Raw genomic sequence first — 561465 nt, forward strand, 5'->3', positions numbered from 1 at the left:
TATATTCCTAGAGATTATGAAGGTTTTATCACAAATATTGGCTGGGTCATCATCAAGAGTCTTAATGAAGTACTTTTCCACTTCTAGGTTATCTAACTAAGGCTCGATGTAAAAACAATTAGATGTTGATGAAGCTTATCGAGAGTTAACCTTGAGACATATTATATTATCGTTGCCAATGTTGCCAATGATTAGATAAGATGGCTTCTACTGAAAATGAATTTTCCTCATCATCAATCTGCCTGAAAAGTTATCCTAACGCAAGCTTTGTGTATTCAGTTGTCGTGTAATTCATGCGATACTTCAGTAATTCACTATTCTTAGAAAGTGTTGAATCACTTAAACAACATAAAGATTTGGTATCAGATTCTATGCGCTGCTTATGTTTCATGTCAGATGCAGCGACAACTTGTTTGAGTACTAATTGTGCGTTTTTTGTATGACGGCTTTGCATTGTTACGTCGTCTATCCATATACAACACGATAGGCGGGATTTCGTGTTTTAGAATTTAAGTGATTACCGGCCAAGTTGACATGATTTTCCATCAATCGTGAAGTTATAAGCGTTGTGCTGCTGCCACTCGCTCACTGGTGATTGTCAAGCAATCTTCCATGTAAAGCGAACTAATATAAAACGATCGACCCGACATCTCTCTCTCTCTCTCTCTCGTTCGCTGTAGCCAGATTCTCAGAACTGGTGATGATGTAAATAAAGAATTCACCGAAAATGAATGAGCCTGAATTAGATTATCGGATTCTTTTTTTCAAGCCGGATTTGTAACGGGGCCTTCGCCAACATGCGTGGGTGCTGTTCTTGTGAATGTAAATGTCTAATAGATTGAAGGCTTGTTTTCCACCTGCCTTACCCTCTTGTCTATACCGCTGACATCCATCTTCTTTTTTCGTGGTACTTGCATTCTTTTTGATTCGTGATCGATCTGTGTGGTCATCTACTCCCCCCCTCAACTTTTCTCAATTGCACATGCATATGTATGCATTTCAGTGGAAGTAGAACAGCTGAGTGCTAAAAAAATCATTCGATCTTATAGTGATTATTGATATTCAACAGGTAGGCTTTTCCATTTGGTAAGCAATGCTTCTGTTTTAGATGAAATTAGATGGCAGGATGTAGTAAGTTTTTCTCGGTATGAAACGAGTTGTAAAACAAATGTTTATGAATATTTGTTTACGTAGCGAACCTACTCGTGAGATTGAATTGCTTAATGCAGCATCACGGCATAAGATTTTAGATCCCTTCGCATAGTTTCTGGCTTGTAACCGGTGTCAAGTTCAATGAATCTCATTCAGCCTAGGCATTTTATTTGGTCTGACGCACACCTTCGAGAATTCATTGCCGACATACATGCTTTTTCCATAAAATCTATATTCCCTACTGAGGATGTTGGGCTGTTTTTTTTTTTAAGTTGGATTATTGGTCCGCCGATGAAAAATTTTATCTTTATTTTTTTCCCAGTTTTTTTATGCATAGATATGAAAATAGAAGAAAACGTTTGTTATTTTTCCCACTGTCACGTCATCTTTTGACATCTCGTACACAAAAAATCACGGTGCATTTTCTTGCTCCAAGCTATCTTTTAGTCCGAAGTGACAGGTACATAGAATATAAAAGATTTTTTACGGAGTAACCGTGAATTTTTAAGCAGAAATTCTCAGAGTGCTACATCAATGAATTATTGATTAAAACCATAGTCGTTTTAGATGCTGTGTTAATTTCTGCGCAAAATTTAGTAAATATCTTCAGTGTTCTATTGCACATATTTTTCTTCATTATGTTGCTCCATTTTTATATCGATCAGATCAATAGCAAATAAACATGTTTCTAGGAAAAGCGAACGAACTCATTATCAATCAACCTGTCTATATGTTCATGCGTAGTCGTTAAGATTTAACCAACAAATTTTTGAGCTGTGACCGTTCAATCAATACGCGATACATGAAACCGCGATGTGTATCTTGACCTGAGATATTAAATGCCAAGGTCGTTTAAAAAAGATTATTCAAACATAACTATGACCGATTAAGTGCGGAGGGTATTTACTACACGTGGGTTCAAACAATCTGTGTTCTGATGATAGAAATTAACGTAAACACTCTAAAAACATGATGAATAAATCAATCAGGTTGAAAATATGAAAATGATATAATAGTGATCATCGTATCAAGCATTTTTGAGATATTCCAATTAAGGGTGTTATTGGTGTCACTGTATCTTTGTAGTATGAAAACTTGTGATAATAGTTTTCTGTCATTCTCATTTATTCAAATGAAAAACAATGGTACTTTTTTAAGTAGACTTTAAAAAGAACCAGTTGAACTATGTTTTTATATCGTGTCGCTCAATGCGTCACCGTTATTTTTACTGTGTAATCTGTTTCTCGGTAAAGTACACAGTCCTCCTATCTGTCTCTCTCTCTCGCTTTTCAGCTGCCATTGAACCCATTACGTATTTGACCTTGACACGTTTTATAAAACAGAAAACCGTATTTCGTCCACTTGTATTTGCACATTGTGCGACGTCATGTCGGACTATTGATTAAATGTCGTGTACTTCATTTCTCGCACAGGCGTGAGATTTTTTACAATGCTTCACATGTACATCATTGCGGAAAGTTTTCCATATAATTTTACATAGCAAACTCCACAATGCTCGAAGTAAATGATATATTACAAACAGAAGTACTGTGGAGGCAGTGTTTTGATAATAACGGACTATTTCTTATTATCGCAACACGGGAAAATCTGTTCGATAACTTTTTTACGATAGGTAGGAATACGAGTTTGCGCTGTGCATTAATTAATAGACGAGGGAGGCATCAGGCAACATGAGGAATGAAAATTTGATAGCTCGCCGTAACCATCTGTCAATGAGTAAACGATACCTGTTCACAGAATAATTTATTATTGCATTATATCACAGGTTTGCAAATAGTTTATAGCAAGCTCTGCACTATAAGCAAAAAGTCTTGATGAAAACTCTTTCAGTCAATGAATATAGTTCGCCTAATTTACAAGGCAATATTAAGTCATTAAATTAGGTTGTATGTACTCATTGTTGTATAAATGTGTGCTAATTGATTTTTTGTTGATATGCAAAAACACATTGGTTGTGTCAACATTATCAGTTAATGACAATTTTTAAATTAGATGTTTTTTTAATCAGATTAATCAAATTATTGACTTCACTGACAAATTACTGACTTCCTTTAAGTCGTCTTTCGAAATCAAAACTAAAGCTATTTCTATTCATGGATGGATTATGATATCAGAGATTCGATGATCTTCCTAAGATCTGCAAGTATAGTTTGTTCAGCTACTGATTTCAATATAGCCCCCGTACGTACATATTTGAAGTTGATGTCTGTGACCAGCCATTGTCATCTGATAAGCTGTGCTCTGAGTACAATAAGCTCATCTGCAATGGCATTGGCTTCTATATAGCTCCTATTCCCATAAAGCCCGTGCCTGTGCTTTACCGAAATTGTTCATCCGTGACGGTGACCCTGAAATTAAACCACTTAGGTAGAGATAAGTAAACTGTGCCTAGTTAGTAGGAGTATACCAGTGCTCCATTAGATAACATATGAGAAACATGAGAATGTGAAATATCAAATGGTGCCAAGAAGATGATCCTATATAAGATAACCTTTGTTTATAAATACAGACAACAGTTGAATAAGTTTTAGAAGAAAGACCCTATTTCTTGTTGGAGAACCCTTGTGAATCATGAATAACAAGTCAAGTGTCTTTATGTCTAGATTTATGGTTCAAATGTGCGTTGATTTTCATATACTGGTATATATATATATATATATCTCATATATATTTTCAGAATTTTTAAAAATCACCGATGAAAAGGATCACTATGGATGAGCGCAATGACCACCACATTCCAGTACTGCAGTTTTCGCCAACTCCACTTATACGGAATTTAGGTCGTGTACCGTCGGAGGGACCGCTGAAAAAATTCTATTTGAATCGAGAGAGGTTGAACCGCACGGGCACGGCAACAACCCAGACTGAGTGGAGTTTGCCGTGTGATGTCGAAATCCCCTACGACATCATCAACAAGTTCAGCGTGTTTCCGAAAGAGCACGCCAGTTTAGACGAAAGTCGACAATACCTCGAAATTTTGTGCCGAGTCGAAGACAAAGTGAGAAACTTCGAACGTCAACTCGCTCGGCATAGTTTACTGTTTAATGACAGCGCATTACCGTTGCATTACAAACACCTACGTGATACACCTTTGACCAACGATAGTTCGAAAGGTGTACTTGAAGACGAACCGGACGAAACTGAAGACGACGATATGGACAGCGCTATGGATCTGACTCTGTCCAGTATGCCCAGCGTGTGTAATGACGATATTTTAGGTACATACAATGAGCCTCATTATCCGCGCAGTTATCACCAATATTCTAGAAACGGACACGATAGGAGCGCGTCGGCTAGTGCATATGACAGCCACAAACTGGGCCCGGCCCGACCAAACTTCTCTAATCTAAACGGACACATGTCCCGTTCGCCGGTAGTCATTGATCTAACGCATTCTCCCGAAAATCGATGTCCGTTGCCTTCGGCAAAAACTCACAACGGCGAGGCAGGACGATTCAGCGAACGCTTCCTGAAGTCAGATTACACGAACCACAGCATGGGGCCTCCGCAGATACCTGACGGTTTAATAACGATGTCAGCGATACAGCAACATCGACAATCAAATCTTTTTAGGAATTCGGAACGAGTGAACCAGATATTTTCCCCGAATCATGCATTCCAACACCAGATGGACATGGTTCAAAATATGTTTAGTAATAAAACGAGGGGGGACATGAACGGGTTGCGTTACGACGAATGCACATTAGATAACAGTAAAGCTACCGTATCATCAGAACGTCACACGTCTTACAAACCGTCGTCGTCGTTTACCAAATCGCACGCATCACAATTGAGAAGCGACCTTCACGACGCGGTGGCGCCTTCGTCGCCGATACCCGAACGACAATCGCTTAAAACTTCATCATCGTTTCTCAATAATTACGACGAGACGAACAATGATAATATCGAAAACGGATTTAACAACGTAATCAACGTCTCATCGGCGTCGGCTTCGACGTCGTTCAACAAAACCGATAGATCGAGAGTGATCGTCACATCTTCAGAATTCGATAATAACGAAAAAACGCCCCGTGATAACGTGCAGCAAAAACGAAGTTCATCATCTGGCAACGATCCCACAGTGTGTAAAGCCCCCAGACGTACATCTTATCAACGCACTATCGAGAAAGTATCGTGTCAAGTATGCGGAGATATTGCTTCTGGATTTCACTGCGGCGCTTATGTTTGTGAGGCGTGCAAGGTGAGTTGCGATATTTCCCTCTATAAATAGATTCATCGCTTTTTTTTGGACGAGCTCCAATTCCATTCGAATGAATAGCTGTCATTATTGCCAGGGGAAATGGGAGACAATTTTTTCAGTTAGAAATTGTTGATTTTATTACTTCATCAGCCTGTTCTACTTATAACCTTTTTAAGGCCCATGGGCTGAAATGGTTTTTATATCATTTACCTTTAACATCGATTAAAAAAATGCCGTATTTTGTAACACTTGAAAATGTTTTTATTCGTTGGAAAGATTTAGTCTAATTGAGTCAGTTGAGTTTTGCTTAGACTTCAGCCGCGATCACATGAGCACTTATGGCCTGCGCCAAATTAGGCCCGGAACAACTGTTCACACGCTGCCATATGGGCCTGTACCTGTTTGGCCCGGACAAAATTTGGCCAGACCAAAGACGTCCGGACCAGGCCCGAGTCAAATTTAGCATGGGCCAAATTATTGCGTGTGAATTGCAACTGGTTCCGGAAGTGACTCACTTCACATTGTTTAAGCAGTGTAAGCAAGGGCCAAATTTGACTCTGGTCTGATCCGAGCCAAATTTTCTCTGTGCGATTACAGCTTTAGTCTGGGCAGTGGCTGTTCATCTATGGAAAATCATAATAATGATTATTAAGTTAATGCATTATGAAAAGAAGTAAGAGGTTTAGTTGCCATAACAACACATCTAATTAATTCCGATGACTAGTTGTTGATGAAATTAGTTACCGGATATCGGTACATATATCTTCGTGATGATTTTTTAAAGTCACTTTTCAAGTTCTACTTCACTATCTCCCTCCCCTCTCCATCTCTCCATCTCCCTCCCTTCCTCCCTCCCTCCCCCTCCTCTTCCCCTCTCCCTCTTTCCCTCCTTCCCTCCCTCTCCCTCTCTCCCTCTCTCCCTCTCTCCTCTCTCCCTCTCTCCCTCTCTCCCTCTCTCCCTCTCTCCCTCTCTCCCTCTCTCCCTCACTCCCTCACTCCCTCCCTCTCCCTCCCTCCCTCTCTCTCTCTCTCTGTAACATGCCGGTTCGGAGAATTCATTAAACTGCTATGCTTCATGCGCAAACAATCGGTGTTGACATTGAATTTTTAAGTTAGAGCCGTCATAGATGGAAAATATCTACTTCGCGAGATATGGCCGTTTTTGGATGTTGATGAATTATGTTGCTGCGATCGGCTGTCTGTGAATTATTCCCAAAAGGAATGTGAAAAACAAATTGAATACGTGTCTAACACTCGTTGCACAGGATCGTATCGAGGACAAAGAATTGGCATTCCAGATCTCTAATACTTTTAGGCCCGTTACCAAATCGCAAAAACGGCTGGTTTTTTCATATGGATAGACTGATATTTTATCATTATGTTCCGTTGCATATGTATCGAACAAACTTCAATAACTATTATTCATACTGCGTAACAGTACGTCAGTAACACTTAGGTATCATATTATCACTTCATCGCATATGTATAGTATGTAAACTCACGTCACGTCAGGCAGGTACCGGTAGTAGAAATTTTCATTATAATTTGTCCTGCGTAACTTTAATGGATTGAAGTAATGACGTGGCTCCTGATGAATAATGTATAATGACCAGTCTTTATCCGGTTAAAACGCCGTAAAAACCGTTACAATAATGTTTATACGTTGATATGTTATTTAAGGGGTTCTGTGTGAGTCGTTATCAATATTGGCATTTCAAAGAAACAATTTCAATTATATTTCATGATTTTCATTATTTCTATTTCATATTTGATGAATTTTTATAATTATTTTTGAGAGGATATGCGCTACATCATCAATTTATCAGGGCTTGACAATTCAAATCCAAAATAACTTTATTAATCCCTAATATTATATCATTTTATTCTTCATTATTTATTTTCGACAATACATGTATTAAGCTGGTAAGCCTCTTGAGTAAATCTGTGGCAAATGAATGTCAACTAGCTGTGACGGGTGTAAAGTCAGGCAACGAGCCCAAGTAATTCTGTAGTTAGAATCTAGGTCTGACCATCCGCAAGGGGATACATAAATACGCCCATTGCTTCCCTTCCTCGTCTAAGTTTTTTAGATATGGATGTTCAAACCTCTCGGTAATGGTTGAATTCAATTGTCTTAATGTGAGGTGTGTAATCAGGAAGATGGCGCCACGTGTACACAGTCTGGTTGAATTTTTCTCTTTTTTTCACAGAAATTCTTCATTCGTAGCTGCAAGAACGACAACGTGAAATATGTATGCTCTAAAAATCAACAATGCTCGATTACCAAAGAATCGCGCACGCAATGTCAATTTTGCCGCTACCAGAAATGTCACAACATTGGCATGTTTAAACCCGGTAAGCGCCATGTGAACTTGACCTAGTTTTTTACGGGTAAATAGCCGGATACTACGGAGGAGCAAATGTTTACTGATGTTGAAAGAAGCTGTCTTAGTCTTGAAATCATATCTGCCTGTGTGTAAATAGAAATGTTTTATCTGCTATGACGTCAGTTAGTGAGAAGTTTTAATCATTTAATGAGTTATGTATCAAATGGAGATGATTTTAGGATTAAGTCTCAGAAATTCAAGATGAATAGAATTCATTCATCTGAAACATAAGGCTCCATATACAAATCAATTATACTGGTATGTCGGCATATATAATGAGTTATGTCAAGGACACACTAGGCAATTTTGGCCCCAGCAAATAGTAATAGTATGATGATGATTACTGAATAGCTGATTTTGCTTCTAGTCATCTACTTTACCCACTTGATTTTTAATGTGATCGTGGACGTGTGCACTAAACATATAATCTAGTTTATACGTCCATGATGTGATAATTGGTGCATAGTGTTTAGCATGTGACCTGACATCAACAAACAGACGCATTCATTGATGTTCCATTCCTCGCAATTTCCCATTGAGAATTACACAGAGCAGAAAGTCGCAAAGTTAGGGATGATTGATCGAGTAGAATCGCAGAATTCCGTAAGACTTCTGGGAAAAAGTGGTCTTAAATCATAAGACTGATGTTCAGTTGTAATATCGGATAACCCCGTAGAACCAAGATGACTGATCTTAAATCTAAGCGTTATCTGTGCAACTGCCCTCAAGGTCGGATATGCATGATAGCAAAAATACAAAGTGGATAGCAGAATTCTGGAGGATTTTTTACTGGGGATTTTTAGAGGAGTTCTTGGGTGGGATTTATTTCCATAAATTTCTGTAATCGAAATTGCCTTAAGTATTCCCTGGCAATCATTAATATTCAGTAAATGAGTATTATTATTTACTAGGGTGATACCAAACCACGGGCTGATTTCCTTTGGCCCAGAACATCAAACTGTTCAATTTATTGGCAATGGAATTTAGTCGGGCCATTTAATTGGAATTTAGTTGGGCCATTTAAAATCTATGTGTCCATACCCATGGAGACCATTATGGGCTTTGATGAGCCATGGAAACCGTTAACTATCAGTGAACGAAATACGTATGGAGCTATGCGGAACTCAAACTCCTGGCCCATCAGGCATAAGTCTTGCGCTCTGGGCCATTGTGACAGCACAATGAAACTGCTCTGTTAAATTGATAAATGTCTGTACACTCTCGTTAATACCGGTTGCATTAGTTTATACACTGATTGACTACCATACAAAATTTCAAGGCCCAATTCTTCTCCATGGTGACACTATTTGGTACATAGTTTCGTATTAATATATAGATTTCTTTTGTAAGCTTTTCATAGACTAGAGTTATAAGGTCCATGAACAGAAAGTGTATCTATTACCTGTATTTAAAACATTGAATTCACTGTATGCAATATAATATAATAAATATACTGGGCCATCTACCAATACATGCATTACATAATTCAATATAATATCAAAGTGTTGGGCTACCGTGTGTTAGTTTCATCTGAATCAGGCCATTCGGGTCTTCATCTGCGGTGTCATGTATTTTTCCAATCGAAACTATGTAATAAAACCGCACTTCTCGTTTCTCGAGGGCTGAAATTGGAAAAGTTGTAACCAATAACGTATTAAAAAATCATTATTGTGTCTGTAATGGAAATAGATGTTAAGAGCACAGACGCGACAAAAAACCCCTCAATGACCTGTTTCAACTTCCACAAATTTCAAATTCAATTCTCAATTCCAACTCCAGTCAAATCCTCATTTTTACGGTAAACTTCAGAAATATTAGAAACAGTAGAATCCGACTTCATCGTGTTTTGTGTAGATTTGTCCTTAACTTATTTCCATATATTTCTCAGTTAATTGGATCATAAGATGCATATATCTTGGCAGTCCTATTCCCTCAACAAGTTAAGCCTGATCACATGGACATGCTGTGGATACAAATATATGTACTTAAATCTGTTGCGCAGTACCTCGAGTACCATATGCAATATATATATGAAAGCCGTTGTTGACACCTAATAGTACATAGCGATAAATATCATTTCAAAAGCTCTACTCGTACTACTGTATCAAGGTGATTGTGATGTGGTTACGAATAGATTTTTTAAAATTGCCTAGTTTCTGCATCATTGAGACTGGAAATGATTGTTAATGAATTGTGAAATCGCCAAATTTGTACCAAAATCAGTAAGATTCAATGCCAAGTTTAGCAGTATTTCCGACGAAATTGCAGGATGTGTCCTCCACTCTTTATGTGTTCATTGATACAGAATATTCATCTAGTATAATAATGAATGTGATATGCATGTTATGAAATGTTTTTCAGGAACAAATATATTCGCCGGTGACACTGACATATCTCATATACCGTGCAAGGTTTGCGGAGCTCCTTCGTCTGGCTTTCATTTTGGTGCGATTACGTGTGAAGGATGCAAGGTATGCCGAAAATAAATTGTCGAAAATATGTACAGTTTGAATTGTCAATTCGAAAATTCCATATTTTGAACCTATTCTTTTTCATTTTTGTCTCCTGTTGAAAATAGATATTGAAATAGTCGTGATTAACTAATATGGCAATAATATCAAAAATTGGACGACATAAACACCGCCAACACACCCACACAACACACATGTACATATCTAATCATGCAGTAATTGCTCAGAATTGTTGTTTCATTTATTGCACCCATAAAACACATAATTGATCAATAGGACTGGAACTATGAAAAATGATGAATTTTCATGGATGGCTCCAGATGTTGTGTCAAATCAGCTTTACAACACCGTCTTCTAATCTCTGGCAGATCTAGTTCGTAATTCTATTAACCCAAGACTAGGTAGTAAATAAACCAAGTTAATTGGTGAGTTCGGTCGTGTGGTTGGCATAAGCTAGTTGACGCTAGTTAGATTCTGAATTTAGTGTTCCGACAACAAAAATCCTTGTGATCTATTCAAGGCTTTAGATATGTCACCGCCAAACTGAGATACACAGAATGTAATAGATGCGGTATAAATGCATATTCAGCTGCTAAGTGAGTTTCAAATTGCCATTTCAGCAATCACCAACAGGTTATCAGTCATCCATTCTATTGTCACAAAATACGTCACATAGTGAGCTCAGATTGAGTACTCACCCAGACACTGGCTTGGGTCAAATCTCCTCCATGTGTCCATGGATATATAAACTAATTTATAAGTGGTAGAATAGCCACAATTAAACATGGAGAGAAGACGATATAATAAAGACCCGAAACGTTCAAAACGTCGTGTCTTCTAATATATTTTTTGATTCAATAAATTATCTGTTTTTAATCTGTAATGGTGGGTTTTTATTATAACTCATAAGTCTTTTAAACTAGACTATATTGAGTCCTTCAGACACATGAACATGACCATAATTAGAGGCTGTTTCTAATTGTCATCTCCTTCCATGCTTCTTCGACGTCACAAACATTTACCCATATTGTCTGTTTATTTTTAGGGTGACTGGGGGCCAACTACTGGTTGCAAAACATGTTGATGCCTAATCATTGTGTATATGTCCCTGAATCCAAATTTGGACAATTCACCAAGTTAGCTGGTGTCATTGAGTAGAACTAGTTTATACCGGATCTATAACGCCAGTTGATTTCAAGCGTTGTCATATAATTCACATATTCAAACATGTCACAGCACCGTCTCACCCATATATGTATAATATGCTAGAAGCGTATATACCAACTACGTGAAAATTCAGTGAAAGATAAAAAGTTCTTTAGTAAAAGAGAATATATTTCGAGCAACGTTTCAGCTATGAATAGCCATCTATCTTTCATCGAATTATTATGAGATTTCTCTTGTATATTCATCTTACACGGATCAACTCGACGTAAACTTTGAATCTCCATCCAACATCTAAGATTTAGATTTAATCGAATCAATTTTCCATTTTAACCAAACATGGTGCCATGCAAATTAGCATTCCTGAAAATGAGGAAGGACTTTCATTTACAGCTCATAATTTACTGATTCTAAAATGGCCCAGGATTGCTAGTCATTTTGTATTGAATGAAATACTTAAGCACGTGTTTTGCCAAAAAGTTTATTAGTAATTTTGTTTGTTTGAACCAATGGTTGAACTGAAGATGAACCGCACACACCCTGATATGATCCTCCCTGAAATTAGATTTTCAGTCTTTACAGACTCTTCTATGGAAAATCATAGTTTCACGCATTTCACAGTGATATCATCACATATAACGCTGCATGTGGCAGGTCAATTACAGTTGAGATTATTAATTAGCTGAACACACTCCTCCTAGTACGGAAGGGAGTATCACAAGTTTGTGATAATTGCCATACTGAAACTGCCAGCGTGGGTAGGAACTCTCATAAGTGAGGATAATATTATCAGCTAAAATGATCTAGATTTTGTATCCAAATCAAGGTGACATATTAACCGGACTACTGGTTAAGCCCAATGCACACAGCACATGGAGACACGGAAACAGTAGACTGAAACATGTTTCCCAGTGTGCTTGTGTTTAGGAGAAATGAGAAACATGGTTTCTGGAACAATGTTTCCGATATCAAACATGCTTGATTCCATGTTTCCCTGTTTCCTTGCGCTGTGTACATTGGGCTGTAAAAAGCAGATATCCCCATGGTACCTGTCTATGAATTGGCTTGAAAGTATAGTTGTTCCAATACCTGCCAATAATCAATATTTCTATCAATTAATATTTTGTACTTCACTACCTTGATTTTCTATAATTTTTCCTACTTGATTCTGAAAATGATGAAATAATAATTCAGTATGTCCCAACTGTTGACCATCGAATTCAATTGCATCTCACATCTATTTAAAGGGCTTTTTCCGACGTACTATCAAAGAACGAGACTCGTTTCGATATAGCTGTGCTAAAGGGGCCAACTGTCAAATTACTTTGGCAACTAGAAATATCTGCAAGTTCTGCCGTTACCAGAAGTGCCTCGATGCTGGGATGACTCCCGATGGTGAGTTATTGTTCGTAAAATAGACTGACCCGTGAAATTGCAGATGCGAAACACTATAACACTGAACGTGCATTTAGCATTTCATATGTAGAATTGGAAAATCAATGCATAGCCTATAGATAGCCTATAGATAATGTCAACTGAATCTTTTCTTCATATGTGGCAAAATCATTCATTCATTGAATTTGAGAAAATTATGGATACATTTTAATGAAGTTGAAGAAATACAGTGTCATGTTGGTTGACTATTCTTGGCCGCCTCTATGTTCATAAACTCATTCCCAAATGGCGATTATTGGATATTATTGGATACCTAGAGATATCCGCAAATGAGGTGTTACTGAATGTTGGTAATAATGGCTGAGGTAGAAATGTCAAAACGAGATATTAAGAGAATTACGTGAACATGTGAATTTATATTTATAAGATTTAGAGTATAGAATATTACATCAGTTAATCTTACACAGACAACCTGCTTTCTATCGTTAATTAGAAATATCTAGTAGTAATAGTTCTCGGCATTTCCTTTCTACCGCAATATCCTCAGACAATGACCTAATACAATATGATCGGCTTATCAAACAATAGCAGTTTTCAGTTGAAATATAACTTTTTGGTTGAAGCACTTCAAGTGGAGTGTAGTGTTGCCGCATAGTTATGAATTAAGCTGAATTATCTTATGGTAACCACCTAATGATGATTTATTTCAAAAATAGATTTTGATTACAAAATCATGTGTAGTTATTGATGTAACGAGTTGTTGTTCCAAATTTTCAGGTAGTCGCATCGGTAGACAGCCGAACTCGGTGAAACATGCTACGATGCTCGAACTGCAAAAACTCTACAAAAACAAAGATTCGCTGCAATATATGACTGACTCTAATCAGCACAACATCCCATCATCTACAGGGACATTAATCACTGAAACCAATGTGCAACAGGTTACAAATGGTCATCAGGAAAGTAACGATCGGGTTTCAACAACTGGGTCATCGACGGCAGCTGGAACTGATTATTTCATTCCCCTCATTCCCAAAAAGGAACTGGACAATGATATCGACCATTTGGATATAAGAAATGCTTTGAAATCAGCATATCGTCATTTAGAACTCGTTCGATATAAGGTTGGTTCATTCATAAAGAAAGAATACCTCAGTATTTCAGATTTGATACTTATTCACCTAGTAATTTTTTGTTCACGCTGAATAAGATGATTTTTTAAAAGGTTTTTGCAGGGTCTGTTTTTTTTTTATATTTCACAGATGTCATCTGTATGAACTTTCAGCTTTTGATATAATCGATATTGTTCACAAAAAGAAATGAGCGTTCTAATTTGCAGTATTGATTAAGCTACATTTGCCTGTACAGCTGTAATATATTGATTGAATTTTCTGAACTTTTCTGTAGTTCTTATGCATGCATACATTGGTATTTCTGTTAACAAGTACGCTCCTTTCTCTTTATTTCATATAGGAAAGTGATCACGGCCCACTGTTAAGAACCGATCAAGATTACGTATGGGAGCGAATGATGAAACAGTTCACCCATGATGCTCACTGTGTTCTGAAGTTTGCGAAAAAAATTCCTGGTACTTCGTGTTTTCATCTGCTAGAAAAATTCAGAATATGTCCCCCCGATTCTGATCCTCCTAAATCATATGTTATGAAGAGTTGCGTTTAAGTTCATCAACGGAAAGTTTATGCAATATGTGGGGAGGGAAATCATTTAAACCTGTCTGACTAATTAGGCCTGATCAATGTTGAGTCTGAAATATTGGTGTGATTTTGCATAATTTTCCTATTTTTTCAAGGTTTCCGAAAGTTTGAAGTATGCGATCAGATTACACTGCTGCAGTCATCGTTATATCAGATTGTGTTGTTCATTTTGTCGAATGATTTCCAACCGGAGAATCAAGAATATAACTATTTCAACTTCTCGCCTGATGAACGAGATGCCATATTCCTGAACTTTCCACCATTTCGTTTGCTGCAATCTCACTTTTTCCATATGGGAGAAATGCTGATAAACATGGAACTGGACAGTACGGAATTCGCTTTCATGAGTGCCCTACAGTTAGTAGCATCAGGTAGGATTTCCTGTTATATCTGTTAAGGTGCAGGTCAGCTTTAGGCAACAGACAATATTCTGGATGTATTCTTAAATTATGCAAATTAGGTTGAGCTGTATTCCGAATTCATGAATAAATGTTTTTGAATGAATATTGAGATGTGAATATGATGCAGTGGGGCTACATATCAAACAATTGATACTGGCATATTGGTATATATTTAAATGCTGGTATACACAAATTTAATCCATGGATTAGTGTCCATAAGGAATCAAATTATCTGAAAATCATAGTTTAACTGCAATTCAGATTTTAATCTGGTATTTTAAGCTGGTACTTGTATGTAAGTATTGAATAAGTTATTTCAAATAACCATTTCGATTTGACCATTTGGTAATTTGATTCAATTAACTCCACCTTACTCAGTAGCATTGGAACTGTAAATATTTCACAAAAAGGCTTTAAAAGAAGACCGCATACCGTAGATCTTACTGAAAGAAAAGGTTCCAAATAGTTTTTTGGGAAATTGACTAACTTGAGTAGTGTAACAAGTTGACCTGTGTCAGGGGAGAGTCCAGTGTATTTAAATTGTGTGAAATTCCATTATTCATGATTCATAGTGATGTATATCAACTTTGTTTCCTAATTACTATGTGAATGTTAAATCATCACATAAGTTGCACATGTGTTCATCACTATTTAAGCTGTTCCTCCTATTTCTAAGCATCATGATTAACCAACCTAATTTGCATTTAGACTATGTTGGCCAAATATTTTGGCCTTTTTTTCATAAACATTCCATACCCAAGTTAAAATGGTCTTTTCACTGTTAATTTTGGTTTGCTGTTACGAAGGCCTGTGGCTTTTCAAATTTTAACATTGAGGGATTTAATGAAATCGTGTTATAACATCATAAGCCATTCTTTACTACACAGTTCAGTTTCAAATCCCTTCTTTAAAACACTCTCCCGATATCAATTTTGAAATTGAAACTTCTTTATTTCGCAGATGAATCAGACATGCTGAAATCATCAAACGAGATTGATTCACTGCAGGAACAGATTATGTTAAGCTTCCAGATTTACCTCAAAGGTTGGTATTTTTAACTTAAAACGCTTCACAATAGAGTACTCACATTTGTAGGTTACAAATGAATTTGGTTGTGTGATTTTTCATTGCTGTGAATACCACAAATATTATGAGGTTGATTTTTCAAGGATGGTAGAGTGATTCAGAGTAGATCAAGTACTGGGCTACCATTTTATGATAGAAGTCAGATCTTCGTACAAATCATGACATTTCCTGGAATGACTTTATTAGTGTTGAAATTATGATTTATTTCATTCAATCATCGCAAAGAACAGGACAGCCAACTAAAACGAATTTCTAGCCTGAGATTGAGTAATACTGGCGGGATTTGTTTGATGTGTAAAAAGATATTTTAGATAAAATGTCACTTATATTAGGGGTAAGACTCTTTGATAACTGATTTATTTCAAAATTTTTGTTTCATATTGAATGTAATGTTCTGGAAAGCAGTTCAGTGTTAATGACAGCTCTTTGCAGAGGTTGCCAACCCCCGATAGAATTTCGGCAAAAATACTTTAGAATGTCACTTTTCAAAAGCTTTTATTCAGCGGCACAATGTTTCCGTCGAAATAGAACTTAACATTATTCTTACGCATATTTGAGTGTCATTTAAACTAGTTTCATTTCAAGATTTGAGTTGACAGAACTTGAATAAAGACGATGTGTAATACTAATGACTATGCAGATTGCAAACAGATTGAAACTATTGAGTTGCATAACACTGTAGTATCAGCGAGGTGGATCATTCTCTCGCCTCAATGATAGCAAACATAATGTACAGCCAAGTAGGAGGACTAATGATTATGATTCCCGGTTGATGGCAGCACCTGCATATAATTGATAGATGTTTGCACTTCAACAGAAAATTCCTGCTAAAAAGATACGTTTACCAGCAGTCAGGACCATTTAAGAGTTTATAGTTATCATCTGATTGATTGTAAATATTTCTTTTCAGAAAAAGAAGGCGCAGATTCGAACCGATTTGGTTATTTGTTACTCCGTTTGGCAGAGCTACGTCAGGCTAGTATACAGCATCAGCTATCCGTTTTCGAACTGCGTAAACGTTATCCTGATTTGCATTTCCCACAGCTGTTCACGGAAATGTTCTTGAACAATAATGACGAGGACGACCAACCATCCCCTTGAACTTACGTATTGATGGCTACATATATTCGAGTGTAATTTAATTCAATCGAATACAACGAACTAATGCTTGAACGGCATAAGCTTTCAAGATTTTTAAAGCTCTTTCCACATTTTCAAATGTATTGACCAACCATCCACTTGAACTTAAGTATTGATGACTTCATATATTCGAGTGAAATGTAATGCTATCAATTGCAAGGAACAAATGTGGAATGGTGTAAGCATTCAAGATTTTCAATGCTACCTCCACATTTTCAAATAGCTGTAATTTTTCATTCAATGTGTAGGATCATAGAAATAGACAGGCATTTTTTCCGGATCATTTGGTTCTAAATTTTGAAAAATTTCTCGAAACATCAATGAATAAGAAGAATCAATTGTTTGAATTTAGGTGAAAAGTATGTGATGCTATGCATTAGTTTGAGTCTTATAGGAGCAGAGTTAGATTCGGATTCTTCCATAATCGGATCCTCCATAAATAAAATATCATGTTCGCCCCATCTGTAGATTATTGTTATGTCCATGAGGTCAATGGAAAAACCGAGTGATAAGTTTATTTCGTGCGTCCAGTGTTCTATATATGTAAATAATACCAGAAACAAATATTTTGAATTTTATTCATGTTGTTTTGTATATGATTACCATTTGCATTATTGCGCGAGGAGATAAACATTTGTTGTTCGTCTCAGTAAACTTCTTTCTTTTTCACCAAAATGTGCCATGTACAATCTGTTATTACCACTGTTCTGTGAGTACATCGAAGATCTAACTTCATATTTTGTTTCCTATCGTAATTTTGATGTATGAGATATATATTAGCATAAAGTCATCATCTGTAGATTGCGATGGTTTTTGCAGCATTTCTGATGTTGGCTTCTTATTGCTGTTTGACAGTAGGGTTTTTTAGAATGAAGTCCTTGTAAAAGGTTGAGGCAGGTCAAGTAACAATATCATTTTTGCTCCAATAATCAATACACCAGGTTAGAAGTAGGGAACTCTCCCCCTCTTGACACGTAATGTAATAGCAAAAAATATTAATTTTTACAATCTTGATACACCTCATGATTATGCGTAATGAGAGTTGCATAGTGTCACTGTCTCTGAGAGGATCTCTCTCTTAACACACTTCAAACGGTAACATGTGTGATCTCTATTTCAACACACGCGCATGCAATGGTTTCAACACTTCTGAAAGGTGCGAGTTTGACACATTGCTTTGTGCAGATTGAATAAATATGGTTTCAATCTAAATTTTCCTCCCGTGTCTTTTCTAAAAAATGAAATTAGAGATAGAAATTATGAAAAAAATGTTACAATCAAATTGAATCGACCATTAATTGAATTTGTCCATTAATTGGTGGAAAAATATCATGAAGCCATTTTTTTTTTACATCTGCAGGACATTTATTCAATGTTTCATCTTAGAATGAAATGTTCCTTTGTCTATGTTATCGGGTCAAATGTGTTCTCTCATTTGGTTTGTAGATTTTAAATGATGTAGTAATGTGACAGCCACACCTGTATTTGTATATACGTATTCAATAGCACATTTTCTCATTGTTGTGAAACAACATTTTGTACATAAATAACAGTTATAATTTATTACAGTGCCTTGTTTAAACATATAGCAATAGTTGCCTTACTGCTTCGGCATATTACTATATGTATAGGTACATGATTTGTACATCTGCTTGATGAGCCGTACAATGTTTCTTTCATTGATCTATATTTTGATAAAATTATATATAACTGATTGCGTATACTGAATGCTATTTTAGACTATCACGACCAGCCTGTAAAGCGCTGCTTGCGTTATTTAAGCGCGAGTATTCATCCGACTAAACGACAATCAAAAGAATTTAGGAAATTGTATAGAATTAACTGTTGAGCTGTATGATATTATGATTGTAAACTTTTAAATGTCTATTTTTCGACCAGTTGTCATGAGTGATGTTGTGCTTACTATCCCCCAAAAGGTTCTGATTCAAGGCAGCTATGAGGGATTTTTCCATTTCCATAAAAAAGATAGGACTTACTAAATAGCAAAATATAGTCGAATAGGAAACTGGTCGCATGATGCATATGCAGAAATTTGGTATCAAAATCTATGCGATTATGATTTCATTCAAAACAATGTATGGTTACTGGGGTATTCAGTAATGTCCTGCTTTGTTGATAGTTCTTCTAATAGATTAAACTATGAAGCTTTGCTTCAATACAGCTTTCTGCATCATTCTAATGCATCTACGTTCGTTATCGTATTAAAACACGAAAGATTTATTCGTTATATTGTTATCATATAGATTCAAATTCGATATTTGTTTGAGTCTTGTTTTTATGGAAGCATATCAATGTGCTTAATATCAATATTGATATAATATATTAATAATGTATTTATATGTAATTTAAAAAAGGTACGTACAATTTTACTACATACATTTATAGGATATGAAGTGCCAAAGTGATACCGGTGTTGATAGACAGCTGTTCAAAAAATTAGCTCTAGTTAGTTAAGTTTTGGAAAATAATGGCGGATAGATAGGTATACTGTCTGATGTATTTAACTCCTTGGTATCTGAACTACAAATAAGGAAATGGTTTGGGTAGAGAAAATTGCTCTCAAAGCTAAATTGTTTTTGAACCACATCATATGTGAATCTGTATATGTCGGAGTATTCACACATTCACGCAAAGAGTTTAAACATTTTTCGTAGGAACAATTTTTTAGGGTAACTTCAGCATTGTCTTAACCTGGGTCGATATGTGGTGGTGTAGATAAAGTGATGCAGATGCTGGTACACTTGTTTAGAAAAAGGATATCTGGAAAAGAAAAAGGATAATGTAGTCGCCAATATAGGTCTACCGATATAGGCAGAATTTCGAATCTAAGAAAGTTGAAAATGGCTTGAGTGTGTCCATTGTGGTTGAAGCTTTTGTACATTTTGAGAAATCGAACATTGTTGGTGTTATTGCTAATATTTTGAGCCACTCGGGATAAAAAATGTACAAATATGAAGACAATCAATAACAAAGTTTTATAAGAGAAATAAAATCCACAATCATTAAATGGATATTTATTTGATCCTACTTTTTTAGTCTACTGTAAACTCGTATAAATTGAATTACAATTTCCCTGAAGATGAGACCTGTAGTCTAGACTCAAAATGTGATCTAATATATCAATTTGATAATTGAGGGTTTTATTCCCATTACACCTTTCCTCTAGATGATTGGAATTTAAAACTTCAACAATAAAGTGTTTGATGTTCATGTTTAAAAATCTGCTTCAGAAAACGAAATGTTAATGATCAATTTTTTATTAACATATACATGTACAGCTGAAAATTAAATAATTAATGTTTAACTTTGTATAATGTGACTGCGATCTCTTTATATAGAGAGATGATAATTGTTCGATGTGAAACAGGTAACAGGGAAGTCAATTATTTATGGTAAAAAGACAATTTTACAGCATATTATATTATCATTTAGAGTAAAATGCCTGTATATATAGCAGATCTCTAAGTAAACATGGTATTTGTTAATGGTGATGTGTGCTTTGTTAATTGTCTATGTTTTACTGTTGAGATTACAGTTAGTTTATTGTCGAGTATCAATGTACAAAAAAAACTACGGTAACATTTTTTCGTAATGCAGATTCCTCTCGCAGTGGTGTAGTTTTTAAACATATTTTTGTCAAACAGCTCTTGTCACCAAAGGAAGATTTGAAAACTCGGTAGTTTTTGTAGCATCTTGAAATGAGGCTTACAGATGTCAGATACAAAATTCAGTTGCTCGAATGTTTCCATCATGTGCGCCACGTGTATTGTGCTTACATTTTTCCCATTATGAACAAGCAGCTTTTCTATCATGAAGATTTTTTTCTTGTAAAAGCTTTTTCAAAGTTGAATTGAAATATCAATTTCTTTTTGAGACTGACCGCTATAAGAATATTTTACGTTATGAATGATGATGTACAGTATGATTTTTATACCGATTTACTCTGTTCACTTACTGCATTGTAAAGTTTGTGATAAGCATACCGGTATATTTGGGATTGGTGAAATTTTAATAAAAAGAAATGTTTGTCATTTTGTGATAATGCTTTAGGATAAGAATTTGTGGGTTAACTTTTTAGAAAAATCTACGGATATTTGATCAAATTGAAGGGTATTTATGAATGGCAAAATATGTGCAGACCATCTGTGACCATTTGTATCTTGTATATACATGGCCACCATATATGGTGATTTTAAGTTGAAGTCTAAATATGTACTGACAATCTAATTCTGAATATGTACTGGAATAGTTCCTTAAATTGTTGACATATTCATCGATTTCAATAATTTTTCGGTCTGGGGTAATTATCATTTTAAAATAGGACTATGTATACAAGTTTTTATTGATGATGACTGTTTCAAACTTACGAGTGAATAACAGCAGCATAGAGGAAAAGCTGTAGGACAAAACAAAGTCATTGTACACAGCAGAAAAGCAAGTCCATTGCTAGATTATCGTATATGATTATATCGTACAGGACCAATGACATACAAATTGAAATTTCATCATCAATCTACCATTTACATTACATGTGTCAAGTTCGTACTTTGAATATTCTATGCCTACTCGATGTGCTTATTATTTTGTATGTCTTTTGGTAATGGGGAAGAATTTTAGGAGAAAATTGTTACTTTATTTGTGGTATACTCTTGTTTTTGAAAGTTGTTGATATTTTCCATGTTCTGATCGAAGTTACCTTAACTAACTATTGGTCAGAGTAAAATTATTCTATTGGTGTTTTTCCTGGAGCAGTTTATGAAAAAATCTGTATCATTTTTCAATTTCCGTGAATACAAAACAAACGATTTGAAATGAATCGTTTAAGGCTTTAGTTGCCTTTGAAACAACTTTCAATCAATAATGTACAACTTCTAGACATAGGAAACTAATTTTCACTGAAATTTATGTCCATTCTTATTTGGACTATTCATAAGGTTTCTGTTCACTCATCTGTAAGTTAACAATAGAAATACCTCTACAACCCAATTATCAATTATTTATTTTTTATTTTGGTTGGAATATGGATTCTTCATTCCATTGCATGTTCTCCAATTCGTCTTATCTATGTTCAAAGAAATTGTTTTACTCGCCCGCATTGTGTTAAAGCCTGATCATTTTCTATATGGATAAAAGTAGTCTTTCAGCAACTTAATTTTTTTTCAGACTAATGAATTTGATATATCTAACATACAGTCCATTTTGTTATACACTTGATAGTTTAATCGTAGGCTTGGAGGCACTTTATCAAATCTTACGAATTACTTACGTAGTGTCATATTTTGGGCATTTTAATTCAATGGACGCTTGGTATTTTTGTGGTAATGTGGACAAGCTGAAGCAAATGTACAATTTTTTAACTTTCTACGGCATTGTTTGAATTATGCTTTCATAATCTTAATAAATGGTCATTTAACAGTTGCAAAAAAAACATGTATTCGATTTTTGTAGTTCAAGCCTATAAACAAATTGTTCGTGGCTAAGCATGCTGCAAGTGAAAACATAAAATAATGATTTAGTGCTGTTAAAATATGGGAAAAGAGTTGCATTTCTACCAACCAAAAAGGTGTAAAATATTTTTTTTCTGTGACTAAGCCAATAAATTATAATTGAATTGTTATATGCGTAACAATTGAGTTACTTGAGTGTCTGGCGCACGGTTTCTCGGTTTTCATTCAAGTATCTGTAACAAGCCCATGTTTGGAATGGATACGCAGGCGTGGTTTTGCCAGTATATAATTGGCTTTTCACTCGCATACTGACACCGACCCGTTTTCCATCAAAACATCTGTAGTTTTAAGCGAAAATAAACTTTAATTACTGAAAAAAAAATTCAAACGATGCATTTTCGCGAACTACAAAATCATTTTGCATTACGACACCAAAAGTACAATGTATTTCTTATGATAATTGAATTGCTAGAGATCTTCCATCTCAATCGATGACGCATCTTTCATCAAAACATCTATCACGTCGATATCGGCGACTTTTTGCCCATTCCGACCCTTAAACGGTGAAAAAAAAAAACATTATACACTCACTACTTTCTAACAACTTACGTAAATTAATTATCGAAATCAACGACCATTCATGTATTCAATTGTCGAAAGTTAAACCCGATCATAGTTCATACTGATATGGATGTAAGAAAAATGATTATTTCGATTGTCTAGTTAACGGGAGCGGGTTAAAGGCGCAGTGATCGGTGAGAATAGGGTGGAAATCCCATCGTTCAGATCTATGATTATCCTCAAAACTATAATTGACCCATAACTGTAGACGCTTTTTGTTTTGTCTTAACAAGAAACTAGGATTACGAGAAACTGGGCCTTGCTACTGTGTAATTGAAGCAGGGTGACATATCGCGAAGCTACTTACGCCGTTAGTTCTTGTGCAGATCGGTGAACTCTTTCGGTTTATCATTTCCTGTATATAGCTTATTGGCAACGTGACACCTTCGCCATCCAACGCAAATCCATAAGGCAGAATGCTTTTATATGATCCTATAAACATCAGCGAAACCCCCATAGAATGTGTAATCCATTGACTCATTGGCTCTCTTCCCGGCAACAGAAACACGTTCAGAAGACCCCAGACCCCTCGCCATACGTTCAAAGATCCGTGTATCCCAATTATCCAGTACACGGATTCAAAAATCGACAGCCATATCGTTTTCGATGCCAATTTTCTGGAGATAATCGCAGCCAGCTTTTGCCAGAAAACATAGATAAAACAAATGAGGTATCCGATTATTAATGATACCCAACTACTTTTAGTTTTGTCATCCGGATACAAGATGGCATCGAGAAACACCCATGAACCTCGCCAAACAAACACAACAAGTCCATGAATCACGACGGTCGTGAAAAGAATATCCAAGAACCAGTTGTAAGGTGTCTTCGGCTGTAAATAATGATAAGTCGTCATGTAGTGAAATTAGTGTCGTACTGATTGCAATGTTTGGTCGTTCATACTGTAAACATTGCGGAGATGCTATTTCTTTTGAAAGTGAAATTTAGGAAGGACTCATGGAACAAGCCTGATATAATAATCTCAAGAAATCCTATCAACCCACCGTTCTTCGAAATCTTGTAGAAATGACGAAAAAGTTATCGTGTCGATCTATTACGCTGAGCAATGGCGGGGCGTACGCGTTCTTTGCACCTCGAAATAGCGCCAACATTGCGAATCCTATAATTGTGGAGGTCATGCCGCTGAGCGCCCCAGTTCCAGTGTAGTGATCCCACAACGTCCAAACACCTCGCCAATGATTCACGATTGCTCCACTAAGCACGTAGAGATATACTCGGGAACAAATGATAAACAATATTACATTTTGCCCATGTAAACATTTTTCTAATTTAAACTGCAGAAGATTGAAAATCATGACGAGACAAACTCCAATCCCGTATGATATAAAGCAGTTTAACGGGGCTTCACGAGGTAAATAATGATCCATCAATTCCCATGTGCCTCTCCAGTAACTAACGACTAACGGTGCGATTATGAAAAACGTTATTATCACATCTAAAGAATAAAATGTTACACCAGCTACCTCAGCTTTTCTTTTGTCTATGGCGGTGCTCGGATGTGATATGCTGGTGGACATGGTGATCACCTCCAACCTGAAAAATATTTAGGATATGCATACTCCAAACGTGAGCTGAACTTGTTTCTTTCTTTGGCATACATAGTTATATTTCACCAGAAAAACACTATAGGTAATCTCACCTAAACGACATATACACCAACCTCCTAAATTCCCATAGTTACGTATAGGCCTAAACAAAGTCTCATCTAAACCATGGGCTCTAAAATGAAGTCCACGCTAAGAACCAGTTTTAATATACCGCAGGATCCATACAAAAAGCAGATGTTTTATACGTGTGGGAATAGCTTACTTGTAAAATGAAGTGTAATTTCTTTACATTGGATTTTGATCGCAATGGAGTACATACTGTATAAAACATGGTGACCGAGTTATCGATAGATTGTAAAATGTATTGTATTCATAAGACTTCGTTTTGAATAGGTCTCGATGAAAATATGAGAATACGTGAGGAGCGATAGACACTGACGATGCCAAACCGATGGACTCGGGAGAACCGCAAGGAAATGTCCTTCGTATTATTTATTGTGTTTATTACTAACAATTTCCGAGTAGATTATCCATGATTGACACACCAGCTCCTTTCCATGATTTAACCGCACACATTTTTTGTTCTCTTATTTTATGTTTGAGCTACTTCTTAGTTGTTTCAGAAGTTGAAAAAACTGCATTTATTTGAGATTTTTCAAAATTTTTGGACACACGTTTGGCAACCTTTTTACACAAACTTTGCAAACAACAGAAATTCTGTCAATCATTCTAAGTAAGTGTGACTACGTAAAATGTCCAACTAATCTATTTAACCTTCTATGATTTATCTACAATATTTAAATTCTGTAAAGTCCAATGTTGTCTACTGCATCACACCTTGATAAATCTGGTGCCTATACATATATATTTAGGATATATTCAGACAAAATGGTATGTTTCGACGCCCGCGATGTTTTTAATCCTGGAAATTATTCTCATCGCTCTGATCTAACAAGAATAGTAACTAGATGGCGACTTCGTTGCAGATGATACTTACTTCTCTCGTTTCTTTTTCCAATGGCTCTGCCCCTAAATATTAATATATTTCCTGTTTATTTGCATATCGATCACCCGTCCGAGCTAGTTTTAAATGATTCATCGAATACAGTGTTAGGGTTTTACCTCTACGGGTATTTTTCCTATTCGGTGTTGTGTCCTAGCTTGCTGTGCCTCTCGTGTGGCCCTTTGTGGAGGCCTTTCTTTTCTAGTACACATATCACTTGTTTCTAGTAAATCTACTTGAAATGATTCAATTTTTAGATAAATGTTTATTTGAGTGACACGTACATAAAAGAGAAAAATAATAAAGCCATGTAATATTTTAGCTCTTGTTTTTATCAATCTATCTACCGCAGTATTTAGTGGTATACAAAACAGGTGAATAGATCGTCAATGTTTGTCGTAAATTTACGATAAATGATTCTATTTATTAGATACATGTTTGTCGAGTTCCTGGAGCGCTAAATTGAAGAACCAGCGAACTGGCTTCTTGTTGTATTCTTAGACGTATGAACAGGTTCTTGGAATAATTTCAACTAGATGTCATATTGTATTGATGAGTTATTGATTGACGTAATGGGGGTAATGGTGTATGAGTGACGGTATTGTTATTTTTTCTTATTGTATCAAATATTGATACACCTATCATTTTCGCAGTGTTCCTTGAATATACGACTATTGTTGAATTCTTTCAACGAGCCAATCTTCTTCCCTTTTCATTGTTCTAATTGTTTTTTGACTTGAAAGAAGGTTTTACCAAAGTGCACAAACCGGAAAATTATAGATCGTATCTCGATCAGTATTGAACGCGCACAAACTAATCATTTTTGAGGGACGTATACGAAAATCTCAAGCACTAAAGCCATTCATTTTTTAACATTATAGGTATATGTTAGTCAAAATTTCCATTTCTAAATATTATCCACTAATCATATCGTTTGCAGCATAAATTGGCCAGACGATTTGATTTTTTAATAGGTATATGCGTATTATGACAATTTATTGTTCTAATGATTAATTCTTCATGCAGAAAAATACAGGCATTTCCACTTCCAGAAAATCAACGTTGACGATTATAGAGCATCTATAGTACTGCTAAATAGGCAGAAGGAAGGAAGTAGTCAAGATATCCTTCCGTTATATTGCACGAATTAAACTCTTAAGTGTGTTCAAAAAGGTTGGAACGCTTTCTTGGAAAAAAAGAATAGTGTGGCTTCATTCTCGAAACTAACAGCGACGTTTATGACATTCTCATACTAACATCGTGACTTAAATAGCATTATTTTATGTGAATTAAACAAATCCACTCAAACATTGGAGATTTATTATGGCGAATGATAATAGAATTTACATATGTATATCCCAATTATAGCCTACGTCATTATATACATGCGTAGGCCTATATACGTGTGTCCCCTATAAAGAATGTGTTTTAAAAGGTGAACGGAAAAAAGGAATACAGAAAAATTGACCAAGGAAAAAATGACCACGGAAAAAATGGCCAGAGGAATTCAATCAAAAATGAACTACCATTTTATGAATTTCAACAAGATTAAATGCATAGATCTTTTGACATGTCACTTCTTGAGATTATTAGAATACGTCATTTTAATGTGGGAATTCGTGCGACCAGCTAAACGAATAAAGAGCATTGGTCACTGCCATGTAGAATTAACATGAATTATATTTACAAAAAGAAAACATGTACTGACTATGATGCTGGTAATCATGGAATGAATGATTTCCTCCGCAGTGTTACAGAAAACATTTACTTTTGAATCAGTGGTCCAACAGAAAAATCCAGCTCGATCTGCATTGTATTGCAATTACTTGACTCAATACAATATATACCTCTTGAAAAATTTAAAAAATGTCATTAGATATAAAGATCAATTCGATATCAACATTGCCACTAGATAAATTCATCTCCAATTCTCATAAATTTTCCTTGCCCATTTTTTTTTCGTGGCCGTTTTTCCTACAATCGATTAAAGGTGTTCACATGCATGCGAGATGTACAATTAAATCATATTCCTCATTTGAAAAAGACAAGATTTCTCAATTCTCAATCAAACAGTCATTACATATCAGTATTGCATTCATTAAGAACGAATACGATAATTTCCTCCTGTTTTCATCATCATTTTGATTGTGTTTGAAGCTCGGTTTTTATGGTAGGAATTATTAAAGAAATATAAATATGATTACAAAAATCTAAGACATACAACAATATAACTAATATTAACTAATAAAAAACGGTAATCTTACAACATAAAATGAAACATAACAGCGCCAGAGACGAAACATATTACATGTATTGTATAAAGTGTTTGTTCTTTATAAGACTTTCACACTTTCTCAAAAGTGGATTGCACGCTATCCATCTCGACTAAAGACCCGTTTTTCTTGAGAGATTCGATGTCCGTGGTTTTCTGTTCATTTTCGCCCTTAAAATGGAAAAGGAATATAATAAATACATCTAGATAAATATACGGTATCTAATACAGCACATTTAAAAATCGAAATACGTCTTGGGACTTTCAGAGAAGAATCAGCCAAAGAATAAAGAAATTGGAAGTTCCCCTTCGGCGCACAAGTCATTCTTATGAATACCACTTATGGATTATGTAAGTGCAGAAAGTTTATAATTCGCGTGCATCGATGATGGAATTACAAGTTACCAAATGAAGGTGTGTTTGATTGGCTGACCATGGTCTTTCAAAGCTTTTTAATTACTACAAATGGCGAGAGAACATTACAAAGTACAGTTCACTATATATAGAATTACAGAATTTCGTTGGTATCATTGATAAGTTTTCATGTCTTAGCATAGACTCCAGGAAAACAATATGCAGAATATACTAAAATATTACTTTCTTATAATCATGCTTTTAACGAAAAAATCTATTAAGCTATTACTTACAGTACTTGATGATCTTGTACAAATTGGAGAATTCTGTCTGTTAACTATCTCCTGTATATAGCGTATTGGCAGTGTGACGCCTTCACCATCCATCACAAATCCAACGGCTAAAATGCTTTTGTATGTGCATATGAACATTAATGACACCCCCATAGAATGCGTAATCCATTGACTAATTGGCTCTCTTCCCGGCAACAGAAATACGTCCAAGAGGCCCCAGACCCCTCGCCAAAGGTTAAGAGGCCCATAGAACCCTACTATCCAGTATGCAGATTCGAAAATCGACACCCATATTGTTTTTGCTGCCAGCTTCCTTGAGATAATCGTAGCCAACTTTTGCCAGAACAGATAAACAAAAGAAATCAGATATCCGATTATCAGAGATACCCAACAGCTTTTAGCTTTGTCATCCGGATACAAGATGGCATCGAGAAACACCCATGAACCTCGCCAGACAAACACAACAAGCCCATGAATTACGACGGTTGTGAAAAGAATATCCAAGAACCAGTAATAAGGTGTCTTCGGCTGAAAAAAAGGATATATGTTTTTACAGATAAAGGTAGCAAGTTTCATATGTAAATCTTGAGTGTTTATACTTTCTAATTGGTATTATATCGAGCTGTCAAAGCCATATAAATTGCGCATTCTCCAAGATTTCTATGCAGCTATATAAAAATCATTTAGCATATATATTTCTGAAAGGAAACATATACGTTTCAATTTTCGATGACATTTAATTACGGCACATACCCGATTAAGCTTTTCATACATATGAATTAATTCAGTTCCCATAGAAATTAGATTAGATCAAGCACGTGTGCATAATTACTCAGAACGGTGTCGTGTTGATATGTGTTTTAGGGGTCTCGTGATGTTAGCGTGTTTGAACATTTATCCGATGTACTGCCCTAGGTAAACATACCGTTGTTCGAAACCTTGTGGAAATTAAAAAGAATTCATCATGTCGGTCTATTACGCTGAGCAATGGCGGGGCGTACGCGTTCTTTGCACCTCGAAATATCGCCAACATTGCGAATCCTATAATTGTGGAGGTCATGCCGCTGAGCGCCCCAGTTCCAGTGTAGTGATCCCACAGCGTCCAAACACCTCGCCAATGATTCACGATTCCTCCACTAAGCACGTAGAGATATACTCGGGAACAAATGATAAACAATATTACATTTTGCCCATGTAAACATTTTTCTAATTTAAACTGCAGAAGATTGAAAATCATGACGAGACAAACTCCAATTCCGTATGATATGAAGCAGTTTAACGGGGCTTCACGAGGTAAATAATGATCCATCAATTCCCATGTGCCTCTCCAGTAACTAACGACTAACGGTGCGATTATGAAAAACGTTATTATCACATCTAAAACGTAGAATATGACGCTAGCGACCGAACTTTTTTCTTTTTCGGCTTCCGTTTTTGCTTCCATTTCGTCACGGGTGGACATGGTTACCACGCTTCGCCTAAAATATATTTAGGAAAAACAATTATCTTGGAATTCTTCCAATTGGAATATCTTTGGTGATGCTAAGTATTTATTAGCTTTATAACAAATGAAAACAAATCACCGCGATTCCAAGATGTTTTCAACCCGGCACCGGTTTATATACAATGTAAGCATACAAACTCAACTCAAATAGACTACAATAGATACCAAAGAAATAACGGAATATCCACAACCAAAAAACTACATTCTCGTCTGAGATTTCGCACAGCATTAAAAGTCCATAATATCGTCAGACGTCTGATCAAATGGCTATTTGCAGGAGGTTTCTAAACGTATATAATACGCAGAAATACGTACTTCCCACTGCGTTGAATAGACCAAAACTAAATTGCGCGTCACGCACAAAATGTCGTCGAGACGTCAAAAAGGCATTTAGAAAATTTCAATGATCTACAGTGCTTTGAGAAGTTCCTTCCTTTCAAAGGAAATGATTTCAATCAAATAGATCATGTTGAATATCAATTTTGAATTTGATATATATAGCCTACATTTTTGAAACATTGGCATATATGGTGACATTTCAGTTTTGGATAAACAGTTGGGTCATCAAGAGAAATTAAGCGGAACATCTTTCAACTTTTTATTTACAATTGTATCCATGTCCTTCTATGTATTTCGCTTAAAATCTAAATTATTCATAAATTACCAAAAATACGGAAGCGTCTTCAAAGCCGTTATTCCGTGTATTCAAACAAATTAGAAATGCTCGAAAAATATTTCATAGATGATAATTTGATTGAAATACTTATGATAAAACGGATTTGAGTGTTCTTATCATGTTAATATAACGACTGCTTGCAGGCTTGGAAAGAACTGGTAATCGCATCTATATATATATATATATATATATATGTATTAGTGGGGAGTACGTATTTGGCTACATTTTCTAATTAAACTATTTACGATATGTTGAGTATTTGGGTTAGATACTGTCTTGGTTCATGCATGGACTGTACACTGTCCTTTGAATAACCCAACCTGCCACCAATACCGTATTTTTAAAGTAGGATTCATCGATTCACAATTTTTTAGTTCCAAATTTATATTATTACAACTTCGAGTACAGCCCCACAAGCGGATCTACCAACATCTCAGTATGATGTTGGGAATACTTGCCCAGATGTACAAGGAGTATTCAGCGGCGTTCTCTCCATTTTCTCCTATAAGTAACTGAATTTTTAAAAACTTATTCAAATCTTTTGGCCACCATTGTTTGATTGTATATTGAGTCAACGTTTTTAGTTCTTATTTTGTTATTCGGAATTACTAACTTCCCAAACGCTATGCATTTAATGCGTATAGCATCAACATCACCCATCGTTGATTAAAGGTCAAATACAAACATCGGTGCAAACTAATGTCATTATTCATATAATATGTGAATGCAAGTTTCGGACACAGAGCTTGTCTTACACGTATCGAGATTATACATCGGGCATTAGCGTTTTGTTCACGCGCATCGAATAAGGCTCGTTTTACTTTCATGATCACACATTTCAAAATCACATTTAGCCACAGTGGCTTCAGGCAGGACACGCGGATCTATTGCAATTATATAAAGGCGTAACCTTTGAGTTGTTGATGTTACAACTAAAATTCCTAACGCCAGAGCGTAATCATCTGAACATTACGAGTTCATTACACCCAACCTTAATTAAGGCCCACCGCATACGAGCGCAAATTGTACTGCGATAAGTTCGTACGCGATAGAATGATACCACAATTCACTCCATGGCCCAGTGTGGCCACGATCAGGTCGTTATGGGTAAAAGTGGTAAATCATTTGGGCGTTTAGTCGAGCGGTAAGGGCTTTCGGTTTTTGAAGTTAGGTCAGATTATTTTAGGTTTTCCGCCATCTACAAACCAACTTTTGATTCATATAATTTACTTTTATTTTTCTTAGTTATTCAAAATGTTTCCTCTCGACATAAATTAATTAATCCTCATTGTCTTCTACCCGTTTCTCCGAAGTTCCGGTATGCATTTAGCGTGGAATCAGTCCAACGCACACGAGCCGAAAAATGCGCAAAGAAAAGAGCTGTGGTAATATCTGTAGTATTTTCAAGGGGCTTTCCGTCCTCTTGTCAAATTCATTTGGATATAAATGATTTCTTCTCTCTCCGTACGCGTGTTTCGTGGCAACACGTGGCTGAGCGCATTACCTATAATTTTGAATTTGTATGAGGTTATATTCGGAGTTTGACCAGTGAGCTTGCAACAGCTCGGAGGTTGCGCGTTGCGAACTTTTAGCGTTCTCAACAAAAAAGAATGAATTGTGATATTCCAATTTGTATTTACATGAATATCCAAAGTAGAGCGCTGTAATTTTGCTTTTATCAAATAGGATTCTGATGGGCGTAGATGACCTACGTAACAATTTGGCGCGACGACCTGTATTAAAGCAGTCAAATCGTGCAGCATTTCCCCAAAAGTTTTATTCTATTTTTGTTACTCACCTTGAAGCGGGAAACTTTTCGAGTGCGTATGTCCGGGAAATCTTTACAAATTATCATACATCATGATTTATCCATCCATCCATCCATATTCAAAGCGCGTTGTAAATTACCCTGTAACATGTATACACAGAAGCGGAAAGACAAGGGAAATGAACAAGCGATCGTAATGGCTCGTGACCTTTTCTAATTGAATGTCACAACGCAGTAGTCAAATTATTAACTAGGATACAACAATTACATCCCTACTTTCTTGCGAAGTTCATTTCCCCACAAATAGTTTCGTGACATACTGTGCTGAATTAACGGATGAAGATTCTTTGATAGAACCACTTAATTAGGTCACACGTCACTGTCATAGTGTGTCCATATTCATGATCAAAACCCTGATGATCTATACATAGGTTAATATAATATTTATCCATGAAGTCTTGTTCGGATACAAAAAATTATAGATCAGCATTCCATCTATCCTTATATAGATTCCATATACGTATATACTATATATACAGTTTAGATCTGCGAGTTTAGATCACAAAATATACTCGTTGGGATAATGCAATACAAGCTGTTTATATCAGCTGTTGCAACAAAACGCTGTTGGAACTCACAGAAACAATATATTCGTGTTTATATGATGTTAATAAGGGAGGCATTTCCCGTGATTTCCTATATTTTGAAAGGTTACAACAGAACAATGCGCCACTCTTTCGATTATCTGTAATTATACGTAAGTATAGTTAAAAGTTATTTCACTCCCAATACCTAATCCTTGTACTTATGTGCAAGGATAAGCTATATGGAATAGAATAATGCAAAACCAAACGTAAATTAAGATTCAACTAAAAACCGAGCTCACGGGCAGCTATTCTTCACAGACGTTGCGTATTAGATTTGTTCCAGATGCAAATACATAATGGGACACATTTGTTGTATCGGGTATTCTCACGTCTGGGAAAGGTTCATCTGGTTGTAATTTTTTCACTGCTATAATGAACTATCTTGGGGATTAGGCAATTTTGCACGCATTTTGAGCCGATAATTGAAACCCAAAAAGGGGATGATTGTGTTTGTAATAGAGTGCATTAATTGACAGTCGTGTTGAATTGCAGTCCAATAGGTAATGAGGCCAAACCTATCCACACCTACATTATTTCCTAGTAATTACGCTATTTTGTATTGTTCTGTTTTGCTGTATACCTGATGACAATGTATAGTGTGCGAAATACCCGAGAGCATGAGTCTGAGACCGACACTCTGTCACTCAACCAGTGCCGGCGGATTGAGGGACCGGGGCACGGCGTGCTGCCCTAAAAGTTGTCTGGAAAACATTCTGGACCCTTTTTAGCGCATTGTGTCTTGAAATATATTAGTCTTTTTAAACAGACTAGTGTTTTTCTCTATTGTAGTTGTTTAAAAAATCAGGTTCTATAACTACATTTAAGATTTCAGAAATTGCTGATCAGTCCCCCTTTGTTTCAGTGCCGTGAGAGTGGAGAGGCCCCAATCCCCCACCGTCCCTGGATCGCCGGTCGTCTCTTCAGTGCCGCCTTAAGTCCTGGATCCATCCCTGCATCCGAACGTGTGTCGGCAGTCCCCGGCCTGATGAATTGACTAAGGGGCTCCGGATACCTATGATACACGGACGCCGCGTCAGGCTGGTGCGCCCGACAGAAAAGCAGACCGAGACGGTTCGCCAAAAGTGTAAATCAAGCGCCGGCCATTACCGACTCCTGCAGAGTTGAACTAAAAAATAGTGCCAGGTCATCGTTCTAGGGACAGCGCACCGGTGCGTGGGGTTGATCCGGATTTAGGATATGGAGCATTCCTATCATTTGTTATTGTGCTGGCAAGCGAGTGTATCTTTTCGGGCTGGCATGTGAGTGTGGCGCCTCGTACCGTATTGGTTCAGTTGGGTTTTCCCTACATAAAGCATTCATTCATGGTCGACATGCTATGGCATGACATGACATGCAATGTGAATTGTCAATTAAATGCATCGCCTTCGTAGCTCTACTAAAGTAAAGCCAAAGGCCGGGATCAATTTGTTTCAAGACTTGAGACACTTAAAACCGATAGTATAGCTTACATGATACACTGTGGACTTGGACTGGCAACAACAACAGTAAGTTTGGTGGGAGCAATCTGAAACTTATTGAGCTTTTGTTGTCATGTTGTTTGCGCGAAAAGTCGCCGATCGATATGATTGGTGAAATGAGCTGTAATTATGTTTCTTGTTATTTAGGGCGAGCGATGGATCGATCGATTTTGTGATTTTTTCTGCGATGTTGGTGCCCTGCCTCTAAAACTGTTGTGATTGTTGAGATATCCCACTGCAGTAGTATTCAGCTGGTAGTATTGCGGAAGTACTGCGATATAGCTTTCCTCATCTTACACTGGCTAGATTGACTGGTTACAATTCTTCGAGTCACCTCGCTCCATAATAAATGATGGATAGGCTAAAAAATCCTGTACCTGTACCGGTAGCGCTTGAAAAGTCTGATATTCTGTTACACTTGTTTTCGTTTTTGGATCCTATTAGTCTCGGAAACTGTGCTCAAGTTAACAAATTGTGGTATAATATTATCATCAAAGATTATGATAAATCAATCTGGTCTGGACATTGTATCAATAAATGTGGTTTAACGGAGTGTGAGTTGAAAGATGCCAAACGAAGTTGTATGGTAAGCTTGATCCTCACTAAGTAACAATAGTATGACTTGCCTCTTCACATCGAAATGCGTACAATTATTATTCTAATTTTTACAGGATATTGTGAAAGACAACTATAAACGACGAAAGAAAAAAGAAAAACTGATTGATGATGGGATTTTATATGGTGAAGACATATCAGGACTAACTGCTGTAGATTGGGGTGAGATTGTTGAGGCTTACCAGCAACAATAAATGTTCTTTTGATCTATGATCATTTAACCCTGAGGTTTTCAAACAAGTATATTGATGATTTACAACAACTCCATATCTAGTCTGATATTTTATTGTTAATGTTCATTTTTTAATGAAAATCTACATTTTAAATTACTAAATTATTTGTGTATCCATCATTAGTGAATTAATTATCTTATTTATTTAATTTATTTTTTTCATTGTTTTTGTTTAAGTAGGCCTATAGGGTACCTATTAGAGCATAGATAATATATCACTAGTCAATAAAGCTTAAGTGAGTCATTGTAAGTCACCCTATTTTACAATTCAGTACTAGGGGCCTATACTTCTTCACCTTAGAGCAATCATCGGATATTGTTCGTTCATTTTACCAAATCTTTAGTGTATTTGAGTATAAAGTACATTTGATTACCGGTATTAGGTTTATGGTATGTTTTAACGTGGTGTGGTATCATTATTTGTATTTTATTGTATCTGAACGTTTGGTAATAAAATATGATTCGAAACAAATAAGTTGCCGTTGTTTTAATTTAATTCTACACTGTGTCCTGCACAGTAGAGAAGCGAGACTCAGAAAAGGTTCGATCCTCCACAATTTAGAAAAAAAATTACGAAAAACGAAATCAACCGTAAAGAATGGAGTCCATCTGTCATTTCTACATTCTTTGATCAAAAACCAGTAAGCGACCAACCCTGGCAAGCGAGCGAGAATCACGCAACAGAAAGAAAGGGTTAACCGAAAAATAAAATGGCTGCCTCCTACGGTGATATCATTCCCGTCATTTCGCGAGCCGTAGACGAAGATGATGATGACGACAGCTCCGAAATCATAAAGTAAGTACGTTAAATGTTTAGATTAACATTTCTACGCAAACAATCATTTGAATTTATTTGCTGTGTCCCCCACGCAAGCAAATCATTGACGTGAAAAATTTTCATTCGCTTTTAGTTCGCTTAAACTACGCCAGGCGGCAGCAGCTCATAGATTAATTCTTGAACTTTCGATATATCTTATATGCCGTTTCTTATTTTTAATTTACAGGATTCCTGAACCAGAGATTTGTTGGCAGACTACATTAATACCAGAAAAGACCACAGATTTTGTAATAGCAATTGGACCTGCCGCTTCAGGTATTTTAACTTAAAACTATTGGTATAAGACAAGTTTAAGATAAAAGTAAAACTAAAAAGTGTCTTACATTGTTGGGACTATGTACCAATATTCAACCACATAAAGTATACCGGTATGTGAAATTGTTTTCAGTTTTTGTTGGAACAAATTTTATGTCAAACGATAATACAAGTGAAATTGGCAAAATATCGCTTGAATCTCAAAAAGACTGTTTCATCCATCAACTTCGTGAACATCCGAATGTACTGTTATGCATGTGCAATCAGCGGTTACAACATGAACAAGCATTTACTTGGACTGAACAGGTGAGACTATTAATATGGATTTATAGAAATTCATTCCATTTCTTAACAAAAATGTCTTGCTTACAAATCATGAGTTATCCTGATCTTGTCCTTAAAATTGTGAAGGAGATTATTTGAATTAACTATTACTTCTATCGGTTGAATAGCTGATGCAACAATTCAAGGAAGTAGATGTAAATGTGACCGTTCTGAACGGCGCTATGGCTGCCGAATATAAATGCAATAAAGCGATCAATGATGTTAAATTACCACTGGTTCGAGCCTTGAAAACTAGTCACTGCAAAAACGATGCCCTCTGTCAATATCTGGATCAACCGAACACTGTCAGTGGTGTGGCTGCGCAAAGTAAGTGTTAGATTACCGATGAAATGATTATTTGGAAAACCGTATGAATTGAAATGATATTTTATATATTTTTTCAGTTATCAGCTATTGTCAAATTTATGGATTAAGATGCACTCTTTATCAGGCATTTACCGACACAATCCATCTTGATTCGATTCAAGTCAATGCTTTCAATTTCATTCTGAAGGGAAACCCTTTTAAACAACTCCAGCAGGTAAAAACATTTAACTTAATACATATTGAATGAACAATTTCAGACCTCATGCATAGCGTTATTTCAATATTACTTATTTTGCAGTTTGGAGGTGATAATAACCGATTGAAAGGTCTTTTAGAAAAAGAAAGTTCCGAAAACCTACTGTATTTATGATTTTATAGATAGATCTCATCAGTTTTTATGTGTCACATACATTTAATGAAAATACATTATTTTGTAAAGTATAAAATTGGTCTTATTATTTCCGTCATTTTGCCATCGATCGCTATTAAATATTCCAATTACGGTCTCCAAAAGCAGTTCAGGGAACGTTAAAAACTCTACACTGACACAACTGATGTAACTACTGAGGCTAATATCACTTCAGATTTGTTTTGAACATCAAAAAATTTATTGCCTTCATATATTTCATAAAAAGTTAATTAAAAATAATGCATTGAACAAAAGGACAATAAACACGTAATGATAACTTAATCTACGGTGGTTTCTACATCCAAAACATAGGTTCCTTTCCTCTTAACAGTAGCTACTAAAACTATGCGTGGTAGTAAATTCCAGGTTTAGGACACCTTCGTTAAAACTAATTCCAATATAGAAGACAGAAGAAATACGTCACTACCACAATGGTTCTTGCAACCACACTGATAATAAATAATGATGAACAATTTGATCTTTTTTGATTACACCAAACCTCTAGGACTACCATAATGCAGACAATACATTAAGCAATTTAAGTATTTAGAAGATTTACGCATATTTACGGAGATCCTGAGCCAAAATCCAAGAACTCGGTCGAGATATTAAGTATTTTAGTAATACCAAAACAGTACAGCATACACTTATTGAAGAAATTTTGAAATGTACCACATGACGTAATTGATAGATTGGAAATTTTCGCTTTCTATCAATATCAGATCAGTCTTCTTTTTCCAACGCTTTCAACCTTTCAAGGAGAGGTGGGTGGGAATAGTTCCAGGCAGAGAACAGTTTGTCGCAAACTGGGAATCCTAGATTATCCTTGTTGAGTTTGATTAATGCAGAACGTAATTCGGCTGCATGTCTCAGCGTCTTTGCGAATGCGTCTGCTTGGAATTCAAATCGTCTGCTTAATACGGTCATACAGAATGACAGCAGCTGAAAATGATAGAAAATTATTCATAAAATCTAGAGTCAAGTACTGATAAGTAATTAATACATCTTGGGCATTAGGTAAAGCTTACCTCGTTGTAGGGTGAGAAAATGAACTGGAAAATGATCAGTAATCCTATAAGAATGGGCTGATTATTCGAAAAACCAAATGCAGTGTACAAGATCTGCTTGTTCAGCAGAAAACCAAACACCGCAAAGCACAGGAATGTGTTAATCTACAAAGATAAAGGCTCTCATTATTTTTAATGAAAATCGAAGAAACAACTACCGGGTTGGTATCAATCATCGACCTGGAGGATTCATCATCATTCATACCTGTCCGATAATGAGATTTTTCAGATTATGATTAAGTTTCCAATGTCCTAGTTCATGACTGAGTACAGCCAATATTTCACTGTTACTACATCCCATTTTTCTTTCTTTTTTTCCTTCATTGTCTTCCGATTTTGGTTTTTCATCCTGAAATATTCAACATAGCTATGAACATCGATACCAACAGCATACATGTCAAATACTGTAAATACTGTTTATTATTTGAGACGATTCTAATGTTGAATAAGAGAAACTTGGAATTTCCTTTACAAGTAATGTATAAACCTGTTTTCACATGAACAGCAATAACGAAGAAGGTTTAGTTCAAATTGTCCTGAAAATTCAAAGTAAGTTTCTCAGGGAAAAAGGCGTATAAGTTTACCGGTTTGTCAGCATCCTCAGTGGGTTCACCCGAAATCTCTCCATCTTTATTCATTGGAGTATAATCTTCTAACAGTGTGTCAAACAGTACAATTCTCTTGTTCTTATAAAATCCATAGAAGTATGCATTGCTGTGGCTAGAACGTTTCGACCCTATGAATTAGAAGAAAATGTTATCTCAAACTTGAAGCTACCGGAGAGTTTGATCACTTTCAAATACGGTTGCTCCATTTACCTTCTACGACATAGAGTTTCTTTAATGGGAAATTTATACTGGCAGCTAATTCTTCAATCTTAGTTCGCAGTGGACCTTCGGGTAGTGGAGTGAATTTGTCAAACAGCGGAGCAATAAAATCAGCATAAACTGTGATCAGAACCTGAAACCGAATTAAAAATAGAATGCAGGTGTAGAAATACTTTTGAAGTCTATCATTCAACACTACTGTTTTATAGCACTTACTAGCGTTATAATGAATGTAAACAACCAGGCATAAACGAAGAAATAGTCTCCACCAAGTCGTACAATAGTTATCAGTGTTGCTAATATCGGTAGAGCAATAACTAATGTGACCAGCAGTTTCTTCACTGTGTCTTTCAAGAAAAATCCAACAGTCTGAAATCGGAAACAAGTTATTTCCAAAGATCTACGAGGATATTAATAGGATAGGATTCTAGTAGAGCTTGTATTTGAGAACTTTTCTACCTGTTTATTGAAACCATGTCTTTCCTCAATAACGAACGTACTGTACAATCCCCACGGCAAACCAATAATCGTACTGTAGATCATGGTCAAAACCATGAATGCCATCGATTGTAAAACCTGATCAAACGAAAGACGAATAGGTGAAATCTAAATACGATATTCGAATAAAATACCATCAGAAATATTCCTAGTTTACCTCATATTCGCTACCATAACCAAAGTAAGCGGTTATATCACCAGCCACTCTCCATATGAATGGCAATCCACCAAATAGCAGAAGTAACTACAATTGAAATGATAACTTTAGGTCAGTGGATGAAAACCTGTCGGTGCCATCTAACAGTTTAGTTTCAGTAGATAACTTCACAAACATCGGCATGAACGTAGCTGATTATAAAAGCTCAATAACAATTTGTTCGCTGGTTTCGCTAGAGAGGGATGCCGGTATGAATGCAATGATTTGGATGTTCGCGGAGCCGCCCTTACCCATCAAGTACACATTCACAAAACATACCCTTGGTTTCATGCTATCATTTTGAAGATAAGATAAGACGATGATTCAGTTAATTCAAAGAAATAGAATGAAATTACCGTTGTTTCTACTTGTGAAAACAGTCCGGACCACAAACCAAATACACTTTTGTCCAGTTGATAGACGCGTGCTTTTTCAAACGTTTCAGCGTCCAAAACATGTTCAATCGCGGCAGGCACTTTATTTACAGTGCGATAAAGTTGACGCTGTAAAATATGATATAAATCACAAGCTTATGAAGTAACATATTATTGACAGATTGCGTATCTAAATCGTCCTTCCAGCCGGTGCTGCCACCACCCAGACCAGGTACATCTAAACGACACTCGACAGACTTGTGATAAACACCTACCTGACGACTGGACAAATATGACTCCCATAAGTACACAATCCACGAGAAAATCAAAACACCCCATAAAATGTGTTCAGGAGTAAATGCTTCAGTGGTATTTCGATGAAAATATGGGATTTCCATGATCTGATGATCGCACCGGTAGTTTTTCAGCGCGAGGAGTGTAGGTTACGTGGATACCCAAATCTGTACGCGGAGTCATGGACCGGGCGAATGGAAGCCTCCGGATTGGTGGAAGCCTCCGGATCCGCGACCTTCATAATTGTTTACATGTTTCCAAGTATGGCGATCCATGACTTATACTCTCCCGTCTAATAATCCAGACAAAAATAAAAATGCCACCGAAGAAACCCGTTGCAAAGGCTCCTGCTGGTTCGAGGACTGCACCAAAAGTGACTGCACCGGTGAAAACAACTACTCGCGCTACAGGGGTGGCTACAGGGAAGGGAAAACAAGCAACTCCAGCTGGGAAAAAGGTTATTGCTGGAGGAGGTGAGATAGTGTTCATGTGACTGCTTTTTGCCGCAGGAAATTGTTAATACATAGAGGTTAAACCTGTGTCATTTAAAGCAAAGAAACCTGCTGCAAATGGAAGCAATCCAAAAAAATCTGCAACCCCAGCTGAGCCGAAGAAAAAGGTGTGGACCAAAGAAGATGATGCGGCGAGTAAAATTCAGACCAAATACAGACAGTTCAGAAGTAAAAAGATCCTCGAAAAGAAAAGACAAGAGAAAGCTGATTATGAAGAACTTATGGATAAACTCGAAAAAGAAGTAGGATTTAGGCTACAAACTTCGTAGGCTAACAGTGCCTCCTCCTAGGTTTTGTAAACAATCATAATCCTGATTATTTTCTTCTGTTCATATTACTACTAGGCTTATGTGAAAATGGTTAAGCAGCAACAGGAAGAGGCTGAACGCTTATACCAGAAAGAGGAAGAAGAACGAAAAAGAAAACGTGAAGAGCTGAAGAGAAAGAAAAGATTCCTTGAGGCTGCATTTGATGGAGATTCGGGAGAAATTATTGCCATTTTAAAAGAGGTAGGTTAGATATGGATGCAAGGTATTCTTTTCTCGTAACGCAAGATATAGTTTCATTTTTCAGAACATAGCTTCATTTTTACAAAAATTTAATGAAAAGACCTGATGTTGGATATGTAATTAGTGATCAGTGGTTTGAGCTCCCAACAAATGCCATACATGATCGATCATTGTGCTACATGTATATAGAATCTCTAGGTTGCAGATTTGGATGTGAAAATGGGCTTAGAAGATGACATCATTGGCCGTGTAACTAAAGTGAAACATCAGCTATCTATGATAAATTGTGAAGATGCCAATGAAAATACACCCATATCTGAGGCAGCTAGTAAGTCTACCTTTCTCATTTTAAGAATTGAAGACAATGGCTCACTACAAAAATTTGAGCCGTTATCACATTCTGTCTCACACTAGCTTAATCCATCCACCAATCATTCATGGCCAAATGAATTATCAAATTTATCTATTATTAGGTGGTGGGCATGCAGATACTATAAAACTTCTGATAGAAAAAGGTGCTGACATTAATAAGCAAGGACAGTTCCAGAGGACTCCTTTGTATAGAGCAGCATTTGCTGGTCATTTAGATGCCTGTCAGGTATATATAATGATAATCCAGTTGTTGTATAATATTAGTTTATGATTCTATACATAGTTATTTATGTTTTCAAATTTTAGTTGCTGTTGCAACACGGAGCTGACCCAAGAATTTATGCAAGTGATGGACAAACTCCTGAACAGGTTCGAATTGCTTTATTAAGTACCTACGATGAATCTATATTTTCTTCATTGATTTATTCGAAAGGAGCCATTAAAATGTAATTCGTTGACCTCATGCAAATTTATGAATAGATAGTTCCATCTGCTTTGCGTTACGCAGGTGGCATCTCAAGCAACTGTTCAAGAAGTCCTGCAAAGCTGGGATATTTCACAAACTGAATCATTACTCGATAGGATTGAAAAACAGAAAGAAAAACGACTTGAAGAAGACCGAAAGAAAAAGGAAGCGGAAACTAATAAGTGAGCGCAAAAAAAAATTCTCAACTCGGATTTTATTTTTTGTTATATTACTAAAAGTGTGTAGAAATGATTGCATGGATTTGTCTCATGTCAGGTTAGAAAATCAACTTGCAGAAGTGCAGAAAGAGTATAGCGTCAAGCAACTACAGGTAATACAGATTATCTGGATATTTTTCATGTACAACCGAATTTCATATACAATACAAAGATATGATATTGTTTTCATAAATAGCTGAATGAGTTGTACGCTGAGCTAGAAAAAAGAATCCATAGCCACGACATGGCTGTAGCTTCAGGATATGAAAAAACCAATGTTACTTTACAGGTAATTTATTGCGATTTGATCTTGGATACTACAAATTCTGATGTTATAGTTAGTTTCATACCTTACATCATAGGCAGTGCATGATATCGAATTTGAACTGGAAGTAGCTAAGTTAGACTTTGAAAAGGCTCGTGACAAGCTCGCTCAGGCTAAGCTTCAACTCAGAGACCAAGAGAGAGAAAATCAAGGTATGATTTATGCATTTATTTACCTGGAGTCCATCTATTGACAGTTGGATAGGTTAGAAGATCCTTTGAAATTTTGCGACCATAATGAATTGACCTCCAAATACTGCAGCTTGACACGAAATATGATATTATTTTGTAGGTTTAACTGGACAAGAGCTGCCTGGTATACCAGTAGCGATCAAAGAGTTAGATGAGGTTTTACTGCGCGATGTTGGAAACCGCATTAAGGAATCCGGAAAGTAAGAAAATAAAAAGATGAAAATAGATGTTTTATTTTATTCTAAAGCATTTTGTTCACATGTTGATCGTGTTTCTATTTAAGATGGCCATTGATCATTGATCCTTCTGGACAAGCCTCAATATTTCTGCGATATAGAGACACAAATTACCTGAATGCACTGCGACCTCATGATATGGAACCAGACAGAATAAGACTTGCCCTGTTGGGCAGTATAAGGTACCAGTCATGACAAACTGAAAGTTAACATTTGATTATGAGTTACTGGATGCTACAGTGTCTTTAATTCTAATGCAGTTCTAGGCTATGAAAACTTTGAGGATTTCTTGTTATTCACGTCGTTTTCAGATTTGGTAAGATCTTCATCATAGACATGATGGAAATCGATATGTACGAAGCGTGTGAGAGAAGATTTGACGAGATTCAAAAAGGACTACTGGATTCTGTTATGGACAAATCTATATTGCAGAATGAAAGGTACTTATTGTGCAATTATAACTGAAATTTGAAAATGGGCTTTAATCTCAAAAAACTATACTCATTCTTATGACCGTTGATGTAGAAATGGTCATTGAAGCAATCATTGGTATTATGAAAATGAACAATATTTATTATGTTTTAGGTATTTGTCGTTTGTGAAAGAATCTGATGGACCCGAATATCAGAAAACTAAGTTCAACGATCTCAGAGTATCAAATTTCCGTTTCTATATTCTATCAAAAAATCCTTATCCTTCGGAACAATTAATGGATCGCTTGTATGGACCGATACGCGTTCAGATACCGATGTAGTGTGATATGTGAATGAATGATAACTTGGTAGAAGGATTTTGATGATAATACGAAAACTTTTGTTGAAAGAACCTGCAGTTCATTTGCAGTTGTGTTTCAAGTGAATAGATTAAAGTGATCTGTCTTTTCATTTTCTACGATTGAAAAATACGTGTCAGTGAATGAAAATCGTTGGAGTCAGAAAACTGCAAACAGTTATCGAGAATGTAGTGTGAAATATAACGAATTTTACTTTTTCGATGATGAGTGTAACCACAGTAAAACTAGATATGAGACCAAAGCTCTCTGAGCATCTTAATGCTTTACATTTTGGAGAAATCGTTTACAATAGCATCGGGGTTACGGTATATGGATTTGAAAATGTGTCTTATTATTGTCATTGATGAAATATTGTTCCTTTTTCACATAGTGATAAGTATTATAGATAAGTAACGAAAGATTTTTCACTATGCCGTCCATAAACGTTGTATTTATTGAGGTTGGTTTATTAATCTATTATTTTTTTTTTTAGATAACAACTATTTTAAGAAAAGCTATTGTCTGTTATAAGGGTTTTTATGAAATTGCCATAATTGAATCGAATTCTTATCAAAAATAAAATATTATTTGCCCTAAAAAATCAGTTTTGTATACTCGTTTTGTACATTTAAATCTCCCAACACACTTTTCGTTCTCTCTAGTCATAACGGCGTTAACATGTAGATTTCAGTTCGGTTAGTGTTCACATGATAGAATTCGAGGCGCGATAACTATTGCCGCGATGAAGCTCTTAAGTCTGCCCCAAAACCCGTAGAGAAGTGATGGTGGAATGGACCCGCAAAAACGGGATGTCTGAAGCTCCTACCCTAAGAAGACTTTATTTTTCTTATATAAATATAATCGGTAATGCGTCTATTTATGTCTATATATAACACGGTTTTGACCCCTGATTTACCACCTGAAAATTCACCTATTGCGTATGCCTATATAGTTCTGGACTTGGGCCACTGTCTTTGAATACATTGGTGGCGTTTCTTACGTTCGTGCAATATTTGTTTATGTGTTTCCAAGTAGATTGCATGGTTGTGATTAATGGATTGAAGGACACATTTTCTTCAATAATAACTATTTACAGGACAGGAGACACGAGACCGGCATAAATTTCGTTCTAAGGTAAATTGAACACTTGAAATGCGATCTAAAACGATATCGGTAGCGTGTCACTGATTGCATAGTCATTACTATCAACTGGCGATAAAACTAGCCGCTCTCAATTTATATTAATGGTTCATTGCATGAATTTTTAGTTGAAGCCTTCAATCGTATTGCAATGCCTCCGAAGAAACCTGCTGCTAAAGCAACAATTTCAAAACCTGCCACCACAAAAGCTGGCGCAACAAAAGGACCCACCAAGCCAAAGCAGAGCGTCCCTGTTAACAAGGATGCGAAGAAGGTTGATGCAAAATCAAAAGAAGGTGAGATGAGGATGATTTAAAGATCGTTTATGATTTATAATTAGCCGAATACATAATAATTACACTACATGATTGCACAGGTCCCCCCGCAAAGGAAACCACTGAAGTTACCGCTGCTGGAATTACTGTAAAATTCAGACAATTAGATTCCGTTCTGTTGAGGGATGTCGGAAACGTGATTAAGGATTCTGGAAAGTGAGTTCGATGATCAGATCACTGACGCTCACTTCGTATTTTTTTAGGAAATCCTAGTTAATCTAAATCAGAAAACATGGATTTTATTTTTGTTTTTAGGTGGCCCTTAGTGATCGATCCATCTGGAACCACAGCAACATTCCTTCGACATCGATACGCAAATGTTCTGAATGCGTTAGAGCCCTCTGAAATGACAGCCGACAAAATTCGACTAGCTCTCCTCGGAAGTATAAGGTAATATATGGTAATTAATGTTCATTCATTGCTTTTTGCTAACATAGAAAGAATTAATTTTGTATCTTTAATACTAAGATTTGAGCAATGTATTAAAACTTCATTTTGAAACTGAGGCTAATTGAAGAGGAAAGGTGTTTTCTCCTAGTTTTCCTATATTGCCGATCGGCTGTGTTGTTAATCCACGGTTTCATGGGGCGATCTCGGATTGAAATTCGATTCGAGCTCCGACTATAGCCAGCCCATATACACGTCCACCCAAAGCCAAATACAACCGACTCTCCGGTCTAACCTGCTAACTCAATTTAGTCCTCCCCCAAATCCCAATCCTACATCTATCTCCCTGATCGAGTGGTCATCAGACATGCAAGAACAGGTGTATAAACTGTGAACTCATCCCATACTGTGATGTCACTTGTCCAAACATTCATCAAAGATCAATCAATGACAGACAGTGACTGACAGAGAGATGTCAATTATGGATTATGTATTGATACATTATAATAAAGTTATAAACTAACTTGTCTCTCTGTGCCCCATGAATTTCTGGACGTTACTGGTAAAATCTGAGGCCTGAGTTTCAGAAGAGTAGCCGTAATCAGTGAGAAATCAATCCCTGTACACCGTATAATGAATTTGAGGTATATGCCCAATCGATCTATATCTGATGCACCTCTGTTTTTTATCTATCGAAATCATCGTAATTAAATCGATAGTTTTTTTTTCAGGTTTGGTAAAATATTTGTCATAGACATGATGGGTGTCGACATGTACGACGCATGCGCAAGACGATTTGATGAAATCCAAGAGGGACTTCTTGGTGCACTTATTGATAAATCTTTATTGAAAAATGAAAGGTGCGATAGTGCACATAAAAATCGTCTTTAAATATGATATTCTCATTCGAATGTAGAAAAACAATATGTCCTTGTCCTGCATGTCCGCATGACATTTCCCAAAATTCAGTATTATAAATTATTTGATCGTCGATATAAACTTTCTGCTGCCTGAATCAACAGTATATGTGGGTTATCTATCATTTATCGGTAATGATTGTTTCTATTTTTCAGCTATATATCGTTTATCAAAGATTCGGACGGGCCGGAGTATAACCCCGTACAATTCGTCGACCCATACTTAACGGATTTTAGTTTCGTTTTACTGACGCGAAACCCGAATCCGCCGAAACATTTATGCGATCGAATGTACGGACCAATACGAATTGAAATGCAATAGAATTTATAGCCTGTTAAAAAGAAGTTTTTCAACGTACGTTATCTTATTTATAACAAACAGTTCGGTAACTTTGTTTGATATTGTGTTTCATAAACATTTTAGAATAATAAAACTATATGCTATCAAAGTCCACCATATGACTGTATCTGTTTTATTTCTTTTTCGCGAACGTTGAAGATTTGTAAAATAAATCTTTCTGGATCAATAAGCCGCAAATATTCTAATTTTCGTGAGATAATTTAGACCGTTGTGGGCGTCAATTCGGGAACATTAATTGGTGAACAATGATTCCAAAGTCGATATTCACTGCTTCTTCAGTGCTTATAATGGTGAAAAACTCAATGATTTTACTGTTTGTTCGAATGATCGATGTGTCCAATATTCTCCTATCAGATATCACTTTCTGAAATCTCACATTCATCATCTTTTCAACAGTTTCACCGGCGTCGTATATCAGGACATTCAATTCATTTCTAACAAATATCGGCGAGTTCTCCATGTGCTCTGGTGCCAATATTTTCATGGCCGCCTGATTTCAATAGATGTTTACCGATGACACATCTACACTTGTTGCTGATGAGTATGAGTTCCCGAGGCAAGGAGCAGGATTTTCGATGCTTCGCAAACAACTCCCAGCAGCAGAATTGCCAATATTCTATAAGCAGACAACTGAAAATGAATGATATGGAATATAGCAAAATATAAAGCCCCGTCACCCGGGAATATTTCCTCGTGATACGTGGAGTGAAATATGCGAATTTCGCCACCAAGAACCATCTATAGGAAAAAACGATGGCTTCGTTGAAATGCTTAAGTTAAACCTCACAAAATGTTTACAATTATTCGGAAGAAAATAATGATATGTTCTCCGACGATTGTGTCTTTGTTGTCTCCTTGTTGTATTTTTGTTGTATTAATTTTTTATGCTACAGGGATGGGTTCCGTTTTATAAAAAATAGCTTATGTTGAGTCAGATTTAAATCGCCATACATCAACAGTCTACATGTGGATTAAAGGATTTCTCAGAGAATCAACTAGTCATCAATAATCTGCTGCCTACGCAAAAACCTCGTAATTGGACCAAAAGTTATTCTGAACTACGAAAAATTAGTCTGACAATCTGCTGGCTGCCTACCTATTTATCGCGTTATAACAGCTGTTGTGATTGAGATTACCGTTTACACTTCGTCTGATAGGTATTCCTGAAAGGAGGCTAAAATTCTCTAAAAATTAAGGGTATGTCTTTTACTTTGTTATTTAACCTTTGGAGAACAGACCAAGTATCTTTTCACCTTTTTATGCTCATTGACTGTCATTTTTTTCGAAACATAATTCATCCCATGTCATATGAAATTCGTATAATTCTTTTACCAAGATTTTTGTTGGTGGCTTCTGCTTTCGAAGTTAGATTTCAATATGAGGTGGGGAGGCGCTTCTTAGTTCTTGCGGTTTCCTTCAGAATATTTTGAACGACCGTCCTGACTACGTGTTGAATAATGCTCTTTCAACAGGGATGAAGACCGGAATTGTATTTATCTGCCTATTTATCGGAGTCATTGCAAGGAAGCATGGACTTAGTTTAAAAGGACTTACGAGAGGTCCATCTGCTAGAAGTAGACTAAATCCGAAGCCAACAAATACGAAACAGCCACCTAAGCAAGAACGGAAATCGAAAAAAGATATTTTGCCCAAACCCAATTCCAAGATTCCGGTTTCTGCACAGCCGCAATTACCAATGTATCAGCACAAACAGAAGCCAAATCTCCAAAACATTGATCATACGATACCTAGAAGACAGCATTTCCAACCCCGTCAGACAATATTTCTCCGTAATCCCCTTGGACTATCCCGACGCCCATACCACCATCGAGTGCATCGACGTCCGGTCATCAAACATCCGCGAATTCATCCCGAAATGTTTACACAAAGGCAGCAACAACTCAAGCGTTTCATTCCCCGCACGAAACCGAAACTACCTTCAACTGGAAAAGACGATATCAAAGGGCCAACTGGGTGTAAAAAGATCAGATCCGCCAACCCGGACGTATGAGGTAACCCTTCTATCAGTTAAATCACATCGATGTACATATATATCGATATTTGTTAATACACTCTAAACGTCTTACATTTTTTGTTGTATATAGGTAATGACTCAACCAGGACAATACCGAAAAAATTTGTAGACATAGATTGAACCAAGATAATCTTTTGATTTCAAAGGACTACGGAGTGACCTGGATTTGAAAATTTCAAAGAAATTGATGGAGTAAAACTTCTTGTATTAGAATTGAATAAAGTCCCTTTTAAGATTTCGCCAGTACGTTGTGCCGCATGCAAGAATCGTTATTGTCTCATATTATTACAGATGTGGGTGCATTCTATCCTATATTTTTGTTCTTCTACACCTCAAGTACTGAATCATACATATCGCAAACAGTATTTCACAGTCAGGTGTGCTTTTCGTTCCGCACGTTTAAAATGAGTGGGATGATAATCTAATTAATAAAAAGGCACTGATAGTAGTTGACATTCAGAGTGGAAGATTACGCACGACGCCATTAATATTTCCTCTCCCAATACATTTCCACACGCGACGGTGATCGATACAGAGAAAATACGTAACGGTTATTCATATGTTTTATTGCCAATTTGAAAAGAAGAATGTACGACACGTCATCATAAAGCAGTACACAGAAATACATCATGAAATGACCAGAAGGTACCTTCATCAATTTAGCCACAAATTGATAACAGCACAAGGTGTAGAAGAGTTCTTTTGTTTTTTTTTGTTGCTCGTTTTGTTCGTCGGCTACTTTTCAGCTATTGTAGTTCAACAGTGTCTGCGTGAGAATGCCGCATATTCTCTTGTTATGATATATCCGACTGGAATTTGAATGAAATAACCACCTGTAGTCATCTCAACATTGACAACCACTTCATCTTCCTTGACAGCCTCTTTATTACGTTGGAGACAGATAAATTGGATGACGCCTTGTGGGCGCTATTCAAAAAACTTCCTTCGCCGCGCTCTCTCTCTTCGAGCATTGAAATGGATATGTTCTTTTTACTCGAGACGGTATATATGTGCTATAAATATTCGAGTTCTTGAAATTCATGAAACATTATCACTTGATTATCATAAAGTTCTCCAAAGGTACGTATGATGAAATAGATATCGTAATATAATAAACTTTGCAATGACACTAACTTTGGAGACGTATATAAAAGAAATAGGAAATAGGTTGACATATTTTGGTATAAGTTTATCAAATGTACAAAGTTTCACCTTGTTCATTTTTTTCCAGATGAGGATGATTTATTTCCTTTCGTTAATTTCACTCTGCGCAGCGCATGGAATAAGCCTTAAGGGCTTAAGCAGGGGACCCAGGCATAATAGCAGACCCTTCAGGAAAACAGAACTAAATGGTGTCAAGAGAAAACCTGAAAATGGTGATCGAAAAATCGTTACAAGTAGACCTAAAAGAAAAGTTGGTTTCGACGGCATGGATCATACAAAGCGACCGATTAAACTATCTAAACCTCCTTATCAGTTAGCGAAAGGAAGCGTGGATAGTAATGGAGTTAGGGTAGATAAATTCAAAGATAAAGGTGCTAATTTCAAATTGATGAAGCAACAGACAGGAGAAACCAGCCATACTTTGAAGAAAAATAAAAAGTCGAATGCTATTCCTTCGATGTCGTCGCCCTCTGCACAAAAACAGGCTCAAGCTCGAAAATTTGATAAGAAAACCAAAAATAAAAAAGATATAAGTAATCGGATGAGTCGGTCTAAGCAGAAAGCAAATGGTGTGGCACTGAATCAATCAAAGACTTCGAAACAATTACAAACATCAATCCGCAATCCAGCAGTAGTCAATACAGCTGTAAATAACCAATTGACAGGAAATGGTATTTACTCGTTTGAAAACTTGAATTCTGTTGGTAGTCAATACGGCCCGGTTGGATACACTGTGGGAAAAGCACCAATATCTGCTAATTATGGCCTGACTCCTACGTATAACCCGAGCGATCATAACAGTGGGACTAATATGGGCCAGAAGAATCGTAACGTCAATGCAGGCAATGGCGCCCTGTACAAGAGCAATATTGGTAAAAATGAAGAAACGCCTGATCATAATGGATACCAGATATCATCAGGTAGAAAATACCCTGGCTACGGCAACAAAATGTATGACTATTACAGAAAATCCAACCATCAAAATGACTACCGAGGTAACGCCCCTGTACATACTGAAAACTTTAAGAGTGACCCGGGGCAAAGAAACGGCTTCGTCCCAAGGCGGCAAAATCATCATTTCTTACAACTTCGAATGGGAGGAATCTCTCGTAATAGATTTGGTCCTCCGAATAATGGCTACAGGCATACCACGCAGATCTCTCGGGAAAGCTCAAACTACAAAAACTATCCAACCGTACGACCGGTGTCAAACCATAATCGCGAAGCCAGTGCTACAAGTGGTCCACAGCCGTTTAGCAACAGAGGTGATGGCAATCAGAGGTTAGGCCCTGATCATACGAATCAACGTTACCAACGTACATCTAATGCAAACATCGGTCAACGACCATTTCAATACAGAGGGTATGGAGATCACGGATTCGGGAGCAAGATTCCTAATCAAGTTCACATCAATAATGGAAACCCAACAGATCGTTATGGGAACCACTTACATAAAATTCAAACGGGCCATGCGCCTCACTATCACATTGATCCACAGTTTCGATATAGAGGGTATGGTGGCCATCGAGGATTCAGTGGTGCGGCGATTTCTCACCCACCTTACATCGATGATAAATATCGTTCTGTGAATTATCAAGCCCAAAAAGGCCAATATGATTACGGCTCTGTGAATAACCGTTTCGACGAGGAGCCACATGTACATCAAAATGCCCAAAATCTAGGACTTGACATACCTATTTTTGAAGCATTTTTCTACGGTAATGATCGTGAATCTGGTACAAACTGTAGCCTAGATTCTCCTCAACCAACGATTAGGGCTGATTTGAGTGGTATCGATGGCAAAAGTGATGGAAAACCTAACTATAACGCTCGTAACGCACCGACAAATGAAAAGGTTGCAGATTTCGATAGTTATGGTTCGCATATCGAGCCATTCGGACGTAACAGTGGTCAGGGGAATGGTGTAAACAACGTTTATGGTCACGGATTACAGATTCCGAACGACAGCGTTAATGGGAACGACTGGATGAGGAGTGATTATTTGAATCGCTACAGAACGTATCGTCAGTGCCTCCGTGATGCTATTAGATATAGAATAAAGAATTAATGACAATAGGAACCGAATGATTTAAGACGCCGTGTGCTAATGAACAAATGCGAAATCCTCAACCCAAATGCTTTCTGAGCTCGGTTGTAATTTGACGATGACAGACGTCTGTGATTCATTCCTTTTTGATCTCTTTTATTTTACGTGATGGGGTTTGATTGGGAAACAAAGACTGAAAATCAGACTCACGACAGATGTTTCATATTTGCAACTGTTTTCCTTTGATTACCGGGATATATATATATATATATATATATATATACATACTTTATAAGATGTTCAAAGCCAGAGCTAGACAACCAGATAGAACTAGAATTCTATTTGCGTCTACCTTATATGGTAAGATTTTTTTTGGGTTGTTTTTGTTACATTTACATTCTGATATCAAAGTGCACTGAAAACATTGGTGCATTAGATGGAACCAATGATCAAATAAGAAAAAAAAACTAATTCTAATCATGAATCAATTTTAATTATCCCTGTTAACATATAAAAATAATTACATAATTTGATATCGAAAATGAATGAGAACAAGCTAAATATTCGAGATAAGCACACACAGTCAACGCACATCGCATCGCATCGCACGCAAAATGTACACCGTTCCAGATACACCAACGCGAATACAAGATTCAGAGGCAAACGTATCTCAACTCAAACCATTGCCTTACATAACTCACATAACTCAGACAAACATACATACATACCGACATACATGCATACATACATCAGGGCCGTAACAAGCATTTCAATTTTGGGGGCAGAGAAACCCGAAGAAGGGCAGTTCTATTGGAAATAACAATAATATTTGCAAAAAGACACTTTTCCAAAATTTCTTGGGGGGGGGGGCAAGGGGGGCTAGGTACGGTCCTGTACCTTCACATACATACACACATACATACAAACATACATACATACGCACATATATACATACATACGTAACAGTGACTGTAATACAAGATCCACTTTCTTGTAAGAATGCAAGGATAGGGAAATCCCGAATAAAATAGTCTATGAAAACTCAAAACGTCTAAGAACAGATGCACCATCCAAAAATAATTGGTTTTATTTTGTATATAAAAATTGACTTATATATCCGGCGTTTGCGTATGTATTTTGTTGGTGGAATCTGCATCACCTGCATCTGATGACGCATTTGTTTGCTGAAATTGGTGCCTATAACGAAAATGTTTTTGTTCAAGATGTTTAGCGCAATCTGTTTGGCAAATGGTAAACTACGAAACCCAGTTTTAATGCGACATTAACTTCATAATGATGTATCGTTAATGGGGAGAGAAAAATGTGTAAGAATGTCAATATTAGGACATTGCACAAAAAGTATCTATGCGCGTTAAATATTTGTCAAATCTTCAATCCAAGATTTCCTTTAGAAATATTTTCACATTTCAAGGGTTATAGGCTAAACTAGTAAAGCTTTTAACCCGTGACAGATTTTTAAATCCGACGTAGGGGTTTGAACTATATTCATCTCGACCGATAACTCATAATAATGCCATTACGGTATTTTATGAGAAAACTAAATACTATACATATATCTACAACGCCTTACAGTAACAGCAGTATTTCTGATACATGTACTATCCTCTGATAAAATACAGTAATATATGTATATATATGTATATATACGTTATTGAATTATTATTCGCATCGTACGGTTTGCTTTGCTTTATTGAGCATTTCTTCTTTTATCCGTTTTACCGAGTCGGGTTTTAGATAATAGCATGATGATGTACAGCAGCTGGTTGCGAGCACACGAGGTAACCTCCATCGACGGGCAAAGATACGTGTTTGCAACTATATCCCTTCCCGGTCGTGGAAACTAATGTTTACCTACACAGAAGCGCCCCTAGTCCACCTTATTTGTTCGAAATGTGTGGAAAGGATCCGTCGATAAAATGAACACGCGCAAGGGATGCTAATGGTATTACTGAAAGCTCAATTGCAGCCATTAGTGGGTGTGTGTTTCGAATATCGGAACATAATTACACCCGTGAAATTAGACCAATCGCCTCAGTTCACGTTCGGTGTATATCCGCACCTTTTTCTGTCACCTATTTGAACTATCCTTCCATTTGATAACAAATTCCGTTTACTACGTGTCGTCTTGTCCCAATTTTTTATTCAATATGGCCAACGGTCCAACACCACCCTGGAATCCTCCGCCATTTTGTTGAAACGCCCCCCTTTGGGCCGTTTCGTACAATTGTTTTTGCATCATAGCCAGGGAAATTTTGTTAGCCTGTAAGAAATCCCTCATTGAAATCATCTCTCCGGATCCTCTACGCTCTATATCGCTATCGTACGAATCAGCATCGCCATTTGCGTCTGACGCTTTCGTTGACCTGCTAAGGTGACCAGGTGTAATTGCATTGCGCCGCGGTCGCGGTTTCGGTTTGTAACAACATCGGCAGTCCAGTTTTTTAATCAGCCAGTTAAGAAACTGTTTAATCACAATTGAGGTAACGTTGAAAAGACTATATATACAACAGCATCCGAGTACTATAAAAATAAAATTGCCGAATCGGTACAAATGCACGTTGTCGTAATGCGCCCCCTGGCTGACGACGTAATCTCCAAAACCGATCGTGGCGAAAGTTACAAAGCAGAAATAGATCGCTTCGAAATAAGACCAGTTTTCGACCGGGTAATACATAGCAGAGGCGCAACATGCTATCACAACTGCTCCCAGGAAGAGAATAATCATAACCCAATATACAGACGGTTTCCAGGAATCCAGGCTATCATCGTCTGATACCTGCGAGCCTCGTCTGCCTTTTGGGTCTCTGGACATGAGCCCCTTGCGTCTGAGTTCTCTTTCGTGGATGGATCGTAGAATGTACGCGAGGAAGGTGATTATTCGCTCCAAGAACAAGTTAAAAAACAGAATGGCACCGGCACAACCGAGAAATCCGTAAAATATGAGCACGATCTTTCCTGGAATCGTTCGGGGTGTCGTCATTCCAAAACCTGAAATGAGAAGAAAAGATTCAATTGGTTTTGAATAAATAAACAAACAAATAGAAATGAATTTTAATGCGACGTCATGCTTCTTCCAATAAAACTACGCTCAATCACAAACTAGAATTCAACTATAGTTTTCTTCATTTATTGATTGAAATATTCTCCATCTTTTTTCTCTAGATCTCTGATATCTTGATCTAAACCGGTACTTAATAATTGATTCAATTTTCAAGTTAAGTTATTGATACAACTTTTCCGAGCAATAAAATTAATATCAATATCAAAGCTGGAAAATGTGTAGATAATAATAACCATAACAGCTGGTAAAGACAAACTGCACTGTAAGTTTTCAATATCTAGCTGTTAATTGAATTTCAAATGATCTGTATCAATTTTGTATCCGTAAGGTATACGAAGTCTTAACTTCGTTGAAAAAGTCACATTCGAGTATAAAATGATATTCGTCACCGATAGTATTCAGGTTAATTTGATAGGTTAAATTCGAATGGTGTAGAATTCGTGTGAAACGATATACGATGGAGTAGGCGTTTGATCGTTTTCAGTTGCATCGTCACTTCGGATTTCCTTTGCTCGTATTAGGCGCTACGCGTGCAACTGCTACTTCATGGTTCCGAAAGAAAATAAATAAAAGGCAGCATTAGTTCTCAAACAACAAATTGATCGATCGTCAATCAACTGACGTCGGGGGGGAAATTCGAGCTTTTTAGTTGAACTGATGCTCTGCTGATAAGCGTGCGTGTTATTGTGTGTCCGCGTGCTAATCGAATAAAGAACGGATATATCGATGATGGGTTGAAATCCAGCGAGGAATGTGAACGAAGCCTTTTTAAAAGGAAGCACTATTTTTTCTAATCCCTAGTTCTACTGCTATGATCGCTGAGGTTATACGTAGGAGCCAGGCCATAATAAGTAGAAATTCGTGCTTTTCCCACAGTGTATCCAACCGAGCCGTATTGACTACCAACAGAATTCGAGTTTTCAAACGAGTAAACACCATTTCCTGTCAATTGGTTATTTTCAGCTGTATTGACTACTGCTGAATTGCGGATTGGTGTTTGTAATTGTAATTGTGTTGAAGTCTTTGATTGATTCATTGCCACACCATATGCTTTCTAATCCCTTTTTCTAATTTCTAATTTCCTAAATTCTAAAGAACCACACACATTGTTTCACCTTATGTTTGATGATGATAAAGAAATGCCATTTCGATTCGTCAGCAGGTAAAAACGTATATCAACGTCTAACATTAAGACCAATATTTCGCGTATTGAACTTGCATAAACCGAAAGACACTTATAGCTTCGATTGATCATGGATTGATCATGTTCGTTCGTATTCACAGTCACTGATCAGATGAGACAGAGAAAAACTATGAATCCAATTTTCTAGGAAAAGATGACTGTTTATGCGCTTCGAATCTTTCCTGGATGAGGCTTGTACAATCAGATTGTCCACTTGGTTACCCGTTGTATACAAATAATAGACGGCCAAATAATCCGTTTATAACAAAAACGTCGGTATTTCTGAGAGGGTTATCATTGATTGAAAATAAAGTCATGTGATATCAAAGTTATGTTAAACCAATTACTCCCATGACCCATGCATCTGAAACTAGTTCAAGTTATAGTTCCTATCTAAAACCTGTAGTTGCTATCTTGTATTATTACGTATGTATTATTTCATCCTTCAACAGACAGGAGGGAATACCGAATTGCAAATTTTGCTGGTACCAAAAGATCTCTGTTACATGGTTTTTCTATTGTCGTCGAGTCGGCGATTACAATGGTCGCAGCTTAGGTTTATTCGCCATAAAATCGGCCTTATTGCTAAGACTGGCTTTGATCAAAGTGATGAGCGTATAGTAAATGTAACAAGCTAACGGCCTAGCGCGGCCAATCAATGTGGCGGGTGTAAAACGCACAAATTGTACTAGGATCTTGAATGCGGTATCTCTACGCCATCAATGTGAATAATGAACATAAAAATGGATCAAACCACAGATCAAATAGAACGATACATCGTTCAGGAAATACAGCCTGATATCGCGAGAGATTCCGATATAAATGTGCAAATAGACTGGTTGTCGGCACCGAGCTCCTAGAAAGGTGAAATTGAGGTCCAGCCAGCCACTCGAAGCCCATCAGTTATCGAAACAATTAGCAGTAATGAGTATATACTTATTCAAGGTTGTTCTTGTGGATTGATGGATAAGAAAATCAACTAAGGCTCTCTTTAACCTATTCATAAAAAACACATTTCCCGTCTTAATTCACTGTTCTGGACGATGCTATTCGGAGGTGAAAGAATTAAGTAAATCAAGACGGATAACTACACAACGTACATGTTCTACTTGGCCTAAGTTCATCACACATCAATGAGCTAAATATACACATGTATTCGGTCAGATTCCGGTTTCGAGTGTGCTGTTCTCATGGTTAAGTAAGTTGGATATCTTGAATATTAAGAGTATTCAGAAGAAAATATAGATTGTAAAGAATAGTATGAAACAAATGAATATCATTCGGTGATTATCCCAGACCAGAGACGTGAAGGTCAAGTTTAGAGTCAATAAGTTTAAAATAAATTTGCTCCCGCATGAATTTTGATGATTAAAAAAACTCTTTTCGAGTGCATTATCTCCAATTGTAGATTCAGCTGTTGTAATAGGTTTGCTTTCCGTGAGTAAATTAATTTGAAAGTTTCTCCGGATCCCGAGGCACGCAGCTCAACTGCGATGCGTCGACGTCGTTCTGATTTCTTCCAAAACGTCGCCTACAAACGTCAGCGAAACGATGAATTCTTCTTACACGATTCAAGCGTCGTTTAAATGTAACGGTGAATTAAACGCCCGCCGAAAGATTTATAAGTAATTTCGACAAAAACCGGACTGACTGAAGAAACCGACTGCACCACGGATTATAACGTCGCGGAGTCGAGCTCACGCTTCAGATGTTTTGTCACTGACTTTCGAGCCGCTGGAAATAAAATGAAATGATATTTCCTAGCCTTATTAATAACGCGACTAAGCGAAATTGAGACGAGAACCGGAAATTTTTTCCTCGATTCCGGTGAGAAGATCTTTCAGTAGTCAGGTATTCAGGTCCGAACAATCCGTTCATTAGATTACGATTCGCTCAATGGATGATCGTGAAATCGGAATTAGTAGTTGTATTGTGAGCTCAGTGAATAACAGCCGTTGCCGGCTGAATTTTACCCGATTATCCGGGCTTTAAGAAGCTTACGACGAACGCCGGGGTTCATGATGTGTTTTATCCTTAAACCTTTCGATTTTCTTAGGATCTTGAAGAAAAGTATTACGTAATTTGTAGTTTTTTATGGAAATATCTTTCTTTATTGCCCAAACTGTTGGGGCCCATGCTGAATTGAGAATTTGAACTATTTACAAAAAAGATAATTAGGCCTATTTATGGATCCTAAATCCCAATCACTTCAGGACGCTACACACGGAATGAAACAGTGTACATCCGGGTGCTCTGACAATATCTCTCACTTTTCGCTACAGTTCTATCACGAAATGTCCCGTGCTCGACTAATGATTGGGGTTTCTACTAGAAAAACATACGGTCTCCACACAATACATTGAAAGAAAACAAGTGCGGTCCTTTATATTGCGAAACTCAACAAAGTACTACGTGCCATGTTCACCATGAGGGAACGATTTTCAACGGGCAACAGATCGTTGTTCACACGATATATCGCCGAGAGCTTCTAACCTTCACCCGACCAAATCAGTGCATCGACTCGTTATTGAGTGCTGTAATGTATGGGTATTTGCAGGCTGTCAATTATAACTATTCTAGATTTTGGATCCTATTTTGTATTCAGTGAGGTATATTTATGAGTAGAAAAATTTGACGTATACGACCTATACGTCAAATTTTAATAGAAAAACGAATAAGTATATCAATCATTGTCCCGAAGAATAATTTCAAAAGTTTTCATTCAAATAAAAATGGTCATAGTTTGATAGACGAATATTGATTTTACGAATTATTTGCGTCATATTAAGTCGTCTTCAGATGAACAAACTGTTCGGTCAATTACAACGATGAATCAGGACAAAATACGACGAAGTGGATTTTGGCAAGACGACATTTGAGCTACATAAACGCCTACTTGAAACGTGTATTTTTACGATTCATTACACGTACGTCTAGTTATGAAGCAGCGCCTGCGGGTATTCGCTGATCGACAGGAAAGTCGTCTTTTTAAATTGTAAAACACCGAGACGTTGGCGTGTATACATCCTAAAACACGTCTCAGCCGCCTACTGTGGTTACAACTTGCACTATTGACAGGGAACGTGTCTGCTTCATTTTCAATTCCTCGAAGATTGCACGCGATCCATTCGAATAGATCAGCAACCGGATTACGCCCACACATCGGACGTGTTCAATTCAGTTTTTAAAGTTTTTATTTTGAAAGTAAGTCTGATCTGAAATTGGTTCTTAAGATAGTGCTTTCATCAGTGTTTATCTTGGACTTAAATAGCTCTTAACTATATATTTGATTGCACTGGAATTATATCAATAGTTACACTTATCGATAACTGTTGATAGAAAATTTGGAATCATGTAACGGGAATTCTTCAATGATATATAGATATACCGATTGACCAAAATAGTATCCTGGGCCAGGTTTTATAGACTGGTATTAACTTTAACCCAAGGGGCTAAGTCAATTGAAAATGAATTGAGTTAACCCCCGGGTTAAACTCTATACTAGTCTATAAAACTGGTCCCTGATACATTGGTACCGTACATCGAATACGACAGACGATACATCGCTCGAGACCCGTATCTTAGATCTGTGTCAAGTACTGGTCAGAAATGATTTATCGATGATCGCACGCTGTCTGTAACTAATTATCGATAATTATCTGAACACGGTCGACCAGCTACGACGATGGTCACATTCGATGGCATGCCAATTACGAAAATCGTATATCTAGGAGAGTTACGTAAAATCCAGTCGACATGAACCATTAGCGATATGTGTATGAGATCAATGCATTGTGTGAAATTTTCAAACCAATGCTGAACCCAGCATCATCGGCCAGTTGTCACTGTATATATCAAAACGTGCAGATTGGAGCAAATACGACTGACAAATGTTAATTCTGCGACGTATCTATAATTGGGCTGTCACTTCCGCCTGACTTCGTAATCACCCACTGAATTTGGTTGGTTTGTGGTCGCACACATACGCGAAACCATTCTTTCTGTTCGGCTGTGAATGAATTTTGGTATCATTTTGATGATAAACTCTTTTCCACCTTTTGCTAAAACATTGATTAGACCGTTTTCGCCAACACGCGAAAAGAATAGGGCTTTACCTGCGGATTAGATCGAAAATACACCGATTTGATCTGAATTTAGAAATGGACGCATCGATAATATGGGATCGGAAATCGATGACTACGCGTTTGGCTCAATTGTAATGCGTGGTTTATAATCAAATCCTGACACTACGAAGATCCAGCTGCTGCAACCATCGTGGATCGATTTGCGATTAGAATCTAAAGAGATAGGAGCCTACGAATCATTTACTATATTCAAAGAATATTTCTAAGCGACGGTTTTGGTGTGTATATTGGACATAATGTTTAGCAGTAGCTTTGTACCATAACCATCGCAACGCTTCCGGATGGAATCAATATGTCCGACCTGAAATGACCGACCAAAATAGTTCCTCCCAACGCTCACCGAGGCCGAAACGTTTTTCATGGCATGAACATCTTTCCGCAGCCTTGTGCGTTAGGCCAGACCAAATCAAACCGAGTGATGATAAACACATCGACTTTACGACAACCTGTGACAAATAGCGAGTACCCCATGTAGCGAAAAGTCTAGGCTTTGATTAAGTTAAGATTGACGGGAACTTAGAACAGAAATCAAGCCATCCAACTTTTTCACGTCAGTTCAGACACAAGAAACCGTCCGTGGTAAATTGCTTGTCGACGATTTTGTCAAGAAGCCACGAAATCCAATCTTCTTAGTTTCATTTCATTGTCGCCTTCTCAAAACCTGGTAATACTAGTACCGAGGTTCTGGTGGAATCGATGAAAAATTGGAGTCTGCAATCCGATCTCGCGGTTTGTAATGTCATTTTTAGAAAAAAAAGCAAGCTGTTAGATCTTAATTTTGTTTTAGTTACCGATCACAGTGAGTACATAAGGCCCATACACTTCCAGCAGTGCGGATAAGCACTCATTTTTGGTAGATCAACATTTACGTACAGATCATCGCAGGTGAAATGTCTCGCGCCATCAGCTTTCAGACTATCGTCTTATACGCGGATGGATATAATTGCGTTTATATGCCAATTTAACAGGACTCGCCGTGCGAGGAGAGAACGTGTAATAGCTGATGGCGGATACAAGCACACAGGTTGCGATTTCCCTTGTATTTATATATAGATAAAGTTACCCAAGGGCATGATGTCAACAAAGTTTGTTTTTCGTTTTTTATAACTTTATACATTGCTTTGCTATTATAGTGTAGATGGGGCAAGTTAATCTATTGACAATTGAATCATCTCGTAGCAAATGAAGATTGAGTTGCGAATTCGTGGATAAAAACGCAAAATAAACTTACGTATTGTACGGTGATGGATGCTCGAGGCACATTGGCAATGATTTGTCCAAAAATAGAGAAATTGAGGAGATTGTCGAAGGATATCAATAGTTCCTTAAGGCTGGATTAGTGTCTCTGTGGAAGCGCCAGTCAGGGCCGAATTCGGTTTTCGTATCTAGTCGACTAGTGGTCGGAACTAATAACCGAATGCGCATGATTTCCGAACTATTTCCGGAATATAGTTTTCACTTAGTTCGACTATAGTTGACTAACTCGGATAACCGAAGTTGGCCCTGGTTGATGCTGCCTTCGCCGTGGACCTTGAACTTGAACTGTGGACCTATGGACAATTGAATAGTCTTTCCTCAAGTAGTCTCTTTGATCTGATCGTGGACTCGCACGCAATGTCATCGCGTCCACTGTATGTTATGCCACATGTTCTTTCTATGACACCTCGATATATTTTTCCACCAGTAGCTCGAGGGGTCGATCTCTTTGCTTGAAACTGCCATCGGTATAGATTATGTGATAAGCGTCTCATATGTCATGTTTCTTAAAATGGCTTTTCGGTATTATTCACACTGTACGGGTGCCATTTTATTCTATAATCCCTGGATTAACATCTTTCTGTATTAGTTATAGATGGTTTTTGAGATTCCGAAAAATGAATGACGTTTAAGGGTGACTGCCGTTAGTATTTACTTCCTATAACTTAACATGCACGTGACGTATCTTCGTCTCTTTCGATGCGTACATAATTTAGTTATCTAGTATTTCGTGACTTGGGGACAGATCAGTCACTCGTTCACTGTCTCTTTCTGGTCGCGCGGGATTCGGTTACAATTACAGCAAATCGTGAAAATTGTGATCCCCTCAATGATTGTCACTTTCTATTAGTCATCTGTAAGATGGTGCAGAAACGATGACAGTTTCAAGTACGCAGCTATCGCAAGTCGGAAACCCGTCATCGAGCCAATCTTAACACCTCTATGAGCGCCGAGTCCAGTTACTGGTTTTTAAAATGTCTCATTATTTCACGGCTTAGTCTGAGTAAAACCTTGACAAGAGAGCGCATACGGCCAGAATTACTGAAGGCAGTCTTCGCCGAATGCTTCGAAGAAATCTGACGATATCCTCATGGCTCCCGGTGTCAGATTGTTTTAGAATGCCACGTCATTACTCAATTCTAGTGAGATTTACGACGCCGAAACGTAAATAATATCTCCGTATTTTATTATTTCCGTTTTATCCCCCTTACAAAAGGTGTATTTGTGAGTTCTTCGAAAATTTGAAATTCTGTTCATTTTATCGCAGTAGTTCGAATTATAGCCAACTGAAAACACAGCACGTCGTTCGCGTAAATAGCGCGTCGAATCAGAAGTCACTTCGAACATCGAATTTCGTTTTTTTTCTCTCGTGGCCCATTGAACAAATCAGTGCCATTTCATCAGACAGTGCGTCTAGATGCGATTAAACAGAAAATTCAATTCCGAACGCCGACGAACAAAATGAAATCAGTTCCGTTCGCTTAACGCTCATTAAATTGTGCTCGTGTCCGTTCTTCGCCGGTGATGCACTTATCCCATGACAAGGCATCGACGACGGACGGGCAATGTCTGGTAGATGATAAGAAAATACGATAATTAATACTAATAAAACATGAATGCAGGCACGGCCGTTAAATTAGAGCAATTACAGGCAATCGCACGAGCAGTTTCGCAATTCGTGAATTTTCGGTGTTGCAAGGTAATTGCGGGATTTCACAGGGTAGGCGCGCTTGACTAGACATCATACCGGGTATTAAAGTGCTTATCGGAGTGCCATCGATTGCCTTATAACTGTCGGAGAACACGTGAGAACCCTGCGGCATAAAATTCAAGACTGTGTAATTCACCTGAGGTAGAAGAGTGTATAAATACATCGTGAAAAATCGACTTCATTAGTAAACGTCTGTAGAATTTCATAAAAAACAAACAAAAAACGACGTTACACGTTTACGCTTCAAACACTTAAGCATATTCTAAAACGACTATCCAATGACACGGAAATGCATCTAAAATTATTTTTTTCATGTTTTTTGTTATGCGTAAAGGTTCGTTAGCCATTGACGCCATGAAGTCATAGGTTACATCAGAAAAATCAAGTTATTTGACGTCTGTATCTTAAGATGTATTATTGGCACTGGCTACAAGAGGCAGTTTGTACCGCAATGGAGAAAATACTTTTTTAAGAGAACTGGGAACTGGTCATTGACATTATCTATATACCAGGATTTCTAACCCGTTCAAATTTGCCAGCAAATGTTGTTTTCGGTTGGTCGGTTACACATTTATCTCATCGATAAATTTTAGTCTCACGATTGCCCTCACGAGGCCTTTTAGTTTCAATCATTTTCGGGATTAAAATTCAGCACGCCATACATGGACTTAATAAAATGGGAATGAATGAATAATGAAGATTTTATGGTTTTGCTAACCATCAACAAATCATGAGTCAACGCGCTACGCTCGAGTTCAATAGATTAATAAAACATACCACACGTATACTTAATATGACCTATTATGATTATTTTCATGAGGAAATCCGTTGCTGGTGATAGTGTGATATCTCATGCTTTAGAGGGTTACGATAGATTTGATATTCTGACGAAATATTACATTTTTGATGATTTCTTTGTTCCACAGACACGCGGAGGTAAAATGACGTATCAAATATAAGACCCGTCTGGAGACAGTTACATCCGCTCGGATGGAGACGACGCCGTAACTGCGGAAATTCCATCCGACACGATAAATTCATTGGCGTCATAAGTGCGTGTTTTATTCCCCAATTCATTCGCTTTTCGTTATTCATAATTAATGATTCAACCACAAACCTGAATTATTCACTTCCAACAAAAATTAGTCGCCGAATACTTCCAAAACTATTAAATGCAAAACGTCGAAGCAAAACCATATATACATATTTGAAAGAAAAGGAATCGATGAATATTTCGGTCAAGAAAAATATAGCATATAAAAAGATTGATGCCCATCTATTATCAGTTATGAGAAGATCCCTTCAAACTTGCCGTCATTAAGTGATATGACGATCAACCATGGAATTTTTGCACCGTTTGAATTGGTGAACTTCAGAAATTCGGCTAAAAATGTTTCATCTTATTTTTGCGAACCGACACAAATTCACTATCTATTGGATGCCCAATGATTATAAATCGGTCAGTGTTGATACGTATGTATAATCGGTTATCAAATTTCATTGAGATTTATATATTACATCAAAGGTCACCATGGGAACCACTATGCGATACAGAGGTCAACGAAATAGCAATTATTGACAGGCAATAAATTCGGCTTATTTTCCAATCCTGCTGTGCCCGACAGAATTGTAGTCTTGAATTGCGTGGAGAAATGCAAGTTAGAGGAAGTGCCGGAGCAAATTACGAGAATCTGCCGCCTGTTGCTTCCGGCGCCATTAAGTCGACTTCTCCCGAAAAATAGGTGATAGTCACACTGTGCAGATATATACATATTCTTCGAACACTTCTCAAGAGAAGGCGGTGACGTGCTATTGTGTATACATTATTTATATATGACACGAAACGAAATAAAAAATGAATCGGGGCAAATCATTTCCGGATAATCATCAGATTCAGATCACGACTTCAAGCAACAATTCGATACGCCAGGCGACAAAGGCGATTTCGTTTCTTCATAAGATTTATCATATCTCACGATACGTGCAGTTGCATACCGTAACTTATAATATACCTTAGTCTCACCGATATAATCTATACATATAACTATAACCGATCCGCAGATTTGAGGTATCTATGCATCATGCTGTGTTTATCATTAAAATACACTTTAACGTGCAGGTGCCGATTCAAAGTACTGCGTTCAAGTAGTTTTTTTAAGCGAATGTAATATGAATCATCGTGTTCAGTGAAGAGCTCACAAAACAGATGTGGATAGTGCAATTTTACAACTATCAAACGCTTTTCTATGATCCTGTAAGATATTCCGCTATTGTAAACAGAAAAAAAAACGATTTTTGGATTTGCAAAAGTTCCAGTTAAACCATGGACTCCAAAACGAGTAGTAGAGTGCGTCGTCAAACGCACTGTGTATTCTGTATATCTAGACTTGTGACATAAAACCTGAATTTCAATCTAATGTGATTTTACAAAAGCGGAATTATGATTAGTTGCTACTGACAACCCTATATCACGCTCAATGATTTCCACAGTTCAATTTCATCATATAGCTTTGTGAAAGTGTGGATTGCATATCAACACGGGAGGATATTATTGTTTCGGGATAGACTGTTATTGTCCAACGCTTTTAATAGTCAATGGTGCGGGTCTTTTTCCCAATCTATTTCCGAAGGGACAGCCTGCGCAATTGATTAATTATTTATCAAGGTGACAACGGGCTGAAAGTGGATATCGTGTCACACGAGATAGAACTTAAATACACCTAAATCCATCATCGTTTACCCATTGCAGCGCGTTTCATGTGCAACTGAACAACGCCAGACAATGTTCGACGACGTATTCCGTTTCAGACGAGAGAGAAAGCTATCTACTAGAAAGATCATCGCCTATCACTTCCGATGCAAACATAATATGAGTGCCCTGAAGCTACGAAAAGAATCTACACAATTGGTTGTATTTTCGTATCACCGCGATATCAGTCTGCGGGGGAAATATCCACGTTATAAGCAACCAATGTTGATATTGATAATCGCAGCTAAGCGCAACTATACACATAGAAAAGACCAACAGCTGTTTCTCGGACTGTTAAAACCGACATGTTCTCCCATAATCGGTTCCAAAGGCTATTTAATCAGCAAATTGATCGCATAATTTATCACACTGACGTCCGTACTATTTTTTAAATAGTACGATCCGCATTTAATGCTTTAGAGATGAACACAAGGAATGCATTAAATCAATAGTGTGTAGACTTTAAGAGCGAGTTCGAGAAGGATTTTTTTAGAAGAACCTGATAACATTCGACCAATCCAGTCGCGATCAACAGAATGCAAAAGCTACACAATATAACATCGTGGATCACACTTCAATCGCAAATGAGGACAGCTATAAAAGTTAATTACTGCGATTAAAGCGAATTGTTGAAGTTATTGAACATGAGAAGTCTGTCGCAAGCAATTAATTACGTCTATGAAACCTGACCATAGATGGTTTTAAAATGAAAGACAACTTCTGATTAAGATTTAGAATTCCAGCGAGACAAAGTTGCTATGCAAGGCACGTTTGCGTTCTACTTACCGATTGTTGAAACCACCGTTCCAACAAAATAGAAAGATCCGGAAAAATCCCATCGTTCTCTTTTATCATCGATTATTCCTGCTATACTCGCGTCGGCGTGATGTTTTAGTAAATTTTGCAATTCCGTCTCGTTAACTCGCGGGTTGTTATCCAAAAAGCGTCGTAGGGCTTCGTGATATCTACTCCTTTCGTTCAGTTCGTTTTCGCGTTCTAAAAACATGAACACAGACGCCCCGGATAGCATGTATATGACCATGACCAGCGCCAGCAAAATAAAGCGGGCGTTGTCCTCCTTCAAGTGAAGTGCGGAACAACATCCATCTCTTGGAGACATACTATAGCGCGTCCCTAGAGAAAATTATTTTCGGCACAAATGTTTTTTTACCCAACCGAAAATACAATTTTGCCAACTTGCATCATCATTATAATCACGTTTGTATAATTCCAAATATTCTTCTAAAATCCAAAGATGTCCAGATGGATTTGTGAATCTATAAGACCATATCCATAAATCTAACCGATGTTTATTCCACTATATCTCTAACCTGCGCGTTGTTGTTAAACTGATTCCTTATTTCTCAGATTACGCATCGCGCGATTTCTCCAGCTTGCGCGCGGCACCAACCGCATTCTCAGAAATTTCCGTATTACGAACGGAGTTCATCATTTTACCGATCTATTATGTTCTTCTGATGAACGTTTTATTACGGCTAACCAGAACATCTGGACGCGAGAAGTGAGCTGTTGTGTGGCGAATCAATCGGCTGACGTTTCTCTCTCGTTCACTCGGCGATAGATTCTGCCGCTGTCGTCCGCGGGTGCCACCTTGGTAATCAGGCAACCACCATATGTGGTCGTTTGTTATACTAGATGACGACAGGTAGACGCGATGAAATCTACTAAATCCTTGTATACGACTGAATGGAATCTGTCTTTGGTGAAAACCTGTTACAACTAAGTGATCTGTAACCTACGGGCCCTCAGTGGCACTTAATGGATGGTAAAACCATTGGGCAAGCATCTAACCAGTGAGTTTCGCACCACTAACGAATACATACAATAAAACCATCTTACTACAGACAATCCAGTTGAAGTTCCCCTAATGCAACAGACAGATATTGCGAAATCAATCAATTCTGCGAAATCTGAAAGTAAATATTCCAACTAACGTACGTAAATTCTAGTAATTGGCCGAGAGTTTTGAATTATTTCTGTTAATTCTCTATATTCCAAATATCAACAGGAGCTTGGAACAAAGGCTCGTTCTTTGTTAATTTGCAAATATAGACTGTACAAACAGAGTTGGAATGATGCAGCCCTTCACGTTTCATTGCTCACCAAAGCGTTTTATTGTATTTACTGCCCATCGAAGTTTGCACTTACTTAAGGTCGTCATGGAAACATAGTGCCTAACTAACACCCAATCACTACAATTAGTCAGTACAACGTATTGTTTATTTCAGTACTAAAGGGGGCTATAGTCCCCAATCAAGCCTCTATTGTAGGAATTGTCGTTAATGCCCCCCTCCCCCAGCACTAAACAGTCTATCTTCCCAGTTCATTGGCACGTCCCAAACAAGCAAAGATCCCGACTGATATTTTCAATTTCAAACTGTTTTTCGATTGTCCTTAAGTGTCGTCAACATAATACCGTATAACGTACAAACACATTTCAAAAAATTTACGAAAAATCAGTGTGCAGTTTGAGTTGGTCGAAAGTAAAGTATCAACCAACAAAAAATAAAGTGTTGTTTGTTGTTGTTAATTAGTTCAGAATGAGTGCATTATTCCAGGCGAACGTCGTTAATTAAAGAAAACCATCTTGGTAATCAACTTGCCTCGAAAAACTGAAGAACGAATATCCCCGAGGACGTCGTGCTATAGGCAATTCAAATGATACACTGCAATCGGGCAATCCCAAAAGGGGCAATTACACGACAAAATACAAAATGCATGAATCTTGTTTAAGATAATGCTCTCTAAAACTCGTTGCGGTTTCTTTCATGTATTGTGCTGTCCCTGTAGAGATTTTTAATAACGAAGTAAAAGCTACTCGCAAATTCGGCTTTATAGACAAGGCCTCCATGTGATTTTAAAGTCAGCTGGATGATAACGTACCCCCGTTTATACAGTGAACTATAAAAGTACACAATTTCATATTAAACTTTAGCAAAGAAATGTAAACGCTTCCATGAATACTGAGAAATATTTAGCAAGCGTCCATATTATCGGTTTCATATCAACGGAAGCTGTAATGTTATATCGACGATAATTAGTTCTATATACGGGATATTTGATATTTACCTGATGCAAATATAATATCTATAAATCAGAGTAGGTGTCAAACACTATTTGACAGCATATCACCCAACTGATGATAGGCCGGATACAACGGACAACCGAATATTCGATGGGAGCCTTCCTGCCACGGCTAAAAGATTAAGAGTCTTTCGTTACTGAAAGGTTGTCACCAAACGAACGTAAAGGTCAGCCGCACGAAAATATAATCCTCGCTCGGGGATTTAATGCTAAGTGAAATCCTGTCATTAGCAATAAATTTTGAAGTTTTGAAGTTTGAAGCCCGACCCTGATGAATTAGCATAGCGTGCGTTCGGTCTTTCTCCGCCATGGATGAGGACGAATAGTTTATGCTGATCAGGTATTAGCAATAACTACTGCCATACGGGAATATCATAAGTTATACCACTCGAGGTTGGACTACTATACGGAGTTCGGTTTAATTTCATGAGATTTGGATTTACATTCGTTTGCCGAGCAATTAAGTGACTTGATCATCATTCCGGCGACTATATACGCCTTGAAGGCGACGTGTTATAGCAGTAACTAACATCAGATGAATGAATCACGACGCTACATTTTATGTCCGGTTTATAGCCCGACTCTGGGCAACCGTAAATGGTAACTGATTAACTACTGTTCGACCCTCCGAGCGAATCAGTTCTTAGTAAACCCTTTTATTATGCAGTTTGCTTCTTAGAAAAGCTGCCCAGAAACAGAATGCTAACGAACAAAAACAACGCCTCTTCTTTGAATCCGATTAGAAAACATTGTTCAGATAATTTCATACCCGCCATGTATAGATTAAAAATGAAAGTACGATCGATATAGTAATTCAATTAAAAAGACTCACTCTAGAGATATCTTCATTACATTGCCAATTTCAATCGTATATCATTTCCATGACGTACGACGCTACCAGACAATTGATTACTGACTTATCTCGAATTTTCTATTTCTAGTTTTTTTTTTAGCTATTGTTTTGCGAACGGTTTACGTGTTATTTCATACAATCTTAAGCATGAACTTATCCGATTTGAAAATAATCAAAATCATTCAAAATGAAAGGTCATATTCATAACAGAATTTACATTGTCGTGCCTGTGAAAATTGCTGCATTTTCAGCTACCGTATTCATGGCATTGAGTGTTTATTTTTAAAATTCAAATAATCTATTTCAATAATAAACCACCTCTATCGTCAAAATGTTGGGGTACACGCGTACATTAAGCTAATTTTACCTGCGCGAGTAAATATTCAAGTTTCGTGACTCGACATTCTGGTAAGAATTCCAGAAGTTTCATCTATTATTCAATATAGAACGATCATTTCAGTCAATTTTCTTAAACAGCGCCATTACAATTTGTAGTCGCTGAAATGCCGAACGTTAATGATAGCACGATCGCGTGATTCAGTCGGTTTCATTTCAATCAACCACACACGATCGGATCAATATCACGAAAAAAGACTTGGGTTAAGTTCATAGCTTTTAGCTTTTTCTTATGCTGAGCACTTTCTTCGTCGACCTGATTTAGCCCTGATTTCTCTCTTCGTTTTAGATTGACAAAAATATGTTCAATTCAATGGTTAGTTCATGATTAGTTCCATTATTAACTACGAAGGAAATGTGCCATAAATTTCTATAAGAAATCCGCATTTCAGTTTTATCGATCATGTTTCTGGGGAAAAATTTGATCAATCTTCAACTTTCTTAGAGAATATGATATTTGAATAAATGGTATAGTTTTTGCTCGTAATATCAGCATTTCATATCCACCTTAAAAGTCATAATGTCCCCAACCAGAAGTCTAATTCTTTGTATGAGAAATTCTGGCAAATAACACGTTTTAAAATGTTTCCATGCATGCGTTGACATTTACTAGGAATCTTTGTCAATCTTCAAGTCATACCAGTTCAAACAATACAAAATACATAATTCACTTTGAATACGTTAGAACCGTGTTCATGTATTCAGACATGAATCTGGAAATAGTGGAGACACAGGATCGAGGGCTGTAGTCAAATATCGCTTGAATGATGGATATGCAAGTTCAGATTCTGCGTTCACGTGTACAGCCGACCCCCGGATGTCGGTAAAACTGTTTGTCAAGCGCTGCAACACGAAAAAAATTACTGAAATAGTGTAATTAATCCGGTCTTAAGCACGTTTTGATCGATCGGCGCGATAACCGTAACTGCTATAAATGCATCAATTTCATAATTTTTCAAGATGTCACCGAATGAACGCGCAACATCCGCTCAGTCGTAGACAGTGCGAAGATTAATGATACATTATATCTACGGCAACGAGTGTCAACGCTCTCTCAGTTTCGAGCAGGGCGATGATGGAATTCTGTTTGAGTACTGGTAGAATATATACCACAGAGACCTGTATGTGTGTGAGTGAGTGAGTGCGAGAATGACTATTCCAATAGGTGTGGGAACCTTAGGAATAGTCATTATATATTCCTTGATCTCGTAAGTTGCTCAGTCCACCTGGGTTTTCATCACCATATCCCATGGGTCTCACTTGACATCACAGGCAGACTGTGGCTAGGGCATCATCGAGCTTGTTATAGTTTCCAGGTTTGAAACAAATGGATAACGTACAACGCAGTCTCTCAATGTCGAGTAGATGACGTGACGACGATGGATGTCGTAGCGAAAATATACATGTACAGGAATATGGAATGCTTTTACCTCATTTTGCACGTCATGGAATTAACTTCACTGACAGATGCAACGCATTTCGGAATCGTTGTCTTGCCATGCGAAAATCCATCAATGTCAGTATCCTTTCACCGCACTGCATTTCCGTCGTTCATGATATTTTTATACTGCACACGAGTCTGATAAAATCTACCTCGAGCGGAAACGTGGCTTGTCTCTTGACGACACAAGATACGATGTTTTGTAGCTCATACAAAGGATGAATAAAGATAAATTGAGAAATATATAAGAATTCTAGTAGAGTAAATTCTACTTAGAACGCAAATCAACAGTATCTTAACATATTGTAACATTTTATATTTTTGGGTATATCGCTACTTTAGGCCTGACAGCGTATAAAAGTCAGGAAAGTAAACAGTTGTTCAGCTTACTGAATCAAACAAACAAAATTCCCCACACATCCTTTACAAATCTTCCGGTGCATTTAAATTTGCCATTTACGTTTAATTTTCACGGATTATTTCGTTCGAACATCGACCCCGGAGATAATTATTTGCTACATCGAAATATAGCAGATAAGAGGAGAAGAGGGAGAACACCGGCCGTTGTAATTAGTGTTGAACGGAATACTCATTACTCTTCAACTGGCGTGACTTACATGATGTACGGTCAATCCACCACAAACATGGCTGCGCGGTGAAGATAAGACGATAATCATTTCTGGATCGTCTGCGGCGAACAATCGAAACAGCGGCCATCGAAATTTAATAAAACTAAAACGCATCGAACACCTCGGTAATGATGCACAATCTAGGATGTTAATAGCGTTTTTATGTGGCAATAAAAAGATTAGCGAAGAAAAAGATTGAGTGCACATTACTTCCATTAGTGGCTATGGAAATATATTGAGCATCCGTTGAGAAAGAATATAAGGAACTTAAGTAAATAAACAAAGGACATTTTCCCTTCCTACCTGCCCACCTCCTTCTCAAACTTCCAATCTGTCTCCTTCCCTTCCAACCTCCCTCTGGCGAACACATCACGGATTAGAGTTGGACGAAAAAATATGAAAACCACCTGCCGCGTATTTTATTAACACCACGATCGTCACAAATCATAATGTTTGATTGCGCCGATACGCTGGATTCAATACCAGGAACTCTCTGTAGAGCTATTTCTTCAAAGCTCTCTTCTAAAGTAAACGACATTATCTATAAATGTATTACATTGAATGGTCTTTGAATAAATTACTTGTTGATTTTGAATCCAATTCCAGGTTATATCATCTATGAATTATGTATGATTTCGCATATTACATTACTGCCATGCAATTATTTTCAGGGCTTTCATTGGAAATAAGAATCATTAGCGTAGTTACATCTAAATGGCATCTAAAATATCTTATATTAGTCGTATGTTCCGCAGGTGGTTGGAAGGCTTTAATCATAGACTTTAGAAAACCGCTAGCACTGCGCAGCGTAGGCTGTTAGGGCTTATCCATTAAGCCCAATCACCAGTAATAATCTACGTCTTCTGATTTATACAGAATCGTGGTGATATAAAGAATAATGTTTGGGGTATTGTACTAGCCGTCGTAGTAAACTGATCCCACGAAAAATCGAATTAATCATCTGAAACCACGGGGGAGAGGTGGCAAGATGTGCCGGGGTTCGATCAATCTTATCAGATTCCACTCGACGTAAACCATTAAAATTCATTGCCGAGATATATCGGTCCTAATACACTTTGTGATGAATGTCAGACACTATAACGATCTTGCGAATAGAGTACATGTAAATGACGATGGAAACAGAAACGAAACTTCGCGCCACAGATCTTTTCTATTGCGATTCAGATTTGCGATCATCAACGAACAATCACGATAGGGCATTTGATTTGAAGCAGCCTTATACGCCGGTATTGATTCGATTCGCTCCGTGTTAGCTTATCGAAGCGATGGGTAAACATTATATTATCACCATATCAACAATAAGAAAAAATAGATTTGCTTTCATATTTTTGCAACGCCCGAATGGAAACCATTACCACGCGAACGAAAACCTAGTTTGTCTAGGTTTGCAAAGACGCCTGAAGAATAACGTACAAAAAATATTGCGCATTGAGTTACTAAAGAATCGCTCCAGGCTAGAAATAATAGGGCCACTTGGTACGCTTCTTTTCGTAGTTTATCAATCGTGGGGTTTTTTTCTCGTGGATAAACCTGTATTATGGTTACGTTCCAAGAAAGAACCATTCCAAAATGTAGGTTTTACGTACTAGGCAAATACAGACACGTTTCCACCAGATCAAGTATGGATATTTTGGACAGAAGTAGTGAGATTTTTTAGTAGTACCCTTTAGAATAGTATTTTGATGAAATGGATTCCATACTTTATACCTAGCGCCGTTTGCGACTCCCTTACTATCCTAGTTCATCAAGTTAACGTGATAGGATTATAGCAAATGCTACCACAACATTGGTTTAGTTCGTTGCTCGTAATTTACCTCAGAGATTTATCAGAATTATCAATCTGAATTAATGTTATCAGAAAAACGCGGCTTCAATCAGAGCAGTAATTTATTATATATTCGGTCGACACATGTTCCCCGTTATTCTGCTAATCTAGCCGACATTGCCCTAGCGGTTTGGTCTATGGCTGCAGAACACACTGCCAACACTCGGCGGATCTTTATATGCACGGAACTGCGAATATTAGCCATAAAACTAAGTTTTCAAGATCCATAAAAGAATTATACATCCCGGAGTGCGTTTGCGAAAGCTATAAAAAGTAAATATAAATTAATGCACATTTGTTGTATCAGAAATAATTGCCTAAAAGGCAGTTGCGTATAGTTAAATTCCGCGCGTCGCCAGCGATATGAAGAATGGTTCATTAGTGAAAATGAAATTTCTTCACTTTTAGGAGCATTCGTCCTATGACGTTCCATGTTATAATGGTAGTTTTTTAGCGTAAGACGCCGAGCTGATCTCTTTCCTAGACACAGTTAACGAACCGATGGAAATTCACCCACACCCACCCACTGGCACTCGCTAAGGATAGAAAACGAATGTTTTCGTAATGCAACTTGATTCTTGTAGTATGTTCCTAGTCGTGTTAACATAAACACAAAAACTGCACTACTCCATTCATCGCAAAAGCAATCTCACAAACCCCAACTATCTCAAGTACGTTTGCTTCATTCATCTCTTCCTTAACTTGTTCTTCGATTACACACGTCCAGTGTCATATTTACACGTAAGAAACCCCAAACATTAAATGATGATAAGTGAATATTAGAAAATATCGGTTTCGATTTTCAACAGATTTGAAGAGTAATAGGAACTAATTTTGACTAAACTGGTATACTTTTGGTGTGGTTATTTAGGTAAACACATAAATGGTTCAAGTACAAATGTAGATTGAATAGGAACGCTTATACACATATACTGTCTCATCAATTCAAACAAATATTGTACATATTTTACATAATATTTTACTAATTTGAATTAATGTTCATCCAGCCATTTTGTCAATAACTTGCCCTTGCGGTGTCACGACGAATTTAAGCATACATTATTGAAGCCACTCTGACTTCACACGCACCCATTGGGAGAGCTAATGTGTTGAATTAATGACATGCCTTTATTAGCGATGACCACCATTTTCCCTTGATGTTCCTGTACGCTCGTGTAGTCTGTTGACTAATACTTATCAACGTGTTGAAGAGTTGTCCAGGGACTCATTCGACAAGACACTAACGAAACATTTTACTGCCCTCGAATATCGAGTGTTACCACTTAATCCACGGTATTCCAACATTCATCAATCATTTTATTCATATATTTGACCAATTTGAAACTAACACAGTTGGACAAGATATGGTAATGATTGCTAAACTATCTGATTTGAAATGTGCATGAATACGTAGGAAATGATTATTTTGAATTTTGTAACGTATATTTAATAGGGATTTAGATGCGTGAGGAAAGACTAGGCTACCCCCATTGAAACAGTTGCAACGTTGATTCAAATACAGAATTCTAGTTCAATTTTTCGGCACTTTCCGATGCTAGATTCTTATTCAAGTTTGTATACGCATAGTTTCCCAGTCAAATCAGTTATCTTATTCTGCGTAACGATGTTTTCATTGTATGGCTATCTCTGTGCTACAAACCTACACAAGCATCTGCGTATCTTTCTTCAATACGAAGATCCAAAAAATGCGACTTAAAGATCAACGGGATTGCAACCGATCGTTATCTCATGCACCGCCACTTCATACGAGGTATCACAGTAATTCTAGCGCATGAAATCGTGTATATGTGGAACGAATGTTAAATAATGTAATATTCTACACAATGCCTATATTAGCGTATATTCTATACAATAACCTAGATTAGCTCTCAAAGCTCAAATTTACCCTGATTAGGTTTAATATGTTTACATCTAAGTTAATTTCTTTGCAAATGACCCGGCTACATTGATACATGAGCACTTAAAGAGAGCTCCGATATAGCTCAGCAGACGTATTATAATGTTTTCAGCATAGAAAAGAAAAGCACAATTTCGCACTCATCTCAAGTCAATCTTATGATTATCATTGTGCATTTTACAGCTAAAATCCATTTCAAAAATGAAAGTCAAACATGATTCCATTCTCGCACTATTTGCATATATAAATCTTCCATCTATATGTAACTCAATCTGTGCTTTCCGTAAGTTTATTTGACTATTATTCGCTTGAGATTCGTACTTCGAAATTCCGATGTATTTTCATAAGAGGGTACGTCAATGTTATGGTTGAAGATATATAAAGCGATATGGTCTGCTGGGATGTTTGCCTGGCTTCTTATCGACGGTGGAATTGCGATGGACGAATATTGATAGAATCGTCGAAGCTACAGGAGGGTACCACGCTGCGCTACTCCACGCAATTGAACTTACGCTCGTGGTTCAGATGGGTACAGTGTTATCAAGGAATAATTGAAATAAGAAATAACCTCATACGAAATGGATAATTAACGAATTTATCACCAACACAGTTACTAGTAACTTTGTATTCCGATCAGAGTGAAACCTGACGTTTCTACGGATAATCTGCTTTAATCAAAGTACATTTTATTTCTAACAATCCTTCGACTGATAATTCCAATTACGTCTTACATTTCTAACTATGTCGTTTGTCAATAATACCTAAGTTTACCTACTCAGATTCAGATCCCCCAATGATCGTCTTGTTGCCCTTTATGGTTCGAGAATCGTCCAAAGGCAATGTGGTGCCCGAGTGACGTGAAATTTCAATTCCGAATGATACATAACCAACCTAATTAAAAAAAAGCAACCCGGAGTATAATTGCGAATACAAATATTAGTCGTGTAGTACACAATGACGTTTAGTTAATGCAAATGTCATTATTCCTTGTTGATTTCCCCCCAACAGATCAACAGATATTCTTTTGCATTATTCTCTCTACTGTCAAGTGGTTTTCCGATGAAACTTCGGCGAATAGAAGAGGGCTTAGTATTTTTGTGAAACTGGCAATATCTAAAAGACTATGAATTGTAGAAAGGTGACTCATTGCTGGTAATTCAACATCCACATTCACAAACATGACGAGTGGAATCTGCTGAAAATGCAGACCTCATTGTCTCTAAATGAACAAATCCCTCGAAGGGATCGGTAATGAATAGATAACGAGGATATTATTACCATTTTTAGATTCGGATCAATTGAATTAAGTTGAAGCCGCTAGAAACTTCTCCCATTCGGTTGATTTAAACGGACTTTTAACCGATAGCATTGTTTTACTAAATTTTTTTTCGGGGAGTCGCGGTATCTCATTAATCAGAAATTCTTTTTTCCATCACAAAATGTGTATGAATATCACCGTGTATATGGACAGAATCCCAGTAATCGCGTCAAACACGGTGTATGGGATCACGATTCAGTCAGACTTGAGTTGCGTGAGCAAGAAAAATTACTTTCGAAAATAAGTCACTATTTAGATTGATGGTGATTTTGGCTGCCAGAAATACACGAAGCGACAGTCATAATTAATGCTACGGCAGTCAGCTATCACTGACACTTTGATACACAGGGTGAAACTGTCACCGAATATGTGACTCGAAGGTCAATACCAAAGAAATTATCATGCGGTGCGCATCTGCTATCCTCCCAGGACCCTGTCAGCATTCATACATTTCATCGTCTATTCGAGAACTTTTTGAACACGTTTTTCGCTAGTCGAATGTTCCGGGAAAAATTGTTGATTATCCGTTAAGAAAAAACTGTTATCCTACTTCGAACAAGAATTATATCGTTTGGCATTGTCGCGCAATTCATTCTATTGCGGCAATTAAAATGATTAATTAAAAGGCTATAAATTTTGTGCGCCAGTGCCAGTGGAGCTGCGAGCACTGCTTGTTCGCCAGCACTATAGAATGAATAGCAACTGATACCATTTGGCCAAAACACTATCAATTATTGCAGTAAATGGGTAATAATGAACAAACTCTAGGGATAAATGATGACAAATATGTTTGAAATAAGACAACCGCAAGCTGCTTGTGTGGATTGATCATAATATGAGCAATATAGGATTTTGCAGTATAGGAAGACTGCAAGCCATATATTTCATTTCAGACATATTTTTCAGCGGGGATTTCGTGAGTGTTCATAAAAGCCCTCTTATATATTTATATCTTCAGTGATCCTTTAAATAAGTTGCGATTCTGTAAATATCTTGGCCTTTAATAGATTATCGAAGACGCATCAAGAATCGAAAAATATGTGTTACCACTGAAAATTCGGTCACGGATTTGTCGATGCACGGGTTGTAAGCGATTAAAAGTACTTTTAGTAAAATATATGCGCAGAAACGGGCGACCATGACTACGTAATCTATTCTATCCAGATTCTTGGTCGTGTTTAAAAACTAGTTATTTGGATATTATTGATATTGTCAACGGTAATGAACCTGAGATAAACACGGTCCCTTATTCCAGTAGAGTTGTCGCAGCCAATCTAATCCACGCTACCGATACCTAACGCAGGACTCAATTTTGCTAGTGACTTTCTGTGCTTATTAGTAAGTTGATGGATGTGTGGCAGTAGAAAGCGATATATTTCCGGCAATAACGCCGAGTAAGTGGTACTGGCTGAATGAACTAGACCTACTTCTCATTTCCAGCTGCCATTTCGAGCCAGGCTATATGGTCAATCATCAACGAATGAAAGATGCCATCAGATGTCGCAGATCGTTCATTCTATCTGAAAGATGTGAACGGACCGCGCGCACACAATACGTCGCTAGCGAAATATCTATATTTCCAGCACTTCAAAGTACAATATCGAATGAGCCATTATCTATAAAACAATCGTTACAGCCATACTTCAAAGTCCGTACGCGTTTTGATATTGTGACACCTTAGCATCAGTATTTCAATATATTTATGAATATTTGATCCTAGTAGTGTCGATATGAACCGCGAATGATGAATAATTCAACATGGAACGTTTTCCCACTTCATCTTCTCCAACTCTTCTTTTTCTTTTTCATTTATCCATAATATTCATTATCAATTGACCTCTAAATGGTCGCTTCGAAAGTATAGAAGAGTACATGTTAATAGGCGTTTCAAGTACGAAGGGTCTTATCGCCAAATACAATATATTTTCTAATAATGGATTAATAAAACACGTAAGACATAGACTCCAATACATTTATTGTATAAGTTTTTCATATAAAAATGTAATTTTAGAATTTTCCCAGCTTCCTTGGCATTCTTGAAATGCGTATCGATTTGAAATTTCGTCATTATTGTAGGCATATTTACATAGCAATTTACGTTTCATGAATCTTACGCGCTTCACGAATCTTCTCAAGCGTATGTTTGATTATCAAGTATTCATAATACCTAAGCAAATTTCCGATGAGATCTACACAAAACAGCCAATAGAAAGTACCTCCCAATGTCGTGCAGTCATCTGTTTCACTCAATACGTGGCTCACTAATAATTAATTCGATGATTTTGGCGAATCGCTTCTTCTTCGAATGACAAAAGGTCATACCGGAGTAACCAGAGTGAACACGCGTAGGCCACATTAATTAATCAATGCTTTACATCTTAAATCTGATGAACATACTGCGGGTGTGCGGCTAAACAGACCTCTGGTCACATCATCACAAAAGATTCAAATTGATATCCCCTGATGCGTGTATATAACAGTTTCAACAAAACGTAAATAATGTATATTGAATTGTAGTAATATGAAGACCTGCTTTACTATTGTAAAGTGAGAAAGTGTTTTGAAAATTCTCTAATCATTCGTTGGCTTGATATAACCATCTATTCGAAATTTGTTTTAGAGTCCATGATACAATGTACGACTTATAAATCATCTAAGCCGTTCCATAGATATAAGTTAATCAAACGCCCGCAGAGGTTGAAGTCATTTATATTGATTTTTTAAAATGAGTAATGTAAATCATATCGAAAACCGAGTGTTCAAGAATATTATATTATATATATATTTAGAATATATAGTTAGAATATCAAGAATTTTTTCAAATACCAATCGTGTCAATCGTTGTGGTAGTCAACGCGTGGGATATGCACCAGAGAAGACCTTAAGAACAAGCTACAAAGAAGCATTCGGACTTATACACGTGGAAAATCGGAAAGAAACTTAAACAACGGACAATGTGATCTTAGTTCTTTGTAAATTCTATGTATGAAATCAGGCAGTTAACAAAAACCAAACCCCTCAGTCGCTAGAAGGTTCAGAAACCGGAACTGAAATTTACATTTATTTTCTTCGAATCAAACCAGAAATTCTGGACCTTTTATATTTCTTACTCCACATTCAAAATTTAAGTCCCCTGTATGTTTCCCGGCAGGTGAGTCGGGTTTGTAAGGGGACACATTAGATAAATAAGAGATTGACAATATGAGAGTAAGTACTATGAGATCACGTTAATGAATTATAAGCTATTAAGTCAGCCAATTATACATTTGCTATTTACTAAATTGAAACTAGTTCCTTGAAGTTTCATCACTTTTTCAAGTGTCAATTCATTTAATATACCGTTCACGAAAGTTTCCGAAAGTGAGCAGATTAATGTAAAATCTGTCTGCTGTCGGTGACCAAAAATCGATTCTATTGGAAGAAAGAAAAACGACGATTAATCTTTTCATTGTTCATTAACTGCGCATATATATCTGAATAACCTGTGCGGCACCAACAGATGGGTACGTATGTTGACAATCGAAAACGAAAGCTGTGAGCGAAGCAGCCATTTATTTACGTGTCAAGATTTGATAAATACGTTATACAATATGTTAGTGAACAACGAAATAGGCGTTTTTTTATAAAACAACCAAATTCATTTTTGAATAGATATTGCACTAGTTGTTTTATAGCATTGTTGCAAGTTTTTTTTGCCAACAAAAGAAAATAATTTGATTGACCACGTGCCAAATTGCGTTCGTGTTGATCAGAAATTTGTCCGTGGAATGAAATGAATTGTCAAACATTTAATGAGGATTTGATTAGAACTTGGAATGAAAATTCATGCTTCGAAAATATGAAAAGTAATTTTAGCACTTCGTCGCGAAATGTATATTGTTGAAATAAACTAGGCATGTAATTTATCAAAGTACGCTTACCTATTGTCGAAACAACGGTTCCCACAAAATAGAAAGAGCCCGAAAAGTCCCAGCGCATTCGTTTATGCTCCAAAAATCCAGCAGTAGTCGCTTCTGAATGTAATTCCAACAGTTCAAATAACTCCGTTTGATTTATATCCTGGTAACGCTTAATGAAGCTATTCAGAGACTGCAGGTAATTTTTCCGTTCTAGGATCTCATTGTCCCGTTCCAAGAACACAAATAACGTCGCCCCAAACAGCATGTAGATGATAAGCACAACCGCCAGAAGAAAAAAACGGGCATTGTCTTCCCTCAAGTTCAAACGAGCGCAACAGCCGACGTGGTTCATTCTTATCGGACGAAGTTCTTGTTAAAATCCGACAAATGCGACGTCATAACGAGTGAAGAAAATTAACCTGACGCATTCAGTCACTCGATGGAATTCAAACTTGCATAGATTTTCTAGTGAGGCGAACTAGGCAAGTAATACATACCACTCGACACCAGTCCAGTCAGAGAGAGAGAGAGAGAGAGAGAGAAAGTCATCATAATTGTTGACGATGTGTCTGATGAAGTTACGATCCTCGAGCACCGTCCGATCAGTGACAACGGTGAATTAAAACAGCCATGTCCGTGAGAGTTGACGACAACGTGCGAGCATTGTTTCTATAGAAACTACACATTAATATCTAGCGAGAAAACCATTGGACTGTTTGGGAAAATCGAGAGCCAATTTTGACATGTTTTTGCTCCATATCATATTCGACTAGATGGTGGCCCGCATGTGAACCTGGTGTTAGTGCGATTAATATGTGAATAATATTAATAATAATATTATCGATAATGTCGATCGGTAGGCAGATGCAAGTCGTATATCTATAAAATGAAGTGGCAGATGTTTTTTCCTGGGAATACGATACAATATGATCTACGTAGCCATCATTTGATTATAGTCGTGAGCGGTATTTGAAAAAAAAAATTGCCTACAATGATTAAGAGGTGAACGGATGCCACTTACGTATTGTTAATATGTTTTTTTTCCAGTGAAAATCCTGCACATAAAACATCTACACCAAATTATACTGAATATATACATTTTTTGATTGACGCTTCGATTGCGAGCTTCGTCATATTCTTATCCAACTTGTTTGAATATATCTTTCATCGAAAGACCATTATTGTTATGATTATCTTCCGATGGATTGTAGATCATAATCAACGCATTTATCATCTTGGCCTCCAGAGTTCTCTCGCAAACAGCGCGTTTCCGGTTTAGTTAATTAATGGCAGCGCATTTTTCAAGTAAGCGATTGGAAGCTATGATCGGCTCCTAGCAAACACCATAGACGTCGCTGACAAGAAATGTAAATAAAGTTCTGATTTTTACGGTACACTCTCAATATCTCGTCATCAATTATTTACATCAGTCACACCGATTTCTCATAACTACTGTTGTATGGAGGGTAACGTTAGAATTTATAAATCAGTAGAATCATGACGGTTTACATTTGAAGCAACGATATTTGTATAGAGCTGATTAATTTCTTCAGTAAGATATGCCAATATATTTTCTATGGTCGCATTATTCACAATCTCAAAGTACCACAGTTCTATGTTATTTATTGTTCATTTCCATATGTTGATTAATATTGAGTGAAATCATAACGTAGATATTTCGAACTGGATCTTTGACTGTATCTCGTAACAATGATATGTCGAAGCTTTCTTATGCTACTGTTCTTTCACCAAATTTCGAGCGTAGAAAAACTGATTATCACATACGTATGAAAGTAGATTACAAAAACAGATTTAGATTATATCAATAGTTAGTACTAAGAGTGTCCAAAACGTTACGTGAATTTCATGCCCCTTTTTCGAATCCTGCATTAATAAAAATATCTTACGAACTACTTTCAAAGTTAGTCGTAGATATCGTAGAGCACGGCGGTGCAGATTACAAAAACAGTTGCTCCAAAAGCGATCACAAAATTTCAGTTATCAACTAGTCACCAATTTTTTCACCATCAAGTAACACTCGAAATGTAGGTTAAGTTACAATGGAAGAAACGATCGATTTTTCAATCAATGATTTGCTGCATAGTACCACATACAGCCTCAACAAAATGATCGTGCTTTTTCGCAAAATCTGTATGGCACATCATCAATAAATTACCAAGGTTCGCATTGATAGATCTCAGCCCAATTATGCGATAGTTAGAAAAAAGTGTGGTCGCTTTCCCTAGGCTGGAATATGCTAGAATCCTGGCATTCCGTCAACCATCACGCGATTACGTACGTGACGTCTAGTGAACGGTACGCTCTAGACCTTATTAGGAAACAAATCATCATTGACGTCTTGGTTTATCTCGGTCGTCGATAAGACCGCACGGCGCTTCAAAAATAATTCTGACTACTTTCGGTTCTTCAAACGCTTTTTATCAATGGAAAAGGTTGTGATCTACATTTCGTATTGTGTCCGAGTTGTTATAAGTACATACTGTGAGGACACAGTTCGGGAATTCTGATTACAATCAGTCAAGGCACGGAAAATGGATTTTTTATCGATATGTATATGAATGAAATTTCCACTTTTGGGAATATGGAACCGAGCATTATATAGCTGTAAGCCAGATTTGCCTTCTCCCACCAGATACAAATTCATCCGTAATGTTTGGCTTCGCAATTCGCCGCCCGCACCAATTTCATCGTTTAGCCAGAGTCGATATCAAGCAAATAATGAAGGGAAAAAATATATATGATTTACCACCAAGAAGCCACATTAAATTCATCGCTAGCGCGCTGTCTTATTTCTAGGGTTTCACGTGGGACGCGGTATAATCTATTTCGTTCCCGCATATTTGGCGCCATGATAGATGAAAATAACCTTAAACACGAACGTCGTCAACGTAGCTGTAAATGCGTAGTACGGATTTTTTTTTAATAGATAATTCTGATCAAGTCTTGTCGGTTTTTCAATGCGGTATGTATGATATAGTTATTTTTCCACTAACTTGTAAAATAGATTCAACACAGTTCAACCGTTGTTTGCGAATCCACCGTTTGGGCCTCATAATCACAATCACTTAATAACCAAAAATATACTTGATTTCATTAAGTTATTATCTCTTTTAGATCATTATCACGTTGATCATGAAGAAAGTAAAGGTAATACAGATTTTTCTACATAAAAAAAAAAATAAAACGTTTATGGCAGATAAAAGCTGCATATTGAGCTGGAATATATGATTTATGTTTGACTAGTACGGCTTTCTATCACAATGGCTGACATGTTATCAAGTGATGCAAGCTGCTCCTGCGTAACAGCAAGCTTTATTAGTTTTGCGCACTATTTTCATTTAATAACAGAAGATTTTTTATAATCTTATCACCATGAGGTATATGTGGCGCTTGTAAATAGAACGGCCTTGTCAGCTGTTACGCCAGGTCATAGTTAATTCTACATAAATGTATATAAAATAATTTCGCATTATGAAATGAATACGAGGTTTATGAACTTAGATTCGCTCATCTATAAAAGTGCAAGCAATCTACATATGTGTACTCATAGTACCATTAAATGAAACATAGACTTGAGGACCTTTATCCGCACACCATCTGGAATATAACACTCTAAAAGCACACATGCTAATCTAAATCTCAATACGAAAAAGTGGCTCTCAAATAATCAATGATACGTGAATTACGTTGATATCTTTACACTTAACGCAATTCAAAAAATCCCATCAATGGGTCTTAATAAATATTATCCACGATGAATGATTTTTTCATCCATGGAATGAGTCAGTTGGATATGATTGCTATCAGGTTTGGTGTGAAGTGGTTATCAGATGACTAGCCGTCTCTATCTATCCTTCAAGTCGACGGCAATCTCAGCTCCCCTTGATGATGGGTGCATCCGGGAAACGTTGCGGCTTCTTTTAAAATTCTAAGCCCGAGGCCAGTTATAGGGACGAATCACTAATGTATTTATATTCATGTTATTATCGCAGAAATTGACTTATGTTGAAAATAAAAGCTTTCAAATGTTTGATATTTGGGTGAATTTCAAAAATGAATGAATGAAGTGAATGAAAAAAATTAGATTTCTATTGATTCTTTTGTCTATCTCAGTACAACCAACGACAACCCGTTTGAAATGCGTAAATACGGTGAAGTCGTCTTCACAATCGAAAATCAAGTGGCGATCTGATCGAAATTGATCGATCTATCTTACATCGTTTGATTGTCGGCTTTGTCGTTATCGAGAGCTGCTTTGAAATCGTATATATCACCCCTTTGCCTTTATCATGAGCATCGAATTTCTGTCGCCATATATCGAACGTGGATGTACACGGCGCAAATTTATTGGAATATTTTCTGCTATCTGGTTAACAACTACGCGACATCTGCTGTAGTTTTGCCAAATTAAGCATCTATTCAACCTGCTCCTAATGGCACAGCAGCGCGGCAGCGTTACATAGCTATAAATTATACCATACTTTATAGCGATACTGTCGGCAGTACAGAACCCTTGAGCTGGATGATCTGATTTTTCAATGTAACATTATCCGAGATCTTTTTTCAGAATCTCCGTAAGTCAATTCCTAAAGAAGAGAAACTAATGTTTATAATAATCTGAAAAAACCGCTTCAAAGCATCATTTCTGATTTTGATAATGGATCTCAGATAATCATAATCCCGGGTATAAATCATAATACAAATCTTTTAATTTTTCTACTTTTCTACGTTTTTCTATTGTGTATATTGGATTCGTTGTGACATTAAGAAATATATGGTCTTTGTATGTGTCTTGTGGAAAAGAAACTAGTTTAGTTTTGATAGTAATTTCCGTTAGTTTTCCCATTTCGAACCCAATGTGACATACCAATGCCTATTTAGTGATAGCTTAAAGTTTTTTTATCCTTCCTTCGCTAGTAAGATCAAAACCTGAATTTCCAACCAGGTGACATTTTAACGTCGCCACTATTCATATCTCATCGCATTTCAGAACACAAAACAAGTCGATTCAATAAGAAATCCGTTTGTTTCAGTAATAATACCGTCGTCATCATGCTAACATCTGAAAATAGTCGTATGCGATTGAAAACTCGTTATGATTGATTACTAGCGTCATTCCGTTAAAAACAACACCCGTGGTAGGAGAAAACAGGTATGTCCCCGGAAATATATCCATCATGTCCTGGATGATAGGTTTTATATCCCCCAGCGGTTTGGGTCGCTTAAGATAATGCTGGCTGTATCTCATCAAACGGTTTATTTATATCTTTAACAATTGCTGTATTGGATCTTCGAGAATGGGAGAATGCTCTTGAAAGTACAATTATCAGCAAAATAGGTTATTCGTCGTTAAGTGCTTCGATTATTTGTTGGTCTCATTTCGAGATTCACGGTTACAGTACTAGAATATTGGGTGTGGCTCCCCGATTTATCAGAAGTAATTGTTAGAGATCCTTACGTTAAGCAGAATATTGCCTTAGTTAAGAAAATCAGCCGGTACCGATGGACAAGTGAGAAGCAGACAACAAACGGAATACTATTATCATCCGGGTGATTGAAAACGACCTCATATCAGGACTGTTTACCATATCACGGTGTCAAAAGCATTCAGCAGTAACGCTGCCTCGAGTAATTCCTTTTTCATCATTCAGCAATAAACCACACGTACATAAAGGAAGCGCTGTATTAATTATGGGCCAACGACAGGGATATAGACTATAATTATATCCTAATATGATATAGCATTAAATGTGTGCATCGTTGGATGGCAAATAAATGAGAACATTCTTTGAAGTTGGCGAGCTAGTCGGCGTAACTGCTTAACATGTTTCGGGTGCTTATTAGTATATAGCCGTACTCGCGATGCGTGTGACCCTCCGCCAGTATACTTAACCTTTAATCAGTCGGCGCAAATGCTTCAATCTCCACACGGCCATAAACAAATCAGAAACAAATTACCGATGGACGTGACGTGCAAAAAATGCTTCGTACCATTAGAAAAAAAGAATATTGTATCAAGAATTTCGGCGAGGGAGGTGAATAAAGATAGGAGTAGAATCTTCAAGACCATCTTATTTATCTATTAATCAGAAACATATAAGCAATACGTAACAAAATTATGATCATTATTTTCCACACTGAAGCAGATTCATCAACTGTCATACTCGGTAGAGGTGAAAACTGGTCACGTTACAATTCACGCTGTATATGGCTTATTGGAAGCCTAATTGAATTTTACGCGATTCCATTACGAATTTCGTCTCCAATATATATAACAGTGGGGATAATCTTACTTGAGAATTGTACTGCCACGAGCATGGCCATTTGTCAAGCAGAAACCGATTATAGAATTCGAATTCATGGCCGTGGAACTAATTACGAGACCAGTCCATATATATTGTATTTCATCATTAGCGCATAGTGGTGCATTTCTCCTTATACATTAAGTCAATCGTGCGTATGCAAATCAAATCTCATTATATTGAATCTAAATTATTGGTTAAAAGGGTTGATAATAAGTTCAAAAAGGGTAATTTTAAGCCAAAATTTAAATAAATTCTCATATTTTCACAATGTTTTTTAAGAAAGCGCCGATATGCAGAAATCAGAACGTGTTTACTCGAATAGTCGACAATAAGTCCAATGCTTATTACCGGAGATAACGTAATATTCAAAATCGTTAAAATTCTCTTTGATACACAATACGGCTGATGTCATGACAGATTTTTACCTCTAAGTCATGAGGTATGAAACATACATATCGAGATTGATGTTGAGTCGAACTCAAGGGGTGTTGTATTTCCTTTCTTTTTGTATCGTGCCACGTTGACGACCGTGACGTCGACTATTGAATAGTTACGCCTACAAATCTGACAATTTTCAATGAATTCCTGATTAATTTTGGCTGCTGTAATTAACACTGTGTGAAAGAGGATGGACAATGCTGTACTTACACAACAACTGAGTGAACGGCATTGCTGAAAGTATTAATTTAAGATTGATCTATAAAACCTACCTATGGTTGAAACCACTGTGCCAACGAAGTAGAAAGATCCAGCGAAGTCCCATCGCCTACGCTTATCGACAAGAAGACCAGTCACACTCGCTTCGGCGTGTAAATTCAAAAACTCCTGAAACTCCGTCTTGTTTAGATGCGGGTTGTTCTCGTGGAATTTCTCCAGTGCTTCATAATATTTATTCCTTTCGACAATTTCGTTTTGCCTCTCTAGAAACATGAAGACGGTGGCACCGCTGACCATGTAAATACACATAACAATTGCTAAAAGTATGAATCTTGCGTTATCCTCAGTAAGGTGGAGATAAGCGCAGCACCCCTTTCTACGACGGGGAACTGTTTGCCGAAATCTTCTTTTAGCCATTATCTATTCGGCATACCACCTAGAATCGAATGGGAAAACACGGTATGAAACACCGATATGAAATACTATTGTGTTAATGCAACCCACTACTACAACTGGTAATAACATATTTTGTCGTCTTGCTCGTGATGAATCTCTCCATCAAGTATCGTTGCACCGGTAAGATGACGGTGCACTGAAAGTGATAGACGACAACGGGCACGCGAGTTATTACAACGCTCTCACCATCGTTTAGTAACCTTTGCAAAAATATCGGAATCTTTAATCCCAACGACATTAGTCCGCTATCAAGGAAAACATATTAAAGATTTTCGACCTGCAACTGCTTAGAGCGAATCATTATAACCTCGGAAAAACGTTGTTGATCCGTGATTGGCGATGAAAATCAGTGTAGAGCTCAACCAGTTATAATACGCATAAAAAGGCTGTGAGCTTATAAGCTTCACATTGATAAATATGTACGTTGATTTGACTTATAGCCTCGGGATGTGGTGTAAAACCACGCCTAATTTTCTGTATAGATGCTGTGTTGCTATAGCAACGAAAATAACAAACCAAAAAGTTACCTATCAAAATTAATCCTTGGACAAATCTTTAGACACTGTTAACAAATGCTTTTATAGGTATAATGAAAATTGATTTTAAAATGAAAAATGAAATTGATATATCTAAAATCTTTTGATTAATACACTCAAATATTTTTAATTGGTATATCTAAGATATTTGAAAATCTAAAGATTAGATTGCTGAATATGAATTGCCTCGATTGATTAATGATTTATATTATCAGTAATAATATGTTGTAAACAAACAGAAATATTTACACTACTCGTTCAAACGATTTTCAATTCGATGATCGAAAGCCTGTGAACTTCCTAAGAAAAACTTCCTAAGAAAATCCGATGATTCTGAATTGAGATAGTACCGAATATCTGGATTCTTCAAAAGTAAATATAATTTCTAAATTTAAAAGAAAAATTTTACGAGAACTAGGCCTGCTGGTAGCCTACGTCTGAATTGGAAGAGCCCATGAATTTGATTCTTCAAACAGACATTTTTCAAATTCGACGGCCTTATCGATTTTATAAACATATACTTATCACAAACAAAAGGTTACCGGTGCTACATAAACTAAGACTAACGAGAGAAAAGGGATGCAATACGGAAGCAGAGCTAAGGAATTTTGAGATTTAAGAGAAATATAAGCAGCAAGTTTTTTCTCTTATTATCGTCGTCATCACTGCATCATCAGATTTGTTACTTTGCACCTAGCCCATCCTCACAGGGTGGGTGTTAAACTATTTCTGTCACAGAATGGTACCGAATGAAAAAATGTGTAAAATTCCGAATCGATTAGCACTTAATTTTTCCTAGAACAAGTGGATGGCCTTTTCTTCCCTAGGAAAAAGATCGTACTCCTTATCGCCCTGGCAAGCAAAAACCGAAGTATATTCGTCCACTAGGTGGTGTTCTTGTCGATTAATGAAACGTTATAGACTCTAAAGAAAAAAACCTCGTAAGGAAGAGCCATTACGAAGCACTCAAACATTTTAATCGTAAAAGGTACCTTTGACGGATTTTGGAAAAATATTTATTTCAGTTTATTGTCAATCAACAGCTCAATATCTAAAATCAATTTATTAGGCCTACATTAATTTAAAATTGGTTGACAAATCGTTCTCCAATCTTCCCAACCAATCCAAGGGTCATCCTTATTACCGAGATGATGTATTTTACCGAGATGAACCGAGATCAACCGAGATGAAATTAAATATAACATATCTATTTATTCCTTATCGATTTTAACACTTGAAATCACGTTATATCAGTAATAAATACCTCCTAGAGTCATATTTTACATATTTTTTTATTTAAAAAAATTTTGACTCAAAAAACGTAAACTCGGTTAGCAATAAAATTTCATTGAATTTGATTGATCGACGATCTCATCTCGGTAAAGTTAAAAGTTATTTTTCCAAAAATATCCGACAAAATATGTAAACTATGAACCCAGCAGGCATTTATTACTGATATAATATGATTTCAATGGTTAAAATCGATATGGAAGGAATAAATAAATATGTTATATTTAATTTCATCTCGGTTGATCTCGGTTCATCTCGGTAAAATACATCATCTCGGTAATAAGGATGACCGCCAATCCAATCCCGGCAGAGCCCTGTCTTAACAACAATCTCACAAATAATTGAACTTACCTTTTGCCCTGGTTGCAAATATTTGTACATTAGCCATGATATTTTTTCATCTAAAAGTAGCTGATTTTGAAATACAAGTTTTGGGTTGTTCACCACAAGCTTAAGTGAAAGAGAGGTCTGATCCAGGCTACACAGTTTTTCACTTATTGTATCATCCAATTTCAGATGGCCGACGCAACCAATGGAAGACGCCTGTCGACTCTGTGGCGTCTTTACATATACGCCCTTCACGGATACCTGTGTGAAGTCATGTTCACAGCTACATGGGAATTCGTTGTGAACATAAACTGGAAACTTCCCGGAAATACAAGTGTCTGGTCATTTCCGATGTATGGTCTCAGTGTTCTATTCATTGAACAGTTATACATGCAGCTGAAACCACGAGGAGTACCGCTCTTATTAAGGGCTCTTATTTACCTCGTGTGGACTTATTCTTATGAGTTTACAACCGGATATATTCTACGACATTTCGACGCTTGTCCCTGGGACTACACCCCGTTTGATGGAGATTTCATGGGACTAGTTACCCTGGAATACGCACCTCTATGGTACATCGGTTCTATACTGAGCGAAAAGTTCCTTATTCACTATACCCTTAAATTAAGATGGGGTTCATCTCAGGATGTCGTAGATGAGCAACAGGAAATGCAAGAAAATCAGGCAAATGGTGATATAAAACAGAAAAGCAGCTAAGAAATAACATATCCACCTCTAGAGGTACTAATACCATAGGTTCATTAGAAATTTTGTCATTCAGGGGTCATTTTGAGAAATTACAAGTAGGCTAAATATTGGCTCGAAAGTGATCCAGCTAATAATATATAAGAAAATGTACTTTTGTATCATACTCTGCTAGCCTGTCTATACTCATATCTAATACCCGGGTTACGCGTCTAAACTACGTTTGAAACACGGGTTTTCAACAAAACCTAGGTTTTAGAAACCTTTCTTGAAAATGAAGAGTTTAAACCTGCATCAGGCTCTGCATTTTTGCTAGTATAGACGATAAACTTGTGTTCAATGCAGCGTTCGAGAGTCGACCTAGAACTTGAACTATGGATCTGGACCCAAGTTTTTTGGTATTTGAGAGAAGTTTTTCCAGTGAGATTGCAATGGGTATATTTGTTTATGAAATAAATCAGTGGTCCACTCTTTCAGTAGCTTAATTCCGGTAAATTCAAAACCTAATCAAAATTTCAACTCGCCTAAAAGAAACTTGATCTGTGTCTTATATAACATTTTCTTAGTGATTTTACTACAAGAAAAGTAGCCTCTGTAGCCTTTTATTCTAGTCTTAATCCTATATTGTCATTCAGCTTTATCATTTAACTTTATGCATCTAATTGTTAGTTTGGTATTTATGATAGTAGTCTCTAAAACTTTGACAATCCATTGTAACCGCATGTAATGATACATGTATTATAGGCCTATATGTTGTTGAATCTTTTTGCATCTAAATGTTTTTAACCTGAACTGATTAGCCTTAATCTTTTAATGTAAATGCTATAGCATTTTTATGATGGGTATTAATCACGTGTTTCATCTGTGAAGATATCTGCATTTAATATGGAATTTTGGATACATTTTCACTCCATGATGACCAAGAAATCCGTTTGTATCATCTATCAGCCTTTAATTAATACCTCATCGAGTCAGAATTTCTTGTAATTGCATTTATTCAGTTGTTAATACCTTGCCCCTGACAGCCTTTTCTGTTTATTCATTTCATTTGTTTAGTTTTGTGTACCCGCTATTGAGTTAGAGTGATTGGCTGTCATTTTGGTCACCGTTAGTAAGAAAAACAACTTTCCCGTCCCTGTAGCACCAATATATATTTTCTGTATTCCCAGGGTTGTTCATGGTTAGTTGATGTATATTGATCATTCCACGACAGATGTCACCAAGCTGTGTTCTTTCTTGGGGTTCTTTGCAAATAGCCTTGACACATTCAGATATTTAATTACCGGGTAACTTTTAACGAATATGATTAATTTTTCTATCAATATTATTATGAATTTATTTCTATTTCAAAGACTAATGTAAATCTAGACTTTGAATTTAATGATTACCGGTCTGATCGGCTTATATTATGAAATAGGTTTTCAGTGTACCAAGGATTTAGCTGAAGAACCGGTTTTCAATATATATACGTAGTTTATGTATTTAATACGAAGTTTTCCGATTAGGGGAACCTCATTACAACGGATGTCAAGGGCTGAAATATTTCCTCAACCAACATTTCATCACACCCATGAATGAATTTGGTTTGATAAGTCATTTTACTTTTATAAAGTCGTCCCGAAGTCATAATGAGATTCCACTGTATTCATGGTTAATTGTTCCATTTTTTTATTTTATTCATTTTTCTTGTTTTGTCGTTGTATTTTTTGTGATATAATATTTCATTACCGGTGAAATAAGCCCCACACTGTGTCAAAGGTTAAAACGTCATGAGTCTGAATCAGTGTATAGATACAAATGGAATTGTTTTGAAGGTTTTTTATTGAACGTTGGCACCCCTAAATTAATAGGTCCAATCATGGATGTAAAAACTAGTTTATACGTCCATGGTCCAATGTATATGACCACAAATTGATGGAGTTGTACTTGTAAGCGAATAAATCAGATTGCGCTGCTCCTTTCCAAAAGTGGGAGGTGAAAAAACTGTTGAAAAAAGCTTTTCGGTTAGCTCATATATTTATTAGATGAACACTTGGGGCAGCTAGGACACAGCCATCTCAGAAACATTCTTTGTTCATAAACATTGTAGTATGTAAATTTGTAAGTAGTGATTGATAATATATTCAAATGATATTGAGATGATAATAATCATACAAACAAGGTAACGGTTTTTATTGACTTGTAAATTGTTGAATAAAAACGTTGTTTGAATTCAAATATATCTTAAGTTCGTCGATATCTATTCCTTGTGAGTTCGGAGCTTTGTAGCGTTGTCTTGAAGAAACCTGGAGAATGACAGCTTGTCTATCTTGACACCAGTACGACTTTTCGCCTCCAGATAAAGTTCCAGTGCTTCCCGACGCGGCAAGCCGATGCTCCTATACATGTCCGGTGTCGGTATTCCTAACAGTTTTCTGATTGCCTTAGTTATTACCTAAAACATTGAGTTTTCTATTCAGGATCAAGGAATATCTACTCCGACTTGGGATGCAATTTATGGTCACTAGTAGTCTACTACTCGCTTTGGCGGAGATGAGAGGATGATTAAATGTAGGGATGAAGAAAAATATACATATACAACTATTTTGATCTGAAAATTATACATTTGATATATTCAATATATACCACCAACCTGTTGAGACTTGAATTACGGGGCAGTCGGGCACTTTTTTGTTGGATTGGAAATTATTTAAAAAGTTGCTATCGTAATACATGCTATATCCTCTTGTATATAATAAATTTCACGATTTTCATGGCCAGATTTGTTCAGAATCGATCTCAAAGCTTGGACAAATTAAACAATTTCTAGGTGAGGGCTCGCTTAATCTGCAATCTCGTAACCTTGCTAGTTATGGCAAAACCTCAATGGCCGCACCATTGAAAATTTCCTCCCAATAATTTCGAAGAAGAATTTCTGGCCTGGTAATCAATTAATCATAACATTATTCTCGGTGAAAGTAAAGTGAGATTAATCTTTTTGGATTGCGAAACGGGTGAGACTAGGTTAAAAAAACGTCGAGCTTCGGAATGTATTGTCGATTATTACCTTCATATGTTCGTAATCGGTAATTCCAATCTTGGGAAGACTGCACATGTCCAGAAATATCAGTTTCTTGCCGTTGATGAAATTATCGATAAAACACAGCTATAATTATTACCAAAACTAAATTTGTTTAACTCGGCTTTAAGCACATTAAAACTAATTGGTCAAACAGAATCCAAAATATATATTAGGTATACAGTGGAACCTCAACGAACTTCACGGGAACAAAAAATATCTTCGTTATAACCGATAGTTCGTTGTATCCAGTATGATTAAATTAATTGAATTTTCTTACTTTGCGTTTATCGGTAATATGAAAATACGAAGCTACCTTGTACTGGGGGAAGCCTAGATCTGAGATCCAACACGCGACCTGCTGTTCGGGCCAAGTGACGCAGTGAGGCACCAATGCTTGGACTTTTCTCTCGAGATTTTTTCGAGTGGATGCAAGTTGGGCCATCTTTCGGGATCCCTGCATTTACCAAGGAAACGTCATTGACGGAATGTTGCCGTTAACTACTGTAACCACGATATCCTGTGAGACTGACGAATGTATGACGAGTGCATATGCGTGAAAGGTATCAAATGTACAGTTTATTTGCTTGATTTCCATCACAATCAGAACTCGGCGCTATCCGAAACCCGACTCAAAAATTAGGAGGATGAAGCAAACGAAATTCTGAAAGGCCTAACTAAAACGAGAGCAGGTCACCTGATTTTTATCGTCACTATCCGGCAGATCTATTGAAGTATGTCGGTGGCCTGATTTCTATTTTGCCGGCCACACTGTTGCATTCGATAGAACACCTTCCTGCAAGTATTCTATCTTGTTTCTATCAGGCATTAGTGATAGCCTAAAGAGCAACGATTTACCCCAAAAATCACCCCACAACAATGAATATTTAAGACAATTTTTCGAGACTAGAATTATATTACATGTAAATACATTAAGTTAATTTAACGGAGAATACTTGGAGTGGGAATTTGGAGTTGGCTATTGACTATGCGTTGAACTTAACAGCTTCGTGTGAAAACAAGACAAATTGTCCAAAGGTTTTTGCATGAATGCACGTACATGAACTTACCACACATATCTTAGACTCACAAATATCACAAAAAATCGAGTTTTCAGTACTCATTATTCAATTTCTTCAAGATTTCCGCTTCCCTGCTAGGGGTTGAGCAAAGATCCGTCATATTAGAATATCAACGAATACCGTACTACTGCGGTTCTTGGTATTTCCATTAGTTAGTTTGTTCTGATGGCTATATTAACATTACCTTGATTTAAATTCGGACACAATAAGACACAACACACTTTTAAGATAGATTTTGTTAATGTTTGAAGCTATTTAGATCATCCATCCAAGTTTTCATTTTCTACGCACACCATCACGGGATAATTCGTTTCAAGCCAAGTCAACAGATCTTTCGGATTGAAAGAGAATGGTCCGACTCCACCTTGATATTTGATGATTCCGCCGACGATGGCGTAAATCCGTTCATTCACCGCACCAAACGATCGCATGCAATTATTGTCAAGATCGTCGACGACGACAAAAAACGGTAGACCCATTTCAATGATAAACGTCGCCGCGGCGAATCTATCACTTAATGTACGGTGCATGTTTACTTCCCGGCCGGTGCTCCGAAAACCCGGCCAGCGATCAGTAGGATGAGATTCGTCGATATAAACTAAAACGAAATCAACGACGCCAGAAAAATCAAAAGCCATTCTGCTGAGATCTTCCAAAGCATCCATAAACGGTGGTCAGGTGCAGTTCCCGAAGATGACCACCAAAGGTCTGCCGTTTCTCGCGTAATCCATCAGTTTCGCTTGTTTTTGGTCTACAACAGCAAAAACCGTAGGGTTAGGCGCTTCCTGGTTTATGCGCGCTAATTTCAATGTATCGTAGTAATGGGTTTTCAGTACAAGTTTAAAACTTTCCAGCGAAAACAGCGACTCGGCCGCCTCAGTAGTGAAATTTTCGTATTGTCGTTTAGCCACGTTGGTCATTTTCGAAACGGCAACCCTGCGAATCGGTGGAAATATTCCGATAGGAAACAACATCAAATGAATGTAGCAAATGACGATAAAGATGATGAAAAATCGTAGCCATGTGAATGTACGTCTTACGCCCGACGACAAGTCCGATACAAATTTATTCCAGCCTCCCATGTTTCTTGTGAGAAAACGGTTTTTGAGATGTCTCCAATGTTGGATCCCAATATGTATTTGGTGCGCGCCAAAAACCGCCGCTTCCAATCATTACATCAGCTTAAAAATTACAGCGTGTTATTGGTTTCGATCAAGATGACGTCATCATTTTCTAACTGGCCAAGTGCGAACAAATATCGATATCATGTCACTGAATCATTCATCAGGATACAGTTTCATCAGATGCTGTGTGTATAACTGCGAAGATACCGGGGATAAAAACTTAAGACAGAAACCTGTATGCCTCAGCGAAATCTATCTCTTCCAATGAGTAATAAATTATTCCCATTTCCATAGAACAGCATTTCCAAAAGGTTTAAATTGTCCGAAGCTTCAGATTAGCCACGCTGTACTTTTCCTACTTTTCCTTGCAATCCCGATGCGGATATAAGAACTCGAAGATCCGAAAATAATTTCTTCTTTTTCAACAGGTCCTCTTCAATCATATATCGGTGATATTCGGTTTCCGAAAACCTCATTGCGTCGGAATGAGATCGTTTCTAGAGCACTCATTTGTCATCGAGAAATAAGCTTGAATGAGATCATTTAGCCAGAGGCAATTGAACCCGTAACCGAATCTGGGCTAAATGATTCCCCGTTAGCAAACAAATGTGAAGTGTGATAAGCTTTTTGGTAATTGCTAGGCATCGGCGGTCAATTTGAGGAATCGATCGCAGAAAGGGCGGTCGACTTTTTGGAAAATGAATGATGCATTTAATACAATACATTCAATAGTTCGAAATGATACTCAAGTGATAAGATTGCCAGAAATTAACCAAATATTGAAATTTTGTGCAATCTTCGTCATTCAAAGAACTAAAAGATCCGTGGTATCTACGGTGCTATCAAGATCTTTTGTTTTCTAAAACCAGTATTGATGGCGAAGATAAGGCTCGAGTGGAACTAAGCCACATGGCTTGTTGCAAGTCTACTAAAGTTCTACTGTTTTAAATTCGACTGCCCGCGGTGCGCAATTCTGTCAGGTAACTGTACGGTGCTGCCACCATGTCACCTTGCTGCCCGGAGCTGTCCAGACCGCGTCGATGGATGCCCGTATGGTGCTGCCGCCATGCCTTAACGACCAACGTTAGATCCAACAGCAAGATCCACTACTACTAGCAACGTTAGTTTGTTTTCCAGTTAAGTCATTGTTTCGAGCGTTTATTATTCTTCAAACACTACAATGACGACTTACAGAGTAAGTATATCTAATCTACTTTATTTACAACAGCAGAAATTCACCTTGAACAATTCAAAATTAACCCAAAATTGGTAAAAAAGAATAATAATCGTACAAAAATTCCTCTTGTGCTAACTACCAAAAAATAAAACGTACGTCCAGACCAGTCACCAGGACCAGTCTGAGCTTCTGGAATCTGTGTGCGGAGTGCGGCTTTTGAGCGACTGCAATTTAGGTGTCCCCCAGGCAGTGTTATATACCTCTAACCTAACCTTAACCATAACACTGTTCTTTTTTGACACTCTGATATTATTGTCATTTATATTATAATTTTATAGCGCCACTGAAAAGGTTCCCTAAACTGCAGTTAGACCAGCCAAGGCCTCCGTCGCACGACCCTCCACGCACTCTGCAGTTTGATATGACTGATTGATACCTATGAATCTTTTTTGAATTTAGGCTGCTGATTCCAAACGGGAAGAGTACAGAAAATACTTAGAAAAGGCTGGAGTACTAGATGCTTTAACTAAAGGTAGACTATCCTATCCGTGAATGCATGATTGGTTTTTGATTACAGATGAACTCAATGACAAAGTGGTGCACCACCTTTTCCTTGTTAAGCTTTATAATTTCTAAACATACTTTTCAGTACTTGTCACGTTATATGAAGAACCCGAAAAACCAAACAATGCCTTAGAGTATCCTTTTATCGAAAACAGAACCAACATAGTTGTTAGTCTAACACTTGACATAGAATTTTATGAAAATCAATGATGGACTCTTCATTTGATTCCTTAACAAGCGTTAAAGCTTTCTTCGTCAGCATATCGGAGCTAGTGGGCCAGAAACTGCTGATGTCGAAGCACTTCGGTTAGAGGTCACGGAACTTAGACAAAAAGTTGAACAGTTAACCGAAGAAAACAATGAGCTCAAAGCTAAGGTAAGTTTAAAATATCTTAGTCAACAGTACCTTGAAAACTTTTTCATTAACATGCAATGTTTATGTATATATTTTTTCTAATTATTTGCCTTTTTCAGCTTCAACAAGAGCCAGCAGCTGAATAGATGCATTCCACTAATTTACTTTTACTCGGAACTTCTGATTTAGATCTTCTACAATAACATTTTACCAGTATTTTCACTGTGTGTACATATCATCAATTAGTTTACTAGGAATGTTCAGATTACGACTACATTTGGTCTCTATTGGTGTCGTTTCAAAAATTTGGAAAAAAGTTCCAACGGCACCCGGTACAGGAGTTGTTTATGTCAGAAGTTTACTGGAGCATATTTTGGTTACACAGCGTTTGAAATTTGCCTTCATTTATGAAATTATCAGCCTAAAATATTTAATTTAAATGTACAAGACAATGCTGAAAGCTGGAATGTTTTAACTTTGCCGTTCGCTTGGAATTTATCCTAGCAGCTGAAGCAATTAATTCAAATGAAATCGTCGACATGCCTAGCATAATCATCTGACACTAGATATCTATTATAAACCATATTCATTTCTGTTGTGCTGATTTTTTAAGATGTTTAGAAATTTACATTTGTCATATTCAATGATTAAAATGCTCTATCTATATTTCTGTTATTTTTTCGCCACATATGCTCAGAATTATCTAAATTCTATGAAAAACGATGTCTGAACGAGGCTTCATTTAATTATCATTTCATTTTCAATTAGAAAGACCTAGCCTTAAATGTTATTTCTCCACGTATTTATTTGAGGTTTTCGTATATTCTCGTGAAAAATGTGAACAAGGAGGGGTCACAAGTTTGTGCTTTATTCATTAGCTATATTTTTTTATTCGTATGATTCAGTTGTATGGCACCAATTCATCATATTTTAGTCAAAATTTTGGTTTGAAACAAATGTCATACAGATATGTGGCACCAGTTCATTTAATTATTCGTATATTTTGGAGTCAAGTTGGTCAGTAAGTGCAATTTTTTAGATGCAGTTGTGATCGGTACTGGTGATTGTTACATGATGCAAGCAGCATTACAGTAATATATATAAATCAGCTTATATTTATTTTGTAAAAAAAAAACGTAATTTATAAGTGAAACAGTCGATTTATCTGCTGTAAATTCTGATAATTATTATCTAATAAATGTTGCGTATTTTATACTTGAAACAAAACCTTGAATAGCTTGTTTTTTTGTAGTAAGACGAGATAAACTCCAAAATTTGACGGAGAACAATTAACAATATATTAAGACATCTCTACTGGACCCATTAGTTTCAAATGACTAGTTAGAAGATTGCGCCAAATTACATGTGTATGTAATGTATGTCCCCACATAGATTACAAGACCCTCTTTGTGCCATTTGTTTGAATAGATTAGATCGAGATAGCTGCAGTCATACGGACTGGTCAAATTGTAATGGTTTGTGCATAATTAGAATTTTTTAAATCACTCACTCGTTGCTAAAATACTATCAAACGATGCTGTTAAAACAAGTGATGAGAATCACTTCCAGAACAAACCATTTGACCCATGTTAATATTTGCTTCGAGCCTGGTCTGAATTTTCTGGCCGGGTAAAATTTTGTGTAAATGGTCGGCCCTAGTAAAAAATTCCTGTGTGCAGCTGATTATGGAATCTCTGGAACCAATATTACGTACGAGTAATCCATTTCTAATTGTATTTAGTTAGAATAATTTTATTTCATACATGTATGAAAAACATAGATTAAGTTTAACAATGATACATGAAAATATCTTTAACAGCAAAAACGAATAATGTTCATTATCCAAGGACTACTTTCAACACATAGTCAAAATGTAGTAGTATAAACCTGATATTTCCCGGTATGTATAGACAAATATATCGAAACTTCATCAAGGCTAGGCTTTTTATAAACATACATTTTCCATTTATTTTGATTGACTAGTTCTCATATAGCCCATTGATCAGCTGGAATTGTTTCCAGGTTTCTTACGGGTGAATTCAAATTTCCCTGATTTTCCGCGACCCTTTAGCTAAGAGTCCTTGATTGAACTGGATACAAGATATCCTCACTGGGGGCCATTTCCTTATACCACTCATCACCAGTAGGAACATGAGACTAAAAATCAAGTCCCTAACCTTTACCCAATTTTCAAGAGAAGAGTCAGAATTCCCCGATTTTCCCTGCAGACAATAGGGAAAATAAATCCGGAATTCCCTGATTTTCCCTGATCTGCTAAGAACTCTGATTGTAGATAGGCTGTTGAAAACCCTACAAAACCATTGGTATATATTGAATGAATATGACTTATGCAGAAGTTTTTCCATAAATGTATTTATTATGGCTTAATTTACATAGATCCACAGCTATTACATTAACCACTAACTAGATACAGTTATGCCAACCACATGGTTTTTGGTAGCATCTTACCAACGGTTGTGGCATAACTGATCAATTTTTCATTTCAGGTTATGTTCCGGACATTTTGGTACAAATATCACAAATTTCCATTATTTAACAGACAAAACAATAATTCGAATACTGGGACTTGTACACTACTCAAGGATTATTTCTTTTACCTCAATACCCCTTGTTGCATAGACACTGGACTTACAATGCAATCTACATATTTCAATATGTACACTACAGTTTTTATAATTAAAATAGTTTAAAATGATGACGTGAAAAAAATAAATAGTGGTTTTGATAGTTTTATAACATTCAGAATATAAATATACTTTACTCAAATGAATGTAAATAGAGATTTGAAATGCCTTTGACGATAAGCATAGGTATATAAGGCACAACACTATTTGACCGGTTAAATTCTATTCAATTTCAAATTTTAGAAATGGTGCCTTTCTGTAGGTTGGGACTTGTAAAACTTTCACCATTAGTGGATGAGAGGTGGCTTTTGTGTAAAAATATCAGTAAAATGTGATGATCATTAGTAATACGAATAAGTAATAAGTAATAAGAATACTCCCCATTTACAATATCAACGTTCAATAACAACTTTATCACAGCCACATCTAACAATATAAAGTGACTAAGTACTCTTGCCTTCCGTATCTATCAAATCAGTTAACTCCATTTTACTGTAGAAATGTAATTCTTGAAATCCTCAGTAATTTACTCAATCATTTCAATCACAATCACAATGTACTAATCACTGACCGGTGTCTCATCAGCTAGTAGCGGCTTTAAAAACGTAAACTGTGCTCACAACAACTTGTAGAGATCAATGATAATAAACCGAGAATCAACACTTAATAATCATAAGGTTTTCAAAGAAAAAATGAGCGAAAACTTGAATTCAACATGAGCCACAAATAATCACATCATTGGTATCTAGCTTCTTGACATCATATCATGAATACTTGATTCAGATTGTACTATAGAGTTTACTGAGTACTGTCATTTAAGAGACAGTCGTAAAACATCTAAACTATTGCTAGAATTAAATAGTTCGTTACATTATATGAGTATTACCCATTCAATTAGATATACATGTATATATACTTGTTCAATTTCAGTTTGCCTCATATATGTTTTATTCGATTTTACATGCCGTAACCGTTTAATTGTCCCTGAAAACAAAAAGTACTCTGACGCACCAACTCAAGGGTTACCGAAGGAAATATTTTTATCCCTGCTGTTGATAATTACTTCCATCAGCAGGAAGCATTTTGCCTTTTAGTAAATCTAGTTGGTTAAAACGGAATTACATTAGACCAGGATTAAGCTGTAGTTCATCTTGATCTCCAGTCTGATCATCATCTTCATAATTCAAATCACTGGCCTCCATTAACTTTCTCATCATGCCCATGATCGTTTCGTTTTGCTCAGTGAGGTTCTTCAGTCGAAGGCGCATTTTTCCAATGTCTTTCTGAATGACTTCTTGTTGTTCTTCGATTCTTTCAATGTCATCCTAAATAATAAATAGGTTAATTTTCATATTACTACAATGACTATTTTCATATCATGATACATGATGAAAGACATTGGAACATAAATGTTCGATGAGAAGCCACCATAGAGAAAATGTTTGTATTGATTATCTAGTTCTGACACTCCAGATTCCAACTCACCAGTTCTGGATTAAGAGCCTGAGCTATAGTGGATGCTGATAATGTGCTTTCCCAATTCATAAATTTTCTCACAGCCCCCATTCTTTTGTTCGGTCGAATCGTTTCGCACTTGCGTATAAACTTCCGTCTCAGAAATTGTGGCAAGATGCCTTCAACTTCAAGAGCCAATTCAACCTAGAGAATATTAACACATGAAGTTCATCAATACAGAGATACTGAACTAAAATATTTTTCTAATGTGAAGAAAATAAGAAGCTGTACCTGCATTGCTAATCTCTTAAGGACAGCCTGTTCTTGTACAGCTTTGATGTCATCTACAGCCAAACCAACCTACAACATTTAGAATATACTATTAACGCAACCATAAACTCATTAATATTTCAACATTAAGCCAGCTCTTTAAACCACTTAAAATCAACTTGTCAATCATAAATATTACAATATTGAGAAGTAAGATTTTTTGTATACAAATAATTGTATCTGAATTATATAAAACAGTTACAACACTGAATGAGCGCTTCATCTGCTGAGATACAGAAAAGAACATCTGATATCACACATAAAATATCTGAATACATGTGTATGTTGCACGTGACGAGTGATCAGCATTCATTACAGCACGCTTATATTCATTTTGATTCACTAATAATTTCGATTTTGATCCTTCTTTCGAAACTCAATCCAATCAAATTGAAGCATTCTGATTTCTCTTGATTACATACACATAAATAAATTGGAGTCATCCCTATATCATCATATACACAATATTGATATTAAAGTCATATTTTTCCTTCACCTCCAATTTGTGTATCTTTTGATTTTAAACCCCTTCATCCTAATGTATACGTAATGTATGGATGAACCTAATCATGAATTCTAGGAGCATTTATCGATAAAGCTTTAATCAGACGAAAACATCTCGAGGTAAAATCAGAGGATGCTGTTAGGAATTGAATCTATTCGGAAAATCATTAAGACGCATGATCCAAAAAAATAACACCCTGGGTCTGACATTACACAGGCAGGAAATTGGCCAAATGGACCTATCTAAATGCAATATTCGGGGGATTAGTGAGGAATCAAAGATCTATTATGGGAAGAATGTAGAAAAGAAACAAGTTCTCCTACTCGAATGCAAACATAAATTAAACTAGGTATTCTACATTTTTAGTTAAAACAAAAACAACAACGAACATTTTAATGTAGATACATTAATACATATATGAGTAAAGAGTGATTAATTCGAGTGAAACAACAATTGGCAAAGAGTGAAGGACGAAGGACTCTATAGGACAGTAGTGCGCCGAGATTGTTATAAATTACCAGCAAGTTCATCGTGATGATTGACATCATGATGACAAATGTATAGAATAGGATATAGGACATGGTCTCATAGAACACCATTGAGACATAGGTAGCTTCGGATCTCGGGTACATAGTCGTAAACAAATCGTCGTACTCAAATTCACCGATCATCATTACGGTCGTCTTAATGAGCGAAAAGTCGAATCGTCGAAACGACACCTGAAACATATACCGATCGCAACGCGTTAGTTTCAACAGTTTCAACATTATCTAACCACTACTTACCAGTAAATTCATTATAATGATCGACATGACGATGAGGAAGCCAACGAATAATATATACATGGTAATCGGGTAAAAATGGTTTCCCGCGTATGAACCATCGAGCGTATGAAACACGCCTTCATATTCCATTTCACCGATCATCATCACCATCGTCTTCACTAATGTTTTACCGAATGAATTAAACGTCACCTGCAATATTCGCCCGTCAAACAACACTGCATATACATGTATATAATACAACACATGACTGCACAGACCGATGGAGTAACAATTATCAATGCCGGTATTATACCTTATTATCATTTACATTATTCCTTACTTATTAAAGCTCATTATTATTACTATTTATCATTAAATTCTTTTTCAAGGGGCCTGAACGTCCTAGTGATCATACAGCCTTTATGGCTCTATTCAGGCCCCCAATCATCAAACTTGTGCATTAATACAAGCCCTTTATAATGTCACTGTTGGGAACAATGAAAAACATGGCAATAAAATGAAGCCATCATGATCAAGAATGGTATTTTCATTGAATATGACTTAGATTGAGCAAATCTGTTCTCTGTAAATGTTGGTGTCAAATGAGCAGTGGCATTAACAAAGATAGCGTTATAAAGCCATGGACATTGACTGGTATCGTTTTATAGTCAATTACTGTGTATGAATGATTGAATTACATAATCTTTGAATTAGGCATGAATCAAAACCAGCCGAGACCTTAACAATACATTGATAGGCTATCGTGTCAGTGTACAGTCACTTGTTACAATTCACAATTTGTCCGTTTTTTACGATGGGACAGATATTATACAAACCTGATTTTGTAACAGCATGTAAAACGCGAATGCGAACGCCAATATGAACAGAACGAACACGACGAAGAAACGAAGAAATGTACGGAAAACATCCGTAAACATCACCACGTAGATACCAAAACGCGGAACTTTACGAATGAATAACACAAGATCGATCCACGCTAAAAATATACTCGCTGCTCCAACTTGCCACTGCCATGCCTAATGAGAGAAAACTACATATCAGAACAATGTTTTCCCGAAGGTGACTTTTAGAATATAGTTGAAATGCTAAATAAACTACTAGCTCTGGAGACTTTTATATTTTTCATTATAATTGTGGGATATTCTACATACTATCTTCACAACAAGGATGTAATGTTTCATCAATGGTTATACATATCAGAACATCGGCATGGTCGTTCAAATGACCAGTAAATGGAGGAATTTCTTACCTCTCTGATGCCGATTTCACTTTGACAATCAGTAAAGTCCATCACTAGTAAAATTGCAGTGACATACATCACCCATTCAATGAAATTCTCCATTGTGAGGTAATGCAGTTTTGACTGATATATTTGGAACAGCTGAAAAATAATTGAAGACGCTCATGTACAAACTGCTATGTTATTCTTCAAAATCATAACCCTAAATTTTACATACAAAGAATTAGCAATCAAAGTTCGTATACGTTTTTGAGAAGAGCAAAATCTGAATAAATGTCAATCGTATTGAAATATTTACCTCTCGCAGTAGATTGAAAGCCGTCAATGAAATTATGACCCATTTCGATATTTTTAAGATCAACTTCCCAGTTTCATCCAACAATTCAGTGTAACCATTTGCCCTAACATCCTCACAACCAGTACAATTCCTATAGTAAGAGATAAAAGATACTTAACTTGTAGCCATCGGATTGAAAGGATTTAGAACAATGCGAAATTATTCAAAGATTTTACGTACATTGTAGATTTGCAGTAGGCAAATGGAGGAAATGCGACCATTGTATACGTGGTAAGAAACGTCAAAAATATGACATAAAAACTGAGATTCCCGTAGTAAACATAACGACCAAAGCTATTCCACTTGTGACGCAATAGTGAAGTAACCAACGGATGCATCAGTAAATCTTCACGATTGGACTGCACCTGAATAAAAATGCACCTGATATTAAGTAACATGTATATTTCTAACGAGTACCGGGCATCTTTTCCTGATCATTTACCATTATCATCAATGGATGATTTTTCTTAATAAGAGTTGAGTCCGCTGAATATGGTTTAACGTCTTCTTTCAGACGAAATTCTTCATCATAGATATCGCCTGAATAAAAAAATCAATATCACTTACTTACTAATTAACATTTACAAATACAAATTTACAAATCACAAAACCAGGATCCTTTATGCAAACCTGGGTCAGTTCCTGATTCGCTTTGTGGAATTTCCTTCCAGTATGAATACATGTCATCCAGAAATTCATAGTTGAATGTGATTTTGTACTTCGGATGTTCAGCATTCATTGAATTAGATGACGTACACTTCATGAAAACTTTCTCAGCCACATCTGAAATCAGGTCGATCAAGTGTTACACCGATCCACTTGAGAACTGGGTTTTTCTCAAACAAGACTATGAAAAACAAGTGTATGAATTATAAATACCTGGCATCTTCTTGATGAGTTTCCTCATGGGAGTATTCCTCCTACCAGAGGAGGGATCTGAAGTTTCATTTCGTAATGCTTCCTCCCAGCGGTCACTTTCACAAATAACAGTAGCTACATCCCTGAAATAAAAAATGTCACCAGTAAAGAATATGACTTTGATGTCGATTTTCATGTGTGAGTGCTCCCCACGGGAATGTGGTAAAACCTATTACCTGAAGTTATTGTCAATAGCTAAGTCGAGACAATTGTTACCATCACTATCACGCTGCTCCACTGAAGCGTTCCATGCGAGCAACAATTTAACCATATCAGCATGACCTCTAGATGATGCCAAATGAAGGGGTGTGGTCTATAATAACAAAACACAGAATCATTTTCATTATGATTTAACACTGAGTATTTAGTGATTTTAGCCAAGTAATGCGTTGTACATGCGGTTACACCCAAAATATACTTTAGCTACAACTTAAGTGAAACAGAAATCACGGAATCTTGAAGTAATCAAACCATGCATGAATCAAAAACGTATAATAAACAGTTCTTGTCAGAGAAAAGGATTGAACTATGGTATCTAATAGAAAATTATCAACACAGTTTATATTCTAAGGGAAACTTTGAAGATGAACACACGTTTTTCTCACTTTCATAGAGTAATTCATGTTAGATTACATTACTATATCAATATACAGCTGGTCATAGTCAAAATTAGAGACACACTACAAGTGTGTTTTTACTCAAATACATGTACTTCTGAAATATATGCTACTCAAATGTGGTAATTAATGCTAATTAACTTTCAAATTGCATACATAGAGAATGGGTTAAAATTATACAGCTCAAAGAACACGATCAAATAAATAATTCTACAGAGATAAATCAACATTTCCATTCGAGATCATTCTTCGATCAGATAGGGCACCAATCAGTGGTTCAATTTGAAATTGGAAGCAAATGATTTCTAAAGCACGATGGAAATGTTATAACATAAGAAACTCACCATACACGAGGGACAACAATAGATTTTACAAATAGATCTTTTATACATTCTACCGATACCTTAGACTTATCCATAGGGTCGACAGGACTGTCATTATCAAGTAAACGACGAGCTGTCTTAACCCAACCTTTTGCGGCTGCGCAATCGAGTGGTGTCCACAGATTACAATTCCTGTCAGCAAGATTATAGCAAAGTTAAATAGCGCTAACTACGTAATAAGATATCAAAGCACAGATACTGTCACCAAAAGAGAAGATTGTGAATAAGAATCCTCCCAACTCGGCACTCATGATGTTGGGTGTCTAATTTTCAGCTCCCTTTGAAAGTGTTTACCGGTAGTTTTAACTACATGTTAGCCTTTTCGACACCAAACACCTCTAACACCATTTACAGTATGAATATAATAACGGTATCACAGTCACCACAACTACCTGGTACGTATATATTGACAGGCAAATAGTTTAGATTTGATGCTTCTCGGATATATGATTATAGATAGAATCCTTTGAAAGTGATACTATACAGAAATCCATACATAATTTAGGCAAATGATTGCCATCTTGGTGAAAAGAATATAATATATGCCCAAATACGAAACAAAAGTTAAGACTACCTTCGATTTATCAAGAGGGTCAACGGGACAGTCGTGGTTCAATAATGCTTTAGCAACGTTCATTGAACCATTGGCAGCTGCACAATCCAATGGAGTCCATAAAGAACAATTCCTAAGCAAAAGTTGTATCACTGAATATCATTGTTATTCTACCAGATTTTAACAAAATCGATTCCTATATAAATGATGTGTACCTGACCTATAGAAACATTTAAGGGCCTGATTTTACGAATTCACTCAGTGGAATATATATTCATATTAAACATCTTATAAGATGAACTTTTATATGACTAAAGTTGCAGTGACTTTTCTTCATGGGGGTGACAAAGAATACCACGAAATATCCCATATCTGTGCTAAGTGTGTAATAATCTTTTGTGCAAATAAATGTTCAAATCAATCAAAGTGTATATGTTCTAAATATGTTAGTGGCATTTAATTGTTACTTTGCTTCGATTAGTTCAATCAACAAGCCGCGCTACCAACAGCAGTCAACATTAAATCATAAACCAATCGATCAGATTGATAGTTCAATAAATCAATCAGTTATTGGTGGATATTGTGTTAATTGGTTAAATGTAAATGTATAATGGTGTAGTACGCGTTGTATACCTTGGATTTGTCTAGAGGATCAACAGGACAGTCGTTGTCCAGTAAAACCTGCGCGCATTTCAGTGACCCATTAGCCGCTGAACAATCAAGCGGGGTCCACAAACTGCAGTTCCTGGTAGCAACGAAAGTGATTTTTGTGTATAATTACATTGTTCAATAAACATACCCATGCTATCAAGATGTATTTTCGTACATGATACTAAGTTCAATTCGTCATTTATTCTCCTCAAGTGGTCGAGGTAGCAAAGTGATCGAATCATTAGCCGCGGTGATTCAATACATATTCCATATGAGCTGGAAATAATTCAGGCCATGCTGATCACGGCGATACTCTACATACCTGGCTTCAATATCAGCTCCCATTTCTATCAGTTCAGCCGCGACTTTAGCATGACCCGCTAGAGCAGCAAGATGAAGAGCGGTATTCGAATCTTCATCTTCATCATTGACAATCATTTTATTTCTTCTCACCAACTCCCTTACAACTCTAAAACATCAAGCAACTCATTAAATATTTCAACTCCTAAAGACTACAAAAATACGATGATATTGATATTTTTTTGGATAAATTCAATAGTAACTCATTATGTAAACTTACTTTGTTCGGCCATATTTAGCACCGAGATGAAGTGGAGTTTGCTCTTCCTCATTTTTAGCATCCAGCTGAGCTCCATGATCGAGCAGGCTCTAAATACGTGGATATGTTTAAATCAGTTGTATTTACAAGTGTTTTGGACATAATAGTGCGCTTTGAATTGAGTGGAAAATGCCAAAATCTACCTTAACTATGGCTAGATAACCTTTCATGGCTGCGATATGTAGAGGAGAATTATCATATCGATCGCTAGAGTCAATCAAACCATACTGAGTTGCTTTTGGATGATTTGCTAGAACCTAAAATATAACAAAAGAGTCTAAATTACTCTTTTCTGTGGCATAGAAATCTTATACAAGTATGTACACATAAAACCAGCATAGTCTAGAATTCTAACTGAAATTACCTCTAGAGCCTCAATGTTGTCTTCCTCAGCGGCCCAGTAAAGAGCAGTTTTATCGTTTTTGTCCATAGCTCTAATATCTGCACCACGTTTCAGTAGGGCTTGTTCCGTTTCAGCATGACCATAACAAGCAGCGATTAGAAGTGGAGTGAAATTGTCTCGATCTCTTCGTTCAATCTTAGCACCCCTACGAAAAAACCAAAACTTTTCTACTAATGTTTCTGAGTTATTTTACTAACTGGCGTACACGATGTGTACTTGGTTCAACATAAACTTACTTGTCCAATAAGTACTCAACAACCTTTGCGTGGTTATACTTGGCTGCCTGATGTATTGGTGCGGCCTGTTGTTGATTGAGGGCATCAATTCTAGGATTATGATCGCAAAGAAGTTTCACAATTTCCAAATCTCCTGACTGCGCTGCTAAGTGTAAAGCAGTGCTGTAGTTTTTCCTATGTCCATTTACATCAGCGCCTAGAAATTATGATACAGTCACAATTTAAGATTAAATCGACATAGAGATATTAAAGATTTTCAATTACCGGGTAAGTTTTACCTTTCTCAATCAAAAGTCTAGCAACTTCATAGTTTCCATTTTCAACAGCTAAATGTAAAGGTGAACTTTGATCGATATCTTGGTCTGTCACCATCTAATGATAAAAGAGATGAGTTAAAATATTCAAATATCAATAGGTATGATGGCAAAATATATCAACAATTTATTGGATTGTCTTAAAATCCTTCTTGAATATATTTCTGAGAATATCAATAACGATCTTTAAGTCTCTTACTTGTGATATTGTCACCCAACCATCAAGCTTTTCACCAGCATCAAACAACAATTTACACATTTCGACATTTCCTTCCATAGCGGCGAGATGAAGAGGGGTTGATAGCTCTTCATCAACGCAGCGTAATTTAGTACCTGCTTCTATAAGCATACGACAAATTTCTAGATGATTGTGGGTAGCCACGAGATGCAATGCTGTCATATTCGTCTTGTCTACAGCCTATAAATATGATTCAACAATTTCAAAAGTGCATTTCATCAAATAAGGACATGATTTCAACTGTAAAATTTTCATTTCAAATTGTGTCACGGTAGGGTAAGTTTTTGGCTCTATATTCATTCATAATTGATTCACCCATTCCGAGTCTACTGGGATTATGGATACGTTTAGAAAATTGAATAATTGTTCATTTTTTGACTCGTGATATCTAAAACAGACAATGCTTTACCTCTATCTGAATTTCAGGACAAAGCAGCAAATCGCGGGCAGCCACTTCATTTCCCCTCATGGCGCTGTAATGAAGGGGTGTCAAACCATAGATATCCCGACAATTCGGATCAGATCCATGTGATATGAGGTATTCAATGACGCTAGGCTGCTCGTCGACATCCTTTTCAGCAGTTCCCTCTTCATTTTCATTCGGAGTGACATCTCCGTTAGGCTAGATAAATTGGAAAGAATTCATAAAACCGAAACTGCAAGAATGGGTTAAATTGAAGTGACTACATGCATTCGGGTGATGTTTACAACATTAATCAATAGTACCGGCCATTACTGAGGAAAATTGGGGAAAATTTGATCTAGAAATTGATTGACACCTTGAAGATTATCTAATCAACTGGTTATTAGAAATTGACAACGGTATAACTCTATATTCACTCTCATAAAGGTACTATTTATGCAGTATACAGTGACGTGTTTTTGTGACCATTCAATATCAGTGACAATGATATATTACGATCAATATTTGGAAAACAGCATCGCGATGCAAAAACCGTATCACGAAATAACTTCATCAATGTTCAGCTAAAACAGCACTAGTGTTTGCTCACTGAGCAGCTGAATATAGGGTAGATTGTATCCCATAAGTGATAAGATCAGTTCTATGTATTGCCAACTTTCAAGCAGGGTTCTTTTTACAGGGGTTAGTCTGACTGGTTTCTATTTTTTACCAATTTAATCTCCGGCACTCTGAGGAAAGAATGTTATATCAACAAGTGGCTGATTCATTGAGATTTCTCATCCATGTGATATGAAATAATATCCTGGGTGGATATAGATGATAATTATTGATATAACTAGATTGCAATGACTGGGTGTGGTTGAATTGTGCATGTTGACTGTTTTAAGTTGATCTATACAAATATGAAGTACCTAGTACTCAAACATTTCACAGCTGAAGGTATTATATCTCAGTATACAAGCTCCCACGTGAATCTGATACAATTGTGAATACACATAGAATGGTACATCAGCAGCAAAGCCAGAGAGGGCTATCGGTTTGAACTAGCAAATCAAGCTTGGTACATGTATTTCAAAGAACAGCAAAAGAAAAGTGACAAAGAACAGAAATATTGATTCCTATAAATAAGTTTAGGATACAGCCGGAGGATTCCCACTAGACGCATGAGTTAGATTTCTTGCGAAACCTTTTATGTGCAGATTATATGAACAGACATAATACATTATGAATATAGCCATGTATATTCTGTTTCCACGGCAAGTTTAAAGTGGAAACTCACAAGTTTAATATAGGCCCTAGAATTCTTCTAACATCTCTAGTGAGAATCTGCATTAAAATTTGAAGTTTAACAATTCAAATTGTGAAGCAACATTTAGAGCAATTCACACACATTTCAAACTCAAAGAATTCCACTGAAATTTCTGATGCCTCTCAGTAAAAGTGTTTCTATAGTTACTGTAAATATCCAATTTCAAGTCATTGATTAGAATCACCTATGCACATATGACAGGAATGAAACTATAATTCTATTTCAGCTCGAAGCGATGAAGACATCGAAATTACGAAACACGAATGACCATGTTTAAAACTGAATTTTTTTGAAACAGAAACCTTGACAGATGCTAAGTGGAAAAGCAAAATCAATGTGTGCTATACATGAGGGTCAAAATATTATCCATACTTGTGCAATTCCACTGTCCGTACTATCAGCAATCTGAAAACATAATTCATTTGTTCCATGCAAAATACGGTTCATAAAAAATTCTCAAACATTACAGCCAATGAAATATACACTATCATGTCCTCATTATCAATTTATTATCCCGAATATACCAGAAGGGGTGAAATTATTGGCTGAACTACAAACTCATCTTAGAAATTGTGTGTCTCATTGATTTCTTCTGGATCTGTCCGAAGGATTATATTGCTGGATTAAAGATTACACGATAGGGGCAAACGCACCTTCACCAAATTACTGCAGATGATTTTTCAAATTTTATATTAGAAATAAGACAAACATCCAAGAATGTAAGTATATAAGCTATATACGCGAGGGCAATCATAATCATTGATGTCATTTCATTTCTATCTGACCAGTTTACATTCTTTGACGCACAGATATATAGATGAGTGCTATGACTCATTACAGTACGTTCACAAATAAATAAGAGGTTTTGAACTGACGAGTACTATGACTTATTAGAGTACGTTTACGGTGTATTAGAAACTAATTCGAGAAGTTTCGTAGGTGTATTGATTAATATCTGGTAAACGTTTGAAATATTATGAAATTAACTCAAAACCATTTCACTTACGTTCATACAATAGCATGTAATTGATTGTGAGAGATGAAATTATATCAATAAACACAATTTCAGTATTATAATAAACAAATCAGCAAAGAACTTAAAGGAATTAATAGTTAATGTAATCAAGTAAAAAAAACAATACCAGTAGATTGGTTTGGTTTCAAGAAAAGGTTTAAGCATTACAAAGCAAGGCAATCTTTCCTCACTGGAAATAAATCTGAAAACTCCCACTGCAATTGATTTATTGTTAAGATGTTGTGTAATTTTCAGGGGCAAGGAGAGCAACCAAAATTCTTATGAAACCGAACCCAACATGGCAGTAAGAAAACAAGACATACACACACATACATATATCATACATACTGGAGCATATAAGGTACTACTTGTAGACCTGTGGTGTAACTTCTGCAATAGATTTGACAATAACACAAATACGTAAAATATGTATGTGATGACCATACATTTCCATAAGGTGAAAAACTAGACCCTTGGCAATACAGTTATTCACTATGCAATTAGTATACAAACGTCAGGTTTTAGTGTTTTAGTTTCTATGCAGAAAATGGTTGAATTGCTCACGAAAATAGTAAGTAATACTCTTATCCAAACAAATTTACGAATTACGAATCATCATTTTTGCGACTATTTCAGAGTTTGAATTTCAACAAAGAGCAACTAAAACATGATCTTTTTTATCAGCTTCAGTGAAAATCCATATGACAAATTGACAAAATCAGCAGCAATTACAGTACACGAACATAGAATACAAGAATGTGAGGTCGTAACTAATCTTACCTTCGAGTCGGGGATGTTTTCATCGACGGACCTAGATCGGTTGATTTTTTGTTTTTTATATCGAGCTCCGTAATGAAGAGGAGTCGCGTCATCTTCACCGCGATCGTTTACATCTAAATGAATTAAAAACGTAGTTCACGATTACAGAATATTTGTAAGAAAATACCGAATATTCTGCCAGGTTTTTAAGGATGATTCACTTACTCGCTCCTCTTTCAACCAGAAGTTTAACAATGAGATAATGATCGTAACGAGCCGCGTAATGAAGGGCGCTTAGTTTATTTTCATCATGCCAATTAATCCTTTTCTTGAGCTGACCCTTCGACATTTGATCGAGAAGTCGGCGTAATGAGTCAACATTGCCATCTCTAGCGCACTGAAATGAATTTTTTTATATCGGTTTAGAATAGGCCTAATTTGAAATCGGAAATTCAGCTCCAAGCAAGCTCATGAAAGTGTAATAAGGTTAATTGAGTAAATAAGTGGGTAAGTATACTAATATATGAGTTATTCACTCAATTAACCTGTTCTTCTCCGTTTATACCCCTGTTTTCAGTCAATATCTCACACCTGATGATGATCTCTAGGGTGAGATCGAAACGTCTTGTATTTTATATATTTTAGATTTTCTGAATTCGATTTTAAAATCATCTTAATTTGTGGGTTTTTATCTTATTATCCATTCACCACGTTAGAGAGTGGTTATTGTTCTAAGTATAATTGATATTTTACCTGATGTAGGGTTAATCCAGCAATGGATTCAGTGCTTTCAACTCTCTTTAATCCAGGAGATGATACTAAAGTAGTTAATTCTGTTGCACCGGGTAGGGCACCCGCGATATGACGCTGTTCATTATCATCGTCCGCGGGGTCAACAAACCCAACCGATCCAGCTACACGTGACATGTCGTATTGTCGAGTTTTACCTCCAAGGAATTTTGAAAATCGGAAGTTCAGCTCCACCGTATTTCTGGAATCTAAGATATCATCAGCCATTTAACATGTAAGATTCCAAGTTGGAGACAAAACTCCATGAGCTGAGCTCAAACTGCTGTATAAATTATTTAAAGTGACTAAATACTAAATGAATGCTATACATAATACCGTAGAGAGTATTCTCTATACACAAGCTGCCCGGTACTCGAAATTTAAGGCATAGCAATTCTATTCATTGAAGACTTAAGCATTCATGCACTAGTAAACTTGTCTTGGCCTTGCCCCAATTCTTAATCTCATTCATTGAGTTGTGAAACAATATAAAATCTTCTCTGATACAGTAGTAAAACAAAATACCATTTTGAAATGTTTACCAGCAGATGATTTTTTTACCCAAAAAGATACCTACCATTTCAGCAACATCTCTGAGCTAATAGTAAGCAGCAGAGAATCACTGACTCGGCCGACTTGGCAGTCAATGTATTTATGTTATTTTTGACAGGTCTACGATCGATACTGCTGTCGCCGCCTTTCGGTTACTGAATTAACTACACTAAACTGACTACACCCTTCCCTTCCTCTAGCGCCTCTCAAGAAACAAATTTCACATAATCCTCCATTAATCTGTGAATAAAATGTTACCTGTGATAGTATTCCGAGGTATGTATTTATTTCACCATTGTCAAAGAAGTGTAATTCGTCGTCTATTTTGTTTTTTCGATCCTAACAACCGTCATTGGTACAGAGTAAATCACGTACGGTGTAATCGGAATAAGAAGAGATCTCGTCAATTTGATATCAAGAGGAAAACGCGTAATCGGATTAAGTACTTCCATCTCCAACGCCGGGTATTGACAATCAAAGATCCAAATTCAAATAAGTTACAACACTTCAATTCAGAATTGAATAGTTATTGTATGTATTTTTTATTAATTACAAAAGCAACAACAGCCCATGACAAATCATATCCAACGAGCAATCTGAACAGCCTGATGGTTTAACTAATACATCCGATGTGCAATTCTTTAAAATCCGTCATTACGTCTTAACATCAAAACTATATCCATAAAGCATGAAACAAATATCTAAATTGCTTTAACTTCAGAACACCATTAATGTAAACCTTTAAAAAGCTATGGCTTTATATGTATACAACTTTGAAATGGACTATCTCTATAGACTGCAAGCCTGATATCATATAGCAGACGAACACAGAGCGACACTAACTATGACATTATTATCCCTGAGATAATAATCGATTATTTTCTACAACAATTAAAACTACAACTATTATTCATCTCGAGATATGTTTTATATTTACTTCTAAGATACTCTCGTAGGCGGAATATGAAAGGACTGCAATGTATCAGAACAAAAACGTATACATTACTATCATCTTCACTAGCCTTTAAATACTTTGTCATCAATATTTTATTCAGGTAAAGAACAAAATGGCATAACTTAACATCAAAAAGCATAATGATAATTACTATCAAAGAATACAACTTGGTTTGAACTTGTACCGGTAAAAAAAATATTGAAGAAAATCATCTATGAAATCATCATAATGAATTATAAAATGTCTATGGAATTCCATAGATGAAATCCTTGCAGCATAGCCTCAATACTATCTGTATGACCTAGGAGCAATTATCTAATAGATAATTGCTCGTAGGTATAACATACACTCCACACACAGATCACAGCATTATGAGTTCAACTCATTGTTCCCAACTGCAGTACTCGTATACCTATATACTATATCACTATATTTACCTTATTACCTATTTACAATTTAAAACAATTGGTCTTATCTAAAATTAAGAATACTATCATTTTACAGATCACTAAACAACTAACTATATTCTTGGTTTTTCTTCATAACTAATTTGAATAGCGCCACATAAAAACGGAAGACAATATTTATATATGGTACCTTACTTAGGATAAAATTAGACATACTAGGTAGTTATGGAGGGTAAAATATATATGTCATTGTTGTTGAATGTATTAGAACCACAATATATCAAATTATCAAAATTTAAGTACAATCAAGTTTTCTATTGGTTACGGAAAAATACAGGAACAAAATTATGCAGAACACCTGAAAAATTTCAAAGAAAAATTATTGAATTAAATTTCAATACGTTAGGTAATGGTACATGCAACTAATGAATCATACAATGACCATTACTTTGCTGCAGAAAACTATCAGGTGATAACCAGATCACCTATAAACACACAAATAGATTTAAAATGCCATTGAAAGCAAAAAAGAAACAAAAAGAATTGCACCTGGTTAGATAATAATTATGAGTAAAATGCATAGTATTTAAATTATTCATTGAAGTTTGAGTATACAATTGTGTAGTGTATTGAGTTGCCTTTAAGAGGAAGATTTATCACTGCTTTCTTCATCGGACTCGTCTTCATCATGATGATGTGTCAATTTCTTCGGTGTAGCGGCGCGCAAGTTTGGGACTTCGCTCGGAGTACGCTGGAATTTAAGTCTACGCGCTGAAGACGGCGCAACCGGTGGAAGAGGGCTAGCAACAGATCGACTGCGATGTAACATTGGACTCTGTGGAGGTGGCAGATTTCCGCTCTGGTGTTTAACGGTGGCCTCGTGAGGCATCTGAAATTAGAAGTTTCTAGCTAAATTCGAATTTAAACGTGGTTCGCCGTATAAGTTGTCAATCATTACAAGTCATCACTATTTTCGAGTCCTAATTTGTATTTCCAAAGTGTAATTCATCATTTGGATAAGTCACCAACATTACGATGATATCAGCTATGATAACTGTACAGTCAATCACCGATATACCACCCTCCCCTTTACCGCCGCCCTCGCCTACCGCCAGGTTTTATCAATGTACATCTCTATACAAATACATAGTGAAACACCCCCCATATACCGCCATACTCTCTATATCACAAAAATCGTTCTGCACCAATGTGGCCGGTATATCGGGGGTTGACTGTATAACAATTTCCGCTGGCGCCACACGCATTACCATTGAATACGATGGAAATCTTTGAAGAAATACATACCAACATCGGTGGAGCTCTGAACATGTATGAGAACGGGTAGTGGAGAAGATTGAGGAATGTTGCAGCATATATATCAGCATAACGAGTAACCTGGCTGGCGAAAAATGACTGACGGGAACCACTACGAAATAGACTTCCAAGCATACCATAGGACATATCCATTTCATGAGATACTTCCTGAATTAAATAAACATAGTATTTGAATATGTTAGCTGCCAGCCAAAATATAAGTACTTGCAAATCGCACACACATGCTGGTTGGGAATATTACTGTATTATAGATATCAAAGCTGTGTTCAGTTTTCTGAAAAAAAAATTCTGTAAACATACCCTTATCGAAGCTTGTATAGTGCGAATATCTGGTTTTTCCTTGGTACTGCTGTCCAGATCTCTGCAAAACAAACGTGACCAATAAATAAATGAACTCATAAAATTTTAGTAGAATAAGGTTGAATTGCCAATGATTTACCGATAGATATCACTCAGTGCTGCATCGTGATTCTCTAATCGTTTAAACATATCTCGTTTTTCAGTCCATACAAAGAGTTCTTGAGTCAATTCAGGGATGACTAAGAACGTTCGCCAGCCTCGCTTTTTCTTTGATTTCAATATATCTCCAAATATGTGATCACCAACGTAGAGGACACTCTTTCCCGAAGTGACACCAACCATTTCAGAGAAGACATCCACTGAACCTACAACAGGATTTTGAAATTCAAGTTTCCAACACCATACCTTTCAATCTCACCCCATATTGTCTTGAGGAATCAAAACATTATACAAAAGATCCACACTACTGCAGATTCTACATGAAAATCTTTTAAAATAAAGTTTCAGATAGAATGCTCCATCCATCAGAGATTTATTTGAAAAATGAGGATGGGTAGTAGCATTCTCCCCGATACATCAGATTACAGATTGTCATCATTAAATCTTCAATACTGTGGATCTACCCTACAGAGACTGAGACTGTTCTTAATTGATCTAGATCAAAATACCATTGTGTTGATAAATTCTTATTTACTGTATAAGAATACCTACCACCAGAATACACGTGTCCTTGCTGCATTGGTCCACAGTGAGTACCAATCTTCAAACTACCAGTTGACTGTTAACGATATAGAATAGAACGCAGTTCATTATCATTTGGAAAAAAATATCACACCAACGTAGAATCAAGAAACTATTATATACCCGGTCAACTTGTCGAAGAATTGTTCCCTCAGCAAAAAATAACGGTTTTTTTGCATCGACAACAATGTAATCAAAGAATGAAGTCCAATCTCGACCCTGAAATAAAAACTTCTGAATGAATGTTTTCTTTTTTCAATTGAAGGAAATGCAAATCACAGTATTCCTTTCAAAAATACAGTACCTTTGTTGATGGTAAATCCAGAAGATAAGTCATTATTTTCTGAAAGAAACAATTCAGTCATGTGAAATTTAGTTATAATCACATACACTTAAACCTTTTTAAATTCACTATAGGCCTGACAATCAATATAGCTAACTTACATTAGTGTAACTGTAATCACTGTTTGTTAACAAGAACGTTTTTGCTCCATCGCCCCTCATTCTACGAATTACAAACATACCATGGTTACTACAGCATTTTGTTCAATTACAGAAAAATCATAATTTGATTCCCTTACCTGTCTAACAGAACTGGAAGCTGTGCATGTTTTTCAACGTATAGTTCACAATTGTCTACAGTGTTCCCTTTCAAAGTATCCTAAATAATAATCCATCAGTAATTCAACATGTTATGCTCTAACTCTGAAATTTAATATTATCAAATAAACACAGATTTTCAGTTATCATTCAGTCTTACTTACAGGACCGAACTGATAATGAACATGGTCGACTGCATTCCGTACGTCTTGGAAGATTGATTTATATGACATGAATAATTCACCTGACTTGACACCATTCAAAGATCTGTAATATGTAATATCAAATACATTGTATTGATGAGGAATGGGCTGAAGGAAGAGTTTCAATGGACTGAGTGCAATAATCATCAGTACTGAAAAGCAATTTGAGGAGTTCTCCAAACATCAAGTTCTTTTCTTCCCTTTAAATAGTGATCTAAAAAAATCGCTGAATTATAGTTTTTAAGGATAAAACATTGCTCGAAACAAGCTCTGTGTTAAAGTTTCCAGACAATACTACTTACACTTCATAATCTGATGAATTGGTCAAATAATCCACCAGACATGCTAAAAGGTACGTTTCTGCAATTAATCACAACAAATTGAATTCATAACTTTTTCATGACTTGAGGCAATAGATGTATTATTTAAGAAAAAATATATCAAACTTAACCCTCCCACCTCCCTATTTTTAACCCATTTCAATTTATGGTGAAGTGAGCGATGAATTGAATTATACATAGTAATTCAATTCAATAGAAGTGACTTCACAATAAATTCATAATAAATGACAATAGGACCTAGTCATGACAAAATGGCTTGTTATATTTGAAGTGACCTATTTCAAAGTTGACTATTGACCTATTGACCCCAGTTTATATATACAACACATTAGGCTTACCCGGTAGATTGAATAACGTGTTTAACACAAATATACGGCTCTCATCTAGACTTATGAATTGATTTGGATAAAGTTCCTGTACTTCCGAACTACAAATAAGAACCACCGATATGAATTAATTTTCTAAATAAAAACTTTTACCAGGCATGGACTTGATGTAATAAATTTACTGAATATATCACCCAATATAAAGCTGTGATTTACATAACAATAAAATGCAATTTGAATGAGATTACAACGGATTATATAATTTATACGTCAACATATGTAATGTACTTACTATTTCAAAAATTTAAAGCCATGAACACAGGTGAGGATATTTCCATACATATCAACTTTCAGCAAGTTTCCATAAAGATTATCAAACCATAGACCTCTAGAAAATGATTACGGTAGTTAATAAATCAGTTAAAACAATAAGCAAAATGCATAATTCTATACTATCGATTTAGACATTCATGAGATATCATCAAAATTTTTGAGACCAAAATCAGTGCAGAACAGAGGAAATGGCAAATTACCTAACTGGAAAACTTGCATCATAGTCAAATTCTCGCATAGCATCCGGATATCCGATAGAAACTAAGCGTTCCACGATCAAATCAAATGCCAGAGATTCATATTGAGGTGTTTTGTAAACTGAAAAAAAGAAAACAAAATGATTTTCCTGTTTTTGTTGGGTAGCCTATCGAGTGGTTTCTACATACGTACCTGCTAATGTGTAATCCATATCAAAACCAAAGAACTTGATTTTATCCAAGTGAAGACTTCGATTAACAAACACCCTACAAACGTAAAATTGAAAAAATCATGAAAATGTGGCCTCCAATGTTACAAAAAGTGAAAAAGAAATGAGATATATCTGTACCTGTGGTGGGCATCTCTGTGATATTTCTTATTATCCGTAGTATCATTCATATTGATTGAGATTATAATGATTTCTTATCCAAATCTGCAAAAGAAAATATTGATTTTTAATATGCAAACTCCAGGGAGCCTAATGAATATCTAAGCAATTAGGCTCAAAATTATCTTTTTATTTGAGCCAGTGCATTCAATTCTTAATTCGAAATGCCCAAATAGTTGCTATCAGTATTAGGCCTATGTAGCCTGCTGATACTAGATCCTGGCCCCTGCTCTCCAAATCAAATTCCATTTAAAAGTCTTAGCAAGACTAAAGTGTCCAAATCAGACTAACCAGGCGATCACCCAGTGGCAGCAGTAGCCCTGACTTGTACTGACACTGACACCGTACACATGTCATATATATACAAAACATACACAATAAATTAATTTAAATTTGACTTGACTAATGATTGGTTATGTAATGTACACGAAATAACCCGTTTGAAAAGGGACAGACTCTGAATTTAAAGTTAACAGGAGGTAAGATGTGATATAGATGGTATGCCTGAATAGTATGCATAACGTGTATTTCGGCTCAGAAACCTTTAGATTTGTATTTTTGAAACAGGTTAAACTGCAGCTATGCAGCATGTCCCGTGAGAGGACCTGGGGCCTGTGACGGGACAAGGATGTCCCGTCACAGGTCCCGATGGAAAATGAAAACTTTGCATTTCGTAGACGAAATGTCGAAAGAAACTGCACTCCATTGGTTACTATATACACTCAAAATAATGTTAAGAACATGTTAATAATCGAAATTTGTTCGTAATTTTATTATTTCAGATCAATGATATCATCAAATCGAAACATTAAATGTAATAATGAAGATCGGATCAAGAGAAGACAGAACCACAGCTATCGAAATTTCAATTTTTAGTGTATAGACTGACTCATACTATCGAAAATAAAGTGAATGTATCTTGACAATTTTGGTGCCAATGGTGTTAGTAACCGTTTGTTAAGCGTTACACTGCAAACAAAAGTAAAAGTGGAGGGGGCAACTTAATGGCCCTAGATCACTCTCGAGAGAGAATTCAAAGTGAGGGACCCGATTCAACACACTGTCCCGTGAGAAGACCCGATTCAACTTACTGTCCCGTGAGAGGACCCGATTTCAAATACTGTCCCGTGAGAGGACCCGATTCAACACACTGTCCCGTGAGAGGGCCCGATTTTAAATACTGTCCCGTGGGAGGACTCGATTCAACACACTGTCCCGTGAGAGGACCTGATTCAACACACTGTCCCGTGAGAGGACCCGATTTCAAATAATGTCCCGCGAGAGGGCCCGATTCAACACACTGTCCCGTGAGAGGACCCGATTTTAAATACTGTCCCGTGAGAGGACCCGGTTCAACACACTGTTCCGTGAGAGGGCCCGATTTTAAATACTGTCCCGTGAGAGGATCCGATTTTGAATACTGTCCCGTGATAGGGCCCGGTTTCAAATAATGTCCCGTGAGAGGGCCCGATTCAACTCACTGTCCCGTGAGAGGGCCCGATTTTAAATACTGTCCCGTGAGAGGACCCGATTTTGAATACTGTCCCGTGAGAGGGCCCAGTTTCAAATAATGTCCCGTGAGAGGGCCCGATTCAACACACTGTCCCGTGAGAGGACCCGATTTTAAATACTGTCCCGCGAAGGAACCCGATTTTAAATACTGTCCCGCGAGAGGGCCCGATTCAACACACTGTCCCGTGAGAGGACCCGGTTTCAAATAATGTCCCGCGAGAGGGCCCGTATCAACACACTGTCCCGTGAGAGGACCCGATTTTAAATACTGTCCCGTGAGAAGACCCGAATCAACTTGCTGTCCCGTGAGAGGGCCCGGTTTCAAATAATGTCCCGTGAGAGGGCCCGGTTTCAAATAATGTCCCGTGAGAGGGCCCGATTCAACACACTGTCCCGTGAGAGGACCCGATTTCTAATACTGTCCCGTGAGAGGACCCGAATCAACTTGCTGTCCCATGAGAGGACCCGGTTTCAAATAATGTCCCGTGAGAGGACCCGATTCAACACACTGTCCCGTGAGAGGACCCGATTCAACACACTGTCCCGTGAGCCAAAAGTTGTTGAATGAGTATCTTTATGACAAATAGTGAATATTGTTGGAATATTTCTCTATTTTGATTTATAGGTGTCCGGCGAACGACAGGACCAAGACGATGACGTGGGCGATGATATTTCAAACGTGAGTCAAAAGTTGTTGAATAAATATCTTTATGACAAATAGTGAATACTGGTGGAATATTTCTCTATTTTGATTTATAGGTATCCGGCGAACGACAGGACCAAGACGACGACGTGGACGATGATATTTCAAACGTGAGTCAAAAGTTGTTGAACGAAAAGTTGTTGAATAAATATCTTTATGACAAATAGTGAATATTGTTGGAATATTTCTCTATTTTGATTTATAGGTGTCCGGCGAACGACAGGACCAAGACGATGACGTGGGCGATGATATTTCAAACGTGAGCCAAAAGTTGTTGCATGAAAACTTCAATGTACAATATGAAAAAATGATCAAATATTGAAAAAAAATATATTTTACTGTATGAAATTACAGGTGTCCGCAGAAGACGGCTGGCTTAGATTGTATGACGACGTCTTTGATATACAAAATCTCACCGAGGCAGAACAGATTAAAATCAGTATGAAGTTATCACTCAAAGAGTCACATCTCCGTCAGAGTGCAGAGAAAAGGCTTCAATCTCTAGTTTCCGAATCCAATCTGAATATTGTGTCGGTCGCGGATGACGGAAGCTGCTTTTTTTGCAGCTGTTGTCGAACAATTGAGGCGAGAAAACGTTGACATAACAGCACATGAGCTACGATTAATGGCTGTTTCATACCTTTCTGAAAATAGATATTGCGCTGTAAGTAAATTAAAAACCCATTGATATATCAAGACAGACTACAATAAATATTATATACACATATTATGGTTTGCTTCGCTGGATGGGGCTGATAAGGCCGACTTTCTGGAGTCTCATCTGACATGGCCATTATATCTTAATAAAATGAGACAAAGAACCACCTGGGCCGATGCTTTAGTTGTCCGTGCCACAGCTGACTGTTAAGGGAGACCAATGGTACTATATACCAGTTCAGAGCAGTCAAACATCAATATGATAGATCCTGTCGAATGTAAAAATGCTGAACCCATCTTACTAGGGCATATTCAAGATATTCACTACGTTGCCCTAGTAAAAAGGAGCTATATCCCATGACGACGCGTGTCAGTCGAGAGTGTCAGAGGGTACCCTTGCGGCCTAACCCACGGAAGACGGTAAGTTGATAGTATATGCCACCCCTTCTGACTATTTGGCAAAAATAATACAGCCATCAGAAGCCTTGTTCATGTCAGCTAAGGGTTAATTAATTGAATTTCATAGCGTCAAAGTGACAGTTACCTCTGAGAACCGCAGAAAAAAAGAAGACGGGTTGTCGATAAAGGAATCTACTGCGTTTGCAAGAAACCAGATGATGGAAGGTAAAGCTTAATTATATCATATAAGATCAGGCTGTTGTTTTAAGATTCAGTCGTCATTGTCGAAAAAATCTTTTACCTTCACTTTCACTTTCACTTACCTTCACTTTCAAAATTTTCTGCATTTGCATTTTGGGAAGTATTTGCAATGCGATGAATGTAGTGGGTGGTTCCATCCGAAATGTATTGGTCTGAACGAAGATACTGTGGAGAAAATTGACTATAGATGCGAAACGTGTTTTTAGGTAAGCGATGAACTAAAAAAATATTTTGATCAAATAAGCTATGCCTATATCCTTGCTATGCTATCCTTTTATACAATGTGATTGCATTCTTTTTATATAGGTACCTAAACGATTCATTAAGAGTCAGGTATGGAATCCGATACATAATGCATACGAAACTCTTGCCATTTTCCACTAGAAAGCAATGAATCAAATGTTTTTCTTTTCGCAGCTTGGCGCGGTTGAATATCACGTTTCTCGTATAATTAATGCCGAGATAAAAGACAAGAGGTAAATATTGTACCTTAGTAGAAATCTCGCCAGTTTGTTGAATTTTTCAAACTTTTGTTGATAATATACAATCTTTGGTTTCAGAAGGCCGGAATTCAGGAGACATTTGGACTTGATTAACAAAGACCATGAAAGAGCCGAAAAAGAACTGAAAGGATATGGCTATGGGCTTTTAACTGATGAGGTAAGCATTGATAACAGAAAATATGAAATGCGTACAAATAAATGAGCTTTCTTTCGATCATCGTAATATTCAATATTTTAAAGGGCCATGCATATCTCTATAGTGTAATGAAATCATACGTCAGCCCTACCTTTGCGGACAAATCGTAAGTATATACATGAATCAGACGTGAAGTTTTTTTACTATATTTCGAAATGATAATCAATTCATTTCAATTACAGGAAACCATATTCAACTCGCTACATGACCCTCCGACAACATCATTCTAAAATGCTGAATTCAGTTTTTAAAGAAGGAAAGACGTAAGTTCATTCTCATCTTCTATTGCTAATTTCTTAAAAGAATTTCATCCATGTTATATTCATTGTATTAAAATATTTTTCAGGTCAGCAGTAACGTATGTTAATGACGTTTTGCTTAAAGAGGCCATTTGTTTATTGGTGTCAACCTACCGAAATATCACATACAACGAGGCTGATATTCTTGGAAGAAGAACAGAGGCCAAAAAACTAAAAGATGTACAACGACTAATGTCCAAATACTTCTTGCCAGATTATTGAAGAGTGAAGCAGTTTTCGATTCTTAAATGGGAGCTGTTGTAGATTGGTTATCCCGTAATGATTGTATTCTATGGAATAAGTTTTCTTGTTGCGATGAATTTTTGGATTGCTAGAGATGGTCTTTGCTGAATTTTGGTAATGGTTTTAATAGGAACCAGATTGTGACATGGATGTTTGAATTGTTGAAATGCTGTCCAGTCTTCTAATAGATGTGTGTAGTATATAGCCTATAGAAGTTCTTTGCAATGATGTTTCAGAAGTTATGAATGATGGTTGAAAGATTCCAGCCGGGGCCGAGATGGTATTGTAAATTGTTGTTAATTAGTGGATCGTTTTATCTGCCTGGTTTGTTGTCGATGTCTTATGCTGTGTACTACTTCGTGTTAAATATTATTTTTGTATTGTGTCTTAACAGACAAGGGCGTTTTCTGTCATCCAATATGAAATGATAATTTTTGGTTCAAATTATAATACATCTATCCGGAATTGGGAAATATTGCTGAAGAGTAAAAGGGGAAATATGAAAGAATTGATGATAACCTTTTTTACCGTGTAAAGTAATAATTAATAATTAAATGATAAGTAATAATTTAGTTTGGCGACAAAGATTTAGTAATCTAAAATGCTAAATTGATTTCGAATTCCAACGTATGTTGTTTATGTTCAAATATGAATAATATAGTCTTCGAATGTAATATGGTTTACAGATTTTGATAAATAAATAACTGAACATAATTTCACATATATACGATTTGTTTTATGTTTTAAGGGGACATAGCCAATTTGGCTTTTAGTACGTACATCCAGCCATCATTGTACGCATATTGTTGAAATAATAATTTCTTGTTGTAATTTTTATATATGGCAAAAATGCATTATCATTATGAGCATGGGACTCAACATTGACAAAGTGGACAATTTTAGTCCTCTCACGGGACAGTGTGTTGAACCGAGTCCTCTCACGTGACATTCTTTGAAACCAGGTCCTCTCACGGAACAGTAAGTTGATTCGGGTCCTCTCACGGGACAGTGTGTTGAATCGGGTCCTCTCACGGGACAGTATGTTGAATCGGGTCCTCTCACGGGACATTATTTAAAAGCGGGCCCTCTCACGGGACAGTGTGTTGAATCGGGTCCTCTCACGGGACAGAGTGTTGAATCGGGCCCTCTCACGTGACATTATTTGAAACCAGGTCCTCTCACGGGACAGTGTGTTGAACCGAGTCCTCTCACGTGACATTCTTTGAAACCAGGTCCTCTCACGGGACAGTAAGTTGATTCGGGTCCTCTCACGTGACAGTGTGTTGAATCGGGTCCTCTCACGGGACAGTATGTTGAATCGGGTCCTCTCACGGGACAGTATTTAAAATAGGGTCCACTTACGGGACAGTGTGTTGAATCGGGTCCTCTCACGGGACAGTGTGTTGAACCGGGTCCTCTCACGGGACAGTATTTAAAATCGGGTTCCTTCGCGGGACAGTATTTAAAATAGGGTCCTCTCACGGGACAGTGTGTTGATTCGGGTCCTCTCACGGGACAGTGTGTTGAATCGGGTCCTCTCACGGGACAGTATTTAAAATAGGGTCCTCTAACGGGACAGTATTTAAAATCGGGTCCTCTCACGGGACAGTGTGTTGAACCGGGTCCTCTCACGTGACATTATTTGAAACCAGGTCCTCTCACGGAACAGTAAGTTGATCCGGGTCCTCTCACGGGACATTATTTGAAACCAGGTCCTCTCACGGGACAGTGTGTTGAATCGGGTCCTCTCACGGGACAGTATTTAAAATCGGGTTCCTTCACGGGACAGTATTTAAAATAGGGTCGTCTAACGGGACAGTATTCAAAATCGGGTCCTCTCACGGAACAGTGTGTTTAATCGGGTCCTCTCACGTGACATTATTTGAAACCAGGTCCTCTCACGGAACAGTAAGTTGATCCGGGTCCTCTCACGGGACATTATTTGAAACCAGGTCCTCTCACGGGACAGTGTGTTGAATCGGGTCCTCTCACGGGACAGTATTTAAAATCGGGTTCCTTCGCGGGACAGTATTTAAAATAGGGTCGTCTAACGGGACAGTATTCAAAATCGGGTCCTCTCACGGAACAGTGTGTTTAATCGGGTCCTCTCACGGGACAGTATTTAAAATCGGCTCCTCTCACGGGACATTGTGTTGAATCGGGACCTCTCACGGGACGGTAACTTGAATCGCGGGTTCCGTTGTAAAATCCTGCGTGAAAAACGTGCATTCATATCCCCTATTGTCCCCCTGGCCCTGCAGTAAATTAGAATTTTTCGGTAGGCCCTCATGTATTTATAAATGAAATCAAAATGGAAAATGTAATAATTACAATCGATAGTTGAATTTATTTATTCATAATCGTTATAGGCAGAATACATAAGAATATATAAGGGACTCGAAACCGCTAGCATTGGAATCGACGTTTCATGTAAGAATTCTACATTTGTCCCGTGAGAGGACCCATGTCCCGTCACAGGCCCGGGTCCTCTCACGGGACGCTGCAGTTAAACTCATATGGAATTTTTGTATTAACTTCACAACTTACTTCCGGGTTTCTAGAAAATACAGATACGCTGGCCAAAATGATCAAAAATGTGAGAGTTATTTCAGAATTAAGTCTCTTGTGACCACCCTATATTTAATGTCAGGACTAAAACACATTAGAAAATTGTTAAAGTTACTGATGATTTAGAGGGATTTACTACTAGGACTACATTTCCTTGTTTTTTCATTTTCTAGTAACCGACATGGTTGGTACAAAGTACGGTTCCGGACTGACTGCGGCCCGGCCTGTTGGTGACGAGACACTGACCGGGCGGGCCGGGTTTTATACAGAAGCTCACTTACACCATTCAGTCGGATTTATCTCATGATGTCCAACCACCACCACCATTAATTAGACAACTGATGGAGTTTTGAAGAAAATCATATGTAATGCCCACATGAATGATGCTAAGCTCTAACCTCACAAACGTACAGCAAGCGACAATTAAATCGGAAGAATTTTATTCATATTTTCCCCTTTGTGAATCAAATATATCTTTTATTCATATATATGTATTATATACATCGCTAAATTACTGGTGACAATGATTTAAGTACAAGTGCACAATAAAATGCACTTGATTAGTACTGCTTTCAGTAAAATCTACCAAAAACCACTTAAATTCATCAAGAAGGAAAATTAATTCTATGAAGGTTATGCCCCTACAATTACATGTATCTTCAAGCTCAGTTTCAGTTATAAGAATACAATACGTTTGTAAAGTATTTTAGGTCATGGAGTTATTTCATCTTCCTGAGGATCCTTACCCCTAATCCTAGCCCTATCCACGGACATATAAACTCTAGTTCTTATGTCCATGCTCTATCATAGAACAGCCTCATAGAACCACGGCCTATATGCACACTTTGGTAGTGACATTAACAGAGGAACATTAAGTGTTCATGTAAGTGATCTCTGGCCAATATTAATCTATTGTTGAAAAGCATTTTAGAGACTTCCATCTTTGTCATAAATATAGCTAATATTTAGCTAATACAAACTGATATCGAAGGTTTACCCTGTAAAGACCCATATCGCACTCAATACATAAGTATCATTTTGACAATATACCATTACTGGTAATCAAAAGTTGGATCAAATTCTTTTTTACACACCCTCAAAAACATTTACAACATTTTCACTGAAACTCAAACGATTGTCAGAGCCCCAAAATGTTTTATTACATAAATTACATATTATTTCTTAAGGGGCTATTTGATACCATCCGAATAATAATTCGAAATCAGTAGCCTCATTCATAGAGCAGTGGCGTTGGAAGTGCAGCGACTGCGGGGGCGAAAGCCGCGGCAATAATTTACTGAATGGCGTTTTTTTTCCTTTGAATATCACGTTTTTGAAGAAATTAAGTAAATTCGTCGTGGCAATATTTAGAACCTGTTCAAAATCTGCATTAAGCCGCAGCAATCAAAAATTGCTTCCAACGCGCCTATAGAGTACAATCTACTAGAAAAAAACAACCTAGTTTCTATATAGAGTATGGCGAGACTAGGATAGGAGAATCGTCAAAAGTAAATTAGTTTGAATATTGGTATATGTGGATTGATAGAAGATTTGTATTAATATCATCAATGAATGAAAGTGGTATAGCATTCTATAAAAGAAATATGGGATTTCAATTGTTTTTATGCATCAAGTTAGGTTCAGTCAAATGATTCTTAGCGATAAAAATGGTGTAGACATATCAAAATACCAGGACGGATGTTGAAATGGACTGATATATCTCATAGATTGATTGAAGAAGTACTACATTATGACAATCAGAAAACAACATGAATCATTTGAGTTAATCATATTTTGCTAAGGAAAGTAGTGTAGTAACCACCTCTGTTCGTTTTTTGTAAAATTCACATTACCAAAGTATTTTAGAGTAGATTGTTGGACTATTACCACTAACCATAGACAATAATACCGGGTATATATTTGGGTTCATATCTTACATGTATTGTAAATTCTAATAGTTGTAGAGGATTGTGGGAAGGCTGCACGTAGATAACTATATCTTCTGCATTGTTCAAGTAATTACCTATTTTGAGTATTCTAGCTACAAATAACATACAATCTAACTGTCCCTGCTCCACAAAATATATCATCACATGCCACACAATACTGAATAGATATTCCTATGTGGGCTAAACAATCAAACCCATATAATTTGAATCAAATCATTTGGGCACCAATCCAAATTTTAGTGTGACAGATGAAAATAAATTTTCCACAAGTTAAAACACACCGAGAATCCACAAGACATTTCGTGGGTCTCAACCAATCAATTCAATGTGGGCTCAACTGTACAAACGATCCTGAATCACAACAATGCATATGCGACTAAAATAATCTGTAGCATTAGAATAAGCAAAACAAAATTATTATGACATTTTTACAGTGATGAAAGAATTTTAAGCAAATTTATCCATCAATGTTGGGGACAGCCAAATACCATATTATCAATCACAGGCTCTTAGAATAGATTTGTTCATAGCTGATGACCTCTGATGAAATACAGCACACTGTTTGGGTTTAATCATCCATGCTGAAGTCATTGGCGATAATTTTCGAGAAAAGAACATGAGGAATACAATAAAAGGCACAGCAACTAGAGATATGTTCTCGAGCAGTTGATATATTGAAATATTCATAACCACATTTCAAAAGCTACCTACTTCTAAAGATGGAGCTTGGAATCGAATGAGGCTTATACATGACATTCATCTGCCAACGCAAAAATTAATTAATCATAATAATAAAGATAGCTTTAAATGTAAATATTTCCTGACTATGCAAACTTTATACAACATAAGATATAAAACATTGAAAATACATGAGACAAGACTTGAAATCATTTACAATGACTAGCATGCAATAAAACATAAACAAAGAACATAGTTCTAGGATGCATCCTTCATGTTCAATGTAGTTAAACAAAAACAAATATCAACTTATAAAGCAAGGGTTTAAGAAATATTTTCCATTCAGGCTGCATGGAAGGCATTAGCTAATTTTCAATAAACCCATGTTTTATACCACCAGTAACTGTAGCGTAGATATTACGCTTCTTTTAGAGCATTTTAGAATGGATAGACTGCTGTAACTGTTAAAACGCTTTCTTCCCAAATGAAAAAAGATAAATGAATACTTCTGAAATCTAAATCTGACCAACACAACTGACTGTTCATTATGCTTTCGACAAACCTATCTTGACATAAACATCATAATCACAGCTAAAATTATTTTCAAATGAAAAGCACCAGTGACCTCTTCACATGGCACAGTGAGCAATGACTAGCCAAAATAAAAGTATAATGTGACTTCTAATGCCCACCACAAGCTCAAGACAACGAAAAAATCTATGCAATTATAGGCAGATTTCCGAAATTGTCATTGATTTCATGATTCAACACCAACAGCGGTTCTAGATCTAAATTCCACCACAGTATATACAATATCATGAGTAGCTTTCGTAAGCCTATTGCACCTGGTGATCAGAACAGCAGCATGTATATACACACATACAGACACTGTTAACCGATCTTCTAAACTGTTTTTATATAAGCGCTAATGATAACGACAGTTCACCATAACGAGATACACTTTCCGTATCTCAAGAAATACAGATCTTCTTCCATTCATTACACTTGAATCGCAGTATCCAGGAACAACTCTTGTATTCTATTTCACGAATATTTCCTCGTAGTAATCAAGTAGAAGCTTCGTAAACGCGTTGATATGACCCATAGCCGTCAATGACGCTTGACTTCGTGGCCAGATTAGATTCGGCCCGAAGACGATCGCCAGGTTTTGAGACGTCATCTTGTTCTTCTCAGAATTTTCTTTAACCTACAAAAAAAAATTTATAGCAGGGCATAGTGATAAGTTAATGATTATCTATCAATCAATTGAGATATCTCTTACCATTGTTAGAAATGAAATGACGTATTTGAGCACTTCATAGTTATCATCTGGTAGTTCATCAACAATCAACCTTCGAGTTTCTGTGACACGTTTTTTAGGTTCAGAAAATGCTGTAAAACACAGGCCAAATATGCCATATAAATGTTACCACAAATACTTTCCTATACGAATTATATTTCTTCCAGTATCAGCACCAGGAGTTTAGTGATTGATTTTCTGATTTTGCAGTAAAATAGAATATATTCAGGCATCAGGCAGTATTATTAATAATGGTAAACTCACATGGAATTCGTATAACAGCATCGTACAGATCAAACGTCAGGATTGGCTCCGGTAATTCACGAAGGAATGTTTTGAGGATGACAGCAGGTACATGGATGTCATGTTCGCGGAAGTTCACCGGCTCACCTGAAATATCACATTGCAATCAACATGAAATTCAACTCTCTCATATCATAGCGATGATTAGCTGAATATGTACATATACCAACTTACCTGTGTTAAACTTTAACTGCACTGTTTTCACGGTACTTGCATTTGCAGATCTACGAAATATGCCTTCAGTATCAAGACCTAAACATGAATGTGACATAAAATGTTAATTCAAAATGACCAAAACTTCATCTTAAACACGAGCATTCACATATTCATACATAAATGAATAAGAGAATATTTTCGCTGATCTTTTGAAATACGTACCATGATCTTTCAGATGTTTTATAGTCATCTGAACAATAGGAGGTATTGGATCATCATTATTGTTGGCCCGAATTCTGAAATGTGAAAAAAAAAACAGCTAAGATACAATACTACATACAATGGAATGAAATTGGATGAGAGCATAAATCGGCGAAAAGAACTTACACATTTAGCGGCAGTCCAAATTGTTTGTACGCATCATCATAGAACTGACTCGTAGGCTGGGCAGGGGTCACTTTGTTTTTAGTGAGCACATGAACATCATGACTGAAATAGTGATTCAAATAATCTTAACATATATTACTATGATATAACAAATAGCTTTTTTAATTGACTATTTATCTGAATACAATAAATCTACCTTCATACAAACATATTATTTTCTTATACTATGAAATAAACAACAGCAATTGATGGGTTCGTAATGAGTATATATGTATAAATGGTTAACAAAAGCGAGATCAACAGAATTTTTGCAGTTAGTCGTAAAAGGAATGTTTAAACTTAGTATTTGACTAAATAGGAGCAGTTTGGGGTACGAGGGCTTGTCACAGAAATGTACACTGAAAAATATTGGTCAAAAGGATGAATTGACATGGTTAAGCATATTTGAAGTTTGTATTTCTATGACAAGCCCCTGTGACTGGGTGCTGAACACAGCAAGTACTTGACGAATGAACAGTCTAAGGAAAAGCTACAAAATTTAACTGTAGGCAGTCTGAGAGAGGATTTCTACAATCCCTGAAAGATGTAGTAAACATCTTGTTTTTCAAGAAAAAACGTTAAAAAATATGATGAATTTCTAAATCTTCCAATACAATATTTAATATTCATTCCAATTGTTCAATTCTAAAAACCATACATTTTGCTGCTAATAAACACTCAACTAATCGGCATGTATTATTTACTACCTGTGTGTATAGCTCTATGCTTACCATTGACAGCAGAAACATATCAATTTACATGCACCACACATGGGTACACAATCACCGTTATTTCATGAACAAAAATATTTGCGCCAAAGACTTTTTCAATCATTTTCACAAGTGGTTAAACTGTTTCCGTACTTCCAATGTTCTAAGAACAGTTCATTATGGATGTCTGTTATTATTTACATGTACTAGTATTGATGATCGTAGATAGTGAAATAAACAGGTATAACGGGTTTATATGCGAACACTTGGTTGCTGTTAGCAACCGATGACATGCCACTATGCCGCCTATACAGAAATCTTATCTCGGTGTCATAGATTTTAATTGTCAATAACCTAACCTAAGTTAAGTTTCAGTGATCAGATATTTACACAAGCCTATCCAATAGAAAAACAACTAAGATGTTTGATTGCTATCAACAATACAAATAATACTGCAGAGGCCTGAACACTGAGTAAAAAGTAGGTTAGTTTTCGATAAGAGATATAAAAGTAAAGGGTTGTGCCCTAATCAAAGGAAAGAAATTTTCAGTCATGTTCATATTCAAATACAATAAAACAAAATAGTCAGTTTAATTGAGTTAGCTATAATACATATAAACAGTTTGTAGGCCTAATTAATTCTTAAAGGAAGCACTCATTTGAAATAAACCACCCTTTATTAACTGGAACATGCTAAATAGTTTCACCAATTACCCACTCGACATTACAAATCAGATATTTGGATTTGGATAAATGAACTAATAACCAACTCGTTGCCATGTTATGTACAAAACCACAAATGGAAAGAGTCATTTAAAACTGAGCCATGACCACTTCCTTTAGTTTAGAACACCCATGAGAATCAATGAATAATTGAAGACTTGGAGAGATAATTATTCCAATATGGTTAGCGCCTCATGTATTTCAACACGTTTTGTCTTCTATTTTTCATGATGTTTCAACATGCAATAAGATATCATACAATTTTTTCATACAGTGCTTTATACTTATACGCAATGTTAAAAAGGCAGTGTCCATAAAAACGAAATCCACGTAGAAGTTCATGATACTTATTTTGAAAATTCAAGCAATTGCACAATGGAGACCAAACATCTTAGTTTAGAGTTAAGAGATTTGAAGCAAGTACTGTATTTTGAGAAGTGACTGGGTTAAAAAAGCTAGGTAGGACTTTCAACAAGAAAGCTTTAAGTAAAATACTGATTCATTTTTATGGACTATTATATATAAGAACACAAAATAAAGAAATTCTTTAAATTGTTTTTAAAATTGAAAAATAAAGTGGTTAAAATGGCTAATCAACAAGCGCAGGTTATATATGAATGGTCTAAAAACAGTCAACGGTTTTATCAACTGTAATTACTTATTGATTGATCCCCTTGGTCTGTATCTCTGTATGAGAAGCTGATCGTAACTGTAAATTACCAAAACCCAAAAATTCGAATTGCAAATACATTTGTTCATATGAGAAAAAAAAACAAAATCATTAATCGATGCTGGCAAGATCTTATAGAAATAACTACAACCATTTCAAACTATTATCGAAATATCGAAGCTTTCAAGCTTATGAAGAAACCTGTAGTATTTCATTGAGTGGAAAATACTTTGCTACTTAGTTGCTAGATAGTTCAAGGGTAGGATATAATTATTACTGGAAACAGGTTCTTTCAAGACCACCCACATAAGTAGGAAATTATTAGTACAAAAATTTCTTTTTCAAATCCAAAATGAGTCATAGTGGTAGAATGGCGAATTATAGAAGCAATATTTGGGTCACTTCGAGAAAACATACCATATTAAGCAATATCCGCGCGCTAATCCCGTACCTATAAACTTGTCCGGTTTAAAGTGTACATGATACTGAAAGCCATTAGTATCAGTCATCGGGAATCATGAATTCGTGATACTGGTTTACAATAAAACTTATCTACTGACAGTAGTATATTAGACCCATATATCGCCCCTTATCCTATCTACCTCGTAGCATAGCAATTTCACAAAGTCCAACATTATTACGTAATTTTGTTGAATAATCGGCACATCTTGACGTAGATGTTCAATCACAAGTCACTCAGGTCAACATTTGTTTCAAGGATTAACAGGACCGAGCGAATTACACAGAAGCATGCATACTTGTATCATGTCAGGCTGCATTTTAAGAAGGTATGTCCACATAATTCAGAATTTTATATATACATATATATCAACAGAGATATATTGTGCTTATCAGCTTTTTGACAAGAATGCATACTTATATAGATCAATACAACAGGCAATGTATCTTAGCGGGCAAAGAATTCTCAAACAAGCTGTATCGAATATGATTGGTAGTATAAGTGATGAATATGCTTACTCTTTCACTCTCTGAGGGATTGGTAACTGTTCAAAATGCATGTGCTCTTGTAACTCGAATAGATAGTTTACGTACATTATCTTCCGGCCAAATTTGACACTGAAAAATTGCAAACAAAATTTACTAATGCGGTTTTATGGAAACCGAAAAATAAGAGTTCTATTCACAGTAGCTTCTCTTACCTGATTAGAGGCTTAAACAGACCCCATAGAAATTTTATAAAATTTGTGGGATGGACTAGATATAACGCCTTCAAATTTTTCTTGTACCTGAATAATCGAAGTGAAACCAGTTTCAGACATCGACATCCTGACAAAACTCAATTTTCAACAGAAATAATACAGTAACATTTGAGGTGTTCGTCTTTTGGAAACTCTATTCAAAGATTACTTAGTTTAGTGCACATAATACCTCGACACATCCAGAACATAAACAGACTTGATCATTCAGGAATAGCGGTACTCACTTGCGATCAAATTCCCTATATGCCTCCCGTAACCAGCCAAAAGACGGCTTATTTTTACTGTTGAGACCAAAATGAAAATAGACCAGTGTGTAGTCATTTTCCACGTACTGGTCCAGAGTATGTTTAAGATATCTATAAGAAAAAATCCATAAATTCAAAAGCTAATCAGAAACAATAATCAAATGATGGCAATATGTTCAGATTAACACTTACTTGAGAAGTCTTTTGTGATCCAGGTCTTTACTGGGCGGCAAACGACACGCGGAAAATACTATAACCTTCCGACCATAATGATCATCACCTGTTCAAAGCCACAGTTCGCAAATATAAGACAAAGCTCAAAGGAATGTCCTATGCAGTTTGGGGATGTATTTGTTACCTGCTACTTGCACTATTCCTAAACGAGCAATATCAGCGAATCCACCATCAATGTCATTTGCAACCTCCTGTAAAACCGCATTTCAGAAATGAATAATCTCCATAATTGATCTAGAGACAAGACTTTCATGAAATCACGAAACTCACCTGTGAGGGAGAACCTAATTCTTCCTCGAAATCTTCATCGATCAACCCATCTGGAGTTATCGCTCCACTTCGAAAAGGTCCTTTATCACCACCCTCTTGACGCAATTCTGAAAGAATCAAATGAAATCTATGTACAAGATCGGCAGGAAAACCCAATTTCAAGCGCTTTTTGGTGGTCAAATACATTGATTAGTGGAAGACCAAAACTAAACCATAGAAATTAACTACTTAGCAGTAAAGAATAATAAAATCCAATAGGATATGATTTTGAGAGTAGTAACCCTACGTAAACTAGCATTATTCCAAAGTTTTATTCTAGCATAATATGATCCAAATTATATGGGTAAAAAGACAATTAGCCTCATCGCAACACTTTTACCATGTGCATTGGTAAATATGGTCAGATTTCAAATTTACAACTAGCGTTGTGCAGTTATTAGAAGTTAAACAGTTTAGAAGTATGCAACCACAAAGGCGAGAAAGAATACTGTTATTTCAGTGAAATCGAAACAGGATGCTCCCATGACGAAAGTGAATGTTAACAAAATATCACTTTGAAGCAGTATAAGAGCAGAATATCAAATTATGAGGACTTCCATTCTAATGTAAATTATATTTGGTGTTAAAGTGTGATGGTAGTATATTTTCCTCCATGCTAATGCTGCATGCACTTCTTCATGCATTACACGTTATTACTATAATAATCTATCTATGATGTACAGCATTAGAATTAAAGAAAAGGAAAGTTGTTGTATATGTGAAGAAAGAATGTTAACAGCTCAGCACTTGATAGACCATGGACTTTCATTTTAGAGTCCATGGATAGACCAAGCGCATTCATTCTAGTAACTTTCAGAAGAGCATGTCTTGTTATGAATAATAATATGCACATATGGTTAATCGTTAATGTGTGTTTTGATTGATGTGATTATAAATACACTTCTGACACCTATAAAGTAAAGCATTGCAAGATACGAAACAAAATACCAAATTGTCCAGAACGACGATGAAACCCAACCAAAACTGGAACAGAAAGCCAAATTTACATCATGCACCGATAAACCTTATATTTAGTAAAAGTGAAGATAGATTTACAGGAAAATAAAGAGGAGCAATTGAAACTGATGGAAGAGTAGATGAATATAAAGTGATAAAACAAAAATGCCAGTAGACACCTCCTTATTTTATGCTGACCAACTTAGAATTTTCTTCAAATGATTGACATTACCATTATTGTTAAGATAATAAGAAACTACATAGCACAGAGTCTACTATAGTGACATGTCCATGTAGGAGAACAAAATGCATCACACAAATAATAATTTTTATATACGTTCATGTCTACCTACAGGTATGATGTGTTTTTACGATGGGAATAACTAAAAGGTTATCTATGTTTGTCTGGTTTTGCTATAGTGCGGGAATGAACTAAAGAAAGATGGGTGCTGAACACGTTCAAGGCAAACCTGGTGCTAAGTGAAACAAATAGAGGTCATCCACTTATTAAATACATAGGCCCCCCTACAATTTCCTCAACTTTCCACTCCCTCCGAAAGAATAGAGGCCTATACAGGCTTATCTAATAAATGGATGATCCCATAGAGATACAACACGCTGACAAAAAGCTCTGTTGGGATTCAGCCAAATATTTCTAATGATTGCCAAGTGTAAATCAAGTGGTTATAGACAAAATACACTGCTCAAAAGCACAGTATCAGACACCAAACAGTAAAATCATTTCTATTAAACTAAGATATGTAACGTTAAGATAAACGTCAAATTCATTATACAGTGTTGAATAGAATTTGAATGATGTTCTACATTTTAGTTTCAATAGAAATAAATTTTTCAAACGAATTTACGAGAAGAGCCGTTATGTACCAAATGATCCTGAAGATGCAAAAATAAGAAAAATCATAACATACATTTGTATTCTTATGGTCTAGAAACTAAAAGGATTAACCTATAATCTACTTACAACAAAAATCTAATGAAATTGAAAATTCTTAACTCAATACGGAACAGTAGGGTAATGAAATAGTAAAAGTATTTCAAATCTGATTTAGCGAACATTGATAAGAATCATTTTCAAAGGGTCATCTCACAGTTTGTTTTCTTTTAAGAAATCATGTAGATAATGCAGCTTGAAGCAACTACAGCACAAAAGAGGACATACAACAATTCCTTTAAACCCAAAAGAACTGATGGAAAGAGAGCAAATTGTGAAGCATTAAGGGGAGTTAACTACTAAATCTGCAGTTTTAACCATCGGGGTGAGGGTGAAATGTTGAAATTTTTATTGTATTTAGAGGTCCCACTAAATGCAAAATGATACCAAAGGCCAGTTAGTAGAAAAATATATCAATACACCCATGCTTAATCCCATATTCTTCTAAGATGGCCTCCAAAAAAATGCAGTTACAATTTCCTTTTAGGATGTTTTCAGGGACCAATATCTGACAACATGCGACATTAAATGTTTAACGGATGAAGATTATTTTCCAAACTGCTGACACCACAAAAAGAAAGCGCTTGCGCGTCTTTGTTAAAAAGTGCTAAGTACCTTCTTCATCTGCTTCCAGTTCTGCAACAAATATATACAAACTCATATTGAATGAAATAAACAACTCAAACATAGGAAACTACTGAATAGATAGATAGATAGAGATAGAATGATACGATTAGTTCTCATTTCATGCACTACACTAGCCTTTTAATAATGAATGATAGTATTGTGCAAGCGTATCATAAAAACACTATTCTTAAAGAACATTAATCAATGAATGCATTGAAAGCTGAACATGATTTCATGATTAGTCAAGAGACACCTATCAACTAGTAAATCATATTTTCTCATAATTGAGATTCCATCAATCATTTAACAAAAACTAAAACATCATTGAGCAACTAACAAAATAGCGTTTGAAGTGAAACAACTAGCTTACTACATACCCCTTTCAGCAGCCAACTCAAGACCAGTTTCATCAAATTCTAATTCAGGTTCTTCCATACCAGCTAACTCGGGCTCGAAATCACTGTCACCGTCAGACGAATCTAAAAATAATTTGATAGGTGTTCAATTGTTTGCAGTAGGCCTAAACCATTATTTTAGACTACATAGTCCATTCTTAGAATAATGTGTAAGTGTCCCGGTATGTCATTCAAGTCATTCGACAAAATTACAAAACAGTTTTCATCATAGAAAGTGAATATTAAGTAAGAAATTTTGTCAAAGGTGATTTGAATTTCAAGATATGGAATTATTAGTACATGTATATGACTAGTACCCGGTACTTATTATTCTCCCATGCCTATTATGTAGATCATGTGAATGGTAATATTAGGAAATACTTCCTGATTATAAATCAGCACCAGAATGCATTTACAACACATAGCGATTCGAAACATACAGGTAGGGATGATCAAGAGATGAAAATATTAGTAGGCTATAATCAAACCAATTGTAGAAATTTGATTTATAGATAGAAAATGCTTCGATAAATTGTGATATTTGAAAAATTCATTATTGCATACCTTTAGGTACTTCAGGAATGTAACGTTCTTCTAAAAAAGAAAGGTAACAATGTGCGGTCGATAGAGTACAAAATTTCAACCAAATAAATCACACCCGATAAAGGGAGGCATCTATTGTAATTCTACTTGGACTCGAGAGAAGTTTTACATTCTGAGCTTACCGAGCCTTTCATCTGTACCATCATCAATAAGCGGATGTTCTTCATTTCCAGCCATTTTTATTCAAAATCTTAGTGACTTTGATACAATGTTCTACTCATTCTACAAGCAATGAAAAGTGTCAGTGACAATAATAATCTTTCAGGACAAATCAGGAGTTTGCCAAATACGGGGTAGGCCTAGTCAAGCAAAACTCAATAGATTTAGGCAATATACTTGCAGGGGTAGAGCCAGGGTTTCGTGACTTGTTGACAGATAGGGTGTTTGACTCACAACCAAGGAAGGGTTTCGAACCCATTCAGTCAGGACATGTCAGTGTTCCAAATGTTGGAGCGACTGCAGTTTTTTGGTTTCCCTATGGTTATCTACCTAACCTTACCATATGACATGTCGGTATAACCCTAATCTACAACAACAGTCGCTACAAGCAGACCCTCTATCACTAGGCCTACTAAACACTAGCACCACACATCATCATGATGAGTGATATGACACGACCAACATATCATGGAGGAAAGATGATCAAATTAGCATTTAGATCCCCAAAGTTAGAGAGGTGGTTTAGTGATCCCCTCGGAACTCCAGTTAATCCACCATTTCGTTTATTCCTTCGTCCAATATTTCATTGATCAATACTCGGAGTCGTTTTGCATTCCTTCCTTATTTTTCTTATCTATAAATAATCTATGTTACATGGTTACGTAGCCTATTTCCTTACCTCTGACTCGTCAAAAAATGATTCCTATTTAACTCACACCACTGACGATAAATAGCTTAAGCCGAAACAACAATAACAGATTAAACGCAATAACTCAGTGAGAAATAGAATGAGAATTTTGCAGAGATTTTGCTGAAAATTAGTCAAAAAACAATTCCCACTTCCGGTATTGCTAAGCACCGATGTAGAGCGTTTCATGGCTGGCAATCACCCGGCAGCAGCTTTTTTCAGGACTGGGGTTGCATAATCTGTTAACAGGTGAAGATGGTACTATCAAGATAGTATTGAATATAAATTGGTAAATTGTAATATGGGAAATATTATGACAACAATAGTGTACAAACTTGGGGAGCAGTGAATGAAGTGCTAAGGGCCCAGGGTGCCTCTTTTCGCCCACAGCAGAGAGGCCCTGTGGATATAACATTTGTATGTTCACTTTTTTAATGTATCTCATTTCAGTGTCGTTGCATGGTGGAGATTGACGAAGATGATCACTATGAATTATATCGAGGATTTACTCGGTTACATCGTAACGGCTGTCGGTCGGGTTGTTAGTGCGATATTGAATCTAATTTTCTACCTCATCTATGAAAGACAAAGGTCTCGTGTTCCACCGATTACGAATGATATCCTCCTCCAGTCTGCGACATCGTTGGCTAAGAAAATTCGGACGAGAGAGGTGAGGCATGGATGGGTGACAGAAGATATCCTTTATGAAACTAAATAATCGTGTGCCGTACCCTACCATTCTTAATACTTGTATTTCTTTCCTGGTTTGTTTCAGTTGACAAGTGAACAAGTTGTACAAGCATTTATCGATAGAGTTGAAAAAGTCAATCCTATAATCAATGCATGCATTGCTGAATGTTATAACACTGCCCTTGAAGAAGCAAAAGCAGTTGATGAAATCCTAGACTCAGGGAATTTAGATGAAAGCTACAGCGAAGAGAAAAAACCATTTCTTGGTGTTCCTATATCTGTTAAAACTGCATTTGCACTCAATGGTAAGAATCCTATTTGAAATAGATTTGTGTCTGCACAATTCTGAAAAATAACTAGTAATACCAGTTCATGTATAATGATTTTGAAATTTTGTTAGGGATGCCATTTTCATCCGGATTGGTGTCAAGAAAGAATGTATTTGCTGACTTCGATGCACCTATTGTACAAAATGCTAAAAATTGCGGAGCAATTCCAATTGTGGTGACAAATTGTAGTGAATTGTGCATGTGGTGGGAATCGGCTAATAACATATATGGAACGACAAAAAACCCCTATAATACAGCTCGCATTGTTGGTGGAAGTTCAGGTTTGTATTGTCCAAGCAGGGAGGTGGACATTGACCGCAGTAACCCCCAAGTGAAAAATATATTTGTATTTTTAGGAGGGGAAGGTGCGATTCTTGCTGCCGGTGGTGCCGTTCTTGGAATTGGATCTGATATTGGGGGAAGTATTCGAATGCCATCATTCTTCAATGGTATCTTTGGGCATAAACCATCGAAGGGTAATTATTTTTGCAACAAAAGTATCTTGTAATACAGAAATACAGTGGAAATTTATCAAAAGAATTTAAAGGATTGAATCCTTCAGATTTACAGATTTGTCAATCTCAAGATGGGAAGTCTAATGCACTAACTTTCACTTTAACCAATATTTTGCTTTTAGGAATCATCAACAATGAAGGTCAGTTCCCGATGTGTGATGGCAAGGATGTTGACTACCTTACTTCTGGGCCCATGTGTAGATATGCTGATGATCTGGAGTCATGGTTCAATATTCTTGCTGGTTCAGACATATCAAACTTGAAATCATCTGGAATGGTAATTCATACTTTAAACCATCTAGTCGACATTGAATAGTACACAAAGTTCGTGCAATTAAATGTTTCCACATTTTCTCTATTGAATTAAGGTTGATGTAAAAAAGTTGAAGTTTTATTATATGGAGGATGATGGAGGGTGTCCAGTTGTAAAGTCGTTGCATCCAGAATTGAGAGCCGCCCATCGAAAGGTAAGCTTATGTTGCATGTACCTGTATTTTCATTCATCTTCATGTCCTATTTTACCCACCATTCATTCATTTTCAGGTTGTTGAACATATACAGTCCAGTCTAGGAATAGAAGTTGAAACCATCAATATCAAGGAAATGGTTCACTCTCTACAAATTTGGTCTACACTTATGTCTGCCCGTCTCACTGGAGGTTCTTCATTTGCTTCGCTGATGGGCAATGGAGTTGAAGTGAACGTATGGCTTGAACTGCTAAAATGGACGATTGGCTGTTCTAAACATACTTTTCCTGCTATAGGGTTAGGAATAATGGAACGATTTTCGGGAAATGACCAAGAATTTAATGAGAAAATGATAGAAATGTGTGACGAATTAAAAGAGAAATTTCAGAAGCTCCTCAGTGATGATGGAATCCTTTTGTATCCAACACACCCAACACCAGCTCCTTATCACAATCAACCAATTACAATGATGTTCAACTTTGCTTATACTGCTATCTTCAATGTGCTCGGATTACCGGCGACATCTTGTCCTTTAGGTTTAGGAAGTGATGGTGTTCCACTTGGCATTCAAGTGATAGCGTCTCATGCAAATGATTATAATTGTTTTGCAGTAGCTAGAGAGATAGAGAAAGCATTTGGCGGGTGGGTTAAACATATTTGATGGTTATCATGATTCAGTTCATATCAAAATGTTTATGTAGCCTATCTTAGTGCACCATACATTTTAACCTAGTCACGCATGTAACTTCTTCCTATAAGACAAAACATATCGTTAATGGAAGTAGATTTAAATCATTTCACATATCAATAAAAATCAAGTGTAGTCCAGAATTTATGATTGTGATAGAACACAACATATCATTCATACAACTTCTGGATACCGGTGAATTAGGGAAGTCTTATGATATGAGGTATTCTACTATTTAACCACAATCGATCAGATTTAACTTCCTTAATTCTGATTATCGTATCTTTTTAATATACATGCACCCGGTATTAGTATTCAAGATATTTTTTGTTCTTTTACTCCTAATTAGTCTTCGGTAACATTCCAGATTTTGATAACCTAACGGTATGTGTATGTATATGTAGTACTAATGTCCTGCATTTGGCATTTTTTTTCAGTTAAGATATCATTTATACTAATGATTTTAATATCCAAGTGGTTCAATTTGGTATTATTGGTATGCATTGTAGTATCACAAACTTTTGGATTTGAATACCAAGACGTACTAGTAATGATGAACATGTAACATGTAGATGAACTTGAATAAAAACAAACATTTAAATATCTTCAAACTTTTTTCATAGTTGACAACAACAAGGCTCCACAAAGGCGGACGACAAATTTCATTTTACAAAAAATTTATAATTTATTTTCAATATCATTCTTTACAAAAAATAAATTTCAAAATTTTTTAATATCACAATTTACCTGGTCTAGAGAAGATGAGCTCGTTTTTTATGTTTAATGCATGGCATTTCATTTGTACCTGAACTACTAACTATGTACAGGAAAAGAATGTGCACATGAAAATTACACATTTTGTGTACCGGTAGTTATTTCATTTAATGCCAAATATTGAGACATTCATCTTTGAACCAGAAACAATTTTCTATTAGATGTACACTTAAACCTCCTCAATACGATTCTAAGACGAAACCCATTTACTGCGATGATTCCTGCATGTCCTCCCAGCTAACCTATTTATATCCATCAATACAACCCTAGGATAATACGAAACCCATTTAAAACAACAATTTCACTTCTGGCCACAAGATTCGTATTAATGAGGTTCTACTGTATGCACGCACCTAAAAGAATTTCTATCGTCCAATCATAGAGGTCGCTACTATGATCATATTTTTTAGTAATCGCTGATCTGGTGGTGATAGGTGGATGTGTTCACTAGAAAATCTGTATCTCCATTACATTACACCTGTTGTTTAAGAACAATGTGATCTCAACGCCCCTTACAGTTCTATCCTATCTCCGTGTATACAATACAACTAGGCTGCCACCAAAAAATTAACCCAATCAGTTGCGTGCCAGTTCGTGGTTAATTGTTACAAGAACTGTAACCACCACAATTTCCAATCGAGACTTCGATTTAAACCAAAATTCTGTAAATTTATCCTTTGTTTTGTACTCCAATTTCAAAAGTGACACTAAATAAATAAGAGATGATGTGAATGCATGTAAATCAAGTAAAGGAATTCTACAGTCGAATGACTCATCATGTATTTTTACATAAATACCCGGTATATCAAAGATGCTTCATAAAAGCATAACAATAGCACCAATAAGGTATAAAACCTGAACAATAGTCACCATTTACGTACACATTCTCAATGACACAAACTATGTTATCAATATTGACCATTTGAAATATAATGCATGTACGTAAATGAATTATCATGATCATTTTATAATTCAAATCAACTTTTTATATCTTTAGTACAATAGTACAATACATAACTGAAATAATGTTTTACAGTGATTTTACCTCGAGAGAAAATTTGTCTTGAAAATTAACATATGCCTTCATAAGGCATCACAAATACATGATTAGGTGAACATTACTTTGTCATTCGAAATTATATAACCATGAAATTCCATCAAAATGAATGAATGCAAAAGACAATTATCATATACATTAAAGAGAGGTACAAATAGAAATAAATAATTCAATGAAAAGCTGCCAAATTATTCAATCATTGCTCTCGCTCTCGCCGTCAGTTTCCTCACGCGCCCGCGGCTACTAACACTTTCACAAAATCTACCATCGTCTGATAAATCGCTATCCACATTGTACGAGCGTTTTTGTGTCTGCCTACGACTCATTCGCCTCGCGATCGTTTCATCGTTGTCGTCCTCATCGTCGTCTTGGTAACGTACATTAGTCCGAGCTCGTAACGTTCTACGTTGTAGCGCAGCTGCACTCGCGCGAGGCTTCATCCGAGGACTACGTTTCGCAATCGTATGATTTTCACTGTCGCTTTCATTATCCGATTCCGAACTATCGTGTTTCGAATTTCGATTCGATGTTTTAGCACTTCTACTTTGACTAATAGTTTGAGATTTACGAGGGCTCGTAGACCCAGCTCTTTTTGTCTGCTGCGCAGCAGTACCAAAAGAACGACTAGGTTTTTGGCGTTTGCCGCTATTATGACCATCATCCTCAGTATCCGATGATTCTCGATAACTTTTCACTTTCTGTTGCGCTTTTCGTTGCACTTTAGTTGGACTTTGTTGGTGTTCGTATTCCTCGGTATCCGATGAATCAGTGTTACTGACATGAGAATTTTTAGAATCCAAGTGTGAACTCTTTGAAGATGAGCTACTCTCACCACTACTGCTACTACTGCTGCTGCCACTACCATCACTATTCGAAGAATTACTACTACTCGCACTTGTTTTATCACTGTTCGCACTTTTCGATGTAGTTGGAACTGAAGATTTTTGTTTCTGTGAAGACTTTTTTTGAACTGTTTGTGATCTGGCTTGAGATTTCTTTGTATAACCATTTGTTAAGGGCAATTTTCCTGCAACATAATTTCATGAATGCTATGAAAGAATGAACATTCAATTGAATTGATCAATATGAAAAGCAGAAATCAGTTACAAACCTTTCACAGACACAGCTACATTTGGACGTTTTACTTGTGGTTTTATATCATCCTCATCATCACCTTCGCTACTGTCAACAATTCTACGTCGTTTAACTTAAAAAATAATCAGAATACATGATTATTTGTAGTGCATGTATATACATGTATTCAAGACTAATCCATACATGAAGAGTATATTGCATTTCAATTCATTTCAATTACCTGGGACTGGTCTTGGTCGACTTGTTGATGGTTCACTGTCTAATGCCTGGGATCTATGTCGTGTGACTATTGATGTATGCGATGGTGGAGACATCACGCCAACTCTGCTCCTGTGAAACACACAATAATTTGTGAGCATTTTATTCACGAGCAAAATCCATTTTTATGATATTTTCAAGCACAATACCTGAATCTCTGGTTCCTTTCAATTCGTTTTGCTGATTTCCAGCCTTCCAAGATTTCCCGAATTTGATCTTCAAACATTGCTGATAGTCGTAATGTCATGGAATATATCTGAAAAACAAGGGTTCTAAGTATTTCAATTTGTTCAATTCAATTTGTTCAATCTACCAGAACAAGCTCATAGAAATCGCTGTCATCAATATCAAAGGCAGATCGAGGCCTATTTAGGCCTATCATATTCACAATTTATGACAAACAATATACCCGTGATTTCTTGTTCGTATTAAATGCCTTTGAATTGTTGAAAATAAGTCTGACATCTTTTGTGAAGTCAGTCGGATCTTCATAACTATCATCACGCAATTTTTTCCTGACAGTAAGGAGATCCATAGGGTGTTTTATCACTTTTCTGTAGTTCTGTAAAAGAAGAAATAATTCATTTTGGCAAACTGATGGAGATGGTTAGTAAGTGACATTTATTGTAAATTCAAAAGTAAAGAAATGTACAAACTTAAGAAGGAGTATGAATCACGAGGAGTAATATAGTAATCTTACTGGATATTGCATTGTATCCACAGGCTGTCTGAATGGCATGGAGTCATCCATTTGCATCATTCTTGCCAATAGCTCTTTGCACCTTTTCTTCCAAGTGTCGTGATCATATAATGAATTATCAACACGATTCCGGGATGTCCCAGAGACCTACAAAACAAAAATCATTATAAATCAAATGATATACATTCTATCGACCAATCTATTTGATAGGAGGGACTTAGTTTGTAGGTTGCTTCCATGATTTTGAATTCAAACTTACATTTCTAGATCGGTCATTATCGTTTGCTTCAGAGTCAGTCGTGTCATCTACATCGCTATCCAACCCCATTCCTTTTATAAGTTTGCCATACAGAGGCATAGGGTCTTCGCAAGTTGTATTCCTAATATGAAATGATTTAAGATTTTCAGACTTACAGGTACATGAACGCCATCAAAAATGAACTTGCTTTGAATACTGGCAAGGGGTATTGTGTGATTAACATACTTTATCGCTTGTAGACAGAGTTCAGTAATAATACGAGCTTGTTTCACAATTGCGCTATTTGGTTCGTTGAATTCTTCGGCATTTGTTTCGATGCAGCGTACATCAAACTGTATTGAAGTCACCCTTCTAATAAACAGAAACAAACACATGATGATAAAAGCGATGAACACAGATAAGCTGTGACCTATAAATGACGGGTATATTATGTTTTACCGATAGAAATGATTTTCACATCTTTCTTTGATTGTATTCAGATCGATTGGATATGCAACTTCCATCGCATAACGAGGATAAGCACTCAAATCAACAGGTATGAGGAACTCTTCAGCAATAGATAGTCCCATTATAATCTCAATACACTGTGAAATACGAGCACATTCCGCATCACGGCCACAGGCTGGCCATTCTGAGTATTTTGGAGTGTACATCAATGATTTCAGTTCCGCAGTTGTGACCGGTACACTTCCATCTACTATCTCAGGCAAATCTACAACAGCAGAGCCATATACAACGAACCGGTGATTATTCCATCATTATATTCCATGATTATCTATTTATCATTAGACACTTACGAGACTCATCAATGGGTTCAAGATCCCATGGACTTAATTTTTCAACTTCATGATTGTCCCACCTACAAAAGATAATGCTATGCCAAATGCTTGCCGAACAGTTTTTCATATTATGCACCTGGTCGCCCAATCTACTTACAAAACATTAAAACACTGGAACATACTATCTGGGAATTCAGCATGGAATGGTTCCTGAGATCTAATTGTACCTATCCACCAGGCATCATCTATCATCGAACGAAATCGATCACCTGAAATTCAAAACAATTCTCTAAAAACTGTGACAAAACAGGTTTAATTTCAATCTACTTTCCAAAAAAATTAACATTGTTGCCTAAATATATTACCTGGCTTCCATTGGTAAGACATGGCGGTGTCGTATGTCTGTCGTAGCACCAGAAAATCAAGTACATCAGGCATATCATGATACCTGGAAAATGTACATCCTCACAATAAATCAACATTCAGTCCGTATATTCTGTTGTAGAAACTATACTTACTTGATAGCGAATTTTGGTCCAGCCATTGTTCCATTTTCAGGATCCATAAATGCTAATTTAAGACAACATAGTCTGGGTGGACGAATCTCATATTTGATACCAACAATGCGCACCAATTCTTGTTCCTGAAAAATAAATAATACAATATTTCCCTATAAAAGCTCTAAGAATCAAAAGCCACATAAAGATTTGTGAAAATCAGTACCCTTAGTCTCATTTTATGCCATGGTTGATTTTTCGTCGGGTCTATCTCAAAAACATTGAACTTTGCCACAGCTTGCACATATAGCTCATGACCTTGACGGAAGTATATCACTTCATCACCCATTTGCGGAAAGTATGGAGCTTTACGAGGAATATTTGCAGTTAACCACTCAGGTGGACGGTATTCAGGAAGTAACTCGGTCACACGGTTTAACTGACGAGGTGAATGTTTGATTTTCTTTGGCTGAAATGAAAGAGAACATTATGAGTTAACACTTTCAGATATACACAGCTAACGCATAACACTCATCAAATCTTTTTTTATCAGTTAGCTATATCTTCTTAATACTTTGGCTATGATAATAGATTATTGAGCATGCCTTGATAAGTGTCATAAACTATTTTTGACCTACCTTCACACGCATTTTCTTGGGCTTTTCCCGCTTTTTCTTTGGAGGCGGTTTTCGTTTGGCAGGACTAGCTGAATTAGGTGGTGTTGGTTCCTGCCATTCATCAGAAGAATGTTCAGAGCCCTGTTCAGCGGGAGATGAATCTTCCTTTTCATTTTCATCATCAGGTGGTTCCGCTTCATCATCATCCTCATCAGTTGAATACTGTTTTCGACGCCTGACCTTTCTATTTGACCGTCGTTTTGGTGGCTGTAAATTCAAACCAGCATCAGCGGTCCAATCTGAATAATCACTCGAAGCTCTGCAATTAGATCAAAATATTTAGTAACAGAATTTTTCACTAAACACTTTTATTGAATTAAAGCCTGTTAAAGCCCTTTTTAGAGTAAGGAGGCTTCATAAATTGAGTATAATAATAATAATAATAATAATAATAATAATAATAATAATAATAATAATAACAATAATAATATCATTCTCGTACTTCAGTTGGTACTGGTACTTACAAATCATTATCATCATGATCACTCCACGCATTCTCACTAATATCTGCTGCACTGTTTTCATCTTCCTAGAAACAATTTTTGATTCTCATAATGAAAGTAATGCAATTAGGCTTACCTAACCTTTATAAGTAGCAGCACAAACTAACAATCGCTCACCTCAACCTCAGTATCATACAAAGCACGCGCTGTCAAACGATTAACAACAGTTGATTCGCTAGTGTTGTTTGCCCGAGTTCGATAATTGTGATTATTCTTTTTCTTTGACTGCGTACGTCGAGTGCAGACGTGACTTCCGCTGTCACTAGAATCGACCTATCAATATTCCAGACAGCATTATTTTTTCGCAAAAATCACAATTAATCACAAACACTCGTTTATCATCAATATACCTTGACTGGAGTAATTGGTTTTTTCTTCCGTTCATGGATGAAATATCGAATTTCTTCCTCAGCCCATGCAGTCCTTATCTTAGCACAGGTCCTGCAAATGAAGTTTTAGTTTTAGCAAAAATTTCGGTTTCACAACAAATGCAATTATCATCAGATCATTTTCAATACCTCGCCAGAGCTTTTTCAAGTCTTGGAACAACATAGTTTGGTTTTTTTACATCTTTTGGTGAAACAGCTGGCTGATCAGCCTCGCCTGATTGGTTTTCTCCTGCTGTTTCTGAATAGAACATATCAATATGAGACATGTCAGTTCATTTCGTATACAAATAACGTATGTATTGTAACATACCAGCCTGAGCTTGACCATCTTGTTCACGCTGCAGTTCTCTGATTCTGTGATCCAGTTCAGATTCACCGGGACGTTCTTCCCCATCCAACTCCGCCAGCGAATGGTCCAAAACTTCCTGATCACCTGTATGAAGAATGCATACAAATTCTATTTCTCCGAAAATCAGAGCTCGTTAAAATATCTAGCCCCTCTTTCACTTCTTTACACTCACCACTAGGCAATAAGGCAACAGCAGGAACTAGATGTTGTTCAGTACAGTGTTCACGACCCGGCACAAGGCGTTGTAAATTTGGAGGGTACGGATTCCCATCAATGTTGACGAGAAAGGGTGGCGGCATCAAGTGAGGAGGCTGCTGAGTTTGTTCATCGAGCACATAATGATTTGCATCCCTGATCAGCGGCCGATAATCTGTATGGAAGAACATCTGAGACGGAATCTGGAAAGTACGAATGACTTCATTTTACTGCTGTTCATTAACTGCTGAATTCTGAATCTAAGAATATAATAGGAAATATTCATGACTCACATGTTGATATTTATCACTAGAACCGGTACCAAAAATGAGAAGATGACCATGTGAATCAGTGGCTGCGAACATTTGACCATCAGGAGAAAATTTACAGTCAAATACAGCTCCATGGCCCTGACCTTGTAACTGAAGACAAAACGATATGAAAATCGATCATAAAACAAAACTCAATCGAAACAAATTCGTTGAAAGCATTACTGCAAACATACATTATTCTGAAAGATCTTCACAACACAACCCTGGATTATATCCCATAAAATGATTCGTCCATCATGTCCAGCACTGAGTATGATTCTATAGTCTTTCGGGTGGTAATCAACCACAAATATTTCATCATCGTGACCCTAAAACATGAACAAAAGAAATTCAATACAGTCTGATCTTGACCCTCGTTAATATTGAAACTAATTCAGTTAATTACCTGTAGAACATGAGCAAGTCTCCCATTATTGGAATTCCAGACTTTCAGTGAATGGTCACTGACAGCTGTAACAACAAATGCATCATCTTGACTCCAAGAAACCATGGTAACTTTTAGTTTCCCTTTACTTTCATCTGATTCTAACCCATTTGACCTAAAATGTGATGATAACTTTATTTAGACCAGAACTTGGCAATTTTCAATCAATGCTACAAATACAGTTTTTCTTTTCCAAACAGCTCAAAGTGAAAGAACTTACTTAGGGGTTAAACGATCATTCATATTTAGCGTCACTCCTTTCCACTCTTGACGTGTATATCTCCAAATTCGTGCAGTTCCATCTCTACTACCACTCACAAAATGATGCCATGTATTGCCATACTGTATACTATCAACTTGATCCTGAATTCAAAAGTATGTAATCATTTCTATTTGCAGTCTCATATTCGAAATGTGACAGATAATAGACGTACGTACTGTGTGCGCCTCAAGTTCACATATTTTCTCAGGATATGGACCATTAAAACAATATACCCGTATCGTATGATCTGAACTTCCAGTTGCTACAAATGTCCCTCCTTCGAATGAACAGCAAATTCATTTAATCAACATGAACGACATGTACGTGATATAAAATTTTGAATAAACCAAACCTAGTTAAACATACCGAGACTAAATGATGAACACAGCATTTGAGCACCAGCTCTGGAACGTTCTATGAATTTCACTGGTTTTGGGCTGAAAAAATGTTATCAAAATGAAATCTGTATCATTAAAGAACAGACCGGTAACCAAAATATACTAGATCAGCAGTGAACTTTGAAGTAAATGAACTACTTTTTGAAGGGTTCAATAATAAAAGTTGTTCTTACTCAAATGATCTTGTTTCATTGTTCAGCTGCCAGAAACAAACACAACCGTCACCACCAGTTGACATAAGCCATCTGTTGTTGCCCCTCATCATCGGGCAAAACTGAAGGGTCGAAAAAAATCATTCACTGATCACATGAATTAGATACAATATGAACTGAGAAATTCATCAAAATTATACCTGTACTGAGGTAACCATTCCAGTGTGACCAGCCAACACTGCTACAGGTGTTTTAGTCTGCAGACTAAATACTCTTATGAGTTTGTCACAGCTACCCGAAGCAATTAGAGTATTTTCATAGTTGACGGCCATGTCAGTTATTTCGGCATTGTGACCACGTAGCGTTGCCAACAATCGACCGGACATCGCATCCCAAATCTTCACTAGATGTTCATCAGCACCCTGAGCAAAATCAATCAAATACGTTTACGTAACACTCATTTCTTCGAATATTATGAATTTATCTGTAAATAAACCTGTGTACATACAGTGATGATGAACTTTCCTGATCTATCAAAAGCAACACAATAAACAGCCGACAAGTGCCCCAGTATTCTACAGTGCATGGACAGCTTTGAATATAATTTTGTTGCAAATACTTGATCTCGTCTTGAACTGCCAGTTCTTCTGCGTGCTTCTAGAACAGCACCTGTATTTGAATTTTTTGGTGAAAATTTCAAAACAATTCAATTTGTAAATGGAATTGAAGATAACCGAAAACAAATCTACAAGACTTACATAGATTTGGAGGATATGTTAAATTGTGTGGATGGAGATGTGGTTTACCATGATATCTTGCAGAGAAGACAGTCCCCTTCCACGTAGTAGACTGCATATCTGTCAATGGAACTCAAACATTTGAATACAAGATCTTTGCTTAATCAGAAAAAAAGACTAATCTACTTAAAACATAAATCAACAACGCAACAAAACTAATTCATCTAACTGAAATAATAGCAGTTATTTAATTTTTTTTAAAATGTAAACCAAATTACAACTGTATACCTTTCAACAGAGACATTGTACTGTATTCCTAAATACTAAATAAATTCATAAAAGAATTTCAATTTTGAATCATGATAATCTAATCACTACTAAACAGGGTTGAACATTTTGTTACCTTTTTTGGTGCGCAAAAGGGACTGCCCCCCTGCACCAAGTAACGTCTTTGCACCACATACACTGCCTGGGACATCTTTTTGTAGAATAGTAGGAAATCTTCGACAAATGCTAAGTAAATGCTCAGGAGCTATGTGTTTGTGAAGTTGAAGCTGAAAGATTACAGGTATACAAGTTCACATTAGAATTAGAACGTACACTGGTAAGTGAGGTACAGCAAAAGGGTGACCAGCAGGTGCTGCCATCTGTGCAACTAAATATCTGCCAGACAGAGATTAACATTTCAATTGTGTTCTAAAAATAACCAGCCAATCAGAATGAAGGCTGCCTGGATAAACCTTGGTAAATGTTGGTGCTTGCTGATTGGGTACTGCAAAATAAATGACATCATCTCTTCGCGCTCTCCTTGATAAATAAAATTATCCCAAACACACAAAAATAAACAATTTGGTCACATTGGAGTACAAACGGCTGACCATACACATAGAACTACTCAGATGTTAAAAATGTATGAAAGAAATCACTTTCACACAAAAACTACAAAAAATCATTTTTTATCAAAAAGTTTGAACTTTTCTTACCAAATTTTCCAAATTTTGGTCATGTTCATTACCCAACCAATCCTTCCTTCTTGGTAACAACTGAAAATGAAAAAAAAAGATTTCTTGAAAAATAACATTCATAGCCCATGCACGCTTATCCCAAGGATTTAAGTCAGCTGGTCATTTCCAGGAAATTCCTGGAAACATAGTAATCACAAGCAGAACACATTCAGTGAAAACCATGTGCTCAAATCAGTCGTTTTCAGAAACGATGTCTACCTTGTTTTCTTGCAACTCTTCATGCAAAACCTACAACACACAGAAGAATTTTAGTCAATCATATACTTTGGAGATGGTAAAACAATGATAGAATTTGCAATTAGTACCTGTAAGGTTCTCACACACGGCCCGGTAGTGAGAAATTTCGCTATCAAAAAGTACAATTCTGTAAACAGAAAAAGAATGGCAAAATTTCGACTACTCGTTTTTCGCATCAAACTGTATAAATATGGTAGAAAGTTAGAAATTTTACAAACCTGATTCCAAACTAGGAACCTCTTCTCTATCTGATTCTACATCTATATCCATTTTGAAGCTTTTAGTTAACGAGGAAATCGAATCAAATTGTCGTTATTACTTCGATATATTCTACGCCATTTTAGCGACTTACGGGTGCCGTTTCACGGGAGAAAATATATTCATACGCTAAAATAGTGCGCCACTTTGTCCAGTTCTCAGTGTTTTTCGATGTAATAGATCATGTAAGTATCAAAACATTAAATTTGGTACCATACTGAAACAGATCAAGTATCAAATCTTGTTTGAAATTCGGTATATCTTTTAATTGGTTTGCTAATTGACTGTCAATCAACATGCGAATGGATATGCCTGTCCTATTAATTGGTAAATGTCAAGGTTGTTTTGTCGACGTATCAGTATTTTCGTTTTATTTTGTAAATTAGGACATCTTAACATTTTTCACGTTCATTCTTAAGGTAACTTTTACTGAAATAAGGGATTTATGAAGCTATAATTATCACCTGGTGTCATAATAATCGTCGAATTTAATCTAAAATCCACAAAATATGAATAAACTCAAATTCAATTCAATTTATTCTTTCCAATTTTATAGGCTGAAACTGATGAAACATGTCTTGGGTTAGAGAAAGTGATGGTGGAGGATGGGTACATCAACTCTGTAGGGGTATACTGAAAACTGGTGCTGTACCAAAACACATTGCTTTTATAATGGATGGTAATAGACGTTTTGCAAACAAAAGAAGTTTGGACCGCGCTGCAGGACATCTAATGGGATTCGAGAAATTAGCTGAGGTAAACAGAAGAATTTTCATCATAAAAGTTGATTTCTTGTCTAGTAATCTTTAGTTTATAGATATTTTTCTGTGACGGACGCATATTTTCAGACACTCCAGTGGTGTAGAGATTTAGGTATCTATGAAGTTACGGTGTATGCGTTCAGCATCGAAAATTTTAAACGGAGTAAAGATGAAGTCGATAGTTTATTAGAGTTGGCAAGACAAAAATTTCAAAAATTACTCGAAGAAAAGTAAGTTAAACTTAAAAAATGCAGATGAATAGTTAAACTGACCTCTATGATGGTATGTTTCTCATGATCGCAGTTTTCTTTCAAATTCACCCATCATTTGATAGGGACCAGTTAAAAAAGCATGGTGTATGTGTGCGGGTGCTTGGTAATGTCACTTTGTTACCAAATGATATACAGGAACTTATAGCTGATGCTGTATGTAGCACTAAAGACAATGATAGGTAAAAGTTCTGAAGTGAAAAATAATGTAAATATATTTTATTCGCCTCTGTTTTCTTCATAGTCCTTGTAAAATTCTTTTCTAGGGCATTCCTTAATGTATGTTTCTCATATACATCAAGGGAAGAAATATGTGCTGCAATAAGAGATATGGCGGAAGGTGTTCAACTTGGTTTATTAGACGAAAGGTAAATGTCCAAATAGTATAATTCCTTCGAGGCCTCTGTGAGTCTTTACGCCTTTCGTGACAAGTCTGATTTTCTTCCTTATAGCGATATAGACGACGAACTATTAGAAGAATGTCTGTACACAAATCATTCTCCTAATCCTGATCTTCTCGTCCGAACATCCGGGGAATGTAGACTAAGTGACTTTCTTCTGTGGCAGGTCTGTGTACCAATTATGAGCTTGAATGATTATTCTCAATTGAGGGACATCGTATGAGCTTGTCACCGATGCTAAGGTTATTATTGTAATCAAATATGATCATCTTTTCAGACTTCTTTTTCTGCGTTATTGTTCGATGATGTACTTTGGCCAGAATTCAGCATTTGGCATTTATATGCTGCAGTTTTACATTACCAGAGGAATCACAAGGCTGTTGTGGTAAGATTTTGAGACTGATAAAACTGCTATGATGATAATTAATATGAAGTGATATAACTTTTCAGATGATTCGTTCCTATTTTCAGCAAGCCAAAGGTTTACAGAGTAAAGATAGAATAAATCAACGTCGGATAATTGACGAAAAACTGATTCTCGCGAAAGAACATGATTTACGTTTTAGAGAAACGAAGGATTTACAGCATCATGTTGAACAATTTCGACAAGAACGTGCACGTAGAATTAAAACATTCCTTACGTATTTAGAAAACGAACGGACTAAATATTTCGAAACACTCGTCGCAAAAAGGCAATCGAACTGGGAACCGCAAACAGTGTCTACAATTTGATTAATACTAATGATTGCAAACACTTGTATCTAGTCAAATTGTCTTTAGAAAATAAAATTTTATTGTAATAGATTCATATATTATTAAAGACATGTTCTTATGATTCTTTTGATGGAAAGGAACTTTCTCAAATTTCTTACGCCACAGTACAGGGGTCCTAGAAATCAGACTCCTCTACTAACCCCTCTGACTCTTAAGATGAAAACCATTATCCCAGATAATCTGGGATACTACCTGTAATGTGAGGATGAATATATTTCCAGTTCATTCTATTGTGAAATACATTTGCGCATTTGACGCATCGATCTATTTGTGCACCTGGCAACTTGTGTGTACAGTGTTCTATGTAACAAGTTAGAAAAGCTCAATATAGTAAATTTAATCCATAATTCAGAGAATGCAATGATCCACGGAACAGAGGGTTTGAAATGAAGACAAAAGAACACCATATCTAAATTAGGGATCATATAAAACTTTATTTATTCAAACATATAGCATATTCATAAAACACTAACACATGCAAAAATCGAAAATTACATTGGGTCAGCTCAATAACTGATCAAATTGTATTCTACAATATAAATAATGCAAACCAATCGTACAAATCTTGTTTAGTATGATAAGCTTTATCTTGGTTGATCAGTATTTTTTCAATCTACATAATTTCAAGAATGCATGCACATATGATCATTTTGTCAGCTAGCTGCCATAGACACAAAGGTCTGCAAGACCATCAGACTTAACAAACAGGCACGCTTTAAATGAATACTAGAAACACAATGAAACTCTCACTATCTGGTGAAATACTGATCATAGGCTTTCATCAAATTTGCATGCCTCAAATAAATGATATGAAACAATGAATGACGCGCTTATTATTGTGCAAAATACTGGTAGTAAAGCATACCGAATGCACTGGTAACAAACCATGCGGTAGATATCCACCAACATAAATACGAAAACAATCCTCGATACCAAATAGGGGTGAATACGCTCTTCAACTGATTCAAAGCCACTCCGATATGAGCAACTGTTTCAGGAAGGCTAGCATTGCTCAAAGTTACCGGTTGTTTCGTCGAGTTAGTGACTAACGTTGTTGAATTGTCCGGAATAAACAAAAATTTTCCAGACCAGGATAAACCACCAAGGGTTTTCCAGCAGAAAGCCGCAAACAATAGCAGTACAACTGGAGCGAGGTACTGCAACGCGACAGCGCATAAGTAAAAGAAAACTCTGGCAATCATTCGCTGTAGGTCAATATTCGAGATTCTGCCGGCTTCTTTATGCATCTGCTCAATTTTATCGTGCGCCAGGTTCAAATGCGACTGCAAGTAAACGACCATCAGAAACAATCGAAGCAAACAGAAAGCTACGATAAAGATGATTCTCATAGTGAAAAATCCTGCTTCCGTTAGTAACGGTTTCGATGAACTACGCGATTGAGATGTCAACACATCTTTCACAGCTGGTTTAATCCACATCACTGATATCAACAACGGGAACAAAAAACTCAAATGCAGCAATAACTGCACTAGAGGTCGCTCTTTCGCATATTTCAATGAATCCGAGTGCATTTTTGCATAACGTAATCCTGGAAATGTCAAGAAGGCTCCGACTATAGCGCTCAGGAAAGCTAATCCTAGCTTAAAAGACGTTATCGACGCTGGCCCGTGCGAACTGATTCCTTGATCTTTTAGAAAAGCCTCGGCGGTTTTCGAAAAGTTTCCATGCCCCGGCACTAGACCGAATTCGAGCGTGTCTTCGCTGGTGATCAGAATTCCCATCGCGACGATCAGAAAGAAGAAACCGAATGTAACGCACAGGATTCGCTCGCCGGATTCTTCGAGTCGGAAATACATCGCCGTCAGCGAGAACATCACTTTCAAACTGAACAGCATCACGAGTAAACTCCACAACATGCTCAGATTGAATTCGTGAAATTGCGGAAACAAATGCACGTACACCTCGGTGATGACGTAAACGAAGAATGCACTTAAAGAGAAATCAATCAACCATTGGTACTCGGCGTAGTAATGTAATGGCAGAAGATCAATCGGTCGAACTGCCGCTGTTTCTAGTTGAATGTTCAAACTGCGCGGCACAGTAAAAGTATCCCCTTTCTGTATACCATGTTTATCTTTGCGACCTGTAAAAAATTACATATAGTTTAGTCTACTGGTATTTCATCTGAAATATTCTAATGGAAAAGGCCGATATTAAGAGTTAGATATGACACAGCAGATACCTTTTCCTTTGTTGGCAAGAGGAATTCCAGCAGTTATCCTCAATTCTTCATCAGTTGGATGAAGATATCTCACTAAATGATTACACAAGAGCCAACGTGCGAATGAAAAGTGTTGAGAAAGTTTCGATAGAAAACTTGCAGTGACCATCGTCACAACAAGCTGTACACCAAGGATTGCCATGATTCTGCGCCTAGTTGGGCTCTTCTACTCTACCACTGTGTAATGAAGATCTGACACCTGGAAACAAAGGTTGAAATAAATGAAAACGAAGAACAGTTTAATTGTCAAAAAGTTTCTATCCTCATTAGATCCTAAATTAATTAGTTATTAGGGACCATGAGCCTATGTATTGTAAGCCATGATACGACCTAATTGCCATACAGTCCATAGGTTTTTGATTATGCAGCAAGAAATCTGCTTGAAATAAAATTGACCTTGTGTATTCAGTTTTTAAATGTTATCAGATCAGACTAGGCTACGCTAACAAAATGGGGCTAGGCCTCTACACTACAGCTCGGACCAGGGTAACTTGCTCACATTAATAACTTTTTTTGGTTTTTAGGCGTACATAATGTTATATCATAATATAAGTCAATCATAAGCTTATAGCACGATCTGCATACACAAGGTAGGACCTCAAAGATGCTCTATACTTCAGCTAGAAAGGTAGGCATAGATACTACATGCAATAAAAAGACATTGATGCCGTTGGATGGATTGGATGAGACGCCGGCACTCGGCAGAACCAACTCATTCACTCGCAATTTGGAGGCTCTCTCCGCTCCCTCCTCCATCGATCGAGATTACAAAATTCTAAGAAGGAATTTCCAGATTAACAAATTTGCAACATTTGATGAATGAATACTTACAGCAGCAGAAATTAAGAGCAACTTTGGTCGAGCTAGGACGCTTTTTGATCCTACAATGGTGAACAGGCGTCCTGTTCGAAATCAAAATCCGATTCCGTGTTTTAATTTATACCGGGACTCATCCTATGACCTTCACCTTTCTTACTACGCCCGAACCCGGAAGTGAACGAAAAGAGAGAAATGTCAAAATTCGAGGATATTTAGCTGTAGTTTTCTACCCCATATCTCCTGTCTAGTGATGTCGAAGTGCAAACGTAGTACGTATATTTGTAAGTTACGTAATGTTCTTCGGTAGGAATAGCGCTGATGAGGATCATTTATTCGTTGAAACCATATCTTAGACGTCGATTTGTTATCGATGACAAATAAAATAATGTCGTGCTAAGTATCGAAATGGGCAAGTTCACTACATATCATGTATATTGTGATTTGATTTCCCTGTGAACCATAATGAAATAAATCAAACTGAATATATGAATATACAATCATGATAATATTTTATTGTGTTTTGTTTTATAGTTTAAGCTTCGCGTTGTATTCAAATATTGGTTGACATTTTGTATTGTAATCAACAACGTTAGCAATGAATTTACAGGGTAAGCTTACAGTTTCCTGTCCCATTTAAACAGACCTGTGATGCATTCATTGTTAATGCTTGATTCATAAATTTTGAAACAGATACAAAATCATGAAATGATATTTATATTTTAAGGTGTGGAATCTTGGAGAATCTCAATAGAAGATCGCGCTAAACACGATGCACAATTTTTCAAATTGAAACCTATCGACGGTTTTATAACTGGTAGGTTTTACTGAATTATTTTTATTTATGTTCATGAAAAAAAAACATTATTATCAATATTGTGTTCTGTTGTAGGTGAACAAGCCAAGGGATTCTTCCTGCAGTCGGGGCTTCCTGCTCCAGTGCTAGGTCATATATGGTAAGTATATTGTAAATCATGGATTTTTATTAACTCATTTTATTAACTCAACCAAATATTTTCGTTCAACATCTTAGTCACAAAAACGAACTGTCAAAAAATCTATTCTATTCAACAGGGGCCTGGCTGATATGAATGCCGATGGAAGAATGGATAACAAGGAGTTTTCCATAGCGATGTTTTTAATTCAGAAAAAACTCCAGGGGTTTGATTTGCCAAAAGCTCTGCCAGCAGGGGTTGTAGCGGACCCCTCTCCATCACATGTTCCAGCCATGGGATTTTCCTCAATGTCACAACCAGCATCTATGATGCAAGGACCACCAGGTAAAAGTCAATACTGAATACATATATTGAAGCTCAATGATATAATGGCTTGCACTCAAGCGTACATGCATACTATATATTATTATTATATACATTAGATTTATGATACTCACTGCCACATTCATATGCCTGATGATGTATTACACTCACAGAATCCTTTGCTTTCTTTCCTTGCAATCAACTTGCATTGGTGATTTGCCTATATAGCCAGTTATAATACAGCTGGTGGTTATCCCAGCGTTTCTCCACCTCCATATTCAGCAGCTGTAGCATTATCAACTGCTCCTTCAGCTTCTAACAGTAAGTTCAATAAGCATGTTTTAATAATCAATACTCAGGACATATTATAGTGGAAAAGTTTCAACTTTGCGTTATTTTTTTTTTTCAGCTTCTGGCATAAATGTAGCTTCGCCTAAAGATGTCACTCGGTGAGAAAAAATCAAAATTAATACATATTGTCCACCGTTAATGGCTCTTACTATTCCGCAATACTTCATCTTCTAAATGGTATGTTCTTTCAGAGGAAGGTCAGGGTCAGTGAGTGCAGAATGGGGTATTCCACACAGACTCAAATACAACCAAATATTCAATAGTCATGATAGACTAAGAAGAGGATACCTACTTGGTGAGTAGTTTTCCATTTATGGTCTTAGGAATGAATTTTTTGCAGATATAAACCTCCGTATTTGTATATTTCTTTGTAGGTTTGGAAGCAAAAAACATTCTAATGCAGACTGGCCTGCCTCATCAATTACTTGCACAAATATGGTATGTGAAGATGGCTCAATTTTTTATTTGTGTCATCATAACTACCTTCAAAATTACTGATTTACATGTGTTGTATTTTGTGCAGGAACCTGTCCGATATAGACAATGATGGCAAATTGACTCAAGATGAGTTCTGTGTAGCAATGCATTTAGTCGACTGTGTTAGAATTGGTCAACCTTTACCTCAAACACTGCCACCAGATCTGATGCCACCTTCATACAGAAGAGACCGCAAAGCTAGTATAACCTCACAAGGCAGTCTCGCCCAACCTGTTCAATCCCAAGGTAAACAGAGGTTTTCTCAATTGAATATTTTCAACCGAAATTGCATACATGATATGAGAGAATGCATTACATTTTTGAAATCTGTAGGGATTGTACAAAGTGATGTGATAATGCCTGGAGGTTTCAGCCAAAGTCCTGTTATGGAAATTGAAGCAATATCACCAGGTAAGAAAATGTAAGAAAGAAAATGGATTCCAACATTTATGAGCATTCTCAATCTATTTTACCTGTGTCAAATTCTGGTTTTCAGTTACATTTGAGGATAAAAGAAAGGAGAATTTCGAAAAAGGGCAAGCTGAATTAGAGAAGAGGAGGGCATTATTAAGAGAACAACAGAAGAAAGAGGAAGATGCAAGAATTGCGGCTGAAAAAGCAGAACAAGAAAAGAGGGAAAGGATCAGGTGTGTAATATACTAAAAGCTGGATATTTGGTTAAGAAATTGGCAGTTGCATTTATAAAACATCGGTTTCATTCTCGGCAGACAAGAACAAGAACGGAAAAAGCAACAGGAACTCGACAAACTACAAGAACGACAAAGACAGGCAGAAAAAGAGAAGGAAGAACAGAGAAGGAAGGCTTTAGAACAGAGAGAGGTAAATAAATCGTTATCCGAAATATTGGTGTCGTTTATATAAAGATATAGAACTAACAGACTCCTGTTTATTTCAGGCTGCCCGAAGAGAAATGGAACGACAGCGTATGTTGGAATGGGAGCGTCAAAGAATGGAGCAGTTGAAAGCTGAGCGAAATCGAGAACAGGAACAAGTTTTAACGCTGAAAAATATGACCAGTAATATGGCTCATGAATTAGAAACTCTCGTAAGGATGACTTTCTGTCTATTTGGTTGATTTCATCAATTACACATTTGCTTTAATTAAATCTTTAAGATACAATAATTGCTTTAAACCAGTATGAGGGATTGAAAAAATGTTTGGAATTCTCTAATTTTAGGATAAGAAGAAACAGGATTTGACTGATATGATTGGTCAAGCGAGAAATGGTGTGACGGATATCACGACAGCCATCGAACGCATGAGACAATCACGAGACGTTAAATTAACCAGCATCGAACAGTTGCAAGGTGAAATGCAGAAATATAATCAAATCCTGCTTGAACATCAAAAAGAAATGGAAGAATTGAATACGAAAGCTCAAACCAGCACCCAAAGTAACCCTATCAGTAAGTGAAACAAAGTTTTGAAAATTTAATCTGGAATCCCTTGATATTGATGTGCTAAATCTTATCTGTTTCTCAATAGCCGATACGTATAAGACAGTGTTACACAGTCACGGAAATAAACAGCTATCTATACAGAGATTGAATGTTCAACTCGAACAATTACAGAAAGAAACAGCTACAAAACTGGCTGAAATTGATAACAACAACTCTGAAATCAATGTGAGTTGATTTTATTAAGTTTGTTTAGTTGAGCATTCTTGTATTGTAGTGTTTTGATATGATTTTATTAAGTCAGCATATTATATATTGGCAAATTTCTGGCGACGGAATTTTATTAGACAAATGCAACATATTGTTTTCTCCAGACGATGAAAAATGATATCAATCAAATTGAAAATGATATAAAGAAGCTGCAGATTGAATTGAGAAATAAGAAACTCGCTGTCAAACAACAGAAAGAAGAAGAAGAAAAGCAAAAGATTAGGTATGTAGTTACGCATAAGCATGATTACTGATTTGAATTCTTCAATAGTGTCTCCCAGTCAGGAGTAACTCGTGTTCTATATGTCTAATGCAGAGAGGAGGAAGAGAAAAAACAGCAAGAACAACCAGCTTGGTTAGATGCGTTTAATACAACCGATATGTTTGGCTCATCGACAACTTCCACGGTGTTTAGTTCCACAAATGCAACTGCTCCCGCTTCTACAAACGCTGATCCATTCAACGATAAACAGGATTCACAAGATGGTTGGGCATTTTTCAGCAGTCAGAACGAAACAGTCGAAAATAAACCGGCTTCTAATGATATATGGGATTCGGCATTCGGCGACGCATCAACGGCTAATACTGCAGGTAAAACAATGTGTCACAGAGTCTAGTCCCTGAGTTGATTGTATAATTTATCAGAGTCCCTGAGACTACTTGAATGATTCCTTAAAAACTCCTTCTGAACCGAAAATGCTTTTAGAGGTGTTTGAACTCCTATAATCCTGATCTGTAGGGACCCTGTTATCCTCATCTGGCTGTCATATTTTAGCTGATGATACAGCATTTTCATTCGGCAATACTGACGCTTTTGGAAATGGTAATGATCCGTTTGGTAAAACTGATGTATTCGCCACTAACGATGCATTCAATGCAAACACCGCTGCATTAACGACAGCAATAACAACGACTTCCGAATCAAAATCAACTCAACGCGTCATGTACCGAACTCTGTTCCCTTTTGAAAGTCGACACAACGATGAATTAACGTTGAATCCCGGTGATATAGTTATGGTAAGTAGATTAAACCCATTTCATAAATACTACAGGTACAGGTAATACTATTCTCCTATTATAGCATCTCGTGCAAGGGTTCGCATCAATGAAATCCCTTTAGCCTCGACTCCTTTGAATATAAAGATTGTTTCATTTTAGGTATCCGAGGACCAAAATGGTGCCGAACCTGGTTGGATGGGTGGAGAGTTGAATGGTAAAACTGGCTGGTTTCCTGCTGCGTATGTGGAGCGTGTTACAGATGATTTACCAGTATCAATAACATTCAGTTCAGCTGCTGAATCTAATAATACTACTACCACTGATAATTCAAGTTTTAGTTTAGGGTAAGCTATCCTATAAATTATCTGAAATTCAGGCAACTGTGCACTGGTGTAATAACCGAAGGTGTAGTAAAGTTTTTTGATTTATTTACTGGGCTAGCTGTACATAGATCAATGGTGATGTTCTATAAAACAATTAATTGATTGTCTCTTTCTTATATTAAGGGATGTTACGACTGCAGAATCAACTACTGATGAACTTAAATTGGAGACATCGGGCTCATTAACCATTAGTCAGTCGGAGTCTTCATCATTTACCACAGTTATACCAGCTGCCATCAATACTGCTCCATCTCCTACTCCTGGACTGGTTAGTCTTAAAACATCTCAACCATAGGATGTTTATCCGTATTGTATAATGTATGATAAAAATGTTATGAATTGCAGGGTCAGACAGCTCCTGATGGTCTCCAGGCTCAGGCGTTATACCCATGGCGTGCGAAGAAAGATAATCATTTAACATTCAACAAAGGCGATATTATTCTAGTCAGAGAACAACAAGACATGTGGTGGTCTGGTGAATTAAATGGAAAGGTACAGTCATTGTTTATTTCTATATTAGCGTTTTTTTGGAATGTCTTCGATGTAAACCATTATAAGATGGTTTCATTCTATCTTTACAGATTGGATGGTTCCCAAAATCGTATGTAAAACTTGTGAGCTCTACACCAAAACAATCTAAGTTAGTATCGGGATCATTTTTCAGAATTTCAGTTGTTTAGTTTTTGATTTCTGTCCTGGATTCATGGTAATTGTTTGTTGATTTCAGCTCAAGGTCCGATACTCCTGTGAACAGCGACAGGCCTGCCTCAATAAATTCAAATCCATCACCGATATCCCCTGAACAGTCAATTCAGCAATCTGGTGGTAAGACAAACTTATAGTCAGTAACTAAGCTCAATTTCATATCCAAAAGTACCTGTATGTAGATATTCTCACTATATCTGATATTTAGAATACTACGTGGCTATGTACAACTATACTTCAACTGAGTCTGGTGATTTGGTATTCAACCAAGGTGACGTTATACAAGTGACAAAGATGGACGGTGATTGGTGGACCGGAATCCTCAATGAAAAAGCAGGAATATTCCCAGCGAATTATGTTAAAAAAATGGAAGTTCAGGTAAATGGATCATATTTCAGATTATCAGCTTTGGCTTTTAAAATATGTAGTTCAGCTCTCTGTTGTTCAAGCATCAGTCATTACCTTCAAAAGAGCGATTTTAAGTCGGACTATGGGTTTAAGTGGATTGTTATGTCTCCTTTAAACGCTTTGCATAGATAAGGCAATGTCCGAAAACAAAAATTAATGCTCCTTAGTACGTCTTGTTATTGAATGAAATAGGAACATTTAAAGAAGTGTCTACAATATGATGAATATGATGGTGATGATACTTTGTTTCCATTAGAGGTATAAAAATCCAATCGGTTTCGAAACTAAAATTCTGATAACATTTTCTTCGAACACCAAATCGTTGCGCTTGTAACGATGGATGATTTCTGTTCCAAGGCAATATATTAAACTCCCCTAATTCTGTGTTAAGACTCAAAATGATCCTTCATAATCGATTTAACAGTACCACAGGTAGGCCCTATACATCTGTATATTCTTAGTCCAATATTGTGTGATGTAATGTATACCATATTTGGAATTTCAAGTCATTTTCCATAAGCAATTTCTATCATCCAGTGCATGAAAACCAACCTTAGGCATTTTGTCTATGTGCACATTATATACCTATACAAAATGCTTCCTCTCATTCGACGACTCGAAATTTTTTCTTTTAACTCTGTAATTTATGGCTTCATTTGTGCCCCATAAAATCTAAACTGAAATTTGCTTTCCAACCATGTTGACCCAGAACATAATTTGTTCAAGGAAATCCATCCTTATAAAACCTGGACTCAGTTTCATGTTTAAACTGATTCATGGCTTATAGAGAAACCAAATCATTTTATGGAAGTGGTCACTTGATCTTAACTATTCAACTAACGCATGTTTGTCTTCTGCATGATGTTTTCTTGGCCTCATCTTCGCTAACCAAACCGTGACTTGTACGTACCATATTTGCTTGCTAACAAAATACGCACTCGCTGTCAGAATAAACCCACAGAAACTTCAATAGCAGCAGCAGCATTACCACTTCCGGAAGGACCGCCGCCAACGGATAACCAACTTGATCAAGTATGATGATAACTTATATATTATCTTATTCATCTAGCAACTATGTCTTAACTAGTAGTTAATTTTCAAATACACTTTAAAGTTCATCTACATGTTAAGTCTACTGTAGATAAACAGTGAACGTTTTACAAGATTTTCTTTCTCATATCATAAACGACTATGAATGTACAGTACATACTACAAGTTTCATTTTGCACCATTAACTTAAGTAACAAAATAGGAAATGGTTTCAATCCTTATTTGCACATATTCAGTTCTTAAAATACCACTGTGTAGTCGTAGTTACCGTGCATGATAGCTTGTTGCTTTCTTTGCCCTATTGCACTGTTTATCAACTACAAAAATGTACCACCTTATTCTACAATCTTTAGTCAGATCTGAGATAATAGTAAGATTTGATGATACAACATATTTTCGGCACAGGATATGATGCTAATGTTGATGAATATGTGTTAGGTGAATGTTGATCTAGGTAGCCAACATGGAACTAATATATGTTTCTCCTCATTCTTCAGCCTGGTGTAAAATTATCTAAAAAACCTGGTATGTATTGCATCCACTTCATATTCTACTTAATTGCCATCAAATCTATTTGAATTTTATGAATAGATTTACTTTATACCGAGTAGCGTATTTTCCATTGACCCTTTGATTATTTCAGAAATAGCATCTGTGATAGCGGCCTATAATGCTACCGGACCCGAGCAGTTATCTTTATCTCCCGGTCAGCTTATTTCTGTTCGTAAAAAAAGTCCCAGTGGTTGGTGGGAAGGAGAATTACAGGTACATTATAATTTCATGCACTTATCGCAACCTTACCATGAATCATATTGTTTCAAATGCCATGAAAATGATCGTCTACCTTTAGGCCAAAGGCCAGAAAAGACGGATAGGATGGTTTCCGGCGAATTATGTGAAATTACTCGGTTCTTCCAGTGCCAGATCTACCCCAGATAATTCCTCACAAAGAAGCACTCCTAACCCTATGGTAATTGATTATCCTATATTTTTTAATGATTGTACTCGGCACACAGTGTTCTTCAACCAATAAATTACAAGAAAGATAATTAATACAAGAAAGATTATCAATAAAGATTATTATTATATATTATTATAAGCTTCTTAGCTAGGTGTACGCTACTGAAACTCTACTTACCGTACTTTTAGAACGATCAGAGAAGTTCAACACCACAAACTCAGCCCCCAGATCTACCAGCCGCCAGTTCAAGTAGTAAGTGTAAATTTCACCTACCATTATGTTTGGCAAGTTTTGGCTTAAGAGGCAAAGACATCAGGATATTATTTATATCAATAGAATTGCTTGAATATAACTCAATACAAATCTTCCAAAAATGTTCTATTGCCCCCTTAGGCCTCACTCAAAATTAAAATGTTATCCTTTTTTGTATGTTTGCAGAAGAACAGGTGGTAGCTCTATACTCATATTCTGCCCAACATGATGATGAGCTTTCATTCCAAAAAGGCTCTGTTCTCAGTGTACTCGACAAAGAGGATCCTGACTGGTGGAAAGGTGAAGTGAATGGTACAACGGGAATGTTTCCATCGAACTATGTGAAACCACTCAGCGAAGCTACAATGTCTCCACCTAGTACATGTGAGTAGTTCCTAAATAAATCCCTCAATATGAAATACACAAACAATATGTTTGCTAACAACAGCCAGTAAGTAGTTCTTGATAGGTACAAGGTTGAAAAACCATGAAAGCCATATTATGTACATTTGCGCTGATAATTCACCATTGATATTTATCTTTTTCTTTCATTTCATCTATTATTAGGATTCATTCATTCGCGTGGAGACCTTCAGCTGACCCTTTATTAGGACTGCCTACTCTTCATCTTATGGGATACTTTGAATTTGATAGAAAAGCTACAAAAATTACGTTTAGCCATATTTGCTCAGATGATGCAAAATATCCATGAAATGTTGTCAACATTGAGCTTGTCATTACTTCACTCTTCATCTGAACTTCACCACTTCACTATTATCACAAATGTTATTACCGCAAATTCTGCCAGTACGGTTTCAACCTCTGCATATTAGATTTGTGACTTACAACACTTTTCTCAGTATCACATATACTCATCTTGTTGATTTGGATTGTGTATATACGTAACTTCTCGCATAATTCATGTTACTGTTATTATTAGGCAATATCTACTCATGTATTAAAATGGCTGTCTGCATATAATTAAACTACCTCTTGGCAGTGAATATAGTTAAGTATTTCAGCCTGCGTTAGAACAGTGTAGACACGGAGTAAGAAATGCTTTTTCTGTCTTCGAGGAAGCATTGTTTTTATAACACAGCTGATTTCATTTCAACTCATTTGTAATTATCTTTGTGCAACGCATGATTTTTTTTCACATAATTTTAGATACCGCACAATTTCCGTTACTTTCTGAGCAAATATGGTTTTTAAGAAGATTTTCAAATTTATCAGAATCGATCAGTATTTGGGCTTTTTCTCTTTATTTCTGTGATTCAGTACATACATTGAATTCATTTTTTTAAACTAACAAACTGCATGTTTTTCGACATTATTTATACTAATTTGATATAGTATTCAATTTACCTGCTTGGTAATCGCATTTAACAGTAATCATGAATTGAACATTGCTTCATTCAAACTGTTAAAAAGCCCAAATCGATCCATTAAAAGATTGTATTGCAGGAATGTGATTGAGAGGGATCGATGTACGCATGTCTACAGTAGTGGGTCAGAGATGAAGGCTCCGCAGGTCACTCAATATTTGTCTTCTCTGCTTCAATCATATCTCAATCAATATAATTAAATAAGCTGCTGTTATCTTGCGCCTTTCTAACCTACTCGACCCACCACGATATGGCATTCATTCAATGTTCCCCTCACACATGTTCCTCGTGTTGCTTCTAAACCTATAGTTCCATCAGTTTGATAACATATAGCGTAAGCTTGGTTATAATAGGATCACAAAATAGTGAATATGTATGCGTGAATCATGACTATACATTGATATAGGGACGTTCTTAGTAGTATAAAAAACTTACAACTCAAAAGAAATTTCCTATGCATATGATGAAATAGATTCTATAATATTATGCAGTGCGTCTAATGTGTTATATTGTGTTATAGAAGATGTCTGTACATGTTATTGAGTGCATAGTACATGGTGTATATTACGATATATAGTCTGTTGTATTGTTTTATGAGTGTTTTACAATATGTTACCGCTGCACTTGAATCCAATCAGTATGTTTCAGTAGACAGTGGTATCGCACTGTAATGTCCCCAGTAAAGGAAAGGTATATTTCACTCAAAGCCCCTCGCATCATCCAAGAATATAGAAAGTTGCATGTAAGTATCTATAATATGAGACGTTCGAACCATCTTATATTGGAAAATCTTCTCAACCCCATATTATCACTGTTGTGGGTATGAAAACTCAACTTGCGCTAAGTGACGATACATGAACGGTAAAAGTTTCGAAGATATTTGGATTTCCGTTGAGATTAGAAATCACAAATGTGTATTGATTCCTCAATTCATACTGTCGCCCATTTACTGATGATGATGCTCATAGCTAACTTTTTCTGTATTCAGAGTACAGCTTCAACGTATTTGCATTTCAAAGGAATATACATACATGTATTAGCAATAGTGATTCATTATTCAGTTAAATGCATTCCTCATTTGTAACTTTGAACACTGGCATTTGTACATGTACTCGATGTTATATATGATTGTGGTAGTAAAATAAATGAAAAATAAAAGTATTATAAAAGAAATACGAATTAGTTACCCAGATATTTTGTGCCCATGAAGAAGTGAGGGAGATTGGTAGTCACCACCACAAGTAATGGAAATCTAATAACTAGCTAGACAAATTAAATGATTAATGTAAGACTGGCTGGTAAAAGTTGTTGTGAAATGGTTTTGCTGTCTTGATCATTAGATGAACGACTTATTGAAGAGGAATGCAGCAGTGATGATAGCAGTTCGACGGGCACAGATATTGAGCTGGGTATATTCACTACCGGTACATAGAACATGTAGAAATTCATTTCCAAGGTTTTGGCTCTACAAAATCTATGATTAGTTTATTCATTTGATGACCAACCAAAGAAGTGAATAAAACAGATCAATGTAGAAAAGATACTATCAGGTCTTTAAACCTTCCGTAACTACAATTGCATGCATTAGTCTCTGTTACTCTGAAAAAATGTATGCCTGATGACTGAATTTCTATAATGGAGGTATTTTCACTAGACAGATAGGCACACTTAGAATGACTACTACCGGTAATTAGGTAACATCTATCTTATTACTTGGTAAATGGAACACCAGTGTCTCTTAGGAAGAAAGTAGCAAAAGCACCTTTTCAAGATCTGGATCCACATTTTAAAGATGGTCACATGGCAGCATGTAAATTACCTGTATGATTGAAAACCCATAGTATGTAGTGAAAGTATCTTAATGAATTACAGGGGCTACGGATCCAACTGTTTTCGCGATGACCTCTCCAGAAGAGCGTAAAAGGCAAAACTACATCCATGAATTGATAAATACTGAGGAAACATACATGTCTGACATGTCAATAGTAATGGAAGTAAGCAACGACAAATATTCAGAAATTTGGGTGTATTTTTTCGTCAGTGCTCCTTAAGGCCTGGATCTACATTCTTTTTATTTCTGACAGATATTTCATCAACCAATGTTGGAGAGTAAGGTATTATCTCAAGAGGAACTGCAACAGATCTTTGTAAATTGGGAAGAACTTATTGTCTGCAATACAAAACTGTTGAAGTAAGTTGATTATTTTTAAACAAATAGATCATACCATGTACTTAAAAACAATACTGATGTACATAGAAATGACATAAATGATGTATTTCTTGCAGAGCATTGCGTGTTAGGAAAAAGATGAGCGGTGAAGGTCAAATTATCCCTATTATTGGTGATATACTGGTTGAGAATGTGAGTTTCAAGTAATAATCAATCTGATAAACTGCAATTTCTGATTTAGCCCAGAAAAGTTGAAAAAGAGGATGCTTTATGCCAACAAGCCAAAATTTTCTTCTGTCATATAACATCATCCTAAATAATCTGATAATTTTTCACTATTTTTCAGCTTCCCCACTTGACTGCATACATTAGATTCTGTAGTTGTCAGCTAAAAGCTGGCAAACTTATACAGCATAAAACAGATGAAGGATCTGAATTTAAAGAATTAGCAAAGGTAAAGTACAGTTTCTACGAAAGTGTAGAGAAAGTTCAAATGAGAGAATGCATCAACATACATACTGGTATGTACATTTATCTACAGAGATGTGCTCAGGATTCAAGAACCAAAGGCATGCCACTGAGCAGTTTCCTTCTGAAACCAATGCAACGAATAACAAAATATCCTTTAATGATCTCAAAGGTAATAAAATCTGACACGATCTATATATATATCATATTTCTAGTATTGCCTTTACTCTGTACTACTGAAGTTCTATAATTTCCTTTTTTTCTAGATTTTAGAGTATACTCCAGATAATCACCCTGATCATCAGAATCTTGTCGATGCCCTTGCCAGAGCGGAAGAACTTTGTAATCAAGTCAATGAAGGAGTGCGCGAGCAAGAACATTCTGATAAATTGGAATGGATACAGACACATGTTATATGTGAAGGCCTTTCCGAGGTTAGTGACAATTTGAAATTCTAATAATTGTGTATTGAAATTTCATATATCTTAAAGCACTCTTTGGTTTTCAGAAACTAACATTTAACTCTGTCACAAATTGTCTTGGACCAAGGAAGTTTCTTCATATTGGCACTTTGTTTAAAGTGAGTAATGCTAATTATGTTGCATGAAAAAGCTTGATGAAGTATACATGTATTTCGATCATTGATTTTTCTTATTGCAGACAAAGAGTGGAAAAGAATTGGTAGCATTTCTGTTCAATGATTTCTTGTTATTGACATTTCCATCAAAACCATTGCATAGTATGAATTACCGGTTCAATTTCGATCCTGAATGTCGTGTTATCTTCAAAATGTATAAAAATGTAAGTCACCAATTTTACCCCAAATACAAACCTGTATGAAGCTGTCCACTATTCGGAACATGTATGATTGTTTTTGCAGCCAATTTTCTTGAATGAAATTATGGTAAAAATGTTGAGTGTAGATCAAGAATCCGACAATAATAAGTGCAATGATCAGTTTCAAGTTTCACATATTGATCGAGTTTACAATATGAAAGCCATCTCCAGTAGTGATTGGTAAGTATCATTATTGCAGCATTCACAAAAGTTCAATTCCATGAACATTACAGAAAAGGAAACTACATGACCCAATGTGTGTGTGTATGTATGTACCGGTATGTATATATGTATGCACGTATGTATTTTATCACATTGCAGTAACAATTGGGTGAAAAGAATTGAGGAAGCTTCGAAAGATTATCTGAATACAGAAAGAAAACGAAGAGAAAGGGCTCATTCTTGTAAGTATTTTAATTTATCATTCTACTAGAAACTAAATGTCTCGAATACAAATCCATGCAGAATATTCCTTAGTGTAAACACATTTTCATTATACATGCATTTATAATTTCTATAGTTTGATAAATGGAGGTAGTTTATATCATACATTATATATATATATATAAGTTATGTGCACATGTACATTATGTGTACATGACCCAAAATCAGTGTATCGTCTATGTAAGTAAACCTGCCCTTCATAATCTAGAAATATCTAATTAAACATGATCGATAACCTAGCAGATATCCTCATATAATTTTTTTTTCTTTGTTCCTGTTTTGTTGCTAGAGTTTGTTAAAGTCTTCAATTTTTCTGCATGTGTGTATCTACATAACTACTTGCTGCATGTTGAGCTTCATGTCAGAACCTTGTCCAGTTTTGCTTTAAAGAGTTCTGATAAAAGAAATGTATGGCGAGAAATAACAATGTGAACTTAAAATATTGTATATAATATACAGTAAGGAGTTGTGCAGGGGATGGTCGTCTGATGATAGTCATTGTTGAAGGGAACAACCTTATTATTGGTTGTAAGGGTAAGGAGATACATTATGTACAGATGGTTGTAGTTATCTCAAAAATAACTTGTCAGGTGCTTAATGGTGCATGTTTTTTTCAATGCTACACCATGAATGTCCTGTTTCTCATGGAATATATTTTGAAAATCTCACTTATTGTTTGCAAATATCTCTTATTTCATCTGGTGGTTCTTAATTGATATTCATTATATCAATGATTTATAAGTCTATAATAAGTTTATAATGAATTTTTGATGATATTGGTATGGGATATCTTAAAACTTTTTTTTCAAAATATAATCCATTCCTAGCCTACCTTTTACTATTCTGCCTTTGGCACCAGGTGATAACTGAAGGAAAGGCCAAGATTTTTCTATATTTTGTGTAACTTTGTGTTTAGTGTCTGCAGTGAAAGGTGTTGGGCGACTTCTAGTCATTGTTCTTGAAGGGCAAAATCTAATAGCTAGCGATGTATATGGTAAGGCTATGTTTATTATACAGGCGGTGTTTATTATTGGTATTTTCACTGATCACAAATCACTCTACAGAAGTTTCTAATCATCACAATCATTTAGTTGTCTAAACATCCTATATTAACAAGTATAAATTTACATTTACGCATATAACAAACTTCTTTGCTAGTTTCATACCAAAATGTTCTTTTGTTATTCCTACTTGATGCACATTTTATCACCTAACTCATAGACGATCCCATACTTGATTGATTTCAATATATTAATATGAAAAGGATGGATAGATAATGGTGTAAATCCAACAGGAACTTGCCCACTGATATTGGCAAATACACCAATTGTGGCCCACTAATCAACCTCACATGTCATTCCATTAGACCGCACATGTTTCTAATTGTCACACATCAAATCTACACCAAACCACTGTTGAAGTAGATCTAAAAAATCATCACTGCATGTTTTTATCATCAACCATTGATCACTAATCACATCCTTCTCTCTGTCTTCTATGATGCATAGTACGCAGCATACCAGCGGTGGGCCGACTTCTTGTGGTGGTTTTGGAGGGAGTAGATCTTGTCCCTAGCCTGTCTGATGTATCTGGTATGGTCGGTTTCCAATACTCAGCATGCTGTCATATGTATTAAGTACAGAAGATATACATATACGTTGATACGTTTAATTTTGATTACAGAATACATAAACATTATTGTATCTTGTAAAATAGCCCCCCCCCCCTTGTCTACTGTTTATGTATTTTATGCGCTATTACAAGTATTTCCAAAATCAAAATTTACAAAATTCAGGTACATGTGAATGTACCAGTCAGACCCTTCTTGTAATTACATGGTACTTGAAATAACCTACCTGCTTATAAAAACACTGTCCTATTTCTTATTCACTTCATTTCAATCCTACTCTACTAAATAATAAGCATGATTATCTACTCTCCAATTCCTTCTTATCTATTATGGTACTGTAAATATGAAATGATGCTAAGCTAATTTTGCTGAATCTACTGTATCCACACATATTTACAAATGAATATGATGTTGTAGGAAAAAGTGATCCATATTGCGAGGTGAGCATGGGCTCTCAAGAACACAAAACAAAGGTGCTTATTGGTACTTTGAATCCGAAATGGAATTCGTCGATGCAGTTTACAATAAAGGATGTGCAGCAGGATGTATTATGTATAACTGTGTATGATAGAGATTTGTTTACACCAAATGGTATGAAAATATGAATTAAAAATAATTTTGAAAATATGAATTAAAGGATACCATACATTGTCCTTACTCAACTCTCAATTATTGATGAAATAACAAAGTGCACTTCTACCAATAATGCGTGTATTTTTCAGATTTCTTGGGTAGAACTGAAATTCGTGTTCACGACATTCTTTCTGAAACGAGGGCAAAAAGAGGTCCAATCACGAAGCGCATGCAGCTATTAGAAGTGGAATCAGGAGAAGTTATAGTCAAATTAGACCTACAGTTGTATGGCAATAAATAGACCTGTATTGCCCACACTTCCAGCTGGAGCTCAAATGGTTCCTTTATTCACTTTTAGAAAAATGTTTCAAACAAAATGTGTCATAGTTTAAGTGTATGTAGAAACTACAAACATGGAAAATTCTCGCCATAATGTAAATACAATGTAATTATCATGTAAAAATGAATGTTATGTATGGGTAATACTCCCTGCACTTGTTAAATGGAACATATGACTGGTTTTGCCTTCATGAGGAAATCTATTCGCTTATTCTTATTCAAGGAATCTCTTGATTCAATCTATCAGGGCTCTATACTGAGGTTAACTTCAACCAGTATGCCTTCTTGATGAATGCATGTGTGCCATGTCAAGATCAAAACCATTTCGTTATTTTTGTTTCTAGAATGTATAATTCTTATGTAATCCCATTAACTCGAGGGAGAAACTGTAGTCAATAAGAACACGGACACATATGATGCACATCATTGGTAATTTCTTTGTTTATTTCGAGATGATTGTTTTTCACATATGTACACTGTACAGCGAAGATTCCTGTCTCATCAGGCTGTTGAATATAGGTATTAACAAAAATGCATATTTATATAATCCTCTTTATGTATTTTTGGTATTAAGTTTAATATTGAACATTCCAGATACAGTTTACAAATACAGTAACCGTTTTCTAATTATACATACTAGATATAGATCAACATAAATGAAAAAAATGCCTAGAATATTAACAATTAACAAGGTCACAACTTAATGAACAGATAGATTTATTTCACTGAATCTCAAAAATCATATTTCTGTGAAATCATTGCGTACGTAAGAATCATTATATCAATACTGTATGAATAAAGATTAGCCTGAAAGCATTTAATTTGTTTCGTTAGTTGACAAAATGATTTTGATTAATTCCCAAGTGTTTTCAAATTCAATGCAGTGTTGGGCAACGATGAAATCGTACAACTAAATCGTACCCTAACCCGGGATTCATTTTAGCGGAACCTACGTAAATACCTCGAAATCATCACAATAAACAGATTTTAGATAGACTGTTTCGACTCGTCCTGGATCAAGTGGTTCTTCCCATCGATTCCGTTGAGCTACGATCTTTAGCCCCACTGCGGTACGTAAGGTTCTTGGTGAACTACTGGAGCTGTGGCAAGCATGGAAATCTCCAGCCTGTAATCGCCTTTTCGCAGATATTTACCATAGTGGTAACGACTTTATGGTCATTTGAAATTCTTTTGACAGATTACTTCCAATGTTTATCAGGGGCGTATCCAGGGCCATCTCGCCGGGTTCCGAATTACCGTATATAAGGGCACTCGCTATTATTGTGGATGGCACTTTGCCAAATCACAGCAAAAAAGGGATCTAAACATCAAACGTGGTTTTCAGGAGCACACTACACCAAATCATGCCAAACGAGGGCATTTACGAGTCAAATCCATGAATTTAGGGGCATATCCAAGGGGCACAGACAAAGCTCGACGCGTAGGCCAGAACCCTCGGACCCCGATCCACCATGTTTATATTTATTGGAATTAAAATCAATTTCGCATTGGGTGGAAGTCTGGACGGACGCAATATTGCAAAATAGCAATAAAGTATTATGTGTGATAAAGGGACAGCAGCGGGCACAGGAGATTGATACCTGATAAGTTCTCATGAATCGTTTGATAATTCTATTCTTTTCATCTTTCAACATTTAAATCGTGTGATACAATTTATTTATCATTTCATCATACAATATATATTATGGATACTTTAACTTTGTTACAATCTTCCGAACGGTGTGCGGGAATAGTTGCATCAAAAACAGTCCAACCATGGATGCCTAACTATAAACTTACATCCATGGTCCAACCATAGACTCTAAAACAGAAACGTCTATGGCCCACAACCATGGACTCTAATCTATGGCTCCCTGCACTAAAACCAGAGATAAACCTGGCCAATTACTCTGGAAAGATTTAATGAATCAATCTGATTTACATTTTTACTCTTAAAATTTGACCCGGCCGGCCACCTATCTATACCAAGGTATTACTTTAAAATCATGATCAAGCTATAACCATTACAGATTCGGCAGTTATTAACTGATTAGGCTACAAATCTATTTGTGATTTACAAAATGACAGTTGGCCGATCAGGCCGGAAAAACAAGGTATCATTTTGAGCCTTATAATGACTTATATTATCCAAAAAATAAAATTACCATACTAGCTTTTAACATCACAAATGCTACATCATACACACCGAGTTCGATTTAGAGGGTTACAGTCATATAATAAACACAGAATTAAATAAACCTTTTAAACGGAGCGGTGACTTAGACCCGGACGCCGCCAAACACTCCGATACCGGCAAACACTGAAAGTGAGGAATTCAGTCATCAATTACAGGAATTTCTCCTGGAACGCCTTTGGGGGAGCATGCACCCTTATTTTCGCTAGCCTAGGGATTTTACGATACCAATAAATTTAGAGGGGATCCGGACGGTCCGGCGTTGAAGCCCCCATCCGGGATTATAAAAAGGCTTACCAGCGATTAGGCCAAGTTATAACTATAACAAATTTAGGCTCCGGCGGTGAGCTGATCGCAATAGTTAGTTCGCATATTCGCCATCGATATTGCAATGCAATCAATAGTGGCAGCACGTAACAGTCACAATCTGGCATAGGTTGCTATTCTTTCTGTGGCACGCGAGCAATTGAAATGACGTCCAATAAACGATTTCTGAGCTATGTGAATAATCCATAAGACCCCTTGTTGTTAAACACGGAAGTGTTTGATTATTTTTTTTCGATTTTTGGACATTGTTTGTTTTTTACTTCCAAATTCAAATTACCAGAGTAAGTTTGATCCGATTTACTCACTGTCCGATAATTCATTCCGTTAACTTACTTAGATCTCAATTTGCTGCTAAAAATCATCAACACTAACAGTCAGGAATACTTTCCAAAAACGGCTTATTCTGCCAATTTCGGCGTTTTCCGCCAGGCAGAATCAGCCGTTTATACTTTTTTAACCTACTAGTTACTACAAGAGTAAGACTGCATTTTGTGGAGATTTCTATTCTCTTCTAATAATTGAGATGTCTTATTTATTATTGATCAGATGAATTATTTATTGCAGAAGTGTGAAAGAAAAAGATGCCCCCAAAAAGATTCAAGCATCATTTGCTCAGCGACCAGAAGAATCCTGTAGTAACGTTGATCGATTACAAAACAAAAGAATCAAAATATTATTTACACGTGGCCGATCCACCGAGTGCCGCCCTATACAACAATCCAAATTTAAGCGATATCACGCTGAAAGTCGGAGAACAAGAATTTTTTGCGCATAAAATCATTATTGCTGCGGCGAGTGACGTTTTCGCTCGAATGGTGCATTCTGATTGGTGCAAACAGTCGGTTATGGAACTACAAGAAAATGAAGATTGCTCGCGTGTTTTCGATAAATTTCTTAAGTACTTCTACAGCGGTAAAATCCTCATCAACAAAGACTACGTATTCCCGTTGTTTCTGTTAGCGGACAAGTATAACGTTAAGGGTTTAGTCGACGAATGCGTTTTGCATATCGAGAAGGGTTTGGCCGTTCGTTCTTGTATGAATAAAGATAAAGACATGTCGTTAGTCGGCGAAACGTCAAATGCTTCGTCCACAAAAAAGCGTGTTCTCAGTTTCGGCTTGTTAAGTTCCGGTGACAGCGAAAGCGACTCGTCCGATTGCGACGATTCAGAAAGTATCGAAAAACTGCTGAAAATTCAACAGCAGCAGTCGTTCAAATGTTTGATCCCGTGCGAAATCTTCCCGATTGCGATGGTCATGAAAATGTTACAGTTCACGCACAACGAGAAAATCTACGACGCCGCCTTGTACAACCTGGAAGCTCGTTTGGCGAAACAAGTCAATGACGGAGATACTAAAATGTGGAATTTGTTGGATGCACAGCTGCTCAAAACACTTCTCGATGACAATCATTTTTACTGTTCTGAATATAACATATATAAAGCCGTAAAATCATGGCTGGTGTTTGACGTATCGCGACAAGAATCGAACACGCTTAAAGAAGTTTATACGCGCGTTCGATTTCCATTAATGAATGCGGAGGAACTTTACGAAGTCGAAGCAGACAAGATTTTGAACGAATGCCCGGATGCGATTAAGCTTGTTCACGAGGCTATTCGGTATAAATTGTTCAAAGATTGTCCGCGTGCTGCTGCCAGTGAAAACTGGTCCGGATGTCAGTTTACCAAGAGAAAACTGAAGAGTTGAACCCCTAACCGTACCTACCTTAGATGGAATAGAGATTTAATTTATTGTAATTTAGTCTCCAATATCTATTAAGTGTTCAGATGAAAAAAAGTTAAGATACTTTTACAACTTTTTCGGTTTCTTATATTTATTGGAAGCATTTCTTCTATTTATGGGCATTTATTGATGGGTTTAGCTCTAGACTGATTTAATCTTTTGCAGAACTGAATACTAACCCTTTCGACAGGTTCCTTTGGAAATCATTTTCTCCAGGTTTCATAGTTCTTGTACCATAACATATCAATACAAGTACCAGTAGCTGAGAATTTTTATGTCTATTGTAGATCTCGGCTCTCTGAATATTTAAGCTTGCAACAGTCTAAACCAAACCAAAAGGCCTTTCCATGAAACCAGGTCTAGGGATGTACAGTTATTATCAGTGAGACGCTTTTTCACCTTTCCTTTTAGTTACTCGAGAATAGTTGAATAAATCAGATCTGTTCAATGGCTTTTTGTTTGACTGGAATTTCTTTTCTCATGATGACGATGAAGCTAAGATTTTTCCTGACCACGAAGAGTGATTGAGAAGACATATGAGAAGACGCATATGAATTATATATAACTTTTATTTATTACATTTTTCGAAATAGAAACTAGACCAGTCAATTTCGGTTAACCGATCGCGAAACATTCCAGAATTAGTTATACAAAGCAGGTACCCGTTTGATAGCTAAAATGCTGTTTGACCCTGAATAGAGAGTTATTCCACACATTCTACAATTACCTCAAATGAAAACGAACACAACCCAACACGCCTTGATTCTGAAAATCATTCATCTTAATACTGAAACTAGTAATAGGACTAAGCATTTACCAGAGAGCCTCCGAGGAGATAAACTGTTGATTTAAACAAATATCAAGATGATTATTGATAATATCCTCTGCGATTGATTTCTGGCAAATGGGACAAGATATATTTGAAGCAGCAGTAAGATCAATAACATCAGAAGCAGTATTTTCCAGTTTCATAGATGAGGTAGATGGACTGTCAGATTTGGAACATTTATCAGAATCACTTTTATTATCAGATTTAAATTTTTTTGTGGAAGGTTTTTCATCATCATCATTGTCAACAGAACGTTTTTCAACGATGTTTGTTCCAAATATTTGCTGAGAGGAACCAATTTTTTCAGACTTTTTAACGTTAATCGCAGGTTTACTTATCAAATCGGGAAGACTACATTTTGACTCTAAATTCTTGAGGAACAAAGATTTACGTTCATCCATGGATATATTACCCTGCGTCGCACCAAGCTTTTTCCCGCCCCCAGAAAAAACTTGTACAGGCGTTTGTGTAACAACATTGTCGGAGTTATTTCCATTTGAACTATTTTCATAAGAAACGCCACCGCTGCTACCAACTTTAAATCCGTGCACATCTGCACCACGTTGAGAGTTTGTTGAACTTGCAAAATCTTTAGCCTTTACTTGAACCTTTCCTCCATAAGATACCCCTCCATTGGCTGTAGATTTAAATCCATGGACATTGGCTTTCGGTGTTCCACTTGAGCTTTCAGCTGGTAATCTCTTTGAATTGGGTTTCTGATTTGTACTCCACGCATCGTCCAAACTAATTTGAGTAGAGTTATTTGGTTTTTTGGGATTGTCATGTGTCACACTACGCGATAAACCCTTGTCGCCTCGTTTTGTAACTTTCTCAATTCCAGAAATATTGTTCACATTTTGAGATTCCATTTCACTGATATCTTTCCTTGAGTTATTGGAATTGATTTTTCCAGTTGATGAAGTACTACTACTGGTAGTCGATCCTAATTTATTTCCTTTTTCCAATTGATTTCGAATGTCCAAATTTTTACCTGAAATGGGTAGACATATTTTTAAACAATTTTGCCCATTAATGAATCATATTAAAACAAAATTCCATATCCATTTAAAAGATAACCTGTTTGTGAGCTTTCAGCTTTCTTTTTACTGGTATCACCTTTCTTTTTCTTCTTTCCATAGTCTTCTGGTTCTTTAACTTTTGCATATGTACCACCACAGGTTTGTTGATGGCTCGCCCACCAAGGGTCCCGAGGAGAGGGGGCACGATTCATAGCGCGTTTCACAAATCCAAAATAAGGTGGCTTCTTTTGACAAGGACCATTGCATTTCCACCAGTGCTTACGATATTCATTCACTTCATCGTGAAAACTATGATAGATCTGTTAAAAAAATAGTTCCATATCAACATTAGTTTAGCCTTAAAAGAATCAGAAATGCTACTATTTCACATTAGAATTTACTTACTGAAATGCTTGTTCCTGTTTCGGTATTAAGGCGGTTCATATGCTTTTGAAATTCTGGGCCATGCCCATCATGATCCTGAAACCGTGTATTTGGGTTAGAAATGAAATCATTTTCAAATGGTAAGAAATTCTTATTTTCAATAATTCTGGTAGGCCTATACGTACTTTATTATTATCCGTGATGAAGAGATAAGCATGGATCATCTCATGCTGTGGAAGAAGAATCCAATAAATAATTCATATATCTTACATTATGTGTTACCGCTTTAACAAAAGGATTCTATCGATGAGCTTACTAGTAAAGTTTCGACTAAATCTTTTCGTGGACGTAGCTTAAGTAATGGTTGACTGAGTCTGACAGAACACATTCCACCTCGACCTTCATAAACGCAGAGACCAGCACATCTAAAACAGAAAATTGACCCCCATTATTGGAAAGCATTACTCTCAAAACAGATATCATAATCTTGAAAAGCTAGATAAGGTAGAGGCTGTAATCTAATATAGTATCTATATATATATATATATATATAGTAAGTATTTTATTAGTATCTATCTAGCCATTATTTCCAAACAACATTGTGCGGCAGCACTGAAAAAGAAAGGTTAACATTCAGGATTGAATACATACAAAGTCATTCTTGGACTCCAACGCACTTCAATAGATGAAAGCATCCCCCAGAAAAATGCCTCATTGAACTCCAAAAATAAAGTCCTTATGTCAGGACTTGGATCCAACATTTCCCAAGCGGGGTCGACTATTGATTTGGGATTTAACTTTTTTGAAGAGGGTGGCGATTGAATTGCCAAACACGCAGCTCTACTACTGTCATCCGCTTCAACTTCATTATCATACTCTTCTTGAAGCAGCTTAGCAAGAGCCAAATCATCAGAATAATCCATTATCGAAGTGACAATGTTAATTGACAGTAGTCATTACGCAATGACAGAGCGCTGAGATTTAAATTAGGGAACGCTCCGATTAATATCCATGTTACATGAAATATTAACGGGTAGTAATAACAACGGTTTATAGAGAATAACAAAAGACAACCTTCTAAACATTTCAGGCTTACGCGAATACAATTTAGACAAATCAATAACATAGTATACAAATTTGAGTGTTCAATATATCGGATGGCTATATTGCATTAAACATTTTCGGAGCCTTCCATTTTATGATAAAACAAATATTACCGCCGTTAGGCAATAATCTAAACCAGGAAGTAAATCGCGTAATTCGTAATTCGTTGTTTTTTTTTTTGTTTAGTCGAGGTTTTGAAGGATATATTAAAAGTATGCCGTTGAAAATAGTTTGATTTTCGATATGATTTACGTAGTTTGTCGACGCCTCTGAATAAGATGTCCAATAGACAAATGTAGATCATATTTTGGTAAGTTTGATGTTATATGTTTTTACTTCCGGGTTTTTATAAACAAATTAAATTCAAAAACTTTATTGTTTAAGATTTTTGCTATGTTTAAAGAGGCTTTTTCACGTCGCCTATAATATGAAGTGTCTTTGTTTTATGGATAAAGTTTAATTTATCCTGTGGTAATAGATTGTTGACTAATAATGCCAGTCCTTGAATCTACTGATGGCTGCAGCGGCATTTGCTGCACAAGGTAATAAAACTATTGCTGCCAGTTTGTCTCAGTGACAGTGGGCTTATACATTGTTATAATTGTCTATGACTAAATGCTTTGATCATGATCTGTTAATCAGTCATATCTTACATTGACGTATAAAACAGTAGAGGTGATCATAGTTCAATTTATAGATTTAGCTAGATATATAAGAAATAAACAATGTTTGAGAATTTACAGCCCATTCATTGTAGGCCTAGTAGTAACACAAGAACACTGCACTGGCACGCAAATTATAATTCTATTGCCTGCAGTAGAAAGTGGTTGAATAATAAAGTTAATTTCTCATAAGTTATCATAAAAAACAATAATAACAATCATATGATTGTACTTTAGTTGGTTGTAGTTCACTCCTTGTCACACTGACTGATGCACAAAATTGTTGATGGTAGTTTGCTATGGCAAATTTGATATTTAGAAATGTTGTGTGTTTTAGAATAATTGCCGTGGGTTGCTGTGGCCACCCACAATCTATGATAGTATTGCCGTAGGTCAGATTTTCCCAAATTCTAGTCCTGAATGCTGTAGAAGTAGAAATAAAAGGGTAGTCTTGTATCTAGCTGTCCCGGAAGCTGTACATCGTCTGGTATTCACACAAGGATTGCCATAATGCAGTAGGCCAAACGTTTGGGTTAAGGTCACCGAAGTGTAAACCTTCATACAAGTCTAAATAGATAGATGTGTAATATGAGATCAGTAGCTGAACTGTTTCAATAGTTTGTATGAGCCATATCAGTTTTGTAGCCTTTAAACAATTAAAAATAAAATTACAAAATAATGAAACTAATCCTCAGTTTCGGCGCTTGCTCTCGAAAAGACTTTTCGATAGTAAGTTAAGCAGGCATTGTCTCGTCTTTGGTATGCAAGAAAGAATTGGCTAAATTTCATCGATGACACGACTTGTCAAAGATGATGTGCTTGACATTGACTGAACTGAAAAATGAAGTGTTTGTTTTTATCAAACAAATATTTGCACTATACGGAATGCATGCTTACTTTTTTATTTCTGAAATTAGAAATAAAAGTTCATGTCTTGTTCATATGGAGTGTTTTGAATAAAAGTGGAAATATGAGGATTGGCATTTATGTCAGTGATATCAAGAGCTCATGTGAAAACCGACAATGTTCTGAATTTATCGAATCAATGTTTTGCTAACTATTAGAAGCATTTTGAAAATTTGAGTTCATGATTTTGAAAAAGTGGGTTTTCAACAATAAAAGATATGGATGGGAAAACCAAGTGGATCCAGGGTTGGCACCTAAGGCACCTACCATCCCCCTCAAATTTTTCAAGTGCCCTTTTGAAAAAAAAAATCTTGTGAAAAGAATACCGTCCTGCTAGAGCACCTGCCTAGAGTGAAAATATGTGAGATAACAAAGGTTCTTTATCATAATGATCATCTTGAGCATTTCCACATATATTTTACCATTGTAGGCATCTGATCGTCTGAAGAGGTTAATGAAACCCTCTCTTCAGACAGCCTATACTCAGCTTCAGAGTGTCTAAAGTTGCATCTCAGCAGCGAAAAATGCATTATGGAAGCCTCCCTTTGGATTCCTGGCTAATGGAAGGAACCCCTTGGCCTTGTTTTGGGGTTTCCATCGTTTTAAATACATGCACCCTGTATAATTAGTGCTACCTGGTGTATTTAGGTCTGGATCTGCCCCTGGGAGAAGGTTGACTATAAACTGATATCTGTTAAGTTCACCTTTGTTATGCTCGAAATGACCAGTCCTCGAGTGCCAGTAATCTGGAATTTCAATTTATCACCCTTCAGACCTGTTATCATAATAGTGAATTTTGATAAGACTTGAATTTGATAATGCATAAATAAGAGCCTTGTATAGAGGTCAACTACAGTAACGCTAAAAACCCCTCTGAACTTTAGGTATGTGTCCAGGGAAGTCTGAAGGTATTTATGAACAACAGTTCGACAAAACAATTACATGCTGTGCATTCCTGATTCGACGAGTTTGATCAACGTTCCCTGTTGTATCAGTAATTAGGCGCGTTGTGTACATTTTGGTAAGGCTTTTAAGTCAGGGTTTTAAAGGCTAAGCACCCAAAATATTGCGGGTGGTTCTTTTGTCTCTCATCGAAACGAATCTTGTTTCTCGGTTGTTTTTCTGAGCCATTGGTCTGAGTATAATCACTTTAATCATTAACCTACCTACAATTGTCAAGTGTCAGTATGACTTGCACTATAAATAACCGAGCTCCGCATAGTTGACATTCCATCCATTGTGGAAGCCACTGTTCATATTATTTGACAATTGCGAAGTAGGGAGTTAAGGCTAACCTGGAATAATAGCTTAGCGAATGAGGATATACCAGTAAGAAAACGATTGATTAGGGCCTATCTACTTTTTATGTGAGTTTTTAAGTTAATTATGGGATTTTGTAATTGTTTTCAGTAAGTTAGTTAAACAGTAGGTTAGCGGCGCTGTTTATCCATGGTCGAAAGACTGAAGGAGCCAATGAATAGCCTGAGTAAATGAAAATGTTTACATTTTTTTTCAGGATTATGATCCAGCATGTTTATTATTTATGGGGTTAGAGGACCATCATGCTCAAGTCTGTTAGGCGATCATCTCTATCATTATCAACGAGTCCTATCAATCCGAGGAAGGTGACAGTAGTTTTGCTGGATGGTGAACAACTTGAACTAGTCATTGATGTAAGTCGTTATTTCAGTTTGTCTGAATCCTAGATATATTCAACGATATTATTTACTCAAAGAATACTTTGATGAGTTATCAACCCAGATATGATAATTATATTAGTATTTGACTACCGATAATTAATGCTTTCCTCACTTGGATTTGATATAGGCCTATTTTCATTTCTTTTTCATACATCGTAATATTGTTTATGATTCCTGCTTATTGCGATGAAAAAGTTAGTATTTCTATATTTCCTTATCTGAATTTCATCGGCCAAACTGTTCTAGATTTAATGATACACGATTTTTCAAACCGTTTTGTCTAACGAGAGAAATCCCACAATAGCGAAGCCAAGATTGAAAAATTCTATATCAGAATGATTATATTTGAGGAGCGACGTTTCGGCTAACAACTGTTAGCCATCATCAGGCCTACCGATCCTTTTGTCTATTTTTTATGATCTCTTAAATTTCCGTCTAGACTATCATTACTATCAATGTGTCTCGTCTTTATTGAATTTCAAATCATCTAGTTTTAAGAAGGTTAATGGGGTCAGATGGTAGAGAAATATGCTTTTAAAGTGAGCTGTTTTTTTCAATAATTTCTAGCCTACTTATTTTCTGTCTAGTGTCGGTGATCTATGGCGTGTATAAGTATTACTTATACGATGTTCACGGACGCTCCTTCTAATTCTTTAAGAATTCCATTCTAATATTTGTTTGTATTATATGTGCCTACAGAAATATTGCACGGTATGACTTTGTACGTATAAGTATTTCTATAATTCCTCGTTGGGGTAAACGCTTGAAAAAAATCTGGCGCGCGCGCTGATCAGTGGCCTTTTCAACAACGCGTTGGTATTTTAAGCCTTTTGATCGCGAACGAAGGCGAAAAATTACGCTTCACAATCTATGACCTAGGACCATTGAATCCCTCAGGAATGCTGTTGGTAAACTTTATTGGGGGCAATGTCGTTAAAGGATTGGTCTCTGCATGGCCTAAAACAGAACATTTCTCTCTATATGATATCTCCTACGAATATTGAAAATTCTTTGCTCCAGTTTAGAATCCCATTACAAAGATTTCGGTATAATGTCAAAATTAATCTAAGAAACAATATGTGCCACGAGCATAGTAATCAAACAAATCATAAATTGAAGTCATCATTAAGGCTCGAAAATCCTTTTACATTAAGGAAAGTAGTTCAGTTGCGCTTTGAATTGGACACTATTATAGTTTAACTTTAGTATGGTTCACACAAATCCCATAAAAAAAATTCAAGTAGGCTTTGATTGTTCAAAACATTTTCCGAGTTCGCTCTGTACTTAATGCATTTCATCTTCAATTCATAGCTTCCGGATTTTTGATGAGTATGCGTCGATATAAAATTTGCCGTGTACGAGGTATTCGATACAGGTATTTAATGCGGCAGTGAATGATGGACGTATCGATTAACATCGATAAACCTCTTATTTTCTCATTTCCGCGGGTGCCGTAGAGAAAATTAAATCATAAATTCATTATCGTTGATCAATTTATAGAACACTGCCAGCTATATCTATTAGCCATCGTTTTTTGGCGTAATGCAAATCCGAAACGATTTCTGTCAGCTCAGTATGCGTCGATGTTTAGTGAAAGGGTGCAGTCTTTATTAGATTTAGGTCAAAATCACCGAAAATTAATTAGAAAATCTTGATTTACATCCTATGTGAAGTGAAGATTATTCTTAGTGCGATAATCAACACTAGATCTTCGCTAAAATTCTTAATGATTTAGCGGATATAGTAAATTGAGATGGCTATTATATAGAATTTTGATCACTGGTACCGGGTATTTAGTTTTCAAAGTTTTGCTGATATTGAGTTTAGTTCATATTTTAGTGGATGATCAGTTCAAGGTGAATTGGAATTTGAATCAGACAATATCTGGCGGAACCTTTCTTAAATCAATTTTAACCATTTTATGGGACTTTATTCTACTGTATACATTTTGTGCATGACAAAAGGTTTAGAAATTTGTATTTGTCGGTATACAAAAAGGAAATGTCTTCAATACAAGCTCTGATATATCTTTCTCATGGTTTTTTGCAGGTGAAATCCCGGGTAAATCATGTATATTGTCAGGTCTGTCAGCATCTGTCTCTTAGAGAAAATGAATACTTCGGCTTAGCTTCATACAAAGGTAAGTTACAAAGAATCTAATGTTTTATAGAAACTAAAAGCAGTGATGAGGCATGTCTGCTTGAAAGGTGTGGATTGTGTGATTCACATATACCCGGCAATGTGTGAATAATAGATTCGGTAAAGAATGTTCCAAATACTTAATATCAAACATAAATATGCGATGGGTGGTGCTAACGACAGTTTTACGTCTATATTTGGTCGTGTTTCCTCAGCTCAGTATCATCGATTGAGTATTTGATTTCCCCAGAAGAGCCCTCTTTGCAAGAGTGTAGAATAATCAAGTTTTGTTTTGTGACTGAACCATATGTCGCAAAATAAGAACAATAGCCCGTTGAAGTGAACTGAGCTAAATGTTGGCGTGTAATACTTTCTTGCTGCATTATAGCTGCCATCGTTCAAATAAAAAACCTTCCAAATGGCCGTAGCTTATGACAAAAAAATTGCTGTTAAGATGAATCAATGATTATAAGAAGATAATAAACAATGATAATGAATGTATTGATTAGTGTCTGACTTGCCGTCAGTATTGACTGGATGATGAGATTTTTTTTTCATCAGGGCGCTAACAATTATTGATTGTATTTGCAGATGAAGAATACCAGTTTTTAGACTTGGACCATAAACTCCAGAAGTACGCGTCGAAATCTTGGCGATCCAAACGAAGCAATGTAGGTTAAAAGAAAACGACGATTGAATGTACGAATACAAGATGTATTTTCATCATTCCGTCGTAATTGTGATTTATGCCTTTTGATTTGATTATAGTTAATGACGCTAAAAATGATAATCATGTGCAAATCATTGCCTCTATTACTGACATACTGCGACCAGGTTACTGTCTGTGAAATAAACCCGTTTCATTGATAGGCCTTATTGTACGCGCGTGCACACACAGGCCGCATTGCAAGCTTAATAACGCAAATTGAATAATATATTGCAGCTGTTGTTTAGTAATAGCGTACTTCACTCAGAATGGAATGTGTTAATTCTGTGAATATAAATACCATGATATATATATATTCATACACACAGAGTAAATTCAGGACTGCATGACCAAGCCATGCTTTATGTTTTATTTGTCCTCCCTATTGATTATTTACCTCCAGGATTTTTCCCTTGTTGATAATAATGACAATATACAATATAATTATACCCCTACTGTTATATATTCAAATAAAAAAACCCCCAAAATATCACATTTTTTCGCATTTTGCTAGGGTTGTGACGCTTCAGGGAAGCCTCTTCTGGTGTTGTACTTCAGAGTGCAGTATTATGTCAATTATAAATTACTCAGGTAAACATGTGTTTCAGTTTCAAGCGCGCAATTTGTTCATGTGAAATGATATAGAATATTTATCGAATATTTCTCAAATATTGATTTTTCACAGAGAAAGGACATCCAGGAAACTGTATTACCTCCAGCTAAGAGAGAATGTGCTCCGTTTCTGTCAGTTATGTGGCGAAGAAAGACACTTTCAGTTGGCAGCTTATGCCATGCAGGCTGACCTCGGCAACTTTTATGGCAAGAAACACTCAGGGACTTACTTTGAGCCGTCGGAATATTTTCCAGCTTGGGTAAGTTGATTTGTGGTCTACTGAATTTTGATGACTCGCATCGAGACTCTTTTGCTTCAAAGAGGAGTATGTTTACGATAAATATGGTACTGAGGATGAATTGGATAAAGATGTTTGATGATCTATTTCAGATAATAGCTAATCGAGGAATACCTTACATCATGAAGAACATGCCGAAATTCCATAAAGATCTTCGTGGCATGTCGAAAATGGAGGCTCAAATACAGTTTATCAAAGAAGCGTCGAGTCAGCCTGCTGCCCACAACATCCACCTGTATCCGATACGGTTAAAAAAGTCAGACAAAAAACCGAACTTGTGGATGGGCATTTGCCCAACAGGTTTAGAAATCTATGAACCGCGAGAGGATGGGTTTAAGTCTTTGATGGGAATGTTTGAATGGACGTCTGTTCAGCGATTGCAGTTTGATGTAAGTTTTATGTGTGAATCTTTCCATGCGAGCCATTAAAAATCAAAACTGTTTATACACTTGTATTTCTTTTCTAAGTGTTTTGTGCCATTAAAAAGATATGACATTTCTCCACTGAAGGGTTGACTTCCTGAATTATTAAGTAATATAATATATGTTGTTTAACAGTTTAGTGGTATGTTTTCCTGGAAATACTCGTATTGGAATGCGCTTGTACATTCATTGAAAAAATAGCTATTCATTGATGAAAGTTTACTAAGGGTGTGCATTTCCTCGATATCTAGTTTATCGTTATTTTTTTTCAGCGCAAGAAGTTTCAGATTCGAATGGTTAATGGTGGTCGCCGATTTGCTTATTACACAACTACTCAGGATCAAGCGGCACATCTATTTTGGCTTTGTCAGAAGACGCATCAACTGCAGATGTCTGTTAAGAAATCATTGGCTGAGCTTCGTAGACTTGAACTGGAAGGTAAAAATTCCAAACCAATCAATCATGTGATATTTCTTTCAGTTGTAAAAATAAAGTGATGAATGTATAATATTCCATTGAATATTTCTAAAAATTTCTAACAGAAAAGAAGCGTTATCGAGAGTCATACATCTACAGTAGTACAGATGACCTTGCCTGGGAACAACAGCATAATGGTGACCTTACATACAGACCACGACACAAAGCTTACTCTGATCCTACTAACAGAATTTCAGTCGCGAGTAAAACTAGTTCCGGCTCAACAAGTGGAATTGTTAGTGATCGGCTGCATGCTAGCATAGCTGGAAGTGAAGGTTTGTGGAGACGTATTGGACAATTCAACACCATATAAGAAAAATGAATTATGATATGATACCAAACATAGCCGTACTTAGCATTTGAATTTTGGTGGCAGAGAATCCCAAAAAAAGCAGTTTTGTTGGATGTAACAATAATAGTAGCAAAAAAGGAACTTTTCCTAAATATCTGGGGGGCGACTGCCTCCTGCCCCTGCTAGTTACAGCCCAGTGATAAAGTTTCATTTAATTAACAAATCTTGGTTTTCATATTAAAAATGATATATACATATCTTTTTCAGAAAACTCTCCGTTCATGGATCACAATTCTCCGATTCAAAGTGGCAGAGTGAAAAATCCACAATTTGTGGCTCAAAATAAGACATGCGTTTCGATGCCGGCAAATCTAAACGAAACAACGAAATCTTTAACGACTGTCGAAATACATAAATCACACGATAAACTGGAAACCGCAGGATTCGATAATCCTGGTTTCGAAAATTTAATCGGTGATTCTGAAGAAAGTTTACTCTCCGACAAACCTCATCGCGGAGTAAGGCCAGCTTCAATTGCTGGTTTTGAATCGAGCGATCCAGTGAGTAAAACTGGATTGAATGTCGGATTATACAATCTTAATTTAAATCCGCCAGTTATTGGGCAGCAGGATTATCAACCAAACACTTTACAAACTGTAAATACTGTTTCTACAGAGAAACCGATTGCGTCTGGACAAAATAACCAGGTCACTATACCGATGTCGCAATCGGAAGGAATCAGTTGCGATATCACTTATGAACCACAAACTTATGCTCCATATACTTTAGTGAGTTCAGTGCCACGAACGGTTCAAGTCGCGCATAGCACAATGGTTAATCCATTGAACACAAATTCTAAAATAAACGAACAGCCTCGCGCGCCGGTTCCGGTCCAGTATAAACCGACTATATCTGGACAAGTTCAAATGGTAGCCACGTCAAGACCTATTAGTTCAAGACCTGAATATCTGTCCCATTACGTTAACGATGAAGTGCACAGTGACCGAGAGGTTATCGATCTTCCATATATCTCTGCCATGAAGACTTTGCCGGTTTATCCTGATGGCAGCGGCAGTTCATTTCCAATTTATGAAAATGTTATAATCGATAGAGATGTATACAGTCAGGCAAACTCTGTTCAGCTTTATACTGATGGTTTGCCTGCATATTCGAACCCAAATCATTCGCTCTATGAGAATTCAGCAGCAGAAAATCAGGCAGTTCGCGTAAATTCTCATCTGCCCATGTATTCTGAGGCAACTGCCGCTAATCCTCCTATTTATTCGGATATGCATAATCTTGTACATATACCATATTCTGATGCAAATGTTACGACCAATCATCGAACTCCGTCATCATCATCCAGCGTGTCATATCAAACACCGTCTTCAAAACATCATACAAGCGGTGGTAGTTTCGACTCGCTACGATCGCAGCCAAATCTGCAGCAGGATATATGTATGAATCTGGATAGAATCGGAACGAGTGAATTTGCCGAAATGAACTTCATTACCTCGAAATCGCAAATGAGTCGCAGCACGGAACAGTTATTAGCGCAACCGGCGATTAAAGCTAATAGCAATAAGAAAACTAAACTTGTCGCGAAAGCTCATTCATTTGGCGAGGAAACGCGATTACATCCTGATCTAGAAGGCTTTCGAGGAATCCACAATTCGATGTCTCTTCCATTGATAACCGCTTTGTGTAACGATCGCACATTGTTAAATATTCACACGGAAAGTCCATTGCACAGCCACGAAGAAGAGATGTCGGAAAACAGCACGCTGAAATCTGAACGTAAAACCAGCGCCGGTAAACGCAGGGAGAAATTCGCAGAAACAGCACGACAGCGGACTCCGTCGGGGTATTCCGTCGATACCGAATACTCCATGGAAACTATGGTCTCGATAAAATCCGTCCAAGAGAATAATTCATTGAGCGATCCATCGAGTGACGTTCCACTCGATGACATTTCGCTGTTAGACGAAGAAGACGCTACGATGATCGATGGCATGGATAACATTTCCGAAGCTTCATCCATGCAGAGTTTGAAAATACTTAATTCTCAAAGTTTAATTAGGGTTGATGCGAATCATAATCCCAGCCGCAGTCCCTCTGATAGCAACTCGAGCAGTAGCAATCATACATCGTTTAAACAAGTACCAACAAAATTGAATAGTGGTGGTCACAATAATTTGATTGTTTATGAGCTGAATGATAACATGCCAGAAACATTCAGCGTTGCTTGAACCATGGACTCCTAAATGGAGACTTGCCCCAAAAGCACATGCCTTGATTTCTAAACCTTTAAGAAACCTCTTTGCAATTATTTCTAGTATTGAAGTATATTCTTGAAACTACCAAATGGTGGAAAATTCACTGCTAAAATATCGTGATTTCATAGTTACATAGATCATAGTTAAATTCTCGAATTTCCGGAAAATTGAGATATTTACTGAGTATGAATAATGAGCATGTGCAAATTTTGATCCATCGTTTTTTTGTTGATACGCAATCAAAATGCAAAGTGATGATTCCAATGGTGCTTTCATGTCTAATTGCTGCTGCTGAGATGTTCTATAGGCTTGCATAACGTTCGTTTGGTATGTCTACATACCGTAATTTCTTGGATTTGTTTACCTAGTCTTTGATAACATATTTTATACATATTGGTACTTCAAACTTTCTTAAATTGATGATTCCAATTATCTTAACGTTAAAACCCCTGCCATAAGTAAGTCAAATTATCACTTCCTGTATGAAGTTATTAGCTGTGTTTGATCAATACGGGTAAATATCTATACATTTAAGGATATTCATTCCTAAATACTCAAAAAGCCAATTATACAATTGCCTCTCAATTTTGATTTTGAGTTTGTAAAGATGAACTATTTATAAGATTTTAGCAACATTTCCAAGATGACTTACGTAAAATACTGCATTTTTACATAACGCTCATCTGTTGTCAGATTTCTAAGCATTTTAAAAGGTTGATTTTTCAATCGACAGCAATTTGAGTGTAGATCTGCCATTATGGGTTTGCTAGTCAGTGGATGATGTTGCAAATGATGCATTTACTTGTATTCATTTTGAGTCTCGATATTGTGTTCTTTTTATATCTGCTTATAAAAAATCGAATTCCATGCCAGAAATTCATACTAAAGCTACTTGAAATTGAGTAAAGCAGATTATGTAAATGTTGTCATATTCACTTTTCTACAGATAGCTTTCCCTGATGGCATGGTCTGCACCAAGTTTTAATTAAGAATCCCTTTTATCTGATGTTTAAGATATTTTACACTCCGTTTTCAAACTGTTATCAGTTCAGGGACTGTGGTGGAGATGAACATTCATTCATGTATTCTGGTGGTAGAATTGAGGGTAGGATTGTATTGTCCGAGATAGATTGTGTAATGGAATAATTAGTAGGCTGTGTAGTATACTGCATACTGTAAACACTTCCTGAAATAATTTGTTCACGGCCCAGTCTCTACAAAATGTTCAGTTGCTCTGGACTCAAAGTAGCTGTAACATTTCCATGAAACTAAGTCCAGTATTTACCTATCTTGCCGAACACTGATCTCTGCTTGTGAAATAATTCTATAAACCCAATAGACCATCCAAAACACTAGAAATTATCCTTAACAGAGAGAAATGGAACATATTCTTCCAGGGAGTAAGTATACATGTTTTCTTACACTTTAGATAGAAATAGTTACCAATTTAGTATTCATTTAAATACACTTGATATTATGAATATATACATTTATATATTGAAAGTTATAAAATATACAAATTGACATTGACATATATAGCATAAATGTACATCTTATCATTACCAGCTGATGGTTTAATAATGAATGTTTTATATTATTACATAATTTATTATCAAAGACATTATGTTAGTACATATGAGTTTGAGGCAGCTGTCTGATACATTAACCATCAAACCAACATTTTATCCAACATACTTGATCAAATACCCGGTATTGCCCTGTTATATATCCAAGGTCTAAGGTTCAATAATTTTTGACATCTGCCTTAATAATGTGTGTACGTGTATCTACTTGTTCTCAGCACATTAAGTACGTGTGAACTATAATCTCAAGCTGGGTTTATTTCAATGTGGGTTGGAATTTATGTAAATGAAATTTGTATTCTAGAGACATAGGTAGCTCATTTCATCTACCAGTAAATCAACATTAAATATACTTCAATACTTCTTAACTCGATTAAAAGTATATTGTCTAACATTTAGTTCCTTTTTGTCAATCTAAAACTCCTATTGTTTTTTTTTAAGGCACAGACTTCATTTACATGTGCAATGAAAACATGCTTGCATATCTGGTCTCAAGCTGATCAGGTTTGTTTTTAGCAATGACATGTCATAGCTTTTGGGTTTAATATGAGGTAATTGCATCTCACCTTTCGTTACAAGAATGTGCAACTTATGATTAACTTGTTTGTAGATGTAGCTTATGAATCCTTCACGTTTATACGTGTGTCATGTGTTTATATGTTTGTACATCTCCAGTGTAGCATCTTTAGACTCCATGGTATGTATCTTTCACTTTCAGAGTTGATTTCTAAAGAATGTGTACACAATGATCTACAGATTCGTATTTTCGTAGTGAGCAGTACTAATACACTATTGCTCCATTTTACAATTCTCAACTTTTATTATGATTTTTCGATATTTGGAGATGACTCATCTCATTGGCTTAATCTTTATAGGAGTTTTAGATTGACATTTACTATTTGAGGGGGAACCTCCCGGTCAGTTGTCTTTTATATACCAGCTGTGAAACTTCATGTTTTATATTGAATGTAGATTATTTCAACTACTTAAAAATGATATTACTAAACTGCATTCCATGTTTATATTAATTTGTACTAATATACCTTCCGTCCATAATCTGCTCGCATCTAAATCTGAATTAAAAAGGAACGCAATTAAGAATGTTTTAATATCTGGACAATTGATTCAGTGTGGAGTACAGGAGCTCTTATTCATTGAAAAAGTGAATGTAGCCAGCTACAATATATTATGTATACAAGACTTTGTATGATACAATATTTTGTACAGTTTGTACTCATATCTTGTAAATAAATGCAATACCAACTTCGATTCTCGAGTCTAGTTCACTTTCTATGAATTCCCATTCTGATTTCCTCTACAGGTAAGTAAGCCAAAAACATGGATACGTGGACACAACCTAGAGCTACTCCCTCAAACATTTAATTTATCACTCTTCCAAGGTTTCAGGCGTGTTCTGAACCGACCTAATATTTCCAATCGAACCTCTGATGATCACTGACAAGCAAAGAGTTCACTCGGACCATTTTTCCACGGAATAAAAACAATTGACATGACAAAGTCTACTATTCTGTATTTCAGAGACGTCTTAATTACAAATAAATGTAGAAACACTGACTATTGCTTCAACAGAGAAAAAAAAACAAGTATTATACACTACATAATGAAGTATTTTCAACATCAATGATCAGATAAATGGTAAAAAAATAGAAAGTCTGCAAGTTCAAAAGTTATTGACCAACCTGCAAAGTACATAAGATGCTACCAAAGATGGCACTTATCTTTTTCTAACGACAATTAATTTTTCTAATAATTTCCTAGTGATAAGCAAAAATACATGTAGCAAAGTCATCTAGACCTAATGAAAACCATGGGTGTTTAAGCTGCATACTGACTTAGGTAACCTAATTTGTCCATACTTTTCTATACATATCGCTGTGTAACATTGTATATGAGCAGATAAAAAATGAATAACTATCACAAAAATATAAAATTTTGTATGTTTCCATCAATTGTTTGAACTAACACGCTATACAGATACTAATTTACAACACTTCAATAGTCATCAGTTTAGTTTCACTAGTCCAGAATCCACTAATGGCTGATACACAAGAGGTAGTTCACATCCAGGCTGTGGAATATCTGAATACAATTGCACTTTTGGTGTCGAGCTATTATCCTAAAATTGGAAGATAAATTCATATACACTCTCATTTACAAACTGGAAAATTACTATCAATCATAACAGTTTCTAGTACATGACAATAGGCTTCTTACTGTGATACAAGCAATTAGATTCCCTGAAGCAAGAGTTGCATCCATCAATTTCAATGTTTCTTCAGGCCACCCAACACCTGTTGGTGGAGTGATGCCATCTATTATGAAATGCAGACCTTGAGCCGGAAGCTCTAGATACTCCGAATAAATTTCACGCAAACTGAAAATTTGAAAGAACGTATTAACTTACAACACTGATCTCACCAAACCTGCGGAGATGCTATTCTAGAAATACTTTTCAGTCTTACTTTGAGAAATCCACGGTTTCGGCATTTCCATAGTCAACATATCTTACATCACATGTTCGCTTCGCTGCATTCATACTCATGATTTCAGCCCTATACCAACAATTATCATATGAAAACTGTCCCAAACATGCCATCCCTAAAAAAATCATTGAAATAAATATAATAAACATATATGCTTAACTTCATAACAGATCATTCATAACCATCAATTAGTTTAATCGATTAGGTCAATATCTATGGGCTCACCTAATTCTGGTTCGTCAACTGGGGGTGCATCGGGGGCAATTTCATTAATTTCATGACTAAGCTGAAGAAGTGCATCCAATTGAGCGTTTATCTGTATTTGTCTTTCATCATCGGTATTCTCAAAACGACTGAACTGGCAGCATACCTATGTGAACAGTTACAGTAGATTGTAATGTATTCATCAAATATCAAGCATCGGACAAATAATGATGAAAGAAGATAATTGTGATTTTGTACTGTTAACTCACCAGGTTGACATCGATGGTACTAGTTACTGAGACACAGAAATATTCATGGAGGTTTGGCATAGATACAGTTTTATAAGTAGATGAGACCTGTAAAACAAAATCATTGAAAATTGTAAAAAACATTTCATCTATCATTTCATTCTGAATCAATGAATTACCAGTCGCCTCAGTTTCACTGTAACCATAAACATATCTGTATTGACAGATGCTAGTGAAACTTAAGCCAAACAAAGGAGGATTCAAGCTTCATTGATATGAATCTTATCACTTACAGCACCATTGAGATTTTGAGAAGAGATATCAGTAATAGTAGGTATAGTGGGCAAATTTTCCTCCTCAATAATAACTTCTGGTTCAGGATATTCCGTCAATGATACAACCATATTTTCCTTCAGCAGTAACTCCGCTAAATTAAGACCCTTTCGCGTTTCGAGCATTACTTCGATGGGTTTTCCGGCTTCTGGTTGCTCCTATTCATGAAATTATTAATGCATAGATACAAAACCTACATAAATACTGGTACTGAAAAAACCCAACTCAGAATATACTTACGACAATCACAATGTCACACGGTTGCCCAACAATGACATTATGCATGTGATCCAATACTGGTACTGGCCAAGTCCCGGTGCTTGATTTCTACAAAAAGCGATTGGCGCTTTACATTATGACTAGAACACAACATTCTGAAGAAGAGGCACTTCTGAGATACTTACTGGAGCTATTTGGTGAAGCTTCATTTCTAGACACTGTTGTGGTATATCTAAATGAACAGCTTCACACCTCAACTGATCACGACTTACAAATTCTGAATTTCCAAAGTCAATATAAAGAACCTGAAATAAGGACAAAGCGACTTGTGATCTGAAGCTTCGAGACAATAATTACTAATAATAATCCCATCAAATTACCTGAATTCCCCTTTCTGGATTAAGCGCAAGTATTTTTGCTCTATACCAGCTATTATCAACATGGTATCTCGCCGTACATCCATTTCCGACTTCCCATAATACATCTTCCTCTGGCTCGGAGTTATAGAAAGTCCTTTGCAAATCACCCATCAGTGAATTGATGATGTCGCCTGCAAATAAGGCCGAACATAAAAATTCAATTTCCTATCAGCCCTAAATTTCCAAGACAACTTGATTCGTCATTTTTCACTTACTGTCATTCATATCTTGTACCATAATAATACCGGAGTAATCGACGTAAGTAGGCATGCCTTTCATCTGCGGTGATTTCGGCATCTTTGGAGGGAGATATTTAACAATAGGAAGACGGCGCATTAGGCGCTCTTTTTTTGGTACTTTAGAGATATCGTTTATTTCTACGTCTTCACTTGAATTTTGACCAGATTCACCGTTATTAAGACTAGATCTTTGACTGAAAATGGATAGAATTCACATCATAATTTGATGTTCACAACTAAGAGATATGGATTAGCAATATTTACCCTTTGATTGGTAAAGCGACACCGTGGCTTATTAGAATGTCTATCCCTGAAACAATATTACACTTCTCTGCGTTCAATGCATCTGCTTCAACTACTTCATGAATCCTTATATCAACTGGAAGGATTCCATCAACCATATCACCCTTAAAATGATAACAAATCAGTAATTTCAGATTCGAATAAGATGCACGTGGTGATATCAATGACCAATAAATGCATAACCATACATACAAAATTCATATAGTCGGCAGAACTTAGTTATTACCTTTTTAATGATTTGACACTGCTTGCCAAGCACGGTATCTTTGAGTATGTCACACGCTGTCCGAGACCATCTACTTATATCACCAGCTGGTTGGATGCCATACAGACGACATTGTAAGGCAAAGCAAGGGTATGGTTGTATGAATTTTTCATCTAGTAGCCTCATTGCGGTCTGTGGCAAGATGTCCGAGTATCCATAATCCATTAAATGAACCTTTCATAATCAAAACAAGAATTATAAAACAACAAATCCTGCGACGTAAAATGGGTGTTCTCCAATTTGTTCCATGCCAGAGTATGATTGAGATGGCAAATTTCAAATAATATGCCTTTTCCATAAAAGCTTTACCTTGGATGTATCGTCTTCATAGACTTCCTTGACTTTAGCTCTGTACCACTTATTATCGCGAGAATAACAAACTGCACACACGTCATCAACTTCCCACTTCATATTCAATGTAGGCGAATTTTCGTACATTTCTTTCAGCTGCTTCATCAAACTAATTGGAGAGGACATTGATATAGAAATATCAAACGTAACATAGCCTTATACTGGTAATGATTAAGACTGAGTTGAAACATATTATTCTATTGTTACCTTTCTAACGAAGAATCAGATGCATTTTGCATGAAAATTTCATCTGGAGACACAACGTGCGTTACATGTAATGAGTAGGCATTAGATGTAGTTTCATCAGATGACGTCTCAGATTCTGATTCCTCACATTTAACTGGGGAGGATTTCTAAAAATCAATTTTCAGCTTATAAGCAACTCCTTTACATATGACAGCATATACTGATATTCATACATGTACAGTATTTCATATCAAAATGTACCTTAGTTACTTGTTTGCCTTCCTTAGGATAAGATCCAGGTGGACCAACAGTTTCTGTTGTTCCTTGTTTATGCGCTTCAGCCAGCTCACTCAGGTCAGCCCAAGAAACTTTAACTACAGCTAAGTCAGCAATTTCTGCAGTCTTTTCTTCTGACTTGTTAGTTTTTCCCGGCGAAGGAGGTAGAGTACTTTGCGTTACTGATCTGTTGAATCATACATACATCTCAGAAATTACACGCACAAGGATTTTAGATTAGGTATGGTATGTTAAATGGGGTGCTGGCAACACTAGTGTGGCAAGTATAATTCTACCAGCTTCCACCGGGTTTGCTAGTTTACTGTACAGATTGATGTCGACGCTGGATTTCTTGATCGACTCAATTAAAATCTAATGATAATTTCTTTAATTCTATGATGTACAAATATCATGTCATGTGTGAACTCTTAAGACTAATTGAAGTTTATCTAGATCCTAGTACCTAATCTTCTGATTGGAAGACCAGACATTTGATAGCTTACCCCAGACCAGTGCTGAGTGCATAACCAAGTCGAACTAACTGAGCATTGATACTGATTCGGTTCCCATCTTGTACTTCAAATGCTAATACTGAGAGCTGACTTTTGTTCAACTCTGCAAACATAGAATTCACTCATCACCAATAATTGGAGCAAGTTCAAGGTAGTATCAATAGTATCAATATAATAATTGAATGAATATCATGCAAGTACCTTTCACTTCAAAGACTAATTCCTTAGAAAACATCAGTTCTTTCATCTTTTCAATACACTAAAATATGGAAGATTATCACGATTATCAATACAAACGCAAGGCTGTTAAAGATGAATAAATCTATGAACAATACCTCATCTGACCATTGTTTTCCTGATAATGGTTGAATATCGGCTAATCGACAAGGTAATGCCTACAAAACACTTATTCTTAATAATCCTCAAAGGAAACATTTTCAACAGATTTCTACATAAAACACTATGAAATATGAAAAGGTTTTCATGAATCAATTTACCTGTGCTTCGAGGATCATGAACTTTGGTAACACTTTCTTGACATCCCAGACAGTGATGAGCTTATTGCAACCAATATCAATTAATTCAACATCAATCATACGCTTACCGAGCATCCGCATGACATGAGCTCTGTACCACCTTCCATCATCAGGATTCCTCACAATGCATGCCATATCTACGTAAAATCAATGAATAATATCATTTAATATTGAGAGAGGGATGAGACTTGCATCAAAACCTATAAAACTCATGGTGCTACCTTTTCGTGGACAGAATATCGACCATAATTCTCCTTTATCAGATTTGTACGTGTTTTGCAGGCTTATATTAATATCTTTGAAGTACGATGCATAGTCTCCGCGCTAAAAAATAGATCAATATACTAACAACAAATCTTCAATCAAACATTGAAATTGTTTGTGGTGTAAGAAGCCTACTCTCTGAATGAAGAACGTAGATGGACTAAAGCAGTAACTGATTTTTCCAAGAACTTCGCTGTTAGGTTTTGGAAGAGTCGGAGCAAAAAATCTTTTCTCTGCCAAAGCTGGTACGCCTGAAAAATAATCACACGAACAAAGAAGAAATCCATTACGACATTGTACCACTCAGTTTGATGCTGTTCAATATCCATAGATTTTTAATGCTTTAAAATAGATGTTATAATTTCGGTTTTTCCCCCAATGAAGTAGATCTCAGATGTAGGTACTTACTGGATATGGAATGCTCTGATGTGAAACATGCTAATTCCATGAATACCAGCGCATCACGTACTGACACTGGACGGTCATCAGGTATATCATCATTAGGTGGTTTACTCAGATCGATATAAAGGAGGTTGTTTTCATATGAATGCACCTATCATTGTATGAAGCACGAAGAAAACAATAACTGAAGATTCTCTAGAAAAGATGAGTTTTGATTTCATAACATATGATAAACTTACAGTTAGAATCATGGTTGAATTACTACCAGTCATCTTGTCAAATGTGTCTATAGCTTCTTGGGACCACTTCGTACTCTATACATACATAACATAATACACGTATAAGCAGTAGAAAAATCAATTCTCTTTTAGGAAGTAAACTTCATGTGCTTCATATTCACATTGGGTACAATACATCACCTTTTCTGCAGGTACGATATCCACAAGTGAACATAATATTCCATATTCAGGATCGCGCATATACTTCTTCGGCATTGCAATTATTCTGGAATAAACGTCCAAAATATAGCAAAAAAAATCTATAAACATTTTTGAACACTCCCTCAACTAATAATAATTCACCTTTCAAGAGGAACAAATTCCTTATTCCCGAAATCAAAATAAACAACTTCTACAGATCCAGCCGGAATTGTGTCTGAAAGTTCTTGTAGAGTACTAATCACACGTGCCCTGTACCACTGATCATCTTGTGTAAAGGAAGCCAGCACTAAATCACCTAAATTAATAATTACAAACTTTATTAGATGCCCTCAAATGAACACAATATGCAACTGATATTTATGAGAAATTAAATACACATCAGTTCATACCTATGTTGACGTCTTTGACTCTCTCCCTTTTCTTGGCACCTGCAGCATACTTGTTTATATCGCGTGATAATTTAGACAGTCTCCTTGCATCGCGGAGTAGTTGGATGACAAAATGGCATGGATTTTTTATATGTGTCACAACAACTTGTTCACAAGACGCTGGAAGAATAGCAGCAGTAAGTTATCAATGTTACACAAAATTCCGGTAATGAACATTTACTAATTTTTAGATTTTCTACAAAAAATCATCAAACTCGAATAACTTACATTTTTCCAGGTGAGATTTTTTGGGTATGGCAATTGGCTCTTCAAGAGACCTGAGATTTTCATGCATTGTATTACCATCAACAGAGTTGGTACGAGAAAGTGTATGGGAACTGGCATTGGATACCAAGTCTATTATATCCTCTGTGTAAAACAATAAGAATAAATAATAACTGATGAGAGGATGAATTGAAGAAAGACAGAAGCAGAGAGTCTATTTCAACTTATATGGTATTGGTAGAAATGTGTGACCCGCTGGTTCTATTTAATCTAAAATACAAACATTTAACCAGTATACTGTTCCTATTTGATGCAAACCTTCAATGACAACATCTGATGAATGGGTTGAATAAGATGGCACGGACACGCTGGGTGAAGCACCACTGTCTGCATCTACCGAGTCTAATTCAAACATATCTACATCCACACTGTTCACATCTGGCATATCTAGCAACTGAGCCAGTTTGAAACTATACAAAAAATAAACACAAGAGCAGTTGTAAACATCATAAATGATAACTAATGAATCCATTTTCACTAAAAAAAAAAACCTATAGAACTGCAGAATTAACATACCTTGGTAGGTCAGCGCTAAGTACAACTTGACCATATTCTTTTATCAACTTCTCAAAGTCATCATCATATTTACACCTGACAAAAATCAATTATTCTTAATTGCAAACTTAAAGACTGTATTGAGATTGGACATCACTGAACATGTAATCACTCTACTCACCCGAAATTAATCTCCTTACAGTCTGATGCAACAAGTACACAAGGCAAAGCAGTAGTAGCTTCTAATCTATCAAGAATACCTTGACCATTCAAAATCTCTGCATTAGAATTGCGTAGTATTTGCCCCTCTGTAAATAAAAGCATGAAGATTAAAACAAAGCAACATTTTCAAAAGGGAACTCCACCATGTGATCATCGTTGCATGTGATGAAATCAATGTCAATTACCGGGTAAGTGAATTGGTTTAAAGGAAAGTCAAATGTATTTCCCTCTTTCATTGTCCAAGACAATTAAGGTGGCTGTATTTTCTGTATGAGACATGTCACCATTTTGTTAAGGGCAGTCAATGCAATCTGTTTGTACATGTGGTGCTTCTTATCGTTGGTTTACCTTTCAATAGATATTCTATCTTAGATATATTTTCTTCAATTTCAGTTTTTAACTGACTCACAGGCTCGGTTACTAATTGTACTGTGTTCTGTATGTCTTCAATCAAAGCTTGTTCTCTGAAATGGCATAAAAGCACATGATACTGTCCCTGAAGAGAAAACATGCGTATGTTTTGTAAGAATGGAAATATTCAAGGTCATTCTTAACTAACCTTGCTTGCAGAAGAGAATGGCATCGATGAAAATGGTACCGCACATCAGAAATTCTCTTTTGAATATCAGTTTTTAAATCAGGAAAATGTCCGCTTAAATGCTAAAATATTAAACCAAAACCACCACCAATGATGAGGCAAGAAATATTATTAAATCCCATATTTTTGGATGGTTTAAGTCAAATACCTTCCGAGATTTTTGAAGAGTAGACTTAATGATAGCAGCTTTCTTCATAGCTGGAACCAATTCACCAATAACAGCCTGGTTCTGTAAATGAAAAACATTCACTACAAATGTACAATTCACTACGAATATGGTGACACTTATCAATTTATAGACAGAAAACATTTATATTCATTCACCTTTTCTTCAAGAGGGGTAATTGCATGGCCTTTGTGATCTCCGACGATAACACAACGGGAACATATGGCTACATGATCATCCTCGCAGTAATATTCAAACGGACGGTTGTTATGAGGCTCACATGCCATAGGACCATCACTGGCATGACTAAAAAAATTTGGAATACATGCAACTGAAATCACTCGAACTAATCAAAGGATTAAATTCTCTCAATGAAATTGATCAATGCAAAAAATGTTTGATTTGATAATTCTAAGGAATATTCTTTTAAAATATCATTACAAGAAAGTGTTGAAACATTAAACACAGAAGATAACAAAATTCACCACTACTGACGGACATTCGAATAGATCATAATATATATACCGGTAAATAATCGATTAGCTTGAGTTGTAAAAATAATCAACTTTCACCAAAAAAGCGAGCTAGATAAATGATGAATCATCAAGCCTACAGCTACAGTTCGATTTCAATTCTAGTCAAAATGTTATCAGGGAATACATTTTGCATTTTGAGAGGTGTAAGCAAAAGCAAAACGTGCAGTTCACAACATCCTAAATACTTTTATTACAAACATATTCATAGACAATCTTGTACTACATACCTGCTAAAAAATCGATATGCCATTCTAGTGAAAGTGAAGGAAACAAAAAATAATTTACGTGATGAATCACGTGGATAATGAGGCCAAATTTCAATTACTGGGTAGTAACAAAATGAAACTTGTGAAAACTTTTCATTGTATGATATAATATTAATAATAATAATCATGCCCACTTGATGCAATGCTAGAAAATCAGAAAAGCGCAATTCAATACCCTCTGTTGAATACTTTCTTAACCAACCTGATTTATTCATGGACAGGCGAAAAGTGAACGTCGCAATAAGCCTGCTGAGGATACTCCTAAGTGGATTACAAAAACTTACTCATTTTTATTCAAAAGGATTGGTTGATGCTTCCTCAAAATCTTTGCTTCATGGACCTAAAAATTCATAATCACACAAATGACAAGTGCAATCAACCATTCACAAGAACAGTGAATGACAGCGAGATATTGGTTGGCTTTTTATATCATGAAATTATTACCTTGTCAAAACATTTCCGACACATATTGCATTCACACTTGAGACAGGACACAGTGGCTTCATTGACAGCACATTCACTGCATGGATCTTCTATAAAATAAGAATGTTATTTCAAGCAGGGGTCGAATCTTCAGACAACTAGTAGTAACGTCGGTACTAGTACAATGACTTAGAGAAAAGTCTTACCTCGAAAATGATCGAGTCCAGATGCTCCACCTGGAGAAACTGATGGTTGTTTTCGCTTAGTGACTATTGGTTGAAATTTCAGCAACTCCCTGAATGGATACAGAGACACATTCATAATCATTGTCATTAACTCATCATTAATCTCAGAATTAATCAGTAGTTCACTTACAAAGGTATGGTTCTTTGTTTCGATACAGTAAGCCCCAACAGATAGATATCATACGGTAGATTCTTGATGTCACCATCTTGAACTGGAGTCAAAGTCTGTAACCAAAAGACTGATTCATTAACTAAACTCATTACATAACTAAAAACAAGTGATACACATTATATATGTTCTGTAAACCGGCAGAATCTGCACAATTGTGCCCCTAATCGCTTAGCCTACCTGACAAGCTGGACATGATATCGAAGTTTTCTTGAGTTTGATCAGTTTTCGCAAGCAAGCTTCACAATATGTATGGCCACATTTTAACATAAGTGGCACCTTTTGAGTATCTCTATGATAACCATCTACAAAGTTCAATAGCAGTAAAATATTTTCATTAATTCAAAAAATTTGAATTTTTGCTGTAGTGGAGAGCGTATTTTCGAGAAACCAAACACCACAAATTGAAAAGGACAGTGTGACTGAGAAATAAAAGCAAGAATTGGTATTGACTTCACTGAGAACCTTCATAGAGTCAGTGGATCATCGTTATCACCAGCTCTTATAGTATACAGGACCTTCAACAGGACCTTTTGATGCGGCGTACGTGGTCAAATGAATTGTGATTTTGTTGAAGAGTTCCTTGTCCCAGCCCACACCCTTTATGGCATCAAAGTTACATCATAAATTAATAGATGGCTTTATAAAGTCGATGTTAACTCTCTCAGGGCTCTCTAAGCACTCAGCGGTATTTACGCAGGCTATGCCCATATGGGCCATAATCTGCCAAAAATTTGGAAATTTTGTGCACCGTAAATCGTGATTTTCAGCGAAAAAAAGAATAGTTTTCACCTTTAGCGCTAAAGATCTGATTACACGTAGCACAGTACATGGCTTTATGCATTTTCTACAGCTTGACAACTCTTAATGAATAGCTGATAAATGTTTTTTACACAATGTAAGAGAGCAAGAAACGGGCGCTGGGCCTAAATGGTAATCAACACTAGCACTAGTGGCAGTTAGATGGCAGCACTACACGGGTGGGTCGCGTGCCAAAGCTACTTCGAAATCTCGAATAGATGGCATTACAACTAGACATGTTCGCATGCCAGAGTAAGTTGTTATTGCAGATAGATGGGGCAACAGTATGGGACAGCTGTTCACATGCCACAGACAGATAGTTTCTTACCCTTTCGGGTTCGCACCCGTAGTTCATTCATATTCCAAAATGTGATTACAATTAATTTTCAGTCCTTTCAATTAAAATACTGGTATTTTTCTGTCTATTCAGAGAACGGAATCTATGGTCTATTCTAGTTGTTCTCATGCGATCAGCGCGAACTTGGCTTCTCGGCATCGTCGGGCCCGGGGTCTAGACGGCCGGGCCCCGGTCGATGACCGCAAGGAATCTTATCAATATAAAATTGTACAAAATAAAGCTCGACGATTTTCATTTTATCCGTGCATCCCCGTCACCATATTCAAACCAAACAACCTGTTACTCTCTTTACGCATGCATATAATTTGAATCCTAATTTGTACGAACACGGCTGAGGCTTTAAATACCTGTGGCCCGGCGCTATATATATAACTATGGTTAATGAAAATATTGCGCAGGAGAATTTCTCGCTGCGACTTGAATTAGCAAAAAAGGGACAGATTCTGTGAAAAAAAGGTTTGAATTCTAAATCATGGGTGAGGCGGCGAGCAAATTGAGACGATTGAACAATCATAATATAATCACCGGCCATACACGTTTTGAAAATTTGGACACGATCAGTCGAACCAGTATCAATACACATGGAACTGATGATTCCGAAATATGCCCACTATATAAGGTAAGAAACCCATTGCTTTAAAATCTAAAGCTGGCATCATCGAAGATAGAATTTAGCAGTGCTATGATCTATCAAATTTGTTTTATATTCGGTACTCTCATGATTGATATGTCAAAATAATAGAATCAAATGGAAGGAGAAACATTCTTCTTATAAAAACGCTCTATATTGAAAAAAGAAATATTCTTTCGAAGACAACCTGTTAAATTATGCCAAATCGTCATGAAATTTGCTCAGTGTTCAATACAATCTAGCAATAAAGGTGTTAATGAAACATGATCAGCTACTCAACTTAACAATCGGAACTTAATTTTGCTCTTTATGTGCGGGTTTTTTTCATTTGGTCAATATATCATTTGAATGATTGGAATTAGCGCGAATCTAAGATCAGCTGACATTTAGTGCTACCTGTGGTAGTCACCAGTACTAAGCTAATCGAAGACCTGACAAGCGGGCTCGAACGCGTCATTATTTGAGCTAACACTCAGAGGCATAACGTCATGGATTTGCAAAACGGCGATTCGGTCAGTTTTGAAAGGCGTTAATTGATAATAATTCACATTTTCTTTAGTGCACATTTTTTGTCATAATGGTGTCAATTATATATTTCAGAGCGATGCAAGCAATCCTGGATATCTTAAAGATGTAAAGGCGAAAAAAGATGCTACTTGTGTGGTATTCACGGTGTCCGACGAGGTTGGCGCATTAGCTAAAGCTCTAAAAGTATTCGAGGTAAGATATTTATGCCTCTCTAATTACGATTTTTACGATCTTCCTGCGTAGAATTAGGTGTATAACTCCTTTTTTCATTCAAGGATTTTGATGCATCGTCATTTTAATTAATTTCATACCTATTTCAATATTGAAAAATTCCCTAGTAAATACTATATATGTAACTTTTATGTGTATCATATTGTATCGCAAATAGTTTTCATGCGATCATGATGATATTACTTCATTCTTCACCTAAAGGATCACTATGTCACCCTTGAACATATCGAATCTCGACCTTCGAAAACTTCATCTGGTGATTACGACTTTTTCGTCTCGGTCGACAGCAGTCTTCCTGGTTTCAAAAGCGCAATTGACGACTTACAGAAACGGGCTCAATTTATGCAAGTTCTCCACAGAAATCCTGATGCCGACGAAGGTAGGAAAAAAACGGCCATTGTATGTTCCAATAGTACTGATATATGTAACAGTCGTGCGTGTTTTCATGTATTCCACATGACTTTCAACGCGACCTGACCACAGGTCAAGATTTCTTGTCAGTCATCCAGGCCATTTAAGTAAGGTCATCAATAAAGTGACGAAACTGCTTTGCATTTTGTTGTTTTAGGATACTTTATACGGGAAGGTAAAATGAATAGAGCACAGCTTTCTAAATAGATTTTTATGAATTATGAATTATTAGATGGATTCATTTATTTAACGTTATTCTTTCACGGAAGCATGATGTTGTGGTGGACGTTGATTTCTAATATCATTTTTGCTATCATTTTTTATGTTTCGTATTGATATTTTTATACTTAACATGGTATCAGTGTATCTAGACACCTTTATTTTGCGCAGATAACATTGCTTTCTATGGTTATAAGTGTAACATTGAACATTTGCTATAACTATCTCTAGTACCATGGTTTCCTCAAAAGAAGAAGGATTTGGACCGATTTGCAAACCAGATTCTGAGCTATGGATCAGAACTTGAAGCAGACCATCCAGTAAGTATTACACCTATATATTCATCACAATGTCCTGAAATGGACTGAAGATCTGACGAGAACTCATCTTCAAATTATCTCTGCACGTGTCTGAATCTTATGAATAATAATTTATTGATATTTTAGGGCTTCAAAGATCCAGTCTATCGCGCGAGAAGGAAGGAATTCGCCGATATTGCGTTCAACTACAAATAGTAAGACAGTTCACCACGAGTTTCATATTGAGCAAAATTCATAAGAGAAATCATAAAGTTTGCTAATATTTGCTTTATTCCAGTGGCCAGCAAATACCCGAGGTAACCTATACCGAAGAAGAGGTGAAAACGTGGTAAGAACTTAGAAGGGTGAACAAAATAACACAAATGATAAATGGGTGATTGATGATTAAAAAAGATTGAAGACTCATTTCTTCCGTAATGATAATATGTTGGTAAAGATTTGTTTACAGATCTGGAAAAACGCTACAATTTCTGTTTTCTTTTTGTTAGGGGTACAATATTTCGAGAATTGACAAAGTTGTATCCGACTCACGCATGTCGAGAATTCAACCACGTATTTCCTCTGCTGATTGAAAACTGCGGGTACAAAGAAGACAATATTCCACAGCTGCAGGACGTATCTGACTTTCTGCAAGGTGACAAACCATTCACATGAATTATAAAACGGCTCAAGGAATATATCAAAAAAGATGGCATTCTTCATTTTTTAATTTTGTTTTTCAGATTGCACTGGTTTCACGTTGAGACCCGTGGCTGGATTATTGTCATCAAGAGACTTTCTTGCCGGCTTAGCCCATAGAGTGTTCCATTCAACCCAGTATATTCGTCACAGTTCAGCCCCCATGTACACGCCCGAACCGTAAGCTCTGTATAATCTTATTCAAGGGCCCCTCGTAGATTTTTGTATTTATTTATGAAACATTTCAAAAACAGACGTATGATTTATCTTTATTTTCGTCAATCCCGTGTCTGTCTGCATGACGCCCTTGAACAGAAACTGACCGCGTCTATACGGAAATAAACTAACCGGTATACCATAAAACAATACATGCAGAATATGGTCGAGTAGACCAATAATATATTTATACCATAAACGACAACCACCTGTGTCTTAAATTATGTTATCCGTGTTATAAATCTTATACATCTGTTCTGATACACACGTTCGAACATAATGCTTTATGCCAGGTATATTCAAATCAGGAATACGAAATGAAATAGTTGATAAACAATTGAGGAAGTCTTCGTTATATGAAAAAAGATGTGAAAAATAAGCCTTAAATCTGTGGAATCGCAGTTATACCGTAACGATGAGAATCTTAATATCAGACCTGTTAAAATTTATTTCCTTTTTCATGTGTTGGAACGTAAGTCAAAACTTAGCCAGAAGTATATCATTCAATGCTGTCTGGACCTTAATTCTTCGAACAGTATAATACTTTTTGATCCATCATGTTTAAGTCAAGTATTTTCATATCCAGAGATGTTTGTCATGAACTGTTGGGACATGTCCCTCTTTTCGCCGATCCAGCATTCGCTCAGTTCAGTCAAGAGATAGGACTGGCAAGTCTGGCTGCCTCAGACGATTTCATTGAAAAATTAGCAACGGTTAGTTTTAGCACGGTTAGTTTCAGTTCATATACATGTCTTATTTTAGAATCCTCCTTTATTGTTTTGTTGTTTTTTTGTCAGTGCTATTGGTTTACTGTTGAATTTGGTTTGTGTCGGCAAAACGGAGAACTGAAGGCATACGGCGCCGGATTGCTTTCATCGTTTGGAGAATTACAGGTAAAACTCTAAAAATGCCCTAAAATAAGAAAAATTCAAATGTTCATGTGTGAGCCTATAATTGCAGTATTGTCTCTCTGACAAACCAGAGGTGAGGCCGTTCGAACCGCCGCAAACCGGCCTGCAGAAATATCCTATCACCAGCTTCCAACCGATTTATTACGTGGCTGAAAGCTTCGAGGACGCGAAAGAAAAATTGTCGTAAGGAATCACAACTATTCATTCATATTTTCGTTTTCATCAGGAATATCAATTTTTGTATATATACTTATTGAGAATCATCTGTTTTGTTCGAATTACAGGAATTTTGCAGCTCGGTTCCCCAGGCCATTTGCTGTACGATATAACCCTTACACACAGTCGGTTGAAATTCTCGATTCGAAGCAACGAATTTCATCTTTGGTCAGGGATATTCGAAGTAAGTTTTACTTTATGAATCAAATAAAACTTAATTAAATGAATATCCAAGCGAGGGATTTACTGCACCAGTTTTTGAAATGAACGTTGAGAAACTGATGTGACATATATCAGTACAAGAATGAATAAAACCAGCAGAATTAAAGATTCCTATTTTTGCTTTTCGCATAGTTATGGCCGGTAAAATAGTAATTTCTTTTTTGGCATGCTGATTATATCGTGCACTAAACCGTCTTTTCACAATAAGCATGTGTATTTTGTAACACATCTATGGGATTCCTATGTAGCACTGCCATCGGCATTTTCATATCATTTATGGTTATCTAATGTGGTTATAGATTGATATTCAATATGACGTAGACAATTTCATATGGGTTTTGATATTTCAGGTGAAATATGCATTTTGGAGGACGCTCTGCTGAAATTCAAAATGTAACGTACTAATCGCTAAACCAGAGTTCGTTCATCGATATTTTAATATTTGACTGAAGTTTACAAATATAATTTTTACTATTAGTAAGAATATTCCAATCAATTTAATTATATCTGATGTTTGACTAAACGTGTATTATAATTTTCACGACTTTTCGCTTGTAAATTGGTCACATTTATTATGTATGTATAAAGAGTAAATCATTAATCAATAAGATATCTCACATCAACTATAGATTTGCGCATTGAGAATTCTTTAAGCTCGCTTATTTCTAAATTAGTGATAGTTTGTCTGTGATGATTCATATTTAGCAAACCGTGTCTAAATTTGTCTATATACGTATACTACGGTGAATGGGTTTATCATAAAGTGGTATTTTGTTTTAGATATGTTGAAAATAAACGCCAATATCTTAAAACGTTTTAGTTCTCTCAATTCGGAGATTAAGGTTGGTATCGATCAATTGAAAAAAACGGAAGATAAGATAACAAACTGATATGATAAAATTTTCAAGTGAAGATTTTGTTATCATTACGCTGAAGAACAAAACAAACACGGCCATTTTTAAGAGGGCACATGTCTGTCATCGACATAATGAATCGACACTGAAAATCGACACACAAACAATCCGGGTCAAAATGAATTCATTCAAGTAAATTCAAAAGGAAGGAAATTTATACAAGATCTTTTAAATGAGAAACCATCCAATATTATTTGAGTATAAGATAGGCCTTTCACTCACTATCTTCATCAACTAAAATCCAGTAATACAAGAGCCATACAAGGCATTCTGATTTTAGTCTCAAACGGATCAATTTCAATACCGCTTCGGTGCAGTGACATGTTAGATTCTTTCCAGAGCATTCTTTTCTGAAATCCTCAACGCAAATATCATCACAAATCATGCCAAAAGATTCTCTCCAAACTCAAATATATATCCGATCAGCTTTAAATACATCCTATAATCCTCACAGCCCGTAAAAGGAGACAAAACAAATATAAGATTTTTTATCGTTTTTAATATATATCATATACATACATACATACAAGTACATCGTGAGAAAGCATTACAAGGTTATTTACAAATACAGGTTTAGGGAGCTCGAAATTCATCAAGGACGATTTAGCAACATACCACAAAAACATTACTAAAAGGTGCCAGATAGCCATTATACAAACCACAGATATAATATAGTTAGCATGTTTACATATAAAACTAATAAAAGAACCATTTTCTAAATTTGCCATAAGACAAATATTAAAGAAGCTGGTCCCAATCAAATTAAAGTTATTCAGCATTTGTTAGTTGTACAATAAAAATACCGAGCACACACTGTTAAAACGGAATAGATACTTTACCCTTCGCTGAACAAAGAGAAAACATAATCATACTACATGTACAAAATTTTTTCCGAATTCACGCTGCGGTTACATGTGCCGATTTCATATTGTTTTATCCAACAATAATTGTAATACCCGGTATCTGCTTGTCCGTTTTATAGCTTGGTCACAGTCATGAAACAATAACCTATGTTCGTTTATCAATCTATCAACAAACACTACAACTGAATGATAAATCTGTCTTCCTATCATTTGATAGTGAGAATGTCAAGAATTATTTACACTGATTGGTAGTTGTACCTAAATGCCTGAATTAGAGTAAATTTCACCTACCTCAGACCCTCTCAGACATAGTCCCTTTTGGGCTAGAAAAAAATGTTGATCGGGTATACATTCAACATTTCGGTAATTTTTAGTCTTGTTTTCACAAAAGAAAAGATTTGCATTCTTTTAGATTGTCTGAAAATATGGTCCAAATTTGTCAAAATGAGTTAGGCAAAGCTTACTGCTTTTATTTTTCAATTTAATGAATAAAACGATGAACACACAATAGCAGTAACCTACATGACTTGTAGTGGAATTCAGTTTGTTCTAAGAACCAATTTAACACAAAACCTACTAAATTATATTGATACAAAAATATGTACAAAGAAAATAAATTACTTCACTAGAAATGGTTGAAAGCAGCAATCATTTCGATGTTTTATGGAAGCGTCTGGTTTCGGAAGGCTATTCTGACTCAAAGAGATACGATTACATTTTATTTAAATTATATTTCAATCACAATTACAAACCATTCAGAATTTCTATTTCTGAACAGATTTCAGACACAAATGTGTAAATTGATTGATTCACTGCACTATGAAATACACTATTAAAAATTGAAACAACGATTTGCAGTCCCTCATGAATCATTCGAAGTTGTGAACAGAAGATTAATGACCAAAGTTATTTGATCTAAATTAAGAATTTTATCTGGCCTTTAATAAGTGGAGTATTTTCCTATCACGCATTTCATAAAGTACACTTGATTTCAACTTACAAAATCATATAACTTATGAGGAATAAAAGGTAGACAGAATCTACTATACATAGTTAACTATATGGTTAATACATATAAATCGAATATGAAATAACTGACAATTAACACTTCATCGGCTTAAAATGAACTTCAGGTCTCATGGCAAACTGCACGTAGCATAATGATTAAAATCTTTACAGAAATTAAAATTTGTCGTAAAATATGCATAAAAACTGAAGATAAAGCAATATGAATTTAATACACACAGCATTTTTTTTTTTACTTACTATGGGAAATCATGTAAGTGTATCCAAATGTTAATAAAACAACAATATAACTTATCATCTTATCATCAACTTATCATCATAAAGAGACGAAACAATAATTACTACATGCAACCTGAATTTAATACGCGTTATCACACGCAGACACTAGGCAATAAAACTTGACATTGAAACTTGCCTTTTTAAATAATCTGTTTCTAGCTCAAACTTAAATTTGTCATCTCATCGATGCATTATCAATTATTCTTTTGAAATCTAAAAACGGTGACTATCATTAGATGTGAATGAAATTTGGGTTTGTTAATTGTTTGGCCTTATGATAGAAACTTATACTCAACTCTCCATGAACGGAGCTACCGGTATATCATCATTGTTACAATTTTGGCAGTTATTGCAGATCGCTGTCCTGAAGAATATCTAAAAACGCAGACATTTCAGGTCATTTGTTCTTCCAAGGTCCGCAAACCATGTATGAACAAGAATGACCATTATGCATGACTCAATGTGTTATAACTGATGTACAGGTATATTCTGAATTGTTAGAAATGAGTCTTATTTACACAAGTCTTTGTTCAACGTCCGCCACCATAAATATCAAGCTTTATGAATTGTATCAATCACGTGCCTAATAGATAAAATCGAAATTTGATATGCGTTTCAAAATAAGAACTGCTCTAAGTACCGGCTCGGTAGAAATCAACACAAATCTCAATATAGTAAATCTCTACAGAAATTACAGTTGTACATGGAACCTGATACAACAAATAAAACCAGAACATTTACAACCAAAATTCACGATCTAATCATTATCACTGAAATGTCATATATCTATATGTCGTATAAGTTAACCAAATACTAAATACATCATCCCAGCAGAATAGAGCAAAGGAGCTAACCACCTTGATTAGCGTTAGATTCTATCGTATGGTTTAACTGTGTAGGCACTGATTTGCAGACAATATTTTGAGTTCACACATGTAGCCGCCTGTACAGACATTTCATGCAATATCAGTAATTGAATCGCATTCGAAATACACGACATATACAAATAGCATCATCTGATATTCTATTTGAGCGAAGAGTTTGAAAGAAGAATCATTAGATCATAAAATCAGCACATGAAATGTTTTCTCGGAGCATAGTTGGTCACTCATCAACGGGTAACTGAACGCCGGGGTATGGTTCGGATGGCGATGGCTGCGGCGGAACTATCGGCACGATGTTCGCCACATCGATGGCATCAGGTACAACAGCAGCGACTGGTGCTGCCTGTAGAGCCGGTATCTGATCGATTTCCCCGTCTGCAGCTGCAGCAGCAAGATTCGTAATCGATTTACTTTTAACGCATTGAAAATCCACATGCCGGCTTTTATTCTCCTCTTTTTCCCACGACATACGGATAAATGGCCGCTGAACATAGTTGTAAATCACTGTAAATCAGAAGAACTCAAACTAAGCATAAAATAATTTACAGTTATTTTCACTTGCTGTCGAAATAGTAACCCGTTTTATCACATGGCTACGGATAAATCTTACCTTCTGGTCGCGCTCCAGGGCGACGTTTTATTTTCTCTTTGTACGTCGGATAGCCTTCTATACCCAAGCGTATTTTTTTCAAGCCTCGTTCCTTTAACACCTGTTTCGCAACATCTCGGTTTTCGATATATTTGAAGAACCTGTATAGATGCGTATTATGGATAACTGAAAAGAAAATTGATTGCGTATTTGTATTGCCCTACATGACATTATTTTATACCTGAAATTAATGGTTACAATCATGCAGATGCAGAAAATATTCAAAAGCCTAACTTCTTAGAAACGACGAATTAATTTATTTCCTAACAACATGAAAGATGACTTACAGACCAGACTGCCATTAGGAACACATTTTAGGAGATATGTTTTATTTTTCAGAATTGAACCAAAGAATTTTTTGTTTTAGAAAAATGGAATAGAGATGTGACATACTTTGAGTATATTCTTCACCCATCTGTGGTGGATAATCTTCATCCCAGTCAACAATATCTTCTTCCGTTAGAACAACAATGTGACATTCACGATCTCCTTTCTAGAAGATATAACATTCATTCATAAAAAAAACAGTAGCGCCATCTATTAACTGCAAAGGATACCGTACATACTCTAATTTCAATGTTAATATTTCTACAGAACTGGCTTACCTGTGCGCAGTGAACCATCAGAGGTAAAATATAGTGGTCAAGAAAGTCCTGGAATTGGAGACGCGCTCCATCATTCGATAATTCATGGAGTAAGGCACCTAACAAAATTGATCAATTTGATTATGACATTATCAATAAACAAATGAACAATATGGTTAACACGTCTTTATTAGTGACAATTTTCAGCTCGATTTTGTAATCATTCAACTTCACTTTAAAGTGAATAGATTTGAATGAATGCTCTCTGCCAAAATACTTACGCAGATTCTGACATTTCACTGTTGTAGCATCAAATGGTATGAGTAGATAATCACACGCCTCCCTCAGTTCTGGTACTGATATACTAGGAGGACATCGCACGCATCCACATTTGTAGTAATCCTGTAATCAAAGGGGAACAAATCTGTATCAAATATAGATGGATCGAGCGTGTATTTCCAGAAAACTATTTCTTTAAATCTTAATCCACGGATAATACATTGGATTTGTACCTACTGAGGGTAGGTCCAAAAAAGATTATCTATTATTCATGGCAGTAGCCAAAAATAGATTTATCTAAGTTATGAATTATCCAAACTGAATGATTAATTAAGTAAGTAGGATAGAATTAAATTCAAAGCTCTTACAAAACATAACTTACCAATATAGCTCTAAAAACAGTAGCAGATATTCCTTCAGCTACATCGAATTCCCCGCGATCATTGGGCCGAGTAAAATTGTTATCTAATGATGAAGTAAACATTCTGAAAGTGATAAATCAAACATCAGCAAAATTTGGAAACAAAAACGACTCAAAATAATTACAGAAATATAGATAGAACTGGTAGACTAACATACCTGCCAAGCATTGTATTCGGATGTGAACGGAATATATCGGGATCGACCACAAAGCGAGTATCATCAACAACTAACGTCAATCGTTCCGAATGTCTCGATCTGTTCACATTATGAGACTCAATACGCGATGAACCGTTTCCATTATTGTCACTATTTCCCGATGTAGCACCTTTTTGATTACGAGCCGGACTACCACTGGATAAACATGACCGTAGTCGATTGCGGGCAGCCGCATTACTGTTCGCTGGTTGTATGGATGAGGCGGCAGCGCCGATCTCTCCGTCCGAAGCATTCAAATCTAGTTTGTCCATTTCGTCTACAGCACAGTCATCTTCCCCTTCTGTACTAGTATGACTTCCTCTGTGTACTAGACACGGTTTTGAACGAGGTGGTTTAATAGAACTAAAATGAAAAATCAGGATTAAAATAAATAAACACATTGTTATGAAATGTCTATAACAATATTTCCGACCTGTGGCAATTATGTCCATGTTATCACCTATTGAGATCTCACCTATGTCTTTTAATGCAAGTTCGTCTTCTTTCGTCAATTTCTGAGAATTCGGTGTCACTACTGCTATCATATTCTCTAGTCGGCTTACGATGTGCCATACCACACAAAGTGTTAGGCACGTAGCCAGATGTATGTAGCTGGCCCGTGAGTCTTCGTATTAAATGTCGATAAAATCATCAATAATTTCTCAGTCACCATATCTACAAACCAAATATGAAATAAAGATCATATAATTATGGAGGAATTGTGTAAGATGTTGATTTATTTTGGCAATACAAAATTGAATCGTGAAACTGAATGACTATTTTGACTGAATTGAATTTGTTGCTAATTTTCATCAGTGACGGTGTGTGTTATTCGGTTGTCTTCGAGTTTGTTTCTCGTTATCTGTGTAACTGAATGACACCGGCAAATATTTCACTTCAGAATATAGAAGACTATCGCAGAACCCATGAACAATTACCATATTGCCATCGACCAGTCCTCTTGATGCAATTTATTCCAAGAACTTCATTTGATAAACACCAACCCGGAAGTAATTTTGCATCAGGTGGCAGCACTTTCTGGTAAGAGATGTGGCGGCGGGCGGCCGGACACCGGGTCGAAACTCCAGTCTTGTCTAATTAATAGCAAAAATCCTCTAGTCATCTAACATGGTATTCATTTATGAACACAATAGCACAATTTTCAGTCCATCCATTAAATTGCTAATTTATATCATGTGGCCTGACAACAGAAATCTGTGCATACATTGTCATGCTACAATGATAGGCATTCTCACAAAATAAGAAAGAAGTTTCAGCCAATACTGTCATAATTTGATTCTTAATGTATTACATATAGTTTGGTTCGTTATAATGATTCATTCATTTCCATTCTGAAATCTACATAGTGCACTTCTTCGACAATTATATTTTAACAAATTACAAGGCAAGTGCGTTCTCAAGATTTCGAACAACACCAGAAATCAGGGATAATGTCACAACATGGAATGATGCAATAAGAGCCTACTATCTATATTCACCTAACCGAGACACAGTAGTACAAATAACACAATAAATATCATTATTTTCATATACAGTATCCAATTTCTCAGTACCGGTACAAGTTTACTGTTCTCTGAAAGTATTAAACATTATTTATCAATAAGTAACCACTTAAAACGTTCATCATAATTCTAATCACCATTTCCAATATCCTCATCAAAAATTCCAATTATAGTCATACAGAATCGATTTCATTAAAAACCATCAAGCACCATAAGAAGAGACTTAGTTCCTCTTTACAACAAATCCTCAACTTAAACACAACAAGTTATACCCATCATTGGGTTCAATTTCGTGCAGAAAGCTAAACAGTCTAGTCTACTCTGAAGAAATAATTCACTGGGCAACATTTACTGTGTTAGTGTCATTACTCTTGAATTCATTACCGTATGTATGTTAAAGAGTTGAGATAAATATTCTAGTGTAGGCGAAAACACTACAATAGTAAAATACACTGCTATAAATACTTATTATCAAAAATACATATGTATTTTTGTTATTATGTATGTTGAGCTCCGAAAAGTAAAACACGCAATGTGGATAAGTCTGTGAAAAAAATTTCAGTCCAACGCGTAGCCTAATGTATTTGGGATATTTATGATTATAGGCTACTCACTGAATTAATTTTAGTTGATGAATATCTTGCCTTTTTATTCTTGAGTAAGTGCATGGAGATGCACCCTTTTCCGGAAACACCTCACAGTTACCCAAACACAAGTTGTAAACACTCGGGAAATATCGGAATATAAGAGGCCCCCAGAATATCTGTGAGAGGTCAAAATTTACAAAGTTTTCTGGGAGAGGACCCCAAGACCCCCAACATTGCTTTGCGCCTGTGGCACTTGGCAAAGCATACTGAAAGTTCCTAAACGCAAGTTTCAGTTTTACTTTTCAGATTTTTGAACACACCCATTTTTACTGCTGGCTGCGCTACTAAACCAGACAGCTGGCTGTTGTTAATGTTTCAAATCAGTTTCTAGATCAATCATTGATGATTTGTTGTTGACAGTTGAATGATATACCGGTACTGATAATTGCGTTCCAATCTTGGCGAATACTTGGTCCTCCTATTTGCGAGTTTGAGCAAGGGCGAATGGCAAAATTATTGTCTGAAAATTGATAATGAGAATGTGCAATCGAATACTTAGTTGAGCATATATCAATGAATAAAATATTGAACATATAACCGGTACTGTACTTACCTTTGATGTCACTGTATCTTGAATAGTTACCGGTATTGAGTCCAGATTTTTGCTAGCAATCGTTGTTTTGAATTCAGAAAAGAAATTGAAATACTATTGTATATGTCTGGCACCGATTTCCTAGGACATCACGCATAACCACATCTGCAGTAATCCTGCAATGATAAAAGCAAATTGGTATCAAATATGGGCAAATCGAGGGTTGATTCCAAGAAAAGATTATGTACACAGCAGTACCGGCAACAGATAATCTAATCAAATATTCATTTTGGAAAAGTTATACATCTGAAATAAAGAATAAATTTCCATTTGAATTGTCAGATATGCATGATTATTCAATTTTATATAATCTTTGTTGTATATCCCCCAGAAATACGGCATGTTTTACAATCCTTTCACAATCCCAAATAATTTCAACTCATTGAATGTCTACGATGAAACCATTGATTATTCAATGTAGTTTCATATCATAATTTATGCCTAACCACGGAGCATGAAGACTCAGGTCTTAGAAAACTGACTCCATTAAATGGTGATGATAGCTATAGGAGAGATAATATGATTAGTTTGCCGTGAGGATACTGATATTTCATTGGTGAGATTACATACGCTCCACCTATACCAGTAGTTTCTCATGATTAATGATGAATTCTTCTGATTTCGGACGACCATTCAACAGTTACGTTCTGCTTATGTCAGTAGAGAACAAATCTGGTAGCTACCGTTTATTTTCTTTGGTTATATTACCAATCACCTTCTTACTGGGAACTTTTGGAAATATAGCAACTTTCATTATTATGACTAATCATAGATTCTGCAGATTATCCTACGCTAACTAATTGTTTTATCTCTATGTGATCTTCTCGCTTGCACCTACTTTACTCTGATGCCTGTGCTACAATTTATTCTCCTGCACATTAAGAGTAGTGGCCCGATTTTTCTGATGAACTCATTAATGAGTTGTTATTTTTACGAGTTTTCAATGGCATTCGTGGCTTACAGCAGTTCATGGTTGATTATAGGTATATCTCTAGAACGGGCTGCGGTGGTGGTCTTTCCATTTTCAGCTCGTTTGATATGCACGCCTAAATTCGCACGATGCGCCATTGTTTTCATCACTATAATTACTGCTTCCTTCTTACCATTTCACACATCAACTGACATGCATTTTCCAGACCAGTCTTATGGATGCTTCTACAGATATCGGTACCCGACTTATGAATTGTTCATTGCATTAATTTCATACAATTACTATATACCTCTAACGTTGATCCTTTTGTGCAATTCTGTGATAATCATTCAACTATTCAGGGGTTCTAAGATTGATTCATCTGACATAAAATCAACGAAGACGAAACGCACGACAATAATGCTTGTAACAGTTTCACTCTCATTTGCTGTATTGACAATTCCTCCCACACTTTGCCCGCTGTTACCAATTTCCTGGGAACTAAGTAATTTTCTTTTTGACATATTTATTAACTTTTTGATGTGCAACTATGCCATTAATTTTTATATATATCTTTTACTGGGAAAGGAAATTCGTCAATATTTCTTAGATCGAATCTGTATCTTAAGAAACCGATGAAATTTGCATTACAATGTTTTGACTTCTTCAAGGTTTTGATGGTTTCTAAAGTCAAACTTACGGGTAAATAATTTTTTCTTGGATTCAGATTTTTGTTAAGAACACAGATTTAATTAGGTTAACGCAGAACAGAATTATACGTATTTCAAGTGACATTTGTGAACAGTAGCAAGACAACACAAAATTCATCATCTAACAATAGCTTACCAGGATTGCTCTGAAAAATCTAACAGATATTACTTCAGCTACTTCAAATTCCCTGTTACATTGTGCCGAGTAAAATTGTTGTCTTGAAGTTAAACGTTCTGAATGTGATAAATCAATTATCCGCAAAATTTGGAAACAAAAATTATTGATCTTTGATGGTAGGGATGAGAGGAAACAAAATGATTATGGAAATGTTGACAGAACTCGATCCTGAGACTAACATACCTGCCAAGCATTATATTCGGATGTGAACGGACTATATCAGGATCGACCACAAACCGAGTATCATCAACAACTAACGTCAATCGTTCCGAATGTCTCGATCTGTTCACATTATGAGACTCAATACGCGATGAACCGTTTCCATTATTGTCACTATTTCCCGATGAAGCATTACTGTTTGCTGGTTGTATGGATGATGTGGCAGCGCCGAGTTCTCCGTCCAAAGCATTTAAATCTACCGGTAGTTGGTCCATTTTGTCTCCATTTCAGTCATCTTCCCCTTCTGTACTAGAATGACTTCTGGTTTTCTCCAGTTATTCTCTTGTCATCTTATATGGTATTCATTTATAAACACAAAAACACTAACAACAGTTAACTAAATTGCTGTTACTGATTTATATTTGGCCTCACAAGAGAAATTTGTTCATATACATTTTACCACTATGATAAGTAGTATAACAAATATAGCTTCATAAACCATCATCTCGAAAGAAAGAAGTTTCAGCCAATACTGACATACTTTGATTTTTAATGTAAACGTAGTGCTTCGCAATACCATTCTGAAATCTACACCGTTGGAATGACAAAATTTCTAAAAAGACATTAAACTTTGGACTAACATTTCAACAATGAAGTGCAATACTCTCCTTTGAACAGCATCAGACATCTGTGAAAAGTCATAACATGGAATGGTGAAATCAGATTCCATTACATGGATGGCACTTTCACTGAGACAGAGTAGCACAAATAACAACGAATATCATTCTAGGCTCCAAGGTTAATTAATTGCATTAAACATTTAAATCCATGGAAAGGCAGTTACAACGTTCATCATAATTCTAAATCACCATTTCATTATCCTCATGAAAAATTCCAATTATATTCATATAGAATTGATTTCATTAAACCATCAAGCACCATTAGAAGAGACTTAGTTCCTCTTTACAACAAATCTTCAACTCAAATATAACAAGAAAATCAACAAGAAATACCCCATCACTGGGTTAATTTCACACAGAAAGCTAAACAGTTAAGTCTAGTCTACTCTGAAGAAATAATTCACTGCGCAACATTTACTGTCTTAGTGTCATTTACTCTTGAATTCATGACGTATTTTTGTTGGTAGTTAAGAACAGTTAAATATTCTAGTGAAGGTGTTAACGACCAAGTATTTATACATACACTATAAATACTTATGATGTCTGTTGGGTTGAACACCCTTGCTATTGTTCATTACACCTCTACTATTGGCAACTAGACCGCTGTTTCTGAACATCGATGGCTGTTGGCGATATTTCGATTCAGTTTCTAGATCAATCTTCGACGATTCGTTGTTGGCAGTTGAATAACTAAATGATTTACTCGTTACACGGTTTCCCTCTTGGCGACCACTGGGTCCTCCTATTTGTGAGTTTGAGCGAGAGCGACTGGCAAAATTATTGTCTGAAAATTGATAATGAGAGTGCGCAATCAAATACTTAGTTGAGCATATCGATTCAAAATAAAATATTGAACATCTTGCTTGTACTGTACTTACCTCTGAAGTTACTGTATCTTGAATAATTATTGCGTGCAGGTTTTTGCTGGCCATCCTGATTTAAAGAATTCTGAGCATAAATTGACACATTACTCTTAATGTCCCACACACTTCCGAAGTCCAAAGCATCTGAAAATGGAAATTCTATCATTTAAATCCAGTACAGAGACTTGGGTGAAACATCAGTCTTTCAGAAATCTTTATGAGAAAGCTTCACTACAACATACCATTACTAGGTCCAGAAGACTTAGTGCAGTCTTTCTTAGGATGATGGTAAGAATCTTCATTCCCAGAATCTTGTCTTGATTTTGAACCAGAGTACAGGAATCGCTTCTTATTTCCTGAATGAAGATACATGATTGAATCGAATGATCACACATGTGATTTGAATTGATTTAGTGTTGCACAGAATACATTATTTGTTAACGTGTGTTTGTCAATGTGTCAAGTGTTTGGACGTAAGATCGTGAAAGCATGAATCAGCCGAAAGTAATATAACCCTCTATACTCTCTAGATATTAATTTCTGCAGTTGAAAAAGCTGCCATTACGGTTACGGTTTTTTAAGTGATCTTTGGCCTGGCCTGATGGAAACACGCGTGGAATCGATTGCAGCTTACCTGTCGACATTTCTGAATTCGATTCAGAAGTCAACAAAATATATCTATAGGTATTCAGATACTACTGATTGATTTGTGTGCAAAATTCATTTTTTTTCAAGAGGAATGTTGATCCTATGTCCAATGTTGATCCTCGGAAACACGATAGAATGTATAAACCGGTCGGAGAACCGGACCCGGCACCGGCTCAATTCGGGCATAGCAATGGATTCGGCACCGGACGCCGCACACTTCTGCTATACGTCCACCGGTCCGCGAGCCGTTAAGTGGCTAGTTGGTCGTGGTCCCTTTGGATAAAGTATTGTTTTATTAACTCGCCGAGAGTCTGACTACTTTTAACCCCGACCGTTATCATCGGACACCAAGGCAAGCGGTAACGCGCCGGAACGGCGTTCCAAACTCGCGCGGGAGTCTCCGATCGCTGGACCACTCCAGAATCCCCTGCCCGATTCTTCTACCCAATGATCGGCGGGCGGGATAGGTATTTTCTCGAACAATAATGAATATTTTCATTGTGAAATTCACCGACTACTAGTAGCTAGTAGGCCTATTTTGTAAATCCTATTTCGAATTTCATTGGCTAAATGAAAGATACGGTAGTGCCTTTTGACGAGGAAAATCAAAATATCTGGTGGCGCGGGAACCGCCCACACGGCCCCCATCGACTGTAAAACTCCTCTTTTAAGAACCGATACGAATGAAATACATTTCAGGCACAAACAGAAACATCACTGATACCAGCAGGAAGCCGTCGTCTATCGCAATATACCGTACATGGAAATGAAAATCAAAATGCCCACGACGTTTCGAACTCTCTAATCAGAAATCATCGTTAGGTGTGGGTTTTAATCTTATAAGATACAAAGCAATTTCTGAATCATCTTCTCACTTCTCGTCAAAAACATCGTCATCGATTTGTACAAATCATTTTAAGAAGTGTAGCCGAGGGACATTTTGTATGTAATTAAAATTCAAGTCCGGAAGGACTTATAGTGTAAAATTGATTTATTTTTTGATCATACACAAAACGATGCACATATATATATTATACGCACTAATCACAGACGTTTATCAATTGAACATCACGCAACAACTAAACTTGAGCTTCAAGGATATCTCGTTGATCATCAGGCGGGGTTAACGTAATCGTTGGCACAGTTCTTGCATGAATAGTATTGCCAGCTGCTTCCGTTTGCGGGGTCGATGATGAATGACTTATCGATGGGTCACACCGAGGTTCTGGCAACGACGGATTTTCGGTGTCGTCGGTTTCAGTATTTGGTGGATTAGATCCAGCACTTGTGTAATGGCGAACAGTTCTATTTCGACCACGTGTTTCTGGTGGATTGTTCGCGTTCACGTCTATTTGATCGACGCAAACCTCGTCGCTGATCGTATCCTCTAAACGTGAGAGTGAATTATCTTCTGTCGCAGATGCTGTTTTCGGGGAGACTTTATCCTCTCGAAAGTTAGAAGTATTAGCATTTTCTTCGTTTGATATTTGAAACGCGAGATTGTCTAAACCTTCACAACTATCGCCTAATTCACTTGTCCTATTACCACCGAGAGTTACACCATCGGGGCCTCTATAAAGCGACATCGTAGAGATGGTAGACACTGATCGATCGTATATCGGATTGGAATACTTTTCGATTTTTCTTCCGATAACAAGGCGGACTGGATACCGCTTTCGGTACCAGAAATAGACGAAAGCAAGTATCAAAACAACTACGAGAACTGTACCAAATATCACGCCGATAATCATAGGGACGTTTGGACGGGCGGGGTTATGGACGTTCTTCAGTGAACTAACTCGGTCTTTCATTTTTGTTGATGATGTCTAAAATGAAAAAATAAGGCAATAAAAATGTTACTTAAGGAATCGAAGGATGTGAATATATCTAAGATGGTTCTCTGATTAATACTTGCCACTATTTCTCCTGGGATATTTGTTATTTGTACTGTAGAGGTGGTCGAAGATTTTGGTGTTGTTGTTTGTGGAGGATGTACGAAATCATAGTCGATAAGAAACCCTTTATACCGGCCCGACTGTTTCACGTTCAAGTTCACTTCAATCTTGACGACCGATGACGTAGATATTACATTGCTAGCTGCATTAACAATGCGCCCAGGCAACCTCTCCTTACCACCAAAAACGTCGTAAATCTTTATGTAGTTTTCATTTCCCAACGGGGGCGGTATATTGACGTACCTAAATAATAAATTCGAACGAATTGAAATTCTTAATTGCGCATCTTGAGAATGTTATGCCTTGACAGTTACAGGTCAAGTTAAACAATAATCAACATTTTCCAAATTCAAATAAAAAGCACTTCTGTAAAACATTTAAAGAACCCTGGATTATACCTGAACGATAGTGCCACAAACAACCCTGGCGTTGCATGGATTAGCCATGTACACGAATGAGTTCCAGGTGTCACATTATTTGGATATCCGGGACTTGCTATCATACCAGCAGTATTTCTCTCAATTCCTCCAGGTAAACATCGGATTTCACAAACTGAAAACAATAATTGTAAACCATCAAATAGAATACAGAAAAATAAAGATAAATCGATATCAGAACTTTTAGAAGTGAGAAACGGTCGAAAACTCACTAGGAGGTGGGGGAATCCATTCCAGCGCATTCAATTTATTTTTGGTACAACTGATTTTCTGACTTCCAATTAAATCAAAAGGTTGGTGACAATTCAACTTCACTCCCGTTCCTTCCTTGACTAGCTGATTGTCTATTTGAAGGAATCCACCTTGAGTGTCTATCAGAGGACAGAATTTCGGAGGACGATATTTCAACGTCGTACTATAGAATAACTTGAATATTATCCCTTCGGCGTTAAATCCCGGTTTGAGTCTTATTTGGAACGAATTTCCGTCCATGTCAAAAGTGATATTGAGACAAGCTTTCCCGATGATACATTCGCCGTGGAGCTGTTTTTCGTAGGGACCGCTTAGGATTTCTAACGAGGTACCCGGAGGTTGATGCAATTCCAGGACATTTACAGTTACGCTGTAGACCCCTTCTTCTAGCCTCACGCTCCAGAAACAAGGATCTGTATCGTGGTAAACTGCTGGATAGTCAGGCGAAACAACATTGCCACTGGGGTGGTGGTAGGTACCTCCACATTGGCCGATGCACCGCGGAAGTGGAGGATGCCATCTATTCGTCAATCCATCGGTTGTACAAATTGAACTGCTGGGACCAGACAACCGAAAAAATGAGTCGCAGCGAATTTGAGCAAAACTCCCAATCGAATTATTGCCTAACACAACCGTGCCCCATTCGACGTGAGGCTTTTTACAAAATTCCGAAGTCACCGCATTGTATGTCAGGACAAATGTACCCTGTTTCTCCCCGCCCATCTTTTGCACTGATACACGTACCGAATTAGATGTAGAATATACTTTACCGAAACTAGAAATCTCTGTTAATGACACGAGCAAGGTTTCGACATTTTTCTTAACATCGAACACGGTTATAGTCGTAAAATTATCTATTACGACTTCTTCGAACCGTATTTCCAGTATTTGGCCGGGGTTAGCGCGGATTGCATACGAACATTTCGTCCCTTTCGGCATCTGTTGCGGATAAGCAGGTGATAGTATGACTCCCGTTTGATTGGTCAATATAACGTCTTCGTATCTATTTTGCTTGAAACTCCACCGTTTACAATGGCTCACGCACGAGGGTAACTGCGAATCACTGATTGACCACTTATTTTCTCCGAGACACGTAGAAAATGTATTCGCGCTATTTTTCCGCGCCAGAACATAACCTTGGCGACAGCGATATTGCACGAAATCACCTGAAATGTAATAGGATTTCGCCACGCCGATGTACATATTCATGGCCTCAGGTGGATTGAGACAAACTTTCGAGCTGTTGCTATAAATGGTATAAGACAATTTGAAATGCCCTCCGCTGCTTTCCGCGCTTGATATGAATTTCGCAATTAGTACGTTGCTTTCACTTATTATGCCCGTGAATGGACTGTCCCCAGAGAATACGGCGAAAGGCGATATGTCGGTCGTATTTCGATAGAGTTGGAAAGTGTCACCGGTGGAAACGTCAAAAACATCGGCTGTTAGGTTAATATTTAGATAAGTTTCGTTCATTTGAATAATCCAGGTACACGCGTGGTTACTGGAATAATTGTTCGGGAAATCCTGCGACAAAATTACATCCTTGTGACGAGAAAGGTTTATCGAACTATTTGCACTATCGCACGGGGTAGAACAACTGGGGGTGTGATAATTCCACACAGGCTGATCAGATTGATCATTTGCCGTCAGACATTCTATTTCACGAGCGCCAATCAGTACATAGCCATCATCACAGTCAAATTGTATCTTAGCACCAATTCGAAAATCATCTCCATTTCGGTGTCCCCAAGTCGGTTGACCAGGATCCGAGCAATCGTGAATTTTAATAAATTTATAATCTAATTTAAAACCTTTGCCAGGTGATGGGGTGCTGTGGTCAGATTCAAACAACAGCCACACACTATTTGAACGAACAAGAATTTTCTGTTTTTTTACGATTCCGCCGAACGACCATTTTGCCTGGTCGCGTTCACCGCTGATGTAGCGGTCATAAATTCGTAGAACATCGCCGTTAGATTTCGAAGTCTTTTCGTCGGTGTCAAACTTTCTGAAATAGATCTGAATAAACCAGCCGTTTGCTGGTGCTTGGATGTGCCATTCGCAAGAGACCAGCGGTTTGTAGCCGTTTGGAAATCCCGGTGAAGTTATTTGACCAGAAGCGTTGTACAGATTGCGGCCACATTGGCCGGTATCTCTGGGTAGATCGTTGGGTTTAAATCCAGTTGAGCAACGCGATAGAAACGAACACGATAGCGCAACTGCGACGAAGAAATCCAGAAACGCCCATTTCCGCACCGAGTCACCCCACAAACGAATCATAATGACACATTTTCATTCGGAATTGATATCGTAATTGCCAATTGGAATCGATTGCCAGTTGGTATAATAGCTCCTGAAATTGAAAAATTACTACAGATGAATCAATGCTACCACCGGTTTTCCTGAAAAGCTTATGAAAATGGTCTGCGCTTTGTAAACAACCACAAAAATCTCTCCAGCCTTCGACGGTTTTCAGTGCTAGTCGAGCGAACAATGAAAATATAAACGCATAACTTTGAATTGTTTTTGTGACGATAGACAATAAGAACACTTACTACTGGGTTGACCTTTGCTAATCAAACATGCATCCAGTATTCGGAAAACATACATAATTCATCCAGATAGTGGCATAATGCCAGGAATACGGGCGAAATGAGTTTATTTTGAAGTCATATGAAACAAAATTATCTATTCATTTTCATCCATTTATTCAAATTTTATACAGCGTTTCGAATAAATAGCACGTTTATTTCTAACTCGACGACAAATGTTTGTGATGCAGTTTTAATTTAATCTAATATATTAACCAGTCTACAGCGGATTTCTGGCGCCGCACTTTCTGGAAGACAGTCGACTTATCACATTATTAGACACTGCAACTAAAAATGTATTCATATACGTATATTTTCATGTATCTTACCGATATTCTATTTGCATCTTTCGATCCGTATCTTCGATTTTCCTTCTAGTTTGCAATACGTTGTATTAGTTGACTTGTTATTGTATATGATGTGTATAAGCTCACTCCACCCTCTCCATCTCCATGCGTTTCACGTCATCTATAATTGTGCTGTTGCGCTATTGTTCACACGATTTCCAGGAATATCGATCATGTGACTGGCCCCGCTTAGCACGGCTTATCATTCGCAGCATCCGATCCACGAGAGAGAGAGTCGATCGATACTATATATGTAATTGTGACGGGAGGAAATAGGAGATGGAGCCTCCATCAGCGTGTAATCAACTGATCGATTTTCTCTTGACAACGAAGATATGTTTGATTCAGTTTATCTGCGTTGCCAAGATAAGAATCTGCCTCTTCGTCATATTGATGATTGGGTGACATCATCCATTGTGTCATAGATAACTAACGTTGGCGGGACTCTCAAATTGTCATCGAAATATTAGGGATTAAAAGTCCACGATGAAAAAATAGAAATAGACTAGAATACGGGGATATTTCGTATAAAACAAATTTTATTTGATTTACTTGAGCATTATGCGTCATTTAGAAAGTCACGGTCAGGATCCTCTGTAATCGTTTCATAACGTACCTACAGAACTAATCCCCTCACAGGGACCGGTATAATACACATACTGAGGTAAAACATTCTTTGCCAAATGAACAGTAACTCGAGACACGTAAATGAAACGAATACAGAATGACCCAATATAATTCTACTCTTTAACAAATAATAATGAAGTGACAAAGAAACCGATCAAAAAGAAAACTACTCAATGAGTTCATTTCGATAGTTTCTGACTCAAATCAATCAATAAATAATAATAATAAGATTCAGAGATTCTTTCCCTTTTCCAACAGAGCGGATTTATTAAGGCCTATTAAAACACCTCAGCTAAATAATATTTTACTGAAGATATTTTAATATTCATATTTTTGTTTCATTTATCATGTTTCAAAATTAATCTCTAATAAGAAATAAATTTCATAAATCGTGTTTCTTTACTTAAGATGCACAAGAAAATTCGAAAATATACCGATCACCCCCCTTTACAGAGATAAATCTAATTTTGACATGAAAACGTACCATTCTGTCTAGTGAATTTAGTTCAGACAAGATCGGAGTTCATTATGAATGTTATATTTTGAGATCTATTCTTTACAGCAACTATTTGTCGACAAGCAGCTAATTAACATAAAACAATCAAATACTACAATTGCACACACAATTTCACAAACATTCTGAGTTTGAACAACAATATCGAAGAAAATACAAAAGTCTATCTACAGTGGAACCCCAATCTGACAAATCCACCCAAATAATTAAAAATATTTATCAATTTTCATGGCTCATTGCATGTATGCATTATAAATTTTGTGTCTTAAAGCGCGATTTGAAGTTTGGAATAATGAAATTCGGCTGTACTAGACTATATTTCTCCTCAATTTGCATTTGAACTGCCAGATCATAGCGGTAAATATTTTAATTCCTAGATTCAAACCACCCAAAATTATGAACGAACTTATTACATACTTTGCTATATGACAGCAATAAGGGTGTTGCCAATGACATTTTCAAAGTGAAAAAAAATCGACAGACACATTTCGCAATTACACGCACACGAAAAATAAGCACGTACTATTCTATAATACTATATTTTTGCATGCAATATAGTAAAATGAATTTCCACAAACCTTCATAGCAAAATACAATACAAGGCTAGTACTAACACATGTATATCAATATAATAAATAGACAGTTGTCTAATCTATAAAAAAAAGATTATAAGCCACATATTACTAAGCATTAAGCACCTTAATGAATTATTATCGTTAAAAATAAGAAGAAAATAACAAATACACCCTGTTCACCGCTGGCTTTAACCATTCCATCCTGTTTACAAGAGATGCTTCATGCATAGGCACAGACAAGACGTTATTAGAGCAAGCTTAGATAATAGAATACCCGGTAGATGTCTATAGCAGACATACCGGTAATGCAGAACAAGGTATGACCACCAATAACACAATCACCAAGTCTAGTGTACTCAGAATTTCTGGTTGTTCATATTTGTTGTCGAAACATTCTCATTACCACAAGTACTAATTTCATTTTTAATGAGACAGTTGTTTTAGATATACCCTGTTGTTTATAAGTGAGCCTACTTAAAGAGACCAAATTTAATACATTTACTTGTTGAGTTTTGTTAACTAGTGCAAATATGAACTAAGATTACTGTATTAGTTATTTTTGTTAGTTTGAAAAGCTAATATCTTCACTACTACGAAAGAGATGACAATTTTTAAGCAGGTTCTTACTACTGAAAGGAAATCCTTAAGCTTCATAGACACAATGTTATATCTTCAATGGTATTCTTTCCATCTAAACTTTTAGAATCATTTTATATCAGAATGTATAAGCAATTAATGTCAGCGATGATAGTAAGGTTTACATTTTTAAATAAACGTTAACAATCAAATCTTTCAGAAGATATGTTCACGAAGGAGCCAGTGATAGCTCTGTATCAGGTGTGATTTTAAGCATACAAAATGTAGTATAAAATTACACACAAGGATTACTTAAGGAAGCAGTTGATATCGCGATCTGAATATCATTAGATATAGAGCTGCCACAGAAGACTAGGTCCAAGTTACTGACTTTACCCTCAGGGATCTTTTTCAGTTCAGTCTCCTCAGTTTCTCATTATCAATATCATGGTAGCTGGCTAGTCCATAGTCTAGAAACAGGCCCCAACCCATTCCTCAACCCATTCCTCAACCCATTCCTATTTCACAGTAGAATTTGTTTGTCAATATTCTTATATTTACGAAGCAATACTTACACGTACCTTTAAAAAAATGATGTAGGGTATTGCAATATATCTACATGAGAAATGCATAGCAGATATTAAGTGTTTGTCAGGAGATATGGTAATAATATATAAACATTTATACATTTGGTCCACTATTATTTAGCACCATTGCGTGTTTTCTCAGCATTCGATTGCGAGCTGCTCGACTTATGTCCGTTTCTATTCTGATTCATTTGTTTTTGAGCAGCCGCAATTTTTCCGCGAACAATGTTTAAATGATTTTCGATGTATTTCTCATGTGGAGCTAAACGCAATGCGTGCGTCAGGCATTTTTCCGCTTTGCTCAGTTGCCCCTGTTCGAAGAAAACGACGCACAAGTTGTGATTTGCTTGAACGTTGCCCGGATCATTTTGCAATATTTGCTTAAAATTCTGAAAAAGAATCAATTCAATATGAATCCACCTATTCTACAGGCATAGTCAATCTTAATTTCAAAAGTACAAAGGCACTGAACTATCAACCTTATAAGCTACACAAATTCATTCATATAATTCTCTGCAAAACTAATCTATGGAAATCGTTACGGATTGAAAACAAAACTTTTTTCAGATGCTAACCTCCTCAGCAGCCTTTATATCTTTTAAAATATTAATGTTGATATCTCCCATTAGAATCAAACCCTTGGTGTGATCGGGATAATACTGTAAGATAAGATTGATGACGAGATTTAGTTCGGAACCTGCATAATATGATGGTGTAAATAGCCGATGCTTGAGCTAGCATATACCTTTAATAACTGTTTTAGATACGGTACCGCATCCATTGGTCGTTTGACATCATTATTCAGTAAAAGGGCAAGGTTGAATAGCGCACTCCTGAAATCTGGTTTTAACTGAAATGAAAAAAAATTTCATTCATATTTGACCAAAATTGAATGAATATGCATCTTTAGTCAAACCACTTGCACGTTAATTCTTTCAAGGAAATAATACTGATACCTGTACTGCCTTCTTGAAATAGAACTCAGCATCATTCAATTTCTTATCATCTGTAGCTAGCATTCCCAAATTGAAGTATAGTTTAGCATCATTAGGATCTTTCTCCACTAACTTATTCAGCCTATGAAAAGTTAGAAACATTTAAACAAGTTAGAAGAACGACGACTACAACTAACGGCCATAAATATTAAAACAAAATTCATAATTGTTTGATTGTCTGTGAAATACCTCTTATATGCAGCTGGTCTCATTCTTGGATCTCCAGTTTCTTGAATCAAAACGGCAGAATTAAATAATGTTTGCTGCAAAATAGAGGGAGAAAAATAATTTTTCCAAAATGCAAGCCTAAACATGTAATTGCATGAATCATAGAATCAATAACAAACCTTATGTTCAGGATCAAATCGCAAGGCTTCTTCAAAGCATTTAATCGCCTCTTGTGTCCTGCCTTGCTCAAGAAAAACAACGCCCAACTTCAAAAAAACAATAAGTCAACAATGGTAACATCAAATTATGACAACATATCTCAGCGTCAGTAAATCAATTTATGGGAACTTACATTATAGTGAACATCAGAATTGTCTGGTTCATATCGTAATGCTGTTTCATATTGCTGTTGTGCTTCAAGAGTTCGATTCAATTTCAGTAGCACGTCTCCTCTGTTGATATAAGCCTGTATCCAATCTGCTCTCATGCTGATCGCTTGTTTATATAGCTAAAATAAGGCAAACCCATGAAACCGTACAGGACAATTCAGCAATAAGGAATACTTACTAAAACCTCAGAGATTTACTTACTGTATTTGCTTCTTCTAATCTTGAAGCATTCTTGGAGATCAGATTTGCTAAATTCACAAAAACATTCAAGTGATTTGGAGCAATCCTTGTAGTGTAAGACTGACCTGAAAGAACAAATCAATATTTCAAATAATCAGCCTCTCAAGAAACATTACCCATGAGAAAGCTGGATTACCAAATGAGCCAACTATGTTTTTTCCAAGTCATATCATGATATTTTACCTGGTTTTACTGGGGGCATCAATCCCAAAGCAGTTCTATAAGATTTCTCAGCGTCTGCATGCTGTTGGAGATTATTGAAGGTTCGTCCTATATTTATATGAGCCCCAATATCATCTGGCTGGACACTGTATGAATAGAAAATACAATGTCAAAACCTTTCCTGATGAAAAAATTAAAGATCTATCAAAGCTATTTTTTGTGAATTTAATACCTTGCTGCCTTTTGGAAATAATTGAGAGCTTCGCTGAATTGATCCTTGTTTTCTAAAGCATGACCGACATTGTTGTATAATTTGGCATTATTCTTGTTCGTCTTCAAGGCAGCTTTAAACAAACTATATTCTGACTCCCTACAATAGCAGTGAAATGCAAAATTTGTCATCTGAAGTAGGTGCTGCCATCTAACAATGTCCACGAACTCTATACTAATATTCTTACCAGTCATTATTTCGGACGATCGTTTTCATTGTGTGAGTTAGAATAAGAATTACCATCAATGCCCATAGGATTTTCTTCAACTTTTCACTGATATAAAAATGTTCAGATTTATAGATATAAATGTACAAAATGATCAAAACATCTTAAACGTTAAGAATTACTAAGAATGTTACTCTTTTCTCAGGGATATTCTACGCATCTGATGAAAACTGTGACTGAATCTGTGATTTTTTAACATAACCATGCAAAAAGAAATCTCAAAGTTATTTCGAGTTGGCATACTTACTTCTTTTTCACTATTATTTCAAATCCGAGGGCTACTAACATTGTGAATCCCATACTGGGCGTATAAAGTATTCTTTCAGCTACGACGAAACCAACCGGGAAGAACAGATTGGAAGCTGGTATAAACGGCAGAGTCATAAATGATAAACACTGAAACATAAAACACGAGACGACTGCACAATCAAATCTCACACAGTAATAACAAACAAGGAAAGTCTGTGAATACAAAGTGTTCACTTTCAGCGTGTGCTTCAATCCAAGCAACCGTGATTTTGGCTAATAATAAATGAGCAATGCTTCATGCAAATAATAAGACATTCATTTTCATAATAGAAACTGCTGAAACCACAAGTACTACACCAATCGTTCTAAATTACATGGCAACTTCCATATTTGGCATTTACGAATAGCAAACTAACCATAATGATATTTTTTGGACGTGTTCCATGCTGCTGCGTTAGGGCAAAATGAATAAATTTGCCGAGGACAACGTAAAAGGCAATTGTGGCAGTATTGCGGAGATCTAGTATTGACCGAATGACAGGAATAGTTCCCATTGTCCAATCACAGCAGAGTTGCGATGGATCCAATAACAACCAGACATTCACGGGTAGTAAATAGTTGAACGTTAACTGACGGGCAGGAAACGGCGACACCGATGCCGGATTATCAAATCTACAAGACAAATATCAGAGTCATTGATTTATTGGTTAAATCTATGAAAATGCTACAAATGAATTGGCAATAGATTTATGTATAAGATATGTTAAAATTTTACTTTATGAAGTGATTTATACGTTAGAATTGTTGATGAAGTTAATGAGCGGTAAATGGTATATGAACTTTAGATAACTCTACCTCAATCTCAAATATCTTAATTCAAGGTGTTTTTTTCAAAGGAATTTCATAACAGCATGTTTTAACATCATTAAACTCAACAGGAATAGCGCATTGGTGCTTGCAACGTTTGATCATAACTGCCGTAAAGGACTAAATCCAAAGATCAAAGTACTTGAAGTGTGAAAGATGATGTTACTAACGGAAATCCTGTTGACGAGAACTCTAGCGTGGCTAGTAACTTACCTTGTAAAAACAGGAAGCTGAGCTCCCATGACTTTGATCCTTGCAAATAGTAGAAATATTGTGCTTCCAACGAGAAATCCAGCTCGTATGACAGCTTCCCTGAGCCATGGAGGAAAATGCGGTTTACAATGCATGAATGAGTTCAGTACACGCAATATCTGTGGAAATGTCATCTGGAAAACACGCAGAAAACAAGACTTTCAATAAGGTTTCATGTTTGAGAAAGTGAAAGATACAAAACAATCATTCAGCCATAATCTTAAAAGAGAAAATTTTAGCTGCATAATATTCATATCCCAATAAAAGTAGACTTCTCCTAAATCGGTACTGTTTATCTCGGTAAACAATTAATTCAGCGGTTTTGTAAGCAATTTCTATCCTTAACACTTCTAAATTCAATTTCTAATTCGGTAAATGGTATAGTTTACTGAACAACTGCAAACTCACTAAATAACTACAAACATTTCTAATTGCCTATTTCTCATAATTGCATGGGTTTTTTGCCATTTTGCCCAAATTAAAGCACATTTAAAAGCATTTTCAGTTAGAAAGAGTTTTTCTAAGGAATCAAGGAATCGTAGGGACCCTGTAATGATGGAACTTACCTTTTGCGTAATGAATACTTCATAAACACAGCATACACCTATCACAGTTATACCTTGCTCTTTACAAAGCATCGCTATCGTTACTAATATCACAGTTAAACACAAATATTTCCACCCTGAAACAATTAAAAATAAAACTTCACATATATTTCTAATTCTTAAATATACGCCCTTTTTTAGTTACGCAACTATCATTCTCAAGTAGCTATCATACGGTACTGACAACACACGCGATATATGTAAAAAGTTTTCAAGAACGCTTGTTAACTACTTCATTCGCTCGCAATTTCTATTTGATCTAGACAAAGACATGTCTACACCACACGAAATTTCGTTTTGATACAGGAATTCACACATGACTTACTCGTATACGTTTTGCCAGATTTCGTTCGGCCTCTTGTTTTTTGGGCATAACACATAAATGCGGCCAGGAAGAATACGGAGGACAATGCCTCAGCTCGGCCGACGACCCCGGTAACCTGAAAATCACCAAAAATATCTCGCTTTCAACAACATATTTGGGGAAATACGAGGTTGATTGGTTCTCAATCAGTTGCGTGGAAAAATTACAGTCAGATTTACACCATTTGTCCGCAATTCGATAGGGCAAAGAAAATTGCGTTGTGTCAACGTCAGCAGAGAACGATCAAAAGCAAATTGCAAAATGATACATAATACGCAGTTACAGCAACTCTATACTAATGAGTTTTTGTTGTGACTGTCGTGATAAATAGTATTGATTGCTACGAAAAAAATGACCTCCCCGTTCAGAGGCATCAATATTCTACAGCTGTTACAACCGCAGCGTGGGTTTGATTCCCAAACACAGTGTGTGAAGAACACAGTTCACAAATACATTATCAAAGCCTGGCTTCAATACCATGGGTGAGATTTTGGGGTGTGTGCGCGCTAATTCAATTGTAAGAAAAACCCTAGGCTTATATTAAACTAGTCTATAGCCGCAATCACGCGAGTGTTTTTTGCTCAGGCTAAATTTGACCCCATCAAAAATGTCGGACCAGCCCCGAGCATGGGACCAATCATTAGGGAGTGCTGTTTCCGGAAGATACTCGTCTTGCTTTGTCATGGCATTGTTTATTATTGAGGGAGTGGTTTCTGAGTGAACTATGCTCTCTCTAATTAGGCATGGGCTTATTTTACACGGGTCTGATCCGGGCCGAATCATCTTTGTTTAGTCGTGGCTTATAGGACTACTGGCCCCTATACGAGTAACAAGTATACTCGTATTTTCTTGAGGGGTATTTTTCGACCTCAGAAAAAGTCATTGGGAGGTAGTAACCAGATTAAACTTACTGCTTCTGTATGAATAGGATGGACAGCAAACAGAATACTTGCTAAAAAACTTGTGCTTTGGCTGAAAAACATCCGACACATTCTGCAAAATAGAAATTTTTAAAACAAATTTCATTCAAGACTACAAGATGATGCAATTGAAGCTCTTAGCTTTGCCTGTTAAAAAAAATTGTTGAAATTCATGAAAAGTCTTCTGAACTTTTAATTGAATGTAACTGTCGAGGGAAATAAATGAGCGTGACAAAGTACATGAAATGAAAAGACTTCATGGATATTAGACGATATTCACTCATTAAAAAACAGATACTAATGCAGCTCTTAAAAGCGCTTTTAGTCGATTTCCCTCAAGAGAATTTAGGAATATATTCATTAATCCATCGGTTTTAAGAACGCTTAGTCGGCAAATCAAACGAGAGCCCGTGCAGCCAAAATAATGAGCACAAATACAGACGCAGCGCATAAATCTGTAATTTTCCATTTAAGTACGACGAATGTCAAATTGCACGCCATTTGCGAGCAATTACAAGTTCTGAAATTAATGGGAGTGCATACAGCAGAGCTATGTCACAACTACATGAGCTGGCGACAATATGACTTCTTAATGAAGCCGGAAACAACTGGTAGATGGGCATCGAGCACGAGCAAACAGTATTTTATTTGCCGTGTACACCCTGTATACAATGCGCAAAAATTCGCTTCATAAATAAGGTATGTTTTCCACTACTAAAGGTAACTGGAAAACAGGGCATTTTTTGCGAAGGATTCAGACGCTTTATTTTTACATTTCATACTTTCTCAGCCAGACAAACAATGCGTATATATACATCTCTATCTCTTCCATGATGATAAAACAAAATAATCCAAAGCAACTGCAAAATACACATATCTCCTTTCAAAAAGGAAGGAACAGTTGCTCGAAAGAATCAACAATCTAGGTTGTTGTTGTTATGAAAATACACGTTTCTCTGCTTGAGAAACACTTAAGCGAAAATACTAATTTAGAAGGGACTCAAACATGATGCACAAACACCGACCTTATAAAGCATGGGAACTAATTTTCTCCATCCCCCATATTCATAAAAAGCAATTACAGCCAAACAACAGTGCATTGACCTGCGTGACAAGCCAAAATGCATAATATACTAACAATATGGCAATTGGGCCACAAAATTAGAACCTTGGAATACACATTTCACTCAATAATCTGCCATAAACAACGCAAATCAAAAGGGCAGAAGTCCATGACTAACGGTTCCGTCTCTAATGACAGGAGTGTCGTTTTCCTTCAGGAGCGTCCTTCAAGGCCAAGTCACCCTTTCTTCGCTCTATCTATTGTATATCCATAGAAATCTAGGTATTTAGGTGTAATAAACTGATATCTAGTAATCTGCTAGTAGCATCAAGTCTTTCTCAAAGATAGAAGGATCGAACACAACTCCAGTGCAAATAACATATTCAACATGAATGATTTATATTCAAACAACTGAAATTTCAGTCCCCATTGTCGCAGTATTTTGTCAGCCATAACACATGTTGTTTGTTGTGGGTCAATACGCACCCAAACTGATAATATTTGGAAGGAATGCGCATCAATCATTGATACAGATATCAAACTTGATTCAATCATATCAGATAATAAACCGTCTCATATATTGTATCACATCAAAATATGCAGTCAAAGATCGTGTATTATTGGAATGGGCAAAAAATTCAATGGCCTAATATAAAGAAAATCTTGAGGTCAAAATTAGCCACACACATACTATATTTTCAAGTTTCTGGAATTTCACGAACCATCATTGTTGAACAAAGTCGAGTTCACGAATGCCGAATGATTTCCCGGTATAAAAAGTCGGATTAGTAGCGCAGTGATCTACAGTTAGTGATCTGATGATCGATCATCTTATCGTCGCGGGAGTCATCTTATAACACGACACTTCTTAATCATCATCATCATCATCTAAGGATCATCGTGTCTTGCTCCTTGAGTCGCTTCGCATGAGAACTGTTGATGAAACATCGAGCAACTCGTCCTAGTGCGTATACATCATATGCAAATCCTTCGACACGAAAAAGAGAGTGGGAGAAAAAAACCCGAAAAATTATGCGTTATAGAAATTGATGAGGTATTCCTGCATATTGAATCCATTTAGACGTTTTTGCCGTGAAAGTTGTGGCACAGGTTTCAGAGTCGATTCATCAATTATACAACGGTAGCACGGGCATGAAATTGACCAACCGCTGCCGCGATTGCGAAAAGAACATCCATTCAATCAGTATTCGATGCAATTTGTAGCCGTATCATGTACTAGAAAGCCCCGGAGCCGACCCCGTTCGCTCGAAGGGTTCCTGGCGTTCTGCTCAGGCAGAAAACTGATAGACGCCATGTTTCCGATAAAAGATAATGCCAAACCAGAAAAATAACCGTAGACCCTCTATATAAATGAGGATGGAAGTAGATGCGGTAAACAACAGATAAGTGAGCATAGGCATAGGCATCACTTTAGATCAGCAGCAATAAGAGAAATCCTGAGATCGCCACTGGCAAGGGTAAATCAAATGATAAAAAAGACTCATTCTTTTTGTACTGTACATAAATTCAATATTGTCTTATCTACAATGACCAGAAACATACGCAATTCAGATAATGCTGCGGGGAACTGTAAATTTTCTGATAGCGAAGAAGAGTTTCGAGATTCTCGAAGAGCGAGAAACGGAAATTCAATTTCGTTTGATCCGCCGCTGACACCGTACGTTCAACGCAGTGAACCGTAAACATATAATGAATCACTAATCATTTTATCGAAGTGCTTATCGATATAAACCTCGTCCGCTACGTATCAGCGTAAAACAGACACGCATTTCACACCCATAAATGTGAAGAGACTAAGCGTTAAAAACGACTTTCGGTAATTGAAAATCGATGGGTGTTTAATTCATTCAAGCGGAAGAATAAAAGATAGTGAAAGCCTGAAATAATGATGCGCGAGGCGAGGCTTTACATCATAGCCATGATCGATACATTATTTTGAAGAAACTAAACGAATTGTGCCTTTTGAATTTCATTTTATTGATAAATTATTTGGCAGTAAATAAACATAAAGGCAGCGCGATGAAAATGCCTTAAAATGAAGGTCAAGTCCCGTTGAAATTCTCATAAAATGGTCTAATATTAATAATACTGTTTACATTGCTTTCACGACAAATTTTTCTATATTAACAATAAAATATTAGTAGTGGGTTCTTGAGAAACTACCAGTCACCACTTATCTGCACCTGGCTGCATGAGGTATGGACAACTGTTTGCTCATCGAATGCAATTGAGAGTGCTCAAAAAGAGAACGCTAACGCTATTTTCGAAGGCAGATCACGAATTTATTGTGTGCACGGCATTTTTGTCCACGAAAACGCGCGGGATCAAATAATTTTCAGTTATTCCGATGACTATTCACCTGTCACACCACTGTATTAAAAACATTCATATAAACAAATATTTGTTCGCTAGTGACCAAACATCGAAACGTGTGATTCTATAGTTTCTGACAATAAATAGGCCATTTAAATATCCAACAAACGCCGACCGCTATGCTGCTATGAATTACCCAATAGCATTGACATTCAAACTGCACCCAAAATTTAAAAAATTCATCCCAAATTAAATTCATCGCAATTATCAAATGTGACCATGCAGATTCATCAAATTCCTGGTATTGAGTCATCATTCATTTGCATATAGAATTCATCCAGAATTTTGTAGATTGTGTTTGTGGATTCGAAGCTGCAGCCTGTGAAAGTAGGCCAAATCTGGTGAATTTGAAAATGATTCTTAAATTTTCTAAGTCTTCAGCGCCCGCTGATTACTAATATACCTGATCTATGAAGCACGCCGCACGGTGTATTCGATTAAAAACAAATAGAAGACAGGGATCTACTGACAGTATGCCAATACCAGTGGCATTTTAAATCAAGAATTTTCTAATTAAGAGCCCTTCTTGCGCGGGGGAGGAAATAGATTTCTCTGAACGAATAAAGCGAAAATTTATCATCTTCGAGACACGCGAATAAAGGGATGAGGGTTAAATGCATTAGATGCGATGCATTCAGTATCGTGATTAATTTAGTGAAGTTTATTGTGACAGATACTGCTATAATTGAGTCTATGAATAATTGATGTATGGGCTCTGGAGTTGAAAAAAGCATCAGCCTCTCTACTTCTCTCTCCCCTTCCCTCCGCTGGAAACTAAATCATGTTTGAATAAACTCATTCACTCTATTACCCTATTTCCGTATTCGTATCTTTAATTTCGATATTGCAAATGAACATCGCTGCGTAACACACAAAATATCAAAGAAATTAATAGGAAGTTATTAGACGTTGTCTTAATCCCTTCTTATTCAGCCAGAGGAGACTAAAATATCAAACATCATGCGAGGTAAATCCGCAAACATTCCGAATGAAGATTTTTTGCATAGATGGCTGATATCATTTTTTTCCCATTTCAGTGATGAAAACATCATTTACACAGGAGTAACGCAAGGAAAGAATCTTCCTTTTTTTACAGAGCAACAAGCTTCTCTACAAAAAACATTCGAGTTGTCCATCAACTGCAGTATAGTTGATCGGGTCCGCATATGCTGGTTTCCCATGCTTATACTACTATCCGGTAAAGAATAAGAACACAGGGTAAGTAATAATGCATGAGGAAACAAACAAGACCCATTTCCTTTTCTACGCTTTTTACTTTTTTTAGAATAAAGAAGCATAGAATGGTAGATAGTTTTCCAATGATAGAAACATAAGAAATGAAGTTTGAAAGATGATAATACAAACAACTAACTTGAAAGTTTGACGACGCCTTGAGAAATAACGCAGATATTGCTTAAAATTGTCGACAATAAATAATATGATATCAATCATATAATATCAAGGATCAATAAAGTTATTTTGGATTTGAATATATCGATAATTGAATTGAATTGACAACCAGTCTAGCCCTGATATATTGATGAAGTCGTGCACATGCTCTCAAAATAATTAAGCTCATTAAAATCTATCAAAAATAAGAGTAGTTACAAAAAAAGTAAAAATTCACAATTGTAATTGTTATTTTAAACCGCCAATATTGATGATGTAGTGCACACTGACTCAAACAGAACCCCTTAAATAACGCAATGGCCTACTAGGTATCAATGTATATAGAATTATCGTAACGGTTTGAAAGATGGTTACTGTTTTTTCGAGCAAGAAGAAATCTTAATCAATATTTCCGGCCTCATCCGTGGACCCGATGGCGTTTCGATGAAAATGATATTTCCTTGAGAAGATCATCTGCCTAATTGAAATATTCACAGTCGTAGAGGGAAATCAAGTCTACCTCAACGCCTCCGATCGAATTGAATGCTCTTCGCTCACAGGGGATGCGACGAGAAAGTCAAGTGTCACGCATAAATGTTAGTCAAATGATGATATATATCAGTCAGGGGAAAGATAAATCAATCATCCTCTGATCGGTGAAATTAATGAAGCGAAATAATACTGATAAATCACATTACAGCACACAAACTAGAATCTTTTTCACACTCAAAATAAACATGCATATTTTTGACACATGCATCATATCCTACGTAAAAACCATTTAGTTTCGAATATTCAACCGCTGACAAGCCTGTACATTTGAAATCATAAATTTCGAAACAGATATTTCTTCATCTCAATGCTATAGGTTTGTAAACATTTCTCCAGTCTCCAGGACATTATTCTCACCAAGGAAAAAAACACATCTGGAAAAAACTCTCAGATAATAAACTTCTGATATATATTGGCAAAGAAAAAAACTATATGAACCATGAAGAAGAGTAAACAGTTAGAAGCTGTGGGATTATATTATGTTGTTTAGTCTACTGATTAACCATGTAAATACCCTGCTTCTGCGCGAGATACGCTTCACTTCGTCCTAAATTGAAAAACCGACTTCATCAACAACGTTCTCGTAAATATTCTCATAAAAATTCCTAAAGATGTAATATGAATTGAATCTACAGGCATCTGTGAATCAAAAAATGGGTGAAAATAAAATCATAACCTGTAGCTAGACAGGGAAATGAAAGCGAACGACCAGAAAAAAGATCCTGAATATCCCTGAGTAAATGAGCACAAATCTATATTTTATGGAGAACATAACCCTAAAAGAATCTATTCTAATCGTAATTACCACATTTTCTTATCAATCAATTGAAGCGAATCATCAACACTGAATCAACTGTAGTGGAGGTCTCTAGTACGTTATCTTCTGTTACATACTACGTGGCCTGTTATACAAACCGGTAAATCTTTCATCGAGAAATTACCAGTTATACCACTGTTACATGTGTTTTCGCAAGGCTTAATAGTTTCCAACGAAAAGTCGGGGAAATGGAGAAATACGTGTTAAAAGTTTGTTCGGTCTAACGTGAACAGAGATAATGAACATGTCAATGTTACATTATCCTGACTTTTCTTCGAAGAAATCTACAAAGGATTTGATGAGGTTTCAATTACTGGTATTTTAGATTAATCGTTTGAAGTCACGTTTCGACTTCCCACGGTAATTCTATCCGCGATGAAGAATTTGATGAGGTTTCGATTATTCTGGTTGGTTTTGTAAGGTCATTTATACCTGGTAGAAAATGCCAATACGCCCTCGAAAGAAGAAATCTGAGCGAAAATCTTAGCATTCAGATAAGATAAGATTTCTGCTTTAGGATTTTTCAGTTGTACCTAAGTTAATTACTGTGGCGAACTAGCAGGTGAAACACAGAATAAAACATGGAGAAATTATAAATAAAAATCGGATATTGACAACAATGGCGCAAAGAAAATCAAACAACTTTGCCTTGACGATGAATAGGACGTCCAACTGTGGATTTCCAGCTGACAAGAAACTTCCATCCCGAAGCTAGTCTCAACCCCCGGAGTGGTTCTTCCACGTATGCTTGTGTGGACAAAAGCCGTACATTCATGATCAATAACTAAAATCAATTATTTCTGCATTCAAGTTCTCAGTGTGAATTAGCTGGACACTATCTATTATCATGCGTGCAATGAGCGTTCACGGCATGGGCAGCTTTAAGCCGAAGTGTTTTTAGTTTTGGACAAGTCTGAGTGTACATAGCTATTGTCGAGCTTCATGTGGGGGTATACACAGTTTACATACATTAGGTACACATTAGAGTGTGAAGCCATGAGACATACACACAGAAAATCAAAAGCTTTCATAATTTCCAATTCCAAACATGTATACATTCATAGTACATATATTTCAGAACCATAAATTAGAAAGTAAAAAGAGAATTTAGAACTTAACAATGTGATCATTGCTCCAAAATGAAATACAAAATCTTATTTTCTTAGCAACAAATTTGGGAAAATCCATTTGCACAAAAACCAGAGATGAAAGTGTCATTAAGGAATCAACCATATGGAGATTTCTACGGTACACACGACGAGTATAGTAAAGTGTGTTCAGTGGGAAACAACTGATGGAAAATGACATTTCCACGAGCATTGAAAAGGCGGAAGCCTCGCCGAAGGGCTCCACCACGTCATGACATCTTCTGTCACAATACTACAAGTCAGCCACTCAAATCATGGGGATTTGTGTTCATGATTTCACCATGTGTTGTGATATAGAGCTGGTCAAGATGCATCCTCAACGCTTTTTGAAAGCAAACCGGCGCACACCTCTTCATCAAAGATGTCATTTATATTGCATTAAAATATTGACGCGAAAAGATGTGAAGAGCTATTGAAAATCTGTGTTAAAAGAGAAACTACTGACTCAATATCGAAGTTGTGTGATCAGTTGCATGCGCGCTAAAAACAGCGAATACGTATTAACACCCAGTACAACAGAGAAGCATGAAAAAAGTGGTAAAATTAAATCAGTTTCTCTTCCTGCTGCTATTTTTCCTATCTTCTTATTCTGAAAACAACGCAGTCGACCTTAATTGCATTGGATTTCTCAATTGGAATATTGGTGATATATGAGCATTCCAAGACCATTATCTGAAGATAAGAGCGTTCGGCAAAGTTCGGTAAATGGTCTTCTTAAAAAATATGCACATACCTTAAATACATGATGCAAACGATACCATGGAGTACAAGGTTGACCAGATGATATGACATGGGTTCTAATTCACTAATAGCATAGTTCAAGCGGAATGTTAATACACACAAAGGCCGATATGACTTATGGCTTCTTTCCTGAAATGAGAAAAACACTTCGCTAGTCACTGACATAGGGATGAATATGACCTTGGAGTTATAATTTGACAAATTATGACTCCAAGATATGACAGACGAGAAATCATTTGAAGAATCGCTAACTAGCTTCAACCGGCATCAACTGCACTGAGGATGTCATGAGCTTCAAACGGCATCAGACTGCACTGAGGATGTCATGAGCTATCTTCATTTGCCTTAATCATCGTGATTATCTACACCGAACACAAGTCCATTCATCGAAAATTTAACAAAGTTATAAAAAGAACCGTTTTTACTTTAAGAGCGTTGAAACGGAAAATATATTTCATGACATTTATGTGTATTTTATGGGCTCGAATACTTGATAGATAGGTCATACATTTTTATTGAACAGTTTTATTTTTATTGCTAGTTTGCCTACAATAATACAACACTTTCATTTGCAATTCTAATCATTCGCAAATAATATATTGTCATAAAACGAGCGCATATTTTATGATGGTCCTATTGTTATTTTCACATTTCCAATGCTTACGGTACGTCACCTATTGAATTCAATACATTTAGTTACACCGGCTTGACCCTACACTGGACTTTCGGAGTACAATTCACCAGGTAGCAATGGCTACCAGCTTGAAATACTTTGTCAAATCATGAGGAGCCCGTGGTCAAAGGGAATTTCTACTCCTTGTGGTGAGAAATTGCCATTGAAATTGCAGAGGTTGTTAAGAACGAATGGCAGTTCTACCTGGGTAAAGGACACACACACACTTGCTTAAGAAACAACAAGACCACGGAACCATAGTTAAGAAGCTTAGATTTCAAATGAATAACAACGCAATGCTGCGTAGAACACAACAGCGGACTTTCTATACAGTCACAAATTCAATCTATATCACAATTTGCTGATTGAATTTTCGATTCGCGGATTCGCTAATCGATTTTAGTCGAGTAACAATGCACGACTTCCATCGAAATTATGCAAAATTTGATGTATAATCATCGCATCTACGTCGACAGAACACTTACATTATGAAAGCAATCAATTGAGTGACAGGCTTTTTGTGGATGAGTTACAAAAACCGACCAGCTAAAGCACCACTTCAAAGGGGGTATATATATCGGCAAGAATGCTTCATGTTTCCACGAATGTCAAAACAACGTGAATAGATTCAAACACGCTATAAATGTGTAATGTCGGCGACGAATACAAAACTGGATCGCAAACAAGAATACAGTCTTTAACACATGTTTTCAAACCTTCGAAACTTGAAATGTGTTGAGCAATTAAATAGTTCTGAATTTTTGTTCGGGATATCTTTTATAAGCCAGGGAACTTTCGTGATCTTTTTCGATTTAATCGGTCTTATAATCTATCACTGCCTTAATAGTATAGTTAAAAGAGATTGTGTGCACAAGACTTACCTTATGCATCGGCGTTCCCCAAAAATCGTTCCAGAACAGATTGAGAAGTGGCGTATATGGACGCAGGTCTTTGTTTTCTTTAATTGCTGATACATCATCGAATACGAATCCACATTGTAATGAATTATAATAGCAAACGCATACAACAAGGAAAACTGTCAATGAATAAATATTCATCAAATCCATCATTTGAGAAGCCTGAAAAACACCAATAACAACACTATCAAATTTACAGAATATTAACTTAAAAGTCGATTGTATCATATCTTCAGTTGGGTCATATGGACAAGTCAAACTGGGATAGGTTAAAATTGTAAAATTCAAACCTTGTATCTGTGCTTTTTTAGAATACCAGGTAGCTTTCGAAACAAGACAAAGCCTTGAAAGTAATAGGCCTACAGCCTAGGCCTACAGCCTAGGCCTATTTCTGAACTCCTGATAGAGAAGCGACTTTGAAACCCTCAGAATAACATGTGTTCAATGACTAATCATTAAGAAATATCAAGTAATGACATTGATAAGAAAAATATAGTGGTCATGTATTACAAGCTAAATGTATATGAAAAAGTACACATCTGAAACCTAACTTCAAACTAGGCAAACACATTTCATCTATCAATTATTCAGTTTAGGCCTATGGAAATGACAATTATCACCATAACACTAAAACCAATGAATTATACTAAGAAGAACCTACAATAAGGGCACCTATATTCCTACAAATACAGACCTGATATGAATTGCCTTTAATCTATTAAATACACATTTTGAAATTTTTTTTCTTCAGTAATTCATTAACAGAATACTAGTTACTAGTTTGTTAGTTTAAAAACAAAAAGCAAACACAAATTAGTTGGACTGACATAATCAAATCTAAATGCTATATCCTTTTTAAACACAGTAGCAATTTAGCGATATAGAACTAATGATACATAAAATTGACCTAATATAAAAATATATACATTACCAACCTCCTCATTAAGACCTTTTTTCGGTGCAATAACCAAATTGTTATTAATGATAGAACGCTGTTTTCGATTATAAGTGTGATCCCGTTTCATTTTCACGTGTTGGTAATAATTAAATGTATCCTAATTGAATATTGCTATTTATCCTTAATAGAAGTCGTAAATAAATCCGTCATTTACGAAACGCGCATATAGGTGTAGACAGCTAGATCGGTGTTGACTGTTCTCAACTGGCAAGTCTGGTCAACTCTGCTGAATAACAACAATATCGTGAGCCAGGTTTTCTCAAGCACACGCTGGGCTACCTTATTACTGGCGCTTCCTGCTGAGTTATAAATATGAACGACCATGCGTACAAGTGCGCTACTGTTCGCATAATAAAATATATACCGGGATGTCGATGAAAGCTGCAAAAAACATTCTTTATAGGATCCTGCAAATTAACGCATACACACACACACAATCACACAAACATTATTATGTATATGCTTAGTTGTTGTTCGCATATGTAATTAGTGGCAAAGGATTGATCGAACTTCGAACAACAGTTTTCCACTAATGAATGCTAATCCATGTCTATTGAAGGCATGCCTGGCACTGGTTCTACTAAACACTGTCGCATACACACGTCATTATAACGACGCACGACAACTTTCAATGGATTACAGTAGGGAAAAATTTAATAGTCGCTTCACTGAAGGCTTAAAAATAGTCACAAAACACAGAAATAATCAACCATAATGCTGTAATCAGTGAGCCAACTGCCTTCATTAATCATATAATTCCTATTTCTAGCTAAATTTAGCCTGAATTTGCTCGTTACCTTTTTAGCTATCCCTCACGTGAGACTGAAAATTGTTTAATTTTTGACAAAATAAAAATCTACATTTTTCATTAGATCCAGGCACTATGTATGGCAAAGGGCCCCAGTGCAGGTTATTGAGTCTTATCAGTAATCAATGGATTAATACAATCAGAAGGCATATATAATACGACCATATAATACACTTTACTTTAAAATAGATAACTGTATATAATATTTCAAATTCATATCATATTTCAAATACCCATGCCATTCTAATTACATTACCAGCAATATTTCTTCACAACCCTTATCCTTTTACCTCATAATTCATATATCCAAAAATATCTACCTTAATGTTTGTCAATATTTTTGAGAAAATGATTGAAGAAATATAAAAAAAATAAGATAAAAGTATCAAAAATTCATAAGGAAATGAGAAATTGTGTAGAACTACTATTTTACCCTTTATTTAAAGGATAGCAAAATGAGAATGACAATCTCAAAGAATCTAATTTAATTAACGCCTAATGAAGTTAAATACATCGGACGTAATCCAAGCAGACTAATTTCTTGCAAAAAGCGTCATCAAAAAGTGATTTGTTTATCGTTCAGAAGTTAGAAACAGCTTTAATATGAATAGAAGTTTTAGAAAATGTGAGCTTATAACATACGTGAAATATTCCTTCGTAATTGACAATATTTTTAGGCTTTTTTATTCCTTTTTTCGAATTAAATGGTTAGATGGCACATATCCAGTCGTCGCAGTAGACGCCATCGCTAGGATATTCGGACGGTGTTGCCATCTATAGTTTAATGGTTGCAATGTCCAGTCCATGAGTCCGAATCTGATTCCGGGAGTTAATGCCACTCACTGTAATACCGCTATGATATTGATATCGATTTACTGAAATAGCGAATTCTGGAAATAATATACTATATACAATAAAACAACTGATATTTCAAATAAAATATATTCTTTTCATAGGATTGCTATATGTTTAAACACGCAAGAGTGTATAATATTGATAGACTATTTTCTAAAGTAATTGACAAAATTCTAGAATCGCCGTTTCCAGACCAATGTGTATGTTTTTCGAAAGTTTTCCATCGTTTCAACTTTATTTACTTCCGGGTTGATGATTATGAGTCAACTGTGAACTGTCAAAAACAAAAATAGAATAGTTAACAGAAATTTTGACATAAAAACGATCATGTTTACGAAAAAACCCACTGCTAAAGGTAGGAAATAAAATGATTTGTACTCCTCTTGTAGTGATGGATGGCATCTTCCGTCCCTCCTTACAAAGATAGAAAATTAAGATGACATCTATCTTCTTTTCAATCAATTTTATTGACTCAAATGAGTGGGATTTTAACTTATTCTCTACATTGTTAAGCTAATCACGTATTGCAGAACAAATGCGACAGCAAGATAGACAGATGAAGAGAAATGTTCGAGATGTAGAAAAGGAGAGAGCAAACTTGGAAAGAGAAGAAAAGAAACTCGTGAGTTTACAGAGATAGATTTAGCCGAGTGAGGCCTCATCATTTCTGGGTTTCCAATCCATCTCTAAAAAAGAAATTTTATCTAGTTTAGTCTTTTAAAATTCTTTAGGAAATGGACATAAAGAAAGCTGCTAAACAAGGAAATAAACAGGTAATTGTGATAAATTACAAGTTGCCTTCTATTCCATAAGTATGAAACCATACTATGGATGTCATAAACTGATTTTGTAGTTGTCATTGATTAGTTCAAAATGCTCTTATACAGGTGGCTACCATATTGGCAAAACAACTCATCAATATTAGAAAACAGAAAACAAAAACTTACTCTATGGGATCTAAAATGCAGTCTATTAATACTCAGGCAAAGGTAAGACATTTGATATCTACTCGTACGTTTTGGAATGACTGCTTTTGTTTGAATATAATTTATTTCTTTTTTGCTTTTTCAGATGATGCACTCTAATGTCAAAATGGCTGAAACTATGGCAAACACCACAAAGGTAAGTTCTTGCAATTGATGCGGAAAAAGCACATTGTTGAACTCTGGTATGCATTTTGGTTCTTATTCATGAATTATCTATTAAAGGCTATGCAGTCAACGAATAAAGTTATGGATCCTCAGAAAACATTAAAAACTATGAAAGATTTCGAAAAGGAGAGTATGAAAATGGATATGTCAGAAGAAATGAGTAAGTTTCATTGACTGAAGCTATGTTTGACATGAGATATGCTGGTTTTATGCCTATTCATTTTTCACTTTTTTCTAGTGAATGATGTAATGGATGATATATTTGATGAATCCGGAGACGAAGAAGAACAAGATGCCATTGTCAACCAGGTTCTTGATGAAATAGGCATTGAGATCTCTGGAAAGGTAAACTTACTTTCCTGTTGCCATTAACTGTAATATTTAAACTCGCCTTGGTTCCCCTATCGATATCGTTCCTGTTTCAGAGATGATAATGATGACTTGAGATGATTTGAGTAAAAATTATTTTCTCTACAGGTTATTGGTGCACCAAAGGCGAGATCTGGTGAATTGGGTGAGGCGTCCGGTGTTACAGATGAAGATATAGAAAGACAGTTGGCCCAGTTAAAAGCGCTATAGTATAAGCACGTTGTCATTCTATTTTAACGTTATGATATTAAGAAATTCATCGATAAGAATGAATCTGTGATGTTTGTATATAATTGTGTAAATATATTTATATTGAGTAATCGAAGAGAGTTTGTTGGATTTGATTTTAAATGATTTGAAGTTTTGCTGATAAGGATCTTATTCTGAACTTTGCTTAAAATTAGATTTCAATCTCTAGTCATGAGAATTATTTGGAAGCAGTAATGATGTGGATCTGGTGTGCCTGTTAGGCTACCGGACCACTGGCAAGTGAGACACTGCTAGGTGGCAGTAGGTGACGGTGGATTACGTTTACACTCCACAATTTCCAGAATATTCGTGGTAGCTGTCAAAACGACTATTCAAAAGCATATCTTAAGCAATCTGAGACGAGATACCTAAAATCCAACCATGGAATCACAATGTTACAATAAAGGTTGTGGTAAAAAGTTCGATCCTAAAGTAAACGATGCGAATGGTAAGCTGAAATTAACAGAAGAGTGGAAAAATATCGCACTAATTAGCGAAATAAACGATCGAATAATCATATAATAACGGGTCATAGTGTTAGTCAGTAACCTGTCTGTGGTTTAGTTTCACGATCAGATATTTTCAGAAACCACATAGGCCATCCGATTATAAAAGCTTACCACCAACGAATAGGTAACCAGGTAACTAACTAACTTCATGACAAATAATAGAATTGATGTACTGGTACTATTTTGGTTTCAGAATGCGTTCATCACCCGGGAGAACCATATTTTCACGATGGTTATAAAGAATGGACGTGCTGTAAAAAGAAAAGCAGGGACTTTACTGAATTTCTGAATTCACCTGTGAGTTAGTTTCCAGCATCACTGATATGTTATCCATGACATTTCAAACATAAAAGTTATTTAATTCTGGCCCAAAATCCTAAAATTGAGACCTTACATGGATGGGTTATTTCACCACCTAAATAGATAAGTTGTTATGGCAGTTGAAATAATCGCAGAGTAATGTTTGTAATTTCAGGGTTGCACGACTGGATGCCATAGCAATGAAAAACCTCCCGAACCAGAAAAGCCAGTTGAAGAAGATGTGTTGCTGAAACAAGAAGTATGTTGATTTCACCCAGATGAGTAGTGAAGTGAAAACGTGATTGAAAAAACGTTTTTTGCATATTTTGTAGGTTATAACTGTCGAAGCTCCAAAACCACCTGTACGACTAGAAAGACCATCAAATGATGATGTCATGATTCCTCTGAAACAAAATATCACATCTTCCTTAACGACTGCTTTGGAAAAATTTGCTAATTTATCGGTAGACAATTCAATGAACAATATAGGTGAATACAATGTGTAACTGTAGTATATTTCTATTCCACTTCATCACAAAATTTGTATGACAGTCTTCGAGTTCCCTTTATTCCAGATGATCCAAATACAGTGACTGCTGGAACACCATGTGCTAATAAAGGCTGTGGGAAGGTATTCTTCATTGATATGGACATTTTTGAACATTGATTTCATCTCATGATTAACTAACATTACTTAGATTCTTTAATGTTAATCTATTCAAGGCATTTGTTGATGAAAGTAGTAATGATGAACAATGTCACCACCATCCTGGATATCCTGTATTTCACGAAGGGTCAGTATTGCCTACTTATTCTGAAGAAAATATTTAAGGTTCCACATTTTACCATTCATATTCAATTTCTTCTCTAGGCTGAAGTTCTGGTCATGTTGCAAAGTGAAAACTTCAGATTTTGCCAAGTTTCTAGAACAGTCTGGTTGCGAAACTGGAAAGCATATATGGAAGAAAAAAGGGGTATGATCTGATTGGATTATGTGGAATATAAAACAGTTGATAGATTCTACAGTCTCCAGTTAAACACACCTTTTAGAACTTGCCTTGAATCAACAAATTCGTATTTCATATTTTTCAGGATAAGAAAAAGTTACAGCAGTGTAGGGTTGACTGGCATCAAACTGGTTCTTACGTGACTATATCTATATTTGCTAAGGCTACAAGTCCAGAAAATGCTTTGTTTGAAGCAAATGGAGTTAGCGTAAAAGTCCACCTCGAGTATGAAGGTTGCCAATATGAATTTGATCGATTGTTTAATCTATGTGGGGTAAGCTATTAACAGAGGACTAAAACCTTTACATGAACCACTAGAATTTAGGATGATATTCAAGATTTCATTATTGGGAATTCATTACATTGGTTGTGCTAGGGTATGGAGGAACCGAATATATGAAAAAAGTTTTCAGGCGATGGCTAAAATGTGAAATCTTATTTCAGATCATTGATCCAAAATCTAGTGCCGTCAAATTACTTGGAACCAAAGTAGAAATTAATCTAAAAAAAGCCGAACCATTTAGTTGGACAGCTTTAGAACAATCGTGATCGAATCGAACTCAATTTAGAAACGCTGAACACATGGATCTTCAACTAGTACTGACAGTTGTTGTTTGAATATGCATTTGACAAACAGATGTTGTTTTGTCGTCGACAGCCCACCATGAACAAATAAAACTTGGCTGAAATTGGCATTTTTGCTATTGGAATGTGTAGCATGTATGTTTTCATCAATCACTTCCTCATGTTTCAAGTAGAAATAAACCTTTAATTTATCAGAACATAAGAAATCATTTCATTCTATGTTTAATGTCTTGCTGCCATCCTCATAGTCAACTGGTAAAATAGTGGCCGAACATCTTTGCTAGCACGATTTACTAGCACGATTATTCCTTTCTAGCACCGAAAAGTTTAGAAACTGGATGAAGTCGACTGTGCTTAGTATACAGCAACCCATGTACAGTGGAACCTTGTAACAAACTTCAGGGGACCAGATAATTTGTTCATTAACCCACAGTCCATTATATCCAGCATGAAAGTAATAGATATTGTCATATTCGGGACGAAATTCTAGGTTCGTTATAACTGATCGTTGAGGTCATTAAAACGAGATTCCACTTCATGTCGGACAACTCTGGACCAGCAGTTTGACATAAAAAGAAATCAGTCAAGTCAGATTTAGGGACTTTTTCCTTTTTACTTAGGTCTGTTTAGGATAATTCGTACGTTCATTACATACCAATTTTGCTGTGTATGTGGACAACAACAACACAAATTGCCAAATAACATTTATTGGTTACTTTCTTAAGATAAAATAAATAAGGCAGTAGAAAAGTCCCAAAACAATAAATAGATTCAGTAGAAATTTTACACCTCTAGCAGCAACGTAGAACTAGTTGTAGATCGCCTGTAACTATCGTCCCCAAATAACCAAGTGCTTTAAAATCATCTCACTTTCGAGCTGTTTCATAGTTTTTCACAAACCAGTCACAGGTTTCTTTGATAGCTAAACAGAAAATCAAAGTTACATTTGTTTAAGTTTTTTGAATGTTTGTTGTATCATGCAATACTTTTCAAAAATGTCCTACCTTGATTAAGCGGGGTGAACTTAAAATCTGGTAGATATTTTCGAAGTTTGTTATTACATGCAGTTTTCTTAAACTGACCATCAGACTTGCTAGTATCATACTTAAAATATCATTAAGGAGTTAACATGTATATTGAAACATTTGCAGAAACATTGGCCAACAATCCTCTTACCGTACCATATTTGGATAAATAAATGAAATGTTGGAAAGAAAGAAATGTAAAAGCACTTTTTCTGCCTCAACATTTGTCCACATTAATTTTAAAAGGATACAATTACTTCACCCTTGAAACCCATACTATCTATCACATGTTCAGCAACTTGCTTGATTGAAACTTCATCTTCTTCCCCAACTGAAACCAGCAAAGCAGATAATATTCATTTCATTTAAGGGCAACAAATTTAACATCTTCAATTTCTTCGAAAAATTATTACCCTTATCGGAACATAATAATTAGAATGATTCCGTAGGCACTGAATGCATACCAGAAAGAATGATTGGATCAATTTCTTCATAATGACGTAAAACCCATATAAACAAACGAGCAAGATCTAAAGAATAGATGAACTGTCGCAAAGGTGAACCACTTCCCCAGATTTCAAATTTGGTATTGTCACCTACAAAATGAAAATCAAACAAATGAAAAGAAGATAAGATGCAGATATTGCTTATTCGATCAATCAGTTCATAAACATACGCTTTGCTTTATAAACTTTGTGCATAAGTCCCGGCAAAACATGACCATTGTCGATATTGAAGTTGTCGTGTGGACCGAATACATTGGTTGGAATGACTGAAGTAAAGTGACAACCATGCTGCTGATGGTATGCTTTATTCAGGATGTCTATCATTCGTTTTGCATATGAATAACCAAAGTTGGAATTGTGTGGTGGTCCATTGTGCACCTTCATGAAAAAATATTTTAGTTATCATTTAAGGCCTACAGAAATGGCAAGCTACTTTTCTATAAATAGATTAGATCTCACACCTGTACAAATCAGCACTGCTGTGTCTTACCATTGTTTCATCAATAGGATAGGTCGTTTTATCGGGGAATATACAAGTCGATAAACATGAAACTACTTTCTTCACACCACATTCATGAGAGCAATGAAGGACATTATCATTGATTGACAAGTTAACCCTCTGAAAATATAAATGATTCAAACGAATATGTTTCATTTCGAAAGAAAACAAACCTGTGAAATACGTAAAAGATGGATTTACACTTGATTATTGTCAACTCAAGATTTATTCTCTTCGTAAATCAAATCTTACCAAAAAATCGAGATTGTGTTTCATATTGCTAAATAATCCACCAACCATCGCTGCTAGATGTATTACATGCGTCGGTCGAACCTTCTCAAAAAGTGCCTTCGTTTGTTCTTTATTCCTAGAAATACACACAAAATGAAAGGATAACATTACATACAAACATTCAATACAACAGTGTTTTTTATGGAAACATCTGAAATTAACAAATCATTGGATAATTATTATACACTTAAACATACCCCACCATCGTCACCAAAAATTGTAACAATTATGTGCAGATATAATGTATATAGGTCTACAACATAAGGCAGTGAATAACTTGAACTGTTTAACTTACGATAAGTCACCATCTTTTGATGATAAGAAAACCCATTTCTCATTCGGAAGTTTTTCTTCAGTATCTACTATAGTTTTAATAGCGCTGCCGACCAAGCCATTACCACCGGTCACAATGATTACTTTTTCTACACCTTCTTCAGTCATCTTACTTAGTCAATGAATACTTGTATTCTATTGTATATTAACAAAATAATTATAAATATATGGTCTAGTGTACAAAAATGCCAAAGCCGAAAAAGGAGAATGAATAAAGTTTTAATTGAATTGGTTTATGTTTTGGATATTTCCTCAACAATGCCTTTTTAAATCCTATGTACAAATCGAATTATTAATGTAAAATTTGGACATAATTTCAGTTTCCTTCTATTTTCTCTACAAAGGCCTTATATATTTTCGTAATCATAGGTTGAAACGATAATTCGATAAATTCTTACACCACGTCAACCAGATCTCAAGTTTCACTTCCGCGTCAACGAAGATAGCACTTACTGTCATGATTCACAGGACCTAACAGTAGCACAGCGGTTAGGTTCGAATCCTTTTAAGTAAGATTATCTCCGTTAAAGAAATCATTTGGATGAATATGAAAAGAAATTAACCAATGTACTTTGAATTTGAAAATTAATCATATCCTATTGAAATTTTTGAATGATCCTAAATCTTTAGATCATGGAGATTCTTCAAGGGCACATTGCGGATGCGGCGCAGTCTTATATTTCGATCAAAGGATCCGAGGGAGAAGAATAATTTTTTTGTAAACATTTGACCCCTACCGATGTTAGAGGATAAATTCATAAAATTGTATCAATTTGTCATTTTGATAATCTTTCGCATCCGTTATGAGTTGAATCTCGTTCCCAGTCAATCCGAACCTGCGAGCACCGTCTCCGCTGCGGCCTACTGTTTGGTGCGTGACTGAAAATTACAAATGGCCTTTCTAATAAGAGCTTGTAGATAAATAAACCCGATGAAAAAGATATTACTAAAAGAGATTATAGATTTTAATGCGTATTTTTTGCAATAACGTGATGATGAATCGCGTGTCTAGCTAGGTGGTGCGTATTTACACTCCACCTAGATGACCATTATTGATGACCTGAAATTATTATCATATCAGATCGGTTTCGGCATAAAAATCTTTTAGAATTTCACTTCAAACAGCTGTGTTTGACAAAAATCCCCTCGATAAAAGATGAATTATTGTTGTAAACCACAATATAATCCTTGAATAAATAATTCTGCACGGAAAATTAAAACATTACCGAGTATAAAATGAGAAGGTCCACAGCCTGAATCCGTCACTCCCTTTGCAGAGACGTCAGCTTAGATCTCACATCCAGACGAAAGGTAAGATAGTGTGTACGATTGATGTTAAAAGATATGTAATTCATGTGGAAATTTGGATATCAACCTGCTTTTCGATATTCGGCACTTCATATTAACACTCTAGGTATCTAAGAAAGGTATGTTGTCTTTCCCTAAATTTTCGGATTTCTTTTCGATAATTAATTTTTTCTATTGGATATGTATCTAGTATAGAAACCAAAATGGTGATTTCCTTTTTGGAGAATTTGAATTTCGTGCCGTAAAAGTTTCAATCGAAAAACTATCTTTTTATTATAACGGAGGATTTTTCTCGTATTTGAAAATCTCTTTAGGACTTTTGGAAATGAATTTAGCCATGATAAGCACTGTAGTTGTGGTGTGCTCGGTGATCGCTTGTGCCTCAGCGGGTATAACTAGTATTTCAGTTGATGCTCACAATAAGGCACGGTCCTCTCATAATCCGTCGATTAAAGATCTTGTAAGTTTGTTTTATATTTCATTCTTCGTGAATGAAACTACATTGCATCCTCAGTCTGTTGATATTCTGTTCGTTCAAATTTTTACATTGCGTATGTGATATTCTAGTCAGGAAAGTCTGCGCTTAAATCTGCTGCCCAATCCTGGGCCGAGCAATGTTCGTACGGTCACAGTGAAAATGCTAAAAAAGGCATCTATGGCGAAAATATCTACATCAAAACTAACAGACCGAATGTCGTTATGTCTAATTCGGAAGCGTTGACTGCTGCAGTTGACAACTGGATGGCCGAGAAACAATGGTACAAATATTCGGATAACTCTTGTTCCGCACCAGAAGGAAAATCTTGTGGTCATTATACCCAGGTATTTGTTATAGGATGTACAGATAAGGTAATCGTTATGAAAATGTTCGCATTCACGAAATGCTCAATATGTTTCTTCCTTGCTGGTCTAAGGTTATCTGGAAAAACACGGACAGGGTAGGTTGTTTCAACAAAGTCTGCGATACCTCGGATCCTGCAGTAAAGAGAAACTACGTTGTCTGTAACTATGAAAAACCGTAAGTTTTTCAACGAAACATTAGAAAATAGATGCATAAAAACGATTTAATTCTATTTCACAATGCACAATTTGTATTCATGTATATATCAGTTGCAAAATTCACTTGGAGTGTTAGACTGGACTTAGTTCTTACAAACATAGATTTGGATGAAATCCTTTAAAACTAAAATGGAGTATAAACAAATCGCAGCTTTTGAAGAGGGCGATTGCAGAAAATGCATGAAAATCATTTTAGATGTACGTAGACTAAGTTCAATATGTCATCTTGAGCGCACCATAATAATCTAATCCTTTATTTTTCAGTGGTAATATGGCCGGACAGAAACCATATTAAAGTCATATTTTTCGGAATTTGGATAATTAGATTGTCGTGTGTGAAAATAAAAAGCTAACTAACAAACTGTCAGCGCGGCGTTCCTTCCATTTTCATTGAATTTAACATTGGGTTCATAATGTTCCATAAATCACATAAATGATATTATGCCAGGCATTTGACTTCTAGATTAATATGTACATATCCTTTTTCAACATGATTTTACACAGGCATGTTGAGAATTAGCCGATGCATGCCCCCCATGCAGGTTTAAATGTTTGCATAGGTTATTTCGGATTTTGGTAACGACGGAAGTTCGCAGTTTTTTGCCGGAAGTTTAACACGCTCCTCTTGACAAGATGACATCTTCATGTAGGTGGCGTCGGCGGTTTCTAAAACGAGGGAAGATGCATGCAGAATGTAGAGTACCAAAGATTAAGAAAGTTCACAGTGTACGGTAATTAATTTAGACAGCTATCGCCAAATTTGAAGTACCGGGGCTAGCGGCTACGCTCCCCGATGATATCCATGGTTATTTTCTATAAAATATGTTTTCGATGTACACAGTAGATCAAAAGTCTACGATTTTGTAGTGGCAACACCTACCATCTTGATCTTGACAAGGTATGTCCACGATACATTTCATACCTTTCTGGTGCTTGGATGTGATCGTATCATCCAATAGATCAATCGGATCTGCGTACTCGGTATCTACAGAGAAAATCACGGTTAAAGATACACACGAACCCGAAAGCAATGAACAGGATGACGACACGATAGACAATACTGAGAAAACTGATAATAGTTTTTCCAAAATAAAGAGATACTGTAAACCTCGCTTTATTCGGACAAACTGGAATTGGCAAAAATTGGTCCGATGTTCTAGTAAAAGGCCGAGATATGAAAACACTTAGCAAATGACAAAAATAACTTCGTTTTTGTCCAAGTTAGTCTAAACTTTGAGTTGGTCGTGTCCGAGTAAGGTGTGTTTTACAGAACATGTTAATTAATACCTACCTGATTGTTTTAGCGTTGATTCGACGTAAACATTAGAAACGAGCGGTTTGTTTGAGGATCTCGACGACTGCCGATCAACTGACAATCTGTGTTAGGAAATCACGTATATTCATATATTGAAAAAAATCGAGTTAGATTGATCTTAGATCGATTTTAGATCGATTTTATACGCAAATTACTCACGCAGTCTTGGATCTACTATGTTTCCTGCCTCTAATTGCGAAGACAACGCACGTAACGCCAAGGATGATCGCTAAACAGGCAGTAACAGCAAGTAACACGATGATACTCTCCCGTGAAACAATCTTAAAACCTTAATAACGACAGAAGAACGTTAGTTGTAGTTGGATAATTTTGTTTTAAGCAAAAATCACAAAAATGCTCTTGAATCGAAATCTTTTCGCAACTCAACAAAAAAGTGTTTCCGAATGTGAGCTCACCTCTTTCATAAGACTTCGCAGATAACGAAAGATCTTTTTCATCTTCGACTGAAACTAAATAAAAAGCGATTACGCCAAGTTCGATCGAGATATAAATGCCAAATGAAAATGATAATTTCCTAGTGCGGAAATGATTACAGTCTTCATGTCTCTTACCTTTTGTCGGTAGTGGTGTTTTCACTGATATAGACATCTGATCTATCGAATTGTTCGCGTAACAATACCATATACCCGACACTTCTTCTCTGATATCTGTGATTGCCACGCGAAATTCACCTGACCTCCAGTCACAAAGCTCCTTTAAAAACATCCCGAAGATGTCATTCACTAAGCTTATTCTTACACGTGCAATACGCAAAATTCTTGCTGATGAATAATAATTTTTTTGTATATATACTTTACAAAATCCATGAAATCCTACCTTTCTTATTTTCCTGAATCTACTTCTGAAAACCTGACAGTTTTCTGCGATCGACTTTGGGTACCTGTCTCCTGGTAGTTTATGGCGCAGAAGAAGTGGTTTTGAGAGGAAGTCACTGGTAGAGCACTGGATTTTCAGCGTGTCGCCCACGGTAGGATTTGCATCGCTTGCGTTTATGTGGACTTTAGCCATCGCTGGCATAAACCCTAGTAAGAAAAAAAGAATCAGTATTGAAGTTTTTCTCGATTAGAATATGGTTCAAAACTACCCCATATATCTTGAATCGGGTGCCATGATTACTCCTGATGTTAAAAGATTGTCTTGCCATTTTTTTTTAGTGAGTTGAATGATAAAACAATGTTTCATTCAGTAAAAAGAGCCTCTCCGACCAACAGCACTCTAGCAGAAATTGAAAACCAGTCTCAGATTTTTAGGTTTGCCCCAATAAATGAATCAGTGGTTATTTTGGAATTATTCCTTTTTGGTTATGAATGCAACTGAGTATCGGATTTCTAAAAATTCTATCAAAGTTTTGTAAATCTAATGAACGATATTAACTTAGCTTATGTGGAGTCAGTTTTTAACATACCGTAACACAACAAACAGAGCCAAATCAAAGTTCTTCTCATCTTGTATCGATCCATCCCATAATGATAATAAATTAATGATCAATGTCAAATGCATTTTATATGTAACTGAGTAAACATCCTGGTTTATTTTGGACACACCAGATTTTTTGTTATCATTAACAGCCATATGCGCTAAAATCAATGCAATTGTTTTATTGTGAATGAAAATCAATGATTAGATCCCACGTTTAGAGGAAAATTCTTTTCAAAAATAAAATTAGGAATAATACGGAAATTAGCACCAGTACGAAGAAACAAATTAAAGAGTCGCCATGGTTGAATGAATAACTGACTAATCCCATTTATTCAGGGTCAAATATTTTGGAACAAAATTTGTTTGTTTGAATTTGTTTTAATACTAATAACTATTTCATACTGTTTCTTTTTCATAGAGGTATTCAGAAACATTGATAAGCCTTTTAGCAACACTTCGTTTCGTTTGGTCGTTTCCAGTTCCGAAAAATGGAAATATATTTTTTTGTGTATTTCAATTGATGAATGCTGTTAAAATCTTCCTGTATATTTAAACCCACAGCTATATGATGTACATGATGTAGGTCCGCATATATATCTATATAAATATATATTTATTCAAGTTGCTTTTTTCAGGATGGGTTACTGATTAGAATATGTATGTAAGTTGGGAACAAAGAAGGGGCTTAGGGGCAAGACTTTTGTTTTCAAGTTGGTGGGTATATAAAACTCGGTTTTCAATAGCGTCATCTTCAGAACACTCAAACGCAGATCTACGAAGACGTAGTTTGCAATGGTAAAATGCACAGGTAAGTCTCTTAGATTGTTTTATATAAATGTATGCGTTTTGTGAATTCTTTTCTCATTAAATTCCCTTTCAATTTCATATTATCACACGTTTAAATGAATCATGTGAATAATCAAATTAACATCCGTGTTTGTGTAAATGCGTTCGCTTTAGCTTTTATATTGTAGAATTATGATTAAATTTTCAAACAGTAAAATTAGACATAATTCCAAGAATTGAGCGTTCAAAAACGTAAACAAGATAAACTATTTGAAAAATTGTTTATAATAACTTTGAAAAACATTACATTTGTTTTACTGGCTGATTGCCAAATACGTATGTACGTCGCGGGTTCGGTTTACAAAATAGTCATAGTACATTCAAATATTTCTTTTTTCTCTGAAAATTAATTTTGAAAATGTCAATTATACTCATAACTACTAGATTTCACGTGAATCCGGTTACTCTTCATTCCATCATGTTTTTCCATTAGTACAGATGTCTGTGAAATTTGTGACATCGAAATGAAATACTCATAAACATTATCAAAGTATCATGTAACATGGTTCTTTTCAGAATTTCTTGGGCTCCTGTCGCTAGTGTGGTGGTATTACAACATTTCCGTTGGAATCGCTTCACTCAATGCACGCGAACCTCCAAAAGAACAAACGAATGAACTTACTGAAAAGGAATTTTTGGGAAGGTAACGCAGAAAGGACTAGAATTTGAATCAAAATAGTTGATTTTCGGCCGGTAACTCATTTTTCTGTCTTTAACTATGTCGTGGGCCGACAATGTCCTGTACGACTGACGGAAAGACAAAACATCTTTCATCATTCAGGTCCGTAGCTTGCGGGTTACAAAAAAGGTTTGCATTTAGAAAATCAAGTTTCAGAAATCGAATCTAGGGTCTGTTGTATTTAATTCCCGGTCCAATCGACCTGCAGGTATTAGGACAGGTATTGACCTCCATAGGAACCCTTGAACTGGGAACGTATACCGGCACAACGCAACGTTTTCATTTTCGAACGCCGGTTTCAAAAAGGTCCACCAAAAAGAATACCCATATAATCCAATCAGTGACGCTACGGGCCTGATTAAGAGCAATCGTGTATACATAGATTTACTCATCGTGTGCCCGTTCATCATTTTACACCACCCAAACAAATCTAATCGGTTTAAAACAGTCTCTGAAAATGTCACATGAATATTGCTAGAAGCATCAAGAGTTAGAATGTTTTGAATTTTGTCAGAACTTCTTGTGGGTGGCGAGAAAAATTGTAGACATTTCCGGAAGAAGGGCAACGATGAAAACTTTTGGTTTTTTATGCACAATAGGTCGTCGGCAGAGTGGCAAACAAGATGGCATTCAGACTGTCACCGTCGTTGCCGCCAGGAACTAGTTGAACATATTAGAATTGCCTGTGAGAAAGACATTTATAGGGTGACTCGAGATGAACTCGGTATACCTCCGCCTTGGGTTATTAACAAAAGTGGTAGGTTCTGTCGCATCTCTATATGATATGTTTTATTCGTTTTGTTCTATGAACAAATAGATACGAAATGTCAATTCGGGGCTTGATATAGACCTTATCTAAATAAAGGGCATCATATTGCTGTCCGTTAAGCACGGATATTCAAAGTCATTAGTGTACTTCTGCCATAGGCGTCAGTGATTAAGGTCTATATTTTACCATAGTATCAATTTTGAATTGTCCGATAGTCGCCAATCACATGCAAAAACGAGATAGGCCTATATATTTTCATTTTAGAGACAGCTCGAAAAATTACCGTCAACAAGAAAATGGCGCTGTCATTCTTAACAGGACCCGGAGGAGGAGTTCGAATAAAGCGAGGAATTATGGAGGAATGTTGCATGTCAAAAGGTTGCACGTGGGAAGAATATGCCGAAACATGTCGGTATTACAGCCGTGCACAAGCGCCAACAGGTTCATCGTCTGCTGCAGTTTGCAATTGATTCTGGGGTTTTCCATGTATTTCTAGATTATTATCTACTGACACCTTTTAAATGCACGAAGGGTCGACCAAAATTCATTGAATATTGACTAGATTCTAAACTCATTATTTCAATCAATCGTACTGGTGTTCGAAAGCTTATAGAAATTGTTTTTGTTCCATCGACAATTGTTTACGAGAATAAAGATTCTTGAAAAAGGAAGAATTACGTAATTGTTTCAAATTCATGTTCGATCAGTCCACCGTCATGTCTATATGATTTATTACATACGTACGTCACAAGTGTTCCGGAAAATGTGTTATTATTACCAATAAATCTGGGTGGGAAATATGTACTAATTGCGCGATTATAAGTACTTTGCCCGATACTTGTTGATCAAAAACCATTAATTTGTGTGATTTTCTCATTTAACCCAGTTATCAACATGCTTATCTGTTGAGATAATTGCTTTTTGATCGGTTAACACACAATAGTTTTACATTTTCGAAGAAGCATTGAGGATACTGGAATCAGACGCTTATGGTGAGCAATATTGTTTTTCCGCATGTATTAGTGTCAAGATGAAGAAAACACAAATACACAGCATTGAATTATAATACGTCCAGACAATATGCATATTAGATACGGTACTATAATCTTTGATTATATTTTTCGAATATTCTTTTTTCATCTACTCTTTCTTGTGTACAGATGAGAACTTTGATTGCATTCACCGTTCTTCTGTTGCTGTGGCCCAACGCCTTGCTAGCCAGTGGCAAAAGACGTAATGTTTTGTTGATGAATTCGTTAGTCGAACATTGTTTGTTAAAATGTGTATATTGCGCTACAGCGGGTAGAGCGTTGCGTTACGACGAAGCAGCATGCGAAAACGAATGTTGGAGTAGCTACGGCATGCAGGTTGATGACGGATGTGTCATACACGCGACCAAGAAGAAAAAAAAGAATCGTGCTAATAAACGAAAGAAAGGAAAAAGGCGACGAAATGGAAATTCAAAGCGCCGTCGCAAAAAACAACGTCAGTAAAACAGAACTGACTGCAAATATCATATAGTCGATCATACACCTGTAATGACCGAATTATTAATCAAACGAAAATTATACGTAGATTCTATAAAATCTACATTCACAAATGAAAATTGAAATTCTTATTCTATTGAATAAAAATTTAGAAAATTACTGCTATGCTGCTTTTCTTGAGTTGTGCAAACAAGAGTTGTGGTCTGCAGTACTGGTTCTTCGAGAATTGCAGAATTATGCTCCAGTGCCAGAGCCGCGCCTGATATTGGTTCGTCTGTATTGACCGTTACGTGCTGCCCCTATATATAACATTGACGGTTAATATGTGAACTAACCCTATATAATATTATATTCGTACTGTGGCATGCGAGTGTGTATCTGTGGCACGCGAGTAGTAATCATTACGCGTTTGGCAGAAAGGTTTTAGGTGGTAAATATCGTGCCAGGTCTCAAGGTCGTTGTCCAAGTTGAAAAAAAAAATAAAAAATGTTTCGAGCTTCTAATTTCGCTGTAGTTCAAGCTATTCTCCGTGTACCCTCGAGAAATAGATACAAAAAGAAATGGGTAAGAATCGTTCCTAAGACAATGTGCTCATATCAATCATCAAGAATAATTCTTTTGAAATGTTTGATTTGTGGAAAACACCACGTCAAAAGCACAACAGTAGTTACAGTCTCAACTTAACATTAAAAACTGTCACTCACGTCACGGTCTTCCTTCCTTCACTGCTGGTTGCTGACGACTACGTTCGCATTCAGTTTTGTGTGGCTGACCTACTACGGGCAATGATTGCTTGTAGGGCTGATGCCATTGCATATTATTAGGCCTGTGCTGTGTAGAACTTGAGTAAACTAATGAGAGCGTCATGAATTACAGAAAAACCTTATTGACGTGTGTCTGAAATTTAAGTGCACAATACTGAAAATTGAATACATGTGATGAGAACTAGGTTTATCTTGTTGTGAAATATATGTGTTATCGATAATTTAGGCAATAAATAGAAAGCCCAAAGAATATAAAGATGTGGCTTTGGATTACTTTGATGTATACCACAAAGCTGTATTCGCAAGAAAATGGCCATCTATCCGTTTAGCTCTTTTGTCTCTACGAAAATACACTGCAGTTATAAATAACTATGCCGAAAATGAAACTGACACCGTCACTGATCTGATCTGCGCTGGCGCTGATAATATGATCGAAAGAGCTTCGACAAAAATTGATGCGGCAAAAAAGAAGCTGAAGAAAGTAAATAAAAAAGACAGGGATAAGAATTCACTATCAAATCTCAAGGTATGATGTGTGCATTTCAAGTGCCAATTGCTTGAAAGTTGGCTGATGTTAACTGGTTGATAAATGTCATAGACAGTGACAATAAAAATTGTATTGTAACATATGGGGTTTCTCCATCAGAATTTCATCGCTCTGGCAGTAAACTCCATAGATCCCTGGATCGATACCTCTAATGGTTTTTCATAATTTGATAGCATCCTATCTGCGAATTTTATGTAGGACCCTTGAATTTATAAATGTTTCAGGAACGACAACAGGCTGCATTAGAGAATGTACTCGGGGAAAATACAGGCGAATATTATAAAGAATTTGCAGCAGAAGATATTGAAGATGATCGAACTGATGTTTCAGCTTTCGTTCCCGCTTCAAAAGTGTACACAGATGCTGAAATGAATGAACTTGCTGAAATAGAACAAAACATCTACAACCCTAAAGATATAGATATTGAAATCATTCCGCAGGTGGATCTGAATTTGCCAAAATTTCTCAAAGTTTTTGCCTTTCCACGTGGCGAGACAACACAATTTACTAAACCATCACCTGATCAAGGCAAACTCTATGGTAAATATTGTTATGTTATAACACTTATGTTATGAACTACCTGGTAATTTCAATTTTCAATTATGGGAAAAATCCCTCATTACCAATCATCTCTTTTTTGCAGACTATTATTTATTAGATGGTGCATCAGTTCTTCCAGTGATTGCTTTAGATTTGAAAATGGGAGACTCCGTCCTTGATCTCTGTTCGGGACCTGGTGGAAAGTCATTGCAGATTTTACAAACATTAACTCCAGGTAACTGCTGAAATGTAAGCTTTATATCATATCCTTGGCGATTTTGTATCCTTACATTAGTGATGATAAAAAGTACAATTTTCGCCTTTTTCTTCAAGGTAGACTTGTTTGTAATGATAAATCTAGTAAACGGTTGACTAGAGTTCGTAATGTAATGGAACAGTATTTTCCGAACACACTTGTTAAAGAAACGGTTTTATTCATGAACAAACAAGGCGAACATTTCGACGAAGGACTTGAGTTTGATAAGGTATGATGATAGTTCTGAAGCGATTACATTGTAGTAATATGGATTATGTTATTTATGATTGTTTTTTTCTAGGTGTTAGTCGATGTCCCTTGTCTGACTGATAGACACATTCTAAATGAAAACGATAACAGTTATTTCAAATCAGGGAGAACTCATGAGAGAGTAATGTTACCATCCTTACAAAAGACATTGTTACTGTAAGATTGTCGTTTTTCATTGAATATTGCATGCAATATTCAGAGATTCAATTTCAGTTAATATTTGTTCTTTCGTTTTAGACGGGCCCTGCAGTTATGCAAGCCAGGTGGATCTGTAGTATATTCGACGTGTACGCTTTCCATGCCACAAAACGATGGAGTCGTACAGGCTGCATTGGAAGATATTTGGCATGAATCAAACATAGAAGTTGTTGTCAATGATCTGAAAATCATTCAGTATACGTTCAGTGACTATTTTACTTTTTTTCCTGCCTGCAGATTTGGACTGTTAGTTTTACCACAGATAAGGAACAATTTCGGACCGATGTACATTTGTAAATTAACAAGGATAAAATAAATGATGAAAGAGAACGAATTTGGGAGTGTTTTTTGAATTAAATGTTTAGCTTTTGTTTTGGACGAGGAAGTACTAACAGTAGAGGATGCAAGATATAGGCCACAACGCAACTTGGCCTCAAACACCTGGGGAATACACTCGACTCAATACTTGGTACCGATCAACTCCGTTAACCGCCCACAGAGTCATTCATTAAATCATTCAATAAAAGATTATTTAAAAGGATCTATATTTATTTCCCAGAATAAGTCACTCTTGATACATATGGTAACAATACAACGCTCCCGAGAAAGGCGGAGTTGACTGGCTCAATATTCACCTCATGATTGAAAGGTAGTTTGCATACAAATTTCCACATCAGTCACCCAATAGCGACATCTGATACAGGGCCCCAGTAATTTTGAATAAAGGCCCTTTTTGCAAACATTATTTCTATATTCAATAGAACAGTTCTTTTCCGGGTTTCTCTGCCCCACCCCCCAAAAAACAATCAAATGCTAGTACGGCGCTGTGATATTAATTGATAAATTAAAAAATGTATCGCGCGTCTAACAAATCCTATTGACTTAGTACCTGGTACTGGTCAACTCGGACACTACTAAATGTACAACTATATTACTATAAATCTATCGCGGCTTATTGTGAAAGTATCGTTATAAGTAATACGCGTTGATTCAGAAAGACCAGGCCATATTTTTCGTCCCTTTCATTGATATCAGCATTTACGAATATTGTAATATATGATGTATGCATGTGTATTATTTTATGATTTATGTGGAAAATACGAAAGGCATTAACAATAATCATAGATAATGTTACTGAATTGCTGTCGTTAGTCCAGCTGGCGACGAATTCAGGATTATATGGCTGCCGATTTTATGTCAATTATAAAAGTGATCAGTCACAATTTGTAACAACAGTGATACTGTCAACAATTACAGATATATAAATCTAAGGCACTTTGAAGGAGTATTTCTTGTTTGGATATGTATTTAACGTTGAAACAGTGCAACAATATAACTGAAATTGACGTTGTTCAACCTTTCACTGATATTGAATGGTTGTAAATATCTATCGTGATTTATGTATCTCACATCGAAAAATCAAAGAACCATTCAAACGAACAAAACGAAATAGTTTGACGCATCCAATTCGCCTCAGTCTTTGGTCCGAATGATTAGAATGTTACAAACCACCGTAATTCAAAATGTATACAGGCGTTGGGGAACAAATCCTCAGATGACGCATCGGCGAAATCAAGTTAACCCTTATGAGCAAAATTTTCTTAAATTTCCCTTATTCAATTATGTCTGCAATCCTTTTCTTCAGATGTTTTATTTCTAGAGCGTTTACTTTGAATGAGAAACATTTTTAATGAGTGTGTCTTGTGTCTTGATTATAAACTAACAGGTCCTTTAGAACAGCAATTCAGACCCTAAACCTGTTATTTGTATGTGGATATGTGGCATCCATGTGACTCAAGATCACATGCCTGTTCCATTGATTCTATGCAGCGATTGTTGTAAATTTGCGACAGACCTTTGATGAACTCGAAAACTATCAACAAATAGGATCACCCATAAATCTTCGAACCACCATATTTTCCGAGAATGATAAATTTCTAGTGGCATTTGAGCATCAGAAATTTATTGATACCGATATATTCGTGAAAATATAATTGCTGATACTACAGGCGCACCGTACTCTAGACAGAACATCTACATCAATCTGAAAAATGAAGGTAATCATATATTTAAATTTAATAAGGGATATATATGTTCGTGCTCATTTGTAGGACGCTGTAATTCGATAGAGTCACTTAGATGTTGTGGGAAATTATTCATAACGAGTGATATCTCTCCGAAATCTAGGCTCTATGGGTTCATATATTCTTTATATTATATTTTCCAGATGAACATGTTGTTTCTAATCGTCATCGCGGCGTCGCTCGCACAGACGTGTTCAGCGAAACCACCGAACATCGTCTTCATTGTTGCAGACGATCTCGGGTGGAATGACGTCAGCTGGCACAATCCCGCTATGAAGACTCCAAACATCGAAAGTTTAGCGAGAAATGGAATCATTCTCAACCAATCGTACGTTCAGCCGATGTGTTCTCCGTCACGGAGTGCCTGGTTAAGCGGGTATTATCCTTATCACACCGGTATGCAGCATACGGTGATATTTGAGTATACCGCCTTTGGCCTTCCTCTGAATATCACGACATTGCCTCAGAAGTTGAAGCAGGCTGGCTACCGTACGCATATAGTCGGTAAATGGCACCAAGGATTCTGTAACTGGAGATATACCCCAACATATCGCGGATTTGATTCATTCCTGGGGTACTATAACGGCATGGAAGATCATGTTACTCATTACAGATGGAACGGTTTAGATTTTAGATTCAACGAAAAGCCATTGCGTGCATTCAATGGCACATACGCTAATTACGTGTTTGCTCAAAGGGCAAGTGACATTATCAATACGCACAAACAAGAAGAAGGTCCGTTGTTTTTGTACTTACCTTTTCAGAACGTCCACGCTCCACTCCAAGTCCCCAAACAGTACGAAGACCTTTATCAAAACATTCAAAACCGACCACGACGTATTTATTCGGGGATGGTCACAATGCTCGACGAAGCAATTGGAAATGTTACTTCTGCATTGAAAGAAAGCGGAATGTACGATGAAACCATCATAATTTTCACTACCGATAATGGTGGGCAACCAGTAGAAGCCGGCAATAATTGGCCACTTCGTGGTGCTAAAACCACGTTATGGGAGGGTGGAACGCGAGGTGTGGCTTTCGTTCATAGTCCGTTGCTAAAAAAGACCGGCTTCGTTTATGACGGTATGATACATGCGGCGGACTGGTTCCCGAGTATTCTTTCTATAGCATCCGTTAAAACTGAAGATGCTATAGACGGCGTTGACTTTTGGTCTAATGTCATCAACAACAAAACTTCATCAAGAAACTCGTTTGTTTACAATATAGACGACATCTTCAAAAATGGTGCCATTCGCGATGGTAATTATAAACTCATAGTGGGGAATCCAGGTCATTTGAACGATTGGTACCCTGTTCCAAAACTAAGTAATCACCAGCCAGGATTGCCCCTATGTAAAGATACCGAAGGCGAATGTGCCGAATTACCGGACGAAGCGATTCCCCGGAGCTGGCCGTTTGACAAAGTGAAACTGTTTGATCTGAGTAAAGATCCGACTGAACACTACGATCTATCGAAATCGAATCCGACTAAAGTTCAGGAGATGCTCAAAACGTTTCAGAATCACTTGAAGAGTTTGATACCAGGGAATCCAAATAAACGTGATCCAAAAGCAAACCCGGCATTCTTCAATAACACATGGAGTCCTGGATGGTGTTAAACTGGGAAACAACAATTTGTAACTTAGGTGAAAGTTACACAGTTGCGAATTAAGATTTGACTCAGAGTTAACTCATTGAAAATGAACTAATTTCAATTCAGAGTTAACTGTGGAACCGGACCCTGACTATATTATGTTGTCTTGGATAAGGATTTCAGATATTTCGCTACCAAAATGCTTGCTGAAAAACCTGACCTGTATACAACTGCATTTTGAATAAAAATCTATATATCTGATGTATTAGCTGTATGTCGTGTTGTTTTTTTCTATCTGTCGTATATAAAAGGCACATTTCTTACGGTCGTGAATTCGATCTCGCATCGTTTAAGGAGGTATACTCGGTGATGATATGCCATAATTGTAAAACTGAATGACAAGGACTATCCATATCCATCGGGTTGAAATTGCAATTGTTGCATAAATTATGTGTCCATTAAATGATAATTGGTCCCAGGCTTTTTTATTGACTAAATACACAACAGGTGTAGGCACTGCAATACGTTTCGAGTCACGCGACATGTTCTCAGACAAACCAGTATTATCTAGATCAAGTGCCCCGAAAACACCTATTTTTACATACAACCTCGTTGCAGATATGATATTATGTAAGATATCAGACATTGCTTTGGAACTGACGGGCCTTGTGCTAATTGTTATACTCCTCGTGACATTTCGAAAAATCACATGGTATATTGATTCAATTGTGCATAGCAAGCACCTCATGCACGTAACAGCTGTAAACTGTTAGAAACTAACTGGGATTATTCATCATGAAGGTACTTGTTGTATGTATAAAACTGATACGAGTTGTACAGAACACGAAACCCGCTTCATTTAATTCTTATTTTCCAGATGAACATGTTGTTTCTAATTGTCATCGCGGCGTCGCTCGCACAGACGTGTTCAGCGAAACCACCGAACATCGTCTTCATTGTTGCAGACGATCTCGGATGGAATGACGTCAGCTGGCACAATCCCGCTATGAAGACTCCAAACATCGAAAGTTTAGCGAGAAATGGAATCATTCTCAACCAATCGTACGTTCAGCCGATGTGTTCTCCGTCACGGAGTGCCTGGTTAAGCGGGTATTATCCTTATCACACCGGTATGCAGCATACGGTCATAATGGCGTACGCTGGTTACGGTCTTCCCCTGAATATCACGACATTGCCTCAGAAGTTGAAGCAGGCTGGCTACCGTACGCATATAGTCGGTAAATGGCACCAAGGATTCTGTAACTGGAGATATACCCCGACATATCGTGGATTTGATTCATTCCTGGGGTACTATATCGGCGCCGAAGATCATTACACCCACGAAGTCTATGACGGCAGATGGAATGGTCTAGATTTCAGATTCAACGAGAAACCATTGCGTACATTCAATGGCACATACGGCAATTACATCTTTACTCAACGGGCGCGTGACATAATCAAAACTCACAAACAAGAAGAAGGTCCGTTGTTTTTATACTTGCCTTTCCAGAACGTCCATGACCCGCTTCAAGTTCCCAAACAGTACGAAGACCTTTACCCAAATATTCGAAACCGACCACGAAGAATATTTTCTGGAATGGTTACCATACTCGACGAAGCAATCGGAAATGTGACTTCTGCATTGAAAGAAACTGGAATGTACGATGATACCATCATAATTTTCACTACCGATAATGGTGGTCAGGTTCGGAATTCTGGCAATAACTGGCCGCTTCGCGGTTCAAAGACCACGCTATGGGAGGGTGGAACGCGAGGTGTGGCTTTCGTTCATAGTCCTTTGCTAAAAAAGACCGGCTTCGTTTATGACGGTATGATACATGCGGCGGACTGGTTCCCGAGTATTCTTTCTATAGCATCCGTTAAAACTGATGATGCTATAGACGGCGTTGACTTTTGGTCTAATGTCATCAACAACAAAACTTCATCAAGAAACTCGTTTGTTTACAATATAGACGACATCTTCAAAAATGGTGCAATTCGCGATGGTAATTATAAACTCATAGTGGGGAATCCAGGTCATTTGAACGATTGGTACCCTGTTCCAAAACTAAGTAATCACCAGCCAGGATTGCCCCTATGTAAAGATACCGAAGGCGAATGTGCCGAATTACCGGACGAAGCGATTCCCCGGAGCTGGCCGTTTGACAAAGTGAAACTGTTTGATCTGAGTAAAGATCCGACTGAACACTACGATCTATCGAAATCGAATCCGACAAAAGTTCAGGAGATGCTCAAAACGTTTCAGAATCACTTGAAGAGTTTGGTACCAGGGAATCCAAATAAACGTGATCCAAAAGCGAACCCGGCATTCTTCAATAACACATGGAGTCCTGGATGGTGTTGAAATATTACGGACGTATGTAGGCCTTGACTTATTTTTTCGAAAAATCAACAATCACTACAAAAAAATGAAAAACATCTACTGACGCATCCGTTTCGATTAAAGCCTATATTTCATTTTCATATTATCCGAGGACCATTTTAGAAATGTCGATTGAAGCATTTCTTTTCCCGTTTTCAATCAATTCTTTGCGATCAATATACCGTCATACTTATTATATACTGTTTGTTTTTTTCTAAAATGTTTCTTTCTAATGTTTCTTCGGAGTCTTGCTAATCCTCTAAAATTTTAGATCAAAAGGTACTTCTGATTAATTCTGATCCTAACTAATCGAAAAGTTCGTAAAATTGATGTGAGCCTATAGACTATAGCGTCTATTGTCAGTATGTTGGGGCGTTTGCCTCGTGACATTTTACAGATGACATGATAAACAATCGATTTAGCTTTCCAGTCTGAACTTCATTTCAACAGCAGTACTGTTGTTGACAGCAACGAAACAGCAGACGATCAATTACGAAGGTACTAAAACTAGCGTATGAAAACAAACATATATATGACAAATCACGATATTAACTGCAGCAATTATTTCATACTTATTAGGGGAATCATTATACGATCAATTACTACGATCTATCGAAATCAAATCCGTCAAAAGTTCAGGAAATGTTCCAAACGTTTCAAATCACTTGGAAAGTTTGGTACCAGCAGATCTTAATAACTGGGACCCTAAATCTAATCGAAAATTCTACAATGGCACTTGGAGCCCAGGCTCGTGTTAGAAGTTGATAAATTATGGCTTACAATATTGTTAGAAAGGAACTCAAATGATAATTTTATGGGTTTCCAATCTCTTACACCATACTCTGTATCCATATGAAATCTAGATATTCATAATCACACAAAATCAATACACAGACGTGTAAAATTGGAATTCCCTACAATGATATCGTAGATATTACACGAGTCGATATCTTTGAACCGGAACAAAATATCAAAATATCAGTACAAAGGAACTAAAATAGATCAGTAAATTATGAGACGTTGACAGTTTTTTAATTTCAATATTCAAAACCGGAACAATAAATACACGTATAAAATCACAGTAGTTTCCATTATGTTAGTATTGCAGTTTCAGAGATTCATCCACTAAATACTTGTGATGTTAGAGTTTACATAACAGGGTAAAACGAACGAATTCGGGGCGACTATAGCGTCTATTGCGGCGTATGTCGCACAAATGCCACATAATATTCCAACTAACAGAACTGACCACAGTAACACACGGAGCGGTTGACAAATTGATCTGAAAAATATCAACATCGTTATTATCATATCATATACGTGCGGTGCTTGTATTTCAGTCCAATGTGCTATGGTGCCTGATACGGAAATCGTTTCAGCGATGAATGTTATGTGAAATGTCATGTTTTAGATGAATTTTCATGTTTTTCTTTTATTTCTTTCTCTACCTGACTGGCCATGGTCTGTCGGTATTGGTAATCATGCCTTGAGTTTGGCTGCAGAGTTTCATATAGAATAGCGTCGGGAACACGAATATCTGCACTGATATAGCAGATCCTCCAAGAAGAGACAAAACTACTCCAAACCTATTTTGATTATGCATAGTTTCAATAAGACGATCAGAAATCATCACCACCTATTCGCTGAGATAGTTGATAGCTGAGTTTATTTATTCATATATTCATTACCTAGGTATGGTTTCGGCCACGAATAATATAGATGCAACCATAGCTGTGCGTAAAGCAACTCGTTTCCAGTTGATTCCTAAAAAGTATTTTTTCTACGATTAAAACAGTTCATGGGGGGGGGGGGGGTATGGCAGTCGATGCGAGGAGCAAAAGAACCAAGAGCTAGATGTCATTCAAAACGATGTTAACTTACTGAGTGGTATTCCAAGAGCGTCCTCGATTTCTTGATAAAGCGGATTTGTAACGATGACAAAAGCGAATATAAGATGCACGACGATCAGAATCTGAACCGTATAGACCATCGGTCCCGGGTAAAATTCATTCAAATCTATCAAGATGTTATCTTTTACTCGATCCCCGAGAATGAAATACGCCGAATACGCTACTGGTGAATAGATGGCTAATAACACTGAAATACATGAAGCAAAGATATAAAATCAAGAATTTGCGGCCAATTGACTGTTTAATTAAAAGAAAAAAATGATGACAAGAACCATCCTAAAGCATACCCGTGAAAGCAGCTATGAGAGATCGGCCAAATTTCTTCGGTTCTTTCATGTCGTGCTGTATTGTCGGGAAAGCAGGAGTACCGGCGAATGTGAAAGCGAGTGTGCCAAATGCCATCATGAATGGTAAAACTTCGATTGGTTTCTTCTGTTCTTTCGGAATTTTCGGTTCGATCAGAATTATATTGACAGTGATGATTACACAGGCAATTGCCGTACTCAACGTCGCTATAATCGCTACAGGCCTTCAATAAAATAACTGTGTTACTGGGAAATAGAGTGAAATAACCCTATGATTTTTATTATCATTTTGAATGAAATTCAAAGCAGTTTTAGATTCAATTTTGATATATAATGTATAGTATATCTACCACATGTCCTTTGGTGTACCAAGCCATGTTAACGGTGTTAGAAATGCGGCAACCAAAGCCATCCACAAACACACGGTAAAATCCACATTCAAATGACTCAACAAACTTTGAATTAGTTGTGAGGCCAAAATAATGAAGACTACACCTGCTCCGAACATTGTGAAGTCGTTCGTGATGGATACAACCATTCTAAAAAAAGATAAACAATATTTGTTCATATCTTGATCTGATTTACATATTTTATCTAACAGATATATACCACCGAGGTCTTATTATTGACCGTGTTGAACTATTTAGTTTCTTATAATATACTAACATATAAGAATGACGATAAATTCTACATAAATATAAAACAAACAACTCACTTTCCGGGTTTGCCATAGGCTCTAAATCCGATGGATGCAAACGGGGCCCTCGTATGTTGATTATATTCGTCGTAACGTTCTTGTAAGATATCCCAACTTTTACCTAATAAAACTCCGGTACCCCCAGCTATTACACCAAATATAACCATTAATACGAATCCAGCATAACCTGTTTGTAATTTGAAAACAAAATGCAGTTTACGGTTTACTTATTCGATCAGAATATTGTATGACATTCTGATCGAGAAATTGTTGTATTGTGTTATCAAGTAAAAACGACTATATTAGCTTAATCATCAATTGGTCCATGAGAAGCGATATTTGGAGGTGATGAAGGCTACAACCACAACCTACCTGTGCTGCTTATAGCGTATGGCATAGCCAGTACACCACTTCCTGCCATCTCCCCAACCACAAAAACCATTGCCACGAAACATGATATTCCAGCACGTTTTCCATTGTGGGGAACTAAAGGCAACTTTTCCCCCATTTCATCGATGGTTTCGATAGTCGGCAATGTGGAGCCTATGGACACCATGATATTCGATTAATAAGAAAACGCGACTATCGATTTAAGATTCATGTGATCTGAGCAGTACACACACATAATATTCAGCGGTTTTTTGTCACGGGTCTTTGTGTGCGTTCAATCTACCTAGGTCAATATGAATAACTTCTGAAAGTTTATGACAAGTTCGTTCTAATGAGCTTTTGACTGAACCAAATGTCTAAAATTATAAAAAAAATTATCTTCAAATTGTCATTCCCAGCGGGTTGTTAATGTATTTTGGTGTAAGATAATTTGTATATATTACTAAACCTCGTGAAATGAAAAAGTGATTTAGCGCGCACTATTCAGACATTGATTACAAAAAACCATGAATACAAATTTACCGTAATATATACGTACATGATATGCGTAAATACAATGTACATTCTGTAGCCTATGGTATATTATGATGGTCCCAGCGCAATGCAGAAATACATAACTTGAAACGAATATACATAATCTGAATCATTAATTAATCAGGCAGCGTTATGAAATGTTGTGAATAGCATGTATACACAGTACCCGGTACAATAGGCGCATTATTCTCAACCAACCAAAATCTAAGATTGATCTTCCATCGTTTTCAGCGGTTTCTCTATTATGTTTAATCGTGTTAACACAACCCTGAGACGCGGTTTTAGATGTCCAATTGACGAAGAGCAGGTATTCAAACACAACGTGGTGTTATATCTGATCAGCATTACGTGTCCTATGGGGACAATCATGAATATTTTCGGTATTTTCGTCTTTCGGAAAACCCCCGAAAGTGGGCAGGCGATTTATCTGCTTATCTTGATGTCGATATCCGATACCATCTATCTTGTAAACGTGTTCTTCGATAGCACAGTGCGACATCTCACTTATCGATACCTCTATGGTGACGAAGTATATCGTCTACCAGACTTCGCCGTATTTCCAGTCTGGAACTGGCTCAGAATCGCCTCGTACAAATCGACGGTGACAATTCGCAATTGGATCATCGTGATGTCCGCAGTGGTGCGGTGTTTGCACGTTCTCTTTCCGCTCTGGTCTCGACGAATCGTTGTTAGAAAATTAGTTAATATCAATACAGTGAGAATCGTTATCGTGTCTGTGGTAATTTACATTCCGCGTTATTTCGGGTACATGGTCCCGTATCGATGCCCAGGGGCACCAGCTTCGGGTCCAATATTTAAAAAATTTCAGAAAGATGAAGACGTGGACTTGATTTCTACTTGGATATACTTAGTAATAACAGTTAACACACCGGCCGTAATTCTGATGATTGCAAATACGGTACTTCTGTGGTCGGTCGCTCATTCACGAAAATTACGAAAATGTATAACATCATCTCAGTCAAATTCAGATACAAAAAACGTTACCGGTAGCGCGAAAGCAACGCAACTCGTGATGATAGCCACAATCGTGTATCTGAGCTGCGAGTTACCGACAATCATCTCCAGAATATTCAATTATTTTATCAAATATGAAAGTACTCTGGATATGAAAAAATTGTTTATTCTCTTAAATAACTTAACTCCTATTGACTCGGCGATCAATTTCATCATATACATGATCGCCAGTAGATCTTTCAGAAAAAATGCGTTTGCCATGCTGTTTAAATCCTAAAATAAATAAGTAAGTCACTAAATAAGTAGATAAGTGATATTTTGATATTAATTGCCGAGCGCAGCCTGGGTAGTGGTTCAAGTAAAAACCTTTCAGTTACCATTCAGTCCCCTGTAATAAAATTCAATTTTTCACAATTCTGATGGTCACGTTGAGTATGATACACATTATTTCCATATGAAAACAAAAACTAAAATATTTTTCTTCGATAATTTGTGGGCCTATTTATACCACTGAAAGCGATAAGGATGTGATACAGTCGCTCTTATTTTTAATCTCCAAACTTCAGATTCGAGGAATACGTACTGGCCGTAGATCTAGTCATTCATCATATCCGGGAGACATCAGCTAGTGATACGAATGGAGAATTTTCTTTTCGTCCCAAAGCAAATACAGATATGTATTCCTTAAAAATTGGTATTCCTCTAAGAAACTGCAATTCTTCGAGTGAGTTCTCCGACGGCGGAGTTATCAAACCTGAGAAGCTTAATAACAAAATGCAAAGCAAAATTCAAAATACTCATTTCGGAATGCTTTTATTTTCAATAATTTTTTCATGGACGGTTTACATGTAACAACTCAATTAGTAAAACAACCTTGATCAATCATAAAATCAGCTACAGGATGATCTCTGTAACAAGTGACAAGTACGTGTAGAGTTCATAAAGCAATTGACACGTATGAATTGTACGAAAAACATATCACAATATGAGAAATGAAATTACAAACGGACTGACTAATCATCACAATGACATCTAAATAAACATTGCTTCCAAGTTATTTCAGATGAATAGTGTTAGTAACCATTTTACAGATCATGATATTTGCATGGATTCAATATACTGGCAAATGCAGTATATGTGAAGTTTTAGTATTTACTACTCATTAAAGTTAACACCAGTAAATTTGATCAGCAGCAGCTTTCAACGTGATTAAGCTATAATAAACTTTACAACAATTAGAGCGGATATTCATCATGAAAGACATACATGTATTTAACTCGTCTAAAACACACAATTCAAATAGAAAAATTATAAAGATGTTCTTCTATGTAAAGATTATCGTTGTAAAAATACATCATTCAGCTGTGGCCCTTGTTCTGTTGTATTGATAACGCGAAGTCCGAGTTCATCATATTCCTCATTCAACGCTTCTTTCTGATGATGCTCGCGCAGATTCCATTTCCATTCCGTCGCTAAAATTATTGCCTCAGTCTCATCGATATCCGATTTCTCGGGTCTATGTAAACCCTGTCAAAAAGCAAAACGAAAGAATTGTTAAGTTTTCATATTGAAACGTCAATTTGAGAGGCAGCAGTGAGCATAGAAATCCACTGTCGTGAATAATTACCGAGAAAACTTACCTTCACAGACGCCGACTCAGCAGCCTTTAATGTATTCATGATGGCGTGCATGAGGATCTCGGCATTTTTCACCAAAATCTTGTCAGCCTTAAAGCAATGAAAACGACAAAATAACTAAAGCCCATATAAACTGCTGGCTGATGTAATAGATCAAACAGATACTTACAGTTCTATCATCATGAGTGGAAGCTTTAACGCTTGCAATAATGCTTAACTGTGTACTAACTGTGGGCACTTGTTTTGCATACGACATCAGTTCATCTGAGAAACTAAAATAGATGAACAAATAGATTAGTTAGCAACATGTCAAACCTGAATATACATTATCGTTTTACACTGCATATGATACTGAAATGCATACCGATCATCGATGCAGTATTTTGCTACAATGTGAGCAAAACGTACAATCTTTTTTCCATTTCCAGCAATTGACTTCGCCGTTTTTATCAATTCTTCTTTACTCTATAGAGAAATCATGAATAAAGAAATTTAATGAACTAATCCAACAACCAGTAACTGGCAGCATTGATTTACATAGTTCAGTATATTTGATACATACCGAAAGACTGCCTTTTCCTTTTGAATATGCTGCCATATCTATCATTTGACGGCACATTTCTTTAGCGAGACGCACAAATTCATTCTTTTCATCTTCCCACTTCTCAGTTTCTCTTTGTAACATAAGCGTAGCAGTCTAAAATAGAGACCATATAGACAATTTTTAATGCTTATCATACATGCAGCTATACTTCAGCTTATAAATCCATGAAATGAATTTAATGCAGTCTCATGTTATATGTGATTTGCTAGTACACTAGTACACAAACCAGAAAAAAAACTTCATTGCTATTGGAAACAACATTTCAAGTACCGGTGCATGCAATTACGTAATCAACAAAAACATCATCATATAAGGTGTTAGTGAACTTAGGTTTTGTCAGAGTTGCTATTGGTTTTAAATGAAGAACAAACTCATTATATACAATGTATCATGAAAATCTTCATTAGTTTCATACAAAAATATGGTTTTTTAGGATTTATGTTTTCCAATCAGGCAGTACTTACTGACACGGGATCAGAATTCTACAATTGACAACGTAAGGTCAACAGATATGGTAAAGATGGCAAAGATATGCTGGTTGTATATACATGTATGTCCTCGATCACATCAAAGAGAAAGATTTTGACATGATTTCTATGAATGAGAACTTACCATAAGTTTTGGATCCCTCCAAGGTGTATATGGAAGCGGTGTAAATGATGAGTTTACTATTTCTGGAGTTCTCAGCTGAGTTTGTTCAGGAACAAAGCTTTAATCGAACACACAAACAATTTAAATTACAACATCATACAAACTTTGGGATTCGTTAATTTGGTCAAAGGAAACATAATATTTTACAAGAATGAAAATAATTGCAAAGCTGCAATATATATTAACCTATTGATCATTTGAGGCATCATATCAGACTTGCGTTTAAACATTTTCTCGATCTTGTCCACTCTGATCTGCCCTGGTGAAGTTTTGATCGATGAAGTAGCTGACATATCCCCAAACATCACTCCATCTATTGAATTACTGTGAATGTCTGTTGTCAGGCAAGAGAGCAAGGACATTATATCTGAGAAAATAACAAAATGTGATGACAGGAATGCTGCTCAGTGATGGATTAGAAAAGCGTAGTTTCATTAGATTTGCCCATACCTCTGATTGTTCTCTTATCGATATCTTTCATAGCTGCTAACGTGCGACCGAGAATATTTATCTTACACGCCCATTCTAGTTTCCTTTTCTGCAGATTTACCTGATATTTTGAATAAGGATCGCCTAAAGGCAAGAAAACGGTGAAATTAAAGATAAGACTATCACTCGTTTTAAGATCTCTCAGGTCAAACAACCTTTTGGAGAATTGATGTTATGTTTGACAAAATCAGACAGAGGAAAAGTTTATATTTCAAGTCAAGATACCCTGGTACGTTGTTAATATGAATTATTCATTATGAATTAATAAATGTTTCAACTTACTGGCGAGATTGTTCAATGCATTCATCAGATCTTCAGTATGTTGACTAATATCATCAAGGCACTGACGCACATATCCTTTACTTTCTAAGTCTGTTGAAGTTTCAATTGCTTTCAGAGCTAGTCCTTTCATCGAAAACATATTCTTTGTCAGTTGTTTACTCATAGCCTTAAACTCCTCACATAATGAGTCTTTCACATCATCTGAAATTGGCCATTATATTTCAGATAATGTACATAGAACCAGTAATAGAACCCAGCTACACATCCGTTCAATTCAGGTTTAGAACTGGCAATTTATTGTTGATGTACATATCTGAATTTCAGAATTGTTTAGCTACCTGATGTGGAGCTTATAGCGAGATTAGCTGCTGCGATTCTATCAACTACTCGACAAAAATCAACAACAAGATTTTCAATAAGTTTCGTCAAGTTAAGAGACTGAAAAATAATAGAAAATACATCATTCAGCAAAATCTACAGATACCTTTCAAGATATGAAAGCTGATGACATCAGTAGTATAGTTACCACTGATTTCAAGTAATGTTGAGGAATTTCCTCCATATGAATATAGACTGTACCTTTGCTACCCAGTTGCACTGCATGAAAGCAATGTTCTGTGGAGCGAACAATCGTTCAGCTGCAGGAAAATTTGATGGAGATCCAGTGAGAATTGTATATATCTGTGACATAGCATTATTCTCTTTTTCCATAGAACTAAGAATTTCAAGACCATCATGAATTTTCATATCCGTTTCTGGTAAACTGTAGATGAAAGTTACAAATTCGTGCAATGATCACAACTAAGATTTCAACATTCAGAAGCTATAATCAGTTTCATCTAAATCCTCAACCTTTTATGATAAATTACCCTTTACATGCAGATTGGAACATATCAGTGTATCTAACTGTCTCTATCTCGAAGAGTCTGATTTCTTCTAATAAATGTTCATTCACTTGTGATTTGCCACTTTCAAGGTTCAGGCAATCAGCTAAAACCTCTAGCTTAGCATTATCAGCAACTGTATTGATGGTGTCACATATACAAAACACTTTAGCCGCCCACTCTCTCGACATCCGAGTTAACTGTTTAATCTCATCTTCATTTTCTACAGAAAGAAACAACATTGCCTGTTAACAAGACCTTAATTTTGTTAGATTTAGGTTTGTAGTAGTATGACAATAAATATTTCTAAACCCTTTCAGTGCTGACTAATAAATACCCTGGAGATAATTTTAAAATTTTCAAAAATTCCACCCTAGTGTGTTGAATAACGGGAATACAACTATAGTGTGTCTACACCACAGCGCGGTGTATTGTTAGTTACTAGTATTTCACTATGTTTGACAGGTGCTGCCATTTTTCAAGAGAGATAATTGCATCGTTGCACTGCACTTCAAAACACCGCAATGCGGTGTAATAACAAAATCTATCACTGATTTATACACCGCACATGGTTAATGGGGGTCTCCGAATACTCCAGAAGTTATACCCTGCAGGGGATTACTGATTCCTACCATTGTTCGCTGTGTAGCTGCTTAGGGTAGTTATTGTTGCAGTCAAGTTTTCTAAATCGCATGTATTCGCCATCAATAACTGTAGCTGTACGGATGATAGAAAATCCATTCCATTCATAGCATCATTCACTGATGTTACCAAATTTGTAATATAACTTGAGTATTCTTCTAACGTTCTTTGCTGTAAATAAATAGCAGTTCAAGTTTGATTACATTCATACAGTAATTACAAAATACATGCGCAACTCATTTAGTCTACATGCTCCTGCACCAGCTTCTAGCAAAACTATACTCAAAATAAACCATCAGAAATAATACAGAAAATCATCAAAAGGAACTCCCTATTCCCGAAAAAGATGTAAACGCATTACGGGGAGTATTAAACACAAGAGGTTCTGTAACCAAAAGCTAAATTCGTTTCCGTAACTAACAAATTTACCTGAATGTGTAAATGTCTGAAAGACCAGAATGAAAAAGTGACCAAAGATGAATTTTCCGTTTTGAAATGAATACGATCAATTCTTCTAGAATTATAAGTTGACTGACCTCTTGTCCCAACAATAGTTCGTTATGGACTTTATGCGCAACAACAATTTTGTTCGACACACTATGATATTTCATCAGCAGGTGGTTAAGGTTTGATTCCAGGCGTTCTACCTAAAAATGATTCATTTGAAAAATATGAATTGTAAGAAAGCAGATACATTACATGAAGATGAAATATTGGTGTAGACATGGGAAACAGGATTAAAAAATCACATTCAAAATCAAGTTTAAGCACATCTGAAAAAAAAAACATCTAATGGCTCTCATATTTAGGTACCTTATCACACCACGCTTCTGCTACTTGGTATAAAGGATCAATTTCCTGAACTTCGCACTGCGAAACACGCTTTGCCTTATCTAACAACTGAGGGGTTAGCTGGGTGATGTCTGAGCTCAATGATTGCAGGATTCTATAAGCAAAGCGCACTTATTCACTACAAGGTGTATATTACAAGTTGTGAATAATGAAAATAAATTTCTACAATGATGGAAAAGCTGGGTTTGAATCTCTGATTTGATTGACTCAACTCTAGTCATCAGAACTATATGCACTTACAGTCTTGTGGTTTCATCTGAACATGCTGCTGATACAGTATTTGCTATTTCTATAACATGTGTCGCTTCAGATATGATATCATTGCCGATCATATCAGTTTTTAATCGATGCAACCCTAATGCATTATTGACGAGATCTTTCACAGCGCGCGATAGATTTTCATCTTTTTCGGTACCTGAATTGAAAATGCAACCTACTTTCAGACTAAATAATGCAATTATAGACTAGAGGCTTTGGTATCACAACAGTTTTTAATTGGAACATAACATCAAGAGATATATTTCATTTACCCCATCTGATTGTCTACTGAATAACAGTCCAGATGCCACTCACCTCTATGACTAGAAAGGGATTCTTTAGCTTTTCCTGATGCTTCATTTACTGTTGAACCAGCAATTCGACTTATAGATCGATCATCTGAGCGTCTATCATCGGTAACCTTTGTTGTTGATAAGATCGAGTCCAGATCTAAGCTTTTCAATGAGGTAGATACATTCTCCATAGTGGCTTCAGTATCAGCGGTATTAACTGAAATCATTGTATGAATTAGCAACAAGAAGTTCTCACAGGCAAACAAAAACAGAATCGTCGGGTTCCTTACATCATCACTGGTAAACAGTAATAAACATTCTGTTAGTTCGATATTTATTTTTGGACAACTACCACATGGAGTCTTACCGATAAATGTTCCCGAATCAGGAGTTACAGTTCGAGCTGTATTTCTCAACGTACAGGAAATATTTGGCTGATTTTCTTCATCAACGCCTCGTCTGATATTCTGTACGCATTTCAACAGTATTTCGTTACGTTTATTCAGGTTTTCGTGTAGGCGTTCATCGGTGATTTTTTCCAGCAAGTGATTACAACCTGACCTTACAGCAGTTATAGCTAAAATAACAACAACATACGCAGATGCATCATAGAAAATGAAATATTTCTTTGGGATGGGACTAATTCCCTAAAATTTTTGAGTAAATTTCGATCCAAACCGAATTAAAGAAATCAATAATTAACTTAATCGATATGAAGCAAGAATGAAACTACTGAGATACCTTTCTTTAACTGGTTTGTGTAAACAAGTAACCCGTTTCGATAAATGGGGCTTGCGCTATTATCAATAATCCTTGTAGCGAACTGTGTAACTCGACGAGCTTGTCCAGTAATTGATTTACACAGTTTACACAAATCCTGCTTATCGTGTGTTAAAACAATCACATCACAATCACGAACGTTACTAGCTATACTCTCCTCTGAAAAAATAGGACACATGACATCGATAAATTTCAATCAAATTGCTAATAGCGACATAAATACAATACAAAAAATTACATGGCAACTGTGAAAAGAGGTTTTATATAAAACTTGTCGCCGAAGTGGCATCATTTTCATACCAGAGATCTGTAGAAATAGATTCACATCCATCATATCATCGAGTTCTTCAACTAGACTCTCGACATTAGCTCTCCACTGGGATTTCAACAAACGTAATCGCTCAATAGCCACTTTATCGAGATAATCTTTACGGCAAGCTACGGAGACGGGAACTATCTCTGGATCGAGCTGTTCTAGATGCTGTATCCAGTTCTTTATTGTGTTCACTCCTAAAAAGTTACAGGTAGGCCTACATCTTAACTGTACTGGAGGCTTACCGATATTGTTTGACTACTTTTTAACTGGCAATGAGGGATCCTTTATTAGTATGATCAATATGGAATTTTCTTATCTTATCTGATTTTTCAACTTACTCCGTGCATCAGAAGAACTAGCAGCAGCGAATATTGATACCTGACACAATCTTTCAGAATGAGTATGGAACTCATCAACAAATGGCTGCAGTAACTTCTGACAAGTGTCGTCCTCAATGGGCTGAGCATCCTAAATGTTGAACAAATCAAATGTACGTGAATTGTTTTTAAAAAGTCTACACCAGGAAGTTGAAATGACCTCTCAGACATTTGATACCAAATTACTTACATTAGTTGGGCATACAGCAGCTTTAACTAGTCTATCCAAAGGCTCATCTGTTTCAGAAAATACTATCGTTATCTGGTAGAGGATAGCTGCATTAACACTGATTTCAATATCGTGTAAATCATCGAGCAATTTCTCACAAATCTCTTCGAAATCAGACCTAGATATATCGGAGAATTGAGGAACAATGTCTTATTGGTCTAAAAATTAATCTATAACAGCTTCATCTATAACTACGTCGAGTTAATGTATATGAAATGTCTACTTGGATAAGAATTTTTAAAACACAACAATTTATACACACCGCTGTAAATGTCCAGGTCTACTCTCAGCGATATTCAAGTAATCCATTAGGGAACCTCTCCATCTAAGTATCTGATATAAAGCACACAAATTTGTTTTGATCAAAAGAGCCATTTTACCCAAAGGATCAATTCATGTTGATACTTACTGATTTACAAGTATCAATAATTTTCTCACGATATTTGTTCTCAGTGAAATGAGTGACTGACATGCTGTGTCTGACAACTGCTTCCAGGTGTGTATCAAAATCATATCTATCTATCGAATAGCGACTTCGCGGTTCAAGTATCGTCAGCAGCTAGATGTAGAATATGAAACATCATCAAGGATGAGGAGGAAATACAGTAGAACCTGCTTAAACCGGATCATTTTGGACCGATGAAATTCATCTTGTGCATAGAAATCCAGATTAGATACGATATTCTATCTACATTTATGTACGGATGGACTGTAAATTTCATTTGGATAAGATCAAAATCGGAATTCAACTGATCCACATCCAGGTTTGACTGTATCTGAATGTGACTGCAATGAGAATATCTTAAATATCAATATACCTTTTCTAACCTGACAACGAAATGACCACCAGATTGAGAATTGTCAGCTGTGTAATAAAGCTTATTCTCGACGGCTTTTATTACATCATCTATTAACGTCAACACTTGATTTGTTACATACTCCTTACTTGCCTAAAAATATACACCAGACATGTATCTATTGAACAGGAGAGTTTGCCTAAGTTACCAGGATCTACAATGTCTTTGGTATCATCACAGTTTTTAAATTGGAACATGGGTGTCCAGGAGTTTGGATCCAAGTCAAGTTGCCCTGGAATTTTACAGGAAAATGACATATATCAAACTGATACCTGAAAAAGTTTCTAGCTTATGGTCTCTGCATTTCCAATAATGTTTTTCAATGAGCTTTCATTCAGGGGGGGGATGTTTAATTAATATAATATGCCCTATTTTGGGGTTCACCCCTCACTGAAATAGACCCTAGAACAACCCCTTTATCACTAGACACATATTTAAAAATATGTTAGCTTACCTTAGCTTGAGGGTTTGTAGGGTATTTGATATATGTTTGCATAGCAGTGCTGAGCATAGGAGATGTTTTTCGTAGCATCGACATGGTCAAAATCAGACGATCTCTCTGATATGTATTTATAAGATGTTGCTGTCTTAACTCGATCAATGAGGAAAGCATTAACATACTTTCAGTTAACCCCTACAATATCAATCATAATCTCGAAGTGTAGCACAATCTTCATATAGAATTTGAGAAGTTAAACATTTTTGTTCAGTAAAGTAAGAAATGACTAGCCTATATCATGAAATGCTCACTAATTGCTTGAATATTTTATGAGGTCATACGAGAGGTTATGAGACACCATTTATACAAATACCTTGAATGCTAAAACTAAAGCTTTCATCGAAGTGACACTCAAAACTAATCCAATTCTTTTTTCAAGAATATGAGCAGTGTATACTAATTTCCTTACTTCACAATCATCAGAAACTAACAGAACCTACAATCAGAACCATTACATTAATGGAAATAGTTAGAACTATGCTTCAATTAGAAAGTCAATATCATGCAGCATGGTTCTAACTGGAACTTTAATAATCAGCTCTTACTTTCATAGTCCCTTCTAAGACATCTTTGGCTGTACGCACAATATGATGCCAGGCTTCTTTACTTTGAGGTTCCATTTCTAGTCTTTGTGCGGCGACCAAGAAACTACCAGCAGCTAATGCCAGCAGGTCACAAGCACTAGGCATACTCTGTATATACTCCTATATAAAACATGATGATTCTAGAAATGAAGTATCTATTTTGCCCACATCATTTAACAATGAATATCATAATCTGTACAAAACAGTATAATCCTTTGTTTTACCTCATCTCCATAGTCACTGTCGGTAGTGTTGATCGCTTCTGAAATCAAACGTTGAATCGTTTCCAAAACTTTCTGCGCAGCTGGAACAATCAGGCTCGAAAATCTGAGTTTTTCACCTTTTTCCTGTGAGTCTTTCAACAGAATCAACTGCGTTACCTATATAGGTATAAGAATACTGAGATAGTGACGTCGAAGGGTGTATGTACAGACTATCGTTTTGAAAAATTCCCTCCCTTGTTACGGATGATTCAGGGCAAATAAATGACAAACCTGAGCTGCAAACGGTGCTATCGCTCTCTCTACATTCTTGGTTTGAACAAGACCAGAGATGATGACATTCCCTACATCCATTATGGCAAAACTATGATTAAATTTGAAGTCTAAGCGATCACTTCAAACATATGACATATTTCCATGATTACCAAACAAATACCAGGTGGCGCCAGATAACGGTACACAGTCACCGTGAATCGATAAAGAATCCCGCGTCATATTGGCCGTCAAGCGTAAACGAGTCTCCTATTGAGGATTTTTTGTTAGATTGTTATTTTCGCTGTGGCAATTGACATAAACAAATCAGTATAAACAATATTTATGCCTATGCATGAGAGATGTAGGCCTATATTTAAGGTCATACTCAGAATCTCCTCCTTAAGAATGATTAGTAATAAGTCCAGAATGAAATTAAAAAAAATTAAGAAAGTGCTTTTCTTATACATGTAGTTAAAATCTATTCAAGATTGTAATACATGGTAATACATTTATTATGGATATACATATAAATCATAAATCTATAACAGAACAATAATGTCTGCAAAAACAATAAACACATATCTTATATGCATATCAAATTGAACAATCTAATATTGGACGGGTGTGGGTGGATTATAAAATTTTGATTACTCGATATCAAAATGATTTGCATTTATCATATCTAACAACTCTTATCTATAGAATTTTGAAAATACCTCCAAGTTTGTTGTGGCACTAGTGGTGATAACACAACAGTAAGTAAGGCAAAGCTAATTTTATGAAGTGGCAAAGGCTTCAGTTACAGATACTGGATAAGCATAGGCAATACGTATATTCACTTCTTGGTGATTATTTTCATTTGAGCAGAATCTAAATAAGTGCATGAAGTGTAGATAATACCATATTCAAGCCCTGAAAAGTACAGCAGTTTTAAAATCATCTATCATTTCATAAAACATTTAGTATCATGCCATTGATATGCCTAACAACTTTCCTCCGAGCAGTGAAATGCAATCTAATGATTCTATACTTCAATATAATTACAAATAACTTACTTAAAGATAAACATATGATTGAAAACTATAAAAATGCACTCGGCTCATTTGAACAATGGCATACGTACATGAAGTATCAGTAAAAGTATACATCATAACTGTGGGTGGAATAACAATAACATTGACAAGAACCACTTCACAACCATTCTCGAAAATATGATGGGATGAGCAATAGACAAATAGCGATTCATTTTATAAGGAAGAAGAAAGCGCCTTCAAATACTAGGTATAAGCCATAAGTTAATGGGCAAAGGTCACTTCTTCAAATAATAACTTCTTCTAATTCATCATCAAAGTCATCAACAGCATTAACGATTGGTTTGAATGTTGTTGAGGCGTGTCTCGGACGGCGAGGTAATAATTTATCATTCGATTGTTCCTTATCGTTCAGATTAATGAAACCCGATGAATTCTTTTTTTCTTTATTTCTCGACGCGAATGCCGAGGAATCGTTATCGCTAATGTTTACGACGTCACCATTTTTCGCGTTTGCTTTCGTACTATCTCCGAATAGTTCTTTCATAAGATCTTTCTTTTTGTTCGCTTTTTGTTTTTCAGCGGAATTACCTTGATGAAAACTAGAATCGTTGAACGACGGTTTGTAACCGATATCTTCAACTTCATCATCGAATAACGATTTTCGCCTTTGACGCTCTATATACGGTACAGTAACATCGTCATGCGATGGTTTACCGTGATGGAGATTCTCGATCGGCTTCGAAAACGAATATCGTTTCTTCGAAGAAGCTGAACCGTGTAACGAACCCGAATCATGTCTGGTAAACGTTTTTTCTTCTTTCACATCATTTACTTCATCGGGATTTCGTCCTTCGTCCATCGCGCGAAGTTTAGCTAATAATATATCCTTCCGGCGTCGCTCTTCGAGAATCTTTTCATTATTAGCTTCTAATTCAGCTTGTCTATTTGCCTGTTCAATTCGATCTCGCTCTTCCTTTTCTTTTCTTAGTCTCTCTAACTCATTTCTTTTTCGTTCCTCTTCTTCTCGTTCATGTCGTAAGCGTTGTTCTTCTCTTTCTTTCAGCTCTTGTTCTTTCTTTTCTCTCAGTTCTTGTTGATATTTTTCCGTTGCGATGCGAATTCGTTCCTCCTCTTCCATTCTACGTCTGGCTTCACTTTCAATTTGTTCTCTTTGTTTTGCTTCCTGTTCCTTTCTGAAATCGATCTCTTCGCTCTCTTCCCTTTCAATGACACCTTCTTCGATGATATCATCTTCAACACCATCCAAGACCTCGTTATTGTCAATGACTGAAGTTCCTATATTATCTCCTTTGGTTGCTTTTGCTTTTCTTCTTTCTTCTCTCGCCTGAAAGTATGAATATACAAAATGCATTTAGATACAAGCACAAATTGAAATGATATCAAATTAACTGCTACCAAGCAACTTCTTAATCATAAAGCAAATGTTAACCAAATAAGATGTACACTTCAAAGCAGGAATATGCGCAAAATATTAAAAAAATACAGGTTACGGTTAAAACAAACCATGCATCAAATAAAACAAGAATAACTAAAGGATATGTGAATACATCAACCTTGCAAAAGTCGCATACTTGGGGACTGAATGATGCACGACTAACACGAATGAACACTTGTGTCGCATGTGATTAAGAGGTTTATGCAACTTAGAGAAATTGTAAAGAGAATTTGAACTCAATCATTGGAACTTAAAAATTTGCGCAATTTGTAACTTCATGATTTGTAACGTGGTGACTAATGCAAGGTTGACCTTACTACAATCTTAAAACACTAACACACGCAATAGGCAACACAAAAGTGTACCTCAAGAGGAAACTTTCTAGAAGCAGCACGTGGAGAAGTTTCCGTGACAAAGAAGGGTGTGATGCTAGGTGATGCAGTCTGGTCAGCAGAATTCTGGTGAGATTGATTTTGAGATTGTGATTTTTCCTGTGGAATTGTAGATTTTCTTACACTTGGTTGAAATAAACTAGGTCCTTTTTGAGTGATTAAAACACCTTTTTTCAATGGTTTATTTTCAAAAGCATGATCACCCATCCGGAAATCTCCATGTAGTGGTGGCCGTATGGAGCTAGGCACCTCGGATTGAGTTTTATTTTGACCTGATGATTCAAAATTATGCTTTATTTTCACTGACTTATCAGAATCAATCACAGAATTCTTCTCCTCTGTAATCTTTTTCTGCAAAATTTGTCGGAATGCACATTCAGCCAAGTGTAATATAAGCAGTGCAGAGTTTCAAATCAACAAAGTATTTAAGAGCAGTACTAAAATGAAGAATGATAAAGAAACTTACAATGGAATCATGGTCGTCAGAAGGCTACAAAATGAAGTTATGTAATATTAAGAAAATGAATAAGTTTAAAAGACAGAAGTAAAGTATAAGTAGAATAGCAATGTCATTAAAGCAATAAACTATCATCACTAAAGGCTTTATTAAATATACAATAGCTTCACTACAATTTATGATACCATTTATTATGACAAGTTCAATAGTTTTCACCTCTCGTTCTCTCTTATCTTCTTGTCTTCTTTGTTCATCCATCAATTTAGCCTTTTCTCGAGGAGTCATTGCTAGTTCTGACTGAGCTGTACCGTTTCGTAAAATCATAGATCCTCTGTGTACAGGCGTGGACTGGGCAGATGGCAGTTTATGTGGACGTCTTATTATTCGATTACTGTAAATATTTTTGATATCAAGCTCTTTTTCCTTTTCCTAGAATGAAGGAAATAATAGTGAAAGCAATTTCAAAACAAGACATCCTTATACATCGCTCAGGTTAAATACATACCTTGATTTGAATGGAAAGTTTTTCAACCAATTCTTCTAATTCTTCAATACGACGTTGCTTTTCTCGATGATAATGTACTTCAACACCGACTTCATGGCGATGGTTTTTCTTCAAATGCTCTACATGTCTTTCTAATTCCTGTGATTCACAATATTATACATTGTATTAACTAAAATACCATTATAAGGCCAATTCATATCATATGCTTAGTTTACTGCCACAAGTACAAACCTGAATACGTTTATTCTTTTCATAAATGTCCGCTTCCGATTGATTCAGTTTTTGACTCAGCACTTCACGTTCACCGAGCTGTTTATTGTTTGAAAGTTCTTTCAACCGTTTTAATTGTCTTTTTGTGACGCCCAATTCCTCGCCCAAGTCTTTATTCTTACGATTAAGTAATTCACATTTATCTTTATACTTTCGCAATTGTTCTTTGAAATTATGTATCTCATTTGTGTGTCTCGTAACAATATTCGACAGGTCACTTTCTTTCCCTTCAAACCGTTGTAAAGCTTTATCCTGTCTCCTTTCTGTTAGCTTCAAAAGTTTATTTTCGTCTTTAAGTTCGGATATTTGGTTAGTTAATTCATCGATATGATTGCGCAGTTCATTCGCTCTTAGTCTTTTCGCCGACATCACTCTTTGTTTGATCGGATCTGATGTACGCGGTGTAGTCTTCTGTTGGCCTTTTTTCCTCGTTTTCCTAATACTATCTGCAAAACAGAACCACAAGTCTTAATTATACAAAACAGACAGAATCAGTCGATGAGGTCAAAATCTATACTACAAGAGACTTAACGGCGAAACTTTGTCACGGGTTGTGCTATCAACAAGATTCTAGTACCAAATGAAAGATACTGGCCTGCGTAAATTTTCAAGTATAGATTCTATCAAACGATGTGATAAAGTTTGGATAGATTTTTGGTCACTGCGCATGCTGTTCTTTAGTGATTTATATCATTTGTAAACAAGGTCACACAAATATCAACTTTGTAACTGCTTTCACTGTCTGCCTTTAGATAGAAGTTTAACACTGAAATACAGCATAGGTACTTTAAGCGTCCATAGATGGGTTCTTTGCTAGTAGGTCTATAAGTATGTACTAACAAATCAGGTGCTAAAATTGTAGAATGCGACAAAATCATTTATTGCTTTCTAACTAAAACCTATCCAACTCATGCTTTTCTTCAAATCTACATTTGTAGTAAGCCCCAGTTATTTCTAAAAAAATCTGTTAATTCAAGATTATTTGTCTTAGTATCCATGGTATCCTGTCTATCCTCTCATTGGAATCAATAGTAGTAATTAGCTATAGATATATAGAGTACAACGCATATTCTATAAATGTATATTGATCGACTGTAGCATAATAAATCATTATGAATCAAAAGTTTCCAAGACGCATTAGTATCCTGTATTATACTTATCATTATCAATAGCAATAGTATCCGCAATATCATAACATACATATTTCATGTTCTTCCAATGATTTTGCATCATCATTGGAAGAACATGAAATGTAAACAGAAAAAACCAGTAATATTCTTATGCTGAAATGGACTGATACGAGAAATTGATGAGAACGCTCTATAACTGAATATTTACCTTTGTAGACACTTCCCGGCGATCGTTTCTTTTTAGCGCGACTTTTACTCTTTGAAACTTCATCATCGGAATCTGATACAAATGAATCGCTATATGAACGCCTCGATTGAGTGTCCTGACTGAATGTTCGCGTACGAGTTCTTCGTACTGAATACACTGAATCATTGTCGTTAGTGTGTCCCGACATTCTTTCAAATCTTTGGCAAGTTTTTTATGATGGAAGAAAAATACTGTAGTATGTTATTGTTGAAATAAGAAATGTAGCCGTAGGTACTGTTTCTGGTAGCAATGAACTGAAATAAAACAAAAAAATTCTGATTATTTTTTTGGCTTCACTTCTTGTCCCTTGACATGTGTTTGAAACAGGATGAACACACATTATTCATAAGGTTAGGAATAAAATTAATTGACATTTTAATTGCATTTAGTAGAAATTTTAAGATTATTCTATGTTTAACGCTTCTTCGGGAGATACTGACAGTTCTTAGAATTAAATACAAATTAAAATAATCTATCTATAAGCTTCTTACCATCAAAAAGAAAGACAAACTATAGAAGAATACATCCCGCGGTGATTTTTCAACATTATTTTGTACAAGTGGAAGGAATTTTGTTTTCACTAGCAACCGGCAAATATTGATGACGTCAGATTTGGCGGCTACGTCTACGTCACTGATTTATGCAGATCGGGAGTCTAACGTCACGGTTTTATGCCGACTGGGACGGGAGAAGTGTTCGAATACGCCTAAGGTTTTTCGTCGATCTTTTCGTGTTAAAGGCTTTTAAAAAGGTTTCGTCGGTAGTCTGAGAGACGGTGCTCAGTTCTAGTTTTCAATCATGCCTTTCAAGTTATTCTATTCGGCGCTGTCCGGCAGTCAAGCTGTAAGTACCAGAGAATTTTCAGTGAATTCAGCCATTATTAGTTCGTATCTGTCAAAATTCGCTCAAATCGGGTTCGAATCCCACCAATATTATCCATCAATATCATTAATTTGTGATCTCATTATTTCACCTGAATTTGATTTCTATGATTGAAATGTATTTTTCAGTTAAAACATAATCAGACAAAGATTGAGATGATTTTACAAGCACGCGGACTTGAATACGAGAAAATAGACATCACCTCGTCGTCAAATGAAGAGCAAAAACTCTGGATGCGCGAACATGGAAAACCAGAACAAGAAGGAGCAGTTGTTTTACCACCTCAACTCTTCAAAGATGATGAATTTATTTGCGTAAGTAGCTAACAGGATATTTTTAGTTTTATTAGTCAATATAGGTAAGAATCATTAAAATTAGGTACAAGGGAGTAGGCCCTAACAAGAAATTCATTTTTAGCCGTGTTTCAAATGTAGACTCAATTGCAAACCTAAATTTACTGGTAATTCATTTCATTTATTACTTCCAGAATTATAATATCTTTGAGAATGCGGTGGAAGGAAATGAATTGGAAGAATTACTTGGAATACCTGTAAGTATAGCAATAATAATGTAATACATGTAATTATTGGGGTTCCTCTGAACAAATATTGAGAAATACGAAAATTTCAACAGGCTCCAAAAAGATGGAAACATGCTGCTGTAACAATTGAAGAGGCAGCTGAAGAAGAGGTGAATAGGTCAATTTAAACATCTTGCATGGTCAGTTGATGACTAACAAAATGCTTGCGTTTCTAGATTTGAAGATTTCCACTTGCAAAGCTCCAAGTTCTGCACTGGGTGCTTAACCTGATCGTTTTACCAATGTTTTCTCTAATGTATGTCATACTAAAAAGTGTCTACACTAAACCTACTTGTCATTTATTAAATTGTAACATTTAGCAGAGGCTTCCTACCATTCTGGACCAGCCAAGTTATCTAGACTGAACCATCAAATATCTATTTGAATGATGCGTATGCGTGTGTGTGTATTACTACTGTAGTTTAGACGGTAGAAATGAAGTAAACATTTGAAAATTTGAATGCTTTGCATTTCAAGTTGCTCCCTTTCCGGCAGAGATTTTGTTAAACTGCATGAACTAATTGTATTCAGTTAACTAAAAAACCTCATAAAATTCAGATATGCGTACGGTGTTCATTCTTTATTGTTAGATGCATAGAATTGAATACATAACAGTAGTCAGCTTAAGAAGGCTTAAGTTTGAGTGAACACCGAATCAGTGATCTAGAGTAGAGTATGTCCTTGGATTTATATCTTGTTTATATAGGATTTTGTTATATCGCATATCTTATGATATCTCATCAAATCATACCCTTAATTGGTCAAGTGGGAGGAGTACCTGCTCTTCTGTCTGCTCTATGCAGTATTGTAGAAATTTAGTATAGGGGCTTATGGTCTATGGTTCTATTAACCTGACTGGCATAATTGTGCGAAAATATTTATGTGAACGTCAATTATTTTACAGAAGGAGAAAAAAGAGAGTAAGGAAGAGGATAAAGATGAAAGCGAGAAGGATAAGGAGGAAGGTGATGAAAAAGAGGAAAAAGAAGAGGTAAAATATATTGATTTTTGGATGGTAGATGATTAAAGTACTGATGGTATGAGTCAGTGATATTGGCTAATTACCTAAGTCAGATTTTACCAGCTGGGTGTTAAATGAATGTTCATTCTCTTCACCTTTGGGCTACCTGATTATATTTTTGACAGTGCCCATAGTGTATCCTATCTTTTAAATTTTTCACTTCAGTTCTGTAGAAAATTGTCACAAAAAAAACTGTCGTGGCCATAACTTACTTTCATTTGTGGTTTATTTTGATTATTTAACTGGGTTCAATCAGGGTGAAGATTCAAAGAAAGAGGATGGCGAAGAGACGGATAAAAAAGGTGAACCTGGCGATGAAGATAAAAATGAGGATGATAAGGCTAAGAAGCCTGAAGATAAAACTGATGGTGACAAGGAAGAAAACATAGAGGAACCTAAAAAAGAAAAAACTCCATTAGCTGACAGCGATGACGATTTCTTTGGGAAGAAAAAGGATACTAAAAAGGAGAAGACTCCATTAGCTGATAGTGACGACGATTTCTTCGGGAAGAAAAAGGATACTAAGAAGGAGAAGACTCCATTAGCTGATAGTGACGACGATTTCTTTGGGAAGAAAAAGGATACTAAAAAGGAGAAGACTCCATTAGCTGACAGTGACGATGATTTCTTTGGGAAGAAAAAGGACAAGAAAGATGAGGAAAAAGAAGAGGAACCCAAAAAGGAGAAGACTCCATTAGCTGACAGTGATGACGACTTATTTGGAAAGAAAAAGGATACTAAAAAGGAGAAGACTCCATTAGCTGATAGTGACGACGATTTCTTCGGGAAGAAAAAGGATACTAAGAAGGAGAAGACTCCATTAGCTGATAGTGACGACGATTTCTTTGGGAAGAAAAAGGATACTAAAAAGGAGAAGACTCCATTAGCTGACAGTGACGATGATTTCTTTGGGAAGAAAAAGGACAAGAAAGATGAGGAAAAAGAAGAGGAACCCAAAAAGGAGAAGACTCCATTAGCTGACAGTGATGACGACTTATTTGGAAAGAAAAAAGATACTAAAAAGGAGAAGACTCCATTAGCTGATAGTGACGATGATTTCTTTGGGAAGAAAAAGGATACTAAAAAGGAGAAGACTCCATTAGCTGACAGTGACGATGATTTCTTTGGGAAGAAAAAGGACAAGAAAGATGAGGAAAAAGAAGAGGAACCCAAAAAGGAGAAGACTCCATTAGCTGACAGTGATGACGACTTATTTGGAAAGAAAAAAGATACTAAAAAGGAGACGACTCCATTAGCTGATAGTGATGATGATTTCTTTGGGAAGAAAAAGGATACTAAAAAAGAGAAGACTCCATTAGCTGACAGCGATGACGACTTATTTGGGAAGAAAAAGGACAAGAAAGATGAGGAAAAAGAAGAGGAACCCAAAAAAGAGAAAACTCCACTTGCTGACAGTGATGATGACTTATTTGGAAAGAAAAAAGATACTAAATCGGAATTAGAAAAAACTGAAACCGCTAAAAAGGAAGACAGTGATGATGATTTATGGGGTAAGAAGAAAGATGATGTGAAAGAAAAAGTTGAAGTTCCTAAACAAGAAGAAGAAAAGGAAGAAGAAGAAGAGGACAGTTTCCTAGCTAGACGACGTAAAATGCGTGAAGCGAGAGAAGCTCAGAAAAAAGCCGAAGAAAATGAAAGCGACGATGAGGACAGTGCTCGTGCAAGACTGAAAAAACGGCGACAGGAAAGAACAGCTGCAGCTGCTAAAGATGAGGAAGATGAAGAGGAGTCAGCTGCTGATCGACTTCGTAGGCGACGGGAAGAGAGGATGAAAAAGAGATTGGAGGAGGTAGATCTAGCATGTGGCAGATACATGAGTGGCATGGTGTTCCTACATTGCATCTATAGAGATTCTAATAACAATCAGTTTACGTATCCGTTTATACTAATGAAAGCATGTAAAGGTCTCATTTCAGGGTTTCAATTAACAATGTTGAAGTTATTATTATAGTACGTCTAATATTGCTTTTTAGGTGTGTCTTTCTGTCGACTCCATGCACCTTGCTGAAAGTTGATAGAACTTTGAGAGCAAGAAATTTGTTGAGCATTTTGTTGTTTGGTGCTGAATTTGGAAGAGTCAACTGGTTTTGTGAATAATAACCAAGAATTTATGATGTAGACATTTACCAAATTTAACATATTTTCAATGTTCTGGTAATTTGTGTGAGCTGAGATGTCTGAGGAAATTTGTTATATCCTTAATTAGTTTCATTTTAATTGTTTGTTGCATGGTTATCGGCATTCAAATATTCTCAACTTTTTTCAGCAAATTTTGTATTGATCAAGTTTGACTTGTCATTAATATACCTTCACATTCGCAAAGTTTCTTATAAACAAAATCCATAATGAATCTTCTTTTATTTTCAGGATTAATTCAAGGCCCAGAAGTACAGAACGTCGTTTTAAGCATGTGTGTGTGTGTGTGTCAGACAATGAAAACCAAACGTCTTTCGAGAACACTTAACCCGTTAAACAGCTTTACCGTGCATCATCATCATCGTCATCCATCAACATTATTTAATTAGACTACATTATTGCAATCTGCATGTTGTTATATCTTCAAGACTGCATAGGAATATTAAGAGATTAGGTATGAATAACAAGACTCCATATTGCCTGTATTCGGGTTACTTTATGCAGCCACGATTATGTCTCGATGACAGTTAGGTCTCTTCTCCGCTTGGATCATCATATTTCTTATATTTTGATTTATGCAGGGAAGTGTCTCATCACACTTCCCTGATTTATGGGAGTATTTTGTATAGTAATAGTCGCCTCTACTGATCTGGATTATATGTTTTATTTGTGTGTATTTATGTCTTGAGCAGCTCTAACGTTCAAGAACTTTCGTTGTCGGGCACTCATTTTGCAGATTTACAATATTGTCGAATCCACACGCTTGCTTTCCTAGTACAATGATCATTGCTTAACTGGGATTTGTCCGAACATTACTTCTTTTAACTCAAGAAGGTGTCCCTAATTGATTCAATTCCATCTAGCAATGGTTTCTTTCGGCAGGATGGAATTATTCAAAACTTCGGCTACAATTTCGAATTCAGTTCACCCGCTTAGTAGTTATATGTATATTGTAGTAAGTTATTTGAAGGATTAGTTGGTAGATATATCCACAATGTTGTGAATGGAATGAAAGATAATAGCTAATATTGATATGTCATCACGCTGGTATTTTCAGTAGGAAGCTAAAAAAAAACCTGAAAAAGAAGTATTATCATATCGAATCAGGTTGTGGTCTAGTCATCGGAAGATGTTTATTATTGATCGTCGAAATGTCATTTAAGATTTATTTATTGAAAAATGCATGTTGAGCTATATGATAAGCATTAATAGTATACTGTAACTTTATTTTCTTTCATTCATGAATTTAATTTATTCTTTACTTTCCGCTAAAATTTGCTTTTGCTATAGAAATGCTTCTCACTTTTAAAATGTGTAATTATCATATATATATATATATATATATATACACTCTTTCTCAAGCTACATGTATCAGAGAATTCTTTTAGAGACTACAAATATTGTCAAAAAATTACTTCTAACTTGACTGAAAGTGAACCCGGTAATTTCAGTGTCAATTGGTGCTTTAGATAATGATATACGTAGATTTTATTCAGTCTAGACTTTTATAGTACATTGTAGTAGAATGAGAAATAATTTTATGCCAAAAACTGGCAAGATATCATTTAAAAATAAATCCAAGTTTTTGTTAAAGATTTTGTTGATTTAGATTAGACGAGCATTATTTTTGAGTCCATCCTTTACCCTTAGTTCAGTAGTTGTCTTTTTATACATGTGTGTAACCGCATTTTATATCAAGAAGTTTTCTACTTATTGTTATGAATAAATATCATAATTATGTCATTTGAACACATTGTTTTCTCTATTCTGCGAACGGATCAGCCATCTTGCATAGAACTGCTCCATTACGGTTGAGTGGATCTAAGTAGGATTGCCTGGGACTGTAATTTCTGTCAGACTTGTATTCAGTTATACGTACCTGGATGATTTTGGTATTTTCTTATTAGTCGGACGGGGTTCATATAATATATTTTGCATTAATGGACAGACAAGTGGCTAGATCAACTCATTCCTGTCACTCTCACTGATGGCGGGAGTCCATATTTCAGCTAATCAATGTCGCTCGCTGTAATGTGATAACTCTGTTAGCTGTTAGTGAATTTTCATTCAGAATGATGTCTTCTTATCTTAAATCAAAGTTAGACCTACGGAAATTTACTATGCTTTCTCAATTGGACTAAGTGCTTAATTCAACATAAGGCATACATGTAGGCCTATATCACTTACACGTCATTTGGGACCAACAAAATTCATCTGGTTTACAGGAAAATCCGATTAAGTCATTTTTTTGTGTATTAATGAAAAGATGGACTGCAAATATTTTCCAAAATCTGGATTACTCTGAGCTGAATGAAGTGGATTTGACTGTAGGAAAGCTTATGCTAAAGTAAGCACTTTCAATGCAGATTCTGACTTCCAACAAATACCCGGTACAGCAGCATGGATAAAAACTAAGACCTTTGTGGGTTTAATTAAACAAATATTTATTTCAATACATTGTTTCACTGTACAAATACAAGGAATTCAACTGAGCTACCTGAGCAAGGCAGCAGTAGTAAATGCGAATAATATTATTTTAACGGTCACAAAAAACATCATTGATTGCGCAATTTTTCATTCTATACCTATAATAATTACATGAAGGAGCTTTATTTGTGATTGAATATCCATAAATTATTCCCTGAAAAAATGCAGATTAAGTTATTTTGAAAATGATTAAATGATTTTAACATTCATGAATGAAAATTTACTTACTACGTTATGATCTACTTTAGAAAGTGGCGGAATGTCACCCCAGTATGTTTTAAGTTATGGTGGCCATTTTGAAAGAGTGAGTAATGTGATTTTCGATAGGTGTAGTCTATGGACCTTCATGGACTTAGGTTATCCATGGACTTAGCACATTATACCTACCAACTTTTAACAAAATATGGGAAGAGCAAGAAACTTAATTTTCAATAGGTGTAATCAGTGGACCTATACAATTTACCTACTAAGTTAAAATAAATACCTCCCTCCCAGGGTGACAATTAATGTATGAGACAAGAAGAGTCTATAAAACCATAAGTTTTCAGACAATTTACACATTTAATAATTCTTAAATGTTACAACTAACTTTTAATCAACTTAAATACATGTACATGCTATCAGAACATCACCATTAGAATACATGTAAATCGTTGCCCTCAGGTGGATTGGAATGATAACGCACCATAAAATGATTGTAATAAGTAGACTACTAAAATGCAGTCAACATATGAGTATATCTATATAAAAGGCCAGTACTCCAACAAGCTTAAAGCCAATTGTCCAGTTTTATGTTTAGTTAATAGCACAATCCAATGCAATATTGTGGTGTCTTGTTGGCTCATCTCCTGATACGAATTAAAGGTTGACATGGATAAAGAATATGAACCTCATTTGGTTATACAGTATCCTGCTACTGAGCATGTAAATGGCAAGAAAACTGCGTAAAACTTAACTTGAATTCCTTAGTTTCAAATAATGTACAAAGGTAATATTTTGGTTTCAAGAAGTTATTAATATTAAATGCACATGTTTGAGCTGTACGTGAGAAGCAGGTGAGTTTTTCGATCAAACCAATTTCCTAAAAATGACTACAATCTTTAGAAGTTAAATATTACACCGGTCCCCCCCCCGTTATAACAAATCCCGATAATATCATAATAGACAATTAGTTTTATGATCAAATATCCTAGCGATAGGTACTGCTTCAAGATATATATGCGAAAAAAATAGAAGTTGACAAAAACTTTGTATACACGTACTGGTATGTACATGTACATTAGGAATGCTCTTTTATCGAATACATGTAATTCTAATAGACTGACCTAATTATGAGTAAAATTTTGGAACTTATCTCAGAATAGGTCGTAACGACAAAGCACATTATCTAAGAATGAGTTGAAATTTGCCACGTGCAATCTAAGTACAAGATATAATGAAAAATTACTCTAATCATCATTATCATCATCCTATGTCTGTTCATTCTTACGACTACTTTCCACACAACACAAAATTTACGAAACATACATTCATCAATGATATAAAACATACATGAGCCAACACCATTATCAAATGGAAGCACCAAAATTCGACACCTCCGTACAAAATCAGTCCGTTCCAAAATACTTCTGTCCGAAATGATTTGGAGCAATTGGGTGGATTTCTGATGTCAACATCTTCAAACTTGGATATTCCTGGCACACGACTTTGGCCGCTGAAAATATTTTAATTCATCATATTTCAAGCCATAATTTGAATTAAGGTGTAAATAGTATATCATTGAAAGAGTTTTACTCCACAGAAAGCTGTTTGTCTCTTACCAATCGGCGTTGTGAATAAATTCAGCAGAATTATGTTTTTCTCCTCAACGCTGTGTTCTTTTAACACTTTTACTGCTTGAATAACAGTATTTCCAGTACCTATATAAAACAGGGTGAATATTCGATATACAAAATGAGTAGACTGGGAACAAAGCAAGAAGCATTGATTGAAAGATTATATTTTCATCTTCTTTCAACTTACTCATGATAGGATACATAAGCAGAACTTTTCGTTTGTGAATATCTGGAGGAAATTTTGAATAGTAAACCTTCGCTTCATGAGTGTCTTCATCGCTTTGAATGAGAATCTTTCCTATACGAATTGAGCGGCAGCAATCACGAAGTCCTTGTTCCATTGCTTCGCCTAAGATGAAAAAAAACTCTTGTTAACAGCACAGGAATCCTAGACAGAAGCAGTGTCTTCAATTCATAGGAATACACTATTGGCACTGAAAATACAACTTCAACTCACCACTACGCATTATGCTAACACCACAATTTCCTTTTTCATACCTTAAACCTTCATATTTATACCCTTCAAACAAATAAAAACATTCATTTCAAACAATAGCAGAAATAATCATTATAACTTTGCCAGCTACCAAGGTAGTTATTGTCCATTGAACCTGATAGCGATATAGTAAACAGCAATTCTTCTAACCTGTTGGAGTTGTAACTGAACATTTTGAGTATGGCAGTTGATTAAGACCTTCTTCAACTATCAGTCGGATCTGAAATAGAAACCAGTGTAGACATCGTTCTCATTTGTCATATGCCTATCAAGTTCAAGGCTGAAGTCCTATGAAAAAAAGTTTGCTATGAATTTCATTGAGTGAAATGGGTTCAGCTGCTTTTTTGTCACACAGTATCCCTCACAACTCAGACTCCTCTCTATCAATTGACTGATTAAAAATGTTGCCTTTAAACGGTTCACTTACTAATCTATCTGCAAAGAATATGAAGTCCCCTCTGCTGGTCGATCTAATGAAGAAAATGTTTTAAATTTATTACATTATCTACTCACTAGATAATCATATGCTGGAATCAAAGTGTCAACACAAAAATGGTTTTTGAAATGTGCCAATTCATTTTTGTCATTCACATGTCATTATCACTGATTATAGATACCACAGCACAACACCCTCAGCAAGTGGTGCCCTCTACTCTAAATAAGGCACCAAAGGCTAAGCATGCTGCCTGGTTCATATTTCAAGAAATTAAATCAGACAACCAGACATCTTTTATCAAAAATCTAAGATTCTATCGCAATTTACCCAAAACCCACAACTTTTTTAACAACAATCAATAGCCTTTATTGTTTGAGACACAATAACTGAAAAAGGACAATGAACTTCAAAAAAACCCTGCTTCGACCTCGTCTTTTTGGTTTACTAAGCCTTACCTATCACGTAAAACCGTATGTAGCTCCTTTATTTGGTCAGTAACCTTTAAAACATTTAAATGCTTTATTTGTTCTTTTAACTTCGTTAAATCATTGTCGACGTGGAGAGAATTTTGTATCAAATCTGGCTCCATTTTGCAACGTTTTAAGTTCCGAGAAGTGGAGACCAAACAACACCTAAATTGTAATTCTACGCTGCGATATAAGTGCCAAAATTCTGTTACTCACAGAGATAATAGAACCTTCCGGTAACTATAACGTTATAAGAATTAAGAAGACTCGATAAAAATGAGATGTAATAGAATGACATGAAAGTAAAGTATGATAAACAGAAATATTGGCGTATTGATATGAGTATTTATAGAGGGCAGCACGTACCGGTAAACATTGGGGCCTAAACATCGACGATGGCTTGTCGATTGCTCTCCGTTTCATCACCAAAAATATCCCAAATCTTTCAGAAATGTGCTCCTTGCCGAGTATTGAAAATACGAGCACATTCTTCACTTTCAAATAATCAAAATGTATTTGTTAAAAATGTTCAAGCAACGAGGAAACCGACGGTAAAACGCTATACTAATTAGCTTCATCGAGTTCAATTATCCATAGTCAATATTTTATTAGATCAGATGAACGATCAAATGATTGTGTTTGATAAATGGTAATTCTCAAGTTCTTGATTTTAGTTCAATCAGCCTGTGTCCAAAATTTACAAAAATCATCGACGACTTGCTGGAGAAAATGCGTTCACTAAGAAGACCAGTCAAAAACCTAACATCTTGCCCCAGAAATCGGTTACTAATACCGTCAAACGAACTTGTTTTCACCCTGGAGCGAGTACTCTCAGCCCGAATGCCATAAGCGTTCCTCAAAAAGAAGTGACAGGATGGGAGATCATCAAAAACATGTTAGCCTATGTTTGGCCTAGAGATAAGCCGGGAATTCGAGCTAGAGTTGTAGCTGCGTTTGGTTTACTTATAGGATCTAAGGTGCATCTACTAATTCACTGAAATATTGGCTGATTTTGATAATTTACTGTCATGCTTATATCTGTAGTCGTCTTGATTTCAGGTTTTGATCATTCAAGTTCCATTCCTGTTTAAGCATATCGTTGATTATCTGAATAATTCTGACAATATTCTGAACCTGGCTACAGCACAGGGTACGGTTATTACAATGGCTACAGCTATCATAGTCGGATGTAAGTATGATAATCCTCTAGTCCATATTTTCTCTCTTCAAATTTTTATAGCAATTTCTAATTACAGATGGTATGGCAAGAGCCGGTGCTTCATTATTCAATGAATTGAGAAACGCGGTGTTTGCCAAAGTAGCTCATAATTCAATTCGAACTGTCGCTCGCAATGTCTTCCTTCATCTACACAATTTGGATTTGAAATTTCATCTTTCCAGACAAACTGGAGCTCTTTCTAAGGCTATCGACCGGGGCACCAGGTAATTTGTTAATCCTACATGTTAAAAGTGATGAAATCCCCGGATTTCTGATATTTATTTGTATTTATTCAGGGGTATCAATTTTGTAATGAGCGCTTTGGTGTTTAATGTTGGTCCTACAATATTTGAAGTGGCACTAGTTAGCAGTTTACTGGTAAGTTCACGTTGACATTAATTATAGTCTCCATTAAAATGAATTCAACATGACCATTTTCATCACTTCTGGGTTTATTTTAGTACTATAAATGTGGTGGACAATTCGCGTTGGTAACGTTAGGTTGTATTTCAACATATGCTGCTTTTACACTAGGCATTACAGCATGGAGGTAAATTACATCTGTACTTTTCTACAATCATTTCCATCAAATGCTTCTGAATCTTGTCCAGGTCATTTGCTGGATGTATCTACATTTGTACATTTTTCCTAGAACTAAATTCCGTGTACAGATGAATAAAGCTGATACTGAAGCCGGTTCTCAAGCTATTGATTCTCTTATCAATTATGAAACTGTAAAGGTAGATTTATGGAGGATAGATTCGATTATCTAATTTCTTGTGTTTGAGTAACAGTTCAAGAGTTTCTATGTAAATGCGTCTATTTGTTGATACAGTACTTCAACAATGAACAATATGAAGCTGAAAGATATGATAAAGTTTTGGCAACATATGAACAAGCATCACTGAAGACAAACACAAGTCTTGCACTTTTGAACTGGGGACAGAATGCAATATTTAGCGCCGGTTTAACTGCAATAATGTATCTAGCCAGTCAGGGTATCATAGATGGTAAGTAGAAATCATATGTATATGCTTGATGATAAGTTTTGGTATTACATGTAGCAAAATCTTTTAATTGCTTTATTACAGGAACTCTTACTGTTGGTGATCTAGTTATGGTGAATGGATTGTTATTCCAGCTTTCATTGCCGCTCAACTTTCTCGGGTCAGTTTATCGAGAAGTTCGACAATCCTTGATCGATATGCATACCATGTTTAGTTTGCTACATCTGAAATCAGATATTCAGGTATTTCACAAAAGTCTGAAAATATAAGCATTGGAATTATTAAGCTGACAGGCTTCTAATTGTAAAATTAGTTTTTACCACAACCTACCAAGGTCCCATACCTCCCCGCATAAACTCCAGGTAATTGAACTAATTACTGTTATTTTTTGTTACTTGTAGCAAATACATGGAGCTCAGGATCTGACGGTAACACGTGAGCATTCTGCTATAACCTTTGACAATGTCAAATTCTCGTATACGAATGGCCAACATGTTTTCAATGGATTATCGTTCACTGTCCCTACTGGCAAAAAGGTTGCGTTGGTCGGTGGCAGTGGTTCAGGGTAAGTAACTCCATGAATTGGTTAACAATGTCATCTTTATCGTCATCTTCATAAAATTGTCAACACCTTATAAGTTTATTTTGTGTGTATGTATATGAATTTTGCGTATTCTTTCAGAAAGTCAACTATAGTTCGTCTGTTGTATCGTTTCTATGACCCATCTGAAGGTCGTGTGTTGATCAATGGCCACGATATAAAAGATGTAACTGTTTCTAGTTTACGGAATGCTATTGGTGTCGTACCTCAGGTATGTACATGCATTATATCACTGCATAATTCTATAACATATCCTTACTGGGTATGACCATTGTTATCAGGCGAGGAATATCTTAACCAAATAATTGGGTTGTTTAGAAAATAATGTTGCTTTCATATATCGGTATATTTGCAGGATTCCGTGTTGTTTCACAATACGATTTTCTACAACATCAAATATGGTGATATCAATTGCACTGCTGAAGATGTCTATAAAGCGGCTAAACTTGCAGATGTTCATGACTCGATAACTCGGATGCCAAATAAATATGAAACCCAGGTGAGAAAAGAATCCGAGCATTCATTCCAAATGAATGCACCTATGATTTCTCCTAATTTGAGGTATTGAGAGCTTAATTCAGATTATGGTTTACTCATATGCGCACTTGTCTATTGAATTCAGAGCAAAGCATGGTTTACTGTACAAAATGTATGACAATTTTCTATTGACAGGTGGGTGAACGGGGACTCAAATTGTCTGGAGGCGAGAAACAGCGTATTGCAATCGCCCGTGCCATGCTGAAAGATCCGTGTATATTGATCTACGATGAAGCTACGTCTTCACTGGATTCAATTACTGAACAGGTATGTACATGGTATCAAAATAGTTGTCTTTTTGAAAACAGAATAACCAGGGTATATGGAAACAAATGAATTACCTGTATGCGCGGTAAAATGTTCGAACATCCTAGATTATGGAGCGTTGTAGTAGATGAAAAGTGGATCTATTATTTCTTTCAGAATATTCTCGGTGCTTTGAATAATGTGACGGAGAACCGTACAACTGTTGTGATCGCTCATAGGTTGTCAACCGTAGTCGACGCCGATGAGATTTTAGTACTCGACAAGGGAGCGATCATCGAGAGAGGAAACCATTATCAACTTCTTTCGAACGAACACAGCAAATATTCGGAACTGTGGCTCGCACAGAATAAAGTGGCTTTAAGTATGACATCCACGGACAATGTAGATAGCATTACGGAAATGGAAGATATACGGACTTAGTGTGTAAAAAATAGGTTATTTATTTAACTGGAACGTTTTAATGCTCTCACCACCTGTAAGGATATTTCAGCGTACTATGCACTTCTGACACTTTTAGCTTACTGCACATGGCAGATTTTTATAGCGGTATTTATACCAGTTCATGGAATCCATCCACGTGACCAAAATCTGGTATCATTCTAATTGAGTTGAGAGATTCTGTGTTAACTATAACACAATCTGAATGTTGAAAATGTCATTACCCTCTTAACATTTCAATACATATATGAATAACCTTGTTAATCTTCGGGCATGCAAGAGGGATAATTTTGAAATGAAAAATCATGTACATGCAATGAAAAGAAGCAAATGAAAAGCGTGTGCTGCTCCTCCGATCTGCAGATATCAAGGATTGATCGATATTGTAGTTTTGATTATGTCAATGCCCCTGAAAATGTTCCCAGATTCATGAAGGGCATTGTACTTACTTATGGTTTTATTTATTTTATAAGACAAATCTGGGGTTTTTAAGAATAATTGTGTCCTATTCCTAAACGAATTGTGAATTTGGATGCTTCATACCCACTAATACTAAAAACAGTATTTTAGATATTTACTATTGTGAAAAATTATTTTTATTTGATTGAAATAAATATGTATATAATATTTTGACGATTCAGTTTATTCTATTACTGTGATTAAGGATATCTGTCGGCCGTTGGTGAGGAGGAATTAGAACACATCACAATTTTTAATCCGGTGGAATATTTTAAAAACAACTGAATTGGTGGTTACAATACGAGGATCAAGATTTGCCGATTTTCATGTACTTGTATTCTCGGAAATAACATTCATCCCTAAACTATGAAAATTACGTCTCCAGAGACCAAAAAGCTTATCTACCACAGTTATTTCTGTTGGTGGTTTGAAAAATGTTTTGTTATGACGTAGGTTGCTTTTCGCCGCATTACTCGAAGTATATAACTTCATACATGATTTTTACACTATATATATAAATAACCTGGTTACGCACACAATTATCTCTCGTCTATACTGCTATGCTGCTAATACTAGTAGAAGAACAGTATATACCAGCAGGATAATACTGGAAACTCACCTACTTGACTCTGCGAATAGTTGTTGGAATATATCTAACAAAAGGTAAAAAGCGACAAAATTATAAATCATGCCATGGGTCACTTGCTTTAAGTTTGTAATGATCTCGCACCCAATCTGATGGCTTTCAAGGAAGATATCGGTAAAATTTTTACATAAATGTTGTTTTTTTATCTCAAAAGTTTGTTAGAATGGCGTGTCGAGCGTCGTTATTTGCTGTTAGTCTTATATTCTTCATCAACGACGTTTTCCCGTTGGAATCTCGACCGAGACCGTTGGCTCAAGTGACTCCGGTAGAAAGGTCTTGGCATGTGTTGGACTACCCGAATCCTCAGGTGAACATTACTAAATGCGGAAGAAGAGTTCGTCGCTCGTGGATCTGTGATCCAAACAATCTTTTGAAATTTGAAGAAGGTAACCGTGTGATCATCCCCTTTTGATGTTGTTGTACCTGAACAATTGAATGATAAAATCTCAACATATTAAAATAAAATTCTTTTGCTACCGTACACCAAATTGACATAAATGAAGAGATCTTTGGAAATAATTGATGGCTCTGTTTTTTGCAAGCGAATGAATTGGACTCGTTGATTGCTGATATCCAAAGAGATACACTGTGTCCTTGTAGTCGAGATATTTGTTATCGGGATGGCAGAGGGTATGTCATCTCTATCGCTTTAGTGAACAAATTGACCACAGATTCCAGGTAAAAAAAACAGCTGAGTATACTGTTCGTATGGCCCGGCCTCGGGAAACTATTCGTTAATTATGCGGTTTCATACACAGGCAACAAGGTATGGCACAGCAGGTCGAAAACGGACGAAAATTTGTTAGAAATCTCGAAAAGTACAATTACGCATTTGATCGATGTGATGAAGATGTTATCATCATGTATTCTAGGGATGACAACATCGTAAGTTTCTGGGCCGTCGTGTTTCACGAATTTGGGCATGACCAGCGTGCATTGTCTTAAAAGAGTAGATTTTGCATTATAAAACTTATAAATTTTCAATTTTTAACAGTGAAGGCGAAATCGAATCTTATTTATTCCTGTTCACAGATTTACACTTTGACTGGGTTGAAAGCAAGGGAAAAGTTGACTGATCAAATATTATCGGATATCACACGGGATGCCACTGTTTACTTCATGCACAATTTGTTTATGGGTCTCAAACATATGCTCTATGGAATAAGGTACGTATGATAATATTCAACAAACGGCAATACACAGATTGAACATTATTTTCAAGTTCATAGATCTCAAGATTGTGCTTCGAATAAAATGGAAATGATACCAGATTTCCAAAATATTATAACTTGATAACTAAAAAAGAAAATATCTGTTATTTTTTAGATCTGTGCTTGAAGGCCGATATTTGGAATATAGAACTAATCTACAAGATATGGACACCCGATACGCACCTCTTAGTGCCGCGCAGAGGCAACAACCTTCAAATTCACTCAGTTCTTCTGCAACCTCTTTCGACATAATTACCAATTTCATGTTGATCATATCAATCGTTTTCGTAAGATTAAGCTTATCCTAAACCTAGTATTATACTTTTTGATATCGTTAGCATTTACTCATTTATATTCTGTATCATCAGATAGAATATACTGTGTTGCTTGGTATGCAGCCTGTTCGCAGTTTGGACGCTACAAAATTTAAAGTTTTATTTGGAAAATAAATTTTCATTAATCGAAAACCACTATTGTTGTCTTTCGATCCAAATATCTACAAATTATTATGTATCTCAGGGGTGGATCTAGGAAAATTGGAAGGCCAGGGTACAGTAGAAAAGGCATGATCAGCCATGCCATAGACCAGTTGCGATGTTAGATATTTCTGAAGAAATGTTTCCGAGAATTTATGATTTGTCAATGTCAGATTTTAACGATCTTTTGTCTTGACGAATAAGGCAACCTCAGTGGGAAGGCAGGGGTCTGGAGCACCTCCCCTAAATCCGCTCCTGTATTTTCGTAATAAATAAACGCACTGTGTATGAAGACCTTTTTAACTCCATAGAGAGCAAACGCAAGTCGCGCTGTCAATTGGTGTTTAAATTCGCACGATGGATCGCACATTTATCTTATCTTTTTGAATAATCTTCACAACGCAAATGTTGACAGTGGCACTCGGTTTAGTGGATATATTTCAACTGAACTTCTCTACACACCGTTTTTTTTAACGAAATATCCAGCATGTTCTGTCGGGTCACCGCGTTTTTGGTCGTTTGTCTCGTGCTAATTTTTGGTCAGGCAGAAGCTAAATGCAGCACGTGCACAGCTTACGATGGTAGCGGACAAATTTGTAAAACTCTTGAGATCAGATGTAACGCCGTTTTAGATTGTGCAGATGGTCTGGACGAATCCGATTGCGGATGTGAGTAAAAAATCTGTTTGCTAATTTGATTATGGGACATGAACTTGTTTCAGGAAATGAGTATAAAGTTTAAACCTTCTCTTTAGTAAACGTATGTGCCAAAAACGGAGGTGTTTATTGTGAAAGCGACCAACTCGATGTCGTTAAAAGGCTGTGCGTTAAGCGATGCGATGGTGTGAAACAATGCGTCGACGGCCAAGACGAAATTGGATGTTAAATTTCAAAATCTTATTCGTGTTCGAAGAGTCGAAATACAACATACTTTTCGTTTGAATTTTGTTTTTTTCTTGTCACCTGATTTTTAAATCATAACCCGCAACCCGCACCGTTATTGCAATTTAATAAATTGTATTAGTCACCAAACGGGGCTTTATATATCAAATAAAACGTGCTACTTTTACGTTTAGAATTAACAAAATCCGTTTTAAGATGTCGAAATTTTTACAATTTGTTTAATGGACGTCCTATAATGGTTGGATTGCTCCTGGTGTATTTGCTCTCGGGTCGAGTTTCATTCTATTCTAATTAAGAACTGAGACGCGCCATTGAATCTGTCGCATTAACCGCATAATCAGAATTTGAAATCAGAAAAGCGCACGCTGTTTTGATTGTACTTCAATTTCATTTGATAATAGTTTCTGTTTAGTTACGAACAATCAAGTTGAAGTGCGTGTAATTTAATTGAAATAAGAGGTAAAGAGAAGTATACGTTTGACTAGTAATAGCGATCCGCATTTCAGCTCTCTGGCCACAAGCGGAATGTTATTTGTAACACATCGCTTTGTAATGTGCGAAAAACATTAGATATACAGTTTGAGGATGGATATACAATCTTCTTTATGCAAGGAGCAAAATGGCTCGAAACAGTCACAATTCGCCTTTTCCGTCTGGATTTAATCTTGCAGAAGAAAACGAATATTTGCTACAAACTTTAGGGTTGTTGCGTCGGACGAAATTGACAATGGCTGCATCGGATAACAGGTACATACAAGCGCCACAGAGATTATCTACGCCTAGGAGAGGACTCGGCGGATGCCGAAAGCCTCAGTCTTTTGCTGGCCAATACAAAGTGGCGAATTCGCGCGCACCAAAAAAGAATTCAATCGGAAAAAGTGCGACAAAGCTCTACAACGATCGTACTGTCAATCTTCCTTTGTGTCGTCTGAAAATGAGAACATTCATTGGCGATAAAAATGACGAAAGAACAGTTGAAGAAACCCGTCAGGCGATTAAAGATATGATTACAGACAGGAAAAAAACTATAAAATTCGTTCATACAGAACCGCTAGACAAAATCGAGTCAAATGCCATTGGTGACTCCGTTGACAAAGTTAACACAGCAGAGAACAACACTAATGGTCTAGCGGTTGGAACAAATAATGGAATATCATTTGATTTGAAATCGATTAAAGACAACGCGAATATGTCAACTGCGTTATCTAAAACTTCTGACGTATATAATCAAACGACATCAAACACTGTAGATAGCTGCGACAGTACAGTCAGGGCAGTAATAGGGCAACATGGCATAAATCATTCGAGTAATGCGCAACAAGTGAACAAGAAATTTCAACCGAAACAGGTACAAGACGTAGACATACTGAAAAATGATTTAATGGGACGACGAATGAGCATTTTTCCAAAATTACATTCTAATAGCTCTAGACAACAGACGAACGATACGACAGCTTTGAGGGAAGTACTAGAAGAAATGCACGCACGCAGGTCTCGGCGCAGTTACAACGCACCAAGTAGGATTCAGCAACCATCTGCTTCGCTATATTCGAAAACCAGGCCTCAGTGGCCCAGTATTGACGATGTGCTGGATTTAAGACGGGGAAATAAAAACAATTCTGCGATATGTCCAAAATCTGATGTACGATGTAAAGACGTCGCAAATGGTGATTTGTGTGAATCGGTGTCCAAAACAGTAAAATTGCGATATACTCAAAATAATCGGACTTCTTTCGACCAAATTATCGTCCCCTCACATACTAACGTAGAATGTCCGATTTGTAAAATTTATTTTCAAGCGTCGAAGACCGATGGTGAAAAATGTCCCCCGAACACAAGAACTTGTTCGCCAGTGCCGATTGCTGAAGTACCACTAAATTCAAAATCTTTCGACGAGGATAGAGTTCAAACGGAAGCCGCGGTTGGCGGGGAAAGGGCGCATACATCGTTTGACTATATTCCACCACGAAACGATGAAGAAATAAGTCAACGCCAAGCAAAAAGTGCGACTCCATCTTTTGGTAAAGATAGATCAGCTTTCAAAACAATCGAAGTTCCTCTTGTTTCTGTGCATAATGCCAAGTTTATCAAGTCGAATCCTCCAACTTATTCCATAGGATATATGACTCCGAGAAAATAGTCTCGTGCAATATACGGATTATGCTTTTTAAGCGATAGATTCGGCGGTTGAACCTAGAGATGCTCTTGCATAAATAATTGAAAATGTGTTCCCAGTTTTGATCGTGAAGATTCATATTGGTTGATATAATCCGAAAAAAAATAATAAATTCTATAAATTCATTTTTCACTGTTATCTTTCTTGAATTTCAATGGATTTTTTTTCGTTCGCCCATAATCGAAATGACCCTGATTTGGTTTTGTTGGCTTGACTGGCTCGTGGTTAGTGCCGTGCAGTTATTGTCCAATACGGTTAGCCTTAAACCTACGGTATAAAGTTTTGTTGAAAACAAAAAATAAATCTACGTGACTACAATGCTTAAATCCTAATCTTGATTAATATCAATTTTCTAAGTGAAATGGCTGAATTTGCCTTTTGAAACTCTGAAATTGCGTGTCGGGCCCGGCGCCGGCGGACTGCGGAGACCTCATAGGACTGCTCCAACACTATAGCGGACGGCTCCTAACAAGTGACCGAAAATTAGTGTGTACCCTCACCAAGGAAGCAGGAAGTAAACAACGATCTGACAGTTCTTCCGAAGGACATTTTTGTTTTGCGATTAAAACCACTTTCTTGTCGCTGTCCGATAAACCATGCAGCTTTGCTAAGTCTTGAAACAAAGGTATCTTCATTAACCATGAGTTAGACCCCCAGAAAAGATTCATAATAATACTACAATAGAGATTGTGAGTAAACATTTTGAAGTAACTTTAAAATGAAAAAGAAACTGACTGACTCAGACTGCCGATCCATTTTCGGTAAAGCTTTAAGTAAATAAACTTCCTCTTGTAGAATTTAAAGGTATAGCCTAATCAAAATAAAGATGGAATTAGAGACTGTTGGTTATCCGCAGCATGATCAGGCGACTGTTGAAAAACAAATAAGCGACGATGAAATCCAGAAAGAATTAGAATGGCTTCTTCAGCAAGATGATGAAAACATTGTCAAACAACAAACGGTAGGTGAAAAGTAATTGAAAATAAACTTCATGTGAAATCGATAATTAAATCTTGATTTTGATTAATTTAAGTGCTTTATTAGTGAATGTATTATGGTGGTCCTCTACATTACAGCATGAATCAGCAGTTGTCAGTAGCGAGGTTATCGATACTCATCCAAGTGGTCATGTCATCAGCAATCACGAGGAACAGGCTGAAAAAGGCCAGAAAGAAGCAGAAGAGTCAAAGTTCAATCATGACAGTGATTCAGATATCAATCACGACGATGATGAATACATGTTGACCGATGATCAACGTCAGGCTATGATTGAATTGGACAAAATGAAACAAGAAATGGATTACCCCTGTAAGCAACTGTTTATAAAAGTAGTTGACACGCCAGTTTAAGACTAAGCAGGTGTCTTATGCATAATACTTTTTATTGGATATATTTGTTGTATCGATACTTAACTTGTATTCTGAATAGTATTCTACAGCATACCTTCACCGCGGATACCAAAATCAAACAATCTGTCATTTGAATTGAATTTTTTATTCAACCTGTATGATTACTGATTTGGTTAGCCTAGTCAGAATGGAACTGGAGAAGGATTGCCTATGTTTTTTAGGTTTTTGGCAGAAAACGGCATGCAGTTGTTTCTTAAATCGCCACAACCAGATTGTAAATATCATTCATAACTATGTAGCGGTAGTTGATTTGAAATTTTGTTTTGTATTTAATAGATGATGACCCTCCTCCAGAGTATGATGTACGCGAGAGACTCATCCAACTGAATGCTGAACTGGCAAATGCTCCAGCTCCACCGGAGGATCGAGAATTCAAAGTTGTGTTTAAGGATGATTTAGTTGATTTAGTCGTTCCTCCCCCGGAATATAGCGACGTTGAGGATGAAGGGGGAAGTGGGGATAAAACTGACAATGATTCACCGGACTCTCACTCCGATAATAACATCAAATCTAATGAAGCTGAAAAACCTGAGGATATTCAAGTTCAGAATTTAAGTATTAATGACAATGAAAATAAAACCGATGATTCGAAGTCGGATGACACCCCGACTAAACCTGACGAGAACAAAAAAGTCTTAATTGAAAAAGCTGGAAAATTCGAACTTGTCAGAGCTGATCAAGTCGAAGCGAATGGTGACGGGTTTGGATTAAGTCCAGAGCTTGAACTTCAAAAGGGGGAAAATCAAGAAGACGCCAGTCATTCTTCAATGGTTCCCGAACCGCCTTCAAATCCACGTCCAGCAACAGCGACTGGTTATTCTCGTCGTACAGTTACTCGGACGCCAGTCCGCGCTCAGTCGGCGAATGCCAGCTCGAGGTCGGAACGAGAATCTTATGCCGAGAATTATCGATCTCCGTACGGTTTGAGCCAACAACAGAAAGATCTGAAAAAACAGAAGGAGAAGCTTCTCATCGAACGCAAGAAGAAAGAACAAGAACAGAAAATGGAAGAAGAACGTGAGAAACGCGAAGAAAATGAAGCGGCTTTTCAAGCCTGGTTAGATAATAAGCGCAAAGAAGCAGATATTTCAAAGAAACAAGATGAACATGAGCAAAATGACGAACCGGAAAAGGTGAGTTTTACTGCTGTACTTGTACCAAGAAGAATAACTACTAACCGTTTTGACTTCATTTGACACTATGCATGTTTTGTGTATAGGATTTACAATAACAAAATAATTCACTACTTTACTTATTTTTGGTGAGTCCTGTTTCGTAGATTTGGAACCTTTTTCATTTGAATTCATTAAGGATTCCTTGTGTTCCATGTCAGTAGGAATATCTGGTGTAATCGTGATTCATTGTTTGAAGTAAATTAGAGAAATGATATTTTTAATTCAAGTCCGCATCTGATGGTGATAGCTTTGAAGATGATCATTTCCATGTAAGATAAACAAATTGATATTCCAATTGTTCATTAATTGATTGAGAACTTAATGTAGTTTTCCTCTTAATCAGTCTAGATTCAATCCTGTTATCAGTCATGGATTTATTAATTAGGGGTTTCAAATATCGAATTTAATTCAGAACTAATATAAATGTAAGTTATATCCACGACTGTATGACGATTTAATCTCTTACATTCTTGCATGAATAGATTTGCAAATTCTTATAAGAACTAAGCATTTAGATTAGAAGTGACTGCTTTATGTGTATTACCAGTGAGACTATGCATGAATTTAACATTCTATAGCTATTCTTAATTATTGATCTATGGCAAATAATTCAATTATGAAGATCCTGCTGGGAGGATCATGTAATGCGGTAAAATATGTGTCTATGCACGTTGTCTTCTGACCCCACTTTTGTATATTTCTAAAAACACTCTAATTGTATGTACACTGTGCACATAATTCTGTATCAAATTGCACCTTTTCTAATGAATTTAGAAAATCCTTGTATTGTGTTGTGATTTAGTACTAAATGCCTAATACAAAATAATTGCTATAATTGTCGAGCACTGATAGATGTGACACATTTTGTCAATTTTCAGAAAGAAGAAGATGCCCGGCTAGCGTATGATGAATGGCTGAAAGAGAAAAAACGAAAGCAGAAACAGGAACATGAACTAGAACGTCAACGCCAAAGAGAAATACAGTCGATGTATTTCATCAGAGAACGACAGGAGTGTGACAAAGCTTTCAAACAGTAAGCATTGTTTCATTGAAATTCTATTAATCTTGGTATTAATTCCTTGCTCTTATCGTTTTAGAATTCTTTGCTGATATTCAAAATGAATGTGCCGTAACAATTGTTTGTCTGCTTTATTGAATTTAGGTGGCTCAAAAAGAAAAATTCCGACAAGCAGAAAGAAATCCAGTCATCGCGACAAAAAGCTCGAATACATTCTTTAGCATCGCGTCGATCGCGCAAGTCACAGGCCCTCGCTAGAGCTATTAAACAGGCTCAAGCTTTTAGATATGTAGACTATTATGGATATAAGTTTTAGATGTCAAAACTCTTAGATGAACTGTGGAACTGGAACTTAAATGTGGTTGATGACAGGCCATCATGCACTGTAAAACATTCCACTTCAAAGTGTGTAATCTAGATAGGGAAGTTCAGCATGACTGCTGATTTGGAATGATGAGATATCACTGATTAATGTAGCACAATTTTCAGTGATTTGTAGTGAGCTTCATTCTACAACGTTTCAGCATCCAGCCTTTAGAAACCAATCTGCTGCATCCATCCCTATGATTTATATTAATTTTTTTCATTTGATACCACACAGAAACTAGAAATGTTTTTATTACCGTAAATCATGTCCGTCCACAACCTTTCCTGTAGAATATCAATATCAATATATATATATATATATATATATATATATATATATATATATATATATATATATATATATATATATATATATATATATATATATATATATATATATATATATATATATATATATATATATATATATATATATATATATATATATATATATATATTTGTATTATGTAAATATATCTATCGTAGTTTGTTTAAAAGATAATACGTCATAAAATCTTGCGGGCATAAACGTATGATGTACTACCTCCGAGTAAGTAGCTCACTTAGCGTGTGAAGTATTGAATTATGATCTATGGTCACAAAAGTTATAAACCGTTGAAACTATTAATAATTCGGCTTTGTTAGCTTGTCTCTTTATGCTGTAACTAGTCCTAATATGCAAGCTTCAATTGGTACATATTTCGTAGAAGCCGAGGCGATCAGCGGCAGATTCTAAAAAGAATTCATATAAATAGAGGGCGAAATATAATAAAGTGTTACCGTTATGGAAAGAATTGTTGTGCAGCTGTTTTTATTCTTCGTAAATACAGTTGAAAAGTTTCTTATTTATAAACAAATCTTTTGTTGTTGTTCATTATTTACAAACCAGGGGATTTCTGTGGAGACCCTGACTTCTATGTTGAATTAAACCGCTGCAGAAACTGGAGATCGTAATTTCCCTAAGGAATGCTATTCGGTTGAATGGTCACTCTCCGTGCGTGCAGGGCAACATTATTGCATGACGATCAAGAGTTTCGCGATCTAGACGAGGAACACTTGATGAAGGCCATCCCCTTTTTTCGCAGGATCTGTGGCTCTATCGTCAAGCGAACCCAGTTTTCAGTTTCCATCCCTCCCATATACGATTATATAATCGTGAAATTTTGAAGCGGGTAAGATTCAATGTAGATATTGTGAAGGGAATTGCAAAACCATAAACACAGCTGAGGTCTAGAATAAGAAAAGGTAAGAATTGGGTGTCACTAAAACGAAGACCTATGCACTCTTTAGAAATCATCACTAGGGACGCTATCTGTGTTTTCAACCACCTCTGCCAATGAGTGTCTTACAGGCAATACCAGATCTAAAGAAACTCATATGAAACGTAAATTGGTCGGTTTTCTCGGTGCATATAAGATAACAGACACTGGATAAACAGATTATCGTTTTTACACTACATACAACTCTGATACAAACCCCTGTAGAATAAAATACCATTGTAATCCCTGGGTGAAAGTGATTGGTCAAAACAATGCCCAGGGCCCAGTTTCATAAAAAGGTTTAACCCTCGAAAAAGTCTATGGCCGAACCAAGGACTCAATAGTCCATGGTCCCCGCACTAAAACCAGAGATAAACCTGGCCAAATACTCTGGAAAGCGTAGGATTAAGTAATCAATCTGATTTAATACATCATTTTATTTTCACATATCAAATTATTAACTTTTAGCTTAATTTCTAAGATTTTACTAGTAATTTTATTTCTATTGATATTTATGAAACTGTACTAACTTTAAAACCACAAAAGTTACATGTAAGGTATTTTGAAGTTTTTATATACGATGCATTTCCACTACTGCTGATTTATACAATTTACATCAATAGGAAAATAACAAAAATACACAAAGTTATGGAAATATTGATCCATAAAACACCGAAAATTGATGCAGGGTTCATTGAGTGACCAATATTGTAGGCCTAGTATTTTGGCATTAATGCAAACAGGGCACTTTTCCAAAAATTATCAGGAGGGGGACTGCCCGATGCAGGCCCCGATCTGTCGAATTAAGTCTTAAATTTATACATTGTATCATCCTATACTCGTGCGTACCGGTAACCTTAAAATGCAGTTAATGCCTCATCGCAGTTTCCTGCGAAAGAAATAAGTCATGTTGGCAAATTGGTGTGTACATTGTTGTTTTTATCACGAAACAACCCTAAAATAAGTGCATATTCATGTTCTCACAGTAAATTTCGGATAACCGACTATGATCAACAACACTCTATTTTGTTTTATCATATGGTTAGAAAAAAGCCTTGAATCAATATCATGATATACGTAATTGATTTACTGATTTACTTTATAAGAGGTTTTATTTTGTACCTCTAAAATGTTGCATGGTCGTGCGCACCTTAGTTATCTAAATAATTCGCCCCCGAAATTAGCTTCGAGACTCCAATCATTTGACAAACCGACCATGAATGATTACCCCAGGCCTAATACAATCAAAAGCCTCAGCAAGTCGCAGTGGCCACGAGCCGAGATCCAATAGGTGGAATCTGTATCCAATCTATTTTACTATTTTTCAAACCCGCACATCTTGCTGCACGCCAGGCGATTCTGTCATACGATCTTGTTTTTTCTTAGGATATTTTGCAACCAACATATTACTGATTAAATTCTATTATCAATATCTAGAGGACACAGAAAATGAAAAGAAATAGTTTTTTAGAAATACTCTCATCAAATCCTGGCCAATATGTTAGGGCTCTGTGCCGTGGCGATAGATGGGATTCGAACCTGAACTGTTAATCACGGACGGAGCTAGTCCCCCGAAAAGCCAGACTGACATTTTGTTACATTACGTGTGGAGCCATAAACAATTTTGTTTTATTTTCCTTGGACCCGAAGAAATACGTTCCTAACGTCTTCAAATACCAAAAGGATCACAGGTTTGAACACACGATAATAGCCTGATATTCCTCCATTTTATTGTTAGGTTAGAAATAGGGTCTTATTGAACATAGTCCAGGGCTTGTCACAACAACAATAGCTAGCTGGGGTCTAAAATCAAAAAATATTCCATCCATAATCCATTTCGATGGAAGAAGAAGAAGTTGAAGACGAAGAATAAGATACTAGACACTATAACAAGGGGGTGGACGTAGTACCACATAAAATTCATTACCTGGAAGAATGATACCTGGAAGAATGTATGAAATATTTGATTTTGGCCCAAGCTATTGCGGCATTAATGTCCCTGAGAAAAGAAATGATGAATTCAATTTATTGCAAATACTGGTTAAAAGGTGACGTACCGGTATCTTCCTTTTTAGAAATGAATAATGAAAAGCGAAGGAGAGCAAGAGTTCAAGGAGGGTGGTGTCCTCCCACAAATGTGCGGTCCGATAAGGATAAACCAAAATCTCAGCCATGCCCAGCATGGACAAATAAGACAGTTGATAATCCACAGAGCAAAAATTTCACATTCGAAGAACCTGAAGAGGTAATTTGCAATTTGATTGACATATTCTTTATCATTTTTTGTTTTGACAAAAATGATTTGATCTATTCATATTCTGTAGGTAAGAATGAAGCCACCAGAAAAAGTTTTGAGGTAAATCTTAAAATAGCTGAAGATAATCATAATGCCACTCACTGCAACCGTACTATTTCAGTTGAAAGTATTTCTATTGTATTAACTATTCTAGTAAAAGTGGAGTTTATGATCTCAGTGAAACTTCAAATGGGTTATCAAGGTATGATTTGGAAAATGGTGCTTTTCAGAAATACCGGTTTAAAATAAAAAATCGCTTAAATGTTTGCAATATTATTGAGTATTTTTAGGATTCGTTTATTCACCGATTTTTTTAAATCCGACCAAGCCGATTGGATGTTTGAACAGCTCCTCGATGAGCTTCCATGGAAACAACGAAGTCATCGGTTTCAAAGTGAAAAATACTTAGAGCCTCGGTTGACTGCATGGTATGGAGAACTTCCATATACATACTCGGGCACAACTCTACAACCAAATCCTGAGGTAAGTCATCTCTAAAACTCATGTACCGGGTTCTGTTATTCAAATACAGAAGGCTATAAACTGCTTAATTCAGATGATTTGGGACAGATGAAATTGATCGGGTTTATTAGAAATCATATTTCAAATGAAGCGACTAAACGGATTAATTAATTTTCATATTTTCAGTGGTCACCTGCGCTACAAGTTATCAAACAACAATTAGAAGAGAGAACTGGTTATACTTTTAATTCCATGCTTGCAAATTTATACCGAGATGGACATGATAGTATAGATTGGCATTCGGATGATGAAAAATCATTAGGACCAGCACCGGTCATCGCTTCATTGTCATTCGGTGATTCTAGGAATTTTGAGCTACGAAAGAAACCACCGACGGTCTGTATACACGATTCGAAAAGCATAACGGCAATTCAAAACATTGAATGAATTTCATTTTATAATTCATAATGTAGGCGGAGAATGGAGACTATACATATATGGAACATGTTAGAGTTCCTGTTACTCATGGCTGTTTGATCATTATGGAAGGAGCTACTCAAGCAGATTGGCAGGTATAATTTAAAACATCCGATTAGCTCGATATCGTATATAAGATGTTCTATCTGTAATAGAGATGTATTGTTCTTGCAGCATCGAGTTCCCAAGGAGTATCACGACCGTGATCCACGTATCAATCTGACATTTAGAGTAATATACAGTGAATCATAACATTTATGAAAAAATGTACGTCGTATTATCTATATTGGTCACCTGATAGAAATTGCTTTATGGTTTTAGATTTTATGCGCTAAATTATATGGCTAAATTTTCTTAAATTTCATGTACCGGTATGTAAAAAGATCTGTGATAACCTGATTAATTATTGAAACAAACTTAATTAACTTTTCAAGGTCAGATGAATCCAATGGGCAATGGGTGTTATTTCATTTTATGTTTCATTATGTTATTTTTTGAAGCTTTACTATATTTATGCCTTCAATTATCAGAATAAATTAAAGATCTATAGTGAATATGATTGATGTATTTGTCTATTTAATTATCGGTGTTTACTTCATGGAGTGACATGTGTTCAATCTGTCAGAATCATGTTGCGTGTTTGTAAACAAATACGGCCGCACGGAAATTAACGAACCAATCCGAAGATCGCGTGCGATGTCGCGAACTGTCAGTGACGTCACTACCGGGATTTACGAGAATTCCCCTAGCCGAAGTGACAAATGACGTCACTACCGGGAATTACCGGAATTCCCTTAGCAACGTTTATACATGGTTGACACAAATCGAAGGGCATTACTCGATTTACTGAACATAAACTGTATTTAATTCGCCTTCGAAGGCGACGTTGGGGGAAATTTGGGATTGTATGGCGATAAGATGACCGAAGTTATGCAAGGCTTGGTCCATGAGGCCAAACGGTCAAAATTCTCGACGATTGGACCTGATTTAAGCGAAGATGGTAAGATTAAGAATAAAAAAGAACAAAATTAGACCTCTCACACTCAACTCAAGTTAATTAAATGACTGAAACTGACTCATGATGTACGACATGTCGATATAGTATGTGATCCTTTCTCGTAGTCTGATTTTGAGTTGACTTAAAAAACTTTTTCGCAATGAGAAATAGAGGTCTACAATATCTAATTACGTTTCAGATGTTGTTCATGTATGGCAAAATGTTTCTGAATTTATTGAAAAGCAGATGTCAAATTCTAAGGTAAATACATTTTCTGAAAGCTTTCTCCACTAAAATGAGATGAAGATTGCTTAATGTTTAAATCGATATTCTTTATTGAAGGGTGTACACATTCCAGGACTGGGCACATTCTCCTTCAGCCAAAAGAAACTGGATATTGGCAACAACAAATACATTCTCATCCAACGACCGTTATTCATGCTTTCCGAAAAATTCGCCCAAACTCATGGTCTTAATAATACAAAGCATCATACTCCAGGTAAAACCTTTAAGAGTTATACTTTGTAACTTTTTAGCAGGTGAATTAATTTGAGGTGGTTTGACTGAGTTACGCCTATAAACTGCTTACACTCCTATTGTACATAGGCCTATAATGTATTTAACTGACTTGTGGCGCTTTTATGAATACCTGTACATACTAGGCTTTAAAGAGTATTGATTGACTACGTTTTATGACCACTAGTCTACTGTTACTGGTGTTGTCTGTCAATTACCACATTCAAACAAAGAAGATATATTATCAAGTTTACTTGGTCAATCACCTTATCTCACCAGCTTGTTTATTTAATGTCGCCAATCACTGGACATACTATCAAGCAATATCCAATACAAATAAAGGCTAATGTAATATGAATATTGATGAATATCTTTCTCCCATACAGGCCAAATACCTATAGTTCAGCTGAACTTCTCTGCGCTAGCTGCTGAGAGTCCTTTCGATAGAGATACAGTTGAAAGTTGTGTAAAAGAAGTATTACTGGCCCTCAATCGGTCTGTGGCATCAAAACGCAATGTTGAGTTTACATTTAATGGTATTGGTCGTCTTCAACTCAAAGAGTCTAAAGTCAAAATGAAATTCTACAAGGAATTTCTGAACAGTATGGACGGCTCTGGTCGATTAGTTGAATCTTTGAAGAATGTAAGTAAACTCGTTGTCACTGATATAGCCTATATGACGGTTGATAAGATATGGATTTCGAATTGAACCATTAATAAATCATGATGATGTATTGTTGAATAAATTTTCAATTCAGAGACCAGGAACATGTGACTCTGTTATGACTGACAGACCACTAACTAGATCTAGCAACAATACTTTAATCCTTCCAAGGTAGGTGATTTGATTTCTTTTTTAAAAATATTAATACTTAAAACCATTTTCACTAGTTAAAAGGTATCCAATTTCCCATCATTATTTAAGAAGATTCAACATCTGTTGTACCTGTAAAAAATCAAACAGTTTCATAGTAAAATCTATTTTCTTTAGTAGACCAATGTCAAGCCCCACTATGTAAGTTTTATACTATTTATCATAGTTTGTGTCCTTGCTGTCTGTGATTGAATCTATACTGCATTATATATAATAATCCCTTAGTTTTACTCTTAACAACCTTATCTATTTGCTGTTCATATAGTCTTATTCATATCTATTCTGGAAATAATTCCGATTCGACCCTTGGCTCTCATGTTGAATTTCCCTTCTCAGATTCATGTGGAAATTGATAGAATCTAATATCATCGTTTATAACCTGTTGTAAATCTCCTTAAAAAATGCATGATTTCATATCCCCGAGAAATGATTTCAATTATAAGGTCGACTTGAAGTTAGATTTGTTCGTAACCGATGATGAATTATTTTTTCTGTTAAGGATCTCGCAAACTAATGTAAATGAAGATGGTGTAAAACAACAGACAATGCCCACAATTGATGAAGATACTGAACTTGTGCAGCAAACTGCTGAAATATTTCCTGACAATCTGGATGATTGCACAGCTCAATTGCTTAATGTTGAGCACGAAGAAACTGATCGACCAGGTATATTGAAATATTAGTGGTCAGACTGCATGTGTATTAGGTATTTATGTATAAGGATAGACCTATTACAAAAGACCTATTTACAACCCCTTTCTTATTTACTTAACTATATTAATGACCTTAATTGGAAATGTTTTACCTTTAAACAACTGAATACGTTCACAAATTCTTAACAGTAAATTGTTATTGTTCTTGAAAATAACATTTGTGTAGAATTATTCAATCCTATCCTCTACCCTATACAGTCTGAAATTAATTTATTCCTATTTACTTTTGCAGAAAGTCCACAATTGAGCGTAGTTGGAAGTGGCCGAAACTCACGAATGGTTGTTCCAATGGCTCAAGCAACTGCTGTTAGTCTTAATGATGAGATCATTACTGGTAGAATGTCAAAAGCTAGCATACTCAGCAAATCAAGCCCAGCTCCTTTCATGTTTACTGAGGAAGGGTAGGTTTGATTTGGTCAGGCAAACAAATTGGTCTGATTGGAAAGCTTTAATTAGGCTCTGTTAAAAATTGGCTGGCCTTTGCTGACATACTCGCATGTCGGTAGGAATTCAATTTAGTTCCATTTTAAATATTCATTAATCTTTTCTGTTCACCGAGACATGTTTTCAGACTGGGTTCATTGTCTCGCACGCTATATTGTTCATCTAACACCCATCGGGTATGAATAAAACATTCGGTCTAAATTGTTTCCACCCGTGGAAGTTTATATTGAACTCGTTGTCAAGGGATGAATAATTTATCTAATTGGCGAGTCCTTATAAAGGAAGGGAAGTCAGAAGTTGTTCAGATAGTTATACAACCATCTCTGTATATGTAGAACCCTGTTGCAAAATATTTGTCACAATGTCAATGTTTTTGGATTATGGTTGTGATGGTATATTTGAAAGATCATCTACTTCTTCATCGTTTAAGTTAGTCTGATGATTTTCATGGTATCGAAAGTCAGTGGATTTATTTATTATTGTGCTTTTTGTTTTTAGTGGTTTAAAGATTCCTTCTCCACCTGCTGAATTGAAGCCATTACTAACACCGAATCGACCACGAAGTCTATTAGATGAAACAACACGACCTAAAAGTGACATCGCTCATGGATCTAGATTGTTGCCGCTACCGCCCTCTCCGCCTAAATCGGCGTGCGGACATAGCAATGCTGGACAAGAGCTGTGTTACTTATGCCATCAACGAGAGAAGAAAAACATTCCAGTATCATTTACGGAAGAAAGGGAACAACGCGAAAAAGAAGAAGACCGACTTCTGCAACAGTATCAACATCTTCAAGATACTGAAGCTATGTTGAAAGATCAGGCTGAACACGTAGCGAGGAGGCACGAAAATCAGAAAATGGCTGCTTTTAATCTTGGTGTAGCCGAGGGCAATAAGGATAAGGTCAAACAACGCCCAAATTCATTCTATGTAAGTGCATTGAATAATATGTGTGCGATAAATATATGATAGGTAGTTTGCATTTGGTGTGATGTTTTTTCTAATTTTTATCTTTTAGTCATCATATATATTCCAAAAGCGTCCACTCACTCCACCTCGTTATATTAAACAAGATGAATTGCACAAGATGCTTGGTGGTCAGGTAAGTAAGACTGCATATAAAATGTTGTGCAAGCCATTATTCCATTACAAGGCAATCGCCTTTCATTCATAAAATCATTGATATTCTAGGTCAATGCCAAGCGTGACAAATTTGTTAAAACGAGGGCTGATGAAAAATTCCTCGAGCGTCTAGAACAAGTTCAGTTAGCTGAAGAGTAAGTCATTCAATCTACACCAATTCACGTATCTAGGTTTTTCATGGACACGCATTTATATATATGAAATAACCATACATGTACTCATCTAAAATACCATGTACTCATCTAAAATTCTATTGTAGTCTTGCTGCTCAAAGGGAACAATATTTACGCGATAAAGTCGATCAACAAGATCAGTACAAAAAAGCATTATCAGCTCAGGTATTTGATAGAACATCATCTCTAAGATTCCTTCTCTTACTCTAATTTCACCATCTCTATGAATCTTTTCCCCTATGCTTTTATCTAATATCCTTCCTTATAAATGCTTTAATGAGATTTATCCTACAGATTGATATCCGTGATCGGATTCCTCGTCTGCGCCGACTTTCACCTCTTAATCTGTCTAATTCACCGACTAACTTTGAAAATAAGCCTCCGGTAATCACTTCGTTATGTGCACTAAGATGTACACCCATTGCATGCCAGTTAGCTTGCTTGCTTTTCCATATTACTTTTCAATTTATTGTTCATAAGGGAGATGGAAGAATTTTTTGGTTACCAGTTGGTTACCCATGAATAAAATTATAAAATAAAATTATCTAAATACTGCTAAACGCTAAGAATTCTGAAGTTTTGGCATTCTTTTCTTTTACTATTCCATCTCTGTTTGAATAAACCATTCTGTTTTATTTATTCATCTATTTTCCATTTTTAATCAGTTTAAGCCATTTTATTGTATCCTCTAAAATCATTCAAATCGAATCCTTCCATTACATGAGGATCAAATGTAACACGAATTTTCGCTTAGCAGCAGGTAAGCATACGAGCATTTTTCATTGTATAATTTCAGCTAAAATTCAAACCATTGCCATTACCCCCCCGCGAATCAGATTCCCTAGAACCAATTTTTGGCAAGAATGATGTCAATAATGAGAAACTGCTTGACCAGAGGGCTAGAGCTAATGATCTCTACAAGGAACAACTCGATGTTGTCGCACAAAGGAAAAGAGAAGCGATTTTAAAACGACTTCAAGATCAAAAAGAGGAAGAAAATGTCCTCAAAAGAACAAAAGATGAGTGAGTATAAGTGAACCATTTACGATGTTGTTAATGGAGAAAAATATTTAAATCATCGTCTTGTTTTCAGGCTAAAACAGGATCGCGCAACGCGATTTGACCGCTACTATAGCAATCGAAAGAAACTCGAGGCCGATTGGGCGAAATCATACAAGATGAAACTCAATCGCGAACGTGAAGAACGCGAGTACAATTCCACTCCGGGAATACTCGTCCATGAACAATGTGACAAATACCATCGCTGTCGACAATGCAAGCGCCAGTTAATCAATTGTGGCGAATCAAATATCTGGTGTGACTCTCGATATATTCCTGGATCACGACTTATCGTGTAATGCCAAAAACTGTTTGTTGTTTGATTAAAGCTGAATCGTGACTCTATCCACGAAATATTTTAGTTGATTATCAATGGTAATTTCACCCAAATTGTGCGTATTAATTTGCAAAAATTTGAACCATTTTCCAATACCTGCTGGAACATGATTGTCCTAATCTGCTGATTATCTTGTTTGTGTATCATATGAACATGTACATTATTTACATCTGTGATTAAATAAATTTTCATTACGTTTATAAAAAGATTTACATTATTAGTGATACTGAAATGAAGACTGGAATGCAAGCTATCTGTGATTTATATAAACATATATATTGATTTCGTGTGCAGACATTTTCATTTTTGATGTTTTAATTGTGTTATGAAATAAACTAGATCGATTACACTTTATCAATCATTTTCATTTATACAGGCGCATATTGGTGGAATTTGCAACCAGTATGAACATATCACTGTTGTTATTAATAGGTTGATAATAAATATTTTAGTGGAAAGTATTAAGTCAATATCTAATTAGCTTGTCTTATTTTGGGACGGATTCAGCTATTTTTAAGGAGATACTTTTACATTAAGAGGAATGGTGATTCGCCGCAAATCCAGATATAAAAAATGCAGTAAAGGATAAAGATCATATCGTCCCGAGTTATATATCTCTTGACTTATGAAAACACTGATACTAAAATTTAAAGAAACTTATTTATTCATAGCAAATTTTAAGAAAAAGCACGTTTATATAATATGTTATCCATGCATATTTATTAGTACAGCACCTTCTGAAAAAATTGCAATACACAATATTTATCACATGATCAACAATAACTCATTCGATACAAAGTGTATGAAGAGTATTGCTTCAGTAATACCTAATATTTCCTGCATATATGAAAAATATTCATGTATAGAAAATAATGTTTTTTGAAAAGAAAATAATTGAGCTTGAATATTGCATTATCCATATAAAAAACATCTGTTAAAATTATGGTACTTAGCGCAGCTATGGTTTGAATAATTATAAGTAAGAATTTAAATATAATCTGTTATCTGAAAGTTGCAGATATTGTATAAAATCATTTAAAGCACCAACATGATACAAAATTATTACGGGCCTACTACATGAGTGACTTTTTGGCAAGTATGTTCTCTAGAGTACTTATTGACTTACAGGCCTAGTAGTATTGCCAGTCCTCTGAGAAGAATGTTAAGACAAAAATATCGGATTTGTACTTCGGCATTTGCATTTCACGCGGAAATGCTTTGGTCAAACGCATAAGATTTCTGTATCCACGACCTACAGTCAATATAGCTTCTTTAGCATGATAATTCACTTCTTCAGCAGTGCTACCATTCTGTTTCGGAATTACATCTATGATCGGTATCGACAGAATTGAGTTGACATAGTTTTCACATCTTGAGTGACATCGAATAGTAGTTATGGGTCTCATGGTATTCTTATCTGCTATGATGATGCAGCCCCAAGTTGTTCCAATGTATACTTCATTGTAAAGTACATTCAGTGCAGTCACTTGACAATGAGCGGCTGTAAATGAGTTACATATACGGTAAATCTCACTGTAATTTACTAAGAAAATGACTGTGACAACAAATCAAACAGCCAATACATCATATATACCTTGAAGTCTGCCATTGTTTATGTGTTTCTTAATGATATCTTTATTCTCAATTGGAATGCATTTCGAGCAATCTAAAACCGCAACCTTCCAACGTCTTGTTCCATCCCAACGGAATACATGGTTTCCTAAAATAGATAAAGTGCCAACTCATTATTGGTGTTGTCAAAACTACCATAGAATATAACAGAAATCTGCTGATAATCTCACCACTAGTGGTGAAATATCAGCAGATTTCTGTTATATTCAAATTTAATTGCTGAAATATAAAGAGAAAATTCTATTAAATTTACCAGGACAAACATACGACCACAGCGATTTGTTATCATCTGGTGAAGAAACGATGAAGTAACTCTTGACATGCTCATTGATGGGATTGAAATGATTCAAGGTTTTCAATGGCTGTTTCGTATCGTCATAATTCCAGATTTGTATAACTCCTCTATCCTGCCCACACCATATTTCCAGCCTTAAAATGAAAAATGTGCAACAGTATTATTATACAAAATTACATAAATATTCACTTTTTTCTTTAGAATATGACAGTTAATGATGAGATCCCTCCTTGCATCGAAGGTGATTGTATTTCTAGTACTATGGAAGCTCATGTAAATACGATCATTGTTTACAGTACCTTTGTTCCTCAGTAAATGGAAATACAGCAAGACATAAATTTGGTTTTCTTGTGTCTCCAAATCTCTTTAAAATCGGTTCTTGATCAAGCCACTCTTCAAATAACATACACGCATCACCAGAACCAAAGGCATTACAGACAATAAACTGGCCATCTGTCATTGTCAGCAAGACCTGTTGCCGGTCTTTCAAGAACAACATGTTGGTTGCATGATAGGTAGGGTTTTTGTCGACACTCAATGAAAAAGAAAACTTTTCTTCATATTCCTCAAGACTGAAAATAAAGAATGGTACATTTGAGTACAGGCGGTGACTGCAGTGAGTGTATATAATCATATAATTTTGAATAAAGCTCAATATGGACCTACCAGTATATAGACAATGTGCCTCTCTGGCTTGCACACCACATATATTCATTCACCTGGCACATAGTGCAAACCTTACAGTTTAACTCAGTCAGACTCTGAAAATATATAAGTTACTAAACCAAGCTCATAAAATTATGAAACAGTACGCTGAGTGGTAGAAAGAAATCCCCATACCAGTATTTATAGGTAACAAGCCAACTTAGTTCTACCTGCTCTGAATCACACAACATATATTCTCAATGAATTTGAAAGAAGTTACATTACCATAATTGTCCGAGGTTGCTGATTTTCATATGAAATAACTTCCAGAGTATCAGAATTTGAACTTGAGGACGCAAGCCATAAATCACTAGTAACATCAAAATCATCATCTAGAAGTCAAATTAAGAAATTGAAAGTACCGTAAAAAGTAGCAGGAATTCTATACAAATAAAATGACCAAGAGACTAATTTACCATCTGGTAATGTCCTTATGACAGTAACTGCAGAATTGACATCGACTTTTGTGGGGAACGACACAGCTGACATCATGTGACAAAACTGAGGATTCTTGGAAATTTGATGAATCTCTTTCGCGGATGGTCTATCATTAGGTTCATCGCACCAACACAGAGCCATCAAATCCAAAATGTGTGTAGGAACATTCCAGCACTGGAATAAACCCATGTCATCACCTCATTTATATTGACTGCATATCAGTTTGGTTTTTTCTCTTGATACAGTGGCGCAGGAACCGTAGCGACTACAGCGGCGAAAGCCACGTCAATAATTTACTGAATAACGTTTCTATACTATGTTTTTGACGAAATTTAAGTAAATTCGCTGCAGCAATATTAGGATCTGTAAAAAAATGGCAATTGGCCGCGGCAATCGAAAATTGCTTCCAATGCCCCTGTGATATTCCACATTTAAACATTACCTTGTTAGATAGAAAAGGTCGAGCATTATTCAGTATAGCTGCTTTAGGCTCCTCATTTTCATACGGCTGGCGTAGTGTCAATAGTTCATATATGAACATTCCAAATGAAAAACAATCGACTTTTTCATTGTAACAGTCTTCACCCATGTGTCTAATGATTTCAGGAGCCATATAACCAGCAGTTCCCGCATAGCCTTTAGAGCTTTGGGTTTGAATAAATCGACTGATACCATAATCGGACAGTTTCACACTTACGGCCATCATTGGATCAAAATCCTGATGTGGTAGAGGCATCGACCAAACCATGACATTGCTCGATTTCAAATCACGGTGGTGGATACTCTTCGAATGTAGGTATTCCAAAGCAGATGAAATCTGTAACCAGTATTAGAGATCAGTAGACTGAATGCGTTGATGTATTCAAAATGACAAAATCGGTAAGAAAATATTTTTCTTTACCTTGATGATTATTTGACTAATAGCAAATACAGGTAAAGATGCGCCATTCCGCATAAAGTTTTTCAGAATGCTGGACAGCTCACCACATGGTGCTAATTCAAGAATTAAACTGACTGGGTGAACACATAAGCCAATATACTTGACTATGTGCTCATGATTTAGCTGGGTCATAATGCTGCATTCATGACGTGCAAACAGATATGATTCACAAGCTCGACGTAAAGGATCTCTATTCAATCTGTCCAATTTGGCCTGCAACAAACCCATACTTTTCCATTAACAAGCAGTACAAAATGAATGACCAATCATGACTCAACTGCTTTCTTACGGTACCTCATATTCATTGCGCGCTGTAGCATCAGCAGTTCTACCTGGGTGTACAAGCTCAATCAATTTCCATGCAACTTCCACAGAAGTTTTCTCTGTTTTCTATAATACAACAACTAAACCCTGGATTCACTTATACCAAGGTTATGTGGAAATAATATTCACAAAAATATTATACATACATTGAGCGTAGCCTTATAAACTACGCCAAATCCTCCACTGCTTAAAAGCTTCTCCCGCAGGAGTTTCTTATTACTGATCAGTTGGCTATCGGGGAGATCCAGAAAAGCCTGAAATACATATATACTGGCATGCTTATAAGCCATTATAATATGTGGAACATTACATCGAAATGAAAACATTTTGTGTTGTTCGAAAAACAATGCCTTACTAAATCAGGTGCAAAGTGATACCAGTTTCGAATGTCAACTGTACATGGATCAGCTAGAGAATCATGCACTGGACAAACAACAGAGCGGCATGATTGGACGTGGTCTATACAGTATTCTACCGTAAAAACATACAGGTTCTTGGTTTGCTTTTCACTACAAAGAAATGAATGTCATACAGTTAGACACATGTCGTGTATGTATTACAATGTATCGCGATTGAGACAAAGTGGTCACTTACTTGTTTTGACAATCATCATATTTTTCCGAATTCAAATCAGCTTGGTCATTCTTGTTGAATATTGAACTAACTCCTACTGTTAACTTTTCACTTAGTTCATTCTGACAGGTATGTTGCATGCAACAATTTATACAGGGTACAATTCTGAACACCATATTCATCCCATCACTCATCTGTCTGAATCGACCATTGACATTTGGATACCAGTCCTCAAGAAGGTTGTCAATGCACAACACAATATTTGCTAGGATCTTGGTGGAGTAGCAGTGATCTTGGTGGATGAAAATAGGCTTTGAATTCTCACGATAGAACTGCATTTCATAATGTGGAATCAGAATCTCAAGGACTGAATACTTTTTTAAGTTCAAACATTGATGCTGGCTTGAATTGTCAGTATCCACGCATAAGACCATATTGCGCTTGTGATAGTCAAATAGAGGACTGCATGTATCAGAAGTAATCTCTCGCACCAAAACAATCGAACGACCAAACAACACTAGTTCAAGACCAGTTTGATAGCAGAGCCACTCTGCTTTTCCAGATGATGGAATCAAATTTTGAATATCATCTGGAATGACATAGAGCTGAGAAATATTTGATGTCATTGGTTCATCGCCGAGTAGTCTTGTAATCAACCGTGGCCAAAATCCACTCGGAAAGTATGACATTAGATATAGCCGAATCATAGATGCTGCTGGATTGAGTTTACATGTTTTCTTCAACATGTGTGAAGCTGCTTCAATAGACACACCACTTGAAGACCTTGGCTTCAAATCTGAAGCCACCGGCAAAGGAACATAGAATTTCGTTCTTTTCTCTCGTGAAGAACCAGATAACCTGGTTACTGCTGTCAATCTTGAAACATCAATTGACTCACATTTGTAAGGGAAAACCTTGAGTGGAATCTGAAAGTGACGAGCGATACATTCACACAAATGAAACCTTAAGATGGAACATCTAAGATTCTAAACCATGGTGATTTTCAATCCGACTTCTTTTGCATTAAGGTTTATGAAGCACTTACCCAAGATTCTGCAATCCCAGTAGGGTCATTACTAGACAGCTTATCTATCAATTCTAATTCTGTTGGTAAAAGAGGCGCGATAAGGAAATGCGACTCATCATACTGTAAAGCCAGTTCAAATTTACTCAAAAGACTGATCACGTATTTGTGCATATCCTTGTGATTGTACTTTGAGTCTTTGAAATGCAGCACCAGATTATCAATGTGCATCTTCCCTGAAATCAAAGAATTAGGAAAAATCAATTCAAAATGATAAAAAGAGTGCAAAGAATAGACATGTGGTAGATACATTATTTTTGTCATCAGCTAGATAGATAGCTTACAGAGAAGAAAAAGTAGGATAAAACCAGTAAGTGAACTTACAACTTTGACCAATGGTTGGAGACATCATTGTGGCTAACATATCACATAACCACTGTGGGTCCAAAAAATACCATTTGCTCAATGACGGATCATCGTAATGAAGAATTACACCTATGAATACAATATGCTACTTATCTAAATTACCTTTACTACATATACCGACTTTGCCTTAAATGTATCTGATCTTTGCATTACCATATGAATTCAAGAACTTTGTGGCCTGTCTGAGTTCATCAGGGTCAAATGACTTGCGTTTACGTATGCGCATTTGGTCTTGGATTTCAGCTCTAACAAAATAAAAACATTTCTTAGGCCTGGATGATTGAATGTTTTAAATGGGATGTCAAGTACCAGAATTCGTAAGCCTTTATGGAGACCTTTGATAAATGCTTTGTACTTGTGACCCAAGACTAATCAAAGTATCGACTCTATCTATATACCCACTTGTATCTACTTTCTTCAACAATTGGTATCAATGATTTTTTGGATCTATCATTACTGATTGCAACAACAATGTCTTCAAGATCAACATACGATTGTGGAATTTTTTGACCAAGAAGCGGTTGTCCAGTCCCATCTATAAAGGTAACATTGTAATCTAATTTAATCTAATTTAATGTACATGTAAATGGAAGATATTGCTATATCATTTAAAATTACCTTTTTTACTTTTAATTGTTGTTTGAATAAGTGAGGAAAGTTGATCAATCATCTTATTCCCACCAAAGATTGAACTTTTGCAACAAATTTCAATATGGCCAACAACAACTGGAAGTCCCTCCCTTGAAGGGTCTGCAATCTTCACAAATCTCTCATTAATTTCTTTGTCAATGGATATTAGAAGATTTTCCACCTTGTTACTCGGGATCAAATCTTTGTACGTTCCCACAATAATAACTGGAGAATTTGAAGCTCGTGCCTAATATGAAATAACATACACGTACCGGTAACAAAACAGAATACAAAATTCTGAAGTTGAATGTGAGATATAAATTCTGGAATATACTGTTCATTGCATTGATTTTTCATATGTTACTCTTAATAGGGTATACTCAGATCATAGTATACCGGTATAAGAATATAAACCAGTATACCCTGGTATAGACACAAGATTTCTTCCATAACTATTTTTAGCAAAATGTAACTTTAAATAAGAAATTTACCTGTATGTTAACAAGCCACTGGTGGACATCCTTAAGACCATCATCGAGATCTTGTGAGATATTCCAAACAACTACATATAGAGCCCTTGAGGAAAGGAAGTACTGATGGGTTGCATAAAAATTTTTCTAAAAAAAAAAAACAATACATGTACATGCATATGCAACATAAAGCTTGGATTTTTTATTGTGAGTGGTCAGCGTGAATTAAGAAGTGGTTTTTGTAAGCTTTATCAAGCAATTTCTAATGTGTATGGATTAAAGAAATATACCTGGCCTCCAAAGTCCCATGTGCGAATATGGACCTTATCGTGTTTCATAATAAGAGTATTAATGTCAACCCCATCGGTAGGGACATAATTCCCTGACTTTTCTTTTCTCTTCACTTTTTCAAAACCTAGGCGTTCAGCTCTAGTCTTGAACGTGTAAAATAAACATATGCATGCATTAAATAATGTACAAGTATGGATAAACTAAGACACAGTTGAGATTAATTGGTCAAAACGGATTTAATCAATGGAAAAAGAACCTTCGACACCTTTTGAATAATCTTTGAATTATGCTCACGATGCCTCAGCTGTTCAAGCATTGCTGTCTTTCCAACTTTCTGTGGTCCAACCACCATCATAGTAAGTCTATTGTATACAGTTTCCCTACAAGACAGAATATTCAAGACTCCTAAAATGTAGGTTTCTAGACATTAATTCTCAAATGTATTATTCGAATACGAAAGAATTCATTTCCTAACTCACTGTAAATGCAGCGACTTCAGATACCCTCGAATGAGGGACGTTTCACTTTTCTCCTCAACCAGATGTTTCAACTGACCGGTAAGGAAGTGGCAACCTCCCAAATCAATATTCCACAAATTAGGCAACTCTCCAATTTCAGTGGGCAGCTGCAGATGAATTAAAAGTAAATTCTGATGTAAAATTACAAATCCATTCACATAATTCCCCACGATTGCCATATCAACAAATGTCAATGAACTATTTTTCCGCACGCTATGCAAAATAGAGCACAAAGAGACAATCAGTTGGAACATTGTATCAATTAGGCAAACTTAATTTAAATTTCATCTGTAATGAATTTATAAACAGGCACTGGTATCAAAAATGCATTCAATCAGTACAATACATTTGAAAATGCTTACAGTTTTGATCATTGTCTGTTGAAGAAGTAACTGATTTAATGATTTCATACGTCCAATTTCCTTAGGTAATTCTGTTAAATTTGGATTCTGACTAAGGTCAAGAGTTGATAAGTTTGGAAATAAGAGTGGCTGAGACTTCATTAAATCCGCATTAGGTGGGAGCTAGAAAGATAAATTATATATAGAATGGAGTCCTAAAGAGCACATTTTTTGAAATTGATAAAAACATAGTTTATGTAACAATTCAAAACCATTTATGACCGCAAGAATTACCTGTTCCGTTTGAGACCATTTTGGATTAGGATCCACTACAAGTTGAATATGGGAAAGCTGCCTATTGGCATTCAGGGACAGAGTATGTAAATCTTTAAACACATCCTGTGACCGGTGCAGGCATTTATAATTCAGTCGGCTGACTCTTTCCGATTCCATACTACACCTAGATCTTAATTTGGACAAAAATACAGATATAGCCTACCACACTTTCTATGCAATCTACAGTGAAAGTTGCATAAATCTAGGATCCATTTCATACACAGGTAGTAAAGTATTAAAACTTTTATGAGGCAAAAATGTACAGCAGTAGTTAACCAGAAAGCTGTATCTATATGTATGTACATTATCAAATGTGGATGTGCAGATTAATGAGAAAATTGAGATATTACATCCAAATGACTTACCTTGCTGTTGATGATAGCGTGCTTGATCTCTTCTTCATTTCCTTCTCAAAACATTCCAAGTCAATGTAAAACATTCCTGGATATGACATGATTTCAGTTATCGAATTACTAGAAAGGTCTAATTTCTCAATATTTGGAGGATAACTGGATGGATGGCCAACTTCAGTCAGATTGTTGTGACTCATATTGAGTACGGTCAGCTTAGAAGCCAAACAAGGTAAACTTTGTGGTATCTTCATGAATTTGTTATGTGACAAATTCAGTTCAGTAAGTTTAGAATGAGGGCTATCATCTGCATTAGGGAGTTCATTTGAGTCTTCTATATGAACTATTCTTGATTCCCAAATGTTATGTCTTTCAATGTCTTTCCAGTTCAAAGTCTTTGACATGGAGCGACTACTGGCTGAAAATTGTTGTCTTGGAATACTAGATGTATCTAAGCGTGTATCTTCAGTATGTGCTGTTGTGACTAGAGAATCATTATCTGTAAGTTCTATTTCTGGTAGATTTCCACACACATTTCCTTTGAAAGAACAGAACTTCTTTTTTGGCAAGTCACAAAGCTGATTTTCTGATAAGTCCAGCTCTTTCAAACTTGGAGCTGTCCACATTTCCCCAGGAACTTGTGTAATTTCATTATCTGACGCATCAAGTTTAGTGATAGCCGACATGTGACTGAAGAGCCAACATGGTAGAGTTTTTAAATGATTCTCCGCCAAATGTAATTCTGTCAAACAAGTTGGGTAATAACCAGGAAGGAATTCTGGCAATTCCTTAATTGCATTTCCCGATACATCCAGCACATGAAGAGAAGCCAAACTAAAGATATAATCAGGAATATAATGAAGACGGTTGTCAGAGATGCATAAACGTGTTATGCTATACAAGGCAAAGGTAGATCCAATTGATTTGTTAATTCCAGGATTATGATGTGTAGCTGCATCAATCAACCATTCTTTCAGCCATTCTTCTTTTTCGATGTCTCCCCTTTCAATTCGCAATTTAGAAAGAGGTAAATTATCATTGCGCCAGTTCACTGCAACTGGAACTCTAGGATAGACCTCATCTTTGAATTGTGTAGATGGAATACTTTCTGTTATGGCATTCATATCCTCAGATTTTTGCAGCAATGCAAATTTGAGAGCTTGTTTGTTGATATGGTATTCTTCATCTTTAAATGTTTTGTACTTCAGTAATGTTGAAATCATGTTTGGATGAGGCCGACTAATAGCGACACTTAATTGACAATCATCATAATCTTGAGCTCTATGCGCCAATAGCAGATCCATCATATCCAGGTCACAATTCCATGCAGCCACCAACAATGGTGATTTCAGTTTTTCTCCATCAACCTGTGATTTGTTTGGGTCAGCACCATGCTTTAACAAAACCTCAGCAACTTTCATTGACTGACGTTTCACAGCAGAAAACAATGGATTTTTGCCATTGTAATTCGGTTTGACTGGATTAATTTTCTTGGCTGGTAAATCAGGTAATTTGATATCGTCTATATCATCTAAAGAAATTACATCGATCTGACCTTTCTCACTCTCAGAATACTCTGATGAAGGATTTTCCAATTTGCTGTCTTCAGATTGAAAACATTCATCAGAATCTTCGAGCATGCTAAAGGCATCAGGCTCTTTATCATCCTTTGAAATTACTGGAACTTGAAAACTGAGAAGAACATCAGCATTTTCCGCTTGATTATTTTCGCACGCAACTTGCAGAGGAGTTTTCTTCTCTTTATTCTCTGTGTTGATATCGAATGGAAAGTAGTATTCATCATCATCTATAGTGTAGATGTGCATGTCCTGATCATAATTTCCAGCAAGTTGATAGTCCAATAAATATTTGAGTACTTTTGGATCACCCTCAGAGGCTGCTATGTGAACTGGTAGGCATCCGAAATTATCAGCTATATTTACACTGGCTGGAAATCTCTGCAAAAATTTAGTTCCTTTATTCATAATACACCTATTATATATGTTTTCTATGTAAATTGTAGGAATTGATGGAAAGCATTTTCTAGTAAGATAGAACTTGAATAGTGAACTTACAGACAACAATACATGAAGCAATTTCTTTTTGTGTTTACAAGCAACATGAATTGGTAACTGGCCAGTTGTTGCATGAGCAATAGATAAGTCTGCACCTTTTCCAATGAGCAAGACAACAGTATCAAACATATTTGCATCGCAGGCGCTGAAATCAAGTACCGGAATTAAAAATAAAATGATGTGGAGATATAGAAATTAGACATTAAATTAAACTAAAAACATACTTATATAGTAGAGTTGCTGTGTTTCCTATTTGTTCGTTAATAAAAGTATCAAAATCAAGTATTTGGTCGGCCAAATCATTAGCAGTTCTCACATCACCATTTCTGCATGCATCAATGAATTCTGTAATCAATCAAATGAATGAAAATGAATACACTAAAATAGGAGTAATGATATTGACACATTTGATAAACTTACGTTGTTTGCAACTATTCAGTTTTTCAGTTCTTTGCACTAAAAATCAAATAAAAAGTACAGGTCATTAGTTACACTCATAAGCCTATAGCCACATGGTCATCGCATTCAACAAATTCTGTAGCATGAGTGACTCACTTATCTCTTCTTGGATGAGATTGATGATATCATAATAACCATTACATTTTGCTATGTCTTCAGCTGTCAGTGAATCGCCATTTTTCAATGCCAGGTCAATGTCATACAACAACAAGCATTTCACCAAATCAAACTTATTTTTTGTGACAGCTAAGTGCATTGGTGTCTAGGGGAAAAATATACAAAAAATTGAATATAGAATTTACAAACATAGGAACAGTGAGAATCAAAACACCTGACTCGAGACAACAGAGTAATTCTCCGATCTCACCATATCTCTGATAAATCCACAAGTTTCTTCATCGTAAAGATCACTTGCCAGATTTGGCTCAGCTGAAAAGGTAATAAATCATGAATAATAGATGTCATCAATCTGACTATATCATAGGGAACAGGGTGTATCACTATCTTGCAGTTCAAACTTATGCAATCAATGAATAAAGGGGAATCAGTGTAGGACACATTTTACATGAGACTAAAATACCGGGAAACTCTCACCTCCACATTCTAGCAGTTTCTTCAAACATCGACTGGAATTATGCTCTATGGCTTTTAATAAAGGGGTGAAGCCATGGTCATCTGGACAGTTGATTTTTTGAAGTGATTTTTCTTGTGTTAAACAACGTTTTAGGAAATCAAAGTCATCGTATTTTGCTGCCTGGTGCAAAGCGTCACACGTGAATTCATCCATGGTTGTATTGCCAGTTCAAAATTAGATGCATCATACAGAACTACACAACTGAAAGTGGATATTATGCTGCCCTCTATATATGATAAGATAGGTTTTAGGGACCACAGATCTCATCGACTAGGGGGTCGATCTAACTGCAGTTTGGGTCACCTATCCACTTGGTGGCACTAGTGTTATTAAAGAATAGTGTTATGGTAAGGTTAGGTACATAACCATTAGGGACACCTAAACTGCAGTCATACCTTAAATTGATTTTCATTTTCAAAAAGTCGAACCGAACGAACGTCGTTCACATTCCACATGTTCCATAGAGGCTTAAGATCCATTAAGAAAAATACACAGAGATAAGGAATAATTACGCAAAAACAAACACCTTTTTTCAAACCTTACCTAACTAGTCGGTTATTACATAGAACTATTCCGTTATAGTTCTACGGACTTGGGCCATAGTCCTCGAATACGCACTCGCAGTATCATTGGGGATTCCCCAGATTTGTTTCCGGGTTCATCGTTGGCGTAGATTTCTCCGTCGTGATTGAATTGGTGTATGTTGGAAAAATGTTGTAGAAATGTTGTTAAAATGAATTATGAATATCATCATTGATACTGAAATAGATATTCCATAGATATTTTGAATAAAAAAGATATTCTAAGGGATTCGAATCGAATCAGCTATAGCATGACGTCACGGATTATGTATCATGTAAGATAATACCCGCTCGTCTACTTGTGACAGATACCCGGAAATGAACCAAAATGAACGGAAAATAATGTTTTGGCATTTTGAAACAGCTCAAAATAGACTTAAGTAAGTCTTTTAGGTCATTGTTCTAAAAAATCATAGTGCAAATCAGGTAAAAGTGCAGATCCGCACCTCTCCGCGTAAACGGTTCAATCAATTACATTAAAATCATTGTTTCAGATTCAAAATGTCATCAGCAATTCAGTACATTGCCATTGGCTAATTTTAAGATATCTTCACTACTAGAGAGAGTAGAAAGATTTTAGCCTGGATTCTGTCATTCAGCAGATTGCGTCAATCACGAGAGGTGCGGATCTGCACTTTTACCTGCAAATCATTATTAGAATCAAGGCATTTCGAGAAATTGATTATGTTCAGGCGCTCTACAAATTTTTATTTACTCAGTGAAAAAAGTGGAGTATATCTATTTTCATTTTGCCTTTTAGCTTATTAATTATATTAAGTAGAAGAATTTGGTATTTAGAGTTTAGTATAAGCTATTTTGCCTTTACTTAAAAAGATTAAATGTTTACAATTAGGGTTTAAAAAAGGGTTATTTTTTAGGATCAGTATTAATTAGGGTAATAGGGTTAGCCTAAAGCAGTTAGGCCTACTAAATCAATAAACGATGTACAGGTTCCTCTTCAACATTTTCTGGAACCATACCAATGGCCAGATACTGATAGACTAGGGTAAGCATTAGATTTAAGGCTTATGGGAAGGTCTATGGTTGGGGCTAGGTTGAAGCGAAGGCCATAAGTAATTGTGAGTTCTGGCAGCTAGGAACTATTATTATGGTCTTGTGGACGTGGTAGAATGCTACATTAGCACACATGTAGGTGGTGGGTTTCAGTTCCAATTTATCATGATCTCTGATGTTTTTTTAAGATTTCGTTAGTCTAGCTCCTTAGTATTTATGTCACGTGTGCAACATTAGTAACCAATCAATAAGCTATTGGCAAAATATATACGTTCTACTATTCAAATAAGAATTTCCATATTTGTTACGTTTTTGAAGAGTCGAGAATTTAAGACTAAAATAAATGAAGGATCACATTTTTATTTCATTTGATAATTATGAAATTGATTTTACAGCGATGGGGGCAGATCAGAGTATACCGGGAATGCCGTCTACTAACCTCAAATCACAACGAGATGAAGATATTCCTTACACATCTTACTCTATCAGTAAACCAATTGATGGAGGTCAGTAGTGCAAGGTGTGCTTGTAAATATGAATAATTATCTTTTTTTGTAGATTGCCGGTAATTGAATGTTGTTGCAATTTCGTTGTTGATTTATCCACATTTTAATTTTGTTGAATATTTTGCATTTCTCAGTGCCTAATATCGATGACAAGGTTTTGCCGAAAGGTACATGTATGACAGAATAACTGGCACCATAATAGAAAATGCCGCCTAAATATAAAAACCTTACATATATTTATTACACAGTGTCATTCTATTTCCATCCTCTTGGGTTTAAAGGTTCTTTTTGATAATTCCATCTTTCATATCATATATAATTTCGAACCTAAAATTTAGTGAATTTGAGAGTAACCTTGCACTTCACAGTATAGACTAAGCAATTATAGTCATACACTGATAGGCATGCACAAAATTTACTTAATTGCTACTTCATTGCATAACTATGAATTTCCTTTGATTTAAGATTTAACCAAACTCCTAACTTTTCGCTCATAGTAAGAATTTAAATATAGAACTTTTCAATTCAGTGCAATCAACTTGAAAATAATGTCATAATGATATTGCTGGCTTTGATTCAACTCGGTGTAACAATCAATTAGGCCTAGCTGTCCAAGAAGAATCGTTCATAAATTATGATTTAGTCTGAAAAACCAGTTTTGTGTGGTTGGTGGAAGTTGGTTGATGATCCTGGCAGATTTGGTTTTTGAATGGATGATCCTGCAATACTGCTATGAATGAATAATTTATTCCATTCCATGTTCCGTAAACTCGATTTCATTGAATGCATAACTGATGATTTCATTGCGATATATAACTGCTTTTTGATGCATGCATTCAATCTATATTTATAGAATGCATTTTGGAAGCGTAAACTTAGTAATTTGAAGTTACACTGTCTGTATAATGTGCATTTTTGAAATAGTTTTTTCTATTCTTTGGCTTTATATTAACTCAATTGTAGTTAAAATGTCCTTTTAAGTATATTGATAATGTATTAAGAATGCATAGTGAAGACTCATACGTATCTTATCACATTTCAGACACTCCCAGGCATTCTCCTCGGATGCACCTTAAATCTCGCGGACATTCTCCTTCTGGCCGTGAAAAAGACACAAGTACGACACATAATCCTTTAAAACACGATATAGTCGTTGTAGCGGAGGGAAACTCAGATACTAAATACTCTGATAATGAACTGAAAAAAATCGAAGACATTCCTGTATTCTTGCCAATAATGAAAACGTCATTGAATTTGCCCAATATGCGAGATGTGGACTTATTGGATAAAATCGATGCTAGGCAAATGTTACTGCTTTGTGTACGGTACCAGGAACATTTGAAACACTGCGCAGAGGCGACTACATTCGATCAAAATGCCCTATGTGTTAGAATCAAAGAGGTATGTTTACTAGTTTTACCCCATTATGAAAAGATGGTCACGTATCCGGTTTCAGCAATCATGTCGGTTGATTTTTGCAGATTGATTTTGCCATTCAAACACTGAATAATATGTTAACTGAACGACAGAAGAAATACGCGAAATATGCGGAACAGATTCAAAAAGTTGGCGAAGTGTCTTCAGTGCTGACACGTGTGAAAATGCATGTTGATGAACTAATCCCATTAATGGAACGATTAAATAGTGTTTTACCTCCCGAGGAACAACTCGAACCATTTGTTATGAAACCACCGAGGCCATGATCATTGTTAGAGATGGATATATTTTCCACGTTAAAAAATGGCAGAAAATCTACATTGCTTAGATTCTGGCATATGCAAGGATGATTATGACCATCAATGTATATGGCTGTATTGGTTCAAATAAACATTATCCAGCATAAGTACAGTTTACCAGTTTATCTGTTCTTTAATCATACTACATGAATAAGGATATGAAATAAAATGTATGAATTTGTTTAACTAATGAATATCTTTTTATTCATGGTGCGGGTATGTATCTTTAGTTTCACTATCAGTCATGGAATACCGGAGCCAGCTTCTTGTACCTAGTCAGATGCAAGGCCATTCATAGAATACTCTTGCACAATGTTGTTTTAAGTCTTTACTGGTATATCAATAAGTGGACCATCTATTTTCCGCAGATAGGTGGCCAATTTAGGAAAGCAAACATACTTTGTGAATCGCCAGAACACAATTTCTACTTCTGTTGAATTTAATACAACACTTCATTAAGTGTCGCAGTCTTCCTCATTTCAATCCTTCTACATTGTACCTCCAAATTAATGCTGGTCGAGAGTGCTATGAATATGGGGAAATACATCCATCCTCGTTAACAACTGTAGAAGATATGCACCGTTCAGGAAATGTCAATCTTTGGCATTTATTTTCTGCATGAACTTATCAAAGCAATTTCCGTTAAAACAACTTTCTGAACCAGCAGCATTTATATATATATATATTACATTACTAAGAGTTACAGCTTATATTTATTAAAAAGGCGCTGATCAATTTTGACAAACCACACCAATTATGGTCAATTACAATTTAGATACACAAATTTTCGAAAGCCGAATATAAAAATGATAGAAGGAGATAAGCAATGAAGGGCAGACTTCAGTCATTTCGCACTGGAAAGTGAGTTAAAGTTGATCGGGCAGTACAGCTATTAGGCAAGTCCATTTGTTTTATAAGCTCAGCTGTATTGTACATATACACAAAGTACACGTACAAATGTACATATTAATGTCTATCACAGAAGTCTGCATGCAATGGACAGAAATAATATCATCGAGTCTTCTGTTCCTGTTTGAATCTTAACGTAAATACTGTCTGTAACATATGGAACACAAACACTGATGAAAATCTACTACGGGTGTACTATTGATCAACTGGTTCAGACTGTACAGCCTCGCTAGTATCATTCAGCGAAGGAAGGGCATCATCTTCAACCTGAACATCTATCGGCTCCTGTTTTGGATTCGACTCTGGTTGTTCAGCATTTTGTAATTCATCTCGTGATACGGTTTCCTCAGCTGGTGGTTGTTCTTGTTCGTCTACTGTTAGAGTTGAAGGTTGAGGATCAGTATGCCCAGCTCCGTTTTCAACTGGTTTCACCTCAGCTGGTTCGGGAGAAGTTGACTTGGGCGAAGTTGAACCAGACTTGGAGTTTCGTTCAGCTTGCAAGGCACGACACAATTTCTCCAGTTTGGTGACTTTTAGCTGCAAGGTATTGATTTGCTTCTCGCTTTGAGTTTTCTGTAAATATACAATGCGGAGCCATGATATATCATTATCTGAAATGTTATCTCAAATGTTAATATCACAAAATCAAAAGATCGTCTTACTTCTTCCACCATATCAATAAGGGCTTTGTTGCTTTGTTCCCATCTTGTCTTCCACATTGTAGTATCCTTTTCTAGTTTTTTAATTTTCTTCGTCATCTACAACATAGTATGCAATAACAGTCTAACAATCAGCAAGAATTCTTTGTCAAGAGCCATACCCGCTATATAACTTGAAAATTAAGATTTACCTTATCCATTTCACTTTTAAATCCATTAAAAACTTCGTTACTTTTCTTCAGTGTTGACTGGAAGTCCTCGTATTTTTCCGTATAAATTGATAGCTAGGACAGAAAAAATTATATGTAGCTCATTGGACATGTCATGTGAATATCATCAATATGATTCAATTAAGAATCCATCCAAATCAGCAACTAACCTGTTTATTCAATTGCGCCTCCGTTGCTTCCATAGCTGCAATTTTAGTGGCTGAATGTTGTAACTCTAGCAAAAGCTGTCAGAGAAACAAGAGAAAACTAAGTTTTTAACAGCTATTTCTTTTTGGAATCTGATTAAACTGATCGTTTCGCTTGCATATACCTTATGTTTTTCTTTTAGACTACCTTCTTTTTCTTCCGTGAGTGCCTTATTTGTTTTGAATAATTTGTCCATATGCTAAAAATGTATTTGGCAAACTATGTTATGTTGGAACTGATTGATGTCTTGACAACATTGAGATGAAAATTAACATAAGATGTATTTACCTTTTCAGTTTTTTCATATTGTTCAATTAGCTTCTTTAATTTCTGAGCCAATTCAACATTTTCTTCTTTTAAACGTGAATTATTTGTATAGTGGTCATTCATCTGGCTTTGTATATCATTGATTGTACTCTTAAAAATAATCAACGATCAAACAGTAAAAGGGTGGGTACTCTTAGAAATATATGAAAATCTGAACTTCTTTCTCAGTAATCCGTTAGTTTACCTGAAATTTATTCGTAACATCTTTCCTTTTTTCTTCTTCAATTTTAGCACGAGCTACACTTTCTTCCTTAAAGATAAAGAACATACATGATGTTGACAGTGTTACAGAAAACAGTAACACAAAGAGAATCCGTTTAAATAGATATGGTGGTATTCAATGTCAATACCTTGATGAGTTTGTTATGTTTTTGTAATTCCCGACATAAATTCTCCATTTTAGACTTGGCCAAAAGGGCTTTAGTATGTTCTGTTTGTAACTGGTCTTTCTCGCGCATCAGCTATGACGAAAGAAGTAAAGAAAACTAAAGTTTAATGCTAAACCTCTCATTTGTTACATAATTTTGTTCACCGGGTACTCATGTTCTTCATACCACTTGTAAACTTCGCTGGCCTTGTTTGTGCGAGGCTTGATTCAAACGATGGTCTTCAAGTAAATCAGTATATTTTTTACAGAGAGCGGCTAGTTTCTCTTCTGGAGTATTCAAACTACTCAATGCTTTCAGCACATGTTCTGAAAAAACAAATCAACACTAGTCTATCACAGGTCTGAATGCTGAAAAAGCTCATTTTGGTTACACATGTACCGCAAAAAGGAAAGTGTGCATGCTTATGAGTAAAAGCAATAATTACCAATTCCTTTGTCTTCTTTTTTCTTAGCTTTCAGATCTTTCTTTATAGTTTTCTTAGTTTTTGGTTCCGGTTTGGTCTCTTTTGCAACTGCTGCCTGAACTGGTGCAACATCGGACTAAAATCAAGGTAAGTCTATGTTAAGTAATGCAACTAGACATTTCCAACCATGTTCATACTGCAATCAATGGTTTACTCACAGCTTTTTCTTCAGGTTTTGGTTCTTCACTATTCTCACGTGAAGACGAGCTTTCATCCGTTGTACTGGGCGTAATTGCAGGGATTTTTATCTCAGTAGATTGTTCAGGTATTTCAGATTGTGCCGGCACATCTGTTTCACTCTTAACAGTCACAGTAGACCCTAAAATAATCATGATACATGGTAATGATAAACGTACAACTTCACTACTGCTGTATTTTACAGCTAAAGCTCAATTCAAAATGAAAAATGTTCAATACCATTATCTTGGTCATTGACTAGATTTGGAGATTCTTCCACAGTTTCATTTTCCATTGTAACTTTTTCTTCGACAGCCTTAGGTTGTAGACTCGGCATTGTTGTCACTTCACAAGTATTCATTTCAGCTAATGAAATATTTTCCTACAAAATTACATACGAGATTGTACATGAATGGCGATACAAAAAAATTCAAGTACATTGCATCTCACACTGTTCAGATTCAAAGTGTTCAATAACATAGCACAGATATATACAGAGCAACATCTTCGTTTATCAGGTGTCTGTCTTGAACCTATCGTATTAGCTTTCTATTAACAAAGACTGTTCACATGAATATGTCATGATAAATGGCAAATCTAAGTGCTTCCATGCTCAATATGTACAGCGGAATTAATAAATTTTTTTCTTTTCCATTACCGGTATCTTAGCTGAAAGCCATGAACTACAGTAGACTCCACCTATAGCGGTACAGAGGTCTATTCGATTATCTGTTCAAACCGGTTGAATCAAAAGATTTCTGTCCCTAGTATTTGTGAATGTAAAAAAAAAATCTGAAAATCTATACTGGTATTTGTCTATAATGGTAACATTTTGCCCATTTCAGCATACCGCTAATATCTATATAGGCTGAGTCTACTGTACTTACTCTTAACTCAGAATCAAAAGATGCTTGCCACATACACAATATCTACCTATAGGTCAATAATATGTTTCCATACCTCTTGGTTTAATAACCCCATAGCATAAGTTTGTCCCTTCCAGTCAGATAAGGTCAAATGATCAGTTAAATATACTATAAACAATTAATACCTGTCTAAGCTTGAGTCTAATCTGCGCAGTTAGTAACTCAATCCAACTGTTATTGTCTTTTTAACATTACTCTAATTTGCAATGATTCTATTGTCCTTTGCTGCAATTAACTCGAATGTGTTTAAACTCGGTGTCGAGTCAACTGTGTTTCAGCGGGATTTACTCAATAATCCGAGTATAATAGCTAAATCGTGCATTTCATCACCAGTAACAATCACTTACATTAGATTACCAAATTCTATACAGCCCGTATAACAGGTAACCCCAGTTTCAGTAGAAATTGGGGTAATGACACTTAATAGAATATTGCATATGCAGCAAGCCATTTTTGACGACTGCTTTGTTTGAGATCTAGCTCTTAACTTAACCGACATACTACACACACACTGGGTGAGGCAAAATATATGAATCAAATATAATAAATTCTTCAATCCTTAACAAATAGGCCTATACAGCCTATACAATAGGCCTATACAAATGTATTTTCAAGTAAGAGAAATTTTTGATCACCGAGTAAAAATGAATGCTGAATAGGAGATACCTTTTCTAGTTAATAGTACTAAAATACATGTCTCTCAATAGAATTTGGACTTCAGACCAGACTACCAGATATCTCTAATTGTAGTAGTTTTCACAAAAATGAGAGTTAATAGTAAATACTGACAACAAAATAGTATTTGAAAATAAACTAGACATTAGTTCAATTTTGAGAATATTTTTATGTTTTTTGAGTAATTAAGCTCTTAAAAAGAGTAAAAACCTCTCTCAAATAGTAGTCATAATCAGGTCTGGGACTTGTGTAACATGTCGACTAAGTAATCCATGCAGCATGCATACTAAGTAGAAAGAGATACCAACGAGATGAATTCATGTACCTACTTCTGGTTTAGTATCTCCCCAAAATACACGTTTAATTGTAGACCACATGTAACTCACAAAGTACAAAGTATATTCACACTTGCTAATCATTGGTGAATAATTAAAGAAGTTTTTTTTAAAGTAAAGCGAAGAGAAATGAATGTAGTTGTTTGATAATTCACTTCGCAGCCGGCGAGCCACAACCTACTCCACACTATCCTGCAGCAGTCTATTGCAGCTGATAGTAGTTGAGCACAACGGTGCTATATAGGTAGATAATAGATAAATATAGCTCACATTTAATACGCAGCATGAAAGAGGTAAAAAAGATATGGTTTTTTTGCCAGTGCAGAGAAGTCAGAGATGGAATCAAATAACATAGAAAAAATACTACAAAGACCAAAAGATTGTCCAAGTCCAAAGTAGAACATAAAAAATGCAAAACAATAAACATTTTTGTAAAAATTAGTCTGAGGGCTTTGAATATAATATAATTTCAAGAGAAACCACTATCTTCAAACAAGAATGGATAATGCAAGAGATTGGGATAGGGTTAACCTAGTCTAGTACCAAAAGTATATTAATGATCTTGATATTATAGTTAATTAGCTGTTGTTCTAGAGGTAACACAAGATTGTCTGGTAGACTAGGGTTTAAGGGTGGGTACAATAGGGTTTGGTCAGTTAATGGGTGCGAAAAATCATTAAGCTTTGATAATCTGATGGCTTATTTATATCAAATTGTGAAATTAGCAGTGGGTCATGAGTTGTATAGATAACTACAGGATACTAAGGTAAGCTAAGGACAAGTAATAGCACAGGGCATGAAATTGAAATCACACCCAAGAACAATAATGGCAGTACCGGTATAAAAAAGCTATTGAAAAGTTGGTATTTTGGATGGGCAGTAGCCTATATAGTGGTATGCTGTGTGCGCAACAAGGGAATGGCAATAATGTCCCATGTGTAAGGCAATAATGTCCCAGACTCCCATGTGTAATAGGGTCAGGGACCAGCGGCGGCGAAGTCCAGCAGTAGTGACCCTCAGCAGCAGTGACCCTCGGCCTCTACTACCTCAGTCAATGCAGCAGAGGCAGCCAGAGACAGGTCCAGAGTCAGAAGAGAGGAGACGACAGAAAGCCACTGATTTTTCACATCGTCATTTCATTATCATTTATCAGTGTAAAATAGGCTCATGACATGAACATTTTTCCCACGTCAGATTTTCACAAAATCATCGAATAAAGCTTATATGCACTCCTTATTGGAGAGATAATTTGATTGATTTACCTTGGTGATTAATTGCTGTAAACGCGTGTGAAATGTGGATTTCCCTGGAATTCGCTTCCGTGTTCAGGCCAGTACTGCAAAATTTACAATACTGAATGTTAGGAAATTTATAAACATTTCGATCGTAAATAAACGCACATCTCAATATGTCAGCTGTTATACAATTCATAGATCAAACTTTTGATGTAGATTTGAGGATGAATAAGCTTTTATAATATGAATAATGAATTGATTGATGAATTTACGAATGTTTTTCTAAGATACAAAAGTTAGGCGTTTGTAAACCACTGTCATGGCTGCCATTGATCGGGTTCGTGTACTAGTTGTTGGAGATTCTGGTAAAATGTCGCTTTATTTCACTAGCATTCACAGGAAAATTAATCTTAGGCATAGCTTCGAAATAATCTTATCATTAGAATGTAGAATTTAAGAAATAGCTCTGCCAGAATTTCGAATCTTGCGTATTTCTGTTGGCCAAACAGCTAAGTTTTCAATTGTTTGCACTAGGTGGCGACACACACTGGTACTTAAAGATTTGCGGGCTCTTGCTATTTTGACATTTGCAAATATTTTTAGGCGTTGGAAAAACATCTCTCGTGCATCTGATTTGTGCCAATGCACCTATCGGCAATCCGTCCTACACTATTGGCTGTTCTGTTGAAGTAAAGGTACATGCTTCCTGCTATTTATACTAATTAATGTTTTGTAGTTCATTACGAATGAGTGTGAGAATATTAATGCAGGATTTGCACTTTCATTAAATTTTGCTTGTATATTCCAGTTGCACGAATACAAAGCTGGCACCCCAGAGGAAAAATCATATTTCATCGAACTATGGGATATAGGAGGGTCTGCTGGCCACAAAAATAGTAGATCAATCTTCTATCATCCGATACATGGTAATTTCATATTCATTTTCTCTCTTGCTATTATTAAATATCAATTATGGTATAGTGCAAACAATCAATCGAATGACACGAAATTAGTTGTAGTTTTTCTATGAAATGTTACATTTTCAACTAAAGATTCAACATCTTAAATTGCAGGTATAATTTTAGTCCACGATTTAGCGAATAGGAAATCACAAATAAATCTGCGGAAATGGCTTTCTGAATTACTCAGCAAAGATCATAAGATACCTCAAGATGGGTGAGACTTTGATGATTACAGATTACAAAGACTAAGGCCTCAATATCCTCTTGGAGTTTTTGTGACAAGGTAATAGTTATTTTTTTCTAGCAATGACTATGATCCAGAACAATTTGTTGGAAATCAGATTCCAATATTGATCATTGGCACGAAATTGGATTTGGCACAAATTGTTCGTGATAATGGGCGAACAAGGGCATCATCCATTGCAGACGAATGTTGCTCCGACGAAGTTTTTGTGGTAAGTTTAGTTTTGTTGGGGATGCACCAAGAATCGTTGAGATAAGTTTAATGTATAATCACTTAATTGCCATTGTCGCAATTTAATTTGAATTTTAGGATTGTAACCAAGTGCGCCATCTATCGGCTGGGTCGAGTAATGCTGTCAAATTATCAAGATTCTTCGACAAGGTTTGATGTTGAAAACTTTTCATGAATTAGAAGTTATTTATATGTCGGAATTGAGGGTTCAATAGAATTCTTAGATAAAGATTAGCTATAAACTTTGAAATGTCACTCTTCAGCAATGCCTGATAAGGCTTATGGTATAATCAATATTTTTTATTAATCATTTAATGGGATTGTACATTTATTATAAACCTATTTGATATCAGCATGAAATAGAATTTTGTGCACCTATTTAACTTTTGATATATTTTTCAGGTCATAGAAAGAAAGTTCTATTCGAGAGAAGGAAGTATGGTGAGTGTTGATAAGTATGTTTTTATTGTTTAAAGAAATTTAAATTGTAAAGGGCTCACAGGCACATATCGAATAAGATTTTCCCGGGAGGGGCACATTTGAACTACAGTATATAGGATCCTTGCGCCATAATGGTTTATTACTGTTATCATTATTGTTATAATCAGATTCCGAAATTATGTCTATTAATAATTCTGAAATTTTTTTTTTTCTCAGGGGCCAACATCGAGTACAACATTCCAAGATCGACGTAGACCCTACCCACACAAAAACTCTTATTACGAATGATATCGAGGATCTATGTAAATTTGAACGTGTGCTGCTTGTTGTGGATGTAGTGTATGAACTAGTCATGGTAAAGCGAGCGTGCAATAGCCGAGTCAAAAATATCTGATGACTTGATAATGATCGACTTTTTAGAGAATGAATCACTTGAACATTGTTGTACATACTGTATTTGTGTAGTTAAATGCATACAGTACAGGAAATAAAATTATTTTCCATAGCAGCCATATGTATTTACTGTGTTATTTGAATACCAGGTTAGTGGCTTTGCTTCAGTATTGGCTAAAAAAATCATACCTTGTTTCTCCTATTCAGCCGGGTGATTTTGAAAACTGCAATAAAATTTTATTATCACTTCATTTCTAGAAAATGTTATATACAGGGGGTACTGTAGATAGGCAGCCGGTCAGGTCAACTTTTTAAGCTCGGCTAAAATGAGAAACGTGGTATCGATCTTTTAACCCAATACGTATATATAAGTGAACAGGTCCCGGAACAAGTGGACACTGGTGCGATGTTCGAGCATACACGTATTTTGTCGTAATTTCGAGGGGTCGATTTTTTTCATTCATGTCTGAACATTAAAAGTTTAATTTCGAGATAAGGACCGAATGAAATCGATTCAACAAGTCGCAGACAATTTCGAAACTATCAAATGGCAACAAAAAGAGAATATTATGTTCACCTTATCGGATGGCAATGATTATTGGAAATACTAGTACTCGGGCTTTTCAAAGAGCGATTTTTATTTTGGGATAAAAACTGCAAACTATTGGATATTACCGGTACTCTGAAATTAGCATAAGTACATAACACAGTTTTTTCCATGAGTCTAAGCGTAAGAATTAAAAGATAACTGGCAGAAATTACTACGTGTACATATTGCTATATTCCTTAGTGAGTATGTAACATGGCTTAATTCGTTCATTTTCGATGAAAATATAAATATCTTATGAAATCGTTCAAAACACGAAACAAACTATGGAGTTTCAAAAAAAAAATCAAGATAATCTAATAAATCATTCAATATACGAAATTCAATATACGAACAACTAACACCATTGAGTAGGTTTTAGAAATGATGATCGAAGTTTGTTTGACCGACAGAATTCTCCTAAAAATACTGAAGCAGCCGCAAGCCACATAACATACAGTATGAGTAGACTCCGCTCAAGTCGGATCGTTTAGACTGCGCCCAAGTCGGTACTTTGGGGACGGTAAAAATGTGTCCGACTTTAAGGATACCGAGTTGGATTTCTTAAAAAGTGTCACAAAAATATTTTAACGAAAATCCGAGTTGAACGGTTATCTGACGGATCCTCGGGGCTCGGGCGTAGTCCTCTTGTATTATAGTGCATAATAGAAGCTATTTGATACATGCAGTTAAATACTAACATAAAGATATATTTCTCGCCAATTTCAGAGTTTTATACACATCGTTCTGCAAAATTCCGCTAAATCATCATTCATTTTTGCGCACATTTCGCTGGCTATCTATTTTGACTAATTCATATATGTTCAACTCATCTACGTATTATCGCGAACGAACTCGCAAGCATTTTCCAATTGGTGGATATTATATATTTGAAGCGAAGTTATATAGGTCTAGATATATATGTACTAATGATCTTAAAAATGTTTCATATTCGGCCTTGGCCCGAATACCTATACATTTACAGTTCAGCTTCGAAATATGAGAAAGTTGATTGATAATAAATGGATTGTGATATAAATTAGCCTTAATATAAATATTTTTATCGGCTGGATGCTACGTGAATATAAACTTTGTGTATATCAGTATAAGCCGTGTATTGAAATATGTATGTAGATAAAAAAATATCATGATGAACGATGTGCTCTTGGTCTGCAAATCGGTTTAGGTTAAAAGTGATTTTTCTTCAGCGTTAACTTTCTGAGGTATGTTGTACACGATCTCAACCTGAATTTTCGGGCGACAGCATGTTAATCGACAACAGAATCCGGCTTGTACAATACACGCGATGCAATTTATACTTAAGAACACGCAACGAGCGACGAAAAGCGTTGCGTGATGGTTTTTGATGGCTTCGAATTCGTCTATGGGAGTTTTCTGGTATATCGTCATGCCTTCATCGTTCATCTCGTATCTTCCTGCATGATTCCACGCGTCGCCGAATTCTCGTATGACATCGGTAGAGGCGAGCAACATCGCGGCGAAAGCCGAACCCATAGCGCCGATTATGGAAAAGACTAGACATGTGACATGTAGAGCCATGCGCGGAAATCGCCCGGCAACAAACGTGAAAATGGCAGTCACGAAGCAAAACAGCGTTTCTCCGTAAATGATGCTGGTGTCATTTTTTCTGTCTTTTGGATCCCCTGACATATAGACGCTGTCGATGATCACCAAGGAAATACCACACATCAGTTGTATTGTACCGATGATGATGGATTTGCGGAAGAAATTCGACACACCTTCCCAATTCCCTGAAAAATAACGAGTCAATATGGTGTCTCAATATCAATAACGACTGGGATCGTGGACTGGTTGGCTCATTAGTGACCATATTCAATATTTAAATGTACATTATTTTCTGCCAACCAAAACATTTTTTCGTGAAATATATTGTCAAGATACTAGTCCACGTAAATGTAGCTTCTTAGATTCTCAGAATTTCAGACTCGCAGATCGCTTGGCCACCATCAGCGCTTGCAGTGAAAGTTTATTTTCTGTAAGATTTCCGTAAAATTTGCCCCCTTCCAAAAAGCTGATTCCGCGCCTGAATACTGCCATATATGCGTAGGATAGAACGAATAGAACTGACCTTGGCGAGGTTTCGTTAATACATTCACATTGCCAAATTCTGCAGATGAAATCTGAATGTGAAGTTTAGCTTCCGAATTTTGTTGTTGGGCTGTAACTTCATTTGAAATCTGGTGACCGTTACTTAACATTTCTTCTTTTTCCGCTGTTGTCATATCGGAGTTCTTCACTCTCTGAAAAGAAACCGAGAATGCATTTCTATTTACACAATTATAGTCTTACGTTATAAGAAAGTAACAAGGGATTCTACGAAGAATCTCTGATAACGGGTGCTTCGAAGACTCGAAGTTTTTCCATCTAAGACAATAAATCCCGTACAAAGTCGAATATCAGATTTTACGCGTTTAGACATACCTACTTCCTATGGACTAAAAAACCCTCTATCACAGGGGTCTGGTTTTACGTACGAAGTCCTGCTGATAACTGACATAAGTGCATTATATACACCTGCGACACCAGCTGCTTCAGAAAATTATTTTTATATATTTTCATCGACACAGATAGGAAAGCACAATGCATTCAGGATTAGGACAACCAGGTCAAAAAATACCAAAGTACTCGATATCGGTCAGAAATGTCATTTAAAGCAAAACGACTTTAACAGTCGTCTTTTTTTCTGTTGAATTTAATGTGAATAGCAATTTCTATGAATAATCTTATATTGGTCTCTTCTTTCGTAGTAGCGCCATGTAGTCTGCAGGTCACAAAAAGCATATCAACAGCTTGGCCTAGTCATTTACTACACAATGTTGCTGTCTTTGTAAACCGGTATTCATCGAGGGAGAGACAGTTGCAGTATATGAAAAGAGACCCTCGTTTCAGGGAGGTGTGAGCGACCAACTCTTCCCGCTCTGATTCGATTGTCCAAATGGACTTCGTTCGTACGTCACTTCGAATCTCTTACACCAGGATGTTAAACGTTCACACCGATTGTATGTATATATATGTCACAAGAATCCACGTCTACTTGTCACAAAGCATCAAACCAAAAATTGAAAGTGATCAGCAGAGCAGTGGTAGTTATATTTGCATGTGTTCTATCCTATACGTACCGATCGAAAAATGCATAGTCCTCAAGCAAAAAAAATTATCAACTCCTCATTTTTGCACTGCGCTAGAAACACCACCAGATTTTTTCATTGTCAATCGTGAACTGGCAGCGGTCTGGGGTGGAAGGTCCCTCCAACCCCCATTTTCTAAACATAATATTTTCATTACGTTGTTTCCCCAAGATGCCATTCTAGGGTGTATTTTTTGGGGTCCAAAAACATATCGCGTCACTATTTCGTGATAGAAGTTCATAAATTAGGTCCCCAAAATTCCTGGATCACAGAAGTAATTCCTGAATACAGTGGATACAGTAACGGGGATTCTTTTCCGGAATTTCAGTACTCTATAGATCACCTATAATAAGAATTTCCATTAGATATTCCAACGCAATTTGTTTTGTTTTTTCACCGTTTATCCAGGCCGACCCACATTGGCGCGTCTGTTGTGCTGCTGTATGATACTTTGGTTCAGAGTTTGCAAAAAACGGTTTATTCACAATAGTGTGAGTCTGAGCATGAAAATGTGGTTATCCGTTGCAAGCATAGTTCTAGCAATAATTCTAGTGAAACCTGGAAGCGATGCTAAAAGAGCTGCAGGTAAGAAGAAATATTAAGTAAAGGATAAAAGTATTTCAGAACGTGTTTTACCTCCAGCATAATTTCCACGAAACCTGATTTTCATTAGCAATTTCAACCTAACAGATCTTACAATATATACATAGGAAGCTCCCATCAGAATGTACCCAGAACAGATACTAGTGTGTAGGCAAGCGTTTTGTTCATCTCATAATGGTGATGATATCCCCTTGCTCATTTGGCTTATTTGAGACCTTTCTTGGTTATATATCGTCCCTTTGCGTAATCTACCCGCTGGCTACATCATGATCATAAAAGTATATTTAAATTACCTAGTACAGCTGATGATCCTAACGACTGAGTTAATCTGAAAGAAATTTGGAAATCCTAATTATCGTCAATTGTCGAGCTAAATTGTTCGTATTACATTTCTTCTAGACGATTTCCAAGCTGACTCACCAAAACGATCCGTCAAAATAACGACTATTTTGGTAAGCCGTAACTTTAGTAGGAATGGTACAATCCTCTTTTGAAAATTATGTAAATCGCACCGATCTGTCAAACATTCAGATTTATGGTGTCGGCGGCGGAGACGAGTCGCGCATATTGAGTAAAACGAGTTATTCATTCGCTTAATGATTTATTTTCCTGTTTATAGTATAAAAGAATGTAAAAAAAACGACGAAAAAAGTTTAATTTTCATAACCTATATATTGAGTTTTCTCCCAAGATCGAATCGGTTGTAATTTCTGCTGACAAATGATTTTTTATACGTCCGTACATGATGGCAAACGATCGCACTAGCATGTTTGCAATGTCCTACATCTAATTCTTAAAAAGTACGCATCTGATGTATGAGCACGCTCAAAGTATATGGGAACGAAACAAGACGTTCATGAATGAAACGAATTTGTGAAATATTTTGCCGTTCCATTAAACTTATTTCATCTTTTTGTATTTCAGGCGGAACCGTTTATGATGAAGCGGAAAGACGGCGCTTACGAGGGCTACATCGCTGACTTGATCGATCGAATTTCCAAAAAAGCCAATTTCAATTACGAATTTCAGATTACGGCTAATGGAAGATACGGCGTGATTGATTCGAACACAGGGCTTTGGAATGGAATGATTGGGGAACTCATTAACCGGGTTGGTCAAAATAGATATAACATTTTAACCCCTTCTACACGGAGTTCCTGAAGTTGATTATTGAGTTTCATTCCTCCCACGCTCATTTTGAAAAGATGTAAATTCTATGTCGCATGACTTCTCTTGAAATCTGCGAAAAGGTGTAGGAAATAAGGAGAGAATTAAAATGTTGCATAATAATCACACGGAGTTAAAACATCGTTTCAGAAAGTGGATATGGCAGCTGCTGACATGACAATAACTTCACAAAGAGAACGCATTGTTGACTTCAGTACACCGTTCTTGAACACTGGAATTGGCATCCTGATGAAAAAACCCGCTTCAGCTCGGCGTTCCTCGTTTGCCGTGTTTCAACCATTCAGGGCAGAATTGTGGTTTGCCATTGTAGTGGCTTACGTAGTAATGAGTATCGTTCTCTTCCTTCTGGCGAGGTTCGGTGAATGGCAACAATCTTTGGACGGAAAAGAAGAGAACAGATTTTCCTTAGCGGGCAGTTTTTGGTATCTATTTGGATCCCCGGGAAATGCAGGTAATGCTTTCTCATTTACTCCAAAGCAAGGATTATTATTCTTTTTGATATCTATTTCCTTTCATTTTCTATCAAAGGTTGTAACCTGGTTCCGAATTCTATATCGGTGCGGATCATTAGTTCTACATGGTGGATTTTCTCATTTTTCGTTTTGGGAGCTTACGTGGCAAAACTATTTCCGTTTCTGACTCCAGAACGTTTAATGACGCCATCCACCTCACTCACCGCTGAAGACTTGTCAAAGCAGACTTTTATCAAATATGGCACAATATATCGTGGATCAACATGGGAGTTTTTCAGAAACGTAAAACAAAATATGATTTATTCAAGCCCAACGCACCTGACGTCAGGGGAACACGAAATACAGAAACACGGAATCAAACAAGTTTGATCTTGGAAACATTATTACCCGAAACCATGTTTCCCGCTTCTCGTAAACGCACACGAAATAGGGAAACGCTCGGGAACATGTTTTTGTCTCCTGTTTCTGTTTCCCATGCGTCGTGTGAGTTGGGTTTTACGAAATGAGTGATTTCCATTTCATCATCTTCGTTGCTTTTTTTCAATGTTTTTTCTTCGATCGTTTCAGTCCCGTGTTGAGGTATATTCGCGAATGTATAGATTCATGGAAAGCAGCCGACCATCGGTTTACGTGAACTCTACGAAAGAAGGCATCGAACGCGTAAAACGAGGCTACTACGCATTTTTGACCGAAGCACATACCATTACATACCACACGCGAAGGGATTGTTCATTAATGCAAGCTGGGGGTTATCTAGATTCCAAGGGCCTAGGATTCGCATTTCCAATAGGTATAACCTTCGACAATTTATCATATATGTATAAGCGACTAGATTAGTTGGAATTGCAATGACAATTTGTTGCTCAATAGATACGTATCTAAGCCCGGCGCACACCTTTACGATTGGTCGTATGATCGCATATTTTCGTATCATCGTAAAAGTGTGAAATGGCATCCGGAACCGATTTCATCGTATCATCGCATGCGATCATACGATGGTCGTAAAGGTGTGCGGCACAGACATATTATTGACTGATAGGTATCTACAGTGCGATATGTATATATTTACTGAAAGTGATTTATTTCCTTATTCTCAAAACATGCTTTGCGTGCAAATTCTAACAGCTTTCTTATGTATGTCTTATTCTATATCAAGGATCTCCGCTGAGACAAAATGTATCATCAGCAATATTGATGTTGGCGGAAAGTGGCGTCTTACAGATGTTGTACAATAGATGGTTTATCGAGCCCGCTAGATGTGAAACTGGTCAAGACAGTTCAGACTCCTCTGGATTTGTAATAGGAGCTCATGGTGTCCATCCCTTATTTGGTATTCTACTAGGCGGATTGGGCCTGGCGGGCATCGTTGCCATATTTGAAATGCTTTGCATAGCTCGTAGAAAGTCAAAACAAAACAAGGTTTCTATCGACATTCTCTCAAACTTCGTGGTGAACTCAATGTTTTCGTAATGAAACTGTTACCGAAAGATAAGCGAATACATTTAAATATATTTTGGTTTTTAGGTGCCATTTTGCGACCAGGTCTCCTCGAATATGCGTCAGTTGGTGGCATCGTGCTGTTCATCGACACGAATACAACAGATGGCGGCATTTGACAATTCTGATAAACTGACAGAAATTTCATGAGCTCGCGTCGCGTTCATCTCGCAATTATCCGTAGTTAGCTGGATTTTTCTTCGATTCTACGCGCAATAACAACAACTCCTAAAACGAAATTCAAAACTTCAAACTCGGTGTAGTTTTTATCAAAATTGACATGCGCAACGCATGAATAAAATTTAATCAAGTATGTACATATACACGCGGAATATAATCGGGAATCATCAAATATGGCTATAACAATATGGAAGCAGGAAATTATGGAAAACGATCTTTTTTTTTCAAAAACTTTCACGTGAACGTGGACAAAATATAGGTGTAATCATGATACATAAGAAGTTACATGTATTTCTACTTGTTTTTTTATTATTCATCCATGCGCCTAGAGTACAAATTAGTGCGCGAGCGTTTGTTGGTGGAAAATAACTTTTTTCCAATAACGAATTGAATATAATCATTATATAAACATCCCGCATTCAAACCGGACATCATGATATCATCGACAAAATATTCTGTGTGCATTATGCGTAATCCCTCAAAAATATGAACAAAGATGAATAATAGTAATTTTCAAACGAAAATGCGATTATTACGTTGAACTTTGAAAAACTCAAACCCAACTCGGTATAAGGCAGAGAAGTAGGAACTCCCATGAGATAACCCACTAAACTGCTCGTATCGAAATCTTAACATGCTTGCGATTCCAAACTTGACTAATTTCAGCCTTCCCGACAATATCTAATTGTCTTTGTATCTAATAACGCTAAATCTAAACTATATAGGCGCCTGTTATTCATCGTCTCCTCATGAGTGAAACGAAAATCTTGTTCGATTCTACTGATGAAAATTAAAGCATGCAATTTAAACCATCACATATTGAGCAAGAGCGATGAGTGGAATTTCACCGGTAAGCTCTATGATTGTATAAACGCGTTCATTATACAAATCCATGATGGTTATAGGTGTTTAAGTCTAAGAATCTAGAAAAATAAACAATATCGATGCCCGTTTTATACATATACGATGCACCTGCGTATTATATCATAATGTGAAGATATCGATCCGATTGTTTGATACTCAGAATAACGATCCGAGAAAATTAATCTGATATCAGTTTCAAACCCGCACAACTCACAGAAGACGGAGTTGTGAAATTTGATGGGCAGCGGATAAAAAATTTGCACGCTTTTTACTCACACCGCTGCAGTTATTCAAACAGTCTTAAATGTTTCGATGGAAGATATGAAATTACTCTTCACGACCAGTCACTCGGTCATCTCATTACAATAGTCGAAAAAATTGATCCAAACTGTACAAATTATTTACAATCATACATAGAAAATAAAAACCTCTTCCCCAACTGCGCTCGTTCGGTTTTCATTCTAAACATCGCTTTATTATTTTTGTTGAAATAAGATCAGTCGCATCGATCTTGGTTCAACGTGCCGATTTAAGAAATGTTCCATCGCGTTCGCTAACACTTCGTGACAATCATGGCCGCGCCATTATCGCCATAATCATAGTCTGCTCGCCCGAAGTCGTTAAACTCGTGGCCCTGAGGCCAGTACCCACGTCTGCTAATATTATCTTCGATGCTTAAATCGGCACTACACCGCCGTCATGCGTACAGTTCTCGACCCGGCACTGCCGTGTGGCTGGGAACTAGTCCGGTTAATGGTACGGATAAATTCATCCCATTGTCCATGATATCATTTTGAGTAGGTCTTTTCTTAGCCGGCTTTTTGGACGAACTAAAACAGCGAATTGCGAAACGGAATTCTTTGCCCATTTCGGTACATATGGAATCCTGAAACGATTCATTGAACCAGCATGTGTGAATAATCAGAAAATTGGAAAATATACGAAGGATAATATGTGTAGTGGACATTGATTTACCTTTTTATACCCTGGATCCACTCTTTGTCCGTACAAATCTATATTATTCTACAAAAAGACATTTGAATGAAAATGAGTGTCTCTTTCAATGATTTAATCATTCTGTGTTCAAAATCAATTTAGAATGAAATAACAGCTTAACTGACTTCGTACACCTACCTTTTCGGCACGCGCGTTTTTGCGAGCTTTCCAAACAAATTCCATTATTGCTATAATTACAGATAAGAAGAGTCCAGCGACTAGAACAACAAATACGCCGCCCACATTTTCTACTCCAAGTTCATTCGCGTTCGCATCTTTCGGTTCGGCATTAGTGCATTTACCGCCGCCATCTTTTTCCTTCCACCACCGATTGTACAAAAAGTGAAGCTTTTGCGCTTCTTGTAATTTCAGAATGCTATCGGAAATAGCATCTCGATAAGGAGAACCTACGGATACAATTCAAGTAAGGTGTCAGATAATTAGATTTGAAATTAGAAAAAAACGAATCTCTTTTCCTAGTAACTCACCCATTGGGGTTCCTATACCATAGCCTTTAGAATCGAGAAGTCCGCCAACTTGCATAAGATCACATTGTCTTTGCGTGAAATATTCGTTCATAGTAGACTCCAATAGATAAGCGTAGTCACCGTTTTTAACTCTCTCTATGCCATGCTTCGTGGTGTTTACGAATACCGATGGCACTTCGTTCGCCATGAAGTTCCACATCCGTTCGTAGGTTGGGATTTTTGACGACTGGAATTTTGATCGAAAAATCAGTTGCAACGGATTTCATTCATATGATTGGGGGATTCAACACATTTTCGTAAAAGAACAACTTACCCTGAAAAATGAAAAGGTAGAACCTCCCCAAATTGTGCCATATTTGATTTCAGTCTGCTTGGAGAGATCTTCGGCACTCTGAATCGGTGATATCATTCTTTCGACAGTGAGGAAAGCGGCAAGATTTGCCGTATATGAAGAGATCATAATGAGCGTAAAGAACCACCATATTCCACTGACTATACGCGTTGAAATTGCTCTTGGTGCAACTTCAGAACCTGTAAGATAAGTCTTGTTTCAATCCATTTCCTAATGGGATACAATTATATCTTTCCGAGGAAAGACCAAAACAACAAATGAACGTCTCATCACGAAGGGGTTGGCGTGGATATGTTGAAAATAACAGTAATTATCAATATAGTATAGGTTCGTTGATATACATGTATCATTCAATGATTTCAGGATCCTTCATGGTTTTCCATTACTGATTACGTATTTGATGACTATATATACTATATTAAGTTGGCATGATAAATGTCAGTAACTACACCCACCTTGTTGCATGAGAGATCCAATTGTAAACCAGAGACTATTCAATATGGTGAATTGATTTTCTACGACATCCGAATCAGGATTGCACGGATGTGGATTATACCATTCATACGGCGTAAATCTGGCGATAACGAAAAGTATTATGCTGACAATCGTGTACGCCGCTAACATATAGATCCATACATCGATAGACAACGGCGACAGAAACGAAAACAAACTAGGGTTCTTCTTGACCGGCTTCATGAAAATGACGCTGATTCCCAGGTTCATGAAGGGTTTCGTGAAGTCTATCACTTGTTCTCGCTGGTAGCTGATCGTAAGAGAAGCTACAGCCAAGTCGGCTCTCTGAATGATAAAACATGGAAATCATTTCTTATTAACATTCCTGAACATCATATTTCAACGACTATTGATGAAAAATTATGATTAAAATCAAGTTGATATTTCCTATAAAATCATTATATACACTGTCCAGAAAGACGTTACTTCTTAGGTAATTTACACATATTTCACAAGCTGATTCATCATATATTCATCATATTCTGATAACTCAATATACGGTATTTCATTGGGGATTTTTATCAGACGTAGAAAAATACCAACGGGGTATTCAAGTGGTCCGCTATACGCTGTACGATCTGCACTCGGGATAGAATCAAGTGCTGCAACTGCTCTTTTTCATCGTTTTCATCGTCGGATCGCCAATGAAGAGGCATCTCTACGACGCATGTTGACATGAACATGGTATCAATGACGTTGCTCCAAAAACCTCGTCTCCATTGTAGTGAATTTACCGGGTTTTTATTTCAGATCTATCCCTTACCTTATCAATCAAATCACTAACCATACCATTCCATTCCCCGTTGTCCATTTTCGCCCCGTATTTCTTGTCGGCTACAAGCTCGATGGTGTAGTTGAATCCAAGATCTGCGGCAATCTCTCTTAGCAAGTCAACACAGTAGCCTTTGAATCGTGCATTTCCTTTCAATGGTTCGCCGTTGATTGGTTCACTTTTCATAACGAACGGGTCATCCTAATTTTGGTGAAAATACGACAGAGACAATTATTTCGATTGAAATCAAAAAGTTGTTACGATATGATATAAACTGAATCTTCTATTAACACTAATGCTCAAATTAGTCCCGAGGATTGAACACCTATTCTAGGAATACAATGTGTTTCTTTGAAATACGGTTTCAGATTTTGAGGATTAATCATTCGAGCAGAATCAAATTCTATTTTGGAAAGTATGAATGGTGCAGCGACGCGATTTTACGATTCAGTCGTCACGACATGTTGATGTGAATCGCAGTTTCCTCGTAGCCAATTTCAGCGAATTTGACAATGAATATACCTGGTAATAAGATAAAAACCCACTATCTACAGATTAAAAGAATTTAAAAACAAGAATTTATTTATTCAATCTAAAATATATATAAGACACGACGTTTCGATCTCACCCTAGAGATCATCGTCAGGTGGCACCAATTCTTGTTTTTAAATTCTTTTGATCTGTAGATAGTGGGTTTTTATGTTATTATCCGTTCACCACGTTTGAGTGTGTTTATCGTTCTAATATACCTGGTGTCGTTCTTACCAGAATAGTCGTGATCTTCAGCGTTTTATTTTTCAACGAATTCTCTAGTTCGTGGCGATACGTAGAATATTCCTTTGATATATTGAGACCTTTGCCCGTCTCCCAGACACCGATCTTTAATTAAAGGAGAGCACGCAGTTTTACAACGCTTGTACGTCAATATTTGACTAAACAGTTTGATGTGCGGAATATTAGGATAACTTTTCGTTTAAGTAAACGTAGGTCGTGTATAAATTGGCAGTTAAATCAAATTGTTAGGACAAGTAGAGAGATATTTTATGGGTTTGTCACGTTTATAGCAGCTATGAATCTGCGGCGGATGGCGATCAATGCATCTATATATCGGGTTTATGACGTCAATGGATTCGGAATACCTCGTTCAGTATGCCCTTTTTCGTCAGTTCAACTAGCTGCAACCGGAAATGAGAACGGAGACCTTTACTGTCGAACTTTATGTCTCCCGTTAGTCCTTTAATCTCCGCCTGAAAGAACATAGACGCGTTACACCATTTTACACTCACAGAACAATGAGACGCTAATTAGAAGGAATAAATTGGAAGACTATGTACTGCTTCATTGAGTAAATATAGTCAAGTGGAATACGTAGTGCGATCGTAATGACTATATGTATCAAATATCTGGTAGTCTATTTAGATCGTCCGAAAGAAATAAACCAAAATATTTTATGAACCACACATAAAAATTCACACGTAAAATATGCAGTATTATATTGGCTAAAATCAGCAATAAATCTGTAAAAAGAATAATTGAATAGATATTATTGATAGTTGAATGAGGAAATGTTTTTAACGTACCATTTTCAAATAGTTAAGTAAACTGCTGCCCTGTGACCAGGCGGTTCCAGCACTACACGACTGCGGGGTTACAGTAATATCCAATGCACCCGATAAAGCGTCCAAAGCTGTGGCAAACAGATGGACAGCGTCGTAGATTAGGGCAGTTTCCGTCTATAAAAGAACACTTTTCATTTATTTGGTGATACACGATGTTACGAGGTATTTGAGGGTATTTCAGAGGTTTAGGGGAAGCAGGGAGTTGGCTCCCAGAATAGAGTTAGCAGGATCAATACTTTCGAGACTTCAGTCGGCTGAACCTCATTTCCCGTCATCAGTTCGTCATTTGCTAAATTCAATAAAGTCGAAATTTTGAAATTACCGACGAACACGCGATATCAATGGAAGCGTTTCAATTAGGTTTTACTGCTATCTACCAGTTATTACTTGATAGAAAGATGAATAGATAAAAACCTTCATTCCAACTGGGTTGCAAATTTCAAATTCAAATACGAACGATTCTATATCAAATTCATTAATAGTCAATCTAATGTATCATTTCAGATATGTTTTCCACTTCTAGATTAAAAACCGTGTTTCCATCAACATTAAAACAATAGTCAAGTGCAAAATATGGAAAGTCGAACAATCATGCGATGATTTTACTCCATTATAGAGCGAAAATTGAAAGTAAACGATACATTAGCTAATAAAGAACTGAGTGCTGCGAAAACAAAATTCAATTTTCTGCTATTCAGTCCACGATATCGAGAAACAAAAGGACAAGCAAAAAGTCTGAATGAATATCTTTTTTTCTAAAATAGAATTGAACAAGTATATGATAATAGAAATCAGAACAGAAATTGTAGATATCTATAGCTAATACTAATATAAACCGTAATCTGTGCTTTGAGAGATACACCTATCTCTCTCTCTGTAAATATATATATATACAGTCTAATTCATTATTAAGACAACACCACCAACCGTTTCTGTGAAGCCCGTTGATGAAATATTCTGTACAGCGAAAAAAAACAAAGGAAAACCAAAGCATAACTGGCACTGCATTAGGTTTATTACTACTCGCCTTCGGGTTGACTCCATATGTTAGAATATTATTGTTCATACATTATTCAATTTTTATCTCACGTTCCTTAGCTTTAGCCCGAAGGGAATTGAGATTTTCCAAACAAGAAAGAAATGTTACATTCTGTTTCCAAATCTTATGTCGGCGCTTTTGATAATTCATCGAACGGATATATATCTATCTTTGCAGGTATGAAATATTTATACATGTACTGAAAGCAGTAGTGCAACTTAACGTGACTTGGGCTTACCGAGACCTGTGAAATATGTCACCCATTATAAACGCACGATATTGTGTTACTGAAGTGCAAGTCGCAATCCAAAAACGTATGGTTTACGAAATCTATTTGGAACGATTCCATTTTGTTAAAAGTTTGATCGATTATCAGTATCAGATATGATTTATCTAACAAGGTTTCTACCTTGATTGTTGGTTTGCCCTCCATCGGAGAAAATGATCCGCTCATTTCTTCCAGCATCCAGTCACTCGATACGTCAGACACCAACGAGTTTTGAGGGTCAATGATTCGGTAGGAAGTTATATTCGCACCAACGTCTTTGAAATCATTCAGATCCAATATTCCCATATCCTGTCATCAAAAATGAGAAAGAAGGCTTTAGAACGGGTCGTATTTTTGGCTGAGAAGACGAGAGAAAATGACGTCATCATACAATCTACCAAAGTGGCGTAAGTGGGCCGCAAAACAGACAAATCATGACGGAGTCATTTGAAATTACGCCCAAGTTATCATCATTATCATCAAAAGCACATTTGAAAGTGATTATGTTTTTTGTCATGGATAATGATGTCTTTCTAAGCACAATGCGGCGTCGGATGAATCAAAAGACTCGCACTCACGATAGGACTCTTAAAGCACTTATCTCTTTGGATGTATAATACTCACCAGCGTCGTGAATAAGTAGTGATAGTAAAATGTCAACATTTCCAGTTGCAGAGCCTAAAAAAGACATAACTCATAAGGTTTCAAAGACTCATCAGTTCAATAAAATCGGCTAAATGGCAAATGGTGACGATATGACGAATTGATCTCACGATCTGCTTAGTTAAGTCACACATAAAGTGTCAATTTACAAGCAGACTTATAATACACGTTGATTTGAGGACATGTACACTGCTTACAAGACTACTTATAGCTACCGGCAGTTCAGATAGGAGTGTTATCCAACATCGACCACTACTAGCAATCAGTGTAATGGCCATATATGACAGTTTACCTTGCAGTCAAGATGACATCAAATATTGGATACGTTAGAAAAAACTAGCACTACATTATCGAATCATGAATAAACCTTTAAGGATAAGTGTCCAAAAATGGTAACTACCTCGCGCAGGACTTGTCTTATTTTGTCAACGCGACAATCAACGATTATTTTCGTTTCACCGCGGAGTTTCAGCTCTTTGAGTAATGGTTTATATTGTCCATTGACGGCCTCTAACTTCCGAACAGTAATTTGGTATTTGCTCGAACCATTTTCCTTTTTCTTTTTATTGTTCGGATTTTTTGCTTCCAGTATCGAGTGTAACCGTATTAAACCTGGAATGATATGTGCATGGGCATGATATTCATTGATCATGCTTTATATACATTTATTACATTATATTCATCTTAATAGAATTTCCAATTTGTTATTCTCTGCAAATACGTAGTCATAAAAGTTTCCGTGCGAATGACGGTCAAATAAATTTTCGCCTGAGATAGTTTGGTTAAATTAAATTAATTGCACACGGTATTCGCTGATTGCAGTTGCGACAGAGACGGTAATTAGTTTGTTGTCAAATTTCAGACGGCAAATGCAGCGCGGTGAAACAAAATCCACATGGAATGATCATTATACTCCGAAAAGCATTACCGCTTCGCACGTGAATTCTCGCAATTTCATACCTCAAAGAAAGGTAATCGGAAAGAAAATATTGACAAGACTAAGACTGTGCTTCTTCGTAGGCAACGACTTGACGCTTACCTTCGTTATCTTCGTACAAAATGGTGAACTTTTCCCACTTCAGTTCTTTCACGATATCTACGTACGCTTGGCTTAGCGATGTGTAATGAGGATACAAATTAACAGAATAAAAATCTTTAAAGTTGCGGTAACTCCAGCGTGTTTCGATGTGCGGCACTTCCAGAGCGTCGCAGATCGACTGAACATGAGCGGACGACAGGCTGGACATCGGCCCAAATACGGAAGCCATGCCACTTTGAAGTAGATGACAAGCTGCAAGAATAAATGAACACCATGAATGAACTTAGAAATACCAGAATAATGGAAACTAATCAAATATAACATATATTTAAATGCATTACTTTTCAACTCATTCTCATGCTTATCAGGAATCGTGCTAAGAAGGGCCAACAAATACGAAATTGTTTTCATTCAAGTATAGTAGATAAAGAATCAATCATAGATAGATAGAGAAGTGAGAACTTTTCAATCATTGTTTATCATACGTATATACATATATATAGATTCAATTTCTGTCTGTCGTCGGGCATTGATGCATATTCATCGGAGTAAATATTCATTCGTTCAGGGATCCTAGCGCCGACATTTACTTCATCTCCGGGGATTCTCAGGTCTTTTTACGACTAATGGGAAAAAAGATCGATGCGCATTTTCGTTTCTTACCTTTTCGAGATGTATGGAAGCTGTCATCTTTCGGCACCTGGGCTATTTCCGCTAGAAGCCTCGTATTCTTCAGGATATCTCGTCTATCATTGATCTTATCAGTGGCATATTCAAATGCTTTTTTCTGACCTACGTTGTGATGTTCGAATATTCCACCTACGCGTTAGTAAAGGATACGATACTTTTAATGTTTTTGATAATACTTGTGAATGAAGCTTGCAATTAAATACGATATGATTTTAGTTTTCCATCTCATATCCCAGCACGATGATTAACGTAAAACGATATACATAAAAAAACATTATCAGGTACAGATAATGCATTATTCCATATCGAAAGAGAACATTTAAGGGTTTACTTGGGATTTCATCAAAACGTACGTATGTATGAAATTTTATTGGCTCATGATAGAAAAGGCGCATATATACAAGTCGTTTTTGATGAGTTCAGTGATAAAAAAAACCTTTTATTATCAATGACCATCAAGATACTCGTCAGAGCACACAAAAGGCTATTACCACCGTATGCATATAATACAAACGAGCATTAACCAGTTCACATTTCAGTTCATCTTGATACGTAGCCTACTTAAACTCCCGAAAACGAGAGCTGAATAATTGTAAAGAAGATTAGCCGAATACAAGATTAATTCGGTCGAATTAGTATGGAATTAATCATGACATTCAATGAAATCATTACTGTTCATTTTTATTGGCAATCATTTTTTGCTGAACGGCGTTCGTCAGCCGTAAATTGACGTCGAGCAATTCCGTCAAATTCATATGACAGCCAGGCAGCGGTGAATGATGTTTTGTCGCTAACGCCAATCAAATACGTCGTTATATTGATCGAATCAAAATCGTAATTCTCTGTATAACTATTGCGTTTTCATCTATCGTTCGATAAATGCGTATAAACATTAACGACTTATGTGGTGTGTGCCGATATAATTCACCACATTGCAAAGATCCAGAGTTGTAAAATATAAAAACATTTCACAAGTTATTCTATTCAGCCTTCTTTGGTGCCGTTTATCGGAGTGACGTCACAGCGCGTCATAGTGGCCTTATCGAGCGAAGTAAAAAGTCGCAGTTGACTGCCATTAGAGGAACAACACACGTGCCTATCCAGCCACGATCTAATAATTGTTTCTTCTACGGCAAAGCTCCGAAATCAACGCCCGTCCGCAAACAAGTGAATCGGAGGGATAAAATTCCAATTAACCTCGGTCGTTTGGCCGGTTGAGAGATCACGACTTACCGATTTTGATGACTCGCTGTAATGCCGCGGATACACTAACACTGAGTAGCACCATTAGTAAGCCAATACAAATATTTCGCCACATCTTAGCCATGGAAGACATCGCGATGTTGCCCGATTTTCAGCAGTCTCTCTTGCTTATGTGTTGAACCAATGCATCGTGTTATAGCTTATATCGGATGGGATCTAAAAAAGAAAAACGATAAACGATAATCGAAAAACATTCCTTTAATGAATTTTTGATAACATGTGACTGGTACGCCGGCAAAATGCCTGAAGAAATTGATAGAGCATTTACCCCTAAAGAAAAGCGAGACGATAAATTACTGAAATGGCAGATTTGTATTTGGTACTAAACACTTCAGGGATAACGTTGAACGAAGAGTATATTCCACTTTCCCACGATCTCTAACATTAAATCCCGAAGTTTAAGCACATTTTTGCGAGTAGAGGAAATTTATAAATCCTATGAAATAATGTGCAATATTTCCTCAAAGTTTCGTATTTTATATGTTACAATTGATCGCACATTGTATACTATTTTACGCAGAAGTTAATTTGATATAAGTAATGGATTTTACATTACTTAGCCGATATCCACCATCGATGAAACATGCGCTGAAGTACATTTAAGTGAAAATTACCAGCTACGGGGGAATGTGATTTAAAACTCAATATGTATGTGTACATTATGTGTTTAGTAATAAACACTGGTATAGATGAATCATTGGTGGTTGTCCTTGGTAATATACATATTCGATATCGTTCGTTCTTCAGTCATAATATCACGTCTGTTGCCGGAGGCGTTTGTGTCACTTAATCCCAGCAGCGCATCTTCCGCATCGACGAGAACAAACGAAGAGCATATAATAAGCGCGGCTATCATTCCATCACTTCATTCTTTATGGACACTTCGTATATATATAGTAAATGTGAAACAAAGGTGTATGGTTGATAGCGCAGTATTCTCACCAAAAAACCGCATCACCGTCACAATATAGTACAGGCTGGTCCAGCGGAAATGACGTGTAGCCACCACCGAATGAATAGTTGATTGACAATACCCCCAAGTGAGGTTCCGGTTACAATATAATATTGCTTATTGCCAATAAAACACAGGCTTAATGCTAAACTGTAGTAACATGTTCGCACCGCAATATTGGAAGCAGAATCAACAACAAATCGTCTTCTTTTCAACCGTACGTTTATACCCGTATAATGAAAGTATATCAACGGTGAATTGAACGAGTCGGATATTACTCTTGACATAAAGCTATCGATAACCGGGACATCTTGTCCACGGTGTTCATTTTGAGATTTAATTAAATAATTTACCACCATGCTAGCAATTGATTATACAATATCTGCACTGTGGCAGATACAGAGAATGTTGGATGATGCCATCTGCGGCCAATGCACCTTTTTAGATTCGAGTAGGTTGGGAGCGCTAACTGAACAAACTTATACGTAGTTAATCTAATTTAACTAGTTTTGGCGAGTAAGAAAGCCTACATTTCTGTTCTACCGAACTAAACTGGGGCCAAATTGTAGAATATCGGGTACCGGGTATAGTGCAAGGGTGTATAGGAACATATTCCATACGTTCGTAGTGATTCGGTTCTTGACGTGATAAGACCCACCGACTGTAAACAGGTGACATGGTATACTGGGCGACTGATGGACGACTGGTCGACTGGATGACCATCAGCATCGCCATCTCTGCCATCACCTTCTCCAGCATCACCATCATCAACATCTCCACCATTACCTCTTTTAGCATCACTGCCACAGCATCAACACTTGGGCCCTAAACTGGTATACATGGCAAATTCATCTAAGACATATATTGGATGCACTGGTGGTGAGGAACAAACTCGGCAAAATAAAACCCCAGTGAAAGGCGTTACGTATATACGTATCTAGCTATATAGCACGGCGGAATCCCGGCAGAAAGAATGACGCAGATAATTAATGCTATAATTGCATCTGCATTAATGACTATTCGCTGTGTGTTTCGAGATGCGCCGAACGACCCAAAATACATCACGATCGCATGCATCATTCCGTAAAACGACTGAACATTCTGATGAAGACCGATGCCGTGCTTGAAACTGAAGGTTTACGATTTCGGATTATGATTCCGAACGCTGTACAATCAAAATCGTAAGACAAATAGTTGAAAAATTTGAAATTGATTTGATTCTATTGCGGTACTCTCCCCCAGTCTCTTGCTGCCACTATGATTTTCACGAGGGGAATCCAAGTACGGCGAAGCGCGAACGCTGATTTACATGCGCCGCACATAGCGGTCATCAACAAGTGTAACGGTAATACAATAAGATGGATCAGTCCGATTTATCAGAGAGCTGTAAATAAGATTTACAACGGCTTTATAGCGTTCATTATAGGCATCTTCGTGCCGGGATCGGGAATTCATCTTGGCTCTGAAACCACACAATCGGCATCAAGATACAATTCTGCACGGAAGTTTTGAATCACGATTATTCCGTGAACATCATTTGAGTGAAATGAAACAGCCTTTAGGCGAATGAAGCGAATTGCTATTCTAACTGACAATTCTGATATATACAAGTGCATCTACGACGCAATACATAAAGCTTCGACGACATCGCGACAACGCGACCTTTCAACCTATGCATCAGAATATGAATTATCGTCCTCGTGAATGAATCCAATCAAATGAGTTATAAATTGAAACGGGTTCAGTCTGTAATCTCTTCTGGTTATGGAAGATTATGCCTGCCATCATTTCATTCGAATGTTGAGATCAATACGATCTTGCTGGAGACGAATGACAGCTGTGTCCCTTCTGTATTCTATTATTCTTCTCCGTTGCTCAGCAATATTACGCCGAGACTAGCTGAGGCACATTGTCAGTCGAAAAAAAATCCCTTCTCTTGTTCGTTTTGTCTGACAGCACCACATCGCTTCGGTCGTTTCCGGTTCGACGATTAGCGTCGAAATCGGGGAAGAATTCACGAAATGATGTACCGTATCTCATGATAAAATCTCTGACCAGCCAAAATGCATCAATTCGCAAGTCAGGTGATTTGTGTGCGAAGTGCAAAAGATGATAACAAATAAATTGATATGGAAAAACAAATGGTTGTGGAGTACCGATAATCTCAGAAACAAGTTACCAACAATCTTTTAGCGTCGAATTAAAACGACCAGTGAAATTCTGCCATATGCATGATCTTGATAAAAACGGATATCGTTATATCGAAAATCAAAGATTTTACCCGAAACAAGTGGCGATTTTATAATCTCACTTCTTCATAAACGATTGCACGTAAGAATTGCGCATCATGGAATGTTAGATTATCGCAAATTGAGGGTATACCCAGGGGCAAATCTGTACAGCATAACGAGAAACCATTGGACATACATGTCGCATAATTCTTGCCGAGTAACTGGAGTGCCTCGAGAGCATCGAACGCCTCAAGTGAATGAAACTTCTCCACTTTCATTTATACGTACAGCTTTAAGTTATACACAATTAAGAAATCGAATTCGCACGACTCATGAAGTGACGTCCCAAAGTACAAAATTCCCTTGAGTTATCAATATTCACCACACTTCATATGTGTTTACTGTCAAGAAGCCTTGGCTCATCTCAAATATTTTAGATTCTTTTGCGAAATCCTATATTTCCTACACAGATGTGTACAGGCAGCAGCATTTGTATGTATCGTGTATGAGAAAAATTATGAATATCTCAGATTCTTTATTGGTCGCCCTTATGTTGCTATGACATTCTAACTATAGCATGTGCGAAGCTCGGTCGATTTTCATTGAAAATAAAACCTACTTGTAGAACATTTTCTTTTTTTCTCAAAACAACGACAACATATGGCTCCAATACAAAAGTCCCGCAACTTCACCCAGTACCTCATACAATACACATACTATATTGCGGGGCAAAAAATCGAAAATATCAATCATATGACAGAAAGGCGTGATGTGGAATGAACAGTCCAAATGACTTTTTCATTTCATATTCGTACGCTACAAAGCGACAACTGCCTTTTATTTCTCAAACAGCATATACCGTAAAATAGAAATAAATACGAAATATTCAGAATGAAGTCTGTCTAGTTTATTCCGGTTTTTATCACAATTACAGTACAAATCTAGAAACAAACAAATTACGAGAGAGAAATGTTCATACTTTCAAATCTTAGCCCTAATGATGGGCAGGTCGGCAAGCATATCAATAGTGACAACTATAACGAGGAATGAATGCCACCTGATGTCGAATTCGTAAAAATGAAATTTTCAACTTTATACACCACGGTAGGTACGTTCGCGATATATGTTCATCTCTAAATCCAAGAAACATAACAATTAAGTTCAGACAAGTAAACACAGCGAGTAATGTGTTCCAAGATAACCGAGTAGCTGTTTTCGATTCTAGTCAGACCAGTTAAAGATAAAGTATATAACTTATTCACTTTCCACTACACAGGCATATGTTCTGTTGGAATGCATGCATATGCAGGTGGCATTACCTATGTCGAAGAAGGTAAAAAACAAAATATACAACGAAAGTGACATAAACAAAGAAAATGACGAAAAACAAAAGGAATAAAAAATTCTCCATAGAAATCTTTCCGCGAGAAATAAACTGATATATCCTCGTACTGTATATAAAAAAAAAGTAAAAAAGGGAAAAGTAATTTACTGAAAATAGATTAGTCGGTAGTTTGGGAGTGCCTCAATATCAATTAGGTGTAAGGTTATCTTAAAAATAGTATGTTGTATATATATTGCTATATTTCTACATGAGAAAGATAAATACCATCAGTAATTCGCGATGAATTTATGTGTCACTCTCATATAAATATTAATGGTAATATTGCTATTGATTACCACTCTGATCCGAAGACATTAAACATAGACGGCATGCAGGTAATGATATCTTCCCGGTGACACCTGACGTGTGGACAAAGACCGCGTTTATATAGATTTTCCCGTTGATGGCAAGCCATCATCTCCCAGTACCCAGTGGAGTCAGCTGCAGGGAGAGCGAACTGCCTTTAATCAGCAACATGATGGGGTTTGCATTGCGTATCGGCTCAGGGAGAGCAGGTGCATTATCAGTCATAGATACAAGCTTAGGTGAATCATTTAGCCAATTGAGGAAAGACACTCCTGTCCATTTGAATTCGTTTTTTCTAATTCGTCTATGTCTTATCCTAATCGATGGTTCTGTTGTGCAATCGTTACTTTTGAGTTCCATAGCTTGAATGCGGTTTACATCACCATGAAAAATAATCATGTTGAATCGAATGTCCCGACTTCGGTTTTCAGGATGAAATGCTAACGTTATGAATAGCTCGTGTAAGGACATACCGGCTTCATCATCAGTCTGCCGTATTGAATTTCTTTTGCAAACTATAAAGAAAATTTGTATCCATGGTGACGGGACGCAGCTTTGTCACGAATTTCTTTTCTTCCGTCAGAAAACTTATGTTTAATCTACCACGGTCGAATGAAAGCTCAGCGATTCGCATCGTCGACAATTTGTCTGTGGTTATTTGAAATAATATCGTTCATCTTAAAGAGTTTCCCATACGGATGTCAGGACACCGCACGGTTTCTTTGAATCCTAGGATTGAAAGTAGAAATTTCAGAACTAAGATAAAAAGCTCAATCATTTCGTTAACACACGATACCATCATAGAGACACTGAGCGCCGTTTTTTTCATAGTTCTCCTCGAGCTGACAGTTGGAAATCTGAACCGGTCGCAAATGATTTTTCTTCTCTTGAGAAGCTGTGGCATTTACCAGAATCTTCGCGACGCACGAAAGTCACCGTTCGATCACAGAATCGTAGCTATATATGGAGAGAAACTAATTTGTCGGCGATGAGCAAATCCATTTATGTTTCAAACTGGATTGCATCGGCCCTGTCATACAGTTGTATATACGTACATCGATACATCGAAATAACGTCGTCGCCGGATTCATCCGTAATGTTTTCCATCAGTAGCCACCGATATCGCAAATTTGATCATTGATTGTGCGGAAAGATGAGACGGCAAACGAAAATTTGGATTGGCATTTCCTTCATGTATAAATAGAAATATTAAATCAGATAATTCGATGAGCGTGGAAGAAGGCGTTGGCTTGGAAAATACAATGTTTTTCTCTAATAAGCTTTTATATATATCCAAAGATATACAGGCCTACTAATATATATATGTATACTAGCTTATAATAGTATTAGTTCAATTGTAAATATATTCATATTTGATATAACTATATAAAATTAAATCACATAGTGTAACGGCATGTGGTACACGATAAGCTTGCACAGACTTCAACACACATTTTAATACATGTATATATACAAATATAACAAAGCATTTGGAAGCATAATATGATAAACAGTTGTATGTCAATAGTTATTAGACGTATATATTAATGTTGATGGGCTCTTTATCTTTGTACCAAGTTCAATGTAATGTATTTCATATGGAGCCCGTAACTTAAAGCTTTTCACGTACGTGTAAACTAAGAAATAGTATATGAAATCAAAGATAACAAAAAACTTCAGTTCGCGAAAAGTCTTTCGAAATTTATAATTAATCTGCACGGTGGAGTATCATGTTCGATTTAATCAGCGCCAATGGGCTGAAAGATCCCGAGGTATACAGAACATACATCTTTATTTACAGTGAAAACATGGCAAGTTAGAGAGCAAGGTGTGGGATTCAATGAAGAGTAACGATGAACAGATCAGGTGGTTACTTAACCACCTAGTTAAAGATCTTCATTTCCAATCTCAAGTAATTTAGAAGTTCCAGGCCCGCTAACTTTGCGCAGTTTTTAAGTTAAATAATCATTGTACTGATTTATGACTTTTAGCAGGATATTGCAGCGACTTTTACCCCAGATGATTTGTGTATTCCATCGTTGAATTTTAAACAGTAAATTATACGTAACCATAATTTCTAGAGAAACATTCAGTTTCATCAGTTATTGTCCAATAGAGTCTCTTAAACCGGATAAGGATGAAATAAAATCATGAATCTAAATGCAACTTGCGTCGGTTTTATGGCGAGATTTGTCAATCGTGATATGGCGAGCCTTTAACGACGCAATTTAATATTTGATAGTGCAGTAAACGTTCCTGTGGATAGTTTTATGTTAAATTGATACCTAAAACCGTTAATACTTGCTGCACTCAAACCATATGTGTATGTATTAAATAGATGCATATGATCCCGTTTTAATATGCCTTCGTCATAGTAACGATATGGCTTCATGGCTAGAACTGTATTAGTCAAAAGTTACAAATTCCTCCATTCATCAATTTTTCAAATATAAATTCAAAACACAGCATCTGCTATCTAGACATTTATGGGATTTTCGCCCACCTTCTCGGTATGAGATATCAAAATTCTTATGGCTTTACGGAGATGCGATAAGATGGTTCATTCGAGAAGATAATCTCGCCAGTTTATTTGGTTTTTACCTTCGTTGTTGAGTAAAAAGACGGTAAAAATCATCTATTCAGGCCTTCGCGATGGTCGCCGTAGGAAGCTAATCTATATTCATGAAAGAATGTCTCAAACATTTCCAAGGATATACACTACTCGAATAGAGAAGATCGCTGTAGTTGTTAGTTATCTAGAATTGTTTTAAGTTATAAAATTCATTTAAGCCGTGAAATGTAGTAAGCGTTTCCACGATCATGGAACCGTCATTATCAGCTTAAGTACTACAGATAAGGCTCGAAGCACACAATAAAACCTTTTCTCTATCAGCCATAATATTTCACGGTTTGCTGAGAAAGGTATGTAGGGAAGATTCGTAGTCCGAACGTCGAAGAACACGAAGCTTCTGAAATTCATCGAGTAATCTCAAGGATCTCGGGATTTACACGAGCACGATTAGTTCACCCAAGTAACTATATCTCTTGGTTGGATTTTTGTAAGAACGCATTCGCGAAAAAGAAAACGAATGAAATGTTAGGAACTTTATCACATCTAGTACATAATATAACATCTCTAATTGCTAAAACGAACGTGTTTCTATCGGGTCTATCGTTCCCGATATCATGTACGTTTGATGTTATATAAACTCAACGCATGTGATCATTCGATCGTCTATGATCTGGAGAACGCATTAGGTTTTAGCCCTAATTACACGCTTGTTGACATTCGAGTCCAGGTGACGGATCGTGATATCGACGGTAGCGAGGTATCAGGCTCTTCGTCGGAGCGAAAAATCTAATCAAAAATGGTCAAGCGAATCCAGTAGAAGTCGTGTTTGTCGCTGACGGCTGCTGTGCGCCGGGTGCTAATTGGGAAAGCACATGATTTATTCACAGTTAAAAGAATCAATCGGAAATTGTTGAAATTCAATAAAAGATATAAAAAACTAGCCTTCAGAGTTATTTAGAAAATATCTCCAGGGTACTGAGAAAACGTGAGAGAAAATTTAGATACAAAGAATATTTTTGATTTTGCTATTTTACGGTTCTGTGTATTTCGTCAACAGCTAAATACAGATATGGATTCCAAGCTTCAGCATTGGAAAAATATTCCCAAGTTTAGTTTTGGAGTAATTTGAATAATGAAGTATATAAGCCATGGTGAAGACACAAAATCCGACCCGAACGACCAACTTAGTATGACCTCAAGAAAATAATCTGGAAATCAATGGATGCTTTCGACACGAGAAAATACATTTCCAAGACAAGACGCTACAGATATAACTTCACAGCAAAATGCTATATATTTCTGATGCTGCAATAGGAAAAGCACGTGCATATTATATAAGCCACTTCATTATCTGAGAATTTGCTACCGTAAAACTCGCTGGCGAGCGTAACACGTTATCGCAGTAGACAGAATCCCAGGTGATTTAGCCAACTCTCTTCACATCAAACCACGTAACAAACGAGAGCGAGGGAAATAGAGATAGTGACTGTAAAAACCATTCGGATTTAATTCCCGTTCATCAAAAGAGAAAACACCTTTCATTCCAAAAACATCGAACGATTTGAACGAAGCCAAAGGCTATAAAGCTTAACGGTTCGTTTTTGGCTTAAAATGTAGGCTAATAATTGTACTTGTTAGTTATTTTGAGTTTAATATCTGCGTTACTTGTAAAACAAAAAAGTTGAATGTAAATCATTTTTCAATAGTGTTACTTCCTGAGCATCGCAAAATTATTTTAGATAATCTATTTACTGGAAAAAAAACTGTTTATAGAAAAAGAAGAGCTGACAGCTCAGTATCTAAAAGACCGACGCTGGTGAAAATCTCTTTTTTTACGGTAAACACATTAAAGGCGGATGCGGAAATTTACCGAGTTGTTAGCATCAGCGCTGGGGCACCTCGATTTATCAACAGTTTAAACAAATGTTGAGTTTCAAGATAACTTATAAACCCGACAGAGAAATTCTACTTGTGCAATCAATTTTACAATGAGAATCATCCACTGGTGTCCAAAAGACAGACGCTTGAATCGCCGTCCTAGTTACGAATCATATTGATACCTGCACAACCTAAATTCTTTTTGCGAAAAATCTTTGAAAGAGAAGAAGTACGTATTGGCCAATACTTTTGAGAATGTTGTAAATAATGTTTATAGTATCAAAGAATGTAAAATATTCATAAAGTATGCGGTCTATGTAAAATATTGCAGATGTATTATTTCTTACCTATTGTGTTCATTACATATCACATGAGAATCTATCCATAGAAATAACCACCTTAAAAAACGTCATTGCGTCTTGTATATACATATATGTTTTTTGTTTCAATCCGTATTGCACATAGCATCTTCCTCTATTTCTTCAGCAATACAGAACGTGAGCAAGCTGTTGAGGAAGGTATGTTGAAGAGAGATAACATATTTAAGTCATGTGATAACCTCCTGTTGGGATTGAATAGAAACAGGTAGACTCAGACAGGATTACCCACAAAACGGGTGGAGAGAACTTACGCTCACAAACCAAACATATGGCCGTATGCGTTAAGGGTAGATAAATAAATATCCCGGGTCCAGACCGAAGTGAAAAATTGAAGATCTTATTGTTCAAAGACTGACGTTGATAAAGTTTAAGCTTAAGAGGAAAGTTTTTATAACGTCGGATAATCTTATTTCCCCATGGGTATCAATTAGTATAACGATAAGTGAAATCCCGTTAGGCCAATGCGAGCTAAATCAGTCCGAGATTACGTTTCTTCCCGTGATGAGCACCAAATTAGAATAAAACCTTTTCACTAAAAGGTGAGTATAAATTTCTCTTGATTGGACATATGGTGAACACACGAAGTTACAAGTCTATATTTTATGCGGGGAAATGACCTGCAAAAGAGTTAGACAAACATGGCTTGAACAGCGATGAAATATGCTATCCAGTAACCTTTTTAACCCTGTAAGTGGTTCGTCTAATAGTAAAGAGAATCTGTCATATAGTGTTGGAGCAACATTACTGAAATTGCGTAGTCAGGCGGTGACCCCGTCATCACCAGCCTCCAAAGACAGATCGAAGAGCCACTTGCTTATGAAAAGATGATAGATGTCAACAACGCGATAATGAAGGAAAGTTAACTCCATTATCATACAGCAAATATGATTTAAAAAATCTTGAAAGGAACATGAAACATCAGGCCTTATGCCGACGCATGAATTCTATCAAATAGGAGAAGTTTATGTACTGACTAACACCTCGCCGATGATCAATCCATGGGGGTTATTCGCCGAGTATACGCATGCGTAATATGGGCCGTCAAATGGCAGTCACCCATTTGGTGCTCCAGACGGTACAAATATGACACGCCGTGACGTCACGCGAATAGCTAGGACTGAATTTAACGTGATTGTACAGGGTGGGCTGGTAGTATAGAATAATTGCCACTTGTTCGAACAAGACTAGTGACAGTGATAGAAAATAGTTTAGACGCGGGTGTCCGCAGATGAATAGTGATTGATGATTACATAGAGAATTGGGACATGATTAGCTTGTATCTCATTAAGATAGGCCTATCATTAAGATCGCGCTTTATGGCCGATTACCCCCGCAGATTCTTCAGTCGGGCCATTTATTTGAAAACTGTGCAGCACCAACAACCGCGTGGCCAACCAATAAATACATCCGATGTATCGCATCGAAGTCCCGAGGCAGTGCGAGATTGGAAGAAGACTGTTTGATTATTAGTAGTTTCTTAAGTCGTCGGTAGCGTTTGGGGGTCGTATTTTTACCGGCCCACACACATGATAGCAAACAATGCGGTTTCTGAGGGCAATATCGAAGCTAAGTGGCTTCACTTGTCTATGATGGAGAATACAGACCAATAATAAACAAAATACATGGACGAAGAGGCCTATAATTTAGCGCATTGGACATGCGAAGTAACATCTTCCTTGTCGAAAACCTAATTTTGTATAATCTTGATAACAATTTAAAACGTGTTAAAAGTGTTTACAAAAAAATTTGTTTTTGATAAAGAACATGATAAAAACAGAAACGTAATACTGTAAGCCTACGTTACATTTTGTTGTACACCAAATGGTCAAATAGAACTAAACATTTACGTAAGATCTGTTATATCAATTGATATATACTCTAATTTGTTAGTCTTAGAATTGTGATACAAACCTTGATCTGAATTGAATATTTTCGAAAATCCAGTTAGAATCCATAGACAAATATTTAAACGGTGATATATTCCATTTCGAATACGCTGTATATATGTAAATGCACGCAGATGACTCAAGTATAAAATTTCAGTAAAACTTTCCGTACTGGGTAACGATCTGTGTCGACAAGTGTTGCACGCTATATGATTTATTAAACGAAGCGTGAAGAAAGCAGTACCAAATCAAATGACCGACGTTTCAACAGTGCGCGCATTGATAAAAGGACAGGGGGGTCATCTGTATTGTAATTTTTATGGACTAGTTGGTCGCGAGCAATAGCGACCCTCGCTGGAAATCTGTACAACAAAAATGACAATAGCAAAATGCACAGTTGCTACTGATAGCTGGCCAATTCGTAATCATTACATCGTCAGCGCAGCTCGTCGACTCGACAACGAACTTAAAACTGAATAGCATTCCACGTACTTCAGATTTTGAAAAAATCGCGTTTAATCAAAAGCTAATGTGGGGTTGTGTCTATTTATCTTCGCATGAATACATCTATGAGATGCTTTGAGTCAAGCGATTTCAGTCAATATGTCTCGTGTTTTTGCCCAACTTAATCCGATGCGAAAATAGCGCGTCGAAGAAAACGTTTGAAAAGAAGTTCCCGCGAAAATAATACGAATGCGCTCCTATTTCTAAGAAAACTTGTGCATAATACGTAGTTTTCGCCGCAGATTAGTATGCTTTCGTTTATTCTCATGCCGGATTATAAGCGACATCTTATCGGGACTAATTATTTTCGTATTGTCTCTTCTGGATAGAGTGCCCACTCGGGAGAGGAACGGAACATTTACGCATATAGATATCATTTAACCATATGTACAAATTTAGCAATACATTATTAATTAACTAATTGTTACGGTTTCCTACGTAACGTAGTATATGACACCATATGGTCGATAGATGAAATATTGAAACAAATCGAATCAAATACATCGATAGATTAATAACGACAAAGATATACATACTTAATGAATAAAATCCTCTAAATCAAATCTATTGTGTAATGATTATGCATTTTGAAATTCCGCAGCTCTAGACACTGTAGCCACGCGGTTATCGTCATTCTCTCGCACCCTTTATCAATATCCTAACTAATTGAATCATGTTTTATAATCAATTACCCATGAAAGTTACCAGAAATTAGCAAATTGGAGACTTAATTAAGTTTGGACTTGTTTGTAATTTCCAATGTTCGTTTATGCGTTTATAGTCCAACTCTGCCATACGTTACACGAGGCTTAGATCCATTTACTGTAGCTGTCAGCAGCTAATAAACTCACAAAATTGGTCTGGCAATTTAGCGCGTTTGCTTTTGTTTTATGGTCATTATTAGCTCGGCGCCGTATACGATAAAAAAACTCGTCATTATTTGATAGATAAGATGAAATATTATTGGCATAATTAGTCGCTTTTACTTCGAGTTTGAACACGGATGAATGAACCACCAACACTTTAGTTTAGTTACGTCCATGGATTGAATTTAATAAATTCGCGCGTCTGCGATTTCTCGCTGCGAGCGCCGTGAGTTTAAGATGCATTTTGAATGAATTTATACAGCTGCGTCAATTGTAAATTTTCACAAATATTCACCGAACAATGTCGATAAAAACGAATATCAGAATTGCGCAAAATTCATGAGTGGAATTTGCGCATTTCATTAAAATAAGATATAAGGTAATTGAACTGAACGGTTAATGCTACACACACAAGTGAACGGAATTATCTTGTTTACACGCGGGTACGATATCATTGCAGAACCCGAGGCACTATTTTTATATAAAACGAGACAAAAAGGCTCTTTCTTTGATATAGGCGCAATATTTATATATTTTACATCATCCCAATGCGCAACTTCAATCATGACATCGTCATTGCCAATCCATACCTTGGGTTACTGTAAGTAGTGATAAAAATTGGGGGTAAGTAAATTAAGGGATTAAATAAAATATTTAAGAATTCTAGCAAAAATATACATTGAAATACTTACGTACCTAATGAGATCGAATGCAAAGGACTCAATGTCACTTAATGAAATATTGCTACTTTGTTTACTACACATTTCATTAAATCCGTAAACAGAACGATACTACGGATCCGTGTCATCATGTTGTGTCGTAAAATAAATCCTCGAATAGATAGATTCTCAAGCTCGTCTGTTCGGCACGAGCTGTGACGGCAACTGTCTCCCCGTACGGTTGGTTCAACGCGACACGCAAGAAGATAAGAAGCTCTATCTTTCTTACTCATTAATCACCACCCGAGTCGCGCATACAACAGTAGTCTAACCGCAATATTGGCTATTGTGTACAGCCACAGATGTTCGAGGTATGCGTCGGTTGTTCGCAGTTTTACCGGCGCACGGATCTTGTAAATTCATTGCTCATCTAGTATTGACATAATGGGAAGGACCGAGCCGTCCATCGATGATCAATTTACCATAACTTGCCTCGTGAGTCAAGACGGATACAGCCAATTTCTGTCAACGTACTGCACTCCTTTGTTTACGGCTTGTGATTTTCAGGCCCTGCTGGGGCAAACTGAGATAAACCCTACTACTCAAAACAGTTTGAAATATTATGAGACTAAAAATAACGCACCTCATTTATTATCATCATAAAACAATATGAAAGATCACGTCAATTATGAAACAATGCATACGAAACCACGGGAAATGTGTAAACAACACTGCTGATTAAACACTGGAAATTGCATACGTACAAGTCCGTTACACGTCAATCGTACAAAAAACTATTTCAAAATAATATCATAAAATATACGTTTACAACTCCTAATAATAAATCATCAATCAGGAAACTTAGATCTATAATAGAAATATGTGGTCAACTTTTAAACGCTTTCATGCGACCCTCATGTGCAGCGTAACGGACTATTATGATAAACACCACATGTTACTGCAAATGGGTGCGACAGGTTTTTCAAAATATGTACTACACTTTAACAAACAAAAGGTTAAATTCTACTGTCTGCATTAATCAGTTAATTTCATAGACCGGCTTTAACTTCAAACTTCAAAGAGCACCTCTAAATTCAACGTTTATTGCTATGGAAACGATAGCAGGACCCAGTACCACAGTTGTGAATTAGAGTTAGTTCATTTGCAACGTTCTAACCCGGAACCAAATCCTTACTCGGAACTGTGGAACTGAGTCCCAGTAATTCTAGATGGTTGGTTGACTACCACTCCATCTATATCTATTGCAATTGTTGGTAAATGGACGAATCTTGAGAAATCTCTACTTTGTAAATCTGGCCATTGATCTTCAAAAGATCGCCAGATGAGATATCATGAATGTCCGTTTCGATTATAGTTATCGGTTCACTATCGAACTGTGAAGGAGACTCTCTACTGCTGGATACTGACTCGAGACCTTTCACAGCTGCAGCCGTATCGTCAACTATCATCGAAACAGTTTCCCTACAAGAATCGCCAAAGGCTTTAAGTACTTTACCATCATCGGCAGTTCCAGTCTCTGAATTACTCATTGTTTTTGCTTTAAAGATTGTTAACTCTTCATTTGTGTTGGAACATGACCGGGACTTATGATTTCGCATGTGCGTGCACAAGTTCTGCTTTTTTTTCGTCACGAAATCGCAAACAATGCACTTATAATCGGAAGAAATGCCCGACTGCTGATAGTTATGCTGTCCTTCTAAATGTTTATACAAATTAATCAATTTATGAAATTTCATCGCGCATAAATTACAATGAAAGCATTTCATTTTGTTAGAGTAGTCAGATCGAACATAGCTTTTCTTCTTGGTTTGAACATTTGTTTCTATATCTGACGCGGTACTTGCATAAGTAACACTATCTGAATTGAAATCTGGGTTGGTAGTACTAAAAGGCACATCATGCGTTGATGTACCATTTGTTGGATATGATATTTCTAAATCCTTATTTGATGCATCATCTATTTTAGGTTGTTGGGAATCCGTTTGAAAAACTTTTGTTTGTTCATCAATATTGTGCACATCGCTACTGACACAAATTGACAATTCTGAAGTACCAGTACCGGTAGTTCCAACATTTTCACAGTTTTTATGACGTGTTTTTACATGGCGAGTTAAGTGTTCTTTTTGCGATGCTTTATAGCTACAATAAGCGCATTCGAATGCTCGCTCTTTGGTATGAACAACTGCATGACGCTTCAAACGACTCGCGCAATCAGTTACAAAACTACACTTTTCACAAAACAGTTTCAATTCGGGTCCTTTTGCGTGAAATTTCATGTGTTGTTTCAGATCTTTCTTATGTGTTGTTTTGAACGCGCAATTTATTTTCGGGCACTGCATTTCCACAGATGGTTCTGAAGTTGAATTCACGTCCGCGTGCTTCCGTTTCATGTGACTACGAAGATCATAAAGTTCACTTGCACATATGTAATCGCACAGAGGGCATTTGATCTTTTTTTCCTGAAAGAGTAAATTAAATGCTTAAACAGAGCAAGAATTATAGCAATATATCGTAGTTCAGGGAACATTATAAATTTGTCTTACATCGATCAAGCTATAGCAAATTTTTCCCAAAAAAAAGATATGTTTTACCTTGTGTTTGTACTGAATATGTCGATTCAGGTGGACCTTCTGACGAAATTTTTGTTCACAAAATTTGCATATATGTGGACGTTCATCAGTGTGCGTGATCATGTGTCTTTTCAGATTACTGTTTGTTGTTGTACTAAAATCACAAACAGTGCAGGAGTATGGCTTCCATCCTGAAATATCATAAATCAAACATTATTAATCAATTATATCAATCAAACACTCTCTTTTATAAAACATATAACAGCTTTGACAAATCCTTATATCCAGCTATGGGCATACATAAGTCAATTAACCCTTTCAGAGCTGACTAATTAATACCCTTAGTGCTGGAGATAATCTAAAAGTTTTGGAAGATTCAACCCTTGTGTGTTGAATTACGGGAATACCACTAAAGTGCGTCTACACCACAGTGCAGTGTATCGTTAGATACTTATATTTCATTAATGTTTGACAGGTGCTGCCATCTTTCATTAGAGATAAAAACTAATTACTAATTACATCAATACACTGCAGTGCGGTGTACTAGCAAAATCCATCACCGATTTATACACCGCACTGCGGTGTAGACGCACTGAAAGGGTTAATGTACAGGCTTTAAATGAAAAATATTTGTTTCTTAAGATTCTGTTACTAAGAAACAGAATTAGGGTATCCATGTAAATTATTTTGCAAAAAAGAAACTTATCATTTACCATTGTGCAATTTCTGATGTTTATGGAAATTTGTCTGTTTTTCTGTTTTGTAAGAACAATTATTCTGCGGACATTCAAGAACTTTTTTGCTGTAATTATGATGGCTTGGCACTAATTTGTTGCCTTCTGGAATGGAGTCAGTAGACTGTATAATGGAACCACATTCACCAGATTCAGCGCCATGTCCATTAAATATTAGGCCTATTTCCAAGAGTTGAACTGGCTATAAGAATAATAAGTAAGATTAATAGACAAATGAATAGTTCTTTGTATGGTGCTTTTTTGTCTCGAATAACTTACATTTGAGTTAACAACTTCACTTGTACCATCACGAAGAATCCTGACTACCGTGGCGAGTGGCTCTTGTTCTTGATGAACTGTTTCTGATACATCCATAGAATTTGCATGACAATGCATTGATCTTAAAACATACAATTGTAAATTAAGAAAACTTTCCTTAGATTTCTTTTTATATATAGTACCTAGAATACTGGGGTCAACTTTTTTGTATCAGGTCCCTGTGGATACGTTTCAAGCATTAATAAGGTTTTTTGGGTTGGAGGAAATTGAATTTTTTTGTGTTACTTATCTTTGATTCCATCTAACACAGTAGGTAACTTGATTGAGGGCCAATCCCCAGGCCTGATACACTGGGGTGAGATTTAAAAAATAAGATTTAGCAACAGCTTCACAGTAATTCTTACCCTAGAAGCTGAAGTGTCAAGTTGACCCAAGTTGACAGGGAAGACCAACGCAACGACCGTGAGCAGAACGATTCACCACCGCCCGTCCAGCTGATTATTCTCCCATTGAAATTTTCGGAGCTATCCGTCTTCCACAATTCGATTCAATTCAATTATTCTTTATTGTTCCACATGAGCCGGCGGGGTATTCTAGGCGGCGTTGTCGGAGGTTATCAGCTGTGGCGACATATGACATGCATGATTGCACGAAACAGGTTAAACTGCAGCTATGCAGCATGTCCCGTGAGAGGACCTGGGGCCTGTGACGGGACAAGGATGTCCCGTCACAGGTCCCGATGGAAAATGAAAACTTTGCATTTCGTAGACGAAATGTCGAAAGAAACTGCACTCGATTGGTTACTATGTACACTCAAAATAATGTTAAGAACATGTTAATAATCGAAATTTGTTCGTAATTTTATTATTTCAGATCAATGATATCATCAAATCGAAACATTAAATGTAATAATGAAGATCGGATCAAGAGAAGACAGAACCACAGCTATCGAAATTTCAATTTTTAGTGTATAGACTGACTCATACTATCGAAAATAAAGTGAATGTATCTTGACAATTTTGGTGCCAATGGTGTTAGTAACCGTTTGTTAAGCGTTACACTGCAAACAAAAGTAAAAGTGGAGGGGGCAACTTAATGGCCCTAGATCACTCTCGAGAGAGAATTCAAAGTGAGGGACCCGATTCAACACACTGTCCCGTGAGAAGACCCGATTCAACTTACTGTCCCGTGAGAGGACCCGATTTCAAATACTGTCCCGTGAGAGGACCCGATTTAACACACTGTCCCGTGAGAGGGCCCAGTTTCAAATAATGTCCCGTGAGAGGGACCGATTCAACACACTGTCCCGTGAGGGGACCCGATTTTAAATGCTGTCCCGTGAGAGGACCCGGTTCAACACACTGTTCCGTGAGAGGGCCCGATTTTAAATACTGTCCCGTGAGAGGATCCGATTTTGAATACTGTCCCGTGATAGGGCCCGGTTTCAAATAATGTCCCGTGAGAGGGCCCGATTCAACACACTGTCCCGTGAGAGGACCCGATTTTAAATACTGTCCCGTGAGAGGACCCGATTTTGAATACTGTCCCGTGAGAGGGCCCGGTTTCAAATAATGTCCCGTGAGAGGGCCCGATTCAACACACTGTCCCGTGAGAGGGCTCGATTTTAAATAATGTCCCGTGAGAGGACCCGATTCAACACACTGTCCCGTGAGAGGGTCCGGTTTTAAATACTGTCCCGTGAGATGACCCGAATCAACTTGCTGTCCCGTGAGAGGACCCGGTTCAACACACTGTCCCGTGAGAGGGCCCGATTTTAAATAATGTCCCGTGAGAGGACCCGATTCAACACACTGTCCCGTGAGAGGACCCGATTTTAAATACTGTCCCGTGAGAGGACCCGGTTCAACACACTGTTCCGTGAGAGGGCCCGATTTTAAATACTGTCCCGTGAGAGGATCCGATTTTGAATACTGTCCCGTGATAGGGCCCGGTTTCAAATAATGTCCCGTGAGAGGGCCCGATTCAACACACTGTCCCGTGAGAGGGCCCGATTTTAAATACTGTCCCGTGAGAGGACCCGATTTTGAATACTGTCCCGTGAGAGGGCCCAGTTTCAAATAATGTCCCGTGAGAGGGCCCGATTCAACACACTGTCCCGTGAGAGGACCCGATTTTAAATACTGTCCCGTGAGAGGACCCGATTTTGAATACTGTCCCGTGAGAGGGCCCGGTTTCAAATAATGTCCCGTGAGAGGGCCCGATTCAACACACTGTCCCGTGAGAGGGCCCGATTTTAAATAATGTCCCGTGAGAGGACCCGATTCAACACACTGTCCCGTGAGAGGGTCCGGTTTTAAATACTGTCCCGTGAGATGACCCGAATCAACTTGCTGTCCCGTGAGAGGACCCGGTTCAACACACTGTCCCGTGAGAGGGCCCGATTTTAAATAATGTCCCGTGAGAGGACCCGATTCAACACACTGTCCCGTGAGAGGACCCGATTTTAAATACTGTCCCGTTAGAGGACCCGGTTCAACACACTCTCCCGTGAGAGGACCCTATTTTAAATACTCTCCCGCGAAGGAACCCGATTTTAAATACTGTCCCGCGAGAGGGCCCGATTCAACACACTGTCCCGTGAGAGGACCCGGTTTCAAATAATGTCCCGCGAGAGGGCCCGTATCAACACACTGTCCCGTGAGAGGACTCGATTTTAAATACTGTCCCGTGAGAAGACCCGAATCAACTTGCTGTCCCGTGAGAGGGCCCGGTTTCAAATAATGTCCCGTGAGAGGGCCCGATTCAACACACTGTCCCGTGAGAGGACCCGATTTCTAATACTGTCCCGTGAGAGGACCCGAATCAACTTGCTGTCCCATGAGAGGACCCGGTTTCAAATAATGTCCCGTGAGAGGACCCGATTCAACACACTGTCCCGTGAGAGGACCCGATTCAACACACTGTCCCGTGAGCCAAAAGTTGTTGAATGAGTATCTTTATGACAAATAGTGAATATTGGTGGAATATTTCTCTATTTTGATTTGTAGGTGTCCGGCGAACGACAGGACCAAGACGATGACGTGGGCGATGATATTTCAAACGTGAGTCAAAAGTTGTTGAATAAATATCTTTATGACAAATAGTGAATATTGGTGGAATATTTCTCTATTTTGATTTATAGGTATCCGGCGAACGACAGGACCAAGACGACGACGTGGACGATGATATTTCAAACGTGAGTCAAAAGTTGTTGAACGAAAAGTTGTTGAATAAATATCTTTATGACAAATAGTGAATATTGGTGGAATATTTCTCTATTTTGATTTATAGGTGTCCGGCGAACGACAGGACCAAGACGATGACGTGGGCGATGATATTTCAAACGTGAGCCAAAAGTTGTTGCATGAAAACTTCAATGTACAATATGAAAAAATGATCAAATATTGAAAAAAAATATATTTTACTGTATGAAATTACAGGTGTCCGCAGAAGACGGCTGGCTTAGATTGTATGACGACGTCTTTGATATACAAAATCTCACCGAGGCAGAACAGATTAAAATCAGTATGAAGTTATCACTCAAAGAGTCACATCTCCGTCAGAGTGCAGAGAAAAGGCTTCAATCTCTAGTTTCCGAATCCAATCTGAATATTGTGTCGGTCGCGGATGACGGAAGCTGCTTTTTTTGCAGCTGTTGTCGAACAATTGAGGCGAGAAAACGTTGACATAACAGCACATGAGCTACGATTAATGGCTGTTTCATACCTTTCTGAAAATAGGTATTGCGCTGTAAGTAAATTAAAAACCCATTGATATATCAAGACAGCACTACAATAAATATTATATACACATATTATGGTTTGCTTCGCTGGATGGGGCTGATAAGGCCGACTTTCTGGAGTCTCATCTGACATGGCCATTATATCTTAATAAAATGAGACAAAGAACCACCTGGGCCGATGCTTTAGTTGTCCGTGCCACAGCTGACTGTTAAGGGAGACCAATGGTACTATATACCAGTTCAGAGCAGTCAAACATCAATATGATAGATCCTGTCGAATGTAAAAATGCTGAACCCATCTTACTAGGGCATATTCAAGATATTCACTACGTTGCCCTAGTAAAAAGGAGCTATATCCCAAGACGACGCGTGTCAGTCGAGAGTGTCAGAGGGTAACCTTGCGGCCTAACCCACGGAAGACGGTAAGTTGATAGTATATGCCACCCCTTCTGACTATTTGGCAAAAATAATACAGCCATCAGAAGCCTTGTTCATGTCAGCTAAGGGTTAATTAATTGAATTTCATAGCGTCAAAGTGACAGTTACCTCTGAGAACCGCAGAAAAAAAGAAGACGGGTTGTCGATAAAGGAATCTACTGCGTTTGCAAGAAACCAGATGATGGAAGGTAAAGCTTAATTATATCATATAAGATCAGGCTGTTGTTTTAAGATTCAGTCGTCATTGTCGAAAAAATCTTTTACCTTCACTTTCACTTTCACTTACCTTCACTTTCAAAATTTTCTGCATTTGCATTTTAGGAAGTATTTGCAATGCGATGAATGTAGTGGGTGGTTCCATCCGAAATGTATTGGTCTGAACGAAGATACTGTGGAGAAAATTGACTATAGATGCGAAACGTGTTTTCAGGTAAGCGATGAACTAAAAAAATATTTTGATCAAATAAGCTATGCCTATATCCTTGCTATGCTATCCTTTTATACAATGTGATTGCATTCTTTTTATATAGGTACCTAAACGATTCATTAAGAGTCAGGTATGGAATCCGATACATAATGCATACGAAACTCTTGCCATTTTCCACTAGAAAGTAATGAATCAAATGTTTTTCTTTTCGCAACTTGGCGCGGTTGAATATCACGTTTCTCGTATAATTAATGCCGAGATAAAAGACAAGTCTCACCAGTTTGTTGAATTTTTCAAACTTTTGTTGATAATATACAATCTTTGGTTTCAGAAGGCCGGAATTCAGGAGACATTTGGACTTGATTAACAAAGACCATGAAAGAGCCGAAAAAGAACTGAAAGGATATGGCTATGGGCTTTTAACTGATGGGGTAAGCATTGATAACAGAAAATATGAAATGCGTACAAATAAATGAGCTTTCTTTCGATCATCGTAATATTCAATATTTTAAAGGGCCATGCATATCTCTATAGTGTAATGAAATCATACGTCAGCCCTACCTTTGCGGACAAATCGTAAGTATATACATGAATCAGACGTGAAGTTTTTTTACTATATTTCGAAATAATAATCAATTCATTTCAATTACAGGAAACCATATTCAACTCGCTACATGACCCTCCGACAACATCATTCTAAAATGCTGAATTCAGTTTTTAAAGAAGGAAAGACGTAAGTTCATTCTCATCTTCTACTGCTAATTTCTTAAAAGAATTTCATCCATGTTATATTCATTGTATTTAAATATTTTTCAGGTCAGCAGTAACGTATGTTAATGACGTTTTGCTTAAAGAGGCCATTTGTTTATTGGTGTCAACCTACCGAAATATCACATACAACGAGGCTGATATTCTTGGAAGAAGAACAGAGGCCAAAAAACTAAAAGATGTACAACGACTTATGTCCAAATACTTCTTGCCAGATTATTGAAGAGTGAAGCAGTTTTCGATTCTTAAATGGGAGCTGTTGTAGATTGGTTATCCCGTAATGATTGTATTCTATGGAATAAGTTTTCTTGTTGCGATGAATTTTTGGATTGCTAGAGATGGTCTTTGCTGAATTTTGGTAATGGTTTTAATAGGAACCAGATTGTGACATGGATGTTTGAATTGTTGAAATGCTGTCCAGTCTTCTAATAGATGTGTGTAGTATATAGCCTATAGAAGTTCTTTGCAATGATGTTTCAGAAGTTATGAATGATGGTTGAAAGATTCCAGCCGGGGCCGAGATGGTATTGTAAATTGTTGTTAATTAGTAGATCGTTTTATCTGCCTGGTTTGTTGTCGATGTCTTATGCTGTGTACTACTTCGTGTTAAATATTATTTTTGTATTGTGTCTTAACAGACAAGGGCGTTTTCTGTCATCCAATATGAAATGATAATTTTTGGTTCAAATTATAATACATCTATCCGGAATTGGGAAATATTGCTGAAGAGTTAAAGGGGAAATATGAAAGAATTGATGATAACCTTTTTTTACCGTGTAAAGTAATAATTAATAATTAAATGATAAGTAATAATTTAGTTTGGCGACAAAGATTTAGTAATCTAAAATGCTAAATTGATTTCGAATTCCAACGTATGTTGTTTATGTTCAAATATGAATAATATAGTCTTCGAATGTAATATGGTTTACAGATTTTGATAAATAAATAACTGAACATAATTTCACATATATACGATTTGTTTTATGTTTTAAGGGGACATAGCCAATTTGGCTTTTAGTACGTACATCCAGCCATCATTGTACGCATATTGTTGAAATAATAATTTCTTGTTGTAATTTTTATATATGGCAAAAATGCATTATCATTATGAGCATGGGACTCAACATTGACAAAGTGGACAATTTCATTAGTCCTCTCACGGGACAGTGTGTTGAACCGAGTCCTCTCACGTGACATTCTTTGAAACCAGGTCCTCTCACGGAACAGTAAGTTGATTCGGGTCCTCTCACGGGACAGTGTGTTGAATCGGGTCCTCTCACGGGACAGTATGTTGAATCGGGTCCTCTCACGGGACATTATTTAAAAGCGGGCCCTCTCACGGGACAGTGTGTTGAATCGGGTCCTCTCACGGGACAGAGTGTTGAATCGGGCCCTCTCACGTGACATTATTTGAAACCAGGTCCTCTCACGGGACAGTGTGTTGAACCGAGTCCTCTCACGTGACATTCTTTGAAACCAGGTCCTCTCACGGGACAGTAAGTTGATTCGGGTCCTCTCACGGGACAGTGTGTTGAATCGGGTCCTCTCACGGGACAGTATGTTGAATCGGGTCCTCTCACGGGACAGTATTTAAAATAGGGTCCACTTACGGGACAGTGGGTTGAATCGGGTCCTCTCACGGGACAGTGTGTTGAACCGGGTCCTCTCACGGGACAGTATTTAAAATCGGGTTCCTTCGCGGGAGAGTATTTAAAATAGGGTCCTCTCACGGGAGAGTGTGTTGAACCGGGTCCTCTAACGGGACAGTATTTAAAATCGGGTCCTCTCACGGGACAGTGTGTTGAATCGGGTCCTCTCACGGGACAGTATTTAAAATAGGGTCCTCTAACGAGACAGTATTCAAAATCGGGTCCTCTCACGGGACAGTGTGTTGAATCGGGCCCTCTCACGTGACATTATTTGAAACCAGGTCCTCTCACGGGACAGTAAGTTGATTCGGGTCTTCTCACGGGACAGTATTTAAAATCGGGTTCCTTCGCGGGACAGTATTTAAAATAGGGTCCTCTCACGGGACAGTGTGTTGAATCGGGTCCTCTCACGGGACAGTATTTAAAATAGGGTCCTCTAACGAGACAGTATTCAAAATCGGGTCCTCTCACGGGACAGTGTGTTGAATCGGGCCCTCTCACGTGACATTATTTGAAACCAGGTCCTCTCACGGGACAGTAAGTTGATTCGGGTCTTCTCACGGGACAGTGTGTTGAATCGGGTCCTCTCACGGGACAGTATTTAAAATCGGGTTCCTTCGCGGGACAGTATTTAAAATAGGGTCCTCTCACGGGACAGTGTGTTGAATCGGGTCCTCTCACGGGACAGTATTTAAAATCGGGTTCCTTCGCGGGACAGTATTTAAAATAGGGTCCTCTCACGGGACAGTGTGTTGAATCGGGTCCTCTCACGGGACAGTATTTAAAATCGGGTTCTTTCGCGGGACAGTATTTAAAATAGGGTCCTCTCACGGGACAGTGTGTTGAATCGGGTCCTCTCACGGGACAGTATTTAAAATCGGGTTCTTTCGCGGGACAGTATTTAAAATAGGGTCCTCTCACGGGACAGTATGTTGAATCGGGTCCTCTCACGGGACATTATTTAAAAGCGGGCCCTCTCACGGGACAGTGTGTTGAATCGGGTCCTCTCACGGGACAGAGTGTTGAATCGGGCCCTCTCACGTGACATTATTTGAAACCAGGTCCTCTCACGGGACAGTGTGTTGAACCGAGTCCTCTCACGTGACATTCTTTGAAACCAGGTCCTCTCACGGGACAGTAAGTTGATTCGGGTCCTCTCACGGGACAGTGTGTTGAATCGGGTCCTCTCACGGGACAGTATGTTGAATCGGGTCCTCTCACGGGACAGTATTTAAAATAGGGTCCACTTACGGGACAGTGGGTTGAATCGGGTCCTCTCACGGGACAGTGTGTTGAACCGGGTCCTCTCACGGGACAGTATTTAAAATCGGGTTCCTTCGCGGGAGAGTATTTAAAATAGGGTCCTCTCACGGGAGAGTGTGTTGAACCGGGTCCTCTAACGGGACAGTATTTAAAATCGGGTCCTCTCACGGGACAGTGTGTTGAATCGGGTCCTCTCACGGGACAGTATTTAAAATCGGGTTCCTTCGCGGGACAGTATTTAAAATAGGGTCCTCTCACGGGACAGTGTGTTGAATCGGGTCCTCTCACGGGACAGTATTTAAAATCGGGTTCTTTCGCGGGACAGTATTTAAAATAGGGTCCTCTCACGGGACAGTGTGTTGAATCGGGTCCTCTCACGGGACAGTATTTAAAATCGGGTTCCTTCGCGGGACAGTTTTTAAAATAGGGTCCTCTCACGGGAGAGTGTGTTGAACCGGGTCCTCTAACGGGACAGTATTTAAAATCGGGTCCTCTCACGGGACAGTGTGTTGAATCGGGTCCTCTCACGGGGCAGTATTTAAAATAGGGTCCTCTAACGAGACAGTATTCAAAATCGGGTCCTCTCACGGGACAGTGTGTTGAATCGGGCCCTCTCACGTGACATTATTTGAAACCAGGTCCTCTCACGGGACAGTAAGTTGATTCGGGTCTTCTCACGGGACAGTGTGTTGAATCGGGTCCTCTCACGGGACAGTATTTAAAATCGGGTTCCTTCGCGGGACAGTATTTAAAATAGGGTCCTCTCACGGGACAGTGTGTTGAATCGGGTCCTCTCACGGGACAGTATTTAAAATCGGGTTCCTTCGCGGGACAGTATTTAAAATAGGGTCCTCTCACGGGACAGTGTGTTGAATCGGGTCCTCTCACGGGACAGTATTTAAAATCGGGTTCCTTCGCGGGACAGTATTTAAAATAGGGTCCTCTCACGGGACAGTGTGTTGAATCGGGTCCTCTCACGGGACAGTATTTAAAATCGGGTTCCTTCGCGGGACAGTATTTAAAATAGGGTCCTCTCACGGGACAGTGTGTTGAATCGGGTCCTCTCACGGACAGTATTTAAAATCGGGTTCCTTCGCGGGACAGTATTTAAAATAGGGTCCTCTCACGGGACAGTGTGTTGAATCGGGTCCTCTCACGGACAGTATTTAAAATCGGGTTCCTTCGCGGGACAGTATTTAAAATAGGGTCCTCTCACGGGACAGTGTGTTGAATCGGGTCCTCTCACGGGACAGTATTTAAAATCGGGTTCCTTCGCGGGACAGTATTTAAAATAGGGTCCTCTCACGGGACAGTGTGTTGAATCGGGTCCTCTCACGGGACAGTATTTAAAATAGGGTCCTCTCACGGGACATTGTGTTGAATCGGGTCCTCTCACGGGACAGTATTTAAAATCGGGTTCCTTCGCGGGACAGTAATTGAAATAGGGTCCTCTCACGGGACAGTGTGTTGAACCGGGTCCTCTAACGGGACAGTATTCAAAATCGGGTCCTCTCACGGAACAGTGTGTTTAATCGGGTCCTCTCACGGGACAGTATTTAAAATCGGGTCCTCTCACGGGACATTGTGTTGAATCGGGACCTCTCACGGAACGGTAACTTGAATCGCGGGTTCCGTTGTAAAATCCTGCGTGAAAAACGTGCATTCATATCCCCTATTGTCCCCCTGGCCCTGCAGTAAATTAGAATTTTTCGGTAGGCCCTTATGTATTTATAAATGAAATCAAAATGGAAAATGTAATAATTACAATCGATAGTTGAATTTATTTATTCATAATCGTTATAGGCAGAATACATAAGAATATATAAGGGACTCGAAACCGCTAGCATTGGAATCGACGTTTCATGTATGAATTCTACATTTGTCCCGTGAGAGGACCCATGTCCCGTCACAGGCCCGGGTCCTCTCACGGGACGCTGCAGTTTAACTCATATGGATTGCACCAAAATGATGAAATACATCGAGAAATGCTAAGATTTGGCCGTTTAATAGGTACCCAAGTTAGAAGAATGGAGCCTCGCATGAAAATCACCATCAAGGATGTTAGTAGTGGTAAGGTTGACGTAGGCCGCTGTTAGTGTTAAATCAGTTTTAACCTCTCTCTGTTCTAACCAATCAATCTTTTGCCTTTTTGGTGGTAAGGCTTCTTATAATCGGATTTTACTAACCAACAATGTGGTTTGTGAAACTATCCGATCGTGAACCTAAACCAAAGACATCTTCTGACTTGGGTTCAATGATTTGCCAGTACGGGTTGGTCATTGATACGGTACTTCCATTCACTATCGATTAAATTGTGACATCCCTGTATTCTTTCTTATTTCATGATATATCACTGACTTATTGAATTATCAAGCCTTAAACAATCAATTCATTCACAATTCACTGCAATGTTTCTAATTCAAATTATATTTGTTCAAATTAATGCTTAAGTTTGATGTATCTTTCAGATGAATGTATCGTTCAAGCAACTGAGACTCTGAACAGAGGAAATATTATTGCAATTCCAACTGACACCATATATGGTGTAGCAGGGCTTGCTCAAAATAGTGATGCGATCAGTAAGATATATGAATTAAAGAACAGAAATCCAGAAAAACCGATTGCTATTTGTGTGGCAGATATTGAGGATGTATTTAAGTATGTTCTGTTTTTTGATTATCAAAGGTTTTTGATATATGCTTGGTTTAGAAAATTTTATGTTGGATTTTCCAGATGGGGTAAAGTAACGCTTAGTATCAATCAATTACATGAATTGCTTCCCGGACCCGTCACCTTACTGTTTGAGAGAACGAATGCTTTAAATGCAGATCTCAATCCCAAAACCAGCATCGTAGGAATCCGCATACCAGATCACAATTTCGTTCGTCAGCTTGTAAGATGTTGTGGTGGACCACTAGCACTGACTAGTGCCAATATCAGCTCTACCCGCAGTACATTAGCCATTCAGGTAGGCAACTGGGTTTGTAATGAATTTTACTGAATTGAAAATTACTGCAGGTAATCGCATTACAACTAGATGATAACTTTATTAGCAGCATTTCATTTGCCATTGAATCTATAGGAATTCAAAGATATCTGGCCGAAATTAGATATGGTTTGTGATGGTGGTATATTAGGAGACACTTTAGAATCTCGTGCTGGATCAACTGTCGTTGATCTCTCTAAGCAGGGCCAATTCAAGATTGTAAGAGAAGGAAGGTAAGATTATCATACACATTTTTGAATGGAATCTTTCACTTATCGTTATTAAAACAATTAAATCTATCTATTCCAGTGCATACAAGGAAACTGTAAATAAACTGGTCAAAAACTTTAATCTACAAGACACCACACAACCAGATTCGTGACACACATAGTGACTAGTCAACACCACTTATCCTGTGATAGACAGTTTTATAAATGATTAATAACATTATGATCTAGGCTTTGTGTTTAATAAACCATCTCGGATGCTGGGTTTGCATTTCACAGAAATTGAATAAAAATCCAATGCAATGACAATGTCAGGCAACAATGAAATAAGGATTTACTTTTATTTTATTCAAATATCTGATGATAGACACGTATGTATAATGTACAGACATGACTTGTAATAATAAACAGTTTTCAGGAATCACAAGTGTTTTTTTCATACTGTCCCCATGGTGTGGCTCCATTTGGGGCCAGTGACATCCTACTTGTAAACCCATTTCGTTGGTTCTACAACATGCAGACAAACTGGTTCTGATTTGGTCTATGTAAGTTAGTCAGATTTTGTCAGGAGTCCTGTTTCTGTTTATTGTCTCGTTCTGCTACTAGGATCTTAGTCCATTCTATTTGATCCTGAAGATTTTTTAGATTTTGGGTCTTTTTCATTGCTTGACGCTCCACATCACGGTAAACTCCTTCTCTTAACCTCTGAAAATGAAGTTTGAGGTAAATTTAGAACATACATTGGGTTCTACTCTGACTGATGGGCAACCAGTCCGTGATGTGTAGCCTACTAACCTCTCGCTCGGTCTTTTGTTTGAAATGCACATAAACTATGATACCAGTAGATACGATGATGGAGCCACCTAGAGTCACCTTCGAAGCCAAAGACATCTGAAAAAATAGGGTCGGGTATATCAATTGTAATCTTTCCGGTCCGCATCGTTTTTGACAGCCGATTGATAACCACGAGGTGCTGCCACCTATGCAGTGTGAAACCACCTTAACTGTCAATGATCGGTTATTCAATAAATGCTTAAACCGACTGAGGCATCAAATTAAGATAATTTGTTCAATTGACCCATGAATTAGTCTCATAATTACATTCGGGCATAATTACATTCTATTTTGATAGATAAAATCATAAAAAACCTTCAATTTCCTTTTTGAGCGCTCTGCGACCTTGAGATTTTATATCAGCCAATCAGAGGTCAGAGTTTGGTTACTATGGTAACGGCCCTGCGAGCTTCACTTCCGCCCGTTCACTTTTGCTGCAAATTTCAATCAAAATCTATGGCTGAATGCGGATTTTGATTGTTTGCAAACAGCCTAGAGAATTGGTTAGAAGGTAAATGTAAAACAGTTACAGATAACTTAAACCTCTTTAAGTAAAGAAGGAGAGAGGAGCGTCGTTTGATTATTTGTTTGGATTATGTCAAGCCACAACACAGCAGCAAGCAGGCTAGCTATTTTTCTTAAATTTTGGGTTGGTCTTGGGATCAGTTTAAAATTTGTTTTTTAAGTCAATGAAAATGAATGAGAAATTTAGTGGGTTGGGCCAACTTCCTTTCTTCCAAGCTTGTTCTTTTTTTGTAAGGTCTAGTAAGGATACTGCCCAGTAGTAGTTCAACGTAATTGATGATGGTTAAAATTAAGTCTACTCATCAATTCACCAATTTTTAACTCAATGTAAATCATTGATTGAAATTAAGTCTACTTATCAATTCACCAATTGTTCTGCGACGCGTCCTACAATGTCAATACAACCACCTTGATTCATTTTCAGAACGCTACCACCATGACTGCAGGTGCTGTTAGTGTACCAGTAATTGTTCCTTTGAGAGCCCCTCGTCCTGGAAAACCGAAAACTTCAATAGATACTCAAACCAAAATTGAAATAACATCAGGTATCCTTTTATCATTTATACCGATAATATGTATTGAGCATACGACGCATGACTGATGAACTTATACATTTTTAGATACCCCTGGTGCACAGATACATTTCACTATCAATGGATCGAAACCGGATCCGTTTCAACCATTAGGAAGTGAACGTTATACGTTGAAATATCGTGAGCCGATTATTCTTCCTCATGGTCGCGTTACTGTTAAAGCTATAGCTGTTTCAAAGTAAGTTCGCACTGCGGTAATACTTGAGACTATTTCAACTTGGCTCGAAGCAACGTCGAGTGGCCTAGCTCGGTCATTTTTGGTAGTCAATACCTCCTGACGTTAGTGTTAAAATGACTACTACTGCAGTAGGCTATTAGGGCAGCTGAACTAAAACATCGATTTCTAATCTATTTCAACCTCTTGAAGGATTGCCAAGAAGTCTTCTTTTACTGAAGTTGAATCAGAGAAAAGAGACTCCATTTTTTAAACAAATCAAGTTTAACAATATACTTCTATGCCTACAAGCTGAAATTATTTTCAAAAATCATAAGAAACATATCGATTTGTTCAACATGCAGATTACTTTTATCTATTCAACTCCTTTTTAAAGGGGACTTTTTGGCAATACATTTATTCGCAATCTCCTACAATGATGTAATTACTTGAAATTAAAGGGATGGAGTTCGTGAAAGTCACGTGGTTTCTAAAACATTTGATGTCGAATACATTGAACCTGAAAACATCTCAAATGGAAACGATGATGATAAAGGATTCCAAGAAGAAATGGATGGTTACACGGTTAGTTCAATCTCTATCAATACGGTACCGCACTATTTGTGTATCATCGATTTTTCAATTACAATTGTTTCATTTCACTTCAGTTTGATTCTCGTAAACACGCAAAGTCATTGATGAAGAAGTTGCTGAAGAGTAATCAAGCTTGGGCTGATTTGAATAAAACTGCAACGAAGAATGGTAAGCTGTCAAAACTGTATCTTGAATTGGTTCTTGGAAGAGAATCATCATTCTATATGAATTCAAATGATTTGTATCGTATAAACAGGAGTAAAGGGATCCAATTACCGACCACCCCAAGAGAAAGCCAGATTTCTTGATAGCCGTTTAGGATCCATATCTCATAAGGCAACATTTGGGGATAGTCGAGTTGATGACATGTCACACATACATGCAGAAGATGTCGATCCGTATTCGAGAAGTGAAAATAAAAGATGTCCTCCATCCGATGCTACACAAGTTTTGCGTCTCCAACGAGAAACAGATTTTCTCAAGTAAGATTTACCAGTAATCTCCAGCACAGTCAGAGCTAGTGCATGTACAATATTGTAACCTTTCTGAAAAATAGTAGCTAGCACTGATTTAATGTTGTGATATAGATAGCTAGATAGACATTCCAATCATCTTATATTATATAAACCCCTTATATCATATTATCTTTCTAGATGCATTTATTGTTTCTCACCTCGCCCTCAAGATCCTTATGCTCGTTTCTGTAATGTTTGTGGCAATCCGGTACCTCCATTGCCGCAGACTAAGATCGCGCCACCAGAACCCGGACAGGTAAGTACTTTACTTGTCATCATAGCCTGAAAACTACTTCGAATTGTTATTCAAAATTGAGTGTTCATTATTCTCATTTAAGGTTGGCATGTGTGTATTCTGTAAATCCGTTGTGCCTTTTAATGTTACTACATGTTTGGTATGTGAATCACCGATACCACCCCAGAATCAGCCTCAAGCCAGCATACGTTTGAAAGATCATCTGGTTTGTGTTGTATGCGGAACAGGTAATCCTTCAAATTTGAACACATGTGTCACCTGTGAATGCAAGCTGCCTGTTCAGACAACAGTAAGTAAACGTGTCTTGTGGGGGGGATTTTGTGAGAAGAGAGTTGTTCAATCAAAATGATGAAGTATTGAGTCTACCATACTATTGCCTTCAAACTTTATTTATTTATTCTTTTCTTTAGCAACTGCATGCTGGTTCTTCAGCACCACCATTACCAAATACAACTGATCGACTGATTTGCTGCAATAAATGTAAGCGGGTCAACAATCCAGATGCTAGATTTTGTGACTGGTGTGGTGCCAAGGTAGGCTTTTGATTTTAAACCATGAATATTAAAAAAACCTATACAATTAATTCAGGTTTTACTAAATGATTTTTCATTGACTTTTCAGCCAGCAGTCGTGATGAGAAATTTGGTCTGCTCCAAGTGTACTGCCAACAATCAACCTTATGCCCAATTTTGCGGTTCTTGTGGAATCAAATTAGAACCCCCAAGACGTGAAGACATGCGGTATGTTAGAGTTTTAATGCAGATATTCACATTCAAACACACATAGTGACAAACACTGCTCTCTCAAAGATTGAAATGATCGATTGAGTTGGATTTAACAGTTTGCTGTGTTCATTAACTTGCACTTGTTCGTTCAGGAATCCACTGAAACATGGAGTTACTGTTGAAACGCTCAGGTTTGAATCTATATTCTACACATTTCATTTAAGCATGTATCATATTATATCCTACATTTAAGAAATTCTGGTCATTTTCATAATCATTCATTGTATGCGATAAACAGGTGCAGATCAAGGGGGTCTTACGATATCTTGTTTTTGTCACAAAAAAATTCAAATCACTTCTGACTTGTCTAAATTGTCTTGCATTCATTCTTTAGTGGTTCTCATTGGATTGGCATCCAGTGCAAAATGTTTCCTTTTCAAATTTGTAAGACCCTTAAATCTGTCTGTGAATCTAATTTTGGTGAAGCAAATTTTCTGATAACATTCTTGGTGTTTGTCCAGACATGCTCATTAATTTGTCGGAAGAATAATGATTTGCCTAAATATATATTTCATTCCATGTTACAATAGATCATCATCACCCTGTAAATCACAGCAATTATAGCTTGTTAGATGATTGTGGCTTCAGAATTATCTAGCCTTACAAAATAATATAGGCTAGATTGAAACTTGTATTTCAAATACTTTTCTTTATACTGTTACAAGCCAGCGCTTTTAACCTTAGTGCCTGTTCTATTGCTTTTGTCTAGTAGTTTCTTATACAAGGTTACAATGTAGTTTGTTATTGTAATTTCATAAAACTTGATTTCTATATCAGTCATATGCATGATATGTATTGCTTCTATTGCATGATAATTAGCCCCATTTACACTAGGTTCTTTACCGTGGGGCGACACTATTATTGTTTAGGTTGTACGGTCATTACATACACGGGAAATGTCTAGTGTAAATGAGGAGATAATATGTCTTAAATCACTTTAATTAAAGAGTTTTGAATATTCTTTTCTAGAAATAGTGGAGTGAGTCTCAATATTAGTGATGTAAGTAGACAGAATACTGAGATTTTTGCATAACATTATTTTGCTTGACATACATGTGCATGTTCTTACCATTTTTTAGACAAAATCTACCCAACCCCAGTGGCTTCCAGTTTCGCTTCCGACACCAAATGAGTTATATAAAGCTCGAGTTGATGTACAGACACAAACTGTAGGATTGTTCTTTAAATCTGACAAAGAGCTATCTCATCAAATCATGGAAGAACAAGAAAAGATTGCGTACGAAAAATTGATGCGCGATCGAAAACCATTGATGACTGCTGTCAGTCCTGGAAGAGGTATTGTTACATTTTCCTTTGTACCGTCAAAACTTTTTATCTTGAGGATTAAACTCATTTAATTGTTGAAATTTTTTCAGGATATTGGAGGAAACAGATGGATCATATCTGTACCCATCTGCGTGCTCACACTCAAAATGATGCTCAGTTTAGAGCGCTGATCGGTGAGCCTAGAATGGGAAAGGTAAATAGATGACTTAACTCACTTTCATTCAGCTAAGATGCTTTGAACTTTCCCAAAGTATCACAAGTAAATACGATTGATGTAGACCTAGTTGATAGTTAAAATGATGTGTTGTATTTCAGTTAATCAATACTATGGTCCAAGAGGATGGTTATGAACTTTCTCTCACAATCAACTTTGCTCTGAGAGGCAACAAAGATCCATTAACTGGCAAACCATTCAATATTTCTAAGGGTGAATTCTTGAGCACTGTCACTAACAGGCGTGCTAGTATTGACTCATTTAGAAGTGAATCCACTGTCGGTAAGTTATAAAGTTTGCTACATCTTTTCCTATGAAAATTTTGGGTTTGAATCAAAACTGGTCACTGAAATTAATGGTTATCTGTTTACAGCTAGTTATACTAGTGGGAAGAGAAGAACACGGAAAAAGAAAAAACCTGTGAAGAAAGAAGATGATGATGAAACTGTAAGATTTTTTCCATTATTCGTTATTTAAGTCGACAATAATCAATTTCCACACAACACTTTCCAGTTTTCTACGATTCTTTATATTACATTTTATACGATTTTCAGAAAATGAATAAAGCGCTTATTAAAGAAGTTGGTAAGAATGGTGAAGGTCGAATTGACGAAGTACAAAGATTAATTGATGAGGTATTTAACTCTAAAAAAAATTCAATCATATTTATTTACATTTAGGAGTGTGAACTAAATGTATATTTTATGCAATGTAGGGTGCCGATGCTAAAGTTGCTGTAACAAAAGAGAATATACCCGTTTTGATATATGCTGTTATGAATAAACACATAGATGCTGTTCCTGTACTTGTTCAAAATGGTTCCGATGTCAATGAAAAGAGTCCTTTGTAAGTTTGGATTTGTTCGTAAATATCGAACACTCTTTTGCTACTTCAAATATCAAATATAAACATTCAAATTTTATTTTAGCCGAGGCAATACTGCGTTACATGAAGCTGTCAGTTTGGGACCTGTCGGCGCAAAAATCATTGATAATTTATTACAGTAAGTTAAACTTTTCCTAGATAATCGATAATTATAGGGATGGAGGTCAGATTTATCTCATTTATGTCGATAGTAGGGTTCATCTGTACTTTTGACGATTTTTTGAAGAAGTTATAATGTTTTTTTACAGATGTGGAGCCAATCAAAAGAAGAAGAATGATCGTGGAGAAACAGCTTATGACCTAGCGGTTAAGAGTGGCTATGAGGATTTGATAAAAAAATTTACATCGAGTTTAGGACAAACACAGCTGGATAAAATGATGAGGCCTAAAACAGCTGAAGTTGATGACGATTTTTGATGAAATGAGAATAGAGGGATAGTTTTAATTTCCCTTGATAAAACAATGGTTTGAATTATGTTTAAAATTCAACCGAGTTAAATTGATCTGTAAAGAAATGTGAGAATTTTGGAATTTTATCGTGTCAATGACATTTCCATCCATGATCAATTGATGTTTGTGTAAATAGACTTATTATTTCAATTATCTATATTATATTTATTTACTTGTATTTGTATGAAGTATACAATTTTATATTATTAGTTAATTTATTAAAAACTCATTGAATTATGATTACAAATGCCAAAGTGCAATGGTATGCATGACATATCAGTTTATATTGTAGGTGCCTTCACTTATTACACATTCGATGGAAATTATTTTTATATATGTCTTTAGTCAAAAAGAATTTGCCCTTATAATGTCTTAGGTATAATGACTGTAGATTATTGTATTTGAACATTTGATGGTCTAGATTGCTCAGAGTCAGAATAGTGATAGAATGTGCTTTAGTAAACGTAATCATGAAAAGTAGTAATTTTATATACATGTTATCGCAATTCATAAATTCACTGTGATAAGGATTAACCGCACGGATCCATTCATTCATTCATGATTCATTCAATAAATATTATACTCATTTGTCCCCTATCTGCAATGTTTAACTTTTTATTTTTTGGGTGCTTTCAGACCAAATAAGCGAGTTTCTGCTATTGGTTGTGGTATTCGTGGACCGATCACTTAATAAAATGAATCAGGACTGGGGAGTGACCTATTAACATTCTAATTACGAGTTGGTGAACAAAGGCCTTTTTATGAACACTCGATTAGTATATTCGAGTATGCAAAACGTTTTTATGAGCATGGATTATGTCATAATCCGTCATTTTTATGAACATTGGTTATCATAATTATTTAGCATACTCAGCATACTCGCTCGGCGAGCAAGTATGCCGATTATCTAATCCAACCGATATGGTGTTCTCGGTAGAAGTCGCTGCTGAGTAGGCCATAATTGAATAATTTCTACCTGGCGTTTTTATCAACCAACATACCCGGTTATGCTAATTGACACTAATCGGCTATATAATCTAAATAGCTAATCTATTTCGATTTTGCTGGTTCATAAAAAGGCCTCATCTTCGAAGCCGAATCTGGAATGTCGTACCTTGGATATTTATGGAGCCATCCTCCATACATTGTATATACTAGAATATTTACCGTCGCGTGCTGCCACCTAGCAATCAGAGTTTGTTTACATATGGCGGTCAAGATCAACAAGAATGGGTAAAGAATCGAATGATACTGTGCAATATCACGCTAGACTCGACAAAACACCAGAACCCCGTGTTTTTGAACACCTAGATATCGAAGACAAACGTGCATTGTGTAATTTAAGAACAGCTGGTTCGGGCTACCGCTCGAAACTCGCATCATTGAGAGATGAAATCGATGAAAAGTGAGTTTTTGTTGAGACGTTCAACTTATCTTTTTTTTCTTAAAATGATATATGAATTTCAATACTGCGTCGTTTCTACCTTGAACATTTTCTAATCCGTACGTATAACATATATAGTTAAACAGTCCTAATGGGCTGGCTAACAACTATAGTAGGCCTATACGTTCAGACTCGTAGAGCGCGGCCCTGCTGGTGCCCCGGTGGTGGGGAACCCCCTGCAAAAATTTTTAGTTTTGCTCATTTTATGAACTGAGCCAAATTTTCAAACTTTTTCTTGGGGAGACCCTGCTCAGTACCAACAGAATTATGAATATGAACCCACCTGCATACTTCCCACACTGTAAATATGGGACTGATGTTCATTTACCAAAAAATCAATAGGCCTATATGGTGTTTTGGAACGGTGGTTTAGTAAAATCATGCTTCATTTTTATAAGCAATTCATGAATTCATGAAAACATTTTATGCTTAATATTCTTACAGGCTACTTGTAAATTATTCTTCTATTATTTAGTTGAGCTATTGTAAATTATTAATACGGTTTGTAAAATGTTTATTTATATGCATGATAATGCTTTGGTATAGGTTGGCTCAGGTTTTTTTAATACTTAAAGCCTTTTGACTTATTTCAATACTGCTGCTGGTATTTACTCTGTTGGTTGAACGAGTTTCCTTATATAATAGCCTATCACTCACTCTATCAGCTAGAATTTAGTCTCAACTTTCACCACTAGATGGTAGCACGAGTTGTTTTTAGTATCTATTATGTGGCAGTTTTTCATGCGCGCATGCCGGCATCGTTTTGTAAAGCTTATTAAAGATAAATTTGATTGACTGTCGTCGGATGATAGCGAATTAAGACCTGCGCAAATTCACTTCACGCATTGTCAAACAGCTAATGCTATTACCGACGAATGATGTCAAATACTCTCGAAGATTACCACCGTACAATTGTGGCCGGTGAAGTCCTAACACCGCCGCGTGAATACAAAACAAAGTGTCTCTCAAATCAGCCAGAAAATATCCGTTGTACACGTTGATTACGGCTAATTTAAATAAGCCCTTTTGCAGCAATGGCGAGATAATTGGATGATTATAGTGGCCGGAAAATTTCGTCGATATTAATTCATCGATTTCGCTTATCGCACGCAATCCTGTCAAAGACGCGCATTGATATCAGGCGCGCGCAGATCACAGTGAGGAACGCGAGACGAAATATCGTCGATTCGCGTAAATGAGTGGCATCATATGTGCGATCATGATTAATGTAAATTTGTTCACAGATCACAAGCGCGTTGATGAACGGTTATTACATGTGTCGGGTAAACTTACCCTGAGGCCGACGCACAAAATTTCACTGCTCGGTGTACAGGAATGAGAACATCGATTTCGATCCCTAGAAATAAACTTGAAATTGGATCCTTTGAAAAAATTTTGAAATTGAGAAAGATTTGAAAACTTTCTCAATTGATATTTAACTCGATTGTAAGCTTTTGTAATCGGATTGGCTCGTATGTGAAAATATCCGATCTAGAAATCAAATCACAGTCAGGTTACCGACTAATTATAGCATATAATGAATTATATGAAAATCCAATTTGCTTCAAATTTTAAAAGCTATTATATTGGCACATTTTCTTGTTGGCCCCTGGCAAAAAATGCCTCTGTGTGATTCTACATCTGGTACAGCTGTTTGATAAATAGTTTCCATATACTCCAGACTCAGATAATCATTCAATGTATATCTATATGGCAGCAGGTGTTTATATCAGTACTAGACTGCTGTGGAATATTGTAGTAGTACGCACTGCTGTAGATATCCATATATGTATGAAGGCCCCTATGGGTAATTCATGAAAAGAGCCACATGGATAGTATTCTTGGCATTAAAAAAAATTAGTACACCTTAGGGACAAGTTTCATATACTGGTATCAACTTGAACCCAGGATTTAGTTTGTAAGTACATCATTAGCTCGTATGATTAGTGTCTTTGAATGTTATTTGCAATAATCCTTTTCTTTCTGAGATTTCAATCACACGGGCTCGTATTTGAAGTTTTGGGGTCAACTGTTGCTTAGTTCATCCAGTATCCTTGAAGTTTGGGGTGAACTGTAGCTTAGATCATCCAGTTTCAGAGATACTGGATGATATAAGCTATAGTTTACCCCCAAATTCAAATACGAGCCCTGTGATTTCAATGAAATGAACTGTGGATGTATAAACTAGTATGTCCATGATTGAGCAGAGTTAAATTTGATTCATTAGCCTATCGGTATTTCTACAGCTTTTAAAGGCATCTCGCAGAAGTCTATTACACCAATGGCAGTGACCCCAACACATCAGCAATGTTCCATATAGACCAACATTGAAGGATTTCGAAAAATTCTGCATTCTATTACTTTTGATTTTCCACCCTTTGTTCATCGATGAAGTCTTCAGTTTCCCAATAGATGACAATTTCTGTTCTAATATTTTGACCGGATATGAAATGGTATAGGCCTAGGTCTAATAGTATAAATGGGTGGAGTGAAAAATGACTAACGAGTCATATTGATTTCAGTATTATTAATCATCACTACACACATATACACTGATATGCATATTCATAAAGCTATCCATAAAAACTGAATCATGTCATCATGTGCGGCTGCGACACTAAAGCCTCACTCGCTTAATCTGGACATTTTTGCCTTATGTTTCCTGTACAAATAGGTTAGTAAAGCACTAAAAAGATAGTTGGAATATAAAATTGTATGTTGAGGTGGCATGGTACAGACCCATTGATGCGCTGTTATTCCTCTATTCATTAGAACCTTAATTAGGAATGTTAGCGGAGATGATGAGCTTTGATATTTATTAATGACCATGTGAAAAACTTGTCTTCCGGTGATTCACGATGATAAATAACGTCAGAATGTCCGGATTCTTTGTGAATGCTTCTTCACCTGGAATGAAGCTTTAAAAAGAGTCGTCACATAGATTAACCCTCTCCACACCAAATGCTATTTTCTGAGTACTATTTTCCTGGACATAACATGTGGACATCTTCACAACTTCAGAGCAGCTTTCTAAATCTAGGCTACTTGTTAAAAGCAGTAAGGTTTTTGTTGGTTGTCTAGAGATAAATTTTCTGAATATTCAACTTTTAGAACTTGTGTCAAATATTGCTTTATTGATCCGTAATACTATATGATTGATATGATACAATTTATTGTCGACAATATTAAGCAATATATGTGTTATATTTCAAGGCATCAATAAACTTTCGAGTTAGTTTTCTCGTGTAAATGAAATGCTGCTCGCCGGCGTTAATTATCTTTTCGTAGAAATTATCATGAATTCAAATATGAAGTGTTCATTCATTGGTCGAAACACACGTAATCAAACCGTCATTAGTCGGATCTTCGAGAGACGGAAAAAAAAAAACGTTCACGAAATTCCAATTGATGTCGGATTAAGCAGTATTTTGCTTTATCGCTTGTTTGCAGGTGGCTACGCAGTGATTTATTCTTCGAATGCCCGCTATTATCATCCGTCGTATTCCAATACATGCTAAGTTTAGAGCTTCTGCATATTTATAGTCGCTGATCACTCTCTTCATCGACTGACGAACGGGAGGCAAATCCGCTCTCTCATCGTCGACTTCTATTGTCGCGTATTCTTACGCGTAATTGTTGCCTTCATTATATTATATTTAGTCGATCGAAGTGATTTAGATAACCCGTCATTACGGTCGGTAATTTTATGGACGTACGCGTGTGTATTGAGCTGATATCCGCAAATATTTATTCATAGCTTCATTCGATTTAGTTTTTGGTTTATTCATTTTAGAGCCCGTGGTTCGAGGGAAGTTAAATGGTCAATAATTCTGATTACATTGTCTGGCCTCAGTCAATATTTTCGTTATGGTATTTTATTATATAGGAACAACGCAATTTTTCATTTCAACACGTCATAGCAGTGAATCAAATCCAGTTACGCACCCGGTATCAGGTGGAATGGGATTTTTCACAGTTGTTACTTTTCTTGACTTACCCTAAAAAGGCATTGAAATAAATTGGAAAATCGTGAACTTTCTAATTTTTCTTAAATCGTTTTCAATTTTTCTTTTATCTTTCTTTTTGGATTTTACTATTTTTTCACATCCCTGCACAGAGAATTTCTCATCTTTGCTTCATTCTGAAACAGTCGATTTTTATATGCAAGTGCTGGGAAATAATTGACAATTATTCATTGGAACTTATTGGAAACGGATATGGTTTTATCATATGTAATTTATCCACCACCAGGCTTTGAAAAAACCTTGTGGATCAGAATGTGAACATATAACTAGGAATAGAATATCCTTACAGAGATGTATCGCTATCAAATGAATGTTATAAGTGTTATACAGAGAAATACGTCAGTTCAGTAAGAAATATACTTAATGACTACTTTGTAAACGAATAGATAATTAGAATTGTCTTTGAATTAATTACCTAATTGAATATTTGAATATATATGATTAGTCAACCGACTTGTCAAATAGACGAGAAACTATTTAATTCACGTAAAGAATGAAACCGACAATCAAAGAAAAACGATTAGAGGATTTTTTAATGGCTCATAGCTTATGAGTTAAAACGTCAAAATTGTCTTACAGTTTTTCTTTGATTGCGGGTTTTATTCTGATTGAGAAGTAATATTAAAAACTTCTTTTTTTTTTAGAGAAAAGCAACTGGACCAGGAGCGTACGATTCGAAAAAAACTCGAAGAAAAGTTGAACAATTCCAGTCTTCGTGATGTATATAACAGCGAAGAAGTGAACGAAGAACTTCGTCAACGCTTACCGCGAGCTAATAAGAATTTGAAATTTTCATTAGAAATGGACGACGTTGACCTTAATACGAGGCCCAGGTACGAACACAGCATTTATTGAGGTCTACCCCTTTGAATCTTGGATGTCTGTGATTTCGCCGCAATCAATCAGTAGCCCTGTTGATGCTCATCATGCTATTCTATTCCCAGTAATTATAAAGCGATGATTTTGTCAGAAGCTCAATGTCAGATCTGGAGAGAATCCGAGTTGAGCCCGGCGCATTTCAATATTCAAATTAACGTGTTGGCAAAAATTGGCTGCTGTCACGTTGATTATTACAGTGCAAATAGAGTATCTTCACTGTAGATAATAATAATCCTGATCTCTCAAGCCGTAGAATGATAGCTGCGTGAACATTTCATCCCTAACGTCAAATCCTCTTTCAACACAAAGCAATCAGTCAAATGTGTCTTTAAGCTTCTGAGATGGAAACGATGATCATCGCGAGGAAGTAAAATCCTGACTGATTCGCTGTCTATCTGAAGACATCGCTGTCGGTTTGTTACCGCTTTTGACCAAGTCCCTGTACTGGGATGTTTGGTTGGAAATCCTCGACTTAACGATGGTTTATGGCAGTAAGCAAGCAAAATTAGGGCATGTCACTGGCTTAAGATTGCTTCAAAAGGGGCAACCCCTGTAGCCTGTTTTAAGGGATCATTATTTGTAGATGAATACTAATAGACATATAGCAGTGTATCCTATACTTCTTGAAATGGAATGGAATGCTCGGTTTTTGAAAAAGCGTTATTTTCTTGGAACTAATAGTTGTGAATGTGACACGTTTTCAATTGATTTCAGTAGCCTCAGTCCAGACAGTTATATGAGAGATGTTGAAGAACACATTCGTAAAGTCCAGACAAGAACTGAACAAGCCGTTGCTTCAAAAAGAGGTAACATTTTCTGAATAGAAATTCACTTTTGGGTTCAATTAAAATTGTGGGATTGGGTCCTGCTGCGCCTGCTTTAATTGGTTTGCTAGTCAACTTGAATGTTGAAAATGATTTAAATGCTTTGCATCTGGAATTGTTATGCATGATCCTTTTACCAGTGGTATGATAATTTATTATTGAGACAACAGACTGTCATCACAGGCCCCTCAATATATGCGCTAACATGAAATTTCCTAACAGCACTTTTAAAGCTCTTCACCATCTGGTTAAATGCATACAACATATCGGTTTCTGGCTCTTGAACTAGAATTCTCCATTTCAAAGTCTAATTTCACTATGATTAGCATAATACGGCTAATTAATTTCAGTACTTGATAAAATGCAGCCCTTTCACTGTTCTGAACTTGTGTTAAGAATTTCATTAAAGCCCAACGCATCCTTTCCCGGTTTTTGTCGAATCATCTACCGTGATCTTTTGATGATGTAGCGCCGTTTTTCATTTTCAGATGCTGGGGCCAGTAAAAAGTTATACAATCAGACATACGATGATTTCAATCATTCGGAAGATGAACGGTCACAAAATGAACAGAGAAGTAAACATGATAATCAACATCGTGGTCAGGGAAACTATCCTGCTTTCTATCCTCCTGCTCCTGGTAGGATATACTCTTTCTGCTTTCACTTCATTCACTTCTGATGAAGTTATACAGAAGATATTGAATTTCGAGAATTCTTTCGGCCGCAAAGTTTGGCATCAAATCTGTCTGTTATTACTACAACCTAGTTCAAGCTGTTTTTTATATCAAATGGTTTAGGACTTTTTGAAAATCACTCCGATTCCACTATATTAACGCGGGTGTCTGTGGTGGTTTAGCTATGGGTAATGGTTGCTTTTGCGTTGTGGGAATCACATATTATTATCGAATCCTAGTCTGATGTATTGAATTGTTGAACTATTTATCAAATCTTTAAATGAACCGTTTTTAAAAACATTGAAAAATTTCCTTTAAAATGGTTTAGTGTCACTATTAGCTATTTTGGATTTTGTATTGATGCTGAAAAAAAAAATCTGGTTAGAGGATATCATCTTAAATAACCGTATTTATTGCATGTTCGTCGTCATTTGTCAACATTTTCCAGGTTTTCTACCAATGTACAACTATGCAACAGCACCAATGGCCACACCCACATACTACATGCCTGCTCCAGCACCAGCCTATCCAATGATGGCTGGGCATATGCCTCCACAGATGGCAGGTGGACCAGGCCCATTTGCAGCCTCTACGCCGACGAAAGGATCATCAGGACCAGCAATGACTGTTGGTCCGGCAACTTCAACCCCAGATCACAAAGCTTATGCTACACTTTCTGACACAGGGTACTATTCTGCAGTTAGTCCAGATTCCGTAACGCCAGTTCACACTTCAGGTATTCAGATTTTCCATTTGATCACGCTGTGCAGCTACCCTTTACACCTCTTGTGAAATTATCTACACCGCATGCAAATTCTTGTCATTGATGACCTATGAATTAAGAAACAAAAACAATGCATCTTACTTACAAGCGGGGTGTCACAAGTTTATAACAGCCTAGATTTTTATGCTGTGAACTATGCTCATATTTCAATTTAAACTGTTATGATATACTGGCATGCAATTATATGTCACATATGCTAATAATTCACTAAATGCAATTCTCGGTAAAATCTATATTTCAGCTCAATTTACACCATCACCAGGTTACGGAGGTGCTGGAACAGAAGAAAATGGTATAGCTTCAGTTAATTCACTGGAAAAAGGAAGAGCAAAGAATATGTCTGCAACTGTAAGAGGAGAAGCCAATGCTAGTACAGTAAATAGTGCCAACATGATGTATGCTGGTATTGATCATAACAAGCAGATCAGTCTGCTATTACAGGAAATTGATAAGCTCAAAAGCCAAAACAAAAAGGTATGAATCTACATGTTATTGATAAACTTGAGTGTCTACTACCAGAACGTCTTGGCTTCTTACATTTTTATATGCGTTTCTTTTATATTTGATCATCAGTTGTCTGGCTCTCTTACATTATAGTTGGCTGATCAATTGGCTGAAGCTGAAAAAGACTTCGCTAACATCAAATTAGCTACAGAAACTAGAGATTTGGAAGCGGAGTCTAAGATAGCTGCCAAAGTTGCAGGTAGATGTATTTGAAATATCTTTTATGATATGATATTCTTTTTTGAGTGTTTATTTTCACCGTTTTCATGAATTTTCAGCCGTAATCGAAGAGATTTACCGCGCTCAAAAAGAACGGGATGCAGCGATTATGAATCGATTGCGCGTCGCAAACGAAGAAAGAGATGCCGCAATCGACAGAATGAAGAAGCTCGAAAAAGATGGGTGAGAAATCTTCAACTTCTATTTTCCCTGAGTTTCATACAATCATACAAGCTAAAAGATTACAAATCTTATTTATTCATTCCTTGTAGAATGTTTTTTTGTTATTAAGTTGTATACGTCTATGCATTGTAGATATGTTGTTAATATGCCCGATGTTGACGGGTACTTATCTGATTTTCCTGGTAATGCAGAAAAAATCAATCCTGAGTCTTCGATTGCCAGTCAGTCTGCTGCACCTATTCAGCAGAGCAATGTTAGAAGCTTACAGTCACATCCTTACAATAATCAAAATCCACATCATAGGAGCAATCCAAATGTTCCATGGTATATGATAAACATTTTTTTAGCAATATATTTCATTCATTTTGTTATGGTGCTCGGTTTCCTTCTTTCAAATGCAGCCCCTAATCATTTACATAGGTTCTAGGGTACCAATGCGGTATGAAAATGGTGAAGGTGTTTCAATTGCTATTCAAATTTCATGTCTATTTTTCTAGTGGTGTTGTTCTGCTCCCAACAAGAGTAGATATGGAACAATTATACCTGATTGTCAAAAACTAATAATTTTTCGAGAGTTTTGGTTTGTATTGGCAGGTCATTTTTATATTGTACAGGGAGGTAACAGGCCTTTATTTTTGTGGTATTTAAGTCATCATAGAGGTTTTTGGACCTTTGTCAAGCTTATTTGGTCTTCCACAAGATTCTGATCAGAATTTTTCAGTGCAAGTTATCATTTTATAATAGAATTTTTGTCATTTTGTTTCTCTGTTTTAGTCGTGATTCCGATTTTGACATCACTGAACATATATATGAACCGGATGAAATGGTAAGGACACCTTGATTTTTGTCTCAACGTTAGTGCATTCAAATTTTCTGTTCGATGGTCAGCTATTAAGAGTAGTTGCTTGTTCATACGGATTTTATCATATATTTACAGAATGTAGCTGGATTACTTAAAAAGATCGATGATTGTGATAATTTCCGTGATGTTGATCGTTTTGGGGAAGTTGTTTCAACGAAAATAAATCACACTCGACATCGTAAGAAGCACATCACAGCTGAAGAAATGAAAGTTATTCTGGAGGAGAGAGATTCAGCTATACTTAAGGTAAATGGTCAACACCTTTTTTCAATCCAAAGGATCCAAAAGACTAGGCAGACAATAGTATTAGTTTCGATGAATCTTTGCGTTTGTTTCAAGCACCAAGAATTTGTTTCAAGAATTTTTGGAATTCTACTTGTTACTTATATTGATACTTTTTTTTAAAATCTGAAGGTTGCATATTGTATTTTTGGTTTCAGTGCAAGAGGCAAGAACAAGAACTGATGAGATATCAGTCACAAGGCCAGCAGTATAATCCGAATCCTGTTCAGGATCAAAATTTGCGGGTAAGTTTCCAACCCTCCAGGAACAGGTGCCACCTCCAGGCGAAGTTCAGAACTAAAATGATTCCCTCTATTATGGCAAGTAATGAATGTCATTACTTTTGGGATCATGTCTTGATTCAACCCATACTTTGATCAGATACTTATTTCAAAAAGCCTTAGAATTTGAAGATTGGTAATTGGAGGTTATTAACACAGTTAATACGAGGGCTTAGCCTATATCAATCCATCTTGATATTGCAATAAATCCACTGGAGACTCGTTCACGCACTTTTGTCACGATTTTTTACAAATCTGTGTCAACAACCAGTGCAAGAATGTCGCTACAACTTTCATACGATTGCTGTTGGCACGTTATTACAATCGCTGGAATCTAAGAAGAGGTGCTCTGCCCAGTTTAAGAGCATCAATCGAGTCGAGGAATTATTGTTATGTCTAGATGGTGCTGCCATCTTCTTTCCAAAATCTAAGTCTACTTTTCATGCGGGAAGAATTTATTCTGAATTAGTACTTATTCGAAAAAACAAATTATCAGATAAAATAATTCGATTGCTTGTGTCTGGGTCTCGATGACTTATAATCTTTTTCTAAATGTTAGAAAAAACATTTTTTTTTCAAAGATTGCACCTAACGTTTTTGAATTTAAGGCTTGGTCAGGTGGTGTTGTTGAAGAAGCCCTTATCTTGACAACTCACGTTTTATTTGAACTATACTCAGTTCACCTCAGCCATAAAACTTGTATCTGATTTGTCGGCTTTTTTTGTTAAAACCGATTGAATTTCCGCTTTGACATGTAAAAATGTTCGTTTTCTTTGGTGCGCCTTTAGAACGAGTTTATGATTTTATGACCTCATACTGGGCGCTGACTTGTGGGTGGATTATTCCTCTGTTAAATGAGAGAAATGTCGTCTCATTTGTCGAATGTCTTGTATAGATCGCTAAATGTGGATTTTGTCATTTTTCAAGAGCCCTTGACTGAATATCGTGTAAAGGTGTAGGTCATGTGACATACTGCAGGGATTTTTTTGGACATAGGAAGTCAAGTGGGTGCCTAGTTCATCGAGTCCCTCTGTAAATTCGTGACTACATATGTTAATGACAGAAAGAAAAGCTTTCCATTCATCGATTCTTATAATTGACGATATTTTTTCTTCGGAGCTTGTCTCATTTTCATAAGAGGTCTGTACTCGTTAGGGTGGGCGCGCTCAGTGAATCATGCAGTTGTACTAGATTTACTTTGACAGTTTCTTTTTTAGGTTTTGAACGAGTAATTCGATCTGTATATAACGACACTATTCCTGTAGTATGTTGAGGTCATCGTTTCAGAAAAAACGAACATGCAAATTGATGCTTTTCGAGCTGTTGTGGTGGGTGGTATTTATGAGTAGCGGCAGATTCTATTACTTCGTTCTGGTTTGTTATTTCATAAGTACCAGTTCTTTCTTCTTTCAGCGTCCATCATAATTTTTTCAATGGCATTTACGTGCTTAATGTTACCTCAGATTTCCTATTAACGTGGTACAAAACCTGATATGATTTTTTGATAAATTAGATTTCCAAAATAAGTCATTTCTTGCGGGTTTTATTTTCTTTCATGGTGTACTACCTTCGATTATTGGCGTTGATAGTGACTGTCTCCTTTGGCATCTGAATCTTTGTGGTGACATACGCTAGCATATCTTTGTGATGATTGGTCTGCAGGAAGGAACGCTGGTATCGATTTGATTCCTGAAGGTGCCTGCAGCAAGTTAGTCAGAGGTGTAATAGTTTGAATGATGAGGGGTGAACTTGCCCTCTAGTTAAATCAAAGTTAGATCACCTGTCCGTCTGTTGGTGAAATGTCGATAAACTTGCGGGAACATGGTTGAGTGTGTTTTTGAGCTAGCACGTTCAAGGTGTCTCTAACAATTTCTGTCTCGTCTTTGCCATCGAGAGCTATAGTTATTAATATTCCATGACATCTCTTAAGTCGGAATATTGCCGTGTACTAGTCATCCACCATATAGAAAACCCTTGAACGCACCAGGAAATTCATAGTATTTTGCACTCGATACCCATGTATGCTACACGAAAAAAGAGTTTCAAGACGACTTGAATATAATTGCCTGAGCACCGGCGACTATTGTATGAAGTCCATGTTGCCATCAAGACTTTGAAAGGTGCGACGGGCTAGCTACTTGATGCATAATACTTCGCTTGAGCACATCTCTTCGAGTCAAGCGAACAACCCCCCTATTCACAATCGACAAGCAATTTCATTTTTGCCTACATTATCCCACAACATACCTTGCACTGAGTCGAAGAAGCACTTTGAAAGTGAGAGCACCTTGGTAGATTCCTCCAACTTCCATGTTCGCTAAAAGAGAACTTCCTGCCCTGATCGACACTACGCGTTTCCATTTCCTGATGAAAAATCTAGTCGGGGATCAATAGCTCTCCTTCACGTCTCTTTTCTGACGCTCCTTTACCAATGTGTTTTTATCGGTGTTTCCTTCATCAGATAGCTGATAGACATTCGTATTATGATTTTCATCATCTTCGCGTTCGACCGCGGAATGATTGTCACCAGTAGTTTCTTTTCTAGTACTCTTAGTTGATGTTGACATCGTCGCCATTATACCTCTTGTTCACGAACCTTATCTATTACTTCTAGCTTATATTTTTACTGAATTGCCACTGCATTGAATGCTGTGTGGAAGAAAAGAAAACTTTTGATTGATTGTTCTAAAAAACCCGAATATTGCCGACGGATCCAGGCTCAATGGGAATATTTTGAACAATAGTATTAAGATGATTAGATAACATGATATGAGTGTGAAAATGCTGAAAATAATTGAAGAATTAGATTTGATTTGAGTGTCTTGGGTGATTAAAGCTCATGGTGTTTTAAACAAACTTGCTTTCTCATCTCATCACCAGTCTTGAAGTAACAAGTCTGAACTTCTTAACTCCCAAGGCTGAATCGGCGAAGTGGAAGTGTTTCTATTACCAATCCTATTATTTGAAGATGGAAATCTAAATTGAAGTAGTTAAGCAGTTTAATTGAACAAGCTTGGATGAATTGTAGCAGTTCTCAACTATCGACATATGCATGTAAACCATACAGATTAACATCGACATTTTCTTCTGATAATGAACTGGTAATAGTGCACCTTGAACAAAGTGATGAAAACTGACCGTTTCTATATTGGTAAGCAAAGAAACGGCGTGAATGAAAACAATTTCAAAGATGTTGAATAATATGGTAAAAGAGGATGGGTATCTCGGGCATTCAACTCCGGCATGGTTTGCGTATTTTTGTCCATTCATGTCGTTTTCTGTTTGGAAAAATAGAACATTTTACATTCATCCTAGGTTATATTGTAAGAAGCACTACTACCATGACTACCATCACTACTGCTTTACGTCGGCTTGTCGGAACAAACTCACTCGAAAGTGGTCCACGCTACTCCAGAATAAGGCGCGACTTTGCTTGATAGCCCTTGAGCACGATTTTCAAGTAGGCAGCTGCATACACTGATTAATATCATTGTAACAGCCATCTACCTCCACCATTTGTCACGGGCGCTTTAATCACGTTGCAGGGCTATGATGAGTGAAATTAAGAATTTCATCACTGCGATGTTTATGAGTGATTTTTCAATATACGTCAACATCTGTGATTATTCATGACTTTTGTCTCGTGAGTCTCCTCAAAAAACCTTTCGAACGCGTTGTGTGCTGCACCGGTCGAAATGCAACGCTGATCTCATGGACCGAGCCAACTACTTCAAAGACTTCTGTATTTAACCAGCCTGATCTATCGGCTCGACTTCGCTCTTCGTCAGTGGCCTGTGCTCGCTCTTCACTGTTATTCTTTATTTTTTGATCACACGTAATGATGATGAATCGTTCAATACCCTTGACACATATCGTTATAGAAATATTTTGAAAACATTGTTCATTCAGTTTTGAATTTCATTGTGTTTTTTAATGTTTATGTACAGTCTTTCATAAGTTGTTTTGTTTTGTCATCAAGTGAAAGCTGTAATGCCATCGATCTCTCGTTTTTTTGTAATAGGAGTGAACTCGCTAATCTAAAGTGTACATATTTTTCTATCAGTACTATTTAAGAATGTGCAACATGTCACCATTGACGAGGTCTTATTTGAATTTATTCCCATCACGATGTGTTTGCCGGTATCATTACCAGCTACTGGAGTGTTTAGTTTTTGCTTGCCAGATCAGTGTTTCCCCCAAGTCTGTGTTTGCCTTGAAACGTTGTAGATTGCCTGCCAAGAATCGACAAATCGCGCCATCGCGCCATAACTATCTGTACGCCCCGATAGTGTTTGTCCCGTAGTCTCTTCATCCTTGCAAAGTATACATTTGACATCTTCATTGATACTGTATAAATATCATCTTCCGGGCTGATGTTTGTTTGAATCTGGCTTAACCTCTTCCTTGTTGAGTGTCTGTTGGACCAATTGAATGCCGGCTCAAGTATTTGCCAATTTTTCATAGGCTTACTTTGCAGCTATGATCTTATTTACTTGGAACACATATCGAAGTATTTATTTTTCCCCATTAGTAAATACTTTAGTATAGAACAAATATAAACTAGTCCTTCTTTCTATTTACCAAGAGTCACTGATATAGCTATCAGGACTGCAAAATCGCTTTATATCATTCAGTTATTTTTTGCCGAAGTTTTATTTGCCCAACACCTCTAAATCGATGGCGATTTGTTGACTTAAACGCTAAATTAGCCAAGTTTAGATACGCATCGTTATTCCGTATTGTGGCGTATTTGTTACACTCTTTAACATTCAATTGTGGGAATACTTAATTTTTTTATGTCGTTAGTTCTTATCGACGGAAACGCAGACAATACGGTTGACTTAAAAACTGTTGTCACTTCCTTCAGGAAATGTTGCACCTATGATATAAGTTAGTATGTTAGTCAATGAGACTAAAACTTCCTTCACATCAATTATTATTTCGACTTAGTGTTTCGTATGAAACTGTTTAATGTCATCAGCCTGTATATCGATATTGTTTTTTTTTCTATACGATGATAACGCACAGCTGTCTGTTTTGAAGATATGTATAATATTCAGATTTATCAGAACTCCATTCAACACGACGAGATAAATGAGATGAGAAAATGTCACATTCCCAATAATCACCTGTCGCTATAAAACATCCTGTCGATTTACAGCTTATTTATTACCGATTAAAGAACAATTCAATAATGAGATTTCGTTGATTAATATTCATAGATATGTGGTCTTTTTATAATTCTTTCTCTGAATTTTCTGTGTCAATGTGTTCATTTGTTTTTTTTTGTTGTCTTACCCTTGAAATTTGTGATGGTCATCTCAGATTTTCTGGAATTATGAGAATGAAAATGAATTGTTATTTGGTGGGGTGCTAACAAATTTTGTTGAGAACCGCAGCTATGTTCATGGCAAATGATGATTGGCAGTATTGAGCGTGATTCTATGTCAAGGGGTGCAACCAGAGTGAAATATAGACAGGTCAATTAGTTTCAGTAATACTCATCCAAAACTTGTTATTGTTGTTGGCCTATTATGTGCGTTTTTGAGATCAGCATTTTTCTACGCTGCCCCAATTGTTCTGTACTTCTAGTTGTGTTTAGGACCGAATATGATAACCCATTGTTCCGAAGAGCTTATTGTATGTTCTTGTATATGTGGTGCAGGGTGGTTCCCTCTTCTCTGGTTTCAAAAAATATAAATCATGCGAGGTGGCAGCGGGCAGAGTTAAGCAGTTAGACAGTGTGCCCTCTATATGTTAGTCTTATAATCCTAATCGTAAGCCTAATAACCATTGATGAAACACTCTGATATAGAAATAGATAATGATATAGAGAATCCCATATTCAGAAAGAAAAATGGAAGGACTAGTAACTAGTAGTTATTCTGAAGATGACTATTTAGATGAAGTCGAAACGTGGAAAAGGAAATCTTTTACTTAAGGAAATCTTTTCGGACTCGTTTTCTCTTTCTGAATGCAGGATTCTCTATGAACTTGAAGTGTTACTATAGTATCTGAGCGTCGATGTTCATAATATCGCGAGTAACTTCTTTTCGCATAATTGTACACACTGTACTAGCTACGCGACTTTTCTTGATCATCAAACAGCTCATCTACGATTGTTGTCAGTACGGGCCCAGTTTCATTAACTGCGGCTGTCTCTTCACATCTCGAGCAAGGGGAAAATTCATCTCACAATAAATTGCATTGCTTGTACTTGAGACGAAAGTTGGCGGTGAATAGTGCCGGGTCTATTGTAGAGGACACGGCGTGTTTTGGAGTGTACATCAATATGAGAGGACGTTGAACACGGTTCTCTATGACTACGCGGCTCTTCATATCTGTGTCAAATGCATATCTGATCATCGTAATGAACAGCTCAAGACCCATCGTTAAGTGCAATAGAGAAATGCTGCGAGGTTTAATCGCGATAAAGATACTTCGCAGGTAGCCATGCCTTCCTTCGCTGGTTCTATTGGTTTTTCTCATCTTTGATGAAACGTGCTCCAATGAAAATATTAACTTACTTATTTGTGTTATGAAGAATCATTTCGGACCAGTGGTCGACTGAAATTGATTCATCAGCTTATTTTTCGCTTTTTGACTAAGTTACAAATTTCATATTCCAAAGGAATATGTGCTTGGGCATTCTGATGTTAATTTCGAAGAAAAACCTATGAAAGTTGAAATTCATCAGTTAATCTAGTTCTGGGTATATATTTCAATTCTATTTCTAAGCATATACTTTAAAATGGAAATCAGCCGAAATATGATTTCATGGTTCTATTTTCTTTCTCCTGCAGTCTTGTGACATGACAAAAATGCTGCGTGACGATGTCATCGTAATGAAAAAAAAATTGAGGCTTTGCTGGATCAGCGCTGCAGCGCACAATAAGCGAATCAAACAGATATGATTCTGCGATGAATTAAAAAGATATTCGAATAATCCCCTTTTCGCAGCGGTGGCCAGCATCTGTAACGCGGCTCGGGTTACTTCGATGAATGACGACTCTCGCTGCGACACACGGCCTGAAACGTACGTGTATTAGCGAGGGATTACCAGATCGAGGTGTTGTAATAATGAGATGTGAACAAAACAGATGTGTGAAAGTCCGTATAACGGTAAAAAAAAGACAATCGTTTATCTATTTCCTGTCATACAACGCTTCCCTCGTTGCCAGTGCCGGCGGGCACAGCATTTATATAAGTTGCTTTTGAAAATGATGTCATATAAAAGTACGTAAGGATTTCGGCATCTGTTACGGGCAGCTGTTGCGACCAGTCCTTTCGATTGTTTCGTCACGATTATCCGTCGTATATTTTCCAATCGTTGGGATAGGTGAATAATTTAATTTCGAAAAAATCCGTAGTACTAATCGAGCGCACTTATCCCGTATGTAAATTTCAAGTCAGACTGTTTTGTCTTGTAAATTGAGCAATGCAAAAATAGCGTAATATCAAATTTCAGTAATTCTAGATATTCCCCGAATATTTTTTAGATGATTTCATACATCGATAATGAGTCAACGTGATGAATTTATATGCAGTATTTGTTAACAGTATACAAAACGTCATCTCTGCGAAATATGTTGACTTTATCGTATTAAAACAGGTGAAAGCACCATTCGAGGTCTGTTCTGAGATCGGGTGCTGTCATTTTTTAACGCACTAGATGAAGTATTGCGCCGAAATTTTGATATCTAATGGGATAATTGAGAGTGACGGCGTCAACGTTCAATTGGTTGTTTGGCCGTGGAACCGTACCACTTCGAATGTGCGTTATGAAATTTAGCACGTGGCTTGATTGAAGAGGATAATGGAAATAATGAGACAATTTCATAAATTGTACATGTTCCTAATAAAATGCCTCAATCGCCCGACTGAAGAGGCTTCATATAATAAACGCTTGTGTGCGGTGCGCGCCCATTCTGCCGAACTAATCAAGCATATATTGATGATTCAATCATCGAACTCGTAATGAGATAACGGCGGTCAGTTTGATATTCACATTTTAAGCCGACTTATTTGTTTCTATATGGAATTTCTCGAGGAATATTTCTTATTCTAGGCACCATTTCGATGTTGAATAGAAAAAAAGATGTTTTCATTATTAACAACTTTGCGAATACAGAAGCATTATCACTTTCGTAAAGTGGCACGGTAATCGGCGTTATTTTCGACATGATATTAGAATTGATTGGTATCGATTGTAACAAGTATTCGCAGAAGATTTTGATCTAACTCTGCGCGCTGTATGTAAAACGCTGGCAGAGATGGCACCATGTGCGCGCGGATTCCGGCTCCGCAATCTGTGCATATCCCCGCAAAAGTCCAGTCCGTCAATCTGGCATTAAACACCCACTTGATCTACGCGAAGAATGGGGGACCTGATTAATATTGCATGAAAGTATTTCAAATTAAAGCACTTAACGCAGCTCGGAACTGAGCTGTGTCGGATTCCTGACATAGTTTCCACCGCCGCGCGACCAATCAGTCTCATGACGGAAGATTTAGACTCGCGAGACCCGTCGATTCGCCCCGGGCCTATGACTTCTTAGATCGTCGACGAACAAATAAATCTTTGGCGACGATGAGGATCCATCTGGCGACTATCGTCGAGCGTTCGAAAAAGCCGGCCTTTTTTTCGAAATGCGAAGAACAAGTTAATTTGATGAAATTGCTTGTCATGACTTCTCAACTGACGAGTTAGTCGATGAATATTTATCAGAATTGAATGCACATACACGAATCGCACCAGAGACAACTGACTTACATCCAGCTCGTTTCCTTCTTATGTAGATGTCAATGATTTCATTGGTGATTTGGGGTTTGATTGAAGTCGCTCGGTCGGCATTATTAGTAGTTATGAGGAGGCAGTTGAGGTACTTGAAACGACAATTTCAGCTCAATCGGTGGTAAACTGATAACTTTATAAACTAATGAAATTTGGACTGCGTCTTTGTCACGACAAATGCTTAATAAAACCAGAAGGACGACGCGAGAGTGTAGTTACAAGGTGCCAATTTCCTGGTTTCCGCGTACTCCTTCATCCGACCAGGTAGACTTGTGAGGAAATCTCCATCAGCATATATGAGCTCAAAACTTTTTTCGTGTCAACCGTTTTCTGATGTTGTGAGACTGCATGGCCCAGTTCTGCAATATGTCAGTCCAGAAATGATTGATATTGTAAATGAGATTATTGAACTGGAAGATGTATATGAATCTAAAACTTGAACTCCAAAACACTGAACTATATTGCTATGCTAATTTCTAGACATCGCCACCCATTTGGTATCTATGTCGGTTTTTTGTTGAATTCTATTTCATGAATGTTCCGCTGTGGGGTCGATCATCTTCACCAATGCATTGTCGGCGACTTTAAAAAAGTCACCTCACTTGAATTGGCCGGTGAGTAACTTATTTCATGACTACTGCGAAGAATGGACTTATTGCCCGAGGACACACAGGTGTACGGACCATTCTTATTCGGCGGCCTCTGTAGAACAATCGAATGATTCAAAGTGGTTTTCGTGCTTTCTACTTCAAGTTTTGCTAATCCGTCTAATACCTTTAAACTATTGCCCATTTCACTGCCCTATATGTACGGCAATTTCCATGAAATATACACATCATTATTGGTGATTCAGAACTATCTCCTGCTTATTGGAGTTTAATTGCTTGGTTTAGTAGTGAAATCGTAAACAATTATCGCTGTTCCACTTTCATGATTTCGAACACTTGAATTTGATTGAAAATGAAAGTTGACTACGTAGAATAGGAATTCGATGTACTATTCTTCGTCTCTAATATGCTTGTTTCGTCGTTTGTCACATATCCAATTGGACGAACTTCATGTCGCTGAATTAAAAGGCTAAGATTATTTCCGCCGCGGTCAGATATTTTCAACGCTCGTGCTTTGATTATGTGTCTGGCAGATTTGAGCGATGAATTTGTGAAAATACAAGTGAACTCCCGCTGTCCGATTGTCGCTTTCTGTCACGGGGCAATTATCGAAATAATTGATCACGTTAAGTCGAAGATATTGGATTGAATGCGTTCGACGAGTCGATTGAGATGATTTTTGTCTTCACCGGAATTGGTACGCCGCCGATTGTCATTCAACTGCTCGTTCTTCTATGACAAATTACCATAGCAAAACTCTTAATACAATGAAATTATCAATGGTCAGCCACAGCAGTGCGCGTTTAGTCATTAAAGTTTATCTTTGCATTTGCGAGTTATTTGTCCGGTATTGTGCGCCCCGACCGGTCAGTATTTGTTCAAGGTTCGGCGTGGAAATTTAGCCGCCGTACCGGTGCGCAAATATTGGCGTTAATTTCGGACGTCGGATAATTGCGCCTCGATTAGGACTTTTCGGTTATAACAACGCGCGTCGGCATCGATGTCAACATAGATCGGTAACCGGCGACGACCGGTACCTCGGGTAAAGCTGATTTCGAGCAATATGCATGTTGTAGCCATGGCAACTTAATATTTGCTTTTACGTCTTAGATCTATGATAATCGATGTGATATCATTCGCGGCTTTAATATCTTTCGTAATTCCGTCTCGCGAACGCCGAACGAACGAAAGGTCCGCGAGTAATTCGCTCCGACTGATCGCTTAATTCTAACGAACACAACGCGGATGATCCGCGCGCATTTTGTTTAATCTCCGTTCTCGAAAACGTGGATCAGACCCCGGTTTAGGTGTTTTGCTTTCGTCTCAATCATAATATTTCAATTTCAGTTCGTGCTTTGTGCAAACGACGACGACGACGACTACTACGGAATCGATAGATATCAAATCCATAACATGATTCATTTTCCCAGCAGCGCGGCTCGCTAGCTGCGCAAAAATCACTAATTGTCATGATAAATGCAATTTTTCAGTGATGAATTGATTTAATCCATCTCAATATTGAAGGTTAAATGAAGTGTAGTTGATTAGATAAATCACCATTATGAAATAGACGCTGGCCGTGTTCATAGCCCGTGCCGTTTAGTGGCGGTTGTTTAAGTAATTGATGACCCAGCGAGACCCGAAACCCACTTATATGGAAAAACAAGCATTTTATTGGCTTATGAGGCAGACCTGATGATCACTATTATTTGACAGTAGTTTCTCATCAACTACTTATAATATATCAAAATACTTTCAAAATCTGAATAATTTCTAGTACATTTTCAATTCAACTACTCTTTTTGATATCACATTACTCCTATTTTTGATGAAAACTACTACAATAAGAGATATCAGGTAGTGCGGTCCGATGACATATTCATTGATCGAGCTGACATCAGTCCCATGCAGAAAACCGAGTTCCATTCCGAAATCTGGAGTGTCCCAAAATAACCCGATTGTGAACGTGTGTAATTATTAATTTCCATCCTGATTCTCGATCCAAACGGATTTGTTTGCTTAAATTCCAGTGTTATTAGTGAAAAGCACGATGGAGATTGATGGTGTTTGTTTGCCATATCCTGTAGTTGCCATGACTTCAAAGTTTGAAGATGAGGAAAGCAATTACTTACGAAAGCCTCAATGGACTACGATGTACCGATCAGTTGGGGTTGCGATTCATTACGCTCAGCGGTCGGTACCTTGATTTTCGGTTGACTAATGTCGGCTCATTGACAGCGCCCCATCAAGTTGTTTACATACAGGTTTTTATGGCGCGCAATATGTGATTGTAAGCTTTGGTCAAATTGTCCATCAGCTTTGTAGCTTTTAATTAATTCCATGCGTCGTTACACGGCATTATTGGCTTTGATGTTAAATTCTCCTCATCCAATTTTTCTAATTGGTCTCGGCGTAATGGATATAATTTATTATCTCGGCCGTGGGTTGGAGTCTTTTGGTATAGGGGAATTTCAGATTCCGGAAAATTTATATTTCTGCTTTAATTCTATGTAATGGCCGAGCGTTTTAGATATTCCGATTAGATATTCCCTGTTTCGATTATGCTATAAAAAGTCTCTTCCTAGTACGGTCGCAGTTGGACCGGCGTGTATTGATAATTGTATTATCCACATCATGGCGAGAGTAACTTCTTATGAACCAATAAGATATGATATTTGCTTGTTAGAAATGTTGATAGTTTTTCACAACGATGAGCTGCTGGCAAATTTGCTCTCGTTTGCATCTCCTCGTTCATAACTGTTCTTTTGCTTGTACAACATACACCTGAAGCTGGGGTGTATTTGTTCTGTATATTTGATGGAGGCGAAGCACTTCTCTCAGTGGCCTGAAGAGCGCCGGCAAATACCCCCTACCTCCGGCAAACAACCGACTACTAAAACTAGAGTTGTTTAATCACCGTATTTACTGAATATTAACTCTAAATAGCGCGAAAATGAACAATATTTTTCCTGCAGATAAGCGTTGCTTTCTTGGTGTGGATTGTGGGTAAATTTGCACAGTACTAGGAATGTGTACATGGGTCTGGTTACAGCACCTTTGCCTCGACAGTCGCCATATTGACTTTCTTCTCAAGGCGCTGACGGAGATGGCTCTAGTTCAAATTGACAAAGAATTCAGCAATGTTTGACAAATAGTTGTCCGGCTATATATATATGGCTAGCGAAGATGCGACAGTTGATTTAGTCGAATCTGTGGCTATCTCTTTGCTTGGCTTGTTAGCAGTAATGAGGATAATGTATTCGTTGTCCGATGTTTTCGAGATTCTGAAATATTTGGTCAGCGGTGGCGTCCGATGAGAACCGGGTGCATCCTAGAAGTAGTTTGTTGTCCCAGTGGTTTCAAGATGTACACAGATTTTGTCTTGTTATTTACTCATTCATACATCGGTTAGTTTACCTAACAGATTATGTGGACGACTGCTGGTATAGTTTATAGACATTTAGTGAAACGTGTACCATCTTGCAACGGTTTGCCCATTTGAAACCTGCTAATCTTTGAATTTCACCGGATAACCAACTAAACGGACAGACCTTAAACTTGATTTTTTAATATACTGAGGAAGACAATGTTGAGAAGTGAATATCTCATCTGCTAATTAGTCTGTTTCTCTGTTGTCAACCGTAATCATCATTTTCGTCATTATCGAGTTGCTCAATTCATTAATATAATCATCATGAGATTATGTAACGAATTTCTGCTGGTGCACAGCTTCCTTCTCTTAGCGTAGGCAGAAGTATTTACTATTCTCATATTTACTCGCTTGTTCATGGATCAATCGAAACCAAGCTCCGAGCTGTGAACACATTGCCCTCAACAATCACTCTTTCTCCTTCAAACTGCGCATGAAATGATTTTTGGTCAACATATTGAACTACCATTAGTATTTACCCTGCTATCCGCTTGTGATTTTCACTTTATCACATGTCTCAAAAAAGTATTCATTCATTAAGATGTTTGTTATTTGTAGATTATTATTATAAACAGATTTGGTTTTCAGTTGAAGTGGAATACAAAATCTAACCGAATCATTATCTGTGGTTTAGGCCTTCGTGAAAGTGCTTCAAGACCTTGATAGTATAAGTGAAGACATTATTTTCCATGTATGCTGAGTCAAAAAATGTTCTTCCCTCCGTATAGCATAGAAAACATTGAATATGCTTGTATATTATCGACGCTTCTAATTTAGCTCGGTTGCGCGAATACCTGAAAATGTCATTTTCAAAACACTCTTATTAGTAATTCAGGCAACAACAACTTCCTCTTAAGATATCGTAGAATTATGCAGAGCCACTTGAAATCTGGGAAAATAGTATATTCTTTTCAACTTCGAAAAACGCTTTTGGCATCTTATTGTCTGTTCGTACTTCTCAATCAGTCTCAATGCTTGACAATCATGTTGCACTAGAGAATGGCCCATACTCCGCTAGGTACTATACCCATCACGGTCTCAAGTATGCTTCATAATTCTTCAATTTATTGATAACCTTTAAACGTGCGAGAATGAAACGATGTGCGGAAAATTTCTAATGAGAAAAACTTCAGGTGAATACGGATGACGAAAACTGCTTTCACTGCTAACAAAAAAATTTGTTTCAAAATCTAATTTTCGTTATCGCAAAATGTTCCCCGAAATAGAATGAATGATAATAATATTAAGAATCATAGAGAAAATCAACAAAAATTAACTCTACGTAAAATGTTTGATTGATTTGGTGACTGTCCCGTGAAAGTTCCTTAATCTACCAATAGATGGAGCTGCATAGATGTGGTGTGAATATTTCGGAGTGACCCGTTGAACTTTGATTATCAGTTAAGCCTTTAAAATATTCAAATTGACTCCGACACCTTTTAATGCAAACTAAAGATGAAAAAGCCAAATCTGTGTGCTTATAATAATTACTTTTTGAATAGGGAAAATGTGTCTTTGTTTAATGGCCGCGGTTATGGATCAGGTATGCAAACAGTCTTTTTCAGGTTGGGTCAATGGTCGGCAGAAAGGCCCCTGTATCTGTCAAGTTAATCTGATCTGTTGATAAATATCCGATGTTTGTTTGCGGGTGCAAACTTTTTTTATCGCTTCAGTCACCTTCATTTATTGATTAATCCGGATATCAATGTGATTCTGTTATGTACTAAGCAAATGGCGACTTGCTGCTAAAGCAAATTTGACAGTTTGTACAAGCCTGCTGCAAAATAAACCCGACTAGAAAGCCATGTGTTTGTAAAAACTACTAAGAATATTTGAAAATGATTTTTTTCATTGTAACCATACAGCTATAATGCGTGTTGGGCTAACACTTTGAATTTGCCCGGTACATATTTTCGATGACTGAGGGATATTTGATGGTTCATTATGGTTTTGTATGCCGTGCAAATTTAACGAAGTTGTTCCGGTGTTTACCGAGATATTTGCTTCTATAATATAACCCGCTGTGATGAACTGTTTTTTTTTAATTCTTTGTTATTTTCTATCGAATCGATGTTTTAGTTTTAGTATTATTACTTCTAGTTTCAATGACTAGCTGGCCAAGAAACTTAAAACGTGTCTCTACAGCAATATTCGCGTTGCAAAGATAACGCAAAAAAAAAGAAAATAGATGAATTTTAGGAGACTTTTAGTCACAGTCTAGATTGTTTTCCTATCACTATACTCACCGGGGTACTCATTTGATTCAGAACTGAATCTCAGTTTGTCTATTTCATACAATGATGTATTTGCTGATGAAATAAATGACGCTTCATTTTTTTTTCATTTTTGCATTCTCCGAGAAAATACTAGGTACCGGTTTGTTTGTTTTCAAGAGTAATGTTGACTTAACAGCTAGGCGCTAGCTTGTTCAAAGAAGACTGAATTTAATATTCAAACGAGCTTATTTAATCAGGGGTGCTGTAGATGATTGATTTTGCGTGGCATTATTTGCTTAAAGGTGGGATGTTGAATATGTGGGGTTTTTCAACGAGCAGTTTGCTGAATGCGAAAAATTCAATAAAATATAGAAATTGCTGGTCTAGAGGATCAACTGATCAAACTACTACTGTTAACTATGTAAATAAGTAGTGACTATAGATATTGAAAAAAATTGAATAATTGTTGAATGCTCCAAGTCGATTACTGTGACGTGACAGATGAATAAACCAGATGTCTTGTCGAATCGAAATCTATTAATCAATTTCTGGTTGGTTAAGTTTTTAGAATGACTGCTGAGTAAGTTGTTTCGGGCAACTCGTTTTACCACCTTAATGGCGTACGCAGAATCTATATGCAGAATTTGATGATGAACACATTAACTGACATGACCCTTTTTCAATATTTTGATTTGGATTGTTTCCATTGTTTAATGCCACTTTCACCATCTGAAATTTTGTCTACTAATTGTATGTATACATGAAAAGTTTTTTCAAATTCCGAAGTTTAATAGTTTTTGTTTTTACGCCCACGTCTTGTGAAAAGAGGCGCATGCACATGTCTTTTGTTCAGGTATACTTCACCAGCGTAGCATCCTCTTCGGTTTATATCATGATTGATTATGTATGAGAATGATGTAGCGCGTACTGCTAGCGTATTCAAAAGACCGTGTCAGCAATTTAGACAAAATATGATCGATTTGTTTTTGTAAGCGGATTCAATCTTTCTTTTTTTTTGAAAAATATTCATTGCCCGGGCACCACCTACGTTGATGATTTGTGATTTCATGTTCGAGGCATTTTTTTGTCCTGAACGAATGAATTTCTGTTGGTGATTTGCAGATTTAACTAGAAAACTAACTTGTAAGTTTATTGACGCCTTAAAAGATAACGCATATATTGCTTAATATTGTCGACAATGATATGATATGTTGGGTCAATAATATTATTTCGGATTTGAATATATCGATAATTGAATTGAATTGACTGGCAATCAGTCTAACCCTGATATATTGACGATGAAGTGCACATCCTTTTTGATAAAAATTTTATCAAAAATGAAACATATTTAATTACAAAATAAACACCAAAATTTACAGTTGCAATAACTATTTTGGAACACCAATATTGATGATGCAGTGCACTCGACTCACACAGAACCCCATATAACGCATACTAGGTATCAAAGGTTTGTACGGCGTCAAAAGATATGTTCAGTCTGTTCCTTTCTTTAATGTCTTATTAAAGCATATTTGTAGATACCACTAATGGAACGTATAATTTACTAGAAGTTGAATTTGCATCCGTTGTTTTGTAAATTTATCATTCATAAAAAGCGAAGCTCTTTTTTTAGGTAATATCAATTACACAATTTGTCCTTATGCTCGTTAGAAATAAGAAAGTAATTTTCCATAAGCACAGATGTTATGGTCATGAATTTGCAAAACATTTTACAGGAACATCGAAATAGATGTAAAAAATATCCAAATGAATTCGCTCAGCTCATTCGATTTCTCAGACAGTTATTTATGGAATGTGTTTATTCTTTTACACATGGCTAGTCTTTCCCATAGACTTTCTCATGCCACTTATACTGGCAATAGTAAGTTGTCCTACGAATGTTTGTGGACAGTGGTTATTTCTTTATTGTTCGAGATATAATTGACCAGAAAATATGCCTAATAAACAGTGTCATGCGCGCTTCAAGTCGGACCGACCGTCAATCATTTCACCAGACTGTGTCCGTTCGGCTATTTTTCACCAGCAGAATTATCTCTGCGTCATCTTTTATGATATTCCAACGTATGATATAAGCGAGTGAAATAGCTTTTATTGTTTCAGCTATATCGAAACGATGTCGCTATGATAATAGTACGGGCTAAAGTTTTCGATATCCCGTGTATTCTAGAATTCATAGTGTTTAATCTGTGATATGATATGGGCAGAGCATATCCACCTGTCCTCTTCGTAAGTGTCAGCGGTCCTACTTGTTCAACTACGACTACCGTTTTTATTCGATTTTTCTGCGTGGAAAGTGGTTCATTTGAATGTTCACGTTGCGATGTGGTGCGAAACAGCAATTTATACAAAGATAATCGCTTTAATGGCCATTGCTAGCGACGTTGTACGAGAACGGTGAAATCTTCCCCGATTTTTTTCACCGACGAGATCGTAGTGGCAAGCGCCGCGCGAGTTAACCATTATTATCCCTAGTGGATAGAAAGAGGAGCGCTCGGTTCATCGGACGACTCTAACCACCAGAATCAATTCATTACTGTCCTACCGGCCTGACATATTTAAGCGCATAAATCATAAAACTAGCAGACACGTTAAAAGCTGCGGAGAATACATTGTCAACATGACAAACATCTTTATTATTTAGCCAAACGTATGTCAACACTGCTACAAATTACACTGGGGTTTAGCTAATGGTCCGCATTACTGTTACATTTCATCGAGTCCATGATCTCTGGTTCCGTCATTAATTCGATCTTTTTGTATTTGATTAAATGGAACGGGTTTTCCTGCCGGGTTTCCATCACTCCCCCGGTTTTGTTTGCGTTGTCGAACGAGGGTAACGTCGTTTTTCGCGTCGAATTCCCGAAGATTGGATGTCGCTATTGCGCCCTCGGGAATTGCGCCCGCGTGCTGATTTATATTTTCATATTTCATAATCATGAAAATGAGAAAGCATTAATTGAAATGCCACGCCTTTGTGTCTCGGTCGCCGACAAATTGTCGTCTGTTTTTAAGGTATATTAACCGGTAATTTCTAAATCTGAACACGGACGTATAAACTATAGATGATACGTCCGTGAGCTGAATGTGAAATTTACATGAAATTGACATTAACGCACGGTGCAGGCTATAGACAAGAATTTTGAAGAGCCCTCCTTTTTTCAAATGGAGGACAATCCCACGTAAAAATTCTTCAACACCGAAAGCATAAAATTTAAGGGGCAAGTAGGTTGTATGTACTGATAGTACGATTTCCACAGGTTTGAAGCAAAAACGATTCTCAAGAATGTATTTCATCAGTTTTGGAACCAGTTTTTCCAGAAAACTTTGACCAAACCAATAAGTTTGGAATTGATTATGTGGATGCGAAAGCATTCCAGTTTGTGACCTGCCGATCTTTGGTCTGTAGACACCCATACGCTACTATCCCTGTACTTATCTACACCGGTATATTTTTCAGTATTTTTCTCGTGTAAGTGATCATTCGGGTTTATTTATCGGTGATTAATAGTTTTTCATTTCCAGTTCTCATAAACATCGGCTCGGGAATTGACAATTTTACGGATTACGTACGCTCAATTATCCACCTCACTGTGTACGGCTTTAATTCTCGTTATTGTCGGTTAAGGATGATAATCCGAAACTAGCGATTTACATTCATCGTCGGCGTTATTGCACGATATACTATTGTCACAATAACACGCACGTAATAAAATAAAATGATATATCGCGCGGGTATTTTTAATGATGATTTGTCGCAGTTCGCGATAATTACAGCGGGATTCATTACTGTAACTGACCAAGGTGGCTGCGAAATGACTGCGAACAATAGGTGACGGTAGTTTGTGAAATCACATCCGTTTCATTATGAAAAAATCTAGTTTTACGAGAATCATTTAGCCCGGTGTAATGTTTTCATTGTAAACAATCCATTAGTTCATCGGGACCTCCGGTCTTTTTTCGCTGATTGCGCTGTGACATTAGCGGATCAGCTGATCATTCTGTTTCTATTATTTCGTAGATACGAATGTTTAATTTGATAAAATCTGAAAGTGATTTTTTATGATGATTCATTGTGATGCAGTGGGTTCACTAAGGACTGTTTGTTAAACAACAACCCAAAATAACCAAGCCCCGATGTCAAACAGTTTTCTGAGCCTGATTGTGGAGCCTAGAAGATCATTCTATAGCCTCAATCACATGGAGATGATTTGGCCGGGGCCAAATTGGCACGCATCAGGCCCGAGTCAAATTTGGCCTCTTTACACATAAACCCCTCACTCAATACTAGACAATGCTTAAAAAGCGGAGTGAGTCACTTCCGGAACCAGTTGCGATTCGCATACAATTTGACCCATGCTAAAATTTGGCTCGGGCCTGGTCTGACGTTTTTGGTTGGGCCAAACAGGCAAGGGTCCATTCGGCACCTGTGTGAACAATTGTTCCGGGCCATAAGATGCTCATTATACTGTGGATTAGGCCCCTAATGCAATTCGGTTTCATGAATTTATAGTAAGGCAACTCCAATTTCATGTCAAAATCTCTTCTGTTTGTTGGGCTGTGATTGTTTGCACAAATACTTAAATGATTAGTGGTCATCTGATACCATTACACATTTTTACATCTATGCAAATATTTGAACATAAATTCAAAATACAATTTGATTTGAGCTGACTGCGTTGTGTCCATACCGGTGTGTTTACATCATTTAACATTTTCCAACTCAGTAAACCATGATCAGCACCTGTCCCTGGGTGTATTGTCATTTGACTAAGGATGTTTTACAGCACTGTGTCCACCTGGTAAGGTTTCTGTTAATTGACGCTGATTCTAGCTGGCCTGTAATCTTAACTACTGGGATCATCCAATTGTCCCCGGCTTCAATCGGCAGTCATCAATGCTAGGTTGTATTCATGAAGAGTGTGTCATCCATGCGAGCACCATTACAGCTGGTTCTGAGGTATTAGCCCCAAACTGTGCTGCCCATAACTGCGTATTGTTTTCAAAACAGAAGCATTCATCATCCTGCACCGTTCAACCATTTATAGTTTTAATCCCGGTGATATTATTGGTCAGATGAACGCAAATTGTTAACGGCTCTTGACTGCATCAGTGAGGGGTGGAAATCATGCATTTAGTCGAAGCCATAGAGCATTGATCACTCAGCATGCAACACAAGAACAGTTGAAAACACCTGATCAGATGGTTCTTTATCAATGCAGTCGAAATAGTTCCAGCAATTTCGTTTTAAATCTCCATCCATTTGATACCGTGGTACAGTTTTTCTTTGTCTGAAATTCTAAATCGCGCACAAGTATATTTCATCGAGCTTAAATTGTCGGTTTCATTTCTATCTGAGTTCGGGCAGAAGTATGGGTGATTTGCACAAGATTTGGAGTATTAAAGAGTTACTCGTTCCAATGAAAGTGAAGATCGGAGTTACAAGATTTAAGCCAATTCACACAGAGACCCGGCCCTAGTTGAATTTGCCCCGTGCCTAATTCACAAGTAAACCACTCCGATGCTTAACAATGCTTAAACAAAGTGAAGTGAGTCACTTCCACAACCAATTGCAAGTCACATGCAATAATTGGACGTGTCCTAAAATTTGGCTCGGGCCTGGTCCGACATTTTTAGTCGTGCCAAAAATGCCCACTTGATATTGGCTTTAGGCCCGCTGAGTTCCTGCGTAATTTTTTATTATTCGTCGGGGAATATTTCCATTAATTCGATTCATCGTTGTCGTGACTGAGTGAGAGATGTTAATAGACGCACAATGTTCGACGCGATGGGACTTGTGTAGAAACACCTGTAAGCAGATTTTCCGGCACACCACTTTCCCATGTTCCGACGACATGAAAATGATTTCTGCTTGAGAAAATCTCTCACACTTATCATACCGGCTTTCCACTAATCTTGTCTGATTGTCCAACGGGCATGTTCAGAGCATGAAAGAAAAATCAACTTGTGTGTTTGTTTTGTTCCCTCGCTGCCGGCATTACTAGACTAAACTTGGCATTTGATTATATGCTCTTAATGGAAATTAGTGCCGGGACTTTTTACAACACTCAGGTGTTCGTTAATTATAGAAAAATACCCCTGAAAATTTGGTTCGGAGTAAATTTTTCACTACGAGCCATAATTGTCTTGTAGGTGGTTTTGTGTTCAAGTTTTTTGAATGTCCTAAAAAACCTGACAATAGGCAGATTAGGTCCAGGTCGATACATGCGATTTGAGATAGGCCTAACTATTCGTGGAATTCTGGTTTCGGGCACTTTCAGATAGTTTCTCGTGCTAAAGCTCAGTGGTCAGTGAAATTTAGAATATTCCGTCTGAATATATACCTAGAAGATGCACATATGTATGCGTGCACGTCATGCATGTTCAACGCGCCATATTGCTTCAATACGCAATGAATTATGATGTATTAGAACAGGTAATTTACATCCAGTCACATCCATCTTTTATCCCGGAGGTTATTTACACGAGTAAATGAATAAATGGGTTCGTTTTCACATGTCCATGCCCGTGGCACTCTATGTATATTTCTCATCAGTTTCGGCATCGATTATATTTGCAATCACGATAATACAACGATAAAATACAAGTGAAAGATACCGAGCTCGGGTCATATAGCTGCGCGACCTTCAGGAACTGATCTCTATTTCAAACAGGTTTTGCCGGGGTCGCTAAAGACCTATCGTTATTACACCTATCGTTATAACATGTAGCTTGATGCGCTGTAGGACAAAAACATGCTAATACTGATTTTAACAGGGAATGAGGGTTTTTGACCCGGCATGGGCCAAATTTAGCCATATCCGGGTGAACCGTTTACACCGGTGCCAAATGGGTCCGTTCTTTTTGGCACAGGGCAAATTTGGCCCGGTCACAAATGTTGCACCAGGCCTGTGCCAAATTTTAATACAGGTCAAATTAATTTATGTGAATGGTTGTGGAAATGACTCTCCTCGCTTGTCACTGATACCAGTCTAATAAGGAGTGAGTGATTTACGTGTGAATGCTGTCTCTAATTAGGCACGGGCCAAATTTGAGCCAAATCGCTTTCATGCGATTGTGGCTGACTTCTTCAGTCTAAACTCCCAAAAACTAGCCCCAGATCTGTTATGCATTGCCAACCACTGCTGACGCTAGCTGATATCCCAGTTCACATTAGTTCAATTAAATCTTATGATTTTTTTCTCTTGTATTTTATAGGCAAAATTATCAGCTATTACTCAAGAAAGAGACATGGCAGTTGCCAAGATACAGCGTTTGGAGGACGAAATTCAAAATCTTCGAGTTTACTACAGGTACGTATACAATTACGATTCAATATGGTAAAAATCTATAATTTCCCATTGTATTTTATAATGCTTTGAAAGAACTGCCTTCTCTTCCACTAACTGTGAAGAGCTATTTTAGTTATTCCACCTAATGAACCTACTAGAACAATGTCCTTATTAGAATCAAATATTCATATTGATATTTGACAAAACAAGTCAGTTACACACTGGTATTTTCCATGTGTGGGATGATTCCTTCTGTCAATAAGAATTTGATGGATCTTTTCTCAATAATAGATTGATGGTACCTGTATTTGCGTTATTCAAAATGTAGTTGCTGAATTTTTGGACGTTTATTAGAAACAAGGTTGCCATGGTCTCTGTATGCAACTTGTAAACAAACTCTGAGCAGGTCTCTCGGTGCAGTTAAGATCAAACATAACGACAGGTTCACGATCACCAGAGAATGTTTGGTCAATTCGTTAGTTGGACAAATTTGTACTCGCCATTTCTAGAGATTCTTGTGCAAATGTTTGAATTTTAACTTAAAATGGTGCGACCCCGCAAATGGCCGGAGTTCTTTCATCTTTTCATATCGTTGTTGATGTTGTCCAGCTGTTTGTTTGAACGTTTTGAACTTATGATCTGTCGCTGGTTCAATAATTTTGTTTTAACATTCTCCATCTGATTCAGTGTACTAGTAAATGCCAATCAATAAAAGCAAGTTCAAATTTACTCATCAACACTACTGCGATGCCAAATGTCCCATAGATATTTTGTACCTTTCTTGTATTTTGTTCATTAGTCTACTTTTGTGGTGTAATATCAATATTTCCCCCTCCCCCAGGAATCCATGAATCCCTGAATCTCCTATGCATCTTATTAACTGGCCCGGTGAAGGATCCCGGGACAAATAGTGATGTATCTATACCTCGAATCTGACGTGAATAAGGTACTATCTTTTCATGAGACACTGTTTGAGTTTTGGGGCAAAAATAGTGTATTTTTTGCTATATACTTCATATTACACTCATACTTAGATGATACATTTTTGTTTCAACACAACTAATCATAGTGCAATCATCTTAATTAGACAGTGCCTTTTTCCTCGCACATTGCTACAAACGCAAAAAGTGTTTGTACAAAGGAAATGTTTTCGATCATATAGAACCATTTTCACCAAACAGAAAGTCAAATATTTACAACGTTATGAACATGAGGTAATTCGTTAATGTGTTTGCCAGAAAGTATGAGAAGTGTTTGACTTAGCCTGTAATTGTGCTGGCATGCTTTTAGTATGACCAATAAGTGTGTAGTAGATAAATAGTCTCCATAAAACAACGATCCAACCCTTAAACACTGTTAAATGGCAGGAACAAAGCCAGAATGACCATATTTTTCCTTCAATAAACCACTCCTTTCCTTTCTAACTACTGGGATAAACAATTTATGAATTACTAATTCGCTCGTATGGTTTGTATGAAAATGAGAAATTGTGGGTCTGGAACATTATATATATATCAGAGGGTACTGAAACATTTTGCTTTTTAAAAACTTTCAACACGTAGGAAGGTTTGGCAATTCTTTATATTATCAGTACTTAACTATCAACTAATAGCTGATGATATACGTTTCTTTGTCTAAACATCTTTTTCCTTAAAAGATTATCGTTTGATCATCAGCTATTAGTTGATAGTTGATATTGTTTTCTGTTTAGGATTTAATAGATTCTTTGATTTGAATTATAGTTGTTTCTATGATAGCCTGAAATTTTCTGAAAACAATGGACATACCCTTACAACCTATCATTGCTATTATTATTTTGTTAATTGATTACACTAGTGTTTGTCCCAGTGGTTGTTTAGTTGGTTTCTACTTGCATAGCATATCCATGGCAAATGCCGTGGAGATGTCTAGGATTGTCCAAGACCCCAGAAAGAACATTGGAAATAAATGGCCAAGTAAGAGGTGCATTGAGTGCTAGACAAACAAGAGGCCATTTTGATTGCTAAACTTGTTCCATTAGTCATTGGGCAAGTGGGTTTGGAAGACAAAGACAGCTTTGGTTCTTAGACGTGCCCGGGTTGGTCAATATTGTACCTTTTACGCAACAGTTTCGTCAAAACAAAAGAGAAAGTAAACTCAATAATGAGATTTACATTAGTGAAAACTGTCAGACGAGGTCTCAGATCCCATTCTTGTTTATGACTGATAGATTTTCTTTCTTGTGGCCTATTTCTGAGAAATTCGCACAGAAAGTGAAATAATTCATTATGAAATATCTGTAATTTCTCTCCCCAGCAACGTGACAAAGTACCCATGACCATAGTAGTACTTCGGCACGCACCCAAAAGCGTTTATCGATTTTCGCCGACGAACAATTAACTTCACAAAATGGCGCCGATCGACAAACATTTGGGTACCATTGTTAATATCGGCGTTGGCAAAGGTTTAAGCGGAACTGACAAATGTTTGCACAGTTCCCCCAGCGCCGTTTCATCTCGGCCGCCCGGCGTTACCGCCTGACCTCACCAAATTCGATAATGGCAGCCATCACCGAGAACTTACTAAAACATTTGTGGTACAACAACGGCTGACAACTTATGTACCAAAGTATTGTTATTTTCTAACAGATGAGGATGATGTTTACTTTCACAAAATTCCAACTGAACCAACAAATATTCTGCTTTATGCTTTTTCCTTTATGGTCTTATGTGTTTAGTTTCGAATTTCCGTGCGTTTTAGAATTTCATCATTACAGTCCCATTGACATGTTCAGATGAATAGTCCAGCAAAGCTGTTGGCTTTTCCATCATAGAAACAATTGCGTACTCTGCACTTAAACATCAATAATGCCATCAAGACAGAAACCTATATTTTTGTTCATCCAACGGTTATGTCAAATTCACGTTTTAAAGATGGCTGCTAATTCACGTTTTAAAGATGGCTGCTATGATACACAATGGCCAATATTTTTGGAATTATCAAGTTTTAATGTAAAGTTTGATCCTATGCTTAGCCCAAAAGCAGTAATTTCATTGTTGTCCAGCACAATGCCAAGAACATTAGAGTTGTCATTAACAACTTTTCTTGATTTCTTTTTTCTTATAAATCTGGCTGGGTCAGTCAGTGTTGTCCATACCACTGATTCTTAGATTCAGGACTTGGGCAGTAGTAGCATATATACGTGAGAAGTAAACATCTGAGTAGTCCTTCGAAGCCGGGGCTTATTATTTAATTTCCTCTCTACCGCTTGTCATACTATCGTTTTCTTAATTATCGCCCCGACCCTGGCCATTGTACGATATGAAAAATTTACAATATCGCTTGTTTGCCAAGTCGGTGTGTGTGTATGAGTGTGGATGGATGCGAATGTGAAATGCTAGGGTATTTGTACAGGGTCTGATCAATTCCAGTCGGTATTGTCTCAGCGTGTTTGCATTAATTTGTCCAGTACTGCGTATGAAACTGGGATTAAACAGACCCTACCAATACTGTAAATAGATTGCGCAAATATTATCTAGATCCATATGACAAGCTTATCAGTAAGCTTCAGCAACTGTCAATATGTTGCTTCAGACTTGATTGGTTGCTTCTTGAAGGCAGTGGTGAAACTCTAAATATGCAGGTCTTTTACATCCAGTTCCTGATTTTTCCTTATCCCATGGCTTGTCACCTTGCGACCATCTTATTTGCATCCTAAAGAGCAGATGATTTTGCTGGGGTCAAACTGGGAAGGACCAGACCAGAATCAAAATCGGCCCGTGCCTAATTAGAAGGCATATTCTCACATAAATCATTCGCTTGTTACTAAAATGCTATCAAAATGAAGCAGTGGCAAGCAAGGTGAGTCAGTTCCAGAACAAATGAGCCTGGTGGCTGGGCCAAATTTTAATCAGGCATGGATGTAATCGGCACCAGTGGGATCAGTCGGCCTAAACTATCCTATAACACCAGGGCCTGACAGCTTACAACTTCATTGTGAGCAGCTACTTATCAGGTTGTATGGGTTCCTTTATTCTAGGTTAAAACATCACTTTTTGACTACTGAAAATGATATGCAGGTCATACTCTGCTTTTTGATGAAAAAGCAATTATGGAGAAATCGGAAAAATCATAATTCTTAAACTGTCAATTGACTTGATTGTTATGGTCTTATCATCTAATGCTAGCACTGTAAATAATGCCGAATTTGTCTGGCAAATACGAATTGTTGGTATATAAATAATGTTACAAGTTGTCATCAAGCAAAATCCTTCTGGCTATCTAATATTAACTTTCTAAACAAGATACTTGATTACAGTGGCCACATAAATCTAAATGCTATCAAATTAGGAGCATTTTGTACACAAAGTCTGTTTGGAATTTTATTTAACATCTACTCAATAGTAATAATTGCTGATGTTTTCGCCTGATAAAATTCAATTTTGCCTGGCAAAGATTCGCAAACAAGTTATTAAGTTGAGGATACACATTGTAGTCAAACAGCGGTATTTGATGCAGTCAAATAGATTTGTGTAAAATATCTGTGTGATGTGAAAACAATACACAGACTGTGTCCCTACGACTAATTCAAATTTATTCTCTCCGCAAGATTAAATTTACCATCACTACCAACCCGCTATATATAATAACAGTAGGTCTATGAGGTACCCCTTCCATTAATTGAGCAAATGTGATAGAGTCAGCCGGACTTTCCGACTGGATTTTGTGACCGATTATGGGAACTGATTCAAAATGATGGATAAATAGATTTCGCACTTTAGGAATTGAATCATGGCGTCAGGAATGAAATAGTGAGTGTAATATCTTCACTCCTATCAGCGCGCCCTCATAAGTTGGATTTATTGGAAGGAGTTTAAAAATCTTAGTCATTCTAGTGTATGACTAAGAATTTTTCACCGCGATATATCATGTGAATAAATTTGTGTCGCAGAACAATATGAATCCGAATCGTGGATGCAAAAAAACATTTATTGTATTCCAATATCACCATAGGCGGCAAAGGAGCTATTTTGTGTAATCGCGTTCGGCGAAGAATTTCGGCAGCAATTCAAAGACGAAATATTCTTATGCTTCACTGAAAAGCGCATTGTTACGATTTTAAGCATTCGCAACGGCAAAGACTTTAAAAGAGCAGTCTATTATCGGGCTCGCGTTTTAAGGGGTTAGTGGGTCCATTTCTTCAGCGTTTTCTATTAGTTAGACAATCGGGCATAATAGGATCTCCTCACTGTAAACAGGTTTTAATGCACGGCATTCATTAGATCCATAATCTCTTACTCGTTTATATGACAATAACCCGTCAATTATTGAATGGACGTCCGCTGTTTTAGCGGGCCACCGACGATTCCCATGCAACAGTTCTTCGCCTAATGATTTGCTACAATGACTTTGTTTTGTCCGGCTGGAAGATTGACATTTCTGCGTTCGCACAAGTGAAGAACGTTTAAGATAGATCGTATGATACTCATTCATCGAGCACGTTCTCAGCGGGCTGGGCTGAACCTTGTTTTCGAGCGCTTATCTTCATGGGCACTCATTGAACTTGGGACTTGCACCTTGTGCCCTCTTGTACTCCAGGCCAGATAATTAGGCCTTTCTTATCATATTTGGCATTTCACCAAAATAAGCAATCCTTCGCTTCTCTGTGGCACGTACATTTTCGTATTTTCCACAAGAAGTGTCGATGAAATAATATTGTTTTTCCAACTTTTCATCGGAGCATTATGACATCAATTGAAAAGAATGATGAAGTTTTTGCGTCACCATTTTGTTGAGCGTATCATCAGCTGGCATTCTTCTAACGGAACATCTCTGTTATGTATGGTTTGAAGATAACGCGTTGATGAATCGGGCTTACTGCAATACAATATTCCGTGACCGTGAGACCACGACCGCTTATTGTGCGCAACGTTTAACAGTAGGAGCCCGTGTTTTAAATGAAAAATTGCTACGACTATCATGAATTGAGTGCGCGCCGCATTCTCTCTATCAAGTGGATTCAGTTGTCACGTATTTGATGAAATTGTCATCATCAATTGAAGTAATAAAAACGTTCAGTTTTTCATTCTATTGAATCGTTTCGATCCAGGTGGATCTGCGCGAGTCCTGTTGTAACGTTGAAACTGTTTCAGCGACACGAATAATGACGCTAGAATCCATTGTATTTTATGACCAGGTGCAAACAATCTATTTGTTGCACGCCAAGTGACAATAGTTCGTAATCATTATCCATTAGGTATTGGAATAATTCGTATTCTTCTGATAGATTATACGATATGTCATGAACGCGAAATATTTCCGATAATTCGCCGATATCAGACTCAATAATGAATCCCTAACTATCTATCTTTTCCAAGAATTTTCAACGTATCTAGAATAATGGATGACGGAATCAGAAGCATCTGTTTTTCAGGATTCAAAGATTATCATTTAATTGATAACTGAAGCTGTATCGTTCATCCGATTGCTTATCTTATTGTTGTTGAAGTAGATGATAATGGTAACGGTGATGATGAGGTTAACCCCTGTAGATCTCATCATCTTTCATCCCGGCAATCTAATTACTCGTCGCCGGTGAGCACCTCTCGTGGCGCCAAAGCGGGCACGACATCATTAATATTAATGAGTAAATCAAGGCAGGAAATCGCTGCAAATAGATGCTCTCTTAAACGACACACAGAGTACACAGGGCAACATGTTCGAGTTCTCAGCCCCTAAAATCCGCGCCATTGCCGCCATGAAGCTATGCCAATCACCGCGCGCCAATCGTCCATTAAATCCGTACCAACGCTGTTTAATGATTCATGCCTGTGAAAATATTTACAAGCGCAAGAAATACACCAAGATCCTCTCACGGGCAGGAGATTGCGTCGGATTCACTTTCCAAAGTTTAATCACTTTCTCACCGTTTGCCACTTCAGCGACGACTACGTAATGTTATTCACCATGAAATATTCATCTTTTCGCGTTTAAAAGAAAGCGATTAAATGAACTGAAAAAGTTCCGGTTTTTGATGTAGAAACCACTAAGAAAAAACTCATTTGCTCTATATCATTACTGGTATATTTGGCATCGAAGTTTTTTTCAAACAACAATTATCATTATTCAAGCGCAAAAACAAAAGTTTTTTATTCATTTCGTTTTGCCTTTTTTGAATTGTAAAAATTGCCAAATTTATTGAGATTTTCTTTATCTATTTATTCGTAGGAAACTTGGTATTGATGTGTTTGTATGGTATTTAATGGTAGTTCGTCGCTGTATTTTTTTAGTGTTGTTTGCATTCGCACAGCCATTTTTACAGCTCATTTATTTTCATTAATCAAAGCTTTTTCATATACAGTCATTTAACTCTTGTGCTTTATTGATATTGAGACAAATTGGTTTTTCACATAAATTCATCTGGCTCGCTGAGCAATAAGAAGGGAGTGTGCCTGGCTACATGACTTCATTGTGCCCAGGCATATATTACTCAATTCAAGTATTATTCGCTGAGCAAAACGAGGCAAATAGCTGCAGGCTCCACAACAAGGGACACTATTTACTGTTATGCCCCTTCCTCTTTTCAAACATTTAAATTCAAACCCTACCTTTACTTAACACCCATGATGAATATGGCTCTACTTTAGGCCATGTTGGTGGGCACTTAGTGAATATTGGCGTACAATTATTGGTTATATAAGCTTTTGAAACTTAAAAGGGCTCTTCAGAATTAAAAGATGTTTTCCTTATGTTATCCTTCTGAGGAAATGTGTGAATTAAACCTTTCCTCATTGCTAAATAATTCCTAATCCCATTGAAACATAATCCTTTATTTAGCTATGGGGAACAATCAATGAGCAGATTAGCATTAGTTATTCTTAGAACTCAGTTACTTAGGAAGTGAAAAAATATTTAAGCGAATTTTGAAAATGTTTTTTATTTCAGTTTGAATAAGTCACTTTCCCAAGATGCGAATCGACGTGACCAGTACAACAACACAATCGAAGGCCTGAAAATGCGTGCTCAGAAAGAAAATAATGGCTTGTTGGCGCAACTGAAATCAGTGACCTCCGAGAAGAATGAACTGGCTGAAGATCTAGCTAAGGCACAAATGCTGAAGGAAGAGGCAGAAGCTAAAAAGGAGAAGTAAGTTGATATGAGTAACGAAATGGTATTCATAGTTAAATCGAGTGAAACTGAATTTAAATGCTTCTCGGACATGAAAAAATCTGATATAAACAATAGATTGCGTTCTATTTGAACATAAGTTTTCCTACGGTAAGGTTAAGCGAGAGATAAATGTTAGTTGTTAACTTAGTTGAAACCGTGTAACTCTTATTTTGTCAGACTTGAGAGCCATTTATTAACCGTTACAGCGTTCTCTGTTCACTTGACTTCAATTTTCTTCAAATCAATTTCATTAAAAGTCCCGAGCCGAGCACTCGCGCATTTTATTAGATTTTGAGCGGAGTTCAATCGTAGGAACTGCACAATTCTCTTATCATTGTCGTGTCATTTGGTGCAAGTACACATTTGAGTTCAGGCTTTTTAGGGCTGCGCCTCTTTCCAAATTCATAGGTAAATATCGCTTTGACAGATTTGTGACAGGTGAAATGTTCGGAATCTTCAATTCTTGACGGGCCACAGATGTCACCATATTCAAACAAATCAATCATCAGGGTTGAAAGACTCAAAATTACTAATAGAAAATATGTTTGAAAAAAATCATCATTTGAATTTCTTCTAATTTAGCCATATATATTTATAGATCACATCAGGGTAATCTGAATTTTATTTTATTTGACATATTGTTTAATGCAATTGAATTTAAAGCTTTTCTGTGTGCAGTGACAATCAGTATGATCTAGGATCAGGTTTATTTGACTTTTATCGTTATTTTTCGGTCTTTAGTTATCAAATGTTTTTATTATGTATCATGTGGGTGATAAGAGATGGCTTTGTTCGACTATTTCATTTTTATGAGGAAGACTGAATTAACAGGCCGATGATGATATATATATGTATTATTGTGTTGCGGGTAGATTTATGATATTACTGTGAGGTTCATCGAGATAGCAAGTCATCTAAATGAACATAAAATGACTCAATATTAACAACCATAACAGCACCGCATAATGCATTCTTTCCTTGTTTTATGTTCATTACTGCGATAATTTGTTCGGCCGGGTTTTTGAAGACATTTATGAAATTGATCGAACGGATGAATTCTTACCAGTAATTTTCAAATTTAGATGATCGGTAATAGATTTCAATGCAATTTTTGGAACTGCTACATGTCTACTATTCTATCCAAAAATGTCCCATTTTCCCAACTCTGTCACCAAACTGGTCCAATTATTCGCGTTGACAATAAGGCAGCGTCATCCAACTCGATCTTTCTTAAAAAGTCCCGTGAACCGGGCGTTACAGCGAGTAATGAAGTGGGGAAATTACTCAGATTCCAACAAAATTCAGGCCTTGTTACTTATTAGATACTGCCATCGTGTTCCAGAGATAATTCTATTGTCAGGGGTAACTAGTCGCGGTTCTGCAGGGCCAGCCATCTGGCAATTGGGTTTATTCGTGTTAACAGGATAACTTCATACACGGAGCTGATGCGCTGAAACTCAATTAGTCTGGTCACCACGCTCGTTTACCTTCAGGCTTCGATTGATTCAAAATCTTGAGTGCATATTAATATCATTGAGATCAGTGGCCGTAGACCATGCACCCATCTGTATCATCGCATTCAATTGTCTCTTCAACGATGCTACTAAAGTAGTTGGGTAATAGTTGCGTTGCAATCGAATTTAGCTACTTACATAGTAACTAGCCCTAACCTCAACCACTGAGACCATCTACGCAATGAAGCCTCATAAATACACTTCTCTAAACCCAATAATCTCTCTATAACTTAATCTCCTTTATTGTCTTCGAATGTATCTTAGAATAGTTCACATTTTCTATTTAGAAATCATGAGAAATGTCTTTGGATGGTATTTGGTGGTCATTTTATTTAATGTTCAAGAGGTCTTAGTTTATGAGGTCACTAAAGAATCAGTCAGTTCTGAGAAACAGAAGATTAGTAGAACAAACACAAGAATTTTGAATGTTGAACAATGGATGGAATGCATATTTGAGGAAAAGCCATGTTTTTAAAAGTACATATTATGTACTTTTTAAAACATGGCTTTTCCTCAAATAAACTCGTGTTCATGGTCAAAGTTCTGTAGTGTGGTATGGTACTCAAATGAATGGTACCATTGGTTGATAGTTACTGTAAAATCAGTCATATGGGCTTTCAGACAGACTCGGTTGCTAGTCAATGACATTATGAAATAGTTATCAGTTGTCGATAAGAGAACAAGACGCAACTAAGGTGTTGCCATCAGCAACCATAGAGTGTAGGTGATCCATTTTCAACGTTTTGACAGCTAACAAACATATTATGGGAAAACGCCTCCTGTTTTTCTGACGCTATAGGGACCTGAAAACACTTTGATGAAAAAACGTTAAGGCCATTTTGGAAATTTGCTCGGTTAGTTGAGATGTCTGGAGGAAATCTATGGCACGTGGGGTTGTTGCTGCAATAAGTAGCATACAGCTCATAGCTATTTATGATCTAAATTGGTGAGATCTGATCATATTTAACTGTTCATATCTGTAAACTTGTCTCCGTCATCAACACTATTTACCATGTTAAATTTACCCCGCAGTCACAGATGAAATTATATTTGGCTGTCGCGTCTTACAGCTCGAGTGTTCAAACACACACACACACACACACTCAGACTGGGATCAGAAGATGCTTGTTCTAGGTTATTACGTAGTCGCTCTGTGTGCGTCAAGGCATAGGTCAAAAATGCGGTGTTAAAATATTGACAGAGTCCCCTCAAGAAATATTGTTTAATCTAATATTTACTAATAGCTGAGTGTCATTAATTTAATATTGTACTATCAACACATTTGATTATCTAGTAGTAATAGGATCAGCCATGTTTGTAGAAGATGAACATCGCCAGCAATGTGGTTCAGGCAGTAATGTGTTTAGACTGCATATTTGCATATTGCTCGTAGATACATCATAATGCCCCCACCAAATTTACACTGCTCTATCTAACAATATTCTAGGTGTAGCTCTCTGTATCTTGCTACAAGCGATCTTATCCAAATTTATCCCCTGCAAATAAACCCCTTTGCATTCATCAATATCTACCAATATTTTCTACTCGTCAAAGGATCATCTGGGATTTCCCAAAATTTCTCGTATTGTTGAAAATTTTAAAAACCCATTATTTCCTTGTCAAAACTTAAACATCTATATTTGTCGATCAATAATGGTTTACGATAGGGGTTTTAGGTATTTCCGTGTACATTAGTTTTAAAGGTCACTATTTTTTGTATCCGATTTTCACACCTCAAAATAAGACAGAATGTACTGTGGGGCGTTCTGTTTTCGCAGCTCCTGACGCAATTCATGCCAGATGGAGTGTATCCTTTTATCGTAGTTATTTTCTTGGTGGTCCTCGCTGTATTTTTCTTCCCCTCCCCGACAGTATCAAATATCGGCTTCTTCTCGAAATTAAAGTTTTATCCAAACACCGGTGTGTTTATAAGGGATACGGGTTTTAGTCGTCGGCCTTTCGCTGCCAGATTTTCCATTGTCACTCTATACGTGACCTATTCATTTAGTAATTAATAGAATATTTGAGCAGCTTTTAGCGAAAAATGGTTCGATCTGTAACCAAGTGAAGCCCTGGCGCACATTGTCGTTTGGCTACGCTGTTTTTCTTTCGATGAATGGCATTTCGATAGTTCGATTGTCGGGGCATGCTCGGCTGTGTAGAATCTAAACAGGCTTCTGGGAATGAAGGGCTGCTAGGACTGGCAAACATAACGGTAGCCATATCAAATTTTCCGCAACTCGCCAAATGAGATAATGGCCTTATTATGCCGGTGTGTACCTTGCGATCGAATGAGCAAACACGTTTAGTCTAGTACACTGGGGGCTTTCTGTGAAGTTCCCCCGAAATTTATGAATTATTGTCATGAGAACAATGCAGGAAATCACAACAATATTCGCACCTCCGTTCAATCATGCGTTTCTCCCACAAGACGACCGCTTTTAGCAATTGCCTGTTCTGCAATCGGGTTTTTGTTTGTCTGCGTTCAAATGAAATTGACCGTTACCGTGTAATTCGAGTCGTAATCGATTCATCACTGTATGAAATATTGGCACTTTCGGTTATTATTTATCTACCGTACGAATTGTGTTCGGTGAAATTTAGCTTCTGATTGTATTGTAACTGCCTTATTGTCTTGTTTCACCCGGTTTTAGTTTGAATGGAAATATTTCATCCGCGAGAAAAAAAAATCGTTATCACAAACGTCACTTCCGGTATCGCCTATTGTTCCGTTCGGCTAAACCGCCATTTTTATTTTCGTTGTAGTTTGGAGAAGCTGGTGAAGGTGTTGAGAAGAAAACTTCACGGCATGTCGAACGTAACAGTGCTCGAATAGCGTCGGAGAAAACAATCGCAATCAGAGTTAAAGAATCTCTTGTAGTTCCAGGAAATTGCATTCCAAGTATTCTATTCTCTTTTCTCGCTCGCTTGGATGAAGCGGCGATTGAAATAAGAATGTTTTCCAAAATGAATATATTGTGCAGCATCGTTTTCCATCATTAGTTAGATATAGCTTTGCAGTGCTGTTTCGTGATGTGTAAACTATAATATTAATCGTAATAAGATTTAACACCGTCCGTATTTCTGAATGGTTTATGCATGTACGCGAACTTTTTCGAGTGTCCTAAAAACGTGTTTATGGTTTGAATATGCTGCATTCCGAGATAAATCCATCTTATTTAAGAGTAGAATCATTTTTCACAAACATGTTATGCTAGACTAGATGAAGACAAACATTATTTGCAGAAAATGTGTTACCGTTGTCTTTATATCTATTGAACGATTTAGTCTATAAAAGATTATATGATTAATGTTAAATATCGAGTCTTCCTATTTATATATATACGTACGTAATGTTCATGCAATATCTTTATTCATATTATTCAGTATTTTTGTACTTAAAAAAGATTTTATCATGGGTTTTATGGTGATAGACTTTTTTTCGTTTGTATTTGTGATAATTGTGCAATATATAATGGCATAGATAAATTGTATTGGATTAAATTGCGAACAATCGTTTTTCTGGTCAGTAGATTACTATGTTCGAACCAAATGTTTACGAAAGCTTTAAATTGTAGACCCACAGATTGCTTAACAAAAATAGTTAAAGTATTGATTGATAAGTTTGCATTTCGAAGATCTTTCTTTGTTTTCGTTGACAACCAAAGAAAGAAAGCCTACTTTGTTGTAGTGTAATGGCCTATTTATTGGCAAATTTTCTCCCGATGCTTTTGAACTTATGACCTCATTTGATAGATTTGTATTCCAAACAGATTAGAATGTATTTTGCAAAAATCAAATCATTTGTTATAACTTAGAGCGTATACTATGGAGACCCAAATTTTGATATGAACAGAAAACCGTCGATTAAGGTCTTCCAAACTCTGTCACTTACGCTTCCTTAGTTCATTTTTGCTGTGAATCTTCAATATGTTGACAATATTTATTATATATAATGAAGAATATTGTCTATATATATATATATACCAATGTATGAATTTTTTGTGTCATGTGTGTCCGACAGTCTAAAATAAAATCTACCAGTCTCCACAAACTAAGAATCGTTGGCTATATTTTTCTGGAAGCTTTTCTTTGTGTTAATCCTTTTCAATCAATGACACTAAGGGATATATTTATTATTAGAATAGATTTATTAGACAATAAGTACGTTGACGCTTCATGAAATAACGCTGATTCAGATTGAAACTCCGTGTTTTTCACACAAAGAACTACCTTTTCCTTCACTTGAACTGCTCGGCCTCGATATTCTTCCTGGAATGATAAAATTTTACAACACAGGTCAGAATGATAAGTCGTACTAAAAGATTCTGTTTAATGACTACGACACAAACATATTTAACAGTATTTCATCAAACGTCGGCACATTGTCTTTCAAGTGTTGGCGACCGAGGAATTTGCAAACGTTTTAATTATTGTTTCCGGGGCCCAACGAGAACATAAAAATCTAAAACGCTGATTATTCTATTACAAATATTAATTTACTCCACGTACGGTTTTGTCGATGGAAAATCGCGCGCCGGTGTCGCGCGATTTTTCATATTAATTTAGAAATTTAAGTGTAATGTACACAACGACCATTCCAGATTCATGACTGCGCGATGTTATAACAGGCGTTTAGATCATTTGCATGTCGCCCTGTCAAAGTTAAATTTACCTAGCTTCGAGTATATTGATCTTTCATCAGGCAATCTATTGCAATATATCGGAACACATTAACGCTCGACAAAACTACAGAATTTTCGCCAAACATTTTGTAAATATTGCAATTAACTAATTTGCCGGTTTTGTTCGACGGACGGACGCAAGAGAGGATCATTGCCACGAACAATTACGGAAAATATCATTCACGCTGCTACTACAACATTTTAGCTGCATCCGATTTTCTTTGATCTCGCATTTCAGTTTGCTCAATTGCGTACGGTCAGTCGGAGTAGATGTGAATGTGGATCACATTGAAAAATGGAATTCTAATTGAATCTAATGACGATGAATCGAAATTACTGATAATGACCCGTGACTGATTATAGACATCATGAACGGCTCCACGTTGATTTTTAATTTTTCATTAAACTTCATCATCTGCATTGTCTACCGGGTCCCAAACATAGCTACCTCCGCGTTTTTAATGAATGTACGCCGTTTAAGAGTTTATTTCACAGAGGGAAAAATAGAGCCATTCGCTCGATACCATGGAGACATAACCTGTCATATTAGAAAAAAAAATCAGAATTGACATCCGGCGACAAAATCCACTTCAAAATTCATGATGCTTATTTTGTGCAGGCGTATTGAAATCTCAGCGTTAGGTTGAGTATATTTTCGCTTTGGTTGTTTATTAAATTCGACGGCAACCTGGCGATTAAGAGCGTTATCCCAAATTATACAATGTTGCGATACAAAGCTTTTTCTTTTCGGGGATGATGCACCAAAAAAAGAACGCGCGTGCACGGACGTATGTCCGGACGCCGAGAGCTACAGGTGCCGGCAATCGTCCATAATTAATTACTAAATCAGCGGTGGGAAGTAGGGGGAAATTTTTACTACTTCATCATTTCATGTCAGAATGATACAACGCGTAATGCCCTGTTAGTCCATTTCACTTTGTTTTTAGCGGAGTCATTTTCACAAAGTGTCAATAGTTGATAAATGACGGATCTTTTTGTAGGTTTGTTGCAGCCACCGCCGCTTCGGCATTTTCTCACGCATCGCGCCTGATCTTTCAAACCTTTTAATTAAATCCTAATTAGGACGATTTTCTAAGAAACAGGCGCGCTAATAGTTATGGCAAGCAAGACGTCACGTACGCCAGCGAGATATTAGGATTGCGAGCCGTCACGACCAGGCACCCGGACCTCGGTTTACTCCGAGTTTTCTGGTCGTCGGCTCGATCCATCAACCTCGAATGACAGTACAGCAATTTACTGCAATGATCATCTCACACAAACGCCCGTTTTACGGTGGCGTCTAACAAATAATGTTTTGTTTATCTATTTGAGAAATTGCAGAACTTTGTTGATTTTCTAGCAGCCTGACGAATCGCTTAATAATGATCGGTGACACAGCGCCGCAAATTTAGATCGTATCAATTCATTATCGAATACAAATGTCGACACGAATTTATTCGGGATCATTTCGGCTTTTGTCAAGATTCTTGACACCCTGCGAAACACCGCCGGAAGTTCAAATCTAACAAAAAGCCACCCAACGTTAAACATTTTCTTTACGCTTTTGTCAATAAGAGCGAAAAAAAGTCGCCGCGTATGAAATATAGCGGATTTCCATTTTCTGTGTCTGATGTGTGAAGAATTGATTTTCTGCTACAGTCGGGGTGACTGAAATATTTCTCCACCACTTTGGCGGCTAGACATTAATAATGTATTCGTTAAAACAATGATCAATACAAAACAATTAGAGGCGAAAGCGAAAACTTGCATTGACAGGTTGGAAACTGTATTAAGAAGATATATCGTGTTGCATTGGATTCCGTTTCTTGGATTGTTTTTGCGTTTGAAACCTAATACCGAAGACGTGGTCGCCTATACTTGCGATAACACGGACTTCGCGGTGCAAACGTGCTTTTCTGATGAAAATGATTATGGCTACGAATATTTTCTGAATCCGGAACGTGCGGCGCATGCGGGTCGATGTGGTATCGCATTTTGAGTATTCTACGCGAGTAAAAGGAGGATGAAAATGTGTCAGATGTTTCGGAGGCGTTCGTCGCCGTCGACTGACTTGAGTAAACTTTTCATCATTTCCATTTAATGGGCAACACACTAACATGAGGCAGTTTTAATGAAAACGGCAACACGATACGGCTTCAGTTTGTTCAATGCATATATTTGATCAAGGGAAAGCTAAACTCAGGCAATCGATGGTCGCAACCTGCATAGCCATATCGGATCAATAGCGATATGTACTGCTATAGCCACGTGGCTTTTCATATTACCCAACAGATTTTATAATTCAGAATAATTGCTTCCTTCAATGAAGGTTATAATTATTTAAGTATAGGGAAACCTTGTCGGTGTGGCGATTCTCCCAGGTGGGTTATCGGGCAATATGGTGGGGTTTGATCACTCATTTTCCAAATTTCCAATTTTTACGTTAAAAATCCTTTTTGTTCATAACACGAAATAATTCATCCTTATATCTTTTTAATGCATGTGATGAAATAAACAGACCTTTTCAAATCAAATCGGTGTTTGTGATTTAGCATTGGCTCCATGGTTATCGTAAGTTTTAATGTAGATCTATCTGATATGTATTTGAATATTGTGATTTATCATATTCCTCATTTTGGACCGTTGTTTAATCCTGACAAATCATCTCCTTTAAACTTTCTTTGCGTCAAAAGTCAGTCGAAATTCCATTATTCACATCGAAATAACTACGAGAGAAACGCTATTTCAAACGAGTTTCATATCGAAATCAGTCTCATTGTACCGCGGGTTGAATCACTTTACGAGTCACAATGACAAATTTAATCCTTTTAATTAAAACCGATCCTCACAATAGAGTTTTTAAGCTGAGAGTAAACTTCGCCAATTCTGCTGTCATAATTTGTTAAAATGATGATGAAGTTATTCTCATCGACTTCAAGCTACTCGTCGTCTTGTTTTCAAGAGACAATGAATCTTTTAGATCTTGTTCTGTACTCTGAGGTCAGGGTAGGAGGGTGTACAACTGTTCGAGTTCTTAAAACGTTTGAAGCTATTCAAACTACTTTAGCACGTCTCTATTTCAAACTACAGATCATGATAAAAAATCGTGTTTCAAATCAGGGACATCACTCCCAAACTTAACGTTGTTATGGGTAACACATCCGTGTTATCCTCCTACTAGAGCGCCGTACAGGATCTCTTGCGAATGTTTTATGTGGTTTTTTCGAAATCGAATATTCCAAAAGTCTCAAAATAAAGAGAAGAAATTGCTTGGGTGTTACATTGAATTTCTTCTGGTGCTGTGTGTCATCCAGACAAGAATGCGAATTGAGATAATTTTGAGTTAGTATTGACACTGGGATTAGGTCTCCCCCAATTCATTTTATTAGATATTTTCTCCTTTCTGCAAGTCGGTATCGTCACGTTTTTGGCGTTCCCCTCGGAACTGTAATCTACAGCAACTCGGTTATCTATCACTGCGGCAAGATTCATTACGCGATCCGTGGAATTATTAATTTGATTTGAACATGGGGCCCCATGTTTACATTCGTGGATTGAAATTAGTTGCGCGCGCTCCGCCAGCGCCGGATATTCGCCAAGATGGTCGTGGAAAAGCGATAACTTGTCAATCGGAACGCCAGGCACGTCTGCCAACCACCTTAACGCGAACAACCGACATATGTAGAATTAGAAGACACCAAACGAAAGTAAATAAAGTCAAATCGACGATGAACATGAAAAAGTAAATTACTTCTACTGCGTTGCACCCGTCCTCTCTTAAATATGCAATTACGTTGATTAAGGCCGACGATTTACTTCGTAATTGAGTACGCCTCTGGCGCGCTTTCCCAGTTTTTCGAAGCACGTTCAGAACACTAAACACGTTCTTCGGAAACTTTTTATACGTCTCTGGGCAGTGGACTCAAACTCGAAACTCCGTCCGCTTGTTTGCTTCTTGTATTATAAATAGTAAACACACGTTCGGTAAATATGAACTTTTATTATCGCATAGTAAGTTCACTTCATTAATAACGAATAAATAATCACCAGCCGAAGACGAGCCGTCCTCCGCTATTCAACCGAAATTATACGGTATGATTTTACAAATCATCTGTAAACACGAAACCGATTCTCCTTCAAGAATATACACGGTCTCGTCTGTGTATATGTTATACTTGAGGTGCGACCCTAACAAACACTTAGACAGCTTACCATTTATCAATAATGTTTTTTGACACCCGACTTCGCCATACTTATTGTCTAGGTTGTAACGATTAAGGTTAGCTCTTTCGGCGTGCTTTATAGACTTCGACTTTTCATTCAAATCGTTTCTAGTCATTCATGCTACATTCTTCGCTTGAATTTCAGGGAACTATATAGAAAAAAGCGACCGAATGCGGAATTATTTAATCGTGGTTTATTATAATTTTTCGTCAATGAATATGATTGTTGTACAAAAGTAATGTTCACTCAATTGCATCCATTCACGCTTTCTTTGTGAAGGTGTTTGCCTCAAAAATAAAACCGAATAGAAACTGAATTTATGTGCGAGTATTCTTTATTACTTTTTGAAATGTCTTCCTTCGTCGGTCTATTGAATTTTCTTCGGGTGTTCTTCGTGAGAGTAAATTTTGCCTATTGAACACGCACGCTCGAGACCACCTACGAGTAATAAAACAACCCCTAAAACGTGCGTTTCTCTATTCATATATACATGGAAGTTAATTCGGTTATTTTCACCCCGCCTGATGCGTAATATTTGCGAATTAGCAAGTGAATTAATGTTATTCTAGTAATTATTTGCGAGATATTCACGCGTTTATTATAGAACTACGAAGTTCTCATGTGTCAGCAACTCTTGGCCACGAAGCATCAATACGATTTTTGGGAATTCTAAAAAGAAATACCGAAGACTACCCCCTTATCAAAAATGATGTCAGAAAAAAATTTAAAATATGAATAATCACCCATAAAATATGAATTATGTGTCTGGCACACTTAGCAGTATCTGCGACAAGTAATGCCGTGCAATGATCTTGTATTACCACTTAAATTACTGCGGACTTGTCAACTTATATTGTTACTAATACATGATTTATATTGCAGCGAATAAACAAATTTCACCCAATTTATTCAAAGCATATATAGTTAATAATAATAATTGTATTTGCATACGATAACGGTACAACAATTCGCATAGCCGGATCACATGTCACTTCCGCCTTAAAACTAGCCAAATTAAGCCTATAGCCCTCATTAACATAACCATTATCATAATATGGCATTTAGACTGGAATGATATAAAATGCAGAATGTGGCTCTATCTTCGAAAAGTATTTTTTCAGAATTTTCAGCAGATTTTAGTATTAATTTTTTCCATTGATTTACGAGAGGGCCTTAGTGTGTGTGATAAAATGGATTTACGAGTAATATTATGATTAATGGTATGTTGACTTATTCGTCTAAAATAAATAGAATATTGATCTCTATGTATTGGCGTTGGGCAGATATGTGATCGAGTGTCAAGTAGTAATAAATTCAAAATATGTCAATATCTTTAACAAATAAACAAATCCCGAAGAAAGAAGTAAAGGGTAAATACCTCAGCTATTCACATTTATCGAATTTCTTGGAAGAGGTGATAGTCAGTCAACCAGTCAATTAATACATAAATAAAGTCTGCTTGATCAACTCAAGGATATCAAATTATATAGTGTTCTGTACCTAGACCCTACCTGTTTATGAATATGTTGCCTATACTATCGATCTTCGACTAAATATATGATTGGTTCAATGCCATTTGAGCTTTTGAAGATTGCACTTTTGTAAAAAAGCAGCAGACAAACAAAGCGTAATTCTTTTATATCAAAATCGTTTGGAAGTAGGCCCAAGCGGTTTGTGATTCCTCAATTCTGGCAAAATGAGGGTAGATATCGCAACATCTGGCTAGGCACATTTGAAGACAAATTTTCAATTTATGCAACCATGCAATTTGTCGCTGTTATATTGGTGTTTGCGATAAGGAAATGACTTCATCATCTATTCCCCGATGATTGATAGTCGTATATTGAGACCCCATTTGATTAATAACCCTGATAACACTGAGTCAGCCGCTGTTTTGCATTATTATTTATGTTTATATATGGGTGGATAAAAATCAAGACAAATAAGGCAATGTATAAATCAAGAATTTTTTTTCTGAATTCAGAAACATCCTTGCTCTCTAATAACGATATGGCTGATTTTCATTACTTCATAAAAGCTGTGAAATTGAAGTGGATCAAATAAAATGGTGTCAAATGTGGTTTCCCGAACTCTGGTTTCTCGTGTATATCTTGTTGTTCGTCTTCAGTATAGAGACTGGTCTTTAAATAGGTTCGTGATCTTTGTAATGATTTTCTTCGCACAGGAAACCGCCACTTAAAACGGCATTGATTCCAAATCTATATATCGCACGACAACTTTACTTCCTGTTTGGCAGATAGCTAAACTACAAGATATCGAATTCGAGCGCTTTTGTGAGAAAAACAGGACATAGCATTTTGCTCTTTGACTTTTCGCAATACATAGGTTCCATCGCATTAATGTGACATCTTAGTCTGACCTCGTAGCGACTCAGTAAATAGCCTTATTTGCACAAACAGAATTGATAAGATATATTTCGCATATAGATAGTCACCTATAAAACTGGGCTACGACGTAGCCCTTCTATTTACCATATTTCGCAATTATCAACGGTCTTATCTCCAATACGGACCTTACGTATACACCAAACATATTTTTAAGCAATCTCTCGTTTGTTTGTTTGCATATTACTCGCCTGTTTATTTTGTAGTAAGTGCGATATTTCATTCAGAAATCACCTTTATTCAAACACCATCCAAACAACGAAGAACGCTCAATAGAATCAAGAAGAATTATCTAAGGGTCGATGTTATTTCGTGATGGATTTATTACGTGTTACCCCCCTTCCGACATCTAAAGTCTAAAGGCTCGATATGTTGGCGTTTAGTACAGATTGATCAATGATTGAACCTTTCGTGCGTCAAGGTCTCCTAAAAAATACCTTCATTAGATATATGGCTCTCGGCGAAATAACAAATATTTCGTTTCAATTTGAGCATTTTTATCATTTATGAATTCACAAAATTATTCATTTATAAATATTAATGTATATACATCTTGAACATGTATATATTATATTCAAAATGATAGTACATGTACTACCATAACATAGTATTGCTCAGTTCTAGATTTTATTGGACAATTTAAATGGGAATATGAGGAAAGTAAACCTATACGATGCGTTTTATAAAACAAATTTTACGATTTTTCGAGTGGACCAGTTTATCGGGATCGGGACAAAAGTCAAGGTTTTGGGCGCAATCAGTCGATAACGTTCGATTCTGAACAATAACGCGTCAGGCGTTGCTCGCAAGATTAAAGCCGAATTTTGCCCGATTTCCTTATCAGTTACCGCGATAAACTGAAATAGCATTTTCTACGATGAATAACGTTAGTAATCCTTATGTAGAAGAATTAGTAAAATCTGAGGGATTCTTACTTGGAAACCGCTATGTAGGTTTATTATCGAAGTATGTGACAAAGCTTTTATCTTATCACTTCGCCTTATTATGCTATATAAGTTACTTGGAACTGTATTTGCATATCAATGTAAGGTATTCCATAAAATTCTAAATGCATCATGAATTCTAATTCGAAATATGTTTCAAGAGCTCTAGGTTCTCCGGGCGTATCAATGGTGGAAACTATCTTCGTATATGAAGACAATCTCATTCATGCTAGAGAAAATCTATCCTCCTTTTCAGAAAATCTTGATCTAGATCTGGATCTTGAATTATTCGAAGATATATATGTCTAGAGACCATGAACTACATTCCCGCGGCGTCCCGAGAACAAATGTCAACGATTTAAACTCGTTGAAAATGTCAAATATTTTGGCCGGCGTTGACAACGGAAAAAGATTGATTCGCCAAACAGAGCAACTAATTTTAGAGCACTTCAAATATGAGCGTTTACAATAATATCAGACTTGAGTTTACGTTTCGAAGATTGATCGAATTAAAAATGCGACGAAATTTGACATAAACAGGTCGATACAATGACACTTGCTCTATCAATTTGATTGATTTATCAGCCGAAAAAAGTCTGGTCACCCACGCCACCGTCTGGAAAATGCCGCAAAATTCACAAATGCAAAAATAATTCGTGCCCGTGTATATATATATCGCTATAATAATACGACAAAGGACAAAATACATATATATATATATATATATATTTGATAAGATAAGAGGCCTTCCGGTTGCTAGGTCTGTCGTGTTCATGACTGTTTTATTTTTCACAAATAGGAATTTAGAAAATTGCCTGCCACATCGCCTTATCATCTATTTCTACTAGGTGAACAATATAGAGTTTTTCCACGATTTTCAGACAAATGTTCGTAAAAATTTATTGCTAATTTGCGCGATTGGACGTAGATGATTCGCTCAACAACCATAATTAATAGCATGCTTAGTTTTTATTTTTTATTTTATAGCACCCCTTGGACGATGAACGTATCCTAAAACATGCAGCTTCGTCATTCGTAACCCATTATGAAATGACTCGATCACGGTGAAACCCGTGATTAACTTTTGTATGACCGGAAATTTTGAATGATTCGATTGTTTTTGCACGACGGGCAATAATTTGTCGTCATCCGCCTCGAACAGATCAATCTAAAGCCGATGACAGGGTTTATTTGCGCGATGTCTCGCCCCAGGGTAGCCAGCCCTCTCGCCCGTGTGCCGCACGACATATTAGCGGATGAATTATCATTTGTATCGGCCAATTATCAACATATTGAATGCGATCCCCCAAATCATAATCACCATCTTGCGATATAATTTTTCCTTGAACGCATCACAGGTAATAACCCGAGGAAACAATTTTCAATTTCAATCAAACGATTTTCATTTGCTTAAAAATCCGAAGCGTATTATTGTTATTCGTCGGACAGGAATCTAACGAATGAAAATATTTGAACGATATATTGTGTAAAGCTAGTTATTTGAGCGTGCTTCTGAAAAGGATAAACAAACTCTTGATAATTTACAACTATACTCATAAAATTAAAATAATATTTGTCGTCGCTATACCTGTCGTTTGTGAACAGCAGTAATACATATGAATTAGCTCTATTTACGTTTACTGTTCAGCTTATCAGGCTCTTTTCTAGTCGGTAAATTTACTTACTCATTGCAAATAGATTCAAGCCATGTCTAGCAGCAATTTATGGAATCTCTTCCAATATTGATACTACTCCAGTCATTTTTCTATTCGTACTTTCTGTAAGACTTACGTCTCCGTGTAAAAACACCCAGCTTGTAATCCGCGAGATAACGGGTTTTTGCGATGTTCGCTTAAAGATCATTTTCCGTAAGGAGATTAATATAAATGAATTGGTATTTCAAATAAATCATTTATGGTAGGTTATAAAATGCTTTTTCGTATGCTTCTCATCTATTTCATGTTCAAAACGCCAGAGATCCAACCGCCACAATTTACCTGATAGATCTTATTGGTCGTATATATCGTCTTTACTTAATCTTCAAATATAACGGAAAATTCATCTTGTAAAATTGAATTGTCAATCGTTAATGTTCCTTCTATTCGTACTCGATGGAAACAAGATCGTCGTGATCCCCATCGTAAATCTTTGATTCATTGATTCATTGTCAGAAGCGACTACTAATCATAACTCCCAAAAACTCGAATTGCTGTAAATCCTGAAGAAAGTGCCACAATCGGCCTCGCAATCCTTCGGAACCGTTGTTTGGTTTATGTCTTGTCAAACATGCCCATCCAATCGGGCAAAGTTGATCAAGCATAATCACTACGTTTAACCGATATCTTCCGAATTTTCTCTATGTTTTATTAACGAAAATCTGCGTTGATTTACTCCCATTTTGACCATGCTGATTTCGCCGTGAATCTAGCCATTCTGTTTCCCTAAAACGGTTCATCCGATCCTTCCTCAAATATAACGACGCCTCGCAAATAATACCCGAGCAAAACCAAATAGAATCAACCCCTATAGCATCAGCGGTGAATTTGTACTATTTTGACGTCAATAATCGTATTTGGCATGGCATCTGTTCGGGCATTTAGTACGATGATAATGATATAGTAGTGGTGTACCTGGCAATGTTTTTTTTCAATATCAAATAAGATATTCAATGGACGGGGATATATTGAGGGATTGCTTTCATCTTCGGTGTCTGTTTTTGTGGCAGAACACTCGATTGCACAGACATAAGTAACATAGACGGTGCGGAATGCAAAGCGACGTTCGCGCCCGTTATTGCTGTGTTTAATATCGCCATGTTTACATGTGCCCCGGAGAAGGAAATGAACAGGCAGATTAGCTGGCGGTTTTTGCCCTGTTCTCTCTGAAGCAGGATATTAAAAATTTCACTGCTGCCGCGAATGGCAATAATGTCGGTTCTTATTTCATGAAACGGCTCGGAACGAAGCATTTAATCTGGCATCATCGAATTTCTGGCGGAGATCGAAGAAGACGGTAACGCATAATTAGATCTAGCACTCGTCCGAGCGAGCAGTCTGCGAATTAGACTGGTCGCCGCGATCATAGAAGATTATCGAGGTAGAAATGCGATGAGCCGAGGTATTGTTCAAGTACGCGATGCGACGTTCTTTGAAGCTCCTTCGGTGTGTTTTTTCTTATTTCGTTGAGTTGTTCATTTGGTGGTCGGGTTACACGTCGGCGCTCGTATACAACATGCATAAATCATTGGCGTGTCTTTTTGTTGTTGGAATGGAATACCGATCAAAAGCGCGTATAGTGGGTTCTCTTCATTAACAGAACTGGCCAAACAACTCCGTGAAACCTGGTACACAACTGTAAATACGTCCTAAGATCACACAAAGAGAAAGATTAATATTTACAAACTCTCTCGTGTCTGAGGACTGTCATATCCTCCTTTTGTACTCGTTTGACACAGACAAGCGCGCAGCAATATCCGAAGATTCCTTCGAACAAACCTGCGACGCCCGGTGTTTACCTACACTAAAACGGCTTTTTCGCCGCATTGCCACCCAGTGAATTAAACCGCTTTTTAAACTACGCATAAAAGCGGCATTCGCGTTTTTGATAAAGTCAACTACGTTTCATTGTGATCGTTCTATCATCGGCCTAATTCTGGAGTCGTGGCTCGTTATTCGCGACATCCCGTATATAAGCGCTAGAACATCAGTGAAAAGTTGGTAAATCACCATATTCAAAATTCGAACTGAACACAAATTCACAATTGTTTAAAGAAAATAAATCGTTGAGAAAAAAATCTTTCAAAAGTGGTTATTTTGCTCAAACTGGAAGTGCGATAACAGAAACGTTGATTGGTCGCGATAATCCCGCCTTGTGGAGTGTTGATAGGATAAATTGTTTTTCTATTTTACCAAAAGAACGCATGTCGCTCTTTGTCCTGTCGATTTAACTCGGGTTTCAGTGAGCAACAATAAAAAAGCATATCAAAGATCACCAACTATTCTCAATCGAGGAAATCAATGCATTCCCATTCATCGTTCATGCAATTCAAATTTTTCGGTGTCGCGTTCTTCTTTTTCCTTTTTTCGTCTGCATTAATTAGAAGATCACGCAAATTGATGACGATTAGATTTGGATGGATTAATTCTGTAATAGGCTTTTCTCTCCGATCAATCTCTTTCCTGTTGTCTATAGCCAGGCAGAAGATGCGAGGGACATATGGCATGCGGCGCGGCTTCCTTGCCTCAGTTCGGCAGAACAGTTGGCAAAAGACGGGACGTGACTCGGCATCAACTAGTCGACTTTTAAAATGGAGCGTCGCTTTTTCACACACTATCCGGGTCCGTGCGCCCTATTCAGATCCTCAGATTCACAGTTAAGAAAGGCCAAAGAATATTAAAGGTCTCCTCTATCTAATTCCTGATTGAAATATGTTTTATGGACTGAGCACAGATTGCGGGTTGGCGGATCTAAAGTGACCATTGTTTTCGGTTATCTTTGTTCAGTGAGTTTACTATCAGTTTGGCGTCTGCGTCATAAAAAAAGAAATTATTTTTTTCTAAAATAATTTCCATACAGATTTTCAGGAACAAAGGGTGTTTCTTGTTATATTTACATCTTACGTTATCGAATTTACACACATCTTAACGACGAAAGACAAAAGAAAATTGTCGAAAATGTCAAGGGTTTTTATTGCCGTAAAGAGTATGAACATAATTTAGAGTTAACGTCCACCCAGAACTCTTCATTAGTTTTTTTCTCGGAAAGACAAAGATAAACCCCCCACGCTATGCAGTAATAAATTTGGAAGTCGGATCTGTTAGTCACTTTTCTAAATAGGAGATTCTGAAAGCTTTTTAACAACTCAGTTCCATAAAATAAAAATTCACCATTCAGATTTTGAGTCGACCAACAACAATCATAAACTACCTTCGATGCCGAAATGTTGTCGCCATAGAGATAAACGACGTTTCCTGATAAGAAATTGCATGGGTCTAAATATACTCCACCGAGCCGGCATTAGGATGGAATCGGCATCATATTTCAATGTCCCCTATGTAAATATTAATTTCGAGACTGTTGTCGTTTAATGGATGCATCTAGCACGAGTAGGGTTAGATATAAACCATTAGTCATCATGCTACTTATCATCATTGCACATAAAAATGTTCTATATGTATTTATATATCTATATGCGGAGAGGGAATACGGAAATTCTATATTATGGTCGAGAATTGTATATTCATAATCATTCACATGTCTACTGGATATCCCCCTGTATATATATACATACTATCGGTCGCATAAGGCGTTATCAACTTTGTTATTTCTAGATATATAATTAATTCTGATAACTTCCTAGAATCGTTGTTTTATCTTGTCTCTATCTAGACAGACGAAAAAATATTATCTGCCTTTTTGAACAAATAGAAACAACGATGCGTTGAACTTTTAGTGCTGAAGAGATTTTTAATTTTTGACACTTTCAAGAATAATCAACATCAAATAAAAATTTTTTCTACATTTTTACCTGTAATCTTATAAAAGATATGTCCCTCGTTTGCTTTCAGCGGCAATGTTATGCGATTTTAATAAATGACTACCGTTCGATTAAATTTTCATTTCCCCGATGAAGACATTTCTAAACGCCCAGACGTGATAAATGTCACATAATAATGGGGCTTCATTGAAGAGCCGTTTAGAAACGACCTGCAAGGTGTAATTATGCTTAAAGATGGGTTTCCTGAAGCCATACTACGTCGAATAAAGACTATCAGTTTTTAGCGCTTCGTAGCGGAAGCAATTGAGTGGAAAATTACGAATTTAGACTAAATAACATCCTATTACGACGCCGAGAATACGATGAAACTTGCTCCACGCGGACCGTATGTTTTTTCTATTAGCTATCAATAGAGAGGGTTTTCACAAAGGTTTCAATTCTTGAAAATACAAAATCAAAACGTCTCCAGATGATGGACAGAGGATATATGTACATACTTATACTTATATACATATACATCGAAATCATATCTCAAATAGCTTTAACGGTATTATGATATTTGTGGAAGTTTTACGACAAGTCATTGACGCATTGAAACCGGGTGTAAAATATCGTGGGTGTATTTTATGGTGCTGTTTGATCAAAAGCGTTCCACGGTGTTATATACGCTGTGAAATCATAAGCATCATTTCACAGCCTGAATCATTCCATTCGTCGCGTTGAAAAGCATGAAATATTTCCGATTTTCCGGTGACCACCGCCGCTGAATACCGTACCGTCCTCCGTCGAGAGCCGATAAATGTCGGAGTCAAATTCTTTCCTTTGTAAATCGTCGATCGTGTGTGAGCGTCGATGTTAATCCTCGGAACATGTAAGTACTGTGCGAGAGGAAGTTCTTTTATCGAGTCGCTAAATTGACAAATTTCAGTTGAACGGAGTCTCCCGGTACGCGATCCGGTGGTTTTCGCAATGTTCTCTATTATCTCGGTGATAAAGACATTTTTTGCAACGGAAGTAAATAAAGTGGTCCATTCAACTAGGAAGCGGCGTAATTTACAGGGGTTATTGTTTCGATCATACCAGTACCGTGTGATAGCGGCATCGTGATCACTCTGTTTTTCCCAAATCCCCGGGAATCTATCAAATAAAATCCGTGCTTCTCTTTCCAGTATATTTATTAGTGTAAAACCGCAATGTCATTAATATTCGTCTCATGAAAAGTCTATCTCCGAGAATTAATGTTATTTGTCCATGAGATTCCCTCGGAAGATATTTACAATACGGGGATTAGGTGAAAATTTGATAAAATAAAATGATCTATTTGTGATGATGTTGGGCATTCCGTTACGTCAGCGGTGTTGATGGGATGTTATAGAAGCTGCACGAAACGCTTCGGTATTAATTACTGGGGGTCGGTCGTTTTAATCTAGTTCTAATCAGCCCGATCAAGCGGTTGTGTTTTGGGTGCAAATATCGTTTATTATAGAGCTTTGTGCTTTACTGCGATATCGGCAGACATTCCGGCCGCTGCGCACCTGTCATCGGCGGCCATTTTAGATCAATGCGCGCACGGATCCCGCCGCACGAAAATGAGTTGCACTTTGTCTTAATGTAATTCGCTTGTCGTCGCGCTTACAGAATTTATACGTTAATTGCATGTCCGAAGAATGCTTTTGTATTCACTGTGCGATATTGATATTGATGTTCATTGCTCCTTGGAGACGATCGTCCATGATTTTACAACGAATTAACACCGAGCGAAAATCGTTTAATCAGTTCGATGATTAAATGCTGTCGCAGCCGATAGTCGGATTTGCGAGACATTCTAACTAAATTACCGCCAATTGCTGCATTTTTTAGGCTTCAAATCTAATTCCTGGCTATCCTTCTTGTTTGCCGAAGCCAATGTAAACGTCGCTTGTGCGCTGTCTGACTTTTGAAGTAATCTTTTGGGCGTAAAATTACATAAAACTGCCTTCGGTTCTCTCGTAAACTTACCTAGCCAACTAACAAAAACGCCGCCGAAAGGTGTACGTATACACCTTTCTATGAATGAACTTGACAGCAAAAGAGAATATTCTATGTCTTCATATGAAACTTTTGTCGCGTATTTTTGACTATGCGGTCGGTGTGAATAGTGTTATTTCTTTAACAACCGGAAGAAGTCGGTAAAACATTCGCGTTCAACAATTGTATTACAAACTTTAAGACAAATTGCATGATTTATGTCGACAAATTGCCGCGAGACTCTTAAATGAATTTGACGAGACAATTACCTATAGATTATAGAAAAGGTCCCGCAAGTATGGCACCTTTTTGCCCGTAAAATCTGACGGGAGCAATAATCGGTTTCATTTGCATTCATATTAAGGAACCGACCGCGCAGTCAACCGTTGAGTGTACGTGTCCAGCTCAAAGGATCGGAGCTGAGTTTCATTAGGCGAAGTCGCCATTTATCCCGATTTTTCTTTATCAACTCTATACGAGAAGGAAAAAGCGTAGGAAGCGAATAGAAATAAAATTTTACCTCATTCGAGACGCGTATATTATAGACCATCCTGATAGTGTCGCCATGTTGTCCGTGTTTCTTGGTATTTTTCACATTGTCACGGATCTGTTTCACACTGACTCGCTTTCAGCAGAAATATCCCTACACTATATTTTCCACCATTTTTTTCTCGAAGAATAAAAGGGTAAACGAATACACTGTCTGCTTGCATTCTTTCCGGAGAAAATGGAGAATGCGCTGCCGGCGTACGCTGATAGCTTGAGCAAACTTTTCTCTCGACTCTGGCCAGTCATAGCTCAGATTTTTATTTGAATTCGTTCGTGTTGACTTTGGAAAATAAAATACACTATTGCCGGTATATTCCCTCTCTACTCGAGATAATATTGATCACTATGATGTATGGCACATATAGCAGATGGGTGATGATGACATCCATACAGATTCATATATTTTCGAATGCTGCAAATTTAATATCGACGCTTTGGTCGAGTGCTTCCTCTGATGAGGGTATAAAAGAACGACAAAATACTCATTTAAGACGAAGGCAGTTACGCTGGATGAAATGTATTCTTTGATCAATGTTTTCATATTGATATGTTAGATATCTTTTCTCATCCTATTAGCAAAATAATATATTCTATGGCCAAGTGTTTAGAAGCAGTCAATCTTATTCGATCAAGAATTAAGTATTTCTTCGCATCCACGTATTTTTCACTTTATGATACAGATATGAGGCGTAATTAGTTTAAATATATATGTATTCATTGCCACCAGCGGAATTTTTATCACGATCGCAATAATCCTTTAGGGAATCAGATATTAAAAGGAACATTAATCCATATCTCAAAGGCGTCCATGGAAACTTTCATAACTTCGAATCCTTTTCCGATTTATCGCGAGAACAAAGTGTCACAATGGATGGTCTGGTGGGTCTATTGTCAACGCTTCATTGTTATTGTACCGCTCGAGGCTGGATACTTACGTTTTATTATGGCGAGCGACTGATTTCCAGTGCCGATACTCGATGCTCGGGGCCCGTTCTTTAGAAACCGCGGATCAGCGCCAATCGCCAGCTCCAGAGACGAAGACGCCGGAAATGTGTTCCTTTAGGGTGTTCAAGGGCCTGTACTAGTTGCGACAAAGGTGATTCGTGGAGGGAGGCGATAACAGATTATCAGCTATTTAGGGCCACTTGACAGCGTGCCACGCTGCATCCACACCCCATATGTTCACCTGAAGTCAGCGCCCAAGTGAGCCACTTCAATTTACCAAATGCGTTGGTCTTTCCATATGGAACTCATAGCCAAATTGCGGTAAATTTAACAAAAGAAAATTATTAAGGTCATTTTGTGTGTAATGGGTAAGAAGGCAAAAATAGACGCACACCTTCCTGACACCACAAACCCGGCAAAGTAATCAATGTATATTTCTGAACATTGCTTCCGTCTAAATGATCTTTCTAGTTAACGTATTTCTATTCTTTAATTTGTTCATGTTTTATATTACTAGTCAATAATTATTATGGACGAAAGATTCATCCACGGAACGAATATTCGTTCTATATTACTCTTGCGATCAAACGCATCGACGACAAAATATTATGGATTGGTTTTTCGATTTATTTGATAATCTCGACGAGCGGCGCGAAGAGTATACGATGTTCCGTGCATGAGACTCGAATCATCATCGCCCAAAGCATCTGAGGAACACTTCGAAGCATAATGAATTTCACGGTGCTGCAAAGCGATTCACTGGCAGCTGATAAAATACGACATTTATTACAGTCTTGCTTTCCTTGTTACATGACGAGTTCCTTTCATGGCATTTGGCTTCATTTGTCAGAGGAGACAATAACTGTACGCTGCAATTGAGAGACCTCGGGGTCGATCGACAGTTTATGAGGTGTTTAGCTTATTTGATGAGAAATTGAGTACCTTTATGAGGCGCGTTGTCTTCATTTGTGAAGGTGCGGTACATCTCAATTTCTGCTCGTTGTGTCTCCACGAAAAAAAAACGTCTTAAACATATATATTATCACAAACCAAAGAAGACGATGTAATTATAACAAAGTGCAATATTATTCCTTCTCTAACTTATTGTCTTTATTTCTAATTGTCACGTACTTCACGATACAATCATTTTGTGTATTAAATAGCAGTGGCCATTATAGTTTAGTATATGTCCATCATGCTCGAACGTAAAATTGACCATTAATCTAATAGGTGGGATGCAGGTTCATTGAAATTCATCTTATTAATCAAAGATCAGTTGCGGTAGTGGCATTTTACGATTTTTCTTGTGAATAGAATGACATGGTCAAGCTGACCATTAGCTAAGGATAATCCGACGCAGGACGTAGGTTACTGTTTGCCAGCGTTTCGTATAAGCCCCATTTTACAGGACAGAAATAAATCGCCGTAATGGATAAACATGTCGCTTGATGGTTTTACTAACACGTTTACGACTTGGATAATATAAAAGTAAACGGGCCTATTTTTTTCGGCCGTTACCCGTGGACAGTAAGCCAACTAAACGAGCAAAATATGGAAACGAGCCGCTAGGTTTTACGCTGCTACCTGCCCATGGCAACAACTGAGTTTTGAGGATTATGAGCTAAGCTTATGTGCAAACTCAAGAAACAGTCGAATATGCGCCACCTACACAGACGCATCTTGTAATATGTCATGTTCTTGCTCTTCCTGCTTGATTTTCGTATGAAATTACATCGGCACGCCATTGTTACGCACTACTATATTTAAACGATCCATCTTTCTATATCATACCGATTGTCTGTTATATAAAGATAGCCAAAGTCTCACCGCACTAATCGATGTACAGCTGCCTGGAATTCGATAACCATTAGAATTTGTTTTTACGAAAAGATGCGTTCTTTGCGCGGGAAGCCTGTAAAAAGGCGGCTTCACGCCTACAACTGTTCAATCGAAGCCAGCAAGAAACCACAACTATACCAGTAACAGATGCACGATATTGGAATTATTCATCGCCTCGATTTTTTATTGCGGGTTATTAATATCATCCCTGTGTTTAAAGTGGTTAGGAGACTCAATTAAGAACGGCACCAGCGCGATATACGCACGCCGAATCAGTGTCACAGATTGTCAGAAAATTATGACACATGATTTTGCATAATGAAATTCGTGGTTTTCATGAACCAGGGAATGTATTTTTTTTCAAATTTTGCGTTAATTTGACATTCTCACACTTGATTAGTGCGGGCAGATAGGCAGTACGCGCGATGAGTACAATACGGGTTCAACTAAACACGATAAACAATGCACGGCACCGCTAAGACAGGCTGGTGCATTTTGTTAACATGAACTGGAACCGAAATTTTCAATTGTGTATTTCGATTTCAACAAAAATGTATGTAAATTTTGTCCTTCGAATTCCGATTTCAAAGCCCATATCTTGTTCCCGGCAGGTGTTTGTGACTGTAGGGGAAACGATGAATAAATACGAGATTATGACAGGTAGGTTATGATGAGGATGATAATGAACTTGTGTGACACATGTGAAACCGACGAGTCTTTTGTCCTACCAAATAGTATAAATGAGTGACCTCTTATCAAACTACTCCCTTCCCAAAAAACAACGATATAACCTCACAAGCGGCGTCATGGAACGACAGTCAAGTCCGTGTAATTATCATACATCGATTTATCTGTCGTTTGGAATGCGATCGGATAAAAGCTCAACCCAGTGAAGTGAAGTATGTATCGACATCATGCTGCAGGTGGACCACTTGGGCACGGTTTTATTACTATATAGACGCGTGTATGATATGAACGCATCGTGATTATATCAAGACACACGATGATCAAACTTTAAATAGTTTCACTGGGCGGTTTATCTTGAATTCTGGGTTTTTAGGCAATCCTTATTCCATGTGCGATGGGTCGAACTGACAGAAATTATTTGTTCATTTCTTAAATGAATTGTAAACATTTTTCTAACCACTGCTGGCCCTTTGTTTGATATTCTCCTTGACTTGTCCTACGATGTCATCGAAAAAGGTCGATCAAGATTAGAAACTATATTTTTGTTTAAGTTTTGGCCCAGTAGTCTGACACTCAAAAAGTGAACTATAGCCAATGCTATGATCATTGCTTTTTGAAGCGTGCGTCAGGGATGCTATCAGAAAAAGCTTTTGATAGTACCCATATAGAGTGACATCTGAAAAACAAAAACCCTTGGAAAATGATATGCAAAAAGACGTACGGCTAATGGATGACAGTTTTTGAAGTTATTATAAACGGAGATACGTCACAGCTGTCAGTTCTTTTATAATATTGTCCAAGGACATCGAAATGGCATGAAAAGCAAAAAGAATGCCTTTCAAAGTGTGATTTCGAGCTGCCAGTCACAGCATTCTGACAGTTCGAGTTAACCACAGTGCTCTATAGAGCAAGTATGGGTCTTCTGCACGAAAAACGTGACAATTCGTCAATAACAACAATAAACACAAAATAATTGAGAGGCTCAGAATTAGCAGAACACAATAAATAAACACGTATACCTTTATGCAGGTTGATACCGTGCACTGGGATGAACTATAGAGGCGAATTATTATTATACAATACGTTCTATTCGGGTGTACGTTGCTTTGATATCCTGAACCCAGACTACGATACATATGTCAGATATCGTTGAATATAGTGTTATGCCTGTATTTTTAATCAAGTCAGAATTGTTGTATGTCTGTATGTGTTTGTGATGCGTCTCGACGTGTGATGAGATCATCTATTTCAGATCGACACATTCCACGGCGACGGCGAGCGCGAGAGAGTGTCGCGGATTCGCCCGAAGATGATTTTCAGCGTATGAGAGGAATTTTGGCGTGAGAAATCGGCTTTCAACCTTGCAAAATCTCTGATTATTAGTATTTAAGCCTGCAGCGATATTTGACAGGAGGCGACGATATCTGTAACACAGCAGACAAAGCAATATCGTTTTAAGCGCTTCTTACCTTGTCTTGCTGCAGTGCGCTTCGTCGCGATGTGAAACATGAATCTGAAATGCTTTATAGCTTCATTTGATTTCTCGTTCATTTTTCTGTTCTGATAATTTGTCAAAGTCCATAACCTTTGACCATAAAAAGGGGGCAACGAACTTCATTTGTTCCTCTAGATTATGAATACTGAAATGCTAAAGAAACTCGTAATTGTAATTCGCTAGATATTCCAGATCAATCGTCCAGTGTCCGTAGAATACAACATCGCATGGTATTAGTCTATCCATGGACGTATAAACTAGTTTATACGTCCATGGACTCGAGAGTCCATGGTCTATCGTATTCAATAACCCCGCGTTTGTGAATTGGAAGCGTTTTTCTATATTTTGCTAGTACTACATGGTATTTCAGCGCACGTTAATTACCTAGGAAAACGGCGCTTAATTATTAGCTGCCAGCGTTCAATAGTTTAAGCATAGATGCGATTACCACTTTGTCATTTGATAATAATTATTGCAACCGACATAGAAGTGCAAAAGATGTCAAGAGTACCACCACGGAGCCGGGCATCTGTTCCCTATACAATACGCACATACAAATACATACATAATATGCGGTGACAATAAGTATTTTCATTGTGTACGATTGAAAAAATGTGGTAATCAAATCCGCAAGTGAAAGTGTTCTGACTGAAATACAACGAAAACAAAACAACCTGTTCATTACACATGCAAGTCGTATAAAGTTGAATAAGATTTTCATCTCCACAAGGACAAAGTTTATTTCTGCATACCGACTATTTTTGATAGATTTCTTACAAATAATCTTGAAATGGTAACGAAAACCGCCATATCAGACCATGGACTCTAGAATCCGATCAGACAGACAGAAGTACTTCGATATTTTTTTTTCATCTGAAGCCGTATAAAAAGATGATATAACGTTATTATTGCCAGATCTTGTAGTAGTAGAAGAGGGAAACTGGTCGCATCGACGAGTGATTAATAAGGAAAATAGCACAAAATCGTTGTTGGTGTCCCATCGACCTATCTTCGCGCTTGGTTGAAATGAGTTCGTATCTCTCTATCAATGAAGTATCTGATCGATGAAAACGTACTCGCTCAAATTGGCTCTCACCCGTCCGATGGTGCTGACGTTTTCTTTTTGATATCCCGCGACCTCCAGTCCGTCGCTTATTTTTATCGCAGGTAGAAAATAATGTAAATATCGATAAGAAAAATGCATTCTAACGAGAAACTACAAACTATTGTTGAACACATTTATTGCCTATGCACTGTGGATAATTATGTAGAAGGAAATGATATATTGCGGCGTATTTTTTATTTTGAAAGATTCTTTGTAACATCAACATATCTCATATACATTGCATTTGTTGTGTTTGCATTTCATCAAATAGATTTTCACTTGAAGTTTAAGGTTATCCTGGTGAAAACGAATATAAATTTCACGATATTCATTATATTAGAGAACTATTTCGCTGTATTGGAATCATTCGGTTCTATCAGTTTGTCGTTTTTCAAATGATGTTGTTAAAGACGTGGTTTTCTAGCAATTCCCAATTGTATACATATATCGAAATGGATATCAACTTCATTCAGAAACTTCTGAGATCCTCGAAACGAAACGTTAATTCTTTTATAATCGCATTATGAAATCGTTATGAAAACCTTGGTAATTGATCAAAGCAAAGTTTCTACAGGATGAATAAGGTTCCATTAGTGACCATTACGGCTAACAAAACAACTACTCCAAGCGAGAAGCATCGTTTACGAAACGTGTAAAAAATACTTCCGAGCCTTGGGGGTGTGGTTCTTGAAATTTGGCGAGATCAAACCAACCGCCACTTGTCGATATAGTAATGTTGCTATGATGATAATGATGGGAAATTCTATACAACTGAACAATTTGCAATGAAACGAATAGACGGGCACCAAAGTACAAAAAAGTCCTCTAGAAATTAAGTTCCGTTCAACAGAGATACCATATAAGTTTTCATGTGAATTTTCTTTGCGACGAAAGGGTTAATGTTTTTGAATCAGAACAGAAATACCTACCTCACTTTAAAAAACCAATTTGGAAATATTCCTGCATTATTTTCATAAATTGTGTCTTTATATCTTTTTATAGTTGGTAATGAAATTTTCTATGCGCATTGAAGTAATCATATCTATAAGTTAGAATATATATCTGGATGGGGCTCAGAGGTTTCAGTAGCTTGGCTAGTCCATCATTTTGATTTTATTTTGGCTTAAATTATGTTTTGTCTTTTTGTGCAATACTTTCGCTGGTGGAGAAAATGAGATAGAAACTGACGGTTTTGTTGTTGTACGCACGTGTAGGTTATAATATTAGAGTCGGAAAAGTAGTTGAATGAAGTGAAGAGCGAATCTGTTTCTGTCGTCAATATCACTTGACACGAAAACTTCGACGTATATATTTTAGTCATAATATCTGCCAGAAACTCCTGACATACTTCCGATCATGAAATAATTCGTAGTTTCTTCCCGGTCATTTACTATACGCAGGTGTGATTTATATATACTTAACAAATATACGTTAAATTGTCGTGTTAAACATATGATATATACATTCTGTAATTTGAATAACCGGTAGAAGAAATTTCGCTGCCGCGCGCTATACCACCATCTGCGGAAACTTTTCTCCGGCGACTTAGTTCTGGAATCTTGATGCGAACAATGATATGCATCCATTATAGAATTATAAACTGACTAGGAAAACAGACTTGCACAGTCTCTCAAAGCATTTTGCGTTGTTCGGGATGTGATAGACTATTCAATAGCGACAAATTGAGTGGTTTGAAATCTCCATAATATTGATTACAAATTCAGCGTTCTCTCTTCAGTCCGTGTCACAGGTGTCTCCGCTGTCATCTCCTCGGTAGCTTGCTACCGTTCTAGTAGCTTAAATACATATATTTGTGAATATTCAATTCTTAGCAACGAAATGGAAATTTGATTCGCTCACTTAAACTATATTTTACCAGTATTTTGCCCAATTTTTAGGAGAAATGCATATGGATTTAATTCATTGTTCCATCAGGAAAGGTATTTCCTAGAACTAGACCGATGGAAATCCGAACCAATGGATTTATACTGATAAAATATGTACAAGCGCCCGAAAGGAAAACCAAATTAAACCGCCTCAAAATAAACATCGCTCAAATAAGAAATTTACGAAGATGCAAGTTTAATATATTTCATATAGAAACCAAAGTATTTAATCGTTTTATATTAAAGAATAGAGTAAGTGTTCGATACAGAGTTTTGTCTAATTTGATTGTAACACAAAGAAGAGGTTCCACTTTTTTTCCGATGATATATAAATGCAGAAGTATATGGGATTTTGCCGTAAGAAAATCGTATCTCTTCGTCTCTCTCTCTGATCAACGAGAAATACCGAACCTGTAGGATAACGATTAAATTTAAGTTGTAATAGTTTTCCGATAATCTCGTATTCGAAGTGAATTAAATAGTGTTATATACCTGTGTATGAAAACTGATAGTGGTTCGGTATTTCTATTTAGCAGCTGGCATTTTCCCTTCGTATACAAAAACCGTTCGAATACATTTACCATTCGACTAATACAAAAACTAATATTTTCAATCATAATAATAATACGTATTATTATCATCATTAAAATCATCATTATATTTAATTTAGTAAATATTTATATTAATCAATTAATTACGAATCTGGTGATTTCTTTTACGTGTAGCTTAACTATATGTATGTACAACCTTTGGAAATATTCGACTAGAGGTCCCTACAGACAGATGACCGGGCGCAGGGCGGGAATTTCTACGGCCATTACGTGGCCATTTTCTCCTACATAGAGAACTAGATCTTGTAGTAAAGAAGCTAAAAGGTTTGGTTCTACAATTTGTACAAAATAAGTTACAAGCAAAATAAATGTCTCTGATTTATATGTATATATAGATATATTCGACTCCGGGTCTTCTGACTCTCTGTACATATTTGATATATTTATATATATATAATGAATGAATGAATGTATATATAGGAACAATATACATACCAATGAAAAGGTACGGGCTCATTTTCGGTCTGAGCTCCACACACACGCACACGTAAACTAAGATCCACATTAATACTCCATTTGGTTTAAATATTCGAACTAAAGTTTTTTAATCGTTAATGTTATAAACTTGCTGTAACAGCGGACGAGTGAGGTACGTGGTAACCTTTATAATAGTCTGTCATGCTAACTTGGTTGTGGTCTTTGACACCGCCTCCGTGGTGGACCGGAGTAAGTTGGTTATAGTTCCCGTAACTTGCTTGCAAAGATTCGTACATTTTTAGATCCATTTTGCTTTCGGCGGATGACATGAGATTTGTGATGGAGAACGGATGGTTGAATTGATTCAGTTGTCCGTGATGGTGGGGATGATGCGGATGACCCATGAGGCCCGATGTGTCATGAGTGAGGGATCTCAGGTCCGGATGGTGATGTTGGAGTTGTTGGGGCTGCTGCTGCTGTTGCTGCTGCTGTTGCTGTTGTTGATGTTGTTGTTGATTCACCGACGGCTGATGATGGTCCATTCGGTCCATTCGATCCATTCGGTCCATTCGGTCCATGGGATGATTTTGATGATGAAGATGATGATGGTGAGGAGGTGTTGTGTTGTGATCATGGTTATTGTTCAACGGTTCTGGCTTGACCCCTGAGATACTTTGCGGCGAAGTAACGGATTCACACGGACTGAGCGGAGGCGACGAACACGATTTGCTTCCATTCAACGATTTGTCTGAATTTTCCGAATTCTCATCACGTTGTGTCTGCCTCAGCACCTCTTTTTTCGGACATTTGAAGCGCTTTTGTCGGCGAAGATAGCAACCGTTTTCGAACATATTTCCCGAGTCCGGATGCAAGGTCCAATAACTACCTTTTCCGGGTCGATCGGGTGTACGGGGTACTTTTACGAAACAGTCATTGAACGACAAACTATGCCTGATTGAGTTTTGCCAGCGTTGTTGATTCTGACGGTAAAACGGAAACAGGTCCATGATGAACTGATAGATTTCGCTAAGCGTGCACATTTTATTCGGAGACTGTTGAATAGCCATGGTAATCAACGAAATATACGAATACGGCGGTTTTGCGTGAGTGTAACTTCGACGATACGTTTTCTCTCGGGCTCGGTTGATGGCTTGGGCGCGATTATAGTCCATAATTGCCGGTGACATAGCACCGTTCATCGTGTTCATAGTTCCCATCGAAGCCATGCCGTTCATGCTACCCATAGTGTTCATATTGTTCATGCTGTTCATATTACCTGACATGGACATACCCATACCACTCATTCCAACTCCGCTTGCGCCCATGCTTCCCATACTCATAGGCTGTGGCGAATAACTCATATTGCCCATAGACATACTTCCCATGCTGCCCATGGTGCCCATAGCGTTCATCGTGGGCGATATACTCATAGAATAGCCACTGCTACACGAGGCATCGTACGGTGACTTGGTAGACAACATCTTGCTAACTCTGACCAAGTCCTGGCTGTATGAAGTGACGTTAGTATCTGTACTCACTTTTAGGTTGATCGCTCGCTGGAATTTGTGTACTCTACCAAGTGTTGAAGTAAACTATGCCTGTGGAAGGTTGACCCAAGGTAAATACTTCAATACCAACACTGTCAAACCACGCCTTGTGTCGTTAATACATGCAAATGTTTTATCGTCGCATTATCAATGGCTTTGATTGGACAGAATCGTCGCCGCCCTTTTGTTAAGTTCTTCTATTCTGGTGTGTAAGCGGCTTTGCTATTGGCTTGACAAGGCGACATGGAATGGTTGACAGCGCGCGGCGGTATCGCCGGCGTAGCTGATGTGAGTGGGCATCGTATAAGTGTTTTTCTGGCAAGTTTAGTCAAAGTTTCCCTGAAAAAAAAACCTGATGATAAACGCTGAAAATATTTTCGAGATAATCTCTTTTCCAAATTTACGGAGTTTTTGCAAGAATTCAATATCTAAGACGCAAAATCATTCCATATAGTAGAATCGTTTTCTGACGGTTCCCATTCTAAACGTATAAGCCATACGTTTTATGCTCGGGCACGTACGCGGGGCTTCTAGTTGCTAAGACATGATACTCCCTTTTTTAAATCGAATAAAGCCTTCGTAGGCGCTTGAATGGAATCAAATCGGCCCACAAAGAACTAAATCTGTGAAGCGTTCAAAGCAATATAACACACCAACAAATAACTATATTTCCGCCGTTGGCTCGTTTTTTATCCCAGTGGTTTAGAAGAGCACACCTGCTTGAAAAAAGACGATTCTCACTGGTTATCGTGTATGCTCTTCATTACAGAATGTGTTGACTGAGGTGTAGTAATGTAAAGGGTAAAGCACAAATATCCGTGCGTATAGAATTGTAATAAAATTCGTCAGTTTTCATGGTTCGGACAATACGGTTTGTTTGTTAAGAGGTTCTTTGCCGGTATGCTTGCCTAATTTGTCGTGTCGAAGAGATGAAGATAATGTCAACAAGTTAGTATATAAACAGTTTATCGTCAACACGTTAATGAAAGCTGAACTCATAATTCAATTCTAAGGAGAGATCACGGGGAGATTGGAACTCCGAGAGAGTTCCAGCACGCGGTTATGAGGAATATCATCCGGTGCGGAGGACTGGTGGGCGACGCAATCAATGTCGTTAAATCCGGTGCCGTTGAAAAGACTCCAACAGTGCGAGTGGTCGGGGGTCGGCGGTGCGAAAAGATTTTCGAGATCTCAGTGAAAATAAACGACTATGGCCGGCGTTCATATTCAGCAACAATTTCAAAGTAATTGTGAATGGGTAATTTAACCGCGTCTAGACATCTTGTTGTTTTATATTCAATTTTACTTATTCAGAATTGTGAAGGTATGGCACCACATCACTGTCTCCATTTTTAAGAGAACACGAGGTAGAAAATTGTCTTTGAATCAAATCAATATTTTCCTGATAATGCTATTTGATACGTATGTGGTCTAAACTCACTGATCTAATGGTCCACGGACACGGGCCGGTTTCATATTCAACGACTTGCACAGAACGTTCAATTAACCTCGATAACAGAAGGCTTATAATGAAATGTAGCTCCATAAGTTGCCTGTAAAACAGGACCCAGAACGGATTCTTACGTGTTTTTTCACTTTTACTCGGCTTCATTGAAGTAAATCTCAAATTACCTCCTTTGGTGATTTTGAAAGTAGTTTCTTACGGTCAACTACGCTGAAGCTAGAATTTGAAGCCGACGAGAATGCGCATATTATTGTAAATTCGCGGCGTGCAAATTAGCTTAATTCTTTTACTGCGACTTCGCGGCTATAAATAAAAGGCGATTGACCATTGCTGAACAATTATGTCCCTCCACTGGCCATATAATCATATCAACACCTGGTCCGACACCTTTCTTTAATTCAACCTGTAAATGTGTGTGGCCGTATATTATTATTATGATCTTTATGACCAAATTGTATATACGCCAGTTACCTGTCCTTACGAGTCATTGTTCCCTTTATCAGGTGTTGTTTGGAATTCATAATGGCTGACAATAGAGATTTATATTAGTGGGAGGAACGGTGTTTGTGTTTCAATTTTCCCACCGATTTTTCGTGTTGTTTCGGCAATTATTGCGATTTAAGTTGTCGTCTACCTCCAAATAGTGGACGCTCTTCTTGCATATGGCGGCCACTCAATCTCGCGCCAGCAGGTCGCAAGGACCCAGGATCGTCAGAGGCAAATCTTCAAGCACTGCGACAGATGACTGATACCAAGAACTGAACGACCCCAATCACGGCTAAAACGATCAAACACTTGAAGTTAGCCCACAGATGGGAGAATTGGCCGCTGTTCTCTCCGAATAACCCAAATCAAGAATTAATGTTCAATTTATTATCGGTAATTTCACCCCGAAATGGCCAGATATTTGACTTCATTCTAATTTTGTTGTAAACTTGGATTCTTCTTGGATTCTTCTAAGGATGTTTGGTTGTCGATTGGATGAGGATATGTCGTATCGGCCTATCACCGATTGTTAAGAGACACACCACACAAAAATATAAGAAAGTAAAACGTTTTGCTTTTTTCGAGTTTACTCTAAACTTGGCTTCTAGTCAAGGACGAATTTCATTACTACAAACGATTTTACTTCAAAATATTTCGTGGATACCACTGAGGCGTTTGGATACGTGTGTCTTTGATTTTTGGTGCTGGCACAAAGACACCCCGTAGGTATTGTTTTCATAGAAAAGCTAAGCTTTCAATGCGTCGCGTATAATAGTAAAAGATGAACAACGCGCATTCTAATGTCTGAGCGCATCAGACCTCGTGACTATAAAGTGCCATTAATTGAAGGCTTTGTCGTCGCTAATTGATTGATTTGAGGATTTTACGGAGCTTTTCTAAACACGGGATGATTTTGAACTGTTGCCACCATCCGCCTATCCATTACAAACGACACTTCTCAATCAGAATGTTTGATTTCGTTCACACTTCTGGCATGAAAGGCTTTTTTACGGTGACAGCGAACCCACTATTTTAGTGACGTCGTGTTGCGTCAACATCACGTATCTCGTGGTGCTTGACAACGAAAACAATTTGTCCGAGAATTTTGGGAGATTTAATCAGATTTTACGAACTGCAGTCGATATCATTTTGCATAAATGAAGATCTCTTAGGCGTTAAGCATTGTAAAACAACAATCTCAATGGCAAGCAAACGAATGATTGAGCTACTTAATCCAAACTAGGGATGTTCACTTCCCTGGCGCAACCGTGAAGTGAAGACTTACTTATAATACCAATTTTTATCGCAAAAAGTATGAAGGTATCAATACAACTTGTAATGGTGCATTTTTAGAAATATTTGAATGACTCGGGTGTCTTAAACCGGATGAAACATTTTTAGTTCGCAGTTCCTTGGCAAATATCTGCGTGTCTTTTCCGTACTCATTTAATTTGTCGCACATATACAATCGTCCTTAAGCAGCCCAAAGACGTTGCAGAGGTCAATTCATAAATTTTTTCAAATCGAAAATAAGATGTTATTCTCAATTCTTGAAATTCTTATTCCCATAAGCAATACGCGAATCTTGGGACAGCATTGTGACATATGTCTATCGGTCGTTTCTACAGCGATGTACTTTCATACGGATATTTTGACATGTTTCTATATTGATTATACCTTATTATACCTTATCAATCATCAAGAATATTTCATTTATACTGAATGCTGATTCATCGACTCTAAAACGAAACCTGAATTAAGTACATACAATGACAGAAAAAACCCTGGTTGGTGTAAACAACCGGGGAGGCTGGCTGTGACTGTTAGCGGTAAAATCCCCTCAGTAAAAATGATAAGTTAATTAATTCAATTTATTCTGAAAATGTATTGTATTCTAAGAATTTATTTAAGACTTAAGTGCAACAAATGAGTCCATTGCACAATTCCAATATATTGCAGTATTATTGCAAAAACATTTGGGAAATATCTTGCTTTGAAATGTTCTCGAAAAATTGCCAAGTGGGGATTTTTGGGATTTGTAGATTAACCTACTTTGACTTTGGGGAATTCAACCCAGAGGATTTTCACCTAGATTCTAGGATGAACGGCGTATATCACTGTTCAATTGTCGGAATAAAACATCATGCACTGTTTGCGATAAGTTGTTACACGGTAAATATTTTTCCAATGGATCAGTGGATAAAACATATTTGACCAGGTCTTGATCATATTTACTCGATTTTTGACACCGCCATGTTCGCGATGGTTTTACACGGCTCGTATCAACATAAAATACAACATCGTTGACAATAGAAATACCATATCCGATGGGCACTATTAGAGGCGATAAAGCGGATTTTCTACACTTAATGTCTGGATTAAAAAATTGCATTTCAGAAAAATTTAGATTGATCCCCACAATATCCACAGCTGCGCCTTTCAGTCACTGCCGATTAACAGGCGCGCAAATCGCGACAATAACAATGATCGCGCAGATTCCACCGAAAGGTGGCCATGGTAATTAACCATATTAATACCGATAATAACTTCAGCCGCATTCTTTGGATTTCTTTAGCTCGACTGAAGAACACCTCCACCGGCAAACAAACGTTAGAAACCTTCAGAAATTCCTGGCCATTATCCGACAAGAATAGACCGGAAAGTTTAGACTCCTTAATTCAGAAAAGGATCCCAATGCTCGATCCTCGAAACATTTTGTAGGAGGCTATATTGTAGTTTAGGAACAAGACTTGGTATTCCTACCCCACAGTTTGAGAACAGATTTTTGTAAGCGATGAAGTGGCCTCGAGGGTACTCAACGCAGCATGAAATGAACAACAAGATGGTTCGACTTTTGATAGATTTTATACGTGCGATTTCCCGTGACAATGCTTCACAACACTCTCACTTAAGATAATGAAAGTCGATTGTGCACCCTTACTTACTCTATCTGAAAATTGGCTCGGTCGGCTGCCTATGTTATCCATACATATAGTTCTAACGAAAAGAGTGTATTTATTCAACAAAATGCCGGCATTCTTATTTTAGACTGGCCCAAAACTGGAAATTCATCCATACTCACTGAATTCTCATGAGTGATCTGGCTCAACCCAATGACGTTATCATCGATCGCTATAAACTATAAACGACAAATCCATTCTCTAATCTACGAAATGGTAGAAAAAATAACTGATACATAACTAATAATGTGATCGGGTTGAATTTGTATTATTTTGTAGCCGTTTCAATGAATCTTCATAGCAGCTTACAAAACGACTGTATGACATTACAACGTACACGAATACGGGCGACGATAGAATACAATATTGTCATTACAAACCAAAGTATCACTGGTCGAATATTATTCTAGGTTTATCTTATGATCATTTTCGAATGTTTTCTCTCCACCTTTTCATTGTCTTATAAGATACTCGCGTGTTTAACCGCTGGTTCGTGTAGACCGCGTGAACTTCACGATCCATCGCAGGCGCGCATGTGTTACGAGTAAAGGTCGATAACCGCAGTGGAAAAATGCTGTTTTCCACAAATTCATTCTTAAAATAGTCTTACCTTTTTATCATCGACCATCTTATTGTATTAATCCTCACATATATAGTCTCGTTACATACGAATTCAAGTTCTTACATTCAACATTCAAAATGTCATTGTCAAACCGAGGAAAATACATTATATCTATTTCAAAGTAACATTAACTCTTTGCATGCAACTTTGTTAAATTTTCAGATCTCAGAATTCTCTGATTTGTTCTTAACTACTTTCAGTACATGATAATAAAGCAATTATGAGGGCTTTATACTAACAGGGACATAGTAAAACTATATATTTTCTGTTTCAGAACAACCTATTCTATCTAAAAATCTATACTTTTCAAAAATTTTGCTGTCTGGGGTAAGATGAGGGACCCCAGAAGGCCCCACCCAGGGTGTGGTTGTACTAAATAAGCCTGTTTTTTTTACAGTAATTAGCCAAGGAAAAAAAGAGATCAGAGAGAAACTGATTATAATTCTCCATTTTATCCAAGCTAGGGCCGTTGTTGATCACTGGGAAAAGTTTTGGGGTCCTTGGGTCATTATGATGGTCAATATCTCAAGGTCAACGAAAGGTCAAAAAATCAAATTTTAAAAAATTATTTTTTAATTTCAGTCAATATGTCTTCTCTAGTATCCTCTATTGCTGAGTATCCTCTCATGAGCTGAAATAAAGTATTCCTCGAGGTGTCTCCGAATATTAGGGGGTCTTTGTGACCCCCTAAATTCCCAGAGGGGTCACCCTAAATTCCCAGAGGGGTCAAAATGACAGAAAATCTACAAAAAGTCAGTGTAATTTGAATGACATACTTCACTGATGCGACTACGCCGGCCAAAAATAAACACTGATAAGAGTTAGAATGATACAGTGTATGTAGTGCTACTGTGAAAATCTATCTATGTCAGGTATGCGCCGTGTCTAAACGCTCTGTCATAGGCCTATGTGCTGTATACACAGCTGGTGCTTGTATGGATATAGGAACAGCTTCAGTGTGTTGCCAAGGCCTCCGCGTGATAACAGACATAACATGAAGTACAGAGCTCGATGTATATTCCATCTATAGGGCCATAGCAACACTACCCGTTATATGATGTAACGTCACGCACATTTCAAAGGTTTGACGACCGTTACTTCCGGTCACCCCCAGCATGCATAGAGTTAATTCTGGAGCAAAAATATCAGTTAGAACCGGGGGTTGGTGTGCGGGTTCTGTGTAGCCGGGGTTGATGGGCACCGACATTTCATATGAATTACAAAAACGTCGCGTCGTTTTGTACTGCGTAGACATATTGCTTCATTGATAAAAACTGTAAGCGGAACTTATCTTGAAGTTGGTCTGGTTTTTAAGAAATGCGTCCCCAGAGGTTCACTGTGACGGAGCTGTCTATGCTATTTATACTGACGAATGAATATATTTTCACACAGGGCCTCTCAAATAACTCGCCTTTTAACCTCGATATATCTGAGTTATAATGTATTGTCTCGTATTTCTCCCAGTATCATATTAAAAGGTGAACCACCTCAAACGTACAGTTACAGACAAATATTCCACCATCTAGTGAATATAGTTTCTATTTGGGCGCTGCAAAAGATGGAAATTATCGTACATAGTGGGTGATATTTTGACACATCTACGGTAGGTTCAGTTTTCATAAGTAAGGTCTTTTGACATCAGTTTTAGCTTCATTGTTTTCAAGCAGTTTCAAATTGCATTCAAAAAGCGCAATACTTATATGGGTAAATAAATCGTATTGTGCGCTAGTCGTTTCGTCAAATAAATGCAGATAAGAGCACGTGTGCTTTGCGACGGATGGGGTATCATTTAGAATAAGGCTAATTTTCACAGGAATCGGTTTTCACGTATAACGTTGACCCTGGTTAGTAGCATGATGGATGAGTACGCTTTATAGCATAGATCAGAACTCTTCCGAAAATATCCGTAAAAAATCTTCACGAATTCTGCCACTCGCATGCACCGTCCTCTTAGATCAGAAATCTAAGAAAAGAATCTCACGGAATTCTCCGGGAAATTCTGTAATGTCTAATATAACAAAAGTAGAAATTATATAATTGTATTATCTCTAAATTTCATTATTCAACCTATGGACGTATATTTTCACATTTCTTAGAACACTCCACTTGCAAATGCTGGCTTTAAGGTAAGATGCTTAAATGAACCGTACATAGCGCGACCGGGTGCGTTTGCCTCCCGAAATCGTGGAAATATCCCTTATTGCGAATATCATTGTTATATCCAATAGAATTGCCCTTTCCGGGTTTCTCTGCCCCCTCCCCCAAGAAATTAAAATGCTAGGTACTGATTGCTTTTCTGATCGTAAAAAACAACCGTAAGATATCTTCCACTTATAAGATCTCATCGTATACACACAATGAATTGTAATAAATTGTAGATCACATCGTGGTTCACAGTGATATCGATTGTTGCTTGGATTTGAAAGTAAACGGAATTTCTTTACTTATACAGTGTAGGTTATACGTACAAACCAAATTTAAGAACACGACTGTGGTATTTGTTTCGTATACTTTATTCGAACACGCATGTATTCTGATTTGCGTGAATCCCGAGAGATGGCGAAGTAGTTGGAGTTAGATAAAATGTTCGCATTATTTTATGGCGTTCATTTATGGCATGGTGTATGTGAATCTCAAGAGATGTCGAAGCTGTCGGATAACGGCGATCAGGCAAGTTAAAACAGTAGTCGTCCCTGGATCCGCCCCTGCGTTCTAAATTCCTGGATCACCGATTGGTGAAGCATAACTCCCCTGGCTGTTCAGCCGCTAATACTACGTGCATGTGAAATTATTGATTTTTTCCAGAAAAACCACGTGTTACGTTTACGGCAAACACCTAATTGGTGAAGCTTATTGCCGACCGGGTCTAAGGTACCTCCCAAAAAAGATGAATTTAAATGCATTCTTATCATATACCCACATCGATAGAATAGTTTGGACGGAAAAAATTGGGAATCCCTTAGATCCGCACCTGATATTTGATTATGGTTTTACTCGTAGGCCCTAATGAAAATTACACCACTACCATTATTCTCTCAATAAATGGGAGTATGAAAACTTCGAAAAAGAAAAGGCGAAATAAATTTATCTCTTTATATTTTGCCCTTTGGTACGTGTTATATCGTTACACCTAACAAGCAGATATAATTTCACGAGACTATAATAAGATCCAATAACATGTAATACAAAAATATTCTTATTTTTCTAGCGCTCTTTCGTAGAATTTACCTATCATCATTACAGAGCGTATTTTGCACGCTCGATCGATTTTAAGCGAACAAAAACTGAAACACATCTCAAATCAGACGACATGTCATTTAGTGCTGCTGTATATACTCGATTCGCGCGCTTCTCTCCTGACGGCTTGAAAATTTCGTTTTGCAAAGCGTGGCTAGCACACTTGATGGGACCTTTGTGGGGAAACATTCGCCCAGGGCGTGAATCGTTTACGATGCAAACTATAGTAGATGAGGTAGGCCTTGTTGATGTTGTACGGTTCGCAAACACGTAATTTATATATATACTATTATGTATATGATCTAGATGTCATTTGCGCGCAAAGGGCAGACTTTCTTTTGTAAAGTGTGATATTTTCGTAAATGTTTTTTACATGAAAAAAAGGAATATTCATTTGTCTCCCAAAATTTCAAGAGTTCAAGCCTTGGGTATCTCGTACTTGTTTTAGAACTAAGTTGAACAAAGTTAAAAGTAGACAATTTGGTATACAAAATCACTCTAATTAAAAGATTCATTTTTGCAAAGTAGATGATAGTTAATAGACATCTGTTAACCACTATCGAATGAGCAAGCAAGGCTGGCGTTCAAGAAGTTATCAAAGCTGACAACATTTGTCACGTCTCCGACTGGTAGTAACTTATCTTGTTTTTTTTGCAAATAATTATTGCACCTAATGCGATAGGTTTGTCAATCATTGTTTCCCTGTCATTATTTGAGAATTACAAATTCCGATATTGCTGGGAATCCAAAATACAATGATATAAACATGTTTAGGATTTCTCTTGGCCTTCCAAAGGTCGACTAAAATGGTCATATGACCGATGTGCTTAAACCCATCGACTTAGTCATCTATATTCGGGACCGTTCGTCTCTAAGCAGGCCCGTGCGTGAGAAATATGCGGGTCGGTTCGTTTGTTATTTGGTTGGAATAGAATGGGGGTCTGGGGGCTCCTGGTAAAAGTTTGAAAATCTGATGCTCATATGACCTCTGAGCGATTTCCGTTGTCAAGGTCTGAATAAATGAACAAAGATCTTATGCATGTTGTAGTAGTTGAAAGTGTAATACGTTTGAGCTTGATAATATTTTCAAATCAAAAACGAATTTTTCGTTCGATCCCCCACGCTACAGGCCTACCCAGCAAATTTAAAAAAAAACCAAACAAACACTGACACGGCATTTCATTTTACAGACGGAACTGACGTATATTTATAAGACTTGTTCATTATCATGAATGTTTGAGGATGCCGGGTTTCATTATCACATGAACATGTGGTCATTATGCCCATGGTTGAACTTCGGTTAACCTGACTCGAACCTGACACAGCCAACACGAGCTGTTTGCGCGTCACCACAAAAGGAATGATGGGTCGTGACCACTAGTCAGGACAATAGCATTACAACACGTACCGACGTGCAGAGCGACGACGTTTGTCAAATACATTTAAAATTAAACTCCAATTGCCTTTTAAAATGATAAACCAGAAAAGGCACAAAGGGCGCGGTCAAGTCGCGAGGACATTATAAAACTAGAATAAGTAATGCGGACTTTAAGATATCGAATGATTTTGAGGATAGCAAAAATTATTCTAATCCAATTTTGCTCAATTTTGAAGTTTATGACTAGATAAGATTGGACTCATGTAATGCAATAATTGTTTTTAACAGTTGGTACTGGCATCATACTAGGTGTACATGCCAAAACCAGCTCAAAATTAGGTTGAAGGCGCCTCCCGAGACGATTGCAGGTGTCAAGACAGTATGTTATGAAACAAGACAGCAACGTGTAAACCAACATTTATAAGGGGCCGATTTTGTTGTGGCTTAGTTCTACGGGGGTTTGCTTCATTAGATTCAGAATCTACTTATTGTCATTACGGAACAATTAAAGCAACTCAAACGCCGCATTTACGACGGGTGACAGATGGACAGACCTCGGGGCTTCATCTTCGAGTATCGCACGACTTTTCTCCTTGAGTTACAACGCACGATCAATCAATACATTATTATTCTGAATGTTTCACAGGACTGGACAACGACGCATCACAAAAAGCGCATCCGCGTCCATCAACACAATGTGACTACCTGTGTAGTTCGTGTCCGTTATACTTCACCTCATATGATATTGAACATTCGCATGGGCTGCACTTGAAAAACATCAATGGGAAATAACAACAATTAGAAAATGAATTTCCAAGCATTACAAATAAACATTTTTCTTAAAAAGAAGATATTCTAAGCTGATGAGGTGAAATGATAAAAAACATCGGGATTTTTACGCATTTTCTGCTCAGTTACACCATGGACTCTTGTGAGTCCATGTCCATGGGTCATTTTGGTTTGTAATGTAATCGAATTTATTTTATATAATAAATGCCTATTTCTATTATGTCTATATTTTTAACGAACAATTCAACCACGCTTTGTTATGTACTTGAAATGCGGCTTTTTTCACAATGTTTCGATGTATACGTCACAGTATGATATTTCAAACGGGATAGTTCGATCTGCAATCATAATGGCTTTATAATGCCCTTGTCTTGGTTTTGGACGTTCGCTGGTTTTCCCTGGGGGTTCAAAATGATCCCTAGTTAAGGTCAGAGTGTGTGTCATGACCACCTCTAATCGTCATTATCGTCTCATTGGGGCGTCTTCGTAACACGTGCCGCATTCACGACTGTTCAAACGCATTGATGTAATTCGCCGCAACGAATCTTAATCGAAGAGTAAACTCGATTACGTTCTCGAAATACAACTCTTTGAAATGAGAGATAATTGTCGTCCTGAACACGCGCTTGGCCCCGAATGAACCCAGACCAGCTATACGCGATCCCGTTTCAATGAAATTCAGTTTAAATATCGTATTTCCGTTACTGACTTGGATTAATATTTCATCGCATCATTTGTGACATATCGTGGCTCGACGACAAATTTCTATTAAACTTGGGCGTTAAGACGTGCCGGTGTGTATAAACGTAAGATCACAACGAGACAATATACGACATTCAACTCATTCGATTAGAAATGATAGTAAAACGAAACATCGATTCGCTTAATTTCCTATTCTCATCGAGCTATTGTCATAGATTGAATCCTTGCTTAGGAAGCTGATTAGGGTCAAACACTCGGCACGTCTTCAGCAACTTTTCACCTTTCTCGAATCGTGATGTTTGCTGGTGTATATATATACTATATGTATGTATGTATGTATGTATATATATTGACGTGGGAATTTTTAATGGTCGGAGCCAGGTTCATCGGTTATGCGAGAAAGGTTGAATGTGGGCATCATTGACAAAGACGAAGTAAAGCCCAATAAACCGCCCCACTAAAGAAATGGCCTGGAGAATTTCCTTCTTCTTCCGAACAACCATGACTCAAAAATCACGGAAGATCAATTGTCCCTCTGTCGTTCCACACAAGCGAAATAACCACTGCATGTATGATAAATGTAATAATACTACCGGATTCATGAAACCGCTAGTGATGAAAAGAAATACAAAATGAAAAAAAAATGTCTAAGTCTTTAAAGAATTTCGGCGTAAGAGCGGCGTTGGTTTGGATTACGTGATGACCCGAGAAAAAGAAACGAATCATTATTATTTTGTTCAAATTTCCGAATGCAAACAAAAGAAATTTGCCATTTCGCGGGTTTCGAGTCTCATGATGAATTTTAGATATATATGTACATATGTATAATTTATCACACTATGGGGACTTCGCTGGTGATGCCCAGCTTGCTGGCCAGTTCAGCTGACCAATTGCATTCGAGACGCAACGCGAGAGGAGGGAGAGAGTGAGGAAATACGTCGAGGCGGTGAGACGTACTTTAAGCAGAGGCAGCACGCGCTCGTTCGTCCGAGCCGAGGGGTATAAAAAATGGGAAACGTCTAAAACGCATCATGGAAATAATGATTAAGCCACAGGTAAGGAATGACCAAATAATTTCTAGGAAAGCCACGAAACACGAGACAGGAAGTGCGGCAGCGACTTCCGTGCAACAGTCAGCGGTATCACGACAGCGATAGATAATGAATATATGCCCATTAATCTGAAGTTATTACGATATCATGCAGTAGATATTCATTCCATCAACAATCTGAATGCTGACCGATTGGAAATTAATTTTTTCTCGATTATCATGAGCACTTGAAAATTAAACATCACAGGTCATCTTCGGATTTTCGTTTGGATTCATTTCAGCGGAAAACTTCTGGGGAAATTGGGGAGGTTCCTGGCAAATAATACACAAAATACATTTACGTACTTTTTATCATATATAATATGAATTTGCAATTCATTTCATAATTCTTTGAATTTATATGCATATTGAATTAGATGTTAAGTACGAGATTATGATAGCAGCAATGTGCTACGCAGGATCGTAAATCTGAGATGTTAATGTTTAACTGTGAAAAGCTTCGAAATTTGTTGCTGATTGGAAATTGTTGAGAGATCTGCTACGATAGAAAATTGATTTTTCTTTTGTCGGATTTTATTGCCTGACCAAATGCATTGTGTTTGTAGTAGATTTTACGCATCAAATCTCTATGTTTACCGCAGATGTTAATAATACGATTAACAACTCGCATGGCATGTTGAATATCAGAGCAAACCTTACAAAATCGTATAAAATATTTTTGTTCATGTTTTAGTTAACCATGCTGTCCATTCATACGATTTGTTATGATTTTGTGTAATAATTTTGCGGTATTTGGTCACCTATTTCCTAGTCTAGACCATGGACTGCCCTTTGTAGCCTGAATAGTACGCGTGAACTTTTTCTGAGCTGACCTGAATTTAGCGAGTAGTTCAAGGCATCTCTAAACAACCTCCAGAACTAAATGTGTAAATTGTGTCAACTGCGAATGTCCCAGTAACTAAGAGACCATGAGGGTCAAAGGCTAACGGTGGTCTTGGTATCTTAGTTATAAGGTGATGAAAGCTTACTATTTCTAACACTATTAGTTGATTTAGTTCTGAGGGTTTGGAGTAAGTGGAAGTTGCAAATTACTAGTGAATTTTTGCCCTTTGAGAAGTGCATATCGTTGCTTTGTGTGTTTTGTTTCTTTTCCATTTCTTAGTTCTTGATTAGTTTTGAAATGTGGAATTAACTATGGCAAGTGTCGCATTTATCTTTGATGGAAATTGAAGAAGTGAAAATGAAATTGAAGCTATCGCGTTTTAGAAACAGTTGTTTCTTATTCCAAATCAGATTCGTTATTTTCCAATCCATCGCTTGTTGTTTATGGTCTTGAAGCGCTTCCACCATTCATGAATGACCATATTATTGTTTAATGGTGATTAATATTTACAACTGAAGGTCGGTTCGTGCCAGCCAGATTGGTCGATATTACTACCGGAAAGTTTGGATTGGAACTTTACAACCTACTATCTATAACGTCATGATAAATCTGCAAATATTCATTTATATACTCGGTGCCTGGGATTGCATCTGAATTATTGACATATTTACGACATTTAATATTTCGTAGTAAATTCAGTCGGTCTCAACCAAGAATCAGTTTAAGTTATCGTCAGGTATGAGGCGGATATAGACGATATATATCTGTATTCGAATTGAAAAAATGTCTGAAAAAATATGCAAAAATTTTACGCATTAGATCCGCTTTATAAAGATTTGAATTACAAAATGGTAGCTAACAGTTATCAGATATACACCGACCATGAATTTTGTTCTTTCTCTTTCACTTACAGTGCAGCCGAACTTAAACATTCAGCCTTATCTCCAGATGACAAACCCAATAAAAGCTCGTTCCACTATAAGCCACCCGGCTTCGTTTTTCAACCTATATACTAAAAATTGTTTGGATAAACGTCCGGTTGCCGATCGCCGCGAGATTTCGGCCGCCGATCATTTTACCGCCTGAACAATAGATTTTAGAATTTGAATTCCATCGTCGTTATCGGAGCTAGTAACCCTTGAGGTTAGCTAAAGGGCAATATTAACCGAATGGTCAGTGCAAATATTCTTCGGATTCGAAGTAATCAGAATTTCAACGCTTTAAGATTTTAGTACGAAAAGTATGACTTTGTTGTTAGTATATATATAGCATTGATAGAATTCATATATTCGAAACAGTGAAATGAATATTCGAATACACTTTTTATTTCTACGGAAGAAAAAATAGCTCAGTTGCAAATTGCGTCTCGATATTTCGAAACAATCTTTTCTTTTGTAACTGTCGCATCATCCGACGATTCCCCCATTTAAAACCGAGAAAGCAATCGATGCATTGTGCCTCAGCCTCAAGCGATCACAGTTACCCAGTTTTCTTTGGCTGCGCATGCTCATTCGAACCAACGGGCGCATGTACTTTTTTCTGGCCATTCAGAAAAAAAATACGCTCGTTGTTAGCTTAGGTCTCAAGTAATGTTCGATCGACTTAGCCCGAATGGAGTTCGAGAATTTTCAGGTAAGACCGTATGAAAAAGCGGTTGATAGATTTGTGTATTTATTTGAGAGCTGTTTGCACTTTATATTCCAACTGACCCCTCGGTGACTGTAGCTTGTATACGTATAATGTATTACAGATAGCATATTTATGTTAATCAAGTTCCACACATCTAATTCACTCCGCCCTTCACTACTATCGATTGTAGACCTCTGGTTGTAGAACTGCTACAACCGCATTTTACGTTCTTAGTGAACGACGCGATGATGACGAGGACGATACCGTTTGCCAAAATATCAACGACGAATATTTCGCTATATCATGTTTTCTGATCTGATCTCTACGGTTCATTCACTCAGAGATGTTCTTCATAAGGGTGACCTGTACTTTTTGAGATCTAAAAACTTGGCCTATTTTCTACTCACAAGTTTTTGGTCACTGACTAACCAATGGTAGAGTGTTTTTGGTCGTAAAAATTTACCGACACGTTTCGGCATGGTTTCGCTGATCAAAACGGTTCGGAAGGATTTCATTATTTGAAGATTGTACGGTAAAAAAACAAGTTTGCGTTGCGGAAAAAGTCGATGTCATGCATACTCAGACGCCAAACGGGTTGCGCGATCACGGGTTTTCAGGACGTAACAAAAATGTTATTGAGGTGAGATATTTTTCGGATTCAAGTGACTTATTTTTGATTTTATCTTCTTTGGTATTAAGACTTATTAATACAGTTTTACGGCGAGACATTCTGTTATGATTTTATCTATCACTATCAGTCTTCGACAACTACGGATTTTCACGTGAAATATGGTCGGTTTTAGATAAGCATCTAATATTGAATTGAAATAATCACAGATGTGTTTATTAAATATCTGGCTTATTTCGTTAATGTGAGAATGAATGTCTGCCATTTTGTACTCCTTGCTGAGATATCGAACCAGTGACTCACAAAAAGTACACGGGAACCATTCATTATTTTGTACTTTGTAGTTGTCATGGCTTCCTCACTTTTTATAGATTGCTCTGCTTTTAAATTATTCGGACCTTTGCTCAAAATAAATTTGATTTCGCGAAATTCCATTTGAGTAGTACCATCAGATTCGTTAATCATCATTCATAATATCATGGAGGTGGGAGAGACCTTCCTGACTATGTTATTACCTTTTAACACTTCGATATAAATGCAAGGTTTAATCAAGTTTTAACGAGGAAACTGTTATTCATCTCTGTATAGATTTACACCTGTTATTATTTCAGACTAACCGATATCGACACAATTTACTCAATTATTTTTGGCAGGCTAAAATGTGTGAAAATACTGAATAAAATCGTTACTATTTTCTGGCAATACTTTTCACCTAAAACTATGATAATGTTTTTGATGAATTCTGTGTGTAATAATTATTTTATTCTAAATAGGTGTAAAGTGCAAAAGAGCCGGAATTGAAAAAATATTTAATCAAATTATTTGAATTTATCCACAGACTAATGTCATACCTTTCCAATCTTGAAAATTTCTTACTTTAGAGAAATATGGCTTTTAGGTCAAATGCCAAAGAGAAATTGAATGTAGTTTAGATAAGGGTAAAATATGAACCTGAGTTTGGTATATGTAATGGATATAACATGTTTAAAGATCTGAATTATCATTCGTCATCGGATCAACACATTCAGTAAAAATAGTGTCTTATTCGTAGACGTGCTTTTGGATTGATAAATTGTAAAAAATGAATGAATTTACTTTGATATCTGGAACAGATTGCGCAAATAGATTATTTTTGATGTTTTGACTTATTTTAATTCTTATGTTTTTATGTTGAATACAAATGAGCTACGTAAACGTCTACACGTATTTATAAACCTTTGATGCTACGCTAACTTTGATATCTCAAACTGAAATCATATCATTTACACCAGTTTCAATTGCAAATCCAATAAAAGTACCCCGTGGCCATTAACTCAAAAAGATATATTTCATGAAATGATGAATTCGCCCCATGTGCTTGATTACTATCTTTAGATATGTTATTATGTCTTCAAGAAGAAAAAAATACTTTGAATTTGAAATGACACAAAACATTCACTGCGCATTGTGTGCAATTAGATAGAAAAGTTTTAGAGCCCATTATTTATCTGAATGAAACGATTCGTTGTTCAGAGTAATCCAGTGTTACTGTATCTCCAGGTGATGAGTCATATTTGTCTTATGTTTGATATTTGCAGGAGCGCGACTGTATGAAAGCCCAGCTGCAGCATGTTCTTTGTCGAGTCTGCGGAGATAGAGCGTCCGGACTGCACTACGGAGTTTTTGCCTGCGAAGGCTGCAAGGTAAAAAGCTGTTGTATCCTCTCTTCTGCATCAGTCGTCCTTTTTCAAATGATTCGATATTAGCAAGAATTTTTCAATATCTTGATGATATTTTGTCGATCGTTTTAGGCATTTGATGTCGAAATTATTTGTCGACTAATAACCACGCTATTATCGGCATAAGCCGGGGATTCACGAAAATGTTGAAACTTTCTCTGGATACATTCCATTCCGGAATCTGTTGATTAGTGGGTTTTTTATAAATACAAATCAAAATCTCAGTGAGGGCATATCAATTTATCTTCGACCAAATTTGCGGAAGAATTTACATAATTCAATCTGTATAGCCCGGTCAATTTCTGCGACTTTGATTGGAAGGGATTTAATTTCGAGAAGAGTAAGGTTTCGGGTTTATTATCCCAACTGTAATTACTACATAATGTCATTATCTATTTCGTTACATTAAAGGGATCAATGGACATGGCCATAAATTCTCTGTGTCAGTCTGTCCGCTCAAATCTATTGATTATAGGCAAATGATTCTAATCAGAGGATCGAATCAAGAGATTGACTCATCATGAGCTCAATAAGAATTCGGATTTCATCAAGAAATCTGCAAGTACCTCGGAAATTCCCACCAGTATATAGAAGAATCCACGCGTCCTGAAGCAATTCCCATAAGGAGGTCATCTAGACAGTGACCGCGCTGTAGGTTGTATTTGGTTACGCCGACACCTCGTGACATCTTAATGACTTTCGCAAGTTTTCATCGTTCATCGCGTGGAACAGCAGTTGCAACCAGTGGACCACAAAGATCTTGTTAATTAAATATTTGTTAAAATTGATGATACCAAATACACCAAGTTCATCTTGATAGCTATAGCTATTTCGCTGTGTTTAGATTAGATTATGCTTATGGAATGATGAAATGCATAAATTGACACATATGAACGGTATATATTCGAAAGCGGAATGGAAACTAATGAAATGTTACGATTTGCGCTCGGTGGAAACCTTTCGACCTTATAACATCGATATCAAATGAACCTTCGGGCTGAGCCTAATTAGAATTTTAGACGACTTCCTCTGCATTCGTAATAATCTACATATATAATATGATAGTCAGTCGGGTTGGCTAATGCAGTCAGTTAATTATCCGTGCTAACAAGTTTTCACCGGAAAATTGATTATTACATCTGTCTAACATGAGGTTTACCATTTTACCGATTTTCGAAAGAGATCTGAATAGACGGTTATTACTCGACCTGCATCGCCGTTAACCGAAAATAAGTTAACATTCCCGTGTAACAGCCTATAGCCGAAAAATCGTATACCCTTTCGTCTGATATAAATTCTAGTTTTATTACCATCACCGGTGAAAAACGTCTGCGAATAATTTCGGTGCAGACGAAACGCGCGAATATGAGTGAAGAAAAGATTTCTAAAAGTACACAACTACAAAAGATTCGTTTGGGCAATATTATCCTCAACGTTGTCTGACACGGACGGTGTGTTGCGCGCGCTGAGATGAATACCCGTGTGTTCCAGAAAAATAATGCTAACCACTTTGTGGGCTTTAGTTTTGATTGTCCGACAACTATAGCCCACTGAGTCTGATAGAACGTAGCTGAATAGGGAAAGGTCTTGTTTCTGTGCCATTTAGACGGTGTTCTTCGTGGTTTCTAACTGGTGCTTAATAACCGACTTTCTTCCGTCTATCACCTTTATCTCGCAAATATTTGTGTCTTGAAGTTGTGGTCAATTTGGGATGTCAATAGATGAGCAAGTTGAGTTGGCCCGCCCCTACCTCCGAGGTTGACCACTTTCTTACAATGTTCTCATTCATAATCGCAAAATTATTCAATGCAGCCGCAACAAAAGAAGTTATCTATGTAACAACGTTTGTTCTTGATGAATTATCAATACTGCAATGAGCTGGTGGTACTCGAATAAAATGGCGGACTCTGTGCTGCAAATTCAATGAAGTGTGTTCTCGACGTAAATATGCAAATGACCTTAGTAAGGTCAGCTGTAGCCGGCACTATCGCCTTGAGGGCAAACTTGTACTCGAGGATGGCCTCAGAATTGTATAAATATATACCCTTGTCTCAACTAGATTCGATTGACTAGTTGAGTCGTGCACCGTCGTCCCAATTCCCCCTCAAGGGTATTACATTTCGATGAGCAGAATGGCGTAAATCATACGGACGGAACAATTGAATTACAAGGCAGATTTCATGAGATCTAAGTAGAAAATCATCACCAAAAAGATCAATATACCCCCGATATACAAATCTGGCTTCTCGGTCATTAAAGTTCTGAAAATAGCTTTAATACAAATACATGACTCAGCTCAGCGAGGATAATAAGTACGAAGTTGGTTTCTTCCAGTTCGGAGGAAATGAAAATTTGGTACACGAAAACCGAGTAAATATACACAGCGGATCAAATCCGTCGGACCAATTCACGTTATTAAGTTGTTAATACGAGGGAAATATGATTTCTGTTTGGAATCTGGGCAATAATCCGATTGTATAAACTTATTGGTCAATACGTGTCTATCTATGTAATATAGATTCATCTCGGTTGACAGGCCGGACATTCCTGATATATCGGCGCATTGTAATCATACAATTTGAAAATCCTAATTCAATATACTATGTTGTATCAAATAAACAGAAGCATCGACGTTCATTTGTAAATAGCGAAATACCTTTTCTTCTTTTCTTCCCATTCTCTTGAAAATCTACGATTGATGTCAACATATTTTTCTTTCTAACCTCCTTGACTTGGATTCATTTTGTTTGCGTTAGGTTCCTTGTTAGCAACTACAGCAGCTGGACTCTATATCAGATATCTGTTTAACTCCGTTTAATGTTTGTTGAAATCTTTTTATGACACTATTATATGAAATATATAACATAATTCGGATATCGTTAATGTCAGACACATTTTCACAGTCCCAAGAGGTCCGATTTTAGCGGAGTCTACCGTACATGTTTGAGATATTTTTGATGGATTTTATAGAAATCTTAATTCATAATCATAATTTTCTATTTCAGGGATTTTTTCGACGTACGTTGAAACATAATTTGCAATACAAAAAATGTCAGAATCCGAAAGGATGTCTGATAATGAGGATCAACCGGAACCGTTGCCAGTACTGTCGCATGAAGAAGTGTTTTTCTGTGGGCATGTCTCACGATGGTAAGTCCGTAAGAAATATATAGATATATGTATTTTTATTTTATTTCATGCGTATGGAGTTAATAAGTTGGTTTATTGGATCACTTTGTTTACAGCTGTGCGATTGGGTCGGTGTCCGAAAAAAGATCGACCGAGCTCGTCATTCATGGTACATCTTCCAAAAACGGCTAACGGAACAGTGGACACTAAACGTCAAATACAAGCCGAACAAATGATTCTGAATATTCACAAAGCGCTGCGTGAGCTGCCGACCACCGGGATTAAACTAAACGGCATTTACGATGGGGAGGGTTATCAGAAGGTAACAACATTCATATTTCTGCATTTCAATTAAATGTGTGAAGATGTTCTGTTGTTTTGCAAAAAAATCTTCTCCGAAATAAACAGAAACGAATTATTTTCCATTTCAGACTCAAGAAATGCCAGACGGTACAAGATACATAGCGCATATAGTCAAGATATTTGATTATGTAAATCGTGTAACGGCCTTCGCGCGGGGCATCCCTCAATTTTCTTCCTTGAGCATTTCCGACCAACATACACTATTAAAAAACGGCGCGATGGAATTATCGGCGCTGATCGATTTCAACGAATTTCGCAACGCGAAAGAAGAGGGTTTTAAACCAAGCGTAATATACAGTTTGACCAGGGAAGTCTGGAACAATCAGGAAGTGGTCCACGGACTATGCGAGGAATACTACAACTTCGCGACAAAACTTGACAAACTAAAACTTACCGATGTCGAAACTGCACTGTATATGGCTCTAGTGCTATTTTGTTCTGGTAGGTAATTTAGTTCAGGCCATTTTGTTAGATTATGATACATATGTGTTAATTGAAAAATGACTATATAAATCTCCTCGAAGATGTAAGAGATACTGATTTGATCTTCATATGAATAAAAGGAATGGGTTTCGAATGCAGTATGCTCAAAAGATTCAATAATTATTCGCTGTTAACTAACCTAGCGATATGTATGATTTCAGATCGCGAGAGTTTAGAAGATTGCAAAGTGGTAGAAGATATCGAAATGGCGTTAGCCATGGCTCTGAAAACCCAATTCTCCATTAACCACGCCGAATCACCGAACGCTTTTGCCACCGTACTTTATCTAATTGTTGATCTCAGGGCATTGTCAGTGAAATACTGGGAACTTATACTAAAGGCGCCAGTCAATGCAGCATCCGATGATGCTCATATAGAACTAGGACTATCAGAAACCGACGAGCCAAATAAAGCAACACCTGTCAACGCAAATGATCAATTGGGCAGGGAGTTGCCGGCATCTGACGGTCACAATAGTGATGTTAAAATCGAAGCAGTTTCTTATCCCATAAACGATCACCAACAACGGCGAAGTCCAGGTCAGAATGGCTGTTCGCCCAGATCCTCCGTGTCGGACGATACCTCATCGGTCGGGAATAGCAGCTTGAAAAATCTGGAAGACTACTATCAGAAACATTCGACGACGAAACGAAATAGCATCAACGAAGAGACATGTAGTAAAAGATCGAGCGTGTCGTCGAGCAGGTCTTCTCCCGAACAGATAGACCGGCCATTCGATTATAGCTTGAAACAAAGGTCACCGGACAACAACTCGCACCTCGTCGTGCCGCAAATGCCGCCTGTCTTAACCGTTGCACGATCGATGGAACATCAACGCCCTTTGGACTTTACAGCGCAACAACATCGCCATTCGAGCCTGGCGCTTTCACCCGCGCAACAAGAACTGCTTTACAAAACGAGACTTTTAGCTGAACACAACCATTACATGCAACTTCACTACGCATTCAACGGTATTCAATCGCATTTTCCAATCTATCCCACGGAATGTGTTCCCGGTCTCCGTCGGTTTTTCCCGCAAAACAGGGGCCAACAAAATAGATGATTTTTCATTGACGTAGGATTTTTGAAATTTTCAGAATATATTGTCCCGGTGTACGACTCCATGTGTTACTCTATTAACATGCGTATATAATGCTTTTTTGCTTAGAAGAAAATCGACCCTTGAATTTGTATACTAGTCATTTAAGAGTTCCACAAGTAAGCCAGCATCATTAGCAAAGTTTATCCATATATAGTCAACCGCTATAGGCGCCACCGGTGAATTATTGAATGAATTGTTATACAGATATATTTATTATTATCAAATTATATAGACACATACGTAAGATTATTTATATGTTGTGAATTATGATATGGAGATTTTGTGAGTTCGTTGTTTTTGACAGAAATTATGAAATGGTCCCGGTATCCAGTATGCCAAACAGTACATCCAACTGATTCATGTGTGCCTCTTTTCATGATATGGGATGTTGTTGAAAAGATAGTGATGTGGTGTTATAGCTTGCTATTGTATAAAATATCTTGATTATTATCTAAAATAGAGTGATTTATGTAAGAAGTATATTTGTAAATATTATGTGATTGTATGATGAATTGTGAGGTTCTTTAACCATTCAAAAAATCTAATTTTGTTGACCTATACACGCCAACTGTGCTGGAATTTCATACATTGTATCACAATCGATTTTAGATATTTTGTAGTCTGAACATCCGATCTGTTGAGGGCTTTAGGGCACAATTAGATTTGATTTTTGAGAGGCATTGAACAAATATGGGCATTAAAATCATCATTGGGAAAGTGGGTGCTACAATAGGAAGAGTAATTATGATTGCTTCTTCAATAAAATCACGGATTTCGAAATGTACTTTAATCTGTGAGAATTTAATCATGTTAATCGTCAAAAATTCTTTTTCTCTTCCCTACACATTCATTTGAGTGTAAACAGCTCAATGTGCTATAGTAACGATATCGTACAACCTGGGACGGTGCAATAAAAGCCAAACCCTGCCAAAAAGCTACGGTGGTCATAAACACACAAATAGGCTTTGCTGAAAATCGAGTCTTCGCGCAACTCGTCGTCATTGATAAACCATTTGTGTTATTTGCATTTGCAAGGTTTTCTACTTTTAGGGAAGCAGCGAAATTTCTTTTTCACAATATAGAATTGCATCATATTCTCCAAAAAAGAGGCTCCAGCTCAAACATTAGAACACAAATGTTCGGGTTTCCATCATCGTGAATTCATGCTGTTGCAGTCATTCTAAAAATGCTTATGAAGCTATTATCTTTGTCTCCGATATTTTCTACATGGTTTGTCAGTTTTTTTTTGTGCCATAATTAGTTCTTTTGCCATAAGCGTTTTATTCATTCATTTCTTATACAATATTTTATTGTGCTTTTTAATCGAATGGAATGTATTCTGCATTCATACTAGACATATACCCGAAGAAAAAATGATATGATATGGTTTTAATTTAGATCGTAGTTGGTAAAATGTCGAATTTTAAGACTTCCTTCTAGTCAGACGTCTTCATTTTGAACGATCAGCTCGAGGTTGTTCCCGTGTTAGGGATTTAAATGGCCAGTGTTGCACGTCGACACATGCAGTCGATTATCAAAAAATTGGCTTATCAAGCCCATTGTCCACGACAGCGTTTAATCGATCCTTTTTTGCCCTGGGTGAATTGCAAAAACCATATTGTCGTTGAGACGAAAAATACATTTTATATTGTCAATAATAATGTGACGTTCGATAGATTGGTCACTTTCATGATAGACCCGGGGTCAAGTCATCCCCAGAGATATCTGATTCTTATTGTAACCCTCTACAGTGGAACTGATACCAAACGTGTATCTGAGATACCCAGCATCAGTCACGTTGTGCCAGTAATCCTTAATCAATGGGAATGTTCTTTTTAGATCTTCGGCGCACGAATGGTTATTGTAAGAGGTATTGGAACAATATTTGTCGACATGATTATATATGAAGGCCTATGATATTGATATATTATTGAAATAAAGATATCATTATGAATGAATTATAAATTTGCGAATTCGTTCTTTTATATTTTTACGTACATATATTCAGGTGGAGTAGATATCACTGCTTCCAAAGCGAAATGTTGAAATGGATGGAGATATCCATTCACTTACACATCTTTGTGATTAGCTGGATTTTAGAGAAAATCATCTTGACAAAATACTCCAAGGCTGGAAGGACCAACATGGACCATAGATGCGGGCTTACTTCGTCGAGTAAAAAAGTGATATTCAGAATTTTGCCTATTTCGCTGTGGAAGAAACATTGGTCATTTGGTAATTGGTTTTCTAATGATTTATATATTAAGAGTGGCTTCATTTGTCAGTTTTAGTTTTCGTTGTTTATCCCGATATACAAACACTACTGTGCTGTAATTATAACCCACCAAATCTCTTCAAAGGATATGCGGAACACATCAATGATATGATATACATCAATGATACACATTTATTTCTATTTCCGAATTGATTCGCAATTTGATGCTATTACATAGGTGACAAAAAGCTTTTCAATATTTTCCTCTCGTTAGTCAATAAATCTATTCCAGCTGACAATTTCTCCCAAAAGCTGGTATCAATTTTCTGATTTAACACCATCAGAATATATCGAAAAAGTTTGGACGAATTAAATGAATATTGAAAAAAATCTAAACCTTTTACTGAGTCCATATGATAGTTGTTGGTTGTAAACTAACTGTGACGCGGATGGTAATATTTCTATCGAATCTGAATCAGTACAAATGTCTCCTTAGCTAGGATGTGAATGGAGTGAGTATATTTTCACGGAAGACAATCGAGTAAATTGCAACGTATCGACATTAAGGGACCATTGGCGGTTAAGTAAGAGATCCCGCTGTCATCGGCGCGGTTATTAAACTAATTACGGCGAAGAGACCCGACCATGTGGTGCCGGGGCGAGCAAAGTGCGATGGAGGAAAAGTAGAATCAATCACACGCACACCGGTATATCACCACCAAGAGAAATTACAGGTGTTTATCCCATATCAATATCCCTCAGATTGAAACATAAATACTAAAACTTCCAATAGATTCGACAAATGTGATTTCAGACGAATAAACGGCACTAGAACATGGATAGTTGTTTTTCGAGGGGACCAGTATCGTGGTCGCCTGACACATAAGTTATTTATTTTGAAGTAAAAGCATTAGAGATAAAAGTTGAATTTTGTAGCGAGGAACATTGGCATTTTTGTGTAGACGAAAAATCTCCCCTGGCCGTAGTATCTCACCTGCATTTTATCATTTAAATCGAAATGTGCCGTATTCGACAAACATTTTTGTTCACATTGTATTATGTCAACAAGATCCAAGCCGGTCGTAACCGCAGAGACATCTTTAGCACAACCCAATGTTATATGCCCTTTGCTTCCAAAACCGGAGGTCGGATGGAAATTGGGTGGATACGAAGTCGAGCCCATTCCGAGGTTTATGTCGTTACAACAGCCTTGGTAGCAAGGTGCAGAGCGGTCTTTACAATTACCGTCAGTATCATTCTGCGCCCAGAGAGGTAACTGTCGCTCGGTTAAACGAACTCGTGCGCCGAGCGTTCGTGGTGTCAGTAGAAAACCAACGACTTCGATGACATAGAAAGACCCTAAAGCTTCGCGAACTGCGCGTCTTTGCTCGTAAGTGGAACATTCGGGTACCGTTCCGCGTCCACAGAACATGGCCGTGACATGAAGAGGCATACTGTACTTTGTCATGTCGGAGTAGTAAGTGGACAGATCAAAACCTAAAAGTATATGAAATGGAAATATAGATGGATTGGAAAAGAGCAGATGTAGAATTTACTTTCTACCGTTAGAAGAAATCTTCATTTATACCTGGAGTAACGTTGAAATTTGAAAGCATTTCTGACCGAACGTTTCGTAGCTGAATTAGCTCTTGGAATATCGTTCTGCCTTGATTTTCTAACCAGTGTGCGCTATTATCACCCAAAAACCATCCATAAAACAAAGGCTGCTTTGCTGAAAAAAGGCAAGGAGTGTGTTTTAAAAAGGTTTCATGAAATTATAAATGACTTTCAATGAAAACTACTTTTTAATAAATGAATTATCAATTGTGCCTGAAAATCTTCTGTTTGTTGAGATTTACCTTCAATTACCAGTGCCATCCAAAATATCATAATATTTCGAGAAAACATCATTTTCATGAACTGCGAATAGAACTAAATAGAGGTTAATCATAAAGAAGAGAAACCGAAGAAAGTCTAAATGGCAATATGTAAAACGCAATCGTAAACATTATATAGTGTTGGAAATATCAGCGTATTATAGCCTAGATTTATTTCAGGGAGACGTCACAATTTCTTTACCTTTAACAAAGAGTAGGCCTATATATCACTAGTAGTACCGCGAATGTTGACTATACTTTTGTTTTGAAAATGAATTTTGCTTTCGATCATTAATTGAACGGTATAGAGAACGATTTGATTTGAACATTATCTAATCATTGCAACAAATCTAGTACTAATGCTTAACTAGATCAAGATAAGACGCTTTGGAAATCATCCAAAATTGCAATAACCGTATTTCCGAACTGGGTACATTTTTCATCGTTTTTTGGAATTAAAAAAAATAAATTTATCATCTTTCATTCTAAGCACGATAAGTATATATACTTATAGAGCTGATAATCTTGGTTTTTTTTAAGATAAATCAACTTATTTTATAAAATCGATTGGTCAAAGGATGTGGACTCAATCTCAATCCTGGTACGAATAAGTTATTTTATACATAATATCTACAAACGGTTGCTCTTAATGAAAGTGCATTTGTTTACACCAAAGAGCAGCACGGAAATTCTATATTACATGTTCGTGTTGAATCTGATCCCGATCATTTTGTAAATTCTAGTCACAAAAAAATATAATCGTTAATTGTTGAATGCTGACACTGTAATATAGTAATCCTGTATCTCATATCATAGCATTTGTCACTAAACCACATGAGACCGGGGTGCGTGGCGACGTGTGGCTCTTTTTGGGTTTGATAAGCGCTGCGTGATAAGTATAGACGCCAGACGCGGTAAGTTGAATAACAATATTGGATTTTTTACAGTTCTTCCCAAAAAGACCATCATACTTTTGAAACTGGAATCGTCGTTCTTTCAATATCATTTCCTACGAAACGCGACAAGCCAACAACCCTTGCGCACTGGAGTTTTGGCGATACATAAAGGCAACTGCTGAACTTGGGAAAATCATCACTTATGTTTGGACAAATAAGCAAGTAAATAAAGATGTGCGTCTGGATAAACGAGAAAGTTAAGCTGTTCTGGGGCCGTTTCAATAGAAGCTCGTGAAATTCGGAATCAACAATTGAATATAAATGTCTTCAGTCAATCGCCAAAAGTTTCGTAAACATAATTATTTACATTAGTAATTTGTATTTCGATGCGTTTGTACATATCGTTGAATAGGGAGGATTTTCTCCCACTTTCGCGGCACAAAGTCTCTTTCAATCGGCGAACAATGCATGTGAGAAGACGCAGTCGGGAGCTCGTATTCTTCTAGGAGAAAATTGCAACAATACGATATAAGAAGTCTGAAATATTAGCTCATTGAGGACGAAAAAATACCTTTTCGTATCATAAGGATGATTTTTACTGTACTCAATTCACCGTAATTTCGATACAATTTTCACGAGTAAACAAGTGAAATTTGGATTTTCCATATGCTCTATTGACTGGGTATTTACATATTCATATACCCCAGCTTTTCGATGTAGCAAAATTAGGCCTTTTATCCCACTGCGTTTAATGAACGTTTGAAGTAGAAATTCTATGACGACCCAGCGATCGTCCCAGAATGGCACGCAACGTTTGCTGAAACTACATCCGGTGGTTTCGGTTGTCAGCGGTACATCAAAGCACCATATTTCCCCCATACATTCACACCATAATAACAGTTCATTCTATGAAAAACTTACAAATTATCATCATTGTATTGTAATATTATCAATATCGTGACGCGGTGGCGCAGAAGAATATAATGACTTTAATAATTAATATGGTATTAGCTGGTTTGCATGCGTACTGAAAAAGGCAAAGCAGGCATGTAAGTAAGGCCGCGAATGAACTTTCTATTGTGAGTTATTCTGATTAATAGATAATTAGGTTGAATTACAGGTTTCAATGTTACTGTCACATCATGCACTGATGAAATGAATCAAGTAGTTAATCTTTATCGGTTTCGAATTTTTCGGCCATGTGTTTCGTATCTGTTTACGCATACTCTGCCCACGATATTTTCACGAATGATATATCTGAATGAGTTATATTTCATTGTGCGTATGCTATCTATATACGAACGCACAATGGTTATTTTCGAAAATCCATTTTGAATTCACCTTTCCAGGAACGACTCCCCGCGAGTGAAAAGCGCCGACCTTTTGGATTTGAGGGATCGCGTTGAATTGTATTCGAAAAAAGTCATCTTTTTATTATGACCGAATAAAAAGGACAACTCGATCAAAACAAAAGAGAAAAGTCCAAAAACATCTTAATCATGATCGAACCGAAGTGGAGTTTTTGGGATATATTTTGCGCGGTGGTAGCGCGATTGATTTTTGCTCTCCACTGCATCATAGCAGCATGGAAGGTGGTCATGGATTATCAAAACCACGTTTACTGGTTGGTATTGCTAGGTCTGATCGGTTTGGTGGCCGATGGCATCTATGTGATCATAATAAAAAAGGGAAACGTCCATTTCAAATGGTAAGTATCATTGATTCATTCACCCTAAAAACTCATAACTAAATGAATGAACATCAAGTTGATTTAATTTGATGACTTAGACTCCAATCATGTCGAATTTAACCAATTCGGATGACCGTTCAAATCGAATATCTTTTAGAATATTTTCTGATTCAAAATGGGATAATTAAACAAACGCCTTAGTCGGACAGACTTGCATGGTCCATAAAAATCCAACTTTAGTTTACTCTAAGGTACCCAGCAGCAATCTGATTTCAAGTCTACTTTAATATGTTTCTGATATCATCAGATATGACTGCTGTACGATTCTATGACATCAAAACCGCAGCTGAAACTTACAATCAAACAGCAACGCAACGCGTGTATATATATATCATATACAATGAACATTATCATATTGTTATTTGATGCGTTTCCTTTTTTAAAAGAAACCTGGTTACTTTGTGACATACTACCTACTAACGCTAGCGGTTGCACCTCGGGCGGTGCTGTAAAAATAACCAGCTCATATACGAAACAATTTACCTCAATTTCAATTGCCATTGGCTTTTCGCTAGATTGATCAATTCTCATCACAGTTAAGCTACATGTATGTATATTTTTGGGAAAAAAGCTTTCGACTGGCGGGGAACTAGAAACCATCGCACAAAAGTCAATTCCTGTAATCTATTCCCAAGCAAGACTCGAGTTTACGACAGGGAACTTACTTATTTCGGTTTTCGTAAAAGTGTCACCGATAGGTATAAACAACTGGAAAAGCGCGTGATCAATAAATGAAACCACGGCAGCGAATTAAAAACAAATCTTGAAATATAAATCAACGTCCTGCTGCGTCTCTGACTCTAGAAAGACTATCGTCATTCACCATGTGTCTAATTTGCATAATGGAGAAGCGGTCAAATCATTGAAACTTGGATGAACAGGATCAATCAGTATTTGATGTCACTGGCCATAGCTGATTACAGTCAATAATGAATATGTTTCTTGGTGAAAACTGATGCGCAAATCACATAAACACCTGTCTCTATTACGCATCGTATTATTTTTGGTCATGCATGAACGATGATTTCAGAACGCTGCAAATGACTAGGATCGGACCACTAGTTTATCCTCACTTAGTAATATTTATACTTTCTTTTAATTTTTTTTTTTTATATTCAGCCAGGGCATTAGGCGCATTTTTCATGAAAAGTTGGGACCTCGGGGTCCCTTTATGGTCTTTTTCATCAGTACGTTTTATGATGTAGAAAATGTAACTTTTCAATTCATCTAATAGTGATGCAACTTTTGTGACTTAAAAATATAATAATAAAGATAATATACAATAATAATTCAGTCGCTTCAGTCGCCGAAATATCGCTGTTTTGATTAAGTTTTGTATTCAAATGATTCTTATTAAATTAAGGTTGCGTCCATGTATTATCTTCTACCTGAGTTCAATTATACCATCGATTTGGCTGCTGGAGCTGAAGATGTACGATATCAGAGTAGCGATCAAAAACGATTTCGATGCAGGTCGCAACGATGTACTGCAGCTTGAAAAAACGACTATCGTTAACCGACTCGTCCATTACAATATGACCTTTTTCACCGGAGTGAGTGGTTTTACATTTTCTTCATATGGCTTTAAATGGTTGATTCAAAATAACTAAAACCCGGATGTGCGAATGAATGAGTTGAATTGAATTCAATCTATTTTCAGCAATATTGAGCTATCGTATCATTATTCCAATAACTAATTATAGTGGGTTAATTGTTTTCATAAGATAATAGTAATGCTTATAGTAATAGTAAACAGTATTGATAATCGTAGCACATGACATTGTTTAATATGTAATAATCGTTTATATAAATATAATCTGAAACTGAATCTGATTTTTTTATTTCAGACAACCTTGCCTTTTGAGAGTGCTCCTCGATTGTGGGTGAATTCTTTGGAGCAATGCTTGATGTTCATATTGATTCTAGCTCGATGGTTACTACCCAAAGGAGATGTTGTAAAAGACTACATCCCGCTTTTGTTGATGGTGTTCCTTGGAATGGCCGCTGACATAATACAATGTACGTGTTTAGTATATGTACATGTTGTCCCCGCAAGCTAGGACATTTCAAAACTATTGTTTGAAATAATCCTTCTGTTCCGAATCCAATTTCTCGACGATTTTATTGAATGATTCGATAATTGATCGGGATGCGGGCTATAATGAGATAAGATAATAATTCTTAGTTATCACCTAAGGGTACCTACAATGTTTCATTTCATCACCTGCTGTTCAGTTTACTGGGCCATAAATACATACATCTTCGCCTTTTGTTTACCAGGGAGTTGCCGAAACAATTTTTATATTTTCATTTTCAGTCTTCGATGTATTCAAGGAACCGCCACTTCGCTACCATGAAGGCATCGTATACCTGATACTAGTCCTAATTACTGTCAGCTTGATACCGTTTATTCTCGTACCAACTGTCGCCTCAAGATCGACCCCTATGGAACCCAAATACGGGCAAACGGGCCAAAAGGTCAGAGCGTTCTCTGAAGTATATAACATATATATACAATATATAATATAACTCAAATACTTCAAGTCGACTAGAGTGAAATAAGATTTATCGGAATTAAATTTGATCATTCGAAATACATCATCTTGTTTACATTAATAGACAGATTTTTGCTAAAGGGTTGAAAACATAGATAGACACATCACGATGCGGTGGTATTCTTTGATGTTGAATCGAAGGAAACAACTGCTGAACTCACGATGATTATTGGCCGAATATAAACGATATCCATTTTTTGTTTCAGCCAGCAGAAGGTGAAACTACTACGAGCAAAGGGTGTGGTCCTAAAGCCTGCCAATCAGCTGAAGTACTGGGGATTCTCGCAACTTTATTTCTGCAGGCAAGTTTTCTATCTATTTAAGTCGGTACCGGTGCCGATGGGTCGCGACAAAATGCTAAAATCGTCATTGACCTGACGCAGAGAATTTGACGACATAATAATTTATTTCATTCAGCGAATTGATCGCAGTACAGACCCTGCGGGCGATGAACAGTACCGTTATACAATAACATAGTTTTTAATAATAAGTCAATTCGAACGACATAAAAAGAAAAATATTTGCGTTCATCGGTGTTTTGCATTGCATTGAAAGCGTATATTATCCTTTGGGCGTTAAGAATTCAAAGTTCAACTTACTATTTAAACTATGTTTTAAATTTCAAAGTTCTTCGCCAAAATCTATCATCGATCAATTTATCATTAATAAATGGATAAACTCGAAAGTGTAGCGCTTTTGTTCGTCGAATTGAATAGAAAACTCTTTATGAAAGTCACATTTTGCTAAATTGTAATTTTCAAGACGCTATATTTCACAATGGTCGGTGTTAGATTTGTAATTTGTTACGCCCAAAATCAACGGTTTCTTATATCGAACGACCGCTTGACATTTTACTGACATGCTCATCTGTTATTTCAATCATTCGCATACGTGCATACTTTCTCTGCAAGAAATCAAGTGCAATATGACCATGTGCCAATTCTAGATTGGATATTTTCTTTCATAGATATATAATGCAATCTCATGCAAAATATGAAATAATGTAATCTCATGCAATATCGACGGAAAGAAAGAAAATGGTCGATTAATCTGAGGATACATTTGAAATAGAAAAATATTTATAACGGACAAATTCTATCAATTGCAACAATGAGAGAAACCAAAAGATCCAAAATCTATTAATTTCGGATGAAGTTATAATGCTTATATTGTGCTCTTTTATCCTCCTATTATAACGCATAAGTAATTTAAGAAGTACGTATTTCTTCTAATGTAGGACATGCCATTCTTGATATTCCGGTGCATTCTTTTGGGCCATTATTCCGTCGTGAGCTACATGACGTTTTTCTTCTGCGTAAAGAACGGCCTCACTATCGGCATTCTGCTCTACCGCTTGGGAATCGTCTACATCGAAGGCAACAAGAAAAAGGATTATTCCGAAATCGACGACCCCGGTGACATGGGATATTAGCTGGATTCCTGGTGAAGTTAGTTTTCTCTCAATTACGTTTTCCGTTAATACTGGTATATCCGAAACGAATGTAATTAGAATTTAAAGTCAACATTACAATTATGATAGAAATTCGGTATCATATGCATATATTTTATTTCGATCAATCAAATCTTTCCATGTAAGAACGAATTCCCAGATGCAAGGCTGGTAATATTTGCATTTTGAAAATAAAGAATATATATGCAGCAAAAATAACATAGAAAATTTGATATTAGAAAATCGGGCAAGCACGTATCGAATCCAGAGACCCGCAGCACCGAGTGACTCGAAATAAACTGATCGGCTCCAAATCGGTCTAAATTTGCCAACAAAAAATTCAAACAATCTTTACAGCTCTTACTTTACATATGAAATGATTAAAGTCAATTTTAGGACTGATAATCAGTCTGGTCTCTGAGGTCGTTTCTGAATCTAAGCCTTATGTTTTCTAACTAAAAATAAAACTTCTTAAAATTCTTAAATTCATCCATATTAATTGCGACGAATTGCCACCAGTGAAAATGAAATATACATGAGAAATTTCTATTCTTTATTGCTTTTGTTAATTATATTTATATATGATGAATATAGAGTAACTCGTACTTAACGTAAGATAAACTAAGCAGCTACATCGTTTCTATATATGTATATTATATCTTCTTAGCCGCGGAAATCAGTTGTATATGCAGGAATGTCTTTAGGCGAGAAATATGAAACGTTGGATAATTTCTAAAAATCAGATCGAAACATAAAATATTGTAGATTTCTTGGGCCAACTATTAAACATAAGAATTCTTGCAAGGGTCCGTAGTTACTTCACAACAATAACGACTGCCTACGTGTACGTATATGAGGTTCATTTATCTAGATTCGGTTACAATTTGGGCATTCGGGAAAATTCAAATTATATACGAACAATTTTTAGATCAATCTAATATGAAATCTAGATACAAAAAATCTAAATCACGTATAAAACTCGTTACTCGTAGGTGCGAATATGGCGGAATATCTACGGATTTCCATTTTGGGAAATTGTTTTTTTTTTAGATTTCTACGCAAAATTGTTGCTATAAAAACTAATTGTTAATTGTTAAAAACCTTACCGGACAACAAACATTGAATGTAATAAAGATTGTTTCGTTCTGAAGTAAGATATATTTGTTTTTTCATCGAATGAACGATGTTGTTACGGAGTCCTTGGGGCAGATTTTATTGACGATCATAAACTTTTAACTCTAGGGTTAAATGATTTATCGGTCTTATTCCCTCCTCCGGGTTAAAGTTTAAACTGGTCTCTAAAACTGGTTCCTGGAGCTTTGAAACTGGAAGCAAGCAGGTAAATTGCAGTCATCCCAGCGGCGTTCAAAGTACGGTACTAAGCGCTCACACGATTATTCGAGGCCTATTCAGTACCGTACCGGCTGATCGGCACTTCTGAGCTGTAGCTAGATGTTTAATCCAAATACAATGATTCTATCCTCTTAATTAAAGAATGCTAGAAAAAAAAAACAAATAAAAGGACTATTTTCAATAAGAGATCAACTTTATTTAAAATATAACATAGGATTTTCTCTCATATTCTGTTATAGAAACCCTACAATATTTACAACTTATTTTAGGTTAAACATCTGAATATATACTTTAAATATATATAAATTTACGGAAAAAAGAAAAAGAATCAACAATCAAATAACAATTGGACGGATATACGATCACATTTTCAATTGGAAATTGTAGGAATATGATAATTTTTGATTTTCTTGACAACAATTGTGTAAAGATCAAATATGGTAGTTTCGTTCTTCGGCGACAAAGGAATGTTTTCTTGGTTAAACTCGTAGAACTTGACCAAATAAATGAACCAATATCACAGACAGTTTTTAATCAAATACCCCGTAAAATAACTCGCGCCAACGAAGGTATAAATCTCTTTTATTAAACTATGTATTGATGTGATAAACATTAAATTTGTCTCTAACTAGAAAAAGATCATCAAACGCCTGTGCCATGTTCAAACAAGACTTTAATGGCTTAATATACACACAAACATGACGACAGTCAATCACGGCATCACTTCAGGCTGTTTACGTATAAAAATGAAGGTTCGTTTTCCACACCGCGGTTTGCAAATCGGAATCAAATTTCCTCCGTACAGATACACTTATTTTGTAGGTTTTTTGTGACACCCTGTTACATATTTCATTTTCTCTCAAGATATATAAAAACGAGTTGAAAATCAAAGCAAATGAATGTATAGATTTTTTTCAGATGGATTTAGTTCGCACGGACGGAAATAGAGTCTTCTCGGGAGTTATTTTGGTGCTAGATATATTTTTAGTTCGCGTAACAGAATTGAACGAGTAGAAAAATTACACACATATAAAGAAATAGTGCGATACGATTCTTTTGTTTTAAGTTTATGTGGAGGGACTATTAACTGGGAGGGACTATTAACTAGTCATCAAGTTGGCAAATCAACGCCACTCCTCGGCAAACCCAGTGACTTTCAGGTCTATCGGTCGGTATCTGAACGGCGATTACAAAATTAGTCGAGTGACCAGTGGTTGACAGAGTACCGCGGCGTTCACTAGTTTTGTACATCGGAGCTTTGTACTGTGGACGTTCGGGAATATCTGAGCGTTTACAAGGTTTCATCCAAATCTGAAACAATGAAAAAAAATGTTGCAAGAAAATCACTTCATCGTGAATATGATGGTTTGTTTATTCTCGTACATTTAAAAAATTTTCTTGCGCATACTTACCACTGGAACAGTGTCGAAAAGTACTTTCGGTAATTGTTCTCCTAATTTTCGAGTTTTTCTGTCCCACTTCGCACCTTCCAAAAACAGTCCTTTTATGTAAACACCTAGAATGAAAACAATTACGTGTATACAAAATGTGTAAATCATTTGAATAGCACTAAACCTGAAGTATCGATAGCTTCTATGGTTTTTACTATCCATATTTTATTCGATATTGTATTTTAAGCAGATAAATCATACCATCCTCCGGCGGTTCTTTGTAATCTTTGTCATCTAAAACTTCGTAATCAAAACCGAGTAAATCAATCGGTATCGTATATTTTCTGGCATAGTTCTGCTGAGCTCCCGTTAAGAATGCCTGCGTGAAGTAGAAACCTGACACCCAGAACACCGGCGGTGCTTCATTTTCATACCAGTCCTATTTGAACGCAGAAAAATAGTTAACAATATTCGCTCCATATAGGCCTATGAGAGCTATTTTATAAAATTCATTCCAGCTATCCACTAAAGCAGAACATGACGTCGCCTCAAGGACAATTTTCCATCAATTCGGACAATTACCTGCAAGAATTTTAGTCGGGCCAAGAAATCGTTGATATAACTACCGAGAGGTTTTAACGATGGGTATGATTTGCTCATCCACATAGCCGGTATCTTCGATTTTAACATGCTCAACACCACACCTTCCAGATCAGCGGACATCACGACTAGACCCTAAAAACAAAACAAACACGTTAATGCAATCGTACTTTTAGAACACAAAGATATAAATGTAATCTGCAGAATGTGGTAAAGCAAATTCTTCGGCATATTAGAGCATCTTAATGCATCATTTGAACTTAACGGTATCATGAGTTGGAAAATTTTGATCTCCCATTGCAAAATACTTCACTAGCATGAATTACATATAATCAATTATATATTGAATAAGGCACTTTTGCTCCATGTAAAAAATTTCGCATTGGTCCAAAATTTACTAGGAGGAGTTTAGGTATTCAATAATTCATTAGTACAGGACAGCATTCCATGGAGAACATGTTTCTTACATTTTTCTACTCTGAATGCAATAGATTATTAATAAGAATGAAGTTTCATGCTAGACTTCGAAGTTTCAACGACAAAACAAACAGCATCAAGTTCTGAGGAGCATTCCACCTGATAATGGATACAAAGTCTAATAAACAAAGCTAATAAATATTTTGTATCTTCATTCAAATCGGGATCGAAAGTATAACGTGTAACTTTGTTCGAATGGACCATAGTTCACTTAGAATTCGATGCATTTCGAGTACGGTCAATAACAACAGAATGAACCAATAGTAAAATGTGTTGAATTTAATCTGAAATGTTAATAAACCGTTTCCAATCAGTGAAGAATAGGATCTCAGGGGGTGTGTTCAGGAAGAGAACGTGCTTACTCCTCTATAGAGTTCACTGTCTCTTTCTAATGTCAGTGGAATTTATTGAATTTTGAAACCGGAGTAAAATCAATCAGAGGTGTCATCATCATTCCATTCAGAGCTTCATATATTACAATGGTTTGATATTAACTATCTCTATTATGCTTAATGACAAAGCAGTAGATTCACAGCAACTCATCATATTATACCTGTCATGCCATGACCACACAAAAATTTGAGAAAAATTGATATAATTTATCCAAAAAAATAACTTAGGTTTTGTATAAGGTCAATTTCTTGTAATTTTACCTTGATGGCTTTGCGGATATTCTGCAACGAATTTCTGATGACGATAAGGAGTCGATTGAATCTGGTCATTTCTTGAACGAGTACAGTGTTCATACTTTGTTTGTACGAGGTGGGGTATTTTCGCAGCACGGCCAAAATGTCGAAATCATTCGGCAGTTTGCCGAGGATGTCAGCGGCAACCTCATCAACCACTTCATCCGTAGATTTACCTCCTTCCGCTGAAGCACGAGCCTACACAAAATACAACGTACAGCATATAGAAAAATGGATGAATTTTGTTTTCATTTGAAAACACACGAGACAATACACTGTATCTTAAAACACAGCTTTAAGCAATAATCACCGGAGGCATAATGAATTTGAATCACAAAATTCAATTTTATAGTTTGAAATCGATTAGTCATTAAATCCTATTTATGATCTATAGCTGGAGAAAAGTGTAGACCCGTGGCCCTAATCAAAACAACATATGCCAACGGTAAACAATTAAAGCATAGGTAAGCAGAAATGGATACGGTTTTATCGAAGGGAATATTCTTTTCTATTTCATGTAATAATCATTTACAAGAAAAAAGATGAGGGATGAAATTTATGAATACCATAGATCATTGGAGGTGGTCAACTTAGAAATAGTGTTAGAACTAAAGAATGACTACGGATAAATAAAGTAGGTAGAATAGATACTAATGTAGGACTTCATTAGATCTCTTACCCTTTTCTATTGTGACGAAGTGCAAAAAACCACAAGTGGAAAAATAATAAAATATTAGCACATGTGAAAATAAATTTGATTAATGTCATGCAAGACTCTTCTTTCATTGAGTTGCTGGCCTATCTGAGACGACACGAGGAAATGTCAAGGAATCTTTCATACAGAACAAAATTTCATAACAAGACTTTTTATGCCTGAACTGTAAAAATATTTTTTTCAAGAACAGTAGCAAATATTCGTAGCGGTAAACATCGCGTCACAAACCTGATCAAAGATAAACATATAAAGGTAACCATACATGGAAAATCACAGAATCTATTATGGAATTAAGGACCAATAAATCGACAGAACTGGTCCTTAATCCCCACTCAAAACAAAAATATTCTAATAACTCATATGGTGGAGTACTTCATTCAACAGCAAATACTTTTCAACACAATTTTTAACTGTCAGCTACTCATCACAGCTAATTACGGATAACTGATGGTTTCAGGTTACAAGTGAACCTCTAGCATTACGTAAATAGCCTGCAGAATAACACCTTTGTGAATTTTTGATAAAAACGATAAAAAAAATGATAAAAAAAATGTACAAATTTTTTCTACATGAATTTTCATGCAAAAAACTGAATTTGTATCAAATATTCACAGCCAAATTTAAACCAAATTCTGTCACTTCACAAATTCACTTCGGGAAATTACAAATATCACTTCAAACTAAGAAAATGCCAAAAATGTGTTAAGAAACCAACCTGAGTGAGGAGAATGTTGTCAAATAATTGTGTTGTTTCTTTCTGATCCTTGGTGATATCAGCATTTGGATGCATACCAAAGATCTCAGGTGACGGGTTGATCGGCAAAGACTTTGTGTATTCGATGTAACTTTCATACTGAAATAGAAGTCACAGAAATTTAAAATCATTGAAATGAAAATACATAAAATATTGCACCGGTATTCATTTGTTACCGCATATGATGTGCTAAGGTCAAGACATTGAATCACAAAACCAACATTAGAAATTGTGTAACTTTCTATTTTTGACATCGAATGATCAACTAATTACATGTTTGGTTACTGCAGTAACTGCCTATTTATGTAAAAGGCTGGTACATATTTTCATAGCACAGAATATAAACACTCGAAAAATGTGCTTAACAAAGGAGCTGTGGCAAGCATGTAAGGATCATATGATCGTAACTGCTACATATCTGCAGCATTTACAAGCAACTTTTTGTCACCCTTGTCAAATCTAGTTGAATATAAAAAACTTATTTTTTTCCTATTACATATCCATCAAGATTTAAGCTGCGTTCACACGACAACTAGTTAGACCGGTCTAAAATGGGTCCGTACCTGGTCCGGTCCAAATTTAGACCGGACCAAATTTTGGTGAGCGTTCACACGGCGTTTTGACACGCGGTGATAAAATCGCTTGTCACCGGGCCCACAAGATGTCGCCATCTGCTAAAATAATTAATTGCGCCTGGATGAAGTCTTGCTTCCAGATTCCAAGTAGAGCAAGACATTCTTCATTTGACCAATTCGATCCTCTGTCAGGTTTAGACATTTTTGAGAATTCGATTTTATTCTATCATGCTGAAACTCTAAGTGTCGTTTAAACATGGTTCAAAGCACGGCAGTAAAACGGATGATGATCCCGATATACGAATACGAATTACGCTCCAATCATTTCCATTGAATAGGGAGGAAAAAGAGTACTTAAAAATAATTACATAAACGGTAATAAAAGCATTTAAAACTTAATAAACTGGACTCACACTCAACCGCAGAGGTTGCGACAACTACCGCAGAGATTCAGAATTACGATTTAGACCAGACCTGGTACCAGTTTCTATCCACACACGCATATTTAGACCGGTCCAAAATTCGGTCCAGACCTGGTTCCTCTTTTAGACTGTGCCAAATTAGACCGGTCTAAACTAGACCGGTCTAATTTGGAACGGTATTTTTGCCCGTGTGAACGCTTGGTCCGGTCTAAATTGGACCGGACCAAATTTAGACTGGTCTAAATTTCGTCGTGTGAATGCGCCTTTAGGGTCTTGCAAGGGGAAGATGATCATTTTAAGTAATCTCATATCACGCAGAAAGTGATACTCATATAATAAAACAATGATTTTCTTTTCAAAAATTGCTATGCTTGCTACATCATCAATAACGCATGCGCATTGGTGACAAAAGCAGCACACTTTGTGCCGTGTCGATAATGATCAAATATGTCAGATATTTGGCAAATGGCAAAATTCACTGGAAAAATTACCCGCACAAAAGCCAAATTTAAAGTAGTACACATGTTTCAACTCATGTGCGGGGAGGGGAGCTTTTATGCTAAACAGTACCACAGTTAATTCATTCTATACTGTTCATTCTCGACATCAGTTTTGAAATTAGAATCGTATTGATGTTTGTGAAGATCAATGACAGTAAATTAGCACGTTCATATCTACCTCCGTACACGAAAGCCAAATCAACCGAATTTATTCAAAGGAAAAACATTTCATTTGTAATCTGAGTGAGTACAGGCAATTAGTACAATCATAACGACTCATCTAGTGTTACTGATTGTCAAGTTTTACAAACTAGTATAGGTCTATCCCGGCACAAAGCAAATGTCACACAAAATTATGAATTAAGATATTCCATTCATGTTCACGATAAATCTTCAGCTGGCTTTAGGTCGAATAAAGTTTAAAAACAGCGGTCAAATGTGTTTATCTATTTGACAATACTAAGTACACCGAGAGGTCAATTAATGTTCAAATCACAGCTATGAAATTAAGCTGTCCGAGACCAATTTCTAAAAACATTTTCTAACATCAAAAACACCCTTAGCGCATGATTTCAGGTTGAATTTATAAAAGAAATCTCGCCCACTGTCTAAATTACTATAATATTACTATATTTATTCAAGAAATCTAGATTCAAACTATTTCATATTTTCAAGTCTACTGACTCCATCAGAAATTTGATTTTTACCCATGTTAACCTCATTCAACATTTAACTTTTAGCATCGAATTTTAAAATCAATAGGACAACAAAGCAGTCATAATAACCTTTTTTCATCCACAAAAAATGTATATCTGTGCTTATTTGAGACCACATCTACCTGTGTATGGCCCGCGGGCTACTACACGAACACGAGTGGGATTTGTAAATTTCATTGAGGTATTCAATTGTGGTATTGTCAGGAATATAGATAGATACAGCTGAAAACAGAGACAGACAGGGTACAGCCACAGGGCAACTGAATACTAAACAATATAATACTAAAATCAGCTGAAAAATTACACTAGGCTCATATTTTAAAAGACTTTTTCTGTTCGTTTTAATCAATGTATGAACTAGGTTTGCACATTGATTAAAACAATTTCAGTAAACATCAACAATGACAGATCCTCTTCAAGGAACGTTATGAAGGCCTATGATTTGTGAACAATAACAAGAATGAACAGATCCAATGTTTTACTTTTGGGGAGGGATTCAATTTTCAATGGTGATGAAATCAAAGCAAGACATTAAGAATAATACCTCCGCATCTGGAGGCGCATAATACAATCCACTGCCGTCGAATTTGTAATCTTCATCTTCGTTAATGTCAGTGCAGTAGAATTTTTCAAGAATCGTCAGTAAAACACGTCTGTCCCAATCATCAGTCACACGACCACCATAATTACATTCACCGGTTAAATAACGTAGCGCATCATACTGGATTGTCTGTAAGATCATAACAATTAGAATGAATAAATTATATCGAACACAAAGTTTTGCATTCTAGATGAAATTATGGATGTGTCCTGGTTACATGGGTTGATCCAAGGGAGGGTTTTAGAGGGTCCCCGACCCTCCTGCTTCACGTTCGAAAATTTTCTGATAGCGATATCAATCGTATTAATGATGAAACTAACATTAATTCAAATCTTAATCGATTGCTGTTTCGGTGCCTGCCAGAAATTAATGTGGGTAATGCACAAATTCTTATGAATGCATTTTTCAGTAAAACTAAATTATTGGGAAAACACTGCGCTTGACCCCCTCTGCTGAAATTTCAGGATCTGCCCCTGGGTTATGGTTTCCTAAATATTCATCCAAATCTAGGAAGCTAAGATTTTCCACTGAAGCCTCAAACCAAGCCCTCTGGACTCAGTTCAACAGTTGTAAATCAAAATTTGACCATAGAGATTGAGAAATGAAAAGGAACCAATTCAAGCTCAGTAAAAGCTTGGAGTAATCATTTGACAAATGATTACTCCAAGGTAAAAGGCAGAAAAAGATTTTGAGGAGACATGCGTAGTAGACATTGATTCAAACTGAACAATAGCGTAAGTGCTAATCATCTGCTTTCATTAGTTCTTCCACCTGCCCATAACTATTGAATAGTGTTTAGGTGAAAATTGAACTCATGTGTCATCATTTAATGCATCATGAACTCCTTCTGACCGTACTAATACAATTAACACGCAACCTTGCTGTTAATTAAGACGACTGAAGACATATGCACAGCTTATCATAAAATGAAGGTTATCAATTTTTGAATTTCCGAAATTATAGGTCAGAATATTCAAGTCAGGGGAAGTTTTATGAATAGGAATATTCTGAGTATCACGAAATGGTTTTTGATGCAAACTCATTAGCATTTGCTGTAGTAGGTACTGATCAGATATACATATATATTCAAATGAACCCCCTGATATATTAACATAATATCGATTACTGATGAACTCTTCATGAGTTGTGCAAACTCAGTTACGTAAACGCTGCATGACCTGTAATATCAACTCATGCATATGTAACTCAAATAAGGGTGAAAAGTGTACACGACTTGAGGGCCATTCAACAATCAATGGAAACCTCGACTTGATCTTTCAAGTATTACTCTAGAATAAATATCATTACTGCGTAGTAATAGTAGTAAGGAAACGTATTCCTGTCGAGTAATGACGTTGAGCATCAAGGGACCGGATATCCATTTTGTAAACCATCTATTCAAATAAGGGCATGGCCATAGAATTTCTTTGTTTATATTTGATATTGTGAAGTTTATAGCAAAAAAGAATCATGTAAAACATCGCTGACTTAAATGTGTAGTGAGGAAAATGTTAAACCTCTTTCCAGTTCATTAAAATACACTTACATCATATTGGTTTAAGAACATGGCTAATTGTTGAACGCTTATGCGCAAATCAGTTTCGTTGAATTCATATGGAATGTTCCAACCCAGCGGGCCAAACTTCCGTCTTTCTTGTACGAAAGCATGGAAGAAACAGAGGCCGTACAACATCTTCTTGAATGCATGCTGAAATATACAAACGAAATAGAGAAAAAAAGTCAAAACCGAATACGATAAATTCATATGACAAACACCAAATGGCACATGATTCTTATTGAAGATTAGGCCATCAGTAAGTTAAATCAAATGAAATTAATGCCCCGGATTACTATGAAAGATGTAGTGTAAAATTAATCGACAACCTGTTACAATATCCAAATATCTATTTCAATGCAGATATACAATAGCTGCAATTTTATCATACAAATCGGGTCATAAGAAGACCACACAGGGAAGTGCCCAGCCTAATATGATGGTGTCAACACATGAATACTAAGTACTGGGTACAAAGAATATTAAGTACTATATTATTGATATCAGAATAGTGACGGAGTTAGTCAAAATAGCGTACCACTTGTTTGACTCCTCCAAAGAACTCTGGATCGGATATCGGATCACTGAGATATGATCGGACAATATTGAAACGTAAACCTTTAGGCGGTTCATTTGTCATTTTAACACCGTTCTGTAGAATGGACACAGGGAATGAACTTGATGGATAACTCGTCAGCCACAAACGGAAATCAGGGTGCGTCTGATCTGCATTCAATTCCTAAAATAAATATTTCAAAAGTAGAGATTTAAAATGATTCAGTTCAGAAGTACATGTTCATCTCAAATTCACATCTTCATTTTTACAGATACTTACTTCACAAATCTTCTCAAGGGTACCCATCCATGATGCTGCTAAATGACAATTCTGTAACACAACCCACGTTCCCTCCTTGATACCTTTTTCTATCATTTTCAAAGCAATCGGGCCCTGACCTTGACCCAAGGACAGTGAATCGAACTTTGCACCACCGAAACCCTGAAATGCATAGATAGATACAGGTCTGTGAACATGAAACTAAAATAAGAACATTTTCAAAACTGAAGTTTTTAGAGAATTTTCCATCGATTATGCATTAATGCGAATGAATTCAAAGGTGTACACACCATATCATCAGCAAATTTGAGAAGGGCAGCGGTTGGATCAGCACCAGGTGACAAAACAAACACAAGTGGAGAACAACAGTTACTGTCGTTGAATGAACCAGGCAGATCAAATGGTGGCGGTTCGATATACTTTTTGCCCAGTTTATCAGTGATGAATTCTTGTATGATCGGTACGACTTTATCGGGACGCAAACATCGTAGCACTAACATTCGCTGGAACTGACCGAGTTTCTCTTGGAACTCGCCCGGAAATTGTTCATGATGAGGAGCCTGAAATTAAATGCTCAGATTTTGAAAGATGCCCGAAGAAAGTGTCAACCGTTCAGGAAAATGATTTTCAAGACAATTTCATACATTTTGATACCGGTATTTTAGATGCCAGGTTAATCTAAAACATGCCAGGCACATTTATCAGATAAGATTTGAGAACTCTTCCTTATCAAAAAGAAATCCAGGAAAGTCTGCACACTTCTGACACTGATACACAGGACTGATGTTGAGAGAACAGTCATGCCATCTATCGTATTTAAAATGATTACTACTGACATAATTATTACTAACAATATATCATCACATACCATGCTGTCATATACAGTTTTCCATTGATCTTTATAGTTAATGAACTTTTTGCGTAGGCCAGTGAATTTCGGCAGATCGTCGAGTCGACAGATCTCATCCCATGATTTCGGTGGTAACCAAGCAGTAGGATTGCTGTGTGGATTGTCTAGACCGATACCACCAGTCAACAGGAATCTCCAATCTTCTTCATTTACTTCTTTCGAGTGTTTCAACAGATTGGTACACAGTAGGAAGGAGAATAGTAACTGTAATGTAAATAGAGACAAATGTCATGTAAAGTATTGGACATTATACATGAAAAGACAGTAAGAAAATTTTTAGAGCTGGGAAATAATTTCTTACTTTGTCTTTTTCAAATAAAGATCGACAGATATTACAGTACAGGGAATATGTGAAGTGATTCTTCAAGTTCTCCAATCTTTGACTCAGATCTTCAGATTTATCAGCATTTTCAATTGACATGATGAATAAGTTTATGAACCATGTCAATGAATATTGGTACATGGGTTCAATGTTCGCCAAGTCAGCGATAGAGAAGAATAAGATAGTTGAATGGACGGCAATAGGAGTATAGCCCTGACGTGTTGTATCAATTTGTTTTTCCGTTTCTTCAGCAATAGCCTATAAATGAAGAACAAACAATGAATGAGAATGACCACTTCAGGAGAAACCTGCAACGTAGAAGATTTCCAACACACCTGTTTTTCCGAAATTTCATTTGCTAGAACCTTTGAAGATGACAACACTTTGATAGCTGTTTCATCTTCTAGAATGTTACCTTCTGAACTAGACAAAACCTCCAAGATTTTGTCCTCGATTTCCTTCAGTTGTCTAAAAAATGAAAAATACTTAAATTAAGAATGCTCATTTCATTATCCAAGCATCTTGGGGTCATGACGATTTTCATACTTTTTATTCTCAGCACTTTGAAGAATCAATGCATTCTTCTCTTCCTCTAATTCTGGTTTTTCTTTAGCTACAACAATTCCTAAGAGTTGATCTTGAAGGCCTTCTGGAGTAATCATGAAATTCAGCAGAGTCACCTGAAAATAGCAACAGAATTTTATCATTCATAAACTTTTATCCATTCTACTACACTAGCAGATAAGAGAAAGAAAGAAAAAGAAATTGTTGGCACTTCATCTTATCTGTACCTTGACTGCAGTTTCAGGCATGTAATGAGGATTCCTCAGTTTAGTCGTCATGTAGAATCTGAAATCCTGTGAATATTCAATTGTACTGTCTCCCAAACGGATACAGATACTACCACCTTGTTTAAAAGTCTGCTTCAAAAGCAACGGTTCCAACATTGGATCCAGTTCCTCGGCTACATTCTCCAGCAATACCTGCGCATAAAAGAATGTTTTCATTCATCAAGAATGATTCAAACAAATTCGAGACATTAACTGGATCAGTTTTCATTGATACATACCGGAGTTCCGAACTGGATACAATTTTCCAGTGTTCTTACAAAGTCTGCATCAGTGAGTTTGATAACATGAAGGTTATTCGCTTTTTCCATGTTTTTCACCCATTTATTCGCTTGGCCTTGCGGATCTATCATCAAAGGCCAACGTCGGGCATTGCTACAATGAGATAGAATTGCAGAGAAAATTGTAAGAATATGAGAAAGTTCGGATAATATTCTTTGTAGAAAATTATATATACCTGATCATGATTCCATTATCAACAGAGAAACTATCAGTTGGAAGACCAGCTATGTTCCATGCTCTGATTGCAACTGGATCACCAAGTGTACCAATCAATGAGAAGTCATCTGACATTGGAATTTCCTTACGACCCACTTCAGCTTTCCAGTCCGAAATTTGATCCTGCAAAGATATGGATGTGCAAATGAAATACGATTAAAATATATTGAAACCTATGCGTTTTACTCAGTATCATCCTTACGTTTCTGAAAGCCGAGGTGAATGATCCAAGATAAGCAACCAAACCAGAAGAAACTAAAACATCTCCGGTCAGGTTTATAAACAGTCTTCCCAATGCAGCAGCAGATACACTCCATCTGAAGAACAAATAGTTTATAGGGTCAGCTTTTTTGTAATTTTATGGATATTGGTAATCAAATGAACACATCTTTCATTAGATATTTACCTGTCTCTTTCACCACCGAGTCCACCAATCAATTGTTCTGCTCGGTCTAACTTCTTAGAGCACATGTCGACCTGGTTTTCAAGATCATTCTTCTTGTTTTTATTATCTTCCAATTTGTTCTCAAGTGCAGTGAGCTTGTCCTGAACTTCTTTCAAGTTAGCTCGTTTCTTTTCAAGCGATTCCATAGCAACTGCCAGTTCTCCTTGGGCCTTTTTCAGGGCTTCTTTCTTTGGTGCGACAACCTTTGCTACCCTATGGAGAAAGAAATAAAAAATTTTTGAGATTTAAAGAAAATGTGCATGAAATATATGCAGCTTCCTAATAGCTCCTTACTTGTCATAGGAATCCATAGCTTTTGCCCATTTGCACAAACCCTCACACGCAGTTGAAGCAACCTTAATCTTATCTGGATCAAAGTCGGGATTAGTTTGATATTTTGATCGAATAATCTTCATAACCGCTGGACTAATGTTGTCCTTGTCATACTTGTGAAGTGATTCTAAGAATTTCATGTCACCAAGCATTCTCTTTGATGGAGGCCAGTAATCCTCGATCTTCTTACCACTACCGCTAGGATCAGGTACCCTGTCTGGTTTGATGCCTTTATAGATGCAAATGGCTTCCATGACCAGTCTTACACCAGCTGGTGGTGACTTCATAGTTTTCACGATAGTGATATCCTATGAATAGATGGATTCAAAGTATTACTCGTTTAAATAATCAATTCCATGCTTTTCACTACATTTCTAATATTTTCTATTGGAAAATAGAATTTACCTGAGTTGTCAGGGTATCAAGAGCGGATAAGGCAGCATTCAGAATTGGAATTGCCTCAGATAAATCAGCATCGCATTCATCAGCAATTGCCTGTGCAGCTTTAGCCTGTTCATTAGCAACAGCTTCATCAGCTCGAACAACTTTCTCAACTTTTGCCACTTCAATAGATTCACGTTCTATGACCACCATAATTTCATCGACCTCTTTACTGGCGACGACTAGCTGTGGCTGTAGAGCGATCAACTCGTTTTGCATGACCGATACCTGAGATTGAGCTGATTCTAATTTCTCAAGACCAACTTCGTAACGTCGTTTCGCTTTCAACACTTCACTGGAAGTATTTTGAAAGCACATCCAATAAAATGCAAATATTTGTAAACTTTAGACTGTTGAATACCCAGTATTAATTGAGATTAGAATTAGAAATACGTTGTAAGATACTTACGTTCTCTTTTTACCTAGCAACGCTTTGAATGTTGCGATAAGTTCTAGATAAGATGTCGGCGTGACATAGTTATGACGTTCTAATTCTAACTGGAATCGATGCGATAAGTTTCTTGTACTTGTGTGGAAGTATTTACACATCTCTATACAACCATGGCGAATATCTTTAGTAACTTCAACATCCTCCAAGAAGCGACTAGCGACAGCCTCCAAAGCATCTTCTGGCCATGACTAGAAAAAATAGATGAATGTATGCATGTATAAGCAAGATGGCTATTGATGAATTTTCTTCAAGAACCAACTATCAGAATATCTAGTAATATCTTTAACTTACATGGAACCAATCTATCGTACAACAGTTGACTAAAGATGGGAATTTCCTTAATCGGTTTCTGAATGCATCTCCTATTGGGCTCATAGCTAGCACGATGTGTAGTTGATCACGAACTCGTTGGATGAAGAAGTTGAACAAAGACACCGGTGTCTGATCCGTCTGTTTTGATTTATCCCTTTGTCTATAAAAATACAGGTAAGAATTTAACCCACTGAATGAAGTAGATCCAGTTCCACAGTTGTTGGATCAACGAACCTGTCTAACTGCCTCATCTTTTCGCAGATCTCCTGTTTTTCATCCAAGGCATAAAGATTTGGAACTTCACCGGCATTCAACAAGTTGTTGATATCCTCTAAGAATGATTCTTGCTTGATCTGAATAGGAAAAAAAGTTACAATATTCAGACATTATTTTTATCAATATGATGAATGAAAGAATAAGCTGGATATTTTACCTGTGTATCAGCAAACAAGAACACGGCATGCTGATCGGTTTCTGTGGCTTTTCTCAATATCATCTTGAGATCTTCTCTCCACTCAATAGTGCCATAACCTTTACTAATTTCCACCTAATATAAAAACATGCAGCATGCAATGTGAGCATTTTAACAATTATTATCATTATTGGTTCCATAAGTGAAGTGAATGAATTTTATTGGTTTTATGTGGACATGCGATTCAATTATTTGTGAACGTATGGATAAAATAACAGTGACATGCTATAAAATCTATCAATATTGCAAGTTAAACTTTTACCATTTCTACAAAATATCATTTCTTTACTTATTCAGTTCCAAGGCAGCTTTTTGTATAAGAATAACAATCTTACTTATAAAAAGATAAATGAATATTCTTGATTTTCTAGATAATCGTCTATATACAATTTATATCTAAACATTTTCATCTACGAGTACTGATAATAACTGTACCTGGAATACTTCATAGTCAGCTATGTGACTCGCCAATCTGGTGAGAGACTGTCGACCAGAGCCACCCACACCAACGAGCAAGGCATGGCTTCGAGGATGTTTGATTATACGAGAAATACGCGAAACATGTTCAATAGCGAATCTACAACCAAATCAAAAACAAGAATTAGCAAAGGAAAATGAAAGAGAATTGTTTAAACTCCCTTTGATCATGCACAAATGCTCACCTGAATAAAACCAGTGTCATTGGTTTTTTGCTCATGTTATTGTATTCTTCGAGGAAATTCTCAGCGACCTGTCGCAGATTCTCGAGATCGCGCACTTCTAGGTAATCATTTTTGTCCGATTTCGGGTTCGAGAAATCGCAGTAGACGAGACTCCTCGTGTCATCCTCGGTTACTTTGCCATCGGAATCGAAATCCAAGTGTTTGAAAAGTTGGTCGTAGTCTTCGTGGAGTTCCTTCTTGCATACGTCTCGCATGCATTCAAATAACCAGTTCATGTCACCTTCATCCAGAAGACGATCATAGTATACGCGAAATACCTAAATAAATACCACATAGAATCAAACAGTCATTTCAATTGTAGAAGAGCAATTCTTATCTGTTTTTTCTAAATACATTAATGATTTACCTCATGAGCCCAAAGTCTCTTCATACATTGTGGATCTTCCATCGTGTCTGGGTTTGAAAGTAATACACCCTGAATGACACGACTGAAATCTCTCAAGTTGAACAAGTAATGTGATTTTGCTGGTGTTGGTAATAGATTCTTCATCGCTGCTTTATATACTGCTAATGTTCCATTGACCAACTGATCGATGCAAGGCTTGAACTCATTACTGAATCCCCTGAAAACATCAACAACATTTATGATGATTAACGCAGTATTCTACAATAGAGTTGAGTTTCTAAATAGATGACCCTGAACTTACTGAGTGGTTATGTGCCAATCCATGATATTTCTGAAAATTGTAATCATAGTCTCGTCCTCGAATTCATTGATAGTAATTGTGTTGAAATAACGCAGGAATCTGGGAGTGATAGGATTTCTACCACCACCTGGTGGACCCATGGCGGCCAATAGTTGAATATCGACCAGTTTAATGGGTGATGTATCCTTCAGATCATACCAGTTCCAGTGATCAAGCCACTGACGTAGTAACTCAACTGGTGGCTGAGCTCCGTATGTTTCACGTACAGGCATATTCAGATCATCAACAAAAACCACCTAAAATTCACGAAAAAAATCATTTTTATCATTTACAGATTCCAATCAACACTGGGTGGGTGAATTACTTTTTCAAGATTGACTTACCGCGCGTTTTCCCAGGGGAGGACCATAAACCCCTTTACGTCGCTTATCAAGCTTTGACATGATAATATTCTGTGTTATGTTCGCACTAGTTTGTGCAGAGAAATTCAAAATGTTTGGTTTGTAAACCTCTTTGTCTAGTCTGTTCAACAGGAAATCCTAGATATCAAAACAAATATGAAGAAATTTATATTTGTGTACATACAAGAAGAAATCAAAACATTAAGTACAGGCCAGGGATAGGACAACTTCACTTACAATGATGTAGACACTTTTTCCTGTTCCAGTTGGTCCGACAAACAGACAAGTTTTCTGGTGAGTGACAAGCATTTCCATCAGAGCTGTGTATCTAACAGTATCTACTGTTGGTACAATTATCTCATTAAACAATGCGTCTTTGGGGATAGCAGGAGCTTCTTTGATTGTTTCAGACCATTTCTCCCAGCGTCCCATTCCCTGTAAAACATAATCATGATAGAATCATTCTATCGGTACCAAGTCAAGAAAGAAACAGACTCTAGGAACACCCTCGACACGTACCTCCTTGATAAATCGGAAATCATAAATCTTGCCATCATTCGGGAAAGGAACTGCATATGGTTTCAGAGGGGCTGTTACAAGACTTGTCAAACTCAGTTTGGCTCGAGTTTCTTCAGTCATTTGACCCTAAAGATAAAATTTAGAATGATATTCATCAAATGAAAAAAAGATACACAACACATACACATAGCCTTTATACGCAACTTGTGAACATTTTCTTACCTCCATCAATTCTCTGACAAGAGCATCCATCTTTGTTCGTCCATCTTCATTGACACTACCTCCAACAGACCAGGTCAATGAGAATAGGAATATACACTGAAATATAGATAGAATTTTAGGTGTGTAAAACAAGGCGATGATATACTTTTTATTGTTCGTAAAGCAAATAAATCTACCTCGAGCCAGGAAATTATTTCTCTTTCTTCCATCTGCGAAACTTTTCCTTCATCGTGGAATTCATCCATAAGACAGTCCATCAAACACATCAAAGAATTCACAAGATTTGCATCAGTGGTCGGCGATAACTCCTATAACAGTTATAAAAACAACTCACAAATCATTGTCATACATGATACGCTGAATAAAAAATTCCATACGTATTTCATGCGGAATTCGTAAAACTAACCTTGGCTTGACCTTTTCTGATCATCACCAAAAGCGGATCAATGAATCTCTCGAACATATCATTAATGATACCCTTGTGGATTTCAGAAAGGCCAACAGGAGCTACGTGCAGCCAGGATTTTACAATCGGACGCCAACCAAGTGAAAGTGGCTCCATGTAGATCATACCACATCGTGAAACCTACAGATGTAACATGGACAATTCAATGAAACGCTACAATTTTCAGTTCTATATGGTACATCTACAATGTGTGTTTACGGAAATATATTCACATGCACATTTTTCCAGTTAACTTACAGTAGCTGGTGATGCTACTTCAAGATCCATAGGTTCGAAGATCAGATTTGTTGTGTCGGAAAGCTGAATAATTTCACCGCTCATCAAACACAGTTTCTTGTTGTCATCTAATACAGTGTTCATGTTCTCAATCCATATAGCATCAACAGGTCCATCAAATATCAACCACTTCCGATCAGGAGTCTGAAAGTGACATGACATAATAATAATGTGACTACAAACGGTCATTGTGTAGATCCAAAAGATGCTACTGATTAACTCAAGATTAAGGGAACGATATCTTACCGTAGAAGAAGCAAATGCCCTGTATGACACGGCCAATACACCATCAGTCCATTCATGAGAGACAGGATCAAACTGTCCATAAAGCTGACCCATAGTAATCGATTTGGGATTGATAACTATAATCTGTACTTTATTCTCATCCATTAAACCCTGAAATACAAATTACATTTTCTTTCACTGATTTGTCCAACATTTACACGGAGTCAACTGAAAATCATGATATTTTGCCACAAATTTACGAACCTTCTCATGAATATCTGCCAGGGCTGCAGCCAACACCCTATAGGCACTAGTTTTGCCACCAAACGGTTCACCAACGATCATGAACCCGTGACGAACGATCATCATTTCATAAATCTGTTGAATCTTTTCCAAGAAGAAATTAGTGCACTGCAGATTCATTTTCTCGCAGTTCTCTTTAATGGCTTCGTTCAGGGTCTGATAATCGGGTGTAGGCAGAGTAATTCCCGGGAACAAATCAGATGTGATACCGTGGAACAGTGGCAAATCGTGATTCAAGAATTTCGGTAAGTTTACATCGGTAATTGATCTCAACATCAAAATATCTTCATTCTCTTCTGGATATTTCAACTGAAGAATGAAGCAAAAGTCGTGATTAGACGGCATATCTTCAAATCCCAAGTCAATTTATATTCGGAAGTCAAATGAACATGAATCGCGTAAAAAGAACACTTTCCATGATTAAAGAAGTTTACCTTTAAGTTCCCGGCAGCAGTCAAGACAGATTTCACAGCTCTCATACCATAATCGTAATGATGTTGTGACGAAAGTTGTTCCGAACACAAACGATAAGTGGCCACAATTTTAACGGACAACGGCCGAGCGTTGACAAAACCGCACGAATACAACACAATCTCGGCAATCATAGCGTAATCAGGAACCATCATAGCGACCGTACGGAACAATGCTTTCAGATTATCAGGAAGATCAGAGCGACCGGCATAACCAGGATTCATAGTAATGAATACTGAGCAAGTTGGATCTAAATGGATCTCTGTGCCTTCGAATAACAGTGTATCAGATCCCGAGTTGATACCTGTAACAAAACAAAGAATATACATTTTGAAATGCCTGAATATGCCGTCGAGACAGTCATGGATCGGGTACGAAATTTTGAATACTGACCTCTTTGAATAGTCAAAATCTGTTGGGCTACGACAGAGAGCACTTCTAAATCAATACGATTAAACTCATCGAAACAGGACCAGGCACCGCAAGAGGCCAATCCCTATAATGACAGCACCAAATCATAATTAGTAAGAACGTCATAGTCATATATTATAGTAATAACCGAGGTGTGAAGCTTACCTTGAAGAATTTTCCCAAGGCGAGATAATCCAAACCATCTGAGCAGTTGAATACCACGCACTGTTTAGCGACAGCTTTCGCTAAATCTTTGGTAGTTTCAGTTTTACCAGTTCCGGCTGGTCCTTCAGGAGCACCACCGAGATGAAGGTGCAACGCTCCGAATAATGTTCGGTAACATCTGTCAGTAAGTGGTGTAATAACCAGACGCCCGGAATTACCCAGGTATTCGTATCCATATTTCAACATCGAGTTGATCATTCTGGTTACCATGTTATTTTCCTTTTTGAAAGAAAGATTCTCTGTGAATGTGGTGCACAATTTTAAACCGAAAGAATCAGTAAAATCGAATAATCTTTTACCTCCCAATAATATCTCATTTGACTCAACCACTGGAAGTCATCTTCAGCGCTGACTTCTTTCCTGACGAGTTCAACCAATACATCTCTAGCATGTACGTCTAATACAATCAATGCTTGCAATGTTGTACGATTCTGTTTCGATAATTTTCCTCTGACCAACGCAACAATTTCATCGATTTGACTGTTATTGATTGTTAGATATTCTTCCATGGCAGTTTGACCTTTTCTGATTGACTCGTGAACGTAAGTTGTCCAGTAAAGTTGTGATACACAGAGTACAGACTGACCAGGCCATGATTTTACCCATTCTCCACGGGGCTCCTTGGAATAGGCTGTGATCGCTTCAGAAATGACCTATAAAACCACATGTACATACATTATTGACATTTCCGTGCACTGTATCAACCTCCCGATTAATCTAACAATTTCCAAGTTGGTAAGAATCGTTTTTGTTTTGAGTGCTTACTTTCTGTAATGAAGCAATCATATTTCCTTCTAGTTCCAGTAGCCATTTCTCTACTTGTCCACGGGCTTTTGAGGTTGAGATAGGTTCTTTCAAAAGAACAATTTCATCCTCACTACTTTTCATGTGAGTGATATCCAAAACATCAGTGAATTCCAATTTGGCGATACCTTCAAAGCACTTCTTCAAGTGAGGCTGAACACTGTGAATATACAAAATTTTTAGTAATCATAATGTTTGTACTGAATATCAATTTGTCATTTCAATGTGTCATTACATCATACCGTGTTGGATCTTTAGTTTCGGACAGAATTTCTAACAACTCATCATTAGACAAGAAGAAGAAACGCGGGAAATACAGTCGTTTCTTCTCCAAATAATCATTCAATCCCTAAATAACAAAAAAAAAAAGGTCAGTTTTTTTAGTCATCAAAACAGGATTTAGATTATACAAAACAAATATTCGTACCTTCTGAATGAGTTCCAAGAGTTCATTCGATTTCTTCAGTTTGTCAAGCATTTTGTCAATCTGTACAACTTCAAGGACATGCTTATCAACGACTGCCTGTTTCATAATATCCTTCCAATTCTTGTCGACCGTCGCGAATCTCCTGCCTTCTTCAGGCATCTGAGCCATGATATCCGGAGAGCTGAAAATTGGCTCTAGGTACAACCATGTCGCTTGCACTTTCAGCCACTCATCAAGAATATCCTGAACAAGAACTAATTTACCTTCCCATTCTCTGTAAAATATCAAAGGATGATGTTCATGTTTTACATTGTCGACATAGCCTAGAAATAGGTTATCATGAAATCTAACTAAATTCTTAGCTATTCAATTACAATAACATGCATCCCATTCATACTTACTTCATTTCTTGTTCGAATGGTTTGATGAATGGAGAGCCACGCATAGTTTGAGTTTTAACGATATGATCATCCAGAAGAAGCTGAATATCGTCAATAGATGATAGAATGTGTGTACCAGTCTCACGGTACGGAATGATTACAAACTCAACCTAAAATATACATGTAACATGGATTATGATAAGCGAATACTGGGTAAATTCTGCTCATACAAGTTTCCAATTGAATTTCAAACTTACAGGGTCCCATTCAATCTTCATTTTCTCCATAGCTTTCTCAAGTGAATACTCCTTACTGGCAGCCTCACTGATGCCTTCGAACTTTGCTATATATGGGTCTAAGTTCATGTCAACCAGTTTAGAAAGGGATGTATCCTCATCGGGTTTCAAAGGATAGCCAACAATCTCAGAAATGGACTCCCAATGTCTGTCTCTCATACCAGGATTAAACAGGGTCTGTACAAGTGGCAAGTGCTCTTTGAATTCTTCCACTTTTGCCTTGACCTGTTTAGGAGGAAAAATCATGAAAATTATCATGAATAAAGTCTCTAAAATATAATAGAGAATCGGAATGCAAAATTTACCCTTTGAGCAATTCTTTTTGCTGCAGGCATGTTTTCAAATCCTTTTTCCAGCTTGTATAAGCCTCTCCAGAGATTTCCGATTTCTTGTTCAACATTGTCCGGATCGACTCCAGTCATTGGCCCATCCATCCATTCTCTACACAAATCAATTGAACAATTTTCAATATGAAATCAGCTTGATAACTGATTTACATTTACAGTTTTATTAATGGGATAATGGTTACTATTATGTTACACCTGAAAATGTTTAAGAACGCTTACTTGTATTTCTGGTTAAACTCTACGGTTGTTTCATACAGTTGTAGGTAAGGTTTAAGCGTATTCAATGTTGATTGTCGCTGAGTGTAGGTCGTTGTCTGCCAACCAAATGCCTCTTCTTCTGCATTGAATGCTTCAATTTTATCTTGAGCTGCTTGAAGTTTAGCATCAAGACCTTGCGCTTTCTTCAAATAACGAGTGATTTCACTCATATCGCCGAAGCCTTGGAATTCTTCGACTTGTTTGGCATAGCTCTCTAGTTCCTCAATGAAGCGCTCACGTTTCAGCTAGAAGGAATAACAAGATTCATTTTCAATACCAAGATTCAAATTACGCTGCGATTTCAAGCAAAAAAAACTAAATCCCTATCAATCAAACACCCTCAATACGGATATGCCAAAATCAATGATGAACAAAGGCTTACTTTCAAAGATTCCTCATATTGTACACGCTTCTCATCAACGATCATCTTGTGTTCTCTGAATATATCGGGCATTCGACCGTGCCATGTGAAAGTACTGCTATTCAACCTCATTTCTGCTGGTGAAAAGCTTGTATGTTCAACGAGGAAAGCAAGACGATCTTTTGCATCCATCAATCGATTTTCGAGTTCGAATATTGTGACAGTTTCAACTTTGTTGATGTACTCTTTTAGTTCAATCAGTTGTTCAGTGTTTGCTGGCGTAGTCATGGCCTTCTCTGCAATGGCTTCATATTCATCACATAATCTAAATGTGAAAATTAATGGAAATTATGATCATATCTGAATTGATCTATTTCATGGAGACCATTAACGAATTTGTGATCAACAAAATATTTCTATTATCGAGCTTACAACTTGTTGGCTTCCTGATGATCTTTTGACATTTTAGCCAACAGTCTTGTCATCAGAGCTTCAGCACGTTTGGACAAAGAGCGGATCAATTCATCGCAGTGAACTTCGAACATTCCCAAGCGAATAATCTTGCGTGAGTTGTATGTTATCTCGTCAACTAAACGCTGATATTTTCGTACTTCTTTAGCGTATTCCTCGAAAGTATGGCTCTCCTTCAAAAACTGATCTACATCTGCATCAGCCTTTAAAAAAAATTCAATTTGAAAACCACTAGAATTGCATTTATCACATTACATGTTACACCAAATTTTCTACACTGGTTACTTACTTGTTTCGAAATGAGAAAATTGTATTTGTCATAGAGTTTAGCATGTTCCATTGGGCCTATGCTCTCTTTTTTGATCACTTCTTTCACAACCTGTTTGTGATTTTCAAGAATTTCATCCAAGATTATCGGTCTTAATGTGGACTTAGACTTATTACCGCTCTGTAAAATATAGAGATGCAAATAAAAGTTTCTGGTGATGAAATTGAAATTCATCAAAGCAAGAGCCTGCTTACCCATTCAGAATAGAGCTTTGTTTCTACTCTTGGAACAATACTAGCAGCTTTTATCATTACATCATAAACATTTAGCAAAACAACTTCGAAGTCATGGAAATCTGGCTCATATTTTATTGCAGCTCCATCCAGAATCAAACGCAGAACAAATCCTGAATGTTCATACGCCCGTGTTGATGACTGAAATCAAACAGTTTTTCGTATTAGATTTTTTCAACAGCATCCCCTACTTCTGTCAAAGTTCTACTATTACGTACCACTGGTTGTGATAATAAGTCCGTAAAATCACTCATTGAATTCAGCACCAGACCTTGTAACTGTTCAGTCATAAGTGTAGCAGCACAATTGAAGAAACATTGTAGCATATTCTGATCGTGGTTACTGGGTACTTGTTTGCGTTTATTCCCTTGATAGAAAATGTTCTGAACCTCTGGAAACCACCTGGATAAAAACGTTGAATACAACTTCTTTAGAACAACAATTAATTTCATAGAAATATATAACCAGTAGTATTTGTCCATCAATTTCATAGTATTCTCAATATTACAAAAGTTTCAAAGAAAAGCAGAACTTACTTCTTCAGAAGCTTTTCCTTTGCAGATTCGATGTGTCTCATGATGAGGTTTTGAAAGAGAGACAACTCCATCGACTCTGGTCGTTCATGAAATTCATCTGCATCAGCGAAACGTAGTTGACTGCAACAAAAATCAAGATGCTTAGTACATAGACTAAAAACAATCCAACATGAAACCCACCCACGTAATGAGCTAAAAGAAGTTTCTTTTTAGATTAAAACAAATATTACCCAAATGTTGTATGCCACAGATCAAGTACTTGGTTCATGCAGGGATTAGTAACATGTAAATGTTGCGATATGTAGTGTAAAGCCTCGAGGTATGATCGATTCCATGGCTTTGGAACGACTGCCAGCTCAGCTCTGTGAGGTGGCAATTCAATATCTTTCTGGTCCTCTTTTTCTCTTGGGTCTTTTAGAACAAAGTCAACTGTAATATGAAACAAATTACTTTGACGTCTAATTCTGAAACCAGTTGGATATTGTTATCATTCAGCCAGTAATCCAAACGTGATTCATTCACCAGAAAACTTACCAATGGCCTTTTTAACGCTCAAAAGGTAATCTTCTCTCATTTCATCTGACAGGTTCTCAATAGTTTCAGCATGATTGTCCTGAAAGTGCATCTTACTATTAAATACACAAGTCTGTGATATCGGGTTAGGGCTGCAAGTAATTTTACAGTCACCAGTTTGATAACTTGAGAATTGAGTAACTGACATTGGAACGCATAACCTACCTTCAAGATCGCTGGTACAAGTCTGAGAACGTGATCTAACCACGAATCTTCCATTGGAGCCACATGTTCAGTGTCAATTCCATGATGAATGTAATAATAATATCTCTGAAAATCAATGAAATTTGATACAAGTCTTCGACATTCAATCTAATTATCAAAAATCATCACACAAAAATTGGATGAAATTTTGACTTGTTAGCAATGATTACCAATATATCTTTTTCCGCAGCAGTTGGTGATCCTGTCCTTGAAAGTGGAGGCAATTCTCCATCAACAGATGGCTGTGGACTCCTTGGTGTAGATTCTTGTTGCCTTTAAGATTTAACAAAATAGTGAGCAAATAAACATTGGAAAGTTTGGAGAAAACTTTACGAATGTACATCAGTGAAATTTACATGATTATATCCACCAAAGCTTTGCGGAAATGTTCACGGTCTTTCTTCGGGTGAGAATACGACCCTGAAGTTTCCTTATTGGCACCATTGCCCTCCATCGATTTCCGGGCTCTTTTTGATCGTCTGCTGTCTCCTGAAAAATAAATTGATCGGGCATTCAACAATCAGGCAAGTTACAAAATGAGCCAGACACCTATGATAGGCCTCAAATTCATCTATGACGATGATGATGATGACTTATTTGACTTTGGCCATGCAGTTTCACAAAATGTAGTTACTCTTCAAACAGGCTGAACTAAACGTAATATTAAGACTTACTTGCTGTTAATTCAGACACAAGGTCGATTCCATTTTTGTCATCATCGTTCTGAGCTTGTCTACCAGTCAGAATGAATGATGGTGGGTTTTGCTGCCATTGCGGTTTACTTCGTTTCGTAGGTAGCACGGGTAAAAATCGGGTTGGGTCATCATTAGCCTTCCCCTTACTGCCTCCAGGGCGTGGAGATGGCTGAAATCATAAGAGGGTGAAAAATTAACCACTCATTCATGGAAGGTGCATGCCGAGGCCAGGCAGAGGGGGTCCAGGGGCAGGGCAGCCAGCAGGTATACTTTCATCTTAATACTTCCAATTTTCACTATAGGCCTGTTCTTCGTTGTTGCTGTTGGTGATTATCAGATGGGCTTACCACTCTAAAGCCAGCGCCCAGGGCCTAGATTAGAATATGGATTGTTTGTGAAAATATCTGATTGTGAAACAAAACCACAGACAGGTCAAGAGCCTAGGTCATCAGGTCAAGGAGGAGAGATGATATTGCCATTTTTGAGGAGGGTCTGAGGGCTAAATCGCCTGCTAAGCCTAAAAATGAAAAATTGCTAAAAATATTATTATTTTCAATTGACTATTAACTTAGGCCTACCTGAACATCAGCCATTTCTAGGTTTTTACAGCACGTCCTCGGCTAGTTCACTATATGAACATAACAATCCACACTTAAATTATACTCCTCACACTTGAATCTGAATCAAAATCCTCATTTATTTGAGGAAAAATGTCGTTTCCGTATGAAAGTTATGAAATGGCCTCTGTATACAGTCGCTTAGCAACGTCGCTAGATGGCGCAGTGGTTCGTTACAGCGATTGCACAACGATTTTATCATTCATTTGTTCGACGGCGATGTAATGAATAATTGCAATAATTACTCTTCTCTACTCGCGTACCAGGTCTGCCTTCTTATGTATTTTTCCGGGTAGGAAAAGGAATTACGCGTGCATTTACGAGTTTCGAGTTTAATAGCTCCATACTTTACAAACAGTATTTGCCACAGATGATTTGTCATGCAACACTTTTTATCAGGTGTCCAAGGCTTAGTCAGTAATGAAATTGTTAAAACAGGTTAGATAGACTTCTGTCATCTGAATTTGGTGGCTTCCTGGCCAAATAATGGCCTAAGCCAAAAAGAAAATCGTACTAAAACCGATATGTTTTCTATCAAAGAATAGCGAAAATTAAATAGAACGTAATTCATGTTTTAAATGTTACAATAGTTTATTTTCATGATTAAACAAACATTAGCAATAATAATAATCTTTTATCACATTTCAAATAAACACTTTATAAAGTAAAAAGTAAAATTTCAGCAAACAGTAGACATATACGAGTAAATACATAGCAATCCTTTTTAAATTTTCAATAATATTTCATGAAGATAGACATCCAATAGCACCGTAAGCAGAATGTATGTTATAGTACTGTCTACAATCAGATATATTTACAAACTACATTTAAATCACTAAAAATTCTGTTAGCTTCAAATTAGACCATATTTGAAAATTATTAGTTACAAATAAAGACACATGCAAAGTATCTTATGTAGCATGTCCCCTGATCAATCCGACATGTAAGTGCGCTTGTCCAACAGTTTCCTTATTGCAGAGTCCCAGTTATTTCCTAGTTCAAGAGTCGAATAAAGAATTGGGTATTTGTTGTCGATATCATGACAGAACTCGAGACTGTCCAGCATTTTTGGAAAGAGTTCTACTTTCACATTTTGCCATTCAGAAGTTCCTGCATCCATCATGTTTTGTATCAAATAGCTTTGAATTGTGGATGGATTCAGTGATTGCTCAAGTATTCTATGTTCGAAATAAAGCATTATCACGACAAGAATAATCAATGTGTTGAACAACAAAAATCCATCATTCATTGCTTTCGCACCTATTCAAACAAAAAGATTGAGTAAAATTAGTTCTATGGAATAAAATTGTTGTACAATTTAATTTAACCCTTTCACTGCTGACTGATCAATACCCTATAGCGCTGGACATAATTTGAAAATTTTGAAAAATTCTGCGCTAGTGTTGAATTACGGGAATACCACGGTGCGTCTACACCGCGTCACAGTGTATTGTTATAGTTACTAATATTTCACTATGTTTGACAGGTGCTGCCATCTTTCAATAGAGATAAAAACTAATTACTAATTACATCAATACATCGCAGTGCGGTGTACTAGCAAAATCCATCACGGATTCATACACCGCACTGCAGTGTAGACGCACTGAAAGGGTTAATTGCAGAGTCATCAATAACAGCACACAGGGCCAAACAAACGGGACACCACTTACCCAAAGATTTTAACCCAGCATTAATGAGCAACATTCTAAGCTCTTTTTCAGGAATAGCGAGAATTTCTTGCACCTTCTCACTGAAATCCCAAAAATGTTTCTGCAATGAGAGAAGTTAACAATTACTGTCATGTCCGTTGTAAAAAATAGAAATAATGTTTTTGTGCAATTTCACATCTAGGAGCCTAACTCATTCATTTACCTGATTATCTTGTAACTGGAAAACATTCTTCAGATCATCTGGAGTAAGTCTTCTTGATGGCTTGATGATAAACCATTCATCTGAAAAATAAATTTAGTACATGTATATAACTACAAGATCATGCATATACATCAACTATCAAACTGACGTTTTTAAACTTGACTTTCAGATAATAACAACAAACTAAGATTCACCTTCCATCTGTAGAAATGGTTCCAAAAGGTAACAGTTATCACTTTGTTCTTTCTCATCATCCTAAAAAGTAATTTCAGACACAGATTTACTCTAGAACCGGTACATGATTCTTCAGTTTTTAAAGTACATAATGCAGCACATTAAAAGTACTGGAAGACAACATAAATTTACTTTCCAACTGTTATTGTTACCTACATGCACATCCTAAGAAAACGTGAATATAAGTTACTGGAATAGGAACCTAACCTAGTTATGTGATAGATAAATCTAATTTTCTATTGAATTGAGCGATGAATTTACAAAAGCAGTGAACAGCTGATAAATGCAAGCCAACAACAGACTTACTGAATAAATATCAAGTGAACATGGCACCAAATGGCAACTGTAATCACTAAGTTCTTTCATATCATCCTAAAGAGTAACATCACATACAAGTCTACCCTAGGATCAGTACATGATTCTTCAGCTTTGAAAGTACATAATTCAGCACATCAAAAGTACTGGAAGACAACATGAATTTACTTTCCAACAGTTATTGTTACCTACATGCACATCCTAGGAAAAGGTGACTAATAAGTTACTGGAATGGGAACCTTACCTAGTTACCGGTACATGATAATTAAATCTAGTTTTCTATTAAATTGCGCAATGAATCTAGAGAAGCAGTGAACACCTGGTAAGTGCAAGCATGGACTCTGGTCCATGGTGCAAGCCACAGAGGCTCGTATTTGAAGTTTGGGGGTGAACTGTTGCTTAGATCGTCCAATATCCAAACTACTATATATATAAGAAGAATTCTATATATATATATATATATATATATATATATATATATATATAGTACCATGGATATTGGATGATCTTAGCAACAGTTCACCCCCAAACTTCAAATACGAGCCCCTGTGGTGCAAGCCAACAACAGACTTACTGAATAAATATCATCTGAATCAATGTAACTTCGAAGTGAACGATCAGGCAACACTTTTATCATGGGAGGTAAAATTTTCTGACTACTGGTATTGGTCGATTTTGAAATCTCCCGTTCGACACAATGACCATCAATTATATCTCTAAAATTGCGTGGAGGAAAAACCTTTTTCATAGGAAGCTCAGCTTTCCTCCAAGATATAACAGGCTCGGGTATAGTCAAATCTGTAAAAAAAACAAAAGCCAAAAATATTTTGTTGACTTACATACCTCTTCAAATTTCGTTAAGTCCTGTAGGTACGTAGGCTTTCTGGCTGAGAACAGAAAAGATTGTCGAGTCAGTAAAACATGTACCATTGGTCTTATGGTAAGTGAATTTGAACAATACACACACATGTTAATAATACATATTACAAAATTATTTTACTGTTTTGTTACCATTTTCATTGTCATCTGATTTTGTTTTCATACATGCATCTTCATCGCTGTCAGGAACTGGCAATTTATTCTGATCTCCAGCATAAGTATAGGTAGTCGGACTGCCGCCAAAGGAAAAAGCATCTACTTGATCAGTCACTGTTCTTGGTAATGAAATCATATCCAGAGACTGTTCTTTGAATCTAATTCTCGGCATAGCTCTGATCATTTTCTTTTTTTCAAATACTCCTGAATCCCTTCCAAAACCACGGTGGCCAGATGTCAGTCCATCATGTTCTACTGGAGAGAGGGCACTGCTAGAACCAAACCCAGCTGTTGCAGGTGTAGAACTACCTAACGTTGTGGCTTTTTCCAGAAGTGATGAACCAAAACTAACACTATCAGTACATGCATCTGGTCTTGCAGTGGAGTGTGTACCCCTAATCGATGATCTTATCTTCAATTTTCTAGCACTTTGACCATCTATCGATATTTTTTTCTTAGTAGCTGCTGTTGCTGCGTAAGTAGTTTCTGTTAATAATGCTTCAGCTCCACTACCAAAAGTTGTGGCTTTATCCAGACGCGATGAACCAAAACTAACACTATCAGTACATGCATCTTGTGTGACAATGGTGCGACGTAACCTACTCGCTGATCTTCTAAATTTTTCAATGTGTTCATCCAATAATGCGCCGTCTCTAGCACTTTGACCATCTAACGATATTTTTTTTTTAGTAGCTGCTGTTGCTGCTGAACTAGTTTCTGCTAATTCATCAGCTCCAAGCAGTGATGCCGCTCTTAGATCCTTTTGAATGGAAGGCGGGGGAGGTCCTGGTGCAGAAAACCCTCGAGAAACAATCGATGCTTGATCAGTAGATTTTCGCATGAAGGTAGATTTAGATTTAGAAGTAGATTTTCGCATGGCCAGAGGAGGTGGTGGGGCAGAAAACATTTGTGGTGCCAAACATGCTTGAACATTAGACTTTAGAATGGTTCCCGGGTGAGTTCCTAAATTTCCAGAGAGTAGTTTGGGAATTGGTGGGGCTGAGCTCATTGAAGCTTTCAAAGCTAACTTTGGAAGGAGAGGTGGAGGGAGAGATTGTGTCAGAGGTGGTGGAGGAGGTGGTGGTGGGAGAGTAGGTGGCGGAGGTGGTGGTGGGAGTGTACATGGCAGAGGTGGTGGTGGGGGAGGTGTTGGTCTAGAAAACAAGTTTGATACTTGATAAGTCGACTTTTGAATGCGTGTTTGGGGAGTTGGAGGAGCAGATATCTTTGAAGCTTTTAAAGTCAATTCTGGCATAGGTGGTGGGACAGGTGGTGAGGGATATGGTGGGGCAATCATTGAAGCTTTTGGAGTAGACTTTGGCATGTGTGGTGGGACAGGTGGTGGGGAAATCATTGAAGTTTTTGAAAATTTCGTCAGGGGTGGTCCAGGTGGTGGGGGAGTGGATAAAGCAGAAAATTCTGAAAATGTTTGAAACGCAGACTTTTGAATAGAAGGTGGAGTAAACTTTGAAGAAAAAAGCGGAAATCCCTTTTTAGCAGAAGCATATATACGCTTGGAAGCCTGAAGGGTATTTGAGGCTAATCTTAATTTTGATAATTGTTGTGAATCTAATTGTTCGGCTTTTTCATCAGCAATTAGGCCATAAGCATTGTCTGATCGTTGCCTCTGAGCAGAGGGAAGCTGAGAAAACTCTCTAGACCGTCGGGATATACCAATAGACATTCCTGGTAGATGATGAGACTTTTCTGATGTTTGCTGCAGGTGCAGTGGGGCTTCCGCTTCTGAAAGTATATTCATAATGAATCTATCTTGATAACTACTGTTATAATGTACCTGTATTTGAAATATTGCACAGTATTATTCTGAATGCATGGAATGAAGTGGCCATTAATGAAAAAGCAGAGCTCAAAATCACTCATAATCATAAAACATACCAGTTGAAGATACCGCATAATCACATTGTTCTTCTGTTTCCAGTAGGGAACTAACCATCTTATCATCAGGGATTGAATAGTAACCGCTGTAGAAATCATCGCTAATAGCCTCTGAAATGAAACAGTCACAGCTGCTTATCATGCGCAGTAAAGGTGTAGTACGAGATGGAAACTGAAAGAGACTACTCACCGATGCAGAACATTTCAGAATCATCATAAACATCTTCAGAAGTTGATAAATATGATTCTGGCGGTGTCTTTATGGGAGCATCGCTCTCTTGCCAACCGATGTAGGGAAGAAAGTCAACAGTCTCCTCTTGTATAAGTTCATCAAACTGGGGTGAACTCAGTTTCTCATCCTTAAACAAATATGTGGAATGTTGAAATCCTAAAATTCATTTTGCTTCAATAATCATAAGCGCACAACAATTTGACTCGCTGAGAAAAATATTTTATTAGTGCTAGTAATGTAGGGGTAAAAGGTCTGCGCATGTAGATATTGATTACCGGTACCTTTTCTCGTTTCTCAATAGCCACGAAGCTAGTCAAAGCTGTCACTATTGAATACTTTTTACTCAAATTGATTATGTAGTTCTTCCTTTTACGGACTGTAAATTCATGTTGTACACGATCTTTGTTTAACATTCCAACTTCCCAATCTTTGATAACTGAACGAGCGGTTAATCGATGAACAATCTGTGAATACAAATGAAAATGATAAAATTACAAAAATTCAAATGTGTACCTTTGTCTCATCAAATAATTTGCCCTGGTCCGCTGTAAGCAAGACCTTAAGTAAGATTGAAGAATTTATGATTAAAAAACCGAAACAAAACTGAGACGATATATGGCTTGACTGGACAAAACATAATATGAAATTGATGACTAACCTGACCATTAGTTCTGCTTAGTTCTGATGTCGACACAATTGTTTCCAATTCTCGATCACCAAATTTAGCTTTCAGTATGGCCTGAATGGGTTAAATAGTAAGTTCATAGTATCCATGCAAGGGACAACATATAAAAAGCACGACTTAAACAGAAGTGTTTTGTTATGATTCCTATGAAATATTATAAAAGTACCTGGTAACAATTTGATATGAATCCATAAACAACAAGACGCCTTCCATTAAACAATGAAGTAATTTGTTGTGGAGCTTGAATTACTACATTGTCATCAGCTCCCCATTCAATGGAAACTGAAGTAAGTGCTGGTTCATGTGTCATTTGCCACAAATCCTCTATCTGCGAGTGAAGTTATAAACAAATGATGAATACAAAGAGGCAAAAGAAAAGAGAGACAATAAGATGATAAATAAATAAAAGAGATAATAAACTAACCTTCTCGGTCCAAGTAGATTTTCTTTTTTCATCAAGAAATATATATGCACCTCGGCCTGCACTTGCAAGCACTTTCAGATTATGTTGATTCGCCGTAGCACTGAAGCCGATTGTGAAAAGACGACTTTTTTCATTGCTTTCTTTCAATAACGACATCACCGAATTCATATTATCAACATGACCATCCGAAAGAAGAATAATGTTATGTACACGTTTTTTTCCACTGATCATAAGGTATGAGTTTAGTGGCTTATACAACTCAGTATTCCCACCATCAGCCTAAAATGTAACAACGGATTGAATCGATATCTATTGTTTTTAGTATGGAAAAACAATTACTAGTAACATGTCTCTTAGGTTAACAAGAACCTGTAATTATGTATGATGTACCTTAGGAACAAATCTTCTGATATCTTCAAGAGTTATTTCATCATCCAATGGATACCCCCAATATTCTGAATATCCTGTTCAATCAAAATCGAGAATGAAATTAAATACTTCTGAGCTGGTAGATCTTTCATTCATTAGTCAAATTTCTGCACTATATACTATCATACCTGTTCCAAACTTAGCCACATTGAAAGGTAAATTTTCTTCGTTTAAAAGTTCGGTCAGATAATTTGTCACTTGCCGTGCATGCTCTAATGATTTTCCAGCCATTGAATTTGAACAATCTATCAGCAAAGTGTAACTCATTGTTTTAAAGTCGACGTTCATTTCAAATTCAGGGTAAAACGTCAACATGGCTGCCTAAAAAGATTTATATTTTCGAGTCAAACAATTTTCAAGCGCTTATTATCGAGAAAATATTTTTCCTTATCTTCACTAACTAACCTCACTATCCGGATAATCAGGTAAACTTTCAATCCACATTCTGGGGACATGTATCTCGGCTAGTGAAATGACTAATTCAAATGAATCATCATTGCATAATCGTTCATTTTTTCCAAGTTGAACAACGGCTTTTGTGTCGGTTTTCTGAAGTTGAAAAAATAGAGTGTTTTTGTATTTATATCAATATTTGAATCAATCTCAATCAATCATTGTTTTCACCCAGTATTATGCTATGTTATGGATAATTGTGAACTTCGAACATACCTTAGTCAGGGTTCTGAAGTTTGGACAAGTAATCTTTTTGATAAGGAAAGGCATCTCAATGGATACATGCAATGAGAAATCACTAACTTCACCATCAGCTTTGAGCATATCATGACATATCTGTATTAATAGTAAATGAATACTCTTAAATAAGTCAATCATTCAGTTGTATTGGAGACTAAAAAGATTTGGAAAAATTATACGTACTTGTGTTGTAATGTCAAGATTCTTATCTTTCATCCATGGAGCAACAGCAGATCCAGCAATCTTGAATATCATGTCGTCTTGTAGGACTTGTAATTCAGTAACGTAAGTTATTTTGATGAGAACAGTGGCTTTTGGTGGTAAATTACCAACACTAACAGTAAATATATTCTGTGAAATAAGAAAGTAATATATTACTACCATATGAAAATTTGCCAAAATTTCAGAACAGCATCAACAGAAAAGATTAGGCGAAATAAACTATTTACTGGCATCTCTTCATCCTGATCCATCAGATAGGCACCATGTCCAGCCTCAACTGCTTCTTTATATTCTTTGCGAGCTGTCTCTTTCTCTTTCACTTCACCGATGATATGTTTACCATTTATGAATGCTTCAAAACCACACACAGCAGCATTTTCATCCAACGGAAAAACATACTTTGCTTCTATAGGCGCATTATTTTCATTCGTGTATGACTGCAATACAACTACCTACAAAATGAAAAACATGTATAAATGATCTTCAGATTGTAGTTGATGCGACACAAAATTGTTCTTGTTGCATGTTTGACAGATAGTCTCTAATTTTTATAGGGCACACACCTCCGCAGCCAGATCAACGATCTTTCCACGAATATGTATTGACTTCAGCGGTACTGGCGTATCGTTATCCGATACCAAACCAACTTTTACATTTTCCAATGGATCAGCAGCATTTTCAAAATCTGAAGCACGGAAAGAATGACAAAAATGGCAACTTATCTTCTGAACCTTCTGAATAAAACAAAACTTAAATTTTAAGATTTACATCGGTTATCCACATTGTCAGCGATATCTTGTTCTTCGTCTAGATCAATTTGAGTATCATGTAATAAGTCCTGTTTTTCATTCTTATCAAAAATTTCTATGATATATCGCAATCTCTGCTGTTTCGCATCATATATCACATACTGATCATCCTAAATTACAGAAGAAATGAACAATCATTTATTGTTCAATTGAGAATAAACTAAGTATAGATTAACTGTTTCTTATGGTACCTCAAAATCGCTAGTGTTTCCCTTGTGCGTGCCAACGCCTTGAGTGCTATTGAATCCAGGGGGAGCTGATTTCAGATCAGGGGCATTGTTGTAATAATCTTTTATTTTTCCCAAAGCAACCTCACAAACAGCAATTAATTGATGCCGACTACCATTGCCTGGATGAGTATATTTCAAGCTTGTACTAGAAAAACAAAACCACATTAAACAATGTATTGCAGTTTCTGGTTAGTATATTTCAGATTTCACTGATCATACCTTATCGAATCAGCAAAGTATATTCCATGTCCTAGTTGTCCATTGTACATTTCAGTTGGGATGTAAGCTTTTGGTAATAGAAGACCTCTACAATTTGAAGGTTTTCAGATATTCCAAAAATTGGGACTAATAGAGAATGCCACACTAATATAACGAGAAAGATGATGTCCGAAAAGTTTCCTTTTAAGTAACTGGTAATTCATTGTTTTGACTACAACTTAATAGTCATCTTCCCGAGATCACTATTTGCAATTTATGAACATATGCTTAACTTACCGTGATAAAATACCCAAGAAGTTGTTTGTAGGAGAGCCATGAAACATGAGTCTTTGATTAGATATGTGCTTGGTGAATTCATTGGATTCTATTGATCGATGAACTTTGTAGATATGAAACTCCATTTTACTTTTGACCTTCCTGAAGTACCAGTAAATACATAATTTGTTGTATTCATACAGTTAAAAATATCTTTGAAAAAGCGCACAAACATAAGCCATACTGTGAAAGAGATTTCATGATCATATTGTTTATATTCTTGAAATCTGAATGATCTGGTTGAACCAATTCTAAGTCACATCTTAAAGCCTTATACTGAGCTACAGCACTGGGTTGTTTTTTCCAGCCAGTTGTCTCTGACACCGCAGAGATATCCCGAATTAGCTGCAACAAACCATCATAAGAAATTTTAGTCAATGCAACACAAAGTTTGATAGGGCTTGTGAGCATTGAATAGATCTAAATTTTTTTAAGGTTTATCATTAAATTATAAGTGGTGATTTGTACCGATACCTGACATAAATCTTGCTTTTGAGCGACATCTCTGTTCGACTTTATTTCCTCTTTATCACTACTCCCATGATGAGGTATGATATCATAGAATTCATTAGAGAGCAGCCGTAGTTTTTCAACGGGAATCGGGTTGATTGAAAGGACTTTCTGTATTTCGTACAACACTGATTCAGCCTTCTCAACCTAAAATGCAGAAATATCCTATGTGTGTAAATTCATAATTCAACCAACTTCCACCTATTCACTTCATTGCGCAATATCTGTTTTTGATACCTTGTCATTTCCAATCTGTTTTATCCATTCAACACCACCCTCAACATCTCCGATAGAATCATTCCAAATGTTTTTCACAAATTTTCTAATAGCAGGTGAGATGGATTGGCTTAAGAAATGGTTTTCTTTGAAGAACTGAAAAGAAGATTCATTGAAAAAAAAAGTTATGAATAATCAAGAATTTAACTTTCGTTTCAACTTGTGGTGCTGAACATTATTTACAAACCTTCCTTAAAAGTGGCGATCCCATCCCTGGTAATGGTTGAATGTTTTGAGACATATCGGAATTATCAATATAAGTGTCAGTGAATAATTTAGCATAAAAATCAAGAGCTTCATCTGCATTTTTTGGAAAGGCACACGCTCGTAACACTTGGTCCTGGACAGAAAGCACATTGATACAGTCAGATTACAAGTCCACAAGTCCACAAACAGCATGACTTCTACAATACTTCAAGAAATGTACGGTCATTGGTATACTTACATCTTCTTTCCCTTCCATATAAAGTCTGTAGCGGATGACATCCTTTTCTTCATT

General features: G+C 36.7%; 66 protein-coding genes, 1 long non-coding RNA gene and 1 pseudogene across 135 annotated transcripts in view; 34 read left to right on the forward strand and 34 right to left on the reverse strand.

The window, feature by feature from the left end:
* Positions 1 to 3910: 3910 nt before the first annotated feature.
* LOC141915447 (uncharacterized) lies at positions 3911 to 22774 on the forward strand. The gene is made up of 9 exons (XM_074806973.1): positions 3911 to 5374; positions 7585 to 7729; positions 10123 to 10232; positions 12644 to 12791; positions 13569 to 13915; positions 14265 to 14379; positions 14602 to 14877; positions 15868 to 15951; positions 16904 to 22774. The coding sequence occupies exons 1-9, from the start codon at positions 4328 to 4330 to the stop codon at positions 17092 to 17094; spliced, it is 2463 nt and encodes an 820-aa protein (XP_074663074.1). The 5' UTR covers positions 3911 to 4327; the 3' UTR covers positions 17095 to 22774.
* A 295-nt stretch (positions 22775 to 23069) lies between these two features.
* LOC141915459 (uncharacterized) lies at positions 23070 to 24893 on the reverse strand. Its single transcript, XM_074806998.1, has 4 exons — positions 24883 to 24893; positions 24227 to 24776; positions 23530 to 24054; positions 23070 to 23156 (listed from the first exon to the last, which is right to left on the reverse strand). The coding sequence occupies exons 1-4, from the start codon at positions 24891 to 24893 to the stop codon at positions 23070 to 23072; spliced, it is 1173 nt and encodes a 390-aa protein (XP_074663099.1).
* Positions 24894 to 26776: 1883 nt separating this feature from the next.
* Positions 26777 to 33141, reverse strand: LOC141911321 (uncharacterized). Of its 3 annotated transcripts, XM_074802322.1 has the most exons (5): positions 32691 to 33141; positions 31351 to 31404; positions 29638 to 30190; positions 28713 to 29240; positions 26777 to 28236 (listed from the first exon to the last, which is right to left on the reverse strand). In XM_074802322.1, exons 2-5 carry the CDS (start codon positions 31386 to 31388, stop codon positions 28138 to 28140), a joined length of 1218 nt encoding a protein of 405 aa, XP_074658423.1. In that variant the 5' UTR covers positions 31389 to 31404; positions 32691 to 33141; the 3' UTR covers positions 26777 to 28137. The 3 variants fall into 3 exon arrangements, with proteins under 3 accessions (XP_074658423.1, XP_074658433.1, XP_074658428.1); XM_074802332.1 differs by lacking the exon at positions 31351 to 31404; XM_074802327.1 differs by lacking the exons at positions 31351 to 31404; positions 32691 to 33141 and adding an exon at positions 30382 to 30426.
* A 1472-nt stretch (positions 33142 to 34613) lies between these two features.
* Positions 34614 to 36041, forward strand: LOC141911404 (uncharacterized). Its single transcript, XM_074802415.1, has 3 exons — positions 34614 to 34812; positions 34933 to 35371; positions 35457 to 36041. The coding sequence occupies exons 2-3, from the start codon at positions 35135 to 35137 to the stop codon at positions 35592 to 35594; spliced, it is 375 nt and encodes a 124-aa protein (XP_074658516.1). The 5' UTR covers positions 34614 to 34812; positions 34933 to 35134; the 3' UTR covers positions 35595 to 36041.
* Positions 36042 to 36330: 289 nt separating this feature from the next.
* Positions 36331 to 37802, forward strand: LOC141911369 (proteasome assembly chaperone 1-like). The gene is made up of 6 exons (XM_074802372.1): positions 36331 to 36428; positions 36637 to 36725; positions 36859 to 37031; positions 37178 to 37376; positions 37454 to 37590; positions 37675 to 37802. Exons 1-6 carry the CDS (start codon positions 36343 to 36345, stop codon positions 37744 to 37746), a joined length of 756 nt encoding a protein of 251 aa, XP_074658473.1. The 5' UTR covers positions 36331 to 36342; the 3' UTR covers positions 37747 to 37802.
* On the reverse strand, positions 37772 to 41171 carry LOC141911315 (CAAX prenyl protease 1 homolog). The gene is made up of 10 exons (XM_074802310.1): positions 41023 to 41171; positions 40730 to 40876; positions 40335 to 40421; positions 40139 to 40255; positions 39896 to 40048; positions 39671 to 39812; positions 39437 to 39588; positions 39058 to 39201; positions 38814 to 38957; positions 37772 to 38727 (listed from the first exon to the last, which is right to left on the reverse strand). The coding sequence occupies exons 1-10, from the start codon at positions 41143 to 41145 to the stop codon at positions 38509 to 38511; spliced, it is 1428 nt and encodes a 475-aa protein (XP_074658411.1). The 5' UTR covers positions 41146 to 41171; the 3' UTR covers positions 37772 to 38508.
* A 138-nt stretch (positions 41172 to 41309) lies between these two features.
* On the forward strand, positions 41310 to 45170 carry LOC141911304 (IQ motif and ankyrin repeat domain-containing protein 1-like). The gene is made up of 14 exons (XM_074802299.1): positions 41310 to 41514; positions 41593 to 41795; positions 41898 to 42062; positions 42261 to 42390; positions 42536 to 42660; positions 42741 to 42803; positions 42943 to 43082; positions 43177 to 43231; positions 43315 to 43407; positions 43481 to 43595; positions 43735 to 43834; positions 43918 to 44052; positions 44182 to 44310; positions 44456 to 45170. The coding sequence occupies exons 1-14, from the start codon at positions 41358 to 41360 to the stop codon at positions 44622 to 44624; spliced, it is 1779 nt and encodes a 592-aa protein (XP_074658400.1). The 5' UTR covers positions 41310 to 41357; the 3' UTR covers positions 44625 to 45170.
* Positions 45171 to 45672: 502 nt separating this feature from the next.
* Positions 45673 to 47743, forward strand: LOC141911380 (IQ motif and ankyrin repeat domain-containing protein 1-like). The gene is made up of 6 exons (XM_074802382.1): positions 45673 to 45776; positions 45911 to 46078; positions 46159 to 46273; positions 46373 to 46507; positions 47236 to 47364; positions 47578 to 47743. The coding sequence occupies exons 2-6, from the start codon at positions 45934 to 45936 to the stop codon at positions 47741 to 47743; spliced, it is 690 nt and encodes a 229-aa protein (XP_074658483.1). The 5' UTR covers positions 45673 to 45776; positions 45911 to 45933.
* Positions 47744 to 47792: 49 nt separating this feature from the next.
* On the reverse strand, positions 47793 to 49740 carry LOC141911432 (uncharacterized). Of its 2 annotated transcripts, none has more exons than XR_012620048.1 (3): positions 49036 to 49740; positions 48879 to 48945; positions 47793 to 48412 (listed from the first exon to the last, which is right to left on the reverse strand). It is a non-coding gene; the product is annotated as an uncharacterized LOC141911432 (long non-coding RNA). The 2 variants fall into 2 exon arrangements; XR_012620046.1 differs by having other exon boundaries at positions 48879 to 48956.
* Positions 49741 to 54716: 4976 nt separating this feature from the next.
* Positions 54717 to 68275, reverse strand: LOC141915496 (potassium channel subfamily K member 13-like). The gene is made up of 2 exons (XM_074807050.1): positions 67942 to 68275; positions 54717 to 56037 (listed from the first exon to the last, which is right to left on the reverse strand). The coding sequence occupies exons 1-2, from the start codon at positions 68273 to 68275 to the stop codon at positions 55163 to 55165; spliced, it is 1209 nt and encodes a 402-aa protein (XP_074663151.1). The 3' UTR covers positions 54717 to 55162.
* Positions 68276 to 91443: 23168 nt separating this feature from the next.
* LOC141911393 (transmembrane protein 229B-like) lies at positions 91444 to 93055 on the forward strand. The gene is made up of 2 exons (XM_074802405.1): positions 91444 to 91523; positions 92342 to 93055. The coding sequence occupies exon 2, from the start codon at positions 92342 to 92344 to the stop codon at positions 92867 to 92869; it is 528 nt and encodes a 175-aa protein (XP_074658506.1). The 5' UTR covers positions 91444 to 91523; the 3' UTR covers positions 92870 to 93055.
* A 2041-nt stretch (positions 93056 to 95096) lies between these two features.
* On the reverse strand, positions 95097 to 96360 carry LOC141915501 (sterile alpha motif domain-containing protein 15-like). Its single transcript, XM_074807066.1, has 3 exons — positions 96196 to 96360; positions 95904 to 96002; positions 95097 to 95291 (listed from the first exon to the last, which is right to left on the reverse strand). The coding sequence occupies exons 1-3, from the start codon at positions 96358 to 96360 to the stop codon at positions 95097 to 95099; spliced, it is 459 nt and encodes a 152-aa protein (XP_074663167.1).
* Positions 96361 to 97257: 897 nt separating this feature from the next.
* On the reverse strand, positions 97258 to 97917 carry LOC141915502 (thyroxine 5-deiodinase-like). The gene has a single exon (XM_074807067.1). The coding sequence runs from the start codon at positions 97915 to 97917 to the stop codon at positions 97258 to 97260; it is 660 nt and encodes a 219-aa protein (XP_074663168.1).
* A 1279-nt stretch (positions 97918 to 99196) lies between these two features.
* LOC141911421 (c-Myc-binding protein-like) lies at positions 99197 to 101432 on the forward strand. Its single transcript, XM_074802439.1, has 5 exons — positions 99197 to 99316; positions 99758 to 99830; positions 99948 to 99996; positions 100109 to 100238; positions 100337 to 101432. The coding sequence occupies exons 1-5, from the start codon at positions 99302 to 99304 to the stop codon at positions 100361 to 100363; spliced, it is 294 nt and encodes a 97-aa protein (XP_074658540.1). The 5' UTR covers positions 99197 to 99301; the 3' UTR covers positions 100364 to 101432.
* Positions 101433 to 101998: 566 nt separating this feature from the next.
* Positions 101999 to 117661, reverse strand: LOC141911212 (transient receptor potential cation channel subfamily A member 1 homolog). 8 transcript variants are annotated; one of them, XM_074802197.1, is made up of 27 exons: positions 117553 to 117661; positions 116707 to 116951; positions 116179 to 116350; positions 115975 to 116087; positions 115543 to 115584; positions 114552 to 114584; positions 112856 to 113068; positions 112408 to 112626; positions 112173 to 112266; positions 111895 to 112090; positions 111620 to 111803; positions 111399 to 111512; positions 111217 to 111305; positions 110959 to 111105; positions 109453 to 109564; positions 108609 to 108745; positions 108394 to 108515; positions 108145 to 108297; positions 107957 to 108054; positions 107695 to 107879; positions 107476 to 107605; positions 107187 to 107318; positions 106753 to 106953; positions 105938 to 106126; positions 104609 to 104677; positions 104348 to 104521; positions 101999 to 104187 (listed from the first exon to the last, which is right to left on the reverse strand). In XM_074802197.1, the coding sequence occupies exons 2-27, from the start codon at positions 116878 to 116880 to the stop codon at positions 103981 to 103983; spliced, it is 3699 nt and encodes a 1232-aa protein (XP_074658298.1). In that variant the 5' UTR covers positions 116881 to 116951; positions 117553 to 117661; the 3' UTR covers positions 101999 to 103980. The 8 variants fall into 8 exon arrangements, with proteins under 8 accessions (XP_074658298.1, XP_074658318.1, XP_074658305.1 ...); XM_074802217.1 differs by lacking the exon at positions 109453 to 109564 and adding an exon at positions 110007 to 110118; XM_074802204.1 differs by lacking the exon at positions 109453 to 109564 and adding an exon at positions 110619 to 110730.
* A 167-nt stretch (positions 117662 to 117828) lies between these two features.
* Positions 117829 to 123933, reverse strand: LOC141898161 (cytosolic purine 5'-nucleotidase-like). The gene is made up of 17 exons (XM_074784013.1): positions 123713 to 123933; positions 123383 to 123466; positions 123226 to 123299; positions 123036 to 123153; positions 122795 to 122890; positions 122515 to 122603; positions 122138 to 122195; positions 121797 to 121899; positions 121614 to 121693; positions 121477 to 121537; positions 121337 to 121375; positions 121156 to 121251; positions 121003 to 121069; positions 120431 to 120656; positions 120292 to 120352; positions 119962 to 120138; positions 117829 to 119545 (listed from the first exon to the last, which is right to left on the reverse strand). The coding sequence occupies exons 2-17, from the start codon at positions 123430 to 123432 to the stop codon at positions 119297 to 119299; spliced, it is 1644 nt and encodes a 547-aa protein (XP_074640114.1). The 5' UTR covers positions 123433 to 123466; positions 123713 to 123933; the 3' UTR covers positions 117829 to 119296.
* Positions 123934 to 125732: 1799 nt separating this feature from the next.
* LOC141915504 (uncharacterized) lies at positions 125733 to 128366 on the forward strand. Its single transcript, XM_074807069.1, has 9 exons — positions 125733 to 125746; positions 125842 to 125895; positions 125991 to 126075; positions 127260 to 127286; positions 127371 to 127429; positions 127514 to 127613; positions 127697 to 127758; positions 127835 to 127915; positions 127999 to 128366. The coding sequence occupies exons 1-9, from the start codon at positions 125733 to 125735 to the stop codon at positions 128171 to 128173; spliced, it is 657 nt and encodes a 218-aa protein (XP_074663170.1). The 3' UTR covers positions 128174 to 128366.
* A 2773-nt stretch (positions 128367 to 131139) lies between these two features.
* LOC141901466 (rho GTPase-activating protein 8-like) lies at positions 131140 to 144212 on the reverse strand. 3 transcript variants are annotated; one of them, XM_074788717.1, is made up of 19 exons: positions 144058 to 144212; positions 143342 to 143441; positions 143181 to 143210; positions 142599 to 142700; positions 142210 to 142230; positions 140634 to 140669; positions 139647 to 139753; positions 139501 to 139567; positions 139335 to 139422; positions 139122 to 139253; positions 138838 to 138924; positions 138656 to 138754; positions 137666 to 137716; positions 135536 to 135637; positions 135371 to 135444; positions 135167 to 135244; positions 134954 to 135079; positions 134672 to 134781; positions 131140 to 134596 (listed from the first exon to the last, which is right to left on the reverse strand). In XM_074788717.1, exons 2-19 carry the CDS (start codon positions 143394 to 143396, stop codon positions 134429 to 134431), a joined length of 1533 nt encoding a protein of 510 aa, XP_074644818.1. In that variant the 5' UTR covers positions 143397 to 143441; positions 144058 to 144212; the 3' UTR covers positions 131140 to 134428. The 3 variants fall into 3 exon arrangements, with proteins under 3 accessions (XP_074644818.1, XP_074644826.1, XP_074644837.1); XM_074788725.1 differs by lacking the exon at positions 140634 to 140669; XM_074788736.1 differs by lacking the exons at positions 140634 to 140669; positions 142210 to 142230.
* On the forward strand, positions 138149 to 147364 carry LOC141901446 (fatty-acid amide hydrolase 2-A-like). Of its 4 annotated transcripts, none has more exons than XM_074788676.1 (8): positions 138149 to 138465; positions 144517 to 144736; positions 144842 to 145061; positions 145157 to 145366; positions 145442 to 145561; positions 145723 to 145877; positions 145969 to 146067; positions 146144 to 147364. In XM_074788676.1, the coding sequence occupies exons 1-8, from the start codon at positions 138428 to 138430 to the stop codon at positions 146726 to 146728; spliced, it is 1647 nt and encodes a 548-aa protein (XP_074644777.1). In that variant the 5' UTR covers positions 138149 to 138427; the 3' UTR covers positions 146729 to 147364. The 4 variants fall into 4 exon arrangements, with proteins under 4 accessions (XP_074644777.1, XP_074644786.1, XP_074644796.1 ...); XM_074788685.1 differs by lacking the exon at positions 138149 to 138465 and adding an exon at positions 142917 to 143058; XM_074788695.1 differs by lacking the exon at positions 138149 to 138465 and adding an exon at positions 144184 to 144355.
* A 132-nt stretch (positions 147365 to 147496) lies between these two features.
* LOC141901437 (PH-interacting protein-like) lies at positions 147497 to 158213 on the reverse strand. The gene is made up of 36 exons (XM_074788664.1): positions 158073 to 158213; positions 157923 to 157981; positions 157816 to 157845; positions 157576 to 157635; positions 156996 to 157146; positions 156614 to 156712; positions 156364 to 156524; positions 156056 to 156277; positions 155877 to 155977; positions 155672 to 155742; positions 155482 to 155582; positions 155264 to 155406; positions 155005 to 155158; positions 154793 to 154927; positions 154581 to 154709; positions 154265 to 154490; positions 154054 to 154176; positions 153873 to 153981; positions 153705 to 153795; positions 153472 to 153627; positions 153316 to 153380; positions 152813 to 153110; positions 152401 to 152643; positions 152196 to 152320; positions 152043 to 152125; positions 151835 to 151946; positions 151696 to 151757; positions 151337 to 151610; positions 151124 to 151249; positions 150899 to 151019; positions 150640 to 150786; positions 150349 to 150501; positions 150089 to 150195; positions 149902 to 150011; positions 149698 to 149793; positions 147497 to 149613 (listed from the first exon to the last, which is right to left on the reverse strand). Exons 1-36 carry the CDS (start codon positions 158122 to 158124, stop codon positions 148775 to 148777), a joined length of 5334 nt encoding a protein of 1777 aa, XP_074644765.1. The 5' UTR covers positions 158125 to 158213; the 3' UTR covers positions 147497 to 148774.
* Positions 158214 to 158438: 225 nt separating this feature from the next.
* On the forward strand, positions 158439 to 160342 carry LOC141911761 (dehydrodolichyl diphosphate synthase complex subunit DHDDS-like). The gene is made up of 8 exons (XM_074802802.1): positions 158439 to 158531; positions 158669 to 158868; positions 158961 to 159103; positions 159208 to 159324; positions 159409 to 159510; positions 159595 to 159709; positions 159821 to 159928; positions 160015 to 160342. The coding sequence occupies exons 2-8, from the start codon at positions 158686 to 158688 to the stop codon at positions 160273 to 160275; spliced, it is 1029 nt and encodes a 342-aa protein (XP_074658903.1). The 5' UTR covers positions 158439 to 158531; positions 158669 to 158685; the 3' UTR covers positions 160276 to 160342.
* Positions 160343 to 160740: 398 nt separating this feature from the next.
* Positions 160741 to 163459, reverse strand: LOC141908721 (transmembrane protein 161B-like). 4 transcript variants are annotated; one of them, XM_074798885.1, is made up of 3 exons: positions 163391 to 163459; positions 162521 to 162758; positions 160741 to 162421 (listed from the first exon to the last, which is right to left on the reverse strand). In XM_074798885.1, the coding sequence occupies exons 2-3, from the start codon at positions 162699 to 162701 to the stop codon at positions 161151 to 161153; spliced, it is 1452 nt and encodes a 483-aa protein (XP_074654986.1). In that variant the 5' UTR covers positions 162702 to 162758; positions 163391 to 163459; the 3' UTR covers positions 160741 to 161150. The 4 variants fall into 4 exon arrangements, with proteins under 4 accessions (XP_074654986.1, XP_074654995.1, XP_074655009.1 ...); XM_074798894.1 differs by lacking the exon at positions 163391 to 163459 and adding an exon at positions 163157 to 163226; XM_074798908.1 differs by lacking the exon at positions 163391 to 163459 and adding an exon at positions 163090 to 163205.
* A 79-nt stretch (positions 163460 to 163538) lies between these two features.
* On the forward strand, positions 163539 to 180563 carry LOC141911467 (intersectin-1-like). Of its 12 annotated transcripts, none has more exons than XM_074802465.1 (46): positions 163539 to 163647; positions 163910 to 163986; positions 164103 to 164192; positions 164268 to 164331; positions 164450 to 164655; positions 164863 to 164955; positions 165044 to 165083; positions 165177 to 165280; positions 165360 to 165423; positions 165509 to 165708; positions 165796 to 165873; positions 165959 to 166109; positions 166191 to 166302; positions 166379 to 166528; positions 166662 to 166890; positions 166970 to 167109; positions 167256 to 167374; positions 167468 to 167742; positions 167927 to 168168; positions 168310 to 168494; positions 168657 to 168801; positions 168879 to 169025; positions 169115 to 169173; positions 169261 to 169358; positions 169447 to 169616; positions 169839 to 169904; positions 170595 to 170678; positions 171194 to 171221; positions 171340 to 171461; positions 171547 to 171666; positions 171846 to 171909; positions 172096 to 172293; positions 175167 to 175288; positions 175379 to 175485; positions 175581 to 175656; positions 175811 to 175918; positions 176006 to 176104; positions 176199 to 176366; positions 176441 to 176512; positions 176593 to 176733; positions 176813 to 176949; positions 177091 to 177173; positions 177340 to 177393; positions 178722 to 178805; positions 179261 to 179434; positions 179566 to 180563. In XM_074802465.1, the coding sequence occupies exons 2-46, from the start codon at positions 163974 to 163976 to the stop codon at positions 179715 to 179717; spliced, it is 5433 nt and encodes a 1810-aa protein (XP_074658566.1). In that variant the 5' UTR covers positions 163539 to 163647; positions 163910 to 163973; the 3' UTR covers positions 179718 to 180563. The 12 variants fall into 12 exon arrangements, 10 of the variants coding, with proteins under 10 accessions (XP_074658566.1, XP_074658564.1, XP_074658576.1 ...); XM_074802463.1 differs by lacking the exon at positions 177340 to 177393 and adding an exon at positions 178130 to 178207; XM_074802464.1 differs by lacking the exon at positions 177340 to 177393 and adding an exon at positions 178130 to 178207 and having other exon boundaries at positions 163558 to 163659.
* Positions 180564 to 182463: 1900 nt separating this feature from the next.
* On the forward strand, positions 182464 to 184450 carry LOC141910039 (kelch-like protein 24a). Of its 2 annotated transcripts, none has more exons than XM_074800732.1 (2): positions 182464 to 182557; positions 182841 to 184450. In XM_074800732.1, exon 2 carries the CDS (start codon positions 182858 to 182860, stop codon positions 183980 to 183982), a length of 1125 nt encoding a protein of 374 aa, XP_074656833.1. In that variant the 5' UTR covers positions 182464 to 182557; positions 182841 to 182857; the 3' UTR covers positions 183983 to 184450. The 2 variants fall into 2 exon arrangements, with proteins under 2 accessions (XP_074656833.1, XP_074656842.1); XM_074800741.1 differs by lacking the exon at positions 182464 to 182557 and adding an exon at positions 182618 to 182752.
* Positions 184451 to 184628: 178 nt separating this feature from the next.
* On the reverse strand, positions 184629 to 187214 carry LOC141912176 (uncharacterized). The gene is made up of 6 exons (XM_074803392.1): positions 186902 to 187214; positions 186567 to 186675; positions 186436 to 186480; positions 186272 to 186346; positions 185925 to 186186; positions 184629 to 185838 (listed from the first exon to the last, which is right to left on the reverse strand). Exons 1-6 carry the CDS (start codon positions 187171 to 187173, stop codon positions 184832 to 184834), a joined length of 1770 nt encoding a protein of 589 aa, XP_074659493.1. The 5' UTR covers positions 187174 to 187214; the 3' UTR covers positions 184629 to 184831.
* A 283-nt stretch (positions 187215 to 187497) lies between these two features.
* On the forward strand, positions 187498 to 200517 carry LOC141899285 (uncharacterized). Of its 2 annotated transcripts, none has more exons than XM_074785496.1 (10): positions 187498 to 187664; positions 190439 to 190595; positions 192672 to 192762; positions 193353 to 193432; positions 193982 to 194058; positions 194153 to 194339; positions 194471 to 194767; positions 195073 to 195238; positions 195343 to 195552; positions 195837 to 200517. In XM_074785496.1, the coding sequence occupies exons 2-10, from the start codon at positions 190485 to 190487 to the stop codon at positions 197816 to 197818; spliced, it is 3201 nt and encodes a 1066-aa protein (XP_074641597.1). In that variant the 5' UTR covers positions 187498 to 187664; positions 190439 to 190484; the 3' UTR covers positions 197819 to 200517. The 2 variants fall into 2 exon arrangements, with proteins under 2 accessions (XP_074641597.1, XP_074641605.1); XM_074785504.1 differs by lacking the exon at positions 187498 to 187664 and adding an exon at positions 190151 to 190289.
* A 148-nt stretch (positions 200518 to 200665) lies between these two features.
* LOC141899279 (RING finger protein 17-like) lies at positions 200666 to 211906 on the reverse strand. The gene is made up of 41 exons (XM_074785483.1): positions 211755 to 211906; positions 211143 to 211267; positions 210924 to 211018; positions 210755 to 210843; positions 210570 to 210658; positions 210410 to 210465; positions 210087 to 210110; positions 209482 to 209629; positions 209306 to 209386; positions 209119 to 209219; positions 208908 to 209023; positions 208519 to 208645; positions 208359 to 208433; positions 208101 to 208252; positions 207786 to 207926; positions 207519 to 207677; positions 207271 to 207424; positions 207109 to 207193; positions 206929 to 207003; positions 206696 to 206840; positions 206423 to 206538; positions 206245 to 206347; positions 205985 to 206160; positions 205823 to 205882; positions 205689 to 205746; positions 205479 to 205590; positions 204961 to 205162; positions 204721 to 204866; positions 204472 to 204622; positions 204124 to 204336; positions 203859 to 204001; positions 203571 to 203788; positions 203317 to 203486; positions 203122 to 203241; positions 202958 to 203044; positions 202678 to 202875; positions 202406 to 202492; positions 202158 to 202302; positions 201912 to 202047; positions 201664 to 201823; positions 200666 to 201565 (listed from the first exon to the last, which is right to left on the reverse strand). Exons 1-41 carry the CDS (start codon positions 211804 to 211806, stop codon positions 201452 to 201454), a joined length of 5004 nt encoding a protein of 1667 aa, XP_074641584.1. The 5' UTR covers positions 211807 to 211906; the 3' UTR covers positions 200666 to 201451.
* Positions 211907 to 212484: 578 nt separating this feature from the next.
* LOC141898150 (protein henna-like) lies at positions 212485 to 217469 on the forward strand. 4 transcript variants are annotated; one of them, XM_074783993.1, is made up of 14 exons: positions 212485 to 212740; positions 213353 to 213472; positions 213713 to 213890; positions 214080 to 214097; positions 214373 to 214461; positions 214588 to 214655; positions 214739 to 214789; positions 214950 to 215095; positions 215184 to 215319; positions 215942 to 216068; positions 216153 to 216248; positions 216316 to 216449; positions 216551 to 216666; positions 217055 to 217469. In XM_074783993.1, exons 1-14 carry the CDS (start codon positions 212594 to 212596, stop codon positions 217099 to 217101), a joined length of 1473 nt encoding a protein of 490 aa, XP_074640094.1. In that variant the 5' UTR covers positions 212485 to 212593; the 3' UTR covers positions 217102 to 217469. The 4 variants fall into 4 exon arrangements, with proteins under 4 accessions (XP_074640094.1, XP_074640101.1, XP_074640111.1 ...); XM_074784000.1 differs by lacking the exon at positions 217055 to 217469 and adding an exon at positions 216837 to 216922; XM_074784018.1 differs by lacking the exon at positions 212485 to 212740 and adding an exon at positions 213210 to 213264.
* A 645-nt stretch (positions 217470 to 218114) lies between these two features.
* On the reverse strand, positions 218115 to 223816 carry LOC141911689 (BTB/POZ domain-containing protein 10-like). Its single transcript, XM_074802694.1, has 9 exons — positions 223739 to 223816; positions 223276 to 223475; positions 222762 to 223163; positions 222565 to 222667; positions 222185 to 222305; positions 221925 to 222022; positions 221713 to 221812; positions 221281 to 221445; positions 218115 to 221174 (listed from the first exon to the last, which is right to left on the reverse strand). The coding sequence occupies exons 2-9, from the start codon at positions 223371 to 223373 to the stop codon at positions 220891 to 220893; spliced, it is 1371 nt and encodes a 456-aa protein (XP_074658795.1). The 5' UTR covers positions 223374 to 223475; positions 223739 to 223816; the 3' UTR covers positions 218115 to 220890.
* Positions 223817 to 227929: 4113 nt separating this feature from the next.
* Positions 227930 to 229833, reverse strand: LOC141913703 (uncharacterized). Its single transcript, XM_074804972.1, has 4 exons — positions 229697 to 229833; positions 229305 to 229418; positions 229078 to 229206; positions 227930 to 228983 (listed from the first exon to the last, which is right to left on the reverse strand). Exons 1-4 carry the CDS (start codon positions 229704 to 229706, stop codon positions 228724 to 228726), a joined length of 513 nt encoding a protein of 170 aa, XP_074661073.1. The 5' UTR covers positions 229707 to 229833; the 3' UTR covers positions 227930 to 228723.
* Positions 229834 to 230752: 919 nt separating this feature from the next.
* Positions 230753 to 234637, reverse strand: LOC141915510 (CUB and sushi domain-containing protein 2-like). The gene is made up of 4 exons (XM_074807079.1): positions 232315 to 234637; positions 232064 to 232217; positions 231626 to 231908; positions 230753 to 231536 (listed from the first exon to the last, which is right to left on the reverse strand). Exons 1-4 carry the CDS (start codon positions 234635 to 234637, stop codon positions 230790 to 230792), a joined length of 3507 nt encoding a protein of 1168 aa, XP_074663180.1. The 3' UTR covers positions 230753 to 230789.
* Positions 234638 to 235833: 1196 nt separating this feature from the next.
* Positions 235834 to 256077, reverse strand: LOC141912604 (protein O-mannosyl-transferase TMTC3-like). 2 transcript variants are annotated; one of them, XM_074803909.1, is made up of 20 exons: positions 255985 to 256077; positions 253541 to 253738; positions 251979 to 252115; positions 243874 to 243955; positions 242924 to 243038; positions 242560 to 242675; positions 241955 to 242127; positions 241291 to 241546; positions 240873 to 241021; positions 240587 to 240673; positions 240361 to 240498; positions 240150 to 240274; positions 239928 to 240031; positions 239690 to 239845; positions 239517 to 239603; positions 239359 to 239432; positions 239131 to 239251; positions 238920 to 239024; positions 238750 to 238833; positions 235834 to 238563 (listed from the first exon to the last, which is right to left on the reverse strand). In XM_074803909.1, exons 2-20 carry the CDS (start codon positions 253727 to 253729, stop codon positions 238288 to 238290), a joined length of 2574 nt encoding a protein of 857 aa, XP_074660010.1. In that variant the 5' UTR covers positions 253730 to 253738; positions 255985 to 256077; the 3' UTR covers positions 235834 to 238287. The 2 variants fall into 2 exon arrangements, with proteins under 2 accessions (XP_074660010.1, XP_074660002.1); XM_074803901.1 differs by lacking the exon at positions 255985 to 256077 and adding an exon at positions 254512 to 255092.
* A 363-nt stretch (positions 256078 to 256440) lies between these two features.
* On the forward strand, positions 256441 to 258018 carry LOC141914768 (charged multivesicular body protein 2b-like). The gene is made up of 8 exons (XM_074806059.1): positions 256441 to 256552; positions 256728 to 256819; positions 256929 to 256970; positions 257085 to 257186; positions 257269 to 257319; positions 257406 to 257508; positions 257587 to 257693; positions 257826 to 258018. The coding sequence occupies exons 1-8, from the start codon at positions 256525 to 256527 to the stop codon at positions 257925 to 257927; spliced, it is 627 nt and encodes a 208-aa protein (XP_074662160.1). The 5' UTR covers positions 256441 to 256524; the 3' UTR covers positions 257928 to 258018.
* A 223-nt stretch (positions 258019 to 258241) lies between these two features.
* On the forward strand, positions 258242 to 260558 carry LOC141910415 (cysteine and histidine-rich domain-containing protein 1-like). Its single transcript, XM_074801157.1, has 9 exons — positions 258242 to 258414; positions 258669 to 258772; positions 258951 to 259034; positions 259108 to 259264; positions 259351 to 259406; positions 259499 to 259569; positions 259647 to 259749; positions 259868 to 260056; positions 260227 to 260558. Exons 1-9 carry the CDS (start codon positions 258348 to 258350, stop codon positions 260329 to 260331), a joined length of 936 nt encoding a protein of 311 aa, XP_074657258.1. The 5' UTR covers positions 258242 to 258347; the 3' UTR covers positions 260332 to 260558.
* A 398-nt stretch (positions 260559 to 260956) lies between these two features.
* On the reverse strand, positions 260957 to 263455 carry LOC141905653 (GDP-L-fucose synthase-like). Its single transcript, XM_074794619.1, has 9 exons — positions 263420 to 263455; positions 262984 to 263156; positions 262650 to 262764; positions 262389 to 262517; positions 262069 to 262276; positions 261857 to 261988; positions 261644 to 261723; positions 261372 to 261471; positions 260957 to 261289 (listed from the first exon to the last, which is right to left on the reverse strand). The coding sequence occupies exons 2-9, from the start codon at positions 263127 to 263129 to the stop codon at positions 261234 to 261236; spliced, it is 966 nt and encodes a 321-aa protein (XP_074650720.1). The 5' UTR covers positions 263130 to 263156; positions 263420 to 263455; the 3' UTR covers positions 260957 to 261233.
* An 832-nt stretch (positions 263456 to 264287) lies between these two features.
* On the forward strand, positions 264288 to 265271 carry LOC141915513 (uncharacterized). The gene is made up of 3 exons (XM_074807082.1): positions 264288 to 264332; positions 264644 to 264789; positions 264897 to 265271. Exons 2-3 carry the CDS (start codon positions 264655 to 264657, stop codon positions 265269 to 265271), a joined length of 510 nt encoding a protein of 169 aa, XP_074663183.1. The 5' UTR covers positions 264288 to 264332; positions 264644 to 264654.
* A 124-nt stretch (positions 265272 to 265395) lies between these two features.
* LOC141907478 (uncharacterized) lies at positions 265396 to 268225 on the reverse strand. The gene is made up of 8 exons (XM_074797133.1): positions 268130 to 268225; positions 267541 to 267746; positions 267276 to 267417; positions 267120 to 267173; positions 266863 to 266992; positions 266680 to 266765; positions 266269 to 266373; positions 265396 to 266054 (listed from the first exon to the last, which is right to left on the reverse strand). Exons 1-8 carry the CDS (start codon positions 268182 to 268184, stop codon positions 265933 to 265935), a joined length of 900 nt encoding a protein of 299 aa, XP_074653234.1. The 5' UTR covers positions 268185 to 268225; the 3' UTR covers positions 265396 to 265932.
* A 493-nt stretch (positions 268226 to 268718) lies between these two features.
* On the forward strand, positions 268719 to 271024 carry LOC141915144 (insulin-like peptide 7). Its single transcript, XM_074806558.1, has 4 exons — positions 268719 to 268951; positions 269506 to 269632; positions 270268 to 270425; positions 270702 to 271024. Exons 1-4 carry the CDS (start codon positions 268936 to 268938, stop codon positions 270905 to 270907), a joined length of 507 nt encoding a protein of 168 aa, XP_074662659.1. The 5' UTR covers positions 268719 to 268935; the 3' UTR covers positions 270908 to 271024.
* Positions 271025 to 272366: 1342 nt separating this feature from the next.
* Positions 272367 to 274824, forward strand: LOC141912443 (5-cytosine rRNA methyltransferase NSUN4-like). Its single transcript, XM_074803644.1, has 7 exons — positions 272367 to 272488; positions 272915 to 273214; positions 273460 to 273775; positions 273879 to 274010; positions 274109 to 274260; positions 274333 to 274457; positions 274539 to 274824. The coding sequence occupies exons 1-7, from the start codon at positions 272411 to 272413 to the stop codon at positions 274813 to 274815; spliced, it is 1380 nt and encodes a 459-aa protein (XP_074659745.1). The 5' UTR covers positions 272367 to 272410; the 3' UTR covers positions 274816 to 274824.
* A 1908-nt stretch (positions 274825 to 276732) lies between these two features.
* On the forward strand, positions 276733 to 278405 carry LOC141915515 (arylsulfatase B pseudogene; annotated as a pseudogene).
* A 393-nt stretch (positions 278406 to 278798) lies between these two features.
* Positions 278799 to 280745, forward strand: LOC141903693 (arylsulfatase B-like). Its single transcript, XM_074791932.1, has 2 exons — positions 278799 to 278978; positions 279055 to 280745. The coding sequence occupies exons 1-2, from the start codon at positions 278973 to 278975 to the stop codon at positions 280540 to 280542; spliced, it is 1494 nt and encodes a 497-aa protein (XP_074648033.1). The 5' UTR covers positions 278799 to 278972; the 3' UTR covers positions 280543 to 280745.
* Positions 280746 to 281585: 840 nt separating this feature from the next.
* Positions 281586 to 285003, reverse strand: LOC141909270 (uncharacterized). Of its 8 annotated transcripts, XM_074799668.1 has the most exons (11): positions 284563 to 285003; positions 284401 to 284479; positions 284094 to 284218; positions 283845 to 284015; positions 283491 to 283659; positions 283126 to 283314; positions 282758 to 282999; positions 282442 to 282657; positions 282249 to 282324; positions 282009 to 282146; positions 281586 to 281842 (listed from the first exon to the last, which is right to left on the reverse strand). In XM_074799668.1, the coding sequence occupies exons 3-11, from the start codon at positions 284095 to 284097 to the stop codon at positions 281686 to 281688; spliced, it is 1362 nt and encodes a 453-aa protein (XP_074655769.1). In that variant the 5' UTR covers positions 284098 to 284218; positions 284401 to 284479; positions 284563 to 285003; the 3' UTR covers positions 281586 to 281685. The 8 variants fall into 8 exon arrangements, with proteins under 8 accessions (XP_074655769.1, XP_074655787.1, XP_074655795.1 ...); XM_074799686.1 differs by lacking the exon at positions 284094 to 284218 and having other exon boundaries at positions 284595 to 285002; XM_074799694.1 differs by lacking the exon at positions 284094 to 284218 and having other exon boundaries at positions 284385 to 284479; positions 284595 to 285002.
* A 1273-nt stretch (positions 285004 to 286276) lies between these two features.
* LOC141915516 (uncharacterized) lies at positions 286277 to 296240 on the reverse strand. Its single transcript, XM_074807083.1, has 31 exons — positions 296100 to 296240; positions 295830 to 295985; positions 295567 to 295725; positions 295335 to 295457; positions 294977 to 295156; positions 294484 to 294615; positions 294075 to 294224; positions 293928 to 293998; positions 293627 to 293783; positions 293398 to 293527; positions 293044 to 293253; positions 292705 to 292902; positions 292331 to 292540; positions 291986 to 292180; positions 291653 to 291827; positions 291374 to 291506; positions 291097 to 291207; positions 290551 to 290731; positions 289904 to 290141; positions 289614 to 289797; positions 289373 to 289472; positions 289035 to 289235; positions 288714 to 288836; positions 288450 to 288630; positions 288225 to 288321; positions 288077 to 288094; positions 287571 to 287705; positions 287373 to 287473; positions 287178 to 287280; positions 287012 to 287098; positions 286277 to 286898 (listed from the first exon to the last, which is right to left on the reverse strand). The coding sequence occupies exons 1-31, from the start codon at positions 296178 to 296180 to the stop codon at positions 286707 to 286709; spliced, it is 4512 nt and encodes a 1503-aa protein (XP_074663184.1). The 5' UTR covers positions 296181 to 296240; the 3' UTR covers positions 286277 to 286706.
* Positions 296241 to 296568: 328 nt separating this feature from the next.
* Positions 296569 to 302174, reverse strand: LOC141914786 (uncharacterized). Of its 2 annotated transcripts, XM_074806084.1 has the most exons (8): positions 302064 to 302174; positions 301534 to 301826; positions 300157 to 300641; positions 299926 to 300063; positions 299637 to 299849; positions 299430 to 299453; positions 298937 to 299314; positions 296569 to 298460 (listed from the first exon to the last, which is right to left on the reverse strand). In XM_074806084.1, exons 2-8 carry the CDS (start codon positions 301718 to 301720, stop codon positions 297399 to 297401), a joined length of 2487 nt encoding a protein of 828 aa, XP_074662185.1. In that variant the 5' UTR covers positions 301721 to 301826; positions 302064 to 302174; the 3' UTR covers positions 296569 to 297398. The 2 variants fall into 2 exon arrangements, with proteins under 2 accessions (XP_074662185.1, XP_074662186.1); XM_074806085.1 differs by lacking the exon at positions 298937 to 299314.
* Positions 302175 to 302225: 51 nt separating this feature from the next.
* LOC141907390 (uncharacterized) lies at positions 302226 to 307921 on the forward strand. 4 transcript variants are annotated; one of them, XR_012619482.1, is made up of 8 exons: positions 302226 to 302415; positions 302583 to 302768; positions 302942 to 303004; positions 303088 to 303144; positions 303939 to 304025; positions 304312 to 305865; positions 306050 to 306230; positions 306444 to 307921. XR_012619482.1 is itself a non-coding variant. In XM_074797023.1 (7 exons), exons 1-7 carry the CDS (start codon positions 302371 to 302373, stop codon positions 306447 to 306449), a joined length of 1998 nt encoding a protein of 665 aa, XP_074653124.1. In that variant the 5' UTR covers positions 302226 to 302370; the 3' UTR covers positions 306450 to 307920. The 4 variants fall into 4 exon arrangements, 1 of the variants encoding a protein (XP_074653124.1); XR_012619479.1 differs by having other exon boundaries at positions 304312 to 306230; XM_074797023.1 differs by lacking the exon at positions 306050 to 306230 and having other exon boundaries at positions 306444 to 307920.
* A 720-nt stretch (positions 307922 to 308641) lies between these two features.
* LOC141902894 (uracil phosphoribosyltransferase homolog) lies at positions 308642 to 312097 on the reverse strand. Its single transcript, XM_074790829.1, has 7 exons — positions 311922 to 312097; positions 311458 to 311500; positions 311181 to 311250; positions 310992 to 311054; positions 310722 to 310883; positions 310520 to 310618; positions 308642 to 310413 (listed from the first exon to the last, which is right to left on the reverse strand). Exons 1-7 carry the CDS (start codon positions 312053 to 312055, stop codon positions 310307 to 310309), a joined length of 678 nt encoding a protein of 225 aa, XP_074646930.1. The 5' UTR covers positions 312056 to 312097; the 3' UTR covers positions 308642 to 310306.
* Positions 312098 to 312320: 223 nt separating this feature from the next.
* On the forward strand, positions 312321 to 326130 carry LOC141904854 (iron-sulfur clusters transporter ABCB7, mitochondrial-like). Its single transcript, XM_074793495.1, has 19 exons — positions 312321 to 312484; positions 312608 to 312910; positions 312993 to 313122; positions 313190 to 313376; positions 313449 to 313530; positions 313614 to 313702; positions 313805 to 313892; positions 313988 to 314162; positions 314244 to 314401; positions 314561 to 314724; positions 314842 to 314971; positions 315116 to 315259; positions 315433 to 315564; positions 315721 to 315945; positions 323057 to 323180; positions 323558 to 324414; positions 324684 to 324725; positions 325335 to 325489; positions 325619 to 326130. Exons 1-19 carry the CDS (start codon positions 312329 to 312331, stop codon positions 325788 to 325790), a joined length of 3513 nt encoding a protein of 1170 aa, XP_074649596.1. The 5' UTR covers positions 312321 to 312328; the 3' UTR covers positions 325791 to 326130.
* On the forward strand, positions 316999 to 318756 carry LOC141914894 (uncharacterized). Its single transcript, XM_074806233.1, has 6 exons — positions 316999 to 317124; positions 317262 to 317493; positions 317650 to 317785; positions 317866 to 317992; positions 318140 to 318273; positions 318434 to 318756. The coding sequence occupies exons 2-6, from the start codon at positions 317271 to 317273 to the stop codon at positions 318624 to 318626; spliced, it is 813 nt and encodes a 270-aa protein (XP_074662334.1). The 5' UTR covers positions 316999 to 317124; positions 317262 to 317270; the 3' UTR covers positions 318627 to 318756.
* LOC141915197 (uncharacterized) lies at positions 319187 to 319783 on the forward strand. The gene is made up of 2 exons (XM_074806642.1): positions 319187 to 319462; positions 319549 to 319783. Exons 1-2 carry the CDS (start codon positions 319282 to 319284, stop codon positions 319677 to 319679), a joined length of 312 nt encoding a protein of 103 aa, XP_074662743.1. The 5' UTR covers positions 319187 to 319281; the 3' UTR covers positions 319680 to 319783.
* A 2574-nt stretch (positions 326131 to 328704) lies between the features above and the next one.
* Positions 328705 to 330860, forward strand: LOC141913168 (alpha-ketoglutarate-dependent dioxygenase alkB homolog 3-like). 4 transcript variants are annotated; one of them, XM_074804636.1, is made up of 8 exons: positions 328705 to 328790; positions 329175 to 329344; positions 329424 to 329455; positions 329550 to 329597; positions 329686 to 329878; positions 330044 to 330253; positions 330331 to 330429; positions 330509 to 330860. In XM_074804636.1, exons 2-8 carry the CDS (start codon positions 329177 to 329179, stop codon positions 330584 to 330586), a joined length of 828 nt encoding a protein of 275 aa, XP_074660737.1. In that variant the 5' UTR covers positions 328705 to 328790; positions 329175 to 329176; the 3' UTR covers positions 330587 to 330860. The 4 variants fall into 4 exon arrangements, with proteins under 4 accessions (XP_074660737.1, XP_074660751.1, XP_074660744.1 ...); XM_074804643.1 differs by having other exon boundaries at positions 328777 to 328837; XM_074804650.1 differs by lacking the exon at positions 329424 to 329455.
* Positions 330861 to 331142: 282 nt separating this feature from the next.
* On the forward strand, positions 331143 to 337045 carry LOC141903735 (coiled-coil domain-containing protein 81-like). 4 transcript variants are annotated; one of them, XM_074791999.1, is made up of 14 exons: positions 331143 to 331334; positions 331531 to 331592; positions 331674 to 331830; positions 332234 to 332490; positions 332606 to 332682; positions 332839 to 332862; positions 333221 to 333387; positions 333667 to 333835; positions 334377 to 334809; positions 334898 to 334981; positions 335071 to 335156; positions 335282 to 335360; positions 335992 to 336218; positions 336289 to 337045. In XM_074791999.1, exons 1-14 carry the CDS (start codon positions 331253 to 331255, stop codon positions 336551 to 336553), a joined length of 2169 nt encoding a protein of 722 aa, XP_074648100.1. In that variant the 5' UTR covers positions 331143 to 331252; the 3' UTR covers positions 336554 to 337045. The 4 variants fall into 4 exon arrangements, with proteins under 4 accessions (XP_074648100.1, XP_074648110.1, XP_074648118.1 ...); XM_074792009.1 differs by having other exon boundaries at positions 332842 to 332862; XM_074792025.1 differs by having other exon boundaries at positions 331290 to 331334; positions 331690 to 331830.
* A 240-nt stretch (positions 337046 to 337285) lies between these two features.
* On the reverse strand, positions 337286 to 349703 carry LOC141902457 (leucine-rich repeat serine/threonine-protein kinase 1-like). The gene is made up of 32 exons (XM_074790193.1): positions 349596 to 349703; positions 349013 to 349253; positions 348786 to 348847; positions 348515 to 348680; positions 348380 to 348415; positions 348184 to 348304; positions 347960 to 348104; positions 345900 to 347842; positions 345493 to 345664; positions 345220 to 345381; positions 344819 to 344964; positions 344605 to 344719; positions 344339 to 344482; positions 344070 to 344195; positions 343567 to 343825; positions 343351 to 343483; positions 343102 to 343193; positions 342907 to 343017; positions 342544 to 342758; positions 341520 to 342424; positions 341281 to 341434; positions 341072 to 341179; positions 340896 to 340991; positions 340563 to 340814; positions 340104 to 340478; positions 339640 to 339835; positions 339449 to 339555; positions 339185 to 339279; positions 338818 to 339090; positions 338477 to 338652; positions 338186 to 338311; positions 337286 to 338092 (listed from the first exon to the last, which is right to left on the reverse strand). The coding sequence occupies exons 2-32, from the start codon at positions 349203 to 349205 to the stop codon at positions 337722 to 337724; spliced, it is 7575 nt and encodes a 2524-aa protein (XP_074646294.1). The 5' UTR covers positions 349206 to 349253; positions 349596 to 349703; the 3' UTR covers positions 337286 to 337721.
* A 218-nt stretch (positions 349704 to 349921) lies between these two features.
* Positions 349922 to 353068, forward strand: LOC141900735 (BLOC-1-related complex subunit 5-like). Of its 2 annotated transcripts, XM_074787762.1 has the most exons (5): positions 349922 to 350013; positions 351043 to 351153; positions 351288 to 351320; positions 352196 to 352554; positions 352635 to 353067. In XM_074787762.1, the coding sequence occupies exons 2-5, from the start codon at positions 351045 to 351047 to the stop codon at positions 352854 to 352856; spliced, it is 723 nt and encodes a 240-aa protein (XP_074643863.1). In that variant the 5' UTR covers positions 349922 to 350013; positions 351043 to 351044; the 3' UTR covers positions 352857 to 353067. The 2 variants fall into 2 exon arrangements, with proteins under 2 accessions (XP_074643863.1, XP_074643869.1); XM_074787768.1 differs by lacking the exon at positions 351288 to 351320 and having other exon boundaries at positions 352635 to 353068.
* A 404-nt stretch (positions 353069 to 353472) lies between these two features.
* LOC141900696 (beta-taxilin-like) lies at positions 353473 to 358362 on the reverse strand. The gene is made up of 13 exons (XM_074787708.1): positions 358160 to 358362; positions 356470 to 356611; positions 356211 to 356371; positions 356014 to 356128; positions 355755 to 355894; positions 355551 to 355661; positions 355385 to 355450; positions 355162 to 355290; positions 354998 to 355072; positions 354837 to 354911; positions 354649 to 354741; positions 354461 to 354556; positions 353473 to 354371 (listed from the first exon to the last, which is right to left on the reverse strand). Exons 1-13 carry the CDS (start codon positions 358247 to 358249, stop codon positions 353994 to 353996), a joined length of 1671 nt encoding a protein of 556 aa, XP_074643809.1. The 5' UTR covers positions 358250 to 358362; the 3' UTR covers positions 353473 to 353993.
* A 1354-nt stretch (positions 358363 to 359716) lies between these two features.
* Positions 359717 to 361782, forward strand: LOC141900715 (rab-like protein 3). The gene is made up of 8 exons (XM_074787730.1): positions 359717 to 359765; positions 360004 to 360095; positions 360209 to 360326; positions 360474 to 360576; positions 360667 to 360817; positions 360916 to 360987; positions 361240 to 361292; positions 361495 to 361782. Exons 1-8 carry the CDS (start codon positions 359720 to 359722, stop codon positions 361670 to 361672), a joined length of 813 nt encoding a protein of 270 aa, XP_074643831.1. The 5' UTR covers positions 359717 to 359719; the 3' UTR covers positions 361673 to 361782.
* Positions 361783 to 361860: 78 nt separating this feature from the next.
* On the reverse strand, positions 361861 to 366571 carry LOC141900720 (uncharacterized). 2 transcript variants are annotated; one of them, XM_074787742.1, is made up of 4 exons: positions 366451 to 366571; positions 366324 to 366358; positions 364368 to 364539; positions 361861 to 364029 (listed from the first exon to the last, which is right to left on the reverse strand). In XM_074787742.1, exons 3-4 carry the CDS (start codon positions 364519 to 364521, stop codon positions 363440 to 363442), a joined length of 744 nt encoding a protein of 247 aa, XP_074643843.1. In that variant the 5' UTR covers positions 364522 to 364539; positions 366324 to 366358; positions 366451 to 366571; the 3' UTR covers positions 361861 to 363439. The 2 variants fall into 2 exon arrangements, with proteins under 2 accessions (XP_074643843.1, XP_074643850.1); XM_074787749.1 differs by lacking the exons at positions 366324 to 366358; positions 366451 to 366571 and adding an exon at positions 364721 to 364783.
* LOC141900706 (glutamate receptor 2-like) lies at positions 365871 to 369646 on the forward strand. Its single transcript, XM_074787719.1, has 8 exons — positions 365871 to 366012; positions 366430 to 366482; positions 366955 to 367140; positions 367348 to 367669; positions 367747 to 367973; positions 368259 to 368481; positions 368848 to 369110; positions 369216 to 369646. The coding sequence occupies exons 1-8, from the start codon at positions 365871 to 365873 to the stop codon at positions 369336 to 369338; spliced, it is 1539 nt and encodes a 512-aa protein (XP_074643820.1). The 3' UTR covers positions 369339 to 369646.
* Positions 369647 to 370379: 733 nt separating this feature from the next.
* Positions 370380 to 393697, reverse strand: LOC141900681 (glutamate receptor ionotropic, kainate 2-like). The gene is made up of 16 exons (XM_074787681.1): positions 393590 to 393697; positions 379905 to 380090; positions 378645 to 378800; positions 377982 to 378233; positions 377343 to 377554; positions 376904 to 376957; positions 376421 to 376588; positions 374934 to 375086; positions 374493 to 374600; positions 374119 to 374232; positions 373345 to 373554; positions 372524 to 372866; positions 372030 to 372247; positions 371717 to 371942; positions 371367 to 371635; positions 370380 to 371118 (listed from the first exon to the last, which is right to left on the reverse strand). Exons 2-16 carry the CDS (start codon positions 380005 to 380007, stop codon positions 370930 to 370932), a joined length of 2775 nt encoding a protein of 924 aa, XP_074643782.1. The 5' UTR covers positions 380008 to 380090; positions 393590 to 393697; the 3' UTR covers positions 370380 to 370929.
* A 502-nt stretch (positions 393698 to 394199) lies between these two features.
* On the reverse strand, positions 394200 to 397605 carry LOC141900689 (uncharacterized). Its single transcript, XM_074787694.1, has 5 exons — positions 397561 to 397605; positions 397157 to 397277; positions 396857 to 397079; positions 396165 to 396334; positions 394200 to 396032 (listed from the first exon to the last, which is right to left on the reverse strand). The coding sequence occupies exons 2-5, from the start codon at positions 397271 to 397273 to the stop codon at positions 394812 to 394814; spliced, it is 1731 nt and encodes a 576-aa protein (XP_074643795.1). The 5' UTR covers positions 397274 to 397277; positions 397561 to 397605; the 3' UTR covers positions 394200 to 394811.
* Positions 397606 to 397739: 134 nt separating this feature from the next.
* Positions 397740 to 409067, forward strand: LOC141909660 (threonylcarbamoyl-AMP synthase-like). Of its 2 annotated transcripts, XM_074800218.1 has the most exons (6): positions 397740 to 397799; positions 407397 to 407513; positions 407912 to 408101; positions 408177 to 408411; positions 408526 to 408662; positions 408739 to 409067. In XM_074800218.1, the coding sequence occupies exons 2-6, from the start codon at positions 407429 to 407431 to the stop codon at positions 408809 to 408811; spliced, it is 720 nt and encodes a 239-aa protein (XP_074656319.1). In that variant the 5' UTR covers positions 397740 to 397799; positions 407397 to 407428; the 3' UTR covers positions 408812 to 409067. The 2 variants fall into 2 exon arrangements, with proteins under 2 accessions (XP_074656319.1, XP_074656327.1); XM_074800226.1 differs by lacking the exon at positions 397740 to 397799 and having other exon boundaries at positions 407397 to 407453.
* Positions 409018 to 409841, reverse strand: LOC141909672 (protein PET117 homolog, mitochondrial-like). Its single transcript, XM_074800238.1, has 3 exons — positions 409806 to 409841; positions 409452 to 409547; positions 409018 to 409361 (listed from the first exon to the last, which is right to left on the reverse strand). Exons 2-3 carry the CDS (start codon positions 409545 to 409547, stop codon positions 409221 to 409223), a joined length of 237 nt encoding a protein of 78 aa, XP_074656339.1. The 5' UTR covers positions 409806 to 409841; the 3' UTR covers positions 409018 to 409220.
* Positions 409842 to 409886: 45 nt separating this feature from the next.
* On the forward strand, positions 409887 to 416338 carry LOC141901805 (double zinc ribbon and ankyrin repeat-containing protein 1-like). Of its 2 annotated transcripts, XM_074789292.1 has the most exons (20): positions 409887 to 410001; positions 410440 to 410560; positions 410636 to 410786; positions 411224 to 411347; positions 411431 to 411524; positions 411613 to 411838; positions 412010 to 412127; positions 412210 to 412416; positions 412538 to 412660; positions 412749 to 412867; positions 413005 to 413043; positions 413882 to 413912; positions 413992 to 414208; positions 414289 to 414392; positions 414515 to 414695; positions 414787 to 414860; positions 414968 to 415048; positions 415129 to 415259; positions 415342 to 415416; positions 415547 to 416338. In XM_074789292.1, the coding sequence occupies exons 2-20, from the start codon at positions 410452 to 410454 to the stop codon at positions 415713 to 415715; spliced, it is 2373 nt and encodes a 790-aa protein (XP_074645393.1). In that variant the 5' UTR covers positions 409887 to 410001; positions 410440 to 410451; the 3' UTR covers positions 415716 to 416338. The 2 variants fall into 2 exon arrangements, with proteins under 2 accessions (XP_074645393.1, XP_074645402.1); XM_074789301.1 differs by lacking the exon at positions 413005 to 413043.
* A 617-nt stretch (positions 416339 to 416955) lies between these two features.
* LOC141904065 (mirror-image polydactyly gene 1 protein-like) lies at positions 416956 to 462740 on the forward strand. Of its 4 annotated transcripts, XM_074792538.1 has the most exons (15): positions 417080 to 417153; positions 417668 to 417693; positions 421862 to 422050; positions 422811 to 422902; positions 423409 to 423558; positions 424043 to 424330; positions 424620 to 424852; positions 424976 to 425081; positions 425161 to 425284; positions 426059 to 426110; positions 426222 to 426392; positions 426587 to 426673; positions 448994 to 449088; positions 456991 to 457191; positions 461496 to 462740. In XM_074792538.1, exons 3-15 carry the CDS (start codon positions 422019 to 422021, stop codon positions 461563 to 461565), a joined length of 1701 nt encoding a protein of 566 aa, XP_074648639.1. In that variant the 5' UTR covers positions 417080 to 417153; positions 417668 to 417693; positions 421862 to 422018; the 3' UTR covers positions 461566 to 462740. The 4 variants fall into 4 exon arrangements, with proteins under 4 accessions (XP_074648618.1, XP_074648626.1, XP_074648634.1 ...); XM_074792517.1 differs by lacking the exon at positions 417668 to 417693 and having other exon boundaries at positions 416956 to 417153; XM_074792525.1 differs by lacking the exon at positions 417668 to 417693 and having other exon boundaries at positions 416956 to 417153; positions 424641 to 424852.
* A 24491-nt stretch (positions 462741 to 487231) lies between these two features.
* On the reverse strand, positions 487232 to 489595 carry LOC141905781 (forkhead box protein A1-B-like). The gene is made up of 2 exons (XM_074794812.1): positions 487490 to 489595; positions 487232 to 487408 (listed from the first exon to the last, which is right to left on the reverse strand). The coding sequence occupies exon 1, from the start codon at positions 489504 to 489506 to the stop codon at positions 488166 to 488168; it is 1341 nt and encodes a 446-aa protein (XP_074650913.1). The 5' UTR covers positions 489507 to 489595; the 3' UTR covers positions 487232 to 487408; positions 487490 to 488165.
* Positions 489596 to 515322: 25727 nt separating this feature from the next.
* Positions 515323 to 516541, reverse strand: LOC141915517 (2',3'-cyclic-nucleotide 3'-phosphodiesterase-like). The gene is made up of 4 exons (XM_074807084.1): positions 516492 to 516541; positions 516272 to 516332; positions 516001 to 516144; positions 515323 to 515909 (listed from the first exon to the last, which is right to left on the reverse strand). Exons 2-4 carry the CDS (start codon positions 516327 to 516329, stop codon positions 515323 to 515325), a joined length of 789 nt encoding a protein of 262 aa, XP_074663185.1. The 5' UTR covers positions 516330 to 516332; positions 516492 to 516541.
* A 3824-nt stretch (positions 516542 to 520365) lies between these two features.
* On the forward strand, positions 520366 to 522922 carry LOC141915519 (uncharacterized). The gene is made up of 5 exons (XM_074807085.1): positions 520366 to 520488; positions 520783 to 520954; positions 521253 to 521413; positions 521697 to 521792; positions 522812 to 522922. Exons 1-5 carry the CDS (start codon positions 520366 to 520368, stop codon positions 522920 to 522922), a joined length of 663 nt encoding a protein of 220 aa, XP_074663186.1.
* Positions 522923 to 524521: 1599 nt separating this feature from the next.
* On the reverse strand, positions 524522 to 550630 carry LOC141915035 (dynein axonemal heavy chain 7-like). The gene is made up of 63 exons (XM_074806415.1): positions 550532 to 550630; positions 549933 to 550122; positions 549615 to 549747; positions 549429 to 549531; positions 549220 to 549324; positions 549016 to 549094; positions 548712 to 548910; positions 548482 to 548601; positions 548164 to 548347; positions 547907 to 548086; positions 547674 to 547832; positions 547346 to 547587; positions 546935 to 547238; positions 546514 to 546797; positions 546253 to 546388; positions 545909 to 546172; positions 545673 to 545821; positions 545272 to 545545; positions 545087 to 545193; positions 544806 to 545004; positions 544340 to 544693; positions 543981 to 544259; positions 543798 to 543900; positions 543368 to 543708; positions 542895 to 543242; positions 542652 to 542801; positions 542367 to 542549; positions 542070 to 542249; positions 541840 to 541971; positions 541664 to 541759; positions 541442 to 541567; positions 541160 to 541357; positions 540905 to 541060; positions 540522 to 540817; positions 540221 to 540437; positions 539815 to 540131; positions 539588 to 539729; positions 539114 to 539227; positions 538915 to 539033; positions 538660 to 538840; positions 538327 to 538556; positions 537882 to 538212; positions 537438 to 537784; positions 537105 to 537356; positions 536901 to 537015; positions 536658 to 536821; positions 536422 to 536575; positions 536144 to 536335; positions 535899 to 536032; positions 535688 to 535820; positions 535332 to 535610; positions 534989 to 535234; positions 534411 to 534680; positions 534121 to 534282; positions 533824 to 534024; positions 533277 to 533438; positions 531674 to 531859; positions 528878 to 529015; positions 527415 to 527645; positions 526267 to 526419; positions 525946 to 526123; positions 525706 to 525809; positions 524522 to 525604 (listed from the first exon to the last, which is right to left on the reverse strand). The coding sequence occupies exons 1-63, from the start codon at positions 550544 to 550546 to the stop codon at positions 525398 to 525400; spliced, it is 12027 nt and encodes a 4008-aa protein (XP_074662516.1). The 5' UTR covers positions 550547 to 550630; the 3' UTR covers positions 524522 to 525397.
* A 561-nt stretch (positions 550631 to 551191) lies between these two features.
* Positions 551192 to 561465, reverse strand: part of LOC141898441 (protein mono-ADP-ribosyltransferase PARP4-like) — an 11824-nt gene continuing 1550 nt past the window's right edge. The window contains exons 6-34 of one of the 10 annotated variants that reach the window (XM_074784323.1): positions 561412 to 561465; positions 561154 to 561306; positions 560928 to 561062; positions 560655 to 560837; positions 560365 to 560525; positions 560142 to 560282; positions 559866 to 559952; positions 559608 to 559791; positions 559376 to 559526; positions 559171 to 559292; positions 558835 to 559059; positions 558569 to 558736; positions 558362 to 558481; positions 558098 to 558241; positions 557821 to 558013; positions 557654 to 557727; positions 557264 to 557542; positions 557006 to 557167; positions 556813 to 556893; positions 556436 to 556618; positions 556113 to 556281; positions 555923 to 556033; positions 554003 to 555769; positions 553566 to 553789; positions 552983 to 553048; positions 552637 to 552697; positions 552443 to 552522; positions 552241 to 552340; positions 551192 to 551830 (exon numbers count right to left, since the gene is read on the reverse strand). The exon at positions 561412 to 561465 is cut by the window's right edge and continues 39 nt beyond it. In XM_074784323.1, coding sequence (XP_074640424.1) covers positions 551502 to 551830; positions 552241 to 552340; positions 552443 to 552522; positions 552637 to 552697; positions 552983 to 553048; positions 553566 to 553789; positions 554003 to 555769; positions 555923 to 556033; positions 556113 to 556281; positions 556436 to 556618; positions 556813 to 556893; positions 557006 to 557167; positions 557264 to 557542; positions 557654 to 557727; positions 557821 to 558013; positions 558098 to 558241; positions 558362 to 558481; positions 558569 to 558736; positions 558835 to 559059; positions 559171 to 559292; positions 559376 to 559526; positions 559608 to 559791; positions 559866 to 559952; positions 560142 to 560282; positions 560365 to 560525; positions 560655 to 560837; positions 560928 to 561062; positions 561154 to 561306; positions 561412 to 561465 — 5907 coding nt within the window. In that variant the 3' untranslated portion in view covers positions 551192 to 551501. Of the gene's footprint in view, positions 551831 to 552240; positions 552341 to 552442; positions 552523 to 552636; positions 552698 to 552982; positions 553138 to 553565; positions 553879 to 554002; positions 555770 to 555922; positions 556034 to 556112; positions 556282 to 556435; positions 556619 to 556812; positions 556894 to 557005; positions 557168 to 557263; positions 557543 to 557653; positions 557728 to 557820; positions 558014 to 558097; positions 558242 to 558361; positions 558482 to 558568; positions 558737 to 558834; positions 559060 to 559170; positions 559293 to 559375; positions 559527 to 559607; positions 559792 to 559865; positions 559953 to 560141; positions 560283 to 560364; positions 560526 to 560654; positions 560838 to 560927; positions 561063 to 561153; positions 561307 to 561411 lie in introns of those variants that run through there. The other 9 variants (XM_074784349.1, XM_074784340.1, XM_074784331.1 and 6 more) reach the window with 9 other exon arrangements.

The sequence above is a fragment of the Tubulanus polymorphus genome, chromosome 1, assembly GCF_964204645.1.
Source record: "Tubulanus polymorphus chromosome 1, tnTubPoly1.2, whole genome shotgun sequence".
Taxonomy (NCBI): domain Eukaryota; kingdom Metazoa; phylum Nemertea; class Palaeonemertea; order Tubulaniformes; family Tubulanidae; genus Tubulanus; species Tubulanus polymorphus.

Coding starts and splice junctions, on each gene's coding strand:
- LOC141911421 (XM_074802439.1), top strand. Junction 99,997..100,108: donor AAACCAAACAATGCCTTAGA/GTATCCTTTTAT, acceptor CAAGCGTTAAAG/CTTTCTTCGTCAGCATATCG. Junction 100,239..100,336: donor ACAATGAGCTCAAAGCTAAG/GTAAGTTTAAAA, acceptor TGCCTTTTTCAG/CTTCAACAAGAGCCAGCAGC.
- LOC141914894 (XM_074806233.1), top strand. CDS start 317,271: ATGGCGTGTCGAGCGTCGTTATTTGCTGTTAGTCTTATATTCTTCATC. Junction 317,993..318,139: donor ATTCTAGGGATGACAACATC/GTAAGTTTCTGG, acceptor TCCTGTTCACAG/ATTTACACTTTGACTGGGTT. Junction 318,274..318,433: donor CATATGCTCTATGGAATAAG/GTACGTATGATA, acceptor GTTATTTTTTAG/ATCTGTGCTTGAAGGCCGAT.
- LOC141915197 (XM_074806642.1), top strand. CDS start 319,282: ATGTTCTGTCGGGTCACCGCGTTTTTGGTCGTTTGTCTCGTGCTAATT. Junction 319,463..319,548: donor GGACGAATCCGATTGCGGAT/GTGAGTAAAAAA, acceptor CCTTCTCTTTAG/TAAACGTATGTGCCAAAAAC.
- LOC141900720 (XM_074787742.1), bottom strand. CDS start 364,521: ATGACAACAGCGGAAAAAGAAGAAATGTTAAGTAACGGTCACCAGATT. Junction 364,030..364,367: donor ATTAACGAAACCTCGCCAAG/GTCAGTTCTATT, acceptor GTTATTTTTCAG/GGAATTGGGAAGGTGTGTCG.
- LOC141908721 (XM_074798885.1), bottom strand. CDS start 162,701: ATGGCAATCCTTGGTGTACAGCTTGTTGTGACGATGGTCACTGCAAGT. Junction 162,422..162,520: donor TCTTGCCAACAAAGGAAAAG/GTATCTGCTGTG, acceptor AATTTTTTACAG/GTCGCAAAGATAAACATGGT.
- LOC141901437 (XM_074788664.1), bottom strand. CDS start 158,124: ATGGATATAGATGTAGAATCAGATAGAGAAGAGGTTCCTAGTTTGGAA. Junction 157,147..157,575: donor ACCAAAATTTGGAAAATTTG/GTAAGAAAAGTT, acceptor GTAATCTTTCAG/CTTCAACTTCACAAACACAT. Junction 149,794..149,901: donor TCGACCAAGACCAGTCCCAG/GTAATTGAAATG, acceptor TTATTTTTTAAG/TTAAACGACGTAGAATTGTT.
- LOC141915516 (XM_074807083.1), bottom strand. CDS start 296,180: ATGGATGTAGGGAATGTCATCATCTCTGGTCTTGTTCAAACCAAGAAT. Junction 293,999..294,074: donor TTATTGATACTTGTAAATCA/GTAAGTATCAAC, acceptor GCTTTATATCAG/ATACTTAGATGGAGAGGTTC. Junction 288,322..288,449: donor ATGCCTCAAATGATCAATAG/GTTAATATATAT, acceptor GTTCGATTAAAG/CTTTGTTCCTGAACAAACTC.
- LOC141911467 (XM_074802463.1), top strand. Junction 168,802..168,878: donor CATCTCCTACTCCTGGACTG/GTTAGTCTTAAA, acceptor TATGAATTGCAG/GGTCAGACAGCTCCTGATGG. Junction 170,679..171,193: donor CGGATAACCAACTTGATCAA/GTATGATGATAA, acceptor CTCATTCTTCAG/CCTGGTGTAAAATTATCTAA.
- LOC141900689 (XM_074787694.1), bottom strand. CDS start 397,273: ATGCATTGTCATGCAAATTCTATGGATGTATCAGAAACAGTTCATCAA. Junction 397,080..397,156: donor GTGAAGTTGTTAACTCAAAT/GTAAGTTATTCG, acceptor TTATTCTTATAG/CCAGTTCAACTCTTGGAAAT. Junction 396,033..396,164: donor ATATTCAGTACAAACACAAG/GTAAAACATATC, acceptor TTACTCTTTCAG/GAAAAAAAGATCAAATGCCC.
- LOC141915517 (XM_074807084.1), bottom strand. CDS start 516,329: ATGAAAATGATGTTTTCTCGAAATATTATGATATTTTGGATGGCACTG. Junction 516,145..516,271: donor GATGGCACTGGTAATTGAAG/GTAAATCTCAAC, acceptor GCCTTTTTTCAG/CAAAGCAGCCTTTGTTTTAT. Junction 515,910..516,000: donor AAATTTCAACGTTACTCCAG/GTATAAATGAAG, acceptor ATATACTTTTAG/GTTTTGATCTGTCCACTTAC.
- LOC141915510 (XM_074807079.1), bottom strand. CDS start 234,637: ATGATTCGTTTGTGGGGTGACTCGGTGCGGAAATGGGCGTTTCTGGAT. Junction 232,218..232,314: donor ATGGATTCCCCCACCTCCTA/GTGAGTTTTCGA, acceptor TATTGTTTTCAG/TTTGTGAAATCCGATGTTTA. Junction 231,909..232,063: donor TTTGTGGCACTATCGTTCAG/GTATAATCCAGG, acceptor TTTATTATTTAG/GTACGTCAATATACCGCCCC.
- LOC141915504 (XM_074807069.1), top strand. Junction 127,614..127,696: donor ATGGGCTTTTAACTGATGAG/GTAAGCATTGAT, acceptor AATATTTTAAAG/GGCCATGCATATCTCTATAG. Junction 127,759..127,834: donor CCTACCTTTGCGGACAAATC/GTAAGTATATAC, acceptor TTTCAATTACAG/GAAACCATATTCAACTCGCT.
- LOC141904854 (XM_074793495.1), top strand. CDS start 312,329: ATGGCTTGTCGATTGCTCTCCGTTTCATCACCAAAAATATCCCAAATC. Junction 313,377..313,448: donor GCTATCGACCGGGGCACCAG/GTAATTTGTTAA, acceptor GTATTTATTCAG/GGGTATCAATTTTGTAATGA. Junction 314,725..314,841: donor GTCGGTGGCAGTGGTTCAGG/GTAAGTAACTCC, acceptor GTATTCTTTCAG/AAAGTCAACTATAGTTCGTC.
- LOC141912443 (XM_074803644.1), top strand. CDS start 272,411: ATGTTTCGAGCTTCTAATTTCGCTGTAGTTCAAGCTATTCTCCGTGTA. Junction 273,776..273,878: donor TGATCAAGGCAAACTCTATG/GTAAATATTGTT, acceptor TCTTTTTTGCAG/ACTATTATTTATTAGATGGT. Junction 274,011..274,108: donor TTTACAAACATTAACTCCAG/GTAACTGCTGAA, acceptor TTTTTCTTCAAG/GTAGACTTGTTTGTAATGAT.
- LOC141900706 (XM_074787719.1), top strand. CDS start 365,871: ATGATACTTTGGTTCAGAGTTTGCAAAAAACGGTTTATTCACAATAGT. Junction 366,013..366,429: donor CGATGCTAAAAGAGCTGCAG/GTAAGAAGAAAT, acceptor CATTTCTTCTAG/ACGATTTCCAAGCTGACTCA. Junction 368,482..368,847: donor AGGATTCGCATTTCCAATAG/GTATAACCTTCG, acceptor TTCTATATCAAG/GATCTCCGCTGAGACAAAAT.
- LOC141902457 (XM_074790193.1), bottom strand. CDS start 349,205: ATGGATGAATTCACGTGTGACGCTTTGCACCAGGCAGCAAAATACGAT. Junction 347,843..347,959: donor TGCTTCATGTATTGTTGTCT/GTAAGTTCACTA, acceptor AAATTTTTGCAG/AGATTTCCAGCCAGTGTAAA. Junction 339,836..340,103: donor GACCTTTTCTATCTAACAAG/GTAATGTTTAAA, acceptor GGTTTATTCCAG/TGCTGGAATGTTCCTACACA.
- LOC141915496 (XM_074807050.1), bottom strand. CDS start 68,275: ATGTCTCCAAGAGATGGATGTTGTTCCGCACTTCACTTGAAGGAGGAC. Junction 56,038..67,941: donor AACGGTGGTTTCAACAATCG/GTAAGTAGAACG, acceptor TTCTCATTTCAG/GTTTTGGAATGACGACACCC.
- LOC141910039 (XM_074800732.1), top strand. CDS start 182,858: ATGCCCCCAAAAAGATTCAAGCATCATTTGCTCAGCGACCAGAAGAAT.
- LOC141903735 (XM_074791999.1), top strand. CDS start 331,253: ATGACCGAAGTTATGCAAGGCTTGGTCCATGAGGCCAAACGGTCAAAA. Junction 333,388..333,666: donor CGAAGAAACTGATCGACCAG/GTATATTGAAAT, acceptor TTACTTTTGCAG/AAAGTCCACAATTGAGCGTA. Junction 334,982..335,070: donor ACAAGATGCTTGGTGGTCAG/GTAAGTAAGACT, acceptor TTGATATTCTAG/GTCAATGCCAAGCGTGACAA.
- LOC141911393 (XM_074802405.1), top strand. CDS start 92,342: ATGGCCGACGCAACCAATGGAAGACGCCTGTCGACTCTGTGGCGTCTT.
- LOC141900715 (XM_074787730.1), top strand. CDS start 359,720: ATGGCTGCCATTGATCGGGTTCGTGTACTAGTTGTTGGAGATTCTG. Junction 360,096..360,208: donor GCTGTTCTGTTGAAGTAAAG/GTACATGCTTCC, acceptor TGTATATTCCAG/TTGCACGAATACAAAGCTGG. Junction 361,293..361,494: donor AGTATGGTGAGTGTTGATAA/GTATGTTTTTAT, acceptor TTTTTTTCTCAG/GGGCCAACATCGAGTACAAC.
- LOC141913168 (XM_074804636.1), top strand. CDS start 329,177: ATGAATAATGAAAAGCGAAGGAGAGCAAGAGTTCAAGGAGGGTGGTGT. Junction 329,456..329,549: donor CCACCAGAAAAAGTTTTGAG/GTAAATCTTAAA, acceptor TAACTATTCTAG/TAAAAGTGGAGTTTATGATC. Junction 329,598..329,685: donor ACTTCAAATGGGTTATCAAG/GTATGATTTGGA, acceptor GAGTATTTTTAG/GATTCGTTTATTCACCGATT.
- LOC141911369 (XM_074802372.1), top strand. CDS start 36,343: ATGGCTGCCTCCTACGGTGATATCATTCCCGTCATTTCGCGAGCCGTA. Junction 36,726..36,858: donor AATTGGACCTGCCGCTTCAG/GTATTTTAACTT, acceptor AATTGTTTTCAG/TTTTTGTTGGAACAAATTTT. Junction 37,591..37,674: donor CTTTTAAACAACTCCAGCAG/GTAAAAACATTT, acceptor CTTATTTTGCAG/TTTGGAGGTGATAATAACCG.
- LOC141901805 (XM_074789292.1), top strand. CDS start 410,452: ATGACTGCAGGTGCTGTTAGTGTACCAGTAATTGTTCCTTTGAGAGCC. Junction 411,525..411,612: donor TAAAACTGCAACGAAGAATG/GTAAGCTGTCAA, acceptor TCGTATAAACAG/GAGTAAAGGGATCCAATTAC. Junction 415,417..415,546: donor ATCATTGATAATTTATTACA/GTAAGTTAAACT, acceptor GTTTTTTTACAG/ATGTGGAGCCAATCAAAAGA.
- LOC141915501 (XM_074807066.1), bottom strand. CDS start 96,360: ATGGCCCAACTTGCATCCACTCGAAAAAATCTCGAGAGAAAAGTCCAA. Junction 96,003..96,195: donor ATATTACCGATAAACGCAAA/GTAAGAAAATTC, acceptor TAATAATTATAG/CTGTGTTTTATCGATAATTT. Junction 95,292..95,903: donor CCGATTACGAACATATGAAG/GTAATAATCGAC, acceptor TCAATGTTTTAG/GTAATAACTAAGGCAATCAG.
- LOC141907478 (XM_074797133.1), bottom strand. CDS start 268,184: ATGGATCGATACAAGATGAGAAGAACTTTGATTTGGCTCTGTTTGTTG. Junction 267,174..267,275: donor AACACCACTACCGACAAAAG/GTAAGAGACATG, acceptor CTTTTTATTTAG/TTTCAGTCGAAGATGAAAAA. Junction 266,055..266,268: donor ACCTTGTCAAGATCAAGATG/GTAGGTGTTGCC, acceptor CCCTCGTTTTAG/AAACCGCCGACGCCACCTAC.
- LOC141907390 (XM_074797023.1), top strand. CDS start 302,371: ATGCCTTTCAAGTTATTCTATTCGGCGCTGTCCGGCAGTCAAGCT. Junction 302,769..302,941: donor AAGATGATGAATTTATTTGC/GTAAGTAGCTAA, acceptor TATTACTTCCAG/AATTATAATATCTTTGAGAA. Junction 304,026..304,311: donor AAAAAGAGGAAAAAGAAGAG/GTAAAATATATT, acceptor GGGTTCAATCAG/GGTGAAGATTCAAAGAAAGA.
- LOC141911689 (XM_074802694.1), bottom strand. CDS start 223,373: ATGGCACATCGTAAGCCGACTAGAGAATATGATAGCAGTAGTGACACC. Junction 222,306..222,564: donor CTGTTTTTAGAGCTATATTG/GTAAGTTATGTT, acceptor CTTTGATTACAG/GATTACTACAAATGTGGATG. Junction 221,446..221,712: donor GGGTGAAGAATATACTCAAA/GTATGTCACATC, acceptor TTTTCTTTTCAG/TTATCCATAATACGCATCTA.
- LOC141899279 (XM_074785483.1), bottom strand. CDS start 211,806: ATGCATAAAGCCATGTACTGTGCTACGTGTAATCAGATCTTTAGCGCT. Junction 210,466..210,569: donor GTCGGAAATGTTTTGACAAG/GTAATAATTTCA, acceptor ATGAATTTTTAG/GTCCATGAAGCAAAGATTTT. Junction 202,493..202,677: donor CTCAAAATCTCAATGGTGCT/GTAAGTGATAAG, acceptor TTTGTTTTACAG/GTCTCATCTACTTATAAAAC.
- LOC141900681 (XM_074787681.1), bottom strand. CDS start 380,007: ATGTCTTCCATGGCTAAGATGTGGCGAAATATTTGTATTGGCTTACTA. Junction 375,087..376,420: donor AGGGCAAACCAACAATCAAG/GTAGAAACCTTG, acceptor GTTCTTTTATAG/ACGGAAACTGCCCTAATCTA. Junction 374,233..374,492: donor AAAAGGGCATACTGAACGAG/GTATTCCGAATC, acceptor CTTTAATTAAAG/ATCGGTGTCTGGGAGACGGG.
- LOC141913703 (XM_074804972.1), bottom strand. Junction 229,207..229,304: donor GTCTTCTGGACCTAGTAATG/GTATGTTGTAGT, acceptor TTCCATTTTCAG/ATGCTTTGGACTTCGGAAGT. Junction 228,984..229,077: donor AAGATACAGTAACTTCAGAG/GTAAGTACAGTA, acceptor ATCAATTTTCAG/ACAATAATTTTGCCAGTCGC.
- LOC141905653 (XM_074794619.1), bottom strand. CDS start 263,129: ATGACTGAAGAAGGTGTAGAAAAAGTAATCATTGTGACCGGTGGTAAT. Junction 262,765..262,983: donor TCAAAAGATGGTGACTTATC/GTAAGTTAAACA, acceptor GTGTATTTCTAG/GAATAAAGAACAAACGAAGG. Junction 261,290..261,371: donor GTTCACCCCGCTTAATCAAG/GTAGGACATTTT, acceptor TTTTCTGTTTAG/CTATCAAAGAAACCTGTGAC.
- LOC141901446 (XM_074788676.1), top strand. CDS start 138,428: ATGCATACTTGTATCATGTCAGGCTGCATTTTAAGAAG. Junction 138,466..144,516: donor TCAGGCTGCATTTTAAGAAG/GTATGTCCACAT, acceptor ATCTCATTTCAG/TGTCGTTGCATGGTGGAGAT. Junction 144,737..144,841: donor AGAAAATTCGGACGAGAGAG/GTGAGGCATGGA, acceptor GGTTTGTTTCAG/TTGACAAGTGAACAAGTTGT.
- LOC141910415 (XM_074801157.1), top strand. CDS start 258,348: ATGGAATCACAATGTTACAATAAAGGTTGTGGTAAAAAGTTCGATCCT. Junction 258,773..258,950: donor CTGAATTTCTGAATTCACCT/GTGAGTTAGTTT, acceptor TTGTAATTTCAG/GGTTGCACGACTGGATGCCA. Junction 259,407..259,498: donor CTAATAAAGGCTGTGGGAAG/GTATTCTTCATT, acceptor AATCTATTCAAG/GCATTTGTTGATGAAAGTAG.
- LOC141909270 (XM_074799663.1), bottom strand. CDS start 284,028: ATGGTGTCCATAGGCTCCACATTGCCGACTATCGAAACCATCGATGAA. Junction 283,660..283,844: donor ATACGCTATAAGCAGCACAG/GTAGGTTGTGGT, acceptor AATTACAAACAG/GTTATGCTGGATTCGTATTA. Junction 282,658..282,757: donor TCTCATAGCTGCTTTCACGG/GTATGCTTTAGG, acceptor CATGTATTTCAG/TGTTATTAGCCATCTATTCA.
- LOC141915035 (XM_074806415.1), bottom strand. Junction 537,357..537,437: donor GCTATGGATTCCTATGACAA/GTAAGGAGCTAT, acceptor CTTTCTCCATAG/GGTAGCAAAGGTTGTCGCAC. Junction 535,235..535,331: donor CTTTATTTGAAAAAGACAAA/GTAAGAAATTAT, acceptor TTTACATTACAG/TTACTATTCTCCTTCCTACT.
- LOC141915459 (XM_074806998.1), bottom strand. Junction 24,055..24,226: donor CTACAAGATTTCGAAGAACG/GTGGGTTGATAG, acceptor CATTATTTACAG/CCGAAGACACCTTACAACTG. Junction 23,157..23,529: donor TCTGCACAAGAACTAACGGC/GTAAGTAGCTTC, acceptor TCACCGTTTAAG/GGTCGGAATGGGCAAAAAGT.
- LOC141909660 (XM_074800218.1), top strand. CDS start 407,429: ATGCTAAGATTTGGCCGTTTAATAGGTACCCAAGTTAGAAGAATGGAG. Junction 408,102..408,176: donor GATATTGAGGATGTATTTAA/GTATGTTCTGTT, acceptor TGGATTTTCCAG/ATGGGGTAAAGTAACGCTTA. Junction 408,412..408,525: donor GCAGTACATTAGCCATTCAG/GTAGGCAACTGG, acceptor TTGAATCTATAG/GAATTCAAAGATATCTGGCC.
- LOC141914786 (XM_074806084.1), bottom strand. CDS start 301,720: ATGTCGGGACACACTAACGACAATGATTCAGTGTATTCAGTACGAAGA. Junction 299,315..299,429: donor CTGACGACCATGATTCCATT/GTAAGTTTCTTT, acceptor CAAATTTTGCAG/AAAAAGATTACAGAGGAGAA. Junction 298,461..298,936: donor CTAGAAAGTTTCCTCTTGAG/GTACACTTTTGT, acceptor TCATACTTTCAG/GCGAGAGAAGAAAGAAGAAA.
- LOC141909672 (XM_074800238.1), bottom strand. CDS start 409,547: ATGTCTTTGGCTTCGAAGGTGACTCTAGGTGGCTCCATCATCGTATCT. Junction 409,362..409,451: donor AACAAAAGACCGAGCGAGAG/GTTAGTAGGCTA, acceptor CTTCATTTTCAG/AGGTTAAGAGAAGGAGTTTA.
- LOC141911380 (XM_074802382.1), top strand. CDS start 45,934: ATGCCTCCGAAGAAACCTGCTGCTAAAGCAACAATTTCAAAACCTGCC. Junction 46,508..47,235: donor GCTCTCCTCGGAAGTATAAG/GTAATATATGGT, acceptor TTTTTTTTTCAG/GTTTGGTAAAATATTTGTCA. Junction 47,365..47,577: donor TCTTTATTGAAAAATGAAAG/GTGCGATAGTGC, acceptor TCTATTTTTCAG/CTATATATCGTTTATCAAAG.
- LOC141898161 (XM_074784013.1), bottom strand. CDS start 123,432: ATGAATGATACTACGGATAATAAGAAATATCACAGAGATGCCCACCAC. Junction 122,196..122,514: donor CACGTTATTCAATCTACCGG/GTAAGCCTAATG, acceptor GATTAATTGCAG/AAACGTACCTTTTAGCATGT. Junction 119,546..119,961: donor TCAGAGCTCCACCGATGTTG/GTATGTATTTCT, acceptor TTCTAATTTCAG/ATGCCTCACGAGGCCACCGT.
- LOC141911212 (XM_074802197.1), bottom strand. CDS start 116,880: ATGTCACGTGTAGCTGGATCGGTTGGGTTTGTTGACCCCGCGGACGAT. Junction 113,069..114,551: donor CGGACAGTGGAATTGCACAA/GTATGGATAATA, acceptor CAATTTATCTAG/CCTAACGGAGATGTCACTCC. Junction 106,127..106,752: donor ACATGCTGTTACAAAATCAG/GTTTGTATAATA, acceptor CGAATATTGCAG/GTGACGTTTAATTCATTCGG.
- LOC141901466 (XM_074788717.1), bottom strand. CDS start 143,396: ATGGCTGGAAATGAAGAACATCCGCTTATTGATGATGGTACAGATGAA. Junction 143,211..143,341: donor TGGTACAGATGAAAGGCTCG/GTAAGCTCAGAA, acceptor TTTCTTTTTTAG/AAGAACGTTACATTCCTGAA. Junction 139,568..139,646: donor AATTAGGTTCTCCCTCACAG/GTGAGTTTCGTG, acceptor GCGGTTTTACAG/GAGGTTGCAAATGACATTGA.
- LOC141911321 (XM_074802322.1), bottom strand. CDS start 31,388: ATGGAGAGAACGCCGCTGAATACTCCTTGTACATCTGG. Junction 30,191..31,350: donor AATACTCCTTGTACATCTGG/GCAAGTATTCCC, acceptor AATATATTTTAG/GCGAAGCGTGGTAACCATGT. Junction 29,241..29,637: donor CCACAAGGTTTCGAACAACG/GTATGTTTACCT, acceptor CCTTTTTTTCAG/CCGAAGACACCTTATTACTG.
- LOC141914768 (XM_074806059.1), top strand. CDS start 256,525: ATGTTTACGAAAAAACCCACTGCTAAAG. Junction 257,187..257,268: donor CTATTAATACTCAGGCAAAG/GTAAGACATTTG, acceptor TTGCTTTTTCAG/ATGATGCACTCTAATGTCAA. Junction 257,320..257,405: donor CTATGGCAAACACCACAAAG/GTAAGTTCTTGC, acceptor TATCTATTAAAG/GCTATGCAGTCAACGAATAA.
- LOC141900735 (XM_074787762.1), top strand. CDS start 351,045: ATGGGGGCAGATCAGAGTATACCGGGAATGCCGTCTACTAACCTCAAA. Junction 351,321..352,195: donor TGACAAGGTTTTGCCGAAAG/GTACATGTATGA, acceptor ATCACATTTCAG/ACACTCCCAGGCATTCTCCT. Junction 352,555..352,634: donor TATGTGTTAGAATCAAAGAG/GTATGTTTACTA, acceptor TGATTTTTGCAG/ATTGATTTTGCCATTCAAAC.
- LOC141905781 (XM_074794812.1), bottom strand. CDS start 489,506: ATGTTGTCTACCAAGTCACCGTACGATGCCTCGTGTAGCAGTGGCTAT.
- LOC141915513 (XM_074807082.1), top strand. CDS start 264,655: ATGAATTTAGCCATGATAAGCACTGTAGTTGTGGTGTGCTCGGTGATC. Junction 264,790..264,896: donor ATCCGTCGATTAAAGATCTT/GTAAGTTTGTTT, acceptor GTGATATTCTAG/TCAGGAAAGTCTGCGCTTAA.
- LOC141915447 (XM_074806973.1), top strand. CDS start 4,328: ATGGACAGCGCTATGGATCTGACTCTGTCCAGTATGCCCAGCGTGTGT. Junction 14,380..14,601: donor GTTTGCGAAAAAAATTCCTG/GTACTTCGTGTT, acceptor TATTTTTTCAAG/GTTTCCGAAAGTTTGAAGTA. Junction 14,878..15,867: donor CCTACAGTTAGTAGCATCAG/GTAGGATTTCCT, acceptor TTTATTTCGCAG/ATGAATCAGACATGCTGAAA.
- LOC141911404 (XM_074802415.1), top strand. CDS start 35,135: ATGATGGATAGGCTAAAAAATCCTGTACCTGTACCGGTAGCGCTTGAA. Junction 35,372..35,456: donor ATGCCAAACGAAGTTGTATG/GTAAGCTTGATC, acceptor TAATTTTTACAG/GATATTGTGAAAGACAACTA.
- LOC141898150 (XM_074783993.1), top strand. CDS start 212,594: ATGGGTGAGGCGGCGAGCAAATTGAGACGATTGAACAATCATAATATA. Junction 214,656..214,738: donor ATTGCGTTCAACTACAAATA/GTAAGACAGTTC, acceptor GCTTTATTCCAG/TGGCCAGCAAATACCCGAGG. Junction 215,096..215,183: donor CGTATCTGACTTTCTGCAAG/GTGACAAACCAT, acceptor TTTGTTTTTCAG/ATTGCACTGGTTTCACGTTG.
- LOC141899285 (XM_074785496.1), top strand. CDS start 190,485: ATGCTCAAGTCTGTTAGGCGATCATCTCTATCATTATCAACGAGTCCT. Junction 190,596..192,671: donor AACTTGAACTAGTCATTGAT/GTAAGTCGTTAT, acceptor GGTTTTTTGCAG/GTGAAATCCCGGGTAAATCA. Junction 194,768..195,072: donor TTCAGCGATTGCAGTTTGAT/GTAAGTTTTATG, acceptor ATTTTTTTTCAG/CGCAAGAAGTTTCAGATTCG.
- LOC141900696 (XM_074787708.1), bottom strand. CDS start 358,249: ATGATTAGCAAGTGTGAATATACTTTGTACTTTGTGAGTTACATGTGG. Junction 356,372..356,469: donor AGTCAATGACCAAGATAATG/GTATTGAACATT, acceptor TGATTATTTTAG/GGTCTACTGTGACTGTTAAG. Junction 355,073..355,161: donor AATATGAAAAAACTGAAAAG/GTAAATACATCT, acceptor ATACATTTTTAG/CATATGGACAAATTATTCAA.
- LOC141911761 (XM_074802802.1), top strand. CDS start 158,686: ATGTCTTGGGTTAGAGAAAGTGATGGTGGAGGATGGGTACATCAACTC. Junction 159,511..159,594: donor CTTGGTTTATTAGACGAAAG/GTAAATGTCCAA, acceptor TCTTCCTTATAG/CGATATAGACGACGAACTAT. Junction 159,929..160,014: donor GGAATCACAAGGCTGTTGTG/GTAAGATTTTGA, acceptor TCCTATTTTCAG/CAAGCCAAAGGTTTACAGAG.
- LOC141902894 (XM_074790829.1), bottom strand. CDS start 312,055: ATGGAGCCAGATTTGATACAAAATTCTCTCCACGTCGACAATGATTTA. Junction 311,501..311,921: donor CATACGGTTTTACGTGATAG/GTAAGGCTTAGT, acceptor TTTCTTCATTAG/ATCGACCAGCAGAGGGGACT. Junction 310,884..310,991: donor TGTTAGCATAATGCGTAGTG/GTGAGTTGAAGT, acceptor TTTTCATCTTAG/GCGAAGCAATGGAACAAGGA.
- LOC141912176 (XM_074803392.1), bottom strand. CDS start 187,173: ATGGATTATTCTGATGATTTGGCTCTTGCTAAGCTGCTTCAAGAAGAG. Junction 186,676..186,901: donor TGGAGTCCAAGAATGACTTT/GTATGTATTCAA, acceptor TTTCTGTTTTAG/ATGTGCTGGTCTCTGCGTTT. Junction 186,187..186,271: donor AAACAGGAACAAGCATTTCA/GTAAGTAAATTC, acceptor TTTTTTTAACAG/ATCTATCATAGTTTTCACGA.
- LOC141912604 (XM_074803901.1), bottom strand. CDS start 254,601: ATGAAACGGGATCACACTTATAATCGAAAACAGCGTTCTATCATTAAT. Junction 241,547..241,954: donor CAGCTTCCTGTTTTTACAAG/GTAAGTTACTAG, acceptor TTTGTCTTGTAG/ATTTGATAATCCGGCATCGG. Junction 241,022..241,290: donor GTCCAAAAAATATCATTATG/GTTAGTTTGCTA, acceptor TTTATGTTTCAG/TGTTTATCATTTATGACTCT.
- LOC141911304 (XM_074802299.1), top strand. CDS start 41,358: ATGCCACCGAAGAAACCCGTTGCAAAGGCTCCTGCTGGTTCGAGGACT. Junction 43,596..43,734: donor CCAAGAGAGAGAAAATCAAG/GTATGATTTATG, acceptor ATTATTTTGTAG/GTTTAACTGGACAAGAGCTG. Junction 43,835..43,917: donor CGCATTAAGGAATCCGGAAA/GTAAGAAAATAA, acceptor TTTCTATTTAAG/ATGGCCATTGATCATTGATC.
- LOC141904065 (XM_074792517.1), top strand. CDS start 416,978: ATGGGTAAAGAATCGAATGATACTGTGCAATATCACGCTAGACTCGAC. Junction 417,154..421,861: donor AGAGATGAAATCGATGAAAA/GTGAGTTTTTGT, acceptor TTTTTTTTTTAG/AGAAAAGCAACTGGACCAGG. Junction 424,853..424,975: donor TCAAAAGCCAAAACAAAAAG/GTATGAATCTAC, acceptor CTTACATTATAG/TTGGCTGATCAATTGGCTGA.
- LOC141915144 (XM_074806558.1), top strand. Junction 269,633..270,267: donor GAAAAGGAATTTTTGGGAAG/GTAACGCAGAAA, acceptor TATGCACAATAG/GTCGTCGGCAGAGTGGCAAA. Junction 270,426..270,701: donor TTGGGTTATTAACAAAAGTG/GTAGGTTCTGTC, acceptor TTTTCATTTTAG/AGACAGCTCGAAAAATTACC.
- LOC141911315 (XM_074802310.1), bottom strand. CDS start 41,145: ATGGAAATCCCATATTTTCATCGAAATACCACTGAAGCATTTACTCCT. Junction 40,422..40,729: donor TTTCACAAGTAGAAACAACG/GTAATTTCATTC, acceptor TTTCAATTGTAG/TTACTTCTGCTATTTGGTGG. Junction 39,813..39,895: donor TTACATTCATTATAACGCTA/GTAAGTGCTATA, acceptor ATTCGGTTTCAG/GTTCTGATCACAGTTTATGC.
- LOC141915519 (XM_074807085.1), top strand. CDS start 520,366: ATGTACGATATCAGAGTAGCGATCAAAAACGATTTCGATGCAGGTCGC. Junction 520,955..521,252: donor GGCCGCTGACATAATACAAT/GTACGTGTTTAG, acceptor TTTCATTTTCAG/TCTTCGATGTATTCAAGGAA. Junction 521,793..522,811: donor TCGCAACTTTATTTCTGCAG/GCAAGTTTTCTA, acceptor TTCTGCGTAAAG/AACGGCCTCACTATCGGCAT.